The sequence below is a fragment of the Barbus barbus genome (assembly GCF_936440315.1).
Source record: "Barbus barbus genome assembly, chromosome: 1".
Taxonomy (NCBI): Eukaryota; Metazoa; Chordata; class Actinopteri; order Cypriniformes; family Cyprinidae; genus Barbus; species Barbus barbus.
The window spans coordinates 15,466,352-16,043,067 of NC_136729.1; the positions used below are offsets into that span (position 1 = coordinate 15,466,352).

At 38.5% G+C, this 576,716-nt stretch overlaps 9 protein-coding genes across 30 annotated transcripts; 6 read left to right on the top strand and 3 right to left on the bottom strand.

Moving 5' to 3' along the window:
- Window positions 1-16,788: 16,788 nt before the first annotated feature.
- LOC306886690 (tetraspanin-18B-like) lies at window positions 16,789-43,079 on the top strand. 2 transcript variants are annotated; one of them, XM_079443997.1, is made up of 9 exons: window positions 16,789-16,980; window positions 28,160-28,245; window positions 38,704-38,799; window positions 39,227-39,421; window positions 40,067-40,141; window positions 40,227-40,325; window positions 40,403-40,564; window positions 40,905-40,988; window positions 41,242-43,079. In XM_079443997.1, the coding sequence occupies exons 2-9, from the start codon at window positions 28,243-28,245 to the stop codon at window positions 41,287-41,289; spliced, it is 762 nt and encodes a 253-aa protein (XP_079300123.1). In that variant the 5' UTR covers window positions 16,789-16,980; window positions 28,160-28,242; the 3' UTR covers window positions 41,290-43,079. The 2 variants fall into 2 exon arrangements, with proteins under 2 accessions (XP_079300123.1, XP_079300124.1); XM_079443998.1 differs by having other exon boundaries at window positions 28,160-28,236.
- A 1,266-nt stretch (window positions 43,080-44,345) lies between these two features.
- LOC306886841 (uncharacterized protein) lies at window positions 44,346-47,110 on the bottom strand. The gene is made up of 5 exons (XM_079444169.1): window positions 46,374-47,110; window positions 46,163-46,233; window positions 45,223-45,399; window positions 45,081-45,142; window positions 44,346-44,921 (listed from the first exon to the last, which is right to left on the bottom strand). The coding sequence occupies exons 1-5, from the start codon at window positions 46,532-46,534 to the stop codon at window positions 44,745-44,747; spliced, it is 648 nt and encodes a 215-aa protein (XP_079300295.1). The 5' UTR covers window positions 46,535-47,110; the 3' UTR covers window positions 44,346-44,744.
- LOC306886612 (exostosin-2-like) lies at window positions 47,041-77,701 on the top strand. Its single transcript, XM_079443873.1, has 15 exons — window positions 47,041-47,232; window positions 48,233-48,573; window positions 48,689-48,912; window positions 49,207-49,296; window positions 51,567-51,683; window positions 51,769-51,964; window positions 53,010-53,149; window positions 53,763-53,856; window positions 61,764-61,895; window positions 68,490-68,679; window positions 71,643-71,809; window positions 73,098-73,241; window positions 73,424-73,552; window positions 75,655-75,737; window positions 76,531-77,701. Exons 2-15 carry the CDS (start codon window positions 48,259-48,261, stop codon window positions 76,667-76,669), a joined length of 2,160 nt encoding a protein of 719 aa, XP_079299999.1. The 5' UTR covers window positions 47,041-47,232; window positions 48,233-48,258; the 3' UTR covers window positions 76,670-77,701.
- A 2,500-nt stretch (window positions 77,702-80,201) lies between these two features.
- On the bottom strand, window positions 80,202-102,129 carry LOC306886920 (homeobox protein aristaless-like 4). The gene is made up of 4 exons (XM_079444294.1): window positions 101,471-102,129; window positions 89,367-89,677; window positions 85,739-85,867; window positions 80,202-84,129 (listed from the first exon to the last, which is right to left on the bottom strand). Exons 1-4 carry the CDS (start codon window positions 101,814-101,816, stop codon window positions 83,812-83,814), a joined length of 1,104 nt encoding a protein of 367 aa, XP_079300420.1. The 5' UTR covers window positions 101,817-102,129; the 3' UTR covers window positions 80,202-83,811.
- A 44,435-nt stretch (window positions 102,130-146,564) lies between these two features.
- LOC306875239 (caprin-1-like) lies at window positions 146,565-161,127 on the top strand. 5 transcript variants are annotated; one of them, XR_013784725.1, is made up of 20 exons: window positions 146,565-146,725; window positions 147,409-147,540; window positions 148,359-148,421; window positions 148,523-148,609; window positions 148,840-149,078; window positions 149,161-149,243; window positions 150,299-150,445; window positions 150,533-150,582; window positions 151,088-151,171; window positions 151,264-151,443; window positions 151,522-151,612; window positions 155,019-155,071; window positions 155,162-155,272; window positions 155,361-155,489; window positions 156,205-156,358; window positions 156,445-156,645; window positions 156,748-156,854; window positions 156,954-157,014; window positions 158,914-159,098; window positions 160,849-161,127. XR_013784725.1 is itself a non-coding variant. In XM_079425722.1 (19 exons), the coding sequence occupies exons 2-19, from the start codon at window positions 147,409-147,411 to the stop codon at window positions 158,976-158,978; spliced, it is 2,037 nt and encodes a 678-aa protein (XP_079281848.1). In that variant the 5' UTR covers window positions 146,565-146,725; the 3' UTR covers window positions 158,979-159,805. The 5 variants fall into 5 exon arrangements, 4 of the variants coding, with proteins under 4 accessions (XP_079281848.1, XP_079281850.1, XP_079281847.1 ...); XM_079425722.1 differs by lacking the exon at window positions 160,849-161,127 and having other exon boundaries at window positions 158,914-159,805; XM_079425724.1 differs by lacking the exons at window positions 155,361-155,489; window positions 160,849-161,127 and having other exon boundaries at window positions 146,572-146,725; window positions 158,914-159,805.
- Window positions 159,630-165,214, bottom strand: LOC306875272 (nucleobindin-2-like). The gene is made up of 13 exons (XM_079425745.1): window positions 164,943-165,214; window positions 164,316-164,456; window positions 164,026-164,133; window positions 163,800-163,932; window positions 163,570-163,673; window positions 162,603-162,788; window positions 162,436-162,526; window positions 162,284-162,342; window positions 162,054-162,146; window positions 161,837-161,926; window positions 161,521-161,691; window positions 161,346-161,406; window positions 159,630-160,943 (listed from the first exon to the last, which is right to left on the bottom strand). Exons 2-13 carry the CDS (start codon window positions 164,454-164,456, stop codon window positions 160,693-160,695), a joined length of 1,488 nt encoding a protein of 495 aa, XP_079281871.1. The 5' UTR covers window positions 164,943-165,214; the 3' UTR covers window positions 159,630-160,692.
- Window positions 165,215-166,163: 949 nt separating this feature from the next.
- LOC306869444 (small ribosomal subunit protein uS15) lies at window positions 166,164-169,014 on the top strand. The gene is made up of 6 exons (XM_079416223.1): window positions 166,164-166,215; window positions 166,808-166,856; window positions 166,946-167,024; window positions 168,282-168,451; window positions 168,591-168,691; window positions 168,938-169,014. The coding sequence occupies exons 1-6, from the start codon at window positions 166,193-166,195 to the stop codon at window positions 168,969-168,971; spliced, it is 456 nt and encodes a 151-aa protein (XP_079272349.1). The 5' UTR covers window positions 166,164-166,192; the 3' UTR covers window positions 168,972-169,014.
- Window positions 169,015-173,568: 4,554 nt separating this feature from the next.
- Window positions 173,569-291,020, top strand: LOC306884038 (pleckstrin homology domain-containing family A member 7-like). Of its 8 annotated transcripts, XM_079439666.1 has the most exons (29): window positions 173,569-173,926; window positions 174,023-174,341; window positions 174,449-174,525; window positions 174,702-174,759; window positions 220,211-220,294; window positions 233,084-233,195; window positions 236,211-236,315; window positions 236,646-236,718; window positions 239,253-239,353; window positions 246,684-246,859; window positions 251,449-251,880; window positions 253,817-254,351; window positions 256,228-256,311; window positions 256,566-256,691; window positions 263,506-263,559; window positions 264,931-264,999; window positions 265,842-265,922; window positions 268,789-268,938; window positions 269,089-269,190; window positions 270,664-270,829; window positions 270,951-271,114; window positions 271,199-271,390; window positions 271,482-271,572; window positions 275,130-275,221; window positions 281,082-281,300; window positions 283,090-283,272; window positions 284,283-284,416; window positions 286,344-286,486; window positions 290,100-291,020. In XM_079439666.1, the coding sequence occupies exons 2-29, from the start codon at window positions 174,259-174,261 to the stop codon at window positions 290,120-290,122; spliced, it is 3,909 nt and encodes a 1,302-aa protein (XP_079295792.1). In that variant the 5' UTR covers window positions 173,569-173,926; window positions 174,023-174,258; the 3' UTR covers window positions 290,123-291,020. The 8 variants fall into 8 exon arrangements, with proteins under 8 accessions (XP_079295792.1, XP_079295793.1, XP_079295794.1 ...); XM_079439667.1 differs by lacking the exons at window positions 173,569-173,926; window positions 174,023-174,341; window positions 174,449-174,525; window positions 174,702-174,759 and adding an exon at window positions 202,028-202,175; XM_079439673.1 differs by lacking the exons at window positions 173,569-173,926; window positions 174,023-174,341; window positions 174,449-174,525; window positions 174,702-174,759 and adding an exon at window positions 215,241-215,537 and having other exon boundaries at window positions 239,253-239,564.
- Window positions 291,021-300,727: 9,707 nt separating this feature from the next.
- Window positions 300,728-458,513, top strand: LOC306884472 (transcription factor SOX-6-like). 10 transcript variants are annotated; one of them, XM_079440357.1, is made up of 19 exons: window positions 301,533-302,108; window positions 302,966-303,079; window positions 303,662-303,778; window positions 321,623-321,693; window positions 335,527-335,577; window positions 355,988-356,234; window positions 358,909-359,119; window positions 379,101-379,190; window positions 392,056-392,228; window positions 393,997-394,065; window positions 413,967-414,087; window positions 419,073-419,152; window positions 430,166-430,315; window positions 434,078-434,255; window positions 434,886-435,073; window positions 446,540-446,645; window positions 452,869-453,042; window positions 454,427-454,643; window positions 455,654-458,513. In XM_079440357.1, exons 5-19 carry the CDS (start codon window positions 335,534-335,536, stop codon window positions 455,961-455,963), a joined length of 2,358 nt encoding a protein of 785 aa, XP_079296483.1. In that variant the 5' UTR covers window positions 301,533-302,108; window positions 302,966-303,079; window positions 303,662-303,778; window positions 321,623-321,693; window positions 335,527-335,533; the 3' UTR covers window positions 455,964-458,513. The 10 variants fall into 10 exon arrangements, with proteins under 10 accessions (XP_079296486.1, XP_079296482.1, XP_079296487.1 ...); XM_079440355.1 differs by having other exon boundaries at window positions 301,680-302,108; window positions 413,964-414,087; XM_079440360.1 differs by lacking the exon at window positions 302,966-303,079 and having other exon boundaries at window positions 300,728-302,108; window positions 355,991-356,234.
- Window positions 458,514-576,716: the final 118,203 nt, after the last annotated feature.

The window sequence follows — 576,716 nt, forward strand, 5'->3', positions numbered from 1 at the left end:
CATATGAATTTTGTCTCTGAAAACCTTCAGTACAGTGTTTTTTTTGTTTTTTTTTAAACCTGCATATTTAGATCTCCATTAATCTATGGTAATTCAGCTTAAAGAGGACGTCAGTTTCCTTTCTCATCCTTCCGGTAATGCTCTGCTCCAGGTCTCCAGAGCTGCACTTGTAATTATAATGGTGATGGGCTGACGTTGGAGCTGAGCTGTCTTTTGTCAGAAGGCAGTCTGGAATATCGCTCTGATCATGTTCTGCCAGCCCGCCAAACAACAACAGCTGCTGCTCTTTGCTCTAATAGCTTTCATAGACTGCAGTATTATTTCATCGTGTAGTTGTATACAGTTGTTGAACGCTGCTTTTTTTATGAAGTAGTCTTGAAATTGCATTTTATAAGCAGTATTCACAGTCTCACATTCTCCAGTTGAGCTCAGTTTTGTAAATGTGATTTAGTTTTACAAATGTTCCTAATGTTTATAAACACATAAAGAGAGAAATACCGTATCATAGACTGATGGTATCTGAGAGAAACAGCAGCTGACAGGAAGCCACAGAGACATGTATGACTGCACGAGACAGAGTTGTCATTCACACACACACACACACACTTGTGACCGAGTCATACTCTGCTCACCCTCATTGAATTTAATCTAATTTCACTTCACATAGATGGCTAATGAAGGAGAGGAGGAAGTCCACTAAAATGAGAAGAAAGGGGAAGTTCAAAAAGTCAAATCGGCTCTGAATTACGGAAACATTGTACTTATAATTAAACTATTTTTTTTTTTTTTTACACATACTAGGCTTTGCATACCAGTGTTTATATGAACAGGAGCAACAGTCATATAGTTAGCATGTTAATACATTATTCATGTTATAGAGCCACAGTTTTATGACACCACGGTTTATCTTTTGAAAGCGTGTCCCAAGACCTTGCACTGTTTCCCTCATTTTTTCAAGAATGGATCATGTTTTAAAATGAATATTTTAAGTAATCAAACTCTTGACTCTTTCACACAGCTCTGAATTTTTCTTCCATGTTTCAGTTATATTTTTTTATTTCATTTCAGAGTGTTATAACAATGTAATAACAATAGCGATCAGCTGAAGTTGTGACAGTAATAGTTATTATGGTGATTTTTGCGTCCTCACAGTACTGAGGCCGTTTCATAGTGATTCATCCTGTACATCTGCACTTGGGCAGTGGACCATACAGAGTTGCCAAGTCTGCTTATTATAAACGACTTTGGGCTTGTTATTTCTAGATGTTGCTTATAGATTTGGGCAGATGCAGGTTGTGATTTTTGGGTATATTTCCAGAATACAGCTGTGTAGTTGGACCTGTTAGTGGTTTGCACCCACAGGACAAAATGTATGAGTGCTTTATCGTTATTTAGTGTGTGATGATGTTTCTTTCTATGAATGGCAAAGCAATGTTCGGAAAAACTTTAGAATACTGTTCCATCATTAATGAATAACTACACAAGAACACATGAATAACGGAACATTAGCACTCTAGTAACTGCTAACAAGAAACTCTGATTTATGAATTAGTGAGTAATAGTGCTTAGTCAAATGTGGTAATTCACTATTAGATAATCAGTAACTACAATTTTTTTCATACCTCCATAAGAACTACTAAGAACTACTGTATACAGGTTCATAATTAATATGAATAATACATAATGTATAATTAATTCTAAAGTGAAGGTCATGGTAACCCACTAGTAATGACTCAAGCATTACCAAATTCTTCAGAAGGAATTACTAATTTTTTGGATCAGTATTCTAAAGTGAAGATTGTTATAACTCCCTAGTAATTACTGAAGAAATTGTACTCTTTTGAGGTTTTTGTAAGGTCCTGGTTAGTACTTAATTTTGCTAGATTTGGTAACCCTTAAATCATTACTAGTGGGTTACCGTGATCTTCACTTTAGAATACTGATCCAAATAATTAGTAGTTTCTTCAGAAGGATGTAACACTTGAATCATTACCATCCAAAACATTACATACGTATATCTCAAAAGCTTACAATGACGTCAGTCAATATTAGGGAGTTATGATGCTTTTCACTTTAGAATACTGATCCAAGTTAGTAGTTCCTTTAGAAGGATTTGGTAATATCTGGCCATTACTAGTGGGTTACCATGATCTTCATTTTAGAATTAATTATTCATTATGCATAATTCACATTAATTATGAACCTGTATACAATAGTTCCACGATATATGAAAAAATAGTAGTTTTTGATCAGCTAATAGTTAACTACCAGTTTCAACTGAGCGCTAATACTAAATCGTTAATGAGAGTTTCTTGTTAGGTAATAGTAGTTACTACAATGTTAATAGTGCATTAGTCATTTGTTCCTGTGCAGTTATTCATTAACGACGGAACAGAAGTGTTACCCAATGTTCTGGTCGTAGCGTTGTAAAGGTAAGTAAGCACTCTCCACTTTTACTCCAAAATGGTGCTGTTATTTGTCCAGATTACATTTCTGAAGCTGTCAAACTGATTGTAACTTTTTTTTGCCAGTCTGTTTTGATATCTTAAGTAATTTGATCCAGCATTTTTATGAATCAATGTTGCTTTTGATGCAACAGTAAGACGTTCCTTATATAACAAAATTCATAGCCACCAATGCACATATATAATATTTTTAAATAATATAACATTTCAATCGCCAGTGAAAATGATTGTTTAGATAGCCAGGGAAAGTTGCTGGAGTTTGAGGACAGTAAAATCACCATTATATTTCAGTGCATTTAAATACCATGCTGAGATGCTCTATAGAATAACATGCCAGGGTGGTAAATGGGACTAGAAATGGTTTAAGGAATAAACACGATCAATGATTTTGTCAGCGCATAATAGAAAACTGGAACAAAATTCCTTTTAAAGCGATGCCCTATGCAGACTGCATGATACACACCATCCAAAAACAAGAGGTGCATATTTTGGGCTTGTTTTTCCTGACCGGGTTGCTTATTTTGGGTGTGTATTTTCCAATTTATTATTTCTCCTAAAATACTTGGCAATATTACCCTTGGTTGCAGAAGTGCAAGCCTCTATGGCTGTTTTCATGGAGGGACAAGGTGAGATGTCAGGATGAACCATGTGAAAAGGGCTGACCTGAGAACAGTGATGTTGAAGGTCTGGCTGGAGAAGATCTGTAGGGCCGCTCATGGTAGGTCTGAACACTCATCTAGATGGGCATGTATTAAAGCTGAGCTGGTCCAAGGCCAGTGTGGTTCCCCTCCTCCAGACCAGATGGACCTCTTCAGGACTCTCGCCTTTAGCTGGTCCTATCACACAAGAGCAAAGAAACACTGCTGAGGAGTCTAGACAAAGGCATCCTTTGTATACTGTAGTAAGAGGAGTCTAAGCAGACTATAGTATTTCATCCATAAACTGATTTTTTTAAAAGTTTTTTTTATAGTTTTTTTAAATAATCTATAATATTCATATACATAAGCGTTACACTTCATATGAAATGCAGTATAGTGTGGCAATGTGTTGTGAAGTATCTTTGAGGCTGAAAATCTGATAAAGCATTTATCCTTACCCATCTTCAAGAAACGGCTAAAAACTCATCTGTTCCATCTTTACTTGACCCTCTAACTCTAGCACTCTCTATTCTAATTTTATTTTATCTATATGTCTTTTTATTTAAAAAAAAAATAATAATAATAAATTATCTGTACTGCGTTAGGCTACCCAAGACTTGTAATAGCACTTGCACGTTGTTGCTCTTTTGTTGGTTTTGATTGCTTCTTATGTCCTCATTTGTAAGTCGCTTTGGATAAAAGCGTCTGCTAAATGACTAAATAAATAAAAGAAATAAAGCTGATTAATAGAACATTATACTATACCATTGAAGTGTAGTAAATATGCCACATACTGTATGTGATTATTCCATTGTTCATGTACTTAATAAACACTGGTAATCTTGCATATGACTCTTGTCTCTGGGTTATGCTTCTAAACGCTGTTCCCGTATGTTTTACTAACAGACACCACAGAGAAAACGTATTGAGGTTTGAGGAAACTAAATGGTCTGTGGAGAGGGAATGTTATGTGCCATGGGTTCAAGTGTTTTTTTCCCTCACATTGACAGTCAGAACATAGCAAGTCTTCATAATTGTTTTTCATACTCTCCCGAATGTGTCTGGACATTTTTGAGAATTTTACGTTTTTATCCACCAGTTACTTTGATAGTCCAGCTTTCTTCAAAGAATATACTATGAGACAGGTCACCACCATCCGCTTACACCCTCCATTCTTCATGTATAAAATAAGAATCATTTCCTGTTTGTTGGTTCTAGTAAAACAGCATAACAAATCCGGCAATGAGATATCAGCACCAGCCGCTCCTTTGCACTCTGGATGAGGTCACCTATAGGCTGTGACCCTTTTTCCTGCTCTTGGCAGCTGCTGGAGACTGACTAGGATGGACTGCTGACTTCTGCATATTATTGGGGTCATTCTGTGTGAGCACAACTTCTACTGTATACTATAGGCTTTTCTCACAAGCTTTCAGAAGAAACCGAGTATTAAATACTTTCGGAAGACTGTAAGTATGCTGTCATTTTATTTTTAGATGTTAACGCTAATCATAATACTGACAAGGTTGTACATCATTATTTGATCAGGAAATTGATTGTAATTTTTCAGTTTGCTGAGATATCTCCAGTCTGGCAGGTACTTGTGATTTATTTAGGCCTTTAGAGATGACTACAGAACTTTTCATGATTGTCAGTATGTTGTGCCCGCTGAATTGTGTCCATATAAGAATGATGTGTCTCTTTTTTCAAATATGACTTTTATGACAAGCTTGATAACATACCAGGACTTATTAAGAAGATTCCCGGGAATTCTGTTTCTAGCCAGATGTTTGTATTTCTGATCTCTTAGAGGAATTTCCTGGATCTTAACAAGCTGAAGACTTCCTGGAACCCAACAGTTTAGATATTTATGGAACATTCATATATACACATATACTCATTTAGGGAGAGAGCAAATTATAACATGAATTAAATTAAACCAAAGGGGTTAATCATGTATAGCAAATCATTTACAAAGTGTTAAGGATATTTCCCCCCTGGATTTAAATGCATTTTTCAAATGATTATTAAATGCCACAAAACACCAAAAACGGGAAGTAATGAAGTGTTTTCATGAGTTTAAATGTTTTGCCATTTGTCATCAACTTCCTAATAGAAATAGGAAGACAGAGGCCAAAAATCAATGGGAGCAAAAATTTATTCAAGATGAAAGTGAACATTGGCAAAGCTTTTGATGGTGGAGGTTAAGAAAGCTTCAAAAAGCAGAAGCCGAGCTTGCTTTGCTTGACAGGTCAAACACCACGCTTACACCAAAGCAGTGGGAGTGTAAAGCGAGGGGGGGGTGTCTTCAGCGGCTAAATCTGGTCGAAGTTTTAAATTGACATAGCTTACAGCTCTTCAATTTTGTTTGATGCAATGATAATAGGCTGCTGTTACTGTAACACAAATTCATCATGTCCCAATGAGATATTTTAAGCTACATCCATATCTGCTGGTTGTTGCATGCCTTCACATTGTAGCCTAAATGAAAGACACAGTATGCTGTTTTGTGGATGGATAGTGCTCTGATGTGCTGTATCTGGCCAGTGAGGGCTTAAAGTGCATTTAGCTTGAGAAACAGGAAGGAAAGTGTAGGGAAGACTGAACCGGAGTTGTTTAAACAGCTGTACTGAATCAGCAAGTCCAGCACCATATAGCCCACACACCTAGTTGAGATATAGCCTAAAAAATACTTTGGCCCCCTTGTTTATGTCCGAATGTTTTGTTCAGATTGTACACTATCTCAAAATACCAATGCCAAACCTTGCATTAATAACATGTCTTCAAATATTTTCAAATGTCTCTCACTGATTATTTAACCTTTTGTCTATACTCATCCTCTTTATAGCTAATTTTTGCAGCCTAAATGAATAGACTGTTTTATCTATATCACACAGTCATTTACATAGTCTTTTTTATTAACAAAATCATCCATTACAGCGTAGATATAACTGTTTCTGTGATAATCTTAACTGGGTGGCAGCTGTGCAGTGCCGCTCAATTAGTTCAGGCAAAAGGTAGCACACCCGTTAAGTAATATCCTGAACACTTATGCAGTGAGGTGCTGGAGTGTGAGGTTTACTGCCCTGTGGAGGAGAGTTAAACTGGAGATGCAGAATATATTCATAACATACTGAATAAATTGAGGTGCTGGTTTAGTGTTAAAGAAAATATGCAATATATATTAGAAATGTTATTTACTGTATTTTGAAAATATACAGAATTGTTAATATATATATATATATATATATATATATATATATATATATATAGTTATTTTATTACAATACATTGAATAATACATAAGAAACTGACACTTTTTGTATATTAAAAAGTGTGTGAATATCTATCTATCTATCTATCTATCTGTCTGTCTGTCTGTCTGTCTGTCTGTCTGTCTGTCTGTCTGTCTATCTATCTATCTATCTGTCTGTCTGTCTGTCTGTCTGTCTGTCTGTCTGTCTGTCTATCTATCTATCTATCTATCTGTATACATATATGTACAGTATATACAGTATCTCACAGAAGTGAGTACACCCCTCACATTTTTGTAAATATTTTATTACATCTTTTCATGTTACAACACTGAAGAAATGACACTTAGTTACAATGTAAAGTAGTGAGTGTACAGCTTGTATAACAGAGTAAATTTACTGTCCCCTCAAAATAACTCAACACACACAGCCATTAATGTCTAAACTGCTGGCCACAAAAGTGAGTACACCCCTGAGTGAAAATGTCCACATTGGGCCCAATTAGCCATTTTCTCTCCCCGGTGTCATGTGATTCGTTAGTGTTACAAGGTCTCAGGTGTGAATGGGGAGCAGGTGTGTTAAATTTGGTGTTATGGCTCTCACTCTCTCATACTGGTCACTGGAAGTTCAACATGGCACCTCATGGCAAAGAACTCTCTGAGGATCTGAAAAAAAAGAATTGTTGCTCTACATAAAGATGGCGTAGGCCAGTGCTTCCGGACCCGGAGGGAATTCAATCCGGACCTGCCTCTATTTCCTATTTCAAGAGCAATAATTTTATTTCCTACTTTGATAAACACCCGCTAAACTTGTAAGTCATTTGTTTAGTTTTTTTAATGTCTTTTTGGAGAAATGAAAGTGCAGGTGAGATATTGAAACTTTTCCTTCATGACATTTATTGTCATGACATCCAGTGAGTGTATGATGTTTGACATAATCGGGCAACATTTCACTGCTAATATGACTGTTTTTTTTTTTTTTGTTATCACATAGATTATGGCGATTTGTCTTATAGCAGTGTTCAGTGTTTCCCATACATTTATTTGTGGCGGCTCATTATCAAAACTGACCGTCACAAATAGATTTTCCAAAAGGCTTATACTTCGTTGTATAAACTGAGCACAGCGCGGGTGTTTTTGTATGAATGTATTTTTGAAAAGAACCGACTGTCTTCTTCAGAAAAGCTTTGATGTCATTTTCATTTCGTCTTTCCTGTAATGCCTGATAAAGTAGGGCTTATTTGATTACAGCCGTTACCAGGGAAGCCTATATCTCCCGCTCAGCGCCTCCTGCTGGAAGATAATTAATTTGCATTTGCAAGTCTGTGGGAAACACTGGTGTCTGTCAGCAAACATAAACAAAAAGCATGCATCAGAACTGTTTTGAGAAGGTGCTTAAGTTTTGAGCCATGTATTATTACTATGAATTAGGCTACTACTACTACTATTACTATCTTGTGCCCTGCAATAACCATTTACTCAAACTCTATTTTATGAGATAAATGGAAAAAAAGAGAAAATCGGCCCAAAAAAATCAGCATCGTTTATGATTTCTAAATATGGGCATTGGCCAGAGAAAAACCATTATAGGTAGACCTCTATTGATGACACTTAAATTAATTGTTTTGCCACTTTTGCACTTGTTTTGCACTTGTATTTTGAATGCAAAGGGCACTTTATTTTATTTTTTAAATGAGTGTTTATTTGTTATATGTCATATATGTTTATTAAAACAAGTTTTGTAATAACCAATTTTTCCGGTCCGGACCTTTGACACTGATGAAAATTCAGATTTGGATCTTGAAATGTAGACTTTGAGAACCCCTGGCATAGGCTATAAGAAGATTGCCAAGACCCTGACACTGAGCTGCAGCACGGTGGCCAAGACCATACAGCGGTTTAACAGGACAGGTTGCACTCAGAACAGGCCTCGCCATGGTCGACCAAAGAAGTTGAGTGCATGTGCTCAGCGTCATATCCAGAGGTTGTGTTTGGGAAATAGACGTATGAGTGCTGCCAGCATTGCTGCAGAGGTTGAAGGGGTGGGGGGTCCATACAGACCATACGCCGCACACTGCATCAAATTGGTCTGCATGGCTGTCGTCCCAGAAGGAAGCCTCTTCTAAAGATGATGCACAAGAAAGCCCGCAAACAGTTTACTGAAAACAAGCAGACTAAGGACATGGATTACTGGAACCATGTCCTGTTGTCTGATCAGACCAAGATCAACTGATTTGGTTCAGATGGTGTCAAACGTGTGTGGCGGCAACCAGGTGAGGAGTACAAAGAGGAGTACAAAGACAAGTGTGTTTTGCCTACAGTCAAGCATGGTGGTGGGAGTGTCATGGTCTGGGGCTGCATGAGTGCTGCCGGCACTGGGGAGCTACAATTCATTGAGGGAACCATGAATGCCAACATGTACTGTGACATACTGAAGCAGAGACTGGGCCCCAGGGCAGTATTCCACACCTCCAAGACGACCACTGCCTTGCTAAAGAAGCTGAGGGTAAAGGTGATGGACTGGCCAAGCATGTCTCCAGACCTAAACCCTATTGAGCATTTGTGGGGCATCCTCAAACGGAAGGTGGAGGAGCGCAAGGTCTCTAACATCCACCAGCTCCGTGATGTCATCATGGAGGAGTGGAAGAGGACTCCAGTGGCAACCAGTGAAGCTCTGGTGAACTCCATGCCCAAGAGGGTTAAGGAAGTGCTGGAAAATAATGGTGGCCACACAAAATATTGACACTTTGGGCCCAATTTGGACATTTTCCGTTAGGGGTGTACTCCCTTTTGTGGCCAGCGGTTTAGACATTAATGGCTGTGTGTTGAGTTATTTTGAAGGGACAGCAAATTTACACTGTTTTCAGTAGACATATCACACAATTTTTACATATATGAAATGAACAATAAAATTAAAGTTTATGAATACTTGTTCAGCTTTATATAAACCCATGCATTACAAAATTAATTGAGTGTTTCAATAAAGCTATCACATGTAGTGCAGTTTTTGTCTTCATCGCTATATATATATATATATATATATATATATATTTTTTTTTTTTTTTTTTTTTTTTTTAATGTTTATCAATATATACAGCCATACTTGTTGCATGCAAATATTTCAGTTTATTGATAAATATAAGCTAGTTTCCCATATATGGAAATGTATTATTTAATATATCGCATTATATTTATTCCCAAATGAAATTATAAAATTGTTATGGGCTCAGGCAGAGGATGTTATTGTATTATATGGAATTTTTATGAGATGTGTAGAGCTATGAATATCCCCAAGACAGCTGTCTTTTTCAATCTTTTTTGATCAAATCAATAGCGACACATATGCAACACTGTATGACTGCAGTTTGTTAATTTAAATGGACTGCTTCCAAATTACTCACATTTTATCACTAAAGATTTAAAGGCTATTACTTTAACCCATCTGGCATGACATCACTCCAAATCACTCCTCAAAAATGCATGAAAGGCAACTCAGTCTTAGCCTTTCTCTCATCTACTCTCTGTCAAGAATCTGATGTTCAGCTTGATGGGGCTGAAACTCTTATGACAGTTGGGAGAAAAACACAGTCCCAGAAGACTCCAGCTGTCACTCTATCTTTATGTAAAGTGGAGATGAATGTGTCAAGACAAGTCTTCACCTAAAATTTACTCGGACAGCGGCAGGCAGGCTCTGTATGCTCTGCACTGAGAGAAAACACATACATGTCATCTGAGGTATTGCTTTAAACTGTATAATGCCTTTTCTTGCATTTGTATGTCCTAGGAGTTAACTAAGATGAGCTAATTAAATAAGATTTCAGCTTTTTTATTAAATGAAGGAAACCGTGATCTAGGGTTAATTTTTGGATCATAGAAATACTATTATATATATTTAATATTTTTAATTAGTTGTTGTTGCTGTTTTTTGTTTCCATTTCTATTTTGCTTAAAGTTTTAGTTATTTAATTGTGTTTTTAAAATACAAAGTTTTAATTTTTATTTCAGTTTTAGTTATTTTAGCACATCAAGATAAACTAATGAAAATGAGATATGTTGCTTTAGCAAATAACTTAAATATTTTTTAGATGAGTTAAAGTTTACTTTGATTCTAGTAACAAAAATTGTAACATAAAGTAATATAATATATATATTTTATATAAAGTTTATATACAAAGCACTTAAACGTAAAGGAAAAGTTTACATTTTTTCTATGGAGTGTCATTTCCAGTCAAGCTGTTATTTTGTGCAAAAGTGAGAACGAAAAGTGTGAAAATATTAGTTATTTGTGTGCATTTAGGATGCATAAAATGAAAGTAACCTTAGCAAGTCAAAGGAGTGCAACATTTTCCAAATATTTTCAAAATGTCATTTGTCAAAATGTTATTCGTTTATTCATAATTTAAAGAAGTGCAGAGCTTAAGCCACGAGAACTGTCCTTTCCATATCTATACTGACAGATGATAGCTGACCATCCCTCCCTCAGAAGGAATTTGGACATGACACATGGGAATTTAGAGATGTGTTTCCCGCTGGGCCATGTAACACATCTCCCTATTTCACCTGGCTTACATAACTGAATGTCAGTGCCCACATCTCAAGAGCTGGCTCAATCTTTGAGGTCTGACAGAGAGAGCGGGGAAAGAAAGAGAGGAAGAAATCATAAAAAACAAAAAATGAGGCAAGGTTAAAGTTTACAATGAGGAGTGTAGCTTGCTAAAACCTAATGGCTTGATATATGCCCTGCAGCGCTCAGACGCAAGGCGGTACCTGTCTCTTCCAAGCACAGCACATGCTGTGTCTTTATAAATAGTGAAAACGGCCTACCTCGACACGTGATGATGAACTTGCCGCTTGAAACTATTGTATAGTATCCGTGTCAGCTTCAGCAAACCAACACACTTCATCTGTCTCCCCCTCAGGGAGAAGGAGGGAGCTCTCTACCTGGTCGTATCCACAGCATGTGGATGTCAATTAATAATGTCAGTTAACATTTCCATTCTCCGCTCCCCACCCTCAGAGCTTGACCTTTCCTGAAGCCCTTTACTTTGCTGCCTTTTTAATAGCTCTTGCCAGGAATGATATCAGAGCTGGAGGGTTAGAGCCGCAACTGCAATACAAAGGAGTAACAAAAGACAGGAAGGTGAGTGGAGCTGATAACCAGCTCTAAAAAGACGTAAATGTGACGACACACACACACACACACACACACACACTGCTCTGTCTTTTGATGGAAATATTCTGAAAACATTTAGAATCCTTCTGCAAATCTAACCAACAATCATTTTGTTGCTTTGTATAACCAGTGGCAGTTGTTTCACGAAACTTTCCGGAATTTATATTTGACATTATTGCTCTTCGTAGGGTAAAGCGGCTTAAATTTGGATGTTGCTCATCTGTATTAATGTCTATCAGGGATTACTTGAACTGTGAAAGATCATTTCTGACTCACTGAACCTGATGAATCAGACATACCTCATTTTCACAAATGCTCTCAACTTTCTGCATTGAATAAAAATGACTTTCAAGACTAAAAACACCAGTATTAAATATTCTGTCTAATTTGATATGCAATTCAAATACATAAATCTTAAATTTAGGCCTAAATATATATTTTGAGGGTATATAGTCAAACATATATGATTTATGTATTTGAATTGCATATAAAAACTTGGCATAATTTATTATTAACTATGTGCATCTATTTGGTTTTATTTACGTAGCCATATATTAAAAATTCATTAATTCAAATAGCTTAGAATTAGTATAAATCTGTTCATTGTGAAAACAATTACATTTATTGCTTGAACCACCACTATTCAGTTAGTTAAAATATATGAAATTGAAACAAATTAGATTTATTGATGTTAAATATATAAAACTGGTAACACATTCAGTGTATTATTACTCTTACCAAAATCGTACCTGTTCCTTTATGATTGACAAATATGCACCACATTAAGTTTATTAGTTTGGTTAGGTTAAAACTGTGTAATCCAAATGGATGCAATTCAAATACATAAATCTTAAATTGAGGTCTCAATATTGCTTTAAATGTGTATACACACACATATATATATCTGTATAGTGTATAGATACTGTATATATGTAAAATATGTATGTAAAAGTGATAATGTAGAAGTCTAAAGCACAAGTGCTTCAGCTAAATTGATTACGTCATTCATGAGATCAATTACATATCCACAGGGTGGACACCACAAAGACACAATAAACATAAATAGGATTAGCTAAATCTATCTTGTTGGCATGTGTTTGCAGAAGCACCACCATGCCTTGTCTTGTGATGACATCAGGAGCTGTAAATAACTTGACTTCTCTCACTGTGATCTGTCATTCTCCCCACAGGCGACAAGGAGAATTGTACATTATTTAATAGTGACCTCTGGCTGTAGTCACAGCAACTCTGGAATTCATGGAGTAAATAGTTTAAAATCAAGCCACTGGCAGCGTACAGATGAGCTTCTCCCCATGTATGCACTGTGTGATGGATTTATTAGTCATCTCCTTTAGAAATAATGAGCTATTGTATGATAAAATACAATGTTTTATTTCATCATACCGCTTTATTGTTGTTTAGAAATGCCAAGATTTAGTCATCTGCAGACCTACAGTGACATCCAAAAGACTGGGATTTGAAAATAGTCAGAGAAAAAACAGAGGAAGATTTTTAAGAAATATAATGATGTAAAATAAATAAGAAATATTTGTTTCTACAATTTTTCTTGGTAAGTAATCAGATGTGGAAATTCGTGACACTGATCGTGTCAACTCCTCGGGTCAGATGTTCTTGTATACAATGATGCTCAAGATGCTCTTGGATCATTCTCAAATCATGCTGGAGAACATAAACATGGTCTTTCCTGTAGCTCAAAGAGTAGCATGTAGCACTAGTAACACCAAGGTCATGGGTTCAATTCCCAGAGAAATCAAGAACTAATAAAATCTAAATGTGTACATGTCATGCCAAATGCATAAATATAAATGAGCATCATGTTCTGAAAAAACTTGTAAAATTCATGCCAGTTTGAGAGCAAAAAACATCAACATTTCTTTAGCGTTAGACTTTTTGAACCCCACTGTATATGTTTTGCACCTGAAATGTTGTTGTCTGATCTTTGGCTCCCTGTGGTGAGGACGTCCTGTATCACAACAAGTGAAGATCTGACCTCTACCTGAGCTTACCCAGACTCCCTGCGGTTTATTGTGATAGCTGGATCTTTCAGACTTCTCCACCAATCTAGGTGGTTATCATTCAAGGTGTAGTCTAAAATGTGATACTCTAGTCTTGTTGAAACTAGCATGCCTTATTCCCTTAACAACTGGCAACACATTATAGATGAGTCACTGCACAAAACCAGAGTGCACGAGTGTAGAGTGTTCATTTTCATTTAGCAACGGAAGCATAAGTCATGGTTTGTCAAGTGACTCAGTGGTGCCCTGAAGGGACAAAACACTCACACAAGTCCACAATTACTGACACATGTTGTGATTTTTTTTGACTCTATATAGTGCCCTGCTAATATGAGATAAGTTATCACGTGTTGTGGGCAGGCCATCTTGGTATACTGAATATTATTATGTTGGCCTACCAGTCTATCCGTGCTATATAAACACCATGATCAAAGATGGGTCACATCACTGGAATCTTCCTGTTATGAATGACCTCCTCCTTCCTTTTGTGCAACTGTTGAAACAGGACTTGAGCGTTCATTGACAGAATAGGACGAAACGCAGAATGAGTGCATTTGAGAGTGTGGGAGAATCGAAGGAAGACATTTGGAAAACGATTTAAACGCTTCTTTTGGGATTTAGGGATTTGAGAAACTCTATTTGACCCATATTTCCCTTATTACCATTTTATCTAAGCCAAATTCCCGTAACCTGAAAACTAAAGATAGAATACTGATCAAATCATACAATATATAGAGACTATGATGCAGAATATAACATCAGCTGGTTTCCTTTTACACATCATCATGTATGCAACCAGGATGCAGCATGCTTTTATTTCCAAAATTTACATGTAGCTTCACTTTCAGATGTTTTATTATTTATTTTTATAGAATTTGTTTTTGCAATGAACAGCATGATGCTTTTTTGATTGCCTGCAGAGGTCATTGGAGACAATGGGCCTCCTGGAAAACAGAAAATAATGAAACAGCAAATTGGCATGCAGAACACAGCAAGTTGGGCTTCAAAAAGCTGCCTGCTAACAGAGCTATGGCTTATTAGACAACATTACTCATTAAAAATCATTCCCAGTTTCCTGGAAAAATCAGAAATTGAATCACCATTAGATCATAAGTGATAATGCAGCTCAAAATGCAATTACCTTTTCATACAGAATGGTTACATTCAACTGTACAAGCAAGAAATCCCTGCATTAGAGATACACTCTTCTGTGATTAAAGGGAAAAAATGAAAATATGATTTTTTTAAAAAGAGATTTCTATATTAAGGCAAATCACTATTTGCTTTCACATTGATTTAGAGAACATTTACAGTACTACCTCATGCAATGCTGCAGTAAACAGCTTTAGTATTTTTAAGTCTCCAGTCCTTAAATGGAAGATGGAAGTGAGCTTTCACTTTTGTTGTTCTTCACATAAGAAGGAAGTACATGAGAAAATAGCTTATAGATATTTGTTCCACGAGTCTTGATCTTTCCTATAGATTTCCTATAATGCTACTGCGTTGTTTTAGATAAAATGTGCCTGACAAAAGTAAATGTAAAGATATGCCCAGCCTTCTGACACAATGAAATGAAACCCTGAATTAAAGGCTCTAGATCACACAATAGATTTCAAGATAGTCCTTGGTTTATAGTGATAACTGAAAATATGAAAACAGGTCACCTGTGACTTTTTGGATGTACTTCTGATAAATCAATATAATAGGCAATCAAAATATGACCTTCTGACGATCATTTTAGGAATCACCAAATCTTCAACCCAAATTTTTTGCACCCATGCCCTTGAGCTTGCTACTAAGCATAACATCTCTCTAAAATGTGTCTACCATCACTGGCTGAATGTGTGGCTGAAATTATCTGTGACAGGAAAGAATAAAGTGAAGAGTGCAACAGAGCAATGTACCTGTAGTCTTTGTCTATAAATATAAGCCTCAGGGCTCAAGCGGAGCGTGTAATGATCTAGGTTGGGTCACCTTGCCTTAAAGCATTATTTATGCAGTTCTCTCAGGACCTAACAGAGCCCAGATCAGTCAGTTATAGTTCCTACAGGCAGCACTGAGCGCTCACTTGAATGTCACAGTCAATACAGAGTCTGACTGGTCAAGGGTGATGCCACAGACTCACGTTCGTGTTCATTTTCAGGAGAGCACGCATACACATTATTTCGAGTCCAGACAGGAGAAAGCCATAAAAAGGTTAACCTCAGCTTTCTCCAGCTTTCTTTGCAAACATATTTTTTAAAATTAGTTCTGCTAGTTATAGAGGTGTAATTTTTGATCAAATTACAACTTGTTTTGACAGGATTGATATTTTTACTATACGATGCAATGCATGATAGCAACACCATGAAGGCCCAAGGAACTGTAAAGTACATTTTGAAAGCATACAAGAAAATGCATGAATCAAAACAGTTTGCACATTGTAGTTCAAATTAGAAATGAATGAATCATTTGTTGATAATCAGCAATTTAATTATGTAATTACAATGCATTGATGCTTAGTAGCCTGCATATTATTAAGATTTAAAATGCTACTTGTTGGCTGCAAGAATGTTTAAAAATTATTTTCTGAAACTTTGTTGATGAACTGATGCTGAAGTAGCCTATAATATGTGTGCTAAAAGCTTATATTTTAATATTGGGCCATATGAGGGGCAGAGAAACTAATGGAAAGAAAAGTACAGAGGCAGTATGTTCATTCTTTATTTAGGAGAGAATATTTGGTCTCATCATTTGTGGACTTTATTATTTTCTGCACTGAATCTCACTTCTCTGTTTGATGTTCATGTAATATGTGACTCATGTCTAAAAGTAGTTAATAAAAATCAAATCAGCAGTAGGATCAGTTGTGAATCTTTCCTCTGAGGAAAAGACTATATGCTGAGTTTTTCACAAGGCATATATAAATAAACCTTCGACAAAGCCTCCAGCTCAAAAAGATTTCAAAGACACCTGCTGGTCAAGGGGTTGGGGGTTGGGGGGGTTGTTGGTCTTACTGGAAACTGTATGACTTGATTTAGGTTTCAAATCACTGTCAGGGATTTCCAGCGGTGTCAAGTTATATATAGCGTGATGTATAAAAGGATGTAGTAGGTATATAGGTTATAAACCAGCCCCGTGATTTTGTCTGGTTTACAGGACAATTCGTCACCATTATATGGAATATTAAGAAATAATGACAGGAGGTAGCCGCCCCTGGCCAATGTGTGGCTGAGCAGAATCCCACAGAGAGCAGCACAGCGAAGTGTTGAGTGGAGTCAGTGCCGCGGAATGATTCAGTGCTGTCGAGAGGAATGAATAAACGAAGCCAAACATTCACACAGCAGTTGAAGGAATCCTAAGGACGTTTTCATTCTCTTGGATAACGGAGTTTTCGTTAAGTTCGCCTGTACTTACACGCGAGGATATAAAAAGCACGGTAGGTGTTTTATACCACAGACAACATCACGCTGAAAGCAGCACTGTGGAGACGCGTGTGTATTTCTGAGGATCTGAAAGTTTCTTAGCGGACATGTTTTACGAAAACATATCACAGGATACTTTCGATAAAAAACAACAGTTTTTTATTTATTTATTTATGTTGTTTTGACTACCTTGCATTGAAACCTGTTAAATTTGACTGTGATTCTATAAAAGAAACTATACCTGAAGAAACCAATTAGCTATCAACTTTTGTTTTAGTTTAAATTGATAACAAAAAATATATAATGATAAGAGCATTTCACATGGCCTCATATGTCTATAGACTACATTGGAGATGAATTACAGTAGGATTGTTTACAGGTTTGATCATCAGGTAAACATTACTGCTATCCGTTTGCATAGAACAAGGTGGGAGATGTCACGTGACTTCTGGGTGTAACCCAAGTCATTTGCAATGTGTTTTGAAGACGGAATACAGACTGTTTTGTTTGTTGGAAGGAAGTCTATGTTTGTGGCTGAAATGACTAGTAATCATAACGGGAGCCAAGGGTTTTTACTTTTGCTTTGGTTAACTTGTGTAATCCCATTTGGCAGCTGCCAACCTCACACATGCTCTTTGGGATTATGTTGTGCGTTTGAATTCAATCCAGCTATATTTCTCATTTTTCCCTCTTCATACTATTCCCAGTGCCAGTTGTACTGCCATTTTCAGGTAAAGTGATCATAAGCAAAATCAGTAGTAGGGGGCAGGTTTGTTGGCTGCAACTTTAGAACTACAAAAAATGACAAAAGTGGAAATAATCAGATGAAGGCGGTCAATATAATTTTGTGGAACATGTTGGTTTGTTATTGGTGCAAGGTGACCACCTTGGTCTAACCAGTTTGATCAAGATTTCCCTGGTCAGTTTCCCACCAGATGGTAGTCCACCTCATCTTGGACCAGCTGCTGACCATAAATATCTAACTTGGACTATAGAAACTATAAGCAAGCTTCCACTGGAAGTTTTAATCTGTGATTTCATATCTGTGCAGTACAGCTATAGTTAGACTATTATAAAATATTCCAACACAGAAAAACATAGCTATTTCACAAGGTGGCGATTTTGTGTAAATTTTTGTATGATTTTTAGAAAAAAGTAAGCAGGAAGGCCAGCCCCTAAGCCCACCACTAAACACAACTGTCACTGGGGCATGAGCAGATCATATGATCATGTACCAATACGATCGTACAAATTCAGATGAATTACCAACCAATTAGCCAAAGCGTAAAATAGTTAAGAATTGCCATGGGAACATGGGGTTGTGTTTAATATTCAGGCTTTAACTGTTTTATGACAATGATCAGAATCCATCAGAACCGTTTTAAGAGGCTTTTAGACTGAAAGCTTCTGTCCCATGTTCTCTAACATTTTAAGATAAAGTAGTACTTTTTTTAATGCATCATCCAATTATCATTAATTTGTTTTTGTTTTTTGCCCATTATGAAAATTAAATGATATTTTTAAATGATAATCAATCATTATTTGCCGTGCTTTACATGATGTCCCACTTTTCCCACCCTACACAGTTTCAGACTCATGTTCTTCAGTACTCCTAATACCCCTGCAATGTGTTGTCATTCACAACACTTCTGTCACAAATCCATACTTCCAGAAATCGACTGGCCATTTAAACTTAAGATAGATGTCAGGAAAAAATCCCTTTTAAAGCAGCCGGAGCCATCATCCTCTGATATCTATTGCTATTCATCCTCTGGTTTTAGTTAAGACCGCCAAAGCCACTTAAAAGAAGCAGTCGCGCTGGGGAGGAGCTGATTGGCAGGTGAGGGGCTGATTTGGAGGCTGCAGGATTAGAAAAGTGTCTGAAAGAGAGGAGAAGAGAAGCTCGGTCAGGACCTGATTCCCCTTCAGAGATTAAACTGATTAAATGCATTTACTGGGTGGAGATAAAGAAGGGTGTGGAAGGGTTGATGTGCCAACACATAGACCTTTCTCACTATGTATTTGCTGTTTACAGCATAAAACCAATTTCACTTATCGCCATCAGAAACAATGGCTCTTTAGTGAAGTGACATACTGCCAAGTATGATGACCCATACTCGGAATTCGTGCTCTGCATTTAACCCATCCAACGTGCACACACACAGCAGTGAACACACACCCGGAGCAGTGGGCAGCCATTTATGGGGATCAGTTGGGGGTTCAGTGCCTTGCTCAAGGGCACCTCAGTCATGGTATTGAGGGTGGAGAGAGCGCTGGACATTCACTCCCCCCACCTACAATCCCTGCCGGCCCGAGACTCAAACCCGCAACCTTTGGATTACGAGTCCGACTCTCTAACCATTAGGCCACTACTTCCCCTTTTAAAACAGGCTCAGACAGTTTAAGTCAATTATACAACCTGTCAGAGTCAAAAATGGTTGGATTTAGTCAGGCTTTGTGGCTGGCAGGGGGCGAGGAAGAGCAGAACAGCACCACAGGTGTAGCACTTGAGTGACTTGAGTACATCAGTACACCTGTGGTGCCAGTTACAGTACAGAATATAATGCCTACTGTCTACTTATGTTCATTTATGTTCTGTTGATGCTAGTTTTCATCTACATTGTATAATTATGGTTAAATGTCTGATGAAAAACATAGCTTTGCTGAGCTATACTCATAGGGTTTGTTACTTTTAACATATTACACAGGATAAATAAAAATATTGGTTAATTTAATAAAAATATATTGAAGTCTGCAGAATTGTATTTCTTCTTTTCATGTCCTAAATGAACAATTTAAATTTCCCACATTGCCCCGCATGGACTTCTCTCTCTCAACAACTCGTTGGTTAAAAGTCCTTTTATGTGTAAAAGTCCACTTAATGGGACAATCTGTCATTTACTTAGCCTCGTGTTGTTTTAAACCTGAATGACTTAAAAGAAGGGTGTCATGTAGAATGAGATCTTCAATCATCATCTGCATCATTTCATTGCATTATTCCATACAATGAAAGTTAAGTCTCATATTGTGTTTCACAAAAGAAAGTTTTTCAAGTCATGCAGGTCTGAAACAAAATACGAATGAGTAAATGACAATTTTCATTTTTGTTCAAATTCAAACAGGCACCGCCACGGTAGGTTTGGAGAAAGTCAGAATTTAAGAATTGAATTGCCATACAACAAAAGAAGCTTGATTGTAATTAAAGGAAGTGGAATTTAATTCATTTAAATTCAGAAATTCAACGGGTGATGTTATTCTGCAAATCAAGTTTTCTTCCTCACTGGTCAATAAATTTGTTACATATAAAGAACAAATTTCTATAGATGGCATAAACAAACAATATTTAAAATTTCAAACAAGACATTGTCCATAAAGTCCTAAGGTTTGTCTTGTCAAAACCAACTTTTTGTGAACCTGTGCTTATTGTAATTACATTTCAGTTCATTGTAATACCACTCCTTAGATTCAGAGTCGAATAGCAATTCTGCATTGTGTTTGCGACTTCAATTCAAATTCAGGAATTTAATTGGAATTTAGAAAGCATTCTCAATTGCACAACCCCACACTATGCAACATGTCAGAGCATGTGCACTTCCCACCAGACCACATCTCCAACAGACCAAGAGTTTCTTTGTCCAGGGCTCCACCTGTGAGCATTTGTGATGTTTCTTCCCCCGCCATGATCAATGGCGACCCAGGAGATCCCCAGATTTCAGCTTGTAAAGGCTGGGGCCGTGCATTGAGGCCTCTCCTGGGCCCATCTGAAAAGCTTTTGATGCGTCCTTATGTGGTTGAGAATGTGGATAAAGCTCACAGGTGTCTGTGTTCATTTTTACTTTCTGATGCGAGTCAGGGACCTGCACCATGCAGCGCATTGGCTAATTAGGAAGGAAAAGAGAGGAAACCAAATTTTATTTCATAATGAGGCAGTTCTGTCATTCCACACCGCATATATGTGTAGATTGGTGTCTTTGTGGGGAGTCACGGTGAAATGTCCAGGGACATGCAGAAGTCCCATCTGTTCCTGTTTTTCAGCTGCAGTCAAAGCCTTTCTCTAAAGGCTTAGCAGGGGGAACTGATCAGGGGAGTGTTTGACTGCATTCAGGTGTTACTTTGGTTCCAGAGCTGTATGCATTATGTAAGTATATTTTGCATACATTCATACATTAATAGTATTACAGAAATTATAAAATAGAAAACAGCATATCTAGTATCATCCATCAATCCATCTATCATCTATATCTCCATCTAAACTATAGCCTATATATGTATCTATCATACTAAAATCTGCTAAAACAAATACGACTAGGCTAAAATTCTTGTTTTATATAAAGAAAAAAGGACCATTAACTCCACATTCTGGAGTCATTGTAATGGTTGCAGGCTTCGTTGTCGATGTCTGCAGCATACTGAACAATGGCCAGGTGGTGCCAGAAAGCCTTCTGTCAAAACCGCTTTGATACAGCAGGATATTTAATGTGTACTATCAGTAAGCTATGAATAATGTCCCTCCCTAATTGTTTTCTTTGACAGACCTTTTTCGCTATGCACAAAATTAATTTCCAAGTGAAATGAGTTTTGTACATCAATGTACTTCTAAAGTTTAGAAGTAATTAACTTGGAATCACACTTGCTAGCTTACAAGCTAGTAAGCAAACTAAAGATGAAAAGATTGTCACCAAAGAGATTTTTTATTAACAAAGGATCAGCAGGTTGTGTTTTGGATGCTAGTCGCTATAATGGGATGCAGGTGTTCCTGGATGTGTGTGAAAATTCATAACAGGAGGGTGTTTTTTGGGTTTTGTACTGTAGTGCTAATGGCTATTAATGTTGCTTTGTCTTGTATTCAGTCTCAGCAGAACCGGATGGAGTTTAATAATTTGACATATTTAGTTTTCCTGCCAGTGCTTTGACTGGGCCCTATCTGGTCTCTCTGGTTACCTTGACAACTATAATAGAGACTCATGTTTGCTTTCAGATTATTTGGTTGCATAAATGTTTAGACCGTTGTTTACATTGTACTGAAAGACAAGTTAACTTTTAAACCCCTAGGGACATTAAGACCAGACTTTTTCCATTAACATAAAGGTTAATGTACTGGGACTGTTAGCAGGTGGAGGATGCTCTGTGTTGATCATGAGAACACAAGCCAGAACCCTGCTCTCTCTGTGTGCTGTCTTGTTATAGAACTGTGTTGGAGTTCATCTGAGCCGGTGTTAATATCAGTACCTGTAAACCACAAAGCTCTTGCATTTTTCTGTGGTAATCAAATTTGTTAAACCATTGCAAGTTTCAAAAATGTCTGTTTTTCATCATCAACCCCCAGGCTTCTTAAGGCATCAGTAATGTGATTGTCATTCATAACTGTGCCATATATTTTATTTTAGTTATAAAATAGAAAATAGGATTGTCTGATGGGTATATTCACTGAACACTCTGGCCACATTATAAAATGCACCAATATTAAAATTCTGGCTGATTATTTTTGTTATGGATAACAGCAATGTTAAAATTCCACTCTTATTTTGTCTGAACTAATTAAAAATAACCACTTTGACTGAAAGGAAAGAAGGAAATTACACAAAAAAATCAAATGAATTATTTAAAACGTACATTCTAAATTTAGGCAAACTTTCATATACAATTTCATATATAATTAACTTAATATTGTCCATAGCCTTGGCTGTCCTGACTTGCAGTGTGATTTTGGCAGAAATCACCATAAATGAAAATTATGCTAGGGTACCAATATGTAAAAATTTGTTCAATTTTTCGTATAAGAACCCAACACCATGAACAACAGCATAGTCAAATTACCCAATTGTAATTTCTAAAACCTTATTTCTGGGTTTGGTTTTCAGCTGAATGAAAATTTTACTTTGGTTTTGTGTTTCTGTAAAAAAATCTTTTTGGTCCATACAGTACTTTTGCCTTCATCTGTCATCAGTCTCTCCACAAACCTCTGCACTGGCTCAGTAATTTACCCTGCCTCCATAGTTGTCCATTTTTATGTAACCTGGAAATTTGAAAATGGCAGGACTCACATTATGCCACAAGAATATTTCATCCGCACGGTCTCTCTCTCTCTTTTTTTCTGTCTATCTGCATTTTTGTTTTTGTTTTTACAGCATTGTTCTCAATATGTATAGCTGTCTTGTTTAGCTCTGCAATGAAACAAAATTATCTTTAATTCCAATCTGACACTCCTTGTGGACTAAAGTGATGTTATAATTAAAAAATACCACATCCACACTCCATATGCTTGAATAAAAGAAAGAAGAGGATTAGGGGTGAGGAACTGCTCTCCACAATTCATTAGACATGCTGCTTTACTGCTGTTCACTGTGTCCTACTGTGCTCTAATAGAAGCTGAGCTTCATGTTGGTGAAGAAAGACTCTTTGTAATAATCATTAGGCCCAGATGGCTTGATTGTTGTGAGGTATGTGTTCACCTTAGAAATTCAACTCGGCCCGAACACAGACTACGCAGACCAACCAATATTAGACAAGAAATAGCAGATGTGCAATTTCAGTCAAAGTTGTACATTCATTGCGATGATGATTATTGATTTTTATGGTACTGTGGCCTTCAATTACGTACCTAATCTAATGTTTTGAATTTGCATTCATGAGGTGGCATGAACTCTCTCCCAGAGGCCATTTATTGGGTAGATGCCGTTTGCTGTGAGGCTGTGCAAACTGAAGTCAGAGCTGCTGTTTTTGACCAGTGCAGTAATAAATCACACTGACTCCCTCAGGAAGTTTGAACATCTCAGACAATGAAACATTGGGAAGAAATCTGGCCATGCAGTAAATAAATCGGAGAGTCTGTGCCTACACCTTTTCCCTTTAGGTATTGCCTCTTTGTCTTTCCAGGTGTCTCATGGTTGCTAGTTCTGTCTTTCGTGTTTGAATCACCCGAGCTGTAAATAGAAAATGAAAAGTCTGTGAATGACAGGATTTTTATTCTTTTTCTGCTTCAGTGCTGTTCTGCAACCACTGACCATTTGTGTATCCCCTCATGATATAAGCGTAATATGCATGTAAATATCTGTTTCAGTGTAGGAAAGTAATCCTGCACTTTTAGAGCTTGCTGGACCATTGACTGCTGTTAATGCTGTCTATGGCGGTTGAATGCATTTAAAAAAAGTGAAAATGTGTTAGTTGTGATAATCAGTCTGGTGATTACAGGTATGTTTATAATATGTGCAGATGTAGAGGAAGTTTTTGTTTGATTTTGAAGCTTTTTTTTTCATTTGATAATACTGAATGAGAATACTCAATAAGAATGTGGTGTTCTTACTGTCCATTTTGCACATTTTACAATGCTTATATTCATTCTGCTGAATAATTTTCTTCAGAAGTCAATGTAGAAAATGTGAAAAATGTCTGGTCTGAAGAGGTCTATGATACCTGGACATTATCGATTGATATTTTATGAGAAGAGTAATTGTAATGGAATTATAACTAGAAATGGGATATGAAAGTAAGAAGTTTCTTACAGGACAAAGAAATGTTGAGGAAATAATGTGTGAGTTTCATTCTTGCCAGTTAAGAGTTGGTGCATTTGTTTTTCTACCATCATTTCTAATTTAATGACATTAGCTGTCAAGTGTCATTTAATTTATAATGTAACATTTATATTTTAAAACTTGATTTATTTGCACATAATACATAGCATATAAACTGCATTTAAACATTTACTTTTGTTTGTACAGCCTTTAGTTTGCACATAACAATGGGCAATATGTTCATTTTATTAAATTACAGAATAAATGGCTTTTTATCAGATTAATTAAAGAAACAGTTGGCAAAACAATGGAAAACACTGCTAATTAAAGCAAATAAAAACACAGCCTTTTGGTTTTAATGGCCATATTGTGACTCCATATTGTGTTATTTAGAGAATAATTAGATTAATTTGATCACATGTGCCGCCCAAATTGGTGTATTTCGATGAGGGAGTGTAACTGCACTGTGGGCCAGCCAGAAGATGTTGGAACTTTTTCTCCCTTGAAATCTTTGTGTATTTACATAAATTGATTTCAACAGCTGGCTCATAAGTCGACCGCCCCATAAGGGAAAACTCTTGGTGCTTTGTATTTCTAGTCAATCCCTGGATGTTTCTAAGTGTCTTTTATGCTAGCACACCACCCACTTTGAACCACTGCATTGCCCAGTGACTTCATGCTGAAGGAATTGTTGAGCCAGTCATTGTTATTGAAACGTCCAAGAGACTGATATACCTAATCGTGATGCTAGCTGTATGTGTGTTATTTGATCAAACATGCTGTTGAGTGGATAGTGGAGATCAGTGGATCATTGATTGTAAATGTGCTACATTTAGTGAATGTAAAGCACATTGTAAGGGATGAAGAGAAGAACTGTGTGTATTGGGTCCTCACAGGTGTGCCAAATATCTAAGACGCTACGAAGGTATAAATAGTGTATCAGCCATGCACTCTAGGCTTGTTTTGAAGAAAAAAAAATGATAACATAAAAAGAGTGAACGGCTCCTTCCGAGAGCAAAGCTGGACAAATGTTCCATGGCCCGATTCTGTGTCCTGCCAGGAGTGTTTCTCAAACATTGAGCTTCAGTTGTGTATGGGACTCCAGGTACTGTATAGTAGCCAAATAGCTTTGTGCTCAGTAAGTGGATGGATATGGGTCATGATTGATTCCCTTTGCCCCTGCCATACTGGAATGGACTCCAGAGGCCGTGAGAGAAGCCAGGCTCCTCAGTGTTTTTGCCATGTACTTTGAAGGTATACCGCACATAATTATGTCCTTGGGGTATAGAGTTTGGCCTTCAGTGCTCCCCTTTCATACCTAAGGTTTTCTCTGATACCTGTCATGAAACAGCAGGAACTGAGCGAGGACAACTTGTTCCCTGCAAAACCTTTGGGAGGCCTTACTTAAATTGTGAGATATTCAGGCTTATTTTAAAGTGCAAAGAGCCTCACAGAAAAGTGTTCAGATGGCAGAATGTCTTAGATGGCGCCATCAAATAACATTGAAAGGCATGGAAGTTGAGTGCAAAGCACATGATTTAAATCCCAGTGCGCATCATTTCAATCTCTTCATGGATAGGCTGCCTATAAACTACTGAAATCATTTTTAGCAAATTAAATAAAGCTGAAATAAAATATAAATATTAGATGCAACACTTAAACTTAAAAAAACTAAGCGAAACGAAAATTAGCTGAAAATGCTTTGGCAACTAGCTGAAATGACTAAAACTGAAAACAAAAAAACTAATAAATGTGACTAAAGCACATAAAAGTACTAAAAATTAAACTAAAATCAAGAATAAATCTGAGGATATAAAAAAAATAAAAAGCTAATTAAAATATTAACAAATAAAAATAATATTAAATTAACACTGGTCCTTTCTGTTGCACAAGGATGATTTGCCTCCATGATTTGGATAATATGGTTTTATTAATCACTAGATAAAAATAAAATATGCACAATAATATAATTGCATAACTGTTTCAAAATGCCCTATTTTAATGTCATAGTATATAATTATGTGTATTAAATGCATATGTACTGTATTATATAATAGTTGAATACTTGGGCAAATGTGTCCTACAACAGAAAAACAAACATTCCTCAGCTGAACTGCTGACATGTTTTCTGCCGAATTGAAATGAATCAAAACAGTCAGATTCACTTTTATTATTCTTTGAATTGCCACTGAAGGCCTTATGACAGCTGGAAACAAGTCTTGGTAATGAGTGCTGAGTTAGTCATCACACTGTGTTCCAGCCATGGTAAAGTTAATGTGCCGCTCTTTCTCAATAATCATTTCTCACAGTTTGTGAAGCATGGCAGGCTGTGGTGCCCGCAGAATTGAACGGCTTTCGGAGGATGTAACTCCGCTGCGTGACAGCTGGAAAGTTACTGCAGGCAAAGATCAATATGGATGGGGAAGCAGAATTAATGTTCAGGAAGATGTGTGGTTTTGAAATTTTGTTAAAAATATAAACCTCTTCAGGAAAATGCACTCTTGAATTAATTAGTCAAATGTGACATGTTGTTTAAAATAATAAAAATATAATATAATAAAAATATAGATTATCTTTTTTTTTATCAGATTTTTTTTCAACAGAATATATGTTAAGTTATAAGTAAATAAGTTATAATTTTAGACATGATTTTTTTGGACTAATATATATATATGAGAGTGAGAGTGAGAGTGTGAGAGTGTGAGAGAGTGTGAGAGAGTGTGAGAGAGAGAGAGAGAGAGAGAGAGAGAGAGAGAGAGAGAGAGAGAGAGAGAGAGAGAGATAGATAGATAGATAGATAGATAGATAGATAGATAGATAGATAGATAGATAGATAGAAATGTTATTAATTAATGGTATTAATATTTTTTTATTATTTTTTACTTGGTAAAATAAAAAATCTCAATGCAGAAACAGAAATCTGCCAGTCTGATCAACTTCAGCTTTGCCTTTGCCTTTGCCTTCTCATTCTGGTTCTCCTGAGCATTTCATTGTAACACTTTGATGTGATCTGGTTGGCTCTGTGCACCTCAGACAGTTTCCTGCGACATTTTATTGGTACTCCATTTTCCACTCTGTTTGTTTCCATGGAAACAGATGAACGTTTCAGTCCCTTAGCGCCATGCCCTATACGAACTCCCCACCATGGCTAATCTGCTCTTGATGCTCTGCGCTCAGAGGGTACAGGTTGACAAAGAGTTTTCTACACAGTGCATTAAGTACTCCGGACACAAATGCCTTATATTGTTTCAGTTGTGTGGCGTCCTAGTTGATAATCAGTGTGTTAATAATATTCTGGTTCTCTGAAGAACTGTGCATGTGAAGCATCATCGAGCTTGAAGGTTAAACTGGATAAACTGCTTGTGAGGGCCTCTGGAGAAATTCTTTTTGTGAGTGAAAACATTGTTCATAATAGCCACCAATGGTCTCAAGGTTACTGGTCAGATTATAAGAATGAAGCCTTTGTCTTTGTTGGATGATCTTGTTGTTTCAGAGGGGAACTGAGGAGACATCTATCTGTTCACACTTGGAGCACCAAAAACATGCATGAATACTAATTGCAAGATGGTTGCAAGCTTTAAAGAGAGCTGAGAGTATGAGGTCTTAATAAAATAATTTGTATGACATTTATAAGTAACATATGAAATAATGATTTCTTCATTTTCTGCACATTTATCCACAGTCTCAGAGAAGAAGTGTGAAGCAGATTTCTGAAAAGCACCACGCTTACCATCAGCTGGAAGGGAGAGACATTTACAGGTACATATGGTATGGAATCATTTTTAATCATGCCATCAAAATCTGATGGCTTTTGTCACTAAGGTCAGCATGCAAATTAACATTCAGTTGATTCTTAATTTTAAAACCGCACATTTAAACTTGGGAATACTGCCTGTTTGTGTATCAAAAACCTTCCATCTAAAGAATCATGTTTTCGTAAAACCCTCATCATCCATCAGCTTTTATTTTGATCTTGGCTTCACGGTGTTCCCCAGTATAATTTAGTTCACTTTCCTTCTCCTTTAATAGTTTCTTGGAAGAATCAATAGTTTGTCTCTAATGGTTGTCAAGCCATATTGACAGTATAATGGTAAATGCTCCTCCTAATCATTTAAAGTTGGCATGAAAGAGAAAATTGTGATCATATTTTCTTCCCTATTGTGAAGTATATCCAAGTGAACAAGAAAAAAAACGCAGGGAGAGACTTGATTTTTGTCTATTGGGAATTGATTGGATCGTTGTTGTTTTCTAAGTGCAATCATTTTATGTGAGTAACAGGTTGCTAGTGGAGAAGGATTGAAACTCACCTGGCTGTTGGACAACCTTATTGCTTATTATAACATTTTAATTGTATATTTTAACTACATGATGAGGGGTGCTGCACAAATTTCTGGCCACTAAATTATCAACATAATCAAAACATTGCTGTTGTACGCAATGCTCTACATTCTTTCTGCCCTCTGATTGGTAGTTCAGACTTTTTTAGTCAGCTCAGTTTGGGCCTCTAAATAAAACTGAGGTGTTTTTTTTTTCCTTGAGTATGGGCTCCGTATGTTCCTATCAGACTAAATGAGCTATAAAAGCCTGTTGTATAAAATATAATAAAAACTACACAATTTTAAAATAAAATTTGTCAAAATTTTCAATAAACTGTTATTAAAAAAAATCAAAAATTTGAACGAACTGTTATTTTATGTTTCAGGCTTTACAGGGTTAAGATGTTTTAGGAATGGAAGATTTTGCATGGAATTTGTCCTTGTTATATACATTATGCAAAGAAGTGGCAGTTGCCTTCAGCCTGAAGTCTTGAAAAAGAAAATTAAAGCTAATAGAGAACAGACGCTAGATTTTCCATTTGAAGGTGTTGTAAGTGTCTAGTTATGAGCAATCTGAAAATACATTTTTAATGCTGACTGCCAGGGTTTCCACTATCAGCAACTTCAGACATTCCCACACTGAACAAATATCTTGTTCTCATGCTGAGTATATTGTGGCTTTTTTACTAAATTCAGACACTCTGAGAATGTACAAGAAGAACAAGGGTAAATTTAATCACTGGATTTGTATGGCATAAAATTTCCTTTTTCCATTGTTAACACTTGTTTTGTCTAGTGCTTTCCTCTTCCTTCCTTTGGAAGTGCAAAAATGTGAAGGAGCCTGAACACCAGTATACTAAACTTTCTCAAAACAGAGGCTCAGTCTGAAGTGTTTTAACACTGTTCTGCATTGCTTCATTCATGTTATTGTTAGTATTTAGAGCAGATGGTGCAAGAGTAAAGTATTTGTGCGAGAAGGTTTCTAATGTTTTTTTATTTTTATTTTTTATCAATACTTCTCCCTCCAGCTTTGCCCTGTTTTTTTTTCTTTTGGCTCCCTGAGTCTGTCAAACCTAATCTCAACAGGGTGTTAACAGACATTCAATATAGCTAATGGTAAAGTTTTTTATCATGTTCATGCTTTTAATTACTGAAAGCTTGTATTTTTGAGGTTACATGTCCATAAGGGTGTCTGGCAATCTCAAAGTTTATTAAAATGTGAACATTTGCGACTATACCTGAAATTCCATGTTGTCAAGGGAACCAGACACCCACCTAATTTCATGTACATGTTTGTATCATTCTCAGCATGTCCTTAATAGTACTAGTCTTTTGGCAGATGTCTTGCTCTTGGATTGTAACTGGTATCCTCTGAAGAACAGCACAGTTCAGTATCTATCAGTTAGCAGATAGCACTCAGTTGCCCTCCAACACTAACAGCCTCCTTTCCTTTTAGAATAATTAGAGCTGGGAACATTATGGTAATACCTAGAGGATGTTAATGATCATGTACTCTCCTTTTTGCATGTTTTCAGGATTTTTATTCTCTTTGTTGTCATAGTGAGGATTTTTGGACAAACTGGAAAGATTGAGAGAGAGCACAGTACATCTCATTTATAATGCACTTAAATTACAAAAAATATTATTGTTGGCATTTTTTAGCACTAATCTACTCTAGTCTAATAGAGAATTTTAGTGGATAACCACCATTAAGAGTCTAATTTAGAAATATGAATATTTGTTTGTGTACTAATATTTGTTTATTTAGTAATACATTGATTAACTGATATAAACTTCTCTAATTACCCTTTTGCGTGTATTTTATAATTATAATACTGCTCCGGGTGTGTGTTCACAGTGTGTGTGTGTGTGTTCACTGTTGTGTGTGTGCACGTTGGATGGGTTAAATGCAGAGCACGAATTCTGAGTATGGGTCACCATACTTGGCAGTATGTCACTTCACTTTTTTAAAATATTTCATAATTCTCACATTTTATATATCCCATTAGTTAGATGATTCTATGGTATTTGTTGAATCTTTCCAGATGAAATACTTTTTGTTTAGGTGTTAGATTTGATGTGCTTTGTCCTGAAATATCCACCATGTTTTTGTCGCTCACAGCATAATGCTGTGGACTTCTGCTAAAAGGACTGACCAAAACACAGATCTCTTATGTATTTTAGGGTCAGTTTTTGCACTTTCTTAAAAAATTCAGTTTTGTCTGTCTGACCTTACATCTGAGTCAAAACACATCATTTGAAGGTCATAGCATTTAGTGAGGATCAGAGTTACAGCTCCTGAACACCAATGGGAATATGGTGGATGAAACATCTCATACATGAAATTAATGAAGGATTATGAAGTCATTAAATCATCAAAATTTCTAAAGTTTACAGTGAGCATTAAGTGTAAATTCACCACATCTGTTTTCCTAATGCATTTTATTTTGAAAGATTCATTCCACCCAATGTTTTTTTCTGATAATTTTCAATTAGTGTTATAAATATATATTTTGATGAAATGACAGGTGATGTATACCGGACTTCTAGAATCATTTAGTCTGCATAAATCATACATTTTCTTACAATTGACACATTCAGATCTGCCTCCATCCAGTCACTTGCAGCCGATGGAGAGAACCAAGTTTCCGTCCTACATCTTTTTTTGTTTTCCGATAATCCGTTTCACTCGGATGTACAGTATGTCACAATATGGGAAAAAGAAACTGTCATTACTTCTGTTACATTGCAACTTGGAGTACATAACAGGTGATTAACTGTCCAAATACAGGTGATTAATAGTCTAAATACAGGTAATTAATAGTCTGAACTAAGGGATTAAAGAATCACTGATGAGCTTTATCTCCAAAGAAAAGGCGGTGAGAATATTGGTGCAGCAACTAATCAACAGATCAGTTCTTAGCCTAAATGCATCGATTGGCTCTAGCACTGGTGTATGCTTCTCTCTTGGGTAGATTGAGGTGCTGACATAATTAGATGCACAGGCATCTCTCTTCGGAAACATCATCCTCAGATACAGCATGCTCTAGAATGATTGAAGACGTCGGACTGCGAAGGGAAAGCCATGGTTAATAGCAATGTTTACTGGTGCATGCTCTGAAATTAACTACTTATATTACAATATTTTTGTGTTGTATCATTTAATACATGCTATCACATTAAAAGTAACCGTACTTTTTTACTAAATTATTTCCTTTAAGTGATGCCCTTTAGCTCAATATACTCCTTTGAGAAACAGAGTAGCATTCATTGACTGACTGGTTGTGCACTAGAGCACGGTTCATTAATACAGAGGTTATGATGTATGGTTCCAATGCCACATGAGATGGTAACTCAGATACAGCCGTTTCCCAAGGGCTTCAGTAACTGTCTAAAGAGGAGAGGCAAGTCCTATAAATTCACTTTAGGTGTCTGCTTAGCATTCAGCTCACCTCGCGCAGCAACCATTGACTTCTGCTCTTTAATATGGATCGTTCCTCCACCCTCCTCCACAACATTTTTTCTCGTTCCTGTCAGTTGAGACCCATAAGAGGAAAATAATATATTTTTGTATGTATTTAATATCATGCCATGCCATTTATTTGAATTATTTGTTGCAGTGACTTATCATCAAAGGTAAAAAAGCAATAGCCCTTTGACCTCAGTTTAGGGGCTTGGATAAGAAGAGCAGGAGGAGAAAGAAAAAGCTCCCCAGGGGTAAAATACAGTCTTTACAAGGTCAGTCTCAGTTCAGGAATGTATGCCAAAAATATCAACTTGGTTGCGTCAAAAGGACTAGATACAGAGAGGTCCGTACATCTAACAATAGATCCTATTTTAACAATGTATATTACAAAGAGTGTGACTTTTAATGTGGCTTATCAATGTTAAAGTCTGATGTATTGTGTTCTTTCAGTATTGTCATTTCCACCTCCTTTTCGTCATTATGAACAAAGGAAACGTTGAAGAGAATTGTCTAAAGAAGTGTGGAACGTTTGAAATCGGGCTTAAACTTCGACTGAGCTCTCTCTTTGTGTTATTACATGCAAAATAGAGACTTTTCAGTGCTAAAGTGTTTCAAGTTCAATATATTCCACTGAAATCAGCCCCATGCTGACACAGTTATGAGAAAAGTTAAAAGCATGCTGTCTGTTTTAAATGTTTATTGAAACTTTTGAAAACAAATTCATAAAACACAAATTCTGATATTTGTTTCCAATGTAAATAAATGAGATCTTTATAAAATAATAGCAGGCGTCTTACATAAAATGTAGAATTATCAGTTGTCACTCTCCCAAATATTAGGTAGCGAGATGATCTAAGCCTGTTTTAGTTTAGTTTTCGTTTTTTTTGTGGGGAAAAACACAAAATGCAATACAATTATAACTTGATTTCTTTGTTGCTTTAGAATTATACAAAATTTTAGAAATATACTAAAAGGCTTTTTACTTGATAAAGTATACATTTTTAATCAGATGGCAGAAAGCTTGTAGTAGTGTCAATCAGGTTTTTCAGCAAAGTTTTGATCAAGTTTTTAATTTAGAGGCTTCAGAACTTTGTGTATCAAATATGATGTAGTAGGCTTTATGGTTAAAGAAATAGTTTACTGAAAATTAAAAAAATCGGTCAGCGTTCACCCTTTAAAGACAAATGATCATTGTGCATCTGAATTTGATGCTATTGAAAAAAAATACTAAAATACTTACTTTACAAATAAAGGTTTGGAACGACATGAAAGTGAGTAAATGACAAAATATATTTTGTAACCATATTTGTTTGTTCTCACTGAAGCTGCCAGTAAACATACTTTACCATTGCATCTTAATTCAGGCAATAGTTTGTTGGTTGTATGATATTCCTGTTTTTGTTTCACTGAGCTTCAGATTGATTTGCTGCCAAAATGGGCGTTGCAGTTCATGACAGGGAATCGGAGAGAAATGTCAGAGGCAGTCCTTTAGTCTGACACCCCTCTTCCATATTTAATAGGTAAATGTGACAGACCTCTAACAAAAGACAGCAAGACTTCAGCAAAGGCAATCGGTAGGTGTGACATCCTTTAGCAAAATAGAGTTAAGTGCAGTTTTTCCATGTGTGTTCTTTTAGAAAACATGGTAGTCTTTCAATCAGAAACATGTTGCCTAATGTTATTATTTGTTAAGCAATTTGTACTTCACAACCAGAAGAAACCAACCAGATGGAAAGATCTTACACCAAGGCTGGATCTCATGGGTCAGCTGAGACAAACATGCACAGATGGTTTGAAGAGTAATGTCCTCACGTCGCTCTCAAATAGCTTATAACAAGTGTTTACACACAATCTGAGGAGTGGATGAAGAAGATCCTCCATACTGCCTCTCTCTCAGCTGTACCACCCAGTTGGAGGCTGTCTTGTGATGGATGAGTGCATCGTGAATTCAATGTTTTGCCAGAGCTGTGTAAAAACACTTCATGTGTATGCTACGATTCCTCCAGGCAGCTGTGACAGGTTGATTTATTCTGCAAGAGGCAGAGGCGGTGTGTGATTGGTTGTGTTCTGTAGCTGGATGCAGAAATCATAGCTTATTCCTGCCCCACTATCTCCTCGGTCATTGACTCTCATCTACTGCTCTAACAGTGCAGTGTTTTTCCCCTCTACAGTTCAAGAGGTTCCTTCTGCATTAAAAACACAGATTTTTGGGTGCTTTTTGAGTTCAGTGAGCAATAAATCCAAGATTGTATAATCTGATATGCAGATATTTGAGTTTTAACTGAACAGAAGCCAGATGGCTTTTTTATGTGACAAATTGTAGAATTACTGGATCAAGAAGCGGTTTAGTTCCTGTAGTGATCCTGAATTTATTGGTGCCATATAAAGGTCAATCTGTTTTGTAAGATTATTTTTTTGTTTAAGAAAAAAAAAAAAAAAGTTGATTGTGGTTCTAATGTCACGTATCTTCTGGTTTTACTCCCAAACAAAGATTCTCTTACTATTAATTTTTAAGAATACCATTAACTACAACAAAATTTGGCTGATTATCAATCTTTAATTACTATTAACATATCCACATTAATTTTAAACCAGATTTACCTGGATAATGACTTGTTTCATTAGGTATATTTACATGCACTAATTATCTGATTGAATTCAATCACACTTCACAATCTGAAAGTGCTTTTTATGTACCCTAAACACTGCAATCAGATTCTCATATTTGTTTACGTGTGCATTAGCATTACATCTATTTCGATGTTCAGCACATGTGCATTACATCAGTTGCCACATTCAGAAACAGAGAAAGACACCACAAGTCACAAGAGCTACAGCTAGCATAACTGACTTTTTGCTTTGATGATAGGCCTATCAAAAAAAAAAAAAAAAGTTAGAAAAGCATTTTGTATGTATGTAGCAAATATTCAGTCACCACCACTGACCAGATCATAACACATAAACATACGCACGCATGTTTGTAAGCCATAAACATCACTGCACTGTGCATGTGTGCTACCAACTTTGAATCAGATTAAGACACCACCCCTTTCACCCTGGATCAAAATTTGATTTGAATCGAGCTCAACCAGATTGACTGAGCCAACTTGTACTTGAACAAGGTGATTTTAAACTGATTATTTGGTTGCATGGAAACATACTTTTGAATGAATTGTGAAATGGTTCTGGGGTGTGTTTCCCAAACAATGACATAACTTTCTGCTTAACTGTTATGAACTGCATTAAACCCCTACTCAAAAAGAAAATAAATTGGTCCGTAACAATTAACAGGGATCCATCTAGGAAAGATCCATGGGGTCCCCGCTCTCATTCTCAAAGTTTCTCAACAAAAAGACACTTTTGTAAGGAACCACTTAACTGAAGCGCAAAATCAATATATTTAGCCAGAGTCCAGTGAGGTGTTTGATGTGGCATTATCAAAGAGATTTCTTTTGTGAGGCCAAAACAGAAAATGTCTTTCCATGTCATTGAAGTCCATTAATTGGCACAAAGAACAGAAGTCCTCCACATAATGCTCAATGGGACGATTCCCCTGGCATAGTCCAAGGAGGGCAACTGCTGGGTTCATGGTAGTGGTCGTGTATTCTGTAATGAGGGCAAGCGTAGTGAGAACCCAAGTGCAGTTTTATTTACAAAGTGATCCAAAGTACAAACATAATCTGAGACTTGACTTGAACAGACTTGACATGGCATGGACAAACTAGACTCACCGACAGCAGGTTACAACATCAATACACGACAAGAGACAATGGCAACATGATGGTTACTTATACCAAATAATGAAGATCACATGACACACATCAACCAATGAGCACCAAGACACATGACCTGGACAACCAATCAGAACATGACACATTGAACAGAGGAACCAATAGCAGGAATACAAGAGGGCAAGGGAAGCATGACACTAACAGCATGAAACAATTACAAAATACAAGACATTAAAACAGAACATGACATAGAACCCCAAAACACACCTTACAATTTAGTTTCCCTAGAAACACATGAATCCATTCGTAACACTGCCATAGTTGCAGAGACTCGCTCACGATTGTTTCCTGAAAATGCAGGAAATTTGTAGCATATCCACAGTTTGAATCACAGAGCTGTTTTTCCAACCACAAAAATTTGCAATGCTCTTTGCGAATGTTTGTTGGGACTACAATATGTATTCGGAAAACACAAAATTGTTGAACTATGCTGGTAACATTAGAACTTGTAACCATTGGCTAACTACAGTATACTTTTGGGAAATGCACCCCTGAATGATTCACACTTCTTCTGATGACAAAAATTACAAATCAGACTATTTGGGTAAAAATTTGCCCCTCATAAAATTCCTGCTCACGAGGTAGAACTTTTCAAAGGTCAGGAAGTTTCGGGGGTGGGACTTGAGCGTGAATTGTATTTCAACCAATATTTATTTGCATACATTTTTTAAATATTACTGTTATTGTGCCATGAAATGTAGTTTTAAGAGTATTTCAGGTAAGAATGTAGTTGTTTAAAACTTAAATCTGCAGTTTATTTCTAAAGACAGCGCCTATTTGAAAATGTGCTTGGCCAATTTCGGAGATGTAAGCTCCAGGCAATCACCGGGCGCTCAGGAAAAAAAAGTTTCTTGGAAAAAGGTTCCCTGGTAATTTCCGTGGAAAAGTGGCTTTTGACTATTTTGCATGCAGTCTGGAGCCCTTCAGATGACGTTTAAGCAAAGCAACGCTATTGACAAAAGTAAATTAATTAAATAGAGTACAAAGATACAAACAAAAAATGTACACGGTCCATTAATTTATGTAATGCAATTCCTTTTGTTCATTATTGGAGTGTCTGGATTGTTGCGATGAGGTTAAAAGACTTCAATAAAAAGACGGCTGTGGCTCTGTGATAATGGCCTCGAGACTTGTGGGCTGAGCCTTCAAACCTTCTGAGGCTGGTGGTCTTAATCTAAGAAGACTGATATGGCCAACCACCCACTTTCCACACACATACAAATAAAATTGCTCACCCACCTGCGAGTTAACCGAGTTTAGCAGGGCTCCCAAGGTCCCTTCCATTCCGCCACTTATAACACCTGACTGACTCGCAGTGTTGCACAGGAAATTACTTTGGAAAAACCAGGCTGGGGGGATTATTGAATTATGCCTGAACCGTTCCGTGAGAAGAGAGGTGGAATTATTTGCAGCCACGGTATCTACAATCAGCTTCCGTGAAATCGGCCAGCTGTTTGGAGCTATTTTTACAGGGACCACAGCTGCAGAATGCTAGCCGAGACACTAGCAAACCAGTAAATATGAGAGTCTGTCTGATATTATACGCACTACTGCTTCACCTGATCCCAAGGGCCGGTTTTTGAGGCAGTAGCAAAGTTAAAGCTACCTGTGGGAGGTGAGCTCAGGACCCAATGCACTAATGAAGAACTGTACCATCATTAACCTAAATTCCCCTAATGGCCTGTAATTATAGAGAGTGCATTGTCAGCAAGGGACACTTTAGCTTTTCACGGAGGGAGCACTTACCATCAACCTTATTACTCTAAAAAGACATGCAGGAAAAAGCATCAAACAGATATTCTTTATCATCACAAAGCTGAAAAGCAGGATACTGAGTATAAATGCAGGACAGGCTAAAAATGATCATTAATTTCAGGCAACCAGAATCTAAATTGACCACTCATTATGTTGTATTAGCACCCTCAAATAGTGTTTTTGTACACCATGCACTCTGTATTGTCTCGTAGCAGAGGAAAGGGAAATTTGCATCATTAAAGAAGCACAGGTGATGGAACATCATTTGAAAACACCTGGAGCATATAAGCAGAAAAGAGCTAGAGTGCTAAGATGAATTTCAGAGAAAGACGGGCACACAACTTGCGGTCTGGAGTACTGAAAGGACGTTTATTTAGCTGGCTGAGTATTGCTCCTGGTGTGAAGATGAGCAAATGTGCTCCAGCAGTCCTGATGGTGTTTTTTTAGCCAAGCTGCCTGCTTCCAGTACTCCTCCTCCATATTTCCCTTTGCAAACAACTCATTGTGTACATCGAGTCAGCACGTAACATGCATGAGCAGTCGGTGTGAAATATTTTTATAGAGAAAATGCTGTGAATTCTGTTTTACGTCCATTTTTGTGTTATATTTTCAGGCATATGATTACAGGAGCTGCCAGTCATTCTTTGAAATACATAATGTGGCATTATTCATCTGGAGCGCCTGAACACAATATGTCTGTCAATGTGTGTTTTGTCAATGCCAGTGTATTATTTAAGTGACAAATTCACAAAATGATCTCACTGAATGAGCTTAAAAACACAAAAGCCCACCAGTTACTGACAACGCTGACTCATGGACTTGTCTTTAAATGGAGCATGTGACATTCAAATCTCCTGTGGAGTAACGGCTCTCTTTGTTTCTTACGATGCTTCCTCAGGGGCAAGGAGAAGCTTCAGCAAGAGGCACAAGTATGGAGGGGGACTGTCTTAGTTGCATCAAGTACCTCATGTTCATCTTCAACTTCTTTATTTTTGTAAGTGCTTTCTTTCTCTTACTTTGTCTTGAATGGCACGAGAGAATTATACACATAAAGCTTCCAAATATGAGTTTTGCAGTGATACCATTGAAGAAACGTTTTGGGTTCCCTAAAGAACCTTTTTTTCAACCTTTCATTCAAGAGTTCTTCAAAAGTTTTTCCAAAAACCAATTTAAAGAACCTCTTCCACTATAAAGAATGAAAAGGTGATGGAGATGGAGATAAAGAGCATTTATTTTTAAGAGTGCAGGCCATTGTTTTGTATGTTTTTAGCAGCCTCATGAATTTCTCTCTACCTGTGGGAAAATGTGCTGTTCCATAAAAAACTGAGCATCAGTCAGCTTTGATATGCTCAATATTTCATAAAATATTTTGTGTTTATATTGTGCTGGGATCTATACTAAGCCATGTTTTCCTCCTTTAGCTTGGAGGTGCATTCCTTCTAGGGGTGGGAATCTGGGTGCTGGTGGATCCGACAGGTTTCCGGGAGATTGTGGCAGCCAACCCTCTCCTGTTTACTGGAGTCTATACAATCTTGATCATGGGCGGGATGCTGTTCCTACTGGGATTTCTGGGCTGCTGCGGAGCCATACGAGAAAATAAATGTCTTCTACTGTTTGTATGGGATTTTCTTTTATTGGATATTAATTGTAAATTCTCATTTCCCCTATTTGTACATTTTAGATGACTTCTGCTCTCTTCTAATGCTCACTTAAAATCAATCTTTAAAAACTCTAATAATTTAATGACACTGATCTTTAGCAAATATCAAAATAAATGTAATTTTTTTTGTACTTATAATACATTAATTATACATTAAAATACATTATAATGTTGTGATGCCTAAATACACTTGTTTTTTTATTTTATGTGTATTTATTTAGACAGAAAATATATATTTTAATATAAGCCATAACATTAAAACATTAATTGGCTTGTCAGCATTAGAATAATATTAATATTGCGCATCCCTATTTAGCATCAAAAAGCAATGTGTGTAACACCTAATGATGCTTATTTGTTGCATATTTAGGCATCTGAAGTACTTCACATCTGATTCGGATATGATTTACACCTAATATAAATGATCAACTTATTTAAACAGAATAATATACATTTTAAAATAGACTATAACATGAAAATTATAATTGGCTTCTCAATATCAGTCAGAAGTATATTAATATTGTGAATTCCTGTTCCTATTTAGACATCTAAAGTACTTCACATCTGATTTAGATGCAAATATCCTGTTTTTCTCCCACAGTTCTTCATGCTCATACTTGTCATATTCCTAGCAGAGCTGGCGGTGGCCATTCTGGCATTCATTTTCCGGGAGCACGTGAGTATTATTATAGCTGGATATCATCAAGCCACGTGTAATATACCTCTGCTCTCACTACTACTGTCTATCTGTGGATCAACAGCTCACCAGAGATTACTTCACCAAGGAGCTGAAAACACATTACCAAGGCACCAATAGCACTGATGTCTTCACCTCCACATGGAACGGCATTATGACCACAGTATGATAACATACTGCACAAAATATAACACAATAATGGCATTGAAGGCGTTTAACTTGGTATTGGTGTCTTCATAGTTTGATTGCTGTGGAGTGAACAGTGCTGAAGACTTTGATGATCAGAGCCTCTTCAGACGACTGAACCCCAGCAGACTAGTGCCAGAGGTCTGTTGCCAGAGGAACGATCTGATGATAAGCAAGGAGGAGTGTCTCAAGGGAATTATGCCAATCCGTAACAAGGTCAGCAATGAGTTTAGTACAAATTAGTAAATAAATGGAAATTAATATGCAAAAAGAAATGCATATCACGAAATTGAGCAGAAAAAAGAATGAAAATCAAAAGGCAGTTCATATGTTATTTTTGGAGAAAGGACAGTGTGGTATATGACCCTGTCTAAGTAATAGCTCTGAAAATGAATGATTTTTGAGTTTCTGAGTCATATTTACTCTTCTGTTAGTATATATACACATCGATTCTAACCCGTTTGGAATTACATTACTATCAGTAGCTTGTAATAAATTAGAAATTCACAACAACATTTTGTTCTCTCATACTAAAACGTGTACTTCTTGGAAACAGGGCTGTTATTCAGCAGTGGTGGACTATTTTGAGACATACATCTATATGGCTGGAGCCCTTGCTATTGTGGTGCTGACTATTGAAGTAAGGTTATGATTTTGCTTTTTAATAATGAAGTACGATGTGATGATTTTACACTTAGAATGTGATGACAAATTGTTTTGCAAGAACTATGGGTTGTGATCGCCATCTAGTGGATAGAGTAGAAGTGTCTTTGCCATGAAATGGGCTTCTCACAATTATATTCAATTGAATGTAGAATATAGAAGTATTTTAAAAGATTATTTGCATTGAACTCTTTGCTAAACTATATTTGTTTTTCTTTCTCTCCCGTCAGCTTTTTGCCATGGTGTTTGCTATGTGTTTGTTTAGGGGAATCCAGTAATCTTAACATGCAGTGCATTAAGGACATTTTGAGGAGGAAGAACATGGCATGGCATGGAAGAAAAAAAAAAGAAAACATATATTTGCCATCTCTATGTTGTTACGGGGGGGGGGGGGGGGGGGGGGGGGTTATTTGATCCCCTGCTGATTTTTCCCACTGACAAAGAAATGACCAGTCTATAATTTTAATGGTAAATTTATTTGAACAGTGAGAGATAGAATTAAAAAGAAAAAAAATACGCATTTCAAAAAAAGTTATAAATTGATTTGTCTTTTAATGAGTCAAATAAGTATTTGATCCCCTATCAATCAGCCAGATTTCTGGCTCCCAGGAGTCTTTTATACAGGTAAGGAGCTGAGATTAGGAGCACTCTCTTAAAGGGAGAGCTCCTAATCGCAGTTTGTTACCTGCATAAAAGACACCTGTCCACAGAAGCAATCAATCAATCAATCAGATTCCAAACTCATCACCATGGCCAAGACCAAAGAGCTGTCCAAGGATGTCCGGGACAAGATTGTAGACCTACACAAGGCTGGAATGGGCTACAAGACCATCACCAAGCAGCTTGGTGAGACGGTGACAACAGTTGGCGTAATTATTCGCAAATGAAAGAAACACAAAATAACTGTCAATCTCCCTCGGACTGGGGCTCCATGTAAGATCTGACCTCGTGGAGTTTCAATGATCATGAGAACGGTGAGGAATCAGCCCAGAACTACACTGGAGGATCTTGTCAGTGATCTCAAGGCAGCTGGGACCATGGTCACAAAGAAAACAATTGGTAACACACTACCCCGTGAAGGACTGAAATCCTGCAGCACCCGCAAGGTCCCCCTGCTCAAGAAAGCACATGTACAGGCCCGTCTGAAGTTTGCCAATGATTCAGAGGAGAACTGGGTGAAAGTATTGTGGTCAGATGAGACCAAAATCCAGCTCTTTGGCAATCAACTCAACTCGCCGTGTTTGGAGGAGGAGGAATGACCCCAAGAGCACCATCCCCACTGTCAAAGAGGAGTGGGACAAAATCCCTCCTGAGATGTGTGCAAACCTGGTGGCCGACTACAAGAAACATCTGACCTCTCTGATTGCCAACAAGTGTTTTGCCACTGAGTACTAAGTCATGTTTTGTTAAGGGGTCAAATACTTATGTGACTCATTCAAATTCAAATCAATTTATAACTTTTTTGAAATGCATTTTTCTGTTGTTGGTTTTTTTTTGTTATTCTGTCTCTCACTGTTAAAATAAACCTACCATTAAAATTATAGACTGATCATTTCTTTGTCAGTGGGCAAACGTACAAAATCAGCAGGGGATAAAATAAATTTTCTCCCCACTGTATGTTGGAATATCTGAGAATTGCCAAAAATGTATCGTACTTCACAGCTGGGACTTTGAGGTACTTGTGAAATCATTCGTAAATTAAGGGTGGCATCTATGGCAGTCCTTTAAGGTTAATGGAGGACACCTTGCTCTGATATTTGGTTGAATATTTATAGATGACAAAAAGACTGATTTGTACCGAGATGTTTTACCTCTCATCTACAGTAGATTGTTCACCACTGCTCCAGAGCCATGCTTAAAAAACTACACTGTGTGAATGGGAGTGTGTGTCTGTGAAACAGAGAAGATTGGTTTGTGCGTGTGCTTGTTTCTGTATAAAATCCAAGAGGCCAGCAGCTTCTATAAAGTAATGTTTTGTGAGTTGCAACAATGAATATTTTATGTGATTTTAGCAAAACTGTGCTGTATTTGTGTTGTATCTATTGTGCACATGACATTGAATGATATTAAAAAAATAAAACATCTGCAGTGCTTATTTGCATTGTGTTTCCCATCACCGTTTGAATATGGCTATTCCAATAGCAAATTTTAGCAAGAACATTAATTTTGTAGCACATAGGCTACTAAATATTACACAAACCAATTATGGCTTTAAAGAATGGGTCAATACACTGGACTATTGAATTTATGGGAAATGTATATGTGTAAGTATAAGTATAAGTATAAGTGTAACCCATAACTCCAGAGTGGTGCATACATATTTCATACTAAAAATGATTATCTAGGAAGCCCAATTATAAAACTTACTTAATATGAAAGTGGTTTACAGTTCACAGAAAAAGAAATGAATGGGGGAAAAAAGTGTTACCAGTTGCTTACCCTGCCTCAGGCTGTACAAGATAAATATCCTGGGTGGCGTATTGGTTCTCAAGACTCATGGGACTTCAAGAGACACACAGGTAAGCAGGATAGAAGCCTAAAATGCCTTAATCCCAGTTTCATCATTATCTGTTAACTAAAATAATGCAGAAATTCTTGGGCAAATCGCTGATTCCTAAATAAAATATGTTGTATGGCAGATTAATAGTTCTGGCTCCTTTGGACTTGAATTTGAGTCATGTTTTAGCACGTTGGGCAAGCTTGTCATTAGGTTTGCGGCCAGAATGAATTTGCTTTTTTCAAGTGCTAATCATCCATTAACCACTTGTCAGCAACATCATATTTACTAATTTTAATTTCTGCAATTACCTGCAATTATTTTCTGAATGCTAACCTGTTTCATTTTGTTTGCCTGCTTTATGAGCATTGCTTATACTGTTTGAAAAATGGTTAAATTGTACCTATATTTGTTTATGAACTATGTTAACCTACTTGTTAGTAGTTTTTAATGGTAGACTAGAGGTAGACTTTATCGCTCACACTGGACAAAATCACTATGACATTCATGGTCTTTCTGCCTTCTTTCACCATAGCCAATTTAGGTAATGTAAAACTCTACTAAGGAGGAAAGTAGCTGAATCAGACCTATCAGAAATGGTGGACCAGGTTTGATAATCACGCTCGAATATATTAAGTATATATAACAGTACACAAATTTGTTGACGTTCTTGTCATTGTTGAAATCAAATGGAAAGGGTCAACTCTGCTTTATGTCAGAGATTTCAGCAAGGTTATGATTATGATTGTACCATTATGATTACAAAGACAGTTTATAAGTGTTCTTGCTACACATAACTGCTGTGACTTGTGACTTTTTAAAATATTGGAACACAGTAGGTTTATAACAAATGCTTTATTTTCAACATGAAGGATGAGCCTGTACTGTAGTAATAAAAAGGCACATTTCCACTTACTATTGTAGTTCCAGACACAAATTATCTTAATAATCATAATAAATATTCAGACAAGTGCACCTGTTCAGCCCACTTTTAACTGAAAAGTCTATCTATCCATCTATCCATCTAGTCATTTGAGTGTCAGACAGTTCTCTGTTGAATTTTAATTACATTTCACTGTATTTTTGACTCTTTACTCATTTTAAAATGTTAGAAATTAACAGAGAAAACCAATATTTCCCTTTCATTGAATTCATGTTTTCCTAACTAAACTACACCAACATAAACTAATATGTCTGAAAACAGATTTTAGTGGATCTTAAAGGTACATTTATCCTTTATTCTGACAATCCATTATCAAATATCTCACTTACATCCAATTTCCTGTCCAGTAACTGAATTTCTTTCTCCACTTTGTGCATTTTTAAAGCTCTGTATGCCATTTCTTGCTTTCTGTTTGAAATCTCTATTTTGAGATACTTCTTGTATAGTGTCTTAACATCTTCCACAGGTTCCTTTAAAAAGAAAGCATTAAAAAATGAATTTATTAAATACTAATTCAACTTAAAAATAAGAATTTGTACATATTATTTCTAAGCATGTACTGTGTATTAAATAGGATTAATACTATGATCACTGATATCCCATTAAAATAAACAGAGCTGTAAACTTACAGAGTCCAGCTCTTCGTCTGATAATACAGGTGGCTGAAGTAGGGCCAGTCCATGTTCAGTCACTGAAATGATGTGATACGAATTATGTATAATTGCTGCAGTATCGATTTGTAGAGACAAATATAGCATGTGGTGCACATACCTTTGACATAACTGCTGCAGCCAGCCGTATCTCCTGGATCAGAGGAGCAGCCACCAACTATGCTCGCTATGATAGGACCCTCCAGATTATCCTCAGGGGGCAGCTCCTCTTCATCTATGTACTCCTCTTTTGTTGAGACTAGTCCCATCTTCTTCAGTGCAGCCTTTCTCTTGTTAGCTAAATTATGTTAAACCTTCAAGTTATTCAATTCAAAACACTGAGTTTTCAAAATTCAAATTCAAAATTCTGGGTTCCAGCGGTTTTCAAACTGGGCCCAGGGGGCCACAAGAGGGGCTAAGGGTCTGAGGAAAATGTCACTGAAAAATAAAATGTGTAAAACGTACAAGGAAAAAGGTTTGATTACAGTTTGACTATGCTTTATAACAACCATAATAAAAATAATAAACAAATCAGTTTTAGGGAAAAAGTGTTGCACTGTACATGCTTTCAAGAACGGTTTGTATTTTAGATGTATAATACTTATCTTTTTATTTTATCTTCCTAAATTTTTTCTTGCTCTTATTAATAATTCATTACATTTATATAGCGCCTTTTTGCTTTTTCTAAGCACTCAAAGCCCACTGCATTGTGAGGAGGTATCTCCTCTTTGTATAGCTTTTGCTTGCCTTACTTTAAAATAGTTTGTTCTATTCTTGATTTCTGTTGTCTTTATCAAGCACCAATTTACCAAGACAAATTCCTCGTGCATGTATACCTACAGTACTTGGCAACAAACATTCTGTTTCTACTATAAATAAAATAAAATAAAACATCTGTTGTGTGTTTATTGTCACAGTTAGTTTTACATTTAAACTTCTGGATTATACAGCTGACATTAATCTAAAAGTGAGTAAAAAAAAAGGATATTGTGATTATATTGTACAAGTCCCTAACCAAAAAAGAAAACCCCATCAAACCCACTAAAAAACCCATGACCTACCACTTTGAACGATATTTTTGTATTTCGTCTTCACTTGTTGCCACGTTCTTCTAGGTCCCATAGGGTTGGATCTGTAATGTAAGCGTGACCAACAGACTGTAGCCAAAGCATAACACACATACACTGACAAGTAGAGCAGCACAGGTGTCATATATAACGTTACTGCATAATTAGTGCTCTCCCAGACTAATTAAATGCAATATATACTTACGCATTTAATTTGTTAGTTATTTTTCGCCACGCATCCTGTCGGACTTTTGCAGCCGCTATAGTATTCCCTTTGGTTTTTATTAAATGTTTAACTTCCTCATATCCTTCCATTATAAGTTGCAATTCAGCAGCGCTGAAATATGCAGCACGCTGCTTAGCCATGCTGTAATTAGGTTAGTCTACACAGACTTATAAATCCTCACATGAACGGTCAGCTGTCTTTATTATCTAACATAGATGTAAATCCGGGATATGTGTTAGAAGAGCCGAAAAAACTCGAGCTAGGTCAATCCGGGATATCTGAACTAATCCGGGCTTTGTTAAACCACGGTCAAAGAACAGGACCCAGAAGACTGTTTCTTGCCTAAAAACACCAGGCACAAAGAAAATATTGCTCTAATACCCAAACTAATGCACAATAAAACCGTTTAAAGTTATTTACGCCATTAGAAAAAATGGTGGCTGAAAAGATGATCGCTGTTGTTTGTGGCTGTGTCTAAAATAACTAGTGAGCTAGCTAGCTAGACACATACGGAACATGGCAGTAACACCTAAAAATGCTATCTAGGTAGGCGGCTTACTAGGTTTCAAAACACAGCCTATGCCTCACATTCATTCTCCCTCTACAGCAGATGGCGCCCTCGACCCGAATTACAAGAAAAACGGCTGGAACTACGCATGAAGGAGAGACGAAATCCTTTCCTGTCAGCTGTGCCTTTAGCATAAGGAATGTGTTGTAGGATAATAAACAAAATTCAGGCAAAAATTTCAATATCAGCCATTGCAGCATACTGGACCAACAAATGAGATTATGGTTGAGGCGTGCTGAGATATGAGGCAGTGAACTGGATACCGTAAAGGTCAGTTCATGACTTTGTAGTTGTTAGCCTTCCTGCTATCGTTAGCGAGTGTGTTTTGGATTTATTTACAACCCAAGACAGTACATATTTTGAGTAAAATGCTTAAATATGGCCTAAAGAAATGCGAGAGACTGGTCTAAACAAAGTATCTTAACTGAAGTTTGAGGGATTAATCGTATGATAGATTAGATGTATCAACTGTGTTATAAATTAATTGGAATTAACGTTAGATTAGTCAACCATATAATAAATTATTTATAATTAAATGTACAGATAATATAATTAATCAGCATTTAATCCGTTCTGGAACAATCAATCATATGATAAATTAATGGGAATTAGATGAAACAAACATGTCAAATAAATTCAAGTAAATTTATTATATGAATTCATCATATTCCAAATAATTATGATATTATATAGCAAATTAACAGATTAATCATGTCATAAATTAATTGTAATTTAGATATATTAATCATTTAATACATCTAAATTAGTGAACAGTCAGATAATAAATTTAATGGCATTATATAATAAATTACAATTAATCAGTTATACACACTGATCCATAATTATTTCATTATATGAGTGATTGTTTTAATTCTATATGACTAATGCATTTAATGACATTCGTTGGAAAACTGATTCAATTAATTAAAACAAATTGTTTGATTTATCTAATTCCAATTAATTTACACATTGATCCATACTTAATTTATTATAAATGAATTGGAATTAGATGAATCAAACACAATTTGTTTCAATTAATTGAATCAGTTTTCCAAAAAAATAAATAAAATCATATGATAACTTAAATATCAGTAGATGCATTAGTCAAATAATAAATTAGAATAAGAATAATCAGTCATATAATAAATCAATTGTAGTTAAGGAATCAAAAGTGCTAAAGATCATGTACAGCTATTATATGACTTTTTATGAATATATGTCCATCAAAACATTTGATGATGTTCAACAGTGTTGTTTGTGTCTTCTGCAGTGGTTTTGGCTCTGGAGAGGCTCATCATGTGTGCATCAGTGAAGTATGGTTCCCGGGGCCCTGCACTCATACCACGAATGAAGACTAAACACCGGATCTACTACATCACTCTCTTCTCTGTGGTCTTACTGGGGTTGATTGCAACGGGGATGTTCCAGTTCTGGCCTCACTCCATTGAATCCTCTGCCGAATGGAGTCTGGACCGTCGTAGTGTGCACGATGCTCCTTTAGTCAGAATACCTATGAGCAGCCCTATTCCTGAGAGAGGTGACTTGAGCTGTCGAATGCACACTTGCTTTGATGTGTATCGCTGTGGATATAATCCCAAGAATAAAATCAAGGTGATGCAAAGAGAGATAGTATTGTTTGTGTTATTGATTTATTTATATTAGGTTAGATGTCATTACAGGGCAATTTTGATCTATTAATGGTGTGTGTATGTGTGTTTGTACACAGGTGTACATCTATCCTCTTCAGCGATTTGTGGACGAAGTAGGGGTGCCTATCAGCAGCACTGGCCTGTCTCGAGAATACAATGACCTGCTGAGTGCCATCTCGGACAGTGATTTTTACACTGATGATGTGAGCAGAGCATGTCTGTTCATACCCTCCATTGATGTGTTGAATCAGAACTCTCTGCGGATTCGTGAAACCGCTCAGGCACTGGCCATGCTGCCCAGGTAGATATGTATCTTTCAGTATTCGCAAATTGTCTTTGCCTACCTCGGCTTTACTGGTTTCTCAATGTTTTTGTGTCTTACATTGGTAGCTCTCCACTTTCTCTTTTACAGTGTCCCTTCTGGCACTCTTCTGAGCTGTTATAAAGTTATAACATACAGTAACATACAACAGTTATAACACTATAACATTTTAGCTTTAGAAACAGATGCACTGTATTTCTGAAGACATAACTGTTTCAAGCTATATATATACTGTATATATATGTATTGATATATATATTGATATTCCTTTAGGTGGGACAAAGGCATGAACCACCTGCTGTTCAATATGCTTCCTGGAGGACCCCCTGATTACAATACAGCTCTGGATGTACCTAGAGACAGGTGAGAGTTAGTAGAAATTAACAGGCACACAAAATTGCTAAATCTGTCAGGAAGAGTCTAAAGGTCCTTGCACACTGAGTCCGAAATTTTCGGATGCGTTTTTCGTATTCGTCATCTGTTCCTATCAAAACGCTTGCTACAGATGCGAAAATGCAGAAAATCAAACCTGGCCCGATTTTTTTTTTTTTTTTTTTTTTTTTTATGACGGACGAAAGTTTCGGAGGCAGTGTTGTATTTATTTTTGAATGTGCAAAAATTTCAGTCGAAAATCTTGGACTCAGTGTGCAATGGCCTTGAATGTTCAAATTATTTTGAAATAATGTACACTTCCATTCAAAAGTTTGGGGTTAGTAAGATTTTAAAATTAGATACATTAAACTAATCAGAAAAGAAAATGAAGACTTTTACTTTGATGATAAAGATTCCTATTTAAAATTAATGCTGTTCTTTTGAACTTTCTATTCATCAAAGAATCATAAAAAATATATCATGGTTTCAACAAAGATATTAAGCAGCACAAGTATTTTCAACATTGATAATAGTAAGAAATACTTATAGAACACTAATTCAGCATAGTTGAATTCTTAATTTTTAATAATGATTTTTAAGGATGATTTCTGAAAATTCAGCTTTGCCATCACAGCAATAAATTGCATTTTAAAGTATATATTAAAATAGAAAACAGTCACTTGGAATGTTAGTATTTTACAATATTACAGTTTTACTTTATCCCTGAACTTTTGAATGGTAATGTTTATTTTCTCAGATAATCTCTATACCCTTGATACGTCACCTTTTATTTTGCGTATTGTGAGGACAATATTCAGATCCTCATTTTTTGGATAACTGTTTCTTATTCTGGAATTCTGTCTTTGGAGTAAACTAAGAAAGATTTCTTCTTTCACATTGTATGTATTTCAGTATGTATTATTTCATTAAATTTGAATGAAAGAGTTTAGTCCTTTCACAGACATCTTAATGACCTATAGCTGTCAGTCAAATTCAGCCTTGAAAACACTAAACATGAACACTCCCAACAACACCCAAATTTTATTGCATAATTGGCATCCATACTTTTCACCTTTAGTTAAGTTGCAGTCTTTGACATAAATGGAAGATATACTGCGGTTTTATACAGTTCCCTCAAAGTTTAAAAAACAAAGTGCCCTTGAAAACCATTTCCCTACAGAAAAAATTGTCACTGCATGCAATGGTTAATTTCTAATGAAGATTGGATGTGATGTTCGCCAGATGAGGGCAGTGTGTCTCTATGTTTGACCTTGTGCAGCAGCAATGTCACCTGAGAAGCAATACATGCGCTCATATCCTTATATTTTTTGGTCTCAGGATAACTGTGTTTACGCAAGTTTGCAACATGGCACTATTTTACCTCTGTAGGTTAGTGTGATTGAATTGACACTTCATGGTTGTCCACAATGACATTGAACCACAGTGCTGATAGACTGATGCCAGACTCTTGAAGAAATCCATGCTGGATTGAAGGACCTTCTTGGTGTTCCAACACCCTTGCATTGAGATAAACTGGAATGCTTGCAGTGTATAATTAAAATAAAATATATATGCATCCCAACAAATCCATTCATACATATCAGTGTCACAGAACTGTCCTATTCAGATGTCTTGTTTTTTCTTTTCAATTAAATTTCCTAATGTGGATTTGTATCGTTATCCAAGTGTGTTCCTTAGACCTAGAGATCAAAGATGCACTGAGAGCAATCATAAAAGAGAATAGCGCACTACTGCCTAGAGCAGGCAGACAAACATAATCTCCTGGTATTTACTGCAGCATGGGCCATGTTTCTCAGCCTATTACTTGGCTGATCTTTTGCTTTGGGTGGAAAAGGTGAGTTTTATGTACTAGAAAGCCCTGAAATGATGAACACTTATCTGGAGCTGTAGGGAATTTCCTGGGCTCATCCAGCTGTGCTCCATTTGGCGTACAGCCTCATAAGAACCAGCTGCCCATATGTGCACATGTGTGGGGTGAGATAAAAAGACAGTGTATGTTGCGTGGCCATATTTGCAGCTCTCCCTATACTCACTCCATTCCCTCAAACCGAGCACCGTTTGAAGTTTTATTGACTCGTTGTAGAACAAGGACGCGAAGGCAACTCTGTTAAATGCTTCGGAGTGGCATGTTCACACATTTGTCATGTAAAACCAGTGTAAGGACGTGTTTTATCTTCAGTGCCCTACTGGCAGACAGTCACGACGACAGAGTTGTCATCTTCATTGTATTTGTTTCACAGAGCCCTGCTGGCTGGGGGAGGCTTCTCCACATGGACGTACAGGCAGGGTTATGATGTCAGCATCCCCGTGTATAGCCCTTTATCTGCTGAGGTGGACCTTCCTGAAAAGCAACCAGGGTAAGATTCTACTTATTGACATTGATTAACCGGTTTGTATTTAATGGCGGAAAATGACATCACATATAATACTTGTTTATTTCAGGCCCCGACGCTACTTCATTCTGTCATCTCAGACGGCCATCCATCGGGAATACCGTGTGGAACTGGAGAAGCTGAAGGAGGAGAATGGGGAGGCCCTGCTCCTCCTAGACAAATGCAGTAATCTCTCTCAGGGTTTGGCATCAGTCAGAAAGCGCTGCTATAAAGGACAGGTCTACGACTACCCACAGATTTTACAGGTTGGTTTCTCCACACATCCATTTGTATTAAACAACATTGAATTCACATTATATTTCACAAAGTAAATATGCTAGAACACTTTTAAATGTCGCAAATATTACTATTAAATTAATAAAGAATATGTTAAATATTATGTAAAATGATTTTGAATATATGATTATTTTTTATATAATTTAGCATGTTGTGTTTCAGGGATGTCAAGTGATTTAAGTTTTTAATTAAATTAATTGCATGATTTGTAATTATATTTATATTATTTATATAATATCACATTTTGGGGCATACAACTGCATTTTTCTAGGCTACATCATACAGTCATTACCCTGCATCATGTTTGCCACTAAGCAAACTGCATGCAATATAAGATAACGTACAGATCTGGCACTGGGCGGTTTGCGTTAAATGCATTTATCATTTTAACGTTATTCTTTTCCATAATTAATCAAATCAAATTAACACACATACACGTCAGCCCTAATTTTTTCATTATAATATTGACTAATTTTGTTATTGCTTAAGTTATTAACCAACATCGGATTTAAATTTTTATTATAGAAAAAACAGTAGTTAGTTACATTCATAAATGATACATCATTGTGTAAAGGCATCCTGGCTTTGAGAGCTTGGCCCAAACATTCCTAGAGACTTTAAATGTTCAACCCATCCAGAAGCATTCTTTACCACCGCAACACATTTCTTCATCGGCGTAAGCAAAAACAAAATACACGCTGTTCCTGTCCACCATGTTCATCTCCCCGTCCAGCCCTGTCTAGACAGGAAGTATGCTTATCATCTGGGCTGGGTGCTGCAGCACATCTGGGAGATGTTCCACAGTGAGGAGGAGCAGAGGCCAAATCCCTGTTAGAGCCATCACCTCCTTTTCAACACAAAGACTCTAGACTCTGATTCTAGCACCTTTCTTTGCAACCCCTTCATTTACACCACACACCTAGATTACACTGCTGTCTGTTACAGCATAACTGGAGAGGTCTGGGAGTGTATCGTTATTATAGATGACAAATGTGTCTCTTGTGTGTTCTGTAGGAGTCGTCATTCTGTGTAGTTCTGCGAGGGGCCCGGCTTGGCCAGGCCACACTTAGTGACGTGCTGCAAGCTGGATGTGTCCCCGTCATCATGGCTGACTCTTACATTCTGCCTTTTTCTGAAGTGCTGGACTGGAAAAGGTAAAGATCAGAGATCTGTTTTTGACAGTCAACAGTGTTCATGAATAAAGATCTACTGATCACGTTATGAATAAAGAAAAGTCATATTGAACACTTATTATAACTTCCGAAAAAGTCATGAGGTAACACTGAATAATAAGCAAATCAATAGTTTATGTACATATAGATATAGAAAATGACCTCGTTAATCAAAATGATCATATACATATTAAAATTAAAAAACTTTTAACATGCTGTAGTGTTTGTGGTTGGTAAGATTTTTTTTTATTTTTGAGCAAAGTTTCATATGCTCACCAAGGCTGCCAATTTAAAATATACAGTAAGTAAAAAGACAGTAGTATTGTGAAATTATTACAACTTCTGAACTCTTTTTCACTAATGAAATGAACTGTTTTCTGTTTTAAAATGTAATTTATTCCTGTGATGACAAGGCTGGATTTTCAACAGCCATTATTTTATTCTTCAATGTCACATGATCCTTCAGAAATCATTCTAATATGTTCAAGAAACATTTGTTACTATTGTCAAAGTTGCAGTATTAATTTGGTCAGGTGAAAATCAAGCCCTTTGAATAGTCATTTGTGTGTGTGTGTGTGTGTGTGTGTATTTCCAGGGCATCTGTTGTCATTCCAGAAGAGAAGTTGCCAGAGATGTACACTATTTTGAAGAGCATCCCTCACAGACAAGTGGAGGAGATGCAAAGACAGGTAAGAATGTGATTACTCTTTTGCAGTGATCCTAAAAATTTGCATTCAGTGCATTAGCTGCATCTGTCCACCATGGTGGTTGACAGATCATTTTCACTTCTTGGGTCAGCCCAAAGACTAAAACCGACTGTGAAGACACTTTATTTTGTGCAATTCACTCCATCCTTTTCTATGAAAGTTTCAACAGAATTACAAATACACTTGGAGCTATTTGTGGAAAAACAACAACCAACAACCCTGAGCCCTTTGTGACAGTTAGTAAACAATACCAAATGCTGTTGAAACTAAGTCACATTCAGACTAAATGCAAGCAATCCTCTCAGGTTTAATACAGGATGAAGCCGAGGTTAAAGAAGTTACAACCTCTCTTCTTCTCCACTAACATTCTTTCTTCCTTTCAATGGAGTGCTAGCTCGGCTATGAAAATAACCGTTAGACAGGTGGGTTAATGCCAAAAACAATATTGCTGCAAGTGTGATTCTCTAAAGATGAAATTTCTCCTGCCATAGTAAATCATGATGAAAGCTAATTTTAAGTATTAGTGATGTATCTTTATCCAAACAAATTGTTAACCGCACACTTTCAATGTATTTTTTCCCCTTCAGCTTTTTCAGCTGTACACTTACGTGAAAGTGCCTAAACCACATGGAATGCATGTAAAGAGATCTTTTGGTTTCACTCTGTAATAATTATGGTCAATATATTGCCATGTAGAATACTATACGTTAGCCATAGTTAATAATAATTGCATTCTGCTTCCATTGGCATTGACTTCTTGAACAGTCTCAAGTTCTTCAGCGCGATGTTGAATATTTTGTGTAAGGAGAATGTTGTCCACAGGTTTTTGGGTGGTGTTAGGACGTAGTGTGCAGAAACACATCTTGCACTGGAATTATGACATGGCATGAAGCCAGTGAGATATCAGCCCACACTTGAACACATCTTGATCCACTCCTTTCTTACTAGCCTATACCACCTCCAGACAGCAGAGCGATTGTATGGCTGCCATTGTACAAAAGAACTGGTTCTTGATATATACCTTGGATTAAAAAAAAAAAATCCTACTGCTTTGTTCTTGATCTTACATAAAATTCAGATGCCGCAAATAATAGGAGGCAGAAGTATAACAGACAGTTGTGAGGAATAGGTATAGTGGATTTTCTCTACATTTTGACCAATAGAGGGAGCAGCCAACTACTGTACTTCATGGTGTGATTGCCAAGTCTTTCAGACTAAGAAAGTAGCAGTTTCTGACACTTCATCAAATCATCTCATGTCCTTTTGCTGAATGTAATTGGTTTTGCCCTCTCCAGGGATGGAAGAGTGTTAGCAATGCACGGATCAACCACATGGACATTGCTGATGATTTTGCATGCATGATTTGCTCAGTACTTTTGCCTAGTGCTCATTTAGTATTGTCAACATGTAGATTGATGTTATATTGGCAGTTATTTCGGTGACGGTCAAATAAACTGAAAATATTTGCAGCAGTACAAGTATTCCCATAACAAATAACTCTTATGACTCTGTTCTTTTTAGTGAATCAAAACAATGATGCACAAGCTGTGTTATCCAACATTTTCCAGAACCAATCAATTTTGTGAGCTGTTTCTTTTTGGTAAATCTCAACCATACAGTGCAATCAGTGCCAAGTCTAACCTATTTCTAAATGAATGATTCGAATAAGCTGTACTTATAAAAAAAAAATATTATTGAAGTTATCTCATCATTTTGGATTTAATTGCTTTTGCTTTTTTCTAAATATTTGTTCCTCAAAAGTAGGGGTGTGCGATATATATCGTCTGCGATAATATCGTAATTGTTGTTTTAACGATGTGGAATTTGACAATATCGAGTATTTTGCAAAAACCAAACAAAACAGTGCACGCTTACATTAGCCTACGTGGTGATGAAGCGGGTTAAACAGTGCACGTGCGCACTTAGAGTGTGTTCTTTCACTGCATGATTCAGTCTATTAAAATGCATTAAGAATGATCGCAAAATTCAAGATATGGGGGCAGAAAATTTATAAATTTACGTTTCGTGCCAATTTTTCTTAAAAAAAAATAAGCATGATTACAAATGTGATATTGATTTTATACAAGAGTTCATTAACAATAAGTTAATATTAAGAGACTTACGTTTTAGACAACATATTGCCTGTTTTTGCTCCATTTCGCCGACAAAAAAAATCATTCCTAACAGCTACAGCACTGTTTTGCGTCTCTGAGCAACATGACAGTGCTTCGTTGAATGAATCAACCGTTAAATGAATCGGTTCAGTCGCAATGACTCACTTATTAACAGTGACTTTCTGCCAACTACTGGTGGTTTTAATTTCACATTTAAAGTCTATTTTCATTTTTAAAATAATTTTAAATATCAGTATTCAATGTTTTGTTTAAAATGTCAAAAACTTTTTTTTTTGACATTTCTAACTGGTTTCTAACTGTATTTCTAACTGGTTAACGCACTCCATGTCCCTCTGAGCTGCATTAAATAGTGTGTAAATGCATCTAAATGCCACTTCAGATTCAACTTCCGCAAAGATTCATTTTGATGATACTGGTTTCATTTGTTTGGTAACAGCCTAAATGTGTATTATCTTAAAGGTGCCATAGAATGAAAAACTGTCTTTACCCTGGCATATTTAAATAATAACAGTTCTGTACATGGAAATGACATACAGTGAGCCTCAAACACCATAGTTTCCTCCTTCATATGTAAATCTCGTGATTAAAAAAGACCACTGAAAAACAGGCGAATCAGAACATAACACCGACTGTGACGCAACAGTCGGGATCACTACGCCCCCAACATTTGCATAAACCCGCCCTTGTTCTAAGCCGGCCGAACCATCAGAAGCTCTGCAGGTATTGTAAATAAACAAGCGCGGACAACAGCGAAAATAACAAAATAAATGTTATGTTCCAGGCCGTACAGGGGGTGTGAAGTGCAGGGATGGGTTGGTGTCTGTATTCAGAAAGGCACAGAAAGCAAATAACGCGAGCCACTAAAGGGACATGGTTAGCTCCTTGCTAGCGGTAGCCTGTGACAGTACATAAGATTTCACTCTCAGTAAGGAGAGATGAGGATGATGGCGAATGACTTACAGATCCTGAGCACCACTGACAAGCATCTGATCTTGTGAAATGTGTGGTAAGTACTGTTGCTCCATAATGTAAACATAGTTTGTGTGATCGCGTCTCTTGAAAGTTAAACTATAACGCGATCGATGGATCGTTCAAAAGCAGTTTCAATGCCTCGCATATTAATAAGGGCTCCCTGATGCCCGCGTTTTATATACAGTATAATTACCCGACGATATAACTGCGAGAGAAAGGATTTAAATATATATTTTCCTCTTTGTGCTTCCTTCTTGCTGATGAGCCGTACTGTGAAACAGCCAATCAGAGCAGAGCTCAACATTGAGCAGCACTGTGAAACATCCAATCAGAGCAGAGCTCATTATTATTCATGACCCTGCCAAATAAGCCAATAACAGACCGTTTCATTCTAGGGAGAAATCCTAGGGTTGTAAATGGACATGTAAAATCGTTTCTGGAGATTTTTTGCCCTTACCTAAGCCACATACCTTCTGTGTAGATATCAGAGAACAATTTAAAATACTGTATCAATGCATTCTATGGCACCTTTAATTGACTGATTAAATGTAACAATTTGACTCAAAAGATGTACAATGTTTTTTAGAAAAAAAATTGCTTTATTAAGGGTAAAAATCAATTTAAACTTAAATGAAAAGATTAATTAATCACTGATGTGAACTGACCACACAGAATATGAAGAATATCAAAAACGGCAGCTGTCCACAGTAGTCAGATATCAGCACAATAACACACACTGTTAAATATCGTCTAATTATCGTTATCGAAAAAAAATATAGAGATATCATTTTTTTTCAATATCGCACACCCCTACTCAAAAGTACTAAAATAATCATTTATGGAACCAGAATCATTAAGATATTTTGGGAACTGAATCATTAAATTCTTCATGATTCCTGTCCTCAGTTATTGTAGCAACAGTTATGTGTTCTATAGAACGCTGTCCCATAAGATAAAGGAATGATTCTCTCATGTTTAAGAGTGTAAAATATGAACAAACTTAAATGTGTCAGAAGAGCAGCCAACATCCTCTTACGACACTCCGTCTCTTTCATCCTCATAAAAATTCTTGCAAGCGTTCAAACGGGGCGGGTTCAGCGCTTGGTGGGTGCGGTTTTCTCTCTGCCTTCTCCTGGTCGGAAAGGAAACTTTCATCACGAGCTGATTTATGGGCGGCTGCGCTCCCCTTGGGATCAGAAAGTCTTTTTGAATCCTCTTCTCCTCTCCATAAAAAGAAAAGCTGTTTTTGTGTAGTAGTATTTCTTTAAGGTTTAAGGGCCAGGCCCTTAGGGGCCGATGGAAAGGGGGGCGACTGCGCTCTTCTTATGTGCTGAACTGAGTTCTGGGTTGAGTATATGACAACAAACACAGCAGCCAATGAAAAGATGTGCAGCAAAAGACCCTCACAAGCAAAAAAAAAAAAAACCTTGCTGCGCTGAGTTTAGTTCACTTGAGAGTAGCTGGAATGGTCAGAGGATTCTCTGTGTTTAATGTTGCACAAACCTCTATTTCATCAAATGACACAACAAATACATTTTTAATTGTTGTTTTTAGAAGAAAGACCATTAGCGCGCTCTGACGTGTTCAATAATTGGCCCAGGAAAATGTTGGAATGCCGTTATTCTTGTTTTTAATATTCACCCTGGTCTCATTTGACTCTTTGTAGTTAGACCTAATCTGACACTGTTTGCGGTCAGGCCAGGTAATGAGGCTGCCTCTAGCATGACCTTGGTTGACCCTGTTAAAGAGAACAGGGTCAAACAGGACTAGGAAGGGTGGAGCTGGGTCACTGCGGCATGGCGCCTCCTAGCAGGAGATAGCACTGCTTTATGGGTAATTAACTCTTTTATTTGCTCCTCACCACTCGCTGCTGGAGCTTTGGGTTTGTTAATGGATCAGCAGTAGAAGGAACATAATTTGTGTTCTTTCATTGACAGCTTATGTATATAGATTGTTTACCTTCTTATTTGGTGAATACTGAATTATTTTAGCTTGCAGTATTGGTGATTTGTAATTTTTTTGTTCCTTTTTCTTAAACCCTCAGTGTTTAAACGTTAAAGCTTAAAGTCGAGTTGAAATTAGGTCAGCTACCAGAATTTGGCAATTACTGGTATAGGTATACGCCAGTGGCGTGCGGTGGTGTTTTAAAATGAGGAGGCAGTTTTATATATATATATATATATATATATATATATATATATATATATGTATATATGTGTGTGTGTGTGTGTGTCCCTGTTACACTTAATGTTGTCACATTTTCCTGGGCAAATAAATATTATATAAAAAAGAGAACAAAAATAATTCTATTTTGTATTTTATTAATATTATTTTTTATTTTATTTAATCATTTTAATACTAATTATGCATTTCATAGTGTTTTTATGCATTTTTATATTTATACTTAAGTCAGTAACAGTTTGAACAATATTCTGGAAACAGTTTACAATAAGGTTTCATTAGTTAACTACTTTAGTTAACATGATCTAAGAATAAACAATAGCCTACTTCTACAGCATTTATTAACCTTAGTTAATATTAATTTCAACATTTACTAATGCATAAAATCAAAAGTTGTGTTTATTTCCATTAGTTTATGTACTGTGAACTAACATGAACTAACAATGAACTGTATTTGTATTAACTAATGTATACAAAGATTAAAAGGCTAAATACTGTAATAAATGTTAATTGTTTGTTTGTTAGATTAAATGACACCTTATTGCAAAATGTGACCAATATTTTTTATTTGTGAACTGTTCAGCTGTTCTTTTTAATAGTCAACTTATTTTCGGGTCATCATCGTCATAAAAGCAATGTAAATACTGCCGCAGACATGAAGATATATCTTTCATTTCATCACACTGAATGCTCACTCAAAACTGACGCAGTCATCACGTTTTCAGACCATTTCATGTTTTATTTTGACGTAACACAAAGCAGTGATATCTAAGCAGGAGAGTTGTTTACTTACTTTATAATTAGTCAATAACGCCATAATTTTCTTCATTTAGGCCGAGAGCTCGCACGAAAACAAGAGGCGGGATTTATCGCAGGAACCAGTCACATCCAATCAGAACCGATCATATCCAATTATAGCGCGATGGAGGCATTGCCTCCTCTCACGTGACTTTCCCCCATTCAACTCAGTGAGCCTCCAGAAAAGTCACAGAACGCTTTAGGGTCTCTGCTTTAAAGGTCCCATGGCATGAAAATGTCACTTTATGAGGTTTTTTAACATTAATATGAGTTCCCTTAGCCTAACTATGGTCCCCCAGTGGCTAGAAATGGCGATAGGTGTAAACCGAGCCCTGGGTATCCTGCTTTGCCTTTGAGAAAATGAAAGCTCAGATGGCCCAATCTGGAATCTTCCCTTTATGTCGTCATACGGGGAAAGGTTACCTCCCCTTTCTCTGCTTTGCCCGCCCATGAGAAAATGAGCTACGACCGTGCGAGGCGAGTTTAGCTAAAGTGCTAGAAGTCTAAAGTGCTAGTGGTCCCTAGCACTTTAGACTTCAGATAAAGTGCTAGGGACCACTTAGGCCTATATAAACATCCAAAAAACAGCATGTCATGGGAACTTTAAGTCTATGGACTGAAGGGAGGCAAGCCTCCGCTGTAACTTTACCTGCGGGTGTCGCTGTTTGACAGCGTTACTTTATAAAAACGAGTGACTTTTATACTTTTAATGCCATATTTAGTAATAATTGCAATTTATGTTTGTATATTATTTTCTCATCCAATTTTTTGAGGAGACACTGCCTCCGTTGCCTCCTCGGAGGAAACGCCCCTGGTATACGCGTTTTTTTTCTCTAATGGTATTATGAAAATTATTTCTCATATTGTGCAGTCCAATTCAAAACTTTGGATTCAGTATTTTTTGTGTGTGTGTGTGTGTGTCTTATTCTCACTAAGGCTGGTATGATTTGATTAAGAATACTGTAAAAACAGTAATATTACCAATATTATTCCAATTTAAAATAACTTGTTTTTTTCTCCTGTTTTAATATATATTTAGGTTTAAATTATTCCTGTAATTGCAAAGCAAATTTTTCAGCAGCCATTACTCCAGTCTTCAGTGTCACATGATCCTTAAGAAATCATTCTGATATTGATGATTTGGTGCTCAAGAAGCATTTCATAATATTATGTGGAAAACAGGATTATTTGAATAGAACGTTCAAGAGAACAATTTTTTATAAATGAATTTTTTTTGGTCAATATAGAATTCTTTACTGTCTCACTGTTCTTTACTTTTGATAAATTTATTCATCCATGCAAAATATATATATAAAAAAAGTTTTTTATTTAAAAACAAAAATCATACTGTTTGAACAGTACATGTATAACAAATATGTTAAAAAAGCTGTATCGATCACCATTATAGCAGCATTCAAGTAACATGCCAAAAGTGTGATTACATTGCAGCATGTTCCTGTGCTGGTGTGGAGTAAAATGACCTGACCTCTGCCCTTAAACTTTAGCTGCAGTCTCAGTGCCACTTGAGTGGAAAAGTTAAAAGACTGATAACCGTCTGGAATGGTCTCTGCAGTCATGTCACCAGTCTTTAATGGGCTGTTTTGCCTTTGAAAGTGTGTCGGGGTCATAAAGGCACGTGCAGGAAGGTGGGAGTAAAGGGATGTGAGAGGCCTTATCTTATGCCTTTGGATTGTATCTTTCACATGGTTTTTGTGTGCTTATATATTTCTGTATATCAGTTTGTCTGTGCTTTGTTGCTCTTACCACAAATATTTGAATGCCATGCCATTTATTGTTCCCTAGGCCCGTTGGTTCTGGGAAGCCTACTTCAGCTCCATGAAGGCTATTGGCATGACCACTCTCCAGATCATTAACGATCGCATCTACCCCTATGCAGCTCGTACCTACGAGGAGTGGAACAATCCTGCTGTAGTTGTAAGTAACTTTTTTTTGTCCTTTTTTTTTTAATGAATGAATGAATGAATGATGCATCTATATAGCGCTTTGTGTATTGCAGTACATCCAAAGCACTTTACAATCATGTGGGAGGTCTCTCCTCAACCACCACCACAACACATAATGCATTTAAATTTAGGGTCTCAAAGTGGTCTTAACTACTATGTACTTGCATCAAAAATAAGTACAATGTGCTTATTGTGTTCATATTGTATTGAAAAACACTTTTGCTGCTATTGAGGTGGGATACGGGTAAGGTTAGCGACAGGTATGGGTAGGTTTAAGGGTGGGTTAACCTCCCGAGACCCTGCATCCTCATATGAGGACATTATATTTTAGTGAATTTCTCTGAGACTATACATGCCACAGTTTTAAGTCTGGATGTCCTGTACAGAGCACATTCAGGGCTTTTCAGAGATACTAAATGTTTGGATGTTTCACCATGACCACTCCCTCTCCTTGGTATTCAAAAATGTCTGATATTAATTTAGTGACACTCTTATGAAAATATGAAAATATTTTGCAATTATCGTTTAAATCTGACTAATTTTTAAACTGCGTGTCATAAATCAACATCTCAGGAAAAGGTTATGGGGTTTCAAATCAAAATATGACTTTCTGTTACGAAACAGGACACCGGGACTAAAAGCATGTTTATTACGCATTTTGGGAGACACAGCGAATGAATAGGAAAAGAAGTTATTTCAATATTCCTATGAAATATTATATATTATTATGAAAATCTTGTCAATTATTACACCCATTATTACACTTTTTTTTTTATTACATGTTGCCCCAAAAACACATGAATATGCAAATTAGATTTAGTTTATAGATACATTGTATATAATGAGAACCCGTTTATGGCCATTTTACACACATTTTGCATAACGAAAAATGGTATATCAAATCATTCTGTTATAATATAATTGAGAATCATCTTTATACAAAGTTTGGTAAAAAAAAAAAAAATCCTGAAAACTGAAAATGTATTGGTGATTTAAAAAAATCTGTTTTTGCCTATGCGTGTTCATTCATGTCTTTTTTTTTTTTTCTTTTTTTTTAATTACCAAGGACATAGCATAATTTAGGAATGAAATATCATTAAAAAATAACAAATATATTTTTTTATGCTCTAAACAATGTAATTGTAACAGGGCGAACGAGACGTGAGACGTGCGGCTCCAAGTGCAAGCTTTTATTTATAAACATAGTCAATAAACAGGCAGGGTCAAACAACGGCAAACAGATATGGTGTGGGCAAGACACAGAGCAATCCTAGGGCTAGCGAGAGTCCATGATCGGCGAACAATATCCAACAGGGCAAGGCAGAGAGATAATCCAGGTATACGAGCAGTAGTCCAAGAGAGGTGCACACAGAGTCCAAACGGCAAGGCAAAGGGTAAATCCAGGAAACGCAGGCAAGAATCAAAACACTAGAAAAACACACAAGGCAAGACAATGACAACAAAGTGGGTTCCGTATCGCAGCTAAAACTAGGAGAGTATAAATGAAGAACAATACTGGAACTAAACAGAAAAACACAGAATGGCTCAGTAAGGCAGCTAACACTAGGGGAGTGATAAACGCAATACAATACTCGGCAGAGAGGAAGAGGAAGTCCATGGTTTATGTAGGGTGTGTGATCAGTGCAATCAGCTGTGTGTCGTCAGTGCAATGGATGATGGGAATTGTAGTCTGTGACGGCGTGCAACAGTTAGTGTGGTGCAAGAGTCCATGTGGTGAGCGAGTGACCTCTGGTGGTGAGTTAACGGAAGTTCATAGACCAGATTCATGACAGTAATGACATGAAAAAATAAATTTTTTTTCCTAAAAAACATTTCCAGATCTCAGTAACTTAAGGTGTGAGGGATCATCAGTGTAATTATAAATGTAATTATAGAAATTAATTACAAAAGTAATTACATGCAGGTGTTTTTGTTTTTTTAATATAAGTACAATGTAGAAACGTATACACACACTGTATGTACACAATAAGTGCATTGTACCAAATGATTAATTTAAATATAAGTACATAGTAGTTAAGGCCACCTAATATAAAGTGGGACCAAATTTGGTTTCTCCAAACTGCCCACATGTTATTTTTAGCTGTTTAATCTAAATTCTCTCAGATTGATTGTGGGTGTCCGTTCACACCAAGTTGAATTAAACTAATTCACAGTGATTAATTTATTTAATTTTAGCACTCTATTATAATTAATGCCATGTCTGATGCAGACTTTTCATCTTTCATTGGTGACTTGTTGTGCATTTTTTAATGGCAAAAATTTATTTTTATACTGTTATACTTTTTATACTATTTATACTTTGTGTGAATAGGCCTTTAATCAAAGTAAAGTGTAAAGTCACTATCAAATCTGACTTTTGGATCAAATCTGAATTTGTATCCAGTTCTTGCTGTCTTATAGGCGCTGACTCTTGTAATGTGTTAAGACATTCTGTGTGTTTGCAGAAAATTAGATTTAAGGCCTATATGACATGTTAGATTAAGATACAGCCTATGGACAACTTAAAGTTATAGTGAGCTTGTCATTAAAAAAATAAAAGAACCGGGCTTACACTTTTCAGCTCCATGTTATTTTACATTGCGTCACTAAGCAGTGGCAGCAGACAGTTTTGTAAAGACAACATTGCACATTGGTGTGAGCTTCACAATGCTCCAGCATCACGTAAAGCACACTCGTCTGTCTGTAAGTCAGACCTGATTTGAGCACAGATCCCAGCTCATACTGTGTGCTGAAAACGGACTAATCCAACATTGTTTTTCCATGTCTCTGATTTTGTACACAGTCAAAGCTTAGACCAGAAGTGACAGAAGTGCGGAGTTCATTAGGGGTTTTGTTCGTTGTTGTTGTTGTTGTTCTTCACCGGTTCTCAGCATCACGCTACCATTCAGATCAAATGGAGAAATCCGGACCCCCAAGAGGCTAATAGTCCTATCTCTGTTTGACTGCTAACGTTACGGGAAATATGAAATACTTTCTGAATGTTCAGTAACAACACACTGAGCAGAATCGGAGCAGTACATAAATCGAGTGCATTTCTTGTTCTGCTTCACTATATCCACCGGGACATAATTGAAAGCACATTTCTCCAGCTCTGCCTTAGGAGACTTCGCCAGGACAGGCAGCTTTTTGTGCTTGACTTCTGAGGGAACTCTCATTCGGCATCTGCTTACCAAACGAATGCTTTATGTTCCATCATACATTTATTATCTGTGAAGAATTCTTAACATCACTCGTTTTTGGAATGCCTAGTCAGATTTTTAAATGCTGAAGGTTAATAGAGCTGAAGAAAATAAGCTACTACTTCAGATGTGTGATTTGTAAACATGTACTGTATGTGCCTTGTGTGTCCCAGTGACGTATGCATTTCCCATCCTATTTCTTTCTGGAATCGGAAAGAAGGCAGGCACTGTTCATCTGTTTGAAGGATGAAACTAAAGCAACGTGACCGGTGCCTGTTCCCGACAGTTCAAATCTGCAGGAAGCCGCTGCCACTTAGAATGCGGCTCTTATTTTAGCCCGGTCTCTGTGATGTTAGCAATCGCTGCCCATCAGCTTCAATGAGAATCTGGAGGTAAATGTTCTGCGCACTGAGCCTTTGCAATTGAACAGGCGTCCATGCTTTCATCTGGCTTCCATTTTCGACTAATCCCAAAGCTGTACTAGTATGATCCCAGCTGCAAGACTCGCCAAGCCCCCTCGGCCCACATGAAACGGCCTGCAATCCCTCACCATCACTCGAGCCGCCTGTACCCTCTTCTTTTCACATGTGACAAAGGAATACTGATGCCCAATAACAAACTGTTCTTGAGTAATTGTACCTAACCCGTACACTTTCGCATCCAAGATGATAATAACGGTCTTGTCTTTAGGTGGTGAAATGTCTCTCCGTATGATGCATTTCAAAGGAAGAGGTTTAAATGACACTTCTTGGCGTCGTATTTCAGACCTTGGAGAGTCTGGTTGGCTTTGGTTTGAGCAAATCTGCATTCACCGAAACAAGCCAAAAGTTGAGAACCCGGTCATTTACGGCTTGTTCCAAATAGCAGGTGAACACTGACTAACCGCGAGCAAATATTCTGGCCTTGACTGTTGGAATAAAAAATTAGTCTTGTTTTCCTGCCTATTTACTTTAACAAATCACAAAGTCTCGACATGCGCTGAACCGCACTGGAGCCTTCCCAATTAGATCAGAGCATTCAGACCGAGCTTATACGAACCACACCCCAGTGTTCTTCTTTATTCATCTTACCACTTATATGTCACAGTGGTACTTTAATTATTTCCCCCTCTGCTTTTGGTGTCCGTGTCAGGCACCTCAAAGAAATTTCCATTGGCATATAAAGTTTGTTTTTTTATTAGCAGGATGGTTGAATCCTGGACTGATGTTGTACGAAGGACGGCTGTGTCCATGGTGACAGACCGTGGCGTACGCTGCGAGGGAGCTGGTTAACCACGGCTCTCTATTTGCGGGCACCTTCAGCAGCTGCTGGATTGGAGGGTGTAACGGGCCCACAGCCTTGCTGTAGACTATAAGCTGCATAGCATCTCTGCTTGGGGGTCTTATTTTGTGTGGCCTTTTTAGGTTTTTTTTATCAAACTCACGTCTTGATTAAAGGAAGTGTTATTGGTACTGATATGAGAAAATTTTAAATGAAGGCCTCACACCAAAAGTGAGAATTTTGCGTAGACAAAATGAGAGATTTCGTGTTTTTCTTTTTCTTTTTTCTTTTTTTAAATGAAAATGGAATTGGCTTCGGCTACAGCGTTTAGGATCTGTACACCAGATGCAAATAATCTTTCACACTAAATCTATTCAAACCAGGTCCAATTTTTTTTTGAAAACTCTTCAAATGAGTCTTCAAATTAAAAGTGAAGCTCTTTTTTTCATTGGTGCTGCTTCGCTTTGCGTCTCTTGTCTACTGACAAAATAGAAGAGACCATGAACGGTAAAGAAAGTCTGTGTACTCAGTCTGCGTTCAGTTCTTATCCTTCAGGCCAATAAATAGCAGTCTTCATGACCGCATCAGAGGCCCTTTAAGCACTCGCAGTATTTACTTTACAGCGTCACTTGATCTGGGCTCCAGTCCGTGCATCTTTGGGAGTTTACAAGCTGTTTTAAAGTGGGCCAGGAAGATGAGCCAAGCCCCACACTGGCAGGAGACAGCCACTGACGCCGATAGTGTCCCAGCACCCCTGCTTCACCCCGGTCCTGCCAGGACTCATCTGCACCCCTGCTGCACCAGAGTTCATTGAAGTGCGATCATAAAATTCCACTCTTGACAAAACAGCTTTGGATAAATAGCAACAAAAGAGATCCAAATTAGAATCGGAATTGTGCTCATTAATAGGTGTATCACTTTACATTAAAACTCAAGCTTGCTTTGATGGTGGTCTAATGGATTAACGGCCACAGTAAAATACTTTTATAAGTACCAGAATTGTGGAAGGAGCATACAGAATAAAGTAGAAATTATATTAAATAGAAATATTAGCCAATATACAGTTATAAGAGAAAAGGTTTAGATCTAATATTTAACTATTTTACAGCTCAAAGCTTGAGTATGTCCAGAAATAATTTAGAATATTATGAAGTGAGGATTGGATGGTTCTGAGAAATATTGTGTTTGTAATAGAGATTTCTATTTTGGAGCTGTGTGGATCGCGATCATCAATAATGGACAATTAAGTTCTCAGTTTCTATACTTATTTTGTAGGAAGGGAAATATTAAGAGCTGTTGATGTTTTGACCAAGCTTCAGTGGATCCCATATGTTTGCATTTTATTTCAAGAAGAACACCAGGAAGTTTAACATTCTAATCAAATTCAGATACAAAACAGTTATCAGGAAAAGGATGGATGGATGCCATGAAATGTCAAAGAGCCTGAAGCAAGGAAGTATTTCATTTAGCTCTTAATATCGGACCACAGTGTATTGGATCTTCACATTGTCATCTTCTGCACTCTGCCAGATTTCACTCAGGTCAGCTAAGGAAAACATTCTCTCTTAATCATCCTCTTTTTCAAATTTAGACTACCGCAAGGAATGTAGCACCTATGCACACAAAGCCTTCTTCGGATTAAACTGCGATAGACATTTTAAAGGACTGTCACGATAGAGATGCTTTATTGAGTAGTTTCAAGTCCAGCTGATAGCAGTTCTCTAGGTTATAGAGAATGAGATCCTGGCTTTTTATTTTCATCTGAAGGAGAAGGTTTAGGTGAATGTTGGCGCTATGAAAGGTCATGGCATGCTGCTCCAGCTGTTTGTTAACTCTGCTCTAAACTTTCGACATTCCATGCCACTTTTAATCACCTACCCACCACTGCTGGTTATTAGCATTCTCAGTAATCTTTATATTTTATAGTCCATGCGTGTTTCCAAATAAAGCCATGTTTTGGCTGAGGCTGCTGTTTATCTTACTGCACTTCATGTCATTAAATAAGTCATGGAAAGTCTTCGCATTTGTTGTAAATATAAGACAACAGGTACATTAAATTGAGTTTCCCACTGATTTATATGAATGGATTCTTTTTATCTCAACAGAAATGGACAAGTGTGAACAGTCCACTTTTTCTTCCTCTCATACCGCCACGTTCACCAGGGTTCACGGCTGTGGTCTTGACCTATGATCGAATTGAAAGTCTCTTTAGGGTCATCACTGAGATCTCCAAGGTGCCCAGCTTGGCCAAACTACTGGTGGTGTGGAATAACCAGAACAAGAGCCCCCCTGAAGGTTAGTGTCACATTGTAGGATTGCATTATATATCTCTACTATACGTGTCCCTGGACCACAAAAATAGTCATAAGTAGCATGGGTATATTTGTAGCAATAGCCAGCAATACATCGTATGGGTCAAAATTGTTGTTTTGTTTTTTCTTTTATGCCAAAAATCATTGGGATATTAAGTAAAGATATTTTGTAAATTTCCTACCATAAATATATCAAAACTTAATTTTTGATTAGTAATATGCATTGCAAAGAACTTCATTTGGACAACTTTCAAGGTGATTTTCTCAATATTTAGATTTTTGTTTTTTTTTTGCACCCTCAGATTCCAGATATTCAAATACTTGAATTTTAGCCAAATATTGTCATATCCTAACAAACCATGCATCAATGGGAAGCTTATTTATTCAGCTTTCAGATGATGTATAAATCTCAATTTGAAAAATTGATCCTTATGACTGGTTTTGTGGTCCAGGGTCACAAATGTAATTTTAAATGCTGTGTTCAATTGGTTTTTATTTTGTGTTTATGTAACTCTTGTGTTTTTGCCATAAATAGCTACTACTGATATCTGTACTATTTTTTTAAGTGTGTGTGTGTGTGTGTGGGGGGGGGGGGGGGGGTACAGTGTATCGGCTATTGGATAAATATGTATCAGCTGATATTTTATGGTGCATGTTTATCTCCCCTATTTTTACCTTTAGATGACCTTCATCATTATGTAACACTCATTTAAAGTTAATCTTTGAGACACCAGCTTACTAACACTGTTAAATGTTATTTAGATACATCCCAAAATTTACTTTTAACATTTAAAATGACTGCTTTTAGCTTGTATTGTATTATTTATATTAATTTTAAACCGTATGAAATATAGAAACATTAAATTTTAATATCAGCCATTTATTTGTTACAGGCCATAGCATGAAGATAATTATTGACATCTGCCAGAACATCAATAACATTGCCGTTATAAAAAAAATAAAAATAACATTGTCAGGATAAATAACACTTTAGTTTGATTAAATGCATTTTGTTTGGTTAGTAAATTGTTGAATTTGAAAAGAGATTGTGACTAAATCTACACTGTTTTTCTGACAGCTTCAGTTATGAGAGAATGAAAATGTGACACTCGTATGAAATGCAGTTGTGCGGCTTTCACAGAAGACATGAAAGCCCTGATATGGAACAGATGAATAATAAGCCAACGAGTAGCCAAATCATGTTCTTCTTGAGGTTAGAGAATTGAAAGCATGATGTGCCTTGGTCTGTGGCCAAACCTCTCTGGTTTATCTTCAGATATGGAGTGTGAGCCCAAGTGTTTGTTACTGTCCCTGGCATGTAGATGCATGTGAGGAGATGGCAGAAATTTGGCTTTTCTCATTGACCGTCTATGAGCTGTTAATATCTGTGCGTCCTGTTACTCCTGGCTAGACGAATTAAGTGTATTTTAATTCATTGTGAAATATGGCCTGTTTTCACCAGACGTCCACCCTTAAACCTTATTGTCAAACCAAAAGGATCATTTCCATAACAGTCTCCCTTTCCTACAGCTGTGGTCAAATTTATGGCCCATTGCACATGTCAAAATAAGCTGATATAAGTAGTTATTTATTGTGGCTCTGCCTCTAATGATACTGCTTAACAAGGAGATTAGGTATGCGTCTGTTTTATGAAGTCCCTTGGAAAAAAAGCGGAATAGGGAATTAAATATATCCTCTCCATAGATTTGAGTAATGCCATTATGAAGGGAAATACTTTGAAGTAGACTAATGATTCACTGTTGCCTTTGATTAGAGGCGTCGGCGAAGCTGGGCTCAAGCTTTTGTGACCCATTAGAATTAATAAGGTCTGTTCATGGGTCAACCTGGGGCTCAGGCCCTGATGAGGATGGATTTCCTCCACACCCTTTTCCATCGCTGATTATGTTTGTTTATTTCAAACAGCTTTAGCTGTCCAAGTCTTGACTGTTTGTCATTTTAATGAGGTGCTGGCGACTTCTGACAATAGGACTAGGGAGTTTCTCAATGGGCTTAATACTTGGAGGGGAGGAGAGCTTTTATATGGTGGTGTCACAGGGGATATAATTTGCTAAAGCTCTTTTAAAATGTTCCTACATAAAATACAGCCCAAGTGAAATTTCAGCACAGGGCAAGGAAGTGATTACAGGCCATTAAAAAGCTTTTGCACAAGTTATTTGACGCAGTCGAGATTCCTGCTAGTTCTTATGGTTATTTATGATGTGTTAATGTCTAAATTTGTGCATTGTGGCGCTCTGGATTATGCCAGTTAGTTTTAGTTGTTAAAATGTTACTTATATTTGTATGCCGTCTTGTCTGTGTTTGTTTCAGTTTTTGTTGAACCCTCCGTGCTAGGCTTGGATGTGGTGACAGTATCAGTTTATTTGCATGTGAAGATCTGGCTCTTCTTTCAGCCTTTGTCTGAGGCCAGGGAGGTTTTCTGGCAGTTAGGAAATACTTTCTTTTTTCCTTTCATAGTTTGTTGTGTCATCTTGTGGAGGTACACTGTAGGCTGAATTGCGTCGACCTAACAGAGATGAGCTCATTCCATATCTCCTGAGATTTCCAGGGTCTATACCCTGGCTTTGGGGTAGCGGTATAATTGCTGACTCCCCCAGTCTTAGGGTCTCTGTGTTTGAGTTCCAGTAGACTTTCTCTCGTCAGTTTTATGAGGTAACACTCTGTGTGCCATTTGTCTTCTGCGTGCTCTGAACTCCTCCCAAGCTCTTACACAACTGAAAATAAAGAGCATTGTCTCTTCTGCCCTGAGAAGAATGTAAGTGTGGTCAGATTAATATGTGCTTTTACTCAGTGATGTGTTTAGATTTATCCACCCACACTCTCTTTTCCACAGTTGCTGCCATCTCTCATAGTTTTTCATCTTCTCTGAAACTGACAGTGTATTATTATTTGCTCACTGTTTTCTTTTTCTCCTTCTCTCTGTAACAGAGTCGCTCTGGCCCAAAGTCGCAGTACCTCTCAAAGTGTTGCGCACCAAAGAAAACAAGCTCAGCAATCGCTTCTTCCCATTTGATGAGATCGAAACAGAAGCTGTCCTGGCCATTGATGATGACATCATCATGTTGACCTCAGATGAGCTGCAGTTTGGATATGAGGTAGTAAAAGCACTGATTCCCTGTTTGTGTACTACTACTTACTACAAAATATTGATAATAAATGTTTCTTGACCTTAAAATGAGCAAACGTAGTATGATTTCTGAAGGATTAAGTGACACTGAAGACTGCTGAAAATTCAGCTTTAAAATTACATTTTAAAATATTTTAAAACAGTAAACAGTTATTTGAAGTTGTAATAATATTTTGCAATGTTATTGTTTTGCTGAATATTTGATGAAGTAAATTAAGCCTTTGTGAGCAAAAAAAACCTTGATGATGAAATATATACTGACCCCAAACTTTTGAAATGTAGTATACATTCATTTTGAATGCACAAATTATAATTCAGGAAAACTATTTGTGATTTCAGATTCAGCCATTACTGCATTCAGGGAGAAATGAATACAGTTTGCCCTGTATACTTAGAGCTTGTTTTTCGAGCATTTGATGTTTTCTTTGGAACCTGGTTATTTTCTTTCCTTAGTTTGGTTTGTGTAGGAACAAAACAGACAAGCTGCAGGTCTGAAAATAGTAATATTCTTAGTCTGCATGTGATTTACAGATTATCATATTGAATGAGCCCCTTTTATCTTAATAGTTAAATGGATTCGATTGAAGTAGTTGCCTAAATTCACAGTATTTTCAGGGATTGTATCTGGAGCAACTAGGGATTAATTGTCCCACGTGCACAATGATGATAGAGCAGAACTGTGATCCCAGTGCCTCTTTGGGTCACTCCTACTTAAAGTTGAGCTTTAGATGCAGTGCAGGATTTTCAAACCATCCTCTATTGCCTAAATCTGTGCTCGGCATCTCAAAGCATTCCTTACGGTTGAAGTCTCTATTTTTTATAATTTAGATTTTTTCATATATGAAGGATGACAGGACAAGCAATGCTGTCCATGGCTACAGGCTTGCCTTCAACTCACCTGCAGGCATTTATACACTATTGAGAGAATGAAGTGTAATTTATGGGTAATTGTATGAAATGGAAGACAGCTTTAGACATGACTGCATGGCTAAAACACTAACTGCTTCTGCTACTCGGGAATGACATTCAAGAATTTCTACATCATATTCAGTAGGCCTTCCTGTCATTTTTGGGATTAACGAGCCGTTAGACAAACTTAATTGATTTAACCCTAGATATTCAAGGTTTACCGTCCTTTGAAGTCAGTATTATCTAAAACGGCTTTAATTGTTGAACAGTTGACTGATCCTTTATGGTCTTAGATTTTGTGATGGCTTATATTATGTCACAGATGTGTTCTGTGTGTCTGTGTGTAGGTATGGCGTGAGTTTCCAGATAGGCTGGTTGGATATCCCGGACGTCTCCACTTATGGGACCATGAAATGGGCAAGTGGAAATATGAATCTGAGTGGACTAATGAAGTGTCAATGGTCTTGACTGGAGCTGCGTTCTATCATAAGGTACAGCACAAATCCTTCAAAGTCTCTTCTGCCAAAATCTTTCTTCTGCCAAAATCTTGTCATGTCCCTGTCCTCCCTTTATGTTGTCCATCAGCGATCAATTGGGGTTATCGTTATTTGTAATTCAAAACCCTCATTTAAGGTCATTCTTTTCATCAAAATGGTTTATGTTTCCTTTCCAGTACTTCAACTATCTCTACTCGTATAAAATGCCCGGAGACATTAAGAACTGGGTGGATGCTCATATGAACTGTGAAGATATTGCCATGAATTTCCTTGTGGCCAACATCACTGGCAAAGCCCCAATAAAGGTAACATAACCTCAGAGTACGATATGCCCAATTATGTTCTGATAGTACCTGTTTGTTTTGGTTCTCTAACTACTTTGGAGGAAATCAAATGAGCCATATCATTGGAAAACCAGATTTTTAATTTTTTTTGCATTTCTGAAATAAGAGTACATAATGCTCCGTCTTTAGCCTACCCAAATCACTAATGGAAACTAATATCAAAAGCCAAAACTTTACTGTATTGTTACAGTGTTTCCTACATGTATTCCCATTCAGAAGTTGAAAACGGTTATGCTGCCTAAACCGTGATACATTTTTTCCTGGATTCTTTAATAAATGGTATGTTCAAATCATATATTTGAAACAACTCTTTTGTTGTAACATTATAAATGTCTTTATTTTCAGTTTTAGCAATTTAATGTGTCCTTGCTGAATAAAAGTATTAATTTCATTCAAAAAGAAATATTACTGATCCCAAACTTTTGAACTGTGTAATTCTGTTTTTACAATGAAGAAACCAAATCCCATCACATTTATTTAAAACTGCAAGCTCACAACGCTTGTGAAATTACTTTTTTGCCATAGCACTTGGGATAGTGAAAAAGTGCATGATGGCACAATCTAGTGCCATCATGAAAAAGTAGTGCAGGAAACATTGTAAGCGTATTAACACAGGGATTTCATTTAAAGAATCAGACAGCTTGGCAAATAGATCATGATGAAAAAAAAATTAATCTTGAGGAAAAAAGTATTATCCCTTAAAAATCAATGTGGGCGTTCTGACAGTGTTCCCTGGAGCTCTGTCTCTGATCAGCTTTCGCCTTTCTCCTCAAGCCTCTACAGTCTGTAGTCTACAGTGACTCTGTCCAGGTGCTGTTCGGCCTGTAAAGTCCTGGCCTTAACCTCTGTTATCTGGATGTCACTGTCTGCCTCTCTCCTGCACGCTCTGTTTTTCTAAGCTCACTGGGGCACATTCATTCTGCAGTCAGTTATGCTGTGAACCTTCTCCCTTCTCTCCTCCATATCCCCACATCACCCACACCTCCTAGTGTGTTGTTGGAGGGATGGGGCAGAAGGGTCGTACATCATTCATCTAATGATTGCGGCAGATACGGTCGTTTAGCTAGGCCATGGGCATGGACGGCTCTCTCATTACATCTGACTTATACGACCTGTCATCAAGTCATCTCCTCCCACTCAGCCCCCAAACACACACACACACACACACTTCACAGAAGCCCATCATTGCAGCCCCAGCTCATTATTAAACAACCTTATCAATGCTGTGTCAGATTCTGTTGTTTTTTAATATGAGGAGTGTGTCATGATTTCTCAGCATGAAATTGGGAGATACAGATGCATGTAGGTCAGACAGTTTTATTTTTGAGGTAAGAACAGATAAAACACTTGAGTTGTATGCACTAAATAAAAAAAAAAAAAGAAAATGTCTGCATTCTAACGATTCTTCTAACGATAGAAAAGTCATACAAATTTGCTGCTGTGCAAATATTCCAAACAATATTCAGCCATTTCTGACAGTTTTATTAAAAAACTTTAAATAAGACATCAGACAATAGCAAATAAAATATAATGTATTTGTTTTACAGTTCATACATTTAACAGTATATTTATAATTTTAGCTGTAACCTTTTCATAAGTTAAGTTTTTTTTTTCTGGCTTTCCTGAAATGTTTATTTGACATCTTCTCTCATGAATATTTCAATATACTTTCAGATGGTTATTCTTGTTTTTATAAAAAAAAAAAAATGCAAAAAGAAGTGTTTTCACTTTTTGTGACACTGTTTTCAACTCCAGTCCTCCTTGGGAACTAACCCTCAGAATGTTTTAGATGTCACCATATTCACAACTCTAAGAAGCTGATCAATTGGAACACTAGGTGTTTTAATTGAGACATCTAAAACATTCTGCTAGGTGGGTGATACGGCCAGCTCGTTTCAAACCGCAATACAAAATATGGGTCAAACACTGTTGTTCAATCAAAACAAATCATTTTATTGTTGATTAACAATTACCCAAATGACAAACATAGATTGAAACAAAAAAAGCTCATTGTGATTTAAAACGATCAAATACATCACATTTGTTTTTCTCTCTTTCTCTAGGTTACTCCTCGGAAGAAATTCAAATGCCCGGAGTGCACAGCGATTGACGGGTTGTCCCTAGACCAGACGCACATGGTGGAGAGGTACAGTATAAACAGGGATTCCCTTTAGTTGGGCAGAGGGGGCTTTGGCAGCATTCCTTGGCATTTGAAACACATTATGGGTTTAACCAACAATTGACTTATTGTAACATAGTACAGGAGATACTTTCCTGTGCTCTCAGATCAAAACATTCAGATTCACTGGACCTTACAAAAAAACGTTCCTTCTCAAAGAACTGTGACTTTCCTCTCTGTCAGAGGTTCACCACAAATCATTAATTCATTCTGTGTTTCAATTCAAGTATGAACCAGGCAAAGCATGCATCAGAAAGGCTTGAATTGATTTTCCTTGAAAATCACAACCGTTTCCTCATCCGCTGAAGCATAATCAGTCTTGATGATTGGTTTCATGCTTCCAAGCTGTGTTTGAGGAATTAAAGCAGCCGAAGCAGCCTGCGAGAGAGTGTTTGACCTTGACGTGAATACGGAGTGGTAGCAGCCAATCAGGGACTCCGTTGACTGCTTAACCCTTCCAGGGGTCACACTTGTTTAGATTGATGAAGGGGTTCCTGCCTCTGGTTATGATTCTCTCTCGATACATTTCCTGTCATAAGTGCAGGGTCCTGGGAATGCCAGGCATTTTGAAAACATCTGATCCCTGTTTTACGTTGTGAATGTACCTCAGGATTCAGATGCTTCTACAAAAACTCTAGTTAGGTTGTACCATGAACAGCCATTTTTTTGGAAGACAAATTTTCTGACATTGGCATCAGATCCATGATCCATGTTTCCCTTTTTCCTCCACTCTTTCAGCCTCTTTCTTTTTTCTTTCCAGGTCTGAGTGTATAAACAAGTTCGCCTCTGTGTTTGGCACCATGCCTCTGAAGGTTGTCGAGCACCGTGCTGATCCTGTACTCTATAAAGACGACTTCCCAGAGAAACTCAAAAGTTTCCCCAACATTGGTAGTCTGTGACACTACCACAACTTTCCCACCACTTTTCTCTCTCAGACAGGCAATGGGCACTCCAGGATTTCTCTTTCCGTATATGACCTAATGACTTTTGAGGAGTGCCGTTCCAGTAGTGGTGTAATGGGAAATGATGCACTGTATAACTTATCATGTTTTCACTCTTGAGGACGGTTGCTGAAACAGGACGATACATCGAGTCTGATGAGGACAGATCAGAGCTTGGCTCGGTCTTAAACTTTCCTTGTGGTTGACACTATATCCATGTGAGGAAAGTAAACGCATACAGATGAATCACAGCCCACTGGTAAACAGTGGAGGATATATATATTAATGTAATTTTACATTTATAGTTTTAACTTGTTTTTTATTTTAAAGATATGCATCACGCTGAACAAATTGTAGCATAACTTGAACTGAATATCTCAGATGTTGAGTTGGGGCCATTAGTTTGTACATGAGATATTGTTTTGCACAGGGTTAGTGATTTTAATACTACAGTTTGAGTTATATCAGTTTGACATTTCATTTTATATTCAGCTGCTGACTTTTTGAATGTTGCTGGAGAAAAAAAGTATTTTATATGTTCCCTATTTAGTTCAACTCTTACATCTGCCTAATTAAAGCGTGTTTTGGGTATTACTAGATATTAAAAGACACTATTTGCAGAGTTATATATTGTACAGCTGATATGGGTATGGTTAAATGGCATGAAATTGCAAAGAACTCATTCATACTCAATGAATTCACATTTCTTTTTGATATCTCCATTTGTTTGAATTGTTTTGTTGTTTATTTGTTTTTTACATTAAGATGTATTATATGTAATAAACAGTGTGGAAAAAGAAATAATTTAAAAATATGCATTTTGGTCATTTTGACTGTGAAAGAAATTTTTTTTTTTTTTTTTTTTTTTTTTAATTTTAAATAGTGGTCTCCGTGGACCTTTGCATCTTGCTGTTTTTCAAGCATCTCACAATGTAAGTGTGACATTTGTTACTTGACAGTGTGTGTAATGTTAAAAATAGTTCAAATTCTAAAAACTGTTATAAGATCATTCATTTGGTTTCAACACATTGCACTTCTCCATGCTGACACAAGTTGTCATTCATTTGTGACATAAAACAAATCACAGAATTGATGAGGCGCCATCTCGGCACATTTTAGAATAGTTGTTGCTGGAGTTTGAATGGTGTGAAATGTTCTGAAGTTTTGATATTCATTATTGTGTTTTCATTCCTGTCACTTCTGAGTATTCGTATTCTCATTCTTATCCCTAATTTGATGTTATGTTGACTTAGTGCAGATTTTGAATGAATTGTCGTCTTTTTTCCAGCTGCCTCTGTTGTCTGGGCCCAGAAGCAGATGTCTGAGCGCTTTGAGTGATTTAGGTTCAGAAGCCTGCACGTCTGAGATAAATTCATTTCATCTCCATGGGGAGTGAACTTGTGAAGATAAATCTATTCCGGTTCTGACTCTTCCTGCATGAAGAAAGTGAAAATCTGGTAAGGAAATTTCAGCAACATGTTAAGTAATGGAAATGTCACTGAATGACCAATTACACACAGAGAGCCAGATTGTCTGCAGCTTGTGAAGTGTTTTATGCAAAATGTGTCTACTTTAGAAAAATGTGTATGAGAGGGAGCATTTATCTCTGAGCTAATCATCAAAGTCAAGCATTTAGGCCTATCTGAGCTATCCTTTTCTGCATTATGAAGGCATTTGTCACCTGCCATATCACCCTGCAGCCCAAGACCGGTTGCCCACTGAAGCTAAGCAGGGTTGAGCCTGGTCAGTACCTGGATGGGAGACCTCTGGTGAAAACTGGGTTGCTGTTGGAAGAGGTGTTAGTGAGACCAGCAGGGGGTGCTCACCCTGTGGTCTGTGTGGGTCCTAACGCCCCGGTGTAGTGACGGGGACACTATACTGTCAAAAAGCACCGTCTTTCGGATGAGACGTTAAACCAAGGTCCTGACTCTCTGTGGTCATTAAAAATCCCATGGCACTTCTCGTAAAGAGTAGGGGTGTAACCCCGGCGTCCTGGCCAAATTCCCTCTACTGGCCTTTGTCAATCATGGCCTCCTAATAATCCCTATACACTTGATTGGCTCTATGACTCTCTCTCCTCTCCACCTGTAGCTGGTGTGTGGTGAGCGCACTGGCGCCGTTGTACTGTGGCTGCCGTCGCATCATCCAAGTGGATGCTGCACACTGGTGGTTAGGGATGTAACGATTACCGGTTTGACGATAAATCATGATAAAATTCCCCACGGTTAGTATTATCGTTTCATATTTTAATTATCATTAAAACCGTATTCGATTACCGTGATTTGAACAACTCGCGATAAATAAATATTGTCTGGCATAAAGCAGTTTTCAGTAACAGTCTCACGTGCGCACGGCAGCACAGTAACTTAGTTTCGTTCTGAGTGAAAACAGGGCGGAAAAGCTGGGAGGTTTTAAAAGAGTGCTAAGGGAATTATACAAATTAATATATCAATGAATTAATTATATGAATGTACCTCTGAAGGTTCGGACTGTCTTCAGAAACGATTTGATGGCATTTTGTTCTCATCTTCGCTCCATGTAATACCTAAAGGAAGTGTTCGCGGAGTTCACAGGAATCAGCTGTAATTCAGCTTTTCCGTATAAAGCGCCACCTGCTGCCAGAGAGTGGATTTACAGACACTTATTTACATTCAGTCTGTGTGCAGTTTCTGTCTGGCCAAAAAATTGACCAAATTTGCATGACCTGCTGTAAATTTTAACCGGTTGATGAAAAACAAGCTTATGTACATTTAAACAATTCAGATATGCTATATAGAATTATTTATGGAGCAGATAAAATACATATAATCATTTATTAATTATCATTTTAATTTAACCCTTTTCTTTAAAGGCTGAAATGTGAGGTCTACCTTTTATGTTAAACTTTTTCAAAGCTTTATTTGAACATTTACATTATTTATTTGAACATGCTATTAAACTGTTGTCAGTCAAATTGTCATTTAAAATCCAGACCTCATTGGTAATGTTATTGTTTTAGTGATTATGCAAACAAAAAGTCATTTTATTTGCTGTTTGTTGATTTTTAAGTATGAAACTTGGTGAAGTGATTTATGTTTCGGTACTTTTTGAACATCTCCAGCACATTTTAACAATACCGTGATAATACTGATAACCGTGATAATTTTGGTCACTATAATCGTGATTAGAAATTTTCATACCGTTACATCCCTACTGGTGGTGGTAGAGGAGAGACCCCCCACATGATTGTAAAGCACTTTGGGTGTACAGCAATACACAATAAAGCGCTATATAAATGCATCATTCATTCATTCTGTTATTAACATGTATTTCATTATCCATTTGTACAATATCAGCAGTTAAGTTTTTTTAATTTTTTTGGTCCACTTTCTTTTGTGATGCTTTTCTGTATTTATAAATCAAAAGATGCATTTATGGATTGCAATTTATGAATACAATTACTAATATAGTGCACAGGGATATTTGATTAGTTTTTTTGTTTTGTTTTATTCATCTGGATTTAGAGAAACAAACAAAATTGAGCACACAGAAAATGTCAAATGAACTGAAACATCCACAGTAGAATATCCAGCACCTGTAATGGTTAAACTTTTAAATGAAACTTGAAATGTTGGATTTTTTAACCCATTAAGGAAGTTCATGTCTTCAGTATGTCTTTAATGTAAGATGGCTGTTACATCCGGCTCTGAGAACAGTATGTCAAATGTCCCGGAACAGTGTGTTTTGCTAAAAAAAAAAAGGTTTTGTTCCAAGTTTAAACAAAATATACAACTTGTTTTAGCCTGTTTTTCAGATTTGAAACAAGTCTGAAAAAGCACATGGATAATAAACAGTTTACCATCCCTCGGTACTTTACCATTATGTTCTCAAAGTACTTAACAGTTGATGGAGTACACATATTTTATAGTGCTATTCCACTCAAATCAGATGTTCTCGAAGCAATTCAAACTATTAAAAATGTAAGTGCAACAACTTACGGTTGTAAATCACACAATATATATAGAAAATAAACAAGCTTGAAAGTAAATAATTAATAAAAATGATTCAAAAGCCATACATTAAGCTTTAAGCCATCACAACTATTTTAAGTTCATTTACATACCAAAAACCCAAATGTATCGCATTTTATCCCCAGACCCACAATATAACAAAGGCAAAAACCCTCAGTCACACATAAAATAATATATTTATAATAAGGATATTTTTACAAATGAAAGGCTCCAAGGGTATTTTATGCAAGAAAGGAATCCAAAGAAAACCGTACATGCGACCACACACAAAACAAAGCATTATATTATTCTAGTACTTAGATATGCCTACTCAGTAGTATAAATTTTAGGAGATGGGGCAGAGACTTAAGAATCTCTGTAACTCATAGGCCTCTGCAAGGTACTATCTGACAATTACATTTCCTTTGGGTACTGTACAATCTGTTCTCTACAGAACCATTTTGATGACCGTTTTAAATGTTATGCTAATTTTCCTTTGAACGAAATACAAGAGTATCAAAAGCAAGTGTGATGGCTTGTGTTCTGTTATGTGCAGATTAGCTCGTTTAATGCTACAGAAGTGTATATGTGTGCTGATACTACACAAACTAATGATAGTGTTGACCTGAGCTCCATCGACACCCCTGGTTCCACAATAGTTAAAGATAGAATAACACGGAGCCCACGTTGCTCTGTTCTGTCACAGAATCCCTATCCGCAGATGTCTCGGTGTTAATTAAAAAGTCTGCCTGAGAGCACGGGTGTGCATTGACTGAGAGTCGCTGAGGGCTGATGCTTTGGCTGGGGTAGCAGACCAGGCCGTGTTCAGCATGGGGCTTTGAAAGAAGAGCCATGACAGCTGAAGGGGAAGCATGTGCAAGGCATGTTTGTTTTGCATTTACCCCGCACACAGCTGTGTGGATTGTCCTTTCCCGGAACACTATAGTCACTTCACCCTCTCAGCAACCTCTTAAAGGCCAAAGTGAGAGTGTCAGGACACACAATTCTGCACTAGCAGAGCTCCTCATGGCTCTCAATGAGGATTGGTGGTTGAACTGTTGCTCTGGTGGATGGATTCGGTGCAGGATGGATCAACTTACTAGTTTTAGTCCTAATGAAAAGCACATTAACATTATTACTGGCTTTTTTAGCAGGTCCCCTGCTATGTTAAGTGATGAGATGCTCAGTCATGAAGCTTTGCTCAAACTTCAGGAAGCCCCTACACTTTACATATCATATATCCAGGCCATGGGACACGAGACTGTGCAGCAGTAAGCAGCTGATTTCTAATTAACTTTTAGCATTGAGGTTCTTTTACAAGGTTTAACATATTGCATCCAGTGCATTATTTATATATATATATATAGTTTTTGTTTAAAAACGAAGTAATGGAAGCCTAGTTTTTTGTCATTCTAAAACAGAACTTGATTCCATGTTGTGTCCCCCTCAAACCAGGTAAGTCACTGCTCTGGTATTATAATAAAAATTTGTGTGTATATATAAGTATCTCTAGGGATCTAGATAAGCTGCACAGCAGAATGAGGGAAAGGAAATGTGGTTCTCATTTACAAATTAGAAATGGCTTCTCCAAAGGGCAGAACGTATCAGATTCGTCTCCAGATTTCAAACAGCTTTGTTTTACCTGATCTAAATCTGACTCTGGAAAAGCAGAAAGCTTGTAGTACCTTGCAATAGTGCTTGCTTTATATTTCTGTCACCTCTGTGCATGGGAATGTTAGTGATTACATGCCAAAGCCCGGTATTGCTTCCACCCAATCAGACCCATGCTGGATGATGCCCAGATTGGCAAGTTGATAGTTTCATTTGAGATGGTGCAATGAGGATTTCTGCCAAAAAAATTAATGAAGCATGGCTCAAATTTCAGACAGCCCCAATACCGTACATATTATATAGCCGGGACTAAAGCAGAGTAGCTAAGGCACCAACGTTGACTGAAAAAAATGCTAGTGTGTCGTGATATTCATAACACAAAGAAAGAAAACTTTCTCAACCTATTTTCGCATCCTTCATTCTCTGTAGATTGTATTTCTTAGTTATGTTTGACAATCAATTTGACAGTCTGTATGACGGATCCAAGATTTGTACCTCGGAGTATGTGGTTGTCAAATCTTGCCAAACAGCTTTAGAACAACTACTACTTCCATAAAAAAATTGAAATGTGGTTGCAAAGAAGAGAAAGATAGATTACAGTGTGGATAGTGACTACCACCTGTAATTAGACAGTGATTAACTATATTACTTTGGGCTTGTGCTAGCAGATTGCACTTGTTTTTTTCCTGAGACTACTGGTACTGGGGGGCACACAATTCATCAAGGCAAGTGGAAGCCTCCTTTGAGTGGCTAGTTACCTGCGGGACAGTTATGTCTTTCTTTTCTGGCACTCTTAAGTCTACCATGCCTGATGCGCAACTTCTAACAGACTTTTGCTCAAGTGTTTGAAGTGTAGTACTTCTCAAATTGTTGATAGACTTCTACAAGCCCAACGGAATTAATATGAACAAACTAATCAATGTAGATGTGATCAATGAGTTTAATATAAAAAGCAAGTTCAGTTTACCCCGATTACTGCTGCATATATGTTTGGATAAAGCCTACAATAGGAAAGTTTTTACTGTGAGAAACTCTATTGTCAGTCCTTTAGAACTGTCTAGGCAGAGATGGCATATTTGGAAAAGGAGTCTGTGACAGACTAACAGGTTTTGATTATGCTGAGATGAAAACGAAGCCAGATGCGTTTAGATAAATTTGTGTGTTTACAAATGGGACACTAGTGGCGGATAAGTGCAGGGGTTTTTTCTATTCATTTTTCATTTTTCTTTTAATTCTTGTATGCATTCAGTCGTTTTTCTTGTATTTCTTTCTTGTTTCAAAGCCAGAACACTCTCAGTTTTATGATCTCCTGATTTTCTCTTGTCTCTCTAGACTTCAAATGGAAATAAATCTCATGGTATCTCTATTACTTTTACTTTTCTTTGTCAATCCATGCACTCCTTGTTTCCAGGTCATGCTTTTGTGGCTAACCGATGTTCACATTTGCTCCTTCTCTTATTTGTTGAGGGACTTCGAGATAATGTCCAGATCTTGGGGGAGTCATGTAGCCCAAGAGATGGCTGCGCTGTGTTCTTTAGCTTTCATTCGCAGGGTCGCGATGCTGGAGGATTTACGGTCGGGGTCCATGTTTATATCATACCCATTAATGCCAGTGCTCATGCCTGGACTCCCAAACAAGCTGCCCATGTGTGTCTGTCCCATGTGACCTCCAGGACTGGGCACACCCAAGAAGTCAGACACTCCACTAGCAGCATGTGGATGAGGCGGCATGCAGGAAGTGACCGAGTCGCAGGGTACAACGCAGCCGGGCACCGGAGACGCCGCACTGCTGCTGCCTATCCAAGAAGGGTTCTGAATCTGCAACAAAGACGAATGCAGAAGGTTAAGGTATAGTGCATTTACGTTCTGCAATCTCAGCATTAAAAACATTAATGTAACTTATAGTCATGAGAGCATTTATCAAGTCCGACTCCTCTTGTTTTGAAATATTGCATTGGCGAAGGTGCAGAATCCTCAGTGGTACTCGACGTGGAGATTTATCAAGAGCTGTGAGGCATTCATCTGGTCCTGTACTGAGTGGGAGCTGCTTGCCTAGTGTGGAGGAGGAATGCCTGACTCTAGACGTTCCTTCAACACCCAGAGTAACCTCCTCTGCTGAGTGGAGGGAGCACAGAGTGAATTGATAGGGCTGTATTCTTGCTCTGGGCCTGGGGAGGTGGGGGTCTGAGGGAGGGCTGTGGAGGGAGATGAAAGCCCTCTCAGGGAGATGCCCCAGATGTGAGCAAAGCTGCATTCCACAGCTGCAGGCGCACTCCCCAAAGAGCCACCCCTGCCCTCCGACCCGGCCACATATCCATAATAAATCCAGGAGATTCTTTGGCTCTCCTGTGAAGGTGTGTCGCTCTCGGCCACAGCCCTGGTGTGACCGGACCTCGACATTGTGCTTCCTCAGGTCCGCCAATTATTAGTGGTTACACAGATCTGATTTCCTATTGTTTTTCATTTGAAATTCCCAAATGTTTATCAGCAATATTCCACATGCAGGTTTTAAAAAGTAAACTTGATGAATATTAAGAAAATAAATTGGTTCCAGTAACGGTTCTCGCACTTGTATTCTTAATAAAGTAATCTGACATGGTTTTAGTGGTGCCACAACATCTGAATCTACTGAATATACATCATAAAACAGAAAGTGCAACTAGTGAAGTCTGATTCCTTAAGGAACGACTCTGAATGATTTGATTCTTTTTACTGCATCCAAAAACAAAGCACAAGAGTAGTATGATTCTTGAACAAATTACTTTAAGTCATTTAAACACTTTACAACTAAGTGTGCTAATTAAAACAGTGGAGCTACTTATGGTACTTATGATAATGTGTAGTTTAAGATAAACATTTTGAGTTTTTGGCGACTCTAAAGACTGTAACGTGTAAAAAACCTGTCACACTTTTTGTGAATTTTAATTCAAATTATTTGGCAATCGAATTGAATTTTTCATCCAAATATTTTTTCCTTAAGATTACTAAAAGACCAATGAATGAAACCCTTCTAAAGATGACCAAATCATGAACTAAATGCTGTGTACTTATTCTTTGCACTGTGTATGAATTATATGAATGATATATATTATTTTGTCATCCTGGGCCTGAAAGCACCCCCCCCCCCCCCCCCCCCCCCCCAGAACGTAATTAAAGCTGATATAGTTGAGTGCATAAAGTATCCAACATGCCACACTTTTACTACACTTTTTCTTTTTGGAATTTTCAGTGAGCACACACTATGGCACTATTTAAACTAAAGCGGCATAGAATAGTGCATAAATGTGTAAATTGGGACACACCTCAAAAGCACTGTTAATGGAACCTTTTAGAATTAATTAGAATCTTAATTAGCATTAATAATAATAATAATATTCATTACTGATGTTTCCTTAACTCTCAGCTATTATTGAAGACGGTACTATACCTGAGCGTAGTTCTCAGGCCGAGTGAGAAGCGGCAATTCGTAAGCCGTGGAAAAATGTGTCCGGACCTGCTGCATCTGTCCGAAGCGCTCTCTCTTCCGCCACTTGGCTCTGCGGTTTTGGAACCACACCTGCAAGTAAGACATCAATCCTTAATCATGAGGATATCACATTAGTAAGTGATTAAATGACCTCATGTTAACTGGCCACTAGTGGCATTACATCATATACAGGAAATGTTGTTTTAGTGGAGATTTATAAACCGAGTGATTTAACATCCATCATCAAACTTCCCACTATAGCACCGTATGTACACTGATCACACTGTAACTCATTTAGTATCATGTCTAAATGCATTTTTTTTTTGGTGCCTAGAGAGTCTATCACTTGCGTTGTAAGTCTAGAGCTTGTGTAGGAAACCCCTCGGCTGTATTAGCATCTTTCAGCATCTTTTCCTGGAAACAGTTCGGTGAGACCTGGCCGTTGTTTGATGTTGTGGGAGCTGACAGATTGTGATGGCCTCCTCTGAGTTTCTTTTCTATCAGAGCCATCAGCAGCAACAGGGGGCAGGGAGGAGAAAGCAGGAACCCACCGGGGCCAGAGGCCTCAGAGAACTGTGTCAATCCCCCTGCTTCTCCACCATCATACGCTTGCTTTGATGGAGTAGCTTTTAGAAAGGAAAAGGTGAATGAAAAATAAAAATTCTATAATTTACTCTCCCTCATGTCATTCTGGACCTGCATGACTTTTTTTGTGCATAACACAAATGAATATATTTTGATCATGCAATGAAAGTCAGTGGGTTCATATGATGTTTTGACCCCATTGATGTAGAAAAAGTGTCTGAAACATTATTCAAAATATCTTCTTTTGTGTTCCATAGAAGAATGAAAGTCACGCAGGTTTGAAATGACGAGAATGTGTAAATAGTGACAATTATGTAGTGAACTATTATTGGGTGAACTATTTCTTTAAAAAAGTGTCAGATTTTATCTGACTATGTGCACTCTTTTTTTTTTCTCTCTTTTTCTCTTCTATAAAAATATGCATTGTTTCCCTGAAAGGATGGTTGTTATTTGAAGACCTGGGAATTAGAGAACAAATTACACATAAAGTGATTTCTCATGGGTCGCAGTCTGTAGAGCTGCCAAAATTCCATTCTTTTAATCCCGGCTCTACTCTGTTTAGAACTATCTGTTTATTGATTTGTGTAGTAGAAAGTTTTTTTTATTTCTTTTTTTCAAACAGAGACTTTCTTTTGTCTTGCAATCTTGATTCGTCATGGAGCTTGAACTTGGATCTGAGTATAGCTCTTTGGTCAATCAGTTTGTGGTTTTTGCATCTATTGCCAGCAATATGTCAGCCTGTATCTCTCAGTGTAACCTGATAGCACCTCAGCTCTGCTTGCACTTAATGTGGTGGTGGACATCAACGTCCCTTGGCTCCACATCATATGTTTGTAGAGCTTAACTGCCTTGAGGAAAAAGAACATTTGTTTTCTGAATCGCACAGATTTTTTTAAGCAGGCATCATTACTCTTGTGGGTCTTCGTTTGCATCCTTGTATCCTCGTTTGTATTTTGAAATGATGCTAGTTGTTGATGCTGTCTGGGCATCTAAAACGTCTTTTTAATATGTATTGTGTGCACCAGCATTTTTATCCCTGTCTTTTTATTTATCTTTTTCTCAGACTGTCTTCCCCTTCATAAATCTAAGCATGGAAGTTGGGAGATTGAAAAGAAAGATGGAAGAAAGTTCAAAATGGAGTTTGTTTTCATTCTATGTTTAATTTCCTGACTCTTAAGCTCCTGGCTTTCCATATCTGACTGTCCGACCCAGTAGAGGCACGTAGATGAGTGATGGAAAGATTCCCTTATTCCTTTCATAGTGATGAGCCAGTGCTGAGGGTGTGTAGTATATGCTTATACCAAAATCTTGACTTTGAATCAGGCTGACAGGGAGAGTGAGAGAGATCATAGATGGAGAGTTATTAGGGTCTTTAGTTCAGTCACAACCTTGGTCTTCCATTTTGGTTTCTTTATTTTCTGTCATTCCTTTAGTGGTTGCTGCTGAATAAATTCAAGCCTGCCAATATTAACAAGTCAACTAATTTTGACCAGCACCTGTTCGAAATGGCAGAAAAATTATTTTTCTTTTTTTTTTTCTTTTTTAAAATCTTTTGTATGTTGTCCATGCGTGCAATTAACACAGTAATTGGTAAGGACGTTGACAGCTAAAGCAGCTTAGAGGCTTATTATGGAGCTTTATTTATGTTCCAGCACCAGCAGAGAGAACAGAAACACTGAACTAAACCCAGGAGAAAAGGGGAAAGAGCAGCTTTGAAGTCCAGAGTAGCTTTGAGGATTGATGGTCTGCCTCTGCTGTCAGTCAAGCTCACCTCTTCTACTTAAAAATCATTATTTTTTAGATTTATTTTTCTTGAACCTCCAGAATAATTTATAACATTTTCTTTCTAAGTAATTATGTGGTCATCATGTCAAATGACATTTTTAGATTAAAAGGTTGATTGTTTTAAGCCCTTAACCTTTGACTAGATGTATCTAGATATACTATTATTAAATATATTAATATTATCAGATCTTTCTCTTGGGAAGGCAAAAAAAAAATTCTGCCAATTTGTGAAGTTATTAGTATTTACAGTGCTGTTGCTTCTTTATTCTCCTGTATTCTCAACAGGAAATTATGGGGAGAAGAATGGGGGTGGGTTCAACAACTGACCCAAACCAGACTCGTAACTAAGCTTGCTTGAAGCTTGATCCTGTAAATATCAATATTGTTCCCTATCAATATTGTTGTGTTGTTAAAATAGTTATCATTCTGTGCTGTCCTAAAGTAGATGAGGAAAGGCTACACCTTAAAGTTCCTAAAAGATTTGACCGTGTTCATCGTCCCTGGAACTGAGCTATCATAGTTCTTTGTTTGTTTCCCATCATTCTTTATTTATAGTCAAAGTCGTTTGCATGTATGTAGGTCATAAGCTACCCTCACCACATGAAGGAGCTTCAGGCCAGGTTCTCTCACCTACCCTTGAGAGCAGGGAGGGACACATTCTTTCCTGACTGGGACATTAATGAAAGAAAAACAGTGTAAATCCAGGGCTTCTAAGTAAAGCGCACATTTGGGGTCGGGTAAAGGGATCTCCCGATCTGTCTGTCGGTGCAGGAATGCAGCAGTAGTGTTGGAGGGATTATATGCAAATGTAGGGGTAGGGTTGGGGGTTGGGATGGGTCACATAAAGGTTCTGGTTTTCCAGACAGAGGTTCAGGTAGCATCTCGAGATAAAAGCAGAGTCTGGACATGGCTAATATGAAAGCCCTTTTTTCCTTTATGATCTTTTGTGATGGCCAACTTAAGCCCCTTTTGCTCTGTATTTTCTATTTACATTTAATAGTCAGTGCGCTGAGTTTAATATCTTTTCCTCCTGGTGTCACTGTTCTTTTACCGACTTTAAAAAATAAAATGTTGGTCTTAACCTGAATCTTATCCCTCATTTTAGACTACAACTGGACTAAAATTAGTAGAAGAAGACTGGTATTGGTCTAGCTTCCTGGTTAAAGGTTATTTAAAAGACAGAATTGGATTTGGTAATGGATATGTGGAGGGTTCACACCTGTACTCGAGCTTCTGTCAGGTCAGTCCTCAGTGCGAGTTGTTCCCGGGCGTAGACGTCAGGATAGTGCGTTTTCTGAAAGACTTTCTCCAGCTCCTCTAACTGATAGCTTGTGAAGGTGGTACGGTTGCGTCTTTTCTTGCCCTTGTTGCTTTCTCCCTCGGCCTTGTCTAACGGAGAAGCCAGCTCTGAATTTGGCTGCTGAGGGCTTTTCACTCCTGACTCCTTTACGCTGAGGTAGCTGCCATCCATCCCTGCAGGATCACTGTTTTGGGGTAACTCAGAATCTGTCAGCCCTGTGCTGTCTTTACCTGTAGACCGAAAAAGAGACAGAGAATGGTTATTAATTATGAAAGGAGTGTGAGGGAATTTTAATTAATTAAACATTTGATTTACATTCGATTTATTATGGGTACTAGGTGAAACCAGTGGAATGTAGAATGACAGCTGGCTCAATGGTGTCTTAATATGTAATAAAAAACTTTTTTATTTATCTAATGAAATGGTTACCATCTCTTCTTCCATATTCATTGTTTTCTTCAGCAAAATCTCTTTGCACCAACTTAAATTAGTAACTAAATAATTAAGTCAAGAAATATTTTTGAGAATTCTATTATATTATATTACTATAATAATACAGACATTTCTATGTATTTTTGTTAAGTCAAGTTATATTAACACATATGAATATTATACTATTAAAGCATTAAGTGCTAATTAAATAAATATGAATAATTAAAATCTGGTGTGATTCCAGTTTTTAATCTATTTTCATAGTGATATTTAGGAATAAAAATCTAAGAATTGCCTATATAATATTGGGCAAGACAATGTGGTGTTGTCCTTCATAGTTCTTCTATCACAATATCTGAATTATTCCATAATCGGGTCTGGAATGAGAGAGTCTTTAAGACCCATGGCTTGATGTCAAACTCACTGCGGTAATGGCTGCCAGTCTCAGCTCATAAATCAGCTGCTCATGTGAAACAGACACTGTGGCTGTAATTGTAGACTGATAGAAAATTACAGGTTTCCCGCCTGGGCACAATCTGAAGACTGCAGCCCTGTTAGACGAGCACAGTCTCAAACATACACACGCTCTGTGGCAAGAGTGCAAAATGGAGCTTGGCTCGTAATGAGGCCGCACTAGCCCAATGACAAGACTCTAGAGTGGTAATTTTCTGTGTCAAGCCACTGGAAACACAGCAGCTCAGCTGTGAAACCCCAGTCAGCGTGCTGGTCATAAATTCAGTCAGATCAATGAATGTGAGGATTCCAGTACATTAGGTCATTTCTCCAGCTCTCTCTCTCTCAGAGCTTTGTTACCTGTCTATGCTCTGTGCTACGAAGAACAGCATGCTCACTCAAATCATAATGCTCACAAAATTGATGGCTGTACTGGCAGACTTTCGTCTCTCTCGCTCTGTTTTGCTCACTTGGCTGCAAGGAGGAATAGGGTGTAAAGCTGGATTAGAGTTCCTTTGGGAACATTCCCGCTGATGTGATCCAGTGGCGACCCTGAGCTTTATGTCTTACTTTAGCTCAACGCTCAGTGACGGAAAGTTATTTTAGGTGATGCAGTGTTGAGATGTGTTCATTTTCTAATGTGAGACTTGATTAAAACCTTCTCAGGTTTAAACTGAGGGGCTGATGGGTAAATGCTACTGACACACATGCCTTTCTCAGCACCGTAGGCCTCCTCACAGAACCATGTTGGGTAATGTATTGGGCTGGATTAAGGTATCGTGGTGCCCCTGCACAAACTGCTGTGAGAAAAATTGGGAACAGCTTGTCACAGGGGTAGGACCCTTAAAAGTACTCCTTTGTATTTTATCTACCCCATAAGGGTACCTGTTAATACCTTACGGTACTAATATCACCATTAAGTGGATAGTTCACCCAAACATAAACATTTTGTCACCACTCAATTCTCTTCATTCCAGACCTTTATGACTTTCTTTCTCCAGTAGACCACAAAAGAAAATATTTTAAAAAGTTGGAATGTTGTTTTGGACCCCATTGACTTTCGTTGTATGGGCGTGAACATTCTTCAAAATATCTTCTTTTGTCATACAGGTTTCGAACAATTGTAAATTTTTAGGGGTAGATAATTCACAAGAATGTAGCTTTGAAGGTACCGGCAAGCAAAAAGTATAATATTATAAGTATAATATTTTTATTAAAATATTTATTTATTTTATTATCCTAATAAATATTTTTGTTGATTGAATCTCTCTCTCTTAAAGGGGAATATGCCTAGTTCACCCAAACCTGTGTGATTTGCTTACTTCTGTGAAACACACAAGATATTTTGAAGAACATTAGAAACCAAAACATTTTGGTGATTGTTGACTTTCATTGTATGGAGAAAAAAACACTCTCAAAAGATCTTCTTTTGTTTGGCCCAGATGTCAAATGTCATGCAGTTTTGAATCGACATAAGTAAATTTAAAAGAATTTTCATTTATGGGTGAACTATCCATGCTTTAACTCTCGCTCCTGTTCTTGCCCGCATAACAGGTTGTATATGCTTCCTTTTGCTTGTCTCCTTATTTTGCCTTCTCCAGGCACTGTGGGCTCAACCATGACAGTCATGGAGCCAGGCCTGGGGGTATAATGGCTCCCACATTGCCTCTTGACCAGGACTGACACATCTTGTTAAGCAAGTGGGAGCAGCATATTTACTCAAACATAAATATTTTCAGCTTGTCCCTTCAGATGCCTCACGCCTCTTGCCCCCACACGGAAAAGCTGACAGCCTGTTTGAAATCAGGGCCTAGCGATCAAAGGCTCTTGTTTATACCCTGTGTCACTGATGGCTTTTGGCAGACCTAGAGTATTGTGACAGTCTCGTAGTCCACCGAGGGTTCAACCCAGGCTCTCCGCTGCTCAAGGTGAACAGAGACTTGGCTGCCCCTGCAGCTTCACCATATGGGTGAGTAACATGACCTGCCTTCTAGGCAAGAAATCTCATGGCAAAATGTTTCTGTCAGAGTAGAAAAGTTCTGAACCGGAGCTCTGAGGGGGGTGGCGGTTGAAGATTGCAACAAAAGTGCAGAGCTGAACATGGTCCTGCTGTTTAACCTTGTTTGTGCTTTCATGAGATCATATATGGCTTTAGGAGCAATGTCTACCACAGTTGACAACAGAAAAAATTACTACATTTTCCTGTGAATGCAAATGAGAACAATATTTTAGCAGCACCGAAAAAATAAAATGTTTTGAATATTGCCCAAACTGACTTTTTGGCACTGCCTGCAAAAGCATAAATTCAGAATTTTTTTTTTTTTTACATGCATAGCTTTGTGCTATTTTTTAACTTGGTGTAGCACCCATTACTTATTTTGCTAGTCTTCTGCATAAATAATTGTGAAATGGTGAAATTTGATGCTGTATGTTTTTGTAGATTTTGTGTTTGTGTATACCAGTGTATATAAATAGTACATTGCTATTGACCACTGCTGATTTTTCTGATTATTGATTACAATGTTGTTTTTTGAATGTCTTATATACTCTGCCATTTCAAAAGTTTGTTCGTTTGTTGAGTTTTTTTTTTTTAAGGATTATGAATGATGAAATATTATTAAATATTTCAATATATTAATCAAATATTCTACTATTATTATTAATATTTATAAGTGGGGGAAGTGTGTGTGTTCACTACTGTGTGTGTGTGTGTGTGTGTGTGTGTGTTCACTACTGTGTGTGTGTGTGTGTGTGTGTGTGTGTGTGTGTGTGTGTGTGTGTGTGTGTGCACTTGGATGGGTTAAATGCAGAGCACAAATTCCAAGTATGGGACACCATCCTTAGCCACACATCACTTTTCACTTTCACTTTTTTAAATATTATATAATATTATTAAATAACTCTTTTATATTTCAACTCCTGAAGTTGAATTTTGAGCAGCCATTACTCCATTCTTCTGTGTCGCGTTGCGTGCATGGTCCTTCAGAAATCATTCTAATATGCTGATTTGGTAGTGTGTCAAGAAGCATTTCTTATTATTATTATTATTATTATTAATATTCAAAACAGTTGTGCTGCTTAATATTTTTGTGGAATCAGTGATGCATTTTTCATAAATCTTTTAATAGGAACAGAACAGAGTTAGTTTGAAATAGAATTTGTTTGTAAAATTATAAATGTATTTACTGTCATTATAAATATATTTTAAACAATTTGTCATTGAAGAGTAAAAGTATTCATTTAAAAAAATCTTACCCCAAACTTTTTAAACGTTAGTGTAGGTTGCATTAAATATTATGTATGTTATGTAATAAAAAAATACAAATAAACCTTTGCTTCTATTTACTTAATCCGCAGTCAGTCTTTCTTATTTGAACATTTTTAAGATGAATCACTTGATGTATTCGCTTTGGATAAAAATGAATACATGTAAATGTTTTTGCAAGCTTTGGCAGTGTGGGATTTTATTTCTCTTCAGGTGACAGTTTTTTTTCTATTTGTAATTGCATTTTCCATGTGCACATATTATGGATTTTTTGTGTTTTCCATTTAGTTATCTGTGCGTCAGCTTTTACAACACTGATTCCAAGACTGCACGTCCGTTTTTCTGCTACTTTACAGAATGAGGGATGTGTGAAGTCATTTGCTTTCCCAGTGCAATGAGGTAAGACAGACATGGCATCTAATCTGATTGGATTTCTAATTTTAATACCGCACTAAAAGTATTATAACAGCAGTGCCATACCAACGTGGAGGGTTTGTCACCTCAGAAGTTGCCAGTTGTTCAGCTCTAGGTTAGGAGACGGTGAGGTTCAGGAAAAAGACTAATTGGCTTTTTAACCTGAATAGATTCACACCTGTATGCGCAGCAAGAATGGGGCTTGTAAACCCATTTTACAGCATCTCCTTTTACCTCTGACTCCAGAGTAAAATATCTTCAAATAGGTCACCATTTGATATATCCTATAAATCATGAGAAAAGGGCACCACTATATATTTTCATAAAATATGCATGAATGGCTCACACAGTGGTTCCAGACCCACTCGCACTAAAAAGGTGCCTTGCCTTCGATGAGAGACGCCAGTGGTTCCTGGCTTTGTAGGATGTCAGTGCTCGACCTTATGAGTTAGCAAAGGTCAGATTTTTACAAGGGGCAGTCATTTAGTACCAGCTGAAAACGGGGGAACACATCAAAGTGTAATTTAACTAGCTGTAAAGCGGCAGGGCATCCTCTATGCTTTTTTACAGAATTTGATTGTTAGGGTCAGCAGCAGGCAAATAAAAGAAACACTATAAATTAGGCTACCTGGGGTCTCTGTGAAGGGTTAATGGTGAAATACGCCAAGGCTCCCGAAAATGTAAAAAAAAATTAAAACACATAAATAAAACATTGCCGGGCTGGGTTTCATCTCTATTATGACTGAAAACAAATGGTAAAGGAAATTGAGGAGGACTGTTTGCTCATCTAAGCTTTTGTTTTTATCTGTAATTAAGTTTGTTTTCGGTGCTTAAAATGTGGATTGAATTGTAATAGGCAGCTTGGTGCTCTGAAGCCAGGCCAACAGTCTGAACTTCTCTTCCGCTATCTAATTATTTCAGGCTCTTACAGACGGACACGGCATGGAGAGATTGATAGGTTGTGATATGAAGACTGGCTCCGGCTGGTGGCATATGGAAACGGTGAACCATTTTTTTATTGGTGATTGTGAGCGTGACACCACAAGATATTAGCAGAGATGGAGCCTCATTAGTAAACGTCTGCACACGCAGCCATTTGCAAAACCAGAGCAAATCACATAGTCAAAGGCAGATGTGACAACAGCAGCTCCATTCTAAACATAGAGCAACCAAACCACAGGGACCGTCTCCTCCTTTGACTTGCTTTACATTTTAGAGTCACCTCTCATTCTTGTGTTAGATTCGGACTTCAGAGTGAAATATATATGACTCTATTCAAAATGACGCACAAGACGGCAGTTGTTTCAGAGGGAGAGTTGCATCTCAGCTGGTGCTTACTGGAAAAAAGCCTGGTAGTGAGAATCTGATAGGTATCCGCAGAAAAGTCCAAACACACCACTAGTCCTAAAGGACGATTTATCCCAGCAGGCTGCAGCAAAGAGCACATGCTAGGCAAGAAAACACAGCATTTCCTTTAAGCTGCTTCTCGCGATAAATCACAGCTCGTCCGGCTCTCTTGGAGTGCCGAGACAAAAAGTATTTGAACTCAAGACTGCTAAAACCTGAGGATGAGTCCATACATAGTCAAAAAGAAAGCAAAGGCTGGTTTTACTAACACCACTTGGTTAGGTTGCTGCTTTTCCAACAATTATGATTACGGAGAGATCAGATTTGGTGGTTTTCTGAAAAATATAGGGTGTTAAAGTACTCTGTGTAAGTGCAGTAGTTTGGTGATTTCGGCTGTGGCTTTTCTTTTGGAATGTAATTAAGTACAAATATATCACAGTTTTCAGTGTTTTTTTTTTTTTTTTGTGCAAGGGTTTCAGAAGTGAATCAAACATGTTGCAACAGCTTGCCTTGTACTGCTCTCTCGCTTTATTTTTTATTGTGCTATTTTGTACCAGTTTGATTATCAGTTGACATTGCATTTCCCAAATCATCAGTAAAGTCTGGAATCTCCTGGATGGCATTAGAAACCACACTGGAGCAGTGTTGTAGTTAACAAGCACTATGGAATGCTGTAAAAAAACTAACTAATCACTGTCGTTTAAGATAATGTCAAGAAAAAAAAACACACAGAAAAGAGCCAAAAGGTAATGTAATGTAGCATAAAGGCATAAAGACATATTACAGTTTTAGTATCTTCAGAAACATTTTACCCCCCCCCCACACACACACACACCCGTAATTTACTCACTCATACATGACTTTAAACTCATGACTTACTGACTGACTTTTTTGGAAAACAAAATATGAATACGTTCATGCAATTAAAGTCAGTGGAGTCTAGTGTTAATTGTAGCACAATGTGTACAACATGAGTGTGTGCGAGTGATAGAATTTTTTTTATTTTTGTGAACTATAAAAATAGTAATAATAAAGAATGTGTGTCTACATTTCATGTTATAAATAAGTTCCAAATCAATAGTTGAGAAAATAAAGTAACAAATTTCCAAACAAGGGTTTGTTTCAAAAAATTGCTTTTACCTCAAGTGCTCAGCCGTTCACTAGCAGTTGAGGACCCATTATAAAGAATCTACTGGGGTTTGATTATGCTGTTTAAATAGAGGCCTTGTCTTTGAAGCGTACTGCTGGCGTGCCGCATTTAGGCAGGCAGACTGAAGCTAATGTTAACTGTAAAGCCAAATTTTGAGCTAACTGGTTAAATGATCCCAAGTCCTTGTCACCTCTTCTTAGATCAAAAGGCAATGGGAATTGCCTTTTTTCTCAGGTTGTGCAGTACCTCTGTGACTTTATTCTCCCTTTATGCTTGCTCTTTGCTGAAACAGGCTGCAGCTCCAAAACTAGGCTGATGGCCTCATTTCCTGTGAAATGTGAATTTTGTGCTATGACTTTGGTACCTTGTAGTGATATTTGGAAGTTTACATGGTGATATTTTGTTCATATTTATGTTGTCATTTATTTTGTATACTGTTGCAGTACTATAGACACTTTAAGTTAATACTTAAGTAAATTCATATGGTATATGGTAATAATTCACACACATATCATTAAACTAAATATAAAGTAAAGCAGTAACTGAATATCTCTTTAGAAATTACAGTACAACAAATCACTATTATACTATTATATATTTAGCATATGTCAAAATAAAATCTTTTTTCATTTTGTTTTCATTTTAATTTATATGATTTTCTTTTAATTAGTGACAAATGGGACTGAAAAAGTGAATGCTCAAAATAATTCTGTCCATTTTTAGAACATTTTAATACATTTTTTTTAATGCCAACTTTCGGGAAAAAAAGGTCATGCTGTTTTGTATATGCTCATTATAGAAATGCAGCTGAGCTACTTCCTTTTGATATAGTTATTCATCATATTGGCTAAACGCTCATAAAAACATAGTTTGCTAGATTTACTTACAGTGCTTAAGGTTTGCAAGCAATGAGAATGTACAGAAACAGTCATGCACAAACTAGAAATATAAAAAGTCATAATTCTTGAAATTTATTGTAATTACTATTATTTTATGCAAACGTTTTCTCAAACACTTATTGGATTAAAGACTTTAAATTCTGCCATTCCCTCACCTAATATGAATAATATTTTGTATCTTGCTGTTGCTCTCAGCAGAGCCAGTAGATAAACTATGAGCAAGCTTGAGCCTCACTGATTCACACAAACACCAAAATCCAAAATAATACTGAAAAAGAAGCGATAACCAAGCCAAACACAAGTTGTGATGTTGCCTGTTTTACAAGACTTGTCAATCAAGCATCATCATTCCTTAACCGATTAACTACCAACTCATTGTACTGTAAATATTTTAGCCCATAATATCGACTATCAATGGCCTATAATACTGAACTGCTTAAATATTTTGTTCATCATGATATGATCTACGGTGAACTTTCACTGAAGAGGGGATAAAGGGCTCCCTTTTAAGAGTGTCGTTTTCTTTTGTTATTGGTGCTGACCACAAAGGAGGAATTAGTCAAAAGCTTGTTTTGAAACCACATACCCTCTTCGACAAAATAATCATGCCCAGGGGAAATGTGACTTTGATGCAAGTCAAGTCTGTGACTGCGGCTCCTTTTAAAACCAGAATAAGCCACGCTCGATGCTGGGAAGTATCATGGTTTAAACCGAGGCATTTATTTATTTATTCACTAACTTCTTGTATTTCCTCTTTAGGCATCACACCTCATAAAATCACTACACACAAAATGGGCCTTAGCAACTTTAATTTTGGCCTAACAAATTTCTCTGGCAGGACATTTTGTATGTTGCACTTTTTGAATTGCTGTAAAGATGTCTCTTCAGAGCAAAATGAGTCATTGCTTTTAAACAAGTAAATAAAAATGCAGATCTGAATATTATATTATGATTTACTATGACAATCCTAATGGTCTTTCAAATTAGACAACTTTTTGTAATTTCATTGTCCTAATGAAAGGTAGTTATCTGTATCAGCCAGCCTCATTATTATTATTATTATTTTCTTTTGATTAATATTCTTTGTGCTTCAAAGTTGCTTTTTCCTAATTATATGATCAACATATTGTCTTAAATGGGTTTTGTTTGTGGCAGTGTTCAGCAGTTACACATGTCCATTGCAAACATATTAATATCATAAATATTGCACACAAACGGTCATAAACTCATTCATCTGTTTTGAAATGGACAGAACATGTTTTCAATTTGAGTCAGTTACTCAGTGTTCAGTAACCTCTAGACCAATTACATGATGCATTCATTATCCCATATTAAAAAATAAACTAATCCTTTGAGCTGAGTTTCTTTTGGATTCTTCGACCATTTAATAATAGTCATGAATAGAGCAGGATATCGTTAAGAACATCAGCACTTGTTGTAGCTGATTTCAAGAAGTATTACCTGCTCAGTATGGACATCCATTTTTTGTTCTATTTTTCTTTTTTCATGCATGATGAGCTGCTGAAGGTACATCCTTCTCTTTAAGACTGACACTTTCTTCATATTACAGGCAGTAATATTATACCTTGTGAGCAGATCAATTATTATTTTATGTGCTAATAAAAGTGCTTTTCCAATCACAAAGTATTTATAAACAAACATTACATAATGCATAACAGGTCCTTGGTACTGTACATTAGGCTATATTTTAAAAATCATAACATTTAGGTTTATGTAGCCTAAGTTTTAAACATCGGTTCACAGGCCTTTATGAATCTAAATCGACAGCTGGCCTGTAAGGCATTATTACATCATGTTATATTAATAATGACATTTAAGTTATTGTAAAGTGTTTCCAATTAAAACAGGTTAACTTAATTAAACGAGTTAATTTTGCCATTGGCTTGTAAGGTTCTGTTATCAACTCACATGGTCTTTTTTCTGTCAGAGAGGTTTTGATTAGTTTGGGAAATGGGACTTTTATTTGACAACATCTGCACAACAGACATTATTAAATGTAATATATGTCGAGATCTCGTTGCGTTATTATTTATTATGCAGCGCATTGCCGAAAGCTGCAGCTGTAAACCTAGCTTTTGTGCTTGATCGTTATGAAAATATGAATGCGATCACATTTATTTAATTAGTAGGCCTATATCTCCAAAAGTGTTACTGTTAATGCCGTTGTTATTGGGTTGCTGCTGGGGTTTTTTTTTTTTTATACTATTCTTTGTTTTCACTAATATATCTCACCATATATATTTCACCAATAATCTCGTCTTGTTCTTAAGGTCTCATTTACAAAGCTCTGGTCCTCAAGTCTTTTTGACAACTAAAGCTATAAGGTAACCCCATGCACTTTCCACCCATATTATATGGAACTGTCGCATATAACAGATTGAGATATAGCGTGGTTAGGATATTCTTTTTGCCCTTTCTAATTGCAGTCAGTGTTATGTATCTTGAAAGAGACTGTAGCCTGTCAGAAAATGTTGGTATGATCTTTTTTTCCAAAAAAAAAAAAATCTGCACCTACATCTTCGCCGAGAGTTTTTTTTTTTTTTTTTTTTTTGCAATATATTCTACTTTCGAATCAGTCTTAGAAATCTCTTTAGTGATTATAAACCTGTTTTTCTATTATTTTAAGCACCAGACAGCTCAGCTTTAATATATGGTCGCACAGCACACCTGACGTTTTTCTTCAAGTCGATAAAATTCGTTTAATCTCAAACACATTAGTGTCAGCATAAAATATGTACATTATTTAAAATACATTAACTAAAACAAACATTTGCAGAAGACACTTTATGGACACATTGAAACATTTTTCCAACCTCATTATGGGCTACCGCTACCAACCCTTTGGCTTCCGTGGCCCTCCTATTTCCCTCTTATTTTAGACTTTATTTTGTTTTATTTAGGCCTATTTATTTTTTATGATAAGGTCATTCGTATCGTATTATTATTATAATTTTATTATTAATAATAATAAATAGCATGAGATAGTGATGGATGTCAAAGGACGGGAATGAAAATTTCTCGTGTAGCCTAATGCTGATCTTATTTAGCTTCCTTTGCAAGCCCTCAGGGCCGTTTCCATCCACGAACACTAGGCTTCATCAAAGAAATATATGTGTGGGTTACTTTTTTTTTCTTTCTTGTGTCTTTATTTAAAAAAAAAAATAAGATAAATACAATTATAGAAGATGAAATGAGACTACAGAGTTTAATGTACAACTTGGTTGAACCATTTCAGTAGGCTACCTTATTGGTTAAAGAACTCTTTTGATTTAGTATGCAAGTGCAGTTTTCAGTGCAAAGCCTCCGATTTTCACAATAAAATTTTTAATGAACCGTAATTTTGAAATATTTTATTGAACCACTTAAATTTGTGCAGGAGTAGGCCTACGCGCTTGCATATCTGTTAGAATTGTGCAAAATGTTCTCCTAGTCTTGGTTTTGCTTGCCTTGATGAGTTTTCTTATTGGTAGCCTATAGATCCGAGCCTGCTGTCATACAAGTGAGAGAAATGTTCAAAACACTCAATGTGCCGTCGACAACTTGTAAAAGCGTATAAAATTAGTTGTGTTTGCCTTCCGAAACGTGCTAATTCAATTGTCTGATTCAGATGCCGTATTAAGGATTGTAATTCAGATTATCGCATTAAATCTAATTTAATTCGGTCTTCAAAGGTAAAATGTAATAGCCGGGGAGGTTATGCCTCTTCCTAATTGTGTTACTGTGATAGCTGAGCCAGTTATGTTGGTAGTAAGTTGTGAAGTCCACTGCATTTGCTTTGTAAATATTAGCCTACATGAACTTTACTCTGATGTGATTATTAATATGAATAACTGCCTCTCAAGTAAAATAACCTGGTCTAATTGTATCTTTTTACTGAAGGGCTTTGCAGATTATCCATAAAAACACTGTCACTGCAGTTGAATGATACGCTTCTAGAACCTGCTTGTACTCTTGCTCTGCATTTATTTGCTGTAAAAACGAGAAGGGAGAACACATCTTGAGTTGCTAAGACTGTTTTACAAATGCCTTGTTATAAACTCACCATAACACGCGATGAGCCCTCCGTTGTGTCCGCTTTCCTGCTGGAGTTTGCTGCTGTCTGGGGGAGTTTTGCAGGAGGACCTCTGCATGAAGAGGTGGTATTTGTTAAAGGTGCCTTCCCCAGCAGTGGCATCCAATGACTGGCATTCCTGCTGGAACGGGCTCCCAGATTTTTCCCCGAACGCCTGACCTTTGTTGGTCAGGAAAGCGGGGCTGTATTTGGTGTCACTCGCCTGGAATGTCCTGAAAGGGTTCTCCTGGTGATCCCTACCTTGCGGTGCAGATGGGCTATAATATGAATCCATGGATGTCATTTCGCAGTATGAAACGCACGTCTCGGCATTCATTCCTAAAAAAAATTCTGGAAGAAAAAGACGTCCAAGAGGTTTTTTTCCTTTCTTTCCTTTTTGGAGGGCAAAGCGAACACTCTTTCCCTCTTCCTCATGCAAACGAATACACACACACACACACACACACACTCACTCTCACGCACGCATTGACTTTCAGCAGCTGGCTTTGGTTATAAAATGAATCAGATGTTTTTCAGAAACGGATAGCTAACCAAAAGCTAAAAAGCCCCCTTAAGGTTAGAGGAGTAACGAAAAATGCGTCTTCTGAAGATGCAGCCCAGATCTCCTCGGTATAGACCACTAGCACGTCAAGACCTCTCCTCGGTTATTATGTAGATGAAATGAATGGGTGAGGTCAGACCTTTTGCTAAGAAAAAAAAAATGTTTTGTTGGAAATATGTGGGGGGACTTAACACATGACATTAATGTCATTAGGATATAACTCACTGAATGTGAAGGGCAACACGGAGGGAGCAATTTAGTGGTTGATTCGCAATGCTTTTTAACTCGAGACTTAATTTCGCCAACAAAGAAAAAAGCTAGAGCTCTGTGCGAGCTTGTATGTTTGTTGTGTTTTTACTGTGAGACTCTGATGTTTTTCTTTTCGGTTCCAAATCCTTTCTCAATTTAACTGACGTTATCTTTTTAGACAGGTTTGTGGTGATTCTTCTGTTCCGATGTCGCGTTTGAAATCATATATTGCCATCGATTTAGTGCATTTAAATAATTTTAACGCCGATTATAGGCTAAGACTATTCATCTTGATTAAATACGCAGAAGATAAGTTTTATTCTATAGACTGCTTTAAAACCTATTAGAGAGAGATTCAGGCCCGAGTAAAACTAATTTGTCATTTAATGTCAGGCAGTCCCTTGTTTCTTACCGCAAACATATCATGTTTCATGTTGTTTTTTGTCGGATCTTTTTATTTGGTGTTTAACAATCAGCATGAAATTTTAGTATCCAAGAAAAAAATAAATGTTTTAGCTTTCACATTTTTCTCATTCTATTCCTTTAATAATGCTTACTGAAGCAACTTGCTCATTATCATAATGGATTTGGTCTAAGTGGCTGTAAAACCTTTATGACCTTGTAGCAATGGCGATGAACAAGTTTGGCCAAAGTCGTGTAAAACACATCCACTTTTTACTTTTTGTCAGTTATATTAAACATTTAGTAAGTTTGTGCTTACATTTATTTTTTACTGACTTGATTATTTCATATGTCACTTCATAAAAAAAAAATCCTGTGGTTTTTAAGTGTATTGGGGTTTATTTCTGTTTAGAAATCTGTCAGTCGGGAGCACATTTAAACAAAATCGTGATGATACTAAATTTCCGATAACAACACGTAGTTTACTAACGTAAACTAATGTGACCTTTGCAGGTTCTTAATTGTATCCTAATTAAGAGGTTTTTAAGATAAATCCACAGTAGAGAGAAGAGGGGTTTCGAGCCCTGTTCATGATCAGGATCTTCTTGGTGAGTGAGAGGTCTATTAATTTGTGTACAGCAACCAAAAATTATAGTTTTTTTAATTCTATTATTTATTACATATGCTAAGTGAGCTATACCCAGATTTCTTTTCGCAATAACAAGCTATATAGGCTACTATACGAGCCAGGCTTTTACGTTGGTTAGGTAACGAGTCGAGTAAACAGCGTGTGGCATCTAATTTATTGTAATAGATTGCAGTTGTTTTAATGTCTGTAATAGCCTACGTCTTCATGCATAATAACTCAAAAGACGGCGATGGCGTAGTCTATGGTAAAGCACGCCTGCATTAGTTTAGAATACGAAAAACAGAGGGGAAGCCTGGGCAAGATAACAAACCTGTCTAAACTACACATCCTAAACATATCCAGCAGGGCCCTGTCTGATGCCGAACTGATACAGCAAAGGGAATCAGCTGTGAGTAATTCGTTAAAAATACATTTTATATATATAAAGCTGCGTTCCTTATAAAATTCAATAGAGCATTAATTTCTGATGCTGCATTGAAATTCTCTTGTAGGCAATTGTTCCGCTATCAGTGAAAGACCTAAAAAAAAGTATCGTTCTTTCCACTGCAACCAAATCTTTGACTTCATAAAGGAAATACGAGCTTAATTGGATTGCTGCAATGGTTTGGTTGCTTGTTGCCTAGTTGTAACAATATTGAGACGAGTATTTCTACTGCTAATATTTAGCCTATAGTTAAGCTTTAACGGGTATAATTATTTATATAGGCCTAAACGAGAAATTCATTTAAATTTATTTAAAGTTTCTGATATGGTATTGATTGTGTTCTATTTATTAAATATTTCCATGTTCTCTTAGCTTATTATATTTTCCCCTTTGCAATTACGGGATTAAAACCCCATGTTGTTGATTTTTGCAGTGTGCAATCGAGTGTGAAATTATGCACGCAAATATTTATGTATTTTCATTTCGCAATGAGCAGACTTTGGGGTCAAATCATGTGCATATATCTGTCGAATAGGTTCACTTTCAGAGAAAAGAGCATTGATTAGATTCGTTTCAAACCCAGGGCTAAATGTAATTGAATTCGCTCAGGTTTGAAGTTTTGGGTCTCGATTTTCAGACTTCCCTCTGAATGATAAACACAGACCCGTCAGAACCGGCTCCATTTTCATGTCGAACACTCTTGGATATTTTTTAACATGTTTGGGATATTATCTCTTGAGTTATTTATGGCCGTTAAATGCCTCAGCACTACGCACGTGTTTTAGGATTATTTCATTAAAGCAGGCTATTTTTGGAACAGCTTGAAATATATAATTTGTTGCTGGTTTTGCATTTAAAAAAATAGATGTAATTATTTTTAATAGGCGTTGTATTACATTTTTCACTCTGTTGTTTCAGTTTTACTGAATTCAAATTAATATTTACTTAATTTGGTTTGTCAAATACTAATATTTTAAATATTTAAATCGTTTCACCGGTTTTTAAGAAATATAGCCTAATAATAAAAAAAAAATTATTGAGACTATTTTTTTAAAATTATTATTTAAGCTAATTTAAAAAAATTGAAAACATGCATTTTGTAGGCTAATAGAAATTATGTATTGACTTTCGTATGAACTGCATTTTAATGTTTGTATAGCCTGTAACTTAATATATAGGCTACAGCTACGGACAAAAATAACATAAATTAAGATGCCAACTAATGAATTTACCGACTCTAATATTCATCCATGCTATTTAGAAATCTACAAGTTAAATGTCTCGCGTTCATAATTATCAACCCACAGTTAACTGCACTATTTTGAGAAAAAGCCCTCTCTCTTTTTATTGTCCGCATATCATGTTAACAATCTTTTACAGCTGAATAAATTAGAACGAATTTAGCCGTTTAATACATTTATTTTATTTTATCTAGTCTCCCATAACCTGCAGAAAAAGCCCAGCTGCTGGCACAAACAAAACTGGCATCAGTGCCTTCCAGATGGAGAAAAAAAACAGTCCCTTGAAATCACTGAAGCATCTCACTGAACCTGCTTCCACAGATGGCTCTTTGGTACAATTAACTACAAATATAAATTCTAGAGGAGGATGTGCAGGACATGAGGCTTGCAGGATGTGACTGTTCCTGTGGACAGGTATTACCAGTAGACATGATGTCACATGAGCACTTTCACATCAGGCTGTGTTCCAGTGACCTGACATATATTGTGGCAGAGATCAGCCTCTGGCAGAGCTGCGTCTAAGATCCTGCATGTAGGGCACATGCCACAGCAGAACAAATGTGAACCAGCCACAGTCTGTTTCCAGCCCTCTCTCCATCTGATTGGACATGAAGGCCAGTTAGTCCTCTGAAAAGGTGCCTGTATGTTTATATATCACTGTCTCCATATGTCAAGGCAGATCAATTTGAGCACAATGCCCTCACCTTGTAAGTCATTCCACCCTTTTGACTGAATGTTAGTTATTTCAGAATTAGCAAAAGAGCATTTATGGATAGCTGGGGCTTTCAGATTGATTTTCTTTGACAGTATGAAAACTTGACTGTTTTTGTGTGTTTTTGGCATCTAAAATGGTTAATTGTGTCTTATACTGTGTCTTATGGAATCACATTTACTCTGCTTTCAAACTCCCAGATTTCCCCCTGTTTCTTACAATTAAGCAAAAATAAATAAATAAATAAACAAACACTATCAAAACGTTCTACTTTTCATTGTAAGAACTTCCCCTGGATTCTCTGTAATGACGGCCATTCCATTCAGAATTCTTATGTTTTTGCAGGAGAGAAGTTAATTGTAATGTATTTTAAATATTTGAATCCATACAAATTTAGCAAATTTGGCTGTTTATTCTTTAGACTTTTCAACATTATTTATACAATGCAAATATTAATTCTAAATAAATTATATAATTAATAATATAATTTTGTATCATTTTACATACACAAATCCATGCTACACTCCCAACACTCACAAGTGTTTTTTTCCTGTCATGCCCAGCTGTATTTTTACTGTATTTGTTTTATTAGTATAAATGCAAGTTATAACCTATAGAACAGATATGTGGCAAATACAGTGAAAGTGGCTACAGTAAACGATAACACGGTCTATTTCTGGAAAGCTATTGAAAGCTTAGAAAAAAACCCCAGATCCACCTGCCTTCAATAATCTAGCACACTGAACGTGACATTTCATTGACACAAAATATACAGTATATTAGAAAGGCAAAATTGTATTTGCAGCAGTTGTTCAGTTGCTTTTGTATTATGCAAAAGTTTAAATAAATCATTGGTTTTTATTTTAGTTGTATAAATGTTTGCTTTAAGGGGAGACACTGCAGGCAAAAACCTGTCAAATTTGAGATTTTGGGCTTTTTGGTTTTTCATAAAGTATTTTATCAGACTAGTGGCAAGAAAACATTCAAAAGACACTGTTAAGTGTTTCTTTTATAGCACTTTATCTATTTGTGTCAATAGATTTCAATTACAAAACATATTTTTAAAGGCCGTTTTCTCAAAATGAGTTTTCTCTCCTACATTGAGCCATATATCTCCACTTCAGTAGCACTTACACACACCAAACTTTACATCTTTATTCCTGTCTATATCCTGAAGGTTTTTACCGAGGGATTTGTTCATATATAATTTGCTTGATTATATACAACATTTTATTCCCCCAAAAATTGAGAAAATGTATTGTTTTCTGTCTGTTCTAAGTATTTTCTGAATTATGGAGTGACAAAATGAGATACCCAAAAATCCCTCTGTAAAAACTTTTGACTCTAATATGTCAATAAAATGAAATAAGAATTTTGAAACCAACTTCATCCAGTGTTTAGATTTTTGTTCTAGAAATGTATGCAAATTAGCGCATTTTTAATTAATAATGCCTCATTTGCATATTTAAACCTAACATTTTAGAAAGCTTGTAATACAAAAAATGTTTGGAGTTATTAATGTAATCAATCAACTAGGTAAGTAAGGTGATAACTATTAGTTGTTGATTTTTTTACCCTATTCACCTGCAGTGTCTCGCCTTAATTATCATGTTGTTGTCCAACCAAATAACCATAATGTTTTATTTTCATTCATTTAAAACAATAATTTTCTATGTAAAACATTGCTTTAACTTGGTATAGTTTTACAGCAAACATTTACTATTGCTTCCATAATTAGTCATTGTTCTTTTTCAATTATTAGCTCTTTATTTGTCATCTCCTCAGTTAGCCTTTATCTACATCGGTTTATAAGTGTCAAATTATTAGTTCAGAAACAATAGAAATTCTTCCGTCTTAACCATGTGTAACGTAAGAGGACTGTGTAGTAGAAATGTTGTCAAATTTGCTGAAAAATTAAAACTAAAAACAACTTTGTTTGAGCCATTCACTCACATAAGGGACAAACCATATGGTAGCACACAGAACCCAAAACCCTATGAAAGACAATGCTGGAATCTCACTCTGTTTTCTATGGAATACTTTGACAACGGGGGTAAAATATAACAGTGTGAAGAAATCTGTGACTTTTTATCAGCCTTTGCAAAGGGAGTGAGACTAAAACTTTAATTTAATCTCTGTCTGGCAGCAGTACGCACAAATACTCAATGTTAACACATTTTTAGTTTTCTCATTAAGCTACTATTATTGAAGTCTTTGCATCACTGGAAAAAAAATAAAATTTAATGACTAAACAGTTATTTGCACATAGCATATTTTGCACTAAAACAAATTAGTTTTTTAAGGTGATCCGTGACAATGTTCTGTCAAAGTTCTTGCCCTGTCTTCATTCTTTTCGATCTGTTTTATCCTAAGTCATGCATACTGCAATTTGTGGAACGTACTTTCGCAGGCTTCCACAATATACTCAAATACCAAGCCAATGGGCCAAAAAGAATCTCAGTTTAAGAATTTTTGGTAGGCCTACACCATCACAATTTGACTGAACCTCAATCAAGTTAACTGACAGTCAAATTTGGCAGTTTTAATAATAAACAGCCACAAGGTGGAATAAAGTGTTTTGCTCCGCCAAAGGTGCAGTCAAGAAGTTTATATTAAAAAGTCAACCTTGTGACATAAAGATAAAGCATGGATTCAAGCCATATTATGAATATTGTATTTATTGACAGTGCTCTGTGGAAAACCTTACCATATGTGGACTAGAAGCTTTTAAAGCATAACAGATTTGTTTCTTATTGTTTGTGGTTTGCATTGAGGTAAAATAGTCTTGTATGTTGAGATGCCATGGGTTATTATTTTATGATATGCTCTGCCCTCAAGTCAGAGAATTTGTCTTGTTGTCTTTTTTACAACATTAGATTTATGACAGATGTGCCAGAAATGTAACTCTCCTCTAAATTTAATGCTTGTTGCACCCATTTTTATAATATTTATGCTTTCACACTGTCGTTATCAAGCGTCTCCTCAAGAGAGGTCACTGTGTCAGCAAATGACCTTTGACAGCATTTTCAATGGGGCTTCTTTAAGTAAATTTGGAGGTCATCTATTTTTGTATTTTTCAAAACATATTTAAAAGTTATGGTAGCGGTTTCAAGTTGAACATTGATGAAAATACATTATTGGTCACATGGGGCACTGGCCTGTGGCAAAGGCAGTGGATGCTTCCGTTTGAAGATGTTAATGTGGCGTGACAAGTGAGTCATAATTGATGATTTTGTTCAGTAACAGCAGCTCACAATAACTCTCAGTGCAGATGCAATGAAGACAGACAGCAGGAAAAACAAGCAAGGAAATGATCTTTGTCCTTTTATTTGGAAGAGTCACTTCATGCTTTATTAATCAATTTGGCTAATTAACATTAAAGCAGTTCCTTTATTTTATTTTAGTGCTTGTGAATCGATCTCAGTCTGAGTAATTTGCCCTGGGCACGGGCAATAGAATGCCATTGTGCTTAAATTGCCCTATATCCTTGATTTCTTTCTACGAAGTGCATCTCTTCCAGAGTCCAAACAGGCCTTCCGAGGCAATAAACAACACTAATTGGCCCTCAAACAAACTTGACATGCTTTTCAATGTTCAGATGAAGCGCAGGCACCACCAGAGTTCAGTTTTTCATCTGTGCCTGTGCATATGTGCAGTACACGTCATGCATTTAATCTGAACGTGGCCCAGATTACTTTTGCCCGCTCTGACAGCATATACTGCTGTGTGCCGTTTGATTTGTAATATATCCTAATTTCCTAATCACAGTTAACACCAACAGTTCCAGTAAAGTTTGGTTACGCATATGGATGAAAGCTGCAATGTCAATGTGTTGCGCAGCCCTCCGTCTCAAATTATAATGGATTATATCAAACAGTGCAATGTTAAAAAAAAAAACTGTAACTTCACTTTTTCAAAGAGAGTGACTTTTCTTTTTTTCTGTTTTACCGTAGCTGGTTTTGCTAAATATAAGATGGCATTTTAATATACAAGTTATCAAGTTCAACCTTAACAGAATACTTTAAAGTGATAAATTCACACAAATTAGTATGAAAATGTTTTATTAGGGTGAGTTAACATGATGTCCCACATACTCAATTAAGAAATGATTAGTGTGTTTTGTTTGTCATGGTGTTTTAGGCAAAATGTGTGATTTTAAAGCTATTTAAAGTAATTATGTGAGAGATATGTATATACTAAGCAGGATCTTTCATGACCTGATGACTGATACAATTACTTTTCACACAACTCACCAAAAATGGCTCTTGTAGCTCATTCCAGTGGCTGGCAGCAGCTTTTAAGGTGAAGGACCTGAATGCTATCTGTCTGTTAAAAAAAAAAAAAAAAAAAAAAAAGCACAAACAAAAAAAAACTTTATATTCCTCTCATAAAGGTAACATACTTTAAGCATATAGCCTTTCAAGTGATGTTCTGTCTTCTCTTTGTATTATATTTTTCCTAACATAAAAGCTGCACGGGTTAAAGTTATTATGCTGTACTTCATGTAATTTAATATTAATATACACTACCGTTCAAAAGTTTTCTTTGTCTTTTTTTTTTTTATTATTCAGCAAAGATGCATGAAATGGATGAATTGACGGAATTTCTATTTCAAATAAATGCTGTTCTGTTGAACTTTATCAATCGATTTATTTCAAGAAAAAAGAAAAAATGTATCACAGTATCAGCACAACTGTTTTCAACATTGATAATATTTTCCCACTGAAAATTCTGGGAATATTCATCACAAGAATAAATTCCAATTTAAAACTTTAAATAAAAAATTATATTTAAATTGAAGTAATATTTAATTGTTACTTTTTTTAGTGTATTTTGACCACATAAATGCAGCCTTGGTGAGCATAAGAGATTTCACAAATCTTACTGCCCCCAAACTATTGAACGGTAGTATATTTTCTAAACACTTTACACTACGAAATGCTTGCTAGAGGACACAAATACATAGAATTACATTGTCTAGATGCAAAGTATGCCTGTATATGTATTATTAAAAGGATAGATGAACGTTTAGTCACCCTAATGTCATTCCAAGCTTTTTTATTTTTTGGTCCATGCACAGAAAGTCAGGGAGGTTTAGTGTTATTGGTCTCCACAGTCTTTCATTGTAAGGGCAAAAACTATTGAAACATTCTTCAAAATATCTCCCTTTGCTTTTTCTTTTTTGCATTCCAAGTCAGACAATTTTAAAATGACATGAAGGTGAGTAAACAATGACAGAATTGTCATTTAGGTATAAACTCTACCTTTAATCTGTTTGTCTGTTACAGTGACACACTGGTAGTGCAGATGTTCACCAACATTTAAGGGACTGTAACAATGATCAGGAAGCGAAATACCCTGGAAGCATTTGAAAGGCAATCTTTTTCCCATCAGAATTATTCCTATGTGTGAGGCAGACGGGAATGCTTGGGAGAGAGGAGCGGAATCACTGCCATCACCTCTCCATGGTAACCAGATGGTGTGCTTCCACCACAGTCATTCTGTGGTCCTGCTCATATGCAACATGACGCACAGACTTGGCTGTAGGCTTGTTTATTCTGTTGTGTGTTTTGTAGCAGTGTCTGTGCACTCTGAGACACAACCCCACTAATACCGCACCCCAGCCTGCTCAGGGTCTGGCTCTTGACCTCCTCCTGGTCATGTGGGTATGGACCTTTCAGATTCGCCCAGATGTGAGAACGTCTCCTGGGCGAGGATGAGCCATGTCTATTTGGAGCTCTGCTCCAGATTTTTATGTGTAGCTGAAATTGGTTTCACATGAGTTGGGGGCAGCCTGCATCAGCAGATTTTCTGATCAAATTAAACCGAGAAAGAGGGGGGAAAATAGACAGCGGTTGTACTGATCTTTAATTGAATAAACAGGACTTGAGGAAGCGAGGCGAGAGAGTCATCATACTTGTTCTCACCATTGTCCTCATGGTCAAAGATAGTTTAACCCCCAGTGGCAGATCAGGCCTTCAACACCCCATCCTGACCAGCTCTTCAGCCAGACGTTATAAAGTTGTGGTTAAGACCAAAGAATCATCAGATGTGTGTATGATAAATATCGTCTTTCATCCATGGAGAGAAATTTGGGAATTTAATTTTTCCCTTTCAATTTTTTTTACCAGTGTTGGGTGTTCAATATCGTTCGCTGGTGCACATGCTGGAGAATATTAAATCAAACCATTGTGATTTTTCATTCTTTATTTAAAACTAGGCGTTTTTTGTGACACCTCACTAGATTCAGATCTGCTAATCACATTGGAGGTCTCATGCTTGTGCCTGGGACCCCCTTAATCTATAGATGAAAGTTTATTAAGATTTATAAAAATGCTTCCCATATGTGACTTGTGCTGGAATCTGGTCTTGATCTTGCAATCGCTCCTTTAGTGATATGATCAGTTGGGTGAATTATGCCACTTCATCAAATTCAGAGCACACCCGACATGAGCCGTACGGCAGTTAAAAGAGAGGAAAAAAGCACAAGAGAAAATAAGAGCAATGGAAAAGAAAAAAGGACTAGAATCAGAGTGAGAGATTATTCTCATCATTCCGAAGCAGGATATTGTTCAAAAGAATCACTGAGTATTCTGAAGAAATGGAATGAGAGTACTCAATGTTATTTATAAACGGAAAAATAGGCACCTTCCATGAATCAGTTATCTGTCATTCAAACATGTTTGGTCAAAATCAGAGTATGTTATTGTATCAGCAGTTCTCTTGCGAAATGCTGAGATGCACAGAAAGACCCCAGTTATAATCGAGAAACGCCAATCATACCAAAAGTATCCAACAATTGACCACTGGTATGTAAATAACTGGCGTTTCTCATGCTTGGGCAGAATTATGAGTGCTGTGAGTGTCTTGCTTTTAATTTTTATCCCATGGCAGCCACTTCAGCATCATGGGTTAGATGAGTTTTAGCAGTATGTGAAAGCAGAAGAGTCCTAAGCATACACACACACACACACACACACACACAGACACACACACACAGACAGACACAGAAAAAAAGTATAGGCCTATTATGCATGACACCCCAAAAGCATAGTTTTGTAGCGGAGGGAATCTCCAAACATTTCTCAGATAATGCTGTGCAAATGGCTTGCAGACAGCAATTTTAGTAGCAATTTATTCTGAATAAATTACACAAATGTCCAGCAATTGTCTTCTTTTTTTCTCTTCCCTCATCCCGTTGGGAAAAGCCAGATGTGGGAGTGTTGGGTGCTGTGGTTCGTTCTATTATGTTTGAGCGTCTGATAATAAACCAACAGTTGTGCTTCTGTAGACGTTTATTTTATGCTGATTTGGTCGCTATTCCTATTGTAAACAGATTATCTCTTTATTTGTGAATAGCTTGTTGTCTAGAATTACAATTCCTCATGTCTTTGAGTTATTATATTTGATCCGAACCAGTGCAATCTGGTATGTGTAGAGTTTTTTTTGTTTTTGTTTTTTAAAGTCAAGGATGCCTTTTATGACAGTAGTCAAAGGACAAGGCTTGGCAAACCACTGCAGCACCAGGACTTTGAATTTTCTTTAAAAAAAGATTCAGTCTCAAGGACAGCTAATTGGTGGCCAAATGCTTTCAATTTGAAAACAGGACACACAACTTTCTCAGCTCTATCTGTGCATTTAAAAAAAACGGTGAAGAGTTAGAAATACTGAATCTACTGAAAAGAATAATGATCTTTTTGACTTGATTTGAACTGAAAAGTTTCATGTCAATATTGCTTTTGGTTGCAGCACTGGAAGCATTTAGAATGTTCTTAGCTCTCTATTCTTGAGCAATATGGTTGTCATTCTGCTCATACGAGGCTGTTACTTCCTGAGGTTTATTATTGTTCTGCAGAATTTTGCCAATTCCCTTCTGTTTAAGAAAGGAAAACAAGCCCATAATGTTCAAATGAGCCTGAATTTGGTTCAAATTGTGTGGAATCAGGTGAATAAATGGGAAAGACTATTAAGACACTGACTGTTTTTTAGTCTGAAAAGATGGAATGCCAGTTTATTGGAAAATAGGTTTATTGGAATCAAGCAATCCTAAATGTTTAAGTAAACTTCATTTAGTCTCATAAAGTAGTTCAAATGGGCGTGTGTGGCCTAATGCATGCCTAGAACAGTTTAACACTGCTTCCTTCCAATGAATTAGATTTGTTTTCCAGGTGAAGTGAAAATTTAGATAAATTGTTGCTCATTTATTATTGCATGGTGTTGTTTCTTCCACTAGGTGAAAACAGAATTAAACAAAAGACAAAATATCATTAAGTGCCTCATACTGAACAACAAGAAAATTGGTGATGTTGAGGTTGACATGTTCTTTTATGAGATGCCCCATATGTAACGTTTTAAGTACTGAAATGGTAATGATTTAATTACTATTGTCTTTAAATCAGAAAATAAATTCCAAATTCCCCCAAAAGAAAAATGCTATATTTTATTATCTGCTTGTCAAATTTGTGAATGGAGTTGTCATACAATATATTGCTATATTGAACACAGAAATGATAGAATTCGCTGGCTGCTCTGACGTCTTCGCATCTGCTCCATAAGGCAATATAAAACCTCATTGTGGAGAAAAGGAATTCTGGCACAAAATTATATTACCCTGCTATTTCCATGACCACCAGAAATACTTTCTTTTTCACTTCGTCACTGGGTTATGAGCATTATTATACAATTGCCTTTCAAAAATTCTGGTTCAATCATGAACGATTTTGACTATGTTCAGACAGACTATTTTTTTCTTCTTTTTTCCATTTTCATTTACCACATTATAATTACTAATATACCATAAAATTACAGTGGTATCACGCAGAACACTGTCCACTGAGCTGCCAAAATTGATGGGTGTGTAGAAACATTGTGCAAGTGCTTTTATTGTGGGCGAAAGTCGGGGTGGTCATGAATTTGTGACACAACCCAGAGTAGAACTGGCACTGCTTTTGATTCCACATGTTCAGGGCATTTCTGTCAAACAGGGGCTTATCATCACTCTTTCCTACACAAGTTTATAGAGCATCATGTAAAATTCTTGATGTTTTTGTGACCTGTTGTCTTGAACGACTCCCTCTTGGATTTGACTTTGAAAATCTAGCTGTGGAACATCCATGTGAAGTAAAGAATTATAGACTTGGCTACACTGTAGTGTCTTTTTATTCGTATCCCAAGACTATATTACATCTGTAGCTCTCTCACCGCATTCTTGCCCATTGAACATTTCTAAATCCTTAAAAGAACCCTGGTTTTTTGGAAAAGTCCAACTAAATAAACATTGGCTTTGATTTGCTCTGTTTATAGTTGTGGGAGGACATGCAGTATAATATGCATTGTGATTTGTTTGAATCCTCAAGCAAACAATGTCAGCGAATGAAGGTGAATGTGATGTCTATTTCATTTTGAATCACAGTATCAATTCAAGATCATTTTCTCCTTTTAGTCTCTGAAATGGAACTTTCGTGAATTTGGCAAATGGTAAAGTAAAGTAGAGTGAAGAATAAATAATTTGTTTCTGCCATTGTCAAACATGATTCCATTGCAAGAAAAACAGGGTCAGGCCTGGCTGAGGCAGCATTCCCCCTCAGAGCATTTGCAGGGATGAAAGCTCAGTGTGATCCCGGCTCTGTTTTCACAAGCCGAGGCCTGATCCTTGGTTCTGCTCTTGGAAGTTGGTGAGCAGATCGGCTGCTGTTGTCTTAGTGAGGTGGGCCACACTCTCACAGTGAGGTGCCCGCTGTCATCGCTGTGACCTCTGAACTCACTGATGGTCAGACCCAGGACTCCTAAGGCAGTATTGTAGATGGCCAAGGACTGAAATTGATATAGGGGTCAAAGATCAAGATCTGTGAACACATTTGATTTATTTACTTTTATTTTAAGTCTCTGTCACTTCTATTAGGGGGTAAAAACTATTTTTGGTTAACTGTTCTGGTGATTACCTGTGGACTTTATTGTGTGTAAAACTATAAAGCGTATATAGTCTGCACCCCTTTATCTACATTCACTACTTCAGATTTATGTGCCCTCTAGAAGCTTGCATTCTGCAAGTGAACGGTTCATTATTGTGCCATCTCAAAGAGGCACAAAATCAATTTCACAAACTTTTACATTAACTGTTCCCTCCTGGTGGAATGACCCACCCAACTCAATTCGAGCAGCTGAGTCCTTAGCCATCTTCTAGAAACTCCTAAAAACACATCTCTTCCATCTTTGTTTGACCCTCTAACTCTAGCACACTTTATTCTAATTCTATTAATTCTATATATATTCTACATATGATTGCTTCTGTTGTCATCATTTGTAAGTTGTTTTGGATAAAAGTGTCTGCTAAATGACTTAATGTAATGTAAAACTCTATACGACAATTCAAAAGTTCAGGGTCGAAAGGGTTTTGAATTTGAAAGAAGTGTCTTATGCTCACCATTTGATCAAAAATGCAGTAACATTGTGAAATATTATTACAATTTAAAACAACCTTTTTTAAATTAACTTTATTTAAAATATCCATGTGATCGCAGTTGACTTTTCAGCAGCCATTACTCCAGTCTTCAGTGCCACATGATCCCTCAGAAATCATTCTAATATGCTGATTTAGTAATCAGGAAACATTTCTTATCAATGTTGAAAAAGGTTTTGCTGCATAATTTTTTGAACTGATTTTTTTTCAGGATTCTTTGATGAATAGAAAGTTAAGAAGATAAGCATTTATTTTAAATATAAATCTTTTATAACATTATTACTGTCACATTTGATCAATTCCTTGCTGTCCTTGCTAAAAAAAAGGTATTAATTTCTTAATTTTACTGACCCCATATTTTTGAGCAGAAGGGAATTTTTGGCAAAATCATCTCATATTTGGAGTATTTTCATTGTGGCCTCAGCTAATACAATGCTAATAAAATCTGAGACTTTTGCTTGAAAACCTACAGTCTCTCTTCATAATGATTGAATCGGGTGAAGAGGTCATGGCAGAGTGATTTCCCCATTTAAAAATCTGCAAGATATGCAGGATTTCACTGCATTCACCCTCTTTATTTTGGCCAAGCTGTTAAGTCAGTCACACAGACTTAGGCCTAGATGCGTAACTGCACCCATACGCACAAACAGACCTATTAGAATGACAGGTCACGCACCTGTCCTTTGGCAGTTCGACATAAAACAGGTTACACTTTCTCTTCCTTTCCGTGCCCTTCTCATGCCCCTACTGCCGTCAGGGCTGCAAGTGGAAATGTTATCATTGGTGTTTGTGTCTCCCCTTTGTCCTTGCATCCCCCTCGGGCTCCTGACCGCAATTTAATTAAACATTCGTTTAAGAGGATCATGCAGGAAGAGACAGTCTGGTCACACACAGGTCAGGGCAAAAGAATGCAGCTAAACTGAACTGCTTCTGTGTAGAGCAATTCAAGTGCACTATAATATTTTTTAAATACTTGAATGCATGATTTTGACTGGTATGTGATAATATCTCGACTTGCAAGAAGAGAAGATTGATTGTTTCTTCTTTTTCATTTAAATTTGATATTACATTTATGCATTTGGCAGATGCACATATTTTTATCAATATCTTCAGCCCAGAAAAATATTACCTGTATATTGTGGTTACTTAGTCTTTCTATCTTTTATAGTATAGTATTATCTATGAAACTGTATCTCATTAACCCAAATTATGTTACAGGGCAGAAAATTATAGTACCCAGAAAATTCTAAATATGGTCATAAGACTTTTCAGTTGTTTCAAAAATGTTAAAGAATTATAAATTACTGTACATGCATCATTGTAGATTCAGGCTGTTATTAAGAAATTGACAAAAGTGATGATCTGACTCAATTTTGGTGAAGATTGGACAAAATTGTACATACATTTTCTATTACAATTTTCCAAATAAAAATGTGTAAGATTCTGCAATGTAATTTTGATGTAAATGTTACTTTAAAACATTAAAATTATTACTGAATTCAATGTCCACTGGAATAGATGCATGGTCTGAAAGAGTTAAAGCAACAGTGAAGTCTGTAAGGTGTCATTTTATTTTATAGCTCTTTTGGGCTATTTTCTTGTGGGAGATAGTTAAAACCGTCTATGGTTTATAGAATCTGGACAAACTGACTGTAGTCTGTCTTTGAAATCTTGTCTTTCTACACTTCAAGTCTTTTCATAAAATCTGAGCTCTTCCATGGAATTCTGGATGATAGTTTGAGTAATTTCCAGAGTCTAGTCTTAAGTAGGTTTTCCATTGACCTCATTGGTTTTGGAAACTGCAATTTGGTAATGGACCTTATTTTTTTTTTTTTTCATTTTAAGATCGTCTCATTGTCTTGATATATTAGTGTCCTCATTAAAATAGTTTGTCTTCTCTTATTGTGTTAGTATACTAACAATAATACATTAAAATTATACACTATAGTCTGATTGCAAACAAAAGGAAAAAAAGTTGTTTGTTTTAAAGGCAATTTGGTCACATAGGGCAGTCGTGGCCTAGTGGATAGAGAGTTGGACTTGTAACCCGAAGGTTGTGAGTTCAAGTCTCAGGTCCGGCAGGGATTGTAGGTGGGTGAGTGAATAACCAACACTCTCTCCACCCTTGAGCAAGGCACCGAACCCCCAACTGCTCCACGGGCGCCGCAGCAATGGCTGCCCACTGCTCCGGGTGTATGTTCACTACTGTGTGTACACTTGGATGGGTTAAATGCAGAGCACAAATTCTGAGTATGGGTCACCGTACTTGGCCACACACCACTTCCCTTTCCCCCTTTTCCCTAAACCAATGTTTAAAATTGATGCTTTGAGCACAGCACCTTCCAAGTCATGCTTCCTTCTTTCTTTCTTTCTTTCTTTCTTTCTTTCTTTCTTTCTTTCTTTCTTTCTTTCTTTCTTTCTTTGTTCTGGTAAAGGTTCAACTCAAATCATTTAGTGTAGTGATGAAGAGAGATGTCTGTCTGTCTAGAATCTTGCAGTAACACTGAAGGCTTGTGGACTCTCTCTTTTGGTCTTCCTACAGGATAATTACCATGACCAAAAGAACATTTATTTTGAAAAAGAGAAACAGTTGTTAAAAGCTCTCAATGCCCGTCTCATTTTACATGGCTTTCCACATGAAACATTTCAAAAGTGATGCCACAGAAAAAGGCTTACAGTATTTGTTGAGGAGTTGGGAGATGGAGATTTTGCCAAGTGGCATCACACTGGGGTGTTTCAACACTGTGCTCTCACTATGTTCACCAGTTTAACAAACATTGGACCACATCACTCACTTTGCTGGGTTAATTTCAGTGGACCAAATGCAGAGATATTATTGGGTCTAGACTGAGGGAAAGCCAAAAAAAAAAAAAAAGAAACAGGTCTTCTCAGAGTGCGGGGACAGTGAAAAGGGGCTGCTCCAATTTTAGGAGCTTCTGTAGGAAGCCCAACAAGCTGCAAATTTTATGGATATCTTTGCCTGTGTTTTAATGATAGAGTAGGTGTTTCTGACATAAAACACTGCTATTAAACTCTTCATGATGGCAGAAGCTGTTGGCCATGGTTAGCTGCAGTTTTTTTTATTCTTACAGGCAGTTAAAGGACATTTTTCGAAGCAAATGTTTTGTTGTTCGTCGGGGTTTACATACTGGCTGGAATGAATTTAGTGTGTGACATCAAGGTTGTCTGGTGACTCAAAATGGACCACAAGTCTCTCTGGTCAGCCACTGCAAATGGTGCTGACATCATTTTGCCATCATGTCATCACAGATTTCTGAGACTAAGCAAAGCACAGTCTAGATACTCTTTTGGTCTGTAAAATATCGCTTTCAGGTTCCTCAGCAATTTAACAACATATAGCACACATCATATAGAGTGTTGGTATGGTGGCACCCAAAAGTGGACAATCTTAAAAAATGTATACATTATTTGAAAACATTTAACAAAAATAAGTTTGTTAGGTTTTAATTTGGAAAAAAAGACATCTAAATTAAGATAAACCTTTCCGCTTAAAATCAAGTCCATAGTTAGTGCATTGAATTTCATACATTTTCAAATGTGTTTTAATTTTTGGTACATTGTATAGCATGACCAACCAAAATTAAAATATAAATTAAAAGGATTTGACACATATCAAATGAACTGAATCCAATTTCCATAATGCCTTCTGATCCATTTCAAACACTTTTAATAATGATATTCACTAATAATAATAATACATTTATTATTATTATTATTATTATAAAACTTAATCACCACATTGAATAGTTTAATTTGACTGCTTTTTATGTTTGAAGTTCGTAGTTCGTTTTTGGCTTCGATATAAGGCAAGAACAAAAGCATTTATAATATACAATAGATGTGGGATGGATCAAATTATTTGTGATTTTTGTTTGTCATTAAAAATATCATCTTCTGTTTGATTCTGTCTAGCAGATGTTGTCTCTGCTGCATCTGGAATTGTATTAGAAAATACAGTCTTATAAATAATGATTCCAGGAAATTCAGTCTCTGCTCTGAATTTTAGACAGTGTGACATGGATCACCTGCACCTGAATCAAGTTAACCCCAAATGTTTTGAAATGCTGTTGTTCGGAAGCTCTCTTGGACCACACTGTGCGGCTCGGGCAGTTATTGTGGGTTCGGTTGCCAAAGTTTTACCAGAGCTGTCAGGCTTGCAATAGCGCCAACTCCTGTGGCAGAGGTCACCCAAAGCAGGAAACAAAGGGAGTCTGTCTGCCACTAACATCCCAGAATGTCCTGGAATGGACAGAAAGAAGCTCTTTCAAATGGTGTCCTAATCAGAGTCATGTTCTTTATTTAATTTAGGGGGACACTTGCATGGAAGAACTTGTCCTTTCTTCACAGCTCCATTCACAGAGGACTGTGATATTGAACACTTGGTTCTACTATGCCCATCTACCATAAAACTGTATTTATTCCAGATGGTACATATTCTACACATGCACATACATTTCTATTGCATACATTTTATCGCTTTATTTAATTTGAATGTTTAGAGCTTAAGAGCACAATCTTGAGTGTCTGGTGAGTGAGTACTGCTCAATACTTATTTTCTTGTCTAAAATAGCATCCTGAATTAAAGGCATAGTTCACTCAAAAACGAAACATCATTTAATCCCCCTCACATTGTTCCAAACCTGTATAACTTTCTCTTTTCCGTAGAAAACACTAAAGGACCTTTTCGAAAGTCTGTATTGGTTACTCTTTTCCACTAAATTGCAATAAATAGAAACTCTGAGCATGATCCAAAAACATGAATATTTTGAGAATATATGAGAATTTTATCTGTCCTTTCACAGTGTGAACAGTTGCAGCGAATGATGATTGTTGCGAGTTTATCTTTTTTTTTCTTTATTCTAAAAATAGCCTTTGGCTGGTGCGTCCTGCTGAAATAATGCAGGTAGTGAAGAGAAAGCTTGCTCTCAACAAAGCTCTCTTGATCTTGCCTAGGTGCAAGTGATTCCAATTATAGCTGTGACTGCTGTTTACTGGCTGAGGTCAAAAAGTCATTTGTGAGCGTGTCTGATCCTCAAAGTAGCAAACGGGCCTCGCTTGATGGGGAAACGTCATATATTGAATTTTTTTCTGACACATAAAATGGATAGATAGGCAGAAACGAGATGATAGTTGGATAGAGATGGATGGATGATAGATTGAAAGAAAGAAAATGGGAGAAAAGAAAGAAAGCATTTTTAGTAACTGATGCTCTGCCTCCACTGCATTCTGTAAGTCCTTTTAAAAAGACTTCTAGCATATATCAGACACATCCTCTAGTAAAAGTAAAGTTTCTGAGAAAGTTTCAGTTGACTTTTCACCCCTGCTTCCCCAAAGATCTCCAAAACCCACTTCCTCCTTGAAGTATGTTGAAATATAACCAACGTTCCCAAACAGCAGTAGAACAATTTCAACCAATTAATCAGATTAATATGTGACCTCAGAGCACAAGAGGCAAGTAAAATCAATTTGTTTTAGCATGCGGAGAGTTCCGCCAGTGAGGCGGGAGAGGTGGGATAGCCAGAGAGAAGAGAGGAAGCCGTGGTGAGGGTCTGCCATGCCTGAAGGCTACAGGCCTTCCTGTCAACAACAGAATATGATGTGGCAGTCACGGAGGACCCAGGGCATTACAGAGTTTGCATAACTGCCTCAAGCTTATCCTGTCCGCTAAACTACAAATATAGCCATTTCTGTGTAGAGCTATTGTTTGGTGTTATGACACATATGTAATGCGTTGATGATCTTTAGGACATTAAGACTTTTTTTTTTACATTTAGGAATGTTCAGTTTTTGTTTTATGCAAAGTTTTCCAAATGATTTCAGCTGGAGTGGACCGGTCATTTCAGAATGGTTATTTCTTACTGAATCCCATTTTAGTGTTAGAGAGGGAATAATAAAAAGTTTATTTCAACTCTTTGTATAATATTATGTCTCACAGTGTGACTTCATATCTCAAAATCTGAGTATATTGAAATGTTACTAACAATTATGTCTACAATGCACAGTGTGACTTTATATCACAATATGACATTATATCTTGTAATTGTGACTTGTGGTTTTTCGCATTTGTGACTTTATACCTCACAATTTCACAGTATTTTATATAATGGAATTTTTCTTGCAATGATTTTTATAACTGCAGTTTTATCTCATAAAATTATCATTTCTTCTTTTATTTGTGTATTGTAACAAGATTGTATTTTTATGTCACAATTGCCTTTTTATTTTTTATTCGGTTTCAGAAACAGGCTTCCATCTCATGACAGGAAAATTAAGAAAAGCACCATGTGGTGCCCTAGCATACCACTTTGCCCTCTTCCTTTCCTCACCAACTGTTGTAGCAAGCCCCACTTCCTGCTTGGGAATCAGTAGCAGTAATTTGAAATAAAATTTTACTGCCAATCAGAAAAAGCAAGCCTTTGCCGTATGCACTCAGACACAACAGGCTTTACTTTACGTGCTGCCTATTACTGTAATGAGCTATACACATCTAGAAACACATGTTTTCACTGTATGACTTTATGATTTAGTAAAGCTGTGACCAGTAGTGTGAAACTTTATATTGCCACAATTATTACTTTTTTTTTATATAATTAGGCAATTTCTGTTATTAATGGTTTGGTCATTTTTTACACAAACTCAGCTTAGTGAGACTTCTAAGATCTTCTCAAGCTAGCATGTGTATTCTCTTTCAATTAAAATCTTTTAGATTCCTTTAATGGCATAATGGACACTCTTAAGTGTTTGCTCATAAGGCAGTGTGAAATCAAAACGGCCCACGATCGTTAGCGAGATGAAAGTCTGGTTAAATGTTAATTTAATACTTTGCACAAGTTAACTGGACTTGCAAGTATGAAACCCGATTACAGAAGCTCAGATGAGAGATGCGGGCCGCCTGTATGTGTACAACAGCAGGGTACAGGGGCTGTGTTCGAGTGTAGCCGGTCGTCCTGGCCATGTGCCCATCAAGACTTGTGACTTGCGCTCAAAGGTAACGATTGTGGCTGGGAGACAAAGGTTCCACTCAGCACGCTTACTTTTATTTTCTCTCTTACATCCATGCACTCTGCCCTTCAACTGCTAATTCAATAACCGCTAATCACACAATTAAAATCACATGCACCCAGCAAGTAAATAAGGCCTCTCGATGGGCTAAAAACCCGCAGACTGAAAACTGTTGTTTTCCTCTGAAACCTTTTGCTGGTGGAATGTTGAGGGAACGGCTTCAAGTCATAGTTCTATCTATAGCACCAGTCCGTGCAAAAACATCCCAATCAGTGCAACTGTTAAACTTAAAGACATCGTAAGGTGTTTTATTTTAAATGTCCATTAAGCTACCAGAATGTTACCACCAATGCAGGGAATCTATAGTTTCTCAATGCTTCTTAATGGAATCTGTTCAGTTATTTATTTATTATTTCCTCTGTCTCTCTCTCAATGTACTATTTGCATAAGCTTCTATGCTAATAGCACTGTCTATACATGTATATGTACTGCAATTCAATATATGTTTAAAAGTTTGGGGTCAGGTTTTTTGAAAGAAATCTCTAATGCTCACCAAGGCTGCATTTATTTGATCAAAACTACAGTAAAAACAGTAATAGTGTGAAATATAATTACATTTTTAATCAACTGTTTTCTATTTTAGTATATTTTAAAATATAATCTACAAGGTGACTTTCAGAAGTCATTTGAATATGCTGATTTGGTGATCCAATTACCAATTCTGAAAACAGTCATTTTTCAGGATTCTTTGATGACTACAAAGTTCAAAAGAACAGCATTATAATATAACGTAATTGTCTGTATGGCCACTCTTCATGTATTGCATCCTTGTTGAGTAAAAGTATTTATTTCTTAAAAAAAAAAAACATGCAGACCGCAAACTTTTGATTGGTAGTTTATGTGTGCTTATATATTGAAATTGAAGTGCTAATTCACAAATGATTCAAATGCATAAGTATGACTGAGGAATGAGACCAGGTTCTCTCTGAGGACATCAAGCTCATGAAAAGCCCCAAACCTCTTAAAAACCACAGCATTGCATCTCAGAGTTTGCTGAGCGAAAAAGAGGGGAGGAAAAGGAAATGGAGCTTGGCATGTTGACTCAAGAGAAAATCCCCTAGGACCCCTCAATGGACAGCTATTAAAGTTTAATTGCTTGCCTGTCTTGCCTGTTTGGGAAGTTATCACGTGTTTACCTGAAATAAATAGCCGTGGCTATCCAGAGGTAATAAGCAAAAAGAGGCTGAGCACAAGGTTAGCGACACCTGCCTGTAATGAGCATTCAGCCAAGTCCTTCAGCGTAACGTAAGCAATTATCAGGCGAAGTCCTGATGTTTTTCAGGGAACATTGCAGATGACAACAGCTCTGAGAATTTCCACAGTCAGCCCCATTTCCCATTCCCTCACAGGAAAAATAGAGAGTGTCTGAGCTTTGTAGCATTACCATTTGCATAATTCACTTTGATGGCATGATATTAGCCCTCCATCTTTGCTCTCTTTTGTATCTGAAGATTACAAAGGGACTATTTCCAGCGCCACGCAGACTACCAGGAGGAGACTATCAAAGGAAGGGAGCAGGCTTTCAAGTTAGGACACTTCGATTGTGTTACAGATTGGTTCCAGGTGAGGAGGCTTTGGGAGGCTCAGCCAGAGGAAAATTGCCCTCCACGAAGTACCGGGTGAGAGGCAGGGAGGCTTCACGGTTGGGATGGCATTCCAGAATTCCAAAACTACTCACATTTGGCGGGATTTGAAAGGATGAAGGCTGGGCCTCAAAAATCTTGTTGTGGTGATTGCCTACATATTAAAACCTAAGCATGCTGAGGGGAGTTTTAAAAGCATGCTAAATAGCCTTTGATTGTCCCTGTGATACTTCTGAACAGATATTTTCCAGATCTGCTCCTTATTTTCTTAGCATGCTTTTTTTTCATGTGGTTCCCAATAGTGACAATTGTCATTAGGATCCTACAATCTGCTGAAAAACAACTACATATTTGGCCTTTCAACTACTTTTTTATTGGTAAAACTGAAATGTAGGCTACAGAATAGATTCAACTATTACTGAGAGAAAAGAGCTTCATAATAGAACTTGAAAATGTTGATAATATTGCGCTCTGCCATTAAAATGCAGAGTTCCTTTACTAATAGGAAAGGTGCGAGTTATTGGGTGCAATTTATGTGTGATATAGTATTTTTTAACAGGATTTTTCAAATATTTCAGTAACAACAGAAGAAAGATTAGTAAGTCTTCAAGGTCTGTATTTTCTCTTGACTGCAAAAATAGGTAACAAACAAAATGTAAATACTGTCATTATCACTTTATTTTGGATAACACAAATCAATTATTAAAGGATTTCATGTTTTATCTTTAAGACAGTAAGCTTTAGAAAAAAAGATGGTATGGCTAAAAAAAAAAAAAGGATAAAGTAATTTTAAAAGATTTTTGAGATCTCTTATAGAAATTCCCCTGAAGATAATTGTATAATTTGCACACTAACATTTATGTAATGTAATGCAACATTTGAATTACATTACAGCTATAATGTTTGCTTGGCGGCAGCATGTTCTTCATCATAACTTTCAAACCGTAGTCTGGCTAGTGAAATAAGATCGGCGGTGATCACTTAACATTATTGCTTCTACTGTAATACACCAGCGTCGGTCATATTCTTTCAATAGACTGGTGCTGCTCTTGCCAGGTTTCAGAGCCAAATTCGCCTATGCAGTTAAATGCATCATAAACCAATTCTCACTGCAACTGTGTGGATTTAAAACGTCTTGAGCGTTGGATGCATAGAGATGGACTCCTGTGGCCGCCGCTCACCGTTCATCATGTCAGGCTGATCTAAAGCAGACTGCCGGTAGGAGACATGTTCAAACCGATGCTGTGCCAAATGTAACCAAGTCTGCCAAGACGTTTCCTTTCATTCACCTGATCTTCTAGCTCACTCTGTCTAAAATGTACAGTGTTATCAAATCAGGAGTTAATTTGTCTAAAAATCTAATCTTAGAAACGGGTTCTTTTTATAGCTTGTGTGACAAGCTGCTTACAATAAGACTATTTTTTTCTCCTCAACTGCCCTTAAAAATAATTATGCTCATTATCAAGTTAAAGCGGACAGCTGAGGTTAAATCAGTGCAAGTGTGCGCCAGGAAAGATCTGGTCTATTAACGTGGGAAAAACTGAAATCTTGTAATGGTTCACTGATTCTTCACTGATTGAGTTTGCACTAAGAGGAAAGATTGTTTCCACCTTCAGTGAGGGATGAGGAATAGTAAAGTGGATCCGGCTAGACCTTAGCACAAAGCTACGATCCCTCCGCCCTCTGTAGAGGCCACGCAGAACAAATAAGCTGTTATTCCACTGTTGTTTGAAAGGCTTGAGGAGGGATTGGTCTTGTAATGAAAAGAAAATAGAGATGATGTTCCCATGACGGATATGGTATAGTGAATGGTGCCGGGCCGCACTGCAGTGTTCAGTTCACACCTCTAATTCTAGGAGCCCCTGACAACACTCGTCTAAACCCCGTCTCCCCCTCAGCTGAAAACCTCACTGCCTGACTCACTTTCCCAACAACATGATCTGGCCCAGAGGCCCATGCCATCACTTCCTGTGCCTGATTTGTTTGGGAACTTTAATCCATGCCCCTGCCCAGCAATGCTCTGTTTGTCTTGCAGAACAACCAGCAAGCATGAGCTGAACCCAGGGGCCTCCAAAACTCTTGAGCATGATGTAGCCAGGGATTGAAGTTTTAGCTCATGAAGTCTATCCTCAAAGGATTTTTTTCAGAGGACCACTTTTAGAGTTTTTATTTAATTTCTGCTCTTATCTTTAAAGGCCATTTTCGTGAAACATTTGAGTGTTTCTTCTTTGGACAGTTTTATATATTCCAAGTGTCAATTTTTATTAAAACAAAAAGATTTTAACCTTAAACCTGTCTTAGAAACTTTTTACAACATAATACTTTTACAATTTTAATGAATCATTTATGTAAATATAAATATTTATATGCTTTTCAGACACCAAAAATAAAAATATTGTTTAGACAGAACAATTTAAAGAGTTAAATAATCATAATTCGTTTAATATTTATTGTCAAAAAGATTTCTAAAAAAAATAGGACTGTCCTGTCTTTTCCATGAAATCAAGCTCTAGCAAGGCACATAAGTTAGTCACTTAATTTAGTGTGAAAATGGTGAAAGAATGGTCCACCCAAAAAAATGAACATTTTGTCATCATTTCCTCATTTTCACATCATTCAAAACCTGTACGATTTTCTTTCTATTGAACATTTTTGATTTCCATTGAATTCCACTGTCTTTTTGTCCATACAATAGAAGTCAAAGGAAGCTGAAACTGCTTGGTTATCATCATTTAAAAAAAAAAAAAAAATCTTCTTTTGTCTTCCAAAGTCATACAGGTTTGGCACAACATGAGGGTGAGTAAATGATGACAAAGTTTTAATTTTTTGTGTGGACTATCCCTTTAAGAGTATTTATTTTATGAGAAGCACACAGGGCCAAAGTCCTCAAAATTGAAGAACCACCCAATTAATGAACAAACTACTGTGGGCATGTGAGATTTTGCGGACATTTTTAAGGCCCTGTCCAGGGTCACTTTTCTGCCTCCTCAATCATGTTTGTTCACAAAAAGTCCTATCGTAAGGTTCCGCAAGGGTGCGTATTTGTGTATTTATGTGTCAGAGGTCACTTAACTTCAGTATGCCCTTAAGCTGATCCACATGTCAGGGGACTAGCTGCATTGAGAATCAAAACCAGAGTATGAGAGGAAGTTTTCTGTTTATGCTTTTCATAGACCTTCTTTTCACTTTCAAAGGAAAAAAGCTCTGCTAGCAAGCGGGTCAGCCTGTGCATTCTCTACGCTGCACAGATTGCCGCTGGCCTGGCTGAGCAGTGCCATATTTAAAATCACAACTTTAACTCTCCTACACTCTTTGGGGTCTCAACTCGGGGACCCTCAAAGATTTATCTTGGTGTCTGGAGAAATCTGTAGTCTGAGATTAAACTGTAGTGATTAGACCTTTATATGCAGATCATCCTTGATCCTCATCAGCCATCAGTATCTTGTAATCGGATTTAGTTCTCATTTGTGTACACTGATGATTATGTAAATGAAATCCATATGTATATAACCAATATTTTCAGAACAATTCGAAAAGTATATACCTCGCACAACCTCCAGCAATAGCTGAGACAAAACAATGAAGGCATGCTGCCATTCTGGACATATGGTGAGGATGTTTTTGCAGAATTTTGATTAATGTAAGGAGACTGTGTGATAGTATGTAATTGTTCCTGGCCTTTTTTCCTTCTCCGAAATGATGCATATTTTATCTCCTTTTTCCAGCATGATCTGGAAGACTGCACTTATGTTTATTTGCTGTTTGTTAGTTTTGTGTTGCCATGACAACAGCATGAGGCATCCTTATGTCTGCTGGGAGACGACACATTGTTTCACTCTTTTTCTAGTTCTTGTAGAACACTTTAAATGATTAATAATTGTTTAATTAGTAATTGATTAATAATTATTATTCATTTTTACTTTTGTACAAAAAGCATAGCATATATTTAAAACGTATAGATAAATGTTAATAAAATCGAAAAATGTGCATTGAATGTAAAAAAGTAGAAAGAAACACCGGAAAACAAAGCTGTGGATTTTTGCTGAGTTTTTTTTTAAATTGCTCAGAAAATAGCTTGTTTATTTCCTTTACCTGTTGGAAACTGGGCCACAATGAATGCACAGTCACAAACACAGAAAGCAAACAAGGCTCTAACCAAAGCCATAATGACATAATAGAAGAGAAGACCTCTGATGTTAAGCTGTTTGCTTTTCAAGCATGTGTCTCGCAGTACACGTTTCAAACAGTCCTTACGTGACATTCACACACAATGCTTTCTCTGAAGATTTATCAGACCTTCATATACTGTATATATACCATTGAAGACCTTCATATATATATATATATATATATATATATATATATATATATACCTCTGAAGTAAACCTTGAAGACTGCTGCACTGTGTGGTGTCATGTTCATTTCAACAATATCCATCTGAAGTAATCTTGACAAGGCGTCTCCTAAGATCACCCATGTCGTGTCATACTCAGTGACCCCTGTGGCCTGTGGGGGTGTTCTGCACGTCTGAATCGCTCGTGTCTCTTACCGTGCTGTAACGCAGAGCTCTGTTTGAATCATCACACTCAATCGGCCAGTTGACCTTAGATTGTCTACAGAGCCCTGGCATGTCAAGCCACATCCCCATTAGTAAGCCACAGTCTGTTGCCCTGCTTTGCCTGGGTTGGGTGGAGAAGGACATGGGGTTGTTTTTGTCATTTCAATCATAAACCTGTTGGGAGGATGAAGGGTTTATGTTTTGCCAGGAGTTCAGCAACAGGCCTGGTTGATTGAATTAAACTTGCCTCATTACTGAACTTTCTCTGCAAATAAAGTGACAGACTCCAGAGACTCTTTAGTGACAGACACCACTGCGGCATGTGGGTATGACTTTTGCTCAAGTCTGAATGCTGACATACACGTGTGCCACTATACGTGGACGCTCTCTCACTAAACGCTAAAACTTTTGGCATCTAAATTTGGTGGCCTGTTCCATGAATGTCTTCAACAGACTTTGACAATGAACTGTATTTATTTTTTATTTATTTTTCAGCAAAGGAGTTCAAATTTGGGCCTGTGATGATGGTCAAAAGTTTCATGGAAAAATATGAAACCTCTATCTATCTATATATATATATATATATATATATATATATATATATATATATATATATATATATATATATATATATATATATATATATATATATATATACAGTATGGCTCACTGGCCACTTTATTAGGTACAACTTGCTAGTACCGGGTTGGACCCCCTTTTGCCTTCAGAACTGCCTTAATTCTTTGTGGCATAGATTCAACAAGGTGTTGGAAACGTTCCTCAGAGATTTTGGTCCATATTGACATGATAGCATCACGCAGTTGCTGCAGATTTGTCGGCTGCACATCCATGATGTGAATCTCCCGTTCCACCACATCCCAAAGGTGCTCTATTGGATTGAGATCTGGTGACTGTGGAGGCCATTTGAGTAAAGTGAACTCATTGTCATTTTCAAGAAACCAGTCTGAGATGATTTGAGCTTTGTGACATGGTGCATTATCCTGCTGGAAGTAGCCATCAGAAGATGGGTACACATTAGTCATAAAGGGATGGACATGGTCAGCAACAATACTCAGGTAGGCTGTGGTGTTTAAACGATGTTCAATTGGTATTAAGGGGCCCAAAGTGTGCCAAGAAAATATCCCCCACACCATTACACCACCACCAGCAGCCTGAACAGTTGAGACAAGGCAGGATGGATCCATGCATTCATGTTCTTTACACCAAATTCTGACCCTACATCTGAATGTCTCAGCAGAAATCGAGACTCATCAGACCAGGCAACGTTTTTCCAATCTTCTATTGTCCAATTTTGGTGAGACGGTGCGAATTGTAGCCTCTGTTTCCTGTTCTTAGCTGACAGGAACGGCACCCGGTGTGGTCTTCTGCTGCTGTAGCCCATCTGCTTCAGGGTTCAATGTGTTGTGCGTTCAGAGCTAGTATTCTGCATACCTTGGTTGTAACGAGTGGTTATTTGAGTTGTCTTTCTATCATCTCTAACCAGTCTGCCCATTCTCCTCTGACATCAACAAGGCATATTCGTCCACACAACTGCCGCTCACTGGATATTTTCTCTTTTTCGGACCATTCTCTGTAAACCCTAGAGATGGTTTGTGCGTGAAAATCCCAGTAGATCAGCAGTTTTTGAAATACTCAGACCAGCCCGTCTGGCACCAACAACCATTCCACGTTCAAAGTCACTTAAATCCCCTTTCTTCCCCATTCTGATGCAAGTCGTCTTCACCACATCTAGATGCCTAAATGCATTGAGTTGCTGCCATGTGATTGGCTGATTAGAAAGTTGTCTTACCAAGCAATTGAACAGGTGTAACTAATAAAGTGGCCTGTGAGTGTGTATTATATATATATATATATATATATAGAGAGAGAGAGAGAGAGAGAGAGAGAGAGAGAAGGTTATTTTAAACTGTAAATTTAATTTTATGTTTTCACTTTCAGAAATTATTAATTTTATATTTTCATGTAAATATAATACAATATATTGTAAGGTAACTTATACTATACTACTCTAAAGTTTGAAATAATAATAATAATAATAAAAAAAATTGGGGAAAAAATTCTTATACTTGCAAGACTGCATTTATTTAATCAAAAATACAGATAAAAGTATTGTAAAATAAATGTTTTCTTTTTGAATATATTTTAAACTTAAATTTATTTCTGTGAATTTTCATCAGCCATCCAGGCACATTATCCTTAAGAAATCCTTCTAATATGCTGATTTGGTTGTAGTAATAAATTGTAACAATAATGATAGTAACAATTTTAATAACATGTCAAAATATTACTATTTTTCTGTATATTTCTGTACTGCCTCCAAACTTTTCAAGGTAGTGTATGAATTTTTAATTCATACATTTTTGTGAACCAGTTGCATAACAATAGCCAATCCAAACTCTGCACAGACAGTGCATTATTCTACAGAGGTCTATACGTCACTGCATCATTTTTCAAAAACATTTTCTAAATATTTTGATGAGTATACTATGGTGGCCCAGAGAGCTCAACACGCTGCAACTTCAGAAAACACATGCAAATAGAAAAAGCACCAGCAAATCAAGGAAACATCTTCATCAATATGACAGCAGGTGCTGCAAATGCTCACAACACAACCAAATAAAGAATTTTATTTGCTGTGCGTTTCTTTGTTTGGCTGTGTTGTGAGCATTTGCAGAGCGTGTGTTGTAAAATTGAAGCAGTTGTTTTCTTAAAGCTGCAGTTCGTAACTTTCTTAAAAATTATCCAAATTCAATATTTGAGCAAGTACCAGCCAGTGTTCAAAACTATCGCCTTATTTTAGCCTGCAGGTGGCATATTGTTTATAGCCTTATAGCCTTTCCCAAAGCAGCTAGAATAATTAAATGTCAAAAAATCATTATGGCGAATTGTGATCCAGAAAGAGCATAGTTTGCTTTTTGGCTTAAAAGAATTTATTAACATGAAATTCGAATGGTATGACAATTAGAGATTAGACTGTAATAAGAAATTGAAATCTACACGCTAATACACACTATACGCATAGTCACGTAATGCTGATGTTGTTAACATTAATAATTTGAGAATAAAGTATAACAATAATAATAATTTGCATGGTTTGATGTGATATGAGCAAACTGATCTTTAGATTTAATCACCATTGGTAGCGTGATTTATTTTAATGCTTTTTTCCTCAGTTGGTCAGAACAAGTGTGGCAGACTTGTTACTTACTTGTTCAGATGACATTATACAGTGAAAATTCTTATTTGGGTCATGTATTACTAAGTACAGTATCCTGTGACTGACAGCTACACATACTCCTCAAAACATTAGATTCATCTGCGCTGGAGCAGTGCCAGAGCACGTAATAAAGATAATTCTGCAAGTAACTGCAATTCCAGGTTTTCAAACAGAGATGGCGACAAAGAGGCAAAACTTACAGACTGCAGCTTCAATTTGCAGGTGTTTTTTTTCTATTTGCAGCTTGTTGAGCTCTCTCGGCCACCGTAGTATACTGTGTGTGTACAGGTTTATATGGTTTATGAGGACAAATGTGTATAAAGACACGGGTATTACTACATGAACAAGGTCTATGAGGACACTTCCTGTATCCTCATAAATCAAATGGCTCAAAAAACATACTAAACTGTGTTTGTTTGTTTGTTTTTGAAAATCTAAAAATGCACAATCCAGAGTTATGTGAATGGCCATCAATGGCAAATGATTCATATTAATCTCATAGTGCTGTAGTTATAGCATGTACCAGCAGAGGCTGACTAGACCACACTAACCAGCAAAACCTTTATCCACTGTCACTGCAAAGTGGACTCATTTTTTAAACAGCTATGTATTGATTCCATTCCTTCCAAGTTCATCCATTTCCCATATTCTCCTTGGTCCTGTTACAAAGATAGATCGGAATTTTGGCTGAATGCTCATCCTGACGTAATTGTGATTGGCCGATACCATCACATTCAGCAGGAAGGAGGAGACATCCAAACATGTTTCCAGTTTGTGTTGTTTGGATGAAATGTCCATTTCTGTTATCTCTTCATCAGTTCCTATTTTGCTTTTCCAATATGGATAGATTTCACCCTAGGTAACAGTGGGAGCTTAAAACCCTCCATAAAGCCTAAAGACAAACATGGACCTGTAGTGCAAGCGATTCTGCTCCAAGTTTGGGTTTAGATTTCCATCTAAACTGATTTTCATCTGAATTCAGAGTAAACATGGCGGACACCATCTGTTTCTCTGTAGAGTGGAAAGAGTTTGATGAAATTCTTGAATGCTTTAAAGAAGTCCTTTGTTAACAACTTTTATTTTGACTTATCCTGTCCTCTAGACTAGAGCATAGATCCTTGTGTCTGGCTTTTTTTTTTCTTTCTAAAAACTGGCCCTCAGCTTTTTGATTACAAATGACTCTTATACTCTATGAATGGCTGTTTTGCTATTTACACATTGATGATCGCATGTCATTCAAGATACTTTGAGTACATTTAGATGAAAACTAAGGGGTTAAACAATAATAATAATAAAAAAAAAAGATTCAAGTTGGATCCAATTGGAACTGTGATCATCTCATTATCAACAGGAAATTCTGAGCGCCATTTTATATATATATATATATATATATATATATATATATATATATATATATATATATATATTTTAGCCCCAAAACATATATGCACACATGTGCAAAAATTTTTTTTTTTTTTATTTACTTTTTTTTTGCAATATATAATATTCGTAGCATTTTCAGCATTACTGCAGGGCTGCTATAACAGCTATTATTATTGTATATTACTTATTAATTTATTTATTAATTTTTTTAATAAAAAAAATTGTTTGTTTGCTTAATAAAATAAAACAAATCCTACAAAAATATCACTAAATTTCAAGCTTTTTTCATTGCCATTATTCATGAATCAATGGCAAGCTCATGATAAGCTTGCAGCTGATATTAGTCCTTATATAAATAATCCAACCTTGAAGGACATTGTGATCTTGAGTGACAGCTGACTGTGAAAACCCAGCTCACGTGATGTCACATGACTCTAGACATCTGGGAAGCTCCTCGCTCAAGCAAGAGTGACCCAGGAGTTCCCAGAATGCCCTCTGTGCTTTGCTCTGTTTTAGCAGACTGACGGGTGTTCTCAGGTTTCATACTGGGAGATAAGATCAAGTTTGTGTGAATTCTGTACAGCAACAAGCGCTGTTCAGTGCATAACCCCTCAGAGTAGATGCAATATCACCTCACGTCTGAGCGCCAAGTGCATTTTAGTCCAAACTACAGCCAGTCACGCTACACAAGAAAAGGATCAAAAGGTCAAAGGTTCCACTTCCTTCGAGTCAAACAAATAAACAAAACTCATTCTTAATTCTGTCTGAATCATTTTAACATTAGAGTAGCTTGTCTAACATTGGCGTCTGAGTAGGTTTTAGCCAGAAAAAGGGGATTGTTTGAACTGGATGGCCAGTCTTTTAATAATCACCGACTAAGTAGATAATGTGCAAAATAATATGTTTTATTGTGCTCAGTTTGATAGGCAGCTGCTAAATGGACTTATTTTCAGTGATGAATCAATATGCTTTCTCTTGCTCTCTCTCAGTCACAGGAGACGGATGCTCTGGTTCTGTAACTCCACGGCCTCACAGAAGAAGAAGTCTGCTTTCTGTCAGTCTCAGTCCTGAGAGACTGCTTCAAATGAAGAAGATCAGCTGCAGTAACTGAGAGATAGAACGAGGGAGGAATGAGTGAGTGAGTGAGTGAGTGAGTGTGGGCCTCTGCAGCTCTTTCCCTCAGAAGGGAGGTGTGGTAGAGAGGAGGAGGAGGTCACGAGTGAGGTGAGCACACGTGCACACACATTAGTGACTCACATCTCCAGCATGGATCTGTTCCACAACTCTTCAATAGCTCACCACACCAGAATTCATAATATGTGTAGCAGCAACAACAGCTGGAATCCTACTGTGTGTCAGGCACAGAGTGATATTTTTATTACTCTTTTTCACAAATTTTTATTAAATAATTGTAACATTGGTGAGCATAAGAGACTTCCCAAAACATTATAAATCATAATTATTCTAAAACCTCTGACCAGCAGTGTGTATATTTTTTTGCATGATGTATGAAGTTTCTTAGGTTAATCAAGGCTGCATTTAATTGATCTAAAACAGTAATATTGTGAAATATTATTACAATTTAAAATAACTTTAGTTTGAATATATATTAAAATGTAATTTCCTGTGATGGTAAGGCTGAATTTTCAGCTGCTAGTGTTCTAATTTTCTGTGTCACATAATTTTTTTTTAATGTTGATTTGATGCTCAAGAAGCATTTCTTATTATCAGTGTTGAGAACAGCTGTGCTGTTCAGTATTTTTGTGATTTTAAATTTTTTTATAGGATTCACGTATTAATAGAAAGTTCAAAGTATGCACTTTAGTGGTCAAATCAAACCACTTTTAATTGAAATAGATTTTTTTTTACATTATATATACACAGTATATATATATATATATATATATATATATACACACACACACACACACACACATATGAAAATACATAATTCTGAAAAATTTGTGAAATATAAAAATAATAATATAACGGTGAAATATAAAATAATGTATATATACATACATTATATATATATATATATATATACATACATATATATATATATATATATATATATATATATATATATATATAGCAAGTGTAGCAAGTGGCCTGTTATTCAGTTCTTGATACAGTGCATGAGATGTTCATAACGTTTTAATGTGACAGACTCTTAATGTGCAGGTGGGCCAATGTGACCCTAGTGTGAGAACAAGGTTTACACCATGTGCTCTGCAATGAAGTGTTCCCTTCTTTAATGTCAGTCGCTCCACTTTTACTGCCAGTGGAAAGTATGCACTCGAGCCACGGATGAAGAGTGCAGGGCACGTGGGGGACTATGCTTGCAAAACCACGCTCAGCCAACTCATCTGGCAAACTTTGGGTGTCTAAACAGCCTTATGGAGATGAGCACTTTTAAAGCACTGTAGTACTTTCATTTAGGCCTGGAGTCCATGCACATTAAAAGTCCCAAATGGTGCTCCAAGTCTTCAGCGAGATTTTCCACAGTAACAAAGAAATCTTGCCATCTCTAATAAAATATGTGCTTCTATTAAGAGGGAAATGCCTTTGTTTTATGTTTTATCCTCTGTTATCTCACCATGTGTGCACTACAAGGAAATAAAGTGTCACTGAAGTTTACATGACACATGTTGTGAATCATGGCTGCAAGCAAAGCCCTTTTATTAAATAGCAAATGGAAAATCGCTGATTTAAATCGTGCAGTCAGCATGCATGTAAGTCTACACTGGTGACAAACAGGGCCACCAGGGGAAGAGAGCTGACCAGATTGTTTAGGTGTTGGAAGACCCCTGAGAAGTGTTGAAGAGCAGATCTGCATTCATTGCAGCTGGCGAGCAGACGTCTAGTCAGAACTCCAGCTAGCGCCTTCATTTTCCCTCTCTCTCTGTCTCGTTTGCCGTTCTGTCTCTCTTTCTGGTCCCTCCTGGGGAAAAGAATATTTCTCTTTGATTTCAATCTTGGCACCAAATACAGCTCCTCTCTCCCATATGGATAAACATCCTCACACAGAAAGAGAAAGGGCAAGTAAATAAAGAACCAAAAAGTGGAACATTAACAAAAAAGTTAGCTGACCATGAGCTTGTTTCCACCTGTGCATGGATGGTGGATATGCATCCTGATGAATGTCCATGGTAATTATTAGTGGTCATGACCCCCACAGCTGGATGCAGTGACATCTGGACACACACCGACTCATAGACCTCTGTAGAATAATGCACTGTCTGTAGGATTGGCTATTTTTACAGTTAGGATTGGCTATTGTTATAACACTGGTTAATAAAAGGTATGAATTAAAAAATTCATACACTACCTTTAAAGGTTTGGAGGCAGTAAAATGTCTTATGCTCACCAAAATAATTTATTTCTGTTTTAATATTGTGTGTTTTGAATTGGAATTTATTCCTCTGAAGCAAAGCTGAATCTTCAGCAGCCATTTCTTCAGTTTTCAGCGTCACATGATGATCCTTCAGAAATCATTGTAATATAATGATTTAGTGTTTAAAAAAAAAACGTCTCATTATTAACACAGTCGAAAACAGTTGTGGTCTTTTTTGTGGAAACAAATGTATTTTTCAATATTGTTTGTTGAATAGAAAATAAAAATATAATAAAATAAAAAAACGATTTGAAGTAGAATTATTTTGTAACATTTTAAATGACTTGCTCAATTTAGTGGATCTTTGCTGAATAAAACTATTAATTTCTTTCAAAAAGAAAGATGTTTTGGGTTCAAATGCAACCTGTGTCATGCTCTTTTCCTCAATATTTCCTGTCATTGATCACATTTTACCATCAACAAAAGGACAAAAAATATTATTATTATTCACTACAAAGATTTTTGCTATGAAATGCTCTCAAATCAGTCTATAACTAAAGACTACTGGATGTTTTAATGTTTCACAGAACAGTGTCACCATGCAATTTCTTGAGGTCTTCTAGCGGTAATAGAACATATAGCGTGAATTGGCAGATTCAACAGCAACAAACCACAGCAGATTAAAGAACAGAAACAGATAAACACAATAAAACTGATAACCCATGAGAATACAGATGTGTAGTCAAAACCAGTCGAGCTACACTGCCAATGATGCACACAGATATGAGGACAGGCCCAGATGGATGGCGGGTAAATGGGGGTGAAGTGGACAGACTAAGAGGAAAGATGGAAAAGAAGAGTGAGGCATGGCTGGATGCTGAGAGAGAACGGATGAAGTAGAGAGAGCAGAATAAGAGGAGCATCTAGTGAATTCCAGCGCTAGTCTGCAGTGCAGCGGGAGCAAGGCTGTTTGTGGGGCCCCTGTGGTTTTTCAACTAATAAATCCACTCTATGTCTTTAATACGGGGCAGAATGTGCAGGCAGAGGAGTGCTGAAGGATGTATGGCCATTACTCAGCGTCCCACATCTAAAGAGAAGAGCTTGGCCCAGGACGGCGCAGTCAACTCCCTCCTCTTCCTCAGACTGCAAGTAGACGGTCACAGCTCTGTTGAGGTGTGAAAAGGAATGGATCTCCTGAAGCTCCGGCCACTGAACTATAGCCTAAATGACAGCCAGTGTTCACAGAGTGTTTTTTGACTGGGGCAAAAAATGAGGGAGAGAGCATATCTGTATTAATATGAGTATAGCTGGATCTCTTGAATTTGTTTATTCAGATGTCTAGTTATTGACTAAGAATTTGTTGTGTTCATGAAACAGTTAGTTTCTGTCCTTGAACTGACAGGCTGTCAGTCTGTGTATGGACTATACATGATTCTTTACACATTTAACCTCAGTGGCCACTGCAGTTTCAGGTAGAGTGCAGTGTATAGAAATTGTGAGAAAATTAAGCACAAATTTATACCTCAAGGAAATATCAAACAGCAAGACACAGAAATATTAATAAAATCCAACTTTACGGTAAGGTATTTAAAGCCTCTGAAACACATTGGAAGTTATGTTTTAATATAATATACAAAATGTTATGTTCACTGTAGTTAAAATATATAGAATATAAAACATTATAGTATATGACAGAAATGGATTGCTACTTCCACAGTTTACTTTGGAAGAACTTCATCCTGGAAACTGAGATTTTAGCAGAAATACGTGGGCAGTGCACAGAACATATTACATTTTTACACTAGAAGGTGGTGACAACTGATCATTTCTGAGGGGGTCATAAAACGTAATTTCATACACAGTTCTGATTCTTAATGAGTGGGTCACTGAATCGTTTACTCAACCAATTAGAATTCAGCAAATTCGACACTGATCCTTCGGAAACAATGCTTGGAAATGGCTGATCATGGTTTGATTTTGTTTGGATGTTAGAAATGTTTTTTTTTTGGTAGGGCAAATGCATAAAAGTCACTTTTTAATTTTTGAACTTATTTTACTGTGCTGTAAATGCACTAAAACTCACATAATGTGCTGTTGGTCTGAAATATCAGCACAGCTGTCTTTACCTGAAGCCAAATCATAGCCATTCTGATGTCAATAAATTTGACTGATATGCAGGAAGTTATTACTGTTTTCCGGGTCATGACAGTAAAGTTGTGTTCGGTTATCTGCTTCTCATCATTACAACATTTCTGTTAGACACCATTAAGCAAAATCATCATCTTCCCCTGACCCGTTTATTTTTTCCTCTCATCTCTGCTATTGCTAGCAAAACACAGAGGTCAAAGGTTTCATTTTCAAGGAACACACTAATATAATGTAGGCCATATCTTGAATGAAAATTTATTTATTTGGGATAAAAGTGTTTATTAAATGTTAATATTATGTATGTTAAATATTTAAAGCTTGTAGGTCCCCTTGAGGGCCTCAGTTAGGAAGCACTGATGGATGTAAAGTATGTTGTAAGCATCAGTGATAGTTCAATCATACAATATCTATGTTTTTACATTTATTTTCTTTCTATGATGGTAATAATTTTTACCCTGCTGTTCGTTTACATTCTCCTAAGTAAAAAAAAGTGTCTTTTGAGAGATTAGCGCCATCTTCTGTTTAAGATTATTTTGCCATTCTCTCTGACACATAGGTGTGCAACTTGATGTCTTGAGTATATACATGCAGTAAACAACTGCTCACCGATGAATGGATGCTGTAATGATTACTGGTACTACAAGAAGTCTGTCTTTGATATGATTTAGGGGATACCGGTTGAATGGAACGGGCATTGAATCCAGACGTTCTCATGCAGTTTATTAGAGGTTTCTTCTCTGTTTACATTCAGGTTGCTAAGATGAAAACAGCTCTCACATGGCTACATATTAGTCTGATGAACTCCAGTGATTATTGTATTCAAGCAAATCCGTCTTTGGCTTGTGCATTTGTTTTGTGTTCCGTTTAAAGCCAGTGTTTTCAAGGACACGCTGAAATACAGTATCATCACAGGTGGACACAATTGTAGGCAACACTGACGATCTTCAGTGTAACCAAAACAGAGAACAGGTTTATGATTTTATGAGCAAAGTCAGAATTTCTGAACTCGCTGCGATGTCTCTGTCATTCTCTGTCTCTCGTTTCCCATGTGAAACATGATGGAGCAAACATTTTTGGACACAGTGCTGAGTGCCATCATAACTCTCTGCATCTGAGATGCTGCTCCTGGCTCAGGCTCAGCTTCAGCCTGTTTGTAGCTCCATATGTCACTACTCTGCCTGGAGATTTGTGGGCCATCATCAAGTCTTGCTTCCAAGACGTTTGCTAGTGGCCTCAATGACTTTGCATCTCTCTTTGCTTTTTTCACCCCCAGCTTTCACTTTACTTTTTTTCTGGGCTCATCAACTGTGCAGAGAGACCAGTAATCGAGCTCTTTCATGTGGTTGGGATCTTTTCACAATCCAAACGCTTACCATTTGTTTGTGTCTTTTGCTGCCATCTCTCCCACTCCTGACTACGACAGATTTAAATGCTCTCTGGGACCTCACACGCAAATGAAATAACATGGCGGCGACGGCAACCATGGATGCAATTATCTTCCCCTTCAGTCTTCCAGTCTGCATATCTCTCCTGTCAGCTTGTATTAGTGAAAATGAGATAACAGAGTGAAAGAAGGAGGGCTAATGAAGATGATCCTTGGTTGTTTTGTGTCTATGGACCACAGTCTATCACTGTTTGATCTAAAACTATGGTCTGTGAAAAATACAATATAAATTCAAAAACATTCAGCAAAATATTTAGGCTTGTGAAGCTGAATTGTTACTCCATTAGCCCAGTCTTTAGTCTTACATGATCATTCAGAAATCACTCTACTTATTTGGCGCTCAAGGAACATTTCTTATTATTATTATTATCAGTGTTGAAAACAGTTGTGCTGCCTAATATTTTGTGGAAATTGTGATAAAATTTTTTCAGGAGTCTTTGATAAATAGAAAATTCAAAAGAACAGCATTTGGTTGAAATCGATTTTTGCATCGGCTTTACTAACACATTCAATCAAATTAATGAGTCCTTGCTATTTCTTTAAAACAGTTTACTGACCCCGTAATTTTGAATGGTAGTATATCAATAATTATTATAATACGAATGTTTATTCTATTAAATTATTTATCTCTGTCTCTCTATCCACCATTAAAAAGCTGAACACCCGTCTTAGAATGTCCTCACCTACAAAATATTAAAATGGTCTGAAAATGCCACATAAAATATATATTTTTAGATAACTTATAAGTTTTGGTTACATATAAGCTCTTGTTGTTAGGTAATTCCTGATAGAGACAGTTTTCTTCACCACTTGCACTAACTTTTCCTAAGTCACTAAAAATATATGCCTTGCTGCAATGTGCCAAAATTGCAATCGAGTTTGTCTACAAATTTTATGCACATGTTCGTACCATAAATAATGTGTTGATGTCAATAACGACAGTAAATCCCACACACAGCTTTCATAAGTTACTGAATCCTGGAAGAGACACAGAGCTGTTCAAATCCCCTGATGGGATCATGTTTGAGCTTTGAGCTCTATAGTGAGTGATTTATATAGCATTATATGCATTACATTGGTAGGACAGTACAGTTCTTTCACAGTGTCAATTCATGATTCACCAATGACAATATGATATCACTAGAGACTAGTCAGTGTGGTTTATTTTTAATACAAGCACTCTTATGGAAAAGATGCAGAAACGGACTCTCTTGAAAAGCTTTTGGAGGACATGGGACACAGAAAGAAGCTTACCAGCTCTTCAATAAAACATCATTAATATTGATGGTGGCAGACCCAGATATTTGGGCAAGACACAAGCGCAGCCTGACATATGTGTGCAAATATTGGCGCTGATCAGGGATTTTGACCGATAAAGCAGAGATAATTATTCAGAGAACACAGACATCCACATAAAAGATTCATTCCAGGAGGCCATACATGAGAGACACATACATGTGTGCAGCCTTGCATGTCTGTGGGTGGCTACATCACTCTTGGTTGTCATTTTTCTACAGGCTCAAAAAAAAGTCCCCTTCCCGTCAGTGCAAATAAATTCCTTATTCCTCAGACAAAAGGGTTCTCTTACCACTCCACTTTGCGGTGAGACTATAGCACACTAAATGGCGGGGCAACTTAAGTTTGTGGCCATCAGACATACCGAATCAGGAAAGAGAGTATCCCTGCACATTATAGCAAGACATGATTTTCATAGAAGATATCTAATATTTCAAGCCACTGAACTATATCATCTGTGAACAGATATCATAATAATACATGTTTTGTGTTACCATAGACATTTAAATGATAATAATGTATATTTAACATTAGTGTCTATGTGAAGGATATTGCCTCGGTGGAAGGTGTTTCACTATGACTTACACACCCAATCGTTATTTGTCATAGAAGCTTGTAACCATCAATGAGTCATGTTCACAGAGCTTTTGCCTGAATCACTGCACAGCTCCAGTCTATGTCTGGCCTCTAGTGGAGGAAACCTAATAACACAGATCGTTTTGCAGCAAGGCCAAATTTTTGAGGTGAAATATTTTTAGACATTTATTGTACCATTTTATCAGGGGCGTAGCCATCATTTCAGAAGTGAGGGGGACAGAAATGTTATATCTATATATAGGGGAAGTCGTGGCCTGATGGTTAGAGTGTCGGACTTGTAATCCAAAGGTTGCGGGTTCGAGTCTCCGACCGGCAGGAATTGTAGGTGGGGGGAGTGAATGTCCAGCGCTCTCTCCACCCTCAATACCACGACTGTGTTCACGGTGTGTGTGTTCACTGCTGTGTGTGTGCACTTTGGATGGGTTAAATGCAAAGCACGAATTCCGAGTATGGGTCACCATACTTGGCTGAATGTCACTTCATATATATCGTTGGTATACTGGTAGGTATATTACCTACCAGTCAAAAGTTTTTAAACAGTACGATTTTGAATGTTTTTTTTTTTTTTAAGAAGCCTCTTCTGCTCACCAAGCTTGCATTGATTTGATCCAAAATAGTTTTGCTATGTACAACAACCGCTTTCTATTTGAATTTATTGTAAAATGTAATTGATTGCTGTGATCAAAGCTGAATTTTGAGCATCATTACTCCTGTCTTGTGTCTCAGGATCCTTCAGAAATAATTCTGATATGCTGATTTGCTGCTCAAGAAACCTTTTTAAATTATTATTATTATTAATATTTAAAACAGTTGAGTACAGTTTTTCAGGATTCTTTGATGAATAGAAAGATCCAAAGATCAGCACTTATCTGAAATAAAAAGCTTTTGTAACATTATACACTATACTATTCAAAAGCTTATAGAGTCAGTATAATTATTATTTTATTTTATTTTTTTATTTATTTTGGAAAAATAAATGATATAAATTAATACTTTTATTTAGCAAGGATGGTTTAAATTGATCAAAAGTGATGATAAAGACATTTATAATGTTACAAAAGATTTCTATTTCAGATAAATGCTGTTCTTCTGACCTTTCTATTCATCAAAGAAACCTGAAAAAGTCTACTCAGCTGTTTTCAACATCATCATAATAATAAATGTTTTTTTAGCAGCAAATCAGAATATCAGAATGATTTCTGAAGGATATGTGACTGGAGTAATGATCGGACGAGGAGGGGTGGCGGCACTATCTTATGTGCGCTGTTTTATCAGTACTTTCGCTTTCAAAATCGATCGCGTTCAACAAGGAGGAGGGAGGATGGAAAGTGGTGGGGCACAGTAACTCGTTTGACGGGTAAATCTGACGGGTAGGATAAAATGTCAGGACACCGGCCCTGCTTCAACAGTGAAATGATTGAAAGAAAACGCTTTCAAAATTGTGAACGGGAATTATTATTTTATAACTCTCTCTCTCTCTTTTGGGGTGCGCAACATGTGGTTGCAAGTTCACTCGTTACCAGTGGAATTTGCGAATAAAGTTAGCTAACGAAGTTTTTGGGAAACGCACCCCCGATTGAATTCAAACTTGGCAGCAACAAACACACACACACACTCAACATGTAAAAACCCCAATAAACACACACTCAAAGAGTGATAAAAGCCAATAAATATCTGACAAAGTATATATAAATATATATATGTATATGTATATGTATCGTATATACATTGATATTTTCTTATATGTTCTGTATATGTATATATATATATATATTTATATATATATTTTTTTTTTGTGTGTGTCAGATATTTATTGGGTTTTATACATTTTTAAACAGATACTCCGTCACCCATATTGCATATTGCATATTTACTATATGAATAAGTATGTGTATATATACTTTGTCAGATATTTATTGGGTTTTATAAAGTTTTAAATATATACTCCGTCATATATATTACATATTTTCATATATATATATATATATATATATATATATATATATACAGGTGCTGGTCATAAAATTAGAATATCATGAAAAAGTTGATTTATTTCAGTAATACCATTCAAAAAGTGAAACTTGTATATTATATTCATTCATTACGCACAGACTGATATATTTCAAATGTTTATTTCCTTTAATTTTGATGATTATAACTGACAACTAATGAAAGTCCCAAATTTAGTATCTCAGAAAATTTGAATACTGTGAAAATGTTCAACATTGAAGACCCCTGGTGCCACACTCTAATCAGCTAATTAACTCAAAACACCTGCAAAAGCCTTTAAATGGTCTCTCAGTCTAGTTCTGTAGGCTACACAATCATGGGGAAGACTGCTGACTTGACAGTTGTCCAAAAGACGACCATTGACACCTTGCACAAGGAGGGCAAGACACAAAAGGTCATTGCTAAAGAGGTTGGCTGTTCACAGAGCTCTGTGTCCAAGCATATTAATAGAGGGGCGAAGGGAAGGACAAGATGTGGTAGAAAAAAGTGTACAAGCAATAAGGATAACCGCACCCTGGAGAGGATTGTGAAACAAAACCCTTTCAAAAATGTGGGGGAGATTCACAAAGAGTGGACTGCAGCTGGAGTCAGTGCTTCAAGAACCACCACACACAGACATATGCAAGACATGGGTTTCAGCTGTCGCATTCCTTGTGTCAAGCCACTCTTGAACAAGAGACAGCATCAGAAGCGTCTTGCCTGGGCTAAAGACAAAAAGGACTGGACTGCTGCTGAGTGGTCCAAAGTTATGTTCTCTGATGAAAGTAAATTTTGCATTTCCTTTGGAAATCAAGGTTCCAGAGTCTGGAGGAAGAGAGGAGAGGCACATAATCCACGTTGCTTGAGGTCCAGTGTAAAGTTTCCACAGTCATTGATGGTTTGGGGTGCCATGTCATCTGCTGGTGTTGGTCCATTGTGTTTTCTGAGGCCCAAGGTCAATGCAGGAAGTTTTAGAGCACTTCATGCTTCCTGCTGCTGACCAACTTTATGGAGATGCAGATTTCATTTTCCAACAGGACTTGGCACCTGCACACACTGCCAAAGCTACCATTAACTGGTTTAAGGACCATGGTATCCCTGTTCTTGATTGGCCAGCAAACTCGCCTGACCTTAACCCCATAGAAAACCTATGGGGTATTGTGAAGAGGAAGATGCAATACGCCAGACCCAACAATTCAGAAGAGCTGAAGGCCACTATCAGAGCAACACGGGCTCTCATAACACCTGAGCAGTGCCACAGACTGATCGACTCCATGCCACGCCGCATTGCTGCAGTAATCCAGGCCAAAGGAGCCCCAACTAAATATTGAGTGCTGTATATGCTCATACTTTTCATGTTCATACTTTTCAGTTGGCCAACATTTCTAAAAATATTTTTTTTGCATTGGTCTTAATTGATATTCTAATTTTCTGAGATACTGAATTTGGGACTTTCATTTGTTGTCAGTTATAATCATCAAAATGAAAAGAAATAAACATTTGAAATATATCAGTCTCTGTGTAATGAATGAATCTAATATACAAGTTTCACTTTTTGAATGGTATTACTGAAATAAATCAACTTTTTCATGATATTCTAATTTTATGACCAGCACCTGTGTATATATATATATATATATATTTTTTTTTTTTACAAAAGTCAATTAATCTATTACATCTGTTTCTAAATATTACCTGCTCTTGGAGATGAGTTCAGGCACAAACACAGCCACCTAAAAGGGTCCTTCAGCGCTTCTGCATTGTTAAGACGAAACTCGCGGAGCTGCTGGAGTTGCCGGGGAGCGTCAGTTTTACTTACAGAAAATAACATCTAAAACACTGAAATCCAACTGTATCATACAAATATATCTTTCAAAACATTGAAAGTAAAGGTAAGACGCTACCATCATAAGGATTGTCAGTGTTCTGCATCCATGAAAGCGATGAGCAGCTCAAGCTAGCGGCTAACGCTCATAGTCCGCTAACTTAGAGAATCTAATAGCACACGATTACAGTATGATCCTCTAACAGTGCTTTTGTGTTTATGTGTTTACGTCTGTGTGTTATGTGATGGCTGATTGCTCAGTTCTTCTGTTGTGTGTTAATACGTGCAGCTAATAGAGCTCAAGGGATGTGCTGCTGACCATCCGGCCAACAAGAATGATTGGAGTCTGCTAGACTTAAAAGCTTTTTAAGATTAAGTTACGCCAAGTTACACTACATGTGCTGCAAAAATGTAATTCTCTTTCTGATCTATTGTGGATGAGTGGCACTTCGATTTTATCAGAATTGATGGATTGGGAAAATTGAGGTTCATCCCAGACAGATGGGGGTTTCTGAGTCTTCATTTGGGATAACTGATAGACCTTTGTTTGCTCTCTGGACCATAAACGCTGGTTTAGTTTTAGAAAAACTAAATCTGAATATGTTTGACCTGTGTAGTTAGTATATCATTGACAATAGATTAAGTATGATTGATTTTCATGCATTATGTTGGTAATTATTTTGCAAGTCTTAATTATTTTTGTCATCTGAGCAAAGTGGCCACAAATATTCTTTGGCTTTATCTTTACAGATGCCATCAGTGACCACTGGAGACAATGCTGTTCACTCCTCCAGTCCAGATTTGGCCTCTGCGCCATCTGAAGCCCTCAAGCAAGTACTTGGTGTAATTGACAAGAAGGTTCGCAACATGGAAAAGAAAAAGGTAACTGATAGTTAACGTGAAATCAAGCTTGACCATATTTACTTACTTAATACACCAGTCCTGGGAATATTGTGTATAGTTTATCAGTACATGTAATTCTAAAGAGAACTTTTTTTACGATATTTCATCAAAAGCTTTGCTAAAAATCTTGCCAGTACTTGATCCAGTGATATAATGCAGATTAGCATAAAATCAATGAATATTTGGGTAATGACAGCAAATAATGATTGATTTAATGGACATTGAATGTCCATTGTGTCTGTCGAAATGCCTTTATAAAGTGGTTATTGTAGGTCAGTTGATCACCACAATCAACTGCAATAATAGCATGAAATGGCCACTTTGTATGAACAAATCAGTTAATGATGGATAAGATCAAGTCCCATCTCATCCATTTTTTTCTCAACATTGAATATCCTATTTCACTTGGAAATCTATCATCTCCAATTATTTTCATAATACTTTTTAGCTGATGTTGTCACATCATACATGTCAGTAATGCAGTTAAATGTAAAATATGAATTTAATTAGTTTTGCACATTAAGACTGTTCTTAAATCATTGGGTTTCTGTAATTTTAGTGTAGTACAGTTTAATGAATATCCTATTTGATATAAAAAATAGCATATGACTGGTGAGTCTTAGTTTACTATGAGCCTCAACCAGAAATATAGAGTGAAAACAGACTGCTCAGTGGTATAAATGCATAAATTGTGTCAGCATTACATAAAGATGCGTGCATCTTATGACTTACGTGGAATTTACATTTTAATCTGCATTCCACTCCTCACCATTAACATGAGCAAACTCTCTGTTAAGAGCAAGCTGGATGACTACCAGACAAGGAAGAACAAAGGAGAACGTCTCAACCAGGATCAGCTGGTATGAGCAGTATACTCTATTCCATTCTAGTCCTTTGTGTTCACATATTAGCTCTGTTCCTTTATGTATTAAATACATATGCTTCTTTGTTTCATGTGTAGGAGGCTTTATCTAAAGCTCCGGAGGTGGCTCACAACTTGGACTTTGCCCATGAGTTGCAGAAGAACTTCCTGGCTTTAAATGTGGAGGTATGTGTGTGTGTTTTGTTTGAAGTTTACCTAACATGACCCAGTTTTGTACTTGGCGCCCAACCTCAGTTTCATCTCAGCATCTACTTTTACTTCTACTATCTAGCCTAGAAGCGTTGATGCAATGCAGTATTTCTGTCCGCACAAAGCAAAAATGCTGTGGTACACAAGCTTGCCTCAGTTTGTTTTTCTGAGTTTATATTAAAAATGTTTTGATTGTTTTCTTGTAGATCCAGAAAACAGTGAAAAAGGCGGCACGACGGGAGCAGCTGAAGAGGGAGGAGGTGGAGCGCAAGCGACTGAAGGCAGTGCTGGAGGTGCAGTACCTGCTGGAGCAGTTGGGGGAAGAAAGCGTGAGGCAGGACCTGACTCAGTCCAGTGGGGACGCCCCCGTACTCACAGAGTCAGAGCTAACGGGCCTGGACGAGTTCTACAAGCTAATTGGGCCTGAACGGGACTCTAGTGTAAGGTGAGGACAGTTAATTTATGCTGTTCAGTTCATTTGTGTTAGTAGATTTAGAGTGTTTTATCAAAATGATTTTTGATTCTAGGCTGGCCGAGCAGTTTGAGGAAGCATCCATGCATTTGTGGGAACTTTTGGAAGGAAGGGATAAAGCTGTGGCTGGAACCACATGTAAGCAATGTTTTTTTTTTTTTTTGACTTTACAGTCAATTTAGCTGGACAATTGGACCTGCAATATTTACTTTTTAAACTGTAATGGTTTATACGTATAGGAATGAATAAATAAATAAGTTTTTTTATGTGTGTGTTTAAAAAAAGCACCATTTGTTTATTAAAGAATAACATTATTATTAAACAAAGCTCTATTGTAAATGTGTATTTTTTTTTTTAACTGTCACTTGAGTCCTGTACATTTTTAACATTGTCAAATGAGTGAAGTATAATTTAGAATTGTGCGACTTGCATGACATTAAAGGTCTCTGCTTTATTTCGAACATAATCCAAAAATGTTTCACAATTCTGAGAGGGAGTTGGTTGTGAACACGGTCTCTTGAACTATTCATAGCTTGAGTGAATCTGATTCTTGGTAACGCAAGAGTGAGTTTGAGGGTGTTTCCTGAAAGTTAAAAAGAAATAGTTTGTAAGATTCTTTTGTTTGTTCCAGTCACTGCTTGTCCTCATTTTTGTCAAAATATATTTTTTACAACTGCATTTACAATTGTCAGAATGGTTTTGAGCAATGCCAACTGTTTAATCAAACCAATTTTTGCTCTCCAGTGAGTCTGAATACCAATGGGGCCATCCCTCTCTTGGCCTCTCTATGAATGGTGGCACTTGCCATGTTTTTTGAAAGCTGTGCTCTGTCTCAACCCCATGAAGGGTCAGCAATGCTTCGTGCTGACTTGTGACCCACGTCAGCAGCTGGGCAGGCAGCCAGTGGTCTGCACAAAGCCTCTCAGCTGGAGGTTTTAATGATGGACAGGGCCTGCCTGCGTATTCCTACAGAGAAGGGTGGGAATCATGATAGTATCAAATTTAGCAGACTCAGCCTATGAGACCTTGTTTGCTGATATTGTTGCCATTTTTGTGCGCTATATTGAAGTTATCTGCAGTGAAGAAAAATGTCTTTTGAGTTCAAATGATGTAGTTAACATCTGCCAGCAGACTAACTGGGCCTTGCTATACATTGACTCCATATGTTAACCTGTTTTTTGTGTCTTGAACAGACAAAGCCCTTAAGGAAAGCTTGGACAAGATGCTGCTAAGTGGGTACTTTGATCGTGCTGAAACACATCAGAATGGAGTGTGTGAAGAGGAGACGGGGGCTGCAGCAGTGGAGTCTTCAGAGAGTGAGGAACACCCTGCTGAGCCAGGTAAAAACAAAGCCATCAAATTTCAGAGCAAAGGAATGCTTCCTCGCACAGCTGACAGCTCGCATCGATGTTCTTGTCTTTTCACAGAGGGAAGCGCTCAAGAATACACAGAAACTATTGAGGTTGAAGCAACAGAGGTGTGAATTTATATTACTACACTTTAGGGCTTTTCACACTTGAAATAGTGAATCCTGGGACGTTCTAAACCCCAGGTGAATGGAATTCTGGGTTATCTTGCTTCACTTTTTATCGTGCATTTTTTATTGTCATACGTTTTTCCTGTTTGGCCAGTTCATCAAACTTTTATTTTGACAGAGCTGAGAATGCTAGTGTCTGCTGCTAAGCATCTAGCTGAAACATTCTGACATAAGTTTGGCAAAAGCTATGTTAACCCTGCTTTACGAGCAGGGTTTCCTAACATAGGTAACAAGCAATGCTAACCTGCTTCTAAATTACAAGTGTGAAACATTACCTGGGGTTTAAAAATGGTGTTTGGACCGATGTTAAGTGCAGCGTGAAAAGCCCTGTTTAATGTGCATGCTTTATGTAAATTCTGGTTTTGTGCAAGGCAAGAAAACATTTTCCAAATGACACAACTGCAGTCATATGTTCTCAGTGACCCACACTTCTTTTTCCTTATAGTTTGTAAACAGGCAGTTCATTCCAGAAGCCTCCTACAGCAGCAGTGACAAAGAACAAGGAGCAGAGTGGAACACAAGTTCTCAGGTATAGTAGACCTGATTTGTCAAAAAAAGCACCAGAATTGTTAGCAACCTTTGGCCAAATGGTGTTTACACTGTGATCATTGCTTTTTTTAGGCAGTTAGTGCCCTACAGCAACAACAGCAGCCACCTGCAGCCATGAGCCCGGCTCTGGTCAGCTCAGAACCACACACACTGAACGCCGTCCTCCCTCCCCCTGCAACAGATCCCGTGGTCCGAAAGCAGGCAGTTCAAGATCTCATGGCTCAAATGCAGGGTACCTTCAACTTCATGCAGGTAAAAAACGGAATTTGTCATTCATTGCACTTCAAGGGTTGCAGAGGTCTTTTCTAACTCGTCTGTAATGTAACGTAGGACTCCATGCTGGAGTTTGAGGGACCGCCTCTAGATCCTGCTATTGTGTCGGCGCAGCCCATGAAACCTGCGCAGATGGTCTGTCCACCAGGTTGGTATACAGATTTTAATACTTTGCTCTAAAAGCAAAAATTCTTACTTACTCACAATCGTGTCAGGTTGTGCATCAATCACATCATCAGATTCTTTTGGTTTTTGGATTTTATGACCAAATATCCAATAAATAATATCTGTCCAAATCTGTCATATTTGAGAGCTATGGTGAAGGGTAGAATGTGGTGGTATTTTAGGATCATTTAATTAAAATTAAAGCATTTATGGTAACACTTTATTTTAAGGTGTCCTTGTTACACGTTACATGTACTTGCTATTATAATAACACTTAATTTTGCATAATTACATGCAAGTAACCCTAAGCCAAACCCTAATCCTAACTCTTAACCATATAGTAATCAGAATCAGAATGAGCTTTATTGGCCAAGTATGTTTACACATACAAGGAATTTGTTGTAGTGACAGAAGCTCCACAGTGCAACAGAAAGACAGCAACAGGACAGGACACAGATAATAAAAGAATAATATACAAATATCCAAATAGACAATGTACAAAGCAGCAAAAACACAATATATTATATAGACAACTATGTATGTACAGGTCAAGTATGTGCAAATTAAAAATGAGAAAATAAAAATAAGTGAGTGTGGTGAATGGATAATGTATCGTTGTGTGTTCTACGTTTATTGTTGAGTGTTCATGAGATGGATTGCCTGAGGGAAGAAACTGTTCCTGTGTCTGGTCGTTCTGGTGCTCGGAGCTCTGTAGCGTCGACCAGACGGTAACAGTTCAAAGAGGTTGTGTGCTGGATGTGAGGGGTCCAGAGTGATTTTACCAGCCCTTTTGCTCACTCTGGATAAGTACAGCTCTTGGAGAGTGGGGAGGGTTGTACCAATGATTCGCTCAGCAGTACAGACTACCCTCTGTAGTCTTCTGAGGTTAGATTTTTCAAAACGACAATAAAACTCGTTCAAGTCATCTGCCAGTTGTTGATTCTCCAGAGTGCTGGGGGATGGTGTCTTGTAGCTGGTGATAACCTTCATACCTTTCCACACTGAAGCAGGATCACTGGAAGATCATTTTTTCCTTGGCTTGTCAGAATAATTCCTCTTTGCCACTCTGATCTCCTTTTCCAGTGTGTATTTGGCCTGTTTGTACAATACTTTATCTCCCTTTCTGTAAGCATCTTCTTTGGCCTGACGGAGCTGTCTGAGTTTTGCAGTGAACCATGGTTTGTCATTGTTGTAGATTAGATGAGTCCTGGTAGGAATGCACATCCTCACAGAAACTGATATATGAAGTTACAGTCTCTGTGAGCTCGTCCAGATCATCAGCAGCTTCAAAAACACTCCAATCAGTAAGGTCGAGACAGGCTTGTAAAACCCGCTCTGTCTCATTAGTCCATCTTTTAACAGATCTTAATGCAGGCTTTGCAGATTTAAGTTTCTGCCTGTAGGTCGGAATAAGATGAATCAAACAGTGATCAGAGAGTCCTAAAGTTGCCCGTGGAACCGAGTGATATGCGTCCTTTATCGCTGTGTAACAGTGATCCAGTATATTACTGTCTCTGGTGTGACATGTTATGAGCTGTCTGTATTTTGGCAGTTCACGGGAGAGATTTGCTTTATTAAAGTCCCCGAGAATGATTAAAACAGAGTCTGGGTGTTGTTGCTCACTCTCTGTGATCAGATCAGCGAGTTTCTGTAAAGCTGAGCTCACGTGCGCTTGCGGTGGAATGTAGACACTCACGAGAATGAACGAGCAGAACTCCTGCGGCGAGTAGAACGGCTTGCAGTTAATGAAGAGCGTTTCTAGATCTAAACAGCACATCATCTTTAACACAGTTACATCTGTACACCACCTCTCATATAAAAGCATGTCCCGCCGCCGCGAGATTTCCCTGTTGATTCCGCATCCCGATCTGCTCTGATCAGCTGGAAATTAGGCAGATGAATCGCACTGTCTGGTATGTCGCCATTTAGCCAGGTTTCTGTGAAACGCAGGGCAGCAGAGTTAGAAAAATCCTTGTTTGTCCGGGAGAGCAGGAGTTCATCCGTTTTGTTGGGTAGAGAGCGGAGATTCGCCAGATGGATGCTAGACAACGGCGTTCGAAATCCGCTCTGTCGAAGCTTCACGAGCGCGCCGGCTCGCTTCACCCGTCTGCGTCTCCTGTAGCGTTTGACCAGAGCTACGCCTCCGCCAACTACAATGTCCAGCAAAACGTCTGAAAAATCAAAATCCGGTAAAAGATTTTGTGGTGTGTTCTGCCAAATGTTCAGCAGGTCATCCCTGGTAAAACTGATCGTATTTGAAAAACAAAAAACAGGAAAAACAAACAAAAACAGTACAAACACTGAAGAGCAACGCACAAATAGTTGCCATCAGCGGCACCATCTTAGTTGTTAAAAAATAGTAAGTGCATGTAATTAATATTACTCAGTACTTAAATGTATAATTACACTGTAACAGGGACACCTTGTTAGCCTTATTTAGAATTAGTCTTAGTTTTTATATTCTAGCTAAGGTTGTTGATATTTTTGGGCTTTTGGTACCTTTTTAAGCAATTTTAGTATTTCATCTTCTTTCAGTTAGGCTGGCTGCACAATAGATTTTTTTTTTTAATTATAAGGCCGATTTAAGTTCGATTTGCTCCCCCGAATCATCAGGGGATGTGGCCAGATTCAAGACTTGTCGCAAATGATTTCTGTCCAAAATATACTCTATTGTGTGGTGTCATTATGATTATTTCACTGCTCCCGATCTTGACGGCATCCCTGAATTCAAATCATAAATATCGAATATATTTGATATATTACTGCTTGGGCTGCCTCTGATGTGATACCCGCGATAGCCAATGAGAGCGAGCAAACATCACCTACCTGATGTTGCGTGTTTCTATAGTAAAGATGCCAAAAAAAAGCCAGCTGACAATGTCGATTGTTCTCCATTAGTTTTTCTTCTCTAGTCTCGTTTGATCTCGCCAGTCTGAGATCTCGTGTCACTGTGAAATTGTTCTTAGTACAGTCAACAAGTGTGTGTGGTCTCACGGTCTGGTCAAATCGTCTAGTGTGTGCATTTTAAGGCTAAAAATCAGTTGAAACTGTCTTCATGTCTGTGTTATCCCATGGTTTTAAAATCAGTTAAGATTTGAAAATCGTTTAGCATGTGGCCTGTCTTTGTTGCCAGGGCAACGTTTCCAATAATTGAAGTTAGGTTTTTAATTTTATTTCAGCTTTTTCAATTACTTAAAACAATTTTTAATAGTTTCAAAAAAATGTTAGCATTGCACAATTTAAAAAACATTTGATGACCCCATGAGGTTGAGTAACTAAAGAATTTTGGATTAACTATTCTATTTTTTTTCTGTATGTGTACCACTTTATTTCCTGTCAGTAACATCATAAAATGTTACGCTTTCAATGTTTTTTTTTTGCTCATACAGAATCCCGACTACCCCAACACAATGCTCTTTCTGTGCAGCCTGAAACCACGCAAGTAAGTTCAATTAGCGGAAACATGCTTTCAAGTGGTTTCTGTCTGAAATGGCATTCCTGAAAACTGTCTTAAAACTGTTTGGCCTTCCAGGTCCCGATGGTCTCGGATCCAAAGGAAGCCTACTCCTCCACACCCCCTCTCTATCAGACCCCTCATAACTCTGAACCCCGATCACAGACAGACTCCATTGACCCCCTGCAGGTAACTGCACACACACCAGTGGTTTCGCAGATGCTGTGTGTACACTATGGCTTAGATATGTGAGTGATGTAGGATATACACACCCTAGGTCTCCATGTCCCTGTCGTCTGAGCAGACCCCCGCCCCTTCCTCTCAGCCCCAGGTGTTTCAGCCTGTCTCCAAACCCCTTCACAGTGGCATAAACGTTAACGCAGCTCCATTCCAGTCCATGCAAGCGGTAGGCCTCAAACTGTCTACCCCACCCTCTCCAAACTCACCCCCTCAGAGTTTGTTTCTCCATTCTGCTTCTGTTCTGTTTTTCATGCTGTGGAAGGGGCCGTTCGCAAAGAACACATTTTTGCATTACATTGCGCTGTTTTTCCATTGGTTTTCTATGTAAACAAGTGTTACGCTGACACATTTGATTGTTCTGCTCATGTCTTGCATCTTTTGCAGTGTTTCACACATGATGCAGTGTTCTAAAAAAAAAAAAACACAACTTTATACCTTAGGCTTATTTCTTTCCACTGCCCCACATCTAGCCTTTTTACATGCAAGAACGCATTCTGTGTGAATGGCCCTTGACAGGCTTGTTTTGTTTAAAAGGATATGAACCTTTTGAGTTTATCATGTTCAAGCCTGTTGTATATCATTTGTGGATGAGCCGTTATTGTCGGTCAGTGAACATTTGAAAAATGTTTTCTAAAGGATGTGCTTAGTAAACCGTCATCTAGTGCACCAAAACAATCTTTGCATTTTTATCTTATTGTAAATTCCATGTCTATCCTTTATCTCCTTTTAAATGTCTAATCGTTTATTTTTTAAAACCAGTTTGTGCCAAGAAAAAACAGCCTTATTAGCTGATATGGCATAATACGACCAAATAAATGTCAACTTCCTACAAGCTACATGCTAGTTTTGTATATGCTTACATGTTTTGTCTCCTCCGTTAGGTGTTCAATATGAACGCTCCAGTTCCTCCAACCAATGAGATGGACTCTCAGAAGATTTCCAACCAGTATCAGAGTAGCTACGGTCAAGGTTTCAGTGCACAAGGCACCCTTCCTGCTGAACAACAGGAAATGCCTCAAGAAGCTCTCCAGTCAGGTAAGAGAATTGCTGCTACATTCGTGCCATTTTATAGTTTTAAAAGTGTAAACTACTATAACTACTATAAATTTATTTCTTTGCAGTTGGCCCTTTCCATTCTCAAGACCAAGGTATTCCATCTGCAGGAGGACACCAGTCTGCATCTCAGCAGCCCTCAGGGCAGGGCACCGGGTTTGGGCGGCCGGGTCAGTCCTTTTACAGCAACAGAGCAATGCCACGAGCTGGACCCAGAAATCCCAGAGGGGCTTTGAACGGCTACCGTGGACCATCAAATGGATTTAGAGGTGAGACAAGACAGGCTAGTCTGAAATTCAATGTAAAATCTGAAAAAATCCAGTGTAAAATATCTCAAAACTTTTTTTTATTTATTTTTTTTAAATGTTTAGGTGGATACGATGGGTATCGTGCTCCATTTCCCAACTCTCCAAACACCGGATACGGTCAACCTCAGTTCAGCACTCCACGAGATTATTCCAACAACACCTACCAACGGGTAACTTCAAGAAAACAAATAGCATGTGGATTTGTGGAGACTTGAGAAGTCATATATGCATTACCATAATAGAGTAAGTCCCGTATTTTTTCTTTTCAGGATGGATATCAGCAAAGCTTCAAGCGAGGAGCTACCCAGGGACCTCGAGGTTGCTCTCGAGGTAATGCTCAAGCGATGCGATCCTAAAATCTTTGGGAAGACTTGTTTCTTTTTGGCCACTTTGAACATTCAGTTATTGAGAATGTTTTCCCCAGCCCATATTTTTACTCCTATCAGTGGTTTTGTTTTGTTTTTGTTTTTTGGCTTATTGATTCAAGTAAGCACGCTTTGATAGTTTTAATATACTAATGTGTTTTACAGACACAATGGAGAGCTGAAACTGTCAGTGTTGTGATTTTTCAGCCAGGTTGTGTTTAAAACATAGATATTCCTGTAAACTTGAAAGATTTTCATTAATTTATTTTTTTTATAAAATAAAATGCAAAAAGATAACTGCCACTGTCGGTTTCAAACCATAGGAGTGTTTTTGATATTTTGTTGGCCTGTCCCCCCTCCCATACTTGGTTTTTGCCTGTTTATAGGCTACTGAAGGCATTTGTTGTTTGTTTTTTGTTCACCCCATTTCATTTGAAGTTTTTTTTTTTTTTTTTCTTCAGCTGTCCTGCCCTTTGTATGCTCATGTCACTCCTTGAGAGAACGTTTCAATAAAGATGTGTTGCATTACCTGCTTGTCTGCCGCTGCTTTCTTTTTGCTCTCCATGCTCGAAAATCCTCTCACCTGTCCTGTGACCCTAATACTTTGTCTACTAAAGAGTTGAAGGTTGACTTAGTTTCCTGTAGTCTTCTTGAGGGGAGGCAGGTGATTGGTCCGCTTATTGGTCGGTTTTTTTCTGCAACTCTGCCGTTTGCTTTTCTGCCTCTTGCGTCATGTACTATATCCTGCTTTCCAACAAGATTAAAAGTTTCTTTGAATTAGGCGCGAAGCATTAATGCAACAAAATGGCCCTAAGGTTGCCTCTATGATGCTGTTCCAAATCAATCCATAGCCAATGCACTGCTTTTCCTGCTTCTGTCAAGCCAAAAAATAGTTCACAAAAAAAAAGAATTCTGTTCCAAACCTGCATTTTTGTTTTACGGAAAGGGATGAAAAAAAATCATTAACATATTGACACTGCTTTTTTTATATATATATATATATATATATATATATATATATATATATATATATATATATATATATATATATATATACACAATTGAAGTCAATTGTGACCATGACAAAAACACAAAGTTTACTTTAAAAGCTAAATATAAAAGTTTTATAAACTGTTATCTATATATTTTTTGGTCACTTGATTCTTACTGCTACTGGTTCCATACACTTTCATTGTATAAAAACCATGTGGCAAAATATTTCCTTTTGTCATCAGAAGAAAAAATATGGGTTTGGAATTATATGAGGGCGATTGTGGCACATTGCCATGGCAAAAATTATATGGCAAAAAATACAGATATATTTTGAGGCAAACTATGCTGTTAAATAATCTTGTGTGATCTGGACATTAGCAGCTATTTGTTGGATTGTACATAATTTTAGGAAAGCTAAAAGAGGGCTACATGTGACTATTTCAGAGAATCCTGTTGAGAATACTTGTTGCTTCTGACATTTGCTCTAATTTCTGCTTAAGATGGTTTGTTTATTACATTTGCAGTGCTTTTTATCTCTATAATGCCATTTAATTTTTGATTTTTCAAAGTCTAGTTAAGAACATCCAGACTGTTGCATGTTGCACTACAGTCCAACTGTAAGAGTATTTAAATGCTATAATGATATATGGAGCTGTTCTGATGAATCTGTTGTTGCAGTTTTGGGATTGATGGTTTGCATTTAACACTTGTGGTATAAGATACATTATGTACATATTTCATGGGTGTTTTATGAACACAATACCATTTGAATAGCATGGAAAGTGCTCATTGTAATTGGCCCTAAAAACATCATTGAATGTGACTAGACTATTTAACTCCACATTGATTTTCTGATGTATTTGGATTTCAGGACGAGGGGGATCATATCGGTCCAGCAGAGGAATGGGTCCCATGGCTGCCCAACAGACCAGCTAAACCTAGTCCTTTAGCCATTATCAGCCCTGTTCCACCCTTTTATCTCCTCCACCCATTTGGACTCTCAAACACGAGCCGTGCCACTCCAGACCATGTAGTTAGATGACTGCATCTTAGCAAGTAAGGACACAACCAATGGTTTTGGGAAAAATACAGTATCAATGAGACTATAGCACTCCCAGAGCTGTAATTGCTCAGAGCTCTCAAAGCTTTCTCTCAATCATATGCTATTGCACAGTCTTTACACATTTGAAACAGAACACGTGCCTTTGATTATGGGTGTCTGGATTTTAATTGAGCTTGGTGGAATGACGACTTAGTAGCTGGGAACAGCCGCTAGATTATGAATGTGAAGTACACCGTATACCAAAGGCACTTAGTTTTTGGCCAAAACGAACTGTTAAGTGAATGTGAAAAATGTACTTGTACGTACTGTATTGTAACATGATTTTTCTCTTTTTTTGGCTCAGCCAAATGGTTTACAGGAAATGCATTGTACTGTATGTGGCTGAATGACTGCTTCATTGTATTTCTTCCAATCAATGTTGATTAGAATTAATGCTAACTAATAAATGATTTTTGAAGGACAAGACACTTTAAAAGTTATTCACACATATTAGGTATTACATAAGAGCAGACAGAATTTTCTTTGAAGCCATAAAACACTTTGTGCATTTAATATCTTAAAGCATAGGTTTAAAAATGTCTTTTTTTTCCAGTGGTTTTTGACTGGTTAAGTATAGCGTAACAGGAAACCTGTGAAGCTAGTGTTGGTTCAGTACAAGTTACGCTCAGGAGACCGCACTTGTGGCATCATGTTGATTAGCAAAAAAAAAAAAAAAGTAATTAGCACAAGAACAGTTTCAATAATATTAGCAGAGGATGTAAGCAATTAGTGTGGGGGGAAAATGCATCCCAACCCTTGTGTGTAAAGTTATTAAAAATTGTACAACTTTAATTGACGCCATTCTAACAAAATACCATAAACAAAAATGTAAAAGCTTATTTACACATCTTTACAACTCAATACACAAATTGAACTGAATTAATGTAAGTGCATTTGTGAAAATACTGGTAAATTCTTCACATTTGTTTTTAAATCCTCCAGAAATTGTCCCCATTCAATATCATTGCATAATCCTCACTGTAACCTTCATTTTTGCTTTGATCAAGCTTAATTTGTACTGAACTTGCACTATTCCTTTACCCTAAGTAATAGCATGTGACGGTTGTTGTTCATAAAAGAAAGCTTTTTTTTTTCTCAAATAGATTTTTTTATTGACCTTACTCTCAAAGTTCCCACTGTAAGCAACATTTAAATTCCAGAGTAGCCCTAATCAATTAAAAACTTCCAGTATAATTCAGCAATACTCTGATACCACACAACTAGGTTTAAAGTAGCTCTTCATGGCCATTAAAATTTCAGAAAAATAAATGTGCAAAACAAAAGCGTACACATCCAATCCACTGTGCTGGAAAATAAAATATCCACAACATATGAAAAAGATATTTTCAATAACAAAAAGAAATCAAACACTTATATCAAATGGCAAAGTCTGCATTAAATGTATTATGCTTACAAAACCAGCCAATTCCGTACTAGTTAAAACCGCAGTACACAAAAGCAGGTAATCATTGACTGGGCAGGAGGTACTGTTTGTTGAAGTCTCTGGTGCTAGGTCAGTTTTCACGCAGGAAAAACCATATGACCGTTCTATGGCACATTGTTGTGGTCGAGGGGCATCTGTGGAGAATCATGGGGTGGGCTGTTGTGTCCTGGATGCAGTTGCTGGTTTTCTTGGGGTATATTTTGGTGTTCCTGTCCTAGATCCTGCTGATTTTTGGTTACATCATGTTGTTGTTGTTCTAGAGGGATATCTTGGTGTCCTGGGGGCAGAGGCTGGTGCTCAGGGGGCACAGGAGGCTGATCATGTCCTAGTGACTCAGGGAAAGCATTCCCTTCCACTGTCATAAGAGATTTAGAGTGTTTTGTATCATTGCCAAGAATAAAAGGTTACATTTAAATGTAATGTTTAAAACTCCAGTGCATTTGCCAAAAATTTTACATTGAAAATGTGTTACATTTAAGTATATTTGCCAAGAATGTTGCTTTTAAAATAAGGTTTTAGATTCAAATGTAATGTTTAAAGTTTTTTTGTGCTTTAACAATATGCAGCCACGACATTGGAAACCATGTTAACCCACTGCATACAATAACTGATATAGCGCTTCTTTAACCTTCACAATACTGTTAACCTAGAATAACATGTCAGTGAATCTCACATTTAAAACCCTGTGTAAGAATAGCTAGCCAGTGTAACTTTCACATGTATCTGGTTATATGTCTGAAGTGAAAGTATTACTTACATTGCATCTCAGGTGGAGGTGGAACCTTCTGTGTTTTTAACCGCTCCATATGCTCCACAGCCTTATAAGGAAGATGCACAGAACAGTTTTTTTTCATTTACTTGTTTTAAATGACTCTTCTTGTTTTTGTTTTTTTTATTCAATGAGCAGGTATGAGACAAATCAGTTCAGTCACCTGTTGCAGTTCTATTTTCTGAGCATTGAGCTGCTCCTGCTGTCGCTCCAGGTCCTCTCTCTGCTTCTGAAGGTCAACTGCTTTCAGATTTAAGTCTTCCTCCTGCCTGGTCAAGTGCTCCTCAAACTCTCTCATCTCTTCTTCAGTATATGCCTGGTTCTGTTCTAGAGTCTGGGGTCATCCAAGGTAATAATTAAGTTGTCCCTTATTAATTAAAGGACTAAGCTATTAGGCAATCATCCAACATGAAAGCATGAATTAATGGGTAATATTAAGCAGTGGTGTAAATATCTGTTAAGCATGTGACCATACTCACTTCCCAGCTGTCTGGTTCAAGAAACTCTTTTTTCTTTGTGGCAACCAGAAACTCATCTAAGGACACCAGTCTGTCTTTATTAGAGTCAACCTGTAAAGGCCAGAAGATCACAGATTTAGAAGAATGACCCCCCCACAAGCGATTTGTCAATCTTCCTGAAGTTGCCAAGTCAAGTCATACAAAGAGAATTGGCCCATTATTATAATCATGATTTAACCTCGTTCATGACATGTTCTCTCATTCGCAGCCTCTCCTCCTCCATTTCAATCATGTCATCCTCTTCATTAGTTGGATCATAGATTTTCTCCAGCTGAAAAAAATCATCACAATAGAAGCCATTTCATTTGCTACAATATAATAGCAGAGCATGTTATAACTACAATCACTATATGCGTTTTGTTTTTATTCTGTGGTGAATTATGCAACTGCTATAATTACACTGCGTACCTCTTTCGTGAACAGGGCTTCCAGCTCTTGTTCATCAAAGAAGCTATCTCCGTTTGTGTCTGCAATACAAAAAAAAAAAAAGAGCAATATTAAGCATGCCATTTTAACGTTCTCATATCCAGGATTCATCTGAGTTGTCAAAAATATTTTACCATGCAGATTGAAGAATGTTTTGGGGTCAAAGTCTTCAGGGTCAAGGCCATCAGCCTCTTCCCACACTTCTTTGAGCTGATTCTTGCTACCCTATGGACCAGAACATCCGAAAAACATGAGCATATCCTCAATTAAATCACAAACATTAAGATAAGTTAAGACTTACGGGGTGATTGACTTTAGGGTGATCAGCATGTTTCTTCTTCATCTCCTCATAGTGCTCCTCTTCTTTCCTCCTGCCCTCCTCGTCGAGTGTCTTCAGGTGTTCCCGTCTCTCATGCTCTTTCATCATCTCGTACTTTTTAAATTCTTCATGCCGTTCCTTGTCGTAGTTCTCTAGATCTTTTGTAGCCTATATTGCAAGATCATAAATATGACAAATATAATTGCTTGACATGTTTTTGTCTTCAGTTATCTTATGAATGCAAAAAGAAGGAAAATGGCCATGAGATGTTTCTTGGATCTTGGATTTAAAACAAGGAGTATTACATGCTGTTCTTTTTAAGTGCATATATAAGATTCCAGTAATCTTTGAGTGTGTATTTGTAGAACGCAGTTCAAAAATATTTTCAACCAGTACAGACTAATGCTTTATTTTTAGTGTTATTTAAGTTATATTAGTCCCTCTTTCATAGAAACATTTTATTTTTTCAGTTGTAATTTCTAGGCCTAGAAAAGTCATTTAAATTTCTTTAGTGTATTTTTCTAAATCACTGTGAAAAGATTTTTTTTAAACTATCTATTAAGTCATGGAAATGTATTATTATTTTTATAATATATTTGCCTCATTTTTATGCTAAAAGAAATGTATTCTAACTGCTAAATATATTTGGCAGCTTCGTTCTTGACCGTAAGGATTCTCTTAAGGCAGGGGTGCCCAACCCTGTTCCTGGCAATCGACTGTCCTGCAAAGTTAAGCTCCAACTCTAATCAAATACACCTGCCTTTAATTTTCACGCGATCCTGAAGACCTTAATTAGTTTAGTTACTTCAGGTGTGTTTGATTAGAGTTGGAGCTGAACTTTACCGGCCAGTTGATCGCCAGGAACAGGGTTGGGCACCCCTGCCTTAAGGTAACAGCCACAGAATCACATTAAATATGATGGAAGCTGGGTAACTAAGTAATAACATACCGATTTGATGAGTCTGTCCAGATCCTCAACCTCAAATGTGTGTGGGTTCATGTGGTTCAGATATTCAAACTGTTTGAGTAATGCCTGGTGATCTACTGCAATATCTGATAAATGAGAGAAAAAGTGTTCAGAGGTCTGTTCATTTATTAATGTGCAGTTACACCTACTGTATGTAGGAGAAATACCACAAGCATTTATTCAACTGTAATTATTTTTACAGCCATTCTTACCATTCCCTCCTTCAATATCTTGCTTGGCTTTGATCAAGGTTCTCAGACGGCTGACCTCTTGCCTTTTAAGTTCATCCAGCTTGGTTCTCACATGGTGGCTGACAAAGTCAAGCTCTTTAGCCAACTTCCCTTGCTGAAATCAGCAGAAGCGAACAGATTAGCTCTGTGTGACCTTTGTATTGTACAACACAACACAAATAAAGCCATGCCTTTATGCAATTCTTACCTTTATATCTTCCATGTCTGTGTTGTGAAGCTTTTCTCTAAAATGTTGATCTTTTTCAAGGAAATCGATAACTTCCCTGAGATAGCGGTCATAATGTAGTCCAGTGTCCTACAAATTTAAATGTATTGAATACAGTAGTGTGCTTTTTTCTTTGAGAGTAAATGCTTTCAGAATTGTGAGCTTGTTGCCACAGAAATAACCATGCATATTTATGCATCCTCACACTCCAAGACTACCTACTATAACTTGCTGCCAAATCTTATGTAATTAGCTGATCAAATATATCTTACCACACTCTGGGGAGGCTCTTTGACGGTTTCCTCTGGGAGCTTCACCTTAGTTTTATCTAGGCTTATTGGCACTGCCTTGGCCCAGGACATCACACTCGCCAACACAAGGCAGCTAGTGAGGAGCCCCTTTAAATAGGACATCTGGAAAAATGAAAGATTAAACATTAGACGGAGATGACCGCTCTATCATATTAGATATCGATACCGCTATGTCGCAAACCCTAGTGAGCTGACTAAGTTACCATTTTTGGGAATGATTCGATTAGGGGTCTAGTTAGGCAGCTCAGTAGGGCTTGAGACACAGCCAGTGACTGGCAGATCAGCTCTCCAATAAACTCGTTACTAAGGATAAACAACATGGGCAGTTAGGCATTAACAGGTCACTATATTAAAGGGACGCTCAAAATATACATGGTTTTGTATGGCAAGCCACATCGCATTACAGAAATGTGCTTCGAAAGCGTGGCTGATCTCGATACATGAGGCTAATTTCATTAGCTTTCATTTGACAGTGTAGTCTATGCCAGACGTTACAGCGAAACTCGCTGGACATTTTATTAGTGAAAAGTTGAATTGTTTATGCTTTTTTTAGGTTAAGGCATTTCGCAATTAAATAATGGCACTTACGGTGTCAGATTGGTTTCTATCGAGCTATCTCGGGTGTTTTCTGCTTCCTTTCATTACCGCTGGCTTCCTGACTGTCCGCTATCTTGGACTGATGCTGATGACTTACAGACGCGGATTCAGAGCAGAGCAGCAGGAGGAGACAGAGAGCTCGTCCACGTAGATCAAGTAATGCGCTTGACTTGCATATTACGGGTTTAGTGATATTTCTTTAATTGTTTGTTATGACACGGATATTAGGCTTCCTGAAGGGGGCGCGTGGGGGCTCAGAAAGCGAATCCTCCGCTCAGTCGCGTTCCGGTTTCATGATCTTAAACCATTTCACTTGAAATGTGATAGATTCAAATTGTTACTTAAAATGGTTAGTACATTTCATACGAACAGAATATTTTCCGAATAATATCTATAAAAAATATTTTAAAATAATTTATTCATCACAAACGCCTGTGATTGGTCCATCCTCACCAGCGCTGAAAAATGTAACGGGTAACCGGTGATAACAATGCGTGTGTTTGGATAATAATAATATAATAGATGTTTGGATAATAATTAAGAACCCATATAAAGACAATAATAAGCTTAAATAGATAATAAACTTAAAAAGTACACACTGGAGAGTTCTAAATGGGATAATTATTATTTATCAGGCCCGCTAAGCTCCGCCCATTGCCTAACTCTGTTAGATGCGACTGTTCTATTTCTATCGCATGCTTACAGCAGGGCTTTTATTATAGCGCCAACAGCCGGTAGATGTGAAAAGAATAGTGTATTTTTTTATCAAACGACAAAGCACAACACGTATACCAGGATGGCATAAACTAAATAATGAAAAATGCAAAACAAGACAATAAACCCATTACAGCACATAATGGACAAAATTAAAGAACCGTTCTAGATCAAACCCAAAATGATTATTTGAAATTAAAGAGAGAAGAGACTTTGTAAAAACAAATAATTTCTGACTATAAAAATTGTCCTTTAAATTTATTTTTTGTAAAATGTAATTACGAACTTTTCTGCATTTATTGATGATAGAAATAGATAGCAGAAAACTAAATGGGCGGGAAAAAAACAAAAAAAAAAACAATAATACCACATTTAACATATTAAACTAAAGTCTGAAAGGAAAAAAACTTAAAGATCCTGAAATCAACAGACAGGAAGTGATATTTGACATCACTTCCGCCTGCATTGTTCACTTCCTCTCGGCCTCGGCTCGGTCTTTCTCTTTCCTCGCTCTCAAAACCGCCATCATGGGTCGTATGCACGCTCCTGGGTAAATGTTATTTTACGCTAAAAACACATTCTGTAGGCCACACTACCAACCCAAATTACGGTTAACTCTTTATAACATAGGCTGAGTCTGGAATATGTACTCCATTGGAGCTAGAAAAGAGTTTTTGAGAAGTCCTCGTTCTGTTCCCCTGTGTAGCGTGATGGCAGCACATGTAACGTTAGAATGAGGCGCTGCAGGATGGACACATGTAGGATCTTTACACACTGATTCAGTTCACATTGACAGTTTATCTGTGCGGTCTGATTGTTCTGGTATCATGTCGCTTAGTTTAACGTAGCCTTCGTTTGTGTGTCAGATGTGTTCGGCGGTTAGTTGGGGCTGATCAGACCACCTCCTAAATGGTTTTTATGCATTCATCAGAACATTTAATAGTCAAACTCTAATTTCAAGGTCACTTTAGATTTATGATACTCTTCTGTTCACTTACCTATGCTTTAGTTTATATATGACCTGTTGTCAGTTGACATGTTTACAGTGTGGCTTCCTGGAGGATAAGGGAAATTGATTATAATTTGTAATTTACGGTTTCATTATTGTAAGTGTATTTAACTGATATACTTTATTTTTTTAGCAAGGGTTTGTCCCAGTCGGCGCTGCCCTATAGACGAAGTGTCCCCACAGTAAGTCCACTGATTCTGATTTGTGTGGAACAATAATGCCAATCTAAATTGTCAAGGCTGTTGAAATATTTAATTGCTTTGTATTTTAGTGGCTCAAGCTGACATCTGATGATGTTAAAGAGCAAATCTTCAAACTGGCTAAGAAGGGTCTGACTCCCTCACAGATCGGTAAGTTCTTATTGATATTAAATGAATTTTACCAAGTGCAGTCAGGTCCATTTAATAATATTAAGTTCACAAGATTTTTATAGCACATTTTTTGTACATCGGGATCTTGCAAAGACAAGTTTGAAATTTACATTTAGTCATTTGGCAGACGCTTTTATCCAAAGCGACTTACAATTGGGGAATACAAAAAGCGATTAATCTTGAAGAGGCAGTCAGACAGAGGAAGTGCTCGTAACACCAAGTCTCAGTCATTGTTCAAATAAGTACAAGCTAGTAAGCGGAGTTTTTTTTTTTTTTTTTTTTTTTTTTGAGTTTAGGATGAAGTCAAGTAGTCCCGAAAGAGATGAGTTTTCAGTTGTTGCTTGAAGATTGCCAGGGATCCAGCGTTCCGGATAGGGGTGGGAAGATTATTCCACCAGCCAGGAATGGTGAACGAGAATGTTCTGGAGAGTGATTTTGAGCCTCTCTGTGATGGAACCACAAGGCGTCTCTCACTAGCAGATCTCAAACTTCTGGAGGGGATGTAGTTTCATAATAGTGAGTGGAAGTAGGAGGGTGCTGAGCCTGTGGTAGTTCTGTACGCAAGCATCAGTGTCTTGAACTTGATGCGAGCTGCCACTGGTAGCAAGGAGATGAAGAGAGGTGTAACATGCACTCTTTTGGGCTCGTTGAAGATCAGTCGTGCCGCTGCATTCTGAATCATTTGTAGAGGTTTGATTGTGTTTGATGGCAGACCAGCCAGAAGAGCATTGCAGTAGTCCAGTCTAGAAACAACAAGGGCCTGGACAAGAAGTTGCGCAGCATGCTCTGTCAGAAAGGGCCTGATCTTTCTGATGTTGTGTAGTGCAAACCTGCAGGATCGAGCAGTCTTTGCAATGTGCTCTTTGAAGGTCAGCTGGTCATCAAAGATTACCCCATCAACTTCGGTCCGAAATCTTGGTGTAATCTTTGATGAGCCTAACTGAATCGTGAAATCAATTAAGAACATAAAAGATAACAATCAACTAATATGAATAAAATAAATGGAATTAGTAAAATAGTTACAGCAGAGGCACACCTGACATTTGTAAGCTGCTTTCCAGTAGAAGAGAGTGCTTCTGTTAATTTTTTTTTTTTTTTTATCTATAGGCTCAATGCTTGTAGATGCTTAAATCTTTTTTTTCTATCATGTGTTTTTAGTATTTGTGGATTAGATGTCTTTATTGTGTCTGCACAATTTCGTTATGGAATTAATATCACCTGCCGTTTTCTCATTAGGTGTGATCCTGAGGGATTCCCATGGTGTTGCTCAGGTGCGTTTTGTCACTGGCAACAAGATCCTTAGGATCCTGAAGTCCAAAGGTCTGGCCCCTGACTTGCCTGAGGATCTCTACCACCTCATCAAGAAGGCTGTTGCTGTGAGGAAGCACTTGGAAAGGAACAGAAAGGTAATAACATGGTCATTAATATTAGATCATGCACTTGCATATTTATAATGCAGGCAATCAATTTTGAAGATTTATGGAAAAAGTCAGTCCAATGTGTTTCAGCTGTTTTGTCTCATCATTGTCACTTGTGTTCTTGCAGGACAAGGATGCTAAGTTCCGCCTGATTCTGGTTGAGAGCAGAATCCACAGGCTTGCCCGCTACTACAAGACCAAGAGAGTACTTGCCCCCAACTGGAAGTAGTGAGTGTTTGATTGACTTGTTTTATGACATTACAAGAAATTCCTTCGCTGATATGTAGTGCACATTCCATTGTCCCATTCTTCCCTTGTAAGAACTGAGATATTTCTGATGTGCTAGATAAACCCTGGAGGTAAATTAGCAGTTTGGTTTTATTGTGCCAGCACTGCCAGTCCCCTTCACACAAACAACTGCTTGCTTTCAAAAATGTTGTTCAAAATTTGATATATTTGTTTTTTCATCCACAGCGAATCCTCAACAGCTTCTGCACTGGTGGCATAAATTTGCAGTTTTTGGACAAATAAAAATATTTGGATCAATTCAAGTGTTATTTCTGTCAGACTGATTTTCTTTACTTCAGTTGGGGGTAGAACTGTTGCAGTTGCATTATAATACAGCGGTTACATGTCTGTATTGTCATGTAAATGTTTTCTTCAGAATCTATCATAACTGAATATTCACTTTGCTTTTTTTTCAAACGAAGTTTCTTTATGGTTGATACAGTTGTAAAGATTTGTAAATCTTTAGAGTATTTTTTTTTCTGTTTAAAAGATCATTATACAGGTATTAAAAGTGCTGTAGCTAGCATTTTGTCGTTCATTATGCGTCTGTTATTGACCGTGTAAGAACATTGAGAATAAATTAGTTTAAATTATTGCTCAAAAATGGAAAGAAAGGAGCATGGTGATATATTAGCTATTGTCTCGTGTACATTGTTCAATGAATGCCCAAAGATCTAATTACATGTCTGACACCAAGACTAAAATGTATGCAATTTGTTAGAAAAAAAATCAACAAATAATTGTGTACTTGTACTGGATCATGAAAAGCTACTGTAAAAAGACTCGATTAAGATTTCATACAGAGAAAGACTAGAGAGGGAAAACTCAATTCTTTGTAAGGTGCTGAATGTTGAAACACTGAGTGACAGCATTAACGATCATGTCCACTAGAGGTCAGTGCTCACTCAACATGAAATGTGCTAATGGTAGAATAAAAATTGGCAAAATTTGTGTTGTATTGCATTAATCGATGCCGTAGAAAATAGTCTCCTGGTGTACTGGGTATTTTTTTAATAAGCACACCAAACATTAAATATATCCTTGTTAAGGATGTTTTTAGTCAGCTTTTCATAGCCGATACCTTTTATATCCTTTAAAGACTTGATTTGTATCTTTGTTCAATTAATGGAGTCTGGCTTTATACAAAAAGCCTTTAAATCATCGCTTTAAGCAGTTTCTGAAAAGCTCTGGTGGTCTATTATGAACACCACCATAACTCGTTTTCAGTTTGATTAAACATAATTTAGTATTAATAGAGGTCACATCACTGAGATGAGGTATTTTAAACTGTGAAATGAAATCATACACTTTCCAACATACACTTAAGCTCCTACAAACTGCTTTCACCGTAGATATGTACATAATTTCATATGCACTGACACTGTTTAGCACGCACTTGTATTTGCAACTATAACTGGAGAGATCAAGAAGACGTGTTGAGAGTCTCCTACAGCAGACCACTTTATTCTGCATGCAGCGATTTAACTGCAGTTGCCTCTGTATGAACCTCTCACTGAGTCACCTTGCAGCATAGTGAGCTGCTGGCAGTGGTGAGGAAACCATCAGCGGTACAATACTGCAGAGCTGCGCAGGACTGCACCCCTTTACTAACGGTGTGTGACTGCGAGGGACAGACAGAGTAGACGAAAGACCTATTAAGTGGTATTACAGAAAGCCCCTAATTCAAACAAGCTTATTAGCCGGACATGTGCTGTGCTCTGTTGGAGGCATATGGTGTTTTATTCAGGCGAACTAGGGCCGCAACACGGAACTCGGTCAGGTCCCACGGTGCTGGTGTGCCCAGGGTTACAGTTCTGTCAGTCACATTACTCCCAAATCAACTCGACCGCCTCTAAGAAGTGTCAGTCAACGCCAAGGGACTCTGCTGTGTAAAACTGCTGACACAATATCAAAGTGCCCTCTGCAGATGGCATTTTTTTGTTTCATTTTTACAAGAGCAAGAGTTTTAGGGGTCTTACAATATGAATGCCAATGTCTTCTTTCGAAATAACCTAGCCTGTTATTTATGTATTACAATAGTGGGAGAAATGCTTGTAGCTGAATGCTTTATTATTAAGAATTGAAATGATTTGTAAGAAAATAAACAGAAATAAACCCACAGCAGCTGCCTTTGTAGCAAATATTACTGCAGCCACAAGCATCCTTTTCTATTGTGTTTTGTCAATGTCTGTTCTGTTGGAGTTTAAGTCATCCTTAGGGGGTAATGTTGCATCAAACCAACAAAAGGTTTGCCGACGAAGGGCCCCCCAACTCCAAAGGGATTCTGAGCTAAAATATTTATTGGAGCTCTCAAGAGTTGGCTCTCAAATGGCTGTTCTTGGCAAGAACAGAGTGTAGCCTAAATCAGGGATACAAGGGATAATTCCTGTTTTGATCAAGGGAAATGGTTCACAGAATTCCCATTAATCCATGTCTTTATCCCAGCCAGTTCATATGATATGGTAACCATGATTTTACCAAGTCGGGTATGTTCCTAGATCAACATTCCTGTTGGTCCTACAACAACATTCTTTTTGAAGATTTTGTAAGATTTATATTTTTATTTCTTGTTTTTAGTTTTTTTGAAGAGCTGCATTTATTTGATTAAAAATACAGTAAAACTGTAATATTGTGAAATATTATTACAATTTAAAATAATTTTCTATTTGAATATATTTTAAAATGCAATTTTTTCCTGTGTTGACAAAGCTGTGATGATAGGCTTCAGTGTCACATGATCTTTCATAAATCATTCTAACATGCTGATTTGATCATCATTGGAAACATTTGTGGTGCTTCATATATTTTGTGACATCTCATAATGCTAGGACCAGGAAAATGTGTTTTCATGACAAAATCATGTTTTTCCGTATAATATTTCTATGAAAAATCAAAATCTACACATCTGAACATGAAGTGATGTTTATTGTATTTTAAAATGCAACACACTACTCTGCCAGGATGTTAATCTTATGATGACAACTAATTTATTAATAGTGAATACACATGAAACATGTAATTTATTGTAATGTCGCCTCTTTGCCACTTATACAGTCCTTGTCTTGTGGTACACTGACATAGTGTGACTTTGAGCAGTGCCTCTCATACCAGGATGAAATTTATGTATGGGAAGAGGAGACAGGGCAAGTCCAGTTTGGCGCAGTGTAAGCATTATTGTAATGTCATGGTTGAGATGGCTCATTCTCAGTGCAGCCAAAGGCGGTCATAAGTGATGGAGCTGATAGATTGAAACCCTCAGCTGTGTCATTTTTATTCACCCTGGTACACATATAAACAAGAACAAACATCATGACCTTCCATATTAACTGTTAGCTGCACAGAACAACCTTTAGCACTTTTGATTTTTTCTGCACTGTTATTTATTAAAGCAAGAGCACCTTTAAAAAATGTTTACAGTGATGTGAACTCACATAAGTGATTCTGTGTCTTAGTAGCATTAAAAAGTTGCTTTGTTTTACACTGAACTGTTTGCCTATTAACATCATTAATTAACTTGCATGACCAGCTGAACACTTGAACAATTTGTAAACCTCTATTTTTTTTCTATCAGTCATGTTTGGAAGGGGAATGATCCATAATTTAATAATGGCTAATTGAGAATAGTGCATTTCTACAATGACATTAGTAATAAAACACATTTATTTTTACGTGGCTTTTTTGGGCTTATTTCCAGAATACAGTCATGAATTTCCCAGTTCCCATAGCACAATAACCACTAATAGCAGTTGTGAAATATCCCCACCTGCTGTTTGAACTGCACTCTACATAATGTCATTATTAATCACTTTAGTTTTTTCCCCCCATTTCCTTCACTCCCCCAAAAGTAAATGTTTTTCCTCTGTTATAGTTGTGAAATATAAGTAAAAATATAAATAAAAAATGTTTCATATATCTATCTATCTATCTATCTATCTATCTATCTATCTATCTATCTATCTATATATATACACACACACGACAAATTGTTGAAGACATTTTATTTGCAGAATGATGCAATTGACCTTGTTTATACACATTTTCACATACTTATCCAGAAAAGGAGGTATTTTACAGTATAAGGTCAACCATCATCAACTGTCAGCCAGACTACAGACTGTAGGTGGCTATAAATAGCATGGCCTAGTGGAAAGATAATCAGCTGTTGTTGTAGTTGGATTGTTTCTTTTGTTGTGACTCTGCCCTGCCTTAGTGAGAAGTTTGACCGGGTGTGTTCCTGCGGTTATGATCAAGAGTGTATGGGAGAGTCTTTAGGTATGAGTTTTGTGACAGAGATATCTCACACAGTACTGAGGTATTGGCACATTTGCTTTCATGAGGAAGTGCATTCTTGTCCAAATATTAGCTCAAGCTCATGCATGTGTCCATTTACCAGCAAATGTTTTGGATAGCCTTTATGGTTAATATTAAATCAGATAACCAGTTATGTGAACGCCATCAGCTGTCTAGTACATTTTATTTATTTATTACATTTATTTATTAGGCAAATTTAAGTACAAAAATATGTACCTAATGAATAAAACCTTTTTGAATTACTATAAACATTTGAGTTAATACATTTATTTCAATATCTTTATGAGTGCTCTGATATATAAAATTAGACAGTTAGTGTAGACACTTTTTAATGTGGCTCTTGCATATGATCAACTACCACTGATTGGTTTTAAATATTAATAACATACCTGGGTAGCTAAATAATAATATTCCTGTCTAGGTAGCTATATTAAAAGGTAAGGAAATTACCTAATATTTTCTTATTAGACCAGCTGCCCCCGAGCACGTAGATCACGAAAAGTGACGCGAACAGAGTGACGCAAAAGTGTAAACAAAGCAACTTCACGCTGTCTTTGTCAGCAGGGAGCCTACAAGACTTTCTCAGCATGTCTAGGACTCAAGAAAAATGTTTATTCCGCAAGATATGTTTTTCTCAGTCGGATATTTTTGGCTGGGAAACACGTAGGAGAAACGTTAGGTTTACAGACAGGTTTAACCTGACTAAAATAAGCACTCACTTCGTACTATTGTCATTTAAATCATTAGCCACTGTTCGCCTACTTGTTACCTGCCAAAAAGCTCAAATCTGTGAAGACTGTTGTCATGACCGCAACACAACAACAAATGTCCAATGAAGTCTGGCTTTAATACAAATCTTGCAAGGTAAAAACAAGTATCCAACTGTTTCAGAATGCGCGTGTGACCTGCGGGAATGTTAATCTGTCCATGGTTTCAAAAAATGAAGTTACTCTTTTACAGAATTGGCTTGGATTAACAAAGGGTAGAATTTCGTCGGGGACATCTGTGCACTCCCAGCATCAACATCCCGCCTGATTAATGATGCCCTCTTTCTTTTCTGTCGGCTTATAACTGGGACAAAGACTTTCTTCGAGTTTGGCCTGCCCCTTTAACAGCAGTGCAGCCCTAGTGGTGATTATCGGACTGTCCGATTCCCTGGAAACTCTGCGGCGCAGCTCTCACTTTAAACCGGGATCATGGCGGCTCCGCTCGGGCGGGACACACTACCTGAGCACTGGTCCTACGGAGTGTGTAGGGATGGCAGGGTCTTTTTCATCAAGTAAGCAGCCTGTGAAGGGTTTAATCATAGTCGTTGCGTTTTATCGTGATTCTGGTGAATCCGCATCTTTTCCGATGGGTCTCGTAACAGGTGTTTCTGTTTTCCAGCGACAAAACTCGCAGCACTACCTGGCTCCATCCCCGCACTGGTGAACCTGTCAACTCAGGACACATGATACGATCAGGTACGGTAATAAACTATGCTTTCTCGTCTAAACTTTGCACGCTTAGTCGGATACTGCGGTATAAGTGTGTTTAAAGTGATCAGTGGAAACACGTCCTCTGCATAATTGATGGTTGGCTACTTTCTGTTTCATTAAAAACTTAATGGAGTTTTGTACAAATACTTCTCTCCCCTCAGATTTACCACGGGGATGGGAGGAGGGCTTCACCGAGGAAGGCGCCAGCTACTTTATAAAGTAAGCGATAGTACATTTCTGCTTTTGCCCTTGCGAGACCGCGAGGATGCGAGTGCAACTGCAAAGCCCTCCCCAACGAGCGCTCACTCACTCCCGCCTCTCGCAGTGATCAGTGTCCGCTGTCTGCTCATACCTCCACGAGTCAAAAAAAGACAGATAACTGAATCCAGTCAGAGGTTTGACTGAATGTTTACTGCCGATTTGCTCTACAGTGTAGATTATGTGAGGCAATGACATCGGGCAAGTGATTTCCAGCTATCAGTCTGTTTGTCCAGTTAACTGTCTGGTAGTTTATCCAGTGATCCATCTGATTGTTGTTTATTTATTCATCAGTGTGGCCTTCATTTTATATTCACACCCATTAATTTATCTGTATCTATTCATCCATCTAGATAAGGGGTGGCGAACTCCAGTCCTGGAGAGCTGCAGAGTTCAGCTCCAACCCTAATTAAAACTTATCTGCATGTAGCTTTCTAGTAACCCTTCAGACCTTGATTAGCTTGTCCAGGTGTGTTTGGTTAGGGTTGAGGCAGAACTCTGCAGGCCTGCGGCTCTCCGGGACCGACGTTCGCCACCCCTGATCTAGATCTTTTCACATTTCTGGATTTCTCAGAATCGGAAGCTGTCATTTATTGGTAAATTCCTGTAACAAATATGATATTTGCATTCTAATTTGCCACACACACACACACACGTTGTATTTCCATGTTTTATGGGGACATTCCATAGGCGTAATGGTTTTTATACTGTAACTGTATTTTCTGTCGCCCTACACCAACCCTACACTTAAACATACCCCTCACAGGAAACTTTTAGCATTTTTTAGATTTAAAAAAAAAAACTTCACTATGTATGATTTATAAGCTTGTTTCCTCATGGGGACCTAAAAAAATGTCCCCACAAGGTCAAAATTTACTGGTATTACTAACCTTGTGGGGACATTTGGTGATAAATACCAGACACAAACACAAACAAATACAAATACAAACAAACACTCAATAGTATTTCCACAAATAAAATATAGAGCGATTGATTATGACACTCAGAAGAGACAAAGATTTCAAATTTATTATCACTCGCTCAGATGTTAGCATTCTCCCAGCAGTTAACTATATTTTTTGTAATTTAATGCCAAGGTAAAATAATACAAAGCATATTCAGTTAATTATTTAAAAAAAAAAAGAAAAAAGTTTGTCTATGTCTGTCTATTTGTCTCTCTCTCTGTTGGCACATCCAGTAATCAGTGAATCCACCTATTTGTCAACATCCATCTCCACCATGTCCAGCAGGTGAGGAGACTCATAGGCAGATAGTGAGCAGCAGAAGTGAGATGAAGTAGACTGTGGCAGGGAGAGAAGTACTGCTTAGGGAGCTGCCTTGAAAAAAAAATTGCTGCTAGTACACTAATCATAATGACAGTGGCAGACAGAACTTAGAGAGGATGCAATCCCATAAAATTGGTGCGAATAAGCGTGAGAGTATTGGAGTGCTGCCGGTCTGTGGTCAGTGCTGCTGTATAGCACGTTGCCTGTATCTCCTGAATTTGACAGAATGTGTGGCACTGTCAGTGATTTTTAACATAGATTTTGACACTATTCTTCCTTTCAGGTGTGATCAGTTTTTAAACAAAGTCGTTCTAGATATGCTTTAGTAGTATGAATAGTACAGAAATAAAAGCAAAATATGTAATATCCTCCCTGCAGATGTCACGAACATTGCATCTGTTCCCTATGTATTGTTCCCAAGATAATTCTGTATAATTGTAATAAATACTTTTGTATTAATGAACCAGCTCATGCTCTGAAAGGTGATTTCCCTTGGAACCAGTAGATTCTATTTTCAGTGTTTCCTCTGAAATGGATTGTATTCAAGTTGGAAAATGAGAAATATTTAAGTGTTAGATTATTTAAACATTTCATTACTTTAACCTGATTTTTAACCTTACTATAGTTTGGTCGAATTTCAGATTGACACAATACCACAATTGCTTATTGCTTGTATTAGCCCTGAATATTTATATTATAGCTTTGCCTGTCTAGTTGACTTGGATGACGTTAGATTACAGTTGATAATGGCAAGGTGATCTGGTTCTTTGACCTAAACTGAATGATGACTAAGAGTGCTTAACTGTGACAGTTAGCAGAATCTTTCACCATTGTCTTTGCAGCAATGCTAGTTAATTATAGAGCCCTCACTACTGTTTACAGTCACCCATGCAGCCCATTACCTCTCTCTGTGCCCACTTAATGAAGGAAATGAAGGGCATTGCCCAGCAAGACTGGATGGATTTTCCCATTAAAATTCTTCTCATGTATGGCAATGTGCTGGACCTTAACCTTCCCCGTTTAGCGGATGGTGTACCCTGTCTGTACGTGTGTATGTGCGTGTGCCATATGCCTGTGGAATGACAGAGATGTATGGTGCGATCACACAGCCAATTCATGGTGGCTTTGCTCTCCAAAGTCACAACCAGACTACCGTAATCATGGCCAATGCATCTAGCCATTCACTGTCCTTCATCGTATGACCTGCTCCATCTGAGATATACTGTAAGAATATTTTTTGCCCGACTGATTATTAGTTTGTTTACAGTACTGCAGTAAATCATTTGCATGCTTTGGCTTGTTTAATTAAATTGAGAAATCAAACCGACAGCTGCCAGTAAACAACCGATGTGATTGCACTTTATACTGCACAATGCAATATTAACAAACTAATTGAGGAAGCAGGAGTGAATGAGAGGCAATGTGAAGCTACTAGATAAGATTTTTTCCCCTTACGGATTTCTGTCTGAATGGTAAAGAGCCTGTCTTTGCTTCTGCACAATTACCATGCAATGACTTGCTACAGGATTGCAGTGAATGTTTACTTGTGGCTTATGTTCAGTATTGGCTTTGGAGAGCCCTTGAATTCATTCACCAGAGTAAATATAAAGTGCACAATCCTACAGGGACGGAACAGGGCTGATGAAGATTGTCCTGTTGGATGGTGCCTTTGGTAACCCAGTTTTATTAAAAAAATTGTTCCTCTGTATTACTCATAAGTTATTTTATCCAACATAAGTCTCATTGCACGCAGATGCCAAAATATCAGGCAGCCACTACATCTGACAGATCTACCTATGAGAATCACCGTTATCTCAACTCGCCACCAACATAGCCCATGCAATCCAGAACGCATTAGTGTCTTGCACTCTGCTTTGCATCTAAATAGCACCACTTTCCCATAAAGCTATTTATTTGTTAGTTCAATGATCCACTGGTGTCTGACCAGAAAACTGTATCTCGTCAAAGCTGCTATAGTGAAGAGGGGGTGTTTTAAAGGTCAAAGAATATGATTTTAGAAATGTGTTATTGCTGACAGTTTAATTGTGGGCCATGTGAAGGGACTCATTGTGTTGCGTCTGGGCACAGTCAAATACTGAACAGTGCGGCTCAGAGGCCTTAGAGAGCTGAAATGTCAAGACTGTAAAGTAATGCACTTATTTGTGGGCTAAATGACATTACGGTTCCTGTTTTGATCCTGCTGGACATTGTCTTTGTGCCATTTTGTGTTAACAGGCTAGAAAAGGGAGCTGATTGCTATTTTAGTTGAAGAATGCTAAAATAGGAAAGGCTGTATAGCTTGTTGCGTATTTCTGCCTTTTTAGGTATGGTGAGTGCCTTCCAGCCCTTTAATCGGTCCATTTTGTGGTTTAAATTGCATTGCTTAATATCTGTGGTTATTTGACTTACTTATGCCAAAGAATTTAGCATGCACCATTTGTGTCAAGACTGGCAGCCGTAAGTGGCTGTGTGTGCATTCCGTCACTCAAACTTTGAGGAAAAATATATATTTTTCATTTATCCTCTTGTAATTTTCTAAATCAACATTAATGGCTATAGACTGCATAGTGTAGAGTACTGAATGTTGTTAAATGTGGAACAGTAGGGAATAGGGAGAGAGTGATGCTTAGACTGTCCTTGAGACAAAGCACGCTTGGGTTATATTAGGCAATCTCAGAGACCACCATTTCTGCTGATGTGATTATTATTTGTGTGGTTCATGAGGGGCTGCTCTGTATCCGGCGAACTGGATTATTATCCAAATTATATTTGATGTACTGCAGGCTTGAATTATGCCAAACATTTAATAAGTCCCATAAAGTGTATAGCTAATGGATTTACTCTGTGTCTGTACCCATCCAGCATTCATCTAATTAAGTGATATGAATGGAGGGAAAGCATCTCAGATGTTCCCACTCATTTTGAGACATTTCTGCAAATACAGAGACACATGTTCTCCATCACTGTATGCTGGAGAGGAGACTGAAGGTGGATCATGAGTTGACCTTTAAAAGAAAGATATTTTTTTTTTAAACGAGTGTCTCTTCCAGTCTGATAAGGAGTTTTCAAGTAAATTGTAAGCAGATTTCTTCTGTTAGTGTTAATATTATGCAATTTCAATGAATAGATTTTAGTACTGTTTAAGTGTTGTTTGTGGTCTTGAACATATATAATTTTGTATATATAATACAAAAATAAAAATCCCTTCAACATTGATAATAAATTGCATAATAGATTGATTTCTGAAGAATCATGTGACACCGAGGACTGAAGTAATGACTGCTGAAAATTCAGCTTTGACATCACAGGAATAAATCACTTTAAAATATATTAAAATAGAAAACAGGTAATTAACATATAATTCACAACATTACAGTTTTACTGTATTTGATCAAGTAAATGTAGCCTTGGTCAGCATTAGAGACATTTTTCAAAAACATTTAATTCTTTTCATATATTTTTAATCACAATAATTTGAACATAAATATATGAGAAACACACACACCTGTTTCTTTTTTCTTTTTTCGAATGACCTATGTGACTGTATTAGAAGGTTGTGACTCAGGACAAATTATCTCTGAAAGCTTCACAAAGGTCAGCTGAGTGTGAGGGATGCTTTATTGAACTCTGTGTACATCAGAAGGATTTGGCTGAGTCATAAAGAGTCGAGGTAGCCCGCATTGGAGCCTCAGATAGTGAATGGCAGAAGGTCTCAGCAGGCCTCTGCTCCAGCTTGGATGATCAGATGTGTGAGGAATGGTGCATGTGCAGAGTTGTCCTTTCCACTCTACATCTGTCTCGCTTCAGCAGCTTTTCAGAAGGGTTCAAGGGTCAGTGTTGTTTATCAGAGTGACTGTCTGTCCTTCATCTTACCAAGGGCTCATATTGGCAGGTTCACACCTAAGAGAGTCTTTACTAGGACAGTCAGGGGACAGAGGTCTTAATTAGTGCATACTGTGATATCCTATAGTTAAAGCATTGTGTAGTCCTTGGCTTATGAATGAAAATTGGTCTTGATTGTATCATTTGTAACTATGGTTATGGGCTCTTGAAGGTTGGATGAATTTTGTCTGCTTCAGAAGATACAACCCTCATGTTTTTGACCTCCTGAATGATTGTTGAAATTGTGTTAGCAGTTTAGATCACCTATAAATTGAAGTTCTGAAAAACAAGTGCATGTTTTTCCATGGAATTGGGCCACTTTTACACTGTAAAAAAATCTAATTAACAAAATTTTGGAAGGGCAAACATATTTAAGTTGAACTAATTTTATTGCTTGGACTTAGTAGAGAAGACATTTATATTAAGTCTGCACAAATATATTTTAAATACATTAAATAAATAGTTATTTTCAAATCCAGTCAACATTCAGAACGCTAAATGTTGACTAAACTAATAAAAACTAATCCAGCTAACACTGAGATCATTCTGCACGTGCACGCACCTGAGTGACTTCGTGGGAGAAACAGCACCGCCATCTTGTCAAGTTCACGCATCAGGTAAGAGCCACTAAATAATTTTTTTTTAGACTAAATTTAACGAGAAAATCATGCAACATATTTTGAGTAGATTTTTTTGAGTGGACATTGAGAAAGTGTTTTCTGAGTTGTATATCCGAAGAAAAGTGGATATAAGACAGTGTATGTCAAGTTCAGGTGTCAGGTAAATCGAGTGACACTGAATAAATGTTTGTACTTGACGCTAGACTGAATTTATCAAAACGTATATTTAAAAGGTGTAAATGTTTTATTTAAAACATATATATTTATACACAAATGTGCAACCTATATAAATACATAGAATAAGCGTTGTATGATATGTCTGAGGGAAATTTAAGTGAAGGGAATGTGGCCTTTCACCTTGTTTAATACATAAAACACTTAATATCAAAAGCTATGTTGTTACTATAATGAATTTGGCAAATTTTGGCGTGTTGTATGATATTTCTTTGTGTTTCCGTGACGTGAAAAGAAATCGCGCGGTCTTTCTCTCTTTTATAAGACATTATGCTTAATACGACTAACGTTAACCGAAATCTATGAAACGTGTAACTTAATGTAAACCACAGTAATGCGCTCATGTGAAGTTAACATGGGCGTGTTGAATGGGTTTTTGGGTGTGTAAACTTCTGCAATTGTCCCATGAAGTAAAAAGGTGACATTAAACATGACTAACAACACGGTGAAATGTCGCTCTTATCAAATGGGGCGGATTACACGGCGTTTCTGGTCTCGTGAAGGCGCTTTGGAAGATAAGTTTGTCGTTTCGAATGAAAATGAACAACTGAATCGTTTCACAAGGCCGTTCAAAGCGACTCTTAGGCAGTCAGTAGGTAGTCAGTTCCCTAGGTAGTGAATCACTAGAACGTGCACACGAGTCCCTGCACTGGGGAAGACCATGGCTCAGTAAACACTGGGGCAACTGATCAATCAATTTTTAAAACGTCACCATTGGTATTTATCAACAACAGGCAGGACCGATATATTTTGATATTATTTTTATGCTATTTGAGGTAGCCCTATAATATGAAATGTACATGTTCTATTACAAATCCAGTCAGCATCAGTGCTCCCTGTTGTGCAATGGATTGTGGAATGGATTTGTGCCAAAAAGAAAAAAGGTCACCACTTCTGTTTTATCACAAATTTAATTAACTGATATTGATGCATTGTAAATGATTTAAAAGGCATCATTTCATTTTTTTGAACTTTAAAATGTACTTTTATTTCTCCATCAGGGTGTGGCCAAAGGTTTCTTTGGTGCTTTGTCATCGTTGCAAGATTTCAGATGCTGGCCAGTCAGTTCTTCCAAGGCACCAAACACTGGCACGTGACCAGATCACTCCACTGCAACTACATAGTGTGTGTACTTTCAAGACTAAACATTTACACATATTACCTGGAATGAAAACAATAAACTCCTAGAGTTTTTACTACAATTATAATGTGCTTTACTGTTCTCAGTGGCATCTACGCTAATATTAGTCAGTTTCATTCTTATTCCGAGGTGAATGTAGCCACCTAGATCCAGTCCGTACCCAGATCAGATGCTGGATCAGCACCTATAGAGACGACCTTGACAGCCCTGAATGTCAACGGAGACCATGTCGGCTAGATGAGCTCCAGAGACAGATCCCCTCCGAAGACCTCGTTGGCCATTGGGACAAGACCACGTGAACCAGACAAGTCCTCTGCTCAATCTGACCCGTGTCACAGCCTAGAATTAAACCACGCTATGCTGGTTTTGTCTGGCCAGAGGAGAGCTAAAGCAAAGTTTAAACCGAATTTTGCAGTTGTATTACAGATGTAATGTTTGTCAACTGGAGCTTTAAAGGGATAGTTCACCCACAAATTTACTGACCCTCAGGCCATCCAAGATGTAGGTGACTTTTTTTTCTTCATTCCTGTATGTTTAGTTTGTATGAAAAATGTTATAAATGGAGATTGTTATTAAATAAAGGCTATTATGTGTTGTAAAGTGTGTTTTTAGTTTTTGATTATTAATTTTTAATAATTTTGTTAAACTATAAAAATATGTTTATGTAGTTCCCCAGCAATTTCTTATGAAATCTTAGTTTTTAGATTTTACACCTAGTTCTTTTGAGCCCTGTAAATGCTCTCAGAGTGCTTCAGCTCGTATATGTGAACAAAAATGTGATCTCAGATCCTCCTAAAATGACCCAAAAACCTCCAGAGGTAGTCTGAGTTTGGTTCGTTTGTGGCTCTGTTTGTGGTTTGATTTTCTCATGATTTATGAAAGCAATGAAGTCCCGGTACGCTTTGTATGGACCAACATAACTGTAAAGATTGAGATTGAACTAAGCATTTTATTATTTATTTTTATGTTTATTATTATTATTATTATTAATTATTATCATTTATCATTGTCTACGGGTTTGGAACAACATGAGGGTGAATTTTCGTTTTTGGGTGAAATAACCCTTTAACTCTAAGAATACAAAATAATTCTGTTGTCATTTATGTAATCTACAGCTAACTGTTCATTAAATTATTTAATGCATGCATCGTTAAGTATTCTCGTCATGATGGAGGTAAAGTTTAGTTTAATATGCTCCATAGATATATATACGTAGATGCCTCATTATTGACTGTTTCTATGAGCCGCGGTACAGTCAATAATGAGTCAATAAAATCGATAAACAGCGCAAGTCGCTTAATCCATTCAGATGTCGCACAGAATAGTCGTGTAATAGTCGTGTGATATGAGAACATTAAAGGTTCTGTAGTGATGCTGGCTGAAAACAGCCACGACAATGAGGTATGTTGGAAAACGCCAATAGGCTTGTCAATTCAGCGCCATAATTTAACTTGGAAGTTATTAACTTTACAAGTAGCCTATGTGTTTACAGAAATATATTTATTATAAATGTTACTGTTTTTACATATTGTGGAATATTTAAATTTTATAGATGTTTTGTAGTTTCTTCATGTTTATTTTTTTAACTACAAATTGTATAGTTTATTATTACTTATTATTTATTTTAAAAACCATACAACCATGGTAATGAGGATCATGGTTTTACTTCCTGTGACCACCATCCTACTAATACTAGTCAACTAAACTCTGGATTCTAAGCAAGAACTTCTTTCTTTTTAGATGTTTCGTTATAATTAATTTTAATTGAAGTGAAATGTTAATTCAGTAGGGCCTGATTAAAGGTAAATTTCAGTGTCTTATATAAATTAGGTGTTTATTATTTACAATAATAAAATTCTTAAAGGGGGATTCACCCAAAAATGAACCTTGTCATTATTTACTCAACATCATATCATTCCAAACCTGTATGAATTTCTTTCTTCTGTGGAACATAATTTGAGAAATTCAAGAAATTTTTGTCCATACAGTGAATTCAGTAATATCTATCAGTATTCGTTTCTGTCCTGGTTTATGTATTGATTTATTTACTCCAATTGAAGGCCCTATGCGAGTTTTGTGTTGGGTCCGACCGGTATTCGTAATTTTCACTTTCGTTTTTAGTTGTAGTTGTTTAGGGCCGCCAAAGTTAATGTCCTTGCTGCAACACTCTCTACTTGCTGCAGTTTACAGTACTGCTGTGGAGGAATAGATTTGAATTGTGTCCTATTGTATAAAATATTTTAGCATTATTGCACTCTGTTTGAAACTCGTGTGCTGGCACTGGTGTTTTTGAAGTGTAATGGAATCTCTTGCAAAAAAGATGGTCCTTTATGCAAAATGGAAATACTTGCATGACCTTCTAACACTTCAATGTGTGGGGCTGAGGAGGACTTGAGTAAAATTCAGTTGTCAGATTGAGAGAATAAATGATAAAAAGCTTAATTGTTGAGTAGTGTTGCGTTGCTTACTTAGACTATTAAATTGTGAGATGGCTGAATTTTCTGGGTAGGCTGCAGTATAGCAAACCTCTGGCAGAGCCATGAGAAACTGTGTTTACTGTAACAGAAGCTAAATAGAATAAGATCGAGTTTGCTTGCTTGAGTTTGATAGGGTCTTGTGACAGTTCCTCTGTTGGTTACTTTAATATTTTCTCTCAGAAAAGTTTCTCAGGTTACCTGGAATAGAAATTGTTCTAGCTAAAGTTGTTTGATTTTCACATCAATGTTTATTTGGAAAGGTGTATTTTTGATGCTTTGAAACATTACTAACTATTGAACAGACTGTTTCATTCACATCAAATTAAATATGGCATCTATCCTGATGATAAGGTCCATGTTGACTCTGTTTGAGAAGTCCCCCCACTCTAGACCCCCTTCTTTCACTTCACTGCTCATCCAACAGCCTGAGCTCAGGCCAAGTCTGCATGTTGCTGCCGTGACAACAGCCGCTGCTTGTGCAGCAGGTTTTTGGAAATAAGTGGAGGCAACACAATGGAGGGACTGTTGAGTGTGAGCGGCCGTAGTAAAATCAAACTCATTTACATGAGCCTTGTTGCAGAAAGAATATAGCCTCCTCTTGAGAATATACACTACCATTCAAAAGTTTGTGAACCTTTTTTTTTTTTTTTTGGAAAGGAATTAATATTTGTGTTCACTTCTGATTATTTAAGATTTTTATTTAATTTACTTTGGAAACATGTAAACATGCATTAGCATGTGTGAATCGGACCAGTGGATTGGAAAAGTTTGTTTTCCTTGTGCAATGTGCATTTCCCAGTTTTTCCACCCCAAAAAGCCAACGGATACTCAGAATAGTCATTCTGTACTGAATTTGTGCAATTCTATATCTCCCCAAAGGCACTTAGACACAATGGTGTCCTATTGGGACAATATCCTTTTTGTCATTTGGGTTTACATCCCACTGGAGCTGCAGTGGAAGTGTTGTATTTCCATGAGACTGTAGCCCTAAATTGACCGCCTACAGAGAATCAGATTCCCAAACGCCAGCTCGCCGACGCTCCCACAGTTGGAATTCATGGAGAATTTCATGAGTAGAATTTCAGTTTTTGGTGTTTTTACCTCAATTGCCCTTTCTCTTCAGATCCGCTCACGGTGTGTTGAGCCCACCCCCCACTATTGGTTCAGTCTCCTGCAGTTCTTTGGACGCCATCAGTTAATTAACCATGATGTGTTTCGGTAGAGTGGAGGCAAAACACTTTAAATGTTGATTAAAGAGGATGGATTTCCCTATAGGCACCATCTCCCAGCAATGTCAGTGGAGCAGCATTTGTGCCAAACCAGCAATCCCCCTCCACACGTCACTGTTGTGTAGATGTGTTTTTAAGCAGTCCCATACCTGTATTTCAGAGGCAAAGCTCATTCATCCTGCAAATGACCTTTTGACTTTTTATTTTCTGATGGTGTAGAGTCATGCTACATTACCTGCTGTCACATCGCTTTGAAATATAATGGAGATGCACTGACTCTGCAGAACAGGCTACAAGTAAGTGTTTTTGAGGTGAACTGTCATGTTTTGATTATTAATTACATTCTTTACTCTAGACAATGTGTTCATGTTAACCTAGAGACCTATTAGAATGGTCCAGAACATCCTGACTTTCTTCACTTCTCAGAGCTAATAAATTATGCTTGAGATTAGACTTGATGCTATTGAGAATTGATAGTATTTGGGTGTATTTAGAGGAAAATTCACAAAATATTTCCAGTGCAGTATTATTACTATTCTGCCTTAATGATGCCCTGTATTATTAGGCTGTTTTCGGTTCTACCTGACCCCAATGTACTTTGTTTCTTTCGGTTCAGATATGACTGCATCAACACTGCTGAATTCTAGATACTACCCAGCCTCACCAATCAGCAAGTTGACTAGTGGACCGTCCGTAGAATAAGTGTGGTTGATGTGTAAATGTGGGCAGTTATTTGTTAATGTTATTAATTTCTGATGTTAGTTGTTTTTGAAGAAATCCAAGGATATCTGAAAGAGCAGTAATTGCAGAAATGGTGACAGATGTTTTTCAAGTGAAATAGCTTCTTGAATGAGAAAAATGTAACAAAAAAAAAAAAATGATGTGCACAGATGAGTCATCTATAATAAACACTGTAATATTTTACGAAAAAGGGATTGTCAAATTAGATTTTATGGTGACTTGACATTTTTTAAAGGAAATTCTGAGTTCTGGGTTTTTTTGTGATAAACGTTCATAGTACTCTCAAAACATACAGTTATCTTCTAAAATTTGGTTTCTCGTTATATGACTCATTAAATGTTTTCAGGCAAACTTTTTGTGCAAGCCTTTAATATTTAAAAATATATTTCTAACCCCCTTTTTTGAATCTCCTTTTACTGAACTGGATGATGTTGCCCCCTTAAATAATGTCCTCCTGTGTGTTTAGAGAAAGCAGATACAGTCATTACACACTTCATCAGTTTATTACCAGATAGATGCTAACACACTTGCAGTTATTTGATTTATTTTCTGTCTATGTGTGATTTTTGTTATAGCTGTGCATTGTTGGACTGTTTTAGGCCATGTCAGGAATATTATGAATGTGTGTGACCTTTACATGACATCTGCCCCACTGAACTGTGTTTGTTTCCTTTGTGTAATCCCTACATTTGATTGGCTCACTTTTGTAGTCAGCCTCAGTGCCGAGCAGTGGTTGTGCTTCGTCACCGTATGTCAGACAAAATATTGTATTGTATAAGTAATATAAGTATTGCAAATATTATAGGTGCAGTTGCTCTTTTTGGCTTATCTCAGTTAGCTATGTTATACTACACTGAACAAAATTATAAACGCAACACTTTTGTTTTTGCCCCCATTTTTCATGAGTTGAACTCAAAGATCTAAGACTTTTTCTATGTACACAAAAGGCCTATTTCTCTCAAATATTGTTCACAAATCTGTCTAAATCTGTGTTAGTGAACACTTCTCCTTTGCCGAGATAATCCATCCACCTCACAGGTGTGGCATATCAACATGCTGATTAGACAGCATGATTATTGCACAGGTGTGCCTTAGGCTGGTCACAATAAAAGGCCACTCTAAAATTTGCAGTTTTACTGTATTTGGGGGGGGGGGGGGGGGGGGGGGGCTGCAACATGAGGTGGTGGTCGTGGAATGGCACAACAATGGGCCTCAAGATCTCGTCACGGTATCTCTGCATTCAAAATGCCATCAATAAAATGCACCTGTGTTCGTTGTCCATAACATACGCCCTGCCTATACCATAACCCCACCACCACCATGGGCCACTCGATCCACAACGTTGACATCAGCAAATCGCTCACCCACACGACACCATACATGATGTCTGCCATCTGCCCTGTACAGTGAAAACCGGGATTCATCCGTGAAGAGAACACCTCTCCAAAATTCCAGATGCCATCGAATGTGAGCATTTGCCCACTCAAGTCGGTTACGACAACGAACTGCAGTCAGGTCGAGACCCCAATAAGGACGATGAGCATGCAGATGAGCTTCCCTGAGACGGTTTCTGACAGTTTGTGCAGAAATTCTTTGGTTATGTAAACCGATTGTTGCAGCAGCTGTCCCGGGTGGCTGGTCTCAGATGATTTTGGAGGTGAAGATGCTGGATGTGGAGGTCCTGGGTTGGTGTGGTTACACGTTGTCTGTGGTTGTGTGGCCGTTTGGATTTACTGCCAAATTCTCTGAAATGACTTTGGAGACGGCTTATGGTAGAGAAATGAACATTTAATTCACGGGCAACAGCTCTGCTGGACATTCCTGCAGTCAGCATGCCAATTGCACGCTCCCTCAAAACTTGCCACATCTGTGGCATTGTGCTGTGTGATAAAACTGCACATTTTAGAGTGGCCTTTTATTGTGGCCAGCCTAAGGCACACCTGTGCAATAATCATGCTGTCTAATCAGCATGTTGATATGCCACACCTGTGAGGTGGATGGATTATCTCGGCAAAGGAGAAGTGCTCACTAACACAGATTTAGACAGATTTGTGAACAATATTTGAGAGAAATAGGCCTTTTGTGCACATAGAAAAAGTCTTAGATCTTTGAGTTCAGCTCATGAAAAATGGGGGCAAAAACAAAAGTGTTGCGTTTATAATTTTCTTCAGTGTATAATGTTTACATAAGATGTAACTATTCACTATTTCTGTTTGATCCCTCAGATGTTTTTCAGCATGCACATGAGGCATTATGAGACAGCATGTTTGTGCTAGTATTGCCTCTCTCTCTTTCTCTCTCCCCCTACTCTCTTTCTCTGAAGAGAATAAGGGATAAAGTGATTATGCTGTGTTTTTCAGTGAGGCAGGAGCCTTTCGCTGTGACGGGACTGCTTAATGTTTTCCTGTTGCGGTGGGGGCTGTGCGCAGTGGAGCCGCAGTGGACCGAACTGCTCATGAAAAAAAAGAGAAATGCTCCTTTTGAACTACCTGCAGTATGAATCATTTATCTTGTGGAAATAGTGTTATTTGTATCTCACCAGCAACAGCGGGGGGTCTGCTTATGAATCCAGGCATGACTGATTGTCTTGAGTGGTCCAGGGTTGGGCCAGATGTAAGAATTGGCTTCCTTTCCATTCATGAACAGGAATTGAATTGGCCATGTTTCACAGGAGGTTGAATTGGAGTTTGAATCAGAATGACAGAAAGATAAATGTATTGAATTGGAATCTCACAAATTGAGGATTTTCACTAGTTTAACAAGTTTTACAACATAAAATATGTATTTTTATTATTATTTATTTAATTATATATTTGGTCTGACTATGCCTATTAATTTCCTGATATATAAATACTTTCACACAATGTGCACCACAGTATGTTATTTTCAGACAACTCTGTATGGCAGAGTTTATCTCATTTTTTTCAGATTTTTTTAACTTTTTAAAAATAAATATTGACATGAAAATTGAAATTAGATAACTTCACTTCATTCAGGATTTATTTAATAAAAAATACAGTAAATACAGCAATATTGTGAAATATTAGTACAACTAATACAACTAATAAAACAACTATTGATCTAGCTGATTTAGTGTTCCAGAAAAAACATTTCTTATGATTAATGTTGAAAACAGTTGTGCTGCTTAATATTTTTGTGAAAACCGTGATACATTTTTTTAGATACTTTGATGAACAGAAAATTCAAAAGAACAACATTTCTTTGATATAGACCCTTTTTTGGAACATTATAAATGTTTTTACTGTCACTTTTTATCAATTTAATGTGATCTATTAAAGTATTAAAAATAAATAAATAAAAAATGATTTAAACGAATTAATTAAACTTGCTGACCCTAGATCTGAATGTTAGCGTTTTTATAACATGATTTTGCTCAACATATAAATGTATATACAGGTCCTTTTCAAAACATTAGCATATTGTGATAAAGTTCATTATTTTCTGTAATGCACTGATAAACATTAGACTTTCATATAGTTTAGATTCATTACAACACAACTGAAGTAGTTCAAGCCTTTTATTGTTTTAATATTGATGATTTTGGCATACAGCTCATGAAAACCCAAAATTCCTATCTCAAAAAATTAGCATATCATGAAATGGTTCTCTAAACGAGCTATTAACCTAATCATCTGAATCAACTAGTTAACTCTAAACACCTGCAAAAGATTCCTGAGGCTTTTAAAAACTCCCAGCCTGGTTCATTACTCAAAACCGCAATCATGGGTAAGACTGCCGACCTGACTGCTGTCCAGAAGGCCATCATTGACACCCTCAAGCAAGAGGGTAAGACACAGAAAGAAATTTCTGAACGAATAGGCTGTTCCCAGAGTGCTGTATCAAGGCACCTCAGTGGGAAGGAAAAAGTGTGGCAGAAAACGCAGCACAATGAGAAGAGGTGACCGGACCCTGAGGAAGATTGTGGAGAAGGACCGATTCCAGACCTTGGGGGACCTGCGGAAGCAGTGGACTGAGTCTGGAGTAGAAACATCCAGAGCCACCGTGTACAGGCGTGTGCAGGAAATGGGCTACAGGTGCCGCATTCCCCAGGTCAAGCCACTTTTGAACAGAGAAGCAGCACTGGACTGTTGCTCAGTGGTCCAAAGTACTTTTTTCGGATGAAAGCAAATTTTGCATGTCATTCGGAAATCAAGGTGCCAGAGTCTGGAGGAAGACTGGGGAGAGGGAAATGCCAAAATGCCTGAAGTCCAGTGTCAAGTGCCCACAGTCAGTGATGGTCTGGGGTGCCATGTCAGCTGCTGGTGTTGGTCCACTGTGTTTTATCAAGGGCAGGGTCAATGCAGCTAGCTATCAGGAGATTTTGGAGCACTTCATGCTTCCATCTGCTGAAAAGCTTTATGGAGATGAAGATTTCATTTTTCAGCACGACCTGGCACCTGCTCACAGTGCCAAAACCACTGGTAAATGGTTTACTGACCATGGTATTACTGTGCTCAATTGGCCTGCCAACTCTCCTGACCTGAACCCCATAGAGAATCTGTGGGATATTGTGAAGAGAAAGTTGAGAGACGCAAGACCCAACACTCTGGATGAGCTTAAGGCCGCTATCGAAGCATCCTGGGCCTCCATAACACCTCAGCAGTGCCACAGGCTGATTGCCTCCATGCCACGCCGCATTGAAGCAGTCATTTCTGCAAAAGGATTCCCGACCAAGTATTGAGTGCATAACTGAACATAATTATTTGAAGGTTGACTTTTTTTGTATTAAAAACACTTTTCTTTTATTGGTCGGATGAAATATGCTAATTTTTTGAGATAGGAATTTTGGGTTTTCATGAGCTGTATGCCAAAATCATCAATATTAAAACAATAAAAGGCTTGAACTACTTCAGTTGTGTTGTAATGAATCTAAAATATATGAAAGTCTAATGTTTATCAGTGCATTACAGAAAATAATGAACTTTATCACAATATGCTAATTTTTTTAAAAGGACCTGTATTTACGTGTATTTATACTCCCTCCATTGTTCTTTGGTTGGACAATCTCTGATGCTTTGGGATAATAAACACATTTTTTTGATGGCGTCAAATTGTTAACACTTTCAGCATCCTATGCTACCTAAATTCAAATCATATTCTGAAATCAAGATGAATCACACACAACCTCGGAGTATACAGTCCAGTTTAAATGACTTGCCAGAGGGCAGCTCTCAGCCACATTCTGATCTAATCTGGAGAGTAGGAGACCAGTTGTGCTGATTTTCTGCTTACAACTGTTGTATTGTAGCCTCAAGCAATCCATATTGTCCAGACACCGTATGTCACCAGATACAAAGTGCCATGGTACCATCACCTCTTCCATGACAGATGAAAGCCATGACAGGCTAAAAACACATTGTTTGTGTTAGTTGAAACAAACGGGACTGGGTGTAATAACAGAGCATTGACTAGGGGAAAGGACAGAGGAAAGACAATGAAGGGATTGAGAGAGGGGACAGTGGCTGCTTATGTTTTGCAGTATGTCACCAGGACCATTCAGTCAGATGCAGTTTGACTTGTCATATTTAACCCTCCAGCCCACACTGAATTCATTAATGTGTCTGAGATGTAACTATGCAAGTCGCGCTACATGAGAAAGTTTGTAGACCGGAGAAACAGCAGACATAGGGGCCGTAGAGATGCTAGAGCTAATGCCAACATGGGTACCTCGTGCAGCTGCCTGCCGCAGGGCAAGGTAAACAAGGACACAGAGATTGAACTGGAAACTATCAGAGAGGAAGAGGATGAAACTACATCAGCGGAGGAAAGGTAATGAGTATATTACACACAGTAGGTTAATAGTTTTAATACTCAAGGGCAAAGTAAACAGCTGGTTGTAGGATCAGAATTAATCAGTTCTGTTGGTTCTGTAAGTTTTAACAAACTGATGATGAACTCTCAGAATCTATGAATGATTATTTCTCATTTTGCCTAATGAGCTAGTTTATTATTTATGTACTGTTATAGTATTTTTCTTTAATATTTTGATTTAGCTTTTTTTTTTTAGTTTATTTCAATTTTAGTTCAGATTTTAGTCATTTTTTTGTGCTTTTGACATTTTCATTTGTTTTATTTCAGTTTTAGTATTTTTTTTCTTAAACTTATTTTATTTTAGTTGGTTGCCAAGGCAAGTGTTTTTTTTTTTTAATTGAAGTTTATATATATTATTTTTCTGTTTGATTTCAACTTTATTTTAATTAATGAAAAATATTTTTAATAATTTCAGTATTAGTTAACAATAAAAAAACACTGACATTGACCCAAAAAGCCTAGTGCTGGAAAGTTATGTTTTTCTCTAACTGAACACAGATGTCAGGCCTCAGATTCAGCAAATGGACATGACTGCAGAACTGCAGTTTGCTCTCGCCTTAACTTTACACATAAAAGGAGTTGCTGAGATGACTTGAGATTGTAAACAATGTCTTTTCCCCACTGCTCCAGCCATTTGAGTCTGCGGGGTTTAGAATGAGGAATTATGTTTTTCAGACCATGAAGCTGGCCTCCTTTTTTAAAGGAAAAGGAAATTCCACTGGCTAATACTTGGGGTTTTGCTATCGAACTATGATCTTCACATTGTGTTTGAAGAAAAGCCTCAAATATTTAGTTTAATCTGAATGGCTGGGTCGTACGTGGCGTTTTTATACAAAAGGTGCAGATTATGTTTTTGTATTGAATGTTTCTCTCTTTAAATGTGAACAACATTTCCAAATTCGGTTTTTAAGATTTTGATACCATAAATAGTCAGGGCTGTATTTTATGTAGAAGTATGAGCACCCTGATGAATAAAAAAAATCAATATGCGCTCTCTAAAATGTTGTGCAGGACCATTTGTCTTTTTTAAAGCTATTGATGTCTACTGCTTTGACTCCTCAAAGAAAACATTGCACTGGACCGTATGTGTAATCAGTCTAAATTATAGACACGCTTTGGAGGATGTATTGTCAGAGGAGGCAGGTGAATGCAGTATTGCTTTCTTAGGAAGGTCATCATTCCAGAAAAACATTAATTTCCTTTTGTAGGAAGTCACGCTACCTGGGATTTATCCAAGTAACATTTGAGAGACTAGTCTTCCTGCAAGTGAGTTGGGGCAGGACTTTAGTGTTTTGTAGTGCTGTGTCCTGTGTTGGAGTGATTTAAAGACATGATTTACAGAGTTCTTGCTGGCTGTGTGTTGTAGGAACAACAACCTTTTCCTCAAAGCATCTGATAATTGATTCTAGGAAGCTGGGAGGAGAAACATGAAGCAATCAGTATTAGCAGAGCCAACAATACTTCTCTAAATAAGAAAATGCACATCTCAGAAGGCTGAGGAAGCATACACGTCTTCTCAAATCGGCGAGTAAAAGCATGCTTGTCTAGTTTTGTATGGCAGAGCTTCTGCCCATGCCTACAAGGCTCCACAGCGAGCAGTGAAGTTGTCCAAATGTTCAAAAACAGACAACCGCACTAGACTACATTTTGAGTTGAAGCGATCAGCCTGCTGTTAAATTGCATGCTATGCTATTCATTAAAACCCCAGTCATGTTTTTTGTCACATTATATGACCAAAACTTGATCTGAATAAAATCTGAGTAGTAATTGCATTTGTTAAACCACAGGGTGCTAGTGTAGGGTTCTGTGTGGTTTCAAAGGAGCTCTAGGAGTCTCTTTAATAATAATGGTAATAATAATAATAGTAATAATAATAATTTTGTGGTCAGCTCATGCTCCTCTACGATTGGCTCAGCTTACACTTTGGGGAAACACTGTTCTAGTTCTAGTCCATAACTCATGTCTCCTTTTTTTTGTCTATTTTATTGTCCACCAGGTGACAATGTTAAGTCTGATTGCTTAAAGTAATACCATGCCTCATCAAGCCACAGTATTTGAACTATCATTCATGTCTCTAGCACAGATTGTGTGGGAAGAATTACATACTGAAGTATGAACAGTATAATTACTAAGTAAATACATTTTGTCAGTTGCTAAATAACATTTATTATCAGTGTCGAAATGTTGCTACTTAATATTTAAAAAAAATATTCCGTTATATTGGTACTTATTTTCTCTTCGCGCTTTTCTGTGCTTATTGTGGAGAAAATTTAACATTACCATACTGTCTTGATTTTGCATACTAAATCTATCCATGCATTATCAAGTTTGACTTCTCTTCATACTAGAACAAGCTGTAATGGTGACATTGATTATGACAATTTATATGCCTAATTGTATCCATGCAGCGTTTGTCTGTAGCTCTCTCGGGTCCATCAACTTTAACCCACACATAACTCACTCTGCCAGGACTGATCACTGGACAAATAGCCCCAGCACTAGCTATGGCGGTTTCCCACCTTTCCCACATTAAAGCCTGGAAGAAATATCTACGGTGAGAGAATGGAGTTATTTCTGTCAGAGTCAATGATCCTCTGCTGGGCCAGAGCAGCGTGAGAGCTGCGGTGTGGAATGTAGTAACATTCTGCTGTGCTCAAGATAACCACCAGGGAATGCTGTTGAATCTTTGACTTTCATAGGTCACACGTGGACGGCCCCAGAGGGGTGATTCGTTTCCTTTCAATGGACCAACTCTTATTCAGGAATGACAGCTTAAATGGACAGCTTGTGGAGGCTTTTCCCTTTTGCTCATATATATATATATATATATATATATGTGTGTATATCCAATTGATTGAATTCAAAATAGAGTTAGCCTGTGTTTTCCCCATACCCTATAAAGTAATCTTGGATAATCTTGGATTTTTCCCTTACTCTTTCTTTCTGCCTATCCTTTAATGTTTACATGACTGATAGATGGTAGTAGACCATCAAGGCTTTTGTTACCATGTCTGTTCTGCTCTAACCTCTGGCCTAGTGCAGTGATGCATTTGAACAAATTCATCTGATTTTTTTATAACTGATCTGAGTTCCTTCTTCTAATTTTTGTGTAATATTGGTTTTGATTAATTCCTTTTCCAATATTGTATCAAGGTGTCAAGGCTAAATTGGTTAGTATGGCCCCTGCAGGTAAATGCCATGAACTACACAATTTGGAACAAAAAGCGTCTTTCTCCTTTGGCATTCAGAATTAACTATGTAAATTAAATTACTGTTGAAAAGTTTGGGGTCAGTTAGATAGATTTATTTTAAGAAATGAATACTTTTTTCAGCAATGGTGCATTAAATGGATCAAACGTGTCATTTATAATATTATAATTTTATAATTTGACATTTATAATATTACAGAAAGGTTTCTATTAATCAGAGAATTCTGGAAAAATATCACTGTTTCCACAAAAATATTAAGCTGTTTTTTAGCTGTGATGATAAGAAATGTTTCTTGAGCACCAAATCAGCATATTAGAATGATTTCTAAAGGATCATGTGACACTGAAATCTGGAGTAATGGCTCCTGACAATTCAGCTTTGCTTAACAGGAATAAATTCCATTTTGAAATATCTGATAGAAAATAATTTTAAATTGTAAAAAAAATTAACTATATTACTGTTTTTATATTTTTGACCGAATAAACCTTTGGTGAGCATATGACACTTATGCTCTCTTTCAAAAACATTAAATAATCTTAGTGACCCCAAAGTTTTAAATTATATAATATATTATATTATATTTGTGGGGGTATTTGTCAGCATTGTTTTATTATAATTATTCTATTTTTTATTTATTAGTCACATGGCTTTTTATAGCTGCATCAGTTGATCAGCTCTGTGGCAAATCTGAAGGCAGAGATAGATGCGGGTTCTGGTTGCATCTGGACAGCAAGCTCATCAGTTACTGCTGATTTGAAGCAGCACACTATGGATAACCCTGCAGAAGGTGTAACCTGAGACCACTGAGGATGGGTGCGTATGGTCAGACCCTTCATTCTCTGCTCAATTTAGGGATGAGACCTCTTTTCTGTTCCTCTCATCCTGTAGAGGCTCACAAGGGAGATTGAGAAGGTGCTGACGGGCTGACTCTGGGTGACTGGGGGCGGCTCAGTTCAGCCTGATCCAGCACTAATTTCAGCCATCCAACTCTGCACTCCACACCCTCTACAGACAGGCTGTGGGGTTTGTGGGAAAAGACTGGAGCAAACGAAGGTCATATGAGCAATTAGCACCGGGATATTTTTGGCACATGAGACACTCTGGCATATACCTTCAGTAACATTTCAGTGAGTTTAGATTGCTGCGAGGCTCAGAACTATTAGTCTTGTTGGATGCTGAGAGCACGTGCCAGAAGATACATAAAGGAGGAGAGAATAGCCATTTGTGGATAAAGTTCATCTTAGATATCCTGACCTTCTTGAGGCATATAAGAGAAACTGAAGATAGCACTTGTGCATAGTCGTCTTTTGTGGCGTGTCCTTAGGTCTTCAAAGCCAAATAAGTGGTGAGTACCACACAACTCTGCAATTCCCTTGAACAGATTTATCGACAAGTAGATGTCGACTCAGCAGATTATATTTAAGAAAGTATCATTAATTACCAAATGACTAAATTGTTTTTTTGTAAGGATGATATAAAGCAGTCATGATGGAAGTCATATTTTATTATTATTGCTCAATATTGCCACAGCTTAACTGGATAGCCAATAAACTTGTGTTTAAGTTATGGTTATGACTATAATTTCGAAAGGATGCTGTAAAATCCATTAGGCTATGGCAATGGTTAATAAATCATATAGTTTCTAAATGGAACCGTTATCTGTTTATTTCACACTTAATGTGGATTTCATGGGTGTAAAATGCTCATTTGAACAAGAACGGTGATCAAGAATGGATTCAGGATGTTAATATGACTTCTGAACTTATTTTGGCACCTTTAAAGTTTATCTTTTAATATGAAATTGATGGGCACAGTCTAATATCTTTAATTATACTAATGTTCCAGATATATATTTCTTCCAAAGTAAAATGAGATGTTGCCCATTTACAATGTGAAGAAACTAAATTCAAAACAATTTAAATCCCAAGGTTGTGGGACTTAAATTTAACGTCATAATGATTCTATATTGACACTGTGAGAATGAAGATGATTCAGTAATAATTGTGATTAACTCATCTCCTTGGAATGACTGTATAGAGGCTAAGTCAAGGGCTTCGAGCGGATGATTCATTTCCTATCTCCTTCTCCCTTGTACCCAAACAATTTCTGGCACTGACAGATCTTTTTTTTTTTTGTCAAAGTCATGTCTTTTATCAGCTGTATACTGCCTGATGCATCACAGAGGTAAAGGTCTAATTTGCAAATGAGGCAAAACAGTATCATGTGCTTATTTGCAGGCATTTTGTAAGCACTTGCATCCCAGTGGTTTGTTTGAATGGTTAGGTGTTTGCATTCAGATGATGATGGGAACAGCAGGGAATCTCTGTGCATTTTAAAGTAAGCTTATCAAGGAAGCATTTGGGGATTTCATCAGGGCATCCAAGAGTATAGATCTGCAACTGTCTTGTTTTGCCAGACATCAGATGTCAGTGGAGGGCAACTCAAGGCTGATTTAATGATAAGCATGAGAAATACAGCAGGGTCCAAAAAATATGGAAACCTGGAAGGATTTAGTATTTAGAAAAAAAAATAAAAAAAAAAAAAATATATATATATATATATATATATATATATATATATATATATATATATATATATATATATATATATATATATAAATATATATATATATAAATGTTACAAACTCTGGTAACACTTTATTTTAAGGTGTCCTTGTTACACATATTACATGTCCTTACTATTATAATAACAATTACACATAATTACATGCAAGTAACCCTAAGCCAAACCCTAATCCTAACCCTAACCATATAGTAAGTACATGTAGTTAATTAATGTTACTCAGTACTTAAATGTATAATTACACTTTAACAAGGACACCTTAAAATAAAGTGTAACCCAAACTTTTTCTAGGTAACTAGTCAAGTAAATATGTGACAGTCACCATGTGAATGCCTCCACTGTATAAATGGTCAGATTTTTTTTACTTCCGAAAAACTTGAATTTGAATTTTATTGTAAATTTACACACAATGTTAAACCATTTAAATTTTTCACATTGGCCATGTGAATTTTGTATAAATGGTCAGATGTTCTTGCTTCCTCTAAAGTGCCATAACTTGGCATCATTGTCATCAGATTTGACAAAGAAATGTATTTGAAATTCATGTAAATTTTTTTAAATGAAACAAACTATTTTAAATTGGGAAAAAAGGTAAAACAGAAGCATTTTTACTCTGTAGTCTCTGTAGCATTTCCAGAGTTACCATTCAACTTCGTTTTATTTTACAAAATTGGAAAGGAGAAAATGAATCCCTTTTAATTTCAGAAAAGTTTAAAACATTTTTAAAGTAATGTTATTACACGGAACTGTATGTAATTTGAAGAATGTGTTTTTATGTCACATTATATGTGGGAGTAATTACTTCATAACCTCTCATTTGCTGTTTAATTACTTATACATTAGTGGGTTATGCAGCACAGATATGGAGGAGGCTGTGGGACTGTAATGGGTTTAGTGAGCTGCATAAGTGATGTTTGATTTTAATTACTCACTCAGGTGAGTGCATGTACATGATTGAGCATCCTTCATAATTCAACCAGATGAGATCCTCCTATCATCTTTTCCCTCTTCTGCCCTTTGCCAGTTATAGTGCAACTTGCCTTGCATTCAAAATGACTGTGGGGTCCAAAAGACTGAGCTGAGACCACTAGTGAATTTTATTATTCTTTTTTTGAAGATTCAAAATTATTTCCAGAATAAAAACAAAAGTAAAAATTGAGAGGATGTTTCACTGAAAAATAAAATTTTTCATTTACTCACTCAATTTACTCAAGATTTTTAGAAAAATAATACATTTCTGTGGATTATTTACATCATGCTTCACAGTGTGTTGACATTTGTGTCGAGCAAATGTTCTCATGGCAATTGGCCGGAAGTGATGATTTATAGCTAAATATTAGTATTTTACTAATATTTACTAAATATTAGTATATTAAGTATTTTTCTCTTAAGCGTATCATTTTTTTGCTTCAAAACACATTAAATCATCCATTGTGAGAGTGATTGCGTGTGTGAATTAATTCTACCTGGCAGCGTCTCTCTACTAGTAGGGAAGCTGTGGGATTTAGTTATTAAGAAATATATGCTTGAACTTTTCAGTTTCTAAGCTATTTTTTTGCGAAATCACAGAACAGTGTTGACAATACATTTCCGTGCTGAATGATTCTGTGCGTGATGTATTGTACGCGCTACTGTCCGTAGCCTATGTGTGTACAGTGCAGCAGTGCATTAGATTAGAACAGCGATTAACTTACCTTTACAATAAACTGTTTAAAACGTGCATTCTCCCGTTCAATTTAGAGCATCCAGTAATATAATCACACATGTCTTGTGGAGCGCTTTCAGAGTATGAATTAATTTGTAATTTTAACTGTTTGGAAACGGAGCGTAAATGTGGATTTCTTATTCTCTTGCGCCCTCTATAGGACCAGCGACTAGTCGACGTCAAGCTAGTCTCGCGTAGCCAGACCTTCAGGCTGACTGTTGAAGGTCTGGAATAGATGTCCGCTTTCATTGGCCAAGACCCGCCCATGAGGCCGTTTGACCGACATGTCAAACGACCAATCATAGTTTCGTTTAGCGTCACGTTTCGGGGCGTGGAAATGTCGCCACAATAACAAACCGGTGTGTGAAACTCTCGGATGTATTTTAAAGATTCTATGCCGTGAACTTTAAATATTTCACATAATTTTGAAAACCAGCGTTTAGTTGATAAGCGTTTGTCGTCACATTTGTAAACACGACGGCTTTCTTCTTTCGTGAGGGGGTTTGCGCCACAGCATCTTTGTTTCCCGGTGGACCGAAAATAAAGCGACACTCGCGTGTCCCGGAAATCTGGGTTTTAATTCAACCAGTCAGATGATGACTTCGACATTCCTGAAGTGTTTCCAGAAAAGTGTGCCACATGCATCAGACGTTTAGCCAACGTCCAGTGGGCGTGATGTCTGAGGCAGAGACTAACGTCAAGCTTAAAGCGTCATGGCAGAGCACTGAAGTCGACTAGTTGATTAGTCGGTGCAACCCCTAAATGTGACTCGAGAAGAACGAGTCGTCTTGGGGAGTGAGTCGTTCAGTCGCGCATGCGCAACATCCTATAGGTTCTGCACTGAATTAGTTCACCTGTTTCGAGTCTTCAGGTTTTTCGAGTCTTTCGTTCATCACTTGACAGCTCCATAAGCTAAACCTATGCAGTCTGAGGGAAAAAGACTTAATAATAATAATAATAACTCTTTAGTTTATTACCTTTGATACCACATTCAGACATTTGGACTCCACTGTAATTGAGGGCCAGGGCAATGACAGACTGAAAAGTACCGCAAGCGAAAAACCTTAAAGCAATCAAAACTTGAAGCAGTGCTGGGAGTGCACGACTTCGTCGGGTTTGGTGTTGGTGGCTCAAGCGTTGCGATGAGATGAAGGATTGACTGACGATCAAACCTATATTCTCTCAATAACTGCGCATCATTCATAGTCTCCAATGGATTATTTTGATCATTAAAAATGCGCCTAGGTACTTGCTCCTCTTCTATGAACATGAAATCAGCCATCGTGCTAGAGTAAAAGATGACTTAAGGGAGCTATTTTGGTCCCTTAATTTTTTAAGGTGAAACGGTTACTAAGGACTTTGTAGCAACGCATAACTTAAGGGAACACTTAAGCAATTAAGGGAAATACTTAAGTGACAGCCTTAACTTCACTTAAGTAAGCCCTTAGGTTTTTTTCTTGCAACCCATGTTTCACTAAGGGTACCCTTAACCTTATAATTAAGGGTTTTCTTATCTTAAGGGTTTTCATGCAACCGGGCCCAGACCCTATACTTGTGGATACTCTCTGAATCTCATTTTACATCTGGGCTGTGGGAACAAAACAGGAGCCGAGGTACAAGAGGGTTTCTTCATTGGGGGATTGTGATGAGCACGAGGAACGAAGAGCCAGTGCCTGTTTCCCCTCTGGATTACCTCAAGGCTCGAGACTCATCCTTCACCTGCAGCCGCTCTTTCATTAGCTGATAGCGCCCATTTGCACAGCCTATAATCAGTCTCGTCTATTGGAGCCGTACCAGTTCCCTTCCTCTGCGGCTTTAAAACATGCCTTTTTGTTCTTTTAAAAGGGCTTTTTTCATGTTCTGTCCTTCTATTTTAATCAGTTCTTTTCTTTCTTTGTCTCAACCTTTCTGCTCCCTGCCTACTTCAATCTTGACTCTCATCCCTTTTATCACTGTCTCATTTAATTTCTTCCCCTTCCCACCTCCCACCTCTCTGTCCTTTCCCCCTTCTCTTTTTCCTCATCTTGCATCTCTATCATCCCAATCGCTGCTGATGTTGCCACCGTCTCCTATTCTGCAGTATATAAAGACCCTCTCGTCATATAACCGTGACAAACGTGAGCGTGAAAGATTGCGAGGTGCAGCAGAGGTGAAACACTCTTGCGTTGTGTGTTTTGATGTGCATGCTAGCTGCTTGTGCTCCATCCCCATCCCCCCCCATGTCTCTCGGTGAGTGGGACATCCCGGGAGCGGGAAGGCCGTTTAAATGAAACTCGTGAGCTGGGCAGTGCTTGTCTGCAGCAGTAACAGCAGCTGTGCTCCGCTCAGAGGAGTGTTTACCGTAAGCTAGCAAACCTGCGGCAAGCATGTGGAACCAGGCGAGTTATTCTGAGCACATCCCTCAATCTGAGCAGCGCTCCTGCAATGTGCCGCACAGGTGTGTATTTGCTCTGTTTCTCCAGCTTCAGAAACACAAATCTGTAGATCTAGACCTGTATCAGTTATACTGACTTATGCATGTGCCGATTTATACGTGAAAGTTGACAATTGTCCCGTCATGGTGGATAATGTTAGGATGGATCTCTTGTTTGATACTGTTAAGCTTTTAATTCACTGCTGATGTTGACTCAAAAAGGTTTCCTTTAGGAATATAGCCTGTGGTTATTCATGCTTGCTGTAGCTGTGTGCTCTCTGCTTGTATCCGCTTTGATCATTTGAATTATGCAAGTGAAATATTCAAGAGTCATTTGCAGAACGATCTGTGTGGGATTTGTTCAGGCTTCTGGTTTATTGATACAGCCATGAGATACTCCTGGGATATGCAGGCAGATCTAGTGAGATTCAAGATGAGATTATGTTTCTTGTTTGGGAGCTACTTACATTTCTCATTTAATCTCTCTCTCACACACATATTTGCGAAATAGTTTTCTGAATTTTCATCTTTGTATATCATAGGCCTGTTATTTATTATTGCAAACATAGCTCTAAACTGCACTTTTCACATTTTTAGATCAGAGTTATTAGGGTAGCTTTAATATCAGCTTTATTATTATATAGCTTCATTATGGAACTGTTAAAATAGTTGTTTGTTTTCAATAATTTTTCCTGATCACTCACCCATCTACCATTGGTTGGCCATGATAGCTTCACTTTTTTCGGTGTATAGTTAATTTATAAAAAAAAAAAAAGAAAACAGTTTGGTAACAATTTCTATGAGGCATATGCTTATAATGCATTATAAGGGTATTTTAATGCATTATAATGAATAAATAATTATTTATAAAACCTTTGTATAGTATCATCTCATGAATAATCATAACGACTTTTTAAGAACTTAAACTAACTCACAATGAACATATTAAATCCACTTAAGTTACAATGGATTATAGGTCCCATTGTTATAATCTATTATGTCTCATATCTTTACATCGTTTATAATATTTCTTACTTATTTGTTTTTACCTTTATTTTTACACTTTTAAACTTTTGCGCTTTTACAGTTTTCACCTGTCTGCTCTGTCATTATACTGTTTGACCTACTCATTGTTATGATGCTGAAAGGGTCTTGGTGTCACAGAGCAGGTTATGAAAAAATAGACCCCATCTATTTATCATTCCCCCCTCTGGCTGCCCCTCCTGTTACCTCTAGTGTGAAACCCCAGTGACAGCTCTGGCCTAGACTTCATGTCATCTTCGAGCCGTCATCTGTGGTATAGCCACTGGGTCTTAATGTGGATCCTGGAAGGAGCTGCAGAGACTGTTTTTACTGGGGGAAATTCAATCAATCAGTCATGGGTACTTTGGTTTGAGACAGAAAAACACCTTTGAGGAGAGGCCTGGATCTGATATTCCTAGAATAGAATCATGAAACCTGTTTGTTTCAAGTGATTTAACAGTGGAATTTGGAATTCCAGGAAATTGTCCAAAATCCCAGAATGTCTTTGTTGAGGTCCTGGGAGGGAATTATTTGTGAACAAAGGGCCTGGGTAGTATGAAGCTGGAGATGACATGCCATTCCACTTTGATATGGTTTTAGTCTGCTGTCTTGACTATAAATGCATCAGTTGTTTTGGCTTTATGCAGTGCCATGCACTATTTTACTTTACTCCATAGTACATTACTCACAGTAAACGGATAGAAAATTATGTGATTAAGTGTTATTATCTTTTTAGACTTTGTGCTTTGGGCTTCAACATAAAAGCCAACCACTATATTAGCAGGCACTGTGTTATGGGGTGCTGAATGTAAAATAGTGAACATTATATAAAACAACATTTCTGCTGCCTGTAGCACTGGTTTTATGTCACTGGCAAAGAAGGCCTATATGGTCACTAAATCAAGCTTTATAGTAAAAATTTACATTTAGATTTGTATTTAAGATTTATATTTAACATTAACATTTAGGTTTAACATTTAAAGATTGAATAATGATTTAAATGTAATAGAACTTTTTGAAATATTTATGTATAAAAAGACTAAAATGGACACTTTTTTTGGCTAAATCTGACAATATTTGGTTTAATGTTTTTGAATTATACTTTCTGCACTCTATATTGTTTGTCATTTACTAATTATCTCAGTTTCAGGAATTTGTCACATTCATGTCTGCTCATCAGATTAGCCACTTACATTTACAGCTTCACTTGTTAAAGTAATAATCTCTTGATGTCACGCTGGCTTACCCTGTAGTTATATTCTTCTTCACCAGCATTTCAGTCGTGACTTCTATTTGCTCTTTTAACTAATGAAGCACAGGTTGAGTTACTGGTGCATGTTAGAAAGGGTTCTTCTGGGAAGGAAAGCATGTCTTTCCCACTGCAGTCTAAAATGAGAATAGGGAGAGACTTAAGGAGGTGTCACTGATCCGTGTGGATGCTCTCCTTTTAGCTGATCACAACTCATCCTGGAGATTGAACTCCAAGAGAGGGTACAAAAAAAAAAAAAGCTGGATATACAGTTAGTACAGGAAAAAGAAAAAGATTTAGTGGGCATATGGCTGATCATTCCAAAATGACCATGTTTTTTCATTCTGACTGTATTGTGTGTTTGGTTTTTCTGTACCTGATATTTGCTTGTTCTAAACTATTACATTGAAGCCATCAGTCCTCGTTCAGCCCAAACATTCCACTTACTGCAGTGTCCCTGTCCTTATCTGATCGGTGCTGTTTTTAGTCAGAGCTGATTGTGTGTACGGGTAGAGTGTTCACAAGGCTAATACATATCTATATGCTTTAAAACCAGACTGGTTGTTTTATAACTGGATTGGTGTGTACGGCGCTCAGTGTGTTGTGTCTGTGTGACAATATTGACTTGGAGGTGACAGAAGGACGAAGGCCAACAGCTGAATCTGAGTAGGATTGTGAATGTTTTTGATAGCCCCTTAGTACTGCTTTCACCACTTTTATGTCTCTCTCAATCTATATCTTTTCTACACTTTTGATGGAAAAAATAACTGATTATTCATCATAAAATTATTCAAATCTTAACCTAAAACATTCCAGAAATACCACAATACCTATTATGGTATTAACACATGTCTTGGCTGTAGGTCACATGGTCATTGTTCTTCAGTAATCTTGCATGACTGTTTCATAGCTACATTGGCTAATGGCTATGCATCATATTCTAGAGTTGCCAGTTCATGTCTAAAGGGAAAACTCCGTTTTATATACAATGAAAGTAGGGCTGCACTGGAGAAAAATAAAAATTGGCTATAATAAAAACTGTGATTGTGAGTTTTAAGGCATTTTTATTTCTGATAAGTACAACTGATAAATTGCCATACTAATATTTGACTAATACATGTCTTAATTTCTTCAGTTTGAAACATTACAACCGTTATTTGATAATCACACAAAGCCATATCACAATTTTGATTATATTTCAATAAATTGTCCATACCAGCCCTTATTGGGAGTTATAAAAAAGGCAAAGAAAAGTATATTTTATTTAGGTATTAAAATGTTTTCCTAAAATTTAAATATTGTGACTCTGCTATCAGTGTTTCTACATTCTGTAATGTTTGCTGAAATGGCATGAGTTTGTGTGAGCAATGGCAGACAGGGATTTAAGGATACCATTTGAAAATGGTCATTGTTTTGCAATTCTGCTTGTTGTATGGCACAGCAATACATATTTCATCTTTGTAATTAAGATAAAGGACCCATCTCCATGGGTGGGCTCTTTCTTTTTTCTTTTGCATTTATTTGAGGAGTTGTAGAAGACAGAGAAACCTCTGGCAGACTCACTGAAATGAATACTGTGTCTGACATCAGACAGCTTTATTTCTGTCTGTGTCTATGTCCTTAAGGGCCCGTTAAATAGAGTCTGCATCTGTTCTACAGCTCACCTCTGGTCCTCCACAACAGGAGATGCCAGACTGCAGCTCTTTAGTTCATGTAGATGCTGTGAATGGAGGTGAGCTCCTGTTTCCAAATGATGAAAGTCCAAAATCAGACTATTTAGAAAGTTTTAGTGACTACAAACATTAGCCTGTGATACCACAAGATTCCTGTGGCTTCTGTGACTTTAGTGTGAGTTGGCAATGTATTGATTTTTTTAATTGACTTGTTAGTGCTAGTTCCATTTGAGCTCAGTGATTATTTATTGTTCAGTGCAGAGAGCATGGAGTTGGGGGCTTTAGAGTGAGCTACATCTCCTTATACATAATGGATTGTGTTGGCCTTTATGTGTAGTGGATATTGCTGAAGGACCATTTTTAGTATCAACGATATAACACACATTTTTCAAGACTTAGTTAAGATTTAGAAAGTTGGAATGGCTTCTGTTGGGATTATGTTCATAACCCCCCCCCAAGATTTAGATTTAGTCCAGAGATGAAATATATAATCCAGATGTGAACATGTGGTTTATGTTTGTACATGTGTGTTTGTGCCTCATAATGGATCTACCAACTGTTTGGAAAAAAGGTTTGTAAACATACAGAATTGTGTTTTAATGAAAATGTAGAAGAGTTTGTGTGAGTAAGATTTAGAGATAGGGAATATGAAGTATCACTAGCTATAAAAGCATTAGAGATCAATTGAAATTCCTTACTATGATAGAAAACATGAAAAAATAAATGAATTAAAGCACACTTTCTTTTGGCCAGTCACACCTTAAAGCAAAATAAACAGAAGAAAACAGCATTTTGCCAGAAAACAGCTGCTCAGTTACAGCACAGTATGACATCTATAGAACAATGTGCAGCTAAGTGTGAGTCATTGCTTGTTCTTTGAGGCTGGAATATTTGCATTTTAAAAAAATTCTTCCGCTTCTACATTGGGGATTCAGTCTAATAACATCAGTGTCTACTGAACTGCAGTGTGCAATAGTAACAAAACAACAACCACAAGGTCCTGTTGTTAAATGCAGCACAGTTGTTCCTAGACTGAGGAAAACCAGATTTTCAGCATTTTTTCCCCTTCTTCCACATGGTAATTGGTTGTTGAAGGCATCGTTGCTACTACTAGAAAATCGAATGGCCCGTTGACTTAGCTAATAGGAAGTAATAACTTGTTTTAACAGCCAACCATAAGAGGTGACTGTCTAAATGGTCATTTTTTGGCTGATCTGAATTGAAACATTTTAGCAAACATCCCATCACTGGTGTTACCATAGATACTGTTTTTGGCAAATAGCAAGAACACTGGCTCTGATGCCAATGCTGTATCCGGGCTGCTGTAAATCTGTTTTATTGCAATGTGAAGCCTAACGTTGTGACAACTCTGCTTACATTTGGAAAAGAACCATCAGTGATAAATGCAGTTAAGTGTTTGGGGTGAACTGAAGCCATCGCCTGTCGAAACCTCAACTGCAGAGCATCCCAAAAATAGCACAGGACCTTACATTTCTAATCTAAAGAGATGAGCTGAAAACTGCACAGAGGTCTCGTCAGAAACAAAGCGCTTGAGATTACAAGATGTCTGAAGTTACAGAAACACATAATAATTTAGTGCCTTCATCTGACCTGAGAAATGACAGGGGGAATAAATTCTTCCTGTGCTGCTCTTTGATTTTGTCCTTGGGTTACTTTTCTTTAGCTTCAAATTTCCCCTAGAGTTAGACTGCAATAGTTGAAAAACTGAAGTTTTTAATATCACTGTCACCTGCAGAGTTGTTTTCAAAATGTTTTTGAAATAAATATCTTATTCTCAACAAGGCTGCATTTATTTGATTAGAATTTTATAAGAAATTGTAATAATTTCTTCCTGAATAAAAATATTAATTTCTTTCTTACTGACCCCAGTCTTTTGAACAATGCATATTTACATTTTATGACCTCCAAAATATTCTAAAAAAGACATCTGTGATGAGTTTTCAGTTGGAGGGTGAGTTTAAAGTACACTATTAGCATTCTCTGTATGCCTTCTGTATGATGGGCAGTTGACAGCACTTATTAGTAGGAAGAGCGTGGCCTGAGAGGAATGTGTATTTCCTGAATGACTCTGCGCTCCTGCAGAGGTTGAGACTGTGTCCTTGCTGCAGATATTCTCAGGGTTGCTCTGATGTTGACCGTGTGGAGGCCACAGGAACATGTTTATGCCCAAAGAACAACTGCCACAGCAATATTTTCCTCTCCAGCACTCTGCTGACAATGTATTGTCACATATCTTCATCTCATTTTCATTCCGACAGTCAGAAAGAAGGTACTGCATCTCAGATTTAATTTCAGGTTAAAATTTTCTCAGGTCACTGGCAGGTCACTGAATGTTACTGATCCCAAGAATACTGATGCAGTCACATGCTCTGATGACAAAGTCAGTGTTTTACATATCTATTTGATAACATGAAACCCACATCAGACAACTATAATAATGTAAATGTCTTGGTTAGTGCATATTTGTTCTGGGTTTATTTATTTTTCATTAATCAGTTTAATCCTATTAAAAAAGGACTTAGTGTAATGCATTGGGCATAATTTGGTTGCTTGTCTTTATAATGACTTCATCCAGTGTGCATTGTTTTTTTTTTTGTGGATATTTTGTCCCGAACCGATAAATCAGGATTTCCAGGTGTTTCAAGTGGTCAAAGTGCCTCCTTTTAATTTTTGTTTGTGCCTTATTGCATTCTTGTGTGTATTCCTGATGCTGAGCCATTAAATGAATCTTGCTGCTGTTGATTACCTGGCTTTCAGAGGAAGAAGAAATTATAGTTTGTGCTCTCAGGCTAGTACAAAACACACAGGGGGCTTAAATTCTTAAGTAGGAACAGTCCTATTTACAAAGAAAAATGAGCCTGAGTGTTTTTTAATAGAATCTGATATTGTTTCTACATTTTTTTCAAAGCACCTGTGAATTTAATCTGCAGCATTATAATCAGTATCAGCGTTTCTAATATCGCTCTATGACAGCCTCATTTTGGATGGCAGTGGTGATGTGGTGCCTGGGGCTATCTAAGACTACAGACCGCATGCTTCCTTATTACTGCGACAAATGTGCAGACCAATCACTCTGTCATTACTGGTTAGCTGCGTCAGATCACTGAACGCCACAATCATTCAATTCCAAACTTACAAACAGCACACAATCAAGATTGAGCATCTTATTGTAGCCCAGAGAATGCAGTTGTGAAGAATATTGCCCTTGTGTTAACATCTTTGTGATTATATGTAGGGTCATATGATTTACGCAATGTGGAAAACTAGGACAGAATCCAGTCATAAAAATTAATTTACTTTATAATATGGAATGTCAGGGAATTTGCCAAATTTTGGAAAGTACACTTAAATCAAAACGAGATATGGACTAATTTCAGAATATTAAGCCACAAAAATACTATTTAAATGTAAATATTGCTTATTCTGTGCATCTCTGTGTGAATGAATGGGTTTAGTTTACTACACACACACTGAAGTGCATGCAATGCTCGTGGTGTTTTCAGCCTCTGCCTTCTCACTATATGAGTACATGAAGACATGAACCTAATCTCTAGAACTGCCCTGAGAGTCACTTTATGAGCATTTTACCATTTCTTTTGAGAAAAATTATCGTCACGTCATAAAAACAGAGAAACTTGAAGGTCTTCACAACAACCTGTCAAAATAAAAGTTTGGTTTAACTTAAAGAAACTGTGGCAGAAATATATTACTTAATGTAATCAATTATTATTAAAACTTTATTTTTAAGGATATTTACCAGAAAAAGTATTTACCATAACTTGTTTACCAGTAAAATGTAAATACACAACACAGTATATAATAATAACAATAATAAAAAAGAAAATAAATTATTTAGAGGAGCTTTTGATTATTAATTTATTTTAATAATGCATTTATTTTAATGAAACTATTAAAATGGAATCCATTGAAAACAGAATTTGAGAAAAATAAAACTAAATTTGAGAAAACATATTTCATAGGGCCTTAAATATGTAATTTTTGTTAAACTTTTAATAAATTGCTGTTAAATTGTGTGTCGTGATTTTAATTAATTAGACATGCTTTTTGATTAATACAATTTAATTTAACAATGAAAAGAGTCTGAAAAAAGTCTGAGTTTGGAAAACTGTTTGAAAAACTGAGTTTGGGAAAAAAATTAAACCCAATTTGGGAAAAATAAAACTGATTTCATAGAGCCCTGTTTGTATGTGTGTAAACTACCATTCAAAAGTTGTTTTTTTTTCAATGCTTATTCACCAAAAAATTAAAAAAAGTGCATTGTTACAAAATATTTCTATTTTAAATAAATGCTTTTTTTTCTATTCATCAAAGAATTTTGGGGAAAAATGCATCACAGTTTACACATAAAATATTAAACAGCACAACTATTTTCAACATTGATGGTAAGAAATAGTAATAGTTAAGTATGCAATATCATGTAATAAGTAGCAAGCTATGGAAAGGAAAAGAAGGCAGAAAATATTGTATGTTGTTATTAAGCATGATTAATTGCAGTCCCAAAGGAAGCAACATAAACACAGTATCACAAGCATATGCATCTTGTGTTCTGCCTTGTTTCTAAAAACAAATTTGTTACTGCAGTGCTTGGAATAGCTTATGAATTTGAAAAGTCACCACTATAATGACATTTCAGCTGTTATTTGATTATTGTAAGATGTTGTTCTCTACTTAGAATGTTGATATTCATATGTGCTGCTGCTCTGCTGCAGTCTCAGGGCATGTCACTCCTATCCTGCAGCTATTACTGCAGATGCTGAGGTACTAAACCTAGACATGGCATCTGTCGGGTGGTTGATGTGAAAACTTTATGGTTTGTGACTTTATTTGTTTTTTCTCCCTGTCTGACATTTGTTTGACTCAGAATTGCTTATGAAAGCCACTCATGTCCATCTCATTCCGTCTCTTCTGTCATTAGGTCCCATCGCGCCATATGTGTTAGCAAAGGCATAAAAGCTACATGATGTTTTTGTTAATGTTATACCTCTGCTATGATACGTGAGCTGTTAGCTGATGTGAATCAATGTTTCAGAAGTGGAGCTAAAATTTCCTGGCAGTTTGAGAGGCTGTGCCAAGCTGAGATGAACTCAGGAGGCGTGTTGTAGGCCGTCGTTGGGGTCGCCACAGTTTCTTAATGAACCCGGCACAGGTCACCGTTCCTGATTTAGATGAAGCAGGTTTGGGCGTGTTTCGCTAATTGTTTCCCCAGATTTTGCAGAACTCACTATCGATCCCCCAATCTTTTTTATTCCGGGTAACTTCAACTTTTTTTTCTGCACTGAACACAAATTGCTGTCGCTATTGATCTTCTAAGTGCCTTTGAAATTCATTTCATTGTGACTGTCTGGGTGGCCATAAAACAGCTATTTCTGTGATAAATTGCTGTGAAATAGTTCTTTATAAATATTTATCAGCAGGCTAATTTTGTGCCAGTGAAGTGATGGAAGTGCTGATGCTGCTGTATTCCTACGGGCGCATCTTTTCCCTCAGGCCATCATGAAGATCTCGGTTTATGGACAAAGGGGGTGCATATAGCGCTTTGTTGATCAGTAGTTATTTAACTAAGACTTTTTTGCCGACTAATGACAAGGTGTTTGATGGGCTTGTTAATATTAGGCTATTAAAAGACCCACTAGAAGTGCTGACCATAGGAAGCTCTACCTCATAAATGAGGATTGTTTCAAGGCCAAGGGTTCAAATTGTTCAACTTTTGTTTTGTTAGTTGTTCTCAAACTTTGAAGACTTTTCCATAGTTTCCCCTCCAGGTGCTCTGGAACGAGCTTTTCCGGGGGCTTTGAAATCCGAAGGAGTTCATCTGAGCAAATGTTGTCATGGTAATGCTCTGTTAGCGAGCAAAACGCTGGATCGGATTTTCATTTGAATCTGTTTTGTCTGAAATTAAATGGGCTACATCAAAAACATTATTTTCTGCGTAATTAGATGTTTGATATTTCATAAATTGCGATGGGGTAGTTGTGCTGACTTTTACTGTTTGTTTGCATAGGAAATTGACCTAATCATTTCGGTAATTATGTCTTAGCATTTCTTCCCTTTTAAATGTCTCTTTATGCTCACTGCTTGTCGTTTAGTACATCATCTTCAGTCCGTCACGCTGCACAGTGGACTGGGTACTGCAGCTGAGCCTGTGAGCAACCAGGCGGGGTGAACAACAGTATTTGTGTTTGTGGCCAACTAAATCTCCCATATGTTGTTCCAGGACTCTTGTCTTTTCACTCCACTCTAATTAGCTTTCTGTTGGGGTGCTCTTCATTATTGGGGGCTATCCTTTGAAATGTGCTGTGTAATGAATAGGGTGGGCTCTGAATCCCCTGTACCAAGGCTTGTTTGGACCTGTGAGGTCTTTTATATGCCAAGTGTCCTAATATTGGAAAACTGTCCTTCGTATCATGGAAGCCTGAGGTAGTCAGAATGGTAGGATTTTTTTTTGCCCCACAGTGACGGCACCCTGAAGCAATATATATATATTTTTTTTAAGAGGGATGCTTTACTTGTCAGGATTATGGACTGTCTGTGTATGTTTTTCTCCCCACGTGCTCCCCGTGACCCAGTTTCCCCATGTGTGATTAGTCATTTGATTCACCTGTGTTCGTTGATTATCCCTTGGCTGTATCCGAAATCGCCCCCTATACCCTCAAATAGTGCACTATTTGAGGGGACGGCCATTTTAAGTGGTGTTCGAAACCTTAGTGGATGTTCTCGAGTGCACTCATTCAATCCCACAATGCACCGCAAAAACGAGTGTACAACCGATATACACTCAACGGCTAGAGAATCCCCAGAATGCACTGCGAGAGTCGCGCGCCGAGTCAATTCCCACGTCTCACCGGAAGATGGCGCCCGCAGCTGAATCATCCATTCATTGATTTTAGAAGCGCTCGTCCACGGCGTAATACAGTACAGAATACAACAAAGGTACAAAATTAATTGTAAATTGACTATTAGGGTTTATACATCATTTCCGTGACTGAGTTCTAGATAAATCCTTCAATCTTACTATTGGAGCTGCCCGTTTCAAATGATTATTTAACAGGAAGCAAACTATGCAAAAGCGGTAGTTCTTCCGGTGCATTCAGTGTCCGAATTCACTCACTCGTTTTCATTCACTCCTTCAAGTGAACTATATGAGTGGACTAATGTAGGGAATAGTGAATGAGGGTATAGGGGGCGATTTCGGATACAGCCCTTGTCACCCCTTACATTTAATAAGTTCCAGTCTGTGCAGTCTGTCTTTGTCCGGGGAAAGTCTGTGTTGTGCTACATGTGTGATCCTGCCTGCACTGTGTTACTCCTTCGATTTTGATTAAAGGACTGCTGTTTGAGTTACTCTTCGTCTCCTCGTTCCTTGCTCTCTCCGTAGGCAATCATGACATGACTAGGGCATTATGATGATGTCACTCAGCAGCAGATTAGGGGTTGTTATTGAAAAGATGGTCATTGTGTTCAGAGAGAGGTACTTTATGCCACCAGCAGGAAAAGAGCAGTCACTGTTGCTGGTTAGACTCAAAACGTGCTCAAAAATGTTGAGTAGATTTATATATTTTGTTTTAACATTTTTACATTTACATTCATGTATTGGGCAGATGGTTTTATCCTAATTGACTTACTCAAACTCATGACCTTTGCATTGATAGATCCATTCTAAGTAGGGGTAGCGGTACACGTATTCATACTTTTTTTTTTTTTTCCTCCTGCTATACTGAAACCATACCAAACCGTGACGTCAAAAAACCGAGGTATGTACTGAACCGTCATGTTTGTGTACCGCTACACTCCTAATTGTAATGCTTCTATAATTGTAATAATTTCTTAATACTTTAAATAAATATCTTATTATTATTGTTAACATTATTATAACAAAATATTTATTTAAAATACTGTATAATATATTTGAAAGATTTAATTACATGTTAATTTAGAGTGATTATTTAAAAAATTAAAATTGGGATGAAATTTGTTTTATTTAATTGACACCTTAAGTGACTCCTCCATAGCCTTTAAAATATATGGGGGGAAAACTACTTGTGAATAATAGGATCTAGAGCGCTATAAAATGGCATTTTGAATACACTATATAAAACCTTTAAAATCATCCAGTGAAACCAACCTGGTAAAATGAATTACAATTGGACAATTTCTCTTCTGAAAATTGGCACAGTTAAAGTAATTCACTGCAAGGCTGAGTAACCAAATCCCACAGTGCTTTCCTCTTACAATTGATTTTTTTCTTCCTCGGCCTCTCCTCTTGACTAAGATATATAATGTCCATAAAACTATAGATTATTATAGTGTAGAGTATATTTCTTAGTGAAATTCATGCCTAATGTGATGTGTTTTGTACAAAGTTCCATGATGATTATTTTGCTGCTGACTTGAGCTTTATTTTATTCAGAGCTTTTTTTAATGCAAATCAAATTTTAATGCAAAAATGCATTTTAAAACTATTTTAAATGTGCAAAGGTAATTGAAATAAGTCTGTAAAGGCCATTGTTCCATTTAGCTGAAGGTTTTTTTGTGTATGTGATTCAATATTTGCTTTCGTGCAAATAACACCTGTTTTCCTGGACTGCATACCTCATGTTTTATCTCCTGTGAGCTAACCTACTAGTATTTACAGCCCACAGTCTGGCCAGTAGGTTGAAATGTGGCAAACATGCTGTCGGAGAGAGTCTGACGCTGGTGCAGTGGTGTGTGCCTTGACTCAGAACAAGGTTTTGGTTAACAGAGGGGAAACACATTCCTCTGCAGGCTATTGAATATGGTCAAATTTACAGTAAAAATAGTGATATTTTCAAACCATCAGGGTTTTTCCCTCCAATTGTCAGTCATTTTTGCACAGGAAACTCTCAAAACAATGAAACGATCAGCTCTGTGCTTTTGCCAAAGAAAATGGCAATACAATAGAAACAAGAGATGCTTTCTGGGAGGCCGACAGGCTAGTGTGATAGAACCGGGTTGGTTTGGGTTATGAAGCTCAAGGAAATATTTATTTTGGGACAGAAACACCTCCCAATTTAGTTTTCTGCCCACTGACGTCCTCATTAATGGGCTGTAGTTTGGCAAGAGACAGAGAGGGTGGGAGTTAGAGAGAGAGAGGGAGGGAAAGTTAGAGAGAAGAGGGCTAGATCTGATAAGCTGTGTAGCTCAGCTCGGTTCTGGCCATGAAAGAGTTTGATCTCTGAACGGCCGTCAAATACTTTGCGGTGAGTGAAACTCCTGGCAGGCTGTTCTCAGGAGAACTCGTGGAGATTGGAGAGCTTTGGCTGCTTCACTTCAGCAGGATATCAACTTTCCCTTCAGAGCGATTCTCTCATCCTGCCACCGTTTCAGAGAACAGACCCGGAATGTGCCCAGGAAGAAGTAGATAATACTGCACTTTTACAGGTGAGACACCTTTAGGGTAGAATGCTCTGCAAAAAAATAAAGAGTGGAAAATGAGGTTGAATGAGAACTTTGTGTTTAGTGTAAAAGTGACTGTACTCTTGTTTCCCTAATATAGTACACCTGAAGTGATGAAGTACCTAGATTAGCCATTTAAGCTCTACTAAGAGAGATGTTAGTTTGGTACATCTGATACAGAATTACCCCAGAGTTTGTTCATTGTTAAATTCAGTACAGCCTGCTAGCTGACCGTTGGACTCTAAATTTCTGCAGTGACAAAATATAAATCTTTTTTTTTTTTTCAAATGTAATAACTGTTTAGTGGCCTGCTTAGAGAAGTCATTTTACAGCTGAGAAAATAGACTGTGCCAATAATATTATGAACTTAAAGTCTGAAGTTAAAAACTGAGGTTCAAGAATATTTCTGGATTTTAAGTGCTGTTATTTTTGCTCTTGCTATTTTTAAGTGTTACTGTGTTGGTAGGAAATTAAATTGGGTTAATCAGTCAGGGAAATCACATTTGATTAGTTACAAACCCCTTGATATAGCCTAGTGCTTTGTGATAATGCTATCTTAATTTGGCATTGAAAATGCCAGTTACTTTTTTATAGTGTTTTCATGTAAGGGTCTTGGCCATTGAAAGTGACCATTAGAAAAACACACCATATAAATACACAATTTTAAAAATTAATGCTTTGGTAGTGATTCCTTACAAGAATCATTTTGGGTTCCCCAAAGTACCTTTCGTGAACAGTTTTTAAAAGACCAATTTTGAATAATCTGAAGAATAAAGAACATTGATTTAAGAACATATTCTTCCTTTTGAAGTCTTCCTCTAAAACTCTTTTTAGATACAGACCTTAAACATTGACAGGTCCCATAAAGTTGTTGTTGATGCAGTGCAGTACCAGTGGAGGTTTCTTTTCTGCATTATGACTTGAATTGCAGTACTAGGAGAAATCTGGGTATGTTTTGTGTTGCTGTACTGTTATCAGCAGTTTTGTTAAATAATGTGGTGTTTTTGCTCTATATAAACATGGCTTTTGGTTTCACAAATGCCTGTTCGGCTCTTGGGAGATGCCAAATGATATGTTCATCCCACGGGTATGAGCTGTCATAGTACTAGGGGAGTGGAGAGGTGAGGTAATACTTCTCTATGTGGACTTTAATCTGATGAATATCAACAGGCCAGACTGCACCACTACACAACTTCTTCCACTTGAATGTTAGCATTCTTGTGGTTTCTGAAATACTGGACATAATGTTTGTTACATGTTGTCCATCTTTCCATAGTTTTTTTTTTTTTTAACTTGTAATGTTTTAGAAATTAAAAAAAAAAAATCTATGGTCATGTGACAATATATTAAGCTGTTGAGAATATATAAGGGGTTGACACACCTCTAGTTTGTCTTATTAATCATATGCATTGCCATTTTTCTTGTCTCCAGAATTAAGACAAAGCAGCAGTCCAACAGGAACAAGAGTTAATTCATAATCATCATTCATAATGTCATATGCTGCCTGCATCATGGCTAAACAAACAGCACTACTGTTTGCCATTCTGTTTATCCTCCAATGCTAATGCAGGGAATTCCGTAGCAAGTAGTTCGGAAGTAATATGATGAGAACAAAAGAGCTAAAGAATGCAGATTACTAATTAACAGTGGAAAATAGCAAAACTATTGTATAGGGCCGATATAGTTTAGCAAAGAGCATGGCATGATTCTTTTGGAACAAAGCTAGGGAAAGAGGAAATGTGCTTGTGTTTTTGTAGCCCATTGCAGGAAGGTGCCCCAGTCTGTGCCTGCCAGGCTGATGACGACTGAGCGAGGTACAGTACCTTGCGTGCATCATCATTTTGTACAGGTTTCACTTCTGGCTTGTTTTACTGTAGTTTTTGACCTAGAGAGCTGCTTCTCAGATAATCAGCACTTATGTTTTGTTGTGTTTGGTGGTCTAAAAATATGATTACCACGGTTGTTATGACGTGAAGAGTTTTTATACAGTGTTGTCAGTAGTATGGAAGCTTATTTTTGCCATGGATTAAAAAAAAGAAGAAAAAAATGTTAATTGCAAATTTCTCTGGGAATTCTGAGTTTCTATCTCACAGATCTCTTCAGATGTTTTTCCTTTCAGTTCTGAGAATAAATATGAGTTGTGAGATGTAGGCCTAAACTCAGAATTGTGAGAGAAGTTTCACTTTGTCTTTGTCTTAGTCCTTGGTGGAAACAAGCTTGTCACAATTCTGACTTTTTTCTTGCAATTGGAAATTTGTATCTGGCTATTCTGAGTTTATGTCTTGCAAAGACGTAAGTTTGAACTGTGAGATAAAAATTTGCAAATACCTTTTTTTATTCTGTGATTTAAATAAACTTTCATATATTCATGTATATATATTTGCTATTCTGTTATTTTAGTCATGCATTCTATCTGTTTACAATGATTGTGGTTTAAAGTCACTTTGTGAAATCAAATCTAGCTATTATAATCCATTAGAATGCATTATTCAGTTTCTTATACCTAACTCATACTGACTCGATAGGGACTTGAAGTTTGAAAAAATGGTGAATGTAATTTAATGGAGTCTGACGGCAGGTCTGCGGCTGATTCCTTTCAGATGTGGATGGCATACTTTAAAAAAAAAAAAAAAAAGAGAGGCCTGGTTGCAGTCAGGCTGCCTAAGAAAGGGCTGAGAGCCCTGTAGTGATGAAGAACCTTTCAGAGGAGGGTCTTTTAGCGTACATTACAATGATGGACTGACCATGCTCACTGCAAATCCAAGGATGCAGCATTTCAGGAGCACTTCTGCTGGTTCCAGTGCTTTAGCAAACATTATTTCCTAATATTTATTCTACATTTTTTTGACACTTTTTTTGTTGTTGTTGTGTTTTTTGTTTGATAGTGTTAAAAAGCTTTTTACCAAATTCTATTGCACGTTTTCTTTGCATGTAAATTTTTATTTGGTATTGTTATGATGATATTGATCATTACGTACATTAATTTCACAAACGAGTTAGCAGAATTGACTTCAGGATGGTGTTTATTCAGGAACTGGATCAGGCTGCATAAAACTACTGTTGTAGTGAAGGCTTTGTAGTACATGATTTCATGTCAAGTGTTCTTTCATGCAGCCACTGAAAAGCTTTTATGCAGCAGAGTTTGCTGATGCACTAAATGTTCAATTAGAGATAAAAGCTTGTTGTAGTGTTTGCATTCAGCTGAACTATCTCACGAGGACGTCGGATTCCTGTGTTATGATTGTTCACTAAAGAATGAACTTGACAATGTTGTGTCACTGGGGGTGTATGATGACATGTTTCGCAGAGGCAGAAAAGCGTTTTCCACACCCTGTTAAATTTGACAGTGTACTGTGAAAGCCGCATACCTAAGCTTTCTTGTCATGGTGAATGTGCCACCACCATGGAAGGAAGGCTTGTATGAGAGGCTGTTTTTGGGGGATGTTGACATATATCTCTTGTGATATAGATCACTTGCTGTTAATGTTTTGTGTAGCAGTTTAAGTGTTCTGAGCCATGCTGCTCATGATAGAGATCTTTAGTCTTACAGTCATCTAAGTGCTAAGAGGAAAAATAAGTTCTGTTCATTCAGCGTTGCTTGCTTTGTATGTGTACCCTTTAATCATCTCCTGATCAGAATGTTGAGTGCTGTTGCTGCCCTGGACTGAAGGTCACCTTGTAGACTGTGACATAGTGACATTAAATCGTGACATTAAAGCACATTTTAGGCTTAATATTAAGAAATGTGCATTGGCCACAAGTAGTACTCCAAAAAAAGTTGAATTATAATTTTTATATCAGTAAGTCTCAAGCGATATGTCAGTAAGCCTGGTAATAGATTTGAACTGTATACTTAGTATGAAATAAATGTATTTTAAATATATTACTTTTTACTAGTGTAGTTTTAGGTCTTACCTCATCTGTTCTAACCTCTGTCTACTGTGAAGGACATCTTCACTTTTCTATACAGTGAACCTGAAGCATGACTATGCCTGTTCTTTTAACTGTATCTATCAGCCTTGAGTCCACAGAGAGTCGTTGAAGCAAAGTGACTTAATATAGTTTTTTTTAAACATAATGGAAATGATGATAGGCAGATAAGTAACTTGTGGTGGAGCCTTTTCCCCTCATATAGGACCACATTTACTCATGGGGATCCTCCTTACTCATCAAATTACCACCACTCTCTCCCATTCAGTCAAACACACAGTGTGAAGACAGAATGAATAACTGAATCGATGACAGCAGGCGTATTATGTGTGTTATTTCACAGTCCTCTCACCCTTAGAAGCCCCCTGTCTCTGTCTTATTACACCTGATGACAGTGAGATGTTTTAATGCTCTAGTTAAAACAGTGAATGACCCTGTATAATTGAAATCAATAAAGTTTCTGCAGCGGTTTGTGCTTAGCCCCACACTTTGTGTTAAATAATATGAGTGGGCTTGGCCAGGCTTCAGCGCTGCCACACATTCTGCGCTCCTGCGGGAAAGTCAGAATCCCACAAATTTAGTGTATTCCTGTAGAATGTTGCTCTTACGGCTACAGTACCCACAGCAGGGGAGGGAAGTGTCAAATTAAACATGATTAATATCGGATTGCTCATTTTGTTTTTCTTCTCTTGTTTTTCCCCATTTCCCTCCCTTTCTTTTGGATACAGCCACAACCTGAGGGCGACGACGTTCAGGCATCCTGTGACGGGACATATATCCTCAGAAAACACTGACTTCATTTTACAGGACCAGTGAGTGCTTCTCTTCCTTTTATTTGCACAAAATGTACTTTAGGATGCATACTTCCTGCTTTCTCTGAGGGCATGTGGTTAAGAGGTCAATGCAGGTTATTTGGATGGTTAGCCATGTTTAAGAAGTTCTTAAGGGCCTTGGATTTTTGAATGATTCTTTAACAGATGCGTGAGTAATGAGATGTATAGTAATGATTCACGAGCCACTGATATCATATGCCTGTGCTGGAATCAGCAAATCAGCTGGAAATATCCAGAGGTAATGGTAATGATGGCCATTACTGTTATTGCATTTTCCTGTGAAGGTGATGTGGGTGTTTTTTGCTTGAAGCTGCACTACTAAATAGTATTTGAAATAAAGATATCTGGTAATCTGTACTTTATTTTGACAGCAAAGCAGGTGGGCACAGTGTTGGGGAAGATCATTTTAAACTACCTACGCTATAAAATACTAACAGAAATGAGTTGAATATATTTTGCAACAAAATTCACAGCATCTTGGAAAAGGAAATAGTTTAGTTTTCAGATTGAATTGAACATGATGAGGGAGAAAGATCGAGTGTAAGTAGACAGCATGTTTTTGTTGAATTCTTCTCTAAGGTAACAAATGCTCAACACTAATGTAGACCAATTTCCAAACTAATGGATTGATTCTTTCATTCAGTTGATCAAAAAAAAAGAAAAAAAAGAAAAACACAAATCAGTTTCAAACTTAGGCTGCATTCACATATGCATACTTTTGTACCATAGCAAGTAGAAAAGAGTAGTATGTCCAACTTTAAACAGTAGACAAAAAGTACCTGGATGGCCTACTGCTTCTGGCAAGATTCTGAAGTGTGCTTATACTATCCCATGAGGCATCGAGAGAGGATTTGTGAATGTCATATGACCTACCAGCATCAGTTGCATTGCTTTACTGTCAATGACAATATTACAAATGAATTGCTTTACTGCCAATAACAATGACTGGATTACATTTAAACTATATAGAGCTTTTTAACTGTTGTGAAGTACTTATTCTAAAGAAGAACCTACTCAGAGAGTATACAATTTCAAATGCAGCCTTAATTACTGGTTTGAATAAGTCAACTCATTCAGAGTGGTTCTTGATGTAGTCACTTAACCATACTTTCATGTTCAATTTAGAATAAACAGAGAATCAGGGGAAGGTTAATGGAATCAATAAGCAACCTGAATATTTCAGTGGATTTGGAGGCTTGCTGTTATGGATGATTAGTCATGATCAACCATAAATATACAGTAAATCAAAGTTAAATTACTATAATATTAAGAATAGTTCATTTTCTTTACTATTCCATTAAAATGCGTACCACAGCACCTGTTCCTCTCCTCTTCCTTTCCATTAATTTCTGGGTCTTTCCATATGCCAGTAAGATGAGCTAGGATTTCTACCTCATCAGTGCTGTGAGGGTTAAGAGAGCTCAGATTTACATGCCCCACTGAGACAGATCTCATTCTGTTACTCGCTAAAGCCAGAGGGAAGAATGAGCTGAGGGTTTGCTGTTTATTTTGAATGTTCTTCTGCCTGCTGAAACAAACCCAGGTGAAAACTATTACGAAGTTCAGCTCTCGATTTCTCTGTTATCACTCCATGTTCTCCATATAGAGGTGGGCTCATGGATTCAGAATGTTGGGCTCTCATAGGAATATCGCACATGGCCATGAAGACCATTTCTCATACAGATGACAGGTAAGTAAATGTTGCTGCCAGGGTTGATTGATGCTTCTCATTAGGGGCACAGTGCGTGGAGGCCCTGTGCCAGGTTCAGGCTCAGATTAACCATCATCGGGAGAGTCACTTGAGCTTTGTGTAACAGAGGGATCTAGTTATTAGTTTACCAGCTGACAGACCTCTTGTTTGAGTGCCCAAAAGACAAAGATCATGGCCAAACGTGTTAAGCGAGAGAGGACGTTTGTCACTTGCAGCTGTGTCGATAAGCCGGCGAGACTCTTAATGTTTTGTTGGCTCTTGAATGCCTGTGGTTTGTAGAAGAGAGAGATAGTGATGTTACAGGACATAACTGGAATACTTACCACTCCTATTTTAAGCACAAGTCCGGCCTCATTCGCTCTTCCCTCCCCATCGACCCTGCCTTTTCCTCTAGTAATCTAGCTATGGAAACTAACCTCACCCTAACAGCTGTGATACATGCTGAACTTTGGGAAAAGCCTGCTGAAATATGTCATGGTGTCAGCAGAGACATATCAAAATCATTCATCACAAGTCACAACCAGTGTGTTGCTGCAGGTTGCCATGGGTGTGTATTAGCAAGTTGTAGAACCCGAATTCTGGAGAATATGTATTCACTATGGTTGACTGCCTACCTAAATATGTAGTAGTATGCTGATATTTCAGCTGATCTGAGTGCCCTTAATAGCACTGCATACTCCCACCCCTTCTCAGTGAAGGGCTAAAGAGTGTTCTGCGATCCCATTGGTGGTGATGTCAGTGGAAACGTGTGCAGTGATAGAAGTGTTCTGATCCCCTGGTAGTGCAGTACTATTGATCTGAATGGCTAATCTGGGCACAGTGCACATCTCAACAAACACTAGGGCATGGTGCATTGTCTGCCACAAGGGCTGACTGTCTGTTTGTATGAATTATTCATTTCTCTAATGGCCAAACTGCATACAGAACTTATTGGTGACTTTTATTAACATAATTAATATACATTAGTACATTTATATAATGTTTAACGGATTCTTTGTTCATGTACATTACAGTTAATTTCACGTTTGAAAAATATCTAAAATTTTCCTCTTTAAATGGACCTAAATAATATTATGTATAGTATTATGTAATGTCTATTAATGAACAACACCAACAACAACAACAAAAAACCCTATACATATATAAAATAACTGTGGTACTGGCATAATTAAATTAAATTAAAGGTGTCATCGGATGTGACATGCACTTTTACAAGTTGTTTGAACGGAAATGTGTGTTGGCAGTGTGTGTACACATCCACCCTATAATGATAAAGATCCACCCAGTGTTTTTTAAAATCTTGTTAAATCATTTCCCATTTCTCAGATCAAGCCATTCTCAGATGCCTGTCTGTGTGACGTCACACAAACCCAGGTCGCTCCCACGATTGTTGATTGACACTTTCGTTTTACCTTAGACCCGCCCTGAGTGAGCTGTCATCAGTCCGTCATTTTTTAGACGCTGGAGCAGATGTAGACAAGAATGTCTACTAACCGATTGAGGTGTTCTGTTGTTGGATGTAATAATGAACATAGCAGTCGTCATTTACTCCCGACATCTGGTTCGCTGAAGACACTGTGGATTACCTTTGTTTTTAAAGGGAATGCGCCCCCTGACCTACCTAAATGCATTTATGTTCACGCGAATCATTCGTGATCCAGACTCACCTAAAGAAGAAGTGAGTATAAGGTTCTTTTATGAATCTTTGCAAATTGCCTTTTCTAATAACATGCTAGTTAGCAAGCTCCATGGCTAAAGTAAACAGTCTCATGAGAACTGAGCGTCACCCCATGGAAGAGAGAGGCAGGGTGAGCAGAGCTCATTAGCATTTAAAAGGAACTTGGACTAAAACGGGTTGCTGAATACAGAGTTGATTTTGACAGGGTAAAAAGGGTGTTGTTTACTCTACCATTGATAAATTTGAACCAAAGTATGTTATAGACTTTTCATTAAGACCCTAAAGAATCATATCAACTTGTGGAAAATGGGCAACCGATGACCCCTTTAAAAATATATATATATATTGTTATATATTATAGATTTCATTTATATTATGGAGTTTGTCCCACTCCTCTTTGCAGATCCTCTCCAAGGCATTAATGTTTTGAGGCTGACGATTGGCAACTCAAACCTTCAGCTCCCTCCACAGATTTTCTATTGGATTAAGGTCTGAGACTGGCTAGGCCACTCCAGGACCTTAATGTGCTTCTTCTTGAGCCATTCCTTTGTTGCCTTGGCCGTGTGTTTTGGGTCATTGTTATGCTGGAATACGCATCCACGACCCATTTTCAATGCCCTGGCCCTGATGGTACATGGCCCCGCCCATCGTCCCTTTGATGCGGTGCAGTTGTCCTGTCCCCATAGCAGAAAAACACACCCAAAGCATAATGTTTCCACCTCCATGTTTGACGGTGGGGATGGTGTTCTTGGGGTCATAGGCAGCATTCATCCAACTCCAAACATGGCGAGTTGAGTTGATGCCAAAAAGTATTACCTATAACGCCCTGAATGGTTTGGCACCTCAGTATTTGAATGAGCTCTTATAGCATTATAGTCCTTCACGTCCGCTGCGATCTCAAAACTCTGGCCATTTAATAATACCTAGAATATCAAAATCAACTGCGGGCGGGAGATCGTTTTCCTATTTAGCGCCCAAACTCTGGAACAATCTTCCTAACACTGTTCGGGAAGCAGACACACTCTGTCAGTTTAAATCTAGATTAAAGACCCATCTCTTTAACCTGGTTTACACATAATACACTATCGCATTTCTATAATTCAAATCCGTTAAAGGATTGATAGGCTCCATTAATTAGGTCAACCGGAACTGGGAACACTTCCCAAAACACCTGATGTACTTGTTACATTGTTAGAAGAATGGCATCTACGCTAATATTAGTCTGTTTCTTTCTTATTCCGAGGTCACCGTAGCCACCCAGATCCAGACTGTATCCAGATCTAAAGGTGGATCAGCACCTAGAGATGACTTCTACAGCCAGGACACCTAGATTAGCCCCAGAGACTGATCCCCAGTGAAGACTCTGTCTCCAGGACGGCCATCGGGACAAAACCACAGGAACCAGATGAGTCTTTTGCACAATCTGATTCTGCTTTAGCCTAGATTTAAATTGCAGATTTTGTCTGGCCAGAGGAGAATGACACTATTTCTACAAACTATTTCCCCGTCTAAATACTGTAAAGCTGATATAAAGCCACCGAGCTTTATATCAAGCCGATGTAAAGCTGCTTTGACGCAATTTGCATTGTTAAAAGCGCTATACAAATAATATTGACTTGACTTTCTTGAGCATGGAGACCTTGAGGGCGCTACAGGATTTCAGTCCTTCACGGGGTAGTGTGTTACCAATTGTTTTCTTGGTGACTATGGTCCCACTTGCCTTGAGATCAATGACAAGATCCTCCAGTGTAGTTCTGGGCCGATTTCTCACCGTTCTCATGATCATTGAAACTCCACGAAGTCAGATCTTACATGGTGCCCCAGTCTGAGGGAGATTGACAGTTATTTTGTGTTTCTTCCATTTGCGAATACTTACACCAACTGTTGTCACCTTCTCACCAAGCTGCTTAGCGATGGTCTTGTAGCCCATTCCAGCCTTGTGTAGGTCTACAATCTTGTCCCGGACATCCTTGGACAGCTCTTTGGTCTTGGCCATGGTGATGAGTTTGGAATCTGATTGATTGATTGCTTCTGTGGACAGGTGTCTTTTATGCAGGTAACAAACTGCGATTAAGAGCTCTCCCTTTAAGAAAGTGCTCCTAATCTCAGCTCCTTACCTGTATAAAAGACACCTGCGAGCCAGAAAACTTGCTGATTGAAGGGGATCAAATACTTATTTGACCATAAATGTATAACTTTTTTGAAATGCGTTTTTCTGGATTTTTTTATTGTTATTCTGTCTTTTACTGTTCAAATAAACCTACCATTAAAATTATAGACTGATCATTTCTTTGTCAGTGGGCAAACGTACAAAATCAGCAGGGGATCAAATAATCCCCCCCCCCACACTGTATATTATGTTGGAAATAAATATTAATAATAATGATAGGTCAGTTGTGGCATTTTGCAGGAATACATTTTTGTTTAATGGCTTCTAAACAATTTTAATTGGCCATTATCCCTACTTTCATGTCTCTTTGTCACATTGTACAATAATCTAAACAAATTAATGATTCATGTCCTTTTATTTATATATTTGGTAGGTAGTTGTGCAAAAAGCAGGATATTGTACAGTCAGCCAGTCATTGTTTTTTTTTAGAATACAGTCATCACTAACAAAAATGACCATTTATATACCATGATTTCTGAATATGGTAATCATTGAGTACATGGTACCCAACAAAGTACTACTGTATCTGATTCCGTCACTCATGTTGTTTTTTTACGGTAGCAGTTTGAGAACTGCTGTATCATCATGTAAAGTAAGTATAGCTCATTATATATTACTGTATCCTATGTATTATGCAGCTTACCCAGGTTATTGGGTCTGAGACTCGCTCTCTGTGGAGCTCTGAGCATTTGGGAACAGAATGTGGGCTTTATTTTCTTTAGACTAAGATCTTGCTGAGCTTCAGCCAGGATCTTTCTCATCTCTCCAGCATAAAATAAAGGCCCTCTGTGCCCATCCATTCAAAAGACAGTGAAGGTAAATAATATGAAGCCTAGATAAAACACTAGTAAATCCCAGGGTGCAAACATACTTCAAACAATTTTGGATGGAAGCCAGTTTGTGAGGTGAAAAATGAGGGGGAAAGAAGCAGCGTAGATTCAGTCCGCAGCTCTTCCTATGACAATGCTGCTGTAGCTTCCTGCTGTTTTGATGTTGTACACGGGCCACAAACACCTCCTAACTCTGTCACACTACAGGAACTCCTCACATTTCACAGGGGGAAAAAAAGCTGTTTATGGTTTTGTTGAGGGGCTGTCTGTGTATGTGCATGTGTCAGTTTTTGGACAGGGTTATTGTGTTTTACTGTAAGCTCCAGCACCCATGAAGAGTGTGGAGTCAGCCTGACATGTGGCTTGGAAATCTGCTTGCTTTGGTAAGTTTTAGCAACATAATAAATTTTTAATTTTTTTGGATTGATGACCTTGTTCAGTTGCATCATGCATTTCTGTTTCGCACTGATTTATTTTGTATTATCAGCACTTGTATTTGTAGATTTGTGGTAAAAAAAAAAAAAACTGCCTCAGAATCAAATGTGATTTGATATGAGCTTTTCCTAAAGTTTCTCCCCTCACATTGGGTCAATTATACCCTTATGTCCCGAGTGTGTTATTTGATGTATGAAGCCGATGATTTAGGAGCAGTAGGTTTTTCACTTATCTGCTCTCTCAGCGTGCTCTAGATTCAACCCACTCATACATCAGAGTTCACCATATGTGTCTACACCTTCTGTGTGATATCAGTGATGGTGTGAGTTTCAGATGATTCTCTAAAAGAGTGTCCCTGAGAGACAGAGCTTTTAGTAAGAGAGATTTTTGTTACTACTCTGAAGGCTTCTGAGAGTCTACTACATTTTATAGACTCAATTATATGCTCAAGTACCAGTGGTGCTGTTTTTATTTCACTTAGTCTCGCATAGCCAGACTTTTGACTATCTGGTGCACTTTTGCTATTAATTCACCCACTTAAACAGGAAGAGACGGTCTGACTAGCATGTAAGATACCAAATATGATCTGTTTTGTTTTTACATGCCATTTAGGAACTGTTTTTTAAAAAGCAGAAAATTATTTGTAGTGCATCTGGAAAGTAATAAAGACCCCTGTGGTTCTTGCTAGTGAGTGCCTCTAATTAAACTTTTATCTTGTAGAGATTTGGAGATTTGATGCCACGTATTGCTCTGTAACACAGATGAGGTGTTAGTGGTATACAGAGCTGGAGCTTACAAGGTAGAAGAAGGGAAAAGAAATGAAATGTGAGCAGTCTGGTGCCTTATAAACAGCTTTGTTTCCACTATGTATACTGTTTGAGTCAGACTTGGATGACTACAGCGACTACAGTGAGTTCTCAATAAAGAGTAACTTATCCCAAAGTCTCCTGGTCTCTGCTTTGACGAAGGAAAAAGGCACACTGATAAAAAACCCTATGCAGCCTTATTTCTTGAAGATGTGTTGAGCCGGCCAATCCCATTGCTGTAGGTTATTTCAGCCAGCGCTTGGCAATTTTGTGTGTAATATGCATCAGACAGACTGTAGGCACTCTGGGGCTGTGCTGTCTGGCTCTGGCTCTAGGTCTGCCCCCAGAATTTGTTCATAGTATTTTGTTTTCAGAGTGCCCTTCGTATAAACTATTTACCCAATAAAAATGCCTTGTCATTTACTTGAAGGAGATTTAGAAATGTGACAGATGTTTGGTTTAATGGTGCATCTCTCTGGTGGCGTTCACCCTAGGTTATACCTTTCCCTGCAGTCTCTGAATCTGACACTTCTCTGACAGTGCTTGGAAGAAGTTTTGTATTTGTTGCCTGCAGAGGCAGCTCTGACAGTTTGTTTCACCTTTCTTCTGTCCTCTACCCCCCCCCCCCCCCCTCCCTCCCTCATTTCTTTGGCGTTCTACTCTTCTCTCTGCTGATTTACCCAAAATGTTACATTAGCATTACCTGAATCTCAATGCAGCTTTTTATACAGTTCTCCTTATTAGGAAGAAAAATTGAGCCAAATACTTCCAGGAAGCAGCCTAGCATTAAGGCATTTGCATCACAGAGATTGTGACTCTGGCATTTCACAAACATTTGGTTAATAATTTATTATTAAACACCTATTTAACGAACATTACTTTCGATATGAGTGTTTACACTCTCTTTACTGTAATTCCAGTGGAACCATTAGACTCATGCTCTTGTAATGTGACTTCAGCAGATGTCCTGCATTCTTCAGCTGCAGTGCATTCCTCCGCTCTCCTCATCCACAGGGTGCTCACAACAAGATGAGCTAAATATGGGGTTTCTCTAGCTTCCAAATGAGGCACTGTTACAATTCATATTAATCCCGTTGTGACTAGGTTGGTTGGTAGGCAGGTGGATAGATGAATGTAGGAAGGTAAATAGATAAGTAAGTAGTTAGATGGATGGATAGGAAGATATGTAGGTAGTAGGGGTGTAACGGTTCACAAAATTCACGATTCGGTTCGATACGATACAGTGGTGTCACGGTTCGGTATGTTTTTGATACTACAACAACAACAACAACAAAAATGCCAGAGGATTTCCTTAATTTTTAAAAATGTTTTATTTATTTAAACTTTTTTTTTTTTACTTTGAACAATGATGGAACTTGACCCATCTTCTGGGGTGTGTTCTTATCAGCATATAAAACAAAAACAGCTCCGGTTTGAAGTATTCCAGCTGATGTAGCCTATTGTCATGTAGCAGATTAATCTTTTCCAAAAAGTTTAAATTGATTTTTTACATTTTATGGGCATTTTTTACTTTTATAAAGCCTTTTTTTTTCTTAAAAGTGAGCATCACATTTTGAGTCAGTGTTTTACATTAAATCAGTCAATAAGACATTTGGGCTGTTACCAAGCAAATTAAGTCAGTATCATCTTTGCAATGAAGGAAACATCGAAGTTGCATCTGAATGGCATTTAGATGCTTTTACACACTGTTTAATGCACACTGTTAGAGGAACATGTAATGTTTTAACCTGCAGTTACAAATGCATAAATAATGTTTTGATATTTTAAGCAAAACGTTGACAACTGGTGTTTGAAATTAATAAAAAAATACTTTAAATGTGAAATTAAAACCGCCAGCAGGTGGCAGCAGTGGTGGACTGGCCATCTGGAGCATCGGGAGTTTTCCCAGTGGGCCGCTGTACAATGTTTGTAAATTGCGTTGCATATATATATATATATATATATATATATATATATATATATATATATATATATATATATATATATATATATATATATATATATATATATATAAAATGTATAAAATTAGTTGTAGTAAATGTACGTATAGGCTATCCTTCCATCGGCCCAGGCGAATGGCCCGCGTGGCCCACTTCATTAAAAAAATTCTAATTAATTTAGCGTGCTCTAGCCCAGTGTAGCGGTTCAAAAGCGATCGTCAATGTCAAAATGTTTGAAACAGCCAATCAAAGTGTAGAAGGCGGGATTTACTGTTCAATGACACTGAGCTGCGTGTGACTTGAATGCAAGCTGAGGTAAGATGTAAGCTGCAAAACGTGACAATTCAGCAGTATTTGCCAACCGTTTATGATTGAAAAAAAAATATAATAATAATGTTAAACGAAAGACATTAATTTTCAGGAATGCAAACTACTACTGGCCTTTTCAAATTTCTCAGATTTGAATGCCATTTACGTTATTTGTCACAATGTAGCCTACATAATATAGCAGTTTTCAGCAGACAGGAGATAAGAGTTAATGTATATCTCAGGCTTTCTTCCGTGATTTCACGTGTCTAAGAAAATGTTTAAAAATCTATAAAAATCATTCTCAATCTTACTCTAGAACATTGTAAATCTGAAGACTTGCTTTTGAGTGCTGTGCGTTGGAAAGGGATTTATATTATAGGCTAATAAACATATCATTTGCTTATTAATTCACACATGCATTGTTTTAGGTGGTTAAAAGTATGAAATAATTAAGGCTTTTTATTTATTTATTTGAAAGAAGATATCATTTATTTGATCAAAAATCCAGTAAAAAACAATATTATTATGAAATATTGCACTTAAAATAGTGCTTTTCTATTTAGGATATTTTAAAATATAATTTATTTATTTGATCAAAGCTGAATTTTCATCATCATTACTCCGGTTTTCAGTATCCCTTCAGAAATCCTTGTAATGCTGCTTAATTTGCTGCTTAATTATTATCAGTTATTATTTGTGATCAGGTACTAATAATGGGTTTATTTACTGGTATAATGGTTCTCAGTTAAAGAACAGCATTTATTTTATATATAAGTACTTTGTAATAAGGGTAAATATCTTTACTGTCACTTAAATCAATTGAATGCATCCTTGCTGTAGAAAAATAAATATTTATATTTTTTTAATCTTACCCAAGACTGAATCGGTATCACATTTTCCACAAAAATATGTAGCAGCACAACAGTTTTCAACATTCATAATAATCAGAAATGTTTCTTGATCAACAAATCAGCATATTAGAATTATTTCTGAAGGATCATGTGACACTGAAGACTGGAGTAATGATGCTGAAAATTCAGCTTTGATCACAGAAATAAATTATTTTACAATATATTCGCATAAAAGACAGCTTTTTTAAATGGTAACATTATTTATTTGACAGTACTGTTTACTGTATTTTTCATCATCAAAATAATTTGTATACTCTTTTCCACAATTGGAGTTCTATTCCTTAAAATGATAGATGTCAAGCTCCTGCAAAAGGACAAATACTGTATGCTGTGCTGTTGCTGTGTTTGGATTTATTTTTGTTGGCGAAATTGAGCAAAAACAGGCAATATGCTGTCTAAAACGTAAGTCTCTTAAATAACTGTTGTAAAAAATCATTTGTAATCATGCAAATGATTTTTGGAGAGAAAAAACGGCACTCTTCTGTGATATTTATGGAACTATATGAAATTATGTAAATATATAAATTTTCTGCCCCATATCTTGAATTTTGTGCTCATTCTAAATGCATTTTACTAGACTGAATCATGCAGTGAAAGAACGAACTCTAAATGTGCACAGGCACTAATCAAACCTAATAGGATAAGATGCTGTAATAAGATTAGTCCAACGAATCGTTCGGTTTGTAATGCAAGAAACAGTCAAAAACATTGTATGTATATGCGATTCATTTGGAAAACTTAATCTATTAATCAAATAGTCAAATAATTCCAGACACCTTTTTAATCGAGTTGTTCTTATTTTCCAACAAACTGTTAAAATTTACAACACTGACAGCAACAAAAGCAGCAGACGTGCTGAATGAAAATGCAAGTTCACTCTCTGATATTAGGTGGCGCTTTTGGATAAGTAGCAATACAGTGGCTACCGTGTTTACCCCTGTAAACAAAATAGTGCTCTGCTGATAAACACTATTCTATTAGGCATTATACGGATATAACATGAAAAATGTTAACGAAATCTTTCTGAAGAAAGTCAGTTCCCTTTCATCCATATTGTTTCACCCTTTAAACTGGTAAATACGCTGACACCAGTGACAAGAAGAAAAGGCATGCATGCAAGGTCTGAACTGAAATGAATTTGTTATCCGCCCCAGATATCCACTTTTCAAAATAATGTGTTATTTTTAGAAAGTAACATTAAAATGACTACATTTCAACTAGTCGACTCATATATCCAATGTCAACTAGCAGCAACAGTTCTGTTTAGTTGACTAATTGGCTATTCTTGCACATTCCTAGTATGTAGGTAAAAAATGTAGATGCTAAATGTAGATACAGTAGGTAGGTAGATAGATAGGTATAGGCAGATATAGATAGGTAGGTTGCTAGGTATAAGTGGAAGGTATAGCAATGCAGGTAGATAAAGATAGGTATGTAGATAAGATATACTGTAGGTAAATAGATGTAAGTACTGTATAGGTAGATATTGATGGTACATAGATTTGGTAGATAAATATATAACAACATGTATATATGCAGATAGACTGATAGATAAATAAAATGATTGATAGATACATAGATGTAGAATTCACTTGATTGACAGGTGCTGAATGTGTCTTTTAGGATATTTTTCTTAATGTGTTGTTGTCACTGTTGCCATATTCAGGTCACCTGAGACTAATACTCTCACTAGAGTTGCTTATGCTGAGTTATGATATTGTCTGTTGACTACTTCTCCTGTTCTGGTCTCTGAGTAGTTTGCCCTCAGGGAATGTGTTCGTCAATGTGTTACTTGAGTCTCTTCCTCTCTTGAACACTTTGTATCCCCAGGCTCTGCTTTAATTTGTTGGTTATTAAATTACAAAAATGTACCTTTTTCACTGATGATTTCACCATATATTAGTAACCACACCTTATACCTGGTGAAGATCATGCCTTTTATTTCTGACACTTGCAGGGCAAATTTACGCATGTCCAAGCCACCACTAGAGCCGAGGCCTCCCAGTATGGTCAGCGAGTCCTCTGTCGCTGTCTCCTCATCCCCTGCGGACACCACCTCAGGATCCAGGGTGAGAAGCCCATCCTCATTTAGTGCTGATCTGTGACTGTTTTAATGTGGTCTGTCGTAGTACTGATTCTCAGTAAAGGCAAACATTTACACAGAGCACTTCCGGTTCCTGAAAGTGCCAAGCTGGCTAATTATCTAGTGAGCCTCATCATTACTAATGTGTGTGTGTGTATCTCATTTTAAATCATAGAAAACTGATAATGTTTTTATAGGTAATGGGGAGAGTAAATTGGCCTCATCTATTTTTGCTACATTCCTCCAATTTTGATAAATGACCCAAGCCGAAGGTGTAATAGGTTACTGATTTTTCTAGCACCAGAGAAACTGGACTTAATCTCCTGTGCGGGTTGCCTGCGTTGCGCAGAGGTCATGAGGTAATGCTGCATAGAACATCTGCAGGGGATTGAGAAATGCACAGAACGCCTCTCGCTACTTCCTGCTAATTAAATCTGAGCGTGTGTGGCACAGTTACACTCTAGGTGTAAATGCAGCAGAACTGTTTTACTGGTGCCGCTAATACTCTGTCTTGGTCTAGTGCATTAATATACTCTGCCATATATAGAGTTTTTCCAGGTGTTACAGAATATGGGCTTTACTAGAGGTCGAAGAACTGAAAAGCTCTTACATTTCAGGCTGGGCGTTAAGCATTTTTCATTAGAAATTTTTAATACATTTAAAAAATTTAATTAAATAAAATTGTATTATAAATATAATAAATAATTTTAATTAATATCTATATAAAAGTGGGTGTTTATATCTATATTATATCTATCTATATCTGTTTTATTTATATAATTTCTAATTTAGATAACGTACACTCACCAGCCACTTTATTAGGTACACCTGTTCAATTGTTTGGTAACACAAACTGCTAATCAGCCAATCACATAGCAGCAACTCAATGCATTTAGGCATCTCATCTAGATGTGGTGAAGACGACTTGCATCAGAATGGGGAAGAAAGGGGTGACAATTTAAGTGACTTAATTGTTGTTGGTGCCAGATGGGCTGGCCTGAGTATTTCAAAAACTGCTGATCTACTGGGATTTTCACGCTCAACCATCTCTAGGGTTTACAGAGAATGGTCCGAAAAAGAGAAAATATCCAGTGAGCGGCAGTTGTGTGGACGAAAAGATGTCAGAGGTCAGAGGAGAATGGGCAGACTGGTTAGAGATGATAGAAAGGCAACAGTAACTCAAATAACCACTCGTTACAACCAGGGTAGAATTTGGCGTAAAGAACATGAAAGCATGGATCCATCCAGCCTTGTCTCAACGGTTCAGGCTGGTGGTGGTGGTGTAATGGTGTGGGGGATATTTTCGTGGCACACTTTGGGCCCCTTAGTACCAATTGAGCATCGTTTAAATGCCACAGCCTACCTGAGTATTGTTGCTGACCATGTCCATTCCTTTATGACTACAGTGTACCCATCTTCTGATGGCTACTTCCAGCAGGATAATGCACCATGTCACAAAGCTCAAATCATCTCAGACTGGTTTCTTGAACATGACAATGAGTTCACTTTACTCAAATGGCCTCCACAATCACCAGATCTCAATCCAATAGAGCACCTTTGGGATGTGGTGGAACGGGAGATTCGCATCATGGATGTGCAGCCGACAAATCTGCAGCAACTGCGTGATGCTATCATGTCAATATGGACCAAAATCTCTGAGGAATGTTTCCAACACCTTGTTGAATCTATGCCACAAAGAATTAAGGCAGTTATGGTTAGGGTTAGGTACTAGCAAGGTGGTACCAACCTGGTACTAGCAAGGTGTACCTAATAAAGTGGCCAGTGAGTGTAGGTTGTTTATCATAACTAATTTTGCATGCATACATACATACTCCTTATTAGAGAGTGATTTTGACACATTGAAGTTTTAATGGCCTGGCCTGACACACATTGGCTGTGTCACTGTGTGGTAAAGAGTCTGATGCTGGCCTGTCAATGACAGGAGTGTGTCAGCATCATATGAGCTTTCACAAACCGTTCGATCAGTCCCAGAGGCCCTCAACTCTGCGCACACACAAACACACACACACACACACGTACGTTTGTTTTTTTGAAAAGTGGGGGCATCCCATAGGCATAATGGTTTTATACTGTACAAACTGTATGTGCTATTGCCCTACACCTAAACTTAGCCCTCACAGGAGACTGTGCATTTCTACTTTCCCCCCAAAAAACTCGCTCAGTATGATTTTTAAGCGTTTTGAAAGGTGGGGACATGGGGCAATGTCCTCATAAGTCACCTTCACCTTGTAATACCTATGTCATACCTGTGTCATTATACAAATTTATGTCCTCATTTGTCACAAAAACACACACACACACACACACACACACACACACACGTTGTGTTTCCATGATATATGGGGACATTTCATAGGCGTAATGGTTTTATTCTGTACAAACTGTTTTCTGTTGCCCTCCACCAATCTAAACCTACCCCTCACAGGAAACTTTTAGCATTTAGATTTTTTTTTACTTCATTTTGTTTGATTTATAAGCTTGTTTCCTCACGAGGACCAAAACATGTCCCCACAAGGACAAGGATTTTGGATATTGCCATCTTTAAGACATTTTGTCTCCATAATGTAGGGTTTACCACAACCACACACACACACACACACACACACACACACACACACTTTATTCAGAATAAACCAGGCTCCTGGTGGGAATCAGTCATTCTCTCGAATAAAAAAAAAAAAAAAAACCTAATTTTACTCTCAAGTTACACGCAAGTGATCAGTTGAATCGAACTTTGTACGGATCAAGATTAATAAATGCAACACACCCTGTTATTGTAAGCATTTTGCAGTAAAAGTGTTTTCCTTGAACATAAATTGGCCCCAGAATGTTTTTTGACACTTTGGCCACACTTAAAAAATAACAAAGTCAAGCATCCAAATGCTTTTGGATGCAACTTTACCTTACTGATGCCTGTGTATGCAGCATTTTTAATCAAATCAAATGAAGTGGTTTTCTTTTTTTCTTTTAAATACCACAGAGTTTGAAACCCAGTGGAAAGGTGCATTGCTTTGGCAAGCGTGACCATTCTATCAAAAGGAACCCTAATGTCCCAGTGGTAGTAAGAGGATGGCTCTACAAACAGGTGCGGCGCTCAAAAGTGAAACCCTGATGCGAGTGATTACAGAATCTGATTTTGATCTGAAATGAATGGTGTTCAGATGTTAGATTAGTTTTTAATTAGGCCTTATGATGAACTAAGACCTACAGGCAATAAGCTGATTAACTGAACATGTTATTCAATATAGCATATTAAATAGATATTCAGTCTAAACAAAGGGGCCTTCAGTTAAATGCTAATATTTGGTTAACATTGGTTAGTTATGTTGGATGATGAAGTGACTTCATTTTTTTTTTTTTTTTTTTTTTTTCTGAAAATGATTTTGTGGGCTGATTATTGTTCTTCCACCATCAGGACAGCTCAGGCATGAGACTGTGGAAGAGAAAATGGTTTGTGTTGTCTGATTACTGCCTGTTTTACTATAAAGGTGAGTTATAATACTCAGTTTTATTTAGCTGCAATTAACTAAAACCGTCTCTAATTTTATTGAACAATAATCATGTTTTTGAAGTAAAACACTCAATTTCTTTAATACATTATTATGAGAGTACCTATAATTTAATACGTAATAGAAGGTTTTTCATTTACTATTTTTATCCCTATTGCTTGCACATATCATATTGAATAATCATTTTGGTGGGCATAGTGGAGTCTTACTTATTTTCTCTCACCTACAGTGCCGCCCAATGATTTTGGCACCTTTGGTAAATATGAGCAAAGGTGGCTGTGAAAATAAATCTGCATTGTTTATCCTTTTGATCTTCCATTCAAAGAATTTACAAAATTCAAACCTTTCATTGAAGTAAAAAAATGAAAAGTGGGGGAAACTAAAACATATGAAATAAATGTTTTTTTCTAGTTCACGTTAGCCACAGTTATTGGCACCCAATTATTGCAACGTCCTTTTCCCAAGATAACAGCTCTGAGTTTTCTCCTATAATGCCTGATGAGTTTGGAGAACACCTGACAAGAGATCAGAGACCATTCCTTCATCCACAATCTCTCCAGCTCCTTCAGAATACCAGCTCCATGTTGGTGGTTCTTCTCTTCAGTTCACCCTACTCATTTTCTGTTGGGTTCAGGTCAGGGAACTGAGACAGCGTTGGCAGAAGCTTCATTTTGTGCTCAGTGACACATTTTTATGATGATTTTGATGTTTGGTTTGGATCATTGTCTTATGGAAGATCCAAACATGGTCTGTTATAAGATTTCTTACAGAGGCAGTCAGGTTTAGATTTTTTATCTGTTGGTATTTGATAGAATCCAATGATGCATCTGAACAAGACGTCCAGGACTTCCAGCAGAAAAACAGGTCCACAACATTAAAGATCCAGCAGTATATTTAACCGTGGGCATGGGGTACTTTGTATCCCTGCTTGCACCAAACCCATCTGGTTTCATTTGACCATAGAAGTCAGTGCCGTTTGAAGTTCCAGTCGTGTCTGACAACTGAATATGCTGGAGTTTGTTTTTGGATGAGCGAGGAGAATTTTTCTTGAAACCCATTTGAACAACATGTGGTGATGTAGGGACTGTTTGATATATATTTTTAAGGCTTTCTGACCCCAAGATTCAACTACACTCTGCAATTCTCCAGCTGTGATCCTAGGAGAATCTTTAGCCACTCAAACGCTCCTCCTCACAGTGCATTAGGACAATATAGACACACATCCTCTTCCAGGCAGATTTGTAACATCTTTAGTTGATTGGAACTTCTTAATTATTGCTCTGTTGGTTTGAAATGGGGATTTTCAATGCTTTAGCTATTTTCTTACAGCCACTTTCTATTTTGTGAAGCTCAACAATCTTGTTCTGTACATAAGAACTAAATTCTTTGGTTTTACTCCTTGTGGAACAGGAAGTCATGGCTGGATAATTTCATGTTCATAGTCACCCTGGTGTGCTAAAAAAATGTAAATATGAATAGGAATATTGTAACGGGGGGAACGAGACGTGAGACGTGCAGATCCATGTGCAAGCTTTTATTAATAAACATAGTCAAATAACAGGCAGGATTATCAAACAACAGCAAACAGGTATGGCACGGGCAAGACACAAGAGTATTCCTAGAACAAGCGTGGGTCTTTGATTGGCGAACAGTATCCAACAGGGTGAGGCAGAGAGATAATCCAGGTAAACGAGCAGTGGTCCAAGAGAGGTGCAAACAGAGTCCGACCGGCAAGGCAAAGGGTTAATCCAGGAAACACGGGCAAGAATCGAAACACTAGAAAACACACAAGGCAAGGCAAGACTAAGACAATAAAGAGGGTTCTGTATCGCAGCTAAAACTAGGAGAGTATAAATGCAGAACAATACTGGAACTAAACAGAAAAATACAGAATGGCTCGGCAAGGCAGCTAACACTAGGGGAGTGCTAAACGCAGAACAATACTCGGCCGTCAGGGAGAGAAAGTCCAAGGCTTATAAAGAGTGTGAGATAGTGTGTGATCATTTTCAGGTGTGAGCGTGATTAGTGCAATCAGCTGTGGGTGTCGTCAGTGCAATGGATGATGGGAAATGCAGTCCAGTGTGATGTGTGGTGTGAGAGTCAATATGATGGTATCTCTTTAGGCAGTCGGACGGAAGGCCACGAACCGGATTCGTGACAAATATACTTCAGAGATATTTTACTCATAAGAATTTCTAAGGGTGCCAATAATGGTAGCCAACATGCATTGGAGAAAAACATTTATTTCATAATGTGAGTTTCCTCGCACTTTGAGTTGTTTTACTTCAATGGAAGTTTAGAATTTTGTGACATTTTTGAATGAAAGATCAAAAGGATAAACAATGCAGATTTATTTTCACACTCACCTTTGCTCATATTTACCAAGGGCGGCAATATCAGTGGGCGGCACTGTATGTCTGTTTAAGAGTATTGGCAACAAACCAATTACCTTTTTTCAAATTGTAATCTAACCATTCAAACATTTTCACCTAACATCTGTACTTTGCTCACAGATAGTCGAGAAGAGACGGTTCTGGGTAGCATTCCTCTGCCCAGCTATGTCATTTCCCCCGTGGGACCCGAGGACCATATCAGCCGCAAGTATGCCTTCAAGGTAAGAGCATCATGATAATCTGCACTCTAATGCTACTCTGTTCCTGTGTGTAGGCTCACCTTCGCTGGCTTCATTGGCTATACCTTCAGGAAGTCTGTGTCATGTGGCATATTATCAGTGGTGTTGTGTGGGCAGCAGTTAGGAATGGCTGATTAATGTGGCAGTTGTTTGGCTCCTCTCTCTGCCCTCTTCTGACCACACAGATCACTAAGTAAGCATTCTCTGCTCAGGGTGCTCACAACCTCATAAGGAACTCAACTAAAACTCTGCTTGTTTTAACTAATAGCATCATGTTCCTGTACTCAGTTACCTAATATATTCTTGTCATGAGACAAAGACCCTCAGACCCTCAGAACGATCCAAGTTAGAAGCATCTCATATTTTATATATGCATCACATTGTACAAACTATTCAAATGCTTAGCAGTGTAGTTATGTACCATAAACAGTGTAGTTAATAAACTATATTAATACTATATTATTACATTACTATACTTTATTACTTACTATATTATTGTAGTAAAATTAATGTGGTAAAACACTGTATCTTGCAGCCTCTCATGACTTATTCTTTAAATTTGGAATAGCCCATCTCTTTTTGACTGGTACTGTTCCCCTCGATGTCTTGTTATCACAATGCTGTCATCACCGAAGCTGTTGTTTGCTCACAGGAATTCACACTGAGCTTCCACCCAACTCGTTCAACAAGTTTTCTACAGTCCTGTTCTCTTTCACAGAGCGGACATGGGAACATCATTATCTAAACCCTTCTCTGAGTGAGGCCTGTTGATGGCAAGCTTCCATTGAGCCTCACAAACTTCCTCCCACTGTTTACTGTGGTCTGGCGGACAGTGAAATAATGTTTAAGAACAGAATATCCCAGAAGGCTTAAAACCATTTATATTATGCCTAATGCTCTGGAAAATCAAGTCTGGCTTAAACCCTTGTACCACAGAGGTGGAAAAAACAGCATTTTTTCACTGATAGCTAACCTCTAACTTTGAAATTTGTGTCAAGCTTTGCGTTTTTGCTTAATCTACCTCAGTCTCCTCCTGAAGCAAAGCCTCTTCTGAAGAACAATACTCCAGGAATGTTTGATCCCATCACTGCAGCTCATTCATTTCCTCTGCTCAGTCATTCTTCCCTATGGGTACACAGTGCATCGTTCAAACTCCATTACCCTGCCCGTCCGTATTCCCCAGTGCTGGAATTTGTTTGACTGTTGTGCCAGCAGGCAGATTAATTATACATCTACTCTATTTCTAATATCTTCCCTCTTACTTGCCCTACAGTCTGTAATGTACCAGAGCAAGGTGAGAGGCCCTGTTCTCTCATTGGCGCTCTGGGTGTTAATTAGCAGGTTGTTAGTTAGGAGATCTCCATCAGTGAAACTAGCCAGCAGCTATTTGAACATCTGGCTGCTTTATTTTCATGTGAATTAGACCCCAAGATATGCTGTTGGTCTAATGTTTTCAGCTCTAACTGTCTTCTCTTAGTCAGCAATTAATTAGTTTGTCTGCATACTGTACATGTGAAGAAGAGTCTTGCATGTTTATTTTCTGTAATATTAAGATATCTTTAGAACTGTCTGTAGTAAGGTTCATTTCTGTATTTAAATATGAGCTGTTGGCCAAATCTGCATGGGCAAAACTTTCGCCCTCACGCAAAATTCTAGACTGCGTGAATTTCTATTGAAATGCCTGGATTTTGCACTCAAAAATTCACAGAAGAGTGGTACATGTGACTGCATCTTTTGAGTATGAGCAGTTTAGTGAATCAAAAACATACAGTGCAGCCTGAATACCGAATTAATGATTCTTAAAGGTCCCCTGAAATGCTTTGAAACACGCAGCGTTATTCTATGTGTTGACGTCATTTTAACTGAAACAGGAAAACAGGGCGGGACATATCAAGCAACCCTGCCCCTTTTTAAAATAGCCAATAGCATTCGTTTATATCACAGCTTGGGCTAAAGCCGTTCAGAGCCGTTGAGCTCCGTAAAGCCGCGTTTGACAGGGTATGACAGCCTCATTCATATTGCTATAAAATATAGCATTCTGTGTAGAATTCAAATAGGTCCGGTTTTGTGGTCTGCGCAGACTCGCGCATGTGATCCGCTCCGTGCTATCGTGTCTCTGGACCGGAGCAGAGTGTGTGTGTGTCTGGTTAGCGTGACACAGCGAAAAACCAGACTTCTTTTTTTCCTCAATGGAAAGCATATTTACACTGTCTGAATCATTCCCTGTCCCCTATATAGTGCACTGTGCCATTCACCATACGGAAAATACTAATTCTGTGAACAAGTGACCTATTTCAGCCACGGCTTCAGCGTCTATTTATATAGGGGGAGGGCACATCGAATTCTAGAGAGCATTTGATTGGACAGAAAGTTTGATGAGAAGATGAAGTACGATGTGACGTCAAAAAAATCGTTGAGCTGTTTGGCGGAAGTGATGAACTGCAAGCTTTGAATGCTTATCTTCTAAATGCGAATTTTTTCACTGTTTTGGTTTCATGGGACCTTTAAGAATATGTTCTTTTCAGAGAATCAACTGTCTGATTGTTGACAGATCTAAGAATATGAAGTCATGAAAGGTCTTATTTTTCATATAGGAAATGATATGACCTGTATTTGAATTCAAGCATAGACGAACTCATGATTCTTAGCTTTAATTGATTAATTTATTCAGCTAACGTTACAGCAGTTAAATATTATGGTGTTTATAACTCATCTGAGAACACTCATCTCCTGTTCTCTGGAGTGTTATACTTTTGCTCTCCCAGTGGCGTATTTCTGCTTAGCTTTGCTGCCTCTAATGTTAATTGCGTTTCCACTCACCCTGCTTATCTGACTGATATTTCACAATCAGGGACATTTCAACACATCTTCTAGCTTTGGTTAACTTTTTTCACATAGGCCGTTATTCACCTCCCTCTGTTTTTGCACAACTCACTCTTATTCTTTCATTCCTATTGGCCTATTGCTTCCTGTTGTGACCTGGTGCATTATGGGAGCTGAACCGGGTGCATCTGGTGGAAGGGCCGTCTCCTGAGTCAGCCTCTTGCATGAATAGGTACTCTAATTTCCATTCATTACTATCAGCGGATCTCCACTCCATCACCATCCCGTGTATGGCATTTTCCTAGGCAGATGAAAAATGCATATAGCCCATGTGCATTGATGTGTTTCAGCATGCATTCTGCAACTCATTCCGCTTCCTCAGGAACAGGCAATGCCAGCTCGACAATCTTATCTTCATATTCATCTCCCTGGTGTGAATATTGGATATGCTGATATGTCCTTATGAATGTGTGAATCTCATAGTAAAGATAAGGACTGTTGCAGACTGGCATTGCTCAATTCCTCTTCTCACTTCATCACATGCATCAGTATTTTCAGTGTTGGTTATCATCCACATATTTCTATTACACTACTACACTCTCATATACTATTCAGTCACTTTTCAATTTTCAGGACTGTAATAATATGAAGTGCATCTGTTGTTAAATGTATGTAATTATATTGACATTTTTTGCACTACCGTTCAAAAGTTTGGGGTTGGTAAGATTTATTTAATGTTGTTGAATCAAAAATAAAGCAAAAACAGTAATATTGTGAAATATAGCATTTTTTATATTTTAAATACATTTTCAAATATTTTAAAATGTAGTTTATTGTTGTGGCAACAAAGCTGAATTCTCAGTGGCTATTACTCCTGCAGAAATTATTCTAATATGCTGATTTGGTTTTCAAGAAACATTTAGTATTATCATCAGTTTTGAAAACCTGAAAACGTTGTGCTGCTATATATTTAATTATGGAAACTGTGATATTAGGTTCAAAAGAACAGCATTGTAACATTTATTACATTTACTGTCACATTTGGTCAATTTATTGCATCCTTGCTGAATAAAAGTATTAATTTCTTTAAATAAAATGAATGACCCCAAACTTTTAATGTGTAACACATCTGAATTGTTATTCTGGACTATTATGTATGTGTTTAACCAAATGTGAATTTCTCACAGACATTAAAGCCAAAGGATAGGTTTTGGAATTAAACAAATGTATGTATGTATGTATGTATGCAGTGTCTTCTTGAATGTTTAACTTCAATATAATTTCTTTCTGATGAACATTCCAGGTCATTTACAACTTCTAATCTGTAGACAACATTTGTGACATGTTTTTGAATACCACAGATATAACTTTGATTCCCTCGGACAAAAAATATATTTTTATATTTGACATAACTTATATGCAAATACATCAACTTTTTTATGGCTGTTCTTTTGCAACAGTTGTATATTTTATATTTTGGTGCCCCTGCCTTCATAACAGTTAAACTACAGTTCTGTTTTTGGTGATTTTTTACAACCTTAGGAGCATTGCTTTTTGTGCCACAGATGCTGTCCGTAGATATTAAGTAGTAAATATCCCAGAATATTCCTTTAACCTCTGAAGGGGTTGAGTGATTGAGCAAATTCCTCTGATTAATTACTGCATATCCCTCTTAGAGGGATAACGCTGAATGAAAGCCCAGGACTAGATGGGTAATCTGAGGTCATTAACTTCTTAAAGACAGGAATGTGAGATGCATATATATCAGCAGACAAGCTTTCCTTCAGCAGCTGATACTTGATATATTATAACAGGCATTGAAATCACTTTTCTCTTGCCCAGGTTTTTGTCTTTCATTTCTCATTGTTTGTCATGATAAAATGTTAGTAATGGTTACAAGATTTGTGCCTTCTTTTGACTTCTGTTGTGAATTTATTTTGTTTATTCATATTTGTATGTGTAGATGTGTGTAAATGAGTAAGAGATTTTATTACATTAAATTAAAAGCATTTTTAAAATAGAATAACATACAAAAAATGTCTCTACGTCCCCACAGATCAAACAAGTATCCTGAGATATGACACATGTCTCTCTGACAGCCCTAGGGTCTGTAAACTGCAGAAGAATGCAGGACACTATTGTATAGACCAGGGGTAGGCAACGTCGGTTCTGGAGTGCCGCTCTCCTGTAGAGTTTAGCTCCAACCCTAATCAAACACACATGAGCAAGCTAATCAAGGCCTCCAGGATTACTAAGGCTATAGGCAGGTGAGGTTTTTTTCAGGTTTGGAGCTAAAGTCTGCAGGACATCGGCACTCCAGGACTGACGTTGCCTACTCCGGGATAGACAGTCTGTCAATCATTTTGAGTGTTCAGGTTTGCTGGTATATTTTTCAGATGACAACACACACATCATATAGACCTCTGGTGGCATGTGTGCTATCAGGCAAAGAACTGCAACAAAGTTGATGAGAAAACAGTAGGATAATATGAAGACTTCAGGAGCCGATGTCGGATATTGGAGGGGCTGCTTTAGCCATTAGTGTGTGACAGGCGGGATAATAGACTCCTGGAGAGGCAGAAGAGATGTGCCATGAGCAGAGATGCAGCTGTCGAGTTGTGAATTAAGAGACACCTTCGATGTAGCCCAAAGGCTGCTGCATTGACTTTCTACAGAATGAGTCAATGTTACCAGATGTAAGCTCTGTGTGTGTGTGTGTGTGTGTGTGTGTGCATGTTTATGTGGTTTATGAGGATACAAATTTGTATAATGACATGGGTATGACAGAGGTATTACAATATGAAGGTGGTTTATGAGGACACTGCCTATGTCCCCGTAATTCAAAAGGCTTAAAAAACATACTAAATGGTGTTTTTTTGAAAATCAAAAAGCACAAAGTCTCCTGTGGGGGCTAAGTTTAGGTGTAGGGTTGCTGTAGAGCAATAGCACACACAGTTTGTTCAGTATAAAAACCATTACGCCTATGGAGAGTCCCCATAAACCACAAAAACCAACATGTGTGTGTATGTGTGTGTGTTGTTGTAGAGATGGAAAGGACGGTCTGCCGTTAGTCTGAATGGGTCTGGGTGGGACTGGCAAAAGCGCTGAGCTGGACTCTGTTTGTAAGCGTTTAGATGTGTGAGTGGTGGCCGTACCCCCATCAGAGAGATTAGACCAACAGTTGCATTTTGGCAGTAGCAGATTTAGTGAACAGAAGGTGCATGGAGCTAGTTTAACTGGGGAGCTGTTAACCCTGGCATTAAACATAGTAAGAGAATTAACAGCTTTGTTTGTGTAAGTATTTGTGTGCATCTTTAATATTGTGTATTTTTAACATTTGTGTGGTGTGTTTGGCATGTACAGTTGACCCAAAAGTATTTGAACACTTATGTGTACACTCGATAACCAAATGAAGAGGGGGAGGGCAAGTACAGAGACGCTTGTGTGTAAACCTTCTGCTGAAGTAAATTATATGTTACTCCTGGAATATGTGAAATATGTAGAAAAGAATTTCAATCATCTCTCTTCTCTCTGCAGGAACGGCTCAGTTTATTGATTTATCATTTGTTTGCTGTGTACTGAAGGTTGGAGTTCAGATCTTCAATGTTGATTTCCTGACATTGATTGGTTTTTATTCTATGGAAGCCTGTTTCTACCTAAAAGAGTTAAAAAAGTAAAAGGTTACTGATGGTTTAACTTAAAATAGTGACTTAATGTCCACATTATAAATGTATTTCTTGCAATTACAACTTTATTCTTTAGAACTGTGATTTTATACCTCAAAATTGTATTTCCCACATTTGTTTCCCTTATTTTTTTTATGAAAGAAATTAATACTTTTATTCAGCAAGGATGCATTCAATTGATCAAAATGAACAGTAAAGACATTTGTTAACTTTTTTAAAGATTTCAATTCTTAACTGCTGTTCTTTAGAACTTTTTTATTAGTCAAAGAATCCAAAGAATCACACATATTAAACTATAAATGGTTATTAAAAAAAATATATATATATTAAATTATAATATTTCATTTACTGTTTTCCAAATAAAAGCAGCCTTGGTGAGTAGGAGACTTCTTTTATAAGCATTATAAAAAATCACAGTTATTAGGCTTTTATACTCTAAGGCATAATGGGCTTCCATATTCTGATGCATAGTCTGACTGCAGTACAACAATCATTAATTTATTATTTTTCAACAAACGTCTCAAATGCTTGCACAGTACAGATCACTAGTGCAGATCATTTGACTGAAGTGCATGGTAGTATTTGTAACAATGATAATGCCGTTATCATTGGTTGGTAATCCTCTTAAAGGCCATTTCCTGAGCTCTGATGAACAAAATAAACAGACCAGTTGAGCATGACTCCTGAGCTTGCTACAGTGATGCTGTCACAGCAATACTGGGGCCCACTGGTTCGGTGCCTCACGTACAACCTCTATGTATGGTCAGATCTGATGGTCCCCTCTGTCTCTGTCTCTCCCTTAGGCCTGCCACACGGGAATGCGCTCCTACATTTATAATAAGAATTCTCTGATTGGCTCGCAGGCCGAGCACTGTGGCATGAGGACCTATTTCTTCAGCGCCGACACACAAGAGGACATGAATGGCTGGGTCCGGGCCATGAACCAGGCCGCGCTGATGCAAAGCCATGGCGCGAAGAGGTCAGTCACCTCCTGCTGCTGCAAATCTTTTCTCAGGGCTGGTGTCTAGAAACAAGATCAGTATCTCAGAGACCTGGCCAGTATATTCCATTAAATACAACAGGATAACCCTTTCTTTCTTTATTTATTTATTTTAGTGCTGCCAAAATGAGCACGTTAACGCAGGCGATTAATTTTTCCAGTTCAATGGCATTAAAAAATATTTAACGCAGGGGTGAAGCTAGTGATGGCACAACTGCTGCTTCTGTCTCTTTTTTCTTGACAAGAATTGTGTTTATTTAGACGCAGAACGTCTTTACGACCACATCAAACTGGAGACTTTTCGCACGCACTCCAACTTCACCTCAGTGGCAGTCGCTAGTCAAACGAGCTTGGAAACAGTACAGATGATGAGGCAGCTTCAGCGAACTGCGGTCAGATGAGATGTTGTCAGGCCATATATCAGTAAAAATAGATTTTCCTGTCCTGTCAGCTGTTATACTGTAGCCTGTATTATTTCATATTAAAGCATGCATGTCAGATATGCATCACATTGAGCAGCGGCAGCTAAATAACCTACCTAATGAGCTTCTGTGATGTCTATTAATCAAAGAACAAAAGAAAAATAGGAAATCAATAACTTTTGTAGCTTTAAGGATTCATCTACATTTAATTTAGAATTTAGTGTTTGATAACTTTACTCAATGTCTGTATATTTCCTACTTGCTGAAGGGCACAGGTATGACATTTATTATAATGGGTTCAAGTGAAGATTGTTTTAAGTTAACTGAAGTTAGAAGTTGTTATTTTTTAAAAGTCTAATAAATATTAAAATTGATAGCTCTCAATTATACTGTAATGTTGAATGGCTATAGTTAAATATTGGGAAAAAATTAAATTTTCCTAGACACATCAGTAGTATTGGTATCAGTGATACTCGCCTTCAGTCATAAAAAAGATGCCATTAAAAAAAGAAAAGAAAAATATACTGTCATGTTGTTTCTACATTAATTTGAAGATTGAATGTGAAATTATTGCAATACAAAAGTATATTTAAAAACTTTAATGTAGGGTGGGATTAATCACAATTAATTTCAGAAAAATTTGCAATTAATTAGTATTTTTTTTATTTATTTACAGCTCTTATTTATTTATTTTCAAACAGTGATTTTATTTTTCTGACATAATACAAACAAGTAAAAGCAGACAACAGATGCATATAAATTACAGAAAAAAATCCAAGATACATCAAAATAAATAATACACACCAATGAATTGAAACAAACAAACAAAAAAAAACATCCTTATTAAATCTTCCTGGTTGTGCTGGATTCATAGTAATATATTTTTTTGTATAATATATAAGAAATATTATAAGATTTTTTCCCCCCATAAATAAAAAGGACCTCTGGAACAACTTATCTTTTCTTCTGACATGGCCAAGGCTGCATGGTTGGAGAAAAATAATATTACCCAATAATATCTCTGTGTAATATTTTTCACTCCCTCATGGTCCAGTCAAATAGCTATGGATTTTGTCTAGACAGATCCCCTACACATGTCCTTAGAAGTTCCCTTGCATATTTTGTCTCAGAAAAATGTCACATTTAAAAAAGTAAATGCAGTTTAATGTTTTCTTTAGAACTGGCTTACAGTTCTAGACATATAAATATATAATAATAAGATATAAGTCTTCTCCTTACTGCTTTCTCCTCGCTCTTGAATTTCCTCTATTTAACACTCATTACTGTCACTTAAACTTTATTTTCCTTATTCTTTGATATTATGTTCTTTTGCCTTGGTCTGTATGTAATGTGATGATTGATTTTTCCAGCTATGAGAATTTCATGAACAATAGAAGTGAAGTGGTCTTAATGGTTTCTGGGCTACAGTTAAGTTAATTGATCTAGTTTAGGCTGTCCACTGATGTCTTCCATCTATCAGGGTTAAAGATACAGCCATTCTTGACTTTGAGCTCCATTCATTTTTATTCAACTCGGAAGGCCAGCAACACAAGCACATGCAAAAAAAGAGAAAAAAGTTGTATTTCGCTGTGTACCCAAATTTAAGTTTGGTGAGCTCTGAGCTGCAAATTCACAAAGCACAAATATATTAATCTTATAACAGACCCAAAGAGCATCTAAAACATCACAAATTGACCTCTCGGGTGAATTCAAAGCATACACAAACCTAAAATTGCCTGGTTTGCAGTATTTTGGGGTCTAAAGTAATTTTCTAGTCTCAGTATGACTGCAGCTTTGCTCTTTGTGCTGACTTGGTTGTGTATTTGAAACAGCTACTTCTTAACTTTTTAAAAATTCATTTTGGGGACAGTTTGCTGTCCTCGAAAGTATTTGGATTCTTTTTAAGATAGACATTCAAGTCACTGGAAATGCTGATGGCATTAATATAAACTGTAACTGTATGCTATGGAATAATTCACCTAAAATGAAAATTTACTTACCCTCAGGCCATCCAAGATGTGGATGATTTTGTTTCTTCATCAGAATGGATTTGGAGAAATGTATCATTACATCACTTGCTCAGCAATGGCTCCTCTGCACTGAATGAGTTCCATCAGAATGAGAGTCCAAACAGCTGAAAAAACATCACAATAGCCCACAAGTAATCCACATGACTTGCGGACTCCACATTTCGTTTCTAAATGGTACTTTGTTTTGTGGATTATTGTGATGTTTTTATCAGCTCTTTGAACTCTCATTCTGATGGCACCCATTCACTGCAAATAATACATTGGTGAGTAAGTAATCAAAGGCTAAATTTCTCTAAATCTGTTCTGATGAAGAAACACATTCATCTACATTTTGGATAGCCTGGGGGTGAGTAAATTTTCAGCAAATTGTAATTTTTGGGTGAACTGTTCCTTTAAGCTCTTGTCTAATGTGATGTATATAGATCACGGGTACAGCAAAAACAGCACGGTGTACTCATTCATCTGCTGCTGTTGTGCTGGTGCAGAGGCACAGTGCCATAGTTGTGTACACTTTGACACTGCAGCTCTGGGGAGGAGTATCACTGCGGCATGCTGCAGCCAGCTGACTGTGGGCCACCAGCCTAGAACACAGCACTCGGACTGGGGCGTGATGTTAGTGTGCTGCCCCCATGCTCTTCACTTCCATGAGTGCAGAGAGGATTTGTCCCTAGGGCTTTCCTTATATCTGGGCTTTTATAGTATACATAAAAAGGAGAGTAGGTGGTTAATAACCCTAAAGGTGGTTTATAATGTCATTTATGGTTGGTAGGGCTAGTGTAGTGGCTGTATTTGTTGGATTTTGTAGGCAAATGCTTTTACACAAGTGTGTGGATTGTTGGCAGTGTTGCTATACTTGCCAATCTGATGCCAGACCACCTGTCTGATCATGGTCAGGGGTGAAATGTCAGTGTTAGTGCTGCTGTACTGTTTTGAGGTTCTTCTGTAGGCCCTTGATTTGTTTGAGGGAGATTTTGAATATAATATAACAGTGCCATCTAGGGATAGATTGATAGTATTGCACATTATGACTTTACCTTTGTCAATTTAGATTTTTCATGTTTTGATGCATTTCAAGTTTCCTTTAGCTTTTTGTTTTTGCATTTTGCATAATAAATTTGTTTTAAATATTAACTTTTTGGGCTGATCTAATAAAGAAAATAAATAGCTGAAATGAACTGATGAAATTAAATTAATTGAAACATTATAGTTATGTATTAATGAATTATGCTAAATATATTTATTAATTATGCCATATCTGGTCAAATTAGCCTAAAATATACTGAAATTATGAGGTTATGCAGCCTATCACTAGGAAGAAATAATTAGTCAAATCTGTCTTCATTTGGGCACAAAAAGAGTTTGGCTTCCACAAAAATATTAAGCAATACCTGCTTTCAACAATAATAAGAAATATTTCTTGAGCAAATCAGCATATTAGAATGATTTCTGAAGGATCTTGTGACACTGAAGACTGGAGTAATGCATTCAGTTTTGCAGAAATGAATTATATTTTAAAATATATTAAAAGTTATATAATAATATTTTATTTAAATATATTAGAAGTTATTTTAAATTATTGTTATTGTAATTATTGTTTTTACTGTGTTTTTGATCAAATAAATATTGCTTTCGTAAGCATAAGATAATTATTTCAAAAATAAAAATCTTACAGACCTCAATGTTTCGAATAGTATGTATAATACAGTAGTACAAGAGTCACATGAGCTACTTTTATGATGTTTTTATGGCATAGTTTTGTGCTTTTTGGAGCATGACAGCTCTTGGTACCCTCCACCTTCATTGTGTAGTAGAAAGCAGCTCAGATGTTATGCTAAATTCTTCTTTTGATGTTCCACAGAAGAAAGAATGTCATACTTTTTTGAAATGTCATGTTGCAATTAGGATAGAGTTGGATATCTAGATAGTCGGTTCAAGGTCAGTTGTCTGCACAATGAGTTGTAGATTCAATTATAATTAATGCAAAAGTCTAAACTCATTTCTGTCCTTTTTGCTTCCTAATACTGATACATCATCCGAAATAAGTTATATCTCATGTTAAAGGTCAAATATTAACTGTTTGTTTTCTGCTATTAAATAACTCTCTTTCCTTCCACAGAGAAGCCGAAATAAGCTTCAAAACTGAGCAGCAAGCAGTCCTTCAGACCAACCATTTCAGCAGCAGCATCAAAAGCTCCTCCCAGGCAGAGGGCCTCCAGCAGACAGCGCATGTGGAGGTTGCAGAGCTGCGGCCAGAGCGAGCTGGGGAGGAATGCTACGTTTACAGCAAGGAATTGTTCGAGGATCCTGTTAAAATCTCCTCTGGAGAGTTGGAGATTTCCCAATCAGGTGCCCATTCTCGCCCACCTTCAACGGTGCCCACTCACAGGAACGGGCTGCCCCCCTCGGGCATACCTCCTGATCAGAATGGGAACGTGGTGTATAAGAGGGGTCTCGTACGCCGTACAGACACAGAGAAAAAGGTGCAAAGGAAAACTGCGCTGGCTCAGGTCGAGCACTGGGTGAAGGTGCAGAAAGGAGACCCCAAAAGGTCAGTTTTGTGTGTTTGTGCTGTGATAAGGCAAAAAAAAATGTTAGAAAAGCATACAGGGTAATATGTAATACTCTAATTAAATTATTAATGTAACATTGGGAACTCAAGCCATGTATGATTCAGTTCACATATAGATTCTTCTTATGCTATTATAGCTCCCACTAGTGGTAGTGATGTAAACACACTAAATATTAAAGGTAATATTTTGTGTTGTAGCAACAGCATTCTGGTTATTACAGTTATTTTTCCTTTTTTGTAAATACCATCCAGTAATCACATTTACACTATTGCACTTAAAATAAAAGCCTATGGGACATATCTACATTTTAGCAGAAAAACACCCTTCTAAGTCAACACCTTACCTTTAAGTTTATATATATATATATATATATATATATATATATATATATATATATATATATATATATATATATATATATATATATATATATATATATATATATATATATACTCACCGGCCACTTTATTAGGTACACCTGTTCAATTGCTTGGTAACACAAATTGCTAAGCAGCCAATCACATGGCAGCAACTCAATGCATTTAGGCATCTAGATGTGGTGAAGACGACTTGCATCAGAATGGGGAAGAAAGGGGATTTAAGTGACTTTGAACGTGGAATGGTTGTTGGTGCCAGACGGGCTGGTCTGAGTATTTCAAAAACTGCTGATCTACTGGGATTTTCACGCACAAACCATCTCTAGGGTTTACAGAGAATGGTCCGAAAAAGAGAAAATATCCAGTGAGCGGCAGTTGTGTGGACGAAAATGCCTTTGATGTCAGAGGTCAGAGGAGAATGGGCAGACTGATTAGAGATGATAGAAAGGCAACATTAACTCAAATAACCACTCGTTACAACCAAGGTATGCAGAATTCTAGCTCTGAACGCACAACACGTCAAACCCTGAAGCAGATGGGCTACAGCAGCAGAAGACCACACCGGGTGCCGTTCCTGTCAGCTAAGAATAGGAAACGGAGGCTACAATGTTGCAACATTCAGATGGTAGGGTCAGAATTTGGCATAAAGAACATGAAAACATGTATCCATCCTGCCTTGTCTCAACTGTTCAGGCGGGTGGTGGTGGTGTAATGGTGTGGGGGATATTTTCTTGGTACACTTTGGGCCCCTTAGTACCAATTGAGCATCGTTTAAACACCACAGCCTACCAGAGTATTGTTGCTGACCATGTCCATCCCTTTATGACTAATGTGTACCCATCTTCTGATGGCTACTTCCAGCAGGATAATGCAACATGTCACAAAGCTCAAATAATCTCAGACTGGTTTCTTGAACATGACAATGAGTTCACTTTACTCAAATGGCCTCCACAGTCACCAGATCTAAATCCAATAGAGCACCTTTGGGATGTGGTGGAACGGGAGATTCGCATCATGGATGTGCAGCCGACAAATCTGCAGCAACTGCGTGATGCTATCATGTCAATATGAACCAAAATCTCTGAGGAATTGTGACTCTGACATAGATTCAACACCTTGTTGAATCTATGTCAGGAAGAATTAAGGCAGTTCTGAAGGCAAAAGTGGGTCCAACCCGGTACTAGCAAGGTGTACCTAATAAAGGGGCCAGTGAGTGTATATATATATATTTATGTGTGTGTGTGTGTGTGTATATATAGATATGTCTGTTTCCCTTTTTATTAGTTTATTAGTATAATAATAATAATTATTTATTATTATTATTCTTTGTGTAATGGTTAATATATGAGTTATTATTGTTGTTGGTGATGAATAATAATAAATTTACAGCGAAGGCCAGAACAAAACCATTTTAAAAAAAATTAAATAAATGCTTTCATATAAATACTGTGTATAGCATATGAATGCTAACTGACAGTGGGAAGGACAGAATATTAAGAGTAAAATAACTTTTTTTTTTTTTTTTACGAAATTACAGCCATCCCACTGCTGAGTACACGCTACCCAGACGGACACCTCCTCTCCAGCCTAAGTCCGTCATGATGGATACGTACCAGTCGTTGCCAAAGACCACTCGCCACCACTCCGGAGGCAGTTCCCCATCAGTGCCCCGCAACCTGCCTAGTGACTATAAGTACGCCCACGACCGTCTTAGTCACTTTCGTATGTCCACTGATGAGCGGTTGGCCACTAAAGAGGGCATGGTGTGGCAGCTATACGAGTGGCAGCAGCGCCAACAGTTCCGCCATGGAAGCCCCACCGCACCAATCTACACCGGCCCTGACTACATGGACACGTCTGCCTTCAGAGTTACTCTGGAAATGCCACGATCCATATCTGTGCCACCATCACCATGTGACATACCCCCACCCGGCCACCCCTCCAAGTCCTTGTCCCCACGAAGGCCCCACACGCCCGCCGACAGGGTGACGGTGCGCCCGCTGGATGACTTCGCCACCGTGGACACTCCCAGTTTGGGTTCTCCCAGAGGAATATGTTCCCAGATCTCAAAGGTAGGGAATGTGGAGCAGTTCACATGATCTCACAATTTCAAATTAGTTGTGGTGAGTTCTTCTTTTTGTTCAGACCACAGAAGTGCTGACCACCAAAGACGTTAAGGGTTATGGGAAAACCAAGTTTTCATTTACTCAAACTTTGATTTGGACTTTGTGACAGGATTCACACAGTCTTCACTCAGGCCTTGATTCCCAGGTGCAGAGGGTGTGTTAAAAGAGAGCATTTTTGTTTATGTGTGTCGCTGAAGATGCTTGTGTGACAAATAGTAGCATCTACCATCTACACCCCCCACATGAGAGCGCCGCTCCCAGTGCCACATTCACACGCAGCAGCAGTCACACAAGCCTCTGTGCCTCTTACAAGTTAACATACTGTGACTACCATTTCTGCTCTGCATACGTCAGGACTCGTGTGAACTCACTAATTACATGCCTCCAACAGAAAGATTCACAGAAGCCGTCAAAAACCAGATAGAAAGAAAAAACAGACCTTCAGTCAATGTGCAGTGATACCACAAAAAATATAAAAATCTGAAATGCTAGTGAAAATGCTGTAATTGTTTCATTACATATTATATTATAAGCATAACAATTTACAATTAATTGAGAAATTAGTATTTTTAGGATAATTTTAGTGTGATAATTAGCATGATTTGAGAATGCTTAAAGAGAAAGAATTAGGTTATTTAGATTTTTTTTCCCCCCAGAGAATCTTGTAAAAAAAAAAAAAAAGTATGACAGTTTCCACGAAAATATTACGCAGAACTGTGTTCAGCATTGACAATAGCGAGAAATATATCAGGAGGATCATGTGACACTGAAAACTGAAGTAAAGGAAAAAAAAGAGTTATTTTAAGTTGTAATGTTATTTCATAATATTACTGTTTTTACTGTATTTTTGAATAAATAAAAGTGGAACATAAGAGACTTATTTCATGAACATTAAAAAAAATACCCCAAACATTACAAGTTTTTCTGCATTTTAATCACTTGTTGCCTTCAAGTTTACATTGTTCCAGAGTTTTTATTTATTTATTTATCTACTTATTTATTTATTTTTGGAATTGTATTCAAACATTTTTAAAAGTACAGATATTGCAGTGCCTCAATTAATTGAAAGTACTGCATGTGACAAATTAGAAAATAATAAAAAATGTTGATTTCTATATCAAAACATATATATATATATATATATATATATATATATATATATATATATATATATATATATGTGTGTGTGTGTGTTGAATGTTTCTGTGTTTCGTAGAGCGTGTTTTCATAGCTGCTGTCATGGAGCATATCTCTATGGATGATAACTAGATTGTGTTTAGCTGGTAAGATTCGCCAAAGGCTAAGCAAAGCGCCCAATGAACCTCCTCAGCAGTGGTCTCTTTCTTCTGATCTTGTATTTAAATAAAAAACCTATTACAGCAAAAATGCAGTGCCGTGGGATTCGCATTGGAAACAGAGTCTACAGTGCTACTTTGCTGGTAGCTAACAAATGTTATTTTAAGAAAACAGGTTAAAGATAATTTATGTGTAGTTAATTAAAACTCTTGTTGTTTGTGTCCTTTTGAGTTGCTATGATGGACCTAGATGAAGAATTTTGTATGTTAAGCAAAACTGTCAAACCCTCAAAGCCCTGTGGCACATTTGAAATCAAGCACACATTTTCTTAGCTAAAATAAACAGATGAATGAGTAAATGTGCTCTGCTGAGCCCTAGTTTTGTGAAACTGACTTTTACTTGAGTTTAAAAATGTAGAGCATCTATAAACTAAAAGAGAGTATTTGCGAACAAAAGTGATAAAACTGGGATATTCTTCATTTTCATTGTAAATGTCACCATTTTTTGTATTTTTGTGTCATTACAGACCTCACAAATAGAGAGAAGATCCATGCCAACGATGGGATACATCACACACACAGTCAGTGCACCAAGTCTGCATGGAAAAACGGTAAGACTTCCATAGAGAGCAGACTTTTTCCAGACAAACTATCTAGGAAACATAGGGGTTCTGCTTGGTAGATGACATTGTGGCCACAAGGAGCGTTTTGTTTTCTAGTTTTGAGACAAAACTCAAAGACTGGCAGTTACAGTTCGCCTTAGTCCACTTCTATTGGCCAAATTTCACAACATCTTGGTGAAATTGACCGCCCTGGTGGTCACCTCATGAAGTGCTTTCTCTCCCGTCTCCCCGCTGTCCTGCAGCCGGAGGAGTTGACCCTGCTGCTCATCCAGCTCAGGAGACACCGGGCCAAGATGGCCAGCGTGCGCAGCGACACATTCACACACCTGCAGAACCAGCACAACGGCCTCTCAGGCCCCAGTTTGCAGGTTAGAGGGTCACATTTCCCCCTCAACCCACCCTGAGCCCCCCTCCCATTTGAGCATATCATACCCTCCTTTCCCTAACTCCCATACCGTGCTCATCTTATGCTGTTGGTTGTAGTTATGATTGCGTTAGTTTGGTGTTAGCTCTCCGTTAGCATGGAGTCTGCAATAGAATGTTACAGCTTGGGCTGCGCAATTTGATGTAACAGTCTGTTTTGTGTTTTTGAAGATATTTTCTTCCACATTTAGCATTTTTTTGACTTTTTTTAATAGATTCTTCCTTTCTTGTATTTTGGATCATCAGATTGCAGGATAACAGCATGTTATGAAAGAGAACTGTGCTGTTCTTGCACATACCCTAAACACGCGCACGAGCATAGAGACGTATTTTAGACGGAGTGGAAATACAGAGTTCATTAAATATAATGCTTGAATAAAATATTTGCTTATCCGAAAAATCATCTGATCTGTGACTCAAAAACCACAATATGATCTGTTGAACCAATAAATATACAGTACACATGCACACACACACACACACATATATGTATATATATATGCAGGGTGCGATTTTTAGGGGAGATTCCCCCCCCTCTGGTTTATACATCCCTGCCTCTGCTGAATTATTTTTATCCCCGATCTGAATCAAATGATTCGTGAAACGCGATTCGATTGGAGCACTTCGAAACAGTGAATCATTTTGCGACGCAATGGTTTAAGCTCCATTGATAATATTCTTTGTTCGGCTTTCTCTATATAATGTATTCGTTGTTTGAATCACCGGGAAAATGAAATCATTACAATTAATAGGCCTAACTACAATGGTTTTATTAAATTGTGATCACAATTAAATACAGTTTCCGTCGTATTAAAAATTTTCATGACGTGACACCCATTTACTTGCCTAAAAATACGGATTTATGATGTGCGTTATTAACAGATTACACAAATCGCACCTTGTGTATATATATATATATATATATATATATATATATATATATATATATATATATATATACATACACATATATATATATATACACTCACTGGCCACTTTATTAGGTACACCTTGCTAGTACCGGGTTGCACCCAATTTTGCCTTCAGAACTGCCTTAATTCTTTGTGGCATAGATTCAACAAGGTGTTGGAAACATTCCTCAGAGATTTTGGTCCATATTAACATGATAGCATCACGCAGTTGCTGCAGATTTGTCGGCTGCACATCCATGATGCGAATCTCCCGTTCCACCACATCCCAAAGGTGCTCTATTGGATTGAGATCTGGTGACTGTGGAGACCATTTGAGTAAAGTGAACTCATTGTCATGTTCAAGAAACCAGTCTGAGATGATTTGAGCTTTGTGACATGGTGCATTATCCTGCTGGAAGTAGCCATCAGAAGATGGGTACACTGTAGTCATAAAGGGATGGACATGGTCAGCAACAATACTCAGGTAGGCTGTGGTGTTTAAACGATGCTCAATTGGTACTAAGGGGCCTAAAGTGTGCCAAGAAAATATCCCCCACACCATTACACCACCACCAGCAGCCTGAACAGTTGAGACAAGGCAGGATGGATCCATGCATTCATGTTCTTTACACCAAATTCTGACCCTACCATCTGAATGTCACAGCAGAAATCGAGACTCATCAGACCAGGCAATGTTTTTCCAATCTTCTATTGTCCAGTTTTGGTGAGCCTGTGCGAATTGTAGCCTCTGTTTCCTGTTCTTAGCTGACAGGAACGGCACCCGGTGTGGTCTTCTGCTGCTGTAACCCATCTGCTTCAGGGTTTGACGTGTTGTGCGTTCAGAGCTAGAATTCTGCATACCTTGGTTGTAACGAGTGGTTATTTGAGTTACTGTTGCCTTTCTATCATCTCTAATCAGTCTGCCCATTCTCCTCTGACCTCTGACATCAAAGGCATTTTCGTCCACACAACTGCCGCTCACTGGATATTTTCTCTTTTTCGGACCATTCTCTGTAAACCCTAGAGATGGTTTGTGCGTGAAAATCCCAGTAGATCAGCAGTTTTTGAAATACTCAGACCAGCCCGTCTGGCACCAACAACCATTCCACGTTCAAAGTCACTTAAATCCCCTTTCTTCCCCATTCTGATGCAAGTCGTCTTCAACACATCTAGATGCCTAAATGCATTGAGTTGCTGTCATGTGATTGGCTGCTTAGCAATTTGTGTTACCAAGCAATTGAAGGAGGACCCAAATAAGCTACGGAACAAACATATGAGATATACCCCCAGGGGAGCCCGAGAGGGGGGGAGAATGAGCACCCCAGCCGGACAGACACAAGTTTAACGAACAATAGCAATGGACAAACGTTGACGAGAAGAGAGTGTTTTTGTGGAAAGATCTGCAAAAATGAGAGAGGCCTAAAGATCCATCAAACAAAGATGAAATGCAAGGTGAGACTACAACCATCACAATGCTCAGGACTAGTGCCTGGTGAGACAGAGGAGGAGCAGGGCCCAGAAGCACCCCACAGAGCCCAGAGCCTCCAAGTGGTGCCGTTAGTCCCTCCAAGCAGGCCATCGGAGAAGAGAAGGATCAAGTTGCCTCAAGCCTCTAAAACATCAGAGTGGCAGAAGTTCGACGAGGATGTGGATGCAGTGCTAGAAACAACGGCCAAAGGGGATGTGGAGAGGAGACTGCAGGCTATGACAACTATCATAGTGAGTATGGCTGCGGAAAGGTTTGGAGTTGAGGAAGAAAGAGGAGCTAGGCAGCCCTACAGCATGAACCAGCGGGCTGTTAAAATTCACAACATCAGGGCAGAGCTGAAAGCCTTGACCAAACAGTATAAGGTGGCAAGACAAGAGGAGCGGGCGCCATTGGTAGAGCTTCGTACTGTGCTCAGGAAGAGACTCCTTACCCTGCGCAGGGCAGAATACCACAGGAGGCGGTGCAGAGAAAGAGCTCAGAAACGCACTGCCTTCATCAGCAACCCATTTGTGTTCACCAAACAGCTCCTCGGACAGAGACGCAGCGGACGCTTAGCCTGTGCAAAGGAGGATGTCGAGCAACACCTTCAAAACACTTTCAGTGACGCCACCAGAGACCAAGACCTGGGACAGTGTGATACAGTGTTAAGACCACCAGAGCCAACGGTGGCATTCGACCAGAGGGAACCCCTCTTGAAAGAAGTTCAAGATGTGGTAAAGAGGGCAAGAACCGGGTCAGCACCAGGACCAAGTGGAACCACTTACAAAGGTATACAAGCACTGTCCCAAGTACACCGGCTTTGGAGGATCCTAAAGGTCATCTGGAGAAGAGGAAAAGCAGCGCAACAGTGGCGGTTTGCTGAGGGTGTGTGGATCCCTAAAGAGGAGGACGCCAAAGAGATCAGCCAGTTCAGAATCATCTCACTACTCAGTGTTGAGGGGAAGATCTTCTTCAGCATTGTGGCTAGGCGGCTGGCTGACTTCTTCCTTAAGAACGGGTACATCGACACCTCAGTGCAGAAAGGCGGCATTTCTGGTGTACCGGGGTGTTTAGAACACACAGGCGTGGTCACGCAGCTCCTTAGAGAAGCAAGGGAGAACAAGGGAGATCTGGTGGTCCTCTGGTTAGATCTGGCCAATGCCTATGGCTCTATGCCCCACAAGCTGGTGTGGGAAACACTGGAGAGGCACCATGTTCCAGCTGCAGTCAGAGACCTCATTCTGGATTATTACAGCGAGTTCAGTCTGAGAGTCTCAGCAGGGTCAGTAACATCAGAGTGGCATAGATTGGAGGTTGGAATTATCACAGGCTGCACCATCTCCGTGATCCTGTTCGCACTAGCAATGAACATGTTGGTAAAATCTGCTGAACCAGAGTGTAGAGGCCCCAAGTCCAGGTCCGGGATCCGCCAACCACCAATCCGTGCGTTCATGGACGACCTGACAGTAACCACTGAGTCAGTGCCTGGAGCCAGATGGATCTTGAGAGGCCTAGAGAGGCTGTTGGGATGGGCCAGGATGCCTTTTAAGCCAGCAAAGTCAAGATCCTTGGTCCTGAAGAAGGGCAGAGTGGTCGATAAGTTCCGGTTTTCGATCTCAGGAACACCGATCCCTACCATCTCCGAGAAGCCTGTGAAAAGCCTGGGGAGGTACTTTGACAGCAGCCTCAGGGACACAGCTTCAATAAAGAACACCTGTGAGGAGTTGGAGAAATGGCTGAAGAGCGTCGACAAAACAGGCCTACCTGCATGCCTTGGCAAATTCAAGGCATGGATCTATCAGCACGGGATTCTGCCGAGGATACTGTGTCCACTGCTTCTCTATGAATTCCCGATCTCCACCATTACAGACCTGGAGAGGAGAGTCAGCCGCTACCTGAGGAGATGGTTGGGTCTACTGCGGAGCTTAAGCAACATCGCACTCTATGGAAACAGCTGCAAACTCACACTACCTCTGAAATCTATCGAGGAGGAGTTCAAGGTTTTGCGTGCAAGAGAGGTGCTGCAGTTCTGGGAATCAACAGACCCAAAAGTCTCTGGGGCAGGGGTGGTAGTCAAGACTGGCAGGAAGTGGAGAGCAGAGGTGGCAGTGGAGCAGGCAGAGTCCCGTTTGCGCCATGGAGTCCTTGTGGGAACTGTGGCCAGAGGAAGGGCGGAGCGGTGGGGATGAGACAGCAAGGCGCATGGACTAGATGGGAGCAAGTTGTGGAGAGGAAGATCTCGTGGACTGACCTGTGGAGGGCAGAACCACACCGCATCAAGTTCCTGGTCCAGGCGGTCTATGATGTTCTTCCCAGCCCATCCAACCTGCACTGCTGGGGCTTGGCCGAATCACCAGCATGCCCCCTCTGCCAGAAGAACAAGGGGACCCTTGAGCACGTATTGAGTTGTTGCCCAAAAGCTCTGGGGGAAGGCCGATACCACTGGCGTCATGATCAGGTGCTCAAGACTATCACAGAGAGCATCTCTAGTGCTGTTTCCATCTGCCAAAAGTCCAGACCTAGGAAGCAAACCATCAGCTTCATTAGAGCCGGAGAAAAGCCAGGAACAAAGAAAGGAACATCAGGGCTTCTCCAAACTGCACAGGACTGGCAGCTATCAGTAGACCTGGGCAAGCAGCTCAAGTTCCCCCAGCATGTAGTTAAGACCTCACTCAGACCTGATATCATCCTGGTATCTGAGGCAACAAAAAATGTTGTCATGCTGGAGCTCACCGTGCCATGGGAGGAGCGAATGGAGGAGGCCTTTGAACGGAAAAAGGGGAAATATCAGGACTTAGTCAGCGACTGCCACGAACAAGGCTGGAAGGCAAGGTGCTTGCCTGTAGAGGTAGGGTGCAGAGGCTTTGCTGGACAGTCCCTCTGCAGGGCATATACTGCACTCGGCATCACAGGCGAAAGGAGGAGAAGAGCTATCTGTAACAGCACAGAGGCAGCGGAGAAAGCCTCTAGGTGGCTCTGGATTAAGAGAGCGGAACCGTGGTTGAGCTGCCAGGGCACAAGCTGAGGCTTGATCAACCTCAGCTGGGTCGCCTGAGTGAGGGTGTCTGATGTTCGAGAGACCCGAAACACCCGATAACCTCAGGATACATCACTGATGATGTGCCCTGCTGCATCAGAAGATGTATCATCACAACAGGTGTAACTAATAAAGTATCCGGTGAGTATGTGTATATATATATATATATATATATATATATATATATATATATATGTATATATATGTGTGTGTATATATATATATGTATATATATATATATATATATATATATATATATATATGTATATGTGTATATGTATGTATGTATGTGTATATGTATGTGTGTGTGTGTGTGTGTGTGAACCCCCCCCCCCCCAGCCAGTCCAAGATAATATTTTAAAAGCGTTACCGGTCCGTGGTGTAAAAAAGTTTTGAAGACACCTAAATTACAGGGTTGCACATTATAAATGAACTAGCTTTCTACAACATTTACAGCATTGTTGTAAAATACTTCATTGTATGTTTTTTTTTATTTTTTAGTGAACTTTGACCCACACCACAGTGCATCAGATTTAGAGTTCATACTGAAGTTTAGGGGCATTCAGTGGCCTTCCTGATACTAAATTGTCAGAACTTTTCTTTTTGTAAAAAAAACAATCAAACAAAAACAGATAGAGAAACAAAAAAATGTATTATGTACACTACTGTTCAGAAGTTTAGGATAAGTACATTTTCTTTAAATGTTTTTGAAAGCCATCTCTTAGGCTCATCAAAGCTTTTATTTGGTCAAAAATGCAGTTCAAACAGTAATATTGTGAAGTGTTATTACAATTTAAATAAATGTTTTCTATTATATTTTAAAATATAATTTCCTTTGATGGTAAAGCTGAATTTTTAGCAGCTATTATTCCAGTCTTCAATGTGACATAATCCATCAGAAATAATTCTAATATACTGATTTGCTTCTCAAATTTTTTTTTTTTATTATCAGCGTTGAAAACAGTTGCTTAATGTTTTTTGGAAACTGTGATACATTTTCAGCATTCTGTGCTGAATAGAAAGTTAAAAAACCAGCACAGAAATGTCAAATATTTTAACATTATAAATATCTTTATTGTTACTTTGGATCAATTTAATACATCTTTGCTAAATGATGTTACATTATATGCTAAAAATAGTATTAATTTCTAAAGCAAAAAAATACCTCAAACTTTTGAACAGTATTATATATTTTTAAATAACCATCATAACATGCACTTGCACAATGTGTAATAATGTACCAGCATTTGGATTTACTGTGCGCATGAAAATCAGTTTCAGTCTTGCATGTTATACTCTCAACCATGTGTCATGTGACCTGTATCTTCATTTCCCATTTAAAGGCAGATGACACTTACATCCAGCTGAAGAAGGACCTGGAGTATCTAGACCTGAAGGTGGGCTCTAGTGGATCTGCCTTCACCTACCTCCTCCTCTCATCTTCTCCCTCTCTCCTCAAGGCATAAATTCTTCCTGATTTCCCCCCTCTCCTTATTCTCTATAGCAGCTGCCCTGCTCTCTAACCCTGAAGGACGTGTAGAGTGAATTTTGAAATCGATGATTAAAAATTTTTACATCAGTCAATATTCACGGAGAGCAATGTGTGATTTTAAGCTTTTGCAGTTAAAAATCAGATTTTATGCTGCAGTTTAGCAATAAAAGTCTTTATGGATGCATGGATGCAGTGACTATTGATGGCTCCCAGGAGGAGATTTTGATTTTGCTAGAATTTGATTCTGAGTTGTTTTTCTTATGTCCAGTGACATCAGTGGCCTTTAGAGCTCTTATATAGAGTTTCTCCACTTTTGTCACAAACGTTTTATGTTCACCGACTTTTCCGATCCTGTTTGATATGGAGCGCATAACCTGCTTTAATTATTAATTCAGAATTCAAATGTATACATTGCCTAAATTTATACCCACAGTTCACAAAAACCCTTTTATCTTCATTTCAAACAGATGAAAAGTATTGAACCTCTCATCTATTCGGTACACAGTGCATTCTGTCTGAATGTAAGGATGGTGTGTGTAACAAAATGTGACCATTTCATGCCTTCACCTGCTGTTGTGATGTAACCCCCCGGACCATTATCGTTGCTCTGCAGAGTCATTCCTATGTGCATGTGCTACTTTGACAGCTTAATTTTTTTTTTCAAGGACGCCCAAGGTTGTTCTTTAGGTAAAATATCGATACTGCTCTGGTGAGGGATTGTTATAGCGATTGCATTGTAATTGTGAACATTATGTAAAGGCTGTGCTAATTATTTCCATGAAGACATTAGGCCTCAAGGAATTACCCTAAAAGAGTCTGAGGTTTTCTGTTAATGAGTGAACGTTTACAGACAGCTGCTCTTACTTATAAAGTATCCTTTAGCTAACCTCTGTTTATCACTAAATGATTCACTCCCACACGGTTCATGTTAAGTTCACCACTGATGAAAAGTATTGATACCTTGCCAAATCAAGAGCAGCGCTTTGGGTGGATCATTGCGGCTTTCCCCAAATACCCCAGTTGCTGTTTGTACGTAAACACATCGCAGAGCTTCCAAAAAGAGTGTTGGTTTGATTTTTGTTGTTGTTGTTGTTTTGTTCATTTCGAGATATTATAAGTTTGCTAAAGCACAGTTTGTTTATGATTTCAACAACCCTTTGTCAATAGACTGTGCAGTCTTTATGGTTGCTTGATCGATGCAACCTTACAGCTTCTTAGTCTTGATGTTGATGCTAATGTCTTTGAAAGTGTATTAGCTTTTGCATTTCGTCAACAGGTAACTGGACGTGACTCGCTTAAAGATCGACCACCTCGGCCAGTTAAAATAGCTGAAAGTGACATAGATGTAAGTTCTGTTCTCTGTTTATTAAAGCCCACTTTCTGAGCCTTGCCTTGTCTCCCCTCTCGATCTCTCTGTTTGCTTTGCACAGAAAGCTGTTAGTCAAGCCTGGATTTGTGCAAGAAAACACAGGCATCGGAGTGAGGCTGTGGTACACGCTGTGGGGAGAAGCAAGCTCTGTCTCGGTGTCAAGAATAAATAGAAATGATTATATATTGACGAGGGCTTTTTATATTCAATGCTCAATTTAAAGAGAAAAATACTTGCAATGGGAGTTTTATACTTTGGGCTTGTACATTTTTCAGTTTGATTTTTGTATTCCAGTGCTCTGACTATTTTTTGTTTGATTGGAGGTAAATAATCTGGAAGTCCTGGCTTTTCATCATTAACATTGTTTCAGTTTAACAATTTATAAGAATTTTGTTGGTGGATTTATCTGCTTGATGAATATTTAATGTTGTTAAAACAACAATATATGGCTGTAAAATAATAACTGCTTAATAATTAATTGGAGGGAACGATAAACAGTGGAGAATAAACAGGCTGTGTGAAGAAGACAAGTAAACAAGGCACTTCTGCAGCTTATGTCTCTCCCGCACACGTACCCTAACCCATTTTTCGCTGAGAAAATGCTGTTTGTTTCTGCAAATAATGACACCAGAATTGTCTTGGGTGCATGGAGTTTATGCTAATGGATATCTTCAATAGTGGGAAATGTTGAATATGGAATAGCAGAAGAATGTATTCCGTCGGCCCTCTGTTTGATATGTTTGTGTTAATGGATTCAGTTCAGTCGTGGCCTCTGTTTGGTGACCATGTTTTATTGCTGCTTGTGATTGTCTCTCCAGGTAAAGCTTAGTAGGTTATGCGAGCAAGACAAGATCCTACAGGAGCTGGAGGCCAGGATACGCACACTCAAAGAAGATAAGGTGCTTTGTTTTTTCTTATCTAAATTTAGTATTCTAAATCAGGCTTTGAGGATATTGAATTGTGTGTCAACTGAATGGTAAAAAGTCATTTCAGCAGGGCTACTCAATTTATGGCATAAATCATAATTGTCATTTCATATCAATTAAGCTGTATACACTACCATTTAAAAGCTTGGAGCCAGTAAGATTTACTGGTTTAAGATTTAAAGAAATTAATACTTTTATTGGTAACACTTAAAGCTTTTATGTATAATGCATTATAAATGTAGTTTTATGCCTTGTAATGCACCTTATAATGCATTGTACAATCTCATGAATAATTGTAACCACAGTTAATACATTATAACACTTATGAATTAATTTTTACACTATACATAAACATTTAACATTTACACTATACATTTAAATTCGGTTATTATTATTTACGACAATATATAATGTATTACAACACATTATGAATAATTATTATGCATTATACCCTTTAATAACCCTTTATAATGCATTTTACATAAAGGCTTTAAGTAAAGTGTTACCCTTTTACTTAGCAGGGATGTATTAAATTGATCCAAAGTGACTGTAAAGATCATGTTATTTACAAAATAATGTTACAAAGTTTCTATGCTGTTCTTTTTTTATTCATTAAAGAATCCTGTTAAAAATGCATCACAGTTTCCATTAAAATAATGGCTGTTGAATTCCAGCTTTGCCAAAAAATGTTTAATGAAAATATATGAAAATAGAAAAGTTATTGTAAATTGTAATCTTATTTTTCAATATTACTGATTTACTGGTGGTGAGCATTCAAAAACATAAAAAAATCTTACAGATCCCAAAGTTTTGAATATCCAAAAGATGTCTACACTGCACAATAAAAATATCTTTAACTCTGTGTCTATACCTTGTTGATTATAATAGAAACGTTGTGGTTTGTCATGTCAGTAAATTGCACTCAAAGTGAAATGTGGTATTGTGCAATTGTTAGCTTGAAGATCTATTTCTACTTAATCTAACCCTTTAAAATAATTTTTCTGTTGTAACCTTATATAGCCAGATTGACTCGACCATAATAAATATATTTTTTATTTGAATATACCCAGTTTTAGATATGTAATTTACAACCCGAATTCTGGAAATGTTGGGACGTTTTTTAAATTTGAATAAAATGAAAACTAAAAGACTTTCAAATCACATGATCCAATATTTTATTCACAATAGAACATAGAGAACATAAATATTTAAACGGAGAAATTTTACAGTTTTATCCACTAAATGAGCTCATTTCAAATTTGATGCCTGGTACAGGTCTAAAAAAAAGTTGGCACGGGGCAACAAAGGGCTGAAAAACCAAGACATTTTGAAAAGACTCAGCTGGGAGAACATCTAGCAACTAATTAAGTTAATTGACATCAGGTCTGTAACATGATTTTCTATAAAAGTGATGTCTTAGAGAGTTAGAGTCTCTCATAAGTAAAGATGGGCAGATTCTCTCCAATGTGTGAAAGAGTGAGTAAAAATTGTGGAATACTTTAAAAGCAACGTTCCTCAACGTCAAAGTGCAAAGGCTTTGCAAATCTCCTCATCTACAGTGCATAACATCATCAAAAGATTCAGAGAAACTGGAGAAATCTCTGTGCGTAAGGGACAAGGCCGAAGACCTTTGTTAGATGCCCGTGGTCTTCGCACCCTCAGACGACACTGCATCACTCATCGGCATGATTCTGTCATTGACATTACTAAATGGGCCCAGGAATACTTCCAGAAACACTGTTGGTAAACACAATCCGCCGTGCCATCTGCAGATGCCAACTAAAGCACCGTCATGCAAAAAGGAAGCCATATGTGAACATGGTCCAGAAGCGCCGTTGTGTCCTGTGGGCCAAGGCTCATTTAAAATGGACTGTTTCAAAGTGGAAAAGTGTTCTATGGTCAGACGAGTCCAAATTTGGCATTCTTGTTGGAAATCACGGATGCCGTGTCCTCCGGGCTAAAGTGGAGGGAGACCTTCCAGCGTGTCATCAGAATTCAGTTCAAAAGCCAGTATCGCTGATGGTAGGGGGGTGCATAAGTGCATACAGTATGGGCAGCTTGCATGTTTTGGTAGGCACTATGAATGCTGAAAGGTATATAAAGTTTTTAGAGCAACATATTCTCCCCTCCAGGCGACGTCTATTTCAGGGAAGGCCTTGTGTATTTCAGCATTACAATGCAAAACCACATACTGCAGCTATTACAACAGCATGGCTTTGTAGTAGAAGAGTCCGGGTGCTGAATTGGCCTGCCTGCAGTCCAGATCTATCACCTATAGAGAACATTTGGTGCATCATGTAACAAAAAATAAGTCAAAGACAGTCAGCAGCTGAAAACCTATTTCAGCCAAGAATGGGACCAAATTCCAACACCAAAACTCCAGAAACTCATAACCTTGATGCCCAGATGTCTTCAAACTGTTTTGAAAAGAAGAGGAGATGCTACACCATGGTAAACATGCCCCTGTCCCAACTATTTTGAGACCTGAAGCAGGCATCAAATTTGAAATGAGCTAATTTTGTGCATAAAAATTTTCAAATTTCTCTGTTTAAACATTTGTTATGTTATCTATGTTCTATTATGAATAAAATATTGGGTCATGTGATTTGAAATTCATTTTATTCAAATTTAAAAAACGTAGATGTAGATGTTACTACATAAAGCAAAATTTAGACCTCAGTGGAATGCTGTTTTCAGAATAAGCTAATCACAGAAGAAGACAATCATATCTCATAACAGTTGTGCATCCCTAGTGTCCAACCTGATGTCTTGGTCTCTGGTGCTAGTTATTTTCTAACTTCTTTATCTGTATCCTCTTCTGTTTCTTGCCCAAATCTAGGACAAGCTCGAGTCAGTTCTGGATGTTTCCCATCAGCAGATGGAGCAGTACCAGGATCAGCCCGCCCACGCGGAGAAGATTGCCTATCAACAGAAGCTGTTACGGGAGGACGTGGTTCACATCAGGGCAGACATCTCACAGGTGTCCACGGTGAGGACACATAGTTGTGTTAATACACTCTCAGAAGACTCAAGAACATCCATGAAATGCTAATATCACATTAAGCCAAAAATGAATGTCAGTGCAACACTAAGGTCAGCTCATTGCATTTGTATTGAGGGCTTGTTCTGTGTTAAACAGGAGATGGAGAACGCTTGGGCAGAGTACTGCCAATTGGAGAGAGATGTGGACAGACTGCGTTCAGCCCTTCAAGACCAGATGACCCACAGTGCTCTCTCTCAGGTCAGAACCAGAGAAAGAAGTTTAAAAATGAGACCCAGTCTTTCTTTATTCAAGCCCAAAATTGTATTTCAGCTTTTATCTCTTCAATGCATGCTTCCAAACTGAAGTATCAATACTGTTTGAGCAGCAGAGTGTATCAGAAGATGTTAAACTGTGTCAGCCTCCTTTTCTATTCAGCATGCACCTCTCAGTCCATTAATTAATAGAGAAAGAACAAAGTGATGAAAGAGATATGGAGCTCTCGGAGCCGGAGTGAAGATCTAATGTCAGTTTTTGATCAGCGGGATAGAGCCATAAGAACAAGGCATAGTGTCTAAGATTATTGATTTCTCAAGTGTTTGTGTGAGAGCACACACAGACACAGTCAATAAATTATGGCTTGTTCTGAAAATACAAATAAGAGAAAATCCTATGCTTTCTTCAGTGCCCCTTTGAGTTCTAAATTTGCCTCTTAGAAAATCAAAGACAAGCCTTAGGGTTGTCATATTTTTTTAAGAGTTATCGCAGTGGTATGAAGGTACTTCTGTTTTATTCTATTCTGTTCTACTCTAATTTTTAGCTTTTAGGTTCTGTCGAAGAAATTGCTGTTTTTTTATTATATTATATTATAATATGTACTATATTGTATTCTGACATACTGAAAGACAGACACTAATTTTTAATATTCTATATTGAGTGTAATAAAGAAAAACGTATGTATTCCCAAGCATAATGTTACATTGATATATTCTGATTTTTATATATAATATTATATATTGTAAGAGTTTTTATACTAAGATTAACTTAATTTAGTTTATCTAATAATATATCGAATTTTACATAATTACATAATTAGTTCCTATTTGGCTATATACATTACTTACTTACTTACTTTTACTTTTGTCATTTAGCAGACACTTTTGTCCAAAGTGACTTACAAATAAGAAAAAGTAATTAAAACTAAAAAGTTACAACTCTATAAATACTATATACCCACATATTTAAGAAAATAAAGAAATTAAATAAAATTGACACATGCATATAACAACATTTCAATAATAAACATATAAATGAAAAAATTAAATAAAAAGCGATACTACTATCCCTTGCCGGTGTCCCTGCCCGGTGGAGTCGCACGGTAGAGTCGATGGTCTTTACACTCTTCGGTGAGTCGCACGGTAGAGTCGATGGTCTTTACACTCTTTGGTCTTCACACTAAGAGGGCTTCACACGACGACTGCCGCGACTGCTGCCGCGACCGCTGCCGCGGTATAATAACCTTTTTTATACCAATCCAACAAATCATCATTTCAATTCAGCTGGACCCACTTTCCTGTTTATCAACTAAAAATGGACATTACATTACATTTACTTAAATACTGAAGTATGCATACTTGTATTCTGTTCTTTCCTTTTCCAGTCTCTTATATTTACTTTTTATTCCGTTTTTTCATTCTAAATGAATAAAAATGCTTATATTCTGTGCTACTGCAGCAGGAGAAATCTCAGCTGAGGAAGGAGCTGTGGCGGATCGAGGACGTGCTTGCAGGCCTGAGCTCCAGCAAAGCCAACTACAAAGTGACCATTGACTCTGTTCGTAATCCAGGTGAGAGCGGGCCCCTGCCTGCCATCACCCCCATGCACTGGAACACAGACCGAGGTACTGAGGTCAAACAGCACCACATGCAACTCTGCTTACTGCATACAGATGCAACTGATAATCATACATGTTTTTTTTTTGCCCATATGACATTAATGGGTGGAATATTTGCCTGACCCAGAGAGGAAACTCGTGCCTTCAGCGTCATTGTCCGCAGTGCCTTCTCTCTCTGCAAGCCCATCCATGGGTGAACTGAAAGCTGCTCAGCCCAGCCCCCATCTCAGCCCGGTGCAGTCTACCCAGCAGCCCTTGCATCTCTCACATACAGCACACAAGTCAAAATGGGTGAGTGAGTGAAACAAAGTAATCAAGATACCCCTTCAGTTCATTTATCTGTATTTATGGACATTTCATGTTTACACATTGCAGCCTGAAGAAGACGCTCCACCCAGACCCCCTCTCCCTCACCTCTACAGTCCAGATGAACACCCCCCGGCTGTGCCCCCTCTCCCCAAAGAGACCTCCGTCATCCGCCACACATCAGTCCGGGGCCTGAAACGACAGTCTGATGAGCGGAAACGTGATCGTGAGATTGGGCAGTACCCTAATGGAGACAATAAGGTTTGTGCCACTCAGTGATACAGCCAGTTCTCATCTGTGTATATGGTAAATTGTCAATATAGTTCTGAGTTCTATTTCCCTGGGACCTTAGGTTGAGATACGAGCGTTCCTGAGTGAGCCTGAACTGCTGGTGGTTGGTGGCTTGAGCCGCGATAGTGGCTACCACACTCTACCAAACAGAGGTACACACAGACCCGTACATGTCACACAGACTCAAATCCGCACTAGTGTACAACACTCGTTTGAAAAGGGGGATACAAGGTTTGGTTCATGTAAACCACAGTACAGTTTAATGATGATGTGAAATAAGTCCGCTAGTTAATTGCTAATTATTTTGTATGTTTACGTTGTAGCTTGTGGAAGCACTTCCCAATTTCCGCCATTCCCAATGGGAGCACAAATTTTGACAAATTCTGCAAATGTTGAAATAATACAGTGAATTTAGCCTTAACATTACAAAGGAGCCAAAAATGGTGCAAATATATAATTTTCACCAAAATCACTTTCTTCACAGAATGCTGTTTAATACTATGCATAATTTGAGATGGAAATGATGCTGTGGTGAAAATGTTCATGACAGAATTTTAACTTGAGGCACTGCTGTTAAAAATTTTGGGGTCAGTATGAATTTTTTAAAGGTATTAATATTTTTATTCAGCAAGGACACTTTCAGTTGATCATAAGTGACAGTAAAAATACATTCAGTAAAATTTTGAATAAATGTTGTTTTTTGGACTTTCATTTTGTTGAAGAATCCTGAAAAATATGCATCACAGTAGAGATCTGCGCGGGACTGTTTTTTAAGTCCCACTCCCACGAGGTTATATCCTGCACCCACCCATTCCCGCGATATTTTCACTCTTTCTTCACCCGCTGTCCACTTTGAATAATTTAATAATTTTCTTCCCGACCCGACCGTCCCCACTAAATTGAGATCTCGTTTCCAGAATCACACATTTAAATTTCCTCTACTGAAAGAAAGAGAGATAGGCTGACAAATAAAAGTGTAGTCTGCACAAAATTGTATTTATTTTATTTGTCTTGTCAAGAGTCTTTTATTGACAGCAAAATGTTAAACGAATTTTGTGTCTTAAGACACAACAAAGTAGGGAAAAAAAAGCGTCACAGAGAAAATAAATATGTAAAAAAAAAAATTGTATTGTTTATTTTTATTCATCTAGTCATAGATACAATTCGTTTAACATTTACAACACAATAGGAACAAGTGTCACACAGAGAAAAAAAATGTAGGTTGTACAAAAATGACCTATAATTTTATTGGTCTTGTCAAAATACTAAATTCGACTAAACATCTAAATTAGGGCTGCACGATTATGACAAAAATCATAATTGTCGATTATTCCCTTGAGATTGTAATTGCGATTATTAATAACGATTATTTTTTAACAGATTTATGCCATTGTTTGAAGCTGCATGCCATATTTCTAGATAAATATATATATATATATATTATATATAAAAGAAGGCTGAAAACAAAGTAGGATATTCATATTTAGTATTATTATATTATTAATATACTAAATATGTTAAAGGAGTAATGGAATATAATTACATTATTTTGTTACTTATTCTATCAGTTGATGTGGATTTGTAATTGAATGTCTTTAGGCTACTGTTTTTCAATGCAAACACCATAGAAACCATATAGTTAGGCTACTTTTTTACCATGGTAATGAGGTGCTGAACGTTTGATTATGTATAAAAGATGAGGCTGTTACAGTTTTCACAATGGTACTGTCAAATGTACATCTGCATCCCAACTCAAGCTCCTGTTACTCTGAACTCAAGCTCCTGTTCTAATGTGCATTTCTAAGAGACAAAACTTGTAATATTACATGTTCAGTGCTACCAAATCAGGTGCTGGTGCCACTGCTCTCAAATGTTAGTCTGGAGCCCTCATAATATAAAATGTTACTGTAATTTGAAATTTGTCATTTAATTGTAAATGAAATATATAGCTTTAGTAAACAATTTTTTTATTTTTATTTTAGTTTTAGTATAACATTATTATACCATGCATAATTAGATTTTTTTAAAGAAGAAACCAAACCAATGTATAGTTGACATTTGAGGCTCAATGCTATAGAAAAGCAATAAAAGTTCAGGAAGAGTTTTTTTCAGCCTTCTTTTTTTTTTATATATATATATATATATATATATATATATATATATATAATAAAAATATGGCATGCAGCTTCAAACAATGGCATAAATCTGTTTAAAAATAATCGTTATTAATAATCGCAATTACAATCTCAAGTGAATAATTGACAATTATGATTTTTGTCATAATCGTGCAGCCCTAACCATACCATTGTTACCGTTAGTGTTACTACAGTAAAACTATGGTAAATGTGGGTGATTTGTGGATTGAAACGTCTTCTAACTGGATTGCTGTTGCACTGATTCTGCTGCTCCGATTTATTTGGCTTTAAACTAGTTTAAATTAAAGAGATGTGATTTGTACTGGAGAACTGCGCTGAACTCGAGTGCTTCTTACTGGATTTCACAGCGTTGTTTAGCATGTGATCGCGACTGGTCACTGTAATAAACGCATACGCTCTAAGCTCGCGCTGCGCTGTTTTCTTTTGAGGCGAGCAGATAAAGGGTCAGTGTGGTGCGCAGTTCAAACCAATACCGCTATTTTGTTCCACTTTTGACACGTTTGGCGTTTAACATATCTATCATGCACAACAGAGTGACAACGACTATCAGTTAGACAAAATGTCTTTTATCCAGTGTGTTTGAGTTTGTTAAACCCTGTAAACACCTCTTAAGCACAAAGAATAATGCAAGTGGGCATTTTTAATTGTTTATTTATTTTTGTAATCGCTGCTTTGAACGATTATGTAATTGTGGCATCCATAATCGTAATCGCGAATAGAAATTCGATTAATTGTGCAGCCCTAATCTAAATTCATACTAAAAATCTTGCTGTAAACACAGTAGCCTAGGAAAAGTGTAACAGATCCCGCAAATAAAACAAAGCACTGGTTAATGCGTGCAGCACATGCATAACAGTCCTGAGTGCAGGCTGTACCGGTGGTCAATAAGAATAAAGGCAGATATGCTGTACTGAAAGGACATCGGGAACGGGATATTGTTAGACCGCCTGCTCCCGTTCAAATTACACCAGAGTTACTGACCGCTGCCGCGTTGTATTCGGGAATTTAATCCCGCGCCATCTGGTTGGGTCCTGTGGTTGCAGACCTCTACATCACAGTTTCCACAAAAAATTAAGCAGCACAGCCATTTGCAACATTAATAATCAGAAATATTTCTTAGGCCCAAAATCAGAATATTAGAATGATTTCTGAATCACGTGACACTGAATACTAAAGTAATGGCTGCTGAAAATTCAGCTTGAAATCCTTGAGGGAAATCTTTCTGTTTTTTTGATCAATTAAATGCAGCCTTGGTGAACATGGAGTTGGAGACTTCTTACAGACCCCAAACTTTTAAATGGTAGCCTGCATACTGCTGGGCGTTGTTGGTAGACATATTAATATGTGCTCTTTAAGAGAGTCCACATGGCCAAAAGTGACCATACTGTAGTTGAAGAAACACCTAATTAAGCAAGTGTACCAAGTGTGAACAAAACATCAGGCTGCTCAGTGGGCAAAAGTTGACAATTAACCACATTTCCCAGCTAGGAATTTTAGAAAGGATTTCCTAAGAAATCTATAAGATTTGTCTAATCCAGTTCAACTTCTGTTAGGCTTGACAGGCTCATCTTCAAGACTGAACCAGTCATCAAACATTTCATCGTTTGTGACCATCAGAAGAGGACTCACCACCACAAGCTTGAAGGTAGGAAGCCAAACAAGTCCTGAAAGTGTCTGTTGAGAGGCAGGGGGACATAAAGAGTCCGTCATAGTTTGCTTTGGCAGAGCTGACAAACAGCAGGTTGATTAGAAGCAGCAGCAGTACAAACCGCTGAGCACATGAAATAAAACAGCCAGTGTGGGCTTGGGCCAGACTGTACTTTGCGAATGAATTACTGCGGTAGTGTTGCCATGCAGACTGTGAACACAGTGTGTGTCTCCCACCCTGATGGATTCATGCAGAAAATGTTAACAGAAATGAGCACAGCAGAGCTTCAAAATGAACTCCTCTATTCCTGATACTTTATTTTCTCCTTCTGCCTCTCTCTTTCTCACTGACTGTTTTACACTCATTAATAACAACATACTTCATGCAAAAAAAGAGAGTTAAATTACATTGTTACATATATAGCCATCAAACATACAGTTATTAAAATAGACGTAATATATGAAGATTTTATTTGCAAAAACAGATATCAGTGTTAGTTAGTCAGCTGTATTTTTTTGTTATTTTTAACCTAATCAAAATAACCCAACTGCAGTTTGATTGAGATTATTTGGAATGCACAATGAAATTTTTGAAAATGGTTAAAGTTATCTGTTTTTGCAAATGAACTCTTCATATTATGATTAAATGTACACAACTATTCAAAATGTTGGAGGTCAGTAAGATTTTTTAAAAAAAATTTTGAAAAGAGTATCTTATGCTCACCAAGACTGTATTTATTTAATTTACATTACAGTACATTTATATTTAGTCATTTAGCAGACTCTTTTATGAGGGCGACTTACAAATGAGGGCAATGGAAGCAATCAAAATCAACAAAAGAGCAATGATATGCAAGTGCTATAACAAGTCTCAATTAAAGAAGAGAATTAGAAAAGAGAGTGCTAGAGTTAGAGGGTCAAATAAAGATGGAAGAGATGTGTTTTTAGTCGATACTTGAAGATGGCTAAGGACTCAGCTGCTCGAATTGAGTTGGGCGGGTCATTCCACCAGGAGGGAACATTTAATTTAAGTCTGTGAAAGTGATTTTGTGCCTCTTTGGGATGGTACAATAAAGCACCGTTCATTTGCAGAACTAGAGGGCACATAAGTCTGAAGTAATGAATTTAGGTAAAGGGGTTTTAAATCATAAATACAGTCAAATATTAATATTTTGAAGTATTATTACTATTTAAATATTAATATTCTGAAGTTTATTACTAATTGAAGTAACAGTTTTCTATATAAATAATAATGAATTCCTGTGAAATATAATTTATTCCTCTGATGGCAAATCTAAATTTTCAGCATCATTACTTCAGTCTTCAGTGTCACAATGATCATTAGAATGATTTCTTCAAAAATCGTTCTGATATACAGATTTGGTACTTATCAAGTATTTCTTATTATTATCAATGCTGAAAACAGTTGTGCTGCTTAATATTTTTGAGAAAACGTACCAGGTTACTTCGAGCTGCGTCAAAACGCATATGGGAACGCTATACCAACGCCGCCAGACTGACAAGTCCCTGCCTGGTGTCAGGACGAGAGGACGGAGGAGCCTGGAGTGGCTCGGATGTCAAGGTTATAGAACCTGGCGAATGTCAGGGGCGTGGACCACTCAGCAGCGTTGCAGATGTCCTGCATAGAGACACCTGCCCAGAAGGCCTTGGAGGCCGCCACACCTCGGGTCGAGTGCGCTCTGACTCCCGATAACGGGGGATGCTCAGAGGCCTCGTATGCCAGATGGATGGCATCCACTATCCACCTACTAAGAGTGGGCTTCGTAACAGGAAGACCCCTCCTAGGCGGACCAAAGCACTCGAGCAGTTGGTCCGACTTCCTCTACAGGACAGCTCTGTTGATGTACGTGCCCAGTGATCGCACTGCACACATACAGTTGTGCTTCTCCTGGTCGGGCTCCCTGAAGGGAGGAGGACAGAAGGCCTGGAGTACAACTGGCTGCGGCACGACCGCTGGGACCTTGGGTACATACCCCACACGGGGGTAGGAAAATACTTTCGCCAGACCGGGCGCAAAGTCAACGGAGGCTGTAGTCAGGGCCTGAAGGTCACTCACCCTCCTCAGAGAGGTGATAGCCAGCAAGAAAGCGGTCTTGATGGTGAGGAGTCGCTCAGTTATCTCCTCAATAGGCTCGAAGGGTGCCTTGCACAGGGCCTCCAAGACCACAGCCAGGTCCCACGTGGGAACGCGGGAACGTACCGGCGGCCTCAGCCTCAGCGCACCGTGGAGGAAACGTGTAACCTAGGGGGTGTCTACCCAATGACTGGCCACCAATAAGGGCGTGGTATGACGAAATAGCTGCCACGTAGACCTTAATAGCGGAGTGGGTTAACCCTGCGGAGAGACGGGCCTGCAGGAACTCCAGAACTGCGCGAATCGGGCTGTTGACTGGGTCGAGCTGGCGGTCCCCGCACCAAGAATTGAAGAGCCTCCACTTCAAGGCGTACAGTTTCCTCGTTGAGGGAGCTCTGGATTGGAGGACGGTCTCGACAACCTCGGTTGACAGACCGGAAGCTATGAGTTGTGCCCCCTCAGGGGCCACACCTACAGCTTCCATAACTCCGGGCGAGGGTGCACCTCGGTGCCCCCGGCCTGTGAGAGGAGGTCCCTCCTGACGGGCACTTCACCCTAAGTGCCGTCGAGAAGAGATATCAGGTCCGAGAACCATACTCGGCCCGGCCAGAACGGCACTACCAACGGTAGACTGACCTCGTCCCGGCGCACTCTCGCCAGAACTCCCGGGAGCAGAGCGATCGGGGGGAGAGACGTACAGACGAAGCCTCAGCCAGGTCTGTACCATAGCATCCAGTCCCGGAGGAGCTGGAGGGGCTAAAAGAACCAGAGGGGACATTATGCTGACTCTCGAGTCGCAAAAGAGGTCCACTTGTGCCTGGCCGAAAAACTCTCCAAATCTGCTTCACACCTCGGGGTGAAGCATCCATTCGCCGGGCCTCAGCCCCTGTCTCAACAGGACGCCTGCTCCCATGTTGAGATGCCCAGGAATGTGCACAGCTCTCAGTGATAGGAGCTTGCCCTGGGACCACACAAGGATCTGGTGTGCCAGCTTATACAAGGGGCGCGACCGCAGACCTCCCTGGTGGTTGATGCAAGAGACCACTGCCGTGCTGTCGGTGCGGACCAGCACGTGGTGATCTCCTAGGTCTAGGAGGAAGTGCTTGAGTGCACGGAACACAGCTAGGATCTCTAGCCAGTTGATATGCCACGTCGGGTGGCGACCACTCCACAGACCGCGGGCAGGGTGGCCACTCATGACCGCACCCCGACCGGTGAGGGAAGCGTCCGTCGCAAGCGAAACACGGCGACAAGGAGCTCCCAGCACCGGGCCCTGAGACAAGAACCAAGGATCCCTCCACACCACGAACAGCGGCGTGACACTCAGACAGCGCGGAGCGGGTTTCCCCTCAGGGAGACCCCCTTGGTCTTGAGCCACCACTGTAGGGGCCTCATGTACAGCAGGCCGAATGGAACACGTTTGGACGCAGCTGCCACGAGCCCAAGCAGCCTCAACTGCTTGACAGTGAGTGACTGGCCCTCTCGCACTCTCATGACTGTAGTGAGGATCGACTTGATCCGAGCAGGTGACAACCGTGCGCGCATTGTAGTCGAATCCCACACCACGCCTAGATAAGTGGTTCTCTGAGCCGGAGAAAGCGCACTTTTCCTGGCGTTTAGTCTTAACCCCAAGTCTTTCATGTGGGCGAGAACGACATCTCGATGCCGAACCACCAACTGCTCTGATTGAGCGAGTATCAACCAATCGTCGATATAATTCAGTATGCGGATGCCCTGAAGCCGCAACGGGGCCAGTGCCGCATCCACACACTTGGTGAAAGTACGGGGTGAAAGTGCTAGGCCGAAGGGAAGAACCCGATATTGGTACGCTTTGCCCCCGAAAGCGAACTTCAGGAACTTCCTGTGAGAAGGAAGGATGGAGACATGGAAATAGGCATCTTTGAGGTCTATCGTGACAAACCAGTCCTCGGACCTGATCTGAGACGCGACCTGCCTGACAGTGAGCATCTTGAACTTCAGCTTTCTGACTGAGCGGTTCAGTAGACGCAAATTCAGTATGGGCCTCAGCCCCCCATCCTTCTTTGGAACAATGAAGTACCGGCTGTAGAAGCCGGTCTGGGTGTCGTGAGGAGGAACCAACTCAATGGCTTCCTTCCTGAGCAAAGTATCGACTTCTTGTTCCAAAACCAGAGCCTGCTCGGCGCGGACCGCAGTCACAAGCACCCCGTTGAACGGCGGCGGTGGCGCGCCGAACTGAATGCGATAGCCTATCGCTACGGTTTGCAGGACCCAACGAGACACATCCGGCAGTCGTTGCCAGGCTGCGAAATGGTCTACTAAGGGAATCAGTCTCTCGAGACTGACCTCTGGTGTAACAGAGGCAGCCAGACCGAGGTCCGGCTGCTGAGGCGAGTTTCTCGGCTCCGCTGTAATTTCGAGCGGAAGAACCTGAGATATGTACTCGCTGGGACCAGCTGCGCCCTGGAACAGCATCAGGGTTGGCAGACAAGTCCCTGGAGGGCACCGAGATGAAGTGGTCACCGGGTGCCGCGGTGCAAACCACTCCACCCCAGTAGGGGTCGCCCTCCACGGTTCTGGGGCTCGCCCGTGAGTTAGAGAGCGGTGACGAACCGCCTCAAGACCGTAGTGAGGATCGACTCGATCCGAGCAGGTGACAACCGTGCCCGCACCGTGGTCGAAATCCACCCCACGCCTAGATAAGTGGTTCTCTGAACTGGAGAAAGCACACTTTTCTTGGCGTTTAGTCTTAACCCCAAATCTTTCATATGAGCGAGAACGACACCTCGATGCCGAACCGCCAGGCGCTCTGATTGAGCGAGGATCGATCGGTCGTCTATATAATTCAGTATGCGGATGCCCTGAAGCCGCAATGGGGCCAGTGCTGCATCCAAACACCTAGTGAAAGTGCGTGGTGCGCATACCGTCTAGAGGTGGCGGCCGTGCGCAGAAAGCGTTCATCCAGACGCCTTTTTTTTCTCTTCACCTCAAAAGCTCCTCATACTGGCGAAAGAGGCGACGAAGCCGGAGGAAGAGAGATGAAGCGTTGAGCCCGCGTCTCCGGGGAAGAGACCGCTTCCGAACCGAGAGGCGGGGCGCCAGATCGGGCGGATAGGGACTGGCCCATCTCATTCCAGCCAGATCAGCCTGCGAGCCCCACGAGTGCAGCCGCCGCTCGCAACTGCTCGTAATGTGGGCAATCGGCTCTCTCAAGAGCCGATTACTTATATGTATATGCTTATATACTTCCTGGTCGTGACGTCACCCCGCCCGTGACGCCTCGCCCATCCATTAGACTGGTTGTATACAATATTCAGAGCGTCGGTTACGCTGATGGCGTTCCCATATGCGTTTTGACGCAGCTCGAAGTTCCTGGAAGGGAACTATATATTTTTTCAGCATTCTTTAATAAATCGAAAGTTCAAAAGGACAGCGTTTATTTGAAATAGAATTTAATTCATCTTTGCTGAATAAAAGTTAATTTCTTTTTCAACAAAAGTTGAATACTCGCTACAAACTTTTGAACGGAAGTGTAATTAACATAAAGAATACAGTACATTGCAATACTACATGCAAAAACTGTAAGTGAACAGCAAGCACAAAGTAAAGGCATAGACAGACATCTGGTGAATATTGATTGGGTCCTAGATGGTTGAGTCTCTATTTTTTCCCCTTTTCGTTTTACTTCTCCTCCCTTTTGCAAATTGTTCACATTTCTCTCTCCACACTGTTCTTTGGTGCGGTTCGTTTCAGCATTATTAACACATCCACTGGTGTCTCCTAGGAGAGACCAAAGAGTGCCTTGGAGCGGCTGTACTCTGGGGAGCCCGTGCAGCAACGTGGCCGCATGAGCGCCGAAGAGCAGCTGGAGAGGATGAAGCGTCACCAAAAGGCTCTCGTGCGGGAGCGCAAGAGAACGCTCAGCCAGGGCGAGCGGCAGGCATCTTCATCTCGTGCCTCCTCCTCATCCACATCCAGACCCGTGTCTGCAGACCTGGGATCAGTATGTTAGAGCACAATGACACATTATCCTCCAGACAGAACTATTGCCTTAACATAAATGCACATTCAGCTATTTACACTGTTTTGATGAAAAACTGTAAGATTTGGCGTTAATATGATCAGCATTTTAGTGAAGTAGTGTGTACCGCAGGTAAGTGGGTATGTCGGAGGTGTTGCAGAAGGAGATGTGAGAGATTTTATTATATGTTGTTGGGCCACATGGATGGGCTACAGAATGAGAACAGATGGGAGTTATGCTATTTGCCAATGAAAGACATGGACTAATGTGTTTAGAGGATTAATAAGGAAAGTTGATATGCTACTGATTCTCACTCTTAATGTAGTTTCAAAATGTTTTAATGACTTGTATGAGTGTTTAATTTTAACCTTGGGACATGGCTCCTTAAGGGAGCAGCTCCCATGTTCATCTGGGATAGTGAATCAAAGTAGTGTGCTTTTACTTGAGGGTCTTTGAATAGGCAAAAGCCAACACTAACATCAAAATGCTCTTTTAACATCTCTATAACAATAACCTAATGCACTAAGTAATGGGAAACGGGGTCTGCTGTATTAGTGGGCTCATAAACTAAACTAAATTTCAAGCACAAGCTCTCAAACCTTTAAGCTGTTCATCACTCAACTGCAATAATTATAGCATAACTGAAGTGTGAAACCAGACTCTATTGTGCTTACCTCACTCATTTATGCTTTTGTTTTACACTAATTCCACCCAGTTTCACTTTTCACATCCAGCTTTCTAATAAGTCTTACAAAACCTACAAAATAATTTTTTCCCTGAAATTTGGGTCTGATTTGAGTGCACAGAATAAATGACATGATCATTTTTTTTTTTATTGTCCAATTTAACTGTCATTCTACAAAACATGATTTTATAACTTTGTTTAGCTTGTCTGGCTTTTTTTAAATAAATGCTTATATAAGTTTACACCTTGTTTTACCAAAATGTATTGAATGTGTACACAATGAATGGCCAGGGTAATGTATGAATGACTTCGATATTTATAATTGCATGTTTTTCCTTAATCACTTGTATGTTCATAATAATATAACAGCGGATTGTAGCATAATTTGTAAAAAGAAAATCAATTGCACAGCTCTGCTTTCTTTAACTTTTATGTAGATTTTTGCTCATAAAAAAATAAACACTTTGCTAGTAAAAAAAGTAAAAGAAGGCAATTGTTCTTTTTCTCTCCACTGTGAATGTGAAACCACAGTTTATTTCACGACACACTGGCTAATTTTCTTTTCAGTAAGCACAATAAAGCCTGGGAATGAAGCATGTAAATGAAGTCACAGATGGAGCATTTTGTTGCGCCTTTCTTGGTTTGCAGGAGTGCTGTACGCTACGGTTTGAGAGCTTGAACATGAGACACTTCACGCACAATCAGTCCAATCACTTGTACATAGTACAGAGGTACAGGAGCGCACTGGGACAATATACCATTACGCTCAAGGTTGCAGTTTAACCCAGTTTTGTGTGTTGTTTATGTGCAGGGCTGTCCTCTTTAAACGTTTTATTTCATGTAAAGAATGAATGTTGGATGTAAGTTGATATGTGGAGCACAGAGGTCATTTTGGCTGCAATACTCTGTCACAAAATCTCTCATCTGTCCCAGTGTAACTGGAAATGTTATTCTACTCTTTACCTGTCCTGTAAATCAGGTGAAGACCATTTCAGAACCAAAATATTACATTTTCATGTTCCGAGTTGGGTGTATGTGAGGTCTGTATCGGCCGTCTCAGGGCTGTGTGTGTTTGTGTGCCTTCAGTGGAGGAGAGAGCAGGACTTTGATTTGCAGCTTCTGGAGCGGGCCGCGCAGGGTGAAGAGAGACCAGTCGAGCACAAAGAGAGACAGCGCTCTCACTCAGACGAATGGCTCACCCTGAGCAGCACACCCATGAGAGAACTAGATCTGGAGCCTCTGGACTACCACCTTGACCTCAGCAAAGAGGTAACCCTACTGCTGGATAGTTCTAATGGATACTATTGGACAGTAATGGATAGTTCACCCAAAAAAAGAAGATTCTGACATAATTTTCTTGTTGTGTGGAACAAAAGCCTCAGTCACCAAGTGGTTTTGCTTTATAGAGAAAAGATGCCAAAAATGTTAATGTTGAGTAAGACAGTACTTAAAACACTGCCTAAATTCTCCTTTTCTTTTCTGAAAGTAATGCAGGTTTGAAATCACATGAGAGAGAGTAAATTAAGTCACATTTTTCATTTTTGGTTGAGCTATCCTGAGTTCATTTCATATTATATAAACTGTAATTCCTATTCACGATCATTCATGAGCAGCACCAGTGAAAACGAGACGATGGTAATGTTAGCATCATTAGCCTTACAGAGTGCCAAGAAGCTCTTTCAGAAAGGCAATTTGGAAAACAAACGCGTGATACTTACTTTGTCTGTAGCTGACGCTCGCGCACGAAGTGTTGGTATTGATCCCTAAACGTATTGGGGACTTAACTATTTTTTCCAGGACATTTCCTTAGACAATGAAACTTAACCACAGCGTCCTCAGCGGCTCAGATGGAGGGAGTCTATGGAGACTCCTATGTTTGTTAGTGCATCCCAAAACACAACACTTGAAATGCCTCTTTAGCGCTGACATTGTATATCTCCAACAGCTACAGCAAGTAAACAGTAATGGCAGAGTCGGACTGCTGTTTCTCACTCAGGGCTGCGTCACAAATGGACGGGACTTTTTCCCCTCGGTAGTGTGAACAGAGGGAGAATCTGAAACTGCTCGTTCTGAGAGACTGTTTAGATTATAAAAAAATGAGTGGGTGGATTTTTACCATTAGGCTAGTTGTTTTCACACACTGCGGCCACACAACTGTGTTCAAACACCTTATAAAAGTAATTTTTGCATAATAGGTCCCCTTTAAACTTAAATGATTGGACGTTAGATTTCAGAATTAAATGGTTGATGGTGTGTGTTTGGTCTCAATGCCTATATAGCTGGCAAAGCCACAAAAGGTGGCCATCCCTGAGCGCTATGTGGACATGGACCCAGAGGAGCCCCTCAGCCCTCAGGAAATGGAGGCCAGACATCGTAAAGTGGAACGAATCAAGAGCATCCTGGCTAAGTCTAGGTACTGGCAGATCAGTCTCATTTAACACAGCTGCTCTTATAGTCATCTTTATAGATGTTTTCTTGCCATATATATAGAACCATTCAGAAGTTTGGGGTTTGTAAGTATATCATAATTTGATCAAAAATACTGAAATAATTATTATTACATTATTAAAATTATTACAATTTATAGAAACAGTTTGATATTTAAAAAGTGTTTATTTTTTTGATGGCCAAACAGTCTTCAGTGTCAGATTATCCTTCAAAAGTCATTCTAATATGATTTGGTGCTCAATAATTATTTCTTATGTTGGAAATAGTTGTCCTTCCTCCAAAGAAAAAATCTTTTGTAACATTATACAGTCATGGCCAAAAATATCGGCACCCTTGGTAAATACGATCAAAGAAAGCTGTGAAAATTAATCTGCATTGTTAATCCTTTTGATCTTTTATTTTTAAAAAATCACAAAAATCTAACCTTTCATTGGATAATAAGAATTTAAAATGAGGGGAAATATCATTATGAAACAAATGTTTTTCTCAAATACGCGTTGGACACAATTATTGGCACCCCTAGAAATTCTTATGAGTAAAATATCTCTGAAGTATATTCCCATTCATATTCACAATTTTGAGCACTCCAGGGTGATTATGAATTCCCATTTCCACCATCAGGGCAATAATTAAGAATTTCCAATCAACATAAAATGTTATGAAACGTTAAAATGTTATATGCCTGGAAGAGGACGTGTGTCTATATCGTCCTAATGCACGGTGAGGAGGAGAGTTTGAGTGGCTAAAGACTCTCCAAGGACCACAGCTGGAGAATTGCAGAAAACAGTTGAGTCTCGGGGTCAGAAAACCTTAAAAAGAAATTGTCAAACAGCACCTATATCACCAAATGTTGTTTGGGAGGGTTTCAAGAAAAATTATCCTAGCTCCAGCATATTCAGTTATCAGACACGACTGGAACTTCAAATGGGACTGGTTTCTATGGTCAGCTGAAACTAGAAAATTTGTTTTTTTAGCAGCAAATACTCAAGATGGGTTTGGAGAACACGGGGATAAAAAGTACCCCATGTGTACAATTAAATATACTTCTGTATTTTTGATGATGTGGGCCTATATTTCTGCTGGAGGTCCTGGGCATCTTGTTTAGACACATGGCATGGATTCTATCAAATACCAACAGATAAAAAAATCAATAAGTGACTGACTCTGTTAGAAATCTTATAATGGGCCATGTTGGATCTTCCAACCGTACAATAATCCAAACACAAACCTAAAAAACAACACAAAAATGGGTCACTGAGCACAAAACCAAGCTTCTGCTATGGCCATTCCAGTCCTCTGACCTGAACCCTATAGAAAATGAGTGGGGTGAACTGAAGAGAAGAAGCACCAACATGGAGCTGGGAATCTAAAGGGTCTGGAGTGATTCTGGATGAAGGAATGATCTCTGATATCTTGTCAGGTGTTCTCTAACCTCATCAGGCATTATAGGAGAAAATTTAGAGCTGTTAAACTGGCAAATGGAGGTTTCAAAAAGTATTGAATAAAAGGGTGCCATTAATTGTGGCCAATGTGTATTAGAGAAAAACATTTATTTCATAATGATATTTCTCCCCATTTTAAATTCTTATTACCAATGAAAGTTTAGATTTTTGTGATTTTTTTTTTTTTAAATAAAAGATCAAAAGGATTAACAATGCAGATTAATTTTCCCAGCCTTCTTTGATCATATTTGCCAAGGGTGCCGATATTTTTGGCCATGACTGTAAATGTCTTTACTGACACTTTTGATCAATTCAATGAATCTTTACTAAATATAAAGTATCTATTTCTTTCTTAAAAAAAACACATACTGACCCCAAAATGCTGAGAACATTTGTTACATTTTCTCTGAGAGTTTACGCTAATGTACCTGTTTCTTGTGTGCATATTAGTGTCCAGAATATACCTCCTCCAGCAGCAGTAGACAAGCCGGTGCTGCCGGACATAGACTCGGCTCTACAGGAGCAAGAGAGAATCATCACCATGTCCTATGCCTTAGCATCAGAGGCCTCGCTCAAGAGCAAACAAGTGGCAGGTAAACTAACCAGCAGCATTACTACCAACCTGAACTGATTCCTTAAATTATTATTACTGATTCCTGAAATTATCTTGTTAATACACTCCATTTTCTGTGAAGCATATACTGTGTTTTACAAAACACAGTCAAATCGCTGAAACATATTGTAAAAAGCACAAATCATGTTAAATGGCAAGAGCAAGGACAGGGAGTTCAGTGTGCACAATGCATGTTAAGGCTAAGGACGCTGAAAGAGAGTCCCATAATAAAATACAATCAATAGTTCACACTTGTATGACTGCCAGAGCTCTATTTGAATAGATTAATTTCAGATGAGCTCTGCAGTACACCTTGGCAAGTTCAGATACTCTGAAAAGATCAAGGTAAATGTGAAAAAAACACTTCAGAAATTGTTATTTGTTATGCAAATCTGACAGTGTCAATAAAAGTTCCTAAATCATCACACTGACAACTACTGATTAACTGTGAACATAGGGAGAAATGGTCCACCCTGTTTCAAAACATCCGCATTGGAGGCGTGATGAGGAAAAAGAAAGAGGAAAGCCAAGCCTATCAGCCGCAACGTTAATAACTGAACATTATTCCTTATTAGCGCAGATCTGACGAGTAAAGATGCTTGCTAATTGGGAGACATGTCGGATCTTTCAGGCTGGGAGGAATCTCTTGATGAGGCCATTTTTTTTCAGAGCCGATCAATGACCCAGTTGAATATGCACTGGGGCTTGCTCACTCTCCATCCCGTGGCAGCACTTTGAACATCTTTCTGAACTGGCATAAAAGCACACCATCGTTTCATCTTTACTTCTTACAGAGGCCTCACTCACTCTGCCAGGTCTAACCTTCAGACAGGGTGCAGCATGTCTCTCTTAGTCACACGGATTTACAGTCAATTCGTCCTGACGTGATGGATCATAATGTGTGAGGCTGCCGGTGTAGCATAGTCAACAATTATCACAGGGTTTCCATTGGAGAACATGTCAGAATACCTCATGTGAGGGATCTCATCTGTGAAGGCAGGTCAGGGTTTTGATCACCCACAGCACCACTTTGAGCATTTATTTTGAGTTTATGAGCGCAGACAGAAATCAGCTAAAATTGTCAGAGCTGTGGCATGTTAGCAAATTTATTTAACACATTGAATTGTGGTGTTCATGTGGGCAACGCGTGTCGGCTTGAGAGACTGCCTGGTTCCACTAACCCTCTGTTTGTTTTTGTCTTATCTGTTGTATGAATACAAATGGTAGAAAAAGCCAGATGTATCTCAAATTTATACCAGCCGGTCCAAACTGGTTTAGGTGGACTACCAGCTGGAGGAGCCAAGGACATCCTGGTTAAAGCTGGTAGACCACCTTGGTTAAAGGAATAGTTGCCCAAAAGTGAAAATGTTCTACTCACCCTCATATCGTTTCAAACCCAGATGACTTTATTTCTAACAAAGAAAAAAAGGAGGACATAGTGCCAATGGGCACTGAGGATTTCAAGTATGCAAAAGCACCATCGAGGTGGTCTATGTGACTTGTGTGCTATATTCCTAATTTTCTGAAGTCATACGAAGAGCAGACCAAAGTCATTCAGTGAGCTGCTAACCACTGCAACTGGGTCATTGAGTCAGTGAGCTGAACACCATAACCCTTAACCCACCCTTAAACCTACCCATATCACCAAACCTGTCCCTAACCTTACCCGCATCCCACCTCGATAGCATCAAAAGTGCTTCACAATACAATACAAACACAATAAGTACATTGTACTTATTTTTTATGTAAGTACGTAGTAGTTAAGGCCACCTAATATAAAGCGGGACCCAATTTATTTTTTATTTCTGATAAATATCCCTTTAAGTTTGACTACCTTGATGTCCTCAGATCACTCTTGTAGTTATGTTCTCACAAATAGCACTTTGTAGTGTGTAGTAGCAATTAACTGTGCCACTAGCTCCCTGTGTGTTACTACACTCCTCTGTTCCTGTTTCTGCTTCAGCTTCACCGCCGGTTAACAGTCCCACCTCACTCCCTCAACCTCCACCACCTCCTCCTCTTCCTCCCCCCGCTCCTGTTGCCGTCTCTACGTCTCAGTCTGCTCCCCCTCCCCTAAGCAATGGATTTCACTACACCTTTGTCTAATAAGAGAAAAACAAAGTAAGAACTAACTGCTAACTGTTTAGCACGCATATGTGCTTTTGCTAATTGTTCCCTGTGTGTTTTGGCACCTTTTCTGTCTGCATGCTGCATGATTGTGCTTCATCAGGGCTTGTGCTGTAGTATTTAGTAACTTCATGAGTAGTGTAGATTGGCCCCCCTCTAACAACTGCCTCCACATCTGGAGATGGAGAGGTGTGTGAATTGTGTGCAAATTGGCTTTTTGTGTGCCAATAAGCCTAAAAAGTCATAAACAAATGCTGTTTTGTGAATTGTTTGTAATTAACAAAGACTCAGGGCATCGCTAAGGCAGCACATGCTGTTGTGTTGCCAAACACCATTTGCTTTGTCATCTGTAATCTGCAAAGAGCTTTAGTGTTTTGATGTCTGTGACTGACTGAAATAAACAGCAGAATGACTGTCAGGGTTTTGTGGGAAAAAAAAGGAAAAACACTTCGTCTTTGGACACTTTATATGTGTGTGCATAGCTATTTTAGTGCAGTTCATGAAAGAGCATGACCTCCACCTGCATTGTGTGTTCTGCTTCTCAGCATGCCCCAAATCAGTGAACTGTCATGATTTCCCATTTGATACATGCTAATTATGAGCTATTATATGCAGTTATGAGGCACTGTCCACAAATACGGTACACTTTTGGGTCCCATTCGGTCTTAAAAGCACAAATCTTGCTAGAAAAAAAACTAAATCATTAGCATTTTAAACTATATTCAGACATGTCCCAGATATCACAAATAATTAAATTGAATAGAAAATGAAACACCTCATTAACAACATTTAGTTTGACCCACTGAGGTAAAAAAAAAAAAAAATCTTTTAAAGATCTTCTGCCATGTTTTGTATCGTACTCTGTTGGACATTGACGTGATTATATTATACTATACGAAAGATTTGAGTCAATGCATAACTTTACATTTGACATGTTTATTAGCCAATCCATTTAATCACTGAATGTCTGACTGGCCGTGTTATTCTGCTGTTTCAGCACAATTTGTATGAAAGTGAGCCGCATGCAGCATGTGTCATGCACATGCATGTGTTAAAGTGTGTTTAACTCGGCTGTTTCTCTATGTAACATGCTGCACAGAGAGAAGGAGGGTGGAGAGTGTTTACCTGTCTACTATTTAGTAAGGTAATTCTTGGGTTATAAAAACATTTTGGCAGTTGAGTTGAAGAGACTACACTGGGTAAAAAAAGTGGTGTTGAAACAATTTTGCTATTACATTGCTTGTAAATTTCACAAATAATTACAAAGAAGTATATAACATTAAATTAAATGAGAAATTGTCTTTAAAATCTTGCAGTGTAGGTACTTGCACCATATGGGTTTTAATGAACCTTTTTTCAGTTTTAGCACTGAAGAATCTATTACTTTAGTGCACTCTTATGTGTATTGTATTGTTTTGCTTTATTTCTTCACATTTCACATCTCTCGCTCTTTATCTCTTTTCCAGCCAAAGCTGTGTCTGGATATTGAGGTGCTGTCACATTCTGAAAACAACACTAGTGGTGGACAAACTTAAACTCGGCTTATCGAATCACATCGCTCACATTTAGAGATGACGTTAGCGCACTTTTGGACTCACATGGGAACTCACTTCTGAAATGCATTTTTGTAGAGCTATTCTTTGATATGGACTTCTTGCTGTGGAAACTGCAGTGCATATGCTGTATAAAATCTAACCATGATAACCCATATATAGAGAGCCATTTTATATACATTACTGCACTTTTAATATGCACCGCATTGTAGAGAACATTCAGAACTCATGTTTTACTTCTCAAGGCAAGACAGATGTTTGGATGGAGTTCAGTTTGAAAACAACGGTAACGTAATGGCTAAAAAACGTATTATACACGTGTAACGCATTATGAACATGAAGGGTACAAAAATGTCATGTCGATTGTATTTTGTCAATTCAGATGATATTCTTACACCAAATCACTTGAAATATTTTTATGTATCAAGCACTGCCAGTTTCCAGTTAGCTTGCCAAATGCATTTTATTTTTGTTGACAAGTTAAGGAAAAAATAACATGAAATAATATTTTCAGACAGGATTTGTTGGGGAGGGAAATACCACATACTTTTTTAAAGAAACTGTAAATATTAAAGATATTAACACGCTTTTTGTATTTTATTCTGTTTGTGTTCTCAAAGAATGAAGGAAAGAGAGAAAAGAATTTCAAGTTTTTCAGCTTCGGAAGAAAAATGATGTCAAATAAAGATTTATGCAATGATTTGGATGTTTTACATTTGCATCGCATTATAAGCAGTCGTCAACTTCAGTCTCACAAAGTAAATCGAAATTACACGTTTTGTGAATATTTTCTGATCTCACCTTGTGTTTTATTCCTTCCATACATATTCGGTTAAAAGAATAAGAATAAAAGAATAAAATATAAGGACATGAAGAGAGAACCTCATTTCGAAATTCCTCTTCCACGTATTTTCTGTAACAACTTCTTATTTTTTATATAGAACAAAGGTTTTTGCCCATAAATGTGATATGTGCTCTTTCATTGCTTCAAGGATGTCCTTTAATTTTTTTTATCTGCATTTAATGTATGTCTACACACACACACACACACACACACACTCATACATATACAAACATGTGTGTGTGTGTGTGTGTATATATACATACATACATACATACATATATATATATATATATATATATATATATATATATATATATATATATATATTAAATGCTGACCAAAAAAGTACATATAAGAATGCTTTTTTTTCTCAACTCCACATTTTGCTGACTGATTCAATGGCACTTTTGTTTATCTGTTAGTGAGTCGGTACGAAAACCACAGCAATTAAAAAGCGTCCTTTACATGACCGTGATTATCATTGTACCTGCAAAGGACATTTCCTAAGACGCTCTTGATTGGACTTTTTTAAGTCGTAGCGTGAGTGGGTCTGCACGGCTGTTAGGATACTTTGTGTTGCAGCCCTCAAGTGAGATCTTTATCTGTAATTGGATAGTAATTACAGTCTCTCCACTGCTGTATCTTGTTCTTTGAAAGCACCTGTGAAGACATGCTGCTCCTCCCATAGCTCCACAGCAGGAGCTGCCACATCTCACTGCATCTGATTAGAAGAAGTGAGAGGTGGGCTATACTGTGTGTGTGTGTGTGTGTGCGTGCATTAGCGAGCCTGGTGGGCATGAGTTTGATCACATCCGCTTTTCTGCTTATTTTGCAATAAGCAGGCTTTTTTTCCTCCTCCAGCAGAAATCCACCCAAGACCATCCACGGAGAATTGTGGCATTTCCATTTATTGATGTTTGGCTGCTATTTCATATACATTTGTTATTCCGCACTCTGGATTTCAAAGAGAATAAGAAAAAACCCATTATGCAAATTCTGTCCTGTTCTGTTAAATGCACTGAATGTCTCAGGCACTAATGCGGCACAAAATATTTCACCCTCATTCAAAGAAGTTTAAAGACACAAATGTATGTACGCCTACAACTGTATTTAGACGCTTTGTCGTCCAAGGCTTCTGCGACATTGAGTGTTTGAAAAACATTTCACCTTTGTTCAATCCAATTCATTTGAGTATCTACTGCGTTATTCCATATCAAAGTTGTGGTGCGTCACAGGTCCCATTGTGTCCGCGATGCAATTCAGTTCTTGGATGAATACATGGTTATTTAGCATAAAATAGAAGTTCCTTGGAAATGCAGAAGGAATGCTGTATTTAAAGTTGAATACTATAAATGTCCTTCATTTGAATTAATGAATGATAGATTGAAGAGATTGGAGGGGGAAAAATATTGCTCTTTATTCACCGCCCAACCAAATGTGATAACTCTCAGGAGGATTGTGGGGATTTTCAGCAATAATGTCCATGGCAAGAGCTGTAGTCTATGCCAAGAATCTTTTACAAATATGCAGTTGAGTATAAACTATTTGTCAATATTGACATGAATCTGGGTGGTGTTCTCTCCACAGGACTACTCCAAATGCTCTCTGGTGAATTGGAGGCGACTGTTTACTAAATGTCTAGAAGTGACTGAATTAATTAGCGTAAAACTGTGTGCAGCATTTCTTCACGAGTCTCCATAAATTTGTCAAAACATGATGTGTTTTGGAGTGGCTCAAATGATTCCAATCTGTAAATGGCCACCTGTTTCAAAGTGAAATCTGAGTGGCCGGAACGATGTTGAACTATTCCGACCTTGTCTTAGGAATGAAAGCTATGTTGACCCTGGAGTTTGACAGCTTGACAAAAAGCTCTGTTCTTTGCTTTCTTGAATCTCCAGTCGCAGAGAGAAAACTGCTGCTCGGGTGTGGAATAAACAGAGATAAAACAGTGCACAAAGAAAGCTAAAGAGCATTTAGCAATGAAACACAACAGATGGCCCCTGTAAGGTCAAAGGCACAATACAATCCATGAACCAAATGTGTGGACGCAACCATGCTGTTAAGTTTGCACAAAATTAGGCCTGGTTTTGCAGTACTCTGATGTTGCATTTTGGCAACATGACAAAATTTGGCTCATTGTGATAAAATGCAATATGCAATTCAAGAGTCTTTTTTTTTTATCAGGAGAATCCATAAAAATGCTAGAAGCCTATTAGATGTTTTAGAAATGATCACATTTGTTTCTAAAATAAAGATATTATATATCATAAACAGATTATAATTATGTATTAAATTTAGATTTAGGCATAGTTATTGATTTTCCAGTAAAATATATACAATTATTTAAAAAAGTTATATTAATAATTAAAGAAGTACCAACATATATATACTTCCACTGAAAAATTTGGGGTTAGTAAGATGTTTTAAAAGAAGTCTTTTACTCACCAAGACAATATTTATTACAATTTAAAATAACTGTTTTGTATTTGATAATGCAAGCAATTTCTGTGATGGCAAGCTGAATTTTCAGCAGTCATTACTCCGCTTTTCAGTATCACATGTTCCTTCAGAAATCATTCTAATATACTGATTTGATGCTCAGGTGACATTTCTTATGACTGCTGAAAACAGTTGTGCTGCTTAATATTAGACAATTAGTAATACTGTGGAATGGGTCACACTGTAGCCAAACCTGTATGGATGCCTAGGAGCATACTGAGTTGGACAAGCTGCCACATTAGACATCCAAGGTGAGTAGCATATGCCCGCTAATGATTTCCATGCACCTGTTCTTCACTCAATCATTTTCTTTCCCTTACTCTTAGACGTAACTGCAATATCCATTATGTGCACCCAACAAATCAGCTATGAAATCACAAATTCACTCCTTTCTGGATCCAGCCACGTCTCTTTGGGCGCTAATAATTCAAAGGCACACAATTACTGTGTTTTAAGACTTTGTGTTGTCTCGACATGGCATTCCCAACACTGCAGGGATTCTCATAATGCCTACATCTGACTTATGCATTCACCTAAGGGAGGCTGAGATTCTAATACAAAAGGTACTTTGAATCCAAAATGGTATCTTATGCTCTTTTATCACCATTGATTTACTATCTATATTTTTGGAGAGAGATGCTGAATAATTGAGGAGGTCGGCTCAACATCATTCAGTGTTCTTTTATACACATTTCTGCATATCTAACAGAAGAATAGATAAAACTAGATCTAACAAAGATTTATCCACGCTCTAAAATGTCAAGCCGGCTTTGTTTGTTCTCGACAACAATAAAGATGTTAATATTCACCGAGACTAACGTCTTGGCTTTCTGATTCAAACAAGCGAACAAGATGAGAGAGAAAACGCAATCTTTCCAGACAAATGATTACTCCTGCATGTGTAAAAAGTGCTGTGCGCAACAAAGCAATGAGACATTTTTCCTAAATGCCCAGCATTTACAATACCTACAGTGAATTGGGCTTTTTGTAAACATAAATGAGGTAAATGTCCATGGGCTTTTCAGTTGATCCAACAGTTCTTTTAACTTCAGGAAGCCTTTTTGCTGCACCTCTCACATCAAATTAAAGCAAAGCACTGTCTCAAGGCAGAAAAACACAACACTTCGGCTTCATTTTCTTGCTGTGTTTGCGAAACCTGCCAATTAATCATTGATGAAACCATTTAATGAGGCTCACCTAAAGCTTCTAGTGTTCTGCACCAGCTCTGCGCTACACGTTTCTTAAGGGGGTTTTCAGATGGGATGGGAAGTTCATGTGCATATTTACCCCCTCCATTAACAAAGACTCCGGGTTGCTGTATTGAAAGTTGTCTTCCAGGGTCAATATTAAAAGCCTTTGCTTTTAAAGTTAACTTCAGTTTCAAAAAGCACAATTAAGAATCAGTAGTCTAATTTGACCAGAAATGTTCTGTTATTGCTGTGTTTGAACCTTGAATCTGCATTTGTCAGATCAGAAACAGGGCAAATTGATTTGTCCCAATGTAAAACTTGGACGAAGTCTTGCACCATTGGTGTTTGATCAAAGTCAGATCAAATTCGAAACTCTCTACAGGGGATCCGGGACTCAGTCATTTAGATTTGCATTTATGTAGATTTACACTAATTGGAAAGAACATATTCATAAACCATCCTAGAGTAAAGAAGCCGAAGCCCTCAGTCATGATGCAATTAAGAGCATGTAGCTTTCTTAAACATTTAATCAATCAACTGTTCCTTGTTAACTTAAAAGGAAATATAAATGATAAAACTAATAAAAACTCTGATGAAACGTAGAGTGACAAGTGATATTTAGGTCAGCAAATGAGAACAGAGCGTCCCACTTTGCAGATCCAAATGGGACCGGGGTGATTTGCATGTATGCAAACGAGGCATGTTTTAATTACATAACTTTACTGTAAAAGTATTTTGGAGTATGTGGAAGATAGAGCGCTTTGTCCTCTAACTCAAAGTCACAAAACCGATTTATGTTTGACCTTGTGGAGCATGCTTGATTTATAATGACCGCTTTCACAACACTCTTCTGCCATTATTCTCTCGTTTTGTAACCTTAGAAAAAGATTGTGCTTACAGAACAAAACACAGATCGTTAGAGTCTTTTTTTTTAAGGGCAATCAAATGTTTGAAAAATCTTGTGAATGTCCTTTACTTACTTCTCACCAAACATCATAGGTTTTACAACTCATGCATTACAAACTACAAGAAACACTTTCTATCTTAAAAAAGCAATAGCTGTAATACACACTTTTTGTTCATTTTATGAGTGATCATTCAAGACAAGTGTGTGTGTGTGTGTACAACAATGTTACAGTGTTTGCTTTTTTCATAAGACCCCCTCCCCCATAAACTAAAATAAAGTCATTGGGGTCCAGTGTTGTTTAGAGCCTATTTAATTTGTAATATAGAAAAACAATAGGGCACTGTGTTAAATGTAATTAATGTGCTGTTTTCATTTGAAGGAATTTTCAGTATTTTTTATAGGGGTTCTACCTGTATTTTGAAATAAAATGAATGGATAATGTTCAGGAAATCTGCCAGTATCTGTTATTTTACAGATTTATTTCTTACAGCGAAACCGCACAGTATATTGTCTTTTGTGTTTCACAGAAGAGAGTCATACAGTTTTCAAATGACTTGAGAGTGAGTAATGATTTCAGAATTTGTATTTTGGTGTGAACTAACTATTAAAGGTAATTGTTCTGATCTTTAGATTTGGAGATGCGAGATAATGATTCGGTGGACCATTTAACAACAAAGAGTTTGGAACCTTAATGTATTAATATTGAAGATCGTTATTAGGTTATCTAGAAAAAATCCTATGCACATGTCTGCTCTACAATACTTATGTATTTAATTAAAATGCTCATAAACTCTTCAAAAGGTAATAATGGATTGGGTTTTCCAACCACTGACATTTAAAATACCTCATCCTGTGTTTCCTGCCACATAATGGTTTGCAGTTTGTCATTTTCTCTTTTTTTACACAGACCCTGAGTGATGCTGAAACCCTCTGGACTATACAACAGTGCTGTTTCGTGCATGGTTTAAAAAGATGATGTTTTGGAGAATATTCAGCCGGTGTCAAATCTCATGGAGCAACACAGACACGGTTCTGTAGATTTCAGCTAAAAATGTATCGCTCATTAATTAAACACATCAGACGTATTTCCATGGCTCCTGCAGATATGGAAATGTCTGAAATGAGATTTTAATAGAGACCTCTCGTACGCACATCCTCTGTGAGGCATTTGAAACTACCAGACAAATATATTTGTGAAGTGTTGTTTGCAAGTTCTCAAGTAATCACAGCAAATCATATGGCAGCCTCCATATTTCCTTTGACAGAAGAGTGCGGCCTAATTAAACATGCAGATCTGGAGAAGAACACATGTTAATTTAATGTAACAAAAATGTTGATTTTCATGCAGGCCTTTTTAAAATATTAATAGGCTAGGCTTGAATTTCATGATGCATCAAAGCATTTCATCATATGCTAATGTGATGAATACTGCCTCTTTCTCTAACGAGCCGGACAGAACATTGGTCCAGACCAGACCTACAGGCTTGAACCTGCTCTCTCACACCCGCGAACTGCTTAGTTACACACTCATAGTTCAGAAAAGACCTTGTGATTTTTTGATTTTGTCAAAGGGACTGCAAAAAACGACTTATACATTTGTTCGGAGCTAATTGGTTAAGACCTAAACACTATTAGAGAGACGGAAATGAATCATGTCCTTGTTAAAAACCTGTAAGTATTTGAGTGACTGTTTTGCACAGTCAAGGCCAAACTACATCAGAAGCAATAACCAAGGATTACATAAAACAAACTTACAATTTATTCATGAATAGAATTTGGTTTAAAATAAGTTTTATTAAAGCTTTCTAATACGTTTGGTGGTCTTTTACACATTGACTCTATTAGATTTGCAGTTTGGAGAAACTCATTATTCTGAATTTCTCTTTTAATTAAGACTTACTGGTACAGTAGTTCCTCTACTGAATAAGGTGACTAGCAGCCACTTGCGTTTTTCATTAGCATTTTCATAACTCGTTAAAAAATAAACGCGTAAAGTAATAATTAAAATAGTTATGCTTAAGAATCTTGCTGAAGCTGAACCGTAACCGATAAGTTAAAATGAAAAAACAAGGGTTGATTTAAAAACACACTCTGCTCGACAAAATCACTGCCTCCAGAGATGCAATTCCTCGAGTAATCGATGGGTGGCGCATTAGTCCTGTACATCGGTGAGCGGCGTCTACCTGACACTGTACCTGCCTTCTGCAGGAGTCATTATTCAGCACAGCGCTGTGCGTAAAAAGTAAGGCGTTCATTTCAGTACCTAATATTCGCAAAAAATTACACCAAAATACATTTTAAAATTGAATGATTAATAATTGCTACCTGATATTGGCTAAATGTCTGTGAGGGTCTCTCAAAACCGTTTGAGCTATATACTTAGACAGTGAAACTCCTAAAAATGCTGTCTAGTGAGGCGGTCCACTAGGTTTTGATACACAACACATTTGAGACACAAATGTGTTTAGCTTCAGGGAAACACTTGTTTTAAAAGACTGTTGGCTGTTTTTTTAATTTAATTTTTTATTTTATGAAGTGTTTTGCGCGATGGCATTTTGAATGTGCCTAGTTACATTTCTCAGCTCTTGTGAGAACATCGACATTTTACGTCTTTGAACCAGTCATAAAATGTGTCTGCACCTTTATATATTAATCTGAAATTTCGAGTTTAGTATTTAAAAGTAGGCTAATAATTATCACTGTTTGAAAATGGGGCGTTTGAAGACTTTTGACTCGGACATTGTTTTACAGTTTTTGGCAAATACTTTCGGTGTCAGCTGGAACAGGCTGTAGAAAAGAAAAGTTTCAGTGCATGGCGTTATAGCCTTGAAGGCAATGCTTTGTTTGAATAATTAATCTTCTCTTTGGTGTATCTGGGGATGAAGATGTGATGCGTGGATAGGATTTTTCTCAGGAAAAAAGGGAATGTGAAAATGAAAGACAGACAAGAGCCAGAACAGATGTGGTTAGATGTTGTGAAAGGATATCTATTCTGGCCTGCCCTCTACATCCTTAATCCTCTCTCTCTCTCTCTCTCTCTCTCTCACACACACACACACACTCTTCCTCCCTCTCTCTCTCCACCTCTCTTTAGCCCTGTGTGACTCTTCAGTTAACAAACAGCATTTTCTTCTGCATCTGCCCTTATCATTGTAAGTACAACATCGTATTGTGAATCTATTGTTTTCTTTCGTATTGATATTTTAAGCAAAAAAATAAAAATAAATAAACATGAATTTAAAATAGGATGCACGCAGTTATATTTTAAAAACGCGACCGCTCACGATTAGCCTATAAATAGGTGCGATTATTTACTTTTATTTTTAACTACTGACTATTTACTGCCTGTCATTGTATGTATCGAACCGGACTGTATTTATAGTTTACAATCTCTGCATATGTCTGTCATTGTTGTATTTTATTTTATTTTTTTATTCATTGTCTGTGTTACCTGCATTCCTAAAGTGCGCTGTACATGTAAATACCCAACTCATCTGACCTGAATTGTGACAGTTTTAAAAGCGAGCAGTTTCTTCACAACTTAATCAAATATAATTATATAGTGGATCGTGGAGAGGAATGTCTCCGTATGTGGGGATTTTGTTCATGCACTTTATTGGTAACTTCTTAAATATTTATATACTAGTGTAAAGGAAACCATTTTACAGTTTAAAACAGATCAAACTCTATGTTAAATATATGTAAAAAAAAAAAAAAATATATATATATATATATATATATTACACGAGTAAATCAAGTTAAGATACTGTGAAACATCTGTGAACATCTCAAAATCTTCTACCTGAATTCGAATACTGTGATTGAATCCATGCTTGTCTCCCTGAAATGAATTGGTAGTACAATTTAAATGTTGTGTAAAAAATCTTTATTTTTATTTTTGAATTTATGAGACAATGTAATTATTTCCTAGTAGTTCCAGGGAATCACACAAATGTGAAGGTGTTAGGATGCCCAGTCTCTGTAATTCATCAATATATCGATCAAATAATTGTCTATAATAGGCTAGCTGAAACATTCTTCCAAACATGGTGCTGTTTCAACAGACAGGAATCTTCTACATTCGGTTTTGTAGAATGACCTGAGATGGCCTTTGGTTGTTGGCACAAGACTAACTTCAATAATTGTTGCAGGTGTCATACATTGTTTTACAGTCTTTTAGGACGAAGGCGCGTTGGATAAACAGACGCAGCAATCATTCTTTTAGCGAAACTACATTAACCATTTTTCATTTTAATAACAATGTAAACTTCTGTGTGAGGGACATTACGATTTTCCATCTGCAGTTAGGATTGGTTTAGCTAGGTAACTTCAAATTCACTCAAAGTGCTCGTATAGGGCAATTTCTCATCAGCAGACCAAGTGAAGTTTATACATCAGTTTTTCTATAGGCTACATCAGTATTTTTATTTTTTAAATAATACTACTGACTGTTTTTTTTACATCCTATAGGCTACCCTACTCTTACTAAAAAAGAAAGAGGTTTGCCGTCGCTTAAACTTTGTTCGACGTGTTTATCCACAAAAGTAGAGTAACGCAACGGAGGAAAAATCCCCATCTATACATTTTCACCTTCTTATGTCCATGTTTATGTCCCAAATTTATTGATAGGCTTCCTGAGCAGCTTCAGTTTAATTCAGTAGGCTATGATACAATTAGCAGAGTTCTTTAAAAAAAAAAAAAAAAAAAAAAAAATAAGATCTTTACCTGATCAGCACTATGAACTGTTTTAAATGCAATTAGGCATTTAAACAAACAAAAAAAAAATCAACAACATAACTTTAAAAAAAATGGCGCGTGAATGTTCGCAAGTAGCCTATTAGTGTTTTAATTTTACATAATTTTACATAAAATATATATTTAAAAAATAATTATTGATACTTTATTTTATATATTCATATAGCCTACTATATATATAACTCAAATGTGGTTCCTGATATTTGAAAATGTATCACCTGAGCTCCGACTTTTTTCCTTCTCACAATCTTCACTATTCTACCCCACCCCGTTAAAGACTCATTCTCTCTCTCTCTCTCTCTCTCTCTCTCTCTCTCTCATGTGTTGTCTGGGAGGGGAGCCCTGCCTCTTTCCTCAGATCAATGCCCTGGCCACTCACTTTCTGATGTTGCACGACGGGAAATGCTTTGAATACTTGCGACATGGCCGCTTGCATTGATTGCCAAGATTGACAGCGGTAACCTTCGTCTTGTGTCGCTTCTGTTTTAGAGTAGAGAGGAAAAACGCGATAAATATACTTATAACTGCTCTCAGCAGTTTTGACAGTTCAACTTCATACAGCCAAAGCGGGATTCCCTCCACGGTCAGTGGAAGCGATACACTTCAGTTTTTTTATTTCTCTGCTACTACACACCAGTGTACATTTATTTGAACCTGCTTTAATACCAATAACGGGATACGGCGAGGACGAGCGCTTGTTTTGGTCCCCTGCTCACATCAAGGTAAACTTTTATCATTGGTAACCTGTCCGTGATTTCATGCGTCGTCTTTTTTGTTACGTTTATAGTAATTTTGCGTCGTAACACTGCAGCTGCTGCATTGATACATTCAGGTTTTCATTAAAGAAGCTTTACAGGATATGTCCAAACTATTTGAAACGTTTGGCTTGTCCAGGATTGATATTTGTTTTGACGGTAATTTTCAGCGAAGAGTGACGCGTGATACTGCGTACACCGATGCGACGAGGAGCGATTAGGAGCTTTTATCTTCGCAAAAAACTGCAAAAATCTCGACGACTAAAAGAAGAAAAGTTAAACAGACATGATCTAAGTGGTTCTTGTATGTTATCCCATCCGTTATAATGTTTTGTCTGCACTTCATTGTCCGCTCTTGAACTATTGTAGTGTAGCTTGCTCACAAACGCACGCGCCGAACGGAAACAATCACGCGCGCATGTCTGATTAGGCTACTAACAGTGTCTGTATGATTATTACTCCGGATGCGGTACTATTTAATTAGTTTTATTTCTGAGTAATAGATAGCCCGTAGTTGTCACCCGGACGGCGGATAAGTTCCCTGCACAGGAGGTCATTTCACTTTTGTCCACAAAGCGGTACTATTCGTTGACAATAACGCGAGAAGCGCTGCTATAGGTACAGTTCTGGCAAGAATCCGGGTCGAAGTCGTTTTAAGTTTTTGTTTTATAAAAATGGATACGCTTTGTGTATTTAAGATCGGATACATCTCCTGTCCGTAAGATAGGAAATTTAAAGAAAACTAGTTTGAAGGTAAAACTGTTCTTTCGCAAGCATGGGAATTGTTTCTCAACTTTCGCTCGAGGTCAGGCATATTGACCTTTGAAGAATGCATAAGCCATAAATTCAAATGAAGTACGCATCCAAAGCGGATCCATTTAGAGACAATAAGCAACTTGGAAAAGCAGACTCCTTTCAGTCTCCCAGTTTGAAAAAGACGGTGCTTTGAAACACACTGCATTCAGACTGAAAGTAAGTGAACTCTGGAAAGTGTTAGCCTAGGTGATTACTTATTTTAACAGAATGTGTAAAATGTTATTTTTGAGCGATTTAGGCACTTATTAAAAATATCTGCCGTTTGTTTACTTATTTGTCGTTTTTATTTTTAAAACCAAGAGGATAGGCGAAAAAACTTTAAACAGCTAAATTAGAGAGTTGTTTAAAATGACATCCACAGTGAATTTCTATTCAAAATAATTTCAGCAAAATCACGTAACGTTTATTTTCCATTATATGCTAATTAATCTTTGAATTAGTGTTTATCCTTTTTCTGCCATTGTTTTGTGCTCCATGATGCTTTTGAGGTTTCCAGAAACAGTGCGATGAGGTAGGCTATTGAGAGGACAAATGGAGCGCAATGTGTGTGAACTCAGTCTGTGGGACACAGATATCCCATCATCTCATGGGTGTTTCCCAAAAGTAGACCCTCATAGACACAGATAAGTTCTTTTCGACTGCTGCACGAGACGCGATAATATTTTAATGCGGAACATAACAGCACGCCGACGTATGACGGAACTGAAAGGCTTTAAAAAAAAATCCTGAAGCACCTCAGACACGTCAAACTGGACATTTAAAATATTGCAAAAATTAAAACACGTGCATTACTTATTGTTAAACAATTTTCCGGCGCTATAAAGCCAAACACTCTCCTCCTTTTTTGCTTTTTAAACTTCAGAGCAGAAACACAAAAGCTTTGTTGTTCTCGCGCAGGGACGCAACCTGACACCTTAATTAAACACAGCTTAACTTTGCTAGTTTTTCTCTCCTGAAATTGTGTCCAGTCTGTAAGAATAACCGGGTGTCTAATAATACATTCTTGTCTTAAGTGAGAGGGGGCTGTCTGAAAAACAATCCCCTTGGCTTGTCCCTCTGTTGGGGTGAAGTTGAGCCCGTAATGGCATTTTGTTTTGAGCAGTTGCTGTTAGCTGTTCCCTCATAAGGTAAGATGGCACTAGAGTCCAATGGAACATTTATAATTAGACTGCCAGTTCAGCACATTGTCCTGATTGCCATTCAGGGATATGCTGCACTCAATAGAGATATACTTATTCACTGCCTTTGAGAAAGGGTGTCTTGCCTAACCTTACCTTGCGTTTATTTACTTATTCTAAAGTCATGCATTGAAAAGACAAACCATGATCACGTTTAATTCATCAACATTTAAAACTCAATTAAACGTGTTATTTGCAAATACAATATTAAAGGTATGAACTTATCAAAATCCATTCTCTTTTATTATTAACGCTCCACAAATGTATGCATCCGTGTAAATTTGTATTTTTGGTTCAAACTTCACGGCTCGCTGTTTAAAGTTTAAACGCTGTTTTCATTCAACCCTTTTTTGCATGCACATGCTGGATTTTCTCGAATGCTTTTTTTTTTATGTAGCCAGAAATTAAGTATGAATGAAGGTTTATGTACAGTTTCATAACGATATCACAGACAAACGCAGTTTCATTTTCCCTGGGAATGAAGCCGTTTGAGATAATGACGATCTCTGTTGTTGTTGTTTTTTTTTTCAGGACTTTCTGTCCGTGGATTTGGGGAGGAACTTGTGGTTTTGTGCAAGCAAAGAGCATTTCCTAACAGGATCCGGCGAGCAGATACCGACAGATCGCAGACGAACGCTTATGGTGCCAGTAAGTTCAGAGATTTGGACCGTATTCTGTTCTGCGTTGCCTCGCTTGAATTTGAATAGATCTTGACAGCTGGAATATGTATTTTAACACACGAACTGTGTGAAGTTGGGTTGTATTTTGATGTTTTAACAACTTATTCTTATACCTCATCCAGATTAATTTAAATTTTAGATTATCTACAGTGCTGATAGTTCTTCTTATTAATTGAAGCATTGAATCTATTTATCTCTAAATCTAAATAGTTCAAAACTGTTGCAGAGTCAGTATGAGACTTTAAGCAGTGACTGAGTGGTTGTAATTTGCATTTAATTTAATCTTTAAATGCATGCTGGTTTTTTTTTTTTGCTGAAACATTTTTCCCTCAAGAAATATGTTTTGTGGGTTATTCAAAAACATTTTTTTATTTGGTACTCATAGTATTATTAGTATTAATTAATTAGATAAATCATATTTTTTTGAATTAGAGAATAGCTTTTCTCTGCTTGCAGTTTATCGTAAGTTCAGCTGCATATGTGTATCTCTGTTATGAAGGGACTTGTGATTGCTTCTTTGGAAACATTAATTGCAAACTGGCATCAGTCGAATGCATTATCAGTCCTAAAATCTGGACAGTAAATTAACTTTGAATAATTCTCTTTCATGTGCCACAGTCTGTTGTTTCCAGAGGTTGTCTGCCATATGTTTTAGTACTCAGATTTCTCTACCAGCAATTTTGTGTTTTTATCTGTTTTCAATGGTTTTAAACAGATCTGGCATTTATTTATTTTTTATTGCAAAGGTTTATTATTTACAGTTTTGATGACCTAATTTGACTTTACTTATCGTCTCTTACTTTAGTACAGCAATCTTTAATGTTTAAATGATGTTTATACATCTTAAGTGGATGTATATCTTGAAAATACAGTGAGAGAAGTAAGTGTAGCGAATTTTTATTTTTTGGAGCTCAAGCAGTTTATTCACAAACAATCACGTTGTTATCAGACACAATTTTACATTTCAAAATAATGTTTCATCTTATTAATTTATAATACTCTAGATTTTAGTTTTTGTAATGTAGCAGTGCGTAAGCCAGTATTATATTTAGTATTTAGTGGAAAGGAGCATGTTGAGGGTAGTGGAAGATGCTCAGGTGTAAAGCCTGTCTGTCTATGTCTTGTATTGGAGGGGTTAGAACAGTGCCAGCAGAATCCTAATGATAAACAACACTGGAGGTAAACAACAGCAGGCCTGGTAAAGGTAAGCAGCACGCCAGCCGTAGGGGAGGAATGCATGAGGAGGAAATGTGGCAGCACATGTTGTGACATCTGTCTTTATAAGTGTTAGCTAATTTGCTGTGGAATATTTCAACAATGATCAAAACCGATGGCAACATGTTTATTAGAAGGCTTTTTTTCCTTTTGTGGCAGAATCTCTCAAGTTTCTGGAATGTGTTATTGAAGCTTTGCTGCACTTTTAATTATAGTAAGTTTAGGCTACTAATTAGCAAAGCGAGGAAGACACAAGAAAGGTGACGGTTTTCTTGTTGGTGATTTTCAGATCCTGAATGACGGTACATAAGGCATGATTTTTTTTTTTTTTTTTTTTTTTGCAAGCATCACTTTCATAACTGGTTGTGTTTATACACATTCTGATGTTTGAATGCATGCAGTACATGCAGCTTTTTCTCACAGCCGTCCGCTGCATTCCTACTGAATGACAGATCCATTGTCATCAATGAAGATGGCATGCTGACAGCTGCTCCAGATCCCCAGGGCATCCAGTATCTTCGATGATTTAATGATTTATATGGGCAGGAATGCTGACCCTGGACACACCAAAATCAAATCAAAGCTGTAACAATCAAATGACAGATAGTAAATAAATAGATTTGTAGTCTTGTGAAGACCTTTAACATTAGGACTTAAGTATTTCTTTCCTCCAGCGCAAGTACAAATTATCCAACCTATACTTATCTGTGGCTTAACAACATGCCCAAATTGCAGTCTTGCGTCTGAAAAAAAGATAGTGAAGCTATAGCTCAAGAGGCCTTGTGAAATGCCAATACAGATGGCCGTGTCTTTCAGCGACAGTCCACACTGAAAAGGCCTTTTTTTCTTACAATGTTTTATGCTTTTTAATTACTGCATATTGCCCTTTTGCAACCTCAGATCTATACATTACAATAAAAAATGTAAGATGTCTTGGACACTCTTTGTAAACGAAGGGCATGCTTTTTGCCCACTACTGAAAACACATTTTCACCTACAGCCTGATTCTGCACAATAAAGCGGAGACACAGAAGCTTTTCACTCCGAAATATTACTAAATGCTTTCTTTTCTGATAGCAGGATGTGCTAGCACAATATAGATCTACTCTTTGAATGTATCCCATCAATTCACACCTTTGCTCGAATCAAAATGTCTTGAACTTGATGTAGCGTGACACTTTATGTGAAATTAGGTGCATGACAAATATACCTATCCGTTCTTTCTCCTATAGCTCTTTTATAAGCACGCATGAATATGTAGATTTAATGCTAGGGATCTCTGGGAGCGTGAGGTTGTTGACACTGGCTTTATTGGTGGTTATAATCAGCATTATCAGGTCTAAGCTCTGGTGTAGCATATTGTTTTTTTTTTCAAATCAGAAGAAGATTTCTGCAGTGCAGAGGAAGATTCTGGGACCATTTCCATTTCAAAGGGGTTTGCTGTGCTTGCTGGCAGTAATTAAAATGCAGTGGTTTGGAGCCTGTTTACACACACGCGCTCTGGGGTGGAGGGTTTGCTGGGAGAGAGCGAGCACGGGGAACCGTGTGCAGGCGGTTGACTCCTGCATGCGTCTCCAAATGCACTTATAATTTTGTACAAATGTTTATGCCAGTCCGTGCTCTTTTGTGGAGAGCTTGTCTCCTGGCCAAAACCATTTCAAGACAAAGTTAGTTTGCTTTTTCCTTAATCTTCTTGTTGTGGCCTCCTCTCTCTCCCTCTCGCTCGCTACAGCTGCTCTCTGACACACAGGCTTTGGCACATGTTTAACCTTTAATTGGTGCATGAATAAATAATGAGAATAAATCTTTTGATATGGAATCTGTGTTTAGGACTAGTCCTTCTCTGCTCGCGATTGTTCTTGCTTATTTCCTTCACCCTTTTAATCTTCAAACTAGTTAGAAGCAAATATTGCTGAATAGCAGATCAGTTGTTTTGTGTTTGATTTTTGTTTAATTTATATTTTTCTTTGGAGAAGGAATTCACTATTGCATTTGCTGAAAGGTCTGCATCATGTGTTTTATAGGCATTGTAAAAATAACTGGAAAGTTCTATGATTTTGCATTGGCTTCTTGTTCATTTTTTATTATTAATAAGAAGAACTCTGAGCACAGGTGATGATTTCATCAGGTTTAATTGGGGTATGAATTGATGAGCAAATTTAATAAACATTAAATTGTTATAATTGAGATTTAGTAATTTCCTGTAACGTTTATGTCTGAAACTCACTAAACACCCAATTCAGTGATTTTTTTTATTCTAGTGTTTGTTTACAAAAATGCTGCTTTGAAAATAAATAAATAAATATTTTTGTTCAGATCACAAATTTCATATTACATCATCTTATGTTGAGAGTGTACTGTGTTAGCTAAATCATTGTCAGACAGATTAAGGGAATCAGGCTCTTGTTGGGAGCTAGGCGTTTTTTTTTAATTTAGCACAGGATTTGTGATAATCCCGGCCTTTCGTAGTAGCGAATAATTGATCATTAACCTAAGATGCTATGTTTTCCATTACAAAGGCATCTGTATGGCCCCCAGCAGAAGGCTGCGCCAACTTTGAATGCTGTGCCATTAGATCAGATGTGAGCAAGTAAGATCAAGCTGCCAAATTGCCCTCTACCCTACTCTTATAGTACACGTGATTAAAGAGATAAAAGGTTGTTTGAAATTAGTGTTTATTTCAATCATATAATATAAATATATTTGTGTTAAAGAAATATCCCCCCTGAAGTTCAGAGCAGAGTTCCTGTCAAGACAAAAGGGCCTTTGAATTCTCGTGGACTTTTCTGTTTTGTGAAAGAGAGCCTATTGCTGTCTTCTTAAATGGTATTGTAATCACTTAAGCACTGATTTTGTGATAAGAATTTTCTAGAATGAAGAAATACTGAAGCTGGTAGCTAATTTCAGACTCATTATGCTGGTTGATAGGACATCTCAAAGTCTGGAAAATTTTGTGGAAAAATTAGACGCCAAAATCACATCTCCCATAGTTATTTTGTATGTGTATGTATGGAAACTCAAGATGCATAAAGCCAGAAGCAAATTAAAGTGACAAAGGAGGTTGGTAAGGAGAGGAGAGGAATTCTGCGGCTGTGTGTCTGACAGTAGTTCAGCTGAAGTATTTCTGAAACCAGTCCCTTTTGTTTCCTTATTCCGCGATTATGTGCACCCGCTCGCAGTTTTAAAGGCTCTCTGCCGTCGATGTACATGTGCGTCACGAGAAAATGGCTTCAGCAGACCAAACCGCAAGTGTTTTTTCTCTCTCTGTCTCACACACGCTCACTTATCTCCTTCTCTCTTTTTTTCTGAAGAAGTGAAAGGCGCTACTGCCTGACTGTCAGTGGAATAAAATTTAGTGCAGCAGCAAACAGACAGACTGAGAGAAAGCACTTGACTACCGTTATGGATGTGTCCATGAACAGCCTTTGATGATGGGTCAAGTGGCGACAGCAGCTAATGTGATGAGGAGTGTGTGTGTCTGTGTGTTAGCGTGATCTGCCATTCTTGCCTTCACAGTTTAGAGAGCTGCTTGTCTGAGTGGTCTCCACGTGAAGGGACGCAGCAGCTAATGATGTCATGATGTCTTAATTCAGAGATGTGGCTGTGGAGCTGGGTGTCTGTGCTCAGAACTGTATGGAGTGAGGAGGGTTTCAGAAGATGCTGTAGGGGTCATGGAACCGCTGGCTTAATGTGCAGTCACATTTACAGTCATTTCAGTAGACTGACGCAGATGTCACTCATGTTCAAATTGATAACACTAATTTGATGGGTTCATCGACAGAAAACTGCTTGGTTTGAAAGGGATTTTTTTCCTTGTCCTTTTAATATGATCAAGAATTTTGTGTGACAATAGACAATGGACCATTTTTGCCTACAAAATTTTGTGGAAATTTTGCTACTGTGACCACACCTCATTGACAAAAGTTTAACAAAGTAGTATGAACTGAAGATTTTGCACTCTATTCAGTTCCATTCTTACACGCTTTATCTTCTGCTTAAAGCTTAGTGAACTCTGACTTGAAAATTTGTGTAGTGCAAAAAATTTATTTGAATTTAATAAATTGAACTGAAGTAATTTTGTGTGGCTTCAGTTTAATCCCGCAGTATATTCAAAGTGAAGTCTTTTCTCTTCCACTCTCTCTCTTTTTGGCTTTGCCAGGATATATTAACCACACCAAAGTGAAAACATCAGGCTGGAAAAAGTGAATATTTTCTTGTGGAGGAGTGGAAAACAAATTGAAATTGAATTAAAAAAATGGCCCTCTTTTTCATTAGTTTGTCATGTTAAATCTTAGGGCAGGAAGGGCTACGAACATTATTTAAGTCCTAATTTTTCTTATAAGAGTAGTCGCCGATGTCAAAGGGCTGTGTCAGAGAGCTGTCTGTAGCTAAAACCAAGTCAAGCTGAATAAGTGAACTCTAATGTGGTGATCTTATTTTATATACAGGATGGCAGAAATCTGTTAAAATAATGGAGAAAATCTTGCGGTTTTGCCTCCCATGCATTTCCTTGAAGCCTCTTTGACATCTATCAGCATACCCACACTGGCACACACAAAATCACTCATCGCAGGCCAGCATTCAGGAACATACAATCTCTACAAAAAGCTGGAATAAGGAAAGGTCCTGGCAGGTTTACAGCCCCACCACCCTTTTTCCACCGGCAGGCATGTTGTCCTGCAGCGCGCCGTCACGGGCCTGCAGCTGAAAAGAGCTCACTCACAGCACATGTTGTTTCTCTAGCAATAAAGAAACTGAAACTATGACACAGGGCTAAACTAAACCCCCAGGGCCTGCCAAGATGCAAATGAGACATTTTCTCCACAACACTGGTCGTCCCAGAGTCAGATCTTTTCACCTTGTTCCATTTGGTACTGGAGCCGAGAGCTGCTCCCGCTGTTACCTTGAAAGCACTCCTCTCCTCCTGGACCTTTTTTTGCAACTTCTTCTATTAGAATGTTATTTAAGCATTATATTAATATTTCAGTGCGCCACATGTTGGTAATTGTAGAGCATTGAACATGCGCACAAAGGGAATGCAAGCTTGAGCGATGATGGCGCACAACGACTTGCGGTGCGGTGTCAGAGGGGAAGAATGTTTTCTGTCTCTGATTGGAGGTGGTACTTAGCTGACAAGAAAGAGAAGTTGTGAGGGGGGGAGGCAGTGGTGCAAGAAAGGAGCAAAAGATGGCCCTACTCTTCTTCACTGTTGCTAAATTTATTCCATCTGCAGGGTGGAGGAGTTTGGGCCAGCTCCAGACCAGAGAGAGGCTTCTAATTAAATCGTCATCATTATCAACTTGTGGTCAATGATCATCCTCGAACGTTCGCTCTTCCAAGATGAACATGGAACCAGAGAGGCTTTTCCTTCAATCCTTGTGTTGGATGGAATTAGAAAGCGAAAAGCAGAATAGGAAAGTGCTACACAGGGCTGTTTCTCTTTTCTTTCTTTTTTTTTTGTTGGCGTATGGCGAAAAAAGGCACTCAGCCATTTCCACTCAGGTTTAAACAATTACTGCACATCAGAGGGAAGTAGAGGAATCTTAGCTGAGTCTGCTAGACTCATTGCTTTCTCCTCGACTCGCTTGCTTTCAGGGGAAACATTAGCTGAAGCGTTAGCATATTCAAACCTGTAATAATTTCAATTAGAGCCGATGGGCGTGTTAGCCATATTTGGATCAGCACTGTTTGGGAAGTGCTCCCCTTAAGGACTGACAGCTCTTAATACGGTATTCCAAGCATAGATATGTGAGTGACACTGAAGAGTGCGCTAAAATGCTTTGTCAAATCATAATTACAGCCCCAGTGATTAAAGGGGAAGTGACTCTGATTAGAAGAGTTTCTGGGGACGTGGAAACGGGATGAATATTCAAATGGGAAAGGCAAGGAGAAATATTATTTAGAGTTTTGTTTTTTTCTTCTCTCTCTCTAGAGTGAGGTATGTGTCTGCCAGACTGCTGTGCAACCACAATGCTATGATATCATCTTTACCGCATAGATTTCATTTGGGCCCTTTCAGCTTTAGCTACTGGGCAGAAAATATGCATACAGATATCGGCCCATTAATGTTCAGCCTCTCTCTTAACCCTGTGATGCAGTGCTATTCACAACAGTAGATATTTAAAATATATTTTTATATAGTTGTTTTGAAGTTAAAAGTACATTAGGATGTTTATTTAAAATTTTTAAAAAGCAGCTAGTTATTGGGATTGTACCTCCAAAGTTAAATATTTCCCACGTTTTTTTTGAGAGTGCAAATTATATTTGTATATATATTATGTATACTGAAGCCACAATTCAACCCTTTTTTGTTAACTCAAGGTTTAAACTGAACATCTCAAGGGTAAATTTCTTCCCCTCTCTGATTTAGTTCTGCCACTGTACAACGGCTGCTGATTATGAATGGAAGAAAACAAGGGAGCGATGGACGGAGTTTGACTCTTGTTTTCGTATTCTATCAGTCTGGCATGCAGGCTTAATGCAGAGGACTTTCAGAGAAAATTAGACTTGAATCTGTGAGGAATGTGAAGGGGAAAATGGCAAGGCCTTGTCCTCTGTCTCTCTTTCTCGCCCTCTCTCCACTCTGTTGCGCTTGGAGAGCTCGATTAGTATCACACGTTTTTGTGAACTTCAAGGTATGCACTGTTTAAGCAAAGGAGATAAAGGAGCGTATTATTAGCAGCCGTCTTCAGCAGGCAGATTAGGATTGCTTGAGCCTTTTCTCCCCTCACCTCTGTGAGCCTCAAATACTGGCTGCCATGTGATAGCCTCTATTTTATAAATCATTTCAGCGAGCGTTCATAAAATGTAGGCTGTGAAATAGACAGCCAGAGCCTCACAATTTTACAATTTTACAATTTCACAACCGACTTCCCTCTTAGAATGACAGTCGCTAACCTGACTATTACCGCTTTTGATTTCAGCAGGGCATGGTTTTGCGCTCGGCAAGCTATACATAAAAAAGCTTTGGGCCGACTCTGAATTTATGGCTAAATGCTGCTTATCTTGCAGCCTTTTCACAGACTTTAGAAAAGAGTCGTATTTTCACCTCACTTCAAAAAATTCACGCCTGTGTTGTTGTGCACTTGAGCCTTGGCTCTGTTGTGAGCTGCACAAAATAGAAGCAGCGCCGCATCGACTTTTACCGTATTACATACAGATGGGATTCTTTCAGCATGCACGCACACATATGCCATGTAAACAGCAGCGAAGTGCAGATGTTTCAGGTGAAGGCTAATTTCTATGTTCTAATTATCTACATTTCTTACAATTATCTACATTTCCTCGTCTTGTGATCACTAATCAAGTCGACCTCGCACTCGACTCTCGAGAAAGCTGGAACAGAAGGTGCACGAGTCAATCCTTGTGTTTAGCTTGTGTCGTGTTGTATTCACGTCGCCCCCCCTACACTTAAACACCTTCCCACATGCCTCCTCAATTCCCCACATTTATTTATTTACGTTTCGGCTTCCCTCCAAATTTACCCTTCGAAGCCCAGTAGGGAGGGAAAATTTACATTGCTACATAATCTAGGATACATTTGAAAATAGTGTGTGGCGAACAGTAGTGGTGGTGGAAGCCTCCTGATATTTTCATTGGAGCGTTGTCAGCTTTTCTAGAGAATAATATGAACCATGTGTCCCACCAGCAAGAGAAAATTAGAGACCTTTCATGTGACCCACCTGTTGCGCTTTCAGCGCTGATAATGTTAACCTCATGTCACCATCATCGGCCAACAGAGCTGAAGAGCGTGTATGTATCAACACCAGGGGAGCTTCTCATCTCGCTAGAATCCCGGCACCTGCGTTTGACACATTCACGGACCTTGCATTAAAGAACTGTTTCTCATAAGAGAAACAGATCTCATCAACTCTTGGTCGTGGTGGTAGTATTTTCTTTCTTCTCAGTTTCCTTTTTTTCTCCTTTTTTGTTAGCTTTTCAACTGTCTGTTGTTTTGAGCGTTGGGGTTCCTCAATGTTCCTCAAGGTTCCTCGGGTTTCATGTGGTCTGTGCCATGCTGTAATAGGTTCCTTGGGCATGATTGGAACATAATAACCATTTTACAGTGTTTCTTTTACCCCCCCCCCCCCCCCCCCCCCCCTCCCACATGCTGAGAAAATGCAAAACGTGTACGAGCACCACAGGGCATATGGTTGGACCCGTGATGTCAGTTGTTACTGCTGGATACGTAGGATAGGAAAGTTGGATTATTTTCCAAAAATCCACTGTGCAAGGACCATTATGTCACAAAGGCGACATTGTAGCCAGTTGGGTGTGTTGCAGTGTGGGTTCGTGTATGTGCATTTTTGTGTGCGGCCCAGCTTGCTTTCTAATTCTATACATTGTCCAACCGCCGTCAAGTACACGCTTGATGTGCGTCACGGCACTCCCGTGCTAAACTCAATGGAAACTGCTCCATATATCGGCTTCATAATGGAAAAAATGTATAATATGCCACACACTATGCCTGTCCATTTTTAGACTTCATAGTCACTAATGTAGAGTGTCCTTTGAAGTGATAATTAAAAACTTTCTTCTGCACATTAAAAGTTATTTTAATTTAATAATTTTTTCCCTTACAAAGAAAGTTAATGCAGTCCAAAACAACACAAAATCTTATTTTGTGTTTCTCAGATGAAAAAAAGACATACACGTTTGGAATGACACGTAATTGATGGCAGAATTTAAATTTTGGCCAGACTATCCCTTTAACACCAGTTTCAGCTCTTTTTATTTGGATCGTTGCTTTCTTACAATATTAGGCTTGGTAGATCATAGCTGTCTGGCTTGTTGCGAGAAGGCATAGAAAGAGCAACAATAATCTCACCCTTCGACGTGCCTGCACTGGTCATATGATTTCACCAGGCCCCCCCACAATCGCTGGAACGGAGTGGATTTCTTTAAAGCTGTTCTCCATCAGCAGTGTACTCCAGCCTGATTGCCTCGTGCAGAATGAGAGCATCATGGGAAAGGACGTGCATCTAATAGCTAACTGAAGAACCACGTATCTCTTGTTTTTCACTAATTGAATTCTGCACTAAAATATGCTGGCAGGAGCCCTTACCTTGTTTGACTTATTTATTGCCTGACTGGAGAGGTAATTTGACCTCCTCGTTTCAAAGACTCTTTTTCTTCCTGCAGAAAAAGAGTGTTAAACTCAATTACACAACCGATCAGTGACTCAAACACTACATTTGTTTTCTCCGAGGGGGGGAAGAAGGGAACCGCAGAGAAGAGAGAAGAGCTCTCTCTCTCTCGTACAGTCTGAGAAGCTGTAGCTTATAGGGGAGAGAGAGAGCGGAGAGAGAAACCGAGAGACTCCCAGTCCTGTCAGCTGAGATTTGTGTCCATCTTTTAAATCATTTTCCTTTCTAAAAAATTAAGAACGAAGACAAATTCTCAAGCCAACATTTTTTTTTAGTTATTAATCGAATTCGTTTGCATATGCTGAGTGATTGTGGATTGAGGTGATTTTTGAAAGGTGGTTAACAGTGATTTAAAATTATTTTCTTCCTGTTGAAGATTTACATCTATGCTGACATTCTTGCTGTAAGACTTTGTAAAAAAGAAAATGTATGCAAAAATGAAAAGCGTTTTGAATTATTTTATCTTTTTCATAGAACAGATCGCCCATTGAACTATATCAAACATAGTTAGAGCAGGAATTTGATTATGCTCTTGAACTTTAATGTGTGAATTAAAAGTAAAGAAAAGCAGATTTTTTAATTTTTTTTATTTTTTCTCTTACCTTTGCTCTTCCTGAGAAAACTGAATGCTACTGGATTTTCATGAAGCCACCAGGCAAAACCCTAGAGCACAATGTGCTCCTCCCTGCTTGCTGGTAAAATAATTAAAAGTGAACTTGTGCATGAAGAATGCAAGTACCGATGAGTCGTAACCTCTTTTTTGTTATTCCATCATTCATATTGAGACCTGAAATATTTTTCAGATTTAACATACCACAAAACCCATCCTTGGGGAACCAAGGCCTCTCTTGGCATACTTAGCTAAGGTTTCTTCTATTCTTCTGAAGGAGAGTACTGCACACAATTCCTTTTTCTTCATCTGTGTTCTTGACCACGTCTCTTCATTTAAATAGTCTCTGTTCATTCATAGAGAATGCGAATCGTGAAGATTTCAATTCAATTGCAAATGTAATATTTGAAAAATTAGACTTTGCTCTACACACACTCATGCGTCTGAACAAGAACAACACAAATAATTTGCTCGTAACAGCCGGGTCTGGTTGTAACCTGATCTTTTCTGGATCGATTGATTCCATTCTGGTTTAATTCACCATATGATTGACTTTCAGCACGACTTACCGTAGGAAAAATATCCCTGCACAGACTGCGGCCTTAAATAGTGCGGTAATTTGAATACAGATGCTTGCTGCTTAGACCTTGTCACTGGAAATGACTCTGAGTCAGGAGACAATCGCAGGTTGATTATGTTGCCACTGACAGAAGTTGCAGTTTATTTGTGCATCAGACATATTTGCATTTAAATGCTTATTGTAGGCAGCCGAAACATAGCCACTCTGATTGTCTGCACGACCTGTCTTTTTATATTTGTCTGAAAAACAAAATCAAATGAATTGCAATAAGGGATAATCTGTATGGGAATTATTTTTTCCAATGGTAGGAAGCACATCAATCAATGTGCAGCATTTGTTGACTCGTTTCAGGCTTTAGTTATCAGTCCCATTACATCTTTCATCTCCATTTGTTTTATGAGTACGATTTGATCAGCATCAGGATAATTCATCTTAATATTTCTTATTGCCTTTATCTGCTGTGGCTGTGCAGATATTTAAATGATTTATCCTTAATATTGTAATTTCAATTAACAGAATTTAAAATGATGTTTTATTTGGGTGAATTACATACGATTTGGTTAGATATCCAAAATAAACCTGACAACTGTAGGGTGCAAATTAGCCATTGGCTAGAAGCCTGTATGTAGAGCATCTGCAATGTTATCCTGAATTGTCCCTGTTAAATAAATAACTAACTAAATAAAACTGTGTTCCTAAAATACTTTATTTAAATGTTTTAGCCATAAATCTAGATAATTAGCTTAAAACCCCTTTAAATACAATTTTGAATAAATTGTCAATTTATTAGAATATGCTCATCCCATTACAATCAAGTAAGTTGTCATTAAATCCCAGCAGTTCAGCACAAAGTCAAATTCTGAATCTAATTAATGGTTCTGATATAATCAATAAAGCATTTGTGATGCACATTAAATAGTTTGAAAATCAATACATAAATCTTTACAACACATTTCTTTTTCAGTTGTTATTGTTATTCTCTTTTGTGTATCATAGACAGTAATGCCTGATAAACATTTAATTAATCTGCAACAACAAAAAAAACATGTTTGTTGCATAGCTCAATTCGATGTTTATCAGGCGTTACCATCTTTGATGCATTCAGGAGTCACAACATAGCTGAAAAATGTGTTTAAATAGAAAAAGTTGATATTGATGCAATTCTTTAATAAATGCTTTTCACATATCAGAATCTTGTTTATTGGATCAATTGTGCAGCTTTACAGTAAAAAGAGTGGTATTCTCTATGAAACGCTTCATGAGAGTCAGTCAGTGAATGTTCAAACATTCAGCAATCGTTTGTGTTATCCCACAAACTTGACCTGTGTGTGCGTGCCTCATGCCTTTATCCGCGTATATGTTTCTTATGTCCATTGTGTGCGTATTATACCATAAAAGTGTGTGTGCGTGTGAGGCAGGTGTGTGTGTGTGTGTGTGTGTGTGTGTGTGTGTATGTGCGCTCCTGCTGCTTCAGGCTCTGGGTTCTTTGTCCTGTAGCACTCAGCATGTCTGCCTCCTCAGGAGAGCCAGGGCTCTCTCTCGTCTGGCCACACAAAGGCACTGCCTTTCTTTGAGGTGTTAAAAACTTCCATTTATGCATTCCCTGGACAAAAAGCTCCCGGACCCATTTTCGAGGCCGTTGGCAACACAGGCAGACATTGTGGCCACGCTTCTTCGGCACTCATTTCACAGATTCTAAAACCGGTATGTGGTGAACAGGATTTCAGCAGCTAAAATGCCCCGTGAGAGCTTGGGCGATAAGAGAGCGAGAGAGAGAGAACGGCCGGCAGCCCGTAAACTAGAAGATGAGACCAGGAGAATAAACACATTACCTTGGAAAAAGATAGAGGGAAGCAGACTTGTTTCCATAACCCAACTCAATAGTAGGGACGGATAAATAGGAGGAGAAAAAAGTGCTTTGTGTCATGGCTAGGGAATAAACTCCATCGACTGACGCCAAATCGATAATAATAAAGACAAGGACCTGCTCTCTCACTTTTGCTGCAATTGCATTCTAATCATGCTCTGAAGTGTGCGTAGTCTGCTTTGCAGAGAACCAGTGAGACTATATTTTACCACCTGGGACTTGAATTCCTCTCGGGGTGGATTTGAGGCCTGTGGACGCTGGTCAACTCTTTCTTCCCCTAATACGGACTTTCGTTGTTGTTATTTCACAGCAGAGTAAATCACATGAAATGTATCTCCACTGTCGGACATGAAAGTCTGGCTTGGTCGCGGTGCTGTCTGCAAGTCCAAAGAGAGGAGATGTTTGATTTAAAAACAGTACAACCTCCCCCATCCACGATGGGAGTCGTGAAATGCGCTTTATAAACACCCTCGGCTGTGAGCAGGCCCTCTTAAGTTAAGCATGTGGACATTCAAAGAGGGAGATCAATGAAATGGGAAGTCTCTTATTCCTGTGAAAGAAAGGTGGTTTCTTAGGATCCACTGCTTTCTAATGTGAATTAGAACTTATTGGTTCATTATTGCTCATCTGTGGACCTGAAACAATCCAGATTGAAGAATTGGCAGTCTGTGTCAGTTTGAATTTGAATTGAACTGGCCACATGCCACAGGAAGTTGAATTGGGGCTTGAATTGAAATCAAGAGCAATGGCAATACTGAATCACAATTTAAAGGAATTCAAAGGGAAGAGGTGTGTGGCCAAGTATGGTGACCCATACTCGGAATTTGTGCTCTGCATTTAACCCATCCAAGTGTACACACAGTATTGAACATACCCCTGAGCAGTGGCCAGCCACTGCTGCGGCGCCCGGAGAGCAGTTGGGGGTTCGGTGCCTTGCTCAAGGGTTTCACTTCAGTCGTGGTATTGAGGGTGGAGAGAGTGTTGGTTATTCACTCCCCCAGCTACAATCCCTGCCGGACCTGAGACTCAAACCCACGACCTTCAGGTTACAAGTCCAACTCTCTATCCATTAGGCCATGACTACCCTTGACACAACTAATGCATTCTGCCAAGTTAGAAATTACAGTTACATGAATTTCTTTGAATTTCAGTTCCTTTTTAATTTTACTACTGTACTTTATTTAAATTTAAAATGCAATTCTGCATCCTGTTTGCTACCTCAGCTCAAATTTTATTCAGAATTTAACCCTTACATCTGTACTTAATATCTGGTTCCGTGCTTTTACACCTGCAGATCTGTCAGCTGTGTGCGCGCACTACTTGATTTTTGTCAGGAATATTGGATCTGACAAAAACACCACTTTACCTCTTTTGCTCTTCCACCCACTGCTGGGTGTGAGTGGCCCGTCTATCGGCTCTGTTCTGCCTTATTTTCACCCACCCCCACCTCTTCTCCCATCAGTGGTCCTGCTGTTAGTACAGAGATAACCTGTCCTCCACCAGGTAAGAGACCGTCCTGCTGATGGGGGATATTGCCTCTTTTGTCCCAATAACTACTTCTTCTAAATCCCCTCTTAACATGTTCTGGACTGGGGGAAATAGGACATTTAAAGTGATTTTATTTTTTGCAGGTTGCTGGATCAGAAGAAAGCTAAGGCAAAGTTGATGCAAATGAAAATGTTCCCTCCTTAGGAGAGTGCAGCATGTCCACGCTCAGAAAGATGAAGGATTTCATCTATATTTGACCCATGTGAACCACTTTGCCTTAGAGTTCAGCCTCTTAAAGCTCTCTTATCGGTACACATTTACAGCGTATTATGTAAAGCACGCTACTGTACTTCTCCCACTTTTGCAAATATATTTAAAACAAGCTGCCTGCATCTGCCGTGAGAGCAAGGCTGCTAATCTGAGGCTAGTCACTGATTCCCAACCCTTGTCATATGACAGTCAAAGACACAGCGCTGTTATGCAGAGGATTGATTAAATCAGCTGAACCTACTGTAGATGAACACATACCTGGAATTTTAAGGCTCGTTGGATTTCTGAAAGGACTTTTCTTGTGATTCTGAATTCTTCCTCTTGAGTAAAATGTAAAGAACATATATCACCGGCTGAGGCAAAGGTAACATTCCCACTCTTGTTTATTAACTTGTGAATGATTGAACGAAGGAGAATGGAGGGTTTTTGGAGCATCCGTTATGTCATGCGTGTGTATCCATTGGCTCGTGCTCTTGGAGTCAGTTTGTGCTAGTGTGTTTGTTGGAGGGTCTAACTGGAGTCACTGTCATGGTCGATGGATTGGCCTCACCAACATGAGCTTTAAGCACCCCACTTAACCTCTCTGAAATATTCAGCACATTTGAAAATAAAATCTGTTTTCATTTAAACAGCTCAATTCTTTATCCGATTCAGTGACTAAAGGTTGTTTCGCCTATCATTAATTTTTGGGTGCCCCCTAGTCTGTCCTCATGGGGTTTAATGGGCTTTAGCCTTTCGTCCAGTAATTTGCCAAGATGCTCGGCTACTCAAACAGTTCTTCCTTTCTTTATCTCTCTTGATTTCAGCTCCCATTTGTACAACCACAGCTACTTCATCACTGCAGACATTGTCAAGAAGAGCGAAAAAACCCCCAGAGCTCAACATGTGAGAAAGCCGCAGTGGTAATTGCGGACACAATGAATCAGTAATAAAACTGTTGGGTGACTAATAAAATCAGGCTGGTGCTGATTGGAACTCTTTTTAATTAATTAATGATCACCCATTTAGAAACGGCAGTGAAGTCCTGTTTAATCCAGCTCTGTTTAACACTACAGCGGCCTGCCACAGTCTTTTATATATTGCAGGTTTTACTATTGTATTGCGATATCGTTGTAATCTTATTCTCAATCACAAGGGCTTTTTTCATCCAAACAAATGATTAGCTTAAATAAAGCTTGAATATAAAATTGCACCATTTTCTTTTTTCGCAAGCTTGTTGCTTTCATTGTTTAGCATCAAATTATAATTTCAAATTTCTTTTTTGCCCTCTGCAATTAAAACATCCCTGTATTTATTAAAGTGTAACAGGTATTAGTCTGATGTTGTATGGCTCACAAAGAGAAAAGCGTTTATAGAATTACCACCGATGTCAAGGGTTTGTGTGTTTGTGAGGCACGAAAGAGAGCTGGCACTAGCTCTGTGAGAGATGTATGTGAGCGTGTACACAAATACACACTGCGTGTGTGTGTGCGGTGTGAACTAGGAGGCAGTCAGGCTTGTGGCATGGTCCTTTGAGAACGTGGAATAGACTGTCAGCTCAGAGGTGCTATTAAGATGACAACAGCTTTCCATTCACACGAGGTCAGACCTCCTGCCTCTTTTCTCCCATTGTCACCTTCAGCCTCAAGGTTGCCACATTCAGATCCATTGGAGACCAAAGATCTCTCCGTTTATTCTATTAACCCACCCTCCCACACAGCCATTTACTTGGTCTATGCGTTTGACTTAGATTTTCGATGCTTGCACGGGAGGGCAGATTTCGGTGCTAGCAGAGATGGTGCAAATTGCAGCCGGATCAATTAGCTGTGACCTCAAACCCCTGTGTCCTTGTTTAATTGGTGATGCTAAGGCAGGCTAATTGTATAAATCAGCTGGTAATGAGATTCCGGCTTGTTGTGAAAAACGCAATCCGTGAGGTTTATGCCGGACTCTTTCTCTCTCTCTTTCCTCATCTACGTCTTCCGTCACATGCAGGGGAGGTGTAATGCTACACATATGGTCGGATAATGGTGAAATTGGGTGTTGTTGGTGGTTTTGGTGCACTGTATGTTTGTTTGTGTTTCCTTAGTGGTGCCGCCGTTGCTGGAGGACCTCAGAAGACCTGCTAGAATTAGCAGTGCGTGTAACTAAATAAATCATTAGTGCTCTGCAGAGAGAGGAATTAAAGAAAACAAGTGCTTTGTATGAAAGCCATTTATTAGTTGAATCAAACAGTGCATGGACAGATTAATGAGGTATTAGAGAAGTGGACTCTAAACATTGTCTAGGATTGAGTCCCTCAGGGAGAGAGCAGAGTAACTGGAGGTTGTGCGGCGCTACGACTGTTTAACTTCATCTGCTGGGACTCTGACCGCCTGCCAGCAACCTCACTTCACTTTGCTTCACTTACATTCTTTTATGATTTTCTGTTCTTTTATGATTTTCTGTTCTTCTGCCTCATTTTTACTCTTTTTTTTTTTTTTTTTTTTTTTAATGAATGCTTTTATTCAGCAAGGATGCATTAAATTGATTTAAAAGTGACAGTAAATAATTTTACATTAAAAGGAAGCTAATTCTGAGTTTTGCCAAACTCTTGAAATGTACACATTTAAAGAAGCCATGTAAACTTAAACACATTTATTTTTGTTCTGTTGTAGGTCATTTTCATGAATTCAAAATCAACTCACCAGTGATCTTTGGGAGCTGGGGATAAAGTCTTTCTGTTTATGTAAGTACAAACCGTATATTTTGGTTTATGCATCTTGTCCAATATCACTTGTGTATCACTGCTCCATTAACACCGTTTTTTCCCCCCCATGATTGCTGCTGTCTTAACCCTTTATGTCTGTTTGCTATGATTTTTAACTCATGAAACCACTGTACATGCTTCATCAACACAGGAAATTGTGGCCTTACACAAATGATTACAATGATGAGTGTGTTGTTTTGTTCTGCGTCACTTTCCGAGAACTAAAATTGCTTGAAAAAGAGCTCATACGCACAAGTGACTTATATAAAATCCTACCTATTAATGATTTTATGTAGATTATAGTCTTTTTATTACCTTTAAAAGGCATAAAGTAGTAATTTGAAAACTGATTTGCTTGTTAGCACCTAACTCCACATTCCCCCCAAACACACGCTTCCATCGGTGTGTATAGAGTGAATCTATTCTCTATGCTAATACCAACTATGTTATTGGTACTTTCAGGCTGCCAGTTGCCCTCAATAAGAGCATTCACAGCAATGAAGAAAGAGCCCCTTTTAAAGAAACACAGACAGGGTCTTAGTAAACAGTCAATATACGGTTGCAGTTTTCTGCCACAATATGTCTTAAATGGGAGTTTTCTCTTTCCAGCATAGTAATAAAGATCATATCTGGCAAAGTGTTGCTCCTGGTAATGTTGAGCAAACAAGCTTCCTGAAAGTTAAGTTCATATTAATCTTTTTTCAAATGTCACTTCGATATGAGGTGCAGGACAGAGTTATATTAGTGTGCAGAAAGCCCCACTGTTGGCCCTGCATAATTAGGCCACTGAGAATGGCATATTCCAGCTCAAAGTTCAGGGCCGCACGCTAATGCAGCAGCTTTATCCCGGTGATTTCAAGTCAAACAGCATCTTCGGCTCAGATCAATACGCTCTATTACACCGGGCCAGGCTCTTTTTTTATTTTATCTGCGGTTGTAGTACGTGTCGCCGGCGTGTTAAGTCTGCTCTGAATGGCTGTCAGAGGAAAGAGAGGCAGATCGGTGAGGTGAGCTGAATGGAGAAATAATAAAGGGGCCGGTAGTGATTACAGCTTTTGTCTGCCCAGCTTCTAACTCGGGAGGGAAGAGTCATAAATGGAGGCCTGAAATATTATTGGAAAATCGTGCTGGGATCAATTATGATACCACTCTCGATGACTCTCAGATTAACCTCTGCTTGACAGGCATGTTTTTTTCTTGGTGTTTGTGATGTTTAAAACGTCAGTTTTTGTAACGGCAGAATTTCCATATTGGTTTTTGTCTTACCATTCAGCATAAAGATTCACGATCTGTGTCGTACAGTCGCGACTACAGAACAGCTGTGGCCTGTATCATTCCAGGTCTTGTGGACACAGATATTAACATTGATATGTCACAGGGTCAGGTCTCTATTTAGGGAATGAAACGCTGATTGTTAGGCTAAATGAAGGTGAAAGGACCACTTGAGTTAGAACAGTAAACATCAGGCCTATACGCTGGCATGGCTCCAGCACTGAGGGTAACAGTGTAAGCCTTGTACTGTACATCAGGTTGGCGTCGTGTCAGCATTTAGACCGGTGCGAGTGTGTGTATGTGGGTGGGTGAGAGTGAACGCTAACGGCAGAGCCAGAATTTTACTATTCCGTATAGAATACTTTGAGAATTTTTTATTTTTTTTGTAGTAATTTAAAGCATAGTCATTTAAGGTTAGCCAAGACCAAAATATTATATATAATAGATAAATAAACAGTACTTTTAAGCAACTTAAACTATGTAAACTGACTGTCTGAAAGGAATTTTTTGATTTAAAAACATGCACTTAAATGCAAAATGCTTTTGCATTTAAGTGCAACTGATTTGAAGGCCAAGCATTCAGCAAGAGATACATTATTTTAAAGCTGTCAATATGTGTTAAAAATTTGTATATTTGTCCAGTGTTTTTTTTCCATTTCACAGTTTTCATGCTGTATAAAAATGAGGAAGGGAAGAAATGAACCCGTCCAACACTCTTTCTCTAATGCTCTGATGCTTACCAGACCTATGAGATATAACACGCCTATTAATCTAAATTCCTTTGCAACTTTAATCTGCATGTTTAATTAATCACAAAATGAGGCAGTAAGTAATTTGGGAGAATGCGTGGCTCGCATGCGCCCGGCGTTTAATCACTCCTGCGTGAAGTCATTTGGAAACACCTGAGGAAGAGGCGACGGCATCTGTTTGAACAGGCAGAATACACTCTTTGTCAGAGTGTGCCATTCATCTAATAAAGCTGCCGGAGCCTTCCTTCATTTTGCATTTAGTGTGTCTCGCTGTTGATGTCTCTGTGGGGCCGGTGTCTCCAGGAATGATTTTCTGGAAAAAAATTAAATAAACAGCTCTCCTGGACCCTTAATGAAAATGAATAACCTTTGGGTGGTTATTTTCCCATCTATTAACAGTCTCTCTCCAGCTACAGCTCTTTACTGACCCTCTTCTTGATTGTTGTCAGAGAGGCTGTTCAATAGGGTTCGGCATTTTAATTTCATCAGCCCCATCGGGGGAAAAAAAATGATTCGTTCTCTTCTTTCCGCCCGATAGAACATAAAATTTCATCAGTGTGAATTTAGAATAAGATTTAATTGTTGGAAATTGAATTATTCTCATGAAAGGACTTCCTAAGGTCTTCAGACATCTGCGATGGTTGAGGTCCTCACTAAAGTATTTAGGGCACGGTATCCATTCGTTTTCTTATTAGTTCTCATGAGGTTTCGTTCGGTGACACCAAAAGCATCATATTTTGGTTCGCCACTTATTTTTCTGCACGCATACAGGTGTGGCCTCTCAATCCACAGGGTCTTAAGGGATACGTTTTTTTCACATTAAATACACTCTATTTATTTATGCTACATTCAGCTGGTGTAGTCTAGCAGACCAGACTGACTTCATCTGAGAACCATTGATCATCTGGAGCATGAGATTTTCAGTGGTCTTCAATCACCCCGCTGTGACCTAACATCCCAGCAACACGCTGTCATGACTGGGGCAGTGGCCTCTGCCAAGCTTTATTCAATATATCATCCTTTTGATGGCTAAATGTGCTTTATCTAATTTTCAGAAGAATTATACATAATATAAACTTGGCAGTCTTCCCTCGTCTCAAGGTAAAGACAGTAACCAAGGTAAAAAGGCGTTCTCTTATTAGCTATATATGGCCATAGACTTACTGAGGAACATGTCATTAATCTCCTGGCTTCCACAGCTGGGCAGAATAATGCATAACTAAAAGTCCTGTAAAATGAATTCATGATTCCAACCATGAACTTTTCTCCCAAAATGCCATGAATCCAGCAGAGCTGATAATGTGCCCTGACCCTGGGGTGTGAAATCCTTGTTATGTTGAGAGTTGCCAGTTAATTGATTTGCAAATTATTTAAAGTTTGTGGGGCCCAGGGGAGCGCTTGGCTCTAATGATGCCCATTCCCAGAGAGTTTGCTTCTCTCTGTATTCCACTGCCTTAGCGCGATAATAAGCCAATACACCTTATCAAAGATTTACTGCGCATTTTCCCCAGTAGGAAAGGTGGAAATTTAGAAGTCTTAAAACGAGAGGGAAACTTTGACAATAATTCATCATTTAGCACAAAAACTATAATTGTGGTTAATTATTGTTTTGCATAAATGACAACATTTATATAAATAAAAATAAATATAATACATTTATAAATGTCCTATTTAAAGAAATAGATTAATTTTTACAAATGTATTTTTAACTGTTGTTACATTTGCATAAAAATATTTATTAATAATTATAAAAAATAATTAACAAAATTAACATTTTTTTCACAGACATTCCTTATAACCTTGATTGTGATAAAGGTAATAAACACAAAACTATGTATTATGTCTTTTTTTTGTTGCATTTGTAAACTATCCACACTCATTTTTCTTTAACACATTTCTGCTAATTATATTGAATATATAAAGGAATCTTGCTATTTTGTATTTGGCAGCTACCTGGATGAAGCATATCTGAAAAGACGGCTTGTTCTAATGTTTTGGATTCACAGCAACTTCTCAAACTTTATTAGAGACAGTGCGCATATCATTGTTGGGTTTATCTCATTGACGTATCTTGACGTATTTTTTGGTTGGATCCACAAAGCACGAATATGTCTCCCAGTAATAAGGGGAATATTTTTAGATGGGAATAGTTGAGTGACTTGTTAAAGAAATCGGTTTATTTTAGCCCATGTAGATTGTAAAGGCAGACACTGCTGAGGTCATCCGTACACACAAAACATGCCCATGAATCTGAGGCTATCTGATTACTACTTGACTTGTAGGAATATAATTAGCGCTTCTGCTCCTCTGCTCCATATAATGGGGTAGATTCTCCCACATGCTTTCATTCACAAGTGCAATGCCCACCCAAACGCTTAGTGAGTCAGAGAGATGAAAATATAATTCACCTTGAGTCACTCCTGTCATTATTTTTGAGTTTTATTATTTCATTTGTGCTATGTCTTTCGCCAAACAACATAGCAGCCTTTATAGAATTTCACATCTCACATTGTTACGTTTTAACTTGTTTAACTTTGTTCTGTCTCGTTCAACTAGCCCAAACGTCAAATGAAGCGTAAAGCAGCGAGGAAAAAAACCCCCCATTGAAACGAAGAACCGCTTCCGAGGCTTAATTGATTTGTTTTGCGCAGATGTAAGTTAAGAGAGACCTCACCTTTTGCAGGCCTTGTAAGTTTGTAAGCACACGGTAATGTGTCCATTAGGGGAGGCAGATGCTCAGCCGGTTGAGTTGTAGAGGAAAGGTGCACGGCGTCTAACCCACTAAGTGGCTGTATCTCTTTGCTAATATAAAAGAGACCCTGAGCCCTTATTAGCAAGCGCTGTCATTCAGACACAGAGTGTCAGCCTGATTTAAATAAAATGAAATGAAGATAGTTCTTTCTGGTCCCCTGGCTTCACTCATTGCCATAAACATATGCTCTGTGCCCCGCTTCTTTCCATCTTATTTATGACTTTAATTTGTTGTGTGGGCTGCGCTGGAAATCAAATCTAATACAATCCTCCTAGGGACCCTGTCATTTAATAACATGGTAATTTCTGTGTATCCTTTTGAAAAATGAGGAAATTAATTCTTCCTGACATGTTCTAATTATTCCAGTGTGAACAGGCAAATCCAGTTTTTCTCTCTCGCTCTCTCTCTCTCTCTCTCTCTCTCTCTCTCTCTCTCTCTCTCTCTCTCTCTCTCTCTCGGATAAGTGTCAGAGGCAGGCGTGCAGCCTCGACGGGCATCTAGGTGCTAATGCTGACCAGCAGTGCGTTTAATTTGAAACATGAGCAGACACCTTTCAACACACCTTTCTAATGTTGGGTTGCTTCACACAAATTAATTCACTACTCCTCAGGGTGGGTGAGTGAGGGGGGTTGAGACTAAAGGATGGGACACCGCTGCTGTTAGCGAGAGTGTATTTAATCGGTGGGCTGTGGTGGGGGGCGGAGGAAGCCCCTCTCTGTCACGTCTTCTTTTGTGATGCCGTTTGAAGGTGTGTGCACGTGTGTGACAGGAGGACACCCGTGAGACGTGTTTGGATCTGTGGACAGAGGTTTTTTTTTTTCTCCTGTTCCCAGCACTGTCAAAACCTTTTCACACCTTTCGTGGCTCAGATGAGAGCGGATGAAATACTAATTTAATTAGACTGTCATCAGTCATTTCAAAATACAGTGTTTTCGCTTTGCTATAGAATCTGTCTCAGTCTTTTTCTCTAAACTTGATATGCTTCTTCTCTGTAGTGAATTTATGCATTTAGCAGATACTTTTATACAGGTGTACATAAGTTTCCCCTAGGAAATGAACTCACAATTTAGGTGTTGCTAGCACTAGATATACCAGAGTTACAGAAATGATTGAATAAATATTGTTGTTTTTGAACGGAAGAAAGAGATTATTGCCTATTCCAATAGGCAATAATCTCATAATTTTACAGTATTTAAATTACATTTTATTTTAAATATTTTTTATTATATTTATAAAATGTATATACAGTCATTAATATTGCTATTATTTGTCTAATAAATAATAAAGTAAATAATAGTATACATTATTAGTAATACATGTTATTAATTAATTATTTTTTTTATTTTGCCACAAAAAAACCTCTCTCTCTCTCACACACACACACACACACAATTTTTGCCTTGTGTGGCCAAGGCTAGGCTGACACAAAAGGCTAAACTCCCTGTTGCATCCTCAATTAAACCTTCCCTATTGCAATTCACCCCAACACCGTGTGCTTTCACTGAGTGCTGGTTAGCACTGGGAGATCACATGACTCTGTGGGTCGTTATTATCGGCACATGTCATCATTCCATTTTACCCCTTTTGCCAGAGCACAGTCATGTCACGGTAGCTTCTGATTAATATTACTGTGTTAACAGTCCAGAAACAGTTTACTGAATGAGTAAAAACACAAAGTGTGTTTCACATCATGCTGTTCTCTAATACCTGTCAGCGAGCGGCATTCTGAGGAAAAATATCCCCCTTTTTCCGACTAATTATGAATAGTGTTTAAGGCCTTGTGATGGGAAAAATAAACAAACAGAAACTGAGTGAACCTTTGGGTCAGGTTAAGTCCAAAAAGGCCTAATTGATTTGGTGTGTGTTCTGTTTGTGTGTGTGTTACAAAAGAAGACCTCCAAATGATGACGTTATGTGCGCTGAAGAATAGAAGAGCTTTATAGTCTGTGGGTGTGGTCGCGTTGAGTCTGCCTCACTCTGATTCGCTGAGGAGGGGCGTCGCCACTGCAGCGCCACGACGTCACATTAACACATCCCACGCCCTCAGGGTTTAATCAGTGCCATCTTGACATGCTGAGAGGAAGTCGTGGTCATCTTCTTCATGGAATAAATGATTTGCTTTGGGTACTTCATTCAGTTTTGTAACCTCAAGACTTTAGCCATTAATCTGGTTTGTGGGCTATTCTTGTGAATGAAGATGTAGCAAGATGTTTTTTCCTGACCTGAATGAATTTGTCTGGCTCTCAGTTCCCCTCCTGCTGTCTGGAGAACATCTATAGATCAGTTCTGTGGTAGTATGTAGGATAAGTTTAGTCACGGCATCGCTGGGATCTCCATCTTCGTGTGCGAGCCCACCCACTGTCTACAGCACTACATTAATTCAGCCAGTCAATTTGACTGAAAGTTTGAAATCTGCACTGCGTTAGTGAGGGGGGCCGTACAGAAGCCGTGTTAATAGTGAGGGCTTGTTGTCCATATGGTACTGTTTTAATAGAGCACATTTGTTGCAGATGGTGGGAGACTTCGCTTGGGCAGAAGCGGTTCTTGGCAGGTCTCGGCCTCTACGGAGAAAAAGGCGCATGGAGCTCTTAGAGAACTTTTAACGCTGATGTTGATCTTCGCTAGTTTTCATTCAACAATCCGTTGCCCTTGAAACATGGTCTGTTCTAAGTTTAAGCCTCGCTTTACTCTGTTTATTTATTTCTTTTTGATATGCTGAGACAATACCGTGTGGCTCAGTCACTTTTTCCTCAGCTCGGCCTGTAAACCGCAGCTAAATCCTCACACAGGGATCCTAGTTGTTTCAATTTCTGCTCTTGAGTTATTTTTTTCGGCTGAGGTAACACAGCAGCCAAAGGGTAAGAAAACTGAGGGAGACACAAAGAAACTAATCATTTGAATGCTACTGTTTCAGTGATAATGTCTCACTTTATATAAGACAGAACTAGGTATTTCTGCACTATATTTGAGTTGTCTCCTAGTTCTATTTTGCTTTTATAATTAATATTCATTATTTAAAATTATTATTAAATTATAAAATGAATTATTATTATGATGAATAATATTAATAATAATAATAAAAAATTAAATGCTATTAGTAATTTTAATAATTACTTATTATTTTTTATTTTTATTTTAACTATAAATTGCATTTGTTTTAAAGAAATGAAGCCTCTTTTATTATCATTGAGGCATTTCATAACAAATAAATGCCAAAAAAAGACAGAAATGAGATTAATTATTCAACAATAATAATAATAATAATTAAACGGTTTTGGGGGGGTGGGGGGTGGGGGTGAGACATGGGCACATTTTTATGTGATTTACCCATGAAGTGAATTAAAAGTGATTAGAACTGAAACTAAATAGAAAAGCATTTAGTGTCTTTGACCATGTTGGCAAGTTATTCTGTATTGTGCCAGAGATCTCACTTGACTTTTATGGAGTGTTATTCTAACTAGTCAATCTAGATACATATCGCATATTCCTTACTCTGTTGTATTTAGTATATTTTTAAGCAGAATAAACAGACTTGACAATCAAACCACACTTAAATCTAATCTCTCTTCTCTCTTTGCTCAGAGTGCACTCTCTGAAAGAGACAGACGGCATGCGTGTGTTTTTGCTGTCTTCTAGCTGGCCCCTAACAAAAGCAAGAGTTGGAGAGAGAGAGAGAGAGAGTGTGAGAGGAGGGTGTGCGAGAGTGTGTGTGTGTTTTTAACACTCTCTCGGAATGGTGAGGAGACACGCTTGATTGCCTCTGTTGCATTTTTACTGTTGTTTTCTCGCGTTGTCACTGCTGTGGCAGCATTTGGGTATTATATGAGCAGAGCGCCCATGGCTGAAAACATTCCTTTCCTATCCCCCAAAAGCCCCCAGACACCTGACTGTGAGAAAAGTCTCGACGGGTCTTACGGGTCCTCTAGCCTGCTAAGTGCTGGCCGGCCTGAAAGGCGCAGTGTCCTTGGGGTTCTCTGATCTCACTCTTTCCATTCTCTCAGTAGCCTTGTGTCTACCCGTCCACAGCAGCATAACTCGCCTTCGCGAAAGCGAGAGAGAGAGAGAGAGAGAGAGAGAGAGAGAGAGAGGATGAAGGGAGGGGAAAAGCATGGGGCATATTACACCCATGTCACTGAAAGCGAAAGCATTTAGGAGGCAGAAGACTGGATGTCTTTTGACTCTGATGTGTCTCTTATTTATGATGATGATGATGTGAGAGAGGGAGTGGGGTGTTAGAGCATGAGAGAAATCGCTAATTAGTTTCAACACTTGATGAATTCCCGTTCTGCAGGATTGCATTTAAAAAAAAAAAAAAAAAAAAACAGCTCTGGAAATGCATCATCTCTGGTTGTAGCTCCAGAAGGGACCAAAAGTAAGAGACCTGATGCAGATTTGGAACTTATATTGTAGAGCTTCACTGGGTGCCATGGGTGCAACACACACACACACACACACGCAACATATATTTGGGGTGGATTGTATTATTTTATTAATTGCAATTCATTATACAAATAATGTATTACTTAAGTTGAATATTTATTTAATTACATCTATATAAGTATTTATTTTTAATATAAATTATTTTATTTTTAGTATTTGTTTTTCTGTCTTAGACCACATCATGTTCTTTACATTGTCTTTAGAAAAAGGCTTTACTATATATATAGATATAGATATAGATAGATAGATAGATAGATATATATATATAATGTGTATATGTATGTGTGTATGTATGTGTGTGTGTATAGATAGATAGATAGATAGATAGATAGATAGATAGATAGATAGATATATAAACATTTAATCAGTTCATTAAAAAATAAGTTCTAAAAGTAAATATGAAAAGCAGTAGTTAAATAAATATACCATATACCTTTATTCAGTCATGGTCAAAAATATCAGCACCCTTGGTAAATATGATCAAAGAAGGCTGTGAACATTAATCTGCATTGTTAATCCTTTTGATCTTTTATTTTAAAAAATCACAAAAATCTAACCTTTCATTGGATAATAAGAATTTAAAATGGGGGGGAAATATCATTATGAAATAAATGTTTTTCTCTAATACACATTGGCCACAATTAATGGCACTCTTTTATTCAATACTTTAAACATTCATTTGCCAGTTTAACAGCTCTAAATTTTCTCCTATAATGCCTGATGAGGTTAGAGAACACCTGACAAGATATCAGAGATCATTCCTTCATCCAGAATCACTCCAGATTCTTTAGATTTCCAGCTCCATGTTGGTGCTTCTTCTCTTCAGTTCACCCCACTCATTTTCTATAGGGTTCAGGTCAGAGGACTGGAATGGCCATAGCAGAAGCTTGGTTTTGTGTTTTTTTTGGGGTTTGTGTTTGGATTATTGTTGGAAGATCCAAACATGGCCCATTATAAGATTTTGATGACACTTTCTGACAAAGACCACTTATAAGTAATAATATATATATATTTTTTTTAATTCTCAAACAGTCATAAAATCAGATATCAGATCAGATGAATGTGTTATTTGACACATTTGCTTTGAATTATATATTTTTTTTACATAATAACAGTTTTTTTATTTTGCATATATTACATAATATCAGATTATTTTGATGACACCCTTTAGACAGCTGTTGATAAGTAACATGTCAGCTAGCAGTTATGAGAGTATTAGTAGTGTGTCTGCTAAATATACTGTATGCTAACCAGGGCTCTGAACCGGTTCAAGGAACGGAAACGAACAAAATTTTGACTGGAATAGAACCGGAAACAGAAACGAAATAAAATGTTATAGTTCCGAATAGAATCGAAAATTTGAAATGGCCATTAACCGGTTAATAACGTTATTTTTATCGTTCCATTTAATATTTGAAATTTGCTGTCAACCAATCAGGAATTCAAGTAGTACAGACTATGCAAATGTAATGCTGATGCATCCAGCGAGTGAAATGCCCGCCCGCGCTCAGCTGTGAGCTCTAGTCGCAATGGCAATGAATTCTGCTACCATCTGTTTTAATGGGAGGTAGCAAAATCTGACAGGGTAGCACAAATCGCCAGAACACCGGCGTTAGAGTTTATCCAACGACAGTGTAAGATGGATTCAACAGATCTTACGCACCTGCGGCGCTTCTGTAAACGGAGAAAACAGAATAAAACTATAGGCTTACATAAAAAGGAATATAAATGCCTATACACTAAATATATTTCACGTAAATCATTGACAGATTAACAAAACGCAAGAAAAAAAATATGCTGAGTTAGGCCTACGGTTCATTGTGATGCATTCCAACGTTCTCAGAAAGGAAAACGAGACGGCAGAAAGTAGTTTTCTTTATTTTGCAAAAGCTTTACAGTTTTATTTGTTTTGAAATAGCTTGACAGTTTTGAATGATGTCTAGCATCTGTATAACCAACCAGCGTTGGTATGGCCATATCGCACCGGCGCCTCGCGCACAAAGACACATATTTTTGCGACACTGCAGCCAGTTCATTATCAAAATAAAATACAGTTAAAGGAACGTGTAAAAAGTTACAATGCTACATTGTCCAATCTGTTGTGTTCAGCGTGACCACCGCCTCACTGTGCTGATATTGCCGATGTGAAGGATGATGTTTTACGTCGATGAACGTAAAAGCCAATACATAATATTTTAGTATACGTCGAGAATATGGAAACATTTGGATTCGTGCCGAGTGAGAGAGATTAGTTTCACCTTTAATTATTTTTTGGATTGACATTTTTATAGCCTTTTATAGCAGCCTCAAGTTTAGAGGATTTGTTGTGGAGAGAAACTAATAATTGTGTTTATAATGCTTGTAAACATTTTTGATTTACCGGCATTTTAGCCTATATCATTTCTGAATAATAGCCTAAAAAAATGGGCTTAGCCTTTGTTTTTTTTCCCCTCAAAACGCAATTTTATACAAGTAACGTTTTTTTTTTTTTACAATTTGCAGCAAACATTTTTAAATATCTTAAAAAAAAAATACTTTAATGTCTTTAAAGCATTAATGGATTTTTTTTCTTTTGTTTAGTAGCCTACATTTAGAAATGTAAAAATCTAGAAAAGATGACGCTGTATTGGCTGTGACTAAGCGCAGCGGGTTAAGATACCATCTTTCTGTATTTTTTTTCCTTTCTTTTTCTTTTTGTGTAAAGAAAACACTGAATTTTATTATTATTATTATTAATATTATTATAGGCAAAGACAATTTAAAAAATAACGGTATTAACCGTTATTTTTTCTACTCGATCCGGTTTCGGAACGGTGATAATACAGAGGAACGCAGGAACGGAAATGTTAAAATATCGATTCTGCTCTGAGTGAAACGATTGACTTTTTCTCTAGTTTTCAAGCCCTGATGCTAACACCTACCCTACCTAAGTCTACTAATACGGTTAGTTTTATATATATAAACTCAAGAGATGTAGTAAGGTACTGTGCAGATCTTAAATAAACAATGTCAAGCTATGATATTGACCATTATAAATGAAGTAGATTTAATATGGAGTTCATTGTGTGTTATAAATAATCCTACTCTTAAAAGTTATAACCACAAATACGTAAGTACTATAATGTATTACAATTGTTGTTATGATTATTCATGAGATTTTATAACACATTATAAGGTTTTTTATAATACATTATGCATTCATTATAATGCCTTAAGAATACCTTTATAATGTATTATAAATACGGGCTTCATAGAAAGTGTTACCAAGATTTCTTACAGAGTCAGTCACTTATTGATTTTTTTATCTGTTGGTATTTGATAGAATCCATGATGCCATGTGTCTAAACAAGATGTCCAGGACCTCCAGCAGAAATATAGGCCCACAACATCAAAAATACAGCAGTATATTTCATTGTACACATGGGGTACTTTTTATCCCCGTGTTCTCCAAACCCATCTTGAGTGTTTGCTGCTAAAAAGCTAATTTTTTTAGTTTCATCTAACCATAGAAGCCAGTCCCATTTGAAGTTCCAGTCGTGTCTGATAACTGAATATGCTGGAGTTTCTGGATAATTTCATGTTCATAATCACCCTGGAGTGCTCAAAATTGTGAATATGAATGGGTATATACTTCAGAGATATTTTACTCATAAGAATATCTAGGGGTGCCAATAAATGTGTCCAACGTGTATTTGAGAAAAACATTTATTTCATAATGATATTTCCGCCCATTTTAAATTCTTATTATCCAATTAAAGATTTTTGTGAATTTTTTAAATAAAAGAGCCAAAGGATTAACAATGCAGATAAATTTTCACAGCCGCCTTTGATCATATTTACCAAGGGTGCCAATATTTTTCGTCTATGTAGTATGTGACATTTAATTTTACTGTTAAAGCTACTGTTAAATATTTTTGTTATTGTAGTGTTCTGTTTTTCATTCTGCTCTTTACATTGTCTTTTGCCCGACAGTTTATTTTACTATACAAACAGACACTTGATCTTTATAAGGCATATATGTATGTATGTCTTGTAAAGACCAAAAACTGAGACTAATGGAAACCCTTTGGAGATAATGTCCAAATATGTGCTCCCAAATTTGCAGCATTAGACTTTTAGAGCAGCCTCTGCACGTGGTGATATCATAACCACATCCCCCGCCTCCCTGTGGGTGCGTGGCCCAGCATTGGCTCAGAGTTGGCCCCGTGTGGGCCCCTGTGGTCCAGCTCCTAGAAGCTGCCGCGGCCCCGCCACACATGGTCCACAGCTGGACCACCACACGCTGCTTTGGGAGGAGCAGCACCCAGGAACCACAGTCATACGATAACATATCATCAAAAACGGGACTGGAAAACCATGTCCGCTAATGACAAATGTCTGTTTCTCCGACAAGACGGATGAAAAGCTATTAGTGGAGCTGTGGGGAATGTTACATCTTTGTTCTTACGTTTGGTTTGGAAGATAAAAATGTTTCAGGGACAGTGGAGAATGTTTTGGTGGTTTTGTCTGTTTTCTCCTCTCTGTTACTGTTTTAAAGTTGCCATGCTAACTTGTGCTCTCTCAGTTACAATGGCTCTCTGTGTATTTCTCCTGCTACAGAACCCAAATGCTGAACATGGAGGGCTTTCTGCGTAGCAGCTTTTTACTGAGGTTAGTTGCTTTAGTTTTTCTGTCGTTGCCACAGGGGGTCCGGCGGGCTGAATTCATCTGTCCTTTCACAGCTCCGATATCACACCACCTAGCATTAGCCAACTTGTGGGATGATGTGTTGTCTCCGTCTGTGTTTGTTTGTGTGTATGTGTGCAAGTTTTAACTCCGAAGTGCAACCTCTTCACACTCCTGTCCTGCAGATAATCAGACTTTCCTCCCTTCGTACACCCTGTGCCGCCCATCCCAGCCCCTTTCAATCAGCGAGTGATAGACAGGTTCCACCCCCCCATACTGCATGCACATGTCTGTCACCTTCCCCTCAGTCCCAGCCCACTGATGAGTCGGGTCGCAAATGGGGCGGCGCTTGATTTGTGATTCTCACCATTTCCTGTTGTGTGTGTTTGTGTAATAACTGCAGTCAAAATGAGTAAGGACGCCATTACCCCATCCCCTTCCTGTAATTCTAATTAAGAATTTGTGCTGTGTGTCACTGCACAGAGGAAGTAAATAACAGCAAGTGTGTTAGCCATTGACTGTTCTTTCTCTGTGCAAAGCACACTTGAATTGCTAGCAACCCTAATTAGTGATCTCTCATTAAAAACAGCAGCAGCAACATCTGCTTTTTAAAGCTGCTGTCAGCCAAACTTTGCTAAAGCTAATGAATCCACTTTGATAACATTTTTTATTCTCTTTCCAAGCTGTCAGAATACGTAAAAAGAATGAAAGCTATTTAGTAATTAATGATTTGATTTTCAGTTTTTTTATAGCTATAAATTTATTTTAATAGCTATTCATTTAAATTTCAGATTTAAAAAAAAGCTTTGGTAACACTTTATTTTAAGGTGCCCTTGTTACACGTTACATGTACTTATTATAAGAACAATAAATTATGCATAATTGCATGCAAGTAACCCTAAACCAAACCCCATTCCTAACCCTACCCATATAGTAAGTATATGTAGTTAATTGATATTACTCAGTATCCTAAATGTATAATCACACTGTAACAAGGACGCCTTAAAATAAAGTGTAACCAAAGCTTTTAAGTCTTTTACATTTTTTTTTCCACAAAATTCACAAATACAGTAAAAAGATTTATAATATCTGTGCAACATTAAATGTTTAATTTAATGTTTTGTGAAATTTATTAGCAATTTCTAAATGAAACTTGTTTCAAAGGAAATCCTACACCATATTTTTTTTCAGTGTAGTGACACCTCCACTTAAGTCATTTGAAGCTAATTTGCACAAATGAACCTGAAGGAGCAGAATAGACTATCTCTGGTCCCCTCTGCATATCCACATGAAATAGCTGCAGGATTTGACCCGAGACAAGAGTTTTCCAGTGCGTTTGTGAGTGATCACATGTTCTTAGGACAGTCTGTGGCAGAAAAGCATGCATACTTTATTGATTTACTCCAGTAAGATAATCTGTAAAGAAACTTCAATTTATTTTACTGTAATAGTTTTTCGTTGTCATTGAGGCATTCGTGCAGCTGGTGAATTTGTTAGCAGACATGTGACCCACTTATATTGCCGTTGGCAGCAGGATCTGGTAGAGCATTCTGGATTTTTGTCAGCACAATGCTTTTATCTGCCTATCTTAGTCCTGTAATGTACAGTATGGAGGATTGTGTTTTACTGCGGCCACCTGTTGCAGGAGGATAACTAAATATAGAGGGGGAGGTACTGGGCAGTAGGTTGAGACAGGTCAGAGACACCTTATCACTTCCTCTCTAATCCTCCAAGTTGTTCAAACCTTTACCGAGGAAGTGTGCTGAAATATAGATCACATCAAAAGGATATGTTTTCCCTTCGTTCTTTTTCGGAGCAATCACGATAAAACTGAAATAAATGCATAAATACATTAAATGCATGTTCTCAGTGCACTTCGTTAGAAAGTGTCTCATTAGAAAGTAATATGTGATAGTGGAGAGACATTTTGCAGATGAGCAGTAACATAAGCTAATATAGACCAGAATGTTATTTTCCCGGCAGGAGATCAGAAATTACTCAGTCTTTTTTTTTTTTTTTTTTTTTTTTGTTATAGTATGAAAACTGAGAACAGAAAATGACTTTCTAGTAATGATCTCTAGTTTGTAATAATGTATACTGTACCAATAGTCAGAGTGAGGGTGCTTTCAGACCTGTAGATCGTTTGCTTTGTTCCGAAACAGGGATTCATTTGTTACATTGTTGCATTTTCTTCTTGGTTCGGTTCGCTTTCACACGGCAACATTGCAAAGCGTACCAAACTGTGTTTATGCAAGTCACATGTGAGTAAAGCTGTCCTCTTATTGGTCAGAGTTCACTTGTTTACGTTCCTCTGCGTCATTCATCAAGATGGATTGACAAGTTTGCTCCGCGGGCTTATTGCGGCTTTATAGCTGTCCTGGCAAACGCAAAACGAATGTAGCTGTCATTCCTCTCTAATATATCTATCTATATATAATTATATTTTCACTATATATATATATATATATATATATATATATATATATATATATATATATATATATATATATATATATATATGTAAGAGTAATTAATTACACAACATTTTAATATGAAGAGGTGCTCTTTGGTTTTCAACTGCAATAACAAATATTCTCACTAACAAAATCAAAGTTTCACAAAATAATAATTTGTTACAATTATATAGCGCTTTTCTGTGTCCTCAAAGCGCTTGACTGCTAGACACAAAAGACACTGACTGCTGCTTTTTATATAACATATTTCCCGTTATGAATTATGATACCGCTTGGTTCGTTGGTCCGTTGGGTCGGATTGCTTTCTCACCACAAACGAACCGCTCCAGGCTTGTTTGGTCCGCTTTTGGTGCGCACCCGAGTGTGATTGCTGCTTTCTCACCTGCCCAAACGAACCGCACCAATAGGGAAAATGAACTCTAGTGCGATTCAACCGAACTAAATGAGGCAGGTGTGAAAGCACCCTGAGACTCTCCCAACCAATCTTTATTCAAATGTGTTTAATATAGTCATCTTGAAAATTTGAATGAATTCAGTTAGGTGCTGATCAGTTATTTTATTATGAGGATTATTTTATTTTATATATATTCCTCATAACAATATGTGTGTGTGTGTGTGTGTGTGTATGTATGTATAAACAATGTTTTTACATTGAAAATGAAAACAGTGAACAGTTAAGGCTCTGTTTTCATTTGAAGGTGAATTTTTAAAAGAAGCACAATCAAATTATTCATTTTCATTGATATGCATAATGGACAGTGACTTTCTTTTCTTTGATTGTATCAAAGAATTTATAACTGGGAAGTTTGGCATAAGGTTGGGTTACAGAAAGAGTGAGGGAGCGAGAAACAGAGGAAAAGTATAATAGAGAGATGTCTCCAGCAGTTCAAGGCTAATCCCAGAGGAGAGGACCACCTCCTCCATCTCTGCCATTATTTGATGTAATGAAAGGAGAAAGTGTGTAACAGCTAGATTGTTAATTAATTTACTCTAACAAGATGAAGATAAATGAAGCAGACTGAAGGTTGACTAGGCAAAGGGGGCCCACTTAGCATTCCCTCTCCCCTCGGCCTCTGCTCACGTGAACAAAGAGCCGTTCTCACACCAGTCAGCACATGAGGATTCAAATGACTAACTGCCTTCATCGCTCTCAAAAACTCATTTAAGATTTTACTCAAACTTTCAGTCCCACATTGACCTAGATTTGAAAGACGAAAAAAAAAAAAAAAGCTGAAAAAAAAATCTCTTAAGTTTTTAATGTGCTGTGATTTAATCGGATTCCAGCACTTCTGGACTGTCTCTCATTTGCCATGCATGCTGATGAATAATTTATATTATTCTCTATGGTTAGTTATTTTGTTTATAGCTATCAGTCACTTCATTGACATGTTTGCGTTTGGCTTATGAGCCTTATTTTAGTGACAGCTGAGCTGGAAAGTTTCAACCTGGGCTCGTGCGTTGCTTTAATTTAGTATAGAAGCAGTATGGCAGGGTCATTTTTTATTGAAACCAAGCTACACTGAGATAGTTCTGAGTAAACACAGGCTCAGATCTTCATGGGTCTAGCACACGGAGGCTACCTAAGCCTCTTGTGCCCAAAAGATGTTCTTCGGTGGCCCAGCCCCCTTCACTATATGAATAGCAGCGGTCTAATGCGGATTGGTGGTTATTTAAGCAGTGAGAGAAAGAGGCCCAGACACACACAAAAAAGAGAAAAGCTAGACAGTTGTCTTCATCCAAACTTTTTTTTTTTAGCATTCTATCAAGGACCTTCTTTGCCAGACAATTCAGCATGGGCCCCGCATGGCAGAGCAGACTAATCACCGTGGCACCCATTCTCTGCTCCTTTATTTTTCAAGTCGCCAACAATAGCTTGTTGATTGTGTGGACAACACCAGCACAATTACCTTCTCTGTTGTGGTGGCCGAGCGGCATTTTAAAGTCCGCTCTTCCATAATAGAATCATTATTGTTATTCTTATAGCAGGGCCTCAGGAGAAGGAATAGCTGCTCCCGGTATGTCATTATTTTGCAAATGTTCGATTAGCTCATCATGAACTGTGCAGAAAGAATCACAGCTAATTAGACAGAGGGCCCCTCCAGCTCCTGAGTTAAAAGGTACCACTTGATGGGCCAATAATATAAAGAAAGGTGGTAAAAAGAGGGATTAGAACTGTTGCCGTAGTAACTCCAGCTTCCATCTGCGAGACGAACAATGGACTTGTGTTCCTCCACCACCTTTGATTGAAAAATAGAAGCGAAAGAGCTAGCGCTCTGAAAGGACAAGACCATTTTTAACAACAAAGTGGATTTCTGGCCTAATAGGCTGTTTGGTAAAAGTTGTTTGGTAAGACCAGGGGAGGATAGAGGAGACGAGAGGTCGTCACGTAATCCGAGGACAGCAAAGGTCGGTGTCTCCCCGAACAATAGCAGTTTGTATTGGGTGTCACGATTGCTCGGCGCCGTCACGGGTGCGGGGCCTGCAGATTGGGCATCTCTCGATGCTTCTTGAAAGGAGATGGAAAGGGAGGAGCAGAAGGAAGTGATGCAGTTTAGCAAGCAGGAACAAAAGTGCTGCACGGCCAAAACCTACTTGTTCCTAACTGACTCTGAATAAACACTGACTAGATTCACGTTTAAAATCTGGAAGAAAATAACTTCTCCAATTAGAAGGAGCTGTCAGATGTTGTTTGGACGGCCTCCAGTCATTCCCATCGCTATTCCCAGTGCATTGCTGTAGAGACGAAGGGAGGGAGGGAACAGGTATCTGCACGGCTCTGTTTGTTCCTGGCACTTTGTTCGCCTGATAACAACGGCCTTAGCAGTTTTCCTGTCTGCACTTTTTTTCTTCCTCTCTCTGTATTGATAGTAAGTGTCCAACATAAATAGGTGTGTATCCACAAATAATATTATTCTGGCATTCCACAATTGTACTAGTTTATCAGATTTGACACAGACTTGACATCAGATTTTAAATGCTGTCGTATCATATTACTTATTCTATTACGTAAAAGCCTAGTGTGGCTTATACTGAAGCACAAGTAAATAATTATTTAATAAACAACAAATAATAAATAATTATTATTAAATATTAAAAATATCCCATATAAATATTTTAAATATTAAAAATATATTAAGATATGATTAATAATGTAATATTAAGTCATTTTTCCAAGCCGTTTGTCCGTCCTTCAAAAAACATTTGTCATGCAGTTAAAGCGAACAAAGAGCCATTAGGGCTTTTTGTCAGGTACAATATGTTTATGATCTACAATCTCTGTCCCTCCATGTCCCTCTTTCATTTTAAATCCCCTATTAGCAGTGGAATATGTCCGCTCACATTAACCTAATTTATGTTCAGGGCCGCTGTAACAGCAGCACAGGTTAATGAATTTGGCATTACTGAGTAACTGTTATTGAGGGCTGAGGAGGAGCCCAGCAGATGGGAGAGATTGTAAAGCTCTCTGCTTTGCATGGGGCAGTTGAAAGAGGGATAGCAAAGGAAATGATGAGAACACATGATGAACCCCTCCACCCACCTGCAGAACAATTGTGTGTGAACCTCTTATTTCTGCCTGGACGTTTCTGACTCATCAGGTCACAATTTGCAAATCATGTACCAAATCATGAAAAATTTAATTTTTATATGATTATCTTATGAAATTTGAGAGAATCAATTTGAATTGGAAAACAATTCTTAGTTAAGCTACCCTAGAATACAGATGTTTTGAGAATGGACCTTTTACTAATATTTTCCCTGTTTTTCAACATACTTTCTTAATTATGAAACTGTATTCCCTTTTTTACACACACACACACACACACACACATGAAAATAAATATAAATATAAAATGTATATTACATTTAATTTTTTTTGTAATATTTTATCTCAAAATATATATTTATTTATTTTAATATTTTTTCTAAACTAAACTGCACTTAAAATGTGCATGCATGTTTTTAATATATACTTTATAACTACACAAATCTTACTTAAGCTAGTATTGTGCACTTACATCTTCTTAAGTAGACATACTTGAACATGAGTTTGCCTCAGATGTTCCGTTCACATCGATATTGTTTTTGGCTCACAATAATATGTTGTGACATGCCAAACGATTCATGATTGGCCATTACATCGTCCAACACAATGAGTCTTAAGAAAACTGCCTGTGATGACTCACTGGTCCTTGAGCTTGTCTTCCAGCCATTTCATTCTTCCCTCTCTCTCTCCCTCTCTGTCTCTCTTTCTCTCTCTCTTTCCCTCCAGCAGCATCTTTTATTCCTCTCTTCTGCTTTCAAGGCACAAGTACTTCCGCTCTCTCTGCCTCGACACAGTTGTGCATGGCTCACCAACCCTTTCAATTTAGATTTCAATTATCATGTTAGTTTTGTGATTAGATTGTGTCCTCCAGGAATCAAACCTTGCTCGCTCTCTCTCACTCTTCCCCTCTGCAATCAGATTGGATCTGATGAATTGCGGCTGTAATTACGGAAGTTATTGAATATGCAGATCGCTGATGACTAGCAGTGTATCTGTTCATAGTGCATTAACTCTAACTGTATCAAACGAGAGGCTTGTTCAAGACCCACTCAAGTAATGAGAGAGGGCCAGTGGATGCCATTAGCCAGAAATAATAGCACGCTTGAAAGGGGCGAACTCAATTAAGACCTATGCGGTCCCGTTATGGTGCCTTTTGTTTTATTCCCTGAGTGTACGCCTGTGTGTGTGTGTGTGTGTGTGTGTGTATGTGCTATAAGATGGAAACTAAATGCTTGAACATTGTTGAATCTGTTGCCTGTCTCTAAACCTTGGCCTATGGGTCCACTACATAATCACTCACACACACAAACACACCTCCTATCACTCTGCGTATGTCAAGCTGCTCTCCCAACAGTTTAATAGCAAGGGTGCTACAGAGCGCTGTAATCTACACTTGACTCCTGAGCTCATAATGTGACATACCACATTACACAGAGACTCAGAGACAGACAGATGCTCACTAACTGGCCAAGAGATACTCAGTGTTTTAAAAGTGGAAAGCCCAGTGAAGTGGTAGCATTAAATTACCTAACCTGTCAGTCACAAACTTTTTCATTTTTTTCCCTTTTTCTCCCTTAAGCTAAGAGCAGTCAGAGCTTGAGCTACTAGTATGTTGAAGGGGTAGTTCATGAAATAAGTTTATTATTGCATTCCTCTTCGATTTCTTTCTTCTTCTGTGGAACACAAAAGTTGTTTTGAAATATTTTCATACTAATCTTTTCCATACAGTGACAGTTAAAGTTTACAGCAGCTTAAATAGCTTTAAATATATAAATGTGTTTGTGTGTCTGTGGGTCTCATTTGAATACTTTCAGTGAATAACAACTCACACCAATCCATTGTACACTACAGTTAAAAAATTATGGGTTGTAAGATTGTTTAAATGTTTTTGAAAGATGTCTCTTATGCTCATCAAGGCTAGTAATAACAGTAATATTGTGAAATATTATTGCAATTTAAAATTTTATTTTTCTATTTTAATATATTTTAAAATGCAATTTATTCCAGTCTTTAGTGTCACATTATCCTTTAGAAATCATTCTAACATGCTGATTTGGTTTCCAAGAATACATTTTCTTTTATCATCAATGTTGAAAACATTTGTACTGGTTAATATTAAGATTCTTTTATTAATAGAAAGTTGAAAAGAACAGAATTTACTTGAAATGGACATTTTTAGCAACAGTGTAAAAGTATCAACTTTTAACCTTGCTGAATTAAAGTATTAATTAAAAAAAAAAACTTACCCCAAACTTTTAAACGATAGTGAATGTCATCAGAAGACTTTGAATTAGAGCCCTGCACAGGCCTCAAATTTAGGCCCTAGCCCGGCCCTGGCCCGAGACGCTCTGGCCCTAGCCCGGCCCAAGTCCAACAGCTTATCAGAATTACCGGCCCGAGTCAGACCCGAGCCCGTCTTTTTTTTCCCCTGAAAAAACAGTTTATACTACTGTTTCGGCTATTAAAATAGTTCAGTTTTGTGTGTAATGGCAAAATGATTATATTTTGTTTTGTTTTTTTATTAAGTTAATTTAGATAAACGTTTGGAGCATTTTTGTTCGTTAAATAGCCTATAAGTTTTTGTTTTTTTAAAGTAACGACCAAGCGGCCAGCTGCAGATAGTGAGCTGATCATAGCTTATGTTTGATAAATTTAGCCTTCTCATATCATCACGACTTGCCTAAAATAAAATCTATAGATATACTAAAACAGTTCAAGTATATAACAATGTTTAAACGTTAAACCTGCGCTATAATAATAATGTGCTCTAGCCTAGATAAGTTTGTGCAGAGAGTGGAAGCTAAAGCGTGCTCTGCAGGACATGGAGGCACCAGCAAACACTTGGATTTACTTCAGTGGAAACAAATTAAAATAGCCTACGCTGTAACAGGAGCGCTTCACAAAAATGAACCGAAGCTGAGCGAATACATGCCTCACAGACATGATAAATATATCTATAGAAAGCTTTAAATTATTACTTAACGAAATATATACGAAATACGAAAACAAAAACTCTTTTATTATAATCTTAATCATAATCAATAAAGATGCATTTCTCTCTAAAGGCGCGTCTAATGAGGAGACGGCGAGTCAGGATCAGTAACTTCATCCTTGCGACACAGATTCAGAAAACATTAGTTTATTAGTAAATAATTCAAATTTCTCCTTACTATTTCCCGCAGACACATTCATGGGTATGTTTGCTGGGGTTTTGCAGCAAGCTTTAGCCTATTGCGTGCATTTGAACGCAGAACTACTCAGCTGCGCTGAAGTCACTTGCGCACGCTACTGCTGCGGGACACTAAACACCATCGAGCTGCTCTCAGTCACGGCACGGTCTCGTCTTGTTTCTACCAGGGCTGCAATTTTTTTCATCACTAATCGATAGATGTCTACAATATAAAAATAAGGAGAAACCAAAAACAGGCCCGAGGCCCGGCCCGCATCTGAACTATGACGTGAAAATTGGCCTGAAGCCCGGCCCTAGAGGCGTAAAAAAGTCGGGGCCCGTCGGGCCTGGGCCAAAATGCAGGGCTCTACTTTGAATATAGTATGGATTACTTTATGAGCTTTCACGAAGAAAGAAACTCGTACATTATATGATTGTGAGTAAATGATGACATAATAATCATTTTACAATTAATTGTCCCTTCAGACTCCTGGACTGCCACAGCACTAACATGTAGAAACACTCAAACACACAAACGCATGATGAACCTCAACCCGAGGGTAGCGGTTGCATCAAAAAGCAGTTACAGTGTTTTGAATACATTTATGCCTCAAGCACTACAACAATATAATCAAATGAGCTAAAACAGTACACGCAATCAAACTAGAATGAAAGAATACAGTGTGTGAGCCATCTATACAGTATTATGAACGCCAATTATTTATCATCTCGCCAGAAATGGCTCCTAGTGGGAACGTTTTCTGACACATACACACACAGAAGTACAAATACACACACTCTCCGCATGCTTAAATTGTATCTGGCTAAATGGCCCACAGTTAAATATTTACCCTAAAACTGTCTCCATTTGCTGTGGAGGTGACATCAGAACAAAACAGAAGGAGCATCTGCCAGCATTATGCTTTCATAACACCGCATAAAACGTGTTGTTTGTCGTCTTTAAAATGCAGCACTTTTATGAATAATGCAGCTCTCGATTTCAAGAGGAAACACTTAGAAGTTGGATTCATAAAAAATAAATCCCCAAGTTTGTTTTTTTCCTCTGTGATCGTAAGAGGAACAGTTAGAAAGTTAAGTGCCGCCACAGTAAATGAAACGAGCTCATCAAACACAATGCTAGATTGTTAGCCGCAGCGCTAGTGAGAGGAAAGGCAATGTCTCTGTCTTTGTAACTGCTGGATTATGGGGTCTATTTAGACTCTAATTAGTGTTCATTTCAGGAGTTTCCAGTCTTAAATGTGTATTAATGTAATGACAGAGGACGTGTTTGTTTTTAGGCGTCTAAATGGAGAGGCTTAATACAGGCTAGCTAAATTAACACATCCATTCTGACAAGTGCTCTAATAACCGCTGCGGATTAACTTATGACCCTGTTTGAGAGCACAAAGCTCATGGCCACTGTTGCTCCAGTGGACCAAACTCGCTGCAGTTAAGGCTCTGTAGAGAGGCTTTAGCGCCTGAACTGCTGGCCGCTGCCGCCTGCTTCCGTGTATATTATTAGGTTAATAGGATTTCACTTGTTTACACCAACTGCTAGTTTAACTCGAGGTCAAAGAGGTGGCTTAAACTTGTGTAATTGGCTTATTAAGAAGGCTCAAGTAGCATTGTAGTGAGGGGTTAAAACACACACACAGACAGCCGGGGTGCCAAGCAACGTGTGCAGAGCATGGGCTAGCTGCGTGCTCGCTGTTTTCCAGCTTCTGATAACGCATGGATTGCGAAAGATGACCTTTGTCGGTGGCTAGCTATTGTTTGCGGATTGGTTGCACACACCGCAGGCTGTGAAAGACACATCTGCTGCCTCACACGCAGAAACGGAGAGGGACAAAGGGGAGGAGGGGAGGGAAGACCTGTGCCACACGTCCCACACTGCCACAATACCTATCCGCTTATCAAATATTTGTCCGGCCTTTGCTACCTATTTACTTTGCCTGTGTTTGCTTTGCTTATTCAAGTCTCTCTGTGCCAGATACAATGTTACCAAAGACTAGATACGACAGTCTCTTTTTTTGTCCAGGGTTATTCACCTCCTCGCTGTCAGAGGGCACATGGACATTTTCTTTTGCTTTATAGTTTGCTTTCAATTTTCTCTTTCTCGCAGCCTCTTTCTGACCGAAAAGTGCATCGTGCACCGCCACGCTCTCGCTCATAAATACGTTAGCGTTCTGAGTTGCTCTTTACGTTGATGACAAACAGAAGTGGTGTTAATTTGCTCACTGCTCACTCACTCTTCCCACAAACCCTTTGCTGAATGGCCCAGCTCAAAATGTGTATTTGTTTAATATGTTTTTGATTGATTCAGTGATGATGATCCATGCAGTCAGTTTTGAGAACACACACACATTCAGGAGCACAAAAGGCCTCTTTGTGCTGCTGGCAGGCAGTGTTTGTGAATTCGGGGAGCAGGGTTGAGATTACGCGATTATTTCATACAGGGGCCCAGGCGAGCCACAGAGCCCGGTCCCCACCGCATGGAGTGGTATGGCTGTGGCGACGGCGAACCACAACAGAGGCCGAGCCCGAACCCAAAAGCGATGGACAGCAGCCAGAGACAGATACGCACCACCCCTGTCACACACTTGCGGTTTTTTAAGAGAAAGCAATTTAGTTAATGATTTCATTCTGAAAGCCTGTTCATGATGCATGCGTCTGCTCCTGCCAGGAAAAGGAGAGCGGGGCGGAAAGAAAGAGAGACGAAGGTGTTAGTCAACATGACTACACTTAAGTTCTAACTGCTTGCCGCTGCTGTGTGGATCGTGTTACCGAATGGAGCAGACCGTTGTAATGCTTCTTACAACTGGCTGAGGAAGCCCGTCACCGACCGTAGAGGATATTTTTTTTATCGAGACTCCAGTCAGATATTTTTCCAGCTTGTTGAGAACATTTTTAAGACACTACTGTGCTGTTTTAACTGAAATGGGAGCGTGTGAGTTGGTCAGACACATGGTTTAATAGCAGACGGGTGAGACATTTTCTGTATCAGTCAGCGGCTAATCCAGTAATGTGCCTGCTTTCTGGCCTGGGTACAAATCTACTGCACATTTTTCTGTTCAACCATGCTTGTCAGCTCCTGGTTTTATTAGGCCGTGGTTCAGCGTGTTTCGTATTCACTTTACCGCTTTTTCCCTGTGCCGCTCCATCTTAGCATTGCTAAAACATCAACCCTTCATGTACTCTCTGACTCAGATTTTCGTGGCAATTACACAGATCGATGGACTGACTCTCCCTCTCACCCTCTCTGTTCTCTTTCTTTCTCTCTCTCTCTTTCTTTTTTTCTTTTAGTATCAGCTGTCAGTCATGTGGGGAAGTTCTAACCACCTCCTGACAGACATGAGTGCCAGTCGTTCGTTTAGCAGGGGCTTTTATTCAGCCGCCTTCGTCCGACCTGTCACCACGGCCACACACTGTTGCCCATGCTTTCCATTGAACAGGGGCGAATGAATTCGTTTCAGAGGTTTAAATCGGCAATCAATGTCACTTGGCCCAACATAATAAGGCTTAATCGTAGATCTTCGAGATGTGTCCTGGCTGACCCTCTTGATTCGTCAGGCATCTTTACATGGCCTCATCTGGGTGGAGCGAACGTACTGCCCCTGTTTTGATTTTCCAAATGACGTGTTGCATGAATTGTGTCCTTTTTGGCATCCACTCCCGGTACACCCTGATCCTGTCTTCCTGTCCTTCTTTGCATGTGTAAAAAATAATTTGCATGTGAAAAATAATACATTTCATAATTTTTTATGAGCAAGACGAAGAGAGGACACTGGAGAGAGAACACTGTACGGAGAACAGAGAAAGCATAAAAAGCACAGTTTAGGTTACAAAATAAAATAAAAAAAAAAAACTTTCAGAAGAATTAGGGATGGGATTAGCGAACTGAGCCATTGTCCACTCAAAAAAAAAAGAGTCCAGAATAGTGCAGCGTTATAGGTATTTTCTTCCTCCACAGAAATCCTATTTATGAGATGAGAATGAAAGGGAACAAAACAGCTTTTCTTTTCATTAGACGCTGCAAATTTTCCAATTTGGTTGACTAGCGACTGGCAAAAAAAAAAAAAAGCTTCCTATTTTTGGAAAAGAAAGGAATTAGGGGGACAGTGGCTGGAGAAAGCAGGGCACTGTGCGCCGGCATTCCAGATGTCCAAACGGCAGTTGTACCAGCCCAAGTTTTTCTGGGCACCGGGTGCCAATGATGACCTCATGAGCTCCAGGCTCAAGACTGTAGGCATACAGTTCTCGCTGACACTGGCTTGAATAGCCTTCAGGCTTTCATGCGTCCATTCATTCTCTCCAGTCCTCTGGCGGCAAAATTACTCTCTCATAATTAGCCATTGTCCCCGTTTTTGGCTAGTCTGAAAAAAGTTTTTTTGGCTAGTCACTTTTGTGCCCCCCCCCCCCCCCCCCCCCAACCCCCATTTTAACTTTTTTTGCCTGTCTATCACCCTCCATCTTGTCTAATATATTTATTGTGATATTGAGCAATATACAGCCCCGTTCCTCTGTCTATCTTTAGCATTCTCACTTCATTCTGTCTCTCTGTCCTCGTCACAGTGGACTGTGGGAGATTTTACACTCGATTTGTTGACTCCTTTGCTATAAAGTCGGCCGCTCTGAAGAAAAGTATCTTTATAAATGACAGAGAGGACCTGTCCCTGAATGGTGCTTTGTTTACTGTTTTTCCAAAAAGGGGCCCCCACTATATTTCATCTGTCAAAGTTGCTTTTCTTTCCCCCAACAATGCTTGATTGTTTATATGCAAAAAAAAAAAAAAAAAAAGCGAGAGGGACAGAGAGAGTAAGGGAGAGAGGAAAAGAGAGAGAGGGTGAGAAAGAAAACAAAGTACAAAAAAAAGAATCCAGGTTTCACAGACATGAATTCTGTATTATATTTTCCTGCCAAATTCCGATCTCTGTTTTACTTCCCCTGCGCTCACAAAGGGCTCATAACTTACTGTCAACTGTGAGGGAAACCACAAAGCTCCACTGTTGCTCAGCAAATAGGTTGTGTTGCTTGATGGCTTCACTGGCTGTAAAGTTTGCTTAACTGCAGCACTGACACCAGGCCCTTTGGGAACTGCCGCCCTGTAAGGCCCTGAGCGAAGGACGGAGAGAGACGGCGATCTGCTTTTCTTGTGTCTCGGAATCGTCTCCAGACGTACGGGGACTGAAAGAGACACGCGTGCGAGGGAGACGCTGTCTGTGTGTGTGTGTTTAACAGCTTAACAGCTGCTCTGCCGGTGGCTCCGTTCGTGTGTGAGTGTTCTTCGTTTAGCGTGGCGTCGGATGTGTTCTGACAAGACGTGCCGTGGCTGGGACGAGCGGCCTGTCTGTGCTCGAGTGTTTTTGTGTGTGTTTGTGTGTATCAGAATTTGAGGAAGTGTTATGCCATCCAGCTCTGAAGTGGTGTGTGAAGAACATAGAAGGACAGGAGCAGCCAAACAGGCTGAGGGGGACAGTATGTGAGTGTACACACCTGATACACACTCATCCGCACACATATCTCACACACACATGAGCACAGTGGCAGGGTGTTTGAACTAAAAGTTTTTTTTCACAGTTCTATTTATTTTCTTTGCAAAATTCTTACTCAGGCTATGCTTTATGTCTAGAATGCACTTTTAGAAAATACTGACTTGGTGTTCTCCTTGTAAATTGACTGTGTGTTGATTTTAAGAGTTGGATATGGAGCGGAGCTACAGTGGAATGACAGTGAAGGAGTGAGTGATGTGCGGAAGGGTTGTGAGGTTAACATTTATGGACTACAATTTAAACAGTGTTTTGATGGCTTTTAAAAGTGTAGGTTTTTTCACGTTTCGAGGTGTCTTAGTATCACTATCTATAAGTGCACTGCTACAATAATTAAATCATTAAATTATCATTATATTTTATTTTTATTTATTCTTCTTTGAATATTAATAATAATATTGTTTGTTTATTAATTAAGTAAATATATTTATCCGATGAACTTTTATTAGTGGTTATTTTCTGTTATTACAAATAATAATTCTATTAATTTATTTGTTTGCCTACTTATTGATTTTTGGATTAGACGTTTGGATTAGAGTGTTTTAGTAGTACTATCTGTGTGCTACACTCCTGTCTGTTAAATTAGATTTTAATTATTTATTTTATTTTATTATTATTATTTCATTAACTATTATCATTTTTATTTAACTATTATTTATAATCAGTTAATAATTGCCATTAAAAAAATATCAAAATAGATGAACAATTATTGCTTTTTTTCTGAAGAGCTTGTTTTCTGTTAATATTACTACTCCTTGTTCTGAGAGACAACATTCTTTCCTTCTGTCTCAGGTGATTGTTCATGGATGGGTAGACTGCTCAGGTACAATGGAAGGTGATAATTTGAAGGTGCTAAACAGCTACAGCAGGCATGATAATTTTCCAGCCCAGGTTTCACAGGTGAACAGGGGGTTGATTATAGGAGGTGAAGACCTTGAGAGTCTGTGCCATCACCTGTGTGAATTGCTGTCAGAGAGACGCTCACACAAAGACACATATGCAAACTCATGCGGCTGTATGTCTCACACTCTTGTTCTCACTCTCTGTGGGACACCAGTTCATGTGTGTGCAATCTCTACAGTCTTGTTTAGTATTGATGAGTGAGCGTATCATATTCATTTTATGTTTAACATCGTGCTGTTGTTTGAAAATAAGTATCAGTGACTTCTGTGTTGCGTAACTGGACACTCACCAGCCTTTTTGGCCACAGCAGCTGCTGTTAAAAAAAATGCTGAACGTAAATCATCAGTATTCAGAAATTGTCAGGGTGTATTTACCGTTTTGAATGGGTTATTTTTTTCTTGTTTTGTTAGTGTTGTTTGCTTTTGTAGTGTTGTATATTATCACTATCATAAACCTCACCACAGGAATATTAAACAATATACATAATTGCTTGTATCTTTTGTATTTTTCACGGATTTCCTTTCAGACTCAATTGCTTCCTGTTATACTTTGTATAACTGCATTGGAGTGTCCGGTTTCAGATTTATTATTAGCCTTTTAAACTCTCATTTGAAAAGTTTTTAATAGCAAAGTTTTACATTGCTATAACTTTCTCCGTCCTACCTTCATGTTTCTTATTAGCCTGTATTTTGAAAGCTTGTGCGTTTGCTCAAGCACGAACGCACAAATGTGTACTCGGTCGTGCGAGCGTGTGTATGCGTGTGTGTCTGTGTGTGTGCCGTTACCCGTGGAAACTTGAAGCCCTGTCATAAAGCAGCTTTTGCCATTTTTCTGCTCACCCATCGTTAGCTCCTTCAACAATGGCCCTCTTGTTTTACCCTCTTTTATTTGATTATTTCTCTTCATATAGGTCTGGGTGGTGGTGCCGGAGCAAAAGCGGCCTTCTAATATTTCCTTTCAGGAGTGGCTGGTGATTTAGGGGGTCTGCAAAGGCCTGTGGTTTTGAGGGGGTGTGGGGTGACCGAGGGGAAGGGAGCAACAGTGACACCGTAGCTCAGTAGTTACTTTTCGCCATTGTCTATAAAAGGGCAACAGAAAGACACGGCAGAGACAGAGGAGTGGGGGGCTTCTACCGATTGAGCGGGGCGAAAGCGGATATCCCAAGACACATGGCCCCCAGTCATGAGACGCCCTGAGGAACACCAGCGCAGGGTGTCTTCTAATGCGACTAACCAATTAAACAGAGGTCAGCGTGTGATGAAACGTTAGCAGCGGCAACAATTCATGAGTCGAAGCATTCCGGGCTACATGAGAACTCATGCCGAGAACTTAACTCCTAATCCTCATAAATGTATCGCAATATTGTCAGCTATATATGGGACCTTTTTCTCTCTCACTCAGATTGCCAAAAGACAGGCTGCGCTGCCCAACACTTATTGATTGGTTTGGCTTGTTAGCCATCCATTGTTATTGTGTAATCAGGCCTGAGCGGGAGAGGGCTGACAGGAATTCATATGAGGCCGCTCTGGCTTCGCTGATATATTCTCTGTTTAATATGCACAAAGGCCAACGGATCGGACTTATTTACTGGAGAAACATATTGAATTATTAATAAGAATAAAAGGAAGCACTGCAGTGGCTCACTGGACTGTTCCGTGAGTGTAAAGCAGTGTTTAATTTGATGAAATACGATGGCGTCAAGGCTATTTCCACTCCTCCGTCAAATGCCACATACTGTAGAACCGAAGCAGGTTTTTGTTTTATGGCTCGTAGGGAGGAATTAAACGATTTTGAAGTGCGCTTAAAGGAAAAATCCATCCAGGAATCAGGCCTTTATTCCAGCTAAACGGCAGCCGCATTGTTCCGTTCTCAGCCGTGGGTGCAGATTAGCCGGGTGGATGTGAGTGGGGCAGGGGGTGTTATGGTTGGGAGGGATTGAGGGGCAAAACTCATGAACCCGGCACTCAGGGGCTGAGCCGCCCTCCCAGCTCTCCTAATGAATTATTAACTCCAACTGACAAATACTGTTACGGGGCCCTGGCTCAGATCTGTTGCGTTTACGAGTAAAATTGCTGTAGACACATGTTACAGGAGGATGGAATCAGCCCCTCTCTCTCTCTCGCTATCATGCCTCAACAGTTTGACTGATGGCTGGAGACTGGAGGGAAAGGCCTGAGAGACTGAATATTTTAGAGGTAAAATAATACCACTTGATTTACTGTGTAATACAAAAGAAGTGCTTTGTTTCGCTCGCAGTCCATTGAAGATGAAGGTGGGGGTTGTTGTGCTGGAAGCTCCAGCTCTTTGGATCCATGAATAAAAAAATAGAAGCAGAATCACTCAGCCTCTCATAAGCACGCTTTCTCCTCGTCTAGCCGCCGCACGCCCCTTCCGCATGCTCTGAACTTTGCTCTTAAATTTGATTTTCAATTAACGCTCTACAATTTTAGAGATCACTTTCTGTTTGATATAATTACAGGAAACTATTTATTGGTTGATTAAAATTGAGGCCTCGGTCTCGCTAAAGAAAATAGGGACGCGGAGCAGTCTGGGTCTCCGGTGCCTTCCTCTGCGCTAACTAACAGACTTAGCTTGTTTGCACAGCTGCGGTATCCTGCTTGATTAACTTCCATTGTCCACTTCTGTTGGCTGCCGCAGAGCTCATCTAAGACTTTGCGAATGTGTTTGTGTTATTTTTGTATTTTTTTGGTAAGCATAACAAAATTATTAATACGGAGCTAGCGCGAGACAATAGCAGCTTGAGTTATTGTATTTTTTTTTAAAGCTCACTTACCGAACTGTATTAAACAATTCATATCGAGAGTGTGAGGCTTAAGTGCTCAGCCATGTGTGCAAATTGATGGCACGTCTTCAAATGAAGTAGTCATACTTTAAAGGGCCTGAGAGCAATTGGGCCTGACAGCCCGTCGCAACCCACACATCCCTCATGCACTGAAGTGCACGGCCGCCGCACGCATGTGAACAGATTAACTCACAGTTTGGTGTTAAAATAATCTCTCCCAGTGTCAAATTTGTTTTCGTCCCACGATGAGCCACATGCTGGAAAACTTGGCAGGACTGGGAGATGGAGTTCTGGAGGCACCTTGGGCTGCCTTCATTACCCAGTCTGCCTCTCTCTCATCTCCCCTCAGTCTCAGTGGGTAGTGGAAGGACATTAGCTCACCTGCAGCCCATGACCTAGAACGCCCATGCCCTTTGTCCAGGCTAATGTGGCTAGCGGCAGTGTTTTGGCTGTCTCTGCCGAGCCTCTCATAGATTCCGGATATTTCAGGCTCAAAACAATGAGTCTGCAACCCTGTGGTCAGCAGACGGTCGTGTGTATGTCATTGTTCATGATGTTATGAGTGCTGGCTGTCTAGTGTAAATTACGGTCTCAGAGCAGGCAATTTAAAGGCCGGTAGGAAAGTTGTCTCTTGGCGATTCTCAACTCACCAGATCAGTTGCAGCCTTTTGATTAAGTATTTAAATCAAGCGCTTAATTCGATTAGCAGGTTTTCCTTAGCAGTAGTTGTAGAGTATTTTTATAAAATCTTTATTAATAAAATGTTTTATTTTATTCTATTCTATTTTCACTATAGTCCAATTTAAATTTTCTGGAGACACACTTTTGCACTGAAAAGTCAAGTTTGTGGGATTTGGATAAAAGAAAATTGGTTGAATTTTACGCTATATGTGACCCTGGACCACAAAACCAGTCATAAGGGTCAATTTTTCAAAATTGAGAAATATACATCACCTGAAAGCTGAATAAATAAGCTTTCCATTGATGTATGTTAGGATAGGACAATATAGGATAAGAAAATCGCCTTTATAGTTGTCCAAATTAAGTTCTTAGCAATGCATATTACTAATCAAAATTTAAGTTTTGATATATTTACAGTAGGAAATTTACAAAATATCTTCATGGAACATGATCTTTACTTAGTGTCCTAATGTTTTTTGGCATAAAAGAAAAATCTACAATTTTGACCCATACAGTGTATTTTTGGCGATTGCTACAAATATACCCCAGCGACTTAAGACTGGTTTTGTGGTCCAGGGTCACATATGACATGATGACTTTTGTTTGAAACAAATTAATTTACCAACCCTATTTTGTGAATTGGAAATTCGCTATAAATCTTTGTAAAGTTACCTCGCATCGGTCACAGCAGCCTACTAGCATTAATCCTTATGTACAATTGCAAAAGCAGAAAAGCACAATTACAACAAAACGAAGGAAAATGGCACATTTATAGACTCAATATGAACGTAATGATCAAAATCCCGTTAAGTGTCAGCTTCTCAGCGTCACCGCTCTTTTTGTGGTTGGTGGCAGGGTTAGCGATTTAATGAGAGCGTGTTATATGGTATGGTAACCCTCTTAGCGCGGTAATCAGGCGTGGGGCGGGGGGATCGGGCCTGCCTCAGGCAGCTCTCCAGCCGTAGCTCAGCACGACCATTTACATTAAACAAAGGATTAAGAGGGACCCCAGTGCATGCCGTTTCTCCCACACTGAGCTCAGAGCCATTGATAGGATCTCCCCAGCTCTGATACTGGTCCAATCATGGGGTTAGATGTGGCATGGAGGCTCAGAACAGCAGCCAAGTTCATATATATGTGATGTGAGGGCACTCATACAGAATGAAAGCTGAGATCCAGCATTTCCTGTCTGACATTTGCAAGACTGTTTATTCGGAATAAAGTTGTTCCATTGGAAGTTTTGTGACTTACATGTCTTCTCTGCTCTTCTCTCAGCAGAATCATGTCTTCCAAGCAAGCCACCTCTCCGTTCGCCTCTACCCCTGACGCAGGCGAGGATGGAGTGAATCAGGAGCGCATGTCCTGGGAGAAAGAGGAGAACTCAGAGTCACTAGTCGCCCCTCAGCTGCCCCTGCACAATCTGCTCCACAACAAACCTCCCCTGGAGGAGCTCCAGCCAATCAGCAGCAGCGTGCCGCCCGAATCCGACTGGGACAGCCTGATGTCAGCCCAGCAGCGCATGGTGAGCCCCACTGCCAGCGTTTCATAGCTCATTTACGTGTGCTAACACAGGCTATGTGTGTTTTTAACTTTCTAATGAGCTGTACTGTAGATGAAAGATTGCATTATTAAAGATAGTTGGCAGGATTCAAAGAATGAGAACTGTCTGGACGAGATGATTCGTCTAGAACTCGATGGATATTTTCCATTTACGACACAATCTTACGACATTAACACAACATGGAGTAAACCTCCAGACGTATCCTGCATCTATTCTTACAAAGCAAACACATACACACACTCTGTACCCCTGTAGAGAGGAATCCTCAACCCAAGGACACAGCTAGAACAGAGCAGGCCTCTCCGGAACGCTTTTGAATGAAGACTTAAGACTTTGCGATTTGCCAAGGACTCGGCTTTGAAGTTTAAGTCCCCCACAAGTGCCTGGAGATCCCGCACACTGTAAAAGTGCAAGAGAACAACGTATTGAATTGCATTTCACGTCAGAGCGATTTTATGAATCTATAAATAAATGGACAATGAGAAAGCGGGACTAGGAGTGGGAATTCGAGGGAGTTGAGGGAGCTGTCCCCCCTCCTCTGTGGTGGTCTCTCTAGACCGTGAGGCATAGAGCCCAGACGGGAGACTGACAGCCACTTATTGTTCAATGCTTGTAAAAGGGAACTCTCCATAAACCCTCCCTCTGCTGCTGCTGCTGGCCCAGAGCTGACTCCGACCGGCCCCTGAGGTCTGAACTCCCCTGGCCCGGCAGCATCCAGACGCCAGACCCCACTTTAATTAGCCTAAAAATGTTGCTGTCATGAGAGGCTTTTTGCCTTTTCTTTATCTAAATTGCAAGGAGTTTGCATTCCATTGGCGGGAACATCACAACATATGACATCAAATGTATGTGAGGGACAGCAGGATGCACTTTTGCACCCATAGGACAGAAAAATCAGGACTTCTTTTAAATAAATTAGAAATAAATTTTAGCAATTAGATTAAATGGAGATCAAGTGGATAATTTTTCTCTGTTAAACAGGTTTTCAGTTAAAAAAAAACATAAATCCTCACATGTAAATGCAGAAGGCTTTAGCACTGCTCAGGTGGTGCTGATTTCTAATTAGATTACAGAGAGCTTTTGTGAATGGTGTAATTAGAAAGGCATTTCAAAGAATTGTTACCGCACCGCTGTGGCTGGATATGCGCGGGATGATCTCTCGGTTTCCTCTTGATATAATGAGGGAAAGCATATGAAAAGTTAATTGTGCTCATTTGATGTTCAACAGCAGCTGCTTTTGTTTGATTTGCAGTAAGCAATGCATTCACGCTCGCTTATTTTCACAGAAGCAGGACATCCTGTTGTTGAGTGAGGCTTTTTGCTTTTGTGGAGTTTGTTTCAACTCTCACCTGATAAATACTAAACTATACTTTAGATAAAAACAACTGTAAATGTAATGTGAAGTATCTGCAAACTCTTAGTATATTGAGTCATGGATTAAGATCTGGTATGTCAATATAAGTGTAGAGACATGAGACAAGTATTGTCTCTTGGTAATCCCAATGTTGTCCTTCTGCAAGCATTACTATATTTGTGTGCCCAGCAGAAAATTTAATTGCTCATTATTGAGGCATGTCTGCCTCAGAAAAGCATTTATTTTTATTTATATATATATATATATATATATATATATATATATATATATATATATATATATATATATATATATATATATATATATATATATATATATATATATATATATATATATATATATATATATATATATATATATATATATATATATATATATATATATATAATGATCTCTGATTTTGGCAGACTTAAAAATGAAAAATCTTCTTTTACTTTTGTTGTCTTGTTCAAAACAATTGAGATATTCCAGGGATCTCATCTGATCTGTAAATTTGACTTCATGCTTGTGTTAGCAGAACCTTCAGTTTATGCCAGCTGATTTGTGGGATCTCATTCCGCGTGTCGCTGCCACATAATCACACTGCCCTAATGCCCATCTGTGCCCTGCTCTCCAAAACATACACCTGCCAGGTTTTCTCTCATTGATGGAGAAATCCTACGCCAAACTCTTCCCTGTCAGGACTCAGGACTCCCACTCCACTCGCTAATGTGCTTTTACACTTTATTTTTACAATCACTCAGTAGTGTGTAGACTTACCGAGCCCTGTGTAGGATCAGACAAACAGATCGCTTCTCCCGTTTGTTCTGTTTTCCCTCTCTGTGCAGTCGCTCGGGGAACACTGAACTATCAGCTGCAGACAGAAGCCCAGTTAACCACTAAACCACACACAGGTGGGACCGCAAAACAACAGCAGCTTGAGACAGGGGCCAGATTTACGATGGCCTGGAGGGTTCCGCGAAGAACAGCCACCCGCTTGAGAAACAACAAATTACACTGCGCTTGAGCTCAGCTCAAACACGCACTCGTAACCTTTGCAAAGGAATTACAGCGATGACAATTGTAAAGAGAAAAGAGTTGTTAAACACCATTTATCTGCTCTGTAATCATTTGACATTTAAACCGTTTTTAGATGTGATTAAATTGCTCTCTTTTTCATACTCTTGACAGTTTAATGTCTCTTTTACATAAAGAGTAAAAAAACTAAACAAAACAAAAAACAACCTCAATCTTCTCAAACTCCTTTGTGTTCTCCTGCAGGAATCGGACAGCAATAAAGTATGTTCCTTATACTCCTTCCGGAATAACTCTACCTCTCCACACAAGCCAGAGGAGGGGGCCAGGGAGCGCAGCGACCTGCTGAGCAGTTCAGCCTTTGGAACGCCAGAGCGCCGCAAAGGAAGCTTGGCCGATGTGGTGGACACACTGAAACAGAAGAAACTAGAGGAGATGACAAAGACAGAGCAAGACGGTATGGAAGGTTTCAGCATGTTTGTGTGTGTCCAGATTTAGGAGTTTACGTGTATGTAAGCAAATGTTCTTTTCCTCTTAGCGAGAAGCATTTTTTTGGTGTTCATCGATCTCCTCAGTCACTCTGTTTTCCTCGTTCGCCGTCTCTCCTTCTGTTTAACTCTGTATTCTTTCTCCTTCAACATAATCCATCTCTTTTCTCCCACCGTACACATGCACACATGCAGTCATTTAACCTGGGAGGACTGACGTGGCTATGTTTTCCAGTTTGTTCTGAACCGAGTCCAGTGTGACAAAGAGTGGGTGGCACTACCCCTCAGCTTAAGTGTGGTCTCCGGACGATGCCAAACCAAACTCTCAGACCATAAAACACACGCCACGACCTGACGCCAGGAACATTACCTTTTTATTCTTCAGTACAGACGACAGCATTCATGCCGCAAAATTCATCTACAGACCAACTCAAATAGCTCCAAGAAGACTTTTTTTCTTCCATGTGTTTAGGGCCCAGAAGTATCCAAGGATTTGGAAATTCAATTTGAATGATATAAAATGATATAAAATACATATGTATAGTGTAAAAATTTTGTTATATGAAGGATTTATGCATTTGGGCACATTTAAGTTGTAGTTTCTACAGCAAGTAAAAGTAAAAATCCAGTCCTGTGGCTGAAAGGAGTATCTACTGTAGTTAATTGATAACATTTCTTATTTTGTTTTATTTATTTTTAAATAATTTTAATGAATAGTTTGATGCAGATCATGCCGCAGTGGAGCGAGTCCTCTGGGAGAACGACCAAAAAGCAAATACTGGAAATAGCTGCTGAAACGGTTCCTCTCCTCGTAATTAGTGTAAAGCAGAAACCTATACAATCAAATATTACACATACACTAAGACCGTATTGCTCCTTGGGGAGATACTAGTCTCATTTAAGCATCTGGGGAGCTCTTAGCCCGAACACTTGATCAGAGGAATAAATTAGGCCATAATTCAGTTAAAAGTATTTTTTCTTCCCATTTTTTTTCCTCTCCCGTTCTGTGAAGGTCTTCATATTAATTTAATCGTATTTGTTTATGGTCGGTTTCATTATCGCCAAGGGTTAGAGAAATATTTTGAATAAGAAAATAGGACAAATTAAATAAATCTGAGTGAGAGGCTGTCAGTCATGAATATTTTCATATTCATAATTGATATAGAAAATCATGACAGGCCATCCATTATCATTAAAGGAGCTTCATTTTGTGGGGCGGTGTGATGAAATAATTTAACAGCAATCTAAATTTCTGTGAACTGATTTAAAAAAAATTCTAAAAATATTTCCACCTATAATTTGCCTGTCTGTCAATTAAGGTGCTGTATTAAACAAAATGCAGTTTTGGAAATACCACTTAAAGTGACTTGTCTTTTGATGTAATTTTTCCCCCCTCCTTTTTTCTCATTTCTCCAGCTTAATGGTGACCAGAGATAGTGTTCAATTTTCAATTCAATTCAAGTTTATTTGTACTGTGCTTTTCACGATACAAATCGTTGCAAAGCAGCTTTACAGGAAATTAAGTTTCTACAATATATTTAGTAGTAGCTTATCAGTGGTGCCTATGTCAAGTTGATGTACATATGGCAGAAATGTACGGTAAAAATCAGTTAATGATGTAATCAAACAGACGATGAACACTATTAACAGCAATGATTATATGTTGCAATCAAACTTTGGTAGTTCTGTGTGTGTTGTTTCAGGGTTGGCATCATCTGAGGTCCTCTGAGGGGTTGGCATCATCTCTTCTCAGGTGTTTGGTCATCTCAGATCTTTTAAGGGTTGGATCCACATTGAAGCTTGTGTAATTCCTAGTGACATCCCGTGGCACAAACAGAGAAAGAAATAGAGACAAGATTATCTTAGCTGATGTTCTAACCAAGTAAAAATGATTTGATCAACCCAAGCTAAAGAATAATAATGTGCATTTGATCAGATATAAATGCAGTACAAGATTATGAGATACATTATACGAATTCTTGGCTAAATGTGTCTTTAATCTAGATTTAAACGGAGAGAGTGTGTCTGAACCCCGAACGTTATCAGGAAGGCTATTTCAGAGTTTGGGTGTGTGTCCTCAGGTTCCTCCTGTTGTTTCTAGTAAGGTATTTTTTAAGATGTGCTCTCAGACCTCTGTGTACTAGGATGCTATGCTAATGAGCCCCAGCTGGTATGGCCGGTTGCTGCAGTAATTTAAATGGTCAAGTGCAGCTCGTAATCCTGAAGGCCCGTATGTTTAGTGCAGGCAGGAGAGGGTGCTTCACTTCTAGTGTACAGCTGTGTTAATCTGCCCTTAATAATGGAGAGAGAGCCGACCTCATGCCTCCACGCCTCACGCCACAATGTCCCCCGTTGCACAGAAATTAGTTCCTGAGCTCGAGGGAGACAAGAGGCATGCGGAGTTCAATACGTTAGCGCCGAGATGCTGGAATGGAGCGGTTCTGCGTCCTTGAGGACGTCTGTTTGGTGCAGCTATAAGGGGAATCTTCAAGCCAAAAATAAAGCTAAAAATATCACTCATCTTAGTGTCTTACTAAGGGAACAACTGTAACCTTTCATTAGCTTGCTTGGCTAACTGGCTTAAGGTCAAATTAGAAGTGCATCTGACTTTGTGTACTGCATTTGATGGACAGTAGCAAGTCATTCAAATATTGTTCACTTACTCTTTTAAAATATTGCGCATTTGTACATATTGCCCATCTGTTATAATGCCATAGTAGGAAAGTGTGGTAGGTTTTAACCCCACAACAAAACAGCAAGAAATTATGAAACATGATGAAATATATATCAACAAATAGTAATAATAATCTCCTCAAATTTGCTGTAACATTAACAATCTCAAATCTGCAGGTCGAAATTTACAAACTTGCAGTAGCAGAAGATGAAACTATCGCTGCTTCTGTTCTTTGTTTGAACACACATTTAAATCACTGCCATTGCCAAGCAAAAATGTAACCATCTCCTTCCATCCTTTCAACAAACCTTGGCTCTCGTAATTGCTTTGGATCATAAGCTTTGAAAATGTTATTGTGTAGGCAGCACATACTGCAGTGAAGCATAATGCTTTGTTCTTAAAAATGTTTTTTATTTTATTTCAGTCATGTATATTGGGACATACTTGAAAGGATGCATTCATATAGGAGCACACTGTATTTCATACCCGTCTTTACACACGCTTAATTGAATGTGCACCGGGGCCCTAAGAGTCAACCACTCTCAAATTCAATCAGACCTATTAGAACCGTACCGCAAGTCAGTGAAACTGGACTGTCATCTCCATCTCTCCTCGCACTAACAATCCTTAAAGTGCCTTAAGTGCTTGTGACCGCTCTAATGAATGAAAATATCCTGCCTAGAGGACTGCATTAAGCTGAATAGTCACCTTCGCTGTAAAAGCACCTCATCCACTGAGGAGGTCTTGGGATTTTTCTGTAACTGGCATTGTAGAACATTATTTATATAGAGCTCTCTGGTGCTTGTTGATAGTTTAATTATACAGGAAAAAGCTAAATAAAAAGAAAGTAAAATAAACAGGACGAGGGAAAATTAGTGTCCATTATAATGATTCAAGGTGACCTTGTCTGAGATTCACAAGTAATTAAGGTCCTTTTTATGAAATGTACTTAAGTAATGAAATTTGATGTATGAATCCTTCACTGGGTTGGTTGTTTTCATTGTTGCAGCTATATGGTATTCTTCCAGCGCTTTTATGATCACTCCTTTTTTAGTGGGGTGATTCTTTGACCTCTATTTGGATGAACCGCACTCACTCTTATTCAACCTTGAATTGATTTGTTTGCAGTTTAACGCTCCAAATATCTGATTTGTACATTGAGCAAGCATGCTTAGACACGGCCCATGCTCTCTCACCGACTTACTCAACAGTTATTTGGGGTTGATGAAGCATGATTTTATTTTATTTGTAATCAGCAATAACGGAAAAATTATTATTGGCCTATCTTTAGCGAATAGAATTTTAACATTGGTGCATCCCAAGTTTTCTTTTTTGCTTCAACATTCCCACATCATTTTGCAGCAGACGGAAAGATCTAGAAAGAAGCATACGCACCTAGTCAGGAAGGCACGCTGCCTACTGCTCTAGTTTGGGCACCAGTGAACCAATGGCTCTGCCAACTTAGTCAGCAGTCTTGTTTTGGCAAGGTTGGCCATGGCTGCTGGTAATAGCTTGTTAGCTGCTAATCCACGCTTAGAGCCCTGTTCGTCTGAATGCCAGCATTACATTTTGCAGGCAGTTTGGTGGTAGGGGTTCATTTTGGTGGCTGAAAAATAGACCATCCACGCAGCATGTCATTCCTCTGTGATGTCTAGTCAGCGTGCACTGCTGAAGAACACACACAAAAATCAGTTTTAAATGATGCATTTTTGTTTATAAAATATCAGCTTGTTTGCCAGGATAATTTGTTATATAATATTTCCATAGTCCTCATAGAATAGTTAAAAGACAAATTCCCTATAAAAGCGTTGAAACATGCTCTTTCTGAGTTTCTTGTGTCAGCGTCTCTGCATAGTTGCTCAACCCCGTGCACGCTTGCACCTATTTTTCCATGTAAAAGTGAAAGGGCAAGGTTGTTAGGCACATTTAGAAATATGTCAGAGCCAACAGGTGTAGAAAAGGCACTTTCTGAAACCGAGTGAATTACACCCTGAGACCTCTGAGGGGGCAGAGGAGAGGCAAGGTTAGCGAACCGCTCTATACACCTGGAGCTTTGTGTATTGAGTCAGAGTTAATGAGTTTAGCAGGGGAGGCAGATTCTTCATTGCTCCATCCCACGTAAAGTCTGATCTCTGGGGCAGGGGAATATTTCCAGAGCCCTCCCGCCCGGCGGACCTTAGCCATTTCAGCAGCAGGTGAGCACCGGTGTGCATTTGAATAACAGCTGTGTGTGTGTGTTCCCTTCCTGATCTGCTCTATGGGGGCTATCTGTCCTCAAAATCTCTTTTGAGGCACTCATTCTTCTGTTGAAGTATGTCAGTGAAGGCATTTTTTAGGAACCCACCCCCCTCCCCTATATTTATACATTTCTAACTGAAATCTGTCCTTTTTTCTCTTTTCTTTAACATCCAGCCCAATATCTCCAGGCTGCATGTGTCTTTTCCCCATCGAGATCGGGAGATTGATGGGTTTGGGCAGCGGGAGAACTGAGTGCAGAAAGCTGTTTTACCGCATGCCATTTCGGTTGCATTTTTATGACCTTCTTGAAAGTGTTCTTGTTGAAAAAGCGGAAGGGCTAGCTTTGCTCTCCGGCTGCCCTGTCATCTACTTCTGATTTCTATTCCACCTAATTAATAACCATCTTTGTTGTAATGATACGTGGCACTGGACCTAGGCTTGGTGCATACTCAATGAGGTCGATCTTTTTAATTTCTTGGCTAGTGTTTGGAACCTGAGATCTGGAAGTGTGCTTCAAAAGCGACGTTCCGTTGCTCTGTTTTGTCAGTCCACCAGTCCCTCGGGCAGAGTACTCTGGGCCAAACATCAATCGTTGGAAGTTTTCTCGCCTCTTGCACGCTCCCATTTACCTTCAACCGAGCCGCTTGTCTGAATGAAAGCGTACTGGTTTGATTAATCCAAGTGTTCTCGTACACATGTCAAAATATGTTAGTTACTCTTCAGAGTGATGTGTGGATTTCAAGAGTTGGCAGGTAAGCTAGTGTGTGGGTGAGTTGGTAGCTCAGTAAAGAGCAAGATCTGGTCCATCACTTTTGTTTGAATCGGTAATGTAAATCTGCTGGGGTTGAGCAGACACAAGCTGGAATGGCTTGTTAGGACACATGATCAAAAGCTCGTCTCCCTGCTCTCTGCTTCTTGCCAGTCAACTCTCTTGTCACCCTGCGAGGCAGACGTTAAATAGATTTTTTTTTTTTTTTTTTTTGCGGGCATTCTGCCACTCTCTGGACTTTGACAAAAATGATAGCTCCGTCTCCTCCTGTCTTTCCCCTCAGAGAGAAAGCTGTGCTACTGACAAGCCTTCAGCACCAAAAAAAAAAAGAAGATAGACTGATACAAACAGACTCTGGCAGCTCTGTTCAATCCCTATCAAAACCCTCCGCAGCCTGTAGGCTTCATATCAAACATCCATAACACAAACATGCTTCCCAGAGGAGCGTGTGACAGGAGGGACAAATCGTTCCCCTCCTGACTGCCTAGTGCGGACCTCCAAATAGAGTGCTCCTCTCTCAGATGACAAAACAAGCAGCTGCTTCTGCCTCACTGTGCCATTCTCTGTGTCCGTATCACCTTGCTTCTTCTCAGATTCCCATTAGTCAACAGTAGCAACTGTTGCAGAGCATTCCAGGAGCCATCTTCTCTCTTGAGCTCAGCTGTTGACTCTGTCCCTCTTGTGTGGGACCAAGCACAACGCTTCCATTGTGCCGGTCTCTGTCATTGATCTTGGGCTCTCCTGATAGGAGGAAACGGGTGTTTCAAGGAGACAAGTCACAGCCAGGGCCCCTGAACAGAGCTCCATTTGTCCCCCCTCTCACACTATAGGTATGTCTCCTCAGCCGTGAATGAGACTTTCTTACACTGCACTTCATATACCTTATACTTCATTTTTTTATTTTTTAAATAAATAAATATATATATTTATTTAATATGTGTGTATATATATATATATATATATATATATATATATATATATATATATATATATATATATATATATATATATATATATATATATATATATATATATATATATATATATATATATATATATATATATATATATATATATATATATATATATATATATATATTATTATAAATACAACACATAAAAATTTATGTTATTGTGTGTGTCTCAATTTTAATTTTTGTCTAAGATTTCAACTTAAAATGGACAAAAAATATTAAAACAATTTTAAATTTGAGTATTGTTTTGTATTTATAATAACACAGCATTGATGTTAGGGATTATAGTAAACAATATATAATTCCTAAGTAAATATATCACAATATGTAAAGGGATTAATTTGAATTTTGTTTTGATTTCAATAAATTTTTTAAAAATGTATTTAAGATTTAGACAACATTCAAAATACTAATTCTTTGCATATTGTGATGTTTATATAAGAATTATTTTTTATTTATTATAATCCCTAAATATGCCATGGTCTGAAAGAAGATCTTGACATTTTTGTACATGCACACTTAAAATGCACACTGAGTGTCATTGCATTAATTAATAAATATTTATTCAAATGGCATCTGCAAACAAATGTTACATTTTGTCAAAAATAATTATAATTTTTGCAATTGTGTTTTTTTTAACTAACCAAATGGATGAATCACAAAGTAAGAATCTTAAAAAAATAAATAAATAAATCTTGCTATATACCTTCATTTTTTTTATGAAGTGACATTCATACATGTTTGGATGTGGCTAAAATGTATAAAACACATTTTGGGGCCACTGTAATAGAGTAGGATGAAAGTTCTGAGCGTTGTCCCAAGCAACAGTGTTGACAAGGACAGTGTTGATTCCTTTTCTTGTTTAACAGCGGTGTTGAAATAGCGGTATATGTGTAAAGCAGTACTGGAATGGAGTGGTTTTAATGAGCAAGCATCTTTATGTTCCCCTCTTGGTATTTGGATTAGCACAGTGAGAAAAGCAAAATGCTGATGCCTGAGAAAAGAGGACCACCCCATTAATTAGCCTTAAATCTGTCAATGCACAGCTAAACGCTGCCGGTGGAAAGCGCGGGACCCTTTATGTAGATTAAAAGTGGTCAGAACGAGATGAGCTGGACTTAACCTGTAAAGCGTGTGTGCATTTGTGCTATATGAGTGTGAGATCACCACCACCCGCCTCGTGCTCAGTTCCCAGGCATTGACTGCACATAACTGGACAAAAGAGCTGGTGTCATTTGACTAGGATCAAAATAGTGTCAATGTAACTCACACCGTAGCCACAGACGGGCCGGTGTGCCCAGATAATGATTTCAGGCCACATAGCAAGACTTGTTTTATAAGACTCAGCTACGTCAGCTCCATCTGGTTGCTAATACCACCACTCTTCCTGAAATTCACAGACACAACAGCTAACACAAGCCCTCCTGTACACACACGTACGTCTCCAACAGATTAAAGAGATATTTCACCCCAAAAAATTCTAATTATATCATTTATTTACCTGTATGATTTCATTTTATCTGCTTTTCCTGTCCACATAATAAACATCAGTGTAGTCCTGTGTTGTTTTGAACATTTGACATTTATTTTATGGACAAAAAATGTAAAACATCATCTTATATGTTCAGTAGAATTAGAAATTCATACAGAGTTGGAACAACATTTTATATATTCATTTTTTAAATTTGGATGAATTAAAAGATGAACAATACACATCCACCCGAAATGTTGGACACGACAAAACGTTTACAACTCATCTGTCTCCTCGTGTCTTTCTCTCTCTTGCTCTCTCTTTGTTCAATAAGGTGCCACGGGATGAGATGGGATGTCAGAAAAAACAGATAGAAACATGTTTTATTGCTCGGCAAATGCTGCGGCTCGGATCATTGTAATTATTCGCTGAACGCCATCTCTCTTTGGGAGTGGCCCCCATATAATTTTAAGTCTGTGTAGGTCGAGTGGTTAATACGTTTTAGGACCCTGTCATCCATTACATGTCATGAAGTTCCAATGATAGCTTGAAGTTATGAGTTTTAATTCTAATTAATGGTTTTAGTGGGGTGGGAATGATTTTTTTTTCCTTTTTTATAATATTCCATCTACTGCAATTTGTGATTTGGGTAGCAAGACACACTTTTCTCACTCCTTTAATTTCTCAAAGTGCCCTGCCTGAGGATGGCTTCTCTTTAGTGGTCTGGGTCTGGCGTTGCATGGCATATATTTTCCCCCATATGTATTTTTTGTCTCTCCAACCCTCACACAGGGATATTCCTTTTCCCATTCTTCAGAGGTGATGAAGAAATGAGCTTAGCTCCATGTGAACCGGAAGTGTTTTCCGTGCTCTGACAGCATGTTGCGGTGGATACGACCCCACAGCAGAGAGAAAAAGAAATGGTTCGATTTGAAAGAAAATACGGTGGCCATTGTTGCAGAACCATGCAGGAAACAATGGTACATTGAGTGTGCTAGCTGTAGAAGGCAAGCAGACTTGTGAAGAATTTAAATTCTTAACCTTTTGAAGTATGGTTAATGGTAACTGCGCCGTGACGTCACAACCTCTCATTATACTTGCTCGGATATCAACAGACAAAGAAACTACATTTCATCCACTTAAAAATTCACATACTTCTCATAGTGTCCAGCCCTGAAGTAGATAGATCGTGTCTGTATTGTTCAATAATACTCCACAGGCGGATTGTATTGGCGTGTGGGCTGAACCCGCCAGTCACTGGTGGTCTGTGAAGTAGTGAGAGTGTGCAGTTACACGATAGCATGTGTGCGAGAGAATGGAGGTCGGCGGCTAAAAATAGTGACCTTTTAGGCCCGTGTGCGGGAGCGCTGAACTCTGACATGCTGGTAAACAGAGTGCGCTGCACGGGACCATAAACATTTTTAATTGTTGCCTCATAAAAGCAGAGATTGTCAGTGGCAGCGGCAGAAAATATGCTTCCTTAATTAGTCAAGTGTGTTTTACAAAGAACTCATACAGCACTGTTTATTACTGTAAAACAGTTCACTCGTGGCTGTAAAACACTAGTTCGTTTTAGCACATACCTAGTTTACTAAAGATAATCAATTTGAAAGCTATTTTAATATTTTTCTTAAACATTAAACATTAAGACTTCAAGAAATGAAGCACTCTGTCAATTACTTTACCGAAAGCGTGTGTATAAACTGAGCCGTAATGTTTTTATGCTTGAAATGTCTTCTATTTCAATTTTACCAGCACATCATCTTTTTGATGCCACGTTTTAACTCGCCGTATATTGTGGGGACAACCCCTCAAGCACATCCAAGTTGCTCCGGCATTTAAGATGAAATAAAGTTTCAGTGACGACTCAAGACAGTTGGCTTCACAGCAAATTTTAATCTATTCATGTGGATCCTATCAGTTTCTTTTTGTCCCTAGCACCCATTAATTTACTAAATCACTCTGAGCCGAAATGATCACAGTAAGCGGCGTTATTCACACGTTTTTATTAATTCAACGTAGACGAATAAAAGTGAATGTTTTGAAGCATTGATTAGCAGAAGGGTTTATATCTGACAGTTAGATTGTAGGGTAGCCAGCATAAAAATGGCTCCTCTGCAAGGTACCCGGTAATTTAATTCTTGTGTGAAATTATTATAATTTATTACAGTATGTGGGCTCTAATGATTACCGACATGAAATGGAATTTATAAATTAAGATTAAATCTGCATATCTGTTCTTATTTTGTACCTTCAAATGAGCTCAAGCCTGTCAGCAGGATTTCAAGATGATTTCATAAGATGCAGTCTTTGTGTATTTTTTATTTTTATTATATTTATTTTTTAAATTAAACATTAATTATAGTTTGGTACACAAAATCCCAACACTTGAGAAGCATCGTAATGTTGTAGAAATGGATGAGGAATTTTGGTTGCAGATTAGAAAATAAATACACTTTTAATAAAATAAAGATTTACACAATAGACAAGGGACAAGACGGGACACAAAAAGGCGACATACTAAGTTATTAAATATGAGAGTTTATTTTTTGTCTAAAGTTTATGTCCTAAATGAGAGACAGTCTTGAGAAAATGTTTTTCATTTTTTCAGCCCATAAAAAATAGCAGCAGTTACCAACGGTGTTTTTTTTTTTTTTTTTTTTTTTTTGCACACCCTCTCAAATGGATAAAGAAAAATAGACACAATTTTTGTCTACATTTGTGTGGGTTGTTTTTCATAAGGAGGATAATCTTTTGATTTTGATTCTAAAAGGAAATTTGTGAAGTTCTTTGACTGAATTAAGTTTTTCCTGTCTGTGTTTGCTGAAGATGTTTCTCATTGCGAGTAAACCGTAATGAGCAGCAGCAGGCAGGAGCGGAGCAGTCGGGGTGGGCCGCCTCTGAGGGCTCGCTCAGCCTGAGAGGAGGCTAAAGAGGACAGGGGAGAGAAAGTTTATTTTGCTATCCAAGCATTAAATGGTCCTAGTTTTCTTAAAAGTGACCTTGTGGGGAAGGCAGCGCAGCCGAGCTCCGGCGCATCTCATTCCAGCTGCACACATGGCATCCATCGGGGCACAATCACGCGCAGTCCCAACACCTCAGGCTTGGACATATGTTGAGTTTTATTTCATTCTTCTGACATTAATCCTATTCACCAGCTGTTCTGCCAGCTGCCACTCTCCAGCTTAAGAGGAGATTGCAGTTTTGGGGGCTCGGAGTATGGGCTTATCTTGGCTCCTGATCTCTCCACACTAAGTTCTGATTGGACCCCCCCCCCCCCCCCCCCCCCCAACCGCATCTTGGGCCCCCTCCCTTTCCTCCCTCCTAATATCTCCCTCCTCTTCTCAGTCTAGGATCCTTGAGTTGTACTTCTTTCTCTAGAAATCGTTCTTTCAACTTTGCTTTAATTTTGTCTCGTTCTCCTCCTCCAGTTGGGGAAGGGAGGATCCAGGGATGTGTTTTAATCGCCTGCCCAAGTCTTCATTTGGACGGCTTGCCTTCAGAAGATGCTGACCCTCTGCTAGTGTCTTGCTGTCTTCACCAACATTTATTATTCAGCTTTCCTCTTGTATTTGGTGCCCAGACTCCCTCTCCTTCTGAGGGTGAGGGTTCCAGGCAGAGTGTCTTCCCAGCGCAAACATGCCACGAAAATACTTTTTTATCCACAGCTTTGATTGAACTTGAACTCTTTATTTCTTCTGTTTCACATATTTCAACTTTATCTCTCCCATTCATGTTACTAATCAGCATGATTTATTTTCCTTGACGTCTTTCATTGTCCGATGGAATTTCTCTTGTGTCATTAGTGCTGAAGAAGTACCCTGTCGTGGAAGGCCTGGCCAACGTGAATTGATCATTGGTGGCTGCTCACTTTAATAATTCAACCCTGATTAGTGCCGAGTCCTGCAGTAAAATGGATTGAAGAAGAGGTCGTGTGCTGCCCTGCTCAAGAGGTGAAGCCTCTTGGGAATGGTTAATTCATATGTGCTTGATAGACATGTGTCCTGTTTAGACAGGTCAGGAATCGTGCGATTGCCGGGACAATGGGGTCAGCACTGAGATTAGCACCTTAGGTCTGCCAAATAAAGACAATGACACTACAGCCATGTGCTATTTTTAATGTATGCCTTTTATATCAGTCGGTTTCCGCATAATTGCAATTGAGCCTCCAAAACACCAAAAATGTTTGGAGTATAATATGGAGTAAAAATGGAGTAAAATATAATATTATGCAATTATAACATTTTAAAATGGCAATATTTATCATGAATATTATCATTATTAGTAGTATTGGTATTATTGCTGTTGTTGTTGTTTTTAATGTTATTATTAGTAGTAGAAGTAATGCATAACTAATAATACTAAAAGGAAATAAAAGACTTTCTAAGGTTAGTCAGTCTATTTACAGCAGCTGTCGACAGAAGGAAATGGCAGCACGGTGTTGGAGCAGCCTACAGGTGACTAGCAGAGATGCTCACTAAGTGGAATAATGAATAGTATTAGGTGTCAATTAAATCAAGCCTTCCCCGAGGTGCAGGTGCTCGACAATATACTGACACATCTCAAGGAGCTGAAGCCTCTTCACCCATGCATGCCAATGGGTGCATTTGCATATTAAAGAACCAAAATTATTTAACCGAAGCAAAAAAACATGCAAAAAAAAAAGGGCTTGTGGAAATGATCAAGGTTATTAAAACTGTTGACAGGGAAAGAAGGTAATTGGCAGAAAATGAGGGAAACGCTACTGTTATACAGTGTTGTGCGTGTGTGCGTGTGTGTTTTCTCTCTGTCCTGATTTTTATGTGTTTTTTTCAAACCGACTCTTCTTTTTAGCTGTTAGCATTGTGCGTCGTCGCCTGGGTGTGTAACCTATTACGTTTAGATTGCTCCCTTGCAATTAGTGCCCTTTTTGTCCTCACTTCAATAACGGCGTGATTATGGAGACTTCAGGAGCATTCGCCGCCGCCGCCCCAGCTAACAGCTGTTGTCTCTGGAACTAACGACGGGAACGACAAAACATGTTTTCTTATGCCGTTTCACTTTCCTGTCTGCCTCTTGTAATTATTATACTCTTATTTTGTGTGATGATGGAGTCTTGTTTTAGTGGCTCTGTGATTAAGACATTCAGAAGATTTTCCCTCAGTGTTCTGTGCACACTTGCGTTTGCGTGTGTGTGTGTGTGCGCACATAGCTTGTGACTCCAGTTTGTTTTTCTAAGGAGATGGAGGGAAATAGGAAGAGAAAGAGAGCGCTTTTTGGTTTTCTTTTGACTGCAGCATCTCTATTGTAAGGAACAAATCCAGTTAAAGAGAAGCCTTGAGATGTGATTTTAGAGGGGGGACAGTGTTTTTCCAGCAGGAGCCAAGGGGAATGCTTGGAATAACTTGTTTTCCCCTCTAAATTGCACAAAACTCTCAATATTATCTTGACCTTGTCTGCTTGACTACTTCTCTTTTTCTCTCAAGCCTTTTCTCTCATAACATTATTAGAAATGAGAGTGCTTAGAGGATAATTATTAACCTTACTGCGACACTTGCAGTGAGAGCGCCCTTCAACCTAGGTAGCTTCAAGTGGACCCATAATACCCCTTCCTCGCTTGGGCCTTCTTCCTTTTTCCTTTTCTCTCTCTTTCCGTTCGGACTGGGAGTGGTTCCTCAGCTTTCTCCATCATTAGAGGGTGCGTTCAGAAGAAAGCCTGGGAAATTTATGTCGTCATTGTCAGTTGATCATCGATTTGGTAATTCCCAGTTTTCCCTTAGGAGCGGGCTGCTCGTGTGCTGGACCAAAGGGGGGAGGTTTGTCTCCTCCTCCCACATGATTTTTGAGGTTTGTTGAGAGGAAGAAGCATAGTGTACTGTAGCTACAGTTCATTGAAAGTCAGATTAAGGATGCAGTACTTGGTGGACAATTGACAATAGACTGCACAGGGACAATAGGGCAGTTCACTGAGGACCGCTGTAATGATGTGTGTACTGTGAAGTGGAGGGTTTCAGGAGAGAGTCTTGCTCTCGCTCTCGCTCTCTCTCTCTCGTTTCTCAAGTGTAAGGATTGATTAGGGGAAGAACAGCTTCCTGTGGTGGGGATTACAGTGGCGATGTGAGACCTGGGGGTGCTGGCAGATGTTCTGGCTGTCTGCCACAGGGCAGGACTCGTTGGGATGGGGGTACACCCTCTCTGCTCAGCACAACTGCATCTTTAGGGGCATGACACAGCTCCATCCCACATACACAGCCGTGGAGGTCATTAATGACAGTATGTTAGTTTTTTACATAACTACATTACATTCATTTTGCTTGAATGTTTGAGGGTGTTAAATTAGTGATCTTTAGGCCACTTCAGCATGAAAGCAGTTTTCTTTTCATCTGTGTACAGTATTTCAGCGTTTATTACTTTATATAATTGTAAAACATTGCAATGTAAAATATTGGTGTGAGCAGCATGTATTAATGTATTTTATTTTAAAATCATATTTAAATAATACAGTACTATATTATACACTATTATTCAAATGTTTGGGGTCGATTTTTGAAATGTTTTTGAAATAAGTCTGCTCACCAAGGCTGCATTTATTTGATGAAAAATAGAGAAAATTTTAAATATTGCAAAATATTATCACAATTTAAAATGGCTGGTTTATATTTTATATATATTTTATAATGTAATTCATTGTTGTGATGGCAAAACAGTTTCCATTCTTCGATATCACATGATCCTGCCGAAATCATTTGAACTGATTAGGTGCTGAAGAAACATTTTTTTAAAATTATTATTAGTTTAGCAAACAGTTGTGCTGTGGAAACCCTTATGCTTTATTTTTTCAGGGTTATTTGAATAGAATAAAAATAGGGGCATTTATTTAAAAATATTTTTTCTGTTACAATGTAAAGGTCTTTACTGCCACTTTTGTTCAATTTTAAAAACCATTGCTGAATAGAAATAATTTCTTAAACAAAAAAGTCTTACTGACCCAAAACGTTTTTTAAAGTAACATATTAATGTATTTGTTAATTAATTTATTATTAATTTATTTATTGTGTGCATTTTATTTTAATAAAAAATTATTACATTTAAATGATCAAATATTGTATAAATATAATTTTTATATATATTTAGTATTTATATAATATCTTTATATAAATCTTTAATACATCTATATAAAAAATGTATTGCAGGTAAGAGCCAAATGCTACCTGTGTTTAGTGTTCCACTGTTATGGTTTAAGACATGCAGTTTTGGCTCCGTGTTACATCTGGTGATAAAAACTATTTACACTCAACACAATTCCTGAATTTTGCTGAGATTTATGAGCACCGCTGCTCTTCCTTTTCATCTGTTTAAGACCATCAGCGTAATCTTGTCAGCGGATCTTTGCTGTAGGTGTCTTAATTGAGCTGCTTTGTGAAGAAGAGCAAGATATCTCTGGCAGCAAACTGAGTTGTCGAGATCAGATTGTGGATGAGTGGTTAAATACGCAGGGGTCAGGTGTAGATCGACCATTAGTATGTCAAGGTGGTTTCATCACATCTTGTGTCTGAGATCAGTAAGTCTCTCTGACTTTACAACTTTAAGGGCACTTTCATAGACTAGGGGCTTTGGCTTTATCAGGCCGGAAGAGGACAGTGACATGCTATTTTTTTCTGCCCGAGCGTGCTTCCTTCTAATCCTGGTGTTTTGACAGGGATGGTCTCCCGAGTGTGCGGATGGGTGACGCTAAGTCAACACTCACTCTGAGACGCAAGTCTTTCTTTTCTCTCTCTTCATTGTCTTTTCTTTTCGTCTCTTAGAATTAGTTCCCAGGAGGTTTTAGATCAGTGGGTTGTCCTCCAAGCCCTCTCCCCAGTGCCCGGGCTATGTCATATCAGTGGGACATGCAAGGGCTCCGATGTGGCCGGGGCTAAGCCATCTGTTGAGATGGGGGAACTTTGGGAAAATGCAAAAAGGACACAGATAAGGGCTATTGTTTTCATTCCAATCTCATCTGGGCTGAATTGGTTTCCCTCGAGCCACGCCACGCTTTATCCGAGCGGAGGAGAAGAGGGCATGAGGAGATTTTGGGGCCCTCGTGGGATAACGACAATAAAGTCAGTGCTTGCTTTATTTATATGCTTGTTCTAGGCCTCTGACAGGCCTTTCCAGACAAGTACAAGTCTTTTCCACACTTCCTCCTCAGTTTTCAGAGTCTATAAATGTCAGACTGTCTCTGAACTCTTTGTATTTTGAAATCCGAATGCAAATGTGGGAAGGAAATGTACCTTGTTCAATGGGCTGTGCTGCGTTTCTCATTTGAAGTAGCAGTAGTGCTGAGAGATGAATGGATGTGGCTGAAGCTTTGTTTGATTTTTCAAAATGAATGGTCCACTTTTGTTTCTATACATCGGTAATATGTTAGTATGACATTTCAGTATTATCCAGATGTTAAGCAGTGTTTCCATTGGCATTAGTGCTCTCTCCGGAGAAGATGGAATGCAACTTTGGAAATTGTGCAAAAAATATCCCTTTATTATTAATCTAAATTCCTTTCAAATGTTCTAGCTTTATAAGGGTACTAGACGTCAAAAAATACCCCAGACGTCAGTCTCATTAACCACTTGTTTGCCTAAAGTATCCTCGCATGAAAATGTAGGAAGAGCCGTATAGTCTCAAATCGTAGCGGTTGTTTTCTGTGTCTGTCATCTACAGATGCTAGACATTCGTCACCTCTCTCAGGTAAAAATGTGTGGAGGACAGCTTCGGCACATTCCAGCTGTAGTGTGTGTGTGTGTGTGTGTAGGAGTGAGGGAGCGGCCACTCTCAAGGGAGGCAGAGTGGAGCAGAATGGGAGCTGGCACCGCATTATTTCCAACAGTTGGTGCATTCCTTAATGATCAAGTGCTGGAGAAGCATCTGTGAACTGCTCTCTGTGTTGGTGTGTGTGTGTGTAGAGGAGGAATATGGGAAAAGTCTTCCCTAAAACCTTTTAACCCCCCAGGACTGATCCACCCCGGCCCTGTGCCATAAAAGGATGTTTCTCTGTTTCCAGCTCTTTTTTCAGTCTGGAGGAAAGAATGTACTACTATTTGTTATACATACATATGCTGGTGTGTGTGTTGTGTGTATGTGGTTATTATCTGAGTGGGGGAGAGTGTTGTGACAGGAAGTGCTTTTATTCAAGAGACCTCAATCGCACACACATAAAACACAGGGTCGCAGCATCTCACAAGGTCAAGGAAACAAACTGTGAGTCCTGAATTGGGAAAGTCAGTAAAGTAGAAATAATGTTAGAATGACCCAGACAGAGGTGCACTGTCGTTCACTCTGAAATAGAGGAAATGGAGAATCAAAGAAAATTTGACCTCCCCTTGATGTGACCTTGCACTGTATTAAAGCAGTGGCTGTCAACAAAGACTCTTTGCAAGCTATCAAACATTTTCATGCCCACAGTGATGCCACTTTTTTTTTTTTTTTGGTGCATTTACTTTCTGTTTGCTAATGTACACATATTTAGATCAGGTCAGAAGAGCTTTATTGCCAAGTGCGCTTACACACACAAGGAATTTTTCTTGGTAATATAGCTTCAATGTACACAAATAACCTCAACAACAAGACAGGTAGTAATAAAATGAAAGAATAAAAATATAAAAAAGCATGAAGACCAGAATATAAATAATCCAAAATATATTTAAAGATTATGTACGTGTGATAACACGGTGTTAAGGATGATATGAATAAATAGGAGTGAATTTACAGAATATTGCATTAAATAGTGGGAATATTGCACTAAGGGGGTCTTGGGAGTCATTTAAAGTAGGGAAATGGCCTGTGACTTAATGTTCTAGTTTTTTATTTTGTTTTTTATTATTTTATGGAAGTTTGTTTACAAAATTAGAAAGTTGTTTTTGCTTATTTATTTTTTGTCATTGACATTTTATTTTTGGTAATGGAAACCATTTCCTCCAATTACAATTTAAAGGTAATTTATAAATTACCTTTTATTTAAAGAGGTTAAATTTATTCAGCAAGGATGCATCAAACTGATGAAATGGTGATAGTAAATATTTTTTTAATTGCTACAAAAAAGGGCTTCCATACATATGTGAATGAGTTTTTTAGTCAATAAGATAAAGCAGTGCTCGTGATAATGGAGGCATTGCTGCAACATCAATGTTTAAGATGAACATCTCATCTCATTCATGAGTGTGATGATGCCATTCACTGGGAATTTTCTATGGCCTGGAGTACCTCAAGATACTGTATGACTACAATACACGCAGACACAAAGCACGCACAACTGAGTAGCCAAAGTCATTCCCATTCTCATGAATTGTGCCCTTTTGTTTGGCAAAGTGTGTACACAAATGATCCATTGTGTTCACAAGTGGTTTAACCACGGCTTACGGTGCCGGAGGGCTGCCAGCGGCGTGCAAGAATGTCTGCTTTAGCCCCGTGCCCTTTAGCCTTTCACACAGGGAACAAACTCTACTCTTCCTGTCCATGATGTCATCGAATGGCAACATGAGACCCTCAGCCTTTCTGCTCAGAGGTCACGGCCTGAGAAAAGAGCTCCTCAGCTTGGGGAAGGTAGAGATCTGATCTTGATGTATTAAACTCTGGCTTTTGGACACTTTACCCGATTCCTCTTCTTTCTGTCCAGTGCATTTCATTGGGTGTTTCTCTGTCCCGAGTGTATGTGTGTTTGTGCGATGGGAACAGGCTGACACAGGCTGTGAGCTTCAAGCTCTTGCTGGTGAGCAGTGTGTTCTTTATCAATGACCTCGGGCCGCAGCTCTGCGGATTCCAGCCATTCCTCCTCCTGATTCATTGTCTGCCAGACAAATGTTAATTGTTTTCATCATTGCCGGCTGTGCGGGGCCAGTCAAATGGGCCCATCTCACCCCGTCTACCTTCCTCTTTAATATCCTTCTTTGTGCGGCGCCTCATTCTTATCACTCTTTCAGCCTCTCCAGTTGACCTTCGACAGACCAGGGATCACATCTCACATTATACACATATTATATGTGTGTTCGTCTTTCTGTTTCTGTCTGTATGTGCATGATTGAGAAATTAAGAAACACCATACCTGCCCTTCTAAATAATAATTAAAAAAAATATTTGTACCTTTCATAGAAACTCCTAGGTAGAAACAGATTCACCTTGACACTTTCACTGAATGTAGTTGACCTAACTTGAAAATATTGCATTAGAGCATTTCATTCAGTTACAAACCCCAGTGCATTTATTCGTTTAGAAATTAAAACATTTTTATGACATTTAGACATCACCCCTAATAGTCTTAATGAACTAAACTGACACGCTTTTCTACTGTAGTGCACTCAGCTACTGATCTCTATAGAATTTCACTTTATTACCACAGTCCAGTCCAGTAGAAAACACATTCGACATTTATTGTGTGCTGTGGCTGTTGAAATACAGGTGTGAAAAATTCACTTTCCTGAGAAGCAAACGGAATTTATTTCTTTCAGTTTGCTCAGCAAACCTTTTCAATGGGAAGGTTTTTCCCCTGTTTCTTTCTGTCTTCTTTTCTTTGTCTTTGATGCCTCTTTTTTCTATGAGCACAAATTGTTTTGTTGCTCAAGGTTTGTGGGTCATATTCACAGCTATGGATTTGAGAGATACAGAGGATTTCAATGCACACTGTTGTATGAATGCCTCTTTACTGCGGTCGTCTGTGTTATGGAGTGATTTCACTCCTTTTGGTAATTTTGTTTTTATAGCTAATATGCAATTTAGGTTGCTTTTTTAAATAAAGCAGTACTTTATACATTTTATTGGTATGTATATATTATGTATATGCATTCAGTTTCATTCTGAGTTGCTTTTGTTTCAGAAACCTCCTGCATGGAGAAACTCCTTTCTAAAGACTGGAAAGAGAAGATGGAGCGACTCAACACAGACGAGCTGTTAGGAGAAATTAAAGGTAAGAAGTCTTATTTTGTTATACATTATGGCAGCTATATTTTGTTATTTATCTCCTGGAATGGAAATTAGACAGAATTCAATGTAGGCTTGGTATAAACAGAGGACAGAGAAGAAGAATGCATGTGTGTTTGTATTGGAAGTACAGTACAGCACATGCACTGTTTATACCCAGTGAAGGTGTTCATGGGATGTGCTTTGTGCCTTTTTTATTTTTTATTTTTTTGCACGAGCAGGTCTTAGCACTGGCTGTTACAGAGACGTGTTTATGTAGCAGGAGACGGCACTGCACTGGCTCTCTGATAACGCGCTAGCTCTACCCGGCTCCAGCCATGCATTCCTCCCTCACTATCTCTAACTCTCATTCTCTAGCACGCTGGGGTTTGTCGTCCATTCCTACTGACACCAATCCGCCCCATATCCTCAGAGCTTTACGTTGACTCTTGTTGCACCGCCACGTGTTTTGATAACAGCTTTTTCAGTCGGATGAGGTACAGGTGTCACAGCAGCCGGAATATCCGATGTTATAACATCAGTATGTCAGGGCGCTTTTAATGGAGAAGACATTTAGGAGGCAGTTAATAGTGGGATTTAGATTGCAAGGGTAATAACATTGGAGAGAAGTGTTATTGTTTTTTTGTTCCCTCGCTTAATGGTTCCCTTTTCCTTCCCTGCGCTATTTAGAATTATGAATAACGTTTGTCCTTGGTTTTAATTATTGGATTAGACTTACTCTCTGCGGCGTGTGGGTGGAGGAGGGGTCGAGGTGGGGGGAACAGGGGAAAAAGAAACAGTCGTACATTCTAATAAGTGCATTCATCGGCAATAACCTTAATGAACCCCCAAATGTAAATCACATCTCAGTAAACCAGATTCATTGTACCTGCCCCCGTTATGTGGCACCGTAGATCAAAGTGCAGCGAAGAAAATGGCGAGGAAAGATTTAGCCTTTTGAAAGGAGATCTTTTTAAATTACAGGGTATTTTTCTGTTGGATAAATGGCATTGGATGAGGTCGTTTAAAAGGTATAAACAGGTAGAAGGCGTTGATAATACCCCACCAGTGGCCTCCGTCGTGATTTCCAGCAAGGCTGTGGGCAACTGTAGAGAAACAGACAGAATTACTTTTCATATCATACCAGCAGCCTAAGGTTTCTAATTAGCCTGCCATTTCATATGACTGTAGACATTTCAAAGGCCTCCTTTGTGCTCCCCCTTACAAAATGTCTCTCTCTGCGTTTGAAGTCGGCCTGATGTAAATACGGGCAATTAAAAAGGAAGCTCAGGGTTGGAGACACACAAGGTCTGCTTAATTAATACACAAACAAAGGCACCAAGCTGGAAAAGAGAAAACACACACAACTTATGATTAAGATCTAAAGTGTTATGATAAATCAGAGAACGCATTAATAGTCAGGTTAAAAAATCAATACAAAGGCCACACGTTCCTCCGGCTCGAGAGCGCCGGATAAAAGATGGCACGAGGATGAAAAGGAAGCTGTTGCCTGCTTGGCCTTGCTGTTTTTGCTCTCATATTTGAACCGATGGCATTGTGCATTCTACCTACAGTTGTTTGTACCATTGTCGCTACACTACAAAAAAACGCCTCTGATCTTTGTTCGATAAATAAATCGACTAGGAATCGCTGTCCCTGCTGAACTGTGCGTCTGAATAAAATAGTTTCTCGCTGCTTTTGAAATCTCCGCAGCTGTTTTTAAAGCCTTTACATATTTTTCACCTTGTGAACCTGTCGAGGCACTACGCTGTGGTAAGGAACAGAGTTTTGGAACTGAAAAAAGTAACCGATTGCTTAAGGGAACGAAGAACAATAGTGGAGAGCTGAAACTCAGCGAACACTTAGACCTGTTTTCTAAAGCGCCACAACACGTCAGGACCTGCCCAACTCTGTTGCACAAAACAAGTAAACAAAGTCTTCACACCAGATTGGTTTTTGGTTTTAGTTCAACAAATTCAGTTAGTTCAGTTGACGTTAATCACGTTTCAGGTGGTTTTAAAGCCTTGTTTATCTAGTAAAATGAAATTGTATCAGGCTATTTACTGCATGAATTTGAGAGGCAGGCCAGAATTGTTTTTAAGTGCTCTTAAGTGTTGCAGAATCCTGTGTGTTTTCTTTAAGCTCCATGTTGACACCGACTCAGGGTTGAGGGGCAGCGGTAGCAGGTACAGGGCGTATGGGGGAGTCAGCTACGGATCACTTTCCACCCGCCGCCACTGGAGCGGTGTGTTTGTTTTCATACCTGAGCTCAGCTGTCAATCAGGAGGAATGGTGAAGAGAGAGATGAGATCTGCAAAACAAAACCACAAAGCAGGAGAAGCAGGATGTCTGGAGGACGTCCAAACCACAGCAGTGCCTGCTTGATTGTCAGAGAGAGAGAGAGAGAGAGGGAGAGATATATGAACAAATACAGAGTAACACATCAGATATATGCCAGAGAGCGTTAATCACCAAATTTAATGCAAAGAGGTGCTGCTGATGCAGTTAAGACGTTAATTTTTTAAATGTATATTAGAAGATTCACTTCAGCTACATTTAATTTTTCATACAATTAAAGACATCGGCATCCATGAACCCTTGTTTCATTATTTGATGGAAACTTCCCAAAAATATTTTAAATGTTTAAAATATTCTGGTGGAATTTTAATTCGGCTTTGTCATTTTAATGGATTTCATTAGTGAATCAGAGGTCTGCCCTTCTACCGCCGAGACGTTTTGTTTCTATCGCCTTGAACGTTCAGGTCTCCCTTACTATTTTAAAAAAAATGTGACAAAATGTCTGGAAATCAAACTGTACTTACAAAATCGGAGTATCAGCAACCCAGAAAAGGACAGAAAGTCTGAAGTCTTAGCATCGTGTGACCGCATGAAATTGGGGAAAAAGGGGTCCCTCGCTCTTTGCCTAATCAATTTCTGACTGTCTACATGCTTGTGGAGAGAAAGTCCTGTGGCTGATAGATAAGTAGAAGCTTTTTAACAGAGCGGCAGGGCTGAGTGTGATTTCGATGTGACTTGTACCTGGCTTAGGCACTCGCGGACAGAGAGCGGACTGTGAGGATACAGAGCGCCGATTGTTCCAGCAGCTGGATTTACTTGAAAACATGATTATTCAATTTAACGTCAGCTTTATTCTTAATGGCTCCAATAAAGGCAGAGAACCCATGCTAGTGTAGATACAGTATGTGATGTGACACTCAGGGATAAGCATGAACATTTTTTACATAACAACAGTCTTTTTTTAATGCTTTGGTTTTCCCGTGTACGTGAAACATTATACATTAAGGCAAAATAAATAATTATTTCATTTAAAAAAAAAACATTAAAACTAGAGCTGCTAAAGTTAATATGTTAACGCATTGTTTTTATGCTGTTTACACATTTATTCAATTTACAGTTATTCATTCAGTTCTTTGGGGGGAAAAAAAACATCATAGATCCTCATTGAAAGGATTTATAGTTACTTTTATCTATTTCTATATTTTGTATTATTATTATTATTATTATATACAAATAGATTTTATTAATCATGTTATTTTTTAATATATTTTTGTTATAATAATTTTAAACATTGATATGAAGTATTATTTTATGTAATGGAATTATGTAAAACTACATTTAAATGAGTTACTGTAGGTCTATGTTCAATACATTTTATTGCACTGACAAATTTGTAAACAATTATTTTGTAACTTTTAAAACTGTTTTAACCCTAACTGATTTTAAACATAGTGGGAGAAGAATATGACATAACAGTGTATAAAATATTTATTAAACTTAAAAAGAGAGAGAGATAGGTTACAAAAAAACCACAAAACAAATATGAGATTAATTGTAATTTCATTATTTTACTCAATTTATAATTTTAGCACAGTTATGTTACCAAAATAATTGAGCATCTTTTGAAGCAAGGCAAAACAAAACAGATCTCTGGCAGCTTACTGATATTTGATCTGTGCCAGATTTGAAACCGTTTTCCATTACTCCTTTTAGGCATTGTTCCTGACTGAGAGAGAGGAAACCTTCTCCACCCATTACAGCGTCTGAAATATTCCTCCGTCTCCCCCATCCTCTAGCAGCACGCGCTGCATTTTTCTCTCCCTAACGCCTCAATAGTCAAACTGTTTGCCCTTATGTACACAAGTGAAATATGAGCCACTGTAAATTATTATTCTTTGGGCCACATTTGCAAGATGAATGCGGGGAAAGCTGTGCTCCGTTTCTCTCCTAATGAATTGAGGAATTTAGCTTGTGGCGTTTGGTTGTAGAAAGGCACACCTTGTTTGCTTCCTCTCCTCACATGGTGTTATTGAAAGTGCTTGTGAGCAGGAGAGTGTTGAGGGGAAGACAGCCATCGAAGCAGCCCCAACACACACTAACACACACACGCACACACGCTGTTCAGACCTGAGGAAAATCACTTCACTAAACCACAGGTCATGCATTTAAGCTTTCTTGCTAGGCAAATATTTTCATTTGTGAAGAACAGTCACAATGTCCTACACTGTTCTCAGGCTACATAGATGGTGAAACCCAATAATGCAATTATTCACTAATTAGAAACATCTTTGCGTGATGTGTGCCACTATCAAACACAGGTTTAATTCGCTGTACTGCAGTGTTGGGAGAGCTGATGTTTATCAGAGGGTGGGTCGCAGAGCTAATGTTCTGCTCACGCCCGTGTAATGCTGTTTAAGAGCTGGCAGGGCCATGCCCGGGCCGCTTTAGCGTGTGTCACGCTGGATTTCCGACTACAGTAGAGTCTCTGGACTCTGTCTCCTCTCCTCCCCGAGCCTCAGGGTCCTAAGGGGATGTGCATTGCTACTAATGAAATCTTTCTGCATAGGCACACAAGAATAAGTTAGGCCTTGAATGATTGTTGCGTCTAATCAGGGTTTTTATTCTCTCTAATGATAATAATAATAAAACAGGAAGAGGTCAAGGCATCTGAGCGAGTGATGAATGGGCGATTTTAAAAGAGTTCGTTCAAGGGCGGCTTCATTCTCGGCGGTGACCTCGGTGCCGATCAACTCTGATAGGAGGAACATTGAAATGCACACCAGGAGCTCTCTGTCCCGCGTCTGTCTGAGTGTGTGTGTTATGTGGTCAGGTTGAGCTGTTATCTCGGTGGGACTCTTTAATAAAGAGGTTTGTGTGATGCTGAGGATGCTGGGAGAAGAGCAGGGCTCTTGCATTATCTTAATTACAGCATCGCTGCTGTCGTCATTAGATTATTAGTCGGTATTAAAGTGCACCATGAACGTCAAGAACATGAAGTGTGTCTCTGTTTAAGAGCCACTCTGTTGACTTTTGGTGTCAATCAAGTGTTTTTGAGATGGGAGGGGGGAAAAAATATTAAATCCTTGTTTAGAGTGTGTAGTAAGATTTAATTGAGTGTATTTTAATTTACTTTGCATACTTAAAAGTACATTCAGTATTCTGCCATCTCTCTGTCTTTCTCTCTCTCTCTCTCTCTCTCTCTCTCTCTCTCTCTCTCACACACACACACACACACACACACACACACACACACACACACTTATATGTAAATGATTATCCAGAATAGATTTATTAGCAAATTGGCAAAAAAAAGAAAAGATCAAAAAGATCAAAATATTGTTTTATCCAATTGTTTTTTTTTGTCCAAAAAAAAAGTGATGTGTATATTTTTATTTTGAAGTCTGCACTATAAAAATGATTTTGTAAATAAAATTTTCTTAGTAGTACTATTTTGCATTATGTTGAAAATACAGGCTTTATACTTCAAAATTTCACCATCTTTTCAGAGTTTTACTGTACTTGCCATTTCTTTGTAATTATTTGTGAATTTTACTAGCAATTTCTGAGTGAAAATTGTTTCCAAGGCATTTTTTTTTTTACATGCATAGCTACTGACATTTAAAGGCTTGCAGTGCTGTGTCCGGTTTGACACAAGTGAATATTGAGGACAAGACATTCGCCCTCTTTTTATAGCCTGGACAAGATCTTTAAATTAGCATTATGCTAAATTTTAATGCAGTATTGAAAGGTTTTTTGAGTTGATGATTTGAGCTGCCATATGCTTACATGTGCAAGCGGGTCCTGGTGCATGCTAATTAATGAAGTTTTATTGGCAGGATCAGCAGGGTTTCGATCATCGCATGGGGCAACAGGCCAGGTAACAGCTGTTGGTCATTCCGTCTCAATTCAGGAGAAAGGGAAACTATTTTTTAAATTAATATATTAGTCAAAATGAAGCTTTATTATTATTATTTTGCTAATTGGTTTGTTTATATTTTACAAATTACATACAATTAGTTATTTTTTATAAAACGTTTCTTTTTCAATAATTTTTTAAAATATTTGTATTATTGAACATTTTTTATGTATCAGTTGCTGTTTAATGGTTTGTGGTTTTATGCAGTTTTTGTGTTTATTTGCATGTGTAGGTTCATATAAATGTCAGTTGAGCAGAATTATAATGATTTTGTGTGTGCCTGTGTGTGTTCTCAGTCTTTAATCTTCGATTTAGTTTGATGTTCACCCTTGGGTCTTGTCTTTAGATGCAACAAGGTTCTAATAGTGATTTAACTGTGCAAACTTTGAGGTCATTGACAAGACACAATCAAATAGTTTTTTAATTCCCTTTTTTACGTGAATTCTTTATTCGGTATTGACAATAGACACAGATTCTTCACATAAAAGAACCTTCGGAGTTAAAAAAGGGGACAATAAATGCTAGTCCTTGTGCATATTGCTGGGCTGAAAATCATTAATGACTGTTTTTTTTGTTTGTTTTTTTGGGTGAGATACCTTTTCACAGCCCCAGAGCCGCCAGCAGGCACGCCAGCTATGTCAGCCCGCGTCCGGACACAGCCTGGGCACAATCGCTGCTTTTAGAGCCCTCTTAATTTACTTAGGATGGGCTCGCAGCATATGGGAGCATCCACAAAAGCCAACTGATGGAGAATTCCAGTATTCGGACATTAGGGAGGGAAAAAAGTCATTCAAATTTAGTCATAATGGTTCAGTTGTCCTAACCAAAGGAAGAGAAGAGAATAGAGAGTCTTTCCCTCTTTCGCCCCTTTCCTCTTTCTTCCTAGTGTATGCCTGGATCTTTTATCTCTCTTATTCACTTGGGACTCTTCAAAGTAACAAGCTGCCCTCTCTTCCCTTGGTGCTGGACTTGGAACTCAAATTAGGGACTGCTTGATTAGCGGGGAAGGGGGGTTGGGTTGGCCTGGGGTGGCAGAATGGCTGTTGGACAGAACAAATCGCACCCCTACAAAGTGTCTTTTATCTGGTGGCCCCTCTCTTTGACAGCTCCCTCTCTCACTCATTCATTGCAGTCGCAGTTGTTTCTCTCCGGTATTCGAGTTGGGCATTGTGGGAAATGTCATCCAATCTGGTTTGTGACAGTGAAGGGAGAGGAAGGTGAATGTTCTGTTGACGCCGTCTCTCTCGCATATTCTCCCTCATTCTTTCTGTTTCCTCCTCAGCCAAAGGTCCTGAGTGGAATCTTATGGCCTCGTTGATGAATTAGACAAACCTAACCTGCTCTCATTATTTAGCATCTCCTGGCCAGACCGTGTCAAGACCGAACGACAATGCAATGAGACACCTTTACAAGAGCAGCCAGACTCACTGCTGTTAAGAGCAATGCAATATGCACCACTGCTCTCTTTGTCAGCACTCTGCAGACAGATACAGGCCGAGCTCCCCCCATGCTCTCCTGCCAATAAAACTTTTATCTGCTTTTAAAAGGGATCTATAATTCAACGCAGGAAGAACAGGATTCTCTATACCAAAACAGGACTACCAAAATACAATATTCCCATTTAATTATTACAACTGATTTTTATATATACAAGTAAATAAATAACTGCATATATATTTATGTATTCATTTCTTTTATATAGGTACATATTTATGAGATTTAAACTGGGTATGAAATTATTTGTAATAACATTTTGCAAATATTTTTCCTATTCAATGCTTATTATTGTTTTATATTTAATGTGTATTAGTATTTTTTTTACATTTTTGTTATTAATTTTTATATTTTTTATATTTATCTGTATATTATCTATTTGTATATTATTTAAATATATACATATAGATATTTACATGCAGTATACTACATGCTATATACATAATATTCAGACATACTATTTACTATGCAATTAGATCAATACTTAAAATATATACGCTTAAAAAATAAATGTAATATTTTACATTTTAACAATATATAGTTAAAAATAAATGTTAGATTATATAATAAAGCAAAAAAAAATAAAAAATTAGAGATGCACCGATTGTGTAACGGGGCAAACAAGACGTCAGATGTGCGGATCCAAGTGCAAGCTTTTATTTATAAACATAGTCAATAAACAGGCAGGGTCAAACAACGGCAAACAGATATGGTGTGGGCAAGACACAGAGCAATCCTAGGGCTAGCGAGAGTCGACGATCGGCAAACAATATCCAACAGAGCAAGGCAGAGAGATAATCCAGGTATACGAGCAGTAGTCCAAGAGAGGTGCAAACAGAGTCCAAACGGCAAGGCAAAGGGTAAATCCAGGAAACGTGGGCAAGAATCAAAACACTAGAAAAACACACAAGGCAATGACAATGACAACAAAGTGGGTTCCGTATTGCAGCTAAAACTAGGAGAGTATAAATGCAGAACAATACTGGAACTAAACAGAAAAACACAGAATGGCTCAGTAAGGCAGCTAACACTAGGGGAGTGATAAGCGCAATACAATACTCGGCAGAGAGGAAGAGGAAGTCCATGGTTTATGTAGGGTGTGTGATCAGTGCAATCAGCTGTGTGTCGTCAGTGCAATGGATGATGGGAATTGTAGTCTGAGGTGGCGTGCAACAGTTAGTGTGGTGCAAGAGTCCATGTGGTGAGTGAGTGACCTCTGGTGGTGAGTTAACCGAAGTTCATAGACTAGATTCATAACCGATTGCAATTTTCTTGGCCGATTTCCAGTTTTTTGGAAGTGTGACCTGCCGATACCAATTTTTGCCGATTCCGATTTTCTTTCTAAGAACTATAATTGACAGCATATACAAACAAAAATCTATGCAAATTTCAATTTACATAATAAAATAAATTATTAAACATTACAATTCCCCCAATCTGGACTAAGTTACAGATTTTCTCTCACTTAAACAACTCTCAAAATAAAGTGCTCTGTGACTGGAAAGAGGAAGAAATAGTTTAAATTTAAACTTAAACTTAAAATGAGTTGCTGTAAGTAACAAAACAGATGTCATTTCCCACTGTTTATAAATGGTCATTTCCCCTCCCTAACCATATTAAATGTGTAATCTTTCACATAAAATTCTTACTTTGTTTCAATTAATTCAGTTAGCATAATAAGAAACTGTAGACTTGTTACTAGGGCTGGGCGATATATTGCATGCGATATGCAATATCGTCAGTAAAGCGGCATTTAATACATGGAGCCGTAGTTCACTGACAAGCTACGCAATAACGCTTTCATTATCGCTGATCTATCGCCTTCGATAATGAACGCGATATTGCGTAGCTTGTCAGTGAACTACGGCTCTGTGTATTAAATGTCGCTCCGTTTGAAAACAGGTGATGGAGATTTAGCGCTAATCAATGAACCAGGTTTACTGACGAGATACGCATGCATATCGCATGCGATATATCGCGCAGCCCTAGTTGTTACTATTCAAATGAAATTAGTATTAACAAACTTTATTTTTCGACTGCTGAGGAAACAGAAGCTGCATCTGAAGTAGCATTAGATGCATTTACATGGACAGTTTGATGAAGCTGAGGTGCCATAAATGCATTTACACTGCAAAATTTCAAATGCATAAATAATTTTATAAGATTAATGTTTATTTTTTTAAAGACAAATAAAAGTTGAAAAAATGCAATGATACATTTAAATTTGACTAAACCACCAGTAGGTGGCGGCAATTTTAATGAGTGAGTCATTTATTCATTCATTCAACCAATTTATTCAAACGGCTGATTCATTCAGAAATGAAGCAAGTAAATGTCCTTTTGAATGGGCCACTGAATCATTGACTCACTCGATTCGTTTAAAAACGTGGATTCATTCAGTAACGAAACACCGCTGTGTGTTGCTCGAAGACACACAACAGTTCTGCTGTGGCTTTGATCGGAACTATTTTCGTCAGCGAAATTGAACAAAAACAGTCAATATTTTGTCTACAATCGAAGTCACTTAATTTGAACTTCTTGTTTATTTAAATACTATTGTATAAAATAAGTGTCACGTTGCAATCGTGTTGATATTGATATTCGGGGAAACATCATGGCTGTATAATGTTGCATATCTAAATCACATATTGAAAATATATTTTTTTTTCTTCTACCGCAGTATGCATCTATAAATTTCTGTGAGTTATTTTGTGTGTGCTGTCTCTCTCAAACGCTCACTCAGGCTGTGCAAGCCTCATTTGGCACGATATAAATTCATTATCAGTCACCGTTTACACTGAATGCAATTAAAATTTGAATCATTCTCACGCGAAATGATGTGTATCTCTAATGTGATGTGCATCTCTAATAAATATATATATATGTGTATATATATATATATGTGTGTAAGGATATAAAGCAATAAATAAAGCAATCTTTTTTACACAATATCTTGCATATATTGTTCAATTTCAGCCCAGAAAAGAGATTGCTTGGTATTCTAATGCCCTTATTTCTAAAATGTTCAGCTTTCCATAATGCACTGAGAAGTTACTGTTATAGTCATAAAACAATGAAACCCTACCAGAACAGGCCAGAAATCTGAGGAGGGGAAAACAGGAGTGAGAGAGAAGCGGGAAAACATTTTGGTAGCAGGGTGGGGTGGTTGGGGTGAACTCTGGACAATTGAGCCAGAGACAAAACAATGGAGCCTCTGTTAGTATGCTGTTGGTTTTTGTGAAGACCAGCACTCTGCACACACAAGAACCTGTGCTGGGCCCTCCACAGTCTGCGGCCCCTCTGTAAAACTCTGCAACTCATGTGTGTGCTCGGTTACCACTTTATGTACAACATATATAAGACAGTTATACATACAAAAATACATACAAATTATAATTACGGTATGTAACCTAATAGGAGTGTACTCAGAACTGTTGTATAGCAGAATCAATCACAGCGGATTGTGTGATTGAAATGTGTGATCGAGTTGGAGGGTTGTCCGGAGAGCTCCTTAGTGGGCAGAATTGAGTCCAGATGTTTGCCCCTCAGTAGGATATGAGTCCTGTCCTCCCCCAGAGGCCCCTGAGATTCTCCGTTGGGAGGAGGAGCGAGTTATGCTATTTGACATCCAACAGCCCTTCTGACTCAGTGAAGTGTCTCTCTCTTCGTCCACTGAGAGATGCTCTGCCACCCCCATCCCCTTCAGACTCTCTCTCCCTTTCTTTTTTTGAGCATTCATGGGGGCAGATGTCAGTCCAGACAGCGGCGGCTGCTAAGTACGGCCCTTCATGGCACAAGCCAAAGGTTAATAAAATCGGTAGCAAATTATAAATTTTACAGATAAGCCATTCACAACAAGTGTAATCGGCTGAATAAAAAGTCAATTCAGGCCCCGAGGAAACCACATGCAGTAGTAGTGAATAGGCGCTTTTAGGTGCCTTTTTTGAGAGAGAGGGTAAATGGAGAATTGCAGCCTCTCTCCTTCATCGCCGCCGCGCAAGCCTGGCCAGTAAATTGCTCTGAATGGGGGCTGGAGGTTGACAGGCCCTATTAAGACAAACGGCCTTCCTCATCGGAGAGATAAAATAAATCAGGTGTTTAGTCCAATTAAAATAGTTGAACTAGAGCAGGCCCCAGGGAGCCCCTCCGGAGAAACTCAAGACAGATGTGGCCAGGGGAGCACAGGAAGACACCCAGGAAAGAATTTAACACTAAGCTGGCTGCTAGCCAAGCCGATCATACTGTTCTCATGAAGCAGCAGGTTACTGTCCGGAGGCAGGATCACTTAGCATTGATTAGCTAAAGGTACAGCACGGCCTCATGGGAGGACGTGCAGAAGGCACGCACATTGTCTGGTGTGATTACACAGTTTGATGCGTGCGAGAGAGATAATGAGAGGATACAGAGGTGACGGTGACCCTGTTTGCGAGAGGCACGGCAGCTCTGAGGTGTTTGTGCCTGCTCCTCCTTTAATGAGAATTGAGAGCAGTCATTACACTGCAGCGCCTCCAGTCGTGCAACTGTCGCACACACACTTGCCCTGTATTGTCTGTCACTAATCTGCCACCTTCACTCGTCTTGTGACAGCTCCTCTTATTTAATAGGAACAATTCCATTCCTCACCATTTCTACAAGAAGCCGCGATCACCAGAAGTGGAAAGAGAGAGCGGGACTCGCGACCTTCGCACTTTTAATGAAGCCGTTCCATTATCAGACTGAGACTGTTTGGATGATACCATTCTCGGCTTTGAAGGAGCTAGAGTTTCCCTCTCGGACCGCCTTCTGTGGTCTTCAGGAATTCTGGACTGAGACGTACTCGATGCTCAGCATTTGCTGGCTCTGTCTTGTCCTCTCAAGAAAAAAAAACTTGCTGATCCCTGGAGCTTCTCGATTGTGGGCTTTTTATATCTCTGAAGCGCAGATCAATTAACAAGGCTCTGTTTTCCACCACTTGCTTTGTTTGCTGTTCTGTCTCTAGGAAAACTGACCTTTGCCTTCATATTGAGACTATATTTAAGAGGTGAGGGACATCTGGCTGATGTAACATGAGATGTAAACCTTTTCTTCTCACTGCTTGAAGAGTGTACAGGGTCATGGAGAGAAGACCTTTTTTTCACTTTTACCATTTGGTTCCTTGTGTTTGACTACATGTGTTCTGTGGCAGGTACTCCAGAAAGTCTCGCGGAGAAGGAGCGACAGCTCTCCACCATGATCACACAGCTCATCAGCCTGCGAGAACAGCTCCTGGCCGCCCATGATGAGCAGAAGAAACTGGCCGCCTCACAGATGGAGAAACAACGTCAGCAAATGGAGCTGGCACGCCAACAGCAAGAGCAGGTGAGAATGTCCAAACCAGGGTGGAGCGCCATTTAGAATCAAAGTCATAAATCAGAATTAAAGTCAGTGCCTGAATTTGAATTTAATTGGAATTGAGAATGCAAGGACGTAGCATGGAATTAAATTCAAATATATTCATACTGTAGTTTTTAACTAGAATGGCAAAATTAGTCAGGACAAAATTAGAATTTTTAAACATTTTGAGAAAATTAAAATATGTTTGAAATTTCACCTATAGAAATTTCAATTTGTATATTTCATCAGTTACTTTTTTTTTTTTAATTAACTTTTGTGGACAAAGAAGAAGAAATGTATTTCCCATAATACTTATTTGAAGTACAATTCAGTAAAATCCTTTTCTTGCCATTCCAATTGAACTTCCTGTGGAGTGTGGCCAATTTAATTCAAATGCAAATCTCTTACTGGCTTCATAGTATATATGTCCTATAAATCCTGTTGTTTTGTTTAAAGCTAGTTTAATAAAGATATTATCAGCGATGCATCACATATTCTCATTTTACAGCCTCATTTATCAGAGGAGGCACTTAAAACAAGATTGCTCTTATTTGCTTTTAAATAGGTAATGAGTTCTTCTATTTAGCGAATTAATATTTTAATTTAGTTTATGGCTTGATGTTTCACTCCTTGATAAATCAGGCTCCATCGTGAAGAGGAAAGCACATAGTTGCAGTTATTGTATATAACTGATGAAATATGGAAGCACGTAAATTGGTAGGGAAATTGATCACAATTAGATCAAACTTTGCATGAAAAGCATTTGTAGATCAAGCAAATGAGGCGTACGGAACGCATCAGCAGCTCATGAGCTCCGTTAATGTCGCACAAGATCCATCTACATCTTCACTGTTTTTATAGCGAAACCATATAATTGCTGTCAATTTATTATGCAGATGAATAGGTGCATATTAATGTGGTCTGCATTTACCTGAAACGCATGCATGTTTTCTAATTCACCCTATTAATGTCACCCGGCTCTCCGCATTAATATTCAACTTTATGAGGATTGTATATTTATTGTATGCTCAGCTGATTTTAATAAATGGTTATTTCAGGAATTAACTGTTTTGCAAATGTTCAAAACCACATCTCTTTCCATTAATGACAAACAAAATGGAGGGAGAGGAGGACAGAAAGAGCGAGAGAGAAAGAGGGAGGGAGGAAGGGGGAGCCTGAAGTTAGGATGTCATTTAGCCATCCAGACACGACACAGTAATTAACTGTTGACACTAGTGAAGAAGCCAGCACAAATTAATCCTGACACATTTGCAGACGGGTGATATCTTATAGTGAACACTTTGTAATTATATTTGAAAATGAAAATTAAATGACACTTAAACCTAGGCTGTCAGGCTAACTGAGGAGGAGGAACGGGGGAGTCTGCAGGGGCTGGGAGAAATTGAGAGAGAGGGAGGAGGCAATGTGCTTAACGTCGAGAGCCCACCCTTGGGCAGACCCGACCACTCCTAAGTTGCATAAACATGCCAGTCTTTCACCCCGCGGCGCATTGCCCCGGCCAGGCCCGGAGCTGGGTATAATACACATTAGCAGTTCTCTGATTACAGTCATTAGGGTCAATTGGTGGACGAGAGATGTTACCCACAAGCTCTGATTGCATTTATTATCTGTCTGCATAAATACATGATACAATAAATTCAGTTGATCTCTCGTAGACTATGATAAGGTGCATCCTTTAATGATCGAAGGTTTCTAGCGATGTTCAGCTAAACAAATCTTTGTGCTTTCGCAGATTGCCAGACAACAGCAGCAACTTCTGCAGCAACAGCACAAAATCAATCTCCTCCAGCAGCAGATCCAGGTCAGTGCTCGACTTTCACATCTTTGTTCTGTCAAAAAAATTTATTTTGTTTTTGCAGCTGTCATCAATCATGTTACTACTGTCACGAATCAGGATAATTGGCCAATAGTAATTGGGGAAGGGGCTATAGATGGGTAGAATAATTATCACTCCCTAATTAATGAAGGAAAGGAAAAAACAGAAATGAGAGAAAGCTTAATGACACCAAGTGGTGCCTGTTTGCATGTTTTGTGGAAAAGTGCCCTGAGGCTTTGAGACATGAAAGCCGGTGATAAATGCCTCTGAAATTACACCGTCCCAGCACAGTGACGTGGCAGCGGCTTTGGAAAAACAGTCGCTACTGTTAGCCCCTTTTCCCATTGTCCAATAATGGAAAAATCACTTTTCATTAATTTGCTTAACTCCGTTGCGGCCGACGAGCCTGTAAACGTATCTTGTTGACATGTAAATTGCGCAAACCTTGCCTTTTGCAAATATTTGCTGCTTGCTTTAAGTCAGTTTGAGTGATCTTTTGAAGGTCTCTCTTTATAAGTGTGCTTCAAGAATAGGCTCATTGAAAGTTTGCTCTTTGCTTAAAAATAATTGAATTGGATTAGTTGCAAAGTACACACTGTGGTCACCCAAATCCGTTTTCTTGCCACAAAGTGGATTGAGCTTTTTTCCCTCTCCATCAAGCAATTATGTGAAATGAAAAAATGCAAAGGAGGGGGAATAAAGAGAATGCTTTCAAGAACGCCGTAAATAAATGTGACGTATATGTGAAGAAAGAGCAGGATAAGAATGAGTGTTTGTGAGCCGTTGGTTTGCGTGGTATGTGGTTCTCAATCAAGCAAGGTTAGCAGACCACCCAGTCGGAGACGTGGACGTACACAAGCTGGTCAGTGGCAGTGGTCAAGGTCTTTTACACACACCATACACACATAAAAGCCAAGGGCAACATGAGCAGCCCGTGCCTGGAGATATTCTTTTCCTTCTCTTCTTTTTTTCTGCTTTTGCACATTCAAATTCAAATTTTATTTGTCACATACATATACATACGTAGTACGACATGTAGTGAAATGTATTGTACGACTGTCCAACAAATTGTCCAACAAAATTAAGAAAAACCTCAAGTTTACAAAAAAAAAAAAAAAAAAGACAGGTACTGGAGACAGGTACAAAGATCCCCAGTCCTCTTTTCTTTCCCAGATTCACACCCAATATACCATTATGTCAGCTGGTCTTCTCTTACATTTTACACGCTCATTTCATTCTTTACTTCTCAGTTCTCACTTTTCACATCTCATAGCATCCTCTGCATTTGACTTCCACTTCAAAGCCCCTGAGATTGAGGCCCTCAGAAAGGAATCCAGGCTGGTTTTCTTCTGAGCACTCTACATATCATTGTGAGGTTAACCATCAGCCTTTCTTTCTCTCTCTGCTCAGATGTGTCAGGTAAAAACAAACCACTGTCTTATTTACACATCCCCGAAGCACGACAGATTTATAGCTCAGCAGTAATATAGATTTATAGCTCAGCTCTTTCAAGTGCACTTCTCAAGAGAACGGCCCAATCTGTTAAAGGCTCACGCTGTTGAAGAGCCTGCTGAACTAGCCACTGTGCTACTACCACGTTACCACGCCGCGTGTGTGAGAAGTACCACTCTTTGCTCTCCAGTAGACAGGCCTCTACATGCTTATTGTGTGTCGCAGTGGCAGTAAGAGTTCGTGTGAACAGTTTAATTACCTTTAGGAGTGGAGGCTTCTGGAGTTGGATATTCTCAACTAGTGAGAGAGCTCATCCTTAACAGCTGGGCTATGCTATACTGTCATTTCTGCAATGCACTGAAGTTGCTATGTTAACATAAGTATTTTTTTTTCAGTAGCATGACATTAGCTAAGTTGTTGTAAAATGGAAAGTGTAGCATCATGTTAACTGTCACATTGTATTGCGCATATACACTACCATACACTAACTAAATGGATAAAAAAAATTGTCATTATTTACTCACTCTCATTTCGTTCCAAACTTGTATAAGTTTATTTCTTATGTTGAACACAAAACAAGATATTTTGAAGAATTTTGAAGAACCAAACAGTTGTTGGTCCCCATTGACTTCCATAGTAGGGAAAGAAATACTTTGGAAGTCGATGGGGACCATCAGCTGTTTTATTACTAGCATTCTTCAAAATATATTTTTATGTTCATTATAAAAAATAAACTCATACAGGTTTGGAACAACATGAGGATGAGAAAATCAGCTGCAGTTATTGGCTGTTACACTGTAATCACAAATTTTTATACTACCACCAAAAACAGAGCAACTAAGAAAGTCAGGCTTAGGATGTGTAATATCTTATCATGCTTTTTATCTTTGTTTCCATATATATCATTACCATTGCCTCCCTTTGTGACCCATTTAACTTCCATCTCCAGAACCCACAGCTCGTCGTAAAGAAGAAGTCGGAAGACGAGAGTAGGATGCATTGGGAAACGAGAGGAGGAGGCTTGCTAATGCAGTTCCCTGGCACTCTGTTTTCATTAGAGCTAGCTCTACAAAAATGCCCAGTGCTCTTAATATACAACAGCTTTGAGTTAATTAGTACTCCAAACAAGCTCTTCAGCCTTCGTGCAGAAGACGTAAAAGTTGAGTGGTAAAACAACATGCAGAGATTGGGTTTCCCCGCTGTTAGCGTGGAGCGTGTGCGTGGTTTAAAGAGCCAGCTTCCCCATCAAAGCGCTACTGTTTTGGCTCACATGGCAAGCGGCGTTTTAGACATTTATTGATGATGTAACTGATCACATCACTGGATTCTGTAAACGGGACTGAACGGGGTCCAAATAAAACCATTGGACCTGTAACCCAATATAGCGTCAGCTTGGAAAATCAACTCTGTTTTTTTCCGGAGTTTGGCACTGTGCGTTGCCCAAATCAAACCACTTTTAAATTGCCCTTCTCTCTGTTTCATCACATTTTGTACAAAGAACTCTGAGAGATGAAGAGATTGAGTCTTTGTCTTTTCGGGAATTACAATGTCACTTGTTTTAAAGATAACAGATGTTTAGATTATAGCGTTAAAGGCTTATCAGAACTTCAAGCTCAAGGTTTTACTTCTTATTTATTCCTTTAGCCAAAAGCCTCTTGTTCAGAAATTTCATATGGCAACTAATTCCGTCCAGGGACCGGATTACTGTTATGTGACTCAAGCATGAACTTAAAAGCGCCATCAGAGATTGAAGGAAAGGCTTAGGAACAATTAAAAACAAATGTCGAAGTAAATCTTGATCTGAAACAGAAAATGTGTTACTTATGTAAGACAAGTAAAGCCGCACAAATAAGACCATGTAAAAGCCACCGCCTCCAACAGGAAGGCAAGCCTGTGTTGGTTGTTCTTTGAATCTGTATTAATCAAGCCAAGTGATTCGGGTTCCGCTGACCTGTTTACAAAGAGCCAGTCTCCTTGACAGTTCCACTCACTGTTTTATTCGCCCTCATGTCATTACAATCAGCTGTAATTGTGGCTGGCTTCCTGTAGGAAAGAAAAAAAATATGTCAGAGATCTTTAATATCTCAAGTCATTATCTTAGACAAAAATTAGATTAAATGGAGAGAAAATGGATACTTTAATTTTCTGTAAGTACATGCATTTTAGTCCAAGAAATATAATATATTTTTAGAAAATAATATAATTTCTTATGTAATTTTAATGTATATATAATATAATATTTGTGTATGTATATTTTAATTTATTAAAATGTTTGTTTATTTGTTTTTGTTTTTCATTTATAATATATAATAATATGTTAAGAGTTTTATTTATAGTTTTATCAAACTAGTTATTTGATAATTCATATAATAATATTTGATATTTGTGACCCTGGACCACAGAACCAGTCTTAAGTCGCTGGGGTATATTTGTAGCAATAGCCAACAATACATTGTATTGTTCAAAATTATCAATTTTTCTTTTATGCCAAAATGTTTTAGAATATTAAGTAAAGATCATGTTCCATGAAGATATTTTGTAAATTTCTTACCGTAAATATATCAAAACTTAATTTTTGATAGGTAACATGCATTGCTAAGAACTTAATTTGGACAACTTTAAAGGTGATTTTCTCAATATTTAGATTTTTTTTGCACCCCCAGTTTCCAGATTTTCAAATAGTTGTATCTCGGACAAATATTGTCACATCCTAATAAACCATACATCAATTGAAAGCGTATTTATTCAGCTTTAAGATTATGTATATATCTCAATTTTGAAAAATTTACACTTATGACTGGTTTTGTGGTCCAGGGTCACATTTGATAACTAACTGATAATTGATAGCAATTTTACCAAAGCGTCAGTTGTTCAAAATGCTTTAAATTTTCAGTTTATCGTTCTCTTTTCAAATGGTTGCAATAATTTTTCTTTCTTTTATTTGTAATTCTTAAATTTCTCTTTGGGTGTCTTGGTCTAAAAACCAAAACAACACTCGTCAACACTCAAAATGTATGACCAAAAGTTTCTGATCAACGTAATAATACTGATATGTAATTAATCACTTTCCCATTTAAATTTCCTTGTCTTTTGCTTTGCCTGAGCTCCCCATAGTGATGAAAATGTCTGTGTATATGAGGTTAGAGCATAAAAAGGCTTTCTTTGTCCAAAAGGTTGTCAGGAGAGACTGTTCATTGTCCTACGAGCTCATACATCTCTTACACTTAATACTTATGATTACAGCTGCTGTGCTCAGTTGAGATTTCAAAGGCCTGTACATGTGTGCATATGTATTAGGTGCTATTGTCTCTCTCTGGGCTGTGTTTTGCGACGGCAGCTGTAAATTCCCAGGCTGGACTCAGGGATGATCTGGGCCGGGTTGACGTGCATCTCTAGTGCAGACTTGGCTCGGTTCCAGGCATTCCTGCACGCTGGGGCTGGTACGATGTGAGCTAAGGTGACGCAGGGAGGAGAACACACAGGTGGAGGCAGGCTCATCTTATTGTATACACACACACAAGCATCAAGAGAAGAATGATTTCCTTAAAGGTCAGCGTGAACTTTAGATACTGAGGAGAGGCAAGGCTGCGGTGTGTTTGAGGAAAAATTTCCGTTGAGATTAAACAGCTCTTTCTCTATGAGAATTCCATTATGACGCTCATATACTGTCTCTGATATCACAGCAAACAAAGTTTATTAGCTCCGATCTTGTTCTCCCTCCTCATACGGTGCGGCTACGAGAGACAGAGAGAGCGATAGGCACACTGAGCTCTGTTTGTCAACGGACAGAGATGCTGTTTGTCCGTGTAGGGCCATTGTTGTGCCGACGGTCGCTTCCTGTGTTTTAAAGCAGGCCGCCGGTTCAAACACTCTGTCATTGTACAGGCCTGGTTCTACTTATCTAACCCCAGGGCTCCGCTTCCTCTTGCTACTCTACTGAGAGAAACCTCCACGTGGCTGTCTTCCGCTGTCCTCCCCCTTTCTTCCTCCCACCCGTCCCCCCCCCCCCTCTCTCTCCCTCTCCCCTCTTTCTCCTGCCAGCACCGGCTGGATCACACAGATCTCTTGCTCTCCATCTCTCATCCTCTTCTTGCAAGCTCCAAGCACCACTTCTCATCCACTTCTCTCATTTCTAGACACCTTTTCCCATTTTTTCCCAAGCTGATTGGGGGGGGGGGAATCATGGAAATTTGGAAATGTTAATTTATTTAGTAAAATATATTAATCAGAGGAAGAAGTTAAAATAGATTTAAAAACATAATTAAAACTAATACTTAAAATGCAATTTTTTTTATATATATTATTATATAATATATAGAATTATATTTATGTTATAATAATTAATTAATAATAATAATTCGTTACATTTATATAGCACTTTTCTGGGTACTGGGGGGGGGGTTCTCCTTAACCACGACAACTATCTTTTTAAATAATAATTATATAAAGTAGGTTATAGGTTTATTGAGGTGTATTATATTATAGGTGTATTTATATAATTATTTAAATAATAATTATATAAAGTATTTATAGGTTTATTGAGGTGTATTAATGGGAGTTCACTTTTAATTGGACAGCATATACATTTAATATAAAAGAAATGGGAAATAATAGTGAAAATGAAAAAAAACTGGATAGTTGAATACTTATTCAATTTTTAACGATTTAGTAATTTTTTCCAAACTTTTTCAATTTGCTGTTATAATGAGGAAAAACAAATTAAATCTTCACAGGTTGAGTAGCCGTTCCTTGTCCTTTGGTATTTCAAAGCTCACAAAAAGGAATGGAACTTTTTTCAGTATGCAGTTATAATGGGAAATAAAGGATGAAAGGAAGAGAGATGGAATTTTTGTATTCAGAGATTTGTGTTTGAGTTTTTTGTTTTATGAGCACAGATTCCAAGCAGGCCTGTTTAATATCTTAATAATTACTCACTCTTAATATGTTGGGTTTTGTACATTCTCTTCAGTATCAGCACACTGACAGACGCCATCTGAAATAATTCTGGCTTTTAATTATTATTTATTTATTTATCAGCAGCTACGTTTAAATGAAGATAATGGATTGATTCAGAATTTTTCCAGCGCTATAAGATCTGCATTCCAGCTCAGTGGCAGAGGAGTGGCACTATTACAGCTAAAGCAGAAGCTGTTGTCAACATTCACTTCAAAGCAGGAAAGGTTCCCTCACATGTGGTTTTAAATGGTGTGGGAGAGCAGCAGGGAGTCTCTAAGGGTTAACTGATAATAGCTGCATACAGCCACCAGATTAAAGATTCTTTTTAATTATACACGGCTAACCACCAGCATAGTGAAGCCAGACAGACTAAAGACGACCTGTGCAGATGATAGACACAATGTGCCAGTGTGTTTGTGTTTGTTGTGAACAGTCTGAGAGGCCGGTGGAAGAGTGGGCCTTCAGGATATTCCTTTGTTCCTGTGGACTGATAGACAAGTGTCTGTGTGTGTGTGTGAGACTGATCTCTCGCATATGTGCACCATTTCCCCAGGCCACTGTGAGTTTGCCCTTATAGCCATGTTTATCAGTGGGAGAGGAGGCCAGGCTAAAGGGTTAATCAGAGCCAGGTCTCAAACACAAAACACACACGTCCGGCTCTGTTGCTCAGGACAAACTCATTTAATCGTAAATAATCCTGAATTCTTGTGTAATAGCATTATTTGATTCTAAAACTTGATGCGCACTCAAGATGCTTGACAGTTAGCATGAGGAGCTACACAGGCTGAAAAGCCGTTCTCGTCAAAATTTCAAAGCACACAAACATGGATGGAGGAATAATAGCAGTCTGTTCTGAGAAGTTGCATAATGGTGTTCAGGTCTCTCCTCTCACTATTTTGCAGAGCGGTGACAGAATTCACAGGGGAAGTTGAACAAAAAGAAACCCTGTCTGCGCAGACAGAACAGAGCCTCCTAATTAAACACAAGACTTTGAGGAACTCATTCGTTATATCTTTTTCAGAGAGAAGAAAATGTGTCTGTGGCGGGAGGAGCAAACGACAGACACAGTGGGCGTGGCGTCAAGCCTCGGAGAGGTTTTTTTATTAAACAAAATATTAAAATAAAGTGTCCAAAGGGGGAAAAGTGTCCAAATAAACGGGGAATCTGGTGTCCTCGTTGTGCCGCGGGGCTTGTGCAGGAAGGTAGTGTTCAGAAGGGAAGGGTCCAGGGAAGGGGCGGAGTCCGGTGGCCGCACGCGCTCCCCTCTCGGGGCCGGGAGCAAGTGGCGGCGGCGTCTCGTGCGCGGCTCCTTCCATCTCCTTGGTTCCCGGCGCTTCTGGGGGATTCGATGGCCCGGCATCCTGGCCCGTCAGCCGCCTAACGGGTGCGGCAGTCCTGCTCGACGCACCCTTCCTGGACCCACGAGGACACCAGCGTGCATGCACGGGGAAGAGACCGGTCTCCCGAGGAAAGGCGCGCTCGGCGTTTAAACGGCGGCGGTGATGAGGCTCTATTCACGTCAGGTGCGCCTCATCACACGCCGCCAGCCCTGCGTGTTCAGCGCCCCTCCTCTCTCACACACCCACTCCCGTCGGGAGCCTGGTGAAGGGCGGCGAATACGGGACGGGGTGGTGATGATGGACAGGGGGGAGGCAGCCGACTCGTCAAAGTGTCTCTCTGTTTTTTCTTCTTTGGGACATGTTCAGCTCTTTTTTCTGTAGTTTAGCTAACCGATTTGCTTATTAATATGAGGGATCTATTATAAATAAATGCTTTGTTTTTGTAGTTTACTCAAGTTATTTAAGGAGAGGGTCATATATTAAATTAGACTCTGGCCTGTTAACATATTTTCTATTTCCCTCAGGCTCGACAGAATCCGTGTTAAGAGAATTGTAATCCGGTTACTGTACGCCGGTTTCATCTCCTCTCAGTCATATTACAATCACCATTATTTAGCCGCTACACATGAAGCTAATTACCATAGCTTTGTCTTTAGCCTAGAGCCATTTGGTTTGCCTATTTAATTCAATGAACAACAATTAAATCCAATATTTCATTAAGCTCCCTCAAATGCACCAGGCGCCATATAATGGTGAATAATTCAGCTTGGCTTTTTTAGATAAATATAGGGGTGTCTAATTGAACAAAGATAATGCTCCTAATTTGCCTCTTGTTAGATGGTTTTGGTTGTCTCCCAGCACCCTTGTGATCTCTCATGCTAAAGTCTCATTTATGCGGAGACAGCGCTGAAAACAAGCTATGCTAAAAAAGAATGTGTTGCCAATTAGCATTGTCTGCCAGGCAAATGGATTGTAATAAGGAAGGAAATGAGCACGGGCATGTGTTTACGTCTCTGCGTCTTTCTGTGCGCTAATTCCCTTCTTTTTATGGTGTGGAGTATGCTAGCTTCTACTTCTACCAGGATGAGGGCCATAATGGTCTCATCAAATCCTCTTGGCTTGAGCCCAGTGCAGCGGAACCTGAAACGCGCTCATCCTCCATTTAGCGGAGACTGTTAGCTGATGAGGAGCCCAACATGCGAGAGCGGAGATAAAAGAAAGCGGTGACCCGACTCATTAGCCCCCTTTGATTTAATATATTGACACTTGGATACAAATAATTCCATTTAGTGTGCTTGGTTGGAGGGGGTGCGGGGGATCAATTTAATTAGTTATGAAATGTGACTTCTTGTCATGAAGCAGGAGAAACGCTGACGTTAAATAAAGTCATGTGCGGTTCGAACAATAAAGCTGCTGTAGGCCCATTTTAAAACTTAATGACGCATAAAAACGGGCCTAATAGTTGCATCCTCACCAGCGGGCCATGATGCTTTCGGTATTAAGCTAATGGATGGGCGAGGGTAGAATGCTTAACAGCAGTTCAAGCAGTTTCAGGTATTAAGAATATAAACACTGACCGCCTGGCCAATCACTGCTTTTTCTGTGTTGGCGATGTCTTTAGTATTGTCTTTCACTGTGCGATCAAATAATCACTCGTGCCGACAGGAAGAGTGAGGATAGAGGTTTTGGCATTGTCACTGATTGATAGAAGAGACAGCAGTATTTTGTTCAGTATTTCGTTCATTTGTGCATTTGTTCGGACTAAAGACCATGTTTCCAGCATATGGTGAGAGATCACAACACAAAGACATAATTGTGTAGTTCAGTATGCGATCATTCCAAGTGACTGCTTAGAAAAAATAGACAAACATTGTAAGATTTTAAAAGAACAAAATAAAGATTTTTAACATTGACTGCATAACATAATGCTTTTTCACAATTAAATAAAAAGGGTCTTACGGCTTAAAATGGATGGTTCGCCCATACTGAACAACCATGTTGTTCTAAACCTGCATGACTTTCTTCCTTTTGTAGAACATAAAAGAAGATGTTTTGAAAAATGTCTAATGGACAAAAACACTTCAGAAAGTCATACACATTTGGAATGACATGAAGGTAAGTAAATAATTAGATAATTTTCTGTGTGAACTATCCCTTTAACAAGGCCATGCGGATAAGGGACAAAACCTATATGATAGAGATCCAAATTCGGTTAGTGTTTTAGCATTTACTGTCTGTGTACCTTGCATAGTGACATTGACTTAAACTGAAATGAACAAACAAAAGGCAATTTGGGAGCCCGTGCGTCTATGCATCTCAACTGAGCATCATCATAATCAGTGGCTGATTCACGATCCATGAGAGCAGTCTCTTGACTCCAAACCCAGTGAAGGGTGGCATAAAGCGGGCGCTGTCCAACCCCTGAATCTCATCAGAAAGCACCTGTCACTCGCCGCCGCACCACAAGCCCTCCCAGACCATGCACGACGGACCTATACTTAGCTGTCATTGTGCACGGGCCCTGCGAGGGGAAAAATATCAGTTGATGGAGAACACATCCTCCAGTGTGATGTTGACTTGGTTTCCTCTCCCCTCCTGCCTGGCCCACTGTTTTCCCTGTTAATGTTGAGCAAACTGTTTTGTCTTTGCATTGGCTTTTTAACGTGGTCCTCAGCCTCCGCAGTGGGCACACACACAAGGGGAAAGAAGGCAAGGCATTAATAGCCTCTACTGTGTGCGGCCAGCCGGCAGTTTAGAAAGGGGGCCCGTGTTTTCTTAGGGCTAGGGTGGCAAAGCAAAGCATTCAGTCCTGCGCATCGCAGCACAAAAAAAGGGCCGCTTTGTGTTTCAGATGGGGTGGAGGAGGGTCCGAGCATTCCCTACGGAATACAATGAATGGGCCGTTTTGTCTTTCGTCCGTTTTTCATGCACACTGAATTGTTGTTGTCTTTCTCTCGCTCTCTGTTTCTCCCTCTCTCTCTTTTTCATAATTATTCTTCCCCGTCACTGGGTGTGCACATGACATTTGAGCATGTTTTAAAGTCTCAACACTCTCATGTGCCTGCAATAAAGTCCTTGCTGTAACAATGTCAGCTTTCTGCTGTACAACAGAGCACTCTCTGTTGTTCTCTGGGCCCAGCTGCTGGAAGGGTAGAGCGAAGACAGTGGCTTAGTCTGCACACAGATGACAGGAAGAAGGAGAAATGCTCCTCTCTCTCTATCCCTGTTCATGGACTCGCTCACTGGACAATGCCATTTTTAGTTAATGGGTGGTCTGACTCTAGAATTTCAGTTCTAAACTGGTGGGTCATGACCCAAAAATGGGTCACAGGTCTGTTCTGATGGGGAGAAAACAATCCTAAATACTACTAACCGTATAACACTGTAAAATAACTTAACAAGGAGAATAAATCACTTCCCATATCTTTGTCAAAGCAGTTAGATGGATGTCAACATGAACAGATGATAATGACTTTATCTTTGAAATCCATGAACAAAATTATGGAAAGTGAAAGGATATTTTAAGAATATAATTTTTTTTAATTAAGAATTGTTAAGAAGAGGAAATGGTATTGTTACTGGAACAATATTAATAAATACATGAATGCATGTATGTTATTTAATATTTATACATTTCAAAGTTTTATTTGTTTTATGAAAACATTTCTGCCATAAAGATTATTTGCAAAATTATCAATAATGCAACTGTATAATCCCCCAAGAGTGAGAACAAAATGTATCAGGAAAAGATTTGATGTATTGATTTTTTTTTTTTTTTCCCCTTATTATTAAAGTATTGCCTTATTTATTTATTTATTTATTTATTTATTTATTTATTTTAATTAAGTAAACCATTTCTCTTTTATATTAGTCTTTTTAACTATATCTTAAATATTTATTATTTGGAAGGTTTGACTGAGCATAAAAATAAATATTTGTCTTTAAATGCATCATGCATAATTCAAAAGTGACCAGAAAGTAAATCAAATTAAAAAGAAAAAAAAAGAAAACGAAAAGAACATATTGCATGAATGAAAGCATGAAGGCATATCATACTAGCTTATTGCCTTTTTTTTTTTTTTCTTCCTGTTTAGCTTCCCTACACCATCATGGTCCGAAAGGGTCTGGGGTGTATTGTGCTGGTGCCGGTTTTCATAGATGTGGTATATATATGTGGGATAATGATGTTGGCCTCAGACTCATTTGTGGGTTTGTTTATGTCTGTCCTTTTCTCCCCTCATTACCCATGCTGTTTGAGCCGGTCCCCTCGGGTTTAGCCAGTTTACTGAAAACCTTTTTAATTTTATGACCAGACCCTGAGAGAAAAAAAATATTTTTCTTCTCCCTCTCCTTCTTTATTTCTTTCTTCAATTCTCTTCTTTTTTTCTATCATTGTGTAAACTAAGTCCCTCGTTAATTGTGTCTTCCTAGAGCAGGTAACTCTGACTAAAGCAGACGGCGAGTAAATTAAATGAGTAGTGAGAGAGAGGTGGACGTGATATCTGTGTGCACTATACCACAGCAGTGCTGAGCGCAGAAGACTATTAAAGCCTTAGGCTCGTCTTTGATATTTTATATGCAATGCAGCCCTAATTGCTTGAAATATTTACAGACTTAAATTACATTTTAGGTTCTTAGAGGCTCAACAAGAACTTGCCTTAAGAACACATTTCTGTTGAACACACACTGATCACATTTTGCTGGTGCTCTTAAGGGAATAGCCTTTCCCCACCGCATCTTTGTACTGAACTAATTTACTAATTTCAGCATCCCAGCATGAGCTTCACTTCTCCCCTTGTAATATTAAGCACGCTCATTTGATTATTCATAAATTATTATCAGCATATTGCAGTGATTAAAAAAATACAGGTACAGTATTGCAGCAATAGAAGTTAAAAAAAAATAATAAAAATGTACTGTTCCTCATGTCGTTCCAAACCTGTATGAATAAAAATAAGATGTTTTGAAAAATGTCTTAGTGCTTTTTTCCATTTAATTAAAGTCAGAGGGGTCCAGTGTTGTTTTGAACTGTCATTGTATGGGCAGAAGTTAAAAAAATATATTTTTCTTGCATGTGTGTTCTGCAGAAGAAAGAAAGTCATACAGGTTTAAAATGGCATGGGAGTGTGTAAAAAAAAAATGACAACATTTTATTTTCAGATGAACTATCCTTTTAATAATATTAAGGCAAATTGAGCATGAAATTCAGAGATCGGAGCTCAGTTGTGTGTGTTTTATGCTTGTTTTTTTGCCATAAACTCCAGGGTGGACTTGAACTAAAGCTGAAGTGGAAGGCAAAGGGTGGGGGAGGAAGGGGCCGTTCTGCTTTTAACAGCCCCGGACTTAATATAGACATATTGGAATGGCTCATTTCCAAGAGGGCTTGTTTTACTGTGTAAGGAATTAGCGGAACAAGAAGTCATCTATTGGTTATTTCTCCAGACGAGTCGAGCATGGGCCAGTGTCTGGTTTCTGTGCACCTTGCCCCGTTCGGCACTTGCAAGCGCACATGCTCTGAGTCCTCAGAATACATTTGTTCTCTGTCAACTTGGAGTCTTTTGTCATACATCCAAATACACATGAACGCACTGTTTGCTAGTTGTCCTGTTCCAGTATCGGGAAGGTTAATCTTTTACCTGTTTAAAAAAAACAGCCACACACACACACACACACACAAACAAAAGAGAGAATGAAAGCAAGAAAACATGGTGCTCATCGACCGATAAGCCTTTGAGTCTGTGGGCTAGTGGATTGTCGGAGGCGGGTCGGTCCAGGTCAAAGCCACGGCTGCTGCACAAAGCCTCTTTATTCCCTGTTCTGTATCTGTGTGGCTGATGAGGGCCTCCTGCAGATCTCCTCGCTAACAGAGCAGAGAGAGGAGAACAATGCGTTTAGTCTGTGGCACCAAGGTGGAGGCCTGGTCTTAATTCCGGCCCGGCGCTGACAGAAAGAGTGGGGATCAAAGTCCGACTCAGCCCTATCGATCCACACGGCCCGATTGTCATCAGGGGCTGAAGCGCGGCCGAGCAAAATATCTTGCGCTTTGATAACGGCCCCGTGAGCGTGGGTTTATGTGTGTACGTGGGTGGGATTAGAGCTCAAAGCTGCAGCCGCCGTGTGCTGGAGGAGTGCGGTTAACTGATAAATGACCTGTGACGTGGGAGTAATGTGTACTTGGGGATCTATGGGATTGTTTAAAAAATTTACCTCTTCAGAACCGAATAATGTGCAGACTCCCGAGTGCAGAAGTGGTTTCATTCAGCAAAGATCTCTTTCTCTCCCGCTCTCTCTTTGCTGGTGAATTTCCAGAAAGCGCTCGCTGAGTGTGTTCACAAAGTAGCGGGTGTGAAGTTTGCGCTGTCGGGGCTCGCTGTGCCGATTGAGCGTGGTTGCCAGGTCCTCTAGAATCACTTCGCTATAAAATGGATCCCCTAAGGTGGTTTTCTTTCACAGTCATTTTGGCTCTGGCAGCATCAAGCGAGGGCAAGAGCGTGTGACGTATCAGTACTTACAGTAACAGTGAAAGCTGTTTTCACTGCTGCTAAATTTAAAATACCCCCATGTTAGAGCCTTTCTTTGAGACTTTTAACGAGAAACGGTAATGTTCAAGGGAAATCGCTCCAATTTGGACCAAAATACGCCACAAGTGTGGAAGTTGGAATGGTCTCCCCTTTGGCTTTTAAAAAACAGGATGGCTGGTGCTTGATGCTTAACCTAGGGCTCCGGAGGCTCTCTGGCTCCTTCCAAAAATGTAAAAAGAAGAGAAGTTAGCCACCCCTTCCCATCTCTTATCTCATCAACACTGAAAGGCATTTTGGACATGTTAAAACAACTCCCCCTCTTTTCCTTTTAAAAGGGGAAAGAATCCTAGCGTGATGCTCCTTGAAGATCAATCTCTATTTTCATGTTAAAGGGAGTTGGGGACAGGTATGGGGGGGGGCACGTCTACTGAGCCCAACGGGACCCTTTAAAAGACAGCGAGGAGCATGGGTGCTGACAGGGGTCCTATTGAGCACGGTAATGACTTGTACATCTCCATTTTCTATGCGCTTATGTGACAGACTGGGTCAGGATATGGCAGCAAATACACATTTACAGCTACATAGGGCACTGCAGGAGGGCATAAACATATTAGTGCACCTGCTGGATTAGAAACACACAGTAATCGACGTACAGTGCAGCTCCTTGGATAGGCTGGGCTGTCTAACTTTAGGATTAGTTGCTGCTGTAAACCATTACTGAAGCTAAGTGCTGATGTCAACATTTCCACTAACAACATTGATTAATCTATAGCTCCCTATTTACTTTAGGGGTTCCCCACTCCTTTTATTTAGGTCATTCAACCTACAGCGAGCACACATTGTGTTTAAACAACCCACTGCTGACAAGTCTGCGTTCAGTGTTGGGAATTAGTGATCAGTAGCGTGATTGTAGCTCAGCTGTTTTCTAAACAGAGAAGCATTTCCAGCAGTGCGCTAATTTTTTTTCCCTTTTGCATGATGACAAAACACTGTTTTTCACAGTATTACATGTGTAAGTATTAATCCAAAGTATTTCATTTCTCATACCATCTAGTTCATTTCAGTAAATTGAATTGTTCATTAAATTGAATTCAAATGAACCCCTTAAAACAAAATCAACTTCATTCCCAAAATCAACACTGAAGCCCCATTTTCTTATGCAGATGAAAGGCTGTAAGTCTTTCATTTTTAGTAGTGACATATAGAAGATAATGTATTTCTTACAATAATGTTATTTTTTAAATGTATATAATATTTAGAAGTAATATTTAGTTAAATATGAATATCATTAGCAAATAATTTTGTCAAATTAATTCTTTTAGCTTTTATTTTTCTTTATTTGCTTTGATGGTTTTTAGTGTGAATTTCTCTATTCAGGTGTGTTCAGTGAGTTTGTCATTGTTTTTGCTCATTGCAAAAGGAAAATGCATACATCTTAAATATTTAAATGTCATCTGCTTTAAATATGCTTTAAATATAAAGAGTGTTATTATATTATATTTTTATAATATTATTTTAAAAAGATATAACTGAATATAAATTAAACATCATTAAATACACTGATTTTTTTTTTTTCCAAAACATTATTACTAGAAAATACTATTTCGGTCTTTCTACTTCAAAATTTCATGTTTAATTCAAAGTGTTATTTGTTGTTTCTTTGTAATTAATTGTAATTGAGTGTAAATTCCACAACACACCAAATTTTGTTCAGTGTAAATTAAGTGTAGTTTGCCACATTTTGATAGATGTTTGTAGATTGTAGATTAACTGCAGTCGAATTGCTTTAAATTATAAGTAGGATGACAAGCTACAGTTTCAAAGCTTACCGACATGGCTTGTGTTCTTAACGGAGGGTAAGTGAATGCCTGATCTAAGGGCAGGGGACAGTAGCGAAGACACGACCGGGTGATGCGTGTATCTCTGACAGAGAGACAGATTGTGCTGTGTATCACCGCAGACTTCATCAGCTGCACTGAACTGATGATATATGCGAGACGCTGAAGGTGAAGAGGCCTCTCTCTCTCTCTCTCTCTCTCTGTCTCTACACCCCCATGAACCGGTCGGCCGTGTGAAGAGAGAAAGCGGCTGCCAGCTACACAGCCTGACTGATTGCTACAGATGCTCTTCTTCAAGTACCGCAAGTTACATCCTCGCCACAGCAGGTCTTCAGGGACAAACAATAGCACCTGTTCCTCATAAGATGGGGCTCGTTCATGTATCTTTAATGAAGCTTTGGGGCAGATGGAGAGAAATGGCATTATCCCATCGTCTGGTTCTAAGGATTTGATAAGACAAAGGGAAGATAGGAGGCAGGCCAATGTGCTGAGTTTATGAGATTCAGAGCTTCCAGAGGCCTGAGCTTTCCTCCTCACATCTGCTCCACTTCATTCATTCATGCTCTTGAAGAGCTGACTGGCAATACTAATGCTGCAGGCAGCCAGCCGCCTGGCACACTGACGGAGGGAGGGGCAAAATATCAGGGCACAGATACACAAATACGGGCGAGCATGTTCATACATACCACGCATACCGTATACATATGTGGATCAACTACTTTAGACTATACAGTTTACGGTGCAGTAAATACATTTGTGTGAACCAGACTGCATTAGGAGGCACAATGCAAAGTGAAGTTCAGTTGTTTATGGTGGCGGAGCAGCATCAGATCTTGTCTTGTCTTGAAGACTTTACTTGCTGTGTGTATATTGTGTATGAGCAGGTGTGGTTGTATATATGTATAATATCGAAATTCTTTGTTTTATGATCTTACAGTTTTTTGTACTATTTTTAAATGATCATTAATTTGTTAGGAATTATCTTATTTTGTATGATTCTGTCAAGGAATATGTATGTTTTAATTAATTTCAGTCAATTTAGTAATTAATAAATATAATACATTAATAAAAAAATATATCAATATAATTAATAATAATTTTGTGGTAATATAAATATGTATACATAATTTGTTAAGAATTCTTATTTTTGGTTGTGCCTATCAAGTTCTGTGTTTTAATTCATTTTATTAAATGCTTCTATGAATTGATAAATATGCTAAATTAATCAAATAATAAATATAGAAAAATATAAATTAAATATATTCACATTTCTAGGAACTATAATTAAATAACATTCAATTAATATGAATGATAATATTAAGAATTATTAAATAATAATTTTATATGAATAGTAACTAATATTTATATTAGTTTATCATAGTTATAATTTTATATTTATATACATTTTATAATAATATAATAATCTAGTACTGATTTTTACTGTTAGTTTGGTATAAATTTTCTCATGTGTAAGCATGCATGGATGCAAGCATGTTGTGTATATAAAGACACAGGGACAGACTTAGAGAGACAAATAGATCCAGTGAATGAGAGAGACTGACGCATATAATAAGCGAGCTTCAATGCAGAATGCAATATGCAATTTATCAAAATCCATCTGTCTAAGTGCAGGCACTTAATTCCATTCTCTGTCTATTAGCAGTCAAAGCAAATTGCCAGTGATCATCTTTAAATCTTTATCTGCATTGTCTGCTCAGCTCTACCAGTGTACGTTAATTGACAGGCTTGAAAGCTAACCTTCACTATTAGTCCCCACTTTAAGGACGCTTATTTGATTTGCCACTCACAGATGTGGCGTGTGTAAATTAAACTTTAATGTAAAGGCCTCATTACTGCAAACCGACTGAGGGCAGTTTATCTGTTCGTACCTTTTTCTTTTTCTTGCTGTTTGCGCCTTTTGAAACCGCATTAAGGGAGTCTGTTTGTTTGCGGAGTTATTGTTGACATTGTTAGTCAGTTTGTTTGTTTCAAATGATGTCTAATTCTAGGTTGTTTTAAATGATTTAGATTTTACAAAGACATTGATGATATAGTTTAGGAACAGATGGGATAAAGCATGGCAGACCAGGTGTTTCAGTCATTATGCATGTGAGCCTCTGTGCAGGACTATGCGAAATGACATGTTAAGGAACAGTTGTGTTTTGGTTCCACTTTAAAAGCAGCTGTTCTGTGTAATACTGCGGCTTTAGACTGATTCGTTTTGCAAGGGTAATGTGAATAAGGCTAATGGTAATGATGTATGTGACTGACCTTAGCGGCCCTCTGAAGGAGAGCAATTTACATGGTCAGAGACATTTTTCTAAAGCACTTAAATGTAGAAGACTGTAGTTGGTGACGTCACAGATGCTATTTATCTTTTCAATGTAATAGCCCCTCTCACTCCACTTTCATTTTGATTCACCTCACAAGTAAACCATTTCCACAAACACATCATGAGGTCATGTTAAAGAGCATTTTTTGTCACATCTGTAAAATTCCAAAAAATAAAAGACACGCAGTTATTTCACTTCGGCACAGTCTCAACTCTGAAGATGCACGTTTTAAAGTGCAAAGCTCTGTAAATGGAAAAGTGCAGGATTTCTTTTCTATTTATTTTTGCTTAGGAGAACTCACTTAGTCCGAATCACTGAAGTGGACCTGAACACTTGTTTAGCACCTGGGGAACAAGCCCTACTGATCTCTAACATTAGGCGCTTGAAAGGCGAAAGCGGCATTAAAAAGATGGAGATCGCGCAGACCTCAGCGAGAAATGCGGAGCAGAAAGTGGTTTCTCAGAGCAGGTTGATTTCATGCCCCAATGCTGCAGCGGTAATTGCGTCCAGACCGGTTTTTATTGCAGGCTGATTTTAAAGAGCGATGAATGGAGAAACATTCTATAATGTGTTTATTTTGGGGGGGCTGACCTTTATTAACCCGTTCTCCAGTTGGGCTCCCCAGAGGTGAGCCGGCTCGCCTGCATTAACTCTGCCCTGGCCCACGGTAGCGCCGCTGCAGCCTATCACCCACAGGCAGGAAGCAGAGAATGACAGCAAGATTGAGTCCGGCCAACACTCCACAAACATGTGTTTTCAAACTTCGATGGGAAGCCGCTCAGATCCCTAAATACACACAGACTCTCTTTTTCTTTGTCTCTACTTCAGCGTGTCTGTTTTTACTCTTACACAGAGCTAATGCTATCCTTATGCACGCCATTAATGTACTCTCTATTTTGCAATAAACCAGGAATGAAGATGAACACGGTTGAGAGCGTTTGAAAGGCACCACACGCGATGCCAGGTGTTGACGTTATACATGAAATATCAGAAATGCACGAGCTTTTGGGCTCATTCCATCTTTTTCACAGCTGAAAACAGGTCCTGTAAATTACCAGCCTCCCTTGGGCATTTATCATGTATATAAATGACCTTCCAAGAACAAGAGACAAGAGCCGTATTTCTGAGAGGATCCACATTTTCTGTCAGTCTCATGATTAAGTTTTATTAGGAATGTCTACCTGACATCTGTTTCAATCTAGTAGCGTACTGTATGTAGATATTACCCAAGCAACCTTAAAACGCTGTTTATGATACAAATAAGAATAAACACTCTACTGTTTATGCGTGTGCGATAGCCACTTTGAAGAGCTAATGTGCGATTGGTGGGAATTAAGTGCAAGTATTTGGTGAGCGTGTGTGAGATGGATCGGGGTCAGAATATGAGCAGTGCTGTCAGGCTGTGTTAGGCTCCCGTGTGATCTCCTTTCTCTCTGTGTTCAGCAGGTCCAGGGTCACATGCCCCCGCTCATGATCCCCATTTTTCCACATGACCAGCGCACTCTGGCAGCAGCCGCAGCAGCCCAGCAGGGCTTCCTCTTCCCCCCAGGCATGTCCTATAAGCCAGGTAAGAGAACACACTTCAGCTCCTGGAGTTTCCTCTACAGATCTTTATTCCTCTTGCTCCTTGTACACTTTCCTGGATTATCCTAACAACCAGAATACACCTTGAAATATTCACATACCAAAATGTTACATATTTATATGTAAATATTAATATTACTGCATATTAACTTAATATATTTACTAGTGCTGTCAAACGATTAATCACGATTAATCACATCCAAAATACAAGTTTTTGTTTACATAATATATGTGTGTATACTGTGTATATGTATGTATATATAAATACACACACACAATAGGTAATTCGGCCAGGTATTTTTACGGGGTGGTGAGAGAAAAACACAGACGTCCTGGATTCGGACGGCATTAAAATCACCAACTACCCCCTGTATATGGAGAAAATCACTTACCTCCCCCTGAGAAACAATTAACGTCCGAATAGGGCTAAAGACAACAGCCTCGCAACTTTCTTTGAGGGGAGACAATAAAAAGTTCTTTCCTGGCTGTCTTTTTTTTTTTTTTTTGTGGTATGTTTTTTCTGCTTCACCATTCTTCACTTTACCTCAGGGGAATATGCGGGCCACTTTAAGACGTTCTTTGCCTCCTCACAACTTCCTCAGCACACATTTTATCATTGCTTGATTTCCCTGACCAAATCATCACAATGTTTTTAAAGAGCCCAACCTTTTGGATTCAGAGAGCAGAACATCAAGCCCTCCTTGTCAAGGCAATTAATTCTGAACACTGTGAAGTGCATCACCTCTGTGAGACAGCCTGTTTTGGCTGTTCAAGGCGTTTCGAGCCTTCAAAACAATGTATGATGTGAATGTGTGGGCTGGAATATAAACACTGTCAGCATGAAAGGTTTCAACTTCATGGGTCATAATTCTGCTGAGAACACGTTACTAATATTATCCATGCCCCTGTAAAATGTTATTATATACATTTATATATTATTCGCATTTAGAACTGTCACATTCGTGAGGGATTTGTCATTGGCACTGATCTGTAGATACTAAAAGCTATCTCTAATTATTTCTGTTTCTTACAAAAAAACAATAAAAAACAGGAAGGTGACCCTTAGGAGTGCACATTTTTCATTTTGGAACCGAAGGGCCTCTGGTGAAGGAGCCATCGTACTTGTCTTGACACGCCTTTTTCTCCTTTTGTGAAAAAGAGAGTTGCTCCTCACGCAAGTGCTGTAAATTCAAAAACAAATTTGTAGGAAATTGCTACAACACGCAGACTAACTCACTGCCAGTATCCCTCACCCTCATATCTAGCCATTGTTCTGAGGTTTATGGATGTGTCAGTCTCAGTTTCTGTAATTAAACCAAGTATATTCCTGCCTCCCAAGGGATCAGTAACATTTAGTTAAATTTCCATCATTCTATCATTTCCCCCTTATTTTTCCCCTCTTTTCTTTACCACAGAGGACTGTTGAGAAATATAAAAATGGTCATGTAATGATTTTTCAGTGTAGCTGCTGAGTTGTGTTGGTTGAGCTGTAGGAAATGAAAAGGAACATAAATTAAGAAGACAAAAAGTTGAATGAGAATTATTGAAGAAGAGAAAAAAGAGAAATGATCCGTGCAGCTCAGTAAAAAAGCTTTCCTTTTGTCTTCAAAATATGCCTTGAGAAATCACGTTTGTTGTCAGCACCTCATCAAAAGCCAAATATACAAGAAAAGACAAAGAGTGCTAGACAGAGAGACTGATAAGAGGGAGTAAAGCTTCAGAAGTCAGCAGGTGAGAGTTAGATTATTACAGGGTGTGGTAGAGCAGCTAATAAATTACTAAAAAGGTAAATTATGGAACATAAAGTCAGCTATTTTGGAACTACAAAGGCATGACAGGTTGAACAAAGAGCCTGAGGGCTTTCTTTTCCCCAGTTAGATTTTTTAATATGTTTGACATGGAAAGTGTTTAGTACAAATAACAGCAGCTGTAATGGAATCCTTGGCGTGTGTAAAGCACTTGCATTATTCATAATTTGTGAAACAGCGGAGGGGAGAAAGTTTAGGACTTAGCTTATTGCCGTTAGTGCGCATGACTCGACTTATTGCCATGGATAATGTGATAGGTCTCATTGCTGTTTGTACTGCCCAGCGTGGGGCGGCCCGGCTGGGCTCAGCACAAGCGGCCAAAGCCCGATGCTGATGGTCCTAACCCTGCAGTGAAACAGCGGAGATCCCCTTTCTCACACGCTGTGCTCAATGGCTTGGGCTTGGTATAAAGAGAGGACTCGGGTAATTCTTTACTCAAATAGACTTGTGGAGGATAGTGGTGATCCCCCCTGTGCAGACATGAACACATGGGTATTGCTGATCGTGGATGTTCACGGCCCTTGGGACGCAATGAGCTCTCGAAGCCCCTGCTGACGAAACCGCTGACAGCCAGTGATTGTACAGAACATCGCCTGGAGGGCGCATTCATGTCACAGAGAATGTGCGTCAGGCGTTTAGACATTGATACACTACATTAGCTATTGATGATCCCAGTTTTGAGCATATACAGTATATATATGAGTCGTGCCCTGTTTTGAATTTAATTGAGAAATCATTTTAAATTCCTGGATTTTAATTAAAATTGAATTGAAGTGGCAAACAGAAAGCAGAACTGCATTTCCAATTTGAAAGTATAATTAAAATTAAGTGAAATTCAAGGCAATATATATTCAAATGCAAATAACTGCATATAGATAGATAGATATTTTTTCTTTACAAAAAAAGAGCCTTCAGTCTTGGCCTGGAGGAAGGGTCGTGAGCATGATAGACACTGAGCCCTTTAACAAAACCATTGATTTCAAAGAGCCCCACTCGGCTTGAATATTCCACATGCTTGGCTCTTGGCATCAGGTGGAGTAGAAGTGAAGAGGTTGCAGAAGGAGCACTCCGCCAGCCTTTCCTTCCCACTCTCCTCCACCTTTTCATTAGCCTTGCAGCCCTCGCTTCTTATGGTGCACCGGCCCGCGTCAGCGGTAGTGGTGCCCTGTGCGAGACCCTTGGGTCCTTCCACTTAAAGAGGCCTTGTGCCAAGTTGGCAGTCCAAATTGGCCTCGATTTGCAGCATGATACCTGGCTGAAGCAGAATACTCTAGCAATGCCTTTTATGAGAGAAAGCACTTTAAGCATTATTTAGCAGCCCACCTAGCCCTTTTTAAAGAAAAGAAGACAGTGGAGTATTGTGATCAGAGCTTAGGAAGTTTGCCCCTTCCTGCTTGGTGTCTTTGCAAAGCTTGCTTTGATAAGGCACCGCTCTAATAAAGTGATGCTATCACAGGGGAATTACATGATGAAGTGGATGCTCTGGCTTGGGTTTTCTGGCCTGAAATGTGTAAGCCAACCAAATAGTTATTCAGCCATTGTTGATTACTCTGGCAGACCATGCTACATGGAAATAGTTTTTGTTTTAGTCATTGTTTTTGTTTTTTAATGAAAATATCCTTTAAAGTTAGTCAATATTTCAATCACGACTGTAGCATCTAAGTTTAATCGATTATTTATATATAAATATATATATATGTGTGTGTGTGTGTGTGTGTGTGTGAGATTAACACTGCCAATGGCACAATACTACTCAGCAATCTTCTCAGAATTCGCTGAATCAGATGTGAGGGAGCCTACTATTGGCCTCCAAGGTGGGCTGGTAATAAGCTTTTGGCCCTTGGCCTTAGCAGGCTTGGAGAAACAACCCTATTGGCCAGTGGTGTCACTGGAGCCTCACTGGCATCCACTGGCTGGAGACAGGCAGATTTGCCTTTTAAACTAGATTCACTTTCACAGACTGACATAGAAAATGCTGGCAGCCAACCCTATCTACTTGAGACACTGGCTGCCCACCCAGCCCCCAGACCATTAGCCTTGGCCTAGTGTTCTCGGCTGGCACCTGACCTGCCCATGGCTCACATAACATATCACCACAAGCACAGAACGAGAGAAAGAACCTTGGACGATAATAACCCCCTCTACGACTCTCATTGCACTAGTTGAAATCAGTTCAGTTGTGTTCTTTATTCACCTCTGCCACAGGCTGGGATTGAATTTCCTGGCCGCTTCACAATGTGCTGTGGTCAGTCAGATTGCAAAGTGAGTAAGAGGGGGGAAAAGGAGGAGGATATAAGTGTTTACCCCTATGCTTGTGGCTTAATAGCATATGTTTGTGAGAAGAAGTGACAGGCAGAAGTGGGGGCTGAAAGAGGGCCAATTCCCTTTCCATGGGCACGCTTCAGTCAAACCTCTGCTCTCTGAGCCAGAGACAGTGTTATATACACCGACCACAGCACAAAACACATCTCACACACTTAAACACACACTTTCAGAGGCACTCAATTATCTGTATAAGGTTTCCAGAGCTATATCTCCAGGGGGGTTTTGTTCAAACCTGTAGTTTTTTAATTGATTCCTATTGTGTTTTCCGTTTGCCTTATTGTATTGTTTGATTCTTTTGGATATGTTTGATCTTGTGATGAAAATGTATTTCAAGCTGCATTCAGATAGAAAGTTCTTGTTAAAACCTGCTGAAGTTGGCGTCTACACCGTTTATCTCTTTCACACACATATTTTACTGTGCCAGATCACATTGTAAAACACATAATGGCATGTAGAACAATAGTATGACTAGGCAAGCTTCTCACAGAACATGATAGAAATCGTAGTTACTTGCGAACAGTAACGTAAAATGGCATAAACTTGAACACAATACACAGCCAGATCAGAAAGGACTGTGCAAGTGTGGGCAAAGATAAAGAAGGGAGAAGGAAGAAAGCCCGAATGTGAGAGAAAGAGAGACGTCCCTGTGTAAATCCTGCTCTGCTCTGGCCAGCTGACTCTTTTGTGAGTGCAGATGTTTGGGCTGAGTGCCGAGGCTGGGTGCAGGCAGGCCCACAGGAACTGTGTTGGCACTTGTCTGGCCTGCCGTTGGGCCGCTCATTGTCTCAACCTGTGCGCATTGTTCACTATCTCCCCCTCCTCCTTTCTCCGACAGGTGATAACTACCCGGTGCAGTTCATTCCATCCACAATGGCAGCTGCTGCCGCGTCAGGACTCAACCCTCTCCAGCTCCAGGTATGTACAGTCACAAAAGAATTTACGGGCAGCGGGCCAAGCCCTCAGCACCGTGTGAGCAAACCAGCTGTATGCTAAATAACAAGTTAGAGCTAAATCACTCACACACCGGTCCACCGCTACAAGCTTAACACCTTCCATCTGCAATATAGCCCGTTTTTACAGCACAGGCTTGACGCCTGTGCATGGGAACCGGTTGTTGCGTCGTTGAAGGGTATTTCAGAGGCCCCTCGTGCCGTAATTGCTTTCTCTTTCTGAGTAACTTTGTGGTAACGTTGTGTATCATAATGATGGAAGAGCTTCCAAGACCCTCCGGGCTGCCTTGGGAGCATTTCTCAGATGCTATCTCCATGTGCTTAAATATCGATTGACTTCTTAATTACAGTTTATCTCATCATGCTTGCCATTTTAATTGTTTCTTTTAATCCAGATTTTGGCCTTGTTTACTTTCACAAAGAGCATGTTCGTCTTTCCTCTTTACTCAGAGAAATTATTTGTTAGACTTGTGCTTTGAAACTTTAAATGCACCTAAGTTCCTCTAAGTTCTTTGAGCAAAGACAGAAGGATCAAATGAACGAGAGCAGAAGGCGATGGAGCTCGCAGCCACATAGCGGATTCATTTATTCCTTTTTTCTCACTTTTTTATTCATAGACATTTGTTGTTTTGTCAACAACAGTGGTAAGCGGTTGATAGCAATTAGACATTAAGCTCTCTGATAGCTGGGAATGTTACAAAACAAAGCTGAGAGCGGAGGGAGGAGGACATGCGGGGGAGAGAGGATAGGAGAGCGTTTCGTACCTTTTCTTCTTGCTGATACATGTGCACAATTTGTCCTTCGGAGCTTATCGCTCTCAGCATTAATGAGCCTTGGCAAGTTGGAACAATGCTTGCAGCTGGAGCTGGAAAGGCCTTTGCTATAGCATGCGACTTTGGGGAGAACAATTATCTGTGTTGAAGGTGTGGAATGCATCTATTCATGTTAAAGAGCGTGTGTAGAATATGCATGCACTTGTAAGAACGAGCTAAACAGGGAGCGAGCTCGTGATGCAAAAAGGGATTGAAAAACATTTGTATCCATACGCGCAAGCACGTCTTCCCTCCTCCCTTAGGAGTAAGCTGCGGTGGTGTAACCAGGGCCCGTCCAGTCTATTAATAGCGTTTCTGATGGGTCAGCTCGAGTCTGGGATAGTCATATATCAGGAGGCACCGAGACCTCTCAGCCATTCATTGTGATAATAGATTTAACCCTGGGAATGGGCTGAGAGCAAGCCTCCGAGTCCATGACTTGGCTGACCTTTGGAAAATACAGTAAACACAAATGAGTTGCATTCCCATTAATTGAAGTTTGTCTGTCTGCTGCGGATTTAGCCGAGCAGATTGATATTTACTCTCCGTACCCTTCAGTCTAAGAAAGCCCGGCTAGTCAAACATACCCTTTCCGCTGCAACTGAGCTGCTATCATAATGCGGAAGATGATTAAAAATTATCAGGACGGAGATAGAGCAGATGAATCTCGCTCGCGTTTTGTCTGTCTGGCTAAAACAGAGAAGTTTCACGCAAAAGTTCACTCTGAGGACAAAAGTGCAGGCAAAACATTCTTTTGAAAGAAAATGACGAGGTTGTAATTAAGTGAGAAAGGGAGATGCGGACCGATTTGTACAGTAGCTAGCACGTGCTAGCATGCAGTCGGGGCCGCTTTTGTCTCTCTTCCTTTTTTGAACAGAAATAACAAGCTTTGAATTCCTGTCTTAAATCAAAGGAAGCGGATCTTTCTAAATATATCAGATAAATGAGGGCCAGTGCTGGGTCAGTGTTAATGAGAGGTATGTATGGATTTGTCTGCTGTGTCTGGGTGATTATCTGTAATGGCAGTATCACTGAGCTCTTGCCGCTTATGCATCACTGATCTGCTCGGTGGGAGTGACCTCACCTATGAGATCCCCACTTCCTGTGCCAGTGGACCCACCCACCCCGTGCCACTGGCTGGGTGCATCTGTCTAATTAGAATATCTTCACTTGTCAGCAGTTCTGGCAAGGTATCATTTTCCCTAATTTGCTCAGTTTAGACTGGGGAAATATATGAACCTTAAAAAATGCTCTGATTGGAAAGGAATTAATTCCCACAATGCTGTGCTCGGTCATGCAGGAAGAGGGACGGCCGCTCTGCCAGTCTTAATGTTGCCGGTGTTACCGCTCACAATTTTACCGTGTCATAACAGTAAGTGGGTTGGCTGTGGAATGTCTCTCTCTCTCTTTCTGTCTCTGTCCTGTCTCTTCCCCGTCACCCAGGCCCATCCGCAGGCTAACAAAAGGCCTCAGGTCCCGGGGAGTGGAAATGAAAGCGGCCAGGCGATCTGAGGGCGTAATTTGCTTGTCAATACATTTCCCTCGACCGGCTTGTCACCGCATGTCCCAACGCAGCGAGTAATTTCGCTCAATGCGTCCCTGACAGATTGGTCCTCGTCTGCAAGTCACCAGAGAAAAGCCGCTCAAACTATTCCCCAGACCGCGTGCCTCTCTTCATTAAGACCCTCTCAGGGTTCAGGATGAGCTGGGCACGGCCTCCAAACAATGGCTCCATCCCCCGGCGTTGCTTCCCTATTAGAAGTGACACCTCTCACCTCCAGGCGGAAATTGTGTCGGATTGTAGCCGTATGGCCAGACAGTCTAAAAGGAATTATCCTAATTCTACAAAAGAATTCGATTTTATTTTTTGTCTGCTTGAATTGGCATTTAATTTGCCAGCGTACAAGATCACCTTACATCAATTGCTTAGAGGAAAACAATTTCCTTAAAGCCATTCTGTCCTTGATATATTGTTTTGCCAAGAGCTCTATATAAATCTCAAGTCAACTTGTGAGAGGCCTGTTTTTTATCATTGGAAGCAGTCTTTTGGGTTTAAGAAGTCCTAAAATAAAGCATCATGGGATAAAGCTGAACATCTGGGTCTTCCCTGTGGCATATAATAGAGGGAGAGAACACAAATAGGACCTGCTGGTCTCTGTCCTGCTCTCTCTTTTACTGTTTTTTTTTTACTCCTTTCTTTATTTCCTAATTTTTTCACTTATTCTTCAATCTCACTTTATCTCTTTCTTTTAACTGAACAACTCTGTCACAGTTTTAAACTTCATGCAAAATTAATTTACTGTGTTTATATATAACCTTCTTTATTAATTTATAAATGTTTAATTTAATAATTAAAAAAATAATAAAGTAATTTCTTGTTTCTATTTATATAAATCAAAAGGGTCAAAATAAGGGTCAAAATTTATATAAATGTGTTTAATGCACATTTTAGGTGTTACAGTAGGTGTGTTATCAAGGTTTTGCTAATATCAAGTTTTTATTCATTTTAATTATATCACCTGATGCTACAATTTTAAGTAACATCTATTAAATGGTTCTGGGGTCTCAGAGACCCCAAACAGAACATGAGGGTTACATTTATATAGCATTTCTCAAGTTAAAGGTGCTTTATTTCATGCTATTATTACTGCTAACACACTTAAGCTTCTCCAAAACTTCTGCTGGGGATGAGGAAAGAGAGGAAATACTGTGTTATCTTTTGTTTGGATGCTCATGTCTCTGCATTCCGGATGTGTGGAGGGAGCAGGGCTTTCTGCCACAGCTAACAAGTGGAACACTTTTGACTATGAGCTGCAGAAATGAGAGCGAACAGCTGCTGGTGTGATTGAGGAGGAGAGAAGGAAGGAGAGGGGAAAGGAGTGGTGCGTGCTGTGCGAGACAGACTCCGGAGAGATAGCCAGAAGACGAGAGGCGGTATGAGCACAGGGCAGAGCCTCTAATGGGAGGGATAGGTGGACATCTGGATGGATGGAATCGTGAAACAGAGAGGCAAGTAAACAGATAGCAAGAGATGCGGACCATGTAGCTTAGAATGACCACCTGGGTTGATAACAGCACAGGGTTATTAGCGTAGGCTTGTATAGCAGAAATGCGTAGGATACATCCTACCCTTCAAGTTAGTGAAGCTATGTAGGGAAATAGAAGGAAAAAATGAGGTGGATGGGTTGAGATGGGGGAAGGGACAAATGAGCGAGGGAGCAGGTTGGGCGCCAGCAGATGGGACAGATGTCTGGCCATACTGGAAAGCATTGGCGCAGCACACTAGCGCACCCCTGCTTCCCTTTCTGACATCTGGGCCAGCCTGGGTCAGCCCGCCTGCCTTGGGCAATGAGCCTGGACAAGCCTTGTGGCAAACGGGCGCGGGCGCCCCAATGCTACTGAAATGGCAGAGTCGGCCATGTGGCAGTAACGCAGTCCTCTCCCCATGCTACCACTCAGCTGTGCCCATACAGAGAGCTGAGGAGGATGCACAAACACAAGAGCCTTAGTGTATGCAATTTAGTGTGTATAGTGTGCTTATGTGTTGACGTATGATAATGTATCAGTGGGGTTTTTTGGGCCTCATGGGCACGTTTCAGTGAGCTCAGACTGGGGCCTGTGCGGATAAGTTGGAGAGACAGTCATGCACCATTATAGCTAGAAGCACTAAAATTGGCTAAATCTGCCACTGTATTACACAACATCTGCCAGAGAGCAGTCGGCCCCTCGCTTTAAGAACAAACAAGAGACTCAAGTTGTTTTTTTTCTCACATGATGCCTATTTGCCCGTCATATGTGCTCAAATCTAGTGTTTCATGAGCCATTTCAGTTTGTGGTCTCATTCCAGAGAAAAATTCAGAAAATATACACACTGTGAGCACTGTGAACCATAAAGGTGAAGTTTATTACCATTGAAAAAGCAAACAGACCCCAAACCTTTTTGTTTATTTTTAAAGAAATTGATACTTTTATTGAGCACGTTCATATTAAACTGCTCAAAAGTGGCAGTAACTTCCTTTTCAAAAGAATCCTGAAAAAAGCGCATCATGGTTTCTGTGAAACAACGCAACATTGACGTAAATAAGAAATGTTTCCTGAGCACCAGATCTCCAAACATTTTTTTAACTTTGTGTATAGGATAATTGAGTATTGAAAAAGTTGTGATTGGATACAATCCAGGTCAGACTCGGACTCCCAGCTCTGATTATAACATCCATTTTTACAGTGTAAAACGCTGTGTCGCTGAATGCTGTTTGACTGAAAAAAAGCATAACCTTCCTTAACCGTGCCTTTTTAATTTATAAACAGTTTATCCTGAGCGTTTACATACCTTTACACAGAGGTGGAGCACTGAATTGGCTCTCCGAGACACTTGAATGCAAAGTATCCCTGAGTGCTGATGCATCCAACAGCGTGGTTTGAAAGTTTTGGGTAATCTGGATGATCTGCAAATACTGTTGTTGCAGGCAGAATTGCTGGGCCCTCTCATTTAACCTCTTCTACCTCCAGAGAGGTTGCTTTTAATCATCAGAGGCTAACCGCCTGACCTTGGGCCGGACCCCACTCATTTGGGATCCACGGACTGTGAGATGGGCTTGGCTCATGTGTGCAAGAGAGGGAGGCGGGAGACATTAGTCTGGTATGCGTGTGTGTGCGTGTATCGCTCGAAGTATGAGGACTGCGGGCGAGCGAATTGAAAAGCCCCATTTCTCGAGCCCCTCTCTCTCTAAGTAAGCTGTATAGCAGCGAGTCATTTAATGCTCAAGTGGACAAAGGTATTACCTGAGTCACTGGGGTGGATCAGGCCTTTTCTCTGCAGGCCTTTCTGAAACCACATGCTGAGAGCAGCTCAACATCTCTGCCTCTCTTTTTCTTTAGCTCGCTTTCGGCCTCTCTCTTTCTCTCCAGCACCACTAGTGTTCTGTCTCCATCAGCTTCCATTTCCTCAGAGCCAGCAGCTTCAGTACACACTGTAATAGCTCTCCACTGTGTCAGATTGCTGCTTATACACCACTTGTATGTCTGTTGGTGTTACAGCACATGTGTGTTTTGAGTGTGTGTGTGTTGAGTTAGGTAGCAGTTGAGGCACTCATCTTTTGTTCCTCTTTTAAAGTATCAAAACCAGTAACCAATAATTACTTTACATTATATTTGATGGATGTACGGAAAATGTTATATAAAGATTTTATATTTATTATTTATATTTTTAATATTAATTACTATTTATATTTATCATTTATATATTTTATATTTATTATTCATATTTTAGAGGTTTTATATATGTATTTATATATGATTTTTAAGTTTATATTTAATTTTTTCACAGTACTGAGTAAAGGTCTCAAAAACATTTATGTGTGCCAGTAGAAAGTATCAATTTGAGATGCCCAAACATTCTTTTTTGCAAATATTGTTATAATTGAGAGAGCTTTGTGTATGAACAAAAACTTCTACAACAGATGGTATGGCCCAAATGCACATGAAATATTGATTAGAGTTGAAATGCTTGTTTTATATGAGTATTCCTGAGAAGACAATGCTCATGAAAATCCTTGTGAATATGTTATCTTTCACTGCTTATTTGTGAAACAGAAAAAGTAGAAGCTTAAATATTATAGCTAGATTTAAAGCATTAATAGACAATTGTTAACTCAGATTGAAGAATGATAAGATTGACCATGCTCAGTCTTTTAGTTTTGTGGGGCAGGGGGCATGGAGCCAGCTTGTCCCGGCTGCCCCACTCCCTATTCAGCCATTGACTTTCAGCATGACCCTCATTAGCGTTGGCCCTGTCTGCTGTGGAGACCCTGCAGTATGGCTTGAGGAGAGGCAGAGGAGGCCCAGTGGAGCCCTGCATTGCATGCCCTTCAGACAGACTCCCACCACATCAGCACATCTCTCTCTGTCTCCTTTTGTCTATTTTCACACCTTTCAGCATCAAAACACATGACCTTAGTACACAAGCCGCACTGTGCACAGCTCGATGTGACACATTTGCAAGCATCCTCTCCTTTCCTGCCCTTGGCAATAAGAAGCTTGCTATGTGTCACACTTCTCCATTAGTATTTATTGTTGTGTCTTTCTAGCGGTCCGCTTTACTCGTAACCCTGTGGCTTTGACCCGTTAATCAGGCCTCACAAAAGGCAGTCTCACTGGCTTTAATTTGAAGCAAAAGCCAATTACGCTCTTTTTCCGGAAGAATAAAGTTCTTCCCACGCAAGGTCAGAGTCCCTCTGCCCATCCACATCAGCAGCAGCAGCGCTATTAACAAACATCTGTCCAGCAGACTGGGCCAAGGGCTTCCTTCTTGTTCGCAAGCACACAAACTCACACATACGTTCACTTACTACCTATAGAGAAAAAAAGAATAGCAATTGTGTTTTTTGCTTTGCGAGACAAAGGCTTTCTGTTTACCAGGCTGCGAGCTGCACTATCACTGTGTGAACCTAATCAGCCTGCCATTTCCGCTATCCGTGTGCCGGCGCTTGCCCCAGGTCTCCCGCAGAAGAATGACCCTTTTGTGCGGCACTAATGTGCAAGCGTTTAACTTTGGTACCGGAGAGCATTTTAGTGTTTATATCTCCTGATACATGTAGACACAAAGCGCTTTGTCTGGGCTCAGGTTTTTCTATGTGAGTGGCTGAGGTGGGGCAGGCCACAAATGCTGGTGCCACTTTTTCCATTTCAGACAAATGGAGTCCTTATGTAACCCAGTAAGGAAAGGAAATGAGAGCAGAGAGAGGGCAAACACGTTCGGGTACATACGCATAAAAAAAAAAACTATTGCTTTTTTTGGGTTGAAAATACAACGACTGAGGCTGTAAAAACATATGAATAATAGCACTGGGCCGCTATTTTTAGGGGAGACCTGAAAAAAATTGGCTTAAATGTTGGCATTGTAGTTTTGGGTTTGGCTTATGTATGTAAAATCATAAAGTGAGCAAAATATACTACCGCTCCGTCTGATTCATTAAAGGGTGATATTTTTCACTGATACTTATGACAGAATTATTTTCTGAACTCTTTCATACTACCATGGGACATTGGGCTGTATTTTTACTGACTATTCTTTAGGGCTGTAATCAACCAAAGAAAATCTTGGTCGACTGAAGTCCTGAAACTTTCGACTAAAAATCGACTAAAAATGACGTTGTGGAGAAAAAAAAAAAACATACGTTACATTAATTAGATACGCACTGTGCTCAGTACTTGGTAGCCTTGTTGTCTGCCTAAATTAATTATAAATAAACATAAAAAACTAATAGGCTATTTGCAGTATATTAAATCGTTTTTGACCTAATTATTTTGCACTGAAATGAGTCTGACACACGAGTCTGTCGTCTCTGACAGCGGTGCATCACGTGCACCTGCGCAATATCATAGCCTGTGATTTCTGAAAACAGTACCATGTTGTCAACTAGTGATATCACAAGAACTTTTGAGGAATGTGCAACATAATTTAGAAAATTATTTTTGTCATATGTTATAAGTATAACTGTCAGACACTATAGCTCGCACAGAGCGAGGCTGAAGATAAGAGCTCAGCTTCGCGGCTGACACGAATAGACTTAAAGCTTTTACTCTTAATAAACACAAAAGGCGCGTCCACTTTAATAAAAAAAGAATATTTATTAAACAAACAAGAGCAGAAACCAAATAAAGTGCATAACTGAAAAATAAAGCATCTTAGGCTCAAAACTAACACAAACAGTGGGCACAGCGCAATTGCGCAATATTGTGAGAACTGAGAACTGATCGCGCGCTGTGTGAGAACTGAGAAAGTGGAGCACTTCTATCAGAGTGATTCCGCCTATCGCGCCTTCACTAACTTTAAGTTAATCAACAACGAATTGTGACTCCTGGGAAAAACGGGATGTCTGGTCACCCTATCCCTATAACCATTCAGTTGCTGAGGCCATTGTTTCAGATCGCTAGTTTGCGTTTTGGTAGCGTATCCGCCCACTGCGGCTGCCATACTGTGAGATATACAAACGCCCCTCATCTGATTGCGATCCAGTGACAGGGACGCACATTTTAAAAGACAAGACAGTCAACTTAGCCTATAGGATGTATTTTGAATGTCCGGTAGTCCTCAAATAACATTTTAGTCCCGTCTCGTCTCGTTAACGAAGACGCGCATACATTTCGTCATAGTTTTTATCATCAGATATTAATTTTATCTCGTCAACTTCTCGTCTTAGTCACAGAAAAAAGGTTCGTTAACGAATATTTTTCGTCGTCCTCTTCGTTAACGAAATTAACACTGGTTCTTTGGAAGGAGACAGCTTCTTGTTTTATTGACACTAGCTTATTATTAAATAAATAATATTCAGCATCAAACCTTCTAAAGCCTACTTATCTGTCTCTCTTCTCCAGTGGGTTGGGCTAATCCAAAAAAAGTGTAAACAATGGGGGTGTTCTGAAAACAGACTGTTACCTGTGAAACAGGGGTGCTCTGAAACACCCCCATTAGCAATTAGTGCTTTCCACCTGATGAAATGAGCGCGGCCAAACTGATGAAATGAGCGCGGCAAAAAATCGACCAATCAGATTTTTGGTCGAACCAGACCGTATCGACCAATTAATCGACTAATCGACTGGGACGTTACAGCCCTACTATTCTTCTATTTTCACTGAGTATATACATAAAAAAAAAAAAATATATATATATATATATATCTGATGTTACTTCAATCACCATCAAAATAAAAAGTGGAGCTGTGTGTAATGCACATGAAATCCTAACACAGCTAGAACAGTGTAATTTTAGTATTATTTAATATTTACATAGCATTATCAGGTTTTTTTTATATTTTGTGTTAGCTTTAATTTGTACAAATTTTGTCATTTTGTGGTTTTGTCATTTTTAGTTTTTATTTCCAGTTAGTAAATATAGAGCTTTAACTTAACCATATTTCAAATAGTTGCAAAGGCAGCATTTATAATTTAATTTAAGTTTTTTTGTTTGAATATTTATGTTTTATTTCCGCTTTATTCGAATAACCCTGTCCTTGAATACACTTTAAATAGTCGTTCAGTTCATGTTAGATTATACAGATCTCTACTGTCTCCAATCTCTGTTTCAAGTCTTTGTTTCATGCACTTTCAAATGTTTTCAGAGCTGATTTTAGCCAATTTTAACATTTATGTCCCGTGGCCTGGTGTGATTCCTCTTATTTAATGTAAGAGACAAAAGACAATATAAGCATTTATCTGCTTGCTAATCAATATTTGCCTGAGGGAAAGCAGCCATGCATACATCTGTCTTCTCACTAGAGCGCTGAAAGGAAGTGTGATTGTTTTAAGCGTCTGTGAATAATACAACGCGCTAAAACAAATGTCGATATACAGTGTTGTACAATTTGACATTCTAACCCAGAATTTTCTATTTAATTGTTCCTTTTGATCTAACACTGCTTTTGCAATTGTTACCTTTTATTTTTTATTTTGTCTGCATGGTGTGTGGGTATTAGCAATCTGTTGAAATAAAAATAATTCTCAATAGGTTATGACAGTCAGTCAGTCTCAGAGCTGAAATCTAAACCTCTCCCCCACACTTTCTCCACTCAGTTCTGATAAGTGATTGACACGCAGCACTTCAGCATGCTGAATGCGTACCACTGGAAGGTTGCTGATGTTAGCGAGCGTGTTGACCGTGAGCCAGAGAAAATAATGTGAATTCTCTTTGTCAGGCTTCCTGTCTTAATGAATGTCTTTGATAGAGTACGTAATTGAAGCTCAACTACCTTCAGTTTGTGTAACTTTGGGGGAACATGCATTGCGCCATTGAAGGGGGAAGTTCAGGTGTCTGCGTAGCGACAGGAAAAGGTGCCAATTAAAGTCAAAGGGGCTTACTAGAGGGAGCGAGGGGAAGGAAATCAGATCTCAGAAGCAGCTAGGCTTCAGTCTGCAAATTTTGCGTGATGAGTGGAAAGATGAGTGGCTCCAAGTCTCTTGTATGCGTGCCATTGCTGTGTGGTTTTTTGGGGCTGCTGTCTCTCCCTGGATCCAGGCTTTGATACACAGTTAGACCTTTGATGGAGCTTCTATGCCGGGATGGAAAGGGAAAAAGCAATGCGAGGGAGAGAAGAAAAGAGAGAATAAAGGCTTTGAATGGTGTCTGGCTTTGGATGTTAACGCCTTGTGGGTTGTCTCCCTCCTTACAGCAACTCTACGCCGCCCAGCTGGCCAGCATGCAGGTCTCTCCAGGAGCCAAGATGCCTCCGCTGCCCCAGCCCCCCAATTCTACTGGGCCGATCTCCCCGTCTGGCTTGAAGAATGAAAAGAGGGCCTCAACCCCCCTGGCTCAAGTCAAGGTACGATCCCGGCCCGGTCTGGTGCGACTGGAGTGGTACTTGACCTAGTCTTCTCCACTTCCTTGTTCACTAAATCAGCTGTGGTAGGTAGCAGCAGCAAGCGCCCGCCGCCGGTTCTCCTCTCGCTCCGAGCCCATCAATCTGTGCTGCTTTTACAAGGCACCCGCTCTCTCAAGCAGAACTCTGTGGACAGGGTTGCTATGGCTCTCCCTTCTCCTGGAGAGCAATTTTTGGAACACATGGTTTCTCATGACAGAGACTGGCCCACGTTTTCCCGCGCGTTACATTTAACTTGGACCAGACTAAGGCAATGACATCAGAGGCACATAATATAAATATATTGATGAGGCTACAATGATGTGATGACTGTCTTTTGTTTCTTTTATAAGATCAACACTCGCAGCATATAGCACTTTTCCATCAGTCTTCACTGATATACATCATCGTTTTGCTTTTTTGTGCTGCGGCTGTAACCTAAAACTCTTGCACATTTGGAAAAGTTTAGTTTAATATCACAATAGAACGGGGGTAAATCATTGAGGCGAACAGTAGTGTGTGCGTAGCGCCCCTAATCCTCTTCAGTCGCTCAGCTAAGCTGCTCCTCCAGGGCTTTTGGAGCTCTGCCCTTGGAGAGAGCCGCCACATATCAACATCTCAGAGCATACGGTAAGATCATTGGCAATTACGCTGAGCCAAAATTCAGAGTCGGACGGGCATTTTTAGGCACTCTACTTCAGTTTATGTAGCCAACATGTGTTGTATGAGAAACACTGTTAATATTGATCAAAGATATTACGTGATTTTTGCCCCGTTAACTCCATATGTAGATACACTGTGCTTAATTAGCTAGCAGTCTGTTTGGTTGTCTAGTTGAAGCGTAATTGAACAACAAACTGTCATTGGCAGTCAGATTTGTAAAGAGCTGGGGGCAGTCTCTGTATGTGGCCCATCTGTTTGGACAGTACAACACTGCCAGTGAAATCTTTTTCGGTAACACTTTAGAATACTGTTTCTTACTTACTGCATAACTAATAAGGAATTACTGAAGAACTAAAAGGTAATGATTCATTAACACTTAGCGCACTACTGTTAACTACTAAGGAAGATGTGTTAACTAATCAGTATGTAATACAATTTTATGATTGTGTTAAGTAACAGTTAGCTAAACAATAACTAATGTATTCTGTCACACCTCCTGAAGAACTACTATTAATTATCTACTAGTTAAGGTTCAATAAAAATAATTATGAAGTAACTACTAATGAACAGTCATACACAATTACATTGAGTTGTGACCCTTTCATATAAATGTTATTAGCAGTAGTAGCAGTATGAAAATGCAATATTAATAAATGCAATAAATTTTACAGAGGTTTTGCCTGTATAGTGAATTGTTTTGAGTTTGTTTTGTAAGAAATCAGCATCCGATAGGAACCCCACCACCTCTCCAGTGCCATGCAATAACTTACCGTAGTTTTTATATTTTATATAAAGTACTGTATGTGTGCCTCCTCAGCATATACCATATTACTATTAATTCAATTTCTGTATGTAAGGCAAGGACTGAGGGAGAGTGAAAATACAGGTAACCCTTTAGTAATTAATAAAGGATTATTAGATAATTCCGCAAGAATTACTTAGAACCTGAAACAGTATTCTAAAGTGAAAACATAGGGAGCCCATTAGTAATTAATAAATAATTATCAAATAATTATGCAGGACTTATTTTGAACCTGCAAGAGTAGGCCTATTCTAAAGTGAAAATATAGCGAAACCTCTAGTAATTAATAAGGAATTAATTACTTATACGGGAGCTGGGCTCAGGGAAACTGCCGTTAACTAGGCATTAACACAACACAAAAACTACCTAAGACTAAAAAACAAATATGACCCAACAGCTTCATCCCAGTGTTTCTGAAAATAAATAAATAAATTAATTGATTAATTAACAAACCACCATTTTACAGAGTGTACTGTATCTGTAGTAAGTTGGATAGTTATGGCAAGACAGTTGAGTTGCGGTTCCTTTCCGAAGCAGATTTCCTACAGAACAAGGAAATTATTTACCATACAGGCAAAAACATAAGGGGTGAGAACCAGAAAGGCTTAAGTGGCATTTCACTAACTTTACAGGAGGGCCAAAACAAAAACTTACCATAGGTTGATCTGACTTTGTGCACTGATTTCAATCGTTTATAATAAAAATTTGTATACTCATGGATGACAGTATACTTTTGCCAGTGTGTGTATATATATTAAATATATCCATTTCACCCAAAATGTCACTTACGCCCTTCTGGTTCTCACCCCTCGTTATGTACAATTATAGTAATGAGTTCTTTTGGGTGTGCAGCAAACAAAATGCATATTTCATTTCCATTATAGGCTAATAATAGTAGTAGTGGACTGTAACAAAGTTGGTACTATAGTGTCCTTTTACTCAAGTATTTTTAAAAATTAATAGGCCTACTTATAATTTTACTGGAGTAATATTTTATTGGGTATCTGTACTTTTGCTCAAGTACTTGATTTGTTTATTATAGTGACTATTTGCGTATATTTGTTCATTAGTAGTTACTTCATAATTATTTTTATTGAACCTTAACTAGTAGATAATTAATAGTAGTTCTTCAGGAGGTGTGACAGAATACATTAGTTATTGTTTAGCTAACTGTTACTTAACACAATCATAAAATTGTATTACATACTGATTAGTTAACACATCTTCCTTAGTAGTTAACAGTAGTGCGCTAAGTGTTAATGAATCATTCATTACCTGTTAGTTCTTCAATAATTCCTTATTAGTTATGCAGTAAGTCAGAAACAGTATTCTAAAGTGTTACCTCTTTTTCTAGTCTACACGAGATGCTTTAACATGATGAGATGCGTTTTTAAAGTTCTGGATTGATGATGCAGTTTTGACACAAATTTTACATTGTTTTACTCATCAAGCTCTCTACTTTGGGCTGGGTAAGATTTTTAATTTTTTTTGGAAGAAGTCTCTTTTTATACAAAATACAGTAAAACAGTGATTTTGTGAAATAGTAATACAATTGAAATGTAATACAAATTAATTTTAATCTATTTTAAAATTAAATGTATTCCTGTGAATTCAGCAGAAATTGCTGCTGTCTTCGGTGTCATGTGATCCTTCAGAAATTAATTTAATATGCTGGTTTGGTGCTCAAGAAACATTTCTTCTTATTATCAATGTTTAAAACAGTTAAATATTTTTGTGGAAACCATGATACTTTTTTAAGGATTCATTCAAAAATACATACTGTTACTTTTGATCAATTTGATCCATCCTTGGTGAATAAAATTATTTCAAAACGATAAAATAATTTTTTTTTTAAATTTCCCAAAGGGACCACATTTGGTCACCACACAAAGACATTAGAACACACACACTTAATTGTAATACGACAGCAACAAGCTCTCTGGTCTGATTGCATTTGTTAGAAACAGGATGTATTAGCTGTTAACCGTTTCTCTCGGGCATGAGAGCAGGTGAGAAGATAAAGATGTGTGCTCAGACAGAGAGGGTTTTAATTAACCCGAACAAAGCCTGGCTCTCACTGCACGGAGGAGCTACAGCATGGCACAGAGCCTGGCTATGAATACAGAACCCATGTCTTGGAGGAGTCGGACTAATTAGTCTGCAGTAATAGCCTCTGGTGCATTGTCTTTTATGTAAGGTGGAAAGCATCTCTCTATAGGGCATCCCTGTTTTAACAGAAGCTTTGTGTCTTTTATGTACAGGAGGAGGGAACACAGCCTCTCAACCTCTCCGCCCGGCCCAAGACAGCTGAGTCCATCAAATCCCCCACATCCCCGACACAGATATTCTTCCCAGGCAACAAGAGCAGCCCGAACAGCCTGTCCAAGAGCGGAGGCATCCCTAGCCCCATCGGAGGAATGGGCCGTGGCTCGTCTCTGGGTAAAACTGCAGATTTTGTCTGCTTTTAGAGTTCTGAGTTGTGAAATCTTTTATAATTATTAACATCCTCACCGCTGAGAGACTAATTGTATATTTCTGATTCTTTGTAGTTTAGAATTAGAGAGTGAACTTGACACACTCCCAACTCATAATCTCTTTTAGACCCCACCATTTTAACACAGTAAAGAGTAACGGATGGCGTTGCTGGATATTTGTTTTCAAAGCTTGTAGTTCATCTCTCATATTAAGATTTTTTTTTTTTTTTGGAAGCTGCTACTAACAGTTACTAAAAACAGTCTTTCATTAAAACGACACTGTGTTGCTGAGCAGTGCTCATTTCCCTCCTCCTCTTGGAGTTGGGCTTTGAACACAGGCTTGGTGTTTGTTTTTCTACTATTTCCGAGATTTAACTGCCATCCCGCCTCACCTCACTTTGATCCACTAATTACAGAAAAGCGGCACACACTGAGATTGCTCCCTTAGTTTCCTGCTCCCCCCACACATGGAGTCGGCCACAGTTACCGTGCACACATGCAGACTGTATTCACAAGACCTCCTATATTGTGTTTCACAATATGGCCCTAAGCATATGTGTATTTGTATGTGAACACTAGTGATTTGTCTCTTCAGACATTCTGTCCAGCCTGAACTCAACAGCGCTGTTTGGAGATCAGGATGCAGTGATGAAGGCCATCCAGGAAGCGAGAAAGATGAGGGAGCAGATTCAGAGAGAGCAGCTTCAGCATCATCAGCAGGGAATGGAGGCCAAGCTGTCCGCCCTCACCAGCATGGGGCTGAACAACTGCAGGGTGGATAAGGTGAGTGTGTTTGACTCCTGTAAAAAGTGTTGGGGTACTACAGGGAAATTGGATTTTGGAATCAGGTGCTCAAATCGGGCTATAACTTTTTTCTTTCATTAAAAAATTATTAAAATTGTATTTAATTTTAGTTTTAAATTTATTTTTTTTAAGAGTCTTGCAGTTTTTTTTTAAGTTTTCTTGTCAAACCTTTCAGATATAGAAATACAAAATATATATAAATATATATGTGTGTATATATATATATATATATATATATATATACATATACATATACTGTATACACACACACACACGCACAAAAATTATAAAATATAATCCCAAAATATAATAAAATATCATTGTGCAAAGAAATCCTTGCCAAAAATGCACAAAATTAGTACACTGTATAAATAAATAAATTAAAAGCAATTAGAAAATGTAATTTACAAGTTTGACAACTTAACTAGTCGATTATAGTCATTAATAGATCATTTGATTTTCAGATGTCAAAATAGAACAAAATCATTTGTGCATGCGAGTTGTCAAAGTGATGAGATGACCTCAAAACCCAATTTTATTCATGCAATTTGTAATCAATACCAGATTCCATTGCAGAAGTAATATAACCAACACAACCCACTCTTGTTCCTGCCCCTTTCGCCTGAGGGCACAACAACAGCCAAAACTCAAGGACTTGAGCCCACAGTGTTTTTTCAGACATGATCTTTAAAACCAATCAAGGTCTTTGAAGCACGTCCAGAGGAGTGCCTTTGATTGACATTGGCAGGGTAGATGGTGGATAAGTGTGTGTGTGTTTGCATTTGTGAGTGACTATAGGACCATCACGGTCCTCTGGTGCTTGGCCTGTGCGGGTTCAAACTGTGATGTCTCTGCCCAATTAAAGCAAACAGGCAGCCCTCTTCAGCCCCTGGTGTGGGACAGGCCCACTTTGTACCGGGAGCAAGCATTCTCTCAGGGATTCCTTTTAAAAATATCTTCAATCAATGAGTCAATCAAGGAGCAGAAAAACAGACACCACTACCATCTGATTGATGCCATATTGCCAGTTGGCTGTGAGACGCAGGCAGGAACTGGGAGTGGAGGCTCATTAATTTTTCAGCACCTGATTACTTTTAACCAGCATCTTAAAGTAGGTCAATGTATATGTAAAAAAGTAGAGGGACTATTTTTCAATCAACTTAGAAGTCAGGGCGAAAGATGTGCCCCGATGTGGGTGGCATGGGAGGAAACTATGAAACCCCAGCGTGTCCTCAATAAAGGCAGAGATCGCGTTTTTATATTATTGCTGCTTCTCACAGCAATTTACAATACCTCTTTACTGCTCAGGAAGGTGTTATGGGGGTCATAATCCTGTTTTCTCAAACACAATGCCCAACTCTAAGCCATTATAAACTGAGATATCACCTAAGCCAGTGCATTACGTGCAATTCTTTTGAGATTTCACACTCTTTGTTCGTGTTCTTTGGAAGTGGATGCGGTATGTGAACATGCAGCCATCACCTGTGGCTGTCTCCCTCCCTCCCTTTTTTCTCTATTTTACCTTCACCAGCCTCAACTCATCCTCTCTTTCCCTCTCTACCTCCCAAAATTGTTCTGGGGTTAGCTCATGGTCAGTCAAATGCGAGAATATGCCGCTACATGACATGAATGTTGCTCCGACAATGGCTGAAAAGGCACGTTTGTCAACAGGCAGTGCACACCTACAGCTGCATTGTTCTCAGCAGGCCGAGCTTAATGATATTTTTCTCCTCCTCTTTTGTCTGGCTTGGGTTTTGTCTTCACACGATTGTAAGGCCCTGCTTTTTCACATGGTTATTTGGGCATATCTGCTCAGGTGAGCTTTGTGTGTGTTTTTGGGGAGGAAATCAGTTCTGTTTCTCAACACCCCCCCCCCCCCCCCCCGCTCCCATCCCCCACCCCCCCAAGAGAAAAAGACATTAAGCTTGTTGCTAAATGTGTTTTCCCTAAAGGTCTTTGATGTAAGGGCAAGGTAATTCTGGGCAGAGGAGTGAATGACAAATAATAATTAGGTGCTCTATCAGTGTGAAAATATGACTGGTATGTTTGGGTTATCATTGTTGCTATAGGTTACAGAGCACATCACAAAGACTCCCTCGTTTTTTGAAGTATCATTTACAAAGACTTTTTCTTTCTTTATGGCTTTTTTTTTTCTTCTGAATTTTCAGTTGCTTCCCTATCGGAGAATGTAAGTTTATGACCTTAAAATACGATGTAAGAAAATGGCAGGCCTCTTTTGTACTGTAGTCTCGCTCAGAAGCCTGTCTGCATCTGATGATATCATAAAGACAGCTTCACCTCAGTCTGTTTCTAAGCCAAACAGATGTATTGATGTCACAAACAACCAGAGGCTAAACAGAAGCTGTATTTTCCTCATCATATGTTCCATATCTCTCTGAAGTTCAAATGAATGAGACTGAGCAGACATTCATTATTCTATGAAGAATATTCCTCAGTATTTTTCAGTTTTGTCTGAAGGACTGATTGAAAACTGAAATCAAATGAATTACATTATATTCTGATTTACGGAATCAGTATTTGCTAATAAAGCAATAATTTTCAGACAACATTACTTTGGCAAATAAAAAATAAGTGGTTTGAAGTTAATACGTTTCATTTTAGTTCATTTTAATTTTGTTGTTTTTATTAAGTTTTCTTGAGATTAGGGACCGTTTTGTCTGCAATATTTGAATAGTAGTTTAATTATTTTAACTCTTGTTGTTACAAACGGACATTATTGGCTTTATCCTTCAGTTAGTTTTTTTTCATCTCACCTTTAATTATTTTTAATTTAGTATTTTTTAACCTTTGAAAAAATCTATCTAATTGTTTTTGAACACAAGCACACATTCGCTCATCTTGCATAGTTAACGTATAGGTTGGGGACATGATTAATATCTTGTATTTTGTATTATTATTATTATTAATCATTAATTGACAGGCCTAACTGTTTCATGTCATCCTAGAATAGTTCATTGGTACAGTTACAAAGTTAAGGCCACAGTCTTGCCCTCTAGCCATATGTTTCTGAGGGGACACTTTACATGTCATGGGAAGACCTACTACAGCCATGTGCAAAACGGTAATGAACCACCCGCTGTATATCACCCAGAGCTGCCAGCAGTCAGACAGTTGGCCCGTGCCTGCTGCTCGCGCCTGACGGACGAAAAAAGGCCTCTAAGTGTTCTAGATAAAAGCTTTCACTTTGGTCATTTTCAGAATATTAATATTTCAGCACATCGCCTCACCTGACATAAATACTGAACGCCCTTTAATAACTGCCTTCCAGTCTGCTGTTTGGAAGTTTATCATAGTGAAAGCTTACGTGGAAGATTCTGGAAAGGTAACATAAATGGGATTAAGGAGAGGTTAAAATCATCTACTGGGGCTGTTGGTGGGGGATATTAAATATTGATTTATCCCAGTGTAACGACTGAGCTGAAGAGTGAGGCTAAGTGCTGCTTACAGATGGATCAATTCATCTTTTAATACAAAGTGTGTCCATAGAACACAATGGAATGACCTGCATCCCTTTTTCTCTTGCACAGAGCCATTTCTCTCTCTCTCTGAGATGGAAGAGCCGTCTCCTTGAGTCTCCTGTCTTTTAGGTGCATGTGTAAAATATTCATGTTTTAGCGTTTGCTTGCTTGTTTTTTATTTGTCTTTCTTCCCCTTTGATGTCCCGTCAGTAAAAGAAAGCTTTTATGGGACCTCCAACAATTTGCTTTTTTTTTCAAATATTTATTAGAAGTATTATTGTCTGCTGAGGACAATTATTCTGTTTTATTATTTATTATACTTTTTTCCCCCCTGGAAAGCACTGAATTGTACATTTCTTGATCTGTTTTATGCACTAGTTTTGAACTACTTTGTTTGATTTTACATTTTCAAATTGAATTTCACAAGCAACCTAATGATATGGTTCCACTCTGGAAAGAGCCCAGATTTTGATTTCAGATATTTCGCCCTTGCTAATAACCTATTTTTCGACAGATGTTGCCGTCCGATGGGGCCTGGCGAGGAGATAAAATATATTCTGGTGCTGACACTTACCAAACTGGAATCAAAGGGTGAAAGGCCACTGTATTAACCTATTGAGCATCCGCTGGCCTCCCTGCCCCCTCCTCTCACCTACATTATTGATGAGTGGAATATTCACTTTTCTCAAATCCCAGAGCACAGGGCCACAAACATTTAAATGGAGCTTTGCTCACTCTCCTCGAAATTCTCACCCCCTACTTTTAGACCCGAAGCCAATGTTTGCTCTCGTTCCCTCCCCGCGTGTGAGTGTTAGGGGCCTATTCACGCTTCCATTTACAAAGACTTGGGGTATAATCTTGTCTGGTCTGCAGCCCTGGAAGCAATTTTGTACCCCTTTTTCTGCTGCTGTCTTGGAAATTGCCAGCATAGGTTATTTTTGGCCGCAAAGTAAATCCTGCCATACACATGGCTTTGGCCGTCCAAAATTTTATTATATTCTGAACTCAAGCACTGCCCATAGCCAGCGAGTGCCATTGTTGAGTATTGCTTACATTAATTCTTTGTTCCATTTGTTTGGCTATATAGATAGCACCTTTTTCGGCAATTTGTGAGGTTGGGCGCACATCTCGGGCTAGTTCTAAAACAACAGCATGCACTTACTCTTCCGTTTTTTCTCCCTTAGGTAAGACATGACTGAAGCTCAGCTGATTTTACACTGTGGTTGCATAAAATCACACAAAGGGCCAAAACAGGGCACTCATTCAAAAATGCAACAAGGCCTTATACTCCAGACCTGCGAGGCTCTGCTTACGGCAGATACCCCGCAACAAAGCCAGCATAAAGAATAGGCTACAATGGGTCATTTATGTGCCACCATATTGGGACAGAACTCCTCCGAACAGGTGCATAAAGAACCCTCTGTCTCCCAGATCATCCGATTTCAGAGTGTCCATTATTGTAAATATATTGCATGATAAGAGCAGAAAAAGCAAGGTCCTGCTTAACAGATCCTTGAGGACCTAGTGAACAGTTCAGGGTCATTTAAAGAAGAAAACCCATTAAAAAATCCAGATCTGATGATCTCAATGCAGCAGGATAGAAAAACCGCGCTGTAGAGTTTCTTTTATAGCCGAGGGATGGACACGGATAAAATGCTTCATTTCCCCCGTGATGTCAAAAGGTCAGATGTTGTGGGTACATTTCTCAGTTTTGTAAGCGAGCGAGTTGTCGGTTTAACATGGTTTTGGTTTCATCTGGGATGTTTAGGAAAAAAAGTCTATACGGAAATATCAGAGTTCTCTCATGTCAATGTTTTCAGATAAAGTGTTTCTGCAAGGTAAAAAAAATATATACAGTGGTGTGAAAAAGTGTTGGCCCCCTTCCTGATTTTTTTTTTTTTGCATGTTTGTCACACTTTAATGTTTCAGATCATCAAACTAATTTAAATATTAATCAGAAATAACACAAGTAAACACAACATGCAGTTTTTAAATGAAGGGTTTTTGAGGGGAAAACAAATTCCTCCCCCCCCCCCCCCCTCAATTAAATCATAACTGTATTTTATCACACCTGAGTTCAGTTTCTCTAGCCACACCCAGGCCTGATTACTGCCACACCTGTTCGCAATCAAGAAATCACTTAAATAGGACCTGCCTGACAAAGTGAAGTAGACCAAAAGATCCTCAAAAGCTACACATCATGTTGAGATCCAAAGAAATTCAGGAACAAATGAGAAAGAAAGTAATTGAGATCTATCAGTCTGGAAAAGGTTATAAAGCCATTTCTAAAGCTTTGGGACTCCAGCAAACCACAGTGAGAGCCATTATCCACAAATGGCAAAAACATGGAACAGTGGTGAACCTTCCCAGGAGTGGCCGGCCGACCAAAATTACCCCAAGAGCGCAGCGACGACTCATCCAAGAGGTCACAAAAGACCCCACAACAACATCTAAAGAACTGCAGGCCTCACTTGCCTCAGTTAAGGTCAGTGTTCATGACTCCACCATAAGAAAGAGACTGGGTAAAAATGGCCTGCATGGCAGAGTTCCAAGACGAAAACCGCTGCTGAGCAAAAAGAACATAAAGGCTTGTCTCAGTTTTGCCAGAAAACATCTTGATGATCCCCAAGACTTTTGGGAAAATACTCTGTGGACTGACGAGACAAAAGTTGAACTTTTTGGAAGGTGTGTGTCCCATTACATCTGGCGTAAAAGTAACACAGCATTTCAGAAAAAGAACATCATACCAACAGTAAAATATGGTGGTAGTGTCATGGTCTGGGGCTGTTTTGCTGCTTCAGGACCTGGAAGACTTGCTGTGATAAATGGAACCATGAATTCAGCTGTCTACCAAAAAATCCTGAAGGACAAGGCCATCTGTTCGTGACCTCAAGCTGAAGCGAACTTGGGTTCTGCAGCAGGACAATGATCCAAAACACACCAGCAAATCCACCTCTGAATGGCTGAAGAAAAACTAAATGAAGACTTTGGAGTGGCCTAGTCAAAGTCCTGACCTGAATCCTATTGAGATGCTGTGACATGACCTTAAAAAGGCGGTTCATGCTCAAAAACCCTCCAATGTGGCTGAATTACAACAATTCTGCCAAGATGAGTGGGCCAAAATTCCTCCACAGCGCTGTAACAGACTCACTGCAAGTTATCGCAAACGCTTGATTGCAGTTGTTGCTGCTAAGGGTGGCCCAACCAGTTATTAGGTTTAGGGGGCAAGCGCTTTTTCACACAGGGCCATGTGGGTTTGGATTTTGTTTTCCCTTCATAATAAAAAACTTCATTCAAAAACTGCATGGTGTGTTTACTTGTGTTATCTTTGATTAATATTTAAATTTGTTTGATGATCTGAAACATTAAAGCGTGACAAACATGCAAAAAAATAAAAAATCAGGAAGGGGGCCAACACTTTTTCACACCACTATATATCAAGGATTGATGCCCACTAGTGGAGGGAGGTCACAGCCTCAGCCGCGCTCTGATTCAAGATTTTTTTATTTGTCACATACACAATTATACAGCGTATAACCAGCAGTGAAATGTAGGTAATGCGGGTCTGCCAGCACCCGCTCTAGGAGCCTACAAGCATAGACTACTGCTCGAGTATAAAAACCGAGCGACCGCATGAAAGGAACTCTGGGCTCGGCGCACAACTGCATGTGCTTTAGACTAAACATTTCAAAACTACCAACTACTGGAAAGCTGCACAATTATAAATAACATTGTGATTGGTTACTGCGGGAATTGAAAGCAGATGAGGGGCGAAATAGACGTTGCTGCTGGGCTTTACTCTCAATAAAGACGGCTGAAGCAACACACACCACGTATCCACACAGTCAGAACTCATTGTAATAGGCTTTCAAAGCCTCCCTTTATTTGCTCTATCACTAAGATCTCTCAGCCAGGTGTGGAACTGACAGAACACTTTTTACTAGGTTATGATATTAGCCGTGTGCACCAGGGCGACAGTAAAGGCAGATTACTAAGTCAATAAAGGCCGGTCTTTGGGTGCCTTACAATTGGCGTTATCTGGACCCGGCTGGAACAATTCAAGGTCATATGGCTGAAGCCGGGCTATTTTTACCAGAGGAAAAGCGTCACTCTATGGCAGTGTGATGCGTAAGTACAGGGTAGACACCAGCACAATGCGCTCCTGCCCGAAATACACAAAATCTGCGGCCAGCGCTGCAGTCCTCAGGCACATGTTCTGCGGCCGGCCTGATTAAAGCCCTCTCCGCTGCGCTGACATGGGCTCCTCGCTCTGGCTCCCCTCCAGATGTTCAGAAGTTCCACTAGCCTTGCCATCGGCCCTTCTGTGTTATTACTTCAACATGCAACCCTCCTCCGTCGAAACAAAATGCATTCTGTAACCGAATTTGAGGATGGAGGGGAAAAAAAGGATAGTAGAGGGGAGATTATTGTGGGTGTCTTTTTCCACTTCAGTTTAGGACTGTGTGGTTATAATTTTAGATGTGGGAATGAAGGGCTGCATGCTGAACTCATCTGAGGGAAGGGCCAGCCGTGTGCCAGAGAGGTCGTGGTTAGCATGGGAGGGGCACAACGTGTACCATGACATCTTTTCTTTTTTGCATTGTTTCCGTTTTTCGTTCCCCTGACCGCCCTTTCCCTTTCTCCTTCTCTCTGTACTTGCGGAGACTCTGAGCTCCTGCCATCTCACTGCCGTAATGCACATTATAAATATCCTTTATAGCACAATGGTCACTGAGATCTGCTGGTGAGCATTTGCCTGACTGGATGGTCCTTTTTCAGGATGGTACACACCCTTTACTGCTCTTCTGTGGTAAAGTGATCAGTAAAAATTTAATGACACCATAAAATAATAAAAATGCCATTGATTTATCACAGCACTTGATGCAGACAGTAGTAAAGGCGCTGTAGACCGATTTCTTTTTCGAGTCTTCAAACAAAAAGCCTGATGTTATGCATATAAATTATTTCTCTCGATAATGCTATGATATAAATTACGCAAGTTACAGCCAATAAGTATATAAAACATAGTATATTAAATTTAATGGAAATTCATTGTGCGATGTTTGAAGGTGTGCACGTCGCATTTTATGTTCATATACACTTTCTCAATTACAGACTCCCTAATGTGCTCTGTAAACAGCGTCACTGTCTTGTGTGGATATCAGCACTTCCTAGGCATGAATGAACTCTCTACCTCACTCCATTAAGTTAGACCCGAGACACTGAAGTGTCTAATCTTGTTTTCACGTACAATAGCTCCCGTCTGGCTCATTCTTTAATTATTGTTCTGGAAAATGAGAGTTTAGCGCCTAAAGCGTTTTTAATGAAATCAGTGATTGATGCCCCTTGTTCCCAAACTGATGTTTAATGATCATGACTTTATAAAAGGAGTCGATTGATCAGAGAGAGCTAACAGTGTGGGAAGGAGGGGACGACACAAGCAAGTCATTTATAACCCCCCCCCCCCCCCCACACACACACGCACGCACACACTCTGCAGTTGTTGGGCCCTTCCCCAGTGGACAGTCCACGGCGCATCGGCCATCGCTCGTGCGACTAATCGCACATCAGTCAATTTGTCATTGGGTGCTGCGCCTCTTTCATTAAGTGCAATAATGCGGTCTTGTGATGAATACAGCAGTGTAGGAGGCTTCACACGGAGCGTGGCACACCGAGCCTAGCACTCCAACTTATCTTTACAAAGCCGCCTGAGCCCAGCGGGAACTGCTACATATGTCATAATTAGAAAACACTTAAATAAGCAAGGCAGAGTCAAGACAGGCAGCTCTTAATGACAGGCCATAAGCAGGTAGTGGTTAATTGTACATCAGAATCACTCAGATGGCCATAAATAATGATTGTTCCATCAAGCATGGTGTTGGGAAATTGCGGTACTCTTTCTGTACAGCTCTTCTTTCTGTCCTTCTGATGCTTGTGCTGTGTTTTTTGAGTAATAGTAATAGTTTTCAGAAAAAAAGTCGGTAATAGATACTTGGATTTATTTTTTTGGGCAAGTAGGCAAATAAAAAATAATTCTGACTTTTTTTTTTTAATGAATCAATTTTGACAGCAAATTATGCAGACCCCAAACTTTTAAACAGCAGTGTATATTTCCATATGAAAAAAGAATTAAAATATTCTATAATGGGCCTAATTGACAAATAAAAAGGCATGTTTGTGCTGAAAAGAATGACATTTACTGCATTTAAATATTTACAAGGCTAGTTAAGTTTAAACCTGATTGCAGATGCTTAGTGAATGCAGGTTTTTATGCTGAAATACCTCACACAAACGTGCCTGAACTGTTTAGTGAATTTGCCCCTCAGTGATAATAAAGTCTGTTTCAAGTGACAACAGCAATAAGCACAGAATCATCCCAAGTAATCCACTATTGTCATGAGCTATTGACAAGTTGAGCCGGAGTGATAATCTTTTGCCGTGTGAAGAGCTTCCTCGCTCCACGGGTTCCCCAGTGGCAAAAAGAACAGAAAACAAACAAACGAGCAAAACGGCCAAAGCAGCGTGGCTGAAAGATTAATGTGTACGTTGGTATCTGTGTCTGCGTCTGTGGCAGGGGAGCTGTTAGCATTGTGTTGGGAGGCCGCCCGAGTGTCTGTTCAAACTGTGTGTGATAGGCATTCTCTAAAGAAAAGACAATTCAAGCACACCTTTTGCCTGAGATTGAACGCACACCCTGGGAGAAGAACAAACGCTCTGGGGCCGACTCACCGTAACTCGCTTTGCTTTTAGCATCTTCCTGCCCTGTTCGGAGGGGGGAGAGATTACTTGTATCATGCCGAGTCAAAGTGTCCATCTCCTCCTTGAGTCTTTAGAGAGAGCGAGACGGGCCTCCACTAATGCCCTGCTGCACTCACGGCAGAACTAGGTCATTTAACAATGGGCCCGAGCAGCGGTCGGCCCTCTTCCTCTGCATAATACATTAAGTCTAATGTGCTGCAACCATTCAGGAGGGCCCCCCAAAAGCTGTTATTTTATTCTGTAAATGCACACGGACATGACATTTAATATTGTCGCACGGGCGAGGAATGACAGGGGTTTATTGTGCATCAAGTGCGACATGATGCCAAGTTTAATCTGAACAGAAAGCAACACGACAAAAGGGAAAACACGGCATGTTCCTCCTAGCATGAGCCTTGAATAAATGATAGACAGGGAGCTCAGGGCAGCAGAGACAGGGGTATGTACTGCAAAGATTAGAGAGCGGAAAAGAAAAAAAAATAAGATGAATATTTCACTGGAGGTCCCAGGCTGCATTGTGTGCTCAGGATCTTTGTGTGTTTGTTTCTAAATCCTTTTTAGAAGAGTGTTCCAGACTCTTATCGGTACAAGTCCCTGCAGATGAAGACAGTAAGAGACTACAGCTGTGATAAAGATGACTTGACTTGGGCCTGTCAAAATGCATGCGAAGAGCATGTGTGTCCAACAGGGTCATGTGCCATTCAGAATTGAATTCAGAGTGCCTTTTAAATTTTTGAATTGTAATTTAAGAAAATGCAATTAAAAGTGAAATGTGAAGAAATTAATGTAAGTACTATAAATGTAGTTTTTTAATAATCCATTGCATTTAAGTAAAAATAGAAATTTGTATATAATACAAATAAAATGGATATATATTACACATAAAATAATTGAATTAAATAATTATAAGAATAATAATTAAGGAATAAAAACAATTTGTAGTAGTAGTAGTAATTTGCTACATTTATTAAATTTATTATTTAATGTTATGGTCATTGTACCATTGTGGGAAAAGACACAATTTCCCAGACTGCTCTAATTTAAACAACTTGGAGCATGTCAATTTCATGTTGAGTTATACCTAAATGAATACAATTTTCTTAATAACACATTTTAGTTTGCAATGTGGTGCATAAAGATAAACCACTAAATATCTGTAGACAGGAAGCTGTAGTATCTGAACATAAATTTTCTGTCATTTTTGCAGGAGAGGTCTCATTATGATAACCTGGGCCATCACCTGGGCAAACTAGGCGAGGATGGGAAGATTGGTCACAGGGTCATCGACCTCACCAGGCCAGAGGATTTCGAGGGTAAGTATCTATTTGTAGTGTTTGAAAACATAACATGACTGTGCTGTGCTTTGCACCCTCGCAGAGCATTGCCATATATCTAATGCTGCTTGCTGCTTGACTACATTGAGGAATGAGGTCAGGTACAGTTCAGTCAGATGATCGGATTGACTGGATTCCACGGTTGCTTGGCCAGTGTCAGGAAAAGTTGATGGGGTAATGCAGTGAGCACGGCTGTATTTAAAGTTTTCACAGCTAGTTCTTGATGACAATGTAATGGGACAATACTGGCCCTCCTCCAGGACCAGGCTCTGTTGCCACAGCTCATGTTTGATGTGCTGGGTGTGGACGTGTAAATGCTGATAGAACTTACATGACAAGGCGTCAGCTCCTTTTGTCACCCTGTTCATAAACAGTACGCTTGTATGCGCCTGTGTTTTTGGTGTAAAATATTTGTAACAGTTCCCATGGAAATCTACAGCCAATATATGGAGAAATAAAATCATTTTAATTCAAGTTTCATATAATTATGGGTTTTATCTTTAAAAAGAGGCCTTGAGGGAACAAGCACAATAGATTTTATTTATTTTTTGTAAGATGATCAGCCTCGCATAACTCTGTTTGTTTATGAGCTTTCTAAAACATAAATTATTTATTTTGGCTGGGTAGTATTCAAATCTGTAAATAGAGGTTTAGAGATGCAGTTTTTCTGGTCTGGCATGATCTGATCTGACCAGACCAGAGCAGATTCCCGCTAAGAAGCCTGTCCCACCCCTTTCAGATCAGTGAGAAAGCTGGGTCCTCGGGTCCTCCAGCACGGTGGGAACCCGACTTCTGTGGGCTCCGGAGCAGTCAGGGGCAGGGTTGAGGGCACCCAGACGCCCAAGTGATGCAGAGTTCCTTTAAAGTCCTAAGTGGAGGTGAAGAAACAGAGAGCGTGCCTTCAGTTTACTCCCAGTGCAGACAGGATTTGAAGGCCACAGAGGTTTCTCATCCCAGTGGACAGGCGCCACTGTGAGCCCTCAGAGCCATCCCCATCTCCATCTTCCCGCAAGCACATCGAGATGAAGGATGTGAACGGCATTTTATGATGATACGCCCCACATTAAATAGTCTCTTTTACAAGCAGAATGTGTTTATCCGTTGGGAAACATGGAGTGTTTACTTGTGTGTTTTTGTGTTTAGAGCCTTTTTCAATAGACCAAGTCAAACAAATTCCATTCCTCTCCCTGAACATTTGAGGAATGTATGCACCGTGTATGTGATACCTACGGTTAAAAAAAGGCAACCCTTCGTCCTGTTTTATTTGCCACTTGTCTTTGTTTTATTACACTGCTCTGTTCAGAAGCTTTGGGGCTTCATCAATATGAGCTAGCTATTTTTTAATGCACTTTAAATGATTTATCAGCTAAGTAGTAAACTACCATTTGAGAATTAAATTTCTTGACGCTTTAACAGGGCAAACAGACTCATACAGTAACTGCCACGGAGAGCAGAGGAAAATTACTGAGTGAGTCCGTAACGGCTGCATGCTTCCTTGTACGGAGGTCCTGCCTGCTGAAAAGACACGTTATATTGGAAAAGGCTTGGGGTGTAAAACAGCTCTCTTTCACTGCTGTAACTCACAGAAAGCTTTAGGTTGCTTGAACTAATATTTGCAAAGCATGCAGCAACCAAATTAACAGCTGCCAAAGTTCTAACGAGAGGGAGTCCGTTGGAAAATAACGGCGGGGTATGGAAATAGATAGAATTTCCTTCATTTCGCAAAAAGCCACGAGCCACATGCATCAGCTCACCGCAAAGTCATTAGGTCTTTTTAAGCTCAGATGAAAAACATTAACTAATACCACAAAAGGCTTTAGTATGGCCCCTTTGTTCATTCACATATGGCAGCGTATGAGTTTTGTTTGCCGAACGGGTCTGGTCGTGCGTGTGTTTAAACTATCTCTGTCAGACGGGGGTCTTAGCAGAACAAAGGGTGTGTTGAGAGATTCCCGGAGCAGGAAGTCGAAGTAATATCAGCACGCTTTTGAGACAATGCCCGCCAAAATGATCGTTGGCCAGGATTGATTAACTGCTTGACTTTGTAATCTCTGAGCTATGTTAATGCTGTATTATTTATGCATATGGTTAAATTGTGGCAAGGTTATCGCTGAATTATTATAGACTAGCAATCTGAGGTGCACTGCAGTCAAAGCAAAGGAACCAAAAGCTCAATTAGACATTTTTGTGTGTTAGACGATTGTTTTATAAAGGAGTATGATAAACGGCAGCATGTTATGTCATAATATGAACACAAGGATCTAATGCAAGGATCTACACTACTTTTTAAAAAAAAAGAAGTCTTGTATGGCCATCAAGGCTGCATTTATTTGATCAATGCAATTTACTGCGCTCTCCCAGCTGGTTAGGTGCCAAGACCTATATTTATAAAGGTTGGTCTGCACTCTAAAATCTTTTGAGTTAAAAAGACAAACGTTTCAGCTGTGTGCCTTTATCAATGTGACAATTCTTTGTTTCTCAATGATTCTATAGTAAACGACAAACATCAGGTGAGCATAATTAATCAATCCACAGACTCCAATTGAACATTACAGTCTAATTAGAACAATAGCACATCCGGCAAAAAATTCATTTATTTGATCAAAAATACAGAAAACCGTAATATTGTGAAATATTATTACAATTTTAAATAACTGTTTTCTATTTGAATGCAGTGTGTCCTTGCTGAATAAATATAATTAAATAAATATTACAGTCCTCAGCTTTTTGAATGGTGAATATGCAAGCCCATTTCTGCTACAGAGTAAAAGGTTTATCTGAAAAACTTGTAACTTTAATATTACCTTTTTATTTTATTTATTTATTTCTGAGTTTGAAATCCATAGATCAAAACCTAGTTTTATCACATTCATGTGTATGTCTATTTTCCCAGCATTCCCATTGCCAGTTCTTTATCCAGTTTTACTATCTCTATAGTCTGCACGTGAGCCCAGGACTCCTTTCATCGAAAATGGTGTAGTGCAAAAAGGAATTTAGCATGGCCCTCTTCAAGACCTTCAAGTCCAGGGCGAGAGGCATGAGAAACAATAGCTTAAAGAAACATGCACTAACAAGTCACGCTTTTGTACTCTTACACACACACACAGAGTAGAATTCCAAATATCCAGCTGGGTGCAACTCAACAGTTGCCACATTAAAGTGGTGGGCTTGAATCACATGTAAGTTGTAATGGTTTAATTAGCGGAATATGAGTGCTGACATGAATGGGAGAGCCGAGCATTGCCATTGTCAGCGCTAAATACCTTTGCAGAAAGGCGTCTCTTTCTTTATTGGATTGTCCGCAGAGGGCCTGGCAGGTTTGCGTGATTGTTGCTTGTTTCTCCTTGTGGATTCTTGTGTGACGGTCTGTGAGTGCCCTCAGAACAAAAGGCTAGCTGCAGCGAAACCCTGAGAGGCTCAGCCTTTTGGCTCTGTTCCGCGTACCGTCGAGTCTGGGCCTGCTGCAGGCAGGTGTGCCGGGCCGCGGGGCCCCTTTCCCTCGTACGCTTCCACGCGAGTGCTCTCTCTCTTTCTCTGTAATTCATACAGTCCCCCTCTGCTCTCCCTCCTGTTCACCGGGAGAGACAAATTAAATAGAGATTCTTGTATCGCTCTGTCATGTTGGGCACCGGGTCTCATAAATCACAATAAAGTCGATTAGAAGCCTCCTGCCGTCTCGCCCCCCCACCCTCACGCACCTCAGGGGGTCTCCCGTGGCATCCCGAAACATCTGCATTTATTTACACAATAACACACCTAACTAGGTGCTTCCTAAAAGAGCCGCACGGGGGGAAAAATGTCAATTAATGCTAATTTGTAAATGTCAGAAGCATGTAAGCTTTCTTATTAAACAACAACAAGCCAGGAAAAAAAGCAGAGGGTTGTAAATTGCATGTTGTAGATGCGGGGTGACGTCGCACAAGCCGACCTCGTTGCCAACTCTTTGGCTGCTTTTGATTAAGGCACATCATGATTGCAATGGACTGGGGGGGCACGGACCACCCGTGTCTGCGAGCGGGGCTCCGTGCCAGGGGCCGCCGCTCATCTCGTCCCACAGAGCACCAGCTCTCTGTAAATCGGCTCTCATTCCTGCGGTCCGCTCAAATGACTGAGCGCGCTGAATCTGTCTGCTGATGCACTACAGCAACAACAGGGCATGAGATGATTATTACAACCAACCCTGGTTGCACTCTCCCTCTCTCAGTGAAACAGAATAATGAATCCGATCTGCAATTTTAAAGTCCAGCTGCTGGTTTCCTGCATGTAAGCTGCTCACCTCTGCCTATATCTGCTTGCATGCCAGTATATAAATTGCTGAATCAGTGTCAGTGGTAAAGTAATGGCATGGGGCAAATCGTAAATTAGAGCCGGCCATCCCCCCTCCCCCTGAGCAGACAGTGGCGGTCGTGTCTGGGCGAGGTAGCCGAGCGAGCGAGCTGGGGTTGGCAAGGTAATGAATGCCTTCATCTGGCCCCGGCAGTCAGCAGATTGCCCAGCATTGATGGATACTGTCAGCCCTACGCCACACTACATTTCATTGCACAATAAACATGGCTGTCAAAGCCAAACAAAGTGAAATCAATTTATCCTGCACGGTGAGCGCGTGCTAAATGAAATTAATGTACTGTGCGGGGAATGCTGTTGCCGTATAATCCCGATGGAAGGGGCTGGGACGAGGCGGCTGCTTGTAGTGCTACAAAGTTGTAGAGAGGCAAGATCAGAGAGACCCTGACTGATGCACCATGACTGTGTGGAGCTGGGCAGCCAGATAAACAGCAGCCCTTTCTGGATTATTATGATTGTTAAACATGACATGTGTAAATGGATCTTTTGGGCCCTGTGGGCAAAGCCGTTCCGCCCAGCAGGGCCTGGAGGATAGAGCCTCCTGCTGGCTGTCTGAAACTTAGACGTTGTCTCTCTCTCTCTCTGGGCCCCAGTGTGGCACGAGTGTGTGTGTATGCATAGAGAAGGTGGCCCTACGACATTGCCTAATTTCCAGCTCCTCCTCCTTTGAGCAACGCGCTGCCCTCGGAATAGTCTTGGTATCCCGGTGCTTTAATAGCGGTGTAGTGCCAAGATCCATTACTTAGCTGGAGTTTTTATTTTGTTTATCAACACCAGTAATAATAGAATCAAAATCAGGTACCGTGTGCCAAGTCTTGAAGTTTCATGGTCCTAATGAATACACATCACATGTGGATGATGAAATATTCATGGCTGATTCCAACCCTTCTTATCCAGTTTTTGGATCATTAAAGATGTATCGTAGCATATGGGTAGGCTTTGTTTTATTTTTCAAGCCTTGTTTATCAACATGTTTTTGTTTGTTGAAATATTCATACAGCTTTTATTTAATTCTTTCACATCTTACATATAAAAGGAAGCAAATGCGCATGCAAACAGAATCATTTTCACTCTGCTGTAAAGTTAAATACAGAAACTGGGGGACACATATGCTGATTGTGAATGGCCTGATTGAGGAGTTACACTCCTTCAAGTCTGTTCAAGTCGCACTCACACCAGGCCGCATTCACTAACTCTAGTGTGTGAAACCTGGGATCATTTAAATACAGAAACCTAGGGGGTTTTTTATCATCCCGTGCTTAACCACTAGGTCTGCCCTTTGTCAGACTCTGTGTTAGCACATTGAAAGCGATCATGTGGAGATATATGTTTTGTCAGGACATTGGCACTGATCCTCCTCCTAATTTTACCTCGCTTACACAAACACCCTTGTGCCACATTTGTTATTCAGAGCATTACCGTTATTACTTATAGCAGGAGAAACATTATGACAGTCATCCAGAAATGTACGGCTGTTCGAACGCTGCGACCCAGACAAACTATTTAAAAGGCATTATAGTCATGGTCCTCCTTGTCTGGTTTGAGCTAGTTTTCACTCATCAGGAGTTCTTTTACCTACAATGCCGTCTTGTTCTACACTCCAAAACATGGGCTTGTCCCATCCAGTTCTGGGATGGGCAGCCTGGAGTATAAGATACAGCTGCAGGCCTCTCAGGATCCCCAAACCCACCTTTTCTGGTTCAGCTCCATTCACTCTGATGTGCTGATGGATGCCCTGCACTACTAAGTTGATTAACGGTTTGCACCCACTCTCTCCTTCTTGCTCTGGTGTTCCTAGGGTGTAAGGAACTGAATGGCTCTGCAGATAAACCACATCAGTATTATTGTTGGCCAACAGGAGGCGCCAGCACTACCGAGGCACGGGTCTACAGGGAACCCCGGGGAAGGAACAGCAACGAACCTCACATCAAACGGCCCATGAACGCCTTCATGGTCTGGGCCAAAGATGAGCGCCGCAAAATCCTTCAGGCCTTCCCAGACATGCACAACTCCAACATCAGCAAAATCTTGGGTAAGTCAAAGCCCCCAGATCAATTACGACCAGCAGCCATGGCCATATGCGTTAGCCTTTCCATTTTCATTTGGGATTGCGCCATGCTCCATAAGAATAAACTGAACTGGCATCCAGGGAACTATTGTGGAGTGCTTCGGAAACTGTTGAAAATGTCTTTGCTTGTTTTGGATCACGTTAATTCAATAGTCTTTTTTAACACAGCCGTTTAAACAGTCATTCTACTTATTGAAATGACTTTACTTTCCTTCAAAGTATCTACTCAAGGAATCCTTGGCATTAGCTAAGTTTCTATCCAAGTTCTGGAATAATTATTTGCCCTCCCAAAAAAGTGGAATATTGTGAAATCAATTGCGAAATAAGCAGCATTTCTATTGCTTGCATTTCAGAAAACAAGGTCATTGCTTCCAGGAAATTGGCAAAAAATATTTTTTGTTCAGACTCTAAAGCGAAGTCACATGACATTTTCTGATGTACATGTTTTAAATGTGTTTTAATTCAGAATTTTGAAATGAACTGAAACTAAAGGGAAGTGTCTGTTTTTACCAAACTAAAACAGCCCACTGTTTTGGACCAAAACCAAGACTTACAAGACTAAAATGTAGCTGAATTGGTCCACTAAGAAAGGCTGAGTGTTATGTTGATTGACTAGATATTTAAGCATTATAGTACACCGGACCTTGAATTGCACAAAATATGCAAATGAATATCGCCAAGGCAGTTTCTGCCCTCTTATCAATCGATAGACAAGCATCTCAGCATTACAAAGCTACTATGCAAAATGTATGCTGTGAATAAAATATTCAGGCTATTACCACACCTGCCTAATCTTCTTTTGCAAATAATTCAACACAATTCAATGTATCTCAAACAGACGAGCACGGCTAAACTTGATGGCTTGATGCCCGCAGGAGCAGCTCAATTAGATGGATTTAGTGGCTGTCACGTGGGCAGTGTTTGTCATGAAAAATGACAGGGCTAAATGGGTCTTGTTCCCCAGTCCAGAGAGTCAATAGATCACAGCAACTAAAAGACCCGTCAGCCTGGACGTTTCTGAAGGCTGGAGATATTTACTGGCCTGTTGTTTTCACTAATGCAGAAACGGTAACTGTAATGCAGTTACCCTCCATTCACAAAAGCAGTTCTTGCCCCAGGATTATGTGGTTATTTTGTGTACGTTGTTGTTTTTTAATGTAAAAATATATTTAAATATTATTTATTTTATTCATTGTATTAAAATATATTGAATTCATGAATGGTTTTTAGTAATAAATCAAAATTGTAAAATGTACTTAAGTCATTCTTTCTCCAAAAATAAATAATAGATAAATAACAATCCGCAATGATCATTTCTCACTTCTAACTTCTCATCTGTGGTCAACAGGATCTCGCTGGAAGTCCATGACGAACCAGGAGAAACAACCGTATTATGAGGAGCAAGCACGGCTCAGCAAGATCCACCTGGAGAAGTATCCCAACTACAAGTACAAGCCCCGGCCCAAGCGCACCTGCATCATCGACGGCAAGAAGCTGCGCATAGGCGAGTACAAGCAGATGATGAGGTCGAGGAGGCAGGAGATGAGGCAGTTCTTCACTGTGGGGTAGGTGCACGTTGGAAAAAACGGCACAAACAATAGCAGGCGGCCGTCCAAGATGGCCTGCCCTCTGTTAAACCCCTATACGCTGTTCATAAAGCCAGCTTAGAGCTCTCACAATAGGCAGGTAATGACTCCATACCGTATGCCAACTCCTGGTGTAAAGCCAGTGACCCTTTAATCAGGTTGATTGGAGTAATTCAACCACTTAGCTCATTTGTCACGTTATATGGCCCTCGCACTTAATTTTAATATACGCTTCAAAGCAAAGCGAGCGCAGCCTTTTGTTGCCTACACGCTCCTTTTGTGATTATATGCTGTGGTAAATTTATTTTTTCTTGGAGGAGGGGAAATGCACTATATGGCCCTGGGTTGAATCCCATTGACAAAATAGTATTTTCTTTCAGCTGCCTGAAACTAGTGGTTTATCACATTTAGACGGTAACAGAGGGCAGCGGGACTCACGTAGCCATTATTTTAGGATATTAGAGTCGAGTATGAATGTAGAGAGGGCTGCAGGGCAGATGTTTGGAGCTCAACTCTATAATTTACTGCATGTGGTGAGTGAAGAAAATGCCTGCTCCAGGTGTTTCCACTTCAACAGCAAGAAATACGAGCGCTGGAGTATCAATCAGCCTGTTAAAGATCAGGAGACTGTGTCTCTACCAACCAATTGGCTTTGTCACCCAGAAAGAAACGAGTGTCATTTTCACAATCGTTCCCAAATCGTTGTCGCTGATTGGGAATCATTTTTACAGGGCTACCGGCTGGGCACGTTCCATTCAAGCTGGCGTTTAAAACTCCACAAGCTTTATGCTTTCGACAGGCATTTTGTGTGCTTCTGTACATTCTTTCCATTCTCTAATTTCCCTAGACTGAAATTATTTTCCTTGAAAAACGCTAAACTTGTCATTCGTCTCTTAAAAGCTCTTAAGCTTCTCTGAGCTTTGCGAAAAGGGAAAGCGCACCCTGGCACTTCATGAGCGTAAATCTCTGTTTCTTCACCTCTGTATCAGGCAGCAGCCACAGACGCAGATCCCCATCACCACCAGCGCAGGTGTCGTCTACCCTGGTGCCATAACAATGGCGACCACTACGCCCTCCCCTCACATGACATCAGACTGCTCCAGTGCCTCGGCCAGCCCCGAGCCCACCATCCCCGTCATCCAGAGCACCTTCAACATGAAGATGGAACCGGGCACCATGGTGTCTAATGACCCCGTGAATGGAGAGGATGAGATGGACATGTACGAGGACTTTGAGGACGAGCCCAAATCGGACTACAGCAGTGAGAATGACACACAGGAGCCGGTCAGTGCCAACTGAGGCGAAAACAGCCAGCAAAGAATATCCTTTTATTAGAGGGAAGACTGAAGAAGATGAAAAAGAGAGCAAAAAAAAAAAAAAAAAACTTGTTTCTGATGAAACATGTTTTGGGAGCCAGCATGCAGATGTGGCTCCTGCAGATTTAACAGCTAATGGTCTTAAGTGTTTCTCCCAGTGTGAAACAATTTGATTGTGTTTTATTTTGGCGTTTTATTTTTAAATTGTTATTTTATTGCCTTTTTTTTCTTGTGTTTTGATCATGGACAGTTTAGGGTATTTCCTACGACATTTTTAAATAATAGGACTTGACGATTGAAACATTTCATATGAATGCATAACTCACAGTCTTAAATTCATATGGATTTACACATGTATTGTTTTTTTCTTTTGAAGCGTACATTACTGTTTTCGATGGGGTTCTATATCTCACTCAGGTATGCTGTACCAGCCAACAGCTTGTGAATGTTTTTAATCAGAACTATTTAAAATGGAAAAAGACGACACTTCATTTGACATTTCATAATACGATAAAACTGAAGAAGTCCATATATTTGAACCATAGAGGGAAAGCCTAAAACTCCCCATTATTATTGTTGTTCTTGTTATTATTATTACTACTACTACTACTACAAGTCCAGATGTGCCAAACATATCATAAGCTTCCTGCTCTTAAATCTTAAATTTGAAAGTCTTAAGGAAGAGACTGCACGAGTCTTAGACAATCCTTGCAATCTTATCTACAAAGGCCACTTTTATTTCTCCTCTCCATTGACAACCACGTCCAAATGCTCAGAAACTAAGAATGTCATAGTTCTCCAGGAGGTTCAATGCAGTGATCGCCCCGACCACCGTCCTCATCTAGTTCAGTCTTACCCGCTCAGTTCTTAATCACAGTGATTGTAATCAGGCCAGAATGCCAAGGGGCCAAATGGCATCCAATCTGCAGAATTGGACAGGCAGCGAAAGGCAGCTTTGGTGTATTACAATCACAAATTGTTGTTGTACAATATGTACACACGCATTCTGCTGAAGTCTTTAGCCCCGTTTTTCAGGGCAGCAAGTTTAAAGTCTTTTATTTACGCTTAAATCTTGTAGACATTGTAATCTTAACTGACAGAAATAGTCTTAAAGCAGAGCGTACGCCCTTTGGGCTTCTGCAGTGTGTTCATCGTTAAGTCTTAAGAGAACGTCCAGTTTATCAGGATGTTTTGGCCAGTTATGCAGAGAGTTAAGGAGAAATTTAACTAAACTAATAATGGCACTTATTTTCCAAATTTTCAAAGGATTACATGGATTTGAGATACTTTGATTGTATTTGTTTAAATATATGTTCTGAAACAAATACATTTGAAAATGCACAGAGACAAATCTGCCTTTTTTTGGCAATTGAAATCAGTTTTTTGAGCAGTTGAAAAAAACAAAAAAGACAATTCAAATAGGCAGTCCTGCGCCTACTAAATTATCCGCTCGTTCCAGCAACGGAACGGATCGCAGGTTGTTTCCGTGTGGAAGGACAGCCAAGAAGCAGCCAGCGGTCAGGGCCTCTTGTTTTAGGCTTTGGCCCTACCGAAGGCTCCTACAGGGTGTGAGTGCCATTCACCTCCACTTGCCTGACCTCTGCCCAGCACACACCCTGCCTCAAGGGGCTGCCATCTGGCTCCCGGCATCGGCCCGCGCCCAGGAGAAAGGTAGCGAACAATGGAGACGAGGCCCATGTGGTTTATTGTGCCCTCTCTCCATCAAAGCGCTCGCGAAAGGCCGTGGCCAGAAGCAGCCACGAGGTGCTAGCGAGCAGATGGAACAAGTAGATCAAGCTGTGGGAGATTATTAAAATGACTGACGAGTCGGTATCATCTGAAATACAGCATTATTAATGCATGAGTCCCGCTATTTTGCCTTTGCCCTTGAACCTGTCTGTTTCATCAGTAACCCAGAGATTAGAATAGACAGGAAATGTCACAGCGAGGCTGCTGGTCACTGCATTACCTCCAAAGGTCTAAAAGGTACCGATGGCTATTTAGCGCTTACTTCTCCCAGCAGTTGAAGCATTGACTTTTCTCCTCAGCGCCCCTCTTTGAAAAGCATTTACTTAATTCATAGAAGTTTTGAGCACTTCTTCAGAAGCTTGTATTCGTACCTTTTATTTTGTTGGTTTTGTTTAAGTTTGTTGTGATTTTTACATAAGGTACAGTACTTGGCTGGGTGTCCCTTGACATCCGCGTTCAGTTTTTTTTTTTTTTTCTTCCCTGCTTACAAGCCAACGTTTATTGTTTAAAGCTGTTATATCTGTTTGCTGGTGGATTGGTTGATTTGTACATGATTTGTACATATTTCCTTGACCATGCCAAGCCAGTTCTGTAGGCTGGTAGCAGACAAAAGGACTGTTGTTGGGACTGAAACTTGATTGCGCTTGTATAGAGTAAAAAAAAAAAAAAAAGAAAAGAAAAAAAGAGACAATTTCAATCTCTCACGGAGACAATGATTCAAAAGTGTTACAAGCACTGGATATAAATGGTATTTTTATCAATTCTGACTAATGTGAAGCCGTTGTGCGAGAAAAAAAAAAAAAAAAACCTACATGAACGAGTCACCTGTTTGAACTCATGTGAGTGCGCCTCGCAGTTGCCAGATTTGAGTCATTTTTCTCTTGACATATTTTGTTTATTTATGCAAAGACACGTGATGAATGAACACTTTGTTTAAGCTCCAGTGCTGCCTAGGGGAGAAAGAGCAGTAAACTCAACGGAGAGGCTCGCGTAGTGACTGGCCAACTGAGACACACCGGACTTCAGTAGCACATTTTAATGGTCATGTATGTTTGTGTTGTATATTGTATTTGAAGCTCTCTAGTGCATATAGACATTTTATTGTATTTATTAGCCATTATTGGCTCTAAAAGTGTCAGTAGAACAGAATTAAAGGACAATCAGAGAACAAGAATAAAACAGTGAAATTTCAAAATGGATTGGAGCTCAAAACAAAGTTTTTTTTTTTTTTCTTTTTTTTAATCTCCATCTCATTACAGATTTTTTTTTTCCTTTTCATTGTAAATATAACATAGGAAAATAGAATTCTATTTTTATTCATGGATACTTGCTGAAGTATAAATTATGTATTTTACTTTTTTCTTTTTTTCGTGTGTGTATGTTTTTGATCGTTGTACTTAGGAAAAAAGAACTAAATCACAAACTGACAATTCACTGTACCTCATGTAGTTGCTGAATTCACATCCCTGTTGATTTGAGTAGTATTGGAGACACAGCTGAGACACCCGGGCATCTCACGTCCATGTGTTTAAGTGATGAACCTCGCACTCCATGCTGAGTTGACCAGCCATTTGCTATGTTGTTGGTGCACTCTGTAGCAAAGGACAAATCTTGAAATCCATTTCAAATTTGTTTTCTAAATGTTGAGTTACTTGCTGAAATTCTATAATAATTGGTTTTGTGCCAAATTTGAATGAGAGGAGATGTAATTGTGGGGCATCAGTTGTGGCGTGTCGTACAGTACAGCTTCATCTGAAAACATGTGAGTTTCTCTCTGAGCATTTAATCATTGGGGATGTGCAAATATTTATGAGTTTGGTTGTTTGTTTTTTTATGCTGCACAATGCAGACCCACTCTGTGCATTTGAGGTTTTCATCCAGTATTTTTCTCTGTTGCTTCAGTGTTTAATAGACCATTTCCCATCCAGTCAACAGCAAGTCTAAATGACATTTCTTTTATAACCATCACTGCCATATTAATGCAAAGTAGGTACAATAACTGAGGACAAAGCTTGGGTGTTTCTACTTATTTTACTGTAATGCTTTTTTTTTTGGTATGGACTTTTGTGATGTATATTGTGGGATAGTTTTTGTTAATTTAATCAGCACAATTCACTGACATGCTGGACTGACATGCTAGCTGCTGTTCAGAAGAGTAAAATGTCGCTGTCAGGGACAACGTATGCTGTTGTCAATGGTACTTTGCTTTTAGATTTCTGTAGTCTCTCAAGCTACACTGTGTGGCTCCTCTGTCGCTAGGTACATTCTTGTTTTGAATCCTGCTCACATCCTGATAACACTTTTCTTTCATTTTGTCTTTGTGTGTGTGTGTGTGTGTGTGTGTGTGTGTGCGCATGAGTGTGTATGTAGAGACCGGTTTCTCAGCAGGTACATAGACCCATGACAGGTATTATTGTTTGGGCGTTAGAGATATAGAATAGTATCTGTTGCTGCTTTGGGAGAAAAAAAAAAAAGTTTTAAGTCTAAAAATGTAAATAGTTTATCATAATATCTTGTACAGTCCAGTGTAAAGTTTTTAATTGAACTTTAAAAGGTTGCCATCACATTTGTGTTCACATTCTTCTTTATACAGTACAAAAGACAGCTATTTGTTAAGGATATTATTGTTTAAAAAAAAAGAAAAAAAAGGTACTAAAAATATTTTTTGCTTGGCTTTAGTATGTAAACCAGCAAGTCATTGGTTTCCATGTGCAGTATTGACGTGAGGTAAACTAATTAATGCTACAGTTGTATGTCCAGAGACCAGTCTTCTCTGTAATGGTAGTATTATTATATCAAATAAAATAAACCAGATGAGTGACGCATTTCGGTGTATTTAGACACCTTAGTGGATTGTACAAATATCTAGGTTGTTCTCCCCACAAGCAGCATTTGGCATATTGTAATGTAACACCATTTTTACAGTATATTCTCAATTCACTGATGTACGACAGCAGATGAGGGTGTTCCTGTCTGTTTGCTTATTTACCTCAAGAGTTCCTCTTTTTCCATAAAAGATAGAGTACACACACATGACAAAATCGTCTCACCATCACTCCATCTTTTGTACTGCTGTTGACACTTACAAATTAAAGAGACATTTTGTTTTATTTGTTGTGTGTTGTATTTTTTTTAAATAGTGTTTGGTTGTTGGTATAATTAAAATATTATTTAACCAGAATTTTTCAAATGAATTAATTATTTGGAATTCATATGACATTGGGAGTTTGTTGTGCTAAAGTGAGTAGTTAATGAATTTACTTAATGTGCCCTAAGCGTAATATGAACTGCCATAATAAATGCAATAGCTGAAGTAGAAATGAGACTTGAGAGAATTCAAACATTTACATACTTTTGTGTATCAGTAAGCAAAGAAGTAAACTTCACACATGCAAACAATTTACATATTATGTGGCAGCCTTGATAACAGATGCCTTGTTTTTTTTTTTCCTTGCACACATTCCACTAGCAGGTTACTTAGATGGACAGCAAAGCTAATAATGAGCATGGTTGACCTGATTATTATAATAGACCCAATGACCAGAGCTATTTAATGGCGTCCTAATTCATCCTACTCTATCATAAGTAGCATATTTTGTGTGATGAAAAGTTTGGGCTAAATGATGAATTAAAAGAAAATGTCAAATCAAATTAATATTTTATATAAAAATATATAGATGTCCTTGGACATACATATATTTCTAAATTATTTTCTTGCCTACTGAAACAGTGAGCTCTAGGTTCAAGGGTATAAAGTGAACACAAGTGTGTTTACATTTTCAAATGTAATCTGTGTATACACCTTTACTGCACACTGATGAAATTGCTCGCTAAAAAGCTTATTTATAATTACATTTATAGTTATTTGTCGGGTGATTTTGTTTCTTTAGACATGCAATCAGTTCAATTGTTACGTGCTTGGGTACAACGCCAACGTTTCAGCAGCACGTGGACCTGTGAACGCGGGAGAACAGCAGAGCGCGCAGGTATGGCGTTCCGATCGGCTCTTTAATTATGGCGTTCCGATCGGCTCTTTAATATGACTTTGCTACATGCACTCGTCTCAATGAACGTGACGTCTGCGTCTGCCGAACGTCTCGTCTGCGTCTGCCACATCACTCGTTCGTGTGCCGAACGTGACGTCTGCGTCTGCCATAGTCTGCTGCAAGGGCGGTTTCCAGCACATTCCACTCACTCATTCTTTATTATTTTTTTACAGAGATGGCTCTTCTCATTCAGCACTGCGTGAAAATAATTTGGCCTTAGAAATCCAGTAAAATCAAAAAAAAAAAATCCATATTAATTTGTGAATATTTTAAATGTTTAATAAAGGGGCAAAACGTCATAAACAAAAGTCAAATAATAGTTTACAAACTATTTTAAAAAAAGTTTACAGTCGTTTTTTTTTCACCACAGGTGACTTATATATATAAAAAAAATAGTAGCCTATTTTTCAATTCTATTCTTCTATTTAAAGGATCTACAGAAAACGCGATCGAGTTGTCTGTTTTCTAGTCTACCAAAGTGCTGTAGCCTAGGCCTTTTAAAACTATATAAAAAAACAATAACAACCCCAACAATAAGCTATAAAAATGCAATAGCCTATATCAAGTTTGTTTCTTCATATTTCTATCTTTGTGGGGGCATTTGGCCCTCAAAATGTGGGTTAAACAACACACACACAATATCCTATATATAAATCACAGACGCAGACATCACGTTATAAGACAGACGCAAGTGTCACGTTCATTGAGACGAGTGCATGTTGCAAAGTCATATTAAAGAACCGATCGCAACCGCTGGCACACTGCACTGAGCCATGTTGAGTAGAGTGTTAAATACGTGTTAGAGAAAAAAATAATTAATAACTTCACTGCCACACGTGAATGACGCGTGACGTCTGACTCGACACTTCACTGCCACGCGTGATTTACGTGACGTCTGCGTGACGTCTGCATCACGTCTGCGTCTTAAAATGAATGGAATAAATAGCAGAAAGAAAAAAAAATAAGACGTTGAGTGAGACGTTCATTGAGACGAGTGCATGTAGCAAAGTCATATTAAAGAGCCGATCGGAACGCCATACGCAGGTGGGTAAGGTCATAACACCACAAGGGCTGTTTTTCCCGTAATGGGAAATTGCAAATGGATACATTTTGAATATGGTTTAGTTGATTGTTAGACGTTGTGTAGTAGGCTAATTGTCTGGTATTGTCCAGTCACGGAAACGTTTGGTGAATTTGGCCATTAAAAGAGTTGAATTACGATAAATAGTGGTCTCTACAGAAGCATATAGGCCTATATATAGAGCATTGCTTAACAAACTGTATTGAATGAGTTATATGTTAAAGTTGTCTAATCATATGTAGGCTATATGATAGGGAGAAATCGTAACGCTCGCTATGTAGGCAGTATAAATGAAAGTAGCTTTCTATGGTTTATTTTTCCTATGCTGGAAGGCGCATTCACTGGGTCAGCCTCAAAAATAGTTTTTATTTTATTTAATTATTATTATTTTTTTACGAGTTCAGCTTGAGAGGCAATTTTTTATGTAATTATTGTCAGATTTTATCCCTCTTTGAAATGTTATTAAAATGTAATAATGGCACAGAATTCGATCTTTCAACTAGATATTACTTACTGTACTTCATAACATCAGGGACGTTATGAGTATCCCCCTGAGTGAACTGACTTGCCTTAAAGGGACTTGGGCCTATGTTTGCAAAAGCATAGGCTACTACACTTGCTGCTGTAGGCTATATATTGTGCACACTATGTAGACAGTGCAGAGTATGCAATATGCTGTATACAAAAAAAATACTACAGGTGTCTCAGTCAGTTTCCTAGTTCAGTATGTCTAGTTAGTGCACTAACCAGGGAGTTGTCCATTTCTGTCATATTCCACTGACTGGAAATGTTTCCCTGTGTGTTTTTTTTTTTGTTGGTTTTTTTTCGGGGGTTTTTTTTTCTGTCTCTCGAGCTGAAAGGCGTACCAGTGATTTTTAAAATGTACAACCTCATAGAAACTGAGGCATTAGCGAATCAAGTTCTGGCTTGCTTCTGGAATAAGACAAAAACTCACAGTGTTCAACTGTGCTTACTGCATGGATTACTGTATCCCACAATGCAATGCACTTGACCTTCTACAGTATTTTAAGGAATTTATAAAATGGATATAACATCAGCTTAGATTTTATTTGCTTCATTAATTTATAACATAATTGATGTTCATCATATGATTGCAAGACCTCTTGTTGTTAATTATCTGTAGTTTTTGTCGTTAACACTGAATGTCCCCTCTGATTGTCTGGTGTATTTTGTTTGCCAATTGCTTATATTATTTTGTAAAGCGACCTTGGGTTCTTGAAAGGCGCTATTAAAAAAATATATATATTACTATAATTATTAGACTGTAAAATGGTTAGAGGGTCAAAAATGAAAATAACTGTTTTTATTTCCAAAAGCATAAGTGAACAGCATTCGATGCATTAAACATGCAGCATGATGTACACTACAATAATTATTTTTATTTTGTTTTCCAGTAAATGTACTTGTTTTAAATAAGTTTTACTTGAAGTAAATAACATAATATTTTGATTTTAGACAATTTTATGAAAGTTTATCCTTAAAACAAGGAATACTATTTGCCATTAGAAAATGACCTTTTATCCCCTTAAATTCACTGGAATTTTTGCAAGTAGTTTTGTCTTGTTTCCGCTAAAATAACTCACCAATTTCAGCTTGCAAGTGAAGTCCTCCAGCTCTGGATAAGGGTGCAGTTTTGTAGCTTTTTTATCTAGGAATTGGAAAGAACACACTTTCTTCTGTGGATATTTTAATTTTAAAGCTGAAAGCACATGCTCATTTCCTTTTCTTTGGCTCTGGCATGGAATGTAAGGAAATATGGTGCTGCACACAGACAATCTTCTCTAATTTATCAGACTTCTATACAAATATTTCCTTGGCAACAAACAACTGAACGTGTTGACAATGAGCTTATATTTATCTGATGCTGTATTATATTTCAAATGAGTTTGATACACATTGTTTATGAAACCAGAAAGGGAAAACAGGAAAGCAAAAGGTTGGGTGCCATCATGCCATTTACTTTAACTTTTTAATTTATTTAGACTAAAAATGCAGGACTTTACTGTTGACCATTTTATTAGTTACTATACAGAAATTCCATCAGGCTATATTTATTTATGAATGAATGAAATGCAGAACAAAATAGCCACATATCTCATCATTTTCAGTATAGAACTGAATGTTAAACAAAGGTAACTGGGATTTGTTTTTCTCCCAATGGTCCATCATTGTTTCACAATAAGGATAGATGTTTAGAGCTGGCTCGTAAATCTTTTAGAGCAAGTGTGAGGTTAGATGGGACCATCTATGTTTACCTTGATGTGTCTTCCTAAACGCATCAAGCAAATATGTAGAGGGTATTCTTAATGTATATGTGCTCCTGCTGACTGACTGCAGCATTGCCAGGAGTAGGGTGGAAGTCCTGGTGCAAACCAAGCCCTCCAAACTGCAGGAGTTTTTTCATCTTTTGGATTCCAGCCACTGGGATTTCTCTTTTTTTGCTCCCAGCTAGTTTCACCTCTTTGACATAGCTCTTTGTGATGAATAATTACTGATGAATTTTAGAGCAAAATGTAGTTGTTCAGTTAATAAATGTTTCTGAATAGAAGCAGTGATTTTGATTGCATTTCTGGATGTTTTGTAATGCTTTTAATAGTTAATGTTCCCCTGATGTGATATTTGGCATTAAAAAGTAATGTAGATTATCAGTTACTAAATGTTGAGTACCTGCTTTGGCATGAAGAAATGAAAAAAATCTCAGATAGAAAGGGAAGCTTTTTATCATTTCCCTAAGTCCTAAAAGACATGGATCTGGAATAGAACTTACTTCAAAACATTTTGGGAAAACCATTTATGTGTTCCTTTTGTTATTTTCATCAATCATTTTTTGTCCAATGCCAGAGTGCACAGTAAGCTCTTTCCTTACATGCGAGAGCAAGTGAGAGCATGCGTAAAATAACCACATTTGAACTGTGGTGTGTATAATAGACGCCTGTGTCAGCTCTCTGCTGCTGAAGCGCCCCACGGTAGATGGAAAATTAGACATATATTGCTGCACAATAAATCTTATTGTAATTCACAAAGCTTGCATTACAAATCTTTGGCCCCGGCGGCAGACTTGGCATTGCACATTTGCCCTTGTGCTTCTCTGGGCACATGCAGATGTGGCGGCTGTTGACATTCTAATTTCGAATAAGACATGATCATTGTCATTTCTGTGGAACTGGTTTTTAATCCCTCTGATACGGTGCACATCTCTGCACAAGCCTGTGTTAAAACATACGAAGGAAGGCTAGGTGGGGGTGTTGGTAAGTACGGAGAATGATGTTGCAGCCTCTAAATGGCCTGTTTGGATGAACTGTCAGAGTGTTAGTACAAACATGTAGGTGTTTGGGCTGCAAATAATAATTAATACTGTATTGCTGCGCGGAGGCGACAGCCCTGTTATTTCATGGCCCTGATGACTAAACATTGGAGGGAGTCGTCTGGAACAATATTTTACTGTTCTGGAAGTGGCGGCTCCTCCTGAGCTCCATGCTATTGCCACTGAGTCCAGTGAATCAGTCAGGGAGGGCTGTTTCCCCCGAGCCCAGCTGCTATTTATCTGATTTTCTCATTAGACTTGACTCATGACTTCATTGTACGGCTTTTGGCCAAAACTCTGCTGGGCTGAAGAGTTGCACTTTCGAGCTGTTTATGTGTACGGTTCAAGGAGACATTGCAGGTAACTTTTGTCTATGTATGGCTTTTGTTTACCTCTCGCAGCCCAGACTGCCATTCAGCAGATGTTCGAGCCCTGAAATGCCTTCCTCTTTTTTTAGATATTTAGAGTGGTTCGGTTTGTTTTTGACATACTTTGCAGCATGCCGGGTCGCGCGTCGTGTTGCTATTCAACTTTGGAGTGTGCTGAATTGCAGGGGGAGTAAGTCACACAAAGAATGCTCATATTTATGTAATATAACACAAAGTGCAGATTCTACAGATTTCAAAGAGCATCTGAAAAGACGCTAGGAGAGAGACTCGGCTGAAATTGTCTTCAAAGTAGTTGCCTTTTCAAAAGCGTCTGTCATGTAGAGGGTAAAGTGTGATTACAGCGTCAGAAGTTTGGGCTGATAGCAGACATGCATACATATGCGTACATGCGATGGCTCAGACCCAGGGCCATTTTTAATCCTTGGAGGTGAAGGACTTAAGGAATCTTGCTAATTTCACAGATGGTTTAAAATGGATTAGTGTGGAGTACCAGCATCCCGAGATGTGTGGACCCACCAGGCTTTCTGTTCCTCTGCCAAAACTCTTCTCCCATACTCGGAAGTGCCTTCCAAAAAGTCCTGCAAGGTTAAAGTCAAACTTCGGCATTTCTAAAGCTGCGCCTAATTTGTGATACTTCCCCTCTGCTGTCAAGCCCCCCCATGCGCGATAGTGATCATCTGCATCTGATTGATAAGGACAGCTGTTATTCGCTTTGCTAAGTACAGAGACCTGCCATTATACTCGCAATTAGTTTTTGGTCACCCATTGGCCATGCTTGACCAGATGTTGCACGAACCTCATTTCCAGTTACGCTGTGGTCCAGGAATAATTACATCCATCCAGTCCCAGTGGGAATCAAATTATTGTTATGCCCAGCACCTTGATATATTATTCACACTGGCTACAGAGAGTCCCTCTGCTTTGAGAATGAGATCTTTGGTTTTCCATCCAAACAATAACTGCAAGCACAAAGGCTTCCTCTCAGCGTGACACCTAATGCACAAAACAGTTGGCGCAGAGGGCCATCTTTAATTGTCTAACTTCTCTCTTGCCCCATCAATCGCTCGCTTCAACGTGCATGGAAGCCAAGTTGCTGAGAGAGAGAGAGGGGGGGGGGGGGGTTGGGGTGAGAATGAAAAGAACACTGAAGGAGACGGTGTGGAGTGCAGCGGAGGCCAAGCCCGATGACAGAGCCATCGCAGACCCATGGAGTCCAGACACAACTCTGGACGAACTCAAAGAGCTCAGCTTGGAGTTAATGTGGGAACACAATAGGCCCGGGTGAAAAACTCAACATGTTTTTGTTGAACTTGTCATTCGGCGGTGCATAGTTGTAAAGAAAGCCTAGGAACCATCTGAATGTTTTTGTGCTCTTCTAATGCACCATATTTGGGTCAGCTTTCACAAGGCTTTTGTTCCAGCACTCCTAACAATGGCAGAGACGTTTTGCGAGTGACATACACGCTCACCCGGTCCAAATGCTCTTGGACCCACCCCATCTGCAGTAAGTCTCCAAAAAGCTGACCTCATGGCACGACGGGATGCCATAAATCAGATCCTTTCATCAGCTATCTGAGAGGTCTTAACACTAAATGCCATCTTTAAGATGGCAGAAGTATGTGTGAAATGGCCTATGAAAATTGTTAGGTGGGACGTCTGGAAATTGGTGTTACTTTGAGAAAGTGCCACAGGATTAGAGCTAGTAGAGCTTTGTTGACATCTGAATTTCAGTTTACATTTTTCTCCGCTGGATTAAACGGGCACCCAGCACACTTTGTCGAGCTTGCTGATGATTGATTGACTGCATGGATGCGAGTTAGCGCTTACCGTAAATGTATTTGTTATGCTTTATTTTTCTCTCTTTTTTTTCCCCCTTCACTCGTCTTTGAGAGCATATTTGTGTGTTCATTTTAGGATTCAGTCACATGTTTAGAATTTCTAACCATGGTTGTTGGGCACATCCGTTTGCTAAATGAACTTTTGAAGAATCTGTATAGGGCAATATTTCACAAAATGTAATTTTACATACTGTTTCACATCATTGCATTCCCTCAGTGTATTTATCTCTGAAAGCATTTGACTGCATTTCTTTTGGGAAGAATGAATACGTAATGGAAATTTAAAAGCATCTTCACTCCCTCTGCTTTTTGAAGAATTTAGAAAAATAAAGGTTCCTATGAAGGCATGTGTTATTATCTCAAAACCATCACTCAGCTCTCTCATGCATATGTCAATTACTCAACCCCACCTTTATGAATATGTAAATCTGCTCAGAATGCCTCATTAATTAGTAATTCATGCATTTTTCACAACCCCAGTACATTTCCAATGGAGGATGATGAATTATCATTTATTACATCTAAGATATCTGTTTCTTTTAGTAAATGGCTCGTTTTGAAAATCTCGTCTTGTAGGAAGTGATCTGCTGTTATCTCGACACACTGACTGGGAGCGCTATGTTAGCGTTTCTATAGCTGCTGTATCTATCTGTCTTGTTCTCTGTGTTGTTTTGTGTTCAGGGATCATAGCACTGGCTGCACGTATACAACATGAGACTATTGAATGCAAATAAATCCAGACTTACTGGACATAAAAAGTTAGAAGTGGCAAGGCTTAACATTACGGCTTTTTCTGCTTGTCCATTCAAGGCCTGAAACTTAATATATATAATTTTGTGTGTATATAATATATATATAAAATATATATATATATATATATATATATATATATATATACTCTATATGGGTAATAAAAAATAAAAATTGGACTATGTCCAATGGTGTGACATAGCAAAAATGTGGGGTGAAAAATTTTACAAATAACATGAGAAAAAAGTATCTTCATTCTTAGAGTTAAAAATAGCATGAGAGAGGTTTATCTTCAATTAGTTTTTTTTTTCCATCACACCATAGGACACATTGATACGTCAACTACCCGTATGTGTGTGTGTGTGTGTGTGTGTGTGTGTGTGTGTGTGTGTGTGTGTGTGTGTGTAAAATAACTATAATATACAGTATAGCAGTGAATGTTTATTGTTTTAGATTTTCTCTTTGAAAAGTTTAAAATAAATGTATTGTTAAATATAGCAAATATTCAAAAAAGGTAAGCAGGGTAAGCAAAAATCCTGTTTCTTTATATATATATATATATATATATACAGTATATGCAGTATGTATATACACAAGATTTTTTTTTATAGATATTAAATATAATATAATTTGTATTAAAGGCTCCTGCAAGAGGGACGTTTAATTTGAAACTGTAGTCGTAGTAGTATGATGGAAGAGGGCAGTGTAGTTCATTTGAGCTGTCGTTGTTTGCCGTGTTCGTGTGATCTGTTCGAGCCAATGGCTGAAAGGATGATTATTTTGAGTTTGTTCGTGGTGATTGCTGCAGATTTAATATCAAGGTGTTAGTCACTGACCGCACAGTAAGCCGATTTTATTTATATTTGTGTTAACAGTGATCGGAACAGTGTTATATGCGTCTGTATCTGACGAACCTGCCCAGACGTGGCCTGTAACGATCGTTCTGTATTATTCAGTCTGGGAATGTTACTTAACTTGTGATTATTCATTCATTATCTGGTTGTAAACCAGTGTTATGTGTTACAGTGTCTCTTAAAGATGTTTGAATGACGCACTGTTGTTCTGTTGAGCTGTTAAATTACCGAATGAGTGATGAGCGTTATGTTTATGTAAATGCTGCTCAGATGCGCCACAATTCTATCCATACATGGGAGTTGTATGTTCATAGTGACAAATTATCACTCATGGCTTGTAGTACTCGGTGAAAGACCTTCTTTCCCTTCATTTAACCGTATGTTTCATAGAGAAATATCACTGATGTGAATTAGGAATACTTTGGCTTCATTATGTAACAGTGAATGTTTGCTGTTGTTTATATAATTTAGTTGATTCATTTTCTTTATTGTACTCATTTTTTGCAGACTATCTTCACCTTTTATTGTACATCTGTAGCCCTACCTTTCTCTGCCAATACACCAACTAAAGCTGATCACCTGTCTCCTCATTATTGGTGCTCTGACCGGCACCCAGTGGGGTTTGCTCAATCAGAACTACCCAATCAGAACCTAACAGTCCAAAAGTCTCTCCAACAAAGTGGTCCTTCGAGCCGGATGAGTATTCCCTTCTGATATAATGGATCCTGATGAAGAGATATTTGGAGGTGTTCGCCCTAAACGCCATACACGTCCTCCTGCTTACCTACAGCAGTATGACGTACAGTATACTCGAGGCAGACCTGTTGCTGAGTGTGATGTCCCTCACCCTGGGAGGCACCTGTCCATCGGACTCCTCCCCCATCCTTCCAGCCATACACCACTTCCCCTGGTGGTGACCTGGTCTGTTCTGATGGCTCACAGATCATGTCCTCAGGTTATAAGCCTTCACAGCATGCTGAATGCCATCAACCATCATTCTCCTCACCTCAAGCAGCTGGTTTCATTACCTCTGCACACGACAGCGAGCTACAGCACCTACGTCATGAACATGCACAACTAATGCAGACTCATCAGGCTTTCCAGGCAGACCTGAAGGAGCTGAGAGAAGTCCGTGCTGAAGTGAGAGAATTAGTTCATGTGGCTCAGTCCCTTCGAGCTGACCTTAGTCAAGCTAGAGGCCAGAATCTCTCACCAGCACAGCCACCGGCATTGCAGTTATCCAGTTCTCCTGTGAGGCGGTATGATTCCACACCTTTAGATGAGGATGGAAACTTTGCTGATCTTCCTCCACCGCCATGGCCTGAGCCTGATGTTGACTTGAACCAGGTGAGTGACCTTGCACTGTCGGATATGGGTGCCACTATCTACCAACCTGTGGTGCCAGAGACTAGGAAGTATACCTTTGTGTTCCCTGCTACTGAAACACGCCCTCCTCAGCCTTATGCTCCTGACACTTGTGGGCTCCCCCCACCTCCTACCCCTAAAGAGCTTCGAGAGTTACTCACATCTACGGCCATGGCCTTGCCTGCTAACCGCACCACCGTGCCTGTTTCTCTGCGATTCAGTCTGGTAGCGGCTCATTAGAATCCTACAGTCTTTACACCGAAGGCAGTGCCCGGCCTACGTCCTGTAGCACCTTATTCTGGGTCTGAATATGTATACAGGGGACCTTCTCCTTCAATTCCTAAGTTCAGCCGGCCAGATCCTGGTGAGTTTGCTCATGTCCGGATAGCTCTGAAGAACCTGCTTCCTCCCGACGGGACTGAACTTTTCAAATATCAGATCTTAGTGGATCACCTTAAGTTTGAGGAGGCTAGAATGATAGCGGATGCTTACCTGCACTCACCTACCCCATTCACTGATACGATGGCATGATAAATTTGGCCAACCGCATCAGCTAGCCTTAAGGAAGATTGTTAGTGTCCTTGAGAGCCCTGACATAAAACGAGGTGATATCTCAGCCTTCCAGAGGTTTGCTCTCCAGGTGCAGTCACTAATGGGCCTATTGAAAACCCTGGGACATGACGGTGAGCTGGAGCTGAGTTGTGGATCCCACGCTGCGCGCTTCCTGGGTAAGCTCCCCCCTGAGCAGCGAGCTGATTTTTGTCGCCATATGTTCCGCCAACCTGGCACAACCCCTAATCTGGTTGGCCTTTCAAACTGGCTCCATTACGAAACTTGGTGCCACAGTTACGATACCGAGCTGATGTCTAAAGGCTCACATGCCAAGTCAGATTCTGGGAAGAGGACTGTGACCATCCTGCATGGGATTGGAGAATTCCCGGTTGAGACTTCTGCTCCTCCTCGGAAAGGTCCTGTTTCACAAATCAAACCTGCCAAAGTGAAATGTTATTGTCCTTTCTGTGATAAGACTGAGCATTACCTGAGCCAGTGTGCATCCTTTGCTAAGCCTACCAACGACCAGGTCAGGACATGGATTCGCAGTAACAACAGTTGTTGGCGCTGTGCTAGGGCCCACCATGCTGCTCAATGTGACCTTAAAAAGCCCTGCAACATCTGCCAAGGCATCCATCTCCGCCCTCTTCATGAAGTGAATGTCAGTCCTTCCCAGAAGGAGGATTCAACTAACATGGAGAAGAGCTGCCTGACGAATTCCTCCCCCAATAGGTTACTCCTGGATAAACCCTCTGTCAAAGGGTGGGTTATGTTCAAAGTGGTTCCAGTGAATCTGCATTATGAAGATCGAACCTTGGACACATTCACTCTTCTTGACGATGGGTCGGAGAGGACCATTTTGCTCTCCACTGCACTTAAGGCCTTGGGCATTCAGGGTGTCCCAGAAGACCTTCCGTTGCGGACCGTGAGAGATGATATCCAGGTCATTCAGGGTTGCTCTATTTCCTTTCACATCTCTCCACCATGTAAACCTCAGACCAGTTATCAGATCAATCACGCCTTTACTGCTGATCGTCTTAACCTGTCTCGCCAATGTTACCCTGTAGAACAGCTACAACAGAAGTACAGACATCTGCGCGGTCTCCCGATCCGTACCCTTACGGATGTCCAACCCTTACTTCTCATTGGCTCTGATCAGCCCCATCTCATAACCCCAGCAGAGCCTGTTCGATAGGGCAGCCGGGGTGCGCCAGCTGCAGTTCACACACGCCTAGGATGGATGCTCCAGGGTCCTATACCTTCCATGGGGTGTCCTCCTACCCCACAGCAATGTCTGCTAACCTCCATGGCTCCAATTCACGACGAGCTACTGCAGAACGTTCAATGACTGTGGCAGTTGGATACAGTTCCACAGTGGGAGGGCAAAGAAGTAACCCGGTCCAAGCAGGATCAGGAGGCGCTTCAGCTGCTTTACCGTAAGACTCTCATCCTGGAAGTGGAGGTAATCCATCGGTTAACTACACCCCTTCTGCGGCGAAAGGGCATGCCTTTGTCGAATGCACCTAAAGAATCAGTCCTACCTACACTTCGTAGAGTTGAGAGGCATCTGCTGAAGGACCCTGTAAAAGCTGAGGTCTATGAAGGGGAAATGAGGAAATTCATTGAGACAGGGGCTGTTCGGGAGGTGACCGATCTTATACCTGACTCACCTGAATGTTGGTACATCCCTCACCTCATCGTTAGTCACAATGGGAAGTTCCGCCTTGTCTTTAACTGTTCCTATCAGTACCAAGGACAAAGCCTTAATCAGTACCTGTTGCCAGGACCCACCCTCGGAGCCTCACTGTTGGGTGTCCTTATCCGTTTCAGAGAACATCCTGTGGCTGTGAGTGGGGATATTAAGGCGATGTTTCATCAGTTTCGCCTTATACCTGAGGACCGTCCCTTACTCCGTTTCCTTTGGCGGAACCTGAAAATGGATGAGGCACCCAAGATTCTTGAATGGCAGGTCCTGCCCTTCGGCACAACTTCCAGTACGTGCTGTGCCACCTATGCACTGCTACGCCACATCCGGCAACAACCCCTGACTGATAAGGCAATTCGGTTTTCAGTGGAGAGGTGTTTCTATGTCGATAATTGCCTGCAGAGTCTGCCTACTGCAGATGAGACTCGGAACTTGATTGATCGACTACAGAATATCCTTTTTGGAGCTGGATTCGAAATTTACCAGTGGGCCTGCAATGGTCCTACTGTGCTAAGTCATCTACCATCCGATGCCCGCGCTGCGAGTGTGGAGCTGTGGTTGACACAGGAGAAATCAGACGTCCCTGAATCGACACTAGGTTTGAGCTGGAACTGGCAGACAGACACTTTGTTCTACAAACACCGACCTGTGATTTACAAGATTCCAACTTTGAGGAACATCTATAAGGTCCTAGCTACCCAGTACGACCCCCTGGGATGGCTTCTACCTTATACAACTCGGGCAAAGGTCATCATTAAGCAATTATGGAACAAGGAGAGAGGGTGGGATGACCCCAACTTGCCTCCAGCCTTGAGCTCCTCCAGTCTTAGAGTGCATGGGTGGAGGAACTCCAATCCCTTCCTTGTATCTCCTTTCCTCGGCCTTATGTCCCTCCTGCGGTTGGGATGGATGATGTTACTCATGAGGTGCATATCTTCTTGGATGCCTCTGAACAGGCATATGGAGCGGTGGCTTACCTTCGGACTACCGACCAGGGCGGTCAGACTTACCTGTCCTTCATTATAGCACGCTCCCGTGTCACTCCTAAACAAGCTCACTCAATTCCAAGACTGGAACTCTGTGGAAGTCTTGTCGCGGCACAGTTGGCTAAGTTACTTGAAAACGAGTTAACACTGCATGTCCAGTCTATTTCCCTGTGGACAGACTCTACTACGGTCCTCCAGTGGTTGAATTCTGAGTCCTTTCGCTTCAGAGTCTTCGTGGGAAACAGAATCGCTGAGATCCAGGAGCTGACGGACAAGTGCTCTTGGCGTTATGTAGGCTCTGCGGACAACTCCGCTGATGACCTTCCGAAAGGAAGACCTCTCCAATACCTGGCTGCACCGAACCGATGATCCCAAGGACCCGCTTTTCTCCTTCAGGATCCCAACGAATGGCCAGTAATCCCTAAGATTGAGACCAGAATAGACCAGGTTGTACTCCAGAAATCTACCTTCTGTGGTATCTCAGTACCTTTCCTCCCTCGTCTGATAAGATTGATGGATGGAACTACAACACCTGGCAAGAACTGTTGGATGTTACCGCCCAAGAACTTCGGAACAACTTGGTTCCAGGGACTTCTCCGGAGGCTGAGGATTACCACCAAGCTGAGGTCCGTATCCTCCAACAGGTGCAGCAGGAATCCTTCCCTGAGGATTATAAACTGTTAGGGACTGGAAAGCCAGTTAGATCCGGGAGTCAATTAGTTACCCTAGCTCCTGAAATGGATCCGTCCAGTGGTCTGATAAGGGTGGGAGGTCGTTTGCGGAGAACTGCAGGCATCGAGGACTCCATGTTACATCCTCTGGTTCTGGATCCTAGCCACCCCGCCACTCGTTTGATCATACACCATTATGATGACCAGTTACATCATCCTGGAGCGGAACGGTTGTTCGGTGAAATACGGAGATACTATTGGATTCTCAGAGGCCGTGAAGCTGTCCGCCAGTTTCAACGCAACTGCCCAGAATGTCAGCGTTGGAGGGCCCAACCGACAATCCCTAAAATGTCAGATCTACCTGCTGCGCGCCTTCAGCTCTACAAACCTGCCTTCCATTCTTGTGGAGTGGACTGCTTTGGACCCCTGCTTGTCAAAATCGGGAGACGCACTGAGAAGCGTTGGGGTATTCTCTTCAAATGTCTGACCACAAGAGCCGTCCATTTAGACCTTCTCCCTAGCAGGACTCATTACTCATGCCCCTTAGAAGGTTTATCGCGAGAAAAGGAACACCTGTGGAATTATGGTCGGATCAAGGCACAAATTTCCGCGGGGGTCAAAAGGAGTTACAGGAAGCATATGCCGCATTGGTTCCTGATATACAGCGTCAGCTTGCCCGCCAAAGGATCCACTTTTACTTTAATCCTCCATCAGCCCCTCATTTTGGTGGAGTTTGGGAGAGGGAAGTAAGGTCAGTTAAATCGGCCTTGTACACAGTTTTGGGTTAACAATCAGTTCCCAAGGAAGTCTTAATGACAGTCTTGCTGGAAGTAGAATCCATCCTGAACTCAAAACCCTTGGGGTATGTATCGTCAGATGTGGCAGATGCTGACCCGGTGACGCCAAACAGTCTCCTCATGGGGCGGCCTGATGGATCTCTGCCTCAAGTTGTTTACCCCGAATCGGAGATGTTGAGTCGCCGGCACTGGAGACAATCCCAGATCCTAGCAGACCAGTTTTGGTCCAGGTTCATACGGGACTACCTCCCTAGCCTCCAAACCAGGCAGAAATGGCAAGCCTCTCCTCCCGACCTAAAGGAGCAGACATTTGTTATGATTGTAGACCCCCAACTACCTCTGAGTTTATGGCCTGTAGGGTAAGTGATCAAGACCTACCCAAGTCCAGATGGTCATATCAGGTCTGCTGATGTACAGATAAAGGATCACATCTATACCAGACCGGTACCAAAGGATAGATTTAAGGCCCCCAATACTGACTAGTTAAATCGCCTTTCTAGAAGCAAAGATGCTCGGCATCTTTGGGGGCGGCTGTATTAAAGGCTCCTGCAAGAGGGACTTTTAATTTGAAACTGTAGTCGTAGTAGTATGATGGAAGAGGGCAGTGTAGTTCATTTGAGCTGCTGTTGTTTGCCGTGTTCGTGTGATCTGTTCGAGCCAATGGCTGAAAGGATGATTATTTTGAGTTTGTTCGTGTTGATTGCTGCAGATTTAATATCAAGGTGTTAGTCACTGACCGCACAGTAAGCCTATTTTATTTATATTTGTGTTAACAGTGATCGGAACAGTGTTATATGCGTCTGTATCTGACGAACCTGCCCAGACATGGCCTGTAACGATCGTTCTGTATTACTCAGTCTGGTAATGTTACTTAAATGATTATTCATTCATTATCTGGTTGTAAACCAGTGTTATGTGTTACAGTGTTTCTTAAAGATGTTTGAATGACGCAATGTTGTTCTGTTGAGCTGTTAAATTACCGAATGAGTGATGAGCGTTATGTTTATGAAATGCTGCTCAGATGCGCCACGATTCTACCCATACATGGGAGCTGTATGTTCATAGTGACAAATTATCACTCATGGCTTGTAGTACTCGGTGAAAGACCTTCTTTCCTTTCATTTAACTGTATGTTTCATAGAGAAATATCACTGATGTGAATTAGGAATGCTTCATTATGTAACAGTGAATATTTACTGTTGTTTATATAATTTAGTTTATTCATTTTCTTTATTGTACTAATTTTTTTACAGACTATCTTCACCTCTCCACGTTTGCTCATCAACTAGCCAATCAGAACCTAACAGTCCAAAAGTCTCTCCAACATAACTCCATGACAGCTATACATTAATAAGCACTTTTTTGTGTGTAAAACTAGTTAATTAGTCTTTTTTTTTAATCCCATTCTTTCTGATGTTTCTAAAACAATCACAAGTTGTGGTTTTCAAATTTAAGTTAGTGAGAGATAAAACCACATAAGATCTATAAATATAAGATTTGATGAGTACTGACCCAAGATGAAAATGACAGTTTTCCTGAAACTCTCTCACACTGGCTCTGAGCCATCAGGTCACCCTCATTTTTTAACCTTGAGTTGTCAATGTGTTTTTAAACCAGTAAACATCTCTATAGTACTTAGCATCTGCAACACGCATTATCTTGTTTCCTGTATTCCTTTTTAATCCTTCTGTGCCATAATATATTCCTTAGATGGGCCCACTTGATCTTATTTGTCTTTAATAATCACTTGAATTAAACAGACTGTTTGCTTTTGGGACTGTGATACTTGCACAAGGATAAACAAAGACATGGTTTTGTTGACCTTTGCTTACTTTAGGTCCCTCAGTGTGCTTGGGAGGAAGATGATTTTTATTTAGTTTTTTTAAAGAGGCCTCCCCCAACCCATCTGTGAAATCATAAGCATTTTTTGAGACCGTAACACAAGGGACATAAGCCACAGAGGATCTAGTGTGTTGACTAAAGCACATTCCAGAACCATGAATTTAACATGAAAGTAGAAAGCTGAAGAAAGAGGGTATGGTGCATTTCTTGGGATTACAGTCCTCCAAGATGCAGCTGCTTTGTTACCACCTCCCTACTGGGTTAGAAATATATTTATGTAAATGCCAGAGCGACACTTGAAAGTAAACATGATTGTTATCTGGGGGAGGGTGCTCTGGGACCCTCTGGAGCATTTAATATGAGATTACGGTGAAAAGAAACAAATACATGTGTTATTATGATCATCATGTCACACCATTGTACAAACAACATATTGTTTTGTCTTTTTTTCCCCTGTTTACCCTTTCAGTAGTTTAGTGGAGGAAATGCACAGTTAAGAGATTTAACACAAATGAATCTCTTCATCACAAAGCCATATGTTCTCTTAATTCCACCTCTTTTGGTTAAGGCATTGCACAGTAAGTGGATGATGAGTATATAAATAATTTTAATGATTTTATTATTTTTTTTTAATATTAGAATTTAAAAACTTAATGCCTTTTAAGGACAGGGGCACATGCTTTTTTCCTGTATCATTTTTCTATAAGGTGGCAACTGCTTCTTCGGCTCCGAGGTCGTCATTGTTTTGTGCCTCTGTTAATATGGTGATCTGCTGTACACGAAGATGATGATAAGAAAAGTACTAGCTGAATTGGAGAGGTGCAGCCCACTGGACTCAGTGTATTGTTGCCAGGTGCTGAACTATTTTTCAGAGTGCCATATTGCTCCATCCTAGCTTAAGTGGCGAGCCATTGAAAAGAGGGCTCTTATAAATTGACAATTAACTGGCCCTTTTTGTAACAGCACTTACAGGCTACTGGCATCTTATGCCTTTCCAGTGTCATTTTCCTTTTTCATCTCTCACCCCTCCTCCATAATCATAAATGTAAGTATGATTATAAAAACGTGAAGCTGCTAGAATTACTGTTGTTGCCTCCCTAGAAATTCAGCCCGCATCCCGCACGCAAATTAAACCAAACATGCTTTCAGATTTTGATAATCACTATGCAGTCACACTGAAAAAGGGAATTTAAATATTTATCTACTGTTTCCCTTAGGAATAAGAGAAAGGGAGAAGGATGGGGTTGTGCTGGTTAATTCCTTATTTTTCTGTCCTTCTAAAATTAAAATATATTTTATCTTTTTAATAACACATAAATGAATGCAATAAAAAAGAACAATATGAATCTATATCATCCAAAAATATAACACACTTTATGTGAGCTGCAGTGTCCATTCAGTCCGTTTTTTCTCCCAGCATTCATATTTGGTTGTGGTATTGCATTTGAAAAGATTGACACGCTAATACACTGATTTTAATTAGACACGCTTTGAAATGCCTCATCCTGCTCCCCTCCATCCAGCCATTCTGATACTGGTGGCTTATTAAATCATTTGCCGCTCCTGGGTGATCTCCTTTTGAAACCCAGCCTGACCCTCCGGGCACAATTTATTTTATTTAAAAAATTATTTTTATCAGCAAATTTTGCATCAGTTCAAGAGAATTATAAATCATTATTACACAGGCAGACACTTCAAACATTTTGTGAAAAGCTTTCTGAGCGATGAGGCTTCAAAGGAGGATGCTAAGCCTTGTGACAGCTTTGCTGGCGTGGATCCAGTCATTAATACCCTGTATTTGGCTATGCAAATGCTGCAAACAGGCTCCTTTAAGTACACGCGGATTATTAAATACCTTTGTTTCAACCAGGAGGAGGTGTATTATCAGTATCTTATTACAGGAAATTCTAGAAGCTTTTGGTGATTAGAATCACCACAATGGCACGAGAGCTCAGCGAGGATCTGGTATCTCTGAATCTCATAAACATGATTGTAAAGACAGCATCTCCTCCCAGCTGTAAATCACGCATGTAGTTTTCTAAGAGTGAGAACATGTCAGTCCACAAAGACAGCTCTGTCAATAATGGTTCGCTCAGAACTCCTTCCCTAATAGCTTGGAAATATTTAAACCTAGGAAAACACTCCGTAGATAACATGACCATGAACAGGGAAATGTCTTTTTATTACATTTAATAATGTTCTTACATTATTACAGTTCGTTTGGGGTTTTCTTGTTTTTGTTCAGTTACATGTACTTCTCTATTTAAATGGCAATGTCCTTGATTGATTTCATCTTACATCTACCATTACTTTTTTTATTTCAAACACATTGCAGTCTTTTATAGGTAAATTGGTGGAGCACTGAAGGAAAACAGGCTTGGCAGACTGAATGGCTTTGTTCCTTAAGACCTCAAATTATGGGAAAATACTCAGTCTGCTCCATTACACTTTATAGTATTTGTGACAAATCTCATGAATATCATCCATACATTTATATCTCTATATACAGGGACGGATACATTAATGTCCACTGTTTGAAAGAAAGACTGTCGATTCATGAGAAGATTCTGTTCTTCTAGTTAACTCTACAGCCTGAATATCAATTTCAGTAATTTGTTTTCAGAGGTTAGGGATCATTAGATAAATTCATCTCAACTTTAATTTAGCTGTAATTGCTAGATACTCTGAAATGGTAAAAAAAAAAAAGGCTTTAAAAAATCTGGTATTGAAATGCATCAAGCATAAAAGCGTGTAGTAAATTAGAAATAAATTTGTTACATTATTGACTACCCATGTATTTTGAGAAATTGCTGTCATCATTGTGGCTTTCTTGCTGAATAGTAGCCTCTGTGCAACTGCAAAATCCATTTGATGCTTCATACAAAATCACAGCACTAAAGCTACTAAATGTTTGTTTAGGAAAGTATCGCTACCATTAGTATTTCCAATGATTTGTGGCTTTTACATTTTTGTGAAAATGGAGCTTAATTTCTGAATTGTCAGAAATGTGTAAGTTTAAAAATACCTTTCTTTCTTTCTTTCTTTCTTTCTTTCTTTCTTTCTTTCTTTCTTTCTTTCTTTCTTTCTTTCTTTCTTTCTTTCTTTCTTTCTTTCTTTCTTTCTCTATGGGGACGTGCTGCTCTTCGGTCTGTTTTTTATTAAGCTTTTGGTTTTTAAAACTTTAGTAGTTTACTAAATGGCAATGTGAATTTTCCAGAGCCTCCCTCTGAAAGACTCGTTCTGGTGAAGACGTCATGAAATGCGGTTGCAGTCCTATTAGTGTTCTGTCGGACTACTTATCATCACAGAGTTTATAGTGATTGGCTTTCCCACCCCTAAGTGTGCCCGCTATCATGACTTAACCTTTACAGACTGCTATATCAAACTACAGCATTATACTTTATTATCTTCATTTAGTCACTGATCTATATTTTTCCTATAGGTTTTTTTTAGACTATTTCTGGTAGAATTTCCAGTAATGCCAGAAAAATGGCATAGAAATCAATTACACTAATCAGGTTAAAAGAATAAAGCATTCAGTGTTCTCAGTTTCATCTCTAGAGAGCATCAAAAGACATAAGGGTTTCAGTTTTGACCGCTAATGAGCATTTGACATTCAAAGCAAAAATTGATTGATTATTTCTTTGTACAGGTTGTGTAGCAATGTTCATATATTATTATTATTATTTAGTTATATTGTTGTTGTTATATAGTATTTTTATGTACAGTAGCCTATGTAATATATATATATATATATATATATTACATAGGGTTGGTCATGCTTGTCATGTGACACACAGCAGCCACGATGTCACTGTATAACTGATATAGGCTTATGTTTTATTTTATTTTTTTCCTTTTTATTCAAAATATTTCCAAGCATGTTAACTATGTCAGGAAATATCTTGATTCTCAAATAGTAAATGCGTTTTGCACCTTTTATAGATTGTTATTTGATCGATAAATGGTGATGGACAAAATAGACTATGTAGTGTAATCTATTAAAGCAGACTTGACTTGACAATAAAGCAGACTTGACTTGACTATTAACTACACATAAAAAACCTGACTTTTTACTTAAGTACCAGATATGGGTGTCATGCCATAAAATATTTTTTATACGACTGCCTTTGTATTTAATGTGAATTTAATAATAATATTGTAAGTTCCTAATTATAACATTTCTGTACATTTCGAAATAAGGTGCATTAAAGTCAATAAATCCTTGATTAATATGATTATTTTAATTAAAAAGGTATCCCCGCGTACTATTCAATAAAATTCTAGTGCGTTTAATCTATTACACAGCAGAGTGAGCGAGTTTTTGGATATGGTAAGATTAAACTTATTTTAGTGAACCAGAGTCTCCGCATCATTAAGCGATAAACTTGAGCATCTTCCATCCGAAGACATGTCACATTTCATGGGCAAAGAAAAAAAAAACATTGTAGTGTAGTGAAGTGACATACTGCCAAGTATGGTGACCCATACTCGGAATTCGTGCTCTGCATTTAACCCATCCAACGTTCACACACACAGCAGTGAACACACACACACCCGGAGCAGTGGGCAGTCATTTATGCTGCGGCGCCCGGGGAGCAGTTGGGGGTTCAGTGCCTTCCTCAAGGGCACCACAGTCGTGGTATTGAGGGTGGAGAGAGCGCTGGACATTCACTCCCCCCACCTACAATCCCTGCCGGCCCGAGACTTGAACCCGCAACCTTTGGATTACGAGTCCGACTCTCTAACCATTAGGCCACGACTCAAATGTGGGAAACTATTCATTGGTTATTCTACATTTAATTGAATCACAAATTATACTACAACTGGAAAATACTGTAAATTGATAAACTGTTCGGCGTGATGACGTTTAATGTCTCCGACAGCGCCTGCAGTCCCATTTAGCAACTTGTTAGCAACAGTCTTTTTTAATAAACATAACAGTTTAAAAAAAATCACGAGTGGGGTGTAACTGGTGTGTTTTGTCGTAGAATAAAACGTAAAAGTATCTTGAGCCTGTGTGAACCACCTTATTTAAGGGATTTAACCAAAAACCCATTGACTCTGGGATGACCAGAATCAGAATCAGAATCAGCTTTATTCACCAAGTGTGCGCAAACACACAAGGAATTTGTTGTGGTTTTTAAGAAGCTCTGGTACATGCATGCATACATACATACATACATATCTGACATGAGAACAGAAACATTTAAATAAGACTTAACAATAATAATAATAATAATGTGTAAGAATCTGGAACAGAAGATTTATGTACAGATTTGTGCCTCATTTACTCTATATATACAGTTGTTTAGAAAAATATGCATATATATTTACAAAGTACTAGGGAGAGAGTCAATAATTGGAGATGGGGAATGAATTACAGGCATTAATTACAGGACACAGGTAATAATTCCTGTTTTAGTTGTTTAGGCTGGAGATGGCATGGGGGAAAAAACTGTTTTTATGCCTAGATGTTCTAGTGCACAGAGATCTGTAGCGTCTGCCTGAGGGGAGAAGTGCAAACAGGTCGTGTCCAGGGTGAGAAGGGTCTGTGATACCTGCCCGTTTCTTCACTCTGGAGAAGTACAAGTCCTGAAGGCTGGGCAGGTGGACACCAATGATCCTTTCTGCTGACCTAACAGTCTGCGGCAGTCTTCTTATATCTGATTTGTTGGCTGACCCAAACCATACAGTTATAGAAGAGCACAGGGCCGACTCAATAACAGCAGAGTAAAACTGTCTCATGTGCGCCTGTGGCAGGTTAAACTTTTTCAGTTGATGAAGAAAGTACAATCTCTGCTGAGCCTTTTTCACGATGGAGTCGATGTGAGTATCCCACTTCAGGTCCTGGGAGATGGTGGCGCCCAGGAACCTGAATGACTCCACTGCAGTCACAGTGCTGTTCATGATGGTGAGTGGGGGGAGAGCAGGGGGGTCCACTATCATCTCTACAGTTTTGAGCATGTTGAGCTCCAGGTTGTTGTGACTGCACCAGACAGCTAGCTGATCAACCTCCTGTCTGTAAGCAGACTCGTCACCGTCCTGGATGAGGCCAATGACTGAAAGTGTCATCTAAAAACATCAGGAGCTTGACAGAGGGGTCTTTAGATGTGCAGTCGTTGGTGTAGAGGGAGAAGAGCAGTGGGGAGAGAACGCAGCCCTGAGGAGCTCCAGTGCTGATGGTGCGGGTGTTGGATGTGAGTTTTCCCAGCCTCACTAGCTGCTGCCTGTCTGTCAGGAAGCTGGTGATCCACTGACAGACGGAGGTGAGGACGGAGAGCTGTTTCAGTTTATTCTGAAGGGTGTCCGGGATGATGGTGTTGAAGGCAGAGCTGAAGTCCACAAACATGATCCTTGCATAAGTCCCTGGTTGTACACACTCACCAGACTAAAAGAGGAAAACTCACACGGCGAATAAAAAGGCTTGCAGTTAACCTGTTAACCTTTGCCAGAGCGACGGCGCACTGAACGCTCTTTGTTTGCATGTGTCGTTGTTTTCTAATAGAATAAATGAAACGGGACAAAGTTAATCTTGACAAACTATATATCATTCTGAAGGTCTAAGCCTCAAGCATCGACGACAGATCGCTTATAAGGAATGTATTTGCTACATTTGTGTAAGCAGTACACATCAAAACATGCAGAAAAAAAGCAGTACGTACCAGATTCATTGTAATAACGAGTCACAAACGCGTCCACTGTTGAAATCCCAGTTTAGTTAGACAGGTAAGGGTCCACAGAACAACATCCCAGCGAGCACTTTTAGTCCAACGAAACAATAACGTTGTAATAAGGATGAATATTCCTTTGTTTACATTTCATTTCTTCGGGAGAGTTATTGTTCGCGTCCGTTATGGAATAAATTACGCTCAAAAACAGCGTCTTGGTGGTAAAAAAACAACACTGTTGTAACATACAGTTTTACAAACAGAATGAGACCGTCCATGGAAAAAAAAAGTCTCAGATAAGCGGAATATAGTTTATTTGAATTTGTTTGTGTAGCACACTTTGGTGAATACTCGCCAGGTGAATACCCGGCAGCGGAGTCCTTAAACCGCGCTGTCTGGATTTCACGAGCGCACCAGCGCGCTTGCGTCGCCTGGAGCGCTTGTATAGAAACGCAGTTCCTCCAACTAAAATGTCCAGTAAAACGTCTGAATGTTCAAACGTCGGCAAAAGGTTATCTGGTGTGCTATTTCTTATGTCCAAGAGTTTGTTTCGGAAAAACGTTGCTTAAGACAGGACAAACAAACAAAATCAGAAAAAGTACCAAGGAGCAACAAACCGAAGCGGCCATGTTCGGCGCCAGTCAAGATGTCAAATATATATATAATGGATGATGGAAACAGAAGTGCTAAAATTCTAACTCGCTTCCGGATTTTTGCCTACAAAGTGCCATCATAGTTCCACCACTCTATGGCCATTTCTCAATACCAAGTACGCAAAGTTCGGACTTGCGTCCTCGGTAGTTTGGACTAGCAAGTTAGCAAGTTCGACTCGGGAGTGCGAACTCCTGAGGACGGGAGGACACAAGTCCGGTAATTCTGCAAATGGAACAGCGGCATACTTGATAATGTCAGTCAGCTCGCCTAAGTTACAGTATCTACACTGTATTACAATCCGACGAAATAGGATATAAAACACCACTGCCTTTTTTGTTTTCATGTAACCATATTAATAGCCGTAAAAACGTATTTCAGGGAACATACATGCATTACATTGAAACAAAATTATATCAAACAGCGTTGCCTCTTTTCTGTTTCTGTTTAAATGTCAGTTTTAATTAACAATAATAGCCATTATAAAGTATAAAGTATAAGAGACTTATGTAATAGGAAATAAAGACAAAAGCTGACAATTCAGTCAAATGTATGTAACGTTAACAAAGTCAGCGCTGTATTATGATTAATATTAATAAATAAATAATTTATTAAACATAACTTTGTGCTCAGCCAAAACGATATGACCTGGAAGAAATAATAGATTCATGAGACCAAAGATTGCCTGTTAGATTTACCCAAAACTCATTTTACCTCATGTTTAACCACTACAGAGACATCAGAGCCAGCGGCAAATGTCAGAAGGAGTAGCCGCTGTGAGGTTGCTCTCGGTGGAAACATGAGCACTGAGCGCCCGCTGATCGCGTGGAACTCACCTCTCCGAAATCGGCAAAGCAAGTTTTCAAATAGGTGCTATCTTTATAAATAAACCGCAGATTTGAGTTTTAAACAACTACATTCTCGCCTGAAATACTCTTAGAACGGCATTTCATGACACAATAACAGTTTCCCTCTGCCATTAACGCTCGCTGATTGGTGCGAAATGCATTCTGGGATACCTGGCTGCCTCAAGCTCGCACAAGTCACCTCTAGATGCATCCTTGATAAAAGGGGCGGAGCAAGGACACATCCGGGGATTTGAACTGTACTTGGCTCAATGTGAACTTTGAATTGGAACAGTACTTGGGCGACTACTGATGGCGTTTCACAAGTCCACAAGAACATTGGCATTTGAGTGTGAGCTGCGCTATAAGAAATCAAAATCCACAGAAAAACTGAAAAGTTATTATTTGTTAAGTTTATTATTGTTAATATACATTTTGTTTATATGTTAATATAAACAAAAATAAATTTGTTTTTTGTTAATATTAAATTTTCGTTATTTATATCTTATCTAATAACCCGTCCTCTACCCCTAAACAAAAACCTCTGCAGACCACTCGATTTAAATAGAAACATGATTTGGCCCTTTTGTTTTAGCAGTGAGGTCAGCTCACTAGTTAATGTTTAACACTTTTACTATATGCGGGCATTAATACCTAATATGTGTAGTCAAACCTGTATACTAATATAATGGATACTCCTTCCTCTTACCCGTTACTAAATAGTTTTTTCTTAAAAAAATTAGGTCCATAATTTATCCCATTGTTCAATAAATTGCATCATAGAAAATTGATAAGCTTGAGGTTTGTGTACTTTAGAAAAATACACCTTGTTTAGATAATTAGTGATAAAAATAATATTTTTTGACCATGAAACCAACCATTTCTTTAAAATAAACACCTGCCTGAGGGGGAAATTAAGGAATTTGTTGACACTTTTTTAAACATGCTTTTTAAAAGACATTAGAGTTCTGGTAACAGGACTGAGAAAAATGCATCCATCTTCCACTTAAAAATTGTCAAAAAAAATAAATAAAAAATTTACCTGATATGGACCAGTACAGGCTTTGAATAGTTAAATATGTGCAGTGGTGGAAAGAGTACTGAAAAAATATACTCAAGTAAAAGTACCATTACCTTCTAAAAAATGTAGTTTGAGTAGAGTAAAAGTACTTGTCCAAAAAACTACTTGAGTAAGAGTAAAAGAGTAGCCTATTTAAAAGTACTCCTGAGTAGTGAGTAGCTGTGGATTCTACCCCGTCATAATAAACGCTGTACACTGCAATTTATACATTTAAAAAACGTTGTACATTCTGTAATTCACATTATCTTGTTTGTCATAAAGAATGAAGAATATCTATCATCCAGCAGTTTTAATTTTGACTGCCAACTCTTTAAAACACATCAAAATAACACGGAAACAGTATTCAGTTGAAGAAAATATGAAAGTTATTCATCCCCATTTAAATCATAAAGTTTGAAAAATAGATTTAAAATGTGTAAGGCCACTGAGACAGCATGCTGTTGTTGCATATAAAATATTAATGTTTAGAATAGTGCAAATACAAACACCATTAGAAACTCATAGTTCAGCATCACACACCATGATATGGATTAAAATGTGCCCATTTATCTCCAAAACGGTGCCAGTTTTGTTTTGCAATAAAGAAATAATAATTAAACTTGATCATTTATGTTACAATTTTAACATAAATGCACATTGTTCTAGAAGGATGGCACCATGCCATATAATTTACTCGAATTGTTATGTTGAAAAAACTATTTGTAAGGAAAAATGCATTAAATAGCTAAGTATTTCTGGGGAAACTTTTTCAAAAGAAAACACAAACGCACATCTATTCGCTGAGCCGCGGCGGTCTCGGTGAATCAGCAGCATCCACAACTGAATGGAACAAAAAGTGTTGAACTTGAAAATTGTTTATGCGCGAGCTCACAAGTTTATTAATGAGCTGCAGTTTTATTACATCACGCGCTGACACAGATGCAGTGTATTAACGCCACAAATCGTTTTACAGTGTTTCCAACACACTTTTTCACAGCGCGCATCATGCGCTCAAACTCATCAAAAGTCAACAAGCAACAACGACTTATCCAAGTGACTTCTGCAGAACGCACGCGAGAGAGACGAGACGGCGCAGATCGCGCGTCTCATAAGTGAGTGGGGAATTTACCGCATACGGCACTTGCGGGAGTTAACACTGTATGCAATACCCGCAACCTCACACCAGATTTCAGGCCGTGAAGATAGGCAAGCATATATACAAATCATTTAGTAAGCAGAAATCCGAAATTTACCTTAACATATTAGAGGAAGATGTGACTGAACTGATGCTTGAAGAATGCCATGATAAACAGCAGTTGGCGGTTAAAGTTTTCTATGCACAATCTGATTTGACGAAAGTCACGAGACCGATTACTATCTCTCTATCCAATCACGTTAATGGATAAAAATTAAATTAAAATAAGCATGTAACGACCACAAACGGAGGAAAATAGCGTAGTAAAAGTACCGATACATCACTTAAAATGCACTCAAGTAAAAGTAAAAGTACACCATTTTTAAACTACTCAAAAAAGTACAATTACTGATATAAACTAATTAATTACTGTAACGTGAGTATTTGTAATTGTTACTTCACACCCCTGAATATGTGTATTACTAGATTCAGTCTAAAATAAGATAGAAAAAGCCTTTTTTTTAAAGAGTTTTGGAAGCAAATGGCACCAATTTGGTGGAATGGCCCATAGGCATATGGCGTAGTATAGCCTATTCCACGCTCAAGCGCACACATAAAGCTTGCCGAAAAGCAATGATTATGAATACATCGGGGAAAAAAGAAGACATTTTAATTATTTATTAATAACCTAATGCTTTCGCAGTCAGTGTCGGCTGCATAGATGAAGTTGCCAAATGCCAGCGCTGATTCGCCATCTCCACAGAGGACGTGCCTTTAATAGAGAAATGTGCCTATACGGACTACATAATAAGAGAAGATTCGTTTTTATTTTAATTGGTTTTCAAGCTTTCTGCAGATTTATTTTAATTTAATTTACTTTATTTTCATCACAAACAAAATTTGCACCGCAAAAAGCAGCAATTATATCTTTTAATGCTGACAACCATGTTAGCTTGTCGTGTGGTAGGAAAAAAGTTTGCACACTGTTCGCCACTTTGAAATGCTCCTGTTATTTTTTATTTTATTCTTTAATTTACGTTATGAACAGAACTCTGATATTTCAAACATACTGAAATGCTTTAGATGCGGAGCGGTGTTTCTGATATCAGTGAACCTGGAGTGGTCAGAGCGCGGAGGGGAAATTGTTGACGCTCCACTCCGCTCACATACTCTGCCTGACACCACCACACAAATGTGGCTTTTTGTTAATGACTCTCCTCCTACTGATGTAGTATGACAAATCATGACATAAGACTGACAGGGGAAGTCGTGGCCTAATGGTTGGAGAGTCGGACTCGTAATCCAAAGGTTGTGGGTTCAATCTATATCATATATCTATATCATATAAAACATAATTTCCCAAAAACAAAATTGTGGCCAGTGAAAATGCTGAGTAGCTAGTAAATTTGGAAAACCATTAGCACAGTGGGTGTTGAGCAAAAAAGTTAATGTCAAGCCCTATATATATATATATATACACGTATGATTGCTGAAGCATTATAGGGTTTATAATAAAGCATTACTCTCAGATTTCTGCATAACCTGTAGGCAATTAAACTCGATAAAGAATGGTTTCATTGTTATTCAGCTAAATCTTAATCAATATGAAGTCCCAAATGTTAATAATAATAAAATAATAATAAAACTGAATGACATTAAACATATTCTTAATCAACAACTGATTTTTTTCCTGCTCCTTGTGATATAAAACATGTCTGTCTGATGTGCATTGTAGATGCATGAAACAAATATATTCATCATCTCCGGTATTCTCTACTCAGTTTAGTTTCCACCCATATATTTGATTGCAGATGAGTAAAGAACAGTATTTCAGCCATTTGAAGTTCACCATAACTACTACTGATCAGTGGAGGCTCACGTGTGTGCTGTCATAAAAGATGCAACTATTAGAACTGAATGACTGGAGTCTGAGACTGAGGCAGGAGTGGTTTAAAAAAATCCCTGTGTCTGTGAACCTCACCAGAAGACTTTGATTTCAAAAGATATTCATTACCATTGGTGTGGCATGTTGTTGCCATGATTCCTGATTCTCTGATTCCAGCTTAAGAGTTGTTTATCTTTTGTTTTAATAGTTAAGCAATAAAATACTATTAAAGTTGTTTGTTTGTTTGTTTGCTTGCACAACCATCTTCAGTTTTCCCAGTGTGAATTGTGCATATGTCTTTGGGTATGTATTATGTTATATATAAAGTATATATGCTGAATTTAAGAATGTGTAAAGTAATTTTTCCTAATACATTTGCCAGCATGTGCAAATACACTGCAAGGTAGGATTCAGCAATATTTCAATAACAACAGTAGTGCTTTTTTTTCCCAGCTGGGCCAGTATTTTTTATTTATTTTAATTTTTTTACTTGTTCAGTATGTGTGTTTATATTCATATATAAAAATAATAAAAGTTTACTTTAAAAAAAAATGTTCAGTATGTTTCCCCCCATCTAAAGAAGATAAGCTAGAAATGAGAAAGTACAATATTGTAACTTGTATTTTAACTATTAATAAGTACTTTATTTTTAAAACTCTGGCACAACGATGCTAATCATTATTGATTGGTTTGTAGCTGTCAACATATTTTTGACATTTTGATGCTTCCAAGAGTATGAGAAGCAATTTTGTCACTGACCCGTGCCATCAATGTTGAGCCCTGCAAATTTCATTTATTATTTTTTCTTCTATGTGTACAGAGTATATTGTGAAGTATTTGGATGAGAGTGTTTTTGTTCCAAAACAGCCAATGTCAGAAGTCTGGAATAGTGTCAACTGTCAGGATGCACCAAATCATACTGAAACCCTTTTAACAGGCAGATATTCTCCTGTCTTTTTCATCTCAGGAAACCAGGACAGACCGTCAGGGATATGCGTGTGCCAAGGATAGGATACACAAGAGCTGCTCTTTCAGGGTTAGGGAGGGAGTCACGCCTCCCTCAGTGAATTTGTGTTAGATGCTAACTGAATCTAACAACATTTAAACTGAACAAATACAGTAAATAAGAGATGTTTCTCGAGCACAGGGTTCAGAAAGACGTGTTTTAAGCTGTCAAATTATCAATTTCAATTGTGTGCCCTGCATCAAATTTAATCACATTTAAAAAAATAAACAAGCATTTATTTTGTATGTCTTTTTTTTTTTAAATCCAGCGTGAAACCTGATACCTGAAAGGTTTCCCCTCAAACATGTCTGGAAAGAAATGTTTCAACACAAACAAAAAATTCAGTCCAAGTTGAGAAAGAAAAAAGGTGGAGGTTTCCTATTCTATTGTCACTTGCATTTGGCTTTCATTATGTTCCTGCCCCAGGCGCCTGCCGGCCTGTGAGGGAGCCAACAGTGATTTGGTTTATAGAGATCATATGGCAAGGAAACAGGGCTTGAAAGATGCAGCTCCAAGAACCAGATTTGATGAATTTCCTATGATTTGGCCCAGGTTTACTCTTTCCTGTTGTGGAACAGACACCCCGTAGCACACGCGCTGGGGATGAGCAGCGGAGAGAAGGTCACTTAAGCTACAATGTGGGCTCTGTTTTCACACATCTTGAATTGCATTTCCTATCAGGACAAGAGGTCCTGGTAAGTGATCCAGAATGTTGGCAGGAAACCACAGAGAGTGAAGTTTGCCTTTGTCATTAACAATTAATATACCCCGCATCAGCTGCTTGATGTGTGGATTTGAGCAAATCTTACAATTAGACTGTTTTTTTTATCGCAGAATTTAAAAGAAGTGAGGGTACAGCAGAAACAGACGCACCCTAAACTAAGAAAAGTTCCTGTTTTAAGTTCTCCTTTTTAAGTACAGCCTCCTTGTCTCCTTGTCCCTGTCTCGCAAAAAAAAGACAATCAACTCACACCCATCTGCTGGCTGTCGACCGTCTGCTAGAACGAATGCCAGTCTTCATCAACGCGACTGAAATGTCATCAAGTAGTTTAATGCTCCTTAATATCGCTGAATCGGTTACGTTCCCGAGCATACTAGAAATGAGTCCCAGCTGGGGATTTTTGGAAGCCCAGAGAGAGCGGAGGGTGGGGGGAATTGACAGGCTATTTAGACGTGCTACTTCACTTTGCATTAGAGTGTACAATATCAGGCACAGAGAGCCAAAGTAAGGCCAGATTTCAGGCAATGCTCATTGGGCCTGGAGCGATGGATCACTTACCTCAGGAAATCAAAGTCAATGGTAGAGGATCTGGCCTGGAGACGAGCCCAGAAGCCCTGTGAAAAGGTGTGAAACCCGTAGAAAGAAAAGAGTGACTCATTGAGAAAATCCATTACCGCTCGAGAAGCCAATAAGCATAAAAAGAGCTGTCTCGTTAAATCCAGCAGTTGATAAAGCAAGGCTTTGACTTGAAGAATTGCCTCGGGGCACCGGTGATACAAGGTAGCAGGAGAGATGGTTATTGATACGGCGAGATGTTTAAGAGAGTCGCCGCTCGGTGCCTCACGGGCCTTGGTGTCTGGTGCCAAGAGAGAAAATCAGGGTGAGACGTCAGGCTTTCCCTGTGGCCTACTTGGAATCAAAGCACGGCACGGGATTCGTGTTTAATTCAGTAAAGACATAAACAAACAGACCGAATTGTAAGAATTAGTAGTTTCCTTCGCTGAAAAGCGGAATGTGCAGAAATTTGTCTGGTTTTCTAAATTGTCATCATTAGAATGTAGGCGGTTGTATGCTGTTTTTTCTGCCGCTGTCTTGCATGATTACAGTGTGTTTGGTTTGAACCCTCATTGAAACTGTTACTGTACCAACAGGACACTTAGACTGATCTCATCTTCTCCCTCGCATTTACAGCAATCATCCTCATTTTCCTGCTTGACTTCTTGTCCCTCTCTCACAATGTTTTGCAGTTTTACAGTAGCTCTCAATCTGGTGAGGGACAGTAAACTACAGTATTTAAAGAAATGCCTTGTGTAAACCGATTTGAAGTGACGTGCTCAAGATGCTCAGATCGGCTTAATGTCGCTCTTGATTGTTGTTATTGAAGACGGCGGTGCCCTTTACTATCAAATACGTCAATTTTTGGAAAAGAGGACAGGTATTATATCCCTTCAGAGACGAGGTTCGAGGCATCATCAGGTATGAACCACCTGTCAGATAACCTGTGACCCTTTAATCGTCTTGGCTCTCCTAAGCTGCTGGTTCCCTCAGTAGATTTGTTTTTAATGCGCTGTGATTCTGTTTTTTTTTTTTCTTCTTCTCAAAGCTGCTCTTTTCTCATCTCTGCCCTGCTGTGTGGTTGAAGCTCATGTGCAGCCAAAACAAGCTTCAAATCCCCTCATATTAGGACAAGTTCGAAAAAGACAACTTAATCATTAATCCATCCTCTTGCAATTCTTTACTATTTTTCACTTCAAAGCAACATAACACCAAAGGAAAAGGACTATAAATTTGTACTTCTGTAGATTTTTACATGACCTATTTGGCAGTATGCCCTGTAATAGATTATTTTCATGTTAATCTCCATTTAAAGACTAACCAATGGCAGATTCACTCAGTTTGTTAGTGGTTAAATTGATAATGTGCCTGAGATCGTAACAGATACTGAAAGCAATTTCCATGCGCATAAGGAGAATTTACTTATGTATGAAATCAAATTATTTTCCCTTCATCCCATGACTCTCTGAGGGAGTTTCTTTGTAATCGATCAAGTACTGGATTTCTTGGGCACTTAGATGGCTGTGGAAAATTCCATGGAGATGTTTAGTGAGAATCAGGCATTTGTTTGTTCATTACTTGTGTGTGTGTGTGTGTGCATGTGTGTGTGAGTATGTGTATGTGTGTTTTGTTTTGTTTTTGTTTTTAATGGAGGGAAAAATAAAATGGAATATATAATTGATTGAAACAGATGATTTAGTCAAATTAACAGGTTAATTAGTCTAAATGTAAATGCAATTATTAATTTGATAATACTTTAATGATAGCTTTTAATTCTGTAATGTGGGTTGTTAAAAATGTCAAGCTTGTAGATTTCTCCATTTCTCATACACATACTGCCTATTTCTCATTACATACTGTTACTTTTATTGCACATTCTTCTGATTTTTGTGAATTTTTGAACTCATAATAAAGCTTTTGTTATAGAGTCATATTGTCTCTTTTTCGCTTGTTGTAAAATTATATTTTGTTCTGATTAATATTTGACAGTGACATTTCTTGGTTTTGGCTGCACTTGGGTAATTTTAAATGAAAACCCTGTTTCATCATTTACTCATAATCTAAAGACAGTGCTCAAAAACCTCTCGGACAGTTTAAGCATTGTACATGGGGTAATAAAAGTACTTTTGGAATAGTCCAAGATAACCAAAATGTCTTAAAAATGAAAATTATCCCTCAAATCAAATAAAAACTTGGCAGGTGCCGTAGTCCCTCTTATAATGCTTCCAAGTCACTTGCTAAATTAAAGCCTAGGGACAAGCGGATAACTTTCATCAGTGCAATGTTGAATGCAATCATTTTTATTTTTACTTTTTTTACTGTAGAATTGCTTGCTATCATGATATGTGGCCTCCCCGTTTTTTCCATGTCATGCAATTTGTGTATTTTTCATTTTTAAGCAGTCTATCCATAATTTGACATGTTATATTGAAAACATACAGTCCTCTAAACCTTTTATGTCTCCTTTCAAGGGGGTGTCACTCAAAGTACATCAGCAAGTAAAAAACATTTTCTTTTAATACTACAATAGTCTTAGCATATTAGTTTAAAAATCCATGTTTTGTGAGTGCGGGTAAAGAACTGGGATCTGTATCTCTTGATTATTATATGCTATTAGGAACCCGTGGACTCAAATGTAGGGAAATTTTTAAAAAAAGACTGCATTGTTGTGGGATTTAATTCAACTTCGCCAGCCAGAACCTCAGAACATTCCATGGTGTCACATAATACTGTCAGTTTCCTATTGGAAGTGCCAGGGTAGAAGGAATGAGTGTGCTGGCAAACAGTATGTGTGTGACTATTCTTTTTCTTTCTTTCTTTCTTTCTTTCTTTCTTTCTTTCTTTCTTTCTTTCTTTCTTTCTTTCTTTCTTTCTTTCTTTCTTTCTTTCTTTTTTCCCTTCTGTCTGTGTGTGTGTCTGCGGTGTTGGTGGTAGTGGTCTGGATAAGGCTTATGATACTCTTGGAAAAATTTTGGATTTTTATAGAGTTATCCCATATTTTCTGGAATGTCTTTTTCGTCAGTTAGGAGCCTGTAAGCACCATATTTATTTTATAATTTTATCACCATATGTAATATTCTGTTAAACAAGACGGCCATATGCTTTCCTGCCATATGTTGCTACACGGAGTGTGTGCTGTCCAGTAAAGCAGCAAATATTCCTGCCAATAGAACGTTATCCTTGTGTCTCTCAGGATGTATGGCAGCTGCCCGCTCTAGACTGTAGCTCTGGGAAACCAGTCGACATTTGGGTGTGCCAGAATACATGGGCAGGGTACTGACAGTGAAATAACTCACCTGTTTTCAGGATTATTTTTCTTCTTTTTTTTTTTAATGGATGGATCACCCAAAATTAAACTTCTGCCATCCTTCATTCACCCTCATGATTGCAAAAATATTATGAAATATAAAAGATAAAATATCTCAGTGAGGTTTTTTAGTTCATGAAATGAAAGTCAGTCAGGTCCACAACAACACTAAATCTTTGTAAGTGGTCAAAAAGTTCTTTAAAATTTCTTCTTTTGTGATCCACTACTGAAGAATAAAGTCATAAGGCTTTGAAATGACATACGATTGAGTAAATGATGACTTTTCATTTTTGGGGTGAACTATGCCTTTAAGAGAGCTATGATTAACTCCATTGACTCCTGTTCTGGTCATAAATATCATAAACTATAAATTCTTATTGTCATTTTGATGACATGCTGGTGGTTCTGTATTATTAATAAAGCTCTTCAGCTTAAAGCAACGCTTGATTGCTTTTTGAGGTAAAGAATGACGTTACAGAATTTTGTATTTATTATAGCCTTGGTTTTGGTGCGTACAAGCCAATTGTGCTACTGTAAAAGACAAACCAATATATGCTTGACCACAGTCATCACGAGTTTACCAGATGAGAAGGCTTTTCCTAAGATAGTTTCCTTTCTGTTGCGTAGGGATAATAGCATATAGAAGCCAGAATGCTAATGACTTTTTGAGCTCAGTCACTTTCAGCTGGAGATTTCATTTCCAGCTGTAGCTTTGGTGCAGTCCTGCACTGTTTTAATAGATCTATGGCCTCGTAACTTGACTTTTTGAATTTTCCCCAACAGAAGCCAGACCACACCACAACTTAGTAAATGTGATGCATTTGAAATTACCGTACCATAGTTAAATATGGGCCACTTTATATGTGCAGCCTATATAGTCAGCCTTTTTAATGCATGTATTTTGGTGCTCTTATCTGCACAGTATGCAACATTGAAACTTATTTGGACATACATGTCTTTTTGAAGAATTACCAGCTATGTTGTAAGGTTCTGAAAAAGCCTATGCGTTTAGTCTAATGCATTTTCTTGGTCTAACAGTTGCTCAGTATATTGTAATTATTTTAGTAATATTTACTTAAAAAAAAAAAAAGAAATTATGTTCTGTTTAAAGCACTACCACAAATAGATTTACTGTTTACTGCGCTTTTTCTACTCTTCTAGTTACTCACCAAAAGCAGCTAATCAATCGTAAGTCTTGCACATTCACAGAAAATAGCTTACTTCTGCATTGCAAAATAAAGTGCATTCGAACCTGTAAGTAAAGTTGATATGTTCGCATGCACTTTTCATTATCAGTTTTCATCAGTCGGAATGAATTCTATTCGGTTTCAGTTTTGCAATGTTCTGTTTATATACTCCTTAAATATTGCAGTCTGCTTTACATTCATTTACTTGTATACCTAAAATGAACATATGCATGATCATATGATAGCATTGCACATTTGCACAAAGCATTTTTGAATCCGACTGAGAAAATATTCAAATTCAAGCATTTACATGTTTACATTATTTCCTGTTGATTGTATTATTTCATGTTCACCACCCCTTTCAATCTGATTAAAATTTTCAGATCTAGTTCAGTCTTAATGATTGAAGTGTTTATATGAAGAATCTTCATTCCGATTGAGGCATCAATCTGAATATATGCAGATTAAATATAGCTGCTGATGTCTGGTGGGCCTCACCCTAAACCAGCCTAATTACACATGGATTATTCTACTTTTAAGATCATCTAGTCATTTATATGTAGTTTTCCACAATGTCTAATTCTGACATCATAAGAAACTCACGTTGTTTCAGCGAGTCCAGTAGGGCGTTGCTGTACAGAGGCCCAACTTACCATTGTGTCATTGTGTGTTTAACCTTCGCCTTCACGTCTTGCTGCTCATTATAATTCTATAGTCATCTGGTCGAGATGTTAAATCGAGGACATTAAATATCCCAGGGTGCTTTTCCAAAACAGTAGAGGCACAACCCAGGCCTCTTGGACAAATGTTCCCCTTTGGCTGTCATCAGTCTCCCCATCATCCCCTCATATAATTGGCTGCATATAACTGTCTCCTCTCCACCAATAGCATGACATATTATAGATGGTGTCACGTCATCCAGGTGGATGCTTCGCACTGGTATTTAGCAAAGTTCTAATTATAAGGAATTACTTTTATTTATTATCAGCCATGTACTCTTTAGGGAAAGCGTTCTTTACGTATAAATGAGCCGTTGGCCCGGCCTGGCCTTGTTACACCATATACACTATGAGCTGACATTAATGAGCAGTGAGCGATCTGGTGATTTAGAGGAGTTCTACTCCATACTAAGAAAATAAACGCAAATAATAGATCTCCGAGCTGTAATTAAACGGATTGTGATTCAACAATGAAGTCATGAGCATGTCATTTAGCTGGAAGTAAAGCAGCCTGTGAGTCACATTAAGGAGTGTGATCACATCTCCCCGCGTGGCGAGACTCACGGCGATTCCATAGTAACACGATGTTGTCACCTGCGAGCCATGCTGTGGACTGGCACGCTGGGTGATGACGTTGCAAACTGCTTGCCAGGTTCAGAGGTAACCCACTGCTCTGTGCTTTATGAGCTTGTGCTGAATTAACTATTGTGTAGGGGTTCTCATGGGCCAGGTAAATGAAAGCCAACTAGTATTTAGCAGTAGTCTTTTATAGAGCTGAGTTGGTGTGTCCCACTCAAAAGTAAATATATCCCAGTTTAGAAGTTCTGTTATGACCCTTTTTTTTTCTCCCAGGGTAATGCATCCTAGAGACTTTCTTTTAAGAGACAGGTAATACCATTAAGTGTACGTGTTTAGTGTATTCAAATCAAATAATAATGAACATTTCTTCATTGATGTCATAACAGTCTGCTGTTGGCAATTCCCTCATGGTGGTATTAGGTTTTGTTTATTAAAAAGCTTTAACCATAAATTTGTTACCTTATGAGATGTTTGTATAATACACTGTAAAAAAAAGAAATCTGCCAAATTTACAGTAAATACCAGTTGGCAGGACTTGAGCAATAAAATACTGTGGCAACATTTTAAGTTTTACAGATTGAACATTAATTGTTCACTGAAGTAATATTAATATGCAAATTAAATTTGTTAAGTTTTATACTAACAACAACCTTGAAAACAGAGTCACATGAAGATTCCAAGTTTATCACAAGTAGCTTTTCCACAAGCAGATGTAAATACTAATATATAGAAGGTTCATGGTGTTATGCACACACATATCATAAAACTTTAGCTCATTTTCATAGTGCAGGATCAAAATAAAATATGCAAAACATGACTGCTGTTATGATTTTTTTTTTCAAGCGTACATGCAGATCACACACTCAGCTATTAGGGAACAAAAGACATGGCAAATGAATATCATGCTCAATTAGAACACAAACAAATAGAAACTTGTTTGTCCTTTGTCAGCCTCATTTGGTACAAGAGATCAAGATGCACATGCTCAGTTTTTAGTGATGGTAGCTCAGTTAGATTTGATTAAATTAAATTTGTCTCCCCCTTCTTCTTCCTTTTTTTTATTACCTGTGAACCCAGTGTGGCACCCCTGCTGTAAAGGCCAGAACTAATTATGCCGTTTCTCGCTCCCAGATTTTCACACCACTGCCTGGAACATCTGCAGCCTGTCATGTAGCATCCTATTCATTTCTACTTAATTTGATTCTAATATGTGTCTACATGAGGAGCCAGATGTTGCCAGAGACTGTGGCACTGAAAGTTTTGTTTCAGAGAGTTTGAACCTTGCATGGGAATTTGAACCCTCGCTTCACCAGGCGTGTGTAGATGGCAGGCAAGATTATTTCCATAATCATTAATATGTAATAAAACATGGTGATTTTTTTCCTCTTTGCTTCAGTCTGTCAGAACACACAGCAATCCATCCTAATTTGACATGCTTCCCTTGGGTGGGATGGAAATGTTGTTTTTCTGTCATTAATTCCACATTTTATTTTATTTTTTAAGGGATGCTTGCCATCTGGGCTGACCATAGGAAGATTTAGATCCACAGCTAACATAAGATTTATTTTATTTATTTATTAATTAATTTTTTTTTTTTTTTTTTTTGCATTATTAACAAAAAAATAATAATTTAATCTTACAACATATGGAATGTGGGCTATATGATAAACTGTAGTAAAACGTCTATAATGAATAGATTCAATTACATTTCACTTAGTCTACCAGAATTTTGTAATGCCGCTCAGTGCATTTCACATTAGAGTGATTTACAGAGTATCAAAGCTCTTTGGCACTTTTCCACTATTTTAGTACTTCGCATGATGGATGTGAGCTTCAACGGAGACCTTCGTGTTGTTTTCCGGTTGCAGTTCATTGGGGGAGAGGGTGCATGGCTCAGCACTTGTCTGATTAAGGAGATGAAAACCCTCGTGCTTCTCTCATAATAAGCACCATATGTTGCCCACTGGCCCCTCACTTGTGCCTTGTCATATCGAGTGGCTCCCAGACATGCCTCTTGACATGCCCTGCATCAAGCTCCTGGCCTGAACTAATGAGAAAAGTGTTTAGTGCTGGCGAGCACATCCCCGGCCTTGAGTGCGAGAGAGAGACGTCGCTGGAGAAGATGTGGGCCATATGTCCCCGAGTGCACAGCCCCCTTTCCTCTGCATTGGCATATGGAGGGCAACCTCCCCTGATGGCACAGGGTCCAAAACATGGCAGACAGGCCGGCGGATGTTAGCTGTCGAGACTGTAGTGTTCTCTGTGTTATCAGACTTGCCATGGCTGTATTAGCGGTCTATTTGCTGAATTCGGATTTTGCTTTTACTGAACGTGAAACTGAGCATAGAATGCCTTTCCATTGAAATATTCTTTTAGCCACTTTTGTGTTGAATGCTGGCAGATTAAAATGTATTAGCCACCACAGACAAGGATGAAATTAGATTCATGTAAGGACTCTGAAGTGCCAGCTCTTGATTATAATTTTTTATAATTGCAGCGTTTTGTTATATATTGTTGTTACTCAAGGGAAGCCGGGCGTTCCTGTCAGGAGACATAGACACGGATGCAGAATCAAGCATTGAGACGTACACCCATGTGTCTACAGAGGCATCTGCTTCTGTTTAACCCCATCGGTTAGCATTAAGAGAAGCGGCAACCCACACACGGCCTACGCCCGGTCCACGCCTGTCCCATGATGTGAAAGTGAGTGGGGCTGCATCTCACTTAGGGGAAAAGGGGTTGTTGAAAGCTGTCTGTGGGTTCTGTTGAGCATTGCTAGCAATAGTGATGGTTTATCAATCACGATTTGTAATTACAGACTCGCTAGATGTACTGGGTGAGCTACCATATAGTGCCTGCCTGGCAATTTAATAGAATCCTAAACCCACGTATGTCCCATTTCTTTACTGTAATAAACACCGATTTACATTGACAAGGATGAAGCATTGATATATTTATATGTGATATAATAATATTATACATAATTATATCGGCTAATTTGATTTGAAAATATTGATAGGTTGTTTTGTGAACTTGTGATTTTATTCCTTTTATATATTATATTCCTTATATATATATATATATATATTTCAATTTAAATATCTATATTTTGAGGACACACACACATGTATATAACAATAACAACAACAACAATAATCATTATCATAATAATAATAATAATACATTTTATTTAGAATGCCCTTTTCTCATAACCAAAGCATATTAATACATTTATTAAGGTCTAATATATAAAAACCATAAATCTTTTGTGGAAATCTTAGGACCATAAAACATCCAATCGCAATTCGGTCCGAATGCAATGATAGGATGTCCTACCGGTCTGTCAACCTATGTATTTGCATAGCTCTGCTCGCGAAGGTTTGGGGGCGTGGCTAGTGTAGCAGGCTGAGCCGGAAAGTGTTTAGCCGGAGTGGAAGATGAAATTCAGATTCCCTTACAGAAATGCAAGCCAAAATTTGAAGACTTGCTAAAATACACAAAGACAGACAATGGGATATAACAATGGAAAACACTGGCGGTGTTCTTACAAGATTGAGGAATCTGATAGAATGTGAAAGTTCCAATCGATACAACTTTCTTCTCTTCTCGGAGTTTCGTCTCGATAGGTAAGCTAAACTTCACCATAAAAGTATTCCTAATATGTTAGAACTTTTATTAAAAGTAGCCTGCTTTTACCTGTTTGGATATGCTTTCAATTATAGACCCGTAAGAGCTGTGTGTGTAATTTTTGAGTTGGGAGAAGCATAACGTGCGCATTTGCAAAGGTTGTCTTGTAATTCCGCTAGGTGGCACTAGCAGCGCAGAAACTACGTACATACTCCACCTTTAAACTGACCAGAAGTGACAGTAAAGACATGTTACTGTTCATAAATTATAAATATAGATTTCTGTTTTAAATACATGTTGTTATTTTGAATAACATTTTATTTCATTTAACTTTCTATTCATGCAGGAATCATGGAAAAACTGTATCATGGTTTCAAAAATTATTAAGCAACACAACTGTTTTCAACATTGAAAATAAGAATAAATGTTTCTTGAGCACCAAATCAGCGTATTAGAATGATTTCTGGGTGATTATATATTGAGGACTGCTAAAAAGTCAGCTTTGCTATTGCAGAAATAATATTAAATAGAAAAACACTTGTTTTAAACTCTAATAATATTTCACAATTTAATGTTTTTTTTTTTTTTTTTTTTACTGTATTTGTGATCAAATAAAGAGTAACGATGGATAGATGAAACCTCATCTGGAGTTGGGGTATGTAAGTTTTCAAAAAGCTTTAGAAAACTGACTCGGGCCCGAGTACCAAAACAAACTTGTAGCCAATCAACAGTAAGGGGCGTGCCTACTCATCATGTGGATGAGAGAGCGTTCAGTGAACAGCCGAGCAGAGCAACAGAAAGATAGAGATGGCGGCTAAAAAACAAAAGAGGAAAAGGTCTGCGGAACGATAAGGCAAGAAGTAGGACCCGTGTAAATATCGGATCAGCTTTCCAGCGCTGGATGAACTCAAGGAGCGGAAGGCCTGTGATCGGATGCCAAAGTTGCTTTGGTTCTTCTCAATAGGTTAGTAACGCCGTGTCTACACTGGACGCGAGCGGCACGACAAAATACTATAGAAGTCATTATAATCAGTGATGCTGTCTACACTGGATGCTGCTCTGTTCGACACGACAAATCCCCGACAGAAAACTGCTGCCGCGTTCTATTTATGACGTGTTGACACACATTTCAAATGATTTTCAACGGTAGTTTTATTGCGTCCATGTAGGCAGACTTTAGCCGCTTTTCTACTGAAATTACCTGGAACAATTTGTCAATTGAACAAAATTTGAACAATTTTTTACCCCAGACCTGTTGATGTCTGCGTTTCCATCGTGGTCTAAAGGACCAAGAAGAATAGGCAAATAGTCTGGTGATGTAGGTCTGCGCGCGTTTCTCAATACCAAGTATGCAAATTTCTGACTTGCGTCCTCGGTAGTTCTGACTTCGCGAGTTCGACTCGGGAGTGTGAACTCCCGCGGACAGATCGGTGTTCTGAAATATTCGGTGTCTGAGATTTTCGGTGACGCTGGGCGGAGCAAACATGAATATTCATGAGTTTCCTTTTTCGAGTTAAAGCCCTACTGAAAATATCAGCGCACTGTAGAATCAGCACAGCACAGAAAGTTTGACGTAATGTAATTATGTTTCAGTGTCAGTGGCGATCTACAGTGATCTTTTTTTTTTTTTTAGCTTTGGAAGTTTTGTTCATATGAGCACAATAGTTTGTAGATTGTATATGTTATGTTTGATTTCATGATTACAGCAATTGATTTGCCTGCCTGTCATTAGGATATTCCATTAACATGTGTTATAAACCCTTTCCAGGGTCTTTTAAAGTTTTGTTTGATAACTTGATAACAAATATCTAAGGTGGCATAATGATCTGATACAATATTTAGTTTTGCTTGTTCAGCTGGTAAATAACAGACTGTAGTACTTAGCGAAAATCATTTCACATGATTTAAGTAGCTAAAGTAAGATACCACATTAATTTGCACAGTTACTACTATAAAGAAATGAAGTTATAATGCTGAATACATTAAATGATTTGGTGTTAAGTTTTATGTACAAATGTGTATGTGGACAAGACATAATGGGGGGGTGACAAATCATCCCGGACAAGTAAAATGTATTTACAAATTCAGTGCCTTGATCTGTTAGGAGTCTTTTAGGGGCACCAAATTTGTAGAACAATTTTACTATGCAGGCTGTTACCTCCTCTGCGCTTTTGGTTTTCAGTGGGAAAGCCTCACACCACTTTGTGAAGTAATCTACCATCCCACTGATATACTGGTAGCCTTCTTTCGTTGGTGTAAGCTTTCCCACTAAATCCATCTTAACAATATCCCAATGCTGTGTCACCTAATAAACATTCATGTTTACTATATAAAATAGCTGTAACAAAAATATTCCTTGTGTTTTTCATAAAAACATGAATTACCACGATAGTAGTGACGTATTGTCAAGTATGGTGACCCATACTCGAAATTGGTGCTCTGCATTTAACCCATCCAAGTGCACACACACAGCAGTGAGTAGTGAACAAATGCACACACACACACCGCGAACACACAGTTGGGGTTTCGGTGCCTTGCTCAAGGGCACCTCAGTCGTGGTATTGAGGGTGGAGAGAGCGCTGGACATTCACTCCCCCCACCTATAATCCCTGCCGGCCGGGGACTCGAACCCGCAACCTTTCGATTACGAGTCCGACTCTCTAACCATTAGGCCATGACTTCCCTGGTATATTCTGTTGGGTTCTTCAGAGAAGCACTTGTCTTTTTTGACAAGCAGCACAGTGTTTGACCTAAAATATATTATCAAAATCAGTTTTGATGGAATAATAGATGTATGAAACTTACATTTCACTGCTGGTTATACTCTGTATAATTGTGTATGTGACGAATAAAAATCTTGAATCTTAAATCTTGAATGAAAACATGACGAAGGATTCACATATTAAACTCACCCATTTTTTTATGTCCACAGACATACCAGGCCAATAAAAGCGCTTGCTTATGGCATCCAGGGTTATGCCACAGTGAGCACCTATTGGGCTGCTGTGGAGCTCTTCAAAAATTTCTTGGGCACTTTTTTCGTGCTGACCACTTTTGCCAAAGTACCTTCTTTTTTTATATAATACAAAGCTTCATCTAAAAAGTATAAAAATCATTATAAACAACCAGTGAAGCCACTAAATCCAGGTGTACATTTCACATTACTTTCAAAAATTAAGCTTTTAGCCCTTCTTAGAAATATAAATTTGTCTTGTCTGGAAAGACCCTGAGGTATCTTTCCAAATCTTTTAAAGTCTGTCAGTGATTTGAATTTAGCCTCATCCATCTTCATCACCACAGTGCAAAATCTAATAAATGAGTCTTATATATAATTGGTCATTACATGTAATTGTGCACCACTGGTCTCTGTCATCTAGAATAGAAATGTGCGATTAAAACTAGCACCAAATAACATGCTGTCTTTATTGTATTCATAAATGCTAAATAGCCACATAAATCTTTTATCATCACACCATGTCTCTAACCATTTGAAACACTGTGTTAAGAATGTTTATATTATAATTTAAATATATTACAAAAACATGAATTTATTACTAAAGCTGTGTTGATGTTATATAAGCTACCAACTGAGCAAACAAAAAGAATCACCCCAGAATGATCACAACTGAAACTTTATGTTAACACAGCAAATATACATTTATATCAGTTATTAACAGTTTTAAAGATTGTCAAAATAAATTAGGTACATAAAAAAAAATGTATGTTGGCTCAGTAAGTTGGAGTGTATCCTCAGGCACATCAACAAATGAATAGCTGTAATAATTAAACATATGACACAATCTACAAACTATTGTGCCAAAATTAACAGTAGCCTAAATACCTGCTGAACTTCACACTTTGAAGCATTTCTTATTCTGAAAACAGTCAATATTTTTAGTAGCGCTTTAACGCGAAACAGGAAACTCATGAATATTCATGTTTGCTCCGCCCAGCGTCACCGAAAATCTCAGACACCGAATATTTCAGAACACCGGCGCAAGTTCGGTAATTCTGCAAAGAGCAGCTTACTTGATAACATCAGTCAGCTCCCCTCGGCTACTGCAATTTTCCTCACTGTATTTACAATAGGATGAAATATGAAATCAAACACCACTGCCTCTTCGTTTTCATTTAAACATATAATATAGCCGCGGAAATGTAGTTCAGGGAATGTAAATTACAATAAAATTAAATATTATATCAAACAGCATTGCCTCTTTTCATTTTCATTTTAACATAATAGAATAATAGAATAAAGACCAAAGGTTACCTGTTAGATTTACCCAAAGCAAATTACAGGTACATCTCAAAAAATAATGTGAAAAAGTTCATTTATTCTTGTATATTTTAGATTCATTACATGTAAAGTAAAACATTTCAAAAGTTTTTTTTTTGTTTTAATTTTGATGATTCGAGCTTACAGCTCATGAAAGTCAAAAATCAGTATCTCAAAATATTAGAATATTTACATTTGAGTTTGCATTAATGACCATCCCTACAGTATAAATTCTGGGTATCTCTTGTTCTTTGAAACCACAATAATGGGGAAGACCGCTGACTTGGCAATGACCCAGAAGACGAACATTGACGCCCTCCACAAAGAGGGTAAGTCACAGAGGGTCATTACTGAAAGGTGTGGCTGTTTACAGAGTGCTGTTACAAAGTATATTAAATGCAAAGTTGACTGGAAGGAAGAATTTGGGTAGGAAAAGGTGCACAAGCAACAGGGATGACTGCAAGCTTGAGGATACTGTCAAGCAAAGCTGATTCAAACACTTGGGAGAGCTTCACAAGGAGTGGACTGAAGCTGGAGTCAGTGCATCAAGAGTCACCACGCTCAGACGTCTTCAGGAAAAGGGCTCTCAAGCCACCTCTGAACCAGAGACAACATCAGAAGCGTCTTACCTGGACTGTGGAGAAAAAGAACTGGGCTGTTGCTCAGTGGTCCAAAGTCCTCTTTTCAGATGAAAGTAAATTTTGCATTTCATTTGGAAATCAAGGTCCCAGAGTCTGGAGGAAGAGTGGAGAGGTACAGAATCCATGTTGCTTGAAGTCCAGTGTGAAGATTCCACAGTCAGTTTATGATTTGGGCTGCCATGTCATCTGCTGGTGTTGGTCCACTGTGTTTTCTGAAGTCCACAGTCAACGCAGCCATCTACCAGGAACTTTTAGCTTACAAGCTTTATAGAGATGCTGATTTCATTTTCCAGCAGGACTTGGCACCTGCCCACACTGCCAAAGGTACCAAAAGCTGGTTCAATGACCATGGTGTTACTGTGCTTGATTGGTCAGCAAACTCGCCTGACCTGAACCCCATAGAGAATCTATGGGGTATTGTCAAGAGAAAGATGAGAGACACCAGACCCAACAATGCAGATGACCTGAAGGCAGCTATCAAAGCAACCTGGGCTTCCATTACACCTGAGCAGTGCCACAGGCTGATTGCCTCCATGCCACGCCACATTGATGCATTCATGCAAAAGGAGGCCCAACCTAGTATTGAGTGCATAGAAATGAACATACTTTTCAGAAGCCTGACATTTCTATTTAAAATATCCTTTTTATTGATCTTATGTAATATTCTAATTTTCTGAGACACTGAATTTTGGGTTTTCATTATCTGTAAGCCATAATCATCAAAATTTCAAGAAATAAAGGCTTGAAATATTTCACTCTATGTGTAATGAATCTATATAATATATGGGTTTCGCTTTCTGAAATGAGTGACAAAAAATATTGACCTTTTTCACGATATTCAAATTTTTTGAGATGTACCTGTATATCATTATACCACTACAGAGACATCAGAGCCAGCAGCAAATGTCAGAAGGACTAGCTGAGGTTATTCTCCTCTCAGTGGGATACATGAGCATTGAGTGATCGTGTGGAGCTCACGTCTCCGAAATCGGCATTTTCAAATAGGTGCTGTCTTTATAAATAAACCGCAGATTTGAGTTTTTAAAAAATTTAAAAAAAGTTCCTGGGACAAATTGTTCCAGGTAATTTCGGTGGAAAAGCGGCTAAAAGGTAAAGTTCCTGCGGTGGAAAAGGGGCTTTTCACAGAACTAATCATTGCCTGGGTTGCGTAGGCTACGTATGTGTGGGGCTGAGCTATCAAAATAGGGGTGAGACCCTTTTGGGGTAGGGGAGTGTTTGTTTTGGAGATTTCAAATATCAACATTGGCTTCCAGAAATTGCTTACCCCACCTTTAATTCATGTTATACAATAAACAAAGCTAAAAAGTGACATTTTTAGAAGAAATGTCTAAGTTTTTTAAATTACAGTTTTGAAATGGCCTCATTATTTGGAAATAAATTTCTCAATAAATTTCATTTTCAGAAAATGCAAAAAAAACATTCCATTTAAAAAATCTTTAACAATATTGGACTCGTATACTTGGTATCAGACAAAAAAGTAGCATCGCAGTTCCTCACTCTGTATTTCTTCTCAAGAAGCCTCAAACACTCCCCTTTCTAAAGTGCTGGTTTCTCATATCTAAATGTTTTTATTGTGGTTTAACAACATGTCACATCTAGAAAAAGCCAGAATCAAAGACTCAGACGCATTGAAACACCAATAACTATTGATCTTTTTCATCCTCCCTCCCATTTGTAGAGCTCCTCACAGCTCCACACTCCAGAGCTCAGTGTCTTTCCTCTGCAGCTCATGTGAAGACTGTCAGAGAGTGCCAGACGTGGCTTTGTGCTCTCAGTTTCAGTGCTGTCACACTAGATGACTGTGCAGGTTCTTCAGGCGAATGGGGCTGTCAGCTGACTTCATGCTCATTGTCTAACATTCTCACACACTCTGCCAATGAAAGCTTTGCCCCCTCAGGCAAAGTACATGGCAGCCTGCTTTGTTCTACATGCTACTGAAATGCTGTTGCTCTCCCGCTAAACTGGGAGCGTCCGATGCAATTAATGTAACAGAGAAGAAATCACTCTGTGATGCAGAGGCAGGATTTTGCTCACGGGCTCTTTTTAATTAATTTTGACAATACAATAAATTATTAGAGTGCGAGCAAGACATTGAAATGGCTACAGTATATGGACTTTTTAGTGTAGGGCTCGGAGAGAGTGCGTATCAGTGCATACACTGTGCCCTAACCCTAATTTTAAAAACTGTAATGTTTTTAGAAAGGGCCCATCATACACGAGAAAATAAATTTGTATGCTAAAAATCCAAACCTCTTTCAAGAATCTGAGGTTAGTGCTGGCAAAGAGAAACAAACCTTTCAAAGAAAATTAGAAAAATTGAGGCATCCTCTGAGATGTTTTGCTTTCTGAATAAAAGAAGAGAAAAAATTGAAAAGTTGAAAAACAAAATAGCGAAAATAATTGACACATACTAAATCTTTGTTTTTATTGGATTGTACAGTTGTTTCGCTAGACCAACTTTTTCATAGATAGATAGATACATAGATAAACCAACATAAATTATGATGATTATTGTTTTTGTAATTATTTATAAATACATTTTATATTTTTGAAGGCATATTTTGTGGTTTTTATTCATTTTTATGATTGAATTATTTTGTTAATTAAGTAACAATAAAATTTATTTAAAAAATAATAAAAACATCCAACTGACATCTGCCATCCTGAAAAAAATACTCTTTAAGTGCATTTTTGATAATCTGACTAAAAGTCTTACTGGATAATCTCTTATTTTTCTGGCTTTCAGTGTGATCTGTTTGAGTTGGTTATTAATGCGGCACTCTGATATTTCTGAAATCTATAATTCATTATCAGTCGCTGTCCATGTGACCATCTCGTCGATAGTGCTCCTGGAGGTGTTTTGAGCACTTCATTATAAGTCCAGCTTCAGTCTTTTGGGAGAGACATCAGCCCCGTCAGTCTCTCTCCATTCCAGTACACTCACATATCAGAGAGCGTCGAACAGATGCTGAGAGCGAAAGCACATGCTAGCGGTGCTGCCGTCAGTAAAGAGCGGCTGTGAGGGTTTATGACAGAGGAAATTAGTAAAAATAGCAGAAGACAGAAAGGTGATCGTGGCTTGAGTTGTTACTTTTAACTGACTGAGAGAGAGAAATAGACATTGTTCCTGCTGAGCGAGAACAGACAAGAAAAAAAGGAAACAAAACAGAGACACATAAATATAAATGTATGAAGTGGTCATTATTATTTCATACAAATGCCTTTCTTTGCTTGAAAAATTTAAGCTGCTGCAGCAGTGCCAATGCAGCGTATGTTAGAAGAAAGCCCAGGGACCACAGATGATTTAACTGGGAGAAGAGAGCGTATGCAAAAACCACATGTGCAACAGCCAGCAGTAAACAGTAAATATGTGGTCAACTTGGCAGGACACTGCATTTTCTTTAGAGTGCACAGACAATTTGTGTCAAATAAGAAGAAGGCAAGCTCTCTCGCTCTCTCTCTCTGGATCTGAGGAAACACCCTTTTCTCATTTTGTAAGTGACTATTTTGAGGCCGTTTGTTGTAGGGTACACCCTACAACCCTAAAACTGACTCTGACTGACTGACTGACCCTAAACGTTCTCTGTCAGACAGGAATAGGTACAGAAACCAGAAACACTAGACAATGTGTGTACATATATGGACTGATAATTAAAATATAAAACGTTTTGCTATTTGAATGCATACAAAGCCAGTAGCGAATCTGTCAGTTCAGCTACAATTCTTAGCAAAGTTGTAGCATTTTTTTTCTCTAAAGTTGTATTGTGGCTAAACATTTAATTTTTCTTACAATATATAAGATGTGGACAGGATTCCCCTCCCCCCCATTTCAGTAAAGATTTATGAAACTAAAAGAAATGTAATTGTAATGCAGTTAGCGTAAATTTTTCCTTATTATTTTTAGTGATCACTTACAATAGCCTGCATCTAACATCCTCTTTCTGTCATTTAGCATTAAACGGCTGTTACAGATGAAAGGAAAGTCATCTCTGTCTGCTCTAATGTCAGTGGCGAGTTAGCTTGGATAATGTTCTGTCTATATTCAGATCAAACCTTTATTTCCTCCCCAGTGTGCAGAGCTGCTTTCAGGCAGATCACGGCTTATAATGAAAGCACTAAATAGAAAGCAGAAATTGTTTATTTAGACAAATGTGAGAGGGAGGTTATTGTTGTGATAAATATTTACACTTTGAGTTGGGATGGGGTTTTTGAATATGTACTACACAGCCTTTTATTTAGGAGCCAGATCTTTTAGTCACGTTCTAAAACCCGACCAAATGTTCTCTAAAACTGTGTATTGCCTCATCGTGCGAATGCTGGCTTTTTGCATAATTATTTGTTTCCAGCAACAAACCATATGTATTTGCGCCATGTCCTATTGATTTAGCCAATGTTGCATTTCAGGACTGACGTTTTGAAAACAGGGAGCCTAATTAGAGGCCTGGCTGATGATGCTCTGTCCTCTCAGTCCATCGTGAGGAATTAACTGTCTCTTTCTCCGCATTCTTCTGCCGCGGCATCATGGGCCATCTGCACATAAAAATAAACAAGAAAATGATTTTTGTGCCTCTGTAGAACCCTCACAGCAGTGGCACCTTTGATGTGTACTCCTTGATCTGTTTGGCCCATGGTGTCATATCCCCCTGTGATGTACGGGATTAATTAGGCGGAACGGGTATTTATCCGTTAAAATCATAATACTAATTTACCCAATGCACTGTGGTGCCTCTGTGGGTGGCAGTGGTGGCTCAGTTTTTTTTTTTTCTTGCTTGAGAAGGTGCTCAGCCTCACATGTGTCAGACTAATGCTTTCCATACAAAACACAGCAAACCCAAATTACTGGCTCTGATCATTTCAACTCACTGCTCTGATGGTGCACTCTTCCTGTTTTGTTTTGCATAGTCTATAGATTAAATCAAGATAAAAAAAGAAAAATCAGGCTTAAAAAATGTGTATGTAGTACTAATTAATTTAATAATATATTAATAAAATTAAGTATAAATAATTATATTGTTTTGTTATTGTATTAAATTGATATACTAATAATGAATAATTATGTAATATGTCCTATGCTATTAAATTTAAAAAAGAATGAGTTTATCAGTTGATGTATATGATGTGGTAGCTAATTTGAGCTTAAATTTCTTATTTGAGATGCCCTTTCTCTATTTTTCATTGATATAAAAATTAAATAGATATTTTAAAAGAATATAAAATTTTGTCAAATTATATGTATATATATGTATATTTCTGATTAGATAGGATAAAGCCATAGAAGCTAATTTTAGATGAATTACTTTTCTTATTTTTTTAGACACTCTTTGCCTATTTGTCATTGATTATGGCGAATGTGTTATTCACCGAGGTGCCCATCAGACCAGATTCTCCCATTTACACTCATCTCATTAAATTATGTATTAATGAATTACGACAGCTATGACTTGTCTTGCAAACACATACGTGTCTCTGCTGTCTCCTTCTGTCTCTCCCCCTTTCACACACACGCTCTCACCTCGAACACACACGCAGCACAAACAAACGCACCTACACTACCTCTCACACACTCCCGCACACAACCCTGTCAACACACCCTCCCGCCCAGCGTCCTCTCCATCGAACCTTGTTTCTTTGTGCTAAACCAAATATAGAGTATATTGTCCATCTGTGTACAATGGGCCAGTGTGGAGCCTGTGGTTCTCTGGACTGAATGTAGCCTGTTCTCCGGCCCTGGGCTGTGAATGCTATCGCCGCGCTGCAGCATACGGACTGTGCACTATTCCCACACCCAGACACACCGCTCTGGGGGATAAGACCGGCACAATTGATAGAAAGTGTATTCTTTTCCATGGGTTCCCACCAGCAAGCCCGTTTCCGGGGCCTTATCAAACAACAAACGCCTTTGAAAAGCAGAGTAAACAAAGCACCGGGAGGCATTGTTGCCCACACTTTGACAGGAGTAATCAGGCTTTTCCATCAGCCTACATTTGGAGTCTGTCCGGGCCCCACCCAGCTGCTCGAAGGGTTGAGATCCAGATGCTTTCACACCTCTACGTGCTTCGAGGTGTCTATAGTGGGCAGATATATCGCACTAGTACCAGTGGTCTTTCATTCTGTCTTGCTCACTCCCCGTTGAGCAGGAGCTGCACGTCGACACTTAGAACGTTCCTTATGGGCCAAATCTTTTTTAAGGCTATTTCTTTATTTCACAATTTTCAATTGCTGTGGAAATGTATGCACTAAAGTGTGTGTGTGCTTGTGTGTCCCCTTCCCTTACATATTGACTCTCTCAAATGTGCTCACTGTCACATACATGACTGTCTCCTGTGAAGTCAGAGATATTTTATTGATATTATTTTTATGCTTTCTGCACACTTTATTGCATAAAATATACATACTGTTTACGCTTTAATCCACAATCAGTGTTTAAAAATATTAATAAATTATGTTTTCCTTGCATTTGGAGAATATTTCGATTTTTTGGAAAATATAAATATTTTGAATAATTATTTGCAACAGAAAAACAAAATGTATGCAGTATTAAATTTTAAATTATATTTCCATCATTTCATATATTTTTTTTTTATATTTTCTATTAAAGTTTGCTGTGTGTGTGACGAATACAGCAAAGCATTTCAACATGCTGTATGAGCTCACCTTTGAGACTTAGAGCCACAGTATAGTGCCATCTACTGAAAAATAACTGCCCTGCACCTCATATAAGCACCTTCTGTCAGGGATTTGTGAACAGAGCCAGAATAATTTAGAATGCAGTTACACAATTTAAACAAGGTGACAACCTTAAACTAAATGACAGTTACAAAAAAAACAACAACAAAATTATTACTATTTGTTTTCTCGTCTGAACACACCGAAGATTAGTTTATTCCAGTTTTTTTTTTAATCAAGTGCTGCAATCAGAATAATGTTCACAAAAACATATTCATACACACTGTCAGCTTCCATGCAAATATACGAGTATGAAACATGGCCCGCTGAAACATGCTGGGAGTCATTTTCCATTATTTCCCATCCTATATCTGTGATTACATTTGCATAAATTCTCAACTATTGTAAATAATTGACTTTTCTTGAATAACACCCTGTCCGGCTTTATTTGGTAATTAAATGCATTTGCATTTGCAATGAAATATCCTCCATAATTGGACAACCTAAAAGCATGTGCGATGCATTATATCAGAATCAGCTAATTAATATATCTAGCAAAGGCTGTTATGATTCTTTTGTCACATAAGCAAGTTGCGCTGCGCACAACACGGCAAGACCTCTGCCTGACTTTATGATTTTTCGCTGAATATAAAACACATATTTGTAACACTTGCCTCATCTGCCTGTTTGAGTGAAGAGGCGCAAATCTAGTCTGAGATGGAGCAGGGGAGAGAGATGTTTCCTCCAGTGGCGGATGCGATGAGAGATGGATGGGGAAGTGGAAGTGTGCGTATGTGCCCCCTTCTCTCCATCTGACGCGGAGGGCAATCATGATTACTCACGGAGTGACAGTTTAAGAAAAACCCTGTCCTCTTGTCTCAGCCTGCTTTAAAAATACTCTTCATTATTTGCAGCCACTTTCAGTTTTAATAGCACCAACACCATTGCCAAACCATATTTCTTTCTTCGGGGTCAGCAATGATAATTTAGATGGGGTCGAGGCACGTCAAAGCAGGCGACATGTTTTCAGAGGAATGGAGAAAAGAGCAGCGTGACATACTTGTGTGAATTAGATGCTGCTGCTTGTCTGTCTGATTATATTCCATCCTGGAAATGTTAAATGGGAACTGTATTAGTGTTTATTTATCTCATGGCTTTTCTTTAGTTAGTTAGAACAAGTTCTTGTGTATTTATTATTTTGTGATTTTGTGGGGGGTTGCCACAAATGTTACATTTCAAGCTCCTGAAACTTGTCTGTATAAGTGATCTTCACCTGTTCTCCACATCAAAACCTCTTCTCGTTTGAAATCCGTTGTGTGTTTAAATATTTTAAGGATGGAACCTTGGACGTCAATAAATTACTTATAATTAGCTTTCATGTTTACGGCGGCAGTTTTTTTACATTCCTGCGTTATTGTGTGCCATTATGCATTCTGCTCAGCATTATGGATTTTTCAATAAGCTTCATTTGCGCAGCGGCAGAGACGCAGAGTAAAACCGAACACAAACCCCATTTAGCATTGTGCTTGGTGATTCCTGATGGGCCCGTGTGTCCAGTGAACTCTCTGTTGGGCTGCTTTCTATTCCAACTGCCTGAAGGCTGTTTTCCATAGCCATATTAATGAGAATGTCTCCACATCTACCGTCCAGTGCTGCAGCGAGGAAGGGGATGGGTCTTGGTGTGTGTTTGTGTGGGTGTGTGGGTGCACGGTCCTATTTGCACTATACCTATACTAATCTCACAGCCTTGATCAGGGTACAGTAAATAAACCCCCAAGGCCTCTATTGATCAGCCTTGAATTTGTTTTTCTCCGAACGTGGCATCTAGTTAGTTATTACAGATGTTACTCTGCGTCAATGAATTATTTCATCAAAACAGGTATGCTGCATTAACTATTTATTTAGAAGTAAACTCTCTTTCAGAGCGAAGTGTCCAGTTTGCACACACAAAAGAGTGTGTGTGCGTGGCAGCACTCAGTGGAGGTCGTGGGTCAATATGGACCTTGTTGGATGCCGAGCCCCGATGGTGTTCTCCTCACTGAGCCGGGATTGTAGCAGTAGGTTACAAACTTCAATCTCTGCAAAAGCAGTGTGCTTTCATTATTTATGGGCCGCAACAACATGGGGGGCGGAAGAATGAGGTGTCAGGAGCGAGGGGCTTATACGTCTTGTTTTGTAACGGTAGTAATGTACAGGCATGCATGTTCAAGCAACTGCACTTTGCACCCCGTCATGTATGATCCTGTATTTTTATGTCATGTATATCATGTAGGCTTGTTGTACTGTTCAGAATATATGCTTTGATGAAAAATGTATCATATGCTGCTTTTGTTCAATAAATGAAGATGAAATAAGACAAAAGAGGTATCATAAGGAAAACAAAACAGTAGGAAATTTGATTTGATGTCTATTAATCTCTTTCCATCTCTGTTTTGTTTGTCTGCGTTGTTCAGATGCCACCCCAGAGGCTTTCTTCTCTCTCAGGTTTGTGGGTTGTGTAATGTATGTTCCACTTGTTTGTTAATTGCTTCAGTGTCCCTGAGCACAAAGGAAAGGTTAAATGATGCTATAAATGATGCTAAAATGTTGTGTACGTGGATCTGTTACAGTATGGAGGAAGTCTCTCTGTCTCTTGCTTACTCCTTCTCAATTTCTCTGTCTTGAAAAGATGTGCTGTCCCATCACCCCTGCTGTGAGTGATCAAAACATAGAGACAGACTTCAGGAGGAGCCCAGGCTCTGATTCTTACCCCACGGTTCTGGTGTGTAAATGGCTGCCCTTTTCATAAAGAGGGTCATACACATCTACACCATTTCAATGAGAAGCCATCATGGCTGTCATTTTTACTACAGGACATATGGCTTTCAGACTCTCTGACTGATATTGTGTCCTCCAGAAAGACATGATCCAAAAAGGAAAGGTTAAAGGGGTCCTATTATGCTTTTTCACTTTTTGAATTTTAGTCAGTGTGTAGTGTGCAGTGTGTTTGAGCATAAAAAGATTTACAAAGTTACAAATCTCAAAGTCCACTCCAAAGGGAGATATTTTGTTTTTTAAAAATCATGTATTTGTGATATCACAAAAATAAATCTCGCCTACTAAATTTGAATGGTTGACGGTGGGGAGAACGAGCACTGCACGTTTCGAAATCGAAACCCGGTGCGGGTGTTTTTATATCACTGTATTTCTGATGGAAACCGAACGTTTTCAGAAAATTTTGGATGTCATTTTCATTTAATCTCGCATGTAATGTCTGATAAAGCAGCATTTGTGAGCAGAGCTCTGCTTTGTGTACAGCGCTACCGGGAAACCTCGATCTTTTCTGTACATAGTAAATGCATTTATTTTTACCTGTTAAAAAAACAACAACAACAAACGTTACCACTTTAATATGTCTTGCGATATCCGTGCAGGCAAAGGTTCTGCAGGATCCTTTCGTTCAAAATTCTCAAGGCCGGAATTGATATAGCAATATTGACGAACTCGCTGCTTTGGCAAGGGGCGGGGCAGTACTGAAACACCGTCTAAGCTGTTCACCAATCACAACGCACTGGGACAGCTAACTAACTAATCGCAACACATTTCATTTTTTGCCGGGCCTTCATCAAACCAGGAGCTAATCGAGCCGTTTGTGCCAGACTGGGGAGAGAGGTATTGTAATAATGTAAATTATGTGAAAAATAATGCGATTTTAGAACCACCAAGCATGAGAGCATGTTCTAGTACACCCCCCAAAACAAAATCAAGACTTTGTAAAAGAGCATAATAGGACCCCCATTGTTTGTGTTTATGTAATCAGGGGCGGTTGAAAATTAAGAGATATTACCTTTTATGCACTGCTTTTATATAGAAACATGTTCTATTAAAAGGACAGTACTCATTTCTGACCATTAGTTTCCTCAACTCAAACCTTCAATTTCATATTGAAAAGTGTGTGTGATTTATGGATTTATTTTTACACTTTATGATTGTGACAAGTCAACTTTTTCATTTTTCAAGAATTTTACTTTTTCCTTTAAGAACCAAATCATTGAATAATTTAATATTATATCAGATGATTCTGAATCATAGTCTAGGAAAGTAATAGAAGATGGTTCAGAATGTATTATAAAATGTATACAAAAATCATAATCATTACTTTGATGATTTTATCCTTTTTTATATCCTGTGTCTGATTTTTCTCTTTTCTTGTAATTGTAACAATATTAATTCTTCTGCTGCAATTCTTAACTAATTGAATAACAAGTTATTAAACTAATGCAGATTATAATGCTGTATTTGATTAAAAGATAGATTTAAACTGTTTACTGTTTATGTCTGACAGCAAGGACAGATATAAAAGCATGTCACGTCAACCATTAATTCACCCACCACCTTCTGAGAAAAATCCAGAGGAGTCTCAGTCAGCAAACCTCAGAAAAAGCTGACTAATTCAAACCAAATGTACAGCCTCAACATTATAAGACTTCCAGCAAGTAAAAAATGTGTCATAAAAAGCTGAAAGGCTCTTGTTAAAGACTAATAAATGAGGGAAGCCTACTGTATTAGTGAGTTATCTTGGTTCTTGTGGATGTATTCTCTTAAATTCTTTGTCGTTAATGTCAAGCTTCCTCAGATTTACAAGAGGCTGTCAATATAAGTTAAACCTAATGATGATCAGAGACGCTTTCTGTAAGTATTGTTAAAAGTTACTATGGACAAGTGTACCTGTCTTGTTCCTTCAAAAACTTGTGGTTTAAATAAGGAAAAAGTTGTTTTTCCTTACATTTTTTCCTTTGACTGGACTGCTGAGTTCAGCCAGGATAAATGTCGTGATTGAATTAGTGAAACCATACACTCACTAACCCAAGTGCTTATGGCTGATTCTGACCACACACCCAAGACTGGCCAAAGAGTCTGTTCATTCTGCCCAGTGTAACTGTTTTCACTGGAAAATTCACTGGCACATCGCACATGTTTGAATAACGCTAGCAGTTTCAAAAAATTGTGTTCATAGCAAAATTGAAAAGACTGTAAAGACGATTAGATTCAACATTTAACATCCTGAGGTGCTATTCCAGGCAACGCTTAGAAAAGCAGAGCGGGAAAAAAATGAAAAAGGACAGAGCCAGAGGACCCCCGCCCCCCTTTTAGATGTTTTACAATAGCGGCTTATTCAAATCCCAAAAATTACATTTTTCAAGCACCTTTCATGGCTCTGGCTTTGTTATTGCTTTAACATGGGTATCAGAGGCCTATGTTTATTCAACCCTCAATTACCAAAGGCTCAGCCAGCAGGCCTTTAATTGATTGCTTTAATTGATTGGTCGGGGGTAACCATGGCTGAAAAGCAGTTTATCTTAATCAGTTGAGAGGAAATGTAGAGTGGGGCTTGATTTCCTCCAGCTGATCAACTCTGTGTGGGCTGAAAAGGGGGGAGCTTCTACTGAGGAGAGACAGAAAGAGACAGAGGGAGTCAGAACGGATATAGGTGGAGGTGGACCTGGATGGGACATGATGAGGACAGGGATCGAAATCTTGGATTCAAGCTGATTTCAGTACTGAACTTGGTAGAAATACAGGGAATGTTTACACAAGAACAAAGTACAAAAAAAATTGAAAAGTTTTTCCTAAGTTACATTTTTGAAAAGTTTTGTGTACAGAAGACGTTGTCAAAACAATCCCCATTCACACGGATCCAAAAAACGTGTATTTTAAATGCCAGGCCAGTAGCTGGCAATGTCACTTTGTAAAGAAATGCAGTGTATTACGTCATCATTTTCTCAAATTAGCATTTGTGTAGTTTCCACAGACATGATAACTTTGAAATTAAACACAGGGTTTGCTTTTTCAGGCCTCCAAAACGCAGTTGTTGTGTAAATGAGTGGCTGAAAACGGAGAAAAAAAAAGTTTTGGTTGAAAACGGTGTTGTGTAAATGTACCCATAGAGATTGAATAACTGTTGATAGTCAAAGCATTTTTACTGTGTTAATGTTGACATTTTTTTATTCAGTTTCTTGCAGGAGATTTCTGAAATGTTGTACTTTTCTTGTCCAAGTGGTACAGTGACCGAATATGCTTCCCATGCCACACAGTATGCAAATCAAATGCATTTGACCCTGCTATCTCATAAGGCCACAAGAGCCAACAGGAGAACTGTGAGCCAGCCCACTCTTTTCAAGTCTAAGTGCTAATGGTACAAAGAAAATAGCTCATCATGGCTAAATTTACACCTGAGTAAATTATATTCTCAACTGTTGTTGTTACATTACAGCTCAAAAAACAAACGGGTCAAAGGACAATGTCAACATGGCAGATCTATAAAGAGTATTCTAACGGGTATCAATGATCTTCTCTTCTTCTTCCTCTTCACAGATGAAGATCAGCTCAGAAATATTTCATGCTCTTCCTCACCAGATAATGACCCAAACCTGACCCTTATTGTTGAGGTGGAATTGCTCTTCAAATGTTTCAAGTGGTTTCCAGGCTTTTAACCAACGTCTGAAAATGAAGTTCATTGAATGAAATTACAAAATTGACCTATAAAATGTCTGGCCTCCACATAAACTTCATTGACGTCTCCTTGCCATTTAGCCTGTACTGCACGTTACAGCACTGCTGTAAGAATGGAGAGAGGATAATAGTCTGATGGATCCTTGGATGACCAAGTATAAATTAAGCTAATCGTCCGGGTTCTGTTCTTTATCAGTCCTTACACACTGCCGGTCATTTGAGCTCAGAGATTTTTCAGACTCACTGTAACTTATGACAAAGCCAGAGTTTTTTCCCATGATCCCCTGCCATTGTGCACGCTGAAGAGATTGTCAGATTTAATAAAATAACGTTTCACTTCTCTGTTGTCACTCGTTTTGTTTGGAGCAGAAACAAATTTCCAAGTGAATTTGGCTGGAAGTCAAGAGAATGTGTCAGACTCAAATATGGTTTAGATAGTTTTGCATGAGGCTTTCAACCTTGAATGATAATTCAACGAAATGGTGGTCATAGAAAAAAAGCACGTCCGAAATAACATTGTGCTTATTCATTTCCTCACGGATAACTTCAAGAAAAGGCCTGGCTGAATATATGATAACCTTGTAGTTCAGGGCCACTGCAAGTCTCTGCGTAAAAGATTGTGCTTTATTGACGCTGGAATCACAGGAAGAATGAATCGGTTCTCTAGTAGGCAGTAGTCTGTCCTCTGTACACAGCTCAGCGTTGGCACGGCACACCATGAACACAGGCAGCTTAAGAGCTTTGTGCGAGATCTCAGCCTGAGGGCTTTGTGTTAAGAGTTAGAACTCACAAGGACTTTCTAAGCTTCCAGAGCGTGTTTAACTCAATGCAGCAGCACAGAGGTGCATGTAGATACCTATATGTGTGTGTGTGTGTGTGTGTGTGCGCGCACTTGTTAAAGTGAGAGCCCAGAAAGGGGTTTAAACAGGATCTATTGTATGAACTACTGATTTTTCAGCTTTTAAAGCTTTGCATTAATGATTGGCCCATTATTGTAGTTTGACATCTCACCTTGAATGCTTAAATATAGTTTTTTTTTTTTTTGTCTTCCATTTTCCTCTTCCATTCTCCCCCACACCTTTGCTACGTACCATCATTGGTCGCGTTTGAGAAATATAAAACACATACATGGCTTACAGGTATTCATCAGTGTCCTTTTTGTAATTGTGGTCTCTCTTTCTATCATCTCTGTTTTCATCTATATCTCTCCTCAGCCACTCTTCCCAGATAAATGTTTCATGAGGTCTGCCTCATATCCTCCACTGGAATAACATGTCCGATAGATTATAGGAGACATCACTCAGTCACATTCACCTTAGACCACGGATCTGCATGTCCTCCATTGAACACACATACTCTTTGGAGGGGGCAAGAAAGGAAGAAGAAGTGATGGAGAGGCACATTTTAATACCCAAAAGTAACTGTCAAATAGTGTCTGCATTGAGTGAACTATCAAAGGGTGGCTATGTATCAGATGTGAAGGCTTTAAGTGGGTCATGGGCTCCTTTCACTGTGATTCCACAGTAAAAATTCTCCAGCTTATCATTATTTAATCATGCTCTAATGGAAGTGATCCCCACCCCAAATATAGACGCACCTCTAAACTCAATTATTCTATAATATGTTAACATTTGTCACTTACAATGATGAAGACAGTGATCTCATGAACTTTCCTCAAAAAAAGGTCATTGTTGAAGATTCCAGCGTTTAGAGTTTAAGATGATAGTAATGAAATAGTTAATGAAAACAGAATTCATTACATTTAGATTAACTTTAAAATAATGGATTATTTAAAAGATGGGGAGAACATCCATAATGGAGTTTTTATTTGTATTTATTATTCTTTTCTACTGTATGTATATAGTGTATTCAACAAATGGCATTTTGTTCCGTTAACAGTTCTCACACATGCATTCTGCCGCCCCATACTCTCTGACATAGTTTCCAGCACTAGTTTGTCTTTGGTATGACAATACTACTATCTACAGCTCAACCAGTCTAGTCAGATTTCTGAGCGAACAATCCTAAGTACGTTCTTTTTAGTGGATCAAAGGCATAATGCACTCTTTTTGTTTTAGAATTGTTCATGCAGTTATTGGACAGCACTTGCACTACTGTGAAAAATCACTTAAATAGTCTGTGTAAACACATTCTTTGCAAGAATTGGTTTAAATATACACTGCTATTCAAAACTTGTTTTATGTTTTGAGGGCTGCATATATTTGATAAAAAAAATACAGTATACCAGTGATATTATGACACATATGTACAAATTAAAGTAGCTTTTTATTTATTATGTTTTAAAAAATAATGTATTCCTGTGATAGCAAAGCTAAATTTTCAGCAACCATTAATCAAGCGCTTAGGGAACACTATTCACTATTAACCAGCTGCTTGTTAACTTGCATATTACTAGAATATTGGCTGTTTATTGGTACATATAACGCACACTACTACAACTACTGCCCTACTTATTATAAATAAGCAAAAACATTTAAGTTTTTTGTTATCTGTTATCTTGGAGAATTTATCTATACTTTTAGTAATGTTGAGAACAGTTGTGCTGCTTAAAGTTTTTGTGGAAACCATGATACTTTTTTTCCTTTTTTTTAATTAGATGACTAAAAATGTCAAAAGAACAGCTTATGTATATCTTTTGTAACATTATTAGTGTCTGTACTGTCACTTGATCAATGTAGTCCATCCTTGCTGAATAAAAGTATTTGTTTCAACAACAAAAAAAAAAGAAAGAAAAAAATCTTACTGACCCCAACATGTTAAATGGCAGTGGTTTTATTATTTACATTATCTAAGTACTTATAGCAATAAAATTACATTTATATTTTCCAAACGTTTATTCATTAGAAGTACAGAGAGAATCATTAACGGAACCAAAATCATTTAATTCTTCACATTTCTTTGGGAAATCACATTTGGACATTTGACTTCTCATGTAGGAAAAAGCCAGAGAAAATCACATGCATTCTGAATGGTGTGAGGTTATTTGTTCCCAGACCTGCTGACACTAATAGAAGTGCACATGTACCCTGTTTTAGCTGACTTGCCCATTTCCCATCAAACTTAAAGTCCACTTATGCAATAAATCTTTTTTCTGTCTTTTCATTCTGGACTTTTCCAAAAGCCTTTGAAAGTTTTCTCCAACTTTCAGATTTATTAGTTATTAAGTTGCATTTCTTTTGACCTCGAGAATCTTTCTATTTGTGTTGTGTTTACTGAAATCCTGCATTATCTTTTGAGGGATTCGAGAGCAGCAATTGATTGTTTGGCTTCTTCAAAGATATTGTGCATTAATGAACCTTATACTGTTCTCTGGTTGAATACAACTTTTTTCTTATTCTTCTTCTTTTACTTCTGCACAGGTTTTTCCACTAGTCTCCTGTTTTTTAAGTCCACTTTTTAAAATTTAATGCAACATAACTTTACTGCATTCAGAATCAGATCAAAGACTTGTGGGTGCCTAGTGTTTGAAGTGTGCTCTATTTGAAGTGGATTCCAAAGACACTGCGTGTAAAACAAAAGTTTACATATATTTCGGCCTTTGTGGGAGCAGTGCGTAGTGCGTGCTGTATTGATCGTGCTCTTTGAAAGAGGGGAACGAAAAAAAGAGCTTTGTTGAAATTGTACTGCTGTACTGGCAGCGGGAACGGCGGTGGGAGCCATGTTCCAGAAGGAGACAGACTGATTTCCACAGGTTGGCGAAGGTCTGGGGAGTTTTGAATTGATGTGTGTATGTCATGACCTTGCGACTGTGTTCCTGTAAATATGGCTACGGAGTGCCCAGAGAATCTTAGTGATCTTAGACGGCCTCTTAAGTTTTGTACAGGGAGGCAAAGTGATATTCTGGGGAACACCAAGATTTATGATGATGAATCATCACAATGATGTGAGAACCCCTGCTTCAGAAGTTACACAGCCTCTCAGTATTTATCCAACAATTCTGAGGATGAGTGCTGTGTTCCACAAATAGACCTTCAGATACATACTGTATATCTGGAGGTTACATACAATTTTTCTTCTTCTTATTATTTTTTTAGGAAAGAACATTGCAGAAGATGTTAATGTCTTATGGGGTCTTCTTCAGTTTGTTATAAACAACGCTTTTTTAAAGTGTCTGTTGATATGTTGGAAATTTCATTAGATCAGAATTTACTATGCATTAATAATAAACATCTTAAATGTAAATTGACCTTTAAGCTGTTGTAATGTTCAAATTAATCAAATTAAACAAATAAAGCGGGAAAAAACCCTACCTGACTGAACGTCATACATTGATCCAGGATGCACACTGCTGGCTGTGAATCCTTGGTATAAAAAATAGCTGTTCTTTCAGTAAAATTGACTTGTATTGTTTGACCTGTCTGTCTTTATGAAAGATTCAAATTATTGATATTTTTGGCGGTCTCACATGAACAACTTATTTAAGGACTAGAATTTTAAAACTCTAGTTCATTCTTTGGCTTTTGCCTAAGGTCATTGTTTATACAGACATCATTTCTTTTGGGTGTCTTGATGAACACTGACATTAGCCAGTGAATAGATCCTTGCACAAGTTATTATTCTGTTATTAAGTTCTGTTCCTGATGAGTAGTTGGGGAGCACTTAAAAAGTTTTTTTGTGTTAAAGAAATTATATTTTAAATTAATTATATTAAACTTTTTTTTTTTTGAAAGACATTTTTTCAGTAAGGATGCATTAAATTGATCAAAAGTGACAGTAAAGACATTCACATTACTGAAAATATCTGTTTAAAATAAAAGCTGTTCTTTTGAATTTTCTAAATGAAAATGATATCACTAGTCAGTTTCTACTAATTTACTTTTAATTCTTTTTCATGCTAAGTTATAATGTGGACTGATGCAAGTTATGCAATCTTTCTTATACTATTGTAAGCCAGCACAGCACAGCTCCCATTCCAAGCGTTTCTGTGAATGGGGAAAACAATTAACATGGATGCAACAGCCTCTTCACTTTACAGTTAATTGGCTCTCATAAAGGCAAAGCTTAGAAAAATTATGGGGAGGAAGCCTTGCCTTGGAAGTATGTGTTTACTGTGGCTTTTATGGAAAATCCCATTTAAGATGGAACAAAGTACTTATCTTTATGGCAAAGAAGACCTCTGATAAAGAGGGAAGTGCCTTGAAGTTGTGAAATGATGCCCCTTTTATACAGTAGAGGAAAAGGTGGTTTTGGACAGAAGAGGAATGCTCAAATATAGACTGCAGTAAAGTTGCATAGAAGTATTGCTTTTTGTTATGCCGTTAAAACACTTTGTTTCTGTTTTCCTCTCTGTCTCCAAACATAAAGTCATTTGATTGTCACAATGCTTTTGACAGGCAGCCATATATTATAACAAAGCGCTTGAGTCTTGCCCTGGCAAACATATGGGTCAGCACTTTTGAAATGCAGCCCCCCTGCTTATTGACCTCAAGTAATACATTTCATATCTGGCACTGGCCTATATGGTTTGTATGCTTTATGGGTGGCATAAATCACAGGTCCATGACTCAGGTCCAAAGGGTGATTATGTTTAGAACCAATTTGTCAACAGAACATGGAACGCTTAGCCAATCAGACTCAATTGGAAAAATAGACTCTGAAATGAGTGAATTTAAAGCTGCATGTTTTGCAATTCATTTGGTACAGTAGTTTTTAAGTATACCTTAACTGCCAAACTGTGTGTTTATAAAGAGATAGTTCACCCAAATATGAAGATTCTGTCATCACTTACCTGTATGACTTGCTTTCTTTTTTACGTTACATATTTTGTTGCTTTTTTACATAGAATGAAAGTGAATGGTGTGATAAAAACACTATAACAGTACCAAAAGTACCGTAACAATACTCCATATGACTTCTGTTACATTATATTCCAGGTCTTTATGCCCCAAAAGACGTTATTAACAAGGCAGGTCTCAAACTTTTTTCACATTTGTGTATACATTGGAATATAGCATGTTAAAATGTATCACATCAGGATTGACATCACTGATATCAAAGCGCCAAACTTGAAAATGTGCATATTTAAATTCCACAGATGAGATTTTCAACTTTAGCAACTTCAGAAGTCTAGAAATATAGAGCATGAGCAATACAGGCCACTTTAATAATACTTGTACTTTTTAGCCCCTGGGTGCAATTCACTACCAATTTAAGCAAAAGAGCAGTGACAACATTGTGTTAAAATCTCATTTTGTGTTCCAGGAAGGAAAGAAATTAATTCAGATTTGAAACAACATGAGGAAAAAATGATGACAGACTTTTCATTTTAATGTAAACTTTTTTTATTTAATTTTTTTCAATAAATTATGGGTGGTACTTTATCTTTAATTTTTTTTTACTTTTAAAAGACGATGTTTGACCCATGGCATATTGTTCATTTACATTATCATTGTGTATACATTATAGTCAGGTGATGGTTCTGTGTTATGCTTCTCATTGTCTTTTTGTGCCATAGTAGACAGGGAAGACTTTTGGCAGTCTGCTCTGCACATCTTGCTCTGTTAAGCTTGGCTTTATGCATTACATGTTTTTTCCAGTGAAAAGTAAAAGGACTGTAATTTTGAATTGAAAACCACTTGGCACACCTAACCCAGCATCAGCAGCGTGCCTCAAGAGTAGGGAGGATCTACAGAGAGTCAGACAAAAGACGAGTAATAATGAAACATCCTAGCCTGAAAGCCACTGATGAGACTCTCTCACTTTCTCTCCCTCCTCGTCTCCTTCCTCCTCCATCTGGACAGAGCTCAAGTATTCATCTGTCAAATCAAACCTCTTTTGCGCTAGCCCTTGCAGCTTCTTAGCATTTTCACTTCCTTTGTGTCAAAGATGGAAAAGTTTATCCTTTCAGCCTTAAATATCAGACAATTTATGCATTGTCAGGGCTACTAAAATGCAGTGCAGATTACGTTTGTCATGTATAATCAGTATGCACTTCTGACAAATGCACATTGATCGTACTGCCTCCCACAACAATGAAAAGATCTACCACAAAATACATACAACATAACCAGGACATCGATGGAATATTTTTATACAGTTCCATGGAGTTGTTTAGTTACAACTTATTCTTGTGAGGGAGGAAATACTGTAATTCACATGAGATCTGTTTAGAAGCACTGATTTACGTCAAACCGAATGAATCCAATCTGTTTTCAGATTCTGAAGGTTTTGTTTATATGAACCCTAAACTTCATTAATTCAGGTGTTTACATGTAGAATTTTTGGTTCGATTGAGGCCTCATTAATCTGATTGTTATCGGATTATTTGGGTGCATGTAAATGTAACAACACATTAAAATAGAGTGTGACTTGCTGTTCAACCTCCTTTTTTTCCACACAGGAATACTGGACTACATACAAGTTTATTGTCTCACATAATGAAATAAGAAGTACTGAGATTGATGAGGTAATTGGTGAATGAGAAATTAAATCCTGAACACACATTTCACTTGCACTGACTGATCCTTCTGGCACATTTCACATATGGATAAATATCACCACCCTGAAACCTAGTATAACACACTACTTAAGTGAGTTGGCAGCACAATGGCAGCTGTTCGCGTTATGTATTTTTAATACTTATTTAAACAATGCTTTCTTTGTATCTGTCACACATCTCCACAGTATATCTCTTTTTTTCCACCTGACAGTTTTACCTGTCTGGCAGCTTTTTCCCGTCCAAGTCTTAACAATAAGTCCCTTGCTGGAGTTGTCATGGACTTTGCGGCCAGCCAAAGAAAACAGTATCTGTGGGCAAGGGGTAGGCTGTGCTGGCGGAGAGGGGGCTGGGGAGGCTGGGAATTGGCCCTGCTTGTTCTGTGTGCTTTCTGTTAACAGACCAGGCATTAGATTGGAGAGATCTGTGAGCCCACTCTGTTGGGACCCCCGTAGACACAAAGCCCATTTCTCTGGGAGATTGCTGCACTGTTTGCTGACATGAATAAAGCTGCCGTATCCTCAGAACTGGGACGTGGCTTTATTTCTCGCTCACCTTCCACATAGTCTGTTCAGATAGATCCAGAACTGCTTTTAGACATGCGCAGATCCAACAACTCCAACTGTTATAAAGAAGTCTGACATAAAGAAAACCAGACACGTGCACAGTGATCTTTTCGCCGGTTTGTTAATATATTTATTTTTTTTGAATAATAATACTCTACTTGTTTTTGGTTTCCTCAGTGATATGTTTGAATAGTATTTTACGAGCTCTCCCGGCAGCAGTTTTTGTCGAGCCGTTGGGAAGAAGTGGCATTTTGTTCGGTCTATGAGTTAACTCTTGTGCCTGGTACTAGGAAATGGGTTAAAACCACACTCACGATGGTCCAACACAAACAGTCCCAGGCATTCCTGAGCAGGCTAGTCGGAGAGGCGTGATTCCGTTGAACATGGAGCGGAGGACTTGACCACCGGACCCACGGCACACTAAAACATGTCCTCACTCTGTTCTCTCATTACTCTCACACTGGGAAACACTGCCGCCCAGCTTTCTCATGCAGAGCCTACAGTACATTGATGCAGTGCCTTCATTTGACGGGCCTTTGACTTACGCACCCAGACTAACCTCAGTTAACCTAGTCATGCGAGAAAAGAACAGATAAAAATAATAAAAATGAGGGCAAAATCAATTCACTGTCTGAAAGCATGATAAGTGATTGAAAAACATTCTCGTGTCCCTGAAAAAGGATGTGCAGCAATACCAGCAGCCCCCGCTCTTTGACATTTCACCGTTATTGACGTCATTAGTGAAAAGGGTGTAGCTTGGGTAAAGATCTGGGCTGGTAACAAAAAGATCAAAGGTTTCCTTGCTGTATTCACTTTGGATAAAAGCGTCAGCTGAATGACAGATGAGTAATTTTCTTTGTCTTTTTGCTTGTTAGATTTTTTTTTTCTTTTTTATTGGCTTATTGACTTTGGTGTCTATAGGCGCTTAGAGGACTAGATTGAAGGGTCTTGCCCAGTCAAATAACTATATAATATTAGATATGGGGAATAGTAGAATACTAACTAGTACCGTAACTGGATCAGAAAGCAGAGGGTTTGTTGTTTTGGTTCATAAGCGATACAATTTATTATACATGAAACTTCCTGACACATGCGTGTGGATGTTTACAATGCAGTTGCATTAAGAGACTGTGAGTTCTCTCTTGTTTAGAAATGTTGAGTATAAATGTTGTATTTTGAGTTCACCCAAGTATAATCACACTTAAACGCCCACATAAAAATGCATATCTCTCTGTCTCATTGTTTCCTTATCAAATATATAACGCCTACCTTACACACACATCTTAAATTCAGGCAGTTTTTTGATTCCTGTGCCGTTCTTTCCTTTGAATCTCCACCCACTTCCCATTTCTAGACAGAGTCTACTTCTGAACTTCCTGTGATGTGCAAGCCAAGACTTACAATGTGTGAATAATTTTATCATCAGACAGAGCAGAGCTCTCAGCTTCTTTTTCCTTGTGTCTTTCCTCACCTCACCTCTCCTTTCCCTTTTCTTTTTCCTTTAACTTTTCCCTTTACTTTTCCTTTTCCCTTATTTTTTGTTTTACCTTCTTTCTTTTGTGTCTTTTGCTATTTTACCTTTTGTTCTGTTGCTCTTTCACTCTTTTCTCTCTCTGCTTTAGCTGTTTCTATAGTCTTTTCTCCACCTTCTTTTAGTGTCTTTTGCATTACTTTCTTTTTTAATTTTTTCAGTTTTGTTCGCTTCTTTTGTTTGCATTTTCTTTTGCTCTACTGCTGTTTCTCTCTTTCACTTGTTTGTTTGTTCTGTCTTTCTTTTTCACCCTCTTGCATTCTTTTGCTCTTTTCCCTCTCTTTTCCTATCCTTTTTATCAACACAAACTATGATCACAGAACCAGGAGCAAAAATGTTTGCTATTCACATCTTCACACAGACATATAAATAAACTTCCAGCTTCATTCAACAATCTCCAATAAAGCATATTGTTTGGAAGTTATGCAAATGTAGGCATCATGAGTCATTAATTTTTTCTGTGCAATTCTCTGGGATTGGAAGGGCGAAAAATACCGGAGAACAATGTCCTCTCTTCAGTAATAATTAAGCTGATGGCCTATTATGCTGTATTGCAAATCAATATGTACGGTCCCTGGCAATGGTTGAAGTAGGAAGGCTTGGCGTGGATCCAGCCCATCGCACACTATGAATGAGCAGATGCAGGTGCATCGCAACTTGCTTTGGTGAAATTTTTTTTTCGTCATTTTTTTTTTTTTTGTCATCGGGAGGAGGGGGTACGGAAAGAACAGGCTGGTGACAATGGCAGCAGGCCTCTCTAGTGTAATTGTGTGTGAACGCTCATTTTTGAAAGCCTTCCGCTTTTGTTAGACAGGTGCTTGGATTCTGTCTCTGTATCGCTTTCTTCCTCTCTCTATAGCATATTTAGAGTTACTTTGTCTGCTTTTTCAAAATGTATTTCTATAGATTGCTTTCATACTTGTTTGTGCATGCACACATCAACAATGTAGTATTTTCAATTAATATTTTACTAGTAGGGAGTTTTTATTTCTAAATCTATATTATTTATATTTAAATATTATATTATAAGTTCTACCTTTGTTATTAGTTTTACGCTGTAGTTTTTTTTTTTTTTCTCGACTAATTCCTCTCAGCGCTCTTTGATATACTCTAAAAACAGTCGCCAAACCAGACGGAAATCATTCTCTCTCTTTCTCTCTCTCTCTCTCTCTCTCTCTCTCTCATTTCACATTCACAAAATGTATATTTACTGTGTAAAGTTCCCCTGTGTTTACCCTCTGGTTTGTTTGCTTGATATCACTCTGTTTATCTCCATTAATTCCACCATTTTTCAGTCTATTGGATGTTGTGTAGTTGTCATCAAAAGCCGCCTCTCCATGGAAGTTCTAGTGTTTTGAAGGAGAAATGAATATCAGCATTAAAAATTAAATGGTATATTGCAAAACATCACTTCATGGATTCGGGGCAAGTGTAGGAGCAGCTGTTCCACCAGCGATCTGTAAATAAGAGGAATTGTAGATAAAGACACTGAGGAGGCTGTTAGATATGCAGGAAGCAGTGGAGCACACTTTAAATTGACTGCAGGAAATTGTGAGAAAATGGTCATAAATTGTTAGGGCACACAGTTGATTTTATTATTTATTTCTTTTACGCCATGCATTTCAGTCTCCTTCCTCCCTCTTTCTTCTCGAGATCCATATACATCTAGTATTTGAACCAAAGGAATAAAAAGAACTTGAAAAAGCTAGGAAAAGAAATTAAACATTGACAGGAAAAGGGAAGAAAATACATCTTCAAACTATACCGAGTTTTGGAAGAAAACATGAATTAGGAATCAGAAATGGATAGAAAGTTTTTTTTTTTAATGATTATTTCTTTTTCTTTCTTTTTTTTCCTTCTGGAATGCTGCAAACTTGGGTTATTTTAGCCAGATCTCCCCAGCTGCCTCTTTTCTGCAGAGAAGAGACAGCATGTGCTGCCCTCCACATATTTAATGAAATTTATAACAATTGTCCTCCAATCAGATTAAGTGCTTGTTTAAAATGCAAATATGTTCTTGTCTCTGACATGCTGTAATTAAGTAGAACAATGCTCTATTTTTTCCCCTGATGTACCACATCTCTCATCAAGGGCTTTGAAAATAGGACAATGATTGACCACCTGGTCTGGTTACAGTAGCTAAATTTATTAAATTCTCTTTGTCTATAGAAAATCAATGAGGAATTGTAAGCATTGCTAAGGGTCAGGCTTGTTTTTCTTTCTGGCATGTAATTACCCTGACCTTTAAGGTACTTGTTGAAGATAATTTCCTATATCATTACATCTTTGTCACCAAATTGTGAGTCCTGAGTCCTCTGTGGAATTCTCTCTGATTTCCTTCAAGACAATCAAATGGAGGATGGCTGTGAGATCTAAGAGAGATCTTGATTTAGTTAGTGCAAGGACGGCGGCGGGGTTTCAGCTGGCCGTTGCTTTGGATTGGGTTGTTAGTCAAAGCTTTTGCAGGGAAGCTCTTGTTCGCCAGCTTATTTCTGACCTCAGAGTCTTTGACCTTACTGGATAGCTCTACTCCTCCTTTAGGGTGAAACCAAAACAAGGTAGAAAATGCTCCTGTTGGCCCAGTTGGCTCATTTTGTATTCTGTGACAATTTAACCAAAATCAATTTAGCAAATTTCCAGCTGGCATGTGATTAAATTATTCTGCCATCGGTTTATTTGAACGGAGCCGCAAGGGAACGCGGCGACGCAAATATTTCCTTCTTTTTCATTTGTTACGTACGGCTGGATCTGGTATCATCTCAAGTTATCTGTTCAGAGGACATTTTCGCGGCACTCAAGAGCGCTTTAATCATAGAACCAGGACGTTGTTTTTGTTGGAGACCGTGGGCTGAGCGTGAAGTGAATATCCCTTCTCCCATGCAGCACACCCGGCTGACTGTGATTAATACAAACAAACAGTTTCTCCATAGAACCGCACTGCCAGAGATGAGCCCTGCCTTGTCTCTCGAGCCAGTTCATAATTATTATATTGTATCTCAATTTAACTCAATCAGAGCAGTTCACACAGTCTCCAGACCGCGTGGGACTGCCGTTTCACGAATCTGATGTATTCTGTTGCGCTGAGGAAAATTAATTGGATTAAAGATTTGATAATCAGTTTCTTTGTGCATCCAACCTTGCATTTTCACCCCCCGAACCCACCCTCTATCATCTTGGCGCATCAGGAGCCGCATTCTAAGAATTTCCTCAGTTTCACGGCCAAGGTGTCGAGCCCTAGCGTCGATTCATTTAGCATAATCACTGTGTTCTAATGAAACTGTTAATACCGGAGTGACAAGCTTGCTTCTTTGCTGAAGGCATCCAATCACCCCGCCACATCTCAGAGGTGATGAATGTGTAATTACCAAGTTTGACAGACCTTGTTTAGCTGGTGCTTTGTATAAGCGTGTGCGCACGAGAATGTGAGAGGATGAATATACTGAGGGTTGTGCTCCTGACCTCCTTCCCAGGGCTTCATACTGATATATTGATGCAGGGGCTCTTACTGTTTGGATATTAATGGTCCACAGACCTCAGCGTTTTACAACAGAAGAGGAGGGGGAAGTGATGTTCTTATATAGAATAGTGCAAAAGCTAAAATGTGATCAGTTTGATTTTATTGTCTTGGATAGTAAAGAAAGCAATGTAAGTATCAGACCGTCTCAGTGAATTTGTGGTTTTCAACCAGAAAGAACTCGCAATAGTTTTCTGCAAAATCTGTGTATTGACTTTTTTTTAGGTATTTTATTTTTTTTATTTTTAGGAGATTTTGAAACGTAAATTTACTTTAGATTGTAAATGCCCATTTATTTATCTATTTAATTAATTTCTTTTATTGTTTCAGCACTATATACTTTGGCAGTAACTTTAGTCTTATATGTTCTGAATTAGTAAAAAATTATTATTGTATTAAATTATATAAAAATACAATTTCAATAATAGTTTATAATATATTTTTTTAATTGTATGCTTTTCTTGTGAATTTTTATTACTTGTGTGCAGAGTTGAAAAAAAGCATTTCACTGTATGCCATAGGCCTACTATGTATGATTGTGTGTGTGTGTGTGTGTGTGTGTGAGACGCATTACATTTGAATATTAGTTTTAATTTTAATGATCTGATTAGTAGTTTAGTTCAGTCAAAAAAATGTAAGAGTGTGTGTGTGTACCTATTTAACAATATTTTGGGGACTAATTTATACCCAAAAGTCAGCAAAACCTGAAAAAAATTGCCAAAAACCTCCCTTTGGAGACGTCGTCATTTGTAAAACATTGAAGTCCCCAGAAATTCACTGTCACTTGACTTTACATGGTACTGTAGGCCTTATTCGAAAAGATTTTGAACTCGATTTTCAGACAGTTGTGTAGACCAAAGCTGTAGGCCATCATTGAAAGCCTGACAACTAAAAATGTGCTTTAAGCCTCCAGTATACACTGTCCAGCGTTAATTGACCTCTGCCAGGGCATGAATGTTCCCTCTGCGCTATTAATTCATCATTTTAGATTTCCCCCACGTGCTAGACCAGCAGCACTGGCCCAAACATGCATGATATAGATGAATTTTCACCGATGTCTCGATGACAGAATTAGTAAGACCTAGGTTGAAAATGAGATGGTTCATGATTGCTGTAGCTATCTGAAATTGTTGTGAAAAAGATTTGGAGGGCAAAAAAGAAAGAAACTGGACTATGCTGCAGTCCTCTGATCCCAGCAGCGGTGTCATGACAGGCCAAAGCTCTCACTCACTCACCATACTGCTAATCACATGCTAATAAATGAGCTCTCATCCCTGGGTAATATGCCCCATGCTAACAGCAAGAGCTGTTTTTTGTCACTCATCTTTTTCTCACCCTCAAAATGAGAAAATAACTTCAACGTACATACAGGCTCTTCACAAGGGTGTGAATATTCTAAATAAAGAGAGATTCTGTCTTCAATGCTATTTTCTTTTCTTTCTCTCTTTATCCAGGAGCGAGGAGTAGAAAAAAAATAAATAAAGCAAATGTTCAAATTGTGTAGAGTTTTGAGTAGCGCTGAAATTATTCATTAGTGCTTATGTATGGGTATCCCAAGATCCCAACACACAGAGTGATTTGTTTTTAATCATTCTGATGTTTTGGTTGAATGTTCTTTGGGGTGGAAACTTTGTTCATCTACTTCAGTAATGAGTGTAAAAATGGGTTGCCATCTGCTTTTTTTTTTTTTAATTTGCTAAACATTCTCTGCAAATCTGTTCTCCAAAATGCAGGAAATTAATGCAAACACGTTTTTTTGAACCTTGATTTACATTTGGATTTGTAATATGACTGCCTTTGAATTGAAGCAATCATTGTACCTTTGTGCGTTGCTTCAAAAGTGCCGATATATTAACATCACTAGTCAGTTAAATGATTTATGTGTTACCCACAATGACTTGCGCCAGTGTGTGGAAGACGCTGTTCAATTTGAATGTATCCATAATTATTACAGATGCGTCAAAAGGATGCTATTACAAGCTTTTTCTCAGACTTCAGAAATGTTGTATCGTAGGCCTGGAACATCAAATGTGTGCATCGCTGAATAGCCTCTCAATGTATTCATCAAGGCAATTGAAAAAATCCCTAGTTTAGTGATCAGAGAGTGCTTCATGCTCGACGAGGAGTGACAGTGCGTTTAGCCTTGAGGCTTCTTGCGTATCGGGTGTCAGGTCACTGGTCATGTCTTATAAGTTTGTTTTGAAATGTTTTTATCTTTTTTTAATTGTATTTGCACACATCTCTAACACCACACTGTTAAGTCTTGTTTTCTACACAGACCGCTGTGACTGATGTTTTCGGAAGCGCTGCGTGTGAGGCCCGATTAAAGAGTCTTTTCAGAGAACTTTTGGCTGCTACATGCCGACATTACCTGAAGCCAGGAACAGTCGCCGAGCTAAAGACAACTGCTGTGTTTTGAAGGGGACCTTCAATGGCTATATTCTTGATAGAGCAGGGAGGTGCGGCAGTGTTTTGCTTGAAGTGGCAGCTTCAGAAATTCTTAAATTGAATAGGGCTCTCAGGAACACATTCCTCTCACAAACCTGGGCTGAACCCATCTCCCGGACTCTATTTGCTGATTATTTAACTACCTGTAAATGCACAACAGCTCTATTATATCTTGCTAGAGGCCCTATCAAAAGGCCCTTTAATATGGCAAGTGCGCCACACAGACCGCCAGTGTTTTTGTAGTCGTACACGTTGTGAACTTCGGGGGGACCGAGCACCTCCTCGGGAGATTTCTGCAGTCGGCAATGAAAAGTTTCCTATAACTATGTGGCAAATAGAGAAGGTTGTTTGGGAAATATCTATGCATTAACATTCATATATATAGTTTTGCAATTTTAGCCTTTCACCCTATTTACTCTGACGCCAGTGTGAAAAATCATATGGTTTTGGAGTCATTCTGCCAGGCGTACAGTATATTGATATTCAGGCCGGAATAGAATTCAATATGTCACCCCTCTCCCTCAGAGAATCACTCTTTTCTCTGTAATTTCCATTGAAATTTTGTGTGCAAATGCAGTAATAGACACATTTATAACATCAAAAGGATTCAATTTTCTTTTCAATCACACAACAGTATGAATAGCTTTTTCCATTGAATCTAACAACGAGGAGCCATTACCCGACACCAAAGGATAGGTTGCCTTCACTTGCTTTTTATGAAAGTGTGTCCCATGTCTCCCATTTGTTCTAAGCTAACAGGGGCTGTCAAACAGGTTTGTTTCTAATTTTTCAGGGAAATGTCATTTCTTTCTTCTGGTGCCGGGTAATCACCAGAGATCCACACGTTTATTTTTTAATGCAGGCTGTAAGTGTCTTTAATACGTTAACTCCAAAGCCACCGAACGGTTTCCAGAAGCCTGCAGATGAGATGACAACTTCCGACTGCTAATTGCACTTGGTAAATTATTTGGAAAAGATGACATGAATAGCGTTTCACTGACACCGACACACAGGGCATCAGATGAAGTGATGGCCGCAGCACAAATGGTGTGAGCGCTTTTATTTCAGCGGGGTAATGTCTCTCTTGGAGCTCTCTGTTGAAATGTTACAGTAAAGGGCTGTTTGTCATTCTGTGTATTCATTCAATTTCTCTCAGTGCCGTCCAGGTTTGTCACTCTGAAAGCCTCAGTGTTAACTTCCATTCACATTTCACTCTTTGGGTCTATTAGGTATGAGTGATTGATGGAAAATGATTCGACAATATTATATTGCAAGTTGGTAAGTGGTTAGGAAAGTGGTTATATATGTTATATATCCATAATAAAAAATAATTTAATGTAAACTGAGTAGTGATCTGTTGCATATTATATAACATTATATTAGTAAATAATAATATTATTATTAATAGATATAATAAAAAAAAAATCTGTTACCATACTATTATTATTAACTATTGTTACCAAACTAGTATTGCTGTTTTTCCATGTCATTGTGATATTACTGTCATCTCAAGGTAATATTCATGTTAGGAAATTAGCCCGAAAATGCATTATGCTAATAATATGACCTAACTACTGGCTTTGATTTTTGAATGGTTAGCCGTTAAATTAATTTTGACAGCCCAGTGCTGTCATCTTTTAACACGTACACACATACACTCTCTGAAGTCTACATGTTAATGGGAGCGGCCTGGTCTTCCGCTGTCATCCATCAGTTTGCACCATCCCTGACCCACCGCTGAGCAATGCTCCGCGCTCATAAAGCCATGCACTGCAGCAGATGGGCCGCAATTTGCAACACGTATGTTTTTTAACATCCCGCCATCAGGGATTTTAATTATGTCTGGTCTCTTCTTGAAGACTCTGTTTACAATACAAACCAGCCCACACAACTGCACATGTACAAGAGCCCAAGAAAAATAAGGATTCAAATGTCACTGCACATGTTAATTAGTGTAATTATAGTGTTCAATTCCAGTGATTACATTTAGCTTTGGAGTTAAGACGGTCTGTCAGTCAACACAGTGTTTGGATTAGTTGTCAGATTTTGTGTGAAAACTTTATATTATTGTATTTATGGTTTTAAAGGGGTAGAAAATTTACGGTATAAAATCCTGGCAGATTCCAAAAACCCTGGAAAGTTTCCAAAATTTCTGGAATGTTCCTGAAATTTACTGGAAATTTTCCAATTTTCCATTTTCCATAATTGTATTACAGTATATTGACTAAAACTGGAGGCCAAAAGTGCTTTGAAATCTGCATTTCCAGAGGCTGTGAGTCAAAGCACTATATCATGTGCACCAGTGTTATTCATATCATTGATATTATATAAACTATTATAGTTTTAGTTGTTTTTATTCTATTATTATTATTTATTTGTTTTTGTCACAGATGTGTTAATATCTTCATGCTGTTAAAAATTATTCTCTGTCAGGCATCCTTGCGTGAAATGAAGCATAAGATCCACTATGATAAAAGTTTTAGTTTTTTGTGTAAACGTTTCTCAGAGGATCCTCTCCTGAATTTTTCTAGTTGGTAGTTATCAGGTAGTCAGGATACCATGCAAATGAAAGGGTAGTGAAATAAACAGAGTGATAGCGTCTGTTCCAGAAGGCACAACATGCAAACATCTGCTGTGAACTGGTCTGAGAATCAGTTGGATCCGCTCCCATTACCCTCTACCAAATATTTACTGCCCTATTAGGACCTTCCCCAGTGCCCATCATAACAGAGCTGCCCACTAAAGGGCGACTCCTTATGGACCAAAAGGATGGACTCAAGCCCTTAGTGCATAACATGTTCTGTTTTGAATTTCTTGAAGGTTGTTTCAAAAACAGATGGCTTGCATGAAAAAAAAAATTAAATGTAACACAACAAGTGTGTGCATGCTGCTACCATACATGTAGCTTTTAGAGAAATGTGCCCACCAAGACACCAACATTGGTTTTGTTCTCAAATAATTATTGTTCATTTTCAAGTGGCTAACTTTAATTAATGTAGTTGTAATTTCAGTAATTTTTATGTCAGTGTTAGTAACTGTTTCCTTTTTTTTAAACTGACGTTTGTTTCCTGTAACTGTTCTTGGACATGATGCATCCCCTTGATGCAGACTGAACCCCAAAGTAATGGCAAGTAAACTGACAGTTTCCTACACTACTAATTTAGCAGCATCTGATTAAGTAGTGAATCTATAGCAGGAAACATACAGCGTGACCAGTATACTGTAGTCCAATTCCTGAATCAGTGACTCATTTGAGTTTGAATCAGTTTTTTTAGTGAATCAAACAGAGCTTGACTGATTGTGAGACTTGTAGTTATTGACTGGCTATTCTTACTGCATGACAAGAAATGCATTAAACGTTTGGTCAGTTGCATTTATATATATAAAAAAAGAAATGTTACCACATTTTGTGGTTCGTTTACTATTGTTGTTTAATACATAGTTAAGACTAATTTTAGAAATTAAAAAAATAAAAACGGAAAAAGTTAAGTCTGTGTAACATGTTAACACTCCTTTTACGAGAATTGTTTTAAATTAATTTTACAAGAATTGTTTAAATTCACTTATTATTGAAATTATTTCATCATTCGCATTTAAAAGAAATATATTTGTTCCCCCTACAAAATAATAAGAGGAACTGGAATATACTGTAGTAATGGAATTTGCATTGCTTTAGTGCAGCTATATACAGTGTGTATAGTGTATATACAGTCATGTTCTTTTAGACCTGATGGTGAATCCTAAGTTCTGTGGGAACAGCGAAATGAACGCTATTACACCTGACAGCATATTCAGTTCCTCAGACATCATTGTGACAGGTGAGCTTCTTCAGGGTGGATAATTGTATCCCGGGTCTGTGGCACACTGCTTATTATTGATTCATGGGGAACAGAATGAACTCCTTGTGAATGTATAAAAATACATTTAAAAGTCCATTCTTCTTTTGTCACTCCCAGTTTGCTTTCTCTGCCAGCACTGCTTTTAAGGGCTTGGCAGAGAGGATTGAGCATATATTTAAAGAACCTGACAGGTCGGACAGTAATGCAGTTGTCTGAGCTTTTATTTTCTACATGGAATCCGCTTTGCTAAGCCCTGGTACATTAGAATGAAGTGCCATGGCGGAACGGAACGGAAAGAGAGAGGCCCTGAATGAAAGTTTTAAATTGCTAAAAACACGCTAAAAGAAAAATGTATATATTAATTATAATTTGTCATGACGCATAAGGCCTAAAAGGCTTACAACAATTAGCTAGGACTTTAATAGTTTTAATAATTTCCTGTGCATGAAATTATGTTCTAATTTATTGATTTATGATAACATTAAATCAAAAATGTAAGCAAAATTAAGTGAATTATATTAAGCCTGTTACACACAAATGTTTTTGACATCTGCAAGGTTTTCCAGCCAGAGTAAACCATAGTCAACAGTTTAAGACAAAGCCTCAGGCCCAAAATGGAGACCGAGGGGCATTACAATCTGGCTTCCTCCACAAACGCTCCCGATTCCTTTAACAAGCTCCAAATTGCAAGACTTTTTCAGTTTATCACCAGCATTCCCTATAATTTCTGCTTGTGGCATTGTATATCCATCATTCTAAATACACATAAAATGCCACAGCTGTGACGTTTTTAAGAGGACACACCTAATCAGACAGGAACGGGGACACCGCTGTTACAAAATCACATCTGCTTCAACACACTACAATAGCAACACAGGCAGAGCTGGAAGCATCACAGCCTTGGGTACAGGCCTAATTCATGTTGTTTCTTCAGTCAAACACACAGTGTTGCAGTGCAGCCTCAGCCACAGCTGGAAAGCATCGTGAACATGAGGACAGGACCAGTGTTCTGCACCCAACGCAACGCAGTGCTCAAACCTGGCACTGGCTTTTATTCGCTCATAAAAATGTGTAAGGCCTGATTAGCTTCCCACATTTTCGGAGGATAAAGGAATTAAGGACCAATTTCCTGGTGTTGTAAACGTTAATGCTGAGAAAGAGGATGGCTGTTTGATTTCTGCAGACTATATTTGTACTTGAGGTGGTTGGAAGAGTGATCGTGTCAGGGGCCCACCCATGAAATATCGACGGATGAAGAATGTAATACTCCATTTAATGTTAACTGCCTGTGTTTGGGACGTCTGGCTTCTGTATCCGCTTAGTGTGGTGCGAAATATCACTCTTTTCTAAAACCGCAAGAGTGGCTTCTCTAAGATAATAACTGTGATAATTGAGTTCAATTGACACATCTACCAGTCGATTCTTCAATACCAGATGAGAGATGGGGAAAAAAAACGCATCAAATCCAAACAAAACAAAACCTCTCAAAGTATGCAGATGTAACCCATCAGTGATCATTTAGAGAATAGTCATTGACCCGTAACTTCTACGAGGAAGTAGGAAATGACTAAACATCCATGTTGTTACCCATTTGTGTCAGTGGGATCAGTGGGACCACAACCAAAAACTTACTCAATTGACAGGAAACGCCATGTGTGTGGTGGCTGTCTGGCGGGAGCGTGGGTACAGGAAAGAGGCAGGGCCAGAGCAGAGGACTGGACTTGGCAGACCGGCGCTCTGCATTGTGGGACGAGCCACTCGACATGTGAGAGCCCAGCCTGGCCATTCATCCACACCAGCGTTGCGCGCCGCCCTGTGATTAGCATTGTCCTCTAGCAGATGGCCCATCATCTGTTTCAGGCGGCAGAGAAAAAAAGATGCCACCGCGAGAGCAGCCCTTCATTCTTACTATTAACTCATAAAGCGGCCATTGTGTTTAACCACATTTGTGCAGAATGAGGTGATCTACAAGTATGTATTTGAGCAAAAAAAATAAATAAAATAAGATTCACAGTATTATAGTATTTCTGCAAGTACAAAATAATATTTTATGTTTTGTTTGACTTTATAACTTTCACTTTGTGAATGACTTAATTTATGGCCTCCTAAAGCCATTTCTTTTGCAACTGATAAATTGTATCAGTATTTTATCAAAATACTGATACAAATTGTATCAAGCCAGGATCAGTACTTCACAGGGGCTTGCTCTATATATGTATTTAAAAACAGTAAAAAAAAAATAATATTGTAATTTATTATGTTTATTATTATTATTTAAAATAAATGTTATTTCAATATATTTTAAATGTAATTTGTCCTGTGATGGCAAAGCTGTCATTTCTCAAGTCTTCAGTGTCACATGATCCTTCAGAAATCATTTTCAAGGCGCTGATTTGGTTGTCCAGAAATATCGTGTTGTTGAAAACAGCTGTGCTGCTCAATATTTTTGTATATATATATATATATATATATATATATATATATATATATATATATATATATATATGTTTTTTAAATAATTAATTTATTTAGTTATATTTAATATGATTTGTAATAAAAAGTTTAAGAGAACATTATGCACATTAATCTCTTCACTTTCACTTTTGATAAGTTCAATGTGTCCTTGAATGATAGTGTGTAAATGTATATATGCAATTCTCAAAAATTAAATTTACAGCATTTCTTTTTTTCTGAGGAACCTAAAAGTATATATGAAAAACATGTGGAGGTCCAAGGAACGCACTACTAAATTTTTTCTGAATATCTAATTTTGTGTTCCAGCTTTAGAACAACAAGAGGGTTCTTTACCATTTTTAGGTGAACTTCCCTTGAACAGGTTAAAAGTTAGCTTCTGACACCAATATCACAAGTCACAAGTACCTTTCACCTTCACAGGTAAAGATGCTCTTCATGATAGGCTCTCTCTTTTCCTTCTCTTCTAGACCTACTCCCATGATCGGCCTAATAATTAAAGCTATCCTGCAACTGCCGCCGTACTGCAGAGCTACGAGCACATCAGGGGCCCGTGACATGATACAGAGGGACAGCTTAACTATTAAATATCCATCACGCCATGCCACATCAGTCCTAATGCAATCAGAAACACATGACTACATCGCCCGGGCCCCCACTTCAATCCACAATGATTAAGTAAGTCTTTAATTTCCAAGACAAATAAAAAATGCAAGATCATTTTATCATGAATGTAAATGACCTGTCTCCTCAGATGACAGTTCGATTTGATTGGGAAGAGGGGGGGGATCTACTGTAGCTGCGCAGACTAATACGAGGCTTTGTGTACTTCAGAGAGTACGCACGTGGGCTGTGGTCTTTTTGCCGTATTATCATTTTAATGAAGCAGGGTATTTCTTTTGTGGCCGTGAGGCTCTAATGCAGTTGTCCAAGACTCCCCTTTCATCTGTCTTCTTCAAACGCTCGAGGTTGTTAAACAAATGGATGTGTCTGAGTATATAACACTGATGTGGCCAGGCTGCTGTTGACTGGTCCAATTAGGGCTCGGAGAGAAAAGAATAAGGCATGTCTGTTCACTCACTCACTCAAACCGTCATACAATACAGTCTGGCTGCTTTGTGTTTATTAAAATCACCTGGATCCTTAAGGATTTTGTAGAACACAAATTGTGTGTAGTATGACAAAAGTAGTATGACATTGCTCTCTGACGATTTTCATTATCAGGACAGGACTTCCTGTACTGTTTTATCTTGCTAATTAGCATCTAATTATAATCAAATGTTTTCCTCGTACCTGATATGTCACAAATTACCCAGTGCCGTTGTCTCCATGTTTAAATGAGCAAGCATCTTTAGAAAAATGTTTAATTCTACCCCTAAGAGTTGATAATGATGCATACTTGTTTTCTTTAGTCATAGTAGGAATGCTGAAATACGACAACGCTGATTTCTCAACATGCTAATTACTGAGCAAGAGCTGATGCGCTAGTGGCTAAAGGTGCATCCGAGTGATATCGTCAGCCATGTTCTTTTCCATAACGTATGCAACAAAAATAGAGTTTTTGAGTAAGTTTGTTAGTCACACTTTAAAATATACAGTTTTGAAAATGCATAGCAAGAATTGCATTAACTCAATGTAGGAGTGAGCATTTCATTCAATAAACGCAAATTTGATTTTTATTTAAAGTTAAATGCACTCATAGTGATTATCTTGCTGCTCTTTGCAACTGCAATTCAATTGTCTCCTTATTTCCAAAATAACACATCGTTGTGGTAAGCATTTGTGCCAATATTTTTTATTAGTATTTTTAGTTAGTATATTCCTTGTATTTGGTTTTGTTAACACACAAATTCTCTCCCCTCTTTCTCTCTCTCTCCTTCAGAAGTTAAATATGTTTTGTGGCTGTTTTTAGACCTGATTTGATGGCAATATTATTAAAATATGTACATTTGGCATAAATACTCCTAAGAAAGTTGTTGTCTTTTTACTAATGTTGGCATGCCTTTAACAGATTTCTTGCTAGGTGGTGTTTACTTTCAATCTGATGTCACACTTGAAAGCAGTCCTTCATTTGGTATTTAAAGATTTGTATTGACTCATATTAGTATGTAAACATAAAATATAACAGCTCACATTATAGAGCTTTTTAGTATGCTGTATGACATACCACCTTTGTATACTTTAATTTAATCACATAAGTTATACATTTAATTGACACTATAATGTGACTAAGATTGAGACAGAATTTATTAAAACAGTTAGACATTTTCTAAATAAATGAGTAAAACCAAAGAAGTGTTGCATGCATCCCAGCTCTCCCCCAGAAACAACAGCTAATGTATTGATCCATTTAATAATAATAATTGTGTAGAGGTCCACATCGTGTGTATCTTCAAGAAAACTTTTTGTTTTAATATTTTCTCAATTAATTTTAAAAATGCACATTTTATTCTCAGTTGTGAATCAGGTAAACAGCCAAAGCATAGAATATATATCTATAGGTGAGATGAGCATTAGTGACTTTAGTGACTCTGTATATCAGGGATGGTGTTGTGTTTGTGTGTGTGTGTGTGTGTGTGTGTGTCTTGGGGGGTGTTGAAGCAGTTGATTTGATGGGACGGGGGTGTCAGAGCAGGCAGACGCCGCCTGGTGTGTCTCCGATCTCATGTTTATGCAGAGATCAACTGATTTCTTTTGATTTGGCATTGAGGTTCTTGATTTACCGCTGACTAGCTGCTGGCAGCCTTTCAACAGAGTTCCACAGGTTCAGGGGTTCACTAATTACCTCTATGGCAGAGCAAGAGACACTCACACACTTAAAAACACACCCTGGTCCATGCTAGCCACCTGCTCCGGTCCCAACTCTACCCACAAGCACGTCATTTATGGTGGAGGAAGAAGTTTACCTTGTTGTCAGTCTCCATTATGAAGAGACAGAAACTCTTTGGTGGCCTGATACTCATATTATTAATTCACACATACACAGACACAGATGCACAGAAGATGGATAAATATAAACATCTTTAAAGTGTCTCATCTGCAGTCAGCACTGAAGGGATCAGTGGGCGCCCTGTCAGTGTTTCACAAATCCTGTTTACTTGGCTTTCAACACATACAAGCTGTAAAGCATAGTTTGTGGAGTCTTTCATTTTCTTTTTAAGTTATTGTGCTATCTGAGTTTATAAATGAGTGCATCTCACCTCCAACATCATGCTCAGCACAGGACTGTAAAGTATTGATCCTCTTTATGTAGAAGATGCAAGTTCAGGTTCAGGGTGTAGCTGGATGGGTTGCTGAGGGCCGGTTTGAGAGCAGAATGGTATTAATACGCATCCGGGTGCGTTGAATGAGGGGAAAAAGAGATCCACGAGAACTGACAGACATATGCACACACACACACACACACACACAGTTAGCATGACAGGAGTCATGTGGATAAATCACCATTCACTCCGGGAGCAGTCACAGTCAATGACATATTCACTGGCTGCTTCAACAGCTCATTTGATAACACTCTCCTCACGCCATTCTGTTTTTTTTTCTTCCACGAGATGAAAAGCTAGCTGAAAATCTCATCAGCTCAGTGAGGCAGGGCTGATAGTAACTCAAGATAAAGGAGGGAGGAGGTGCCTCCTAATTAATTAACTTTCCGTGGCCTGCCACGGGCAGAGAGAGAGACCACAATATCCCGCCTTTTTCCAGGGGGCTTTCAATTAGACATGCGTTATAATTAAATGCGATGTCAGTGGGACCAGGCAAGACCTGGCAGATCTATGTCCACAGTTTAGTTACTCACATTCATCATTTTGACTGATGGCTGCGGCCTACAGGAATATTGTCTTGGATTGTTTCTGTTGTTGTATGTCTTTTTTTTGTTGTTGTTGTTGAGGGCATGCATAGAGCCCCTCGATCACCACCCCTCTTGTTTGCATTTACTATGAATGCTCCTTTATGGTACAGCACTATATTGTTTGCTTGTTTGTTTATTTTTTCTCAGTAGTTTAATCTGAGTGAAATATGGGACGTAGACTTTTTGTTTTCAATTTAATTCCTGTTTCTACTTAACATAATGCTCTATTCCAAAACCTATACTTTAAAAAGTGGTAACAAGCAATCGTGGCCTTACAGAGCTATTTCTACCCAATTTAATGCATAAAGTGAGTTTTTAACCCTTTTTTCCATAAATGAACGTATTTAAGTTGATTAGTGATGTTAAAAATGATTTTTGACTGAAATAAAACAAGGTAATTTAGATGTAACTGTTTTCAGATTAGCTTTTTCTACCTGATTTAATGCATAAAATTAGTTTTTAATCCATAAATAAATAAAGGGGAGGGAGGGGGGGGGGGGGGTTCCAGCAAGTAATGGAAGTTCACTTTTTTCAGTTCAGTCTTTCTTAATGCATGATATTGATATTATTGTGAACAATTAATTCATCGATACATCTAATTTTGAACCAAAATGTCATAGCTTGTCCTTCCTGTGAAACAGCAGACTTCTTTATGGTGATGTATGATGGATTCTCTATTCATTTATTCGGCTTAAACCCGGCCCCTGCAAGGCAGCTCGCAGTGTTTTGGAACAGAGCCTCAGTAAGTGTGAAAAGAGCGATACAGGAATTCTGTCTGCCATGAGGGAATGCCTACTACTCCTTAAGAGCACATCTCTCTGATCAGTGACACTCCTGTGTAAGCAACACACAAACACATACACACTTTGCCAACGTGTCATCGGCTTCCAGTTATCCACTTGCTCTGTCTGATATGTCTACAGTCTCGTAGCGTGAGGGTGAGTGCCCACAGTGCTGGAGCTAGTCACATGCTGATCACATGGCTTCAGGACATAGCCTAATGTGATTCTTTCTTGTTCTTCACTAAGTTAACTGTGCTTTCATGCTGGGAATGCTCCCAAACTTCAAAACCTGAGCGCTCCCTTCTGCAGAAATCCCCTTCTGCGAGACCTCCACCTCACTCTGAATGCTGTGTGTTGTCTCTGCTTTGTCTCTCACCACAAAGCATTCAGACCCTTTCTGTCTGTAGATATACACTTCACACACTTTGAAGTTTACAGTTGTGGGATTTCACCTTGGGTCCTGCTCCATTTATATCCAGCCGTAGACACAGTCTGAATGTACTTTCTAAGGATGACTTTGGAACTTTTATTTGAATGTATAATATATGTTTAACCATGAATAATAAATGATTTAGTCATCTTTTTTCAATGTTTCTTTTTACTCTGAAACATGATAAGTAATATTGTAAGATATAGAACATTACATTTACATTTAGATTTATGCATTTAGCAGACACTTTTATCCAAAGCGACTTACATTGCATTCAAGTTACAGTTTTTACATGTTTTATCAGAACATTATAATAATTTTAACTAAAAAAAACAAACAAAAATAAAATGCTTACTTAAATATTTTATTCGAACCATATTGTTAAATTATTGGAAACTTAAAGATGTTTGACTGGCATAAAAAGTTTGAGGAAAACTCCTTGCTTGATAAAGTTGTGATCTGAGAGGAAAAATATTAGTCATATGCCTCATTTCAGGCTAGTGTAAATATTCAGTTTTGCACTACAAAGAATAGTTTAATAATTAATATTGCTCTCTTTCATTTCCTGTACTGTGACGCTGCTTTCGCCTCTGCAGATCCAGACTACAGTGTCAGTGAATTGTGTGTCTCAGCAGCAGCTGTACTTCTGACTGCACAAGCAGGAATCCATCCGCTCACACCTCTAAACCTAAACTACACCAACAGGAAAAGTTGCTTTATGCCCCTCTTAATCATCAGGACTAGAATTGAAGATGACTTCAAAGAGATATGATGTCTTTTATTCTGTAATTCTTTTCCACCCGTACACATCTTCAACAATGATTTACTGCCATGTTGCATTTGTGTGCATGTGTGTTTCAGTGTTTCTATTCTGAGATTGCACAGCTGGTGTCAGTATTTCAAACAGCATGTTTCTGTTGTCTTTGTTTTTTCTTGGCTTTGTGTACAATTTGGGGTGACCAGCTGTGGTGATTGCCTTTCCTTCCTTGGCTTTTCCTTGTGTGTAATTTAAACTTGGCATGCAGTGACAGTGGTGTTCAAAAAGGCCTTGGAAAAGACCTGAAATAGACAACTAAAGCAACATGTCAGCACGTGAGAGAATGTCTCATGGAGATCTCCATTGGAAACTAAACTGACCTAGGCTAAATTAAAGGGTATGTTCTCCTGGGTCTTGCATGTCGCTGAGCTTTTCTTAATGTCTTTTGCTGTGTGTGCGTAACTGTGCACACAGACATATGTGTGTCACCTGCAGTTTTCCTATCACAATGTGCGATAAAATGCACTTATTGTGTGCATATATATTTATGCTTAGGGGGCAGTCGTGGCCTAATGGATAGAGTGTCGGACTTGTAACCCAAAGGTCGCAGGTTCGATTCTCAGGTCCAGCAGGGATTGTAGGTGGGGGGAGTGAATGTTCAGCTCTCTCTCCACCCTCAATACCATGACTGAGGTGAGATGCTTGAGCAAGGCACTGAACCCCCAACTGTTCTCTGTGTGTGTGTGTGTGTTTGTTCACCACTCACTGCTATGTGTGGTGTATGCACTTAGATGGGTTAAATGCAGAGCACAAATTCCGAGTATGGGTCACCATTCCTTTCCTTTATACATTGTACTTATATTTTAAAAAACATCCGCATGTCATTAAATCTGCAATTAATTTCTGTAATAACATTTATAGTTACCTTCCCTTGCACCTTAACTCACCCTTAAACCTACCTATACCACCAAACCTGTCCCTGACCTTACCCGTATCCAACCTCAATAGAAGCAGAAGTGTTAATAATAAGCATATTGTACTTATTTTTTGATGTAAGTACATAGTAGCTAAGGCCACCTAATATAAAGTGGGACCCAATGGGACAACAGTATTTTCTTATTTCTCAGTCACACTTAATTAAGAGATCCAAAATGTATATATTAATTTATTTGATCAAAAATACAGTACAGACAGTAATAATAATATATTATTACAATTTAAAACTTTTTTTTTTAATGTCATTTATCTTGAGATGGCAAAGCAAAATTACTCCAGCATTACTCCAGTCTTCAGTGTCAGATGATCCTTCAGAAATCATTCTAATATGCTTTAGAATGTTTTTTATTATCATAATAGTCAATGTTGAAAACAGTTTTGCTGTTTAGGGCTAATATTTTTATGGAAACTGTTATTAGTTTTTCAGCATTCTTTAATGATTTTTTTAGCATATTCTTTAATGAATAAAAAGTCATATAAAATAACAGCATTTATTTAAAATATTTTTGTATCAATATAAAAGTTGTTATTGTCAATTTTTGATCAGCTTAATGCATCCTTACTAAATAAAAGTAGCAATTTCTTTCCCAAAAAAATTAATAAAAATTAATAAGATATGACCCCATGCTTTTGTCTCTCAGTGTCTTTAGACTCATGAAAATACTTTATGAAAAACTGGTCTCTTCTTGTATCTAAACATGTTTAAATGGAAAAACTAAATTTATTTGTCTATGAAAAATAGTTTTTATACAAGGATATAAAATGTTTTTTCAGACATAGAATATATATTTATGTACATGGTTTATAGAAGCATGTTGACAAGTCAGGAAACATAGGTTTTTACACTGTGGTATAGCAAGGTGTCGTTTTGACTGAAACCTGCCACAAACTGTCTGTTGATGCGCAGAGGTTTCCTAACCTCCCCCATCTTCTCTATTTTCCATTGCTTTGTTAAAGAGAGGGCACCCGCAGGGGGGAGAATCAATGGCTGCCATTGCTTTTTAGCCACTGCGCTGGCCCTGCCTGTCCATCTGCCTGGATGGAGACTCAGTGAAATTGTCGTATTCCATAATAGACTCGGGCGTTCTGGGCCGACACACAATGAATGTTGTTGTAATTTCTGCTGTCACGGGGGCAATGGATGCCTCTCTGCGTTTTTCTTCTTCTTCTTTTTTTTTGTGCCCATTGGTCCATGTGCAAGGGGCAATTTACATAGAGACATTAATGTAACTGTCATGTTCTATCCCAGAGCAGCCATGCAGAACTGCTAAGAGACAAGCCGAGCTGCAATACTGATGCTCATAGCGCAGAGAGATGGAGCAGTGCCGCAAACTTAATGGAATTAAGTAAAGAATTCTCCTATTTACCACTATCGCAGATAAGTGAGAGAAAGAGAGAGGGGCGAACATTTAAATAAGCGCCGAAGTGGAAATAAATGGCAAAATAACACATGGAGGAAAACATTTGAGGAAGTCATTTATATCTGGTGGTGATTTGGAGAGAGAGAGAGAGAGATCAGTTGGAGATATGAATTGGTAATGAAATATCTGTGTTAGACACGCATCCTGCTTGCAGCATCAGCACTACGAGCATCTGAGATGCTCAAGAACACGGTTCAGGCCACGAGCGTGATATTAACTGGTCAATGCATGCTTTTATTGCACTATTTTCTCTCTCTCTCTCCCCATATGGGCTATAAATGAGGGGCCAATACAAAGTTATATAGAACTGAGGCCCATCAACAAATCTTATTTTGTGTGGAAATTGTATATTGCATTTGTGGGTCACGCTTTTAACATTAACATTGTCTATTTTCAATGTTTTTTTTTGTTTGTTTTTTTTATATTTTGATAAATGGCGTGGTGCTGGGTAGGATGTTGCTCCTCAGAGCATCTAACACAGAGAGTGAGAAACCAATACTCTAATGTTGTCTCTTTCACCCTCTATTTGAATGCTTTGTAGTTTGTTTAATCACCCTTTTTATTGCTCTTTCTCAGATATGTTTGCATTTATTTTCCCCTGTGCTCAGTAGTGCCCGTTCTTGCTGAACCGCAGTGGATTCAGACGTTGTCATTTAATCTCTACTCGCCTTTAACAGTGTGATGAAAGTAGCATACCTGTATCTCTTTATGATATGTTGTGTTTAATAGTTTGTGGCTTTTTTTATTTTATGAAATCAAATTATACCCTCTAAACAGTTTTTTTGTAATAAACAGCTAAACTTTGTTAATTTTGGATATTGGACATTTATTGTATACTTATTTCTCTGAAAGAAAATCTCATAAAATGTCTTTAAATTATGGAATGATGTGATGCCAAGGAACACACATTCACTATTGACCGAGTTTTCATTCTATAAACTCCTAGTTTGCTGCTTATTAATAGTTAGTAAGGTAGCAGTAGTTAAGTTTGGGTTGGTTTAAGGGGTCTAGAATATGGCCATGCATGCAGAATAAGGCATTAATATATGTGCTAATAAACAGTGAATATGCTAGTAATGTGCATCCTAATAAGCAGCTAATCAATACAGAGAATTGGTCCTTAAAATAAAGTGCTATCAACAATACTTGTTTGTTTGTTGCAATCTATCTATGATATTTTTAAAATTAGCAAAAAAACACAGTTTGACCTTTTTGAACCAAACATTCTTGCTCCTCATCCTTGGAGAATAATAATTGTAATGTTGTGTACCCCTTCACCAGCGCTGCACTACATAGCTCCTTTTCCCTAGTGAATGGCTGGGCTTTCAGAAAGCAAGGCCCATCTCACTGTCCGAGACGTTCCATTCCATCAAACAGGCAGAGGGGTATTGTGCTTCTTTGCGCGCATTTGAGCTGACATGGTGTGTGTGTGTCTGCGGAAACTATTTCTCTGTCAAGAGAATCGAGCAGGGAACGGCGGGCCTTGTATCCTCACATTAAACGCTGAAAGCGCTCCTTGTTTTCAGCAGGGACATGGCAGAAAACAGGAGCTGGGGTAAATGGAAGGCCTGCTGTGGGGTGGTCTTTTTCATGGTGATTAACTCAAATGACACACAACCAGAGGGACACTGGCTGCCTCCACATTAATGCCTTTTAGGAGGAACGGCGGCACTCCTCATATGAATGTGTCTGCCTCACTACCAGGGGAAAGAGCGAGAGAGAGATGGAGAAGAAAGGAGCTCAGCTATTGAAGATGGCATCTCTGCTCTCTCAGTATACACTTTGGACGCTTTCCACATTTTGATTTAATAATGGCCTGCCATGTAGATCTTTATTCATGTGGCTGGAAGGATAAGTGCTGATATGTGTCATTATGTCCACCCTGCCACAAAACCCTGTGAATTTAGGTCAGAGTATGTATATACACCATAAACACAAGAAAAATGGCAAATTGCAAAGAAATGTGTGCGCAGTCAGAGCTGTGACCTTGCGAATTGATCTGAGGCACTTAGGATCTGAGACAGGTTGATTCTGGTCACCGCAATGTCTCAAAACCGACCTGTGACATCCAATGAGAAATATATTTTTTGTAAAGGATAAAATATGTTTAGCAAGGTCAAAACAACTTAATTTTCCAGTTGAAGTGTCCAACGAGTAGTGCTTAAGGTGAGTTTTTCAAAAATGTTGGGTTTCCTAACTATAAACCTACCCCTACTTTAATTTTAAATTGAATTGAAATCTCAAAAGAGGTCACTGCATTTTTTGATTCATTTAAACTAGTTTCTGCGGCTTCTTTGTAAATTCTGTCAGTTTTTGTTTTCTTGAAGTCTATTGCTAGCATTTTGCTCCACTAGTGAGGCTGCAGCTCAGTGCTGATCTACAACAAAATATTTCACGTACTTGGTATATATCCAAAATCAGTATGTGCACTGAATATTGGTACAGTTTATGAAAAATTTAAAAACCTGTCAGCATCTGCTCACTTTTCTCACTGCACTTTCTGAAGCCCTACTGTAGCTCTGAGAGAGCAACAAACTGAATTTGAAGTCATAATAACCGAGGTCTGTATTTATCTCTGATAATTACTTACAAGAACACTGCTAAGAATTGACTTAAGAGTCAAAAATTCTTGGCTCAAAGCTGCGCTTAAAAGTTAGTTATCAAGCATTTCAGTTGTAATTTGAGTGAAGTGTAAAGGACTAAATCTTAACCGTCAGTCTTAGAGATGATTCACGACACTTTGCTGTGCCACAAATAGAATTTTTGAATGACGATAAATTTGTCATGGACCAATCAATGAATAGATTTCCTTATTTAAGCATATTCTCAGGTAAATGGATCCTGAATTGAGAAATTCCTAAGAGGAGTTTACATTCAACACACATTTAACAATAAAGCACTTCAAGGGAATACATTATAATATACACATTGGAAATGAAAGATAAACACGTTTTCGACCATATCTTAATTATACATTTTAAAACGGTGTGCATCCCTCACCAAGTTGAATTGAAAATACGCTTGATGGAAACACGTCAATTTCGCCAAAAACTCCCATACAGTATATCGCAAAAAAGATTTTACTCTCGCATGAGGTGGGTGTTCAGGCAATTCGAAAAAGGAATGTTCTGCAAAACTGCAATGGAAACCTCATACGTGGCCGCTCTCAACTGTAAGGGGCTTTCCTTACCATTAATGCTTGAATAACCCCTTATTGCTGATCGCTAGCCACTTTAGTCAAAGCTTGTTTATACCAGCTGCTCCAAGGCACGTTTCAGAAGCAGCTCTCTGCGCTGCTTCGCAAAAGATACACGCATAAAAATAACGGCTAGTGCAGTGGCTGCAATATATGTAAACATACCAACATCCGTCGCCATGACTTATCGAGAGAGGAAAAATAGTTTTAAGCCCTAAACACACTGCACGTTTTTCGACTTTCCCAGACGAAAGATTGCCATCGTGAATCAATCGTGGCGATTTCTGTGATCGTGGCTCCTGATCGGTGTTCCTTTGTTGTACAGTGAGAGAGGTTCAAAGACGGCCGTTGTCAAGGCCTTGCGACCGAAGATAGCCTACGATACAGCATGATCATCGCACAGTGTGTTTGCTGGTGTGATCCACGTTTGCTGACCAACCAATAAAAATGCAACATGAAATCAACACGACATGGCACTAAAACAAAACTGCTTACCTCAAGCTCTTATCCCTTTCTCTTTCAACGCTTCCACTTTTTTCAGCACACACAAAAAATACAACTGCGTGTGATTTATCATGCTCTTTTTGTTTACCACTAGTGCATGCTGATGACATGTTATTCTTCTATAGTAATGTGCGTTGTAGCCTACGAGTCAATTGGTGTCATCATCGTACAGTCTACACACGTCGCAGCCAAGTTTATTAGATCCACGTCGCACAGTGTGACATGCAGTGATCTTATAGGATTGCTAAAATCGTGCAGTGTGTTTTGGGCTTTAGTCACATAACATAGGTTAATGGAAATGCTGTCATTTCGCAATAGTTTTTATCAATATTTATAAAATATCACAAAGGTTTTTTGCAAATCTATAACGGAAACATCTGCTCATTGCCATCACAAGCCCCTACTGGCAACTCCTAACCACTTGAGACCTCTCGAGCTGTCTTAAATAACTGGGAGAGTAAGAGTAATTCTCAGCTTTAAAAAAATTTATAACTTGCTTTTATACTTAAGTTTGAAAGTAGGGGTAAATTTCATACTAAAATGGCACTTTGAGAAGCTTGATAAATACGGGCCCTGATAACCTTCCCCTCAAATCATGATTTGTCTTAATATAGTAAAAGTCACAGGGCTTTAGCACCACTAGTCATTTCACTTGGAAACTGCAGCGACTTGAATTTGCAACAACTTATTTAACATTTCCAGTCCAGATAGCAACAAAGCAAAGCATATGGATAGATGCAGATTCTAGAGAAGCTGGAGTTTTGCTTGTTTACATGATTCAGAATGTCGTGCTCATTAACTTCTGAGGTCTTCACCTTCATCCATCTGTTCTTTGTCTCCTCTCCTCCTCCTCCTCCTCCTCCTCAGGCTCACTGTTGATAATGTGAGGGAAATCACTTGGTCATGCTTGAAATCACCCTGTACGTATGCTTTCTAGCAGCCATAAATACTGTGTTTGAAGCCACAACCGCAACTCATTTCAACTATTAATCTTTCATTAATGCCCCCTCTTCATTAATTCATAATCGTTTGCGCAGCCTGATCTTAATTGCTCGCTATGGTCTTGATTACTTTGCTGCCAGGCATCAATTAATCTTTTTTGTGTCAGTCAACAAGAGCTATTGTAATATGACACAGTGTAAACAGTTAACACTGAACAAAGAATGAGTGAATAATGGATTGTTTCAATCTGTTTGTAAAGCATCCTGTTTAGCAGCTTGAAAGCTGGTTGTTGTTGTTTTCCGTGCATGGAGAATGTAATCTTTCTCTCTCACATGCTCACTTATTCATCCACCTCTTTTTGACAGGAGAAGTTTCTGCTTCATAATGAAGACCACCAGTCCCAAACAGAGCTGATAGTCACTATCCATCAGTGTGACAACACGAGGAACATGCAGTAAAACTGCATGCATGCATCGGTGTGAAGTTCTTTTAGCTATATGTTTGTGCTTGTGAGAGGGATAGAGAGTAGAGGGGTTTTTTGTGTGTGTTTAGGGAACCTCTTTGAGGGCATGTGGGGAGACATGCTGTTTTGACATGGAGGAAAATGTCATGCAAGTGTTTTTTTATATGTGTGAATTAAACAATGTGTATGTGTGTTTGAACTGTTTGAGTGAGTAGGCTTTTCTAAACTTTTGGGAAATGTCCCCAGAAGAATAGCAAAACCTAAATAAATAATAAAAAAAATAATATCATAAAGGGCCAAAAGTAATAAAATAAAAAGTATTTTATTTTTTATTTTAATACAAAATATAATTAGTTCAGGATCAAAACAATAGAAGTCAATGGAAAGTTTGCACCATGTCTGTTCATTTCCAAATATATATATATATGTGTGTGTGTGTGTGTGTGTGTGTGTGTGTGTGTGTGTGTGTGTGTGTGTGTGTGTGTGTGTGTGTGCATGTTTATGTGGTTTATGAGGACACAAATTTGTATAATGACATGGGTATGACAGAGGTATTACAATATGAAGGTGGTTTATGAGGACACTGCCTATGTCCCCGTAATTCAAAAGGCTTAAAAAAAACATACTAAATGGTGTTTTTTTGAAAATCTAAAAATGCACAAAGTCTCCTGTGAGGGCTAAGTTTAGGTGTAGGGTTGCTGTAGGGCAATAGCACACACAGTTTGTTCAGTATAAAAACCATTACGCCTATGGAGAGTCCCCATAAACCACAAAAACCAACGTGTGTGTGTGTTTGTGTGTGTGCGCGCAGAAGGTATGTATGAGGGTTACATTTAGGGACTTGTATAGGGCTAGGGAATATAATTATTTGCACCGTGTGGGTTATTCAAGTTCTTCTCCTCTCTCTTCAGGTTTAAATATAATGAGTTTCAAATCCTCACCCCAAGTATATCCTCTCCTTTGTACACCTGTTGGGCTTCACAGTTCTCTCTGCTGCTCTGAGACATGCCATCCTTGAAATCTTCACAATGTAACTGGGCGTGGAGTGTTATCAATGTTTAAGAGACATTCACATGGTTTATTAATCTCTCTTTTACCCGCAGCATTGTCTCTCATGTTATTGTTAAGATCCTCCTGAATTAATCATACCGAACAACGGTGTTTTGCAGCAGAATGCATTAAACTGAGATACAAAGCATGAGTGCACTGATAAAATCTCTCTTTTCACTTTTCATATCCTGTGCATGCCAGCAACACTACAACATCTTACCTCAGTTATCTTGATGTCATCTAAACCCATGTTGTTAGCAAGTGAGATGCAGATAGCAAATTTGTTTCATTCTCCTTATCAGAATTATATTTTAGTAAAAACATATTTGCTATGCATGAATTGCAGCCACTGATAATATAGTATATTTTCACACACTTCTGTGTTCCAATTCACTAAACATTCATTAAAAAGCTGGGTTGAATGCATTTTCCAAACTTGCAGGTCAGTTCAGATTGCTAAATTGTGGAAGGTGATAACCTCTGCAGCAATCAATAAAAATGTAGACAAATACAAATATGGAAGTAAATAAAGTTCCATGACCCACTTTTTTTCCACAGGCAGTTTTGTGAATAACTACAGTCTGTAGTGAGTCTAATGTCCGTACAAAGGAGGTGTGTTTGTGCTTAAATTAATTTAAAAACAGTACAGCATAAATTTTGTGATTTTAGTACCTAGTTAATGAAGATTGTGGCGTTAATGTCGCTGGCTGAGCTATGACAGAGGTGTTTGTTTTTAAACTTTTTATAAATTGTTTTATAAATTGTTGTTTTTATAAAATGGGAATACTGATATATTAAAAAAAATATTTAATAATATTTGTATAACTTGATTATATTTTTTTAGCATTTCAATTTAAATTAGATTGAGATTGAATATATTAATAATAATTTCTTAATTTCATTTTTTTTTTAAGTCATCATGTGGCCCCCTGGTTAGGAACCCCTACCAAATCTCAGTCTAGTGTGTATGAACTAGAGTCATTTCCTCTGAGGTCTGTATCACATTTACTAGAGAGGCATGTCAGATTTAGGAAGACAATTTTTGAAAGCTTCTACTAGAAGGTAAAGTCAGTATTTCTGTTTTCTGAGTAAATCTGAGTCCACAGATATCTGATATAACCGCCATAGCAAGTCTTTTTAAATTCCTTTTACACTCCTTTCATTTATTGCATATTCAGAAACAGTTTTGATTGTTGCTTCTTATTTCTCTCTCTCTCTCTCTCTTTCTCTCTTTCCAGGCAATCGTGGCAGAGTAATACGCGCAACGATGCCATCACAATCATTAAATAACCACAAATCAGACTCAGAGGTTGAGACACAAATAATGGTAATGATGAAAGACCTGCCAAACTCAAGATCCTTCCATCCCCTCTTTCACAAAATGTATGAATTCAGTGGAGGGCCGTGTATTAGGACGCATACGGCACTAATTACTGATGAGTGTGTTGGCATAAAACAGGCAGTCTTTCAGACGGCTTCTTTAATTTCTCCCGTGTTTAATAAGCGTTGCTCAATCCCGTCCGTACAAATCATCCCTTATACCCGTCTAAATTAATCTGCACAGTTAGCCTGCCCCGTTAGCAATGCGATCGAAGGAACGTGCCTGCTTGAAAGCGAGTAGAAAAGAGAAGAGAAAGCGAGAGGCGATGCCTGCACTCAAAGTGCTTTTAACTGAACCGCTTTGAACACATCACTTAAATGTAATTTGGTGGTTTCTATGAGATTTATTCAGAATTAAGCATAATGAACAAAGCTTGCACTCCCTATGCATTCCTATAAGCCCAGGCGTGTGTCAGATTGCTTCTTTGACAGCTCAGACTTCAAAAGCTCAACGTTGTCAACAAATAATGAAATAAATAAGAGGAAAGCATGATTATCCAAGTACGTGGTTTATCTCTCTCTCTCTCTCTCTCTCTCTTTTTTTAACACATCGCATCCGATTGGCTAATTAACTCCTTCTCTACTGCACAACAAAGTGGCGTCTCCTCAGTGAGCCATTCTGACATGCAGCGCTGACACAAAATGTGCTGTGAACATTTATAATGTAAATTGAATTTGAAGGTGTGATGCATTTTGTTAATAGGACCCATTTAGAGAGAGCGTGCCAGGGTATTTTACCTTTTAATACGGAAATGGAGGTAATTGTGAGGGTTTGGGAGAAGGTGGCGTATTAACATGTCATCATTTGTATGTGGTGCGTTGATTATGTGAGCGGATCAGTGAGTAACCAAACATTGGAGGATCTTGCAGTGCTTGTCTGATGTTTGAGGCCCTTGGTTTGATTCGAGTTTAGCTTCTCTTCTTTACAGGCATCCAAGGTGTGTTTGTATCTGTTCACTCCCATGACCACTCGCTGACTCTGGGTAATAAGTCGTCTCTGACATCACTAGAGGGTACTGCGGTTAATAAGAACACACATGCAGAAACACGCAGTCACACAGCCACACTTGCTCACGCACAGGTGGGAATCGTTTTGCTTTGTCTTCAGGCTCCAGTCCAGGCTGAGCCAGCAGCAGGTAAAGCTTTCTGTAAATTGTAGCCCAAGGGCAGGTCTTCTTTACGCAGCGCTCAGTGCTGTTTGAAGCTGTCTGAATGCATGAGCCCTCAATATATTGAAAATTGGGTTTGTTTTCACTATTAACCCATTGATGCCACTTGTTTTCAATACAGTTTGCATGAGACATTGATTGCATCTGACACCCTCTGTATGTCTGAACAGTTACCAGATATTTGGTATTGTATTTATTTGCATTGCTTTTTTCTCTTTAATTTACATAAAATGTATTCAATTGTTACTAATATATATATATATACATATATTGTGCACATACAGTTATGCATTTATATTTAATGTATTTTTTAAATCTGTGATATACATGGCTATACAGTACATTTGGCAACACTTTATAATACATTTCATTCAGAATAACAGTAACTTTATATCATATAATACTTTGCATAGTTAAATATAAATACATGTTGTATTTTCGTATGAATATATAAGTTACTCACCTGGCATTATACAGTGTTTTATGAATAACTTAAATTAACGTTATTAAAACTGTTATTATGCATTTTGTTTATCTCTTTCTTATGGAAATGATTAGCTTTTATTCAGTAGTAACCAGTGACTGCAAGACTGGGAAAGTGTTTATTTGTCAGAGCTAAATTATTTTGTCATGTTTATATTTTTGGCTGTTCGCGTAGTTTTTGCACACTTCAAGCTGGTGTTTTAGTGTGCTTTTTTTATACAAAATAAGATTTATAATTAATATATTTGGCCTAGATTTCTTTTTTTTCCCCCTCAAGCCTTTGACAATTGATGATTGGTGGATGCACTTAAGACGTGTTTGTCAGTATCTTACAACTGTGAGGGAGTTCAAATATTTAGTTTTTTCACTTGTTATTCTCTTTTCTTTTATGGTGATTCCATTTTATTTTACAAAGTAATTTTGCATGTAATTTATGGACATATACAGTGTATATTCAGAGTGTAAATATTTAGTTTCTATACACGCATTAAATAATACTGTGATCGCTGCAGTGATAAATAAGAGGGGTGAGCATAGTGTAAAAACATCTGTTACAATTAAACATCATCATGATTCTGTGTGCTTGTGTAATAAGCTTAAATTGCCCCTCTTGTTTGTGTATGTGTGTGTGTCTTGTGGGGGTCTTAGCTCAGGACCCAGGTTTGATTTGACTCCGTGAGCGTGTTTTCTGCTGTTTGACATTCTCTGCGTCTCTCTTCTCCTATAGGCTTTGCTGTCTATAGCTTGTGGTGCTCCCAGTGGAGCGGGCTCTTTCCACTAACAAAATGCAAAATACAAAATTAATAAAAACACCCTTTGAAACTGACAAATACGCCTCAGGCAAAATATCGGCCCTTCGGCTGTTTAAAAATTAATCAGTATTTCTTATTTATTTATTTTCCACGGCCATGCTCATATTTTTAATAACACGTTGCTCAGGCTGTCTATGTACAAAGTTTTCCTCCATCAAGAATTGCATGTTTAATAGGTCCTGACAGTCCATGGACTCTCCAGGTTCCCTGGGGGATCCATGCTAATAAAATAAGCAGATTTTCTTTATCCCTTAACCTTAGTCCTTGTCCCTCTCTCAGACATCGATTTCATCTTTCTGAGGCTCCTGATGAATATACTTTATTCTATGTTTCTATTTGGAAAAAAAATTGTGTCTTGTCTTAAAGTGTAGTCTGTGTTATTTTTGCTGATTTGTGTTAAATTTGGTCTCAAATTATTGTAAAGTCATAAATTTTTTTTGGATATATTTAGATAATGGTTGTGACATATCCTTATTACCATAATATTGTCATAATTACCATAGTTGCCATGTTTCCATTTTATACAGCGTTACTGAGTTGGTAAAATAATGTTAGACTTCATTGCATGCAAACTTTGTCATTTTTTAACTTTGTCATTTTTTGTATTGTTTATTTACTTTAATGCCTTTATTTTTGATAGGAAAGTGCAAGACAGCCAGGAGTAAGGAGAGCACTGCCCCCAAGGCTACACTGTAAAAAAAAATAAGTGGCGGTTGTGCCAGAATCAATTTGTAAAAAATACAGAAAAACTGTAAACACATTACAAACATTACAGACAAAAAACTTTGAATGTAAACCAGTAAATTCAACTATGCACACTGCTACTAAAATTTGTTTTGCAACTTGTTACTGACAACCACCATACTAATGCAGGTGGTAAAAGAGAAAGCCACATGAAGAATCAAAGTATATACTAATATACAGAAGATGCACAGAGACATTCATGCAAACACACCAAAATTTGTAACACACGTGAATCTTAAATAATGCAATAAACATTCATTAAACAACAGACGATGTAACATAAAACCCAAATGTACATAACTGATAACAAAAATGGTTAAGAAACATGATTATTTAAACAAAATACTTTCAAATGTGGAGTGTCACGCACGGAATTCTGGGGAATATCAGTTTAGAGTTTTTGACTAAATTATACATTGATTTGTTCTTTTTTTGCTTTTTAAAACTGTACAATTAACAGCCTTTTACTGTAAAATGACATGAAATGTCTAGTTAGATCTTTTACAGTATTTCTCTGTATATAGTTTGGTTAATCTACTAACCTTTTTTATAGCTTTTTACAATATTTTTTATTTTTATTCTATGACAGACTTGTTCATTTAAACAGTGTTATGCTGACATGTTTCATTCTAACATGTAGGTCTAACAGACACTTGAGAAGTTCAAGAGAAAAAAATGGAGATTCTGGAAAAAGCTTCAACCCCCTTTTTTAACTTTTTTATTAATTGAGACCATGAAGTCAAAGCTTTCAGTGAAAGTGTAGACTAAGACAAGCAATATTTAAGGTTCCTGTTCATAAATATTTACAGCCCAATATATTATGCATATTATTCTTTAAATACCACATAAAATGTTTTTTGTGACTTACTCTTAATTTTGCATATGCTCTTAAGTAAAATACATTAAATAGTAATTGCCATTAAATTGATGGCAGGGGCAGCGTTGGTTTTGTCACTCAAGTTGCTGCAAACTGTCTTTGACAAGTCTTTCTCCCATTACTTAGTACTGCACAGCCATTTTTGTTCACTCCAATGTCAGTAGACTAGCAAATTCAGCACTTCAGTGTAGGAAGAGTGGCTTTAGTCAGGACAGGGAAAGAGCAGAGTGGTCTGTGTAGAATTTTTTGACAATTTGCCTGGCTCTTTAATTCAGTTTCTTTTACCTCAAGGTGTTTATTTTAGGTAAATGTCTTCTTGACTGAAGTCGAGCAACTCTTTCAAGTTATATCCTCTCAGAAAGAGTTATTTGCAAATGTTTGGCTTTATTTACAGTGCATTGTTACATTGATTCCAATTCTTTAATATTGTGACATATTTCCTGTACTAAATTTACATATCAAGCACATATTGTATTGTCTTGAACAACTGACAACATCACACGAAACATTCATGAGACTAAACACATAGATGGCAAGGGTAACATTAAAACAACTGATCATTCTGAAGTAGAACAATGAAAGCATCCTGATAAAAAGGCAGTAAGTTATTAAACATGACAACAAATTCAACAATCGTGTAAAGAAGTAGCAAACAGTTAAACAATGCAACCTTATTACTTATTCATGCTCTAAGTGCACACAGGATTTTTTTTCTGTGTATGACAGTTTGAACTAAATAAATTCATTCATCCAACAGTTTTTTTTTTCATAGCTAAAAAGCTGCACTGAGATGCATTACTTAGAAAATCCACAATATTCAAGCAGTCTTTTCTTATTTTTTAGTCGTATCATATTATTTTTTACAATGACATTGGAATTTGAGTCTGAAACTGAAAGAGAGTTGAAGACGGAATGTGTGCTGTCAGAAAGCCTGTATTGATTAGTGTCAGCAGTCCAATTGTGAGACTTACTCAATGTCGACATATGCTTAATTTAACAGTGTTGTGCTCCTAAAAGCCTCGTGGGGAAAGAACAATGCTGAGCACACTCAAGCACATATTGACTCCTGTGTGTTTATAATCTATGTTAAAATGAACCGTGGCCCACAAGGAAGACAGGAAGCCTGTTGACAGACAGGGAGAATAATGTTATTCTAGGCAGAAGTGCCAGAGAGAATGTGTGAGTGTGTTCAGCCTCCTTTGCTTTAAGCACTCATAACAGCGTGCTAATCAAGGCTAGCATCTTTTAGTGGAAGAGGAACAAGGCGACTTTTCATGATCCTCAGATAGGGGTGTCTATTAGGGGCGGGCATCTTTGATCTGAGCAATTTAGTTGCCTAATTATACAAATGGGGTAATAACAATGGAAATAACAAAGCTGTGTGCGGTATGAACCATATATGTGTGTTTGCGAGTGTGCAGCCTGCTTCTGTTTACTTGCATGGTCATGGCCTAAAGCCATACACACACACACACACACATACACATAATCAACAGCTCAACTCTCTGATGGCTCAGTGAGGGATTTCCTGCTGTAAATCAGAACAACAACAAACAACAATAAAGAAAAGAAAATTCTCCATGTATGGTTATTAACACACGCCTCAAAGTTTCTCAGAGCAGAAACAGTGACTTTTCTCTTTGATGTAGTTGAATACAGTTGATTTTGCATTGCTTTCGCCTCAGGACAGCATCCTCACCCCTGCGAAAAACTCAGTGCTGATCTTACAATGTGTTTCTATGGCAAATCCGAACAAATTTCTTTCTCACGTTATTATGTTCAGCTCTCTGAAGGATACGTGTTCAGAAAGTTGTTCTTTTAAAGTTTCTCTTTAAAAGAAGCAGAAATAACAAGCTCCATTTTCTGTTGCCATAGTTGAAACGTCTTGTTCAGTTAAAGAATACAAAACCAACAGATCGAACTCTGAGGAGCGGGGACAAGCGCTTTAAATTTTTGATTGAAGACAAAGCTCTCTGTTCTCTCTACAACAAAGAATAGCGAGCATCGCTCTTTCATGGTAGGTTTCCAGCTCTTAAGAGCGCGGTTTCACCCTGTGCATTAGCAGCACATTAATTTTGGAATGGGAATCCTTGTTGAGTTCATATAATGAGCAGTTAATTATTGACAGCCATTGATGAATATTTAACAAAGGCTTCGGTCTTCACTTGGTTGGACGCATGTGGAGGAGGATTAAGGGAGACGTGCATGGCCCATGACCCAGAATAGCTCTTCCACATCTTCCTAATTCATTGCTGCATGTGAGAAAAAAGGTGAATCTTGCCAGGTGAATCTTCTTTACAGGACTTTTTCAAAATGCCCTTTTTTGGGTTAATAGGAGTTTCCAAATAGTCTTTTTGGAGGGGTTAAAAATGCACAGAGACCCCCCAACTAGACGCACTCAAAAAAAAAAAAAAGGAAGAAGAAAAAACACTCTCATTAATAATTTCTCATGTGAATGGATAAATTAATGCCACATGTAGTTTTAAATAATTGGATGAGATATACTGTAGCATGAGAGACAGATGTTAGATATTCTGGCTCATACAGTGCTGTCTTACCTGATCAACTAAGACAAGTTCTTGACAGGCCCTGTGGAGGCTTATTTTTTTATATTTGTCCCATGAGCCGTGGGACTGCTTTAGGCCGGGGGTTGTCACAGGGCTCTTTTGGTGCACATGAAGGCCAGTTTGTTCCAGAGCGTTAAAGAGACTCTTACTTTTGGCCCGCTGTCACTCGGTATGCCCACCCTCCTCTTCCTGAGCCCCCCAAGAAGCCCCTTAAGTGCCCTTCAAAATCTCATCTGTTGTGAGATGCAAAAGACTCGAAATAACAGGATGACAGACAGCGAGAAAAGCATTTCTTTACCCTTTTGTGGCCCTTCAGTATTTTGCTTTGCATTATGAAAAAGTCTTGGATGAGGACTTTTTGTTTGTTATTTTGAAAGTGGAGTATTTGGAAGCTATTTTAGAGGTTTTTAGCAACTTAAATTTGTTTTTACTCAGCGAAAATAATTCCAAATGAAGGCACAGCATTGCATGTTTTCTGAATACATAGATTTGAAATAATCGGTTTAATAAACTAACACAGTCTCATCCCAACTCGTCACATATTGACGCTTGGTTTTTGCGTCGCTTTTTGACGCTCAAGGTACCCCTTTAGCGCCACTTTTCGACGTGAGGGGAAGGTAATTTTTTTAAATAGGAAACACTTAGCGTATATTAATCATTTTTAAATAAATTATGCCAGTACTTGCATCTGCCTCCTATATCTTGCGTTTTCTTCACAGATGGTAGGTTTAGGGGCAGGGGTTGGGTAAGTCACTATTTTGACTGTTTACATTCAAAAATCACACCCCTACATATATGCAATAATGGCAACCTTATTATGGCGATAAAATTCCCAATAGCGCGTTAGCATATCGACGCCGAAAAGTTACGCTTCCCTTCACGTCGAAAAGTGACGCTAAAGGGGTACCTTGAGCGTCAAAAAGCGACGCAAAAACCAAGTATATGTGACGACTTGGGATGAGACCGGGTTGAATAAACAATGCGATGACTCTGCTTGTGGCAGCTGCTTGTTTCCTGATTAAATCATTTTTGAACAAATTGATTGAATGAATCGCTGGCATTTGCTGTGTTCCATTTACCTCTGAAGTCTGATGTCAGAACTGGCAAAAACGACACAACCAAGTTTGAGATGTCCTAATGAATTTACATAGAAAAACTATGGAAAAAGCAACACAATGGAATGCAAACACGTGTTCTGTGGTGCTGTTGGACTGTATATTGGTGCTGTTGGAACGCTACTTGGCCAAACAGATTTAACTGTGGTACTGTATCAACATGTTTAGACTGTTTTCATCTATTTCTCAGACTGATATTCCTTAATCCGAATAATAACAACTGTCCCGAGCCCCTTTTTGGCCAGACAAAGTAGTGAGCTCTGTCTGCTCAGAGCTTTGCGAATGTGTTTAAACTGCTAGTGTTTTACAGTGAGGCTCCCTTTGTAAATCAGGAATCCTGCATTCCAGCACTGCTCTGCCAGGCCACTTAGCTTCAGCCTGGCCCTTTGTAGTGGTACAGTATATCTTCCAGCCTGTGATACTGCACTACGAGTGACCCACGCCAGCTGACATCTTAATTAAATCTTTAGGATGCCTTTAAAGCCTTTTATTGGAAGGGAGAAATATGGGCTTGCTCTGGAACCAGGAAGGTCACGAGCCTCCCCTTAAGCGGGCTGACGTTCAGTATATTGTAACCATATTTACTGGTTTGTGTCATGTGTGTGTTTTTAGTATAAACAGCCACACACATTCTAAAAAATGTCGTGTGCACCCCTTAGGGGCTCAGTTCACCCCAGTCCTCACAGGCAACCCCCTGCAATGCTTCTGACAGCTGAGAAATGTCATTACAGGCCAAAGATGAATAATAGAATCAGCCACACCGCCGTTGTATTCCGCACTTTATATCTAATTAACACTGCTGAAGGTCATTTAATGATCTTAATGAGATATTTTGCAGTGTATTGATACCCTTCCGAGTGCTCTGTTTTAGGTGAGATGTACACAGATTTTAGTATAAATCGCAACAATTTTGGTCACATAAACTGGGGAGTTTTTCTTGTTGTATTTAATATAAATTGATTCCAATTTGATGCTGTCACTCTAGTGATGTTAATTATATTTGTGCCGTATCAGAGTAACTCTTCTGTGTTGATTATAGTTGGATGCCACCCATTTTAATATTTATATTTTACATATATTAGAATAGCCTACCATAATTTATTTCCACAGATATTAATCTTTAATTACACATTGTCATATAATGCGAGTATCCAATATTAAAAACTCACACTTTCACACTTACACAAATTAAGGCCTTAAAATGGTCTATAATCAGGAAAAAAGTCTTTAAATTCATGAAGTCAAGGCATTCAATGTTGCATACACTGCAAAAAATTTATCTTCCACAGTATTTTTGTCTTATTTTCCAGTGTTAATATCTTAAACCAAGACAGACATTTACTTGAGATGCAAACTGAATGTAGGAAGCCTTGTTTTCTCAGAAATTTAACCAAATTAAGTTACTTTCTGATTAAAACGAGAATAAATATCTGTCAGGAAGGTACGAAATCTTGTTTTCCTTTTGAATTTATTTATTTTTTAGCCCATTGGCAGACATTTGTTTTTATTTTAACTTAATTTTGATCAATTTCTCAGAAAAAAAGACATTATATATTTTTTTGTCATTTTACTTCTTAAGTAAAGTATCTTGATTTATGGATATTTTGCCCTAGAAAAACAAGAGGAAAATACTGAGGAAGAGCATCACTTTTTACAGTGTTGTCAAAAGGTACAGTAAAATGTATTTCTATATTCAGGTCAAGAAAGATATATTGTCAAAACGTAATGGAATCCATAGGAATTTACATTTTACATTTACAAATCTCAGAAATCTAAAATGTACATCACAGTAATGATTCCCATTTTATTTTGAATTGGACAGTTGGAAAACGTTGCTTGTGGTTCAACGAGGGAATGTTAACTCAGTAATGCCCCTGAATGATTCACGATCGGTCTGATTCAGACTGCTAATTCACGAGCAGGTTTGAAACTGTTTAAGTTTTTAAAAAATCCTAAAAAGAAGGAATATAGGATGGGATGCGTGAGAGACATAGTACAAATATCTTCCAGATACACTGTGATTTTACCTAAATTGTGAGTGATTTATTCTGCCTTTTGGTTACAGCTGTCACCCCTCATTAATGTGCATTAGGAAATGCATCAAAGTGCATGAGGCTGCATGTGATTAATTTATACAGCACTTGGTATAAGGGGAGGCTTTGCAGGTGCATCAGGCTCAAGGCTGCAAAAAAGGCCAAGTTAATGGATCACACTCAAGTCCATTCCTCTTTTGGAGTGCATCACTCATACGGTGTCATTTCGAGCATCAGCCTGTCCGTTCCACACCTTCGGGTGAGCTGACCTAAATAAAAAACTCAAAACGAGTCAAGTTCGTTAACACGCCGATTGTCCTGTGGATGTTTTAAACCCCAAATGTTTAATTTCCTTGCAATCATATCATGATTAAACCAAATCAACAATTCCCTCCATTTTAACCTCATGTCAACACCAATCAGCATCTTAAACAGAGATAATCAAATCCTATGTCATGCATATTTGGTGCTATATGTTTACAGGCCTGGCCCATTTTTTAAGTCCCCCATCTATTAGTTTTGACGGCAGTGTGCCAAAGCCTAAATGGAGGGTTAATTTCTTAATTAGCTGTGAAAGCAGGTAAGGGGAGCTGGGCTTTAATTGGTCCAGCACAGTTTTAATGATGTAATTATTTTGGAGGCTGTGGCTTTGTTTGTTCTTGATGAGTGAGGGATCATATGCAAGGGAGATGTCTATCATCGCACGTCAGTCAAGCATTTTAATCTTCACATTCTCCAAGTGCATTTGAACCATATGGCACTTTACCACTGGATAATTCAAATCAGGTTTCTCTACTAAATGTGTTATAAAGTTTGCATCTGATCTTTGTGTGGTTTTTTAAGTTTTATAAGTTTGTGGATGATTTCTAAATAGCATGGGGATTTGTTTTATGCTGCTGCGTGCCAATCTCGTTGATGTCAGGCTGTGTTGATGTTTTTGTACTTTTTTATGGGCAGTTTGTACGAACTCAGATCAACTTTATTTTGCCTCAAATTACTTCCATTGGAAGAGTTTGATGAGTCTGATCAGCAATTTGCTTGTTACGGCTCTAAAGCAGGTAACCGAGATTGCTCAGTCAGTTGAGTGTGCGGATGCAATTACAGATGTCATTAGAATTTTACTAATTTTAGAATGTTTGTACATCATCATTTTGACATGTGCCCTCATTTTATGAGTGTGAATTCTGTTACACTTTTATGATTCACATCATTCCATTATGCCTAAGCAACTGTCTCTGTGTCTAACAATCTTGCACAATTTTTGGACAATCTTGTCCAGATGACAATAAATTTTTCCTTTATACGTTCTTTCTATCTATCTATCTATCTATCTATCTATCTATCTATCTATCTATCTATCTATCTATCTATCTATCTGTCTGTCTATCTGTCTATCTGTCTATCTGTCTGTCTGTCTGTCTGTCTGTCTGTCTGTCTATCTATCTATCTATCTATCTATCTATCTATCTATCTATCTATCTATCGTTTGTCTGTCTGTCTGTCTGTCTGTCTGTCTGTGATATTTCTGTATGTCTGTCAAGCATAATAGTTAGAACAATATCATGTACAGGTACAGCTCAAAAAAATAGAATATCGTGAAAAAGTATCATATATTTTAGATTCATTACATGTAAAGTAAAACATTTCAAAATCATTTTGATGATTACAGCTCATGAAAGTCAAAAATCAGTATATCAAAATATTAGAATATTTGAGTTTCAATTAAATCAAAGTTGACTGGAGGAAGAATTTGGGTAGGAAAAGGTGCACAAGCCACTGGGATGACCGCAAGCTTGAGAATACAGTCAAGCAAAGCTGATTCAAACACTTGGGAGAGCTTCACAAGGAGTGGACTGAAGCTGGAGTCAGTGCATCAAGAGTCACAACGCTCAGACCTCTTCAGGAAAAGGACTACCAAGCCACTTCTGAACCAGAGACAACGTCAGAAGTGTCTTACCTGGGCTGTGGAGAAAAAGAACTGGATTGTTGCTCCAAAGGCCAAAGTCCTCTTTTCAGATGAAAGTAAATTTTGCATTTCATTTGGAAATCAAGGTCCCAGAGTCTGGAGGAAGAGTGGAGAGGTACAGAATCCATGTTGCTTGAAGTCCAGTGTGAAGTTTCCACAGTCAGTGAGGATTTGGGCTGCCATGTCATCTGCTGGTGTTGGTCCACTGTGTTTTCTGAAGTCCACAGTCAACACGGCCATCTACCAGGAAATTTTAGAGCACTTCATGCTTCCTTCTGCTGACAAGCTTTATGGAGATGCTGATTTCATTTTCCAGCAGGACTTGGCACCTGCCCACACTGCCAAAGGTACCAAAAGCTGGTTCAATGACCATGGTGTTACTGTGCTTGATTGGCCAGCAAACTCTCCTGACCTGAGCCCCATAGAGACACCAGACCCAACAATGCAGATGACCTGAAGGCAGCTATCAAAGCAACCAGGGCTTCCATTACACCTGAGCAGTGCCACAGGCTGATTGCCTCCATGCCACGCCACATTGATGCAATAATTCATGCAAAAGGAGGCCCAACCAAGTATTGAGTGCGTAGAATTGAACATACTTTTCAGAAGCCTGACATTTCTGTTTAAAATATAATTTTTTATTGATCTTATGTAATATTCAAATTTTCTGAGACACTGAATTTTGGGTTTTCATTATCTGTAAGCCATAATCATCAAAATTTCAAGAAATAAAGGCTTGAAATATTTCACTCTATGTGTAATGAATCCATATAATATATGGGTTTCACTTTCTGAAATGAGTGACAAAAAATATTGACCTTTTTCATGATATTCAAATTTTTTTAGATGTACCTGTACTGTAGAATATAATGATTTAAAATTTCCTTTATACGTTTTTATTTTATTAATTTTTTTTATCCTGAATGCCATGATTTTACTGTATATTACACCTTTCATAATTACTGGGATAAATTAAAAGACAAACGACCTTGAACCCAGAATTATATTGTTTGTTACTCATAAATTAATTTTCCTCTGCATATTCTTTACAGAGTGTCTTCAATGCATAGTCATACATGGAAATTTATTTGATTCTCATTTGATGAACTGGTGATCAGTGTGATAATGTTGAACAAACGGAGATGTCGCACCCAAGAGATAATTAATATTTGACTGAATAGCCCACTCCTTCAGCTTTAGTGCAGCCTAGTGTGCTGTGAATCACTCCTCTTCTCCATGCTGTTTTTGGCACATCCTGTAATAAACCTAGTGTCTTTAATCACCCCTATTCAACCCCCACAGTCAGCATTTCGGCCCGGGACCCATTCAGGACACCCATAATTGGACAGAAAGTGTCAAAACCTCCTGTTTGCCCATACTCAGGTACAGCCACTGTGTCCTGCACTGGACAACTTGGACACCGTCCAGCTTGGCTAGAACAGGGATGCATTGTCCCACGCATTTGATGCTCCAGCCGAAGAGGTCCAGTGGGCCCTGTTTGTTGCTCTTTAGAGAAGACCATTCTCCACAACATTAAAGACAGACCTGCAAATGTGCTTTTAAGTGCAAGAGTGAGATGTTTTCAGCTAACATCAAGCTGCTAATGATTTTAATGAGAGCTCCTTGTAGAGTCATCTTTTTTTCATTGAATACATCACACTAAAGCAAAATCAATGCACAAGATTAATTAAGGCCCTTTTAGATGCCTTCTGCTGTTTTTTTTCTTCTTTTCACCCACCCACTCTCTCTCTTTCCCTGTCTCTCTAAGCCTCTCCAGATGAGGGGATGCTGTGCTGTATTTAAGTGTGGTTATTTGACATTTAGATGCAAAGGGGAATAAAAAGAGAGGGGGAGACAGTAACAAACACAGGGACAGTTTTTGACAGTTCTTTGTCATGCCGGAGAGAAGAAAGGGGGCCGACTGTGAGATGCTACTTTGAAGCTCCGGAAATTTGTAATGAAAAATTTAAGCTACAAGAGAGAGGGGGCGAGAAAAAAAAAAAGAGAGAGAAAGTCGAGCCATTCATTTGGCCCTGCATACATTAGCGGGTTGGTAATTCAAAGGTTTTTGCTATGTGTTTTTGTCATTTGGACTCTAATAAATATCTGAGAGAATTGCTTTGATATTCCAAAATTGTCTCTGTGGCTGGTCCACGTTAAGAGAAAAGGGGGGAAATAATCATCAGGACTCCTGGCTCTAATGAGAAGGTCATTGCACCCTAATTATCACAGGCAGCTCTGCCTCAGCCCTTCAAAGAGCCCCATGAGCGCACCAGTGCTGTAGACAATACACCACGCACAAGCACACACACACAGCCTTACCTGAACAGCCAGTCTACCTCTGCGTCTGAAACAAGTGAACTTATAAAAGAAAACAGAGACTGTGTGCACATTTAGATTAGATTGGATTCAACCTTGTGCAGAGCACAACTACAGAGGCAATGAAATACATCTAACCAGAAGTGCAAATAGCAATATATCTGCATATTATGATTGTATAATAATAATAATAATAATAATATAGAATATCATTATGGTTATGTAAAATATTACTATGTTTCTATAAAAAGTGCATGATTATGCAGTAGAGAAAGTAGAGACTAGCTCAGTGCAAATGATAAGGATTACAAATATAGAAGGTGCATTGTACAGAAAAATTAGGTATATATGTCCTGTGGCCATTACAGTACAGATCATGAAGTATTTAGTCATAAATGTGCAAAAGGGCAAGGCTAAGAATGAGCCATAAAGGCAAGTTACCATGATAGTGCAAATGACGAGACAAATGGTTTTAAGAGTACGAATAATATAGTACAGGTGCATTTGAAGTATTAATGAGTTGATTTATAAAAGTTATATACTTTACATGCTTTATATTGTCAGTACATTTTCAGTCATTAATAGGGAACATTTTAATTAAGACCTTTAGATAAATTTGCATTATACCCTAATGACACATTATATGATATGTATATCAATTAGCTGATGTTTGACCTATAATAAATGTAAACGTTGCTACCAATTTAATGTCAGTGCCAAAGGAGCAAAGAAAAGGATCAAAGGAAGTTACTCTCCCTTTAAATAATATAAAAATTATCTTAATGAATTGTGGGTAGAACCTTACCGTATGGGATATCTGATATGTTTACATTTATCTTGTGATTCATTAAATATTCATAGTGTTAAGAACATTAATATTAAACATTGTTGGGTTGCACGATGTCACATTATTTAATGAGGATGGAAATGTTAACTATGAACAAGACATCATTTCATCTTGAATGGACTCCACCCACTGTGCTTTCATTAGGAGTTACATTAGGAGTAACTGAGTCTGTAAGATAAAAGTCTTGAGGAATATGCGTAAGACTCATTGATTGAATACATTAGTAAGTCAAATATTTAGGTGAACTGTAACAGAATTCCCTCCATTCTTGACAGGTGACAGCTGACAGTCTTATGAATGAAACATGCAGCGATAAATTAGTTACAAGATCAATTTGGCACTTTTAGATTTAAATATGTCATCTAAAAGTCTTAGCGTTGCATAAGTTGTTGTTATCGGAATATATGTTTATAAATTATTCAAAGCACTGGTTTTCTTAAAAATAAAAACACTTTTTATCAGCTGTTTGAACTCTCATTCTGACGGCACCCATTCACTGCAGAGGATCCAATGTGTCTAAGTGATGTAATGCTAAATTTCTTAAAATCTGATGAAAAAAAAAAAAAACTCCTCTACATCTTGGTTGGCCTGAGGGTGACTAAATTTCCATTTTTGGGTGAGCTATTCATTTTAAGAATGATACTGATGTATTGATTTCAGTGATGTCAGTAGCATGAGCAAACTTTCATGTTTTGACCTCTTTTGTAGTTAATGTGTCTCTTTGGGTGCTTCCTCGGTTTTATGGCCTGGGCAGAATTCCTGCTTGTCCTGCTGTCAGCACCTCTGAAGACGTCTTTGCTGCTTTACTGCCTGTCAGAAAAATGTTGTATCTACATTGCTCTGACATACAAGACCTTCCTGCTGCATGTACAGAAAGGGTCTTTAATAGCTGTGCTTCTGCCCTTATGTCACACGGCTGTGTGTGTGTGTGCGCCATTTCTCAGCCTGTGAGCCTCTGACAGCACTGTGGTTAGATAGGTGGAGTGTTTGTACTGCAGATGTTATTGGGCCTGGAAAATAAACCTCCCTCTCCATTCCTCCATTTCATCCAAAAGCCAAAGGCGGATTCTAATTAGGGCCGTGACAGATGTGTCCTGGGATAGCGCTGTTTACACATGAGAAAGTGATGTTCCTCTCTCTCTCCCTCTCTTCATTTCCATTTCTGCTCCTGTTACTACTGAGGGAGACTTTAACAAGAAGTAACTCCATTCCTAAACAGCATCTGCAAGTACTGTCAACCAATCCAATATCATTAATCCTTGCTAGCTTGCAGGTTATGCTCAACCTTAATAATTTGTGAACAAGAGGGAGCACAGTTTCTAACTCTGGCTCTCTGACTGTCCTTCTCTATTACAGTGCTCCTTATTTCCCTTTCAACACATATTCCTTTGCTTCACTCAGTAAGTGCAAAAGCAAGAAGACAGGCCCCTTCCATTCATGTTGAATTATTATTATTTTTTTCAGAATAATTAAAATGTGCGAGAGGAGTCCGAGGCCTTTGTGTGACGATGTTGAGAAACAAATGATAATTTATTTATAAGGAAAAAACAGGATTGGGAAAATAGTGCGCACATTTCATTATTTATGAAATTTTTCAGGCAGTCTTAATTTATACAATCCTGTGATTTTTTTTTTTTCTTTAGCTATGCAGAGAATGAGAGGGAAGTGTTTGCGTTGCGTTTTTGCATTACTAGATTTGTCAGAAAGATGGAAACTTGTAGATCCACCCACACAATGCGGGAACAGCAAACACAATAATAAAAACAAAATGTGTCTCATATGGGTGCAAATCTCAGTGTACCAACAGCCCCTCTAGCTTTGATGCTACAGCTGTTTTAATCTAATTAAGAAAAGATGATGTCTAAATGTCATTGAAGTAGGCTTTTGACTGAGACCTGCAGCGTTTTCTGTCATCAGGTTGGCCTAATTGACTGTACCTTTTACCTGAATGAAGAAGACTTTTGTAAGATGCTGAGAACTTTTACAGCATAAATTTACAACATCAAATTTGTACAAATATAGATATTTTTTTTCATAAGTAGTCAACAAAGACACCAGACAGAAGAAGAAAAGATAAAAAGTGTGTTTTAACTTGCAGTCCATTGACCATAGCACCTCTGTTTCTGTTGGTGGTAGCAACCGAGGGGAATTGGGGTCACAGCCACTTCCCAAACAAGCCCACACATACACATAGACACGCATATCACAATCTCATCCGGCCACTGGAGTGTGTTCCGCAGACCTCTGTGTCCCCTGGGCGTCCCCTCTGAATATATTGACTTGTACATCTGCTCCCCCCACCCCAAATACCCCATCAACCCCCATCCACGACTGCCCTATTATCATGAGCTCCTGTGAATATAGTGCATTCTGGGTAAGAGGGCCCATAAAAGAATGATCAGGCGAGGCTTTCAGGCGCAAGTCAGTGGTGAAGACTCTCTCTTTGTCGAACAAAATGGAAATGTGCAGACGAGCATCGCACCTGTTGAAAGCCCTTGTGGTGCTCAGCGACGCTCACACGCGGCATTATGTGCCTTATTATTTATACAGGGCTGTCAGCTAATATTGCATGTGTGTCTCCACAGAGCACTCTCTGCCATCCTTGAAAGTCACAGTGAGAGACACCCAAAGTTGCACCGACAGGGGCTCGGCGCTCACCGGGGACTTTCTGCTTTCTGAAGAATTCATAGCTCTGCACTATTGACATAATGCATCTGTGCTGCTGTCTGATAAGCATTCTTTTTCATCTCCCCTGTTCAACCCCTTCACTCCACATGTTATTATGGCCTAGCGCTTCTAGCCCTGCTCTGAATTTTTCAAGAGTACATTTAAACAGCAGTTCCCATTCTTGAGAGTGCAAGAATGTCATCCTGTCTTTTTTCTCCTTTTTTTTTTGAAGTGCTTGATATGAGAGAACAAATCCCATCCCGGGCAACTCTGTAAATATTTGGAGCTGCGCTGCTCTGTCTACATGAAGTCTATTTGGGGCAGTGTAGTCTTTAACCCTTCTCTTCGCAGCCCTGGGTGTTATCGTATTCGACAGCTGTGAACGCGGGATTCGTGATACTTTCCAGCCAGCTGCGGGAAGCTGAGAAAGCCAGGAAAGGGTATTCTTTATGCTAGAGCGACCCTTGATTAGGGGGTGAGCTTTAATGGCAACTAATTAGCCAACCTCTTCAGCCCGGCGTAATGATCAAACGAGCTGTCACCGGGTACCTGATACAATGATCTGCTTCCTCACTCCAGATATGATATTTTATTCCCCTGCAATTATGCTTTCCCCGTCGCTCCATGTGTGTTTATTGCCTGAAGCACACATGTCAAATTAAAGAGCAGCTTATGCACCTGATATTTAATTATTGCCCACTGCACTACCGCGCACAATGGGGAAATGTCAAAGCGAGCAATCCACTTCAAGCAAGCAAGTGCTGTTTCACTCTGAAAGATGAAATATGCATTTTGAAGTTTTTCCCCCTCGCTAAATCGCCTGTTTTAACTCTTTTTAAGGTTCACCAGTTTTAGTCTTCTCATAGGACAGTCACTCTGATGGTGAACAGTGCTTATTTTGTCTGTGAGCCTTTTTTGCATGTTTGTTTTAGAATTAAAAAATTGGATTATAAAATGTTCAAACAGAGAAGGTTAACATGATTATGAAACTTATGCTTTTTGTTTGTTCTTACCATGTTCACCCAATGTCCAGCTTCAGGCACATATTAGCCTAAAACTAACAGATTTCAGCCTTTTTGTTTGTTTGTCATATAATGGTCACATTAAAATTATCATGTGCACTTTTTCATCGTTCCTTCATCATTCACCTTTGCTGCTCTTGGAAAGTATTGTTGTTTTACCAGACTTTCAGTCTATGAAAATCCATCATACAAATGTGAATTATTATATTTAAAAACAATGACCAAAACAAAAGTGAAAAACATAATTATTTGTAAAAATGATTTATATCAGTGGCAATGCATTTCCACCACACAAAACAGTTATGCCCTTACTATACTTGTTTCTTTAGTGTTTTCTTGTTTACCAAGAAGACAAGAGTGCCACTGAAGAACTAAGAAATACGTGCTAAGAAAACAAAAACCTTCAAACTATTTTAAATATCGCTTGTCAGTAGAATATTTTCACTGGGGGTCATTTACATTTTACAATTAAGCTGTAGTTTTGTTAATTTCTACAAAAAGTGTCAAATTTATACACCATACAT

Bases quoted from the DNA above. Each gene is read 5' to 3' on its own strand.
- LOC306875272 (XM_079425745.1), bottom strand. From the start codon at position 164,456: ATGTCCTATTTAAAGGGGCTCCTCACTAGCTGCCTTGTGTTGGCGAGT. The intron at 163,674-163,799 runs GTAAGAATGGCT...CTCATTTATCAG, and splicing joins AGATATTGAAGGAGGGAATG to ATATTGCAGTAGATCACCAG. The intron at 162,343-162,435 runs GTAAAATATTTT...TTTGTATTGCAG, and splicing joins AACATTCTTCAATCTGCATG to ACACAAACGGAGATAGCTTC.
- LOC306869444 (XM_079416223.1), top strand. From the start codon at position 166,193: ATGGGTCGTATGCACGCTCCTGG. The intron at 166,216-166,807 runs GTAAATGTTATT...TTATTTTTTTAG, and splicing joins GGTCGTATGCACGCTCCTGG to CAAGGGTTTGTCCCAGTCGG. The intron at 168,692-168,937 runs GTGAGTGTTTGA...TTTCATCCACAG, and splicing joins CTTGCCCCCAACTGGAAGTA to CGAATCCTCAACAGCTTCTG.
- LOC306886690 (XM_079443997.1), top strand. The intron at 38,800-39,226 runs GTAAGTGCTTTC...TTCCTCCTTTAG, and splicing joins TCTTCAACTTCTTTATTTTT to CTTGGAGGTGCATTCCTTCT. The intron at 40,326-40,402 runs GTATGATAACAT...GTGTCTTCATAG, and splicing joins GGAACGGCATTATGACCACA to TTTGATTGCTGTGGAGTGAA.
- LOC306886612 (XM_079443873.1), top strand. From the start codon at position 48,259: ATGTGTGCATCAGTGAAGTATGGTTCCCGGGGCCCTGCACTCATACCA. The intron at 48,913-49,206 runs GTAGATATGTAT...ATATTCCTTTAG, and splicing joins GCACTGGCCATGCTGCCCAG to GTGGGACAAAGGCATGAACC. The intron at 68,680-71,642 runs GTTAGTGTCACA...TCTCTGTAACAG, and splicing joins GAACAAGAGCCCCCCTGAAG to AGTCGCTCTGGCCCAAAGTC.
- LOC306884038 (XM_079439666.1), top strand. From the start codon at position 174,259: ATGGCGGCTCCGCTCGGGCGGGACACACTACCTGAGCACTGGTCCTAC. The intron at 265,923-268,788 runs GTGCTTTGTTTT...GCCCAAATCTAG, and splicing joins GCACACTCAAAGAAGATAAG to GACAAGCTCGAGTCAGTTCT. The intron at 270,830-270,950 runs GTACTGAGGTCA...TGCCTGACCCAG, and splicing joins GCACTGGAACACAGACCGAG to AGAGGAAACTCGTGCCTTCA.
- LOC306886841 (XM_079444169.1), bottom strand. From the start codon at position 46,534: ATGGCTAAGCAGCGTGCTGCATATTTCAGCGCTGCTGAATTGCAACTT. The intron at 46,234-46,373 runs GTAAGTATATAT...CTTACATTACAG, and splicing joins ATAACTAACAAATTAAATGC to ATCCAACCCTATGGGACCTA. The intron at 44,922-45,080 runs GTAAGTTTACAG...TTCTTTTTAAAG, and splicing joins CAGACGAAGAGCTGGACTCT to GAACCTGTGGAAGATGTTAA.
- LOC306886920 (XM_079444294.1), bottom strand. From the start codon at position 101,816: ATGAATGCCGAGACGTGCGTTTCATACTGCGAAATGACATCCATGGAT. The intron at 85,868-89,366 runs GTGTGAACCCTC...TCTTACTTGCAG, and splicing joins TGACAGAAGCTCGAGTACAG to GTGTGGTTCCAAAACCGCAG. The intron at 84,130-85,738 runs GTATAGTACCGT...TCTTTGTTGCAG, and splicing joins GGCCTGAGAACTACGCTCAG to ATTCAGAACCCTTCTTGGAT.
- LOC306884472 (XM_079440352.1), top strand. From the start codon at position 350,182: ATGCCATCCAGCTCTGAAGTGGTGTGTGAAGAACATAGAAGGACAGGA. The intron at 392,229-393,996 runs GTGAGAATGTCC...GTGCTTTCGCAG, and splicing joins CACGCCAACAGCAAGAGCAG to ATTGCCAGACAACAGCAGCA. The intron at 435,074-446,539 runs GTGAGTGTGTTT...TCATTTTTGCAG, and splicing joins ACAACTGCAGGGTGGATAAG to GAGAGGTCTCATTATGATAA.
- LOC306875239 (XM_079425721.1), top strand. From the start codon at position 147,409: ATGCCATCAGTGACCACTGGAGACAATGCTGTTCACTCCTCCAGTCCA. The intron at 151,613-155,018 runs GTTGGTATACAG...TTGCTCATACAG, and splicing joins GCAGATGGTCTGTCCACCAG to AATCCCGACTACCCCAACAC. The intron at 155,072-155,161 runs GTAAGTTCAATT...TTGGCCTTCCAG, and splicing joins TGCAGCCTGAAACCACGCAA to GTCCCGATGGTCTCGGATCC.